General features: G+C 39.8%; 21 protein-coding genes, 2 long non-coding RNA genes and 1 pseudogene across 38 annotated transcripts; 12 read left to right on the forward strand and 12 right to left on the reverse strand.

Annotated features, from left to right (window-relative positions):
• The first annotated feature begins 248 nt into the window (after positions 1–248).
• On the forward strand, positions 249–9,732 carry crlf1b (cytokine receptor-like factor 1b). Its single transcript, XM_088004922.1, has 7 exons — positions 249–822; positions 2,412–2,690; positions 3,806–3,935; positions 4,057–4,229; positions 6,394–6,551; positions 6,955–7,140; positions 8,826–9,732. The coding sequence occupies exons 1-7, from the start codon at positions 405–407 to the stop codon at positions 9,096–9,098; spliced, it is 1,617 nt and encodes a 538-aa protein (XP_087861048.1). The 5' UTR covers positions 249–404; the 3' UTR covers positions 9,099–9,732.
• A 1,163-nt stretch (positions 9,733–10,895) lies between these two features.
• On the reverse strand, positions 10,896–14,502 carry rex1bd (required for excision 1-B domain containing). Its single transcript, XM_014991520.2, has 5 exons — positions 14,341–14,502; positions 14,008–14,090; positions 12,314–12,518; positions 11,452–11,540; positions 10,896–11,323 (listed from the first exon to the last, which is right to left on the reverse strand). The coding sequence occupies exons 1-5, from the start codon at positions 14,341–14,343 to the stop codon at positions 11,251–11,253; spliced, it is 453 nt and encodes a 150-aa protein (XP_014847006.1). The 5' UTR covers positions 14,344–14,502; the 3' UTR covers positions 10,896–11,250.
• Positions 14,503–15,198: 696 nt separating this feature from the next.
• fam78bb (family with sequence similarity 78 member Bb) lies at positions 15,199–19,112 on the forward strand. Its single transcript, XM_014991519.2, has 2 exons — positions 15,199–16,355; positions 18,590–19,112. Exons 1-2 carry the CDS (start codon positions 16,000–16,002, stop codon positions 19,110–19,112), a joined length of 879 nt encoding a protein of 292 aa, XP_014847005.1. The 5' UTR covers positions 15,199–15,999.
• A 7,112-nt stretch (positions 19,113–26,224) lies between these two features.
• On the reverse strand, positions 26,225–35,238 carry slc35a3a (solute carrier family 35 member A3a). The gene is made up of 8 exons (XM_014991518.2): positions 34,890–35,238; positions 34,608–34,806; positions 32,863–33,017; positions 32,643–32,765; positions 30,434–30,608; positions 28,835–28,953; positions 28,563–28,696; positions 26,225–28,475 (listed from the first exon to the last, which is right to left on the reverse strand). The coding sequence occupies exons 2-8, from the start codon at positions 34,795–34,797 to the stop codon at positions 28,385–28,387; spliced, it is 987 nt and encodes a 328-aa protein (XP_014847004.2). The 5' UTR covers positions 34,798–34,806; positions 34,890–35,238; the 3' UTR covers positions 26,225–28,384.
• A 2,214-nt stretch (positions 35,239–37,452) lies between these two features.
• notch2 (notch receptor 2) lies at positions 37,453–90,524 on the reverse strand. Its single transcript, XM_088004921.1, has 35 exons — positions 90,174–90,524; positions 74,260–74,341; positions 60,881–61,155; positions 59,465–59,672; positions 59,204–59,337; positions 58,732–58,854; positions 56,909–57,142; positions 55,496–55,651; positions 55,211–55,396; positions 54,476–54,589; positions 54,251–54,364; positions 53,931–54,164; positions 52,533–52,643; positions 52,232–52,424; positions 50,736–50,881; positions 50,432–50,545; positions 50,187–50,306; positions 49,951–50,103; positions 48,867–49,095; positions 48,518–48,719; positions 48,056–48,209; positions 47,694–47,878; positions 47,455–47,587; positions 46,454–46,705; positions 46,178–46,290; positions 44,362–44,897; positions 43,938–44,267; positions 43,392–43,537; positions 43,026–43,227; positions 42,839–42,926; positions 42,595–42,748; positions 42,191–42,510; positions 41,232–41,379; positions 40,855–40,952; positions 37,453–40,662 (listed from the first exon to the last, which is right to left on the reverse strand). Exons 1-35 carry the CDS (start codon positions 90,244–90,246, stop codon positions 39,232–39,234), a joined length of 7,491 nt encoding a protein of 2,496 aa, XP_087861047.1. The 5' UTR covers positions 90,247–90,524; the 3' UTR covers positions 37,453–39,231.
• An 18,596-nt stretch (positions 90,525–109,120) lies between these two features.
• On the reverse strand, positions 109,121–115,132 carry sec22bb (SEC22 homolog B, vesicle trafficking protein b). The gene is made up of 5 exons (XM_015009106.2): positions 114,913–115,132; positions 112,346–112,455; positions 111,494–111,654; positions 110,935–111,081; positions 109,121–110,827 (listed from the first exon to the last, which is right to left on the reverse strand). The coding sequence occupies exons 1-5, from the start codon at positions 114,985–114,987 to the stop codon at positions 110,673–110,675; spliced, it is 648 nt and encodes a 215-aa protein (XP_014864592.1). The 5' UTR covers positions 114,988–115,132; the 3' UTR covers positions 109,121–110,672.
• Positions 115,133–115,696: 564 nt separating this feature from the next.
• Positions 115,697–123,874, reverse strand: npl (N-acetylneuraminate pyruvate lyase (dihydrodipicolinate synthase)). Of its 8 annotated transcripts, none has more exons than XM_088004925.1 (14): positions 123,714–123,873; positions 123,541–123,646; positions 123,288–123,395; positions 119,848–119,938; positions 119,516–119,589; positions 118,427–118,514; positions 118,275–118,332; positions 117,880–117,955; positions 117,652–117,744; positions 117,368–117,513; positions 116,880–116,926; positions 116,708–116,792; positions 116,589–116,628; positions 115,697–116,489 (listed from the first exon to the last, which is right to left on the reverse strand). In XM_088004925.1, the coding sequence occupies exons 4-14, from the start codon at positions 119,916–119,918 to the stop codon at positions 116,350–116,352; spliced, it is 918 nt and encodes a 305-aa protein (XP_087861051.1). In that variant the 5' UTR covers positions 119,919–119,938; positions 123,288–123,395; positions 123,541–123,646; positions 123,714–123,873; the 3' UTR covers positions 115,697–116,349. The 8 variants fall into 8 exon arrangements, with proteins under 8 accessions (XP_087861051.1, XP_087861050.1, XP_087861053.1 ...); XM_088004924.1 differs by having other exon boundaries at positions 123,288–123,432; XM_088004927.1 differs by lacking the exon at positions 123,541–123,646.
• Positions 123,875–124,699: 825 nt separating this feature from the next.
• On the forward strand, positions 124,700–139,136 carry edem3 (ER degradation enhancer, mannosidase alpha-like 3). Its single transcript, XM_015009104.2, has 20 exons — positions 124,700–125,622; positions 125,714–125,759; positions 125,854–125,954; positions 127,057–127,096; positions 127,567–127,679; positions 127,836–127,989; positions 128,294–128,428; positions 130,085–130,190; positions 130,390–130,487; positions 131,062–131,187; positions 131,282–131,365; positions 132,141–132,224; positions 132,431–132,555; positions 132,753–132,924; positions 133,015–133,160; positions 133,854–133,998; positions 134,184–134,375; positions 135,132–135,297; positions 135,592–135,777; positions 136,912–139,136. The coding sequence occupies exons 1-20, from the start codon at positions 125,534–125,536 to the stop codon at positions 137,265–137,267; spliced, it is 2,664 nt and encodes an 887-aa protein (XP_014864590.1). The 5' UTR covers positions 124,700–125,533; the 3' UTR covers positions 137,268–139,136.
• LOC148159929 (uncharacterized) lies at positions 129,881–130,450 on the reverse strand. Its single transcript, XR_015762669.1, has 2 exons — positions 130,341–130,450; positions 129,881–130,260 (listed from the first exon to the last, which is right to left on the reverse strand). It is a non-coding gene; the product is annotated as an uncharacterized LOC148159929 (long non-coding RNA).
• A 1,095-nt stretch (positions 139,137–140,231) lies between the features above and the next one.
• Positions 140,232–172,446, forward strand: LOC106931148 (uncharacterized protein C1orf21 homolog). Of its 4 annotated transcripts, XM_088004931.1 has the most exons (7): positions 140,232–140,560; positions 153,525–153,705; positions 155,202–155,331; positions 164,006–164,091; positions 165,791–165,858; positions 167,116–167,176; positions 171,086–172,446. In XM_088004931.1, exons 3-7 carry the CDS (start codon positions 155,241–155,243, stop codon positions 171,128–171,130), a joined length of 351 nt encoding a protein of 116 aa, XP_087861057.1. In that variant the 5' UTR covers positions 140,232–140,560; positions 153,525–153,705; positions 155,202–155,240; the 3' UTR covers positions 171,131–172,446. The 4 variants fall into 4 exon arrangements, with proteins under 4 accessions (XP_087861057.1, XP_014864585.1, XP_014864584.1 ...); XM_015009099.2 differs by lacking the exon at positions 153,525–153,705 and having other exon boundaries at positions 140,232–140,572; XM_015009098.2 differs by lacking the exon at positions 153,525–153,705 and having other exon boundaries at positions 140,239–140,560.
• An 8,853-nt stretch (positions 172,447–181,299) lies between these two features.
• On the forward strand, positions 181,300–210,061 carry colgalt2b (collagen beta(1-O)galactosyltransferase 2b). Its single transcript, XM_015009108.2, has 12 exons — positions 181,300–181,791; positions 195,326–195,436; positions 196,355–196,472; positions 197,454–197,588; positions 197,671–197,875; positions 200,406–200,525; positions 200,754–200,827; positions 200,997–201,103; positions 201,482–201,614; positions 202,346–202,473; positions 202,568–202,774; positions 205,471–210,061. The coding sequence occupies exons 1-12, from the start codon at positions 181,556–181,558 to the stop codon at positions 205,742–205,744; spliced, it is 1,848 nt and encodes a 615-aa protein (XP_014864594.1). The 5' UTR covers positions 181,300–181,555; the 3' UTR covers positions 205,745–210,061.
• Positions 210,062–215,084: 5,023 nt separating this feature from the next.
• rgl1 (ral guanine nucleotide dissociation stimulator-like 1) lies at positions 215,085–250,132 on the forward strand. 2 transcript variants are annotated; one of them, XM_015009101.2, is made up of 18 exons: positions 215,085–216,347; positions 238,381–238,491; positions 242,234–242,442; positions 242,897–242,956; positions 243,052–243,242; positions 243,350–243,474; positions 244,327–244,542; positions 244,629–244,732; positions 244,905–244,989; positions 245,081–245,170; positions 245,735–245,821; positions 246,034–246,066; positions 246,188–246,309; positions 246,570–246,659; positions 246,783–246,969; positions 247,799–248,050; positions 248,176–248,290; positions 248,492–250,132. In XM_015009101.2, the coding sequence occupies exons 1-18, from the start codon at positions 216,186–216,188 to the stop codon at positions 248,677–248,679; spliced, it is 2,427 nt and encodes an 808-aa protein (XP_014864587.2). In that variant the 5' UTR covers positions 215,085–216,185; the 3' UTR covers positions 248,680–250,132. The 2 variants fall into 2 exon arrangements, with proteins under 2 accessions (XP_014864587.2, XP_014864588.2); XM_015009102.2 differs by lacking the exon at positions 215,085–216,347 and adding an exon at positions 233,976–234,762.
• Positions 250,133–252,189: 2,057 nt separating this feature from the next.
• On the reverse strand, positions 252,190–262,409 carry abhd17ab (abhydrolase domain containing 17A, depalmitoylase b). Of its 3 annotated transcripts, none has more exons than XM_088004935.1 (6): positions 261,785–262,409; positions 261,509–261,549; positions 259,846–260,210; positions 258,333–258,527; positions 256,842–257,021; positions 252,190–254,649 (listed from the first exon to the last, which is right to left on the reverse strand). In XM_088004935.1, the coding sequence occupies exons 3-6, from the start codon at positions 260,202–260,204 to the stop codon at positions 254,424–254,426; spliced, it is 960 nt and encodes a 319-aa protein (XP_087861061.1). In that variant the 5' UTR covers positions 260,205–260,210; positions 261,509–261,549; positions 261,785–262,409; the 3' UTR covers positions 252,190–254,423. The 3 variants fall into 3 exon arrangements, with proteins under 3 accessions (XP_087861061.1, XP_087861060.1, XP_087861059.1); XM_088004934.1 differs by having other exon boundaries at positions 261,509–261,626; positions 261,785–262,315; XM_088004933.1 differs by having other exon boundaries at positions 261,509–262,315.
• A 2,995-nt stretch (positions 262,410–265,404) lies between these two features.
• On the reverse strand, positions 265,405–275,677 carry LOC106910904 (AN1-type zinc finger protein 5). The gene is made up of 6 exons (XM_014977610.2): positions 275,540–275,677; positions 274,229–274,427; positions 273,837–273,948; positions 271,507–271,649; positions 270,724–270,831; positions 265,405–269,055 (listed from the first exon to the last, which is right to left on the reverse strand). Exons 2-6 carry the CDS (start codon positions 274,386–274,388, stop codon positions 268,907–268,909), a joined length of 672 nt encoding a protein of 223 aa, XP_014833096.2. The 5' UTR covers positions 274,389–274,427; positions 275,540–275,677; the 3' UTR covers positions 265,405–268,906.
• Positions 275,678–277,337: 1,660 nt separating this feature from the next.
• On the reverse strand, positions 277,338–287,365 carry plin3 (perilipin 3). Its single transcript, XM_088004936.1, has 8 exons — positions 287,206–287,365; positions 282,157–282,243; positions 281,747–281,942; positions 281,281–281,363; positions 280,476–280,707; positions 279,134–279,474; positions 278,591–278,809; positions 277,338–277,912 (listed from the first exon to the last, which is right to left on the reverse strand). The coding sequence occupies exons 2-8, from the start codon at positions 282,220–282,222 to the stop codon at positions 277,790–277,792; spliced, it is 1,260 nt and encodes a 419-aa protein (XP_087861062.1). The 5' UTR covers positions 282,223–282,243; positions 287,206–287,365; the 3' UTR covers positions 277,338–277,789.
• Positions 287,366–300,970: 13,605 nt separating this feature from the next.
• sema6bb (sema domain, transmembrane domain (TM), and cytoplasmic domain, (semaphorin) 6Bb) lies at positions 300,971–474,091 on the forward strand. Its single transcript, XM_014994751.2, has 17 exons — positions 300,971–303,615; positions 382,741–382,868; positions 386,119–386,233; positions 393,631–393,691; positions 393,815–393,877; positions 406,330–406,428; positions 408,621–408,711; positions 411,338–411,457; positions 411,990–412,078; positions 412,856–413,073; positions 420,976–421,107; positions 422,381–422,530; positions 424,038–424,217; positions 428,738–428,878; positions 433,411–433,488; positions 440,092–440,150; positions 465,113–474,091. Exons 2-17 carry the CDS (start codon positions 382,760–382,762, stop codon positions 466,018–466,020), a joined length of 2,613 nt encoding a protein of 870 aa, XP_014850237.2. The 5' UTR covers positions 300,971–303,615; positions 382,741–382,759; the 3' UTR covers positions 466,021–474,091.
• A 31,450-nt stretch (positions 474,092–505,541) lies between these two features.
• rorca (RAR-related orphan receptor C a) lies at positions 505,542–523,545 on the forward strand. Its single transcript, XM_014994753.2, has 10 exons — positions 505,542–506,037; positions 512,913–512,998; positions 513,120–513,261; positions 513,426–513,866; positions 514,134–514,255; positions 514,710–514,842; positions 517,772–517,879; positions 518,041–518,151; positions 520,065–520,177; positions 520,286–523,545. Exons 1-10 carry the CDS (start codon positions 506,031–506,033, stop codon positions 520,445–520,447), a joined length of 1,425 nt encoding a protein of 474 aa, XP_014850239.2. The 5' UTR covers positions 505,542–506,030; the 3' UTR covers positions 520,448–523,545.
• A 1,412-nt stretch (positions 523,546–524,957) lies between these two features.
• sh3gl1b (SH3-domain GRB2-like 1b) lies at positions 524,958–541,093 on the forward strand. The gene is made up of 9 exons (XM_014994756.2): positions 524,958–525,339; positions 530,983–531,051; positions 531,613–531,685; positions 531,775–531,918; positions 532,195–532,328; positions 532,423–532,581; positions 534,640–534,743; positions 534,898–535,031; positions 538,578–541,093. The coding sequence occupies exons 1-9, from the start codon at positions 525,295–525,297 to the stop codon at positions 538,769–538,771; spliced, it is 1,056 nt and encodes a 351-aa protein (XP_014850242.1). The 5' UTR covers positions 524,958–525,294; the 3' UTR covers positions 538,772–541,093.
• Positions 541,094–542,211: 1,118 nt separating this feature from the next.
• mpnd (MPN domain containing) lies at positions 542,212–547,858 on the reverse strand. 2 transcript variants are annotated; one of them, XM_014994754.2, is made up of 13 exons: positions 547,206–547,440; positions 546,529–546,731; positions 546,232–546,453; positions 545,550–545,640; positions 545,400–545,478; positions 545,173–545,269; positions 545,024–545,096; positions 544,857–544,933; positions 544,363–544,531; positions 543,646–543,716; positions 543,426–543,515; positions 543,223–543,315; positions 542,212–543,143 (listed from the first exon to the last, which is right to left on the reverse strand). In XM_014994754.2, exons 1-13 carry the CDS (start codon positions 547,207–547,209, stop codon positions 543,057–543,059), a joined length of 1,356 nt encoding a protein of 451 aa, XP_014850240.2. In that variant the 5' UTR covers positions 547,210–547,440; the 3' UTR covers positions 542,212–543,056. The 2 variants fall into 2 exon arrangements, 1 of the variants encoding a protein (XP_014850240.2); XR_015762670.1 differs by lacking the exon at positions 542,212–543,143 and having other exon boundaries at positions 543,275–543,315; positions 543,597–543,716; positions 547,206–547,858.
• Positions 547,859–548,292: 434 nt separating this feature from the next.
• LOC148159930 (galectin-3-binding protein B-like) lies at positions 548,293–550,414 on the reverse strand (annotated as a pseudogene).
• A 1,273-nt stretch (positions 550,415–551,687) lies between these two features.
• On the forward strand, positions 551,688–557,602 carry mutyh (mutY DNA glycosylase). Of its 2 annotated transcripts, XM_014994758.2 has the most exons (15): positions 551,688–551,907; positions 552,371–552,501; positions 553,050–553,089; positions 553,208–553,281; positions 553,352–553,393; positions 553,481–553,552; positions 553,694–553,807; positions 554,500–554,597; positions 554,676–554,820; positions 554,899–554,971; positions 555,059–555,241; positions 555,406–555,548; positions 555,646–555,801; positions 556,161–556,211; positions 557,140–557,602. In XM_014994758.2, the coding sequence occupies exons 1-15, from the start codon at positions 551,802–551,804 to the stop codon at positions 557,281–557,283; spliced, it is 1,572 nt and encodes a 523-aa protein (XP_014850244.2). In that variant the 5' UTR covers positions 551,688–551,801; the 3' UTR covers positions 557,284–557,602. The 2 variants fall into 2 exon arrangements, with proteins under 2 accessions (XP_014850244.2, XP_014850245.2); XM_014994759.2 differs by lacking the exon at positions 553,352–553,393.
• A 118-nt stretch (positions 557,603–557,720) lies between these two features.
• On the forward strand, positions 557,721–563,851 carry elovl8b (ELOVL fatty acid elongase 8b). Its single transcript, XM_014994762.2, has 8 exons — positions 557,721–558,386; positions 558,459–558,516; positions 559,419–559,606; positions 561,774–561,854; positions 561,942–561,998; positions 562,095–562,209; positions 562,403–562,530; positions 562,630–563,851. Exons 2-8 carry the CDS (start codon positions 558,459–558,461, stop codon positions 562,792–562,794), a joined length of 792 nt encoding a protein of 263 aa, XP_014850248.1. The 5' UTR covers positions 557,721–558,386; the 3' UTR covers positions 562,795–563,851.
• A 6,598-nt stretch (positions 563,852–570,449) lies between these two features.
• LOC148159931 (uncharacterized) lies at positions 570,450–571,119 on the forward strand. The gene is made up of 2 exons (XR_015762758.1): positions 570,450–570,504; positions 570,593–571,119. It is a non-coding gene; the product is annotated as an uncharacterized LOC148159931 (long non-coding RNA).
• A 166-nt stretch (positions 571,120–571,285) lies between these two features.
• On the reverse strand, positions 571,286–575,963 carry LOC148159932 (uncharacterized). The gene is made up of 4 exons (XM_088005248.1): positions 574,226–575,963; positions 573,149–573,252; positions 572,203–572,330; positions 571,286–571,449 (listed from the first exon to the last, which is right to left on the reverse strand). The coding sequence occupies exons 1-4, from the start codon at positions 575,747–575,749 to the stop codon at positions 571,286–571,288; spliced, it is 1,920 nt and encodes a 639-aa protein (XP_087861374.1). The 5' UTR covers positions 575,750–575,963.
• Positions 575,964–576,716: the final 753 nt, after the last annotated feature.

Consider the following 576,716-nt stretch of genomic DNA (forward strand, 5'->3'; position numbering starts at 1 on the left):
GGAGTTTCCCACAAATTAACCCAAGAAATTGGTGTGTCAGAGGTTCCGGTTTAAGTAAAGGTTCCTCTCAAATTGGTTCATGTTTGAGTTAGTGTGTGAACTCTTGGATATTTGAACTAAAAAACAACTTTTCTCTAAATTACATTGAACTGTGTGTTACCATACCAATGTAGAACATTTTGATTTAAGACGCATAAAACACATATTTCTGTGTTTAAGCAAATTTCTTATGAGAAAAGGAACCCACATGAATCACAATTAATACTTTACTACATTTTCCTTATTCAAAATTTAAATTAGCAGATTTTTTTATTTTATTTTTTGTAATTTCAAAATGATGACCTGTGAATTGAATCCCAACAGAAAATGAGCAGCGAGTTCTGAAGAAACATTTATGTCAACAAATGCATCAAAATGTTTTGTTTCATTTTCCTGAATTGGTCGTCATTCTCTATGCCAAGGACTTGTTTTACCATCTGAGGATGTGTGTGTATGTGAAGGCGTGTGTGAGTGAGTGTTTGGGAGGGAACAGGCTTGGAAACACTAAAGATCTGAGTCGGAGGAGGAGGAAACCCAACCTAAGTGGTGCAGCAGCTGGAGACGTAACGAGGTACAACTTGTGCTTCTCGGATTGTACGCAGTTATTTTTCTTTGTCACAAGAATTCAAACTGGGAAGCTGGACAGGTCCTCCCTCCGCTTCGTCCGTCCGGCGAGGGACGAAGAGACAGACGCAGGAAAACAGAAGAGAAGCAGCTCGCAAACTATGATTTTCTTCATGATTCTGCTGCTCCTCGCTCCAGACGTGCTGCTCTCCTCAACACGTAAGGGATCGGTCGTTTGTATCTCTTCTTGCTCCGAACTTTGATCCACGCTGACGGACAGAACTACGCTTCAAAAGATAAACATTTCTGATGTTGTTTCTACCACTTCATTGTTTTTATTTCTTTCCTTATCACATGCTGCATCACATATAGTAGCTATCACATGCACTACTTTACATAGAATGTGTCGAATGTGCAACTTTATTTTGCGTGGCCAGTGGAGCAAGCTGTCTTATTTCTATTTAGTTTCTTGAAACTAATAGATTACAAAGGATAACATTGTAACCACAATTCATCTATATCGAAATGAAATTCAAAAAAAGTTGTACAGCGCAAAAATATAAAACAGTGTAATTTATCCTAATAAAATCTTCTACTTACAGTAATGAAGAAATATTTTAAGAAAGATTTAATTATTGACTGAGCAATGACCTATTTGCATTTTTCATACAAAATCTAAATCTTTTCCATCATTTGTACTCAACCTGGCACACAACCGTCTTATTCTTAGCTTGAATTAGTTATTATTATCAGTATTTTTATTGTTATGACCAGATTTTAAAGGTGTAGAGGCACATGAAAAAGTTAACAACCGTCACAAATCTGAAGACCGGTAAATAAAACCCAGATACATTATTTAAAAGTCAACAAAGAGTTTTCCATGGACATCAATCAGGGAAGCAATCTTTATGTTTTACAGGTGGTTCTGGCTGGTGTTGGGGGGGAAAAAAATGCAAAACACTTTTTACTGAAAAATCTGAGGAATCTTTTTGAGTAACTGCTGTGGGTCCATATATCTTCTTCGTTATGAGCTGAATTCGCGTAAATAAGATCTGAGCTCCTGCTTTGTTGTGGGGCGGTGTGACTGCAATCTCTAGAGATTAAAGGAAAAAAAAAACAGTCAAAACATTTTGCTAATATGAATGATCTCTTAAAACGTGGCCGTGTCTCCTTAGGACGCCTCTCATTAAAAACACTGAAACTAATGAAACACTACAGACAAAAAGCCCGTAACCCTTTAAACTAATTGCTAATAATGAAAGGTTTACTGAGAACTAATCAACACCAAAGAATAGCTTAAAATAATGTAGTATTTAGGTTTGGTGTGTAGTTTACTCTAAATGTTTGTTTTTTTTTCTAAAATGCTGCTGAATTTCCATTTGCCTGAATGTGGCCAAGTGAGAAGCTACTTTATGATTTCTCTAATTTATAAAGCTTTATGTGAACTTGATGTCATTTATTTCCTATTTTGAGAAGCAGAAATACGAAGGCGCTGATAACAAAACTGAAAGTTCCTTGAAGCATTTGTTGACATATAAGTAATCATAAAATGTTTATCTTTTTCATAATAAATCTAAAATGTTTTAAATCTGCTCATAAGTCTATCAACTTATTCTACAAGGTCTTATGCAACATTAGGCACTACTTTTTACAAAGAAAATTCTCTAAATATCCAGACCTACTGTAAATATACAGATGAAACTATTTTGTATTGTCTAATTTACTCAGGATCAAGTCTTGCTCACGTAGAAAACGTTTTAAAAAGTAGCTCAGCCTAAAAGCTTGCGCGCTGTGCTTCCTTCATCCAGATGTTGCCGTCATCTCCCCTCAGGATCCCGTCCTGAGAATCGGCTCTGGTTTGACGGCCTCCTGCAGGCTCAGCCCGGAGCTGGGTCTCCACGCCAGCTCCTTGTACTGGACTCTGAACGGAGTCCGCCTGCCCGGCAGCGCCTACGGCGTCGTGTCCTCCGACATCCTGAGCGTCGAGCTCCGCAGCCTGAACGGCTCCCAGCAGAAGTCCGGAGACAACCTGATGTGTCACGGAGCAGACGGACGGATCCTCGCTGGTTCTTGTCTCCATGTGGGAAGTGTGTATAGAGACTTGGTCTTCCTTGAACTCTTGCACATTTTGTAACGTTTCATTGAAAAGCAAACTTGGATGCTTTCCTCAGAATTTTACGCAACAGACCCACACAAAACATTGTATAATCAGAAAGTGGAAGGAAACTAAGACACGGTTCAAAATTTAAATCTCTCTGTGACCAAATACAATCTAGTTTTACATATTTGTTGTCTATTTCACATTAAGAGGCCAGAAGAAAAGTATGAGAGAAAACAAAGCAAAAGAAGTCCATGAAAACTATACACCATTCTCACTGTGAATGACGGTGGTGGCTGCATCATGCTGTGGTGATACTTATTTTCGGCATGGACTGGGAAGGTGACTTGAAAATTAGTGATCACATTTTCTGTCTGTCCAATACGACTGAGCTTGAGAATTGTTTTGAAAACATCCGTCCGTCCAACTTGACAACTTGTTGCAACGACAGTCGCAGCTGTTTTCAGATATTTGGGCCTACTTGCTTTGAGTTTCTGCATTTAAATAGAAGTAAAATATTTATTTGAAGCGAGACAACTTCCTCAAATCCAAACTGACAAATCTTGCTTGCATTTGGTTTAAATTTGAGTCAAAGAAATTGCCTCTCGGAAGATGTTTGTTTTGACTATAGAGCACGACCGATGCTGCATTTCAAGGCCACTTTTGATGGAACGAGAAATCCGGAAAACATTGGCACAAATCATCTTAAATACGAGTTTGAAGTTACAAGGACTGGACTCCGTTGATAAAAAAGTCCATCATTGTGTTTGACTTTAAATGAAATTAGTTTGCAGCTTAGCACACGGACAGCTTTATGCGCCACTCTAACTGTAGGCGTAAGATTGTATTAACATGGAAAATATGAAAACCTTAACTGTTCGAAATAAGTGTAACACTTCACCTGAAATGTTTGACCTTTCACTTTGAGTTTACCTCTTGGCCCCTTTAACAACAGTAACAATTTTCAACGTCCTTCTTTTTTTGCTTTTTTTAAAAGTCAAAAGGAGGTCATTATAGACATGTTTGAACACACTGAATTATTTTATTTTATTTTTATTTTTTGGATTGCTTAAACCTAATTCTGCTACTTTAATTATATCCCAGTGCCTCCAGAGAAGCCGGTAAATTTAACATGCTGGTCCCACAACGCAAAGGACTTGAGCTGCAGGTGGAGCGTCGGTGGGCAAGGAGAGACCCACATCCCAACCAAATACACCCTGAAGTACAAACTGAGGTGAGGCAGCACCTCTCTTAGATAAAATGTCTGATTTGCATCGTTTATCAGTCTTTATGAGTCACAAGCTGGTAGACGGTGATTCTCCAGAGCAAATGACTTGGCGTTGTTTTGTGTTCAGGTGGCATGGGAGAGAAAACGAGTGTGAAAATTACAGCTCAGAGAAGAAGGGTCACGCTTGTCGCATCTCGTCAAAAATCGCTCTCTTCACGCCGTATGAGATCTGGGTGGAGGCAACCAATCAGCTGGGCTCAGCTGCCTCCGACATCAGCTCGCTCGACGTCCTGGATGTAGGTCAGTAAGGAAACTCTTTGGCCTTCATGTCATGGGGGCGGGGGTGATTGGTACATGGAGACACAGCAGCTGAATACGATAAGAACGTCATAAAGTGACTAAAGATGGTGAAGTTTCAAAAATGTTGTTGAAGGAAGCGGCCCAAGTTTTCTTCTTTCTTTGAAGAACGAAAACTTCAGAGAGTTTTCTTTCTTCAGTCCGCAGAATATTTGTCTCAAAAGTTGTTTCAAACATCAAGAGGTTGTTTGTAAAAGGTCTCTTTTGGGTTTCACCTTGGCTCCAGCTAGTCTCTTTTATTTTGTTCAATCTGCAGTCCTTCAGATGCTGTTCTTAGGTCTTTTCTGACCTCCTGGATTAGTTTTTTTATGCACTCCTATGGTAATTTTTGTAGGATGGCCACTTCTGAGAACAATTATTATTCTGTTTTCTCTATTTCAACATAAAGGCTCTCACTGTGGTTCACTGGAAGATGGTTTTCTAATCCTTTCCTTCGGCCTGCTTCATGTTATCAGTCAGGTTGTATCGTGACTTCATTTCGATAGGCCTGTCTGAGTGTGACTATTAAAATTAAACTAAGCATTTGTGGTTCATCATAGTCAATTCAGGCTTTAATGAGGACATTTTTTTTCTCCCCTTCATAAATGATCTGGTATTAAAATTAGTTTGGTAATCTCATCTTTAAAGGGGGCAAACACTTTGCGTGGTAGTGTATCTTACCCTTACAGTGGGTACGGAAAATATTCAGACTTCCTTAAATTGTTCATTCTTTGTTTCACTGCAGCCATTTGCCAAAATAAAATAAAAAAACAGTTAAATATGAATGCCACTGCAAAGGGTTTGAATACTTATGACCATGTGATATTCCAGATTTTTCTTTAACAAATTTACAAAAATTTCTACGTTTTTTTTTTTTTTTTCTGTCAAGATGGGACGCTCAGTGTACATTCATGAGAAATAATATGAACTTTTTTTTGGCTTTAGCAAACGGCTGCAATGAAACCAAGAGAAAGAAATTCAAAGGTGTCTGAACACTTGCCCCTATGCACTTTATTTATTGCTTAGTTATTTTCTCCTCAGCTGTTCAGATCTCCTGCCAATAAATAACAACACTCCAGTCAGGCAGGAAGAATAATTCCCAACTCTCAGAAGTTTTGTTGTAAAAGTATTGACTCAGCAGATGCCTCCCAGTTAACGACTTCTGAGGTTTTAGGTTTAGAACAGTAACACTAAAGCACTAATACACTGTAGTCCCCTAACCTTCTGCAAACACCACATTCTCCTAAGCTGTGTTTGATACCTGGAGCATTCGCTCCGCATTAAATCCTCTCTGCAGACTGCAGAGTATCCTGGAGGTCGTTGTAAGCTTCTTGGGGTCAAAATGGAGGATTCGTCTGCTGCGTTATGATACAGCGAAGACTAGAAAAGCAAAAAGTGTGGATTTCATTTGTCCTTCTGATTAGGATAAACATACCATATGTGTCGAGCAGAAGTTTACAAACGGATATTTAATAGGTTCATAAATCAGCTTTGTCTCCTGTCCTGTTATCTTGTTCGTATTTCCTCTGGTTTCCTCTCCTTCGAAGCGGCTGAATTATTTCATCGCATGATGTCTTAATGAGGAACATCATGCTCACACAGGAAACGCCGGCTGAGCAGAGCCAAAGTCCACAACATCATGCCACCTGACTGCCACATCTTGTCTTTCTGAAAACCCTAGATTTTCAGGTAGGGTTTAAGATAACCTTAGACCTGGGATAACACAGTAAAGATCTGCTTCCTTTTACTACTTAACTTGATTAAACATAAAACAGTCCCTTAATTAGATCTTCTTTTTTTGTCTTCATTTGTGCAGAAAGCATGAGAGGAGCTGTAGGAAGTGGGGTTCTGTCTTTAAGGTTTCTTGGTTTATTGAAGCTCAACATCAGCTAAACTCAGACAGCCTATATTTATTTCTGTAAAGAATGTAAAAAAAAAAAAAAAGAAAACAAAAAAAAAAGACACACATTATGGATATTGCACGATGTTCCTCCTGTGTTTCCTAATGCGTCCATTAGAGTTTGGGATTTTTTTTACCTTCGTCTGTCCAGTTTTCACCCTCATGTCCTGTCAGTGTGCACAGTGAGGGGAGCTGTGTAGAAACTCTTGCAACGCTCTTGCCCTGCAGTGACAACAGACCCTCCTGCAAACGTCCGGCTGAGTCGCGTCGGCAGCCTCGACGACCAGCTGATGGTCCGCTGGGCCAGTCCGCCCGAGCTCAAGGACTTCCTGTTTCGGGCCAAATATCAGATCCGCTACAGAACGGAGGACGGCGCTGACTGGAAGGTGATCCTCCTCACACCACGCTTGATGGAGTTTCCCGCTCGTGTCTTCGTTTTCGATTTAAACCCCGCCGTTTTTGAACCCGCGGGGCTTTGATCGCAGTCAGCAGAAGTGAAGTTTTTTTTTTTTTTTTTTTTTTTGAAGATGTAATTCCTTCAGAAGGCTTTCTTTGATGTTTTCAAGACGGGGATGCTCGACGTTTCTAAAATAGAGCGGTCTGTTAGTGAAAAGTCAGGGTTTTGTCTGCATAGAAATGTGAGGACTTTAGATTCACCCTCATTGTCCTTGTGATATTAAGCATCCGACCATCTTCTGTAGTGAACGTATGTCTTTAAAGAATGTTTCAGTGAGAAGCATTTCTGTTGACCTGTCGTTTCTTCAATCGTGACGCCGTTTCCTCCGTCAGGCGGTGGATAACATCGGGAACCTGACGTCATGCCGGCTGGCGGGCCTCAGGCCTGGGACCGTCTACTTTGTCCAGGTGAGATGCAACCCGGTGGGGATCTTTGGCTCCAGGAAACCTGGAATCTGGAGTGACTGGAGCCACCCGGCTGCAGCCTCCACACCCAGCGGAGGTAAGCAGGAGGACTTCGTCACACTACATTCACTGAAATTCATGGGAACTCCGTGGTGATGTCTTCTGATGCTCAAATGGCAAAGAGTCCAAATGTTTGAAATCCTTCCCGATTTTGGACCATTTGTTCTTTTCTAATAATCAGCCTTTCGCCGGCAATTAAAGCCAGAGAAACAGTGTCCCTTAAACATCCTGCACAGGAAGATCCGAACCGCATGTGACCCGCAGGAAACCAAACATCAGTCGGCTTGCTGGCTAGATAGAGATCTCTCCTCTCTCCGAGGATTAGAGGGAACTGCAGAGAGCCGGAGGGGTGGGGGGTAGGGGTGGGGGGGACATTTGGTGAAGTTCTCTCGTCCGCTTCAAAGATTGATCCAGTTACGGAGCTGGCTGTCAGTCTGTGGCACACACAGAGCCTATAAAGCTTGAGTGGAAGCAGGTTTGGGAGCAGATAATGAGCTACATAAGTTATGGTGGTATTTACTTCCCAGTGGGGCAGGAGGGAGGGAGGGAGGGTGGCAGGGGGAGGAAGTCGTTATCGGGCTCTGTCGTTTGCCATACAGGATTGATTTTGGCAGATGACAAAATTCTCTTTCTGAAACCCAAATATGGAATGTCACCTCTTCGGCTAAGGTCGAGGGAAATGTTTCTGTTTTAAGCCACTCTAATTTTAATTCTGCTATTAGGAACTTATTATTCATTCATAAACTGTTAATTAGATACATTGAGTTAAGCAGATTCTTTGTGCTTCATGCTGACACACTCTTCATATTAAAAAAATATATATATATAAAATGCTGACGTTAATCGTTGGAGTTGTCTCAGATCATAACATATGTTGTGTGTTTGTTAGCTCTGCAGGCAGACACAGGGTTTTTGTCTTGTTTTTATTTTTGCATTAACAAAATTTAACTCCACGTTGGATGTAGATTATCAGCAAATTTCTACAATGGATTTGATCAGAACTTTGGTTTTGATTTGGTTATTTTATTTATTTTCTGTATGTCGATGGCCATACAGAGCTGCATTAGGATCAGGCTAATGCAGTTCTCTCATTACGTCTCTCCCATGATGCTGCCACCACCATGTTTCATTTGAGAGTTTTTGGTTAAACAGATAAAATCATAACTGTTTCTTACGCTGCAATAGTTTAGAATACTTTCCAGCCCTCTCTTTCTCTTTTACATGCTGCAGCATGGTGGTGACAGCATCATGGTGAGGGGTTGCTTTCCTTCAACAGGAGCAGAGAAGCCAATCAGGGTTTACGGGAAGATGGAGAATGATAAACTGAGCAAACCAGGCTGGGGTGGATTAACCTTCCTGGTCAAATTGGCCCAGTCCAAGTCCAGACCTTATTCTAATTGACCAGCTGTGGCGAGATCTAAAAATGTAGATGCTTATTGAGTTTGAGGTATTTCACGAAGAGCAATCAACAAATACAGAAGGTGCACAGCTGGTAGAGACATGTCGCTCAAAGGATTTCCAGCTAAAATTGCAGAAAAAGATGACTGTAGAAAAGAATAATCGACTCAAATGTGCGTTCGAGCCAGACGTTTGTTTTGTTTAAAACTCTGTAAGCTCACTTTAAAAGCGCGGATTACTTTTCTGCTTTCAAGGCGATAAAATGAGAATACTCGAGACACTCTAACCATGATGCTCCTGACATTTCCTCCTCATCCTCTCCCTCTTTCCTGCCATCAGAGCTGCTAGAAAGAGGCTCCTGTGATCCTAAAGCCGGTGAGCAGAACTCCGCCCTGCGGCGGGAACTCAAGCAGTTCTTCGGCTGGGTCCGCAAGCACGCCTCGGGCTGCAGCAGCATGTCGATCAAACTGTACGATCAGTGGAGGGTGTGGCTGCAGAAAACCCACAAAACACGCAACCAGGTCGGTAAGCAGCACACACTCTTTTTTTTTTGTCTTCTGTGGGAAATGCCCTTTGCAAACACCCCATTACTCTATCAATACACGCCGAGCTGAATTTCTGACCCGGCCTTTTTTTCCATTTGCCATCTGCTCGGCATTTTTACAAGCAAAAAGAGGAAAGATTTCCTTTGAACTGGCTCTGTGGAGTTTCAGTCTGTGCTTTATGATCAGGTAAAAATGTGCGGTTTGAACTTTACGGGCTCAGAAGTGGGAGCAGAGAGAGGGACATGCTCTTCGTCAAGACGCCTGATTGTCTCATATTTTAATGAGCGGACTTGTGATCTTCAGCTGATGACCACAACAAAGACTAAAGGAAAAAAAAAAACATTTACATATAATTAACAGTCCATTCTCGTGTGCGTCTTTTGTTTTTGCCTTAGCGTGCAGATTCCTTTTTGGAAAAAATAGCTCAGAATGTTGCTGTGTGAGGAGTTCAGATCCTTCAGCCACGTCCTCAGTCCATGAACTCAGAGAAACCTCCAGTCCACCTGACTTGGTTCGCTCAGCAGGGCTCAGTATTTTTTTTTTTTTGCTTTCTAAAGCACAAAGCGTCTCCTGAGTTACGTCTCTGTTCGCCAAGAGTGACAGATTCCCATTGATTACCTCAAAGGAAAGTTAGCAGGAAAGAAAAGCTGAGAAAGAGATAAGAGGCTTGCAGACAAAGTAATTGTCTGTAAGCCAATTAGTGGAGGTTATATATATATATATATATATATATATATATATTTTTAACATGTTTTTTTCTAATATTCTTTCCAGGATGAACCACCTACTTTTTTTCTTTGCAGGTTCCACAAAACAATAATTCGTAGCCCGGGTACTCAGTGCTGCTCTGGAGTCGAACTGGTCGTTGTGGTTCAAGTCGGGTGAGAAGTCCAGGATTTGAAGATTTGACCCTGACTTTTAAAAAGATTTGTGAAACAGCAGAGCCGGTGGGGGGCATCCACAAGAACACATATTATCAAAGATGTTTATTTTTTAAGGTAATGTTTGAAATGTAAATCAGGAAGTCGAACTGTAAGTTGTTTTTTTGTTTTTGTTTGTTTGTTTTCTAGGCCAAATGTTTAGTTGTTGAATGAATTCATGTGTTTTACTAAGTAGCTGTTTGTTTGCTCTGTCTGGTTACATGCCACACAGAAGAAGAAAATATACACTATCATTACCAATGATTATATCTGATACGGTGCTGTGAAAAATTATTTGCCTCCTTATGGATTTCTTCTATTTTTTTTTTTGTCACATCATGAAACAGATTTTAACATCTGACAAAGATAGCATAATGCAGTTTTCAAATATGGAGGAAACTATCAAAACAACCTAGCTAATTAAATGAGTCACAAATTATTTGCCCATAGAGACAAATGACTTTCTCCAACAGCGTCAGGTTGTTGTTTTCTTTTTCCCCTAATAAGTCTTCACTGTGTGAAAATAAAAATAAGCCATAATTTATTTATTTTTTTTTACTTGGATTATCGTTGATCTTAACTTTTGGAGAGGTGTGCCCCATCAAACCTTTTTTGGTTCCCTTGCAGCCGTTTGTGTTTCCTCAGTTCAGATCTGTAAATCCTCCTGAGGCAGATAAACTTCAGGTAAATTTGTTCATTTTATTTTGTTTGGCATTAAGGGGAACTGACTGATATCTACAGGGGCAATAATGATCTCTGTTCACTCCAATATTTCAGAACACGTATTCAGATATTCAAGTAAAGCATCGGTAATTAAAAACATGACAAGTCTTATTGTCGGAACCAGAATAATTGTTTCAAACCTTTATAAGAGATTATATTTTTGTATTTAGGTTTTGTATTGAGTTTTATGACTTATGTAGTTCATCCAGTAAAAAGTTCCAACTTAACTCCAAGCGTCTTTATTAATTAAAAAAAACATAAAATAAAAGTAATGACATAAGCAAGAAGTAGTTGGACGAGCTCCAATAATGATTTCATCTTGGCGTTTTGGACAAACATTTCATCACATCATGAATATTCCATGTGTTGAGCAATGCAGCAAATACAAACACACGATTCCACACAAAAAACACACGGAGGCGGACTGGGAGAGCCACCCTGGGTGGGATCGGACTGCAGCAGTGAGCAGGGCGGAGCCTGAGGCCAATCAATAAGAGCTGAGAGGGAAGTTGCATCAGGGCGAAGTCGGCCTGTCGGCCCCACGGTTTCGTCATGAGAGAGGGCTGCTGGTGCACACGTCAATCGCACTCTTCTGAGTCGTATTTAAAGTCCTGCATGATTTCACTCAGAGCCTCTTTGTTCTTTATGATCCTGTCCAACGGCAGACAAAAAGACATTCTTTATAACTACCACATCAGTTACACCAAGTGCGTTTATTTCGCACATCAGTAGACAAGTGAATAAAGACGTCAGCAACGCATTAATAAAGCGTCTCGTACTCGTGCTTGAGCTCCTGAATTCTTCCCTGACATCCCTCGTCCTCCGGCTGATCCTGGGCCTGCTGCTTGGCCAGCTGCAGCTTGGCCGTCTGTTCGTAGGCAACAGCAGGTAAAAAGTCAGGGATAACACGAATTTCACAAGAATCAAACGTACATGCGAGGAAAAAGAAAACTCTAATCATCCCTTCAGCTCGAGAAAATGAGAATGTTTGGGAAGTCAAATCCGAGACGGAACGCAAGGCGGGTTTGAAAGAGGAAAGAATCGTTTGAGAAACGGTGTGGAAACAAATACCAAAAATTGTTTTCCTGCTTATTCTCAAAGCTTCTGAAATAACTTTCTGACATCGGTGCTGAGAACGTAATACCTTAGAAAAATGTCTGATAGAAAGCGAAGCAGTGAGATATGTTTCATACAGAAAAACATAATTTGATGTTTGAGAAGTCTGCCTCCCAGTGGTTAAACAATGACGTTCTATCAAAGAGAACTTTTTCCCCCTTAGACTGAACAAACCAGCTGTGTTACAAGCCAATTCACTTACAGCAGTAACTTTGGGGGGAATAGGACAAATCTGCAGCTAAATATTGTTAGAAATTTGTGAGCAGAGATCCCAAAACATTGACCAAAGTTTTGCAGCTTATGAGACAATTCTACCAAATCGTAAAGGAAGTACGGAGGATATGCATGTTAACTTCTGACGTACAAGGAGGAAATAAATAAAAACTAATATAAAAAAGTGAATACTTTATGTCCAGTGATGAAACTAGTGACTTGTTCAGAGCGTTTGACCCGGCACAGACATGAGTATAGACAATGGACGGCTGAATGTTTTGCTCTTGGTGTTCAACAGTGATGTTTACCCACCAGTTCGAGTTTCTGCTTCTCTTTGCTCTGCAGCTTTTCGATGTGCTCCGAGAGGTCAGCTCGGTCAAAATCTCGATGAAGCTTCGCCTTGATCTCCAGAACTTCCTTAGAAATGCCACTGAAGGCCTGCGTTATCTCGTTGACCAACTGCTTATAGTGCTCAAAGTCGTAATGCGGCCCAGTCCTCAAGTAGGCTTCGTGTCCTCTGAGCAGTTATGGCAGCCACAAAAAAAATAAATAAAATATTATTCACAATTTTCACAAACTTCATTGGTTATAGAATGTAATAGTCTCAGAAAAATGCTTGATTTATTTTTATTTTTTTTTTTGCTGTGATTACAGTAAACAGAAATGCAGATTTGATTTAAAATAAAATAAAATGTCAGGAAAAAAGAATAATTGACTTAATTTTCCCCAAATCTCCAGTCAATCTCTGGACTTCCACGTGGGATTTTACTATTGTATGACTTGAGAATTAGGACAACAAGGATTAATAAACAAAGTAACAGTTTAGTACCACATTAAAAATTATTTTAAAAATCTCCTTCTAAGACCAGATAATTTCAGCCCCAAGCTGACTGCCCATAATCTGATTTCTAAACCCAAATTAGCCTCCTCACAGTCCTGGACTGTGTTCAGATACCTGCAGAAGGAGAAATCACACATCAGAGTGTGCGTAAAATGCTGAAACTCTTTAATTTATTACATCACATTTATAGCAGTACTTCAGTTGTCCCTCCATATCCTAAACGGGGGATTTGGTTTGCAATCTAGCAGCAAACGATTGTGTCTCGCAAAATTCAACACAGCATCATATTGGAGAGTCACAATCTAATGCCACAGAGATTACATAGACATGTAATCTGACTGAAATGAAACCACATTTACAAATATTCCAATTAGTAAACCATTACATCATCTATTAAAAACAACAAAGTGTTTTTGTTTTAGAGTCATTTTTGCCTCCTTTCTGTTTATACAAGCTGCTCAAAGTGTGTGGGCAGGAGATCAGTCTGTTGGCGTGGCCCAATTAATAGAATTGGTACTTAATTTTTTTATATATTAATGATTTAATTCAAGTGTCCCTGCACACTATTTTTAATAGTTTTAACATAACCTTTTTTTAATCAAGCAATTTTAATAATGTATTTTTTTCTTTAGTGTTTACATTAAATGTTATGTCTGTTTCTGACACTTTAGCTGCTACATTAACTTCAATTTCCAAGAGGAAGGTGCGTTTAATGAGATTCCAAATGAAGCATCAGAGCTAAACGGAGCGTTAACTAAACACACTGCTGCTGATCCTCCACATGTTTGGGAGCACTGCCAGTCAGCTGGCTGAAACCAGATTACCTCACTTCACCCTTCCTTAAAAGAAGGCCAAATATGGCTTTTTTGTCCTTGTTGGTCGTTAAAAGAACATAATCTATCACTCACGTCAAGGAAACTGTGCCAATACCTTAATGAATGACCTAACTAATAGCAGCAACTAATTATACTTCTGTTTCTCAATAACAAGGCCCTAATGGAACAAGGGATAGAATATTTTGCACAAAAAGCATGTTTACTTGAAAACTACAAGAAAAGTTTGCGTCTTTAATTTAACTAAAGTTTATGTATCACCTTCCGAAAAAAATATTGTATGTGTACGATAGTGTGAAGCCTTGAGACATTAAAAGGAGGTACAAACTCACTCTTCAAATAGTTGATACGTCTCTATCCGCTCAGACTGAAGCTGATAAAACCTCTTTATCAGGGCCTTACAGTCTGATGGAACCTGGTGAATAAAGAAAGGTTTCATAAGATACAAAATGCCATGAATTGTAGTGAGGATAAACAACTTTCAATCACCCAATATGGACACCAACTATATATATATAAAGTAACAAAAACTAAATCAAACCGGATATCTGACGTTGTTTTAAATATTTGCTTTTCAAACCACATTACTTTATTATTAGCCTGGTTAGCTTAGCATTAGCTTTGAGATGTTTAACTATATGGTCAAATGAAACGGACTTTCTCACCATGTTGTCGTAATCAACACGAAATGTCGCCAACCAGCTCTAGCTGTTTTATGACAGCAGCATGTTTACATGTGACAAACGCAGGTCGTTTCTGATTTTCTTTAGTGTTGCGATTCAGCAGCGTGTATGCTGAGCAAACCGGATATGACGATTCAGTTGGGTGTAAACAATCGACCTTCAAAGTAAAAGCACGGAGATTTTTATATTTTGTTTGATTTATTTATTTATTTATTTATTTATTGCCTTCGTTCTTTCTCAATAAAATTAGGAAAGCCGCAAAATGTAGATCAGGGGTAAAATCCTGCAACTTTTAGACGTGTCTCTGCTTCACCTGAATCAAATAATGAGGTCAATAGCAGGACTCTGAAGAACTTGGTTGCATACTGAGGAGGTGATTGAGCAATTTAATGCAGGTATGATGGACCAGAGACTATCTAAAAGTTGTAGGACATACACCGTCTGGATTTGAACCCCTGAAGTCAAATAAAGTCTAATGTAGTGTACAATCTAGCTTGGAAAGTTTCTTTTAAGAAAATGTTAAAACAACCTAATTTATATGGTGGGTATGATAACAGTGGTTGTTAATTGAGCTCATATGTAAACTAGCTACTGTTGAACATTGAACATGGTTTTAAGATTTAATTTTCTAATTTATTTTTATAACTGCCTTTTTATTTGAAACTCTAGTGGTACCTTGCAGTTGTCTAGCAGTGGTCTACCAGTTTGGGTTGTATAAAATTCTGTTTTGCAGCAATACAGTAGACTGGCACTATATGAACCAGAGGTGTCTTTGAAAGCTGGAGCCCACAGGGCACCGCCTATAGACTGGTGTAGTCTTCATCCCATCCACTGGGGGCTTGTATTTTTTATTATTGCGGGATTAGAAAGCGTTATTCCAATATGGAGGAACCAGGTCATAGATCTACTACAGTGCAGACTCCTACGCCCCGAGTCTCCCCTTGCAGTTCATTGGTCCATGAGCGGGTTCAGCACCACGCAGGGTGAACAGCGACACTCCGCAGTTTCGTCGGATGAGGATGCCGCGGAAGCTGCTCAACACGGTTACTATGACACCGGGTTTCTTCTTCTTTTTTTACTCTGCATGACACTGTTCCATCCATCCATAGGAAGTACTCCCAGCCAGGACATTTCTCAGTTTGATCGGCGGATTCGTCTTGTCTTCAGAGGAGATTTTGCGTCGCGGATGTTCGGATGCTTCTCAGATTTCCTTTATTTCGCCGGGTCTGCTTCGCTTCGAGTCCAAAGGCATGACGGACTCTACTAACACCATCCCGCGGGTTCAGTCCAGCTGCTTCATCTTCTCATGCACAACGCCGCATCCGCTATCACAGCTGCCGCCGCCCGAACACCGGGTCTCCCAGCCGGCGCCCTGGTGTCCGCCGGTCCCCCAAAGCCTCTTATGACATGACAACTCCGGGCAGGAGGAGCAGGATCAAAGGTTGTGGGTAGGGGTTGCAGAAGGATGGGTCAGATCCTCAAGGAAAGGGTGCGAAGAAACTGAAAGTTTCCCTTTGAGAGTCAGAGAAGCGCTCGACTGGTGTGGAGTCTCCAGAGGGGTCAGAAAGTCCCCGTGATCCTTCTTCTGATCTGTATACCTTCAGCGTGGTGACACCCACCTCTGCCTCCCAGTCTCATCTGATGTACGGCCTCATAGTGTTGATACTGGTCGAGTCCCAGCCAGCTGCGAGGTTCCCCGGGCCTGTGAGGTTCTCCTTCTCCTGCGCAGTCATGGGCTGCATTCAGAGCATAGCCTGCAACAAGTCGCGAATCAAGCGGGAGAACATCGTGGTGCACGACCTTTCTGCCACCATAGACCACTGCCCGACTGTCATCGAGGAAAACTCCCCCATTGTGCTCCGATACAAGACGCCCTACTTCAAAGCCGCCGCGCGGATTGTCATGCCCCCCATTCCGCGCAACGAGACCTGGGTAGTGGGTTGGATCCAGGCGTGCACTCAGATGGAGTTTTACAACACCTACGGAGACATCGGCATGTAAGTTAACGTCTAAGTAAGTCACCGGAGTCTCCATCGTGCCCCGGCTGAGTGATTTATCGCGCAAACAGTGAGCAGTTTTCCGGGCAATGCTGCGCCAGCATGCTGATGCTGGTGCATGGCTCTGGGAGTTGGAGCATTTGTGCACACAGCAGGTTCACTGTGCTTGTCAGCCCTTCTTCATTCAGACGCCCACCGACAGATTTTGTTCCTGTGACTCTGGCACGTAAATAGAAAAGCTGCTATTAGATGAAACAACATTTGCTGCTCGCTCTCTGGCACTCAAACTGTGCCCACGGGGACATGCCGTCCCCCACAACACGCACGAACACGCGTTATCAGCGAAGGCATATGTGAGGGGGTGTTTAATCCTGCGGGGTCCAGGTCCAAGGTGGGTGTAGTGCATAAACTGGGGAGAGGGAAGGGGCTTCGGAATCATAAAAGCTCGACAAATAGTGGAGGAAGAGAGGGCAGCGAACTGTGCAAGAACAAAGAGATGATCGTGCACTGACAGCAGTTTGGTTTGCATTGTCAAGGTTTTGCAGTGCTTTCCGTTTTCATTGGCACCGCGCTGGCAAAAAAAATGTATCAGGTTAGAATGCAGCTGTAAAAGATGGGTTGATTTTAAGGCTGTTCTGTTACCTGGGGATCCAGGTAAAACTAACTAACTAACTAAAAAAAAAAGCTTCCAACAGCAGAGATAACGGTGTTAGTCAAATCAAAAGAGACAAACAAAATGTACAGAATTATTGAAAGTGAAAATACATTTCACAGTCTGGAAAGGCTAGAGGATGAATGGGGTCATAAGTGGCCCCCCTTTTGCACCAATGCTATTGATGTCAAAGAAGACTGATAATATTAACGATAAATATAAAGTTATAGAAAATATACAGGATGAAAACAGGCGCAAAACAATCATAATAAAAGAATTTCACCTTCAAGAGAAGTCTACAGTTTTTTTTATTGAGTTTAGGATTAGATGATATACAAAAAGAATTAAAGAGGAAACATTTAAGCAACATCTGGGCTATTGTTTTATGATTTGCATGTTTTAGTGACAAAAAAGTACGTTTGAGTTACAGAGCAAGTTCAAAGCCATTACATCAAATCAATTAAATATTGTTTCCGATAAACGGTAGTAAACAGCAAAGTTGCACAAAATGATAAGCAAAACTCTTTGTCTTTTAGTCATCCTCTATATCTTTTATCTGTTTACAGAAAAAGTGACTTTGACACTAGTGTCAAATTTTTCCCTTAAAAAAATCATGTTTACAATAATAACACAAAAGTCTTCAAGATTCTTCATCTGAATTTCCAAATGATTTCATCATAAAGCATTAAGAGCGGGAAACAGGTTGAGGTGTTGAAGTGTTGGAAGTGCTCTGCAGTCAGACGTCTGAGAAAATAATCTTTAACCAGTTGGATAAAAAGCCCTCAAAAGGTTTTAATATTCCTGCAGGAAAACACTCAAACATCAAATTAGCAACACAGTCACAGATGTGCTTAAAGACCGACAAATAAAACCGTCTGCAAAATAAAAAAGTGAGAGGCAGAAGTCAGTGAGTTCAGCTGACAAACAGTATTATCAAACACGGACTTTTGTCTTTGCAAAAAAAACAACAACAAAAAACTCTCCACCAGTAGGTGCAAAACACTCCATCTTTAACTCCCCACCTTCAAACATCTTGTCTTGTTTTTTTTCTAGCTTCAAACATAAAGCTTGAAGAAATGGTATGGCTTGAAGAAATGGATGGTATGGCTGATGATATATGAAGTTAACTTTTTCAGTTTGTTGACTGGTAAACCATTCATTTATCAGTTTCACAATAAAAGCAGATCAAGCAGAGTCCTCCAAATATCCATGTAATTGGTTTTTTATTTTTTTTATTTTGAGGTTTTCTCCAGCTCTAGTGGCCTTTTTTTAAAACAGCTTTCAGACAAAAAGTGGGTTATCAGAGAGAAGGAAGACATGGGGGGAAAGGTCAACAGGTCGGGACTCTAACCCATGACGGCCACGTTGAGAGCTAAGACCTCCGTATGAGTCGCCACCTCCATGTCAAAAAAAATTTTAACATTGAATGGGACTTTCTACTTTAGACTCCATCTTTTACAAAAGTTCAACAGAAGTTTGAACTTAGATTAAACTTTTTTTTTTTTTGACTTGTTTTTGTACTCTTGGGCTTGTGAAACCAAAGGTTACCCAGAAGGGGGATTTCCTTTCTGTCTCCCTGCAGGTCAAGCTGGGAGCTGCCTCAGCTGCGGGAAGGTCTGGTGAGGGCCATCAGCGACTCCGACGGCATCAGCTACCCCTGGTACGGAAACACAACGGAGACCGTCACCATAGTGGGGCCCACTTCCAAGCCGTCCCGCTTCACAGTCAGCATGAATGATAACTTTTACCCCAGTGTCACCTGGGCCGTGCCGGTCAGCGAGTCCAACACGCCGTTGCTGACCAACATCAAGAGGGATCAGAGCTTCACCACCTGGCTGGTGGCGCTGAACACCACGTCCAAGGAGAAGATCCTGCTGCACACCATCAAGTGGCGGATGAGGGTGGACATAGTTGTGGATCCGGCCCAGCCTCTGGGCTCCAGAGCCAGGCTGGTGGGCCGGCTGTACCAGGAACAACCGCGGGTGTTGAGCCGCATGGAGCCCGTCCCTCCAAACGCCATGGGGAAGCCGAACGCCAACGACGCCCAGGTTCTGATGTGGAGGCCCAGGAGAGGTCCTCCGCTTGTTGTCATACCGCCTAAATAGAGCCAAGAGAGGCTCTTCAAAACCGTTTCTTTTTCTACAACGTCACAGAGAGCCACACACGACTGAAACTGATGATGAAAGACCTAAGCAGAGTTAAGTATTTAATTGTTGAATCGGTGTTAAAACTCTGCCTTAATTCCCCGCCGCTGCCTTTGAACCATCCAGAAGGTTTCAGCCTCTGGTGCTGCTGAACTGCGGAGCGTACGGAGGTGCACTCTACTCTGACCCAGCACACCCGAGCAGAGTGCCGCTTAACTCTGGAGAGACAGCAGGCGCAAATCGTGACACCGCACCTCGTACTGGCACTTCCGGTGGCAGGTCTGACACCTGCCACAAGTGCCACTGCGTTCGGCTGACTTCGGCTGACCTCGGCACCTCTTACTGGCACTTCCGCTGACACCTGCCACAAGTGCCACTGCCTTCGGGACTAGCTGCCAGAGTTGCCACTGCGTTCGGCTGACTTCGGCTGACCTCGGCACCTCGTACTGGCACTTCCGGTGGCAGGTCTGACACCTGCCACAAGTGCCACTGCGTTCGGGATTAGCTGCCAGTGCTGCCGCTGCGTTCGGCTGACTTCGGCTGACCTCGGCACCTCTTACTGGCACTTCCGCTGACACCTGCCACAAGTGCCACTGCTTTCGGGACTAGCTGCCAGAGTTGCCACTGTGTTCGGGTGACTTCGGCTGACTTCGGCTGACCTCGGCACCTCTTACTGGCACTTCCTCTGACACCTGCCATTAGTGTCACTGTTTTCGGGTCTAGCTGTCAGTGTTGCCACTGCGTTCGGCTGACTTCGGCTGACTTCGGCACCTTCCAAGGGTTGCCACGACCTCATACTGGCACCTCCCACGCCTCACGGACCCCTCTCGCCTATTTTTGCTCACGAGATTTAGGGCGGCCATCTTATAGCGTTCGACCGCTCCACTCAGCGTTATATGTTTAACAGGCACAATGACGTATTTGAACATTTAATCTTTCATAACACGCTGTTTTGTTACTGGAAACCTTATACATGCAGCCATATTTATAAACAGTTGTATTTTTAAAGTATTTTTAATTGTATTATACATACTTCAGCATATTTAAATATGCTTAGTGGGGAAAACAATAGAATAGAAATATAATATTCTTTGGTGACAGCTTCTGTGTCAGAATTAATATGAATGAATTTATAATTAATGAAAATAATGGTGGATCTGGCACAAAGTATTGCATTTCTTGTTAAGTATTCTGTTCCCTTAAAAAAAGCAAATATGCCCTGGTCTATTTTTTATACAGTCTCAAATTTCAGTTTCCAATAAACAGCCTCAGTGAAAACATGTTGACAGTTGCCATAAGCTGTCACTTGTGCCACGGGCTTCTGGGTAAGGTGCCACTTGTGCCACCTTACCACTGGGTAAGGTGACACAAGTAAGGTGGCCATGGGTGCCACAGGCTGCTAACCTCATTCTCTATCTGTTTCAGACAGAATGTAGCATATGAATAACTTTAGATCAAACAAATAGAAATAAAATATATCTTAATTACAACATAATTCTCATACATATTTAAATATACAGCCGGTGTTCAGACTTAAACAGAGAAAGACAACTCCTGCGCTTTCAGATGGGACCTCTTCTGCAACAGGTGATAATAGCTACCAGTAGGTACCTACCACTACAACTGACACTCGGTTGCCATGGTATGTCAGTGCTGACAAGCTCCTGTCAGTTCCGGATTATAATTATTTTCATACAATGACCTTAATATAATGCTATTGATTATTAAACCGGGTAAGTTCACTAATATTGACTTATTAGTTAACATTTCTGACAGTGGCAACATGAGATATTGACAATTCCAGAGTGACATTATGTTCAGCCTGGTTCCATGACAGTGCACAGGATGTCATAAGTTATAGTGGCTGCCTGGTCTATTATCTAATAGACCAGGCAGCCACTATAACTTTCAGTGTTTTTTGTTAAGATAATGCATTTTTTAAAAAAAGAAACATGTTATCATAATTTTCCAAAAATGCCAGTTAATCATTTTTAAATAGTTATTACTTGTTTTTATTTATTACATTTAATCCCCGCTATTTTTCATTATTTGTCAAGTTTATTACAGATTTGTGTGGCATAAATGAAGGTTGCTTCTCTGTGTTTTTTTCTGGTTCGGTTCATTGTCTTCAAAGTTTTCTTATTCAAAGATGAGAGAATGACTAAAATCTGAGCTAAAAAATGCATTTCAACAGCATTTTCAAGGCAGCAGGAGGATTTTCACTTTCAAGTTAAAACAACTTCAATTTTTTTACACCAATATTGAATATTGATAAGTCAAAACACAAATTATTTACACCTCAAAAAATTTGACAATGTGTGAATCTTAAGCAGCATTAAGAACAAGAATGTTACATATTTTTGGAAATAAAAATTACTTTAGTTTATACTTAAGATGCAAATGATTTTTTCAAAGAAAATTGTGCTGTTTACATATTATTTTATTTGGCAGATATGTTTCAACATTTTTTCAAGTTTATGTCACAAAGTATATGCATAGTAATTGATTTGTCAATATTTATTAGCCATTGTATGTAAATACTTTAAACAGCAATTTGAAGTCTACTGTAAAATTCATGTTTAGTCAACGTGTGAATTTACTACATCAGGATCAAATAACTTATTATTCCTCCATGAGAAATTATGATCATTAAGCTTAAATTTATTTTTCAAACTTTATTAATTTCTACAATATACGTTATACAGAGTCTGATTATTATTACTATTATCCAGTTGCAACATTTGGCTTCCTGTTGCACTATGTCAGCCACTGTTCTGCGATATAAACATGGGCAAGGGTTGAATGTCATTTTGATTAAGTAAAAAGTCCTATTAACTATCAGTGATGTGTGATTAACCAGATGTGTCTTTGAACATAGTGACAGGTTCCACTGTAATAGTGACACTTTATAGTATATTCAATTGGCCATCTTGATTGAATTAAACTCAGTCAAAAATATTCAAAGTGTTAAATGGATAAATATACAATTACCATTGAATTTTTTTTTATAAACACGCATTATAAGTAACACGTTTTCAAAAAACTGTCATTGCCATCCCCCAAAACATCGGAAACAGTTGTGACAGCTCTGAAACATCCTGGACATCTAACAGCAGCTCTAGTGGAGGCGAGACTCAGCTGTTACAAAGGTGCCGAAACCAATGGCATCCCTGATACCTTCTGTGTATTTGATTAATTCAAAGACGGAAGGAGTCGGCTGGATTATTCAGATGAACTTTAGTGAATAAATAGGATGAACGAATCATACATGATATAATAAACGTGTAGGAATTCAGCTAACATAAGTATTTATGCGAAAAAAAAAATTATTAAATTCTGTCTTCTTCGTCTGTGTTTAAGTTCTTCTTCTACTAGTAATAAAGCATCATGGGATATGTAGTCCATTTGCCTAAGTCAGTAGCAACACTGAGAGCTAGACCCGAAAACAGTGGCACTAATGGCAGGTGTCACCGGAAGTGCCAGTAAGAGGTGCCGAGGTCAGCCGAAGTCAGCCGAACGCAGTGGCAACTCTGGCAGCTAGTCCCGAAAGCAGTGGCACTTGTGGCAGGTGTCACCGGAAGTGCCAGTAAGAGGTGCCGAGGTCAGCCGAAGTCAGCCGAACGCAGTGGCAACTCTGGCAGCTAGTCCCGAAAGCAGTGGCACTTGTGGCAGGTGTCAGCGGAAGTGCCAGTAAGAGGTGCCGAGGTCAGCCGAAGTCAGCCGAACGCAGTGGCACTTGTGGCAGGTGTCAGACCTGCCACCGGAAGTGCCAGTACGAGGTGCGGTGTCACGATTTGCGCTCGGCCCTGCTGTAACTCTGAGAAAACACCGTCAGTGCTGGGATGTATCATTAATCTTCGATGTAGCTCCTCAGGCTCAGGAGGAGCCTTGACACAGGCGGTTATACACGAAAAGGTTTACAGCCTTAAAGATCCTCCTGAGGGAAAGCTTTGGAGGTGAAGGCGAAATTTAAGACAACTCCATCGTGGGGGGGATTAATTGATCGTTTTCATGTCAGATGGATGATGTGAATGTAGGTATTCAGGTGTTTTTGTCTGTGCAGATGTGTTTTTTTTATTTTTTATGACGGCTGCGTTCGGGGTTGCTGCTGTCACACCAGACTGCCTCAAACACGCCAGAGGCCTCATTCAGGTTAGTTTTTACATTCAACTTTCAGATCACAGGAAACAGACAGACTCGACACGTTCACATCCTCACGGACACACTTGACACGTGAATGAAGCCTACAGAGAGATTCTCCTTTTCTAACAGTGACTTCATCCAAGCTTCCCAGTTGCTCCAAGTTCTGCCTTCGCAAAGCCAGAGATGCCTGCCGATGTCGACAGTGAAGCCGGATTTTTTTATTTTTTTATTTTATTTATTTTTGGTGGGATTTTCAGGCCCCTCGTATTAGATTTGGAGAGAATGAAGATGTAAAGGAGGCAAACGTACCCCGAAATGGTTTGACTGTTTGTTACTAAGGGAAACCAGTATACCACCATGTCGAATCAAAACTACATGCCTCATCATCAAACACTCTGCCTCCCTTTTCACCTCCATAAATTTATGGTTCTCCGTCAGTATTACTTACAGGGGCTTTATGCTGCTTTTGGCTCCCAGGGGGCGCTGTGTTCGGACTCGTATCGTGACACGGATGGGGTGTAGTAGAGTTTGGGGGTTGGGAGTGGCGTATAGGAACTCTAAACTCTTCAGTTTTCCTCTCTACCTTGCCTGTCGCTCTTAAGCTTTGCATCCCGTCTTAAAATGCGGTTTAAAAATCTGTCTCTACAATCGACTACTTGCTTTAAAAACTCGTTATCGTAGTTTTTATGTCTCCGAAGGCAAACCAGAGAGCGCATTCCAACTATTGAGGAATTGCATTTCTCCTGCCTCTCTGGGGGAAATTTGCTCTTCCCGCTTTTGCATAGCAAGATCCCACTGATCCAACTGGGGTCAGGATTATCAGTAAGGGTTGCACCAGTACATGCATAAATGCATCAGTCAGTATTATTGGTGCCTTTTCTGGTTGGTAAGCTGCACATCTCGTGTGTTTCACCTGCTGACATCTGTGGTGGATTTATTCTGTGGTCAGGGATGGCCGCGTTTCCCTTCAGCCTGAAGGACACAGAGTAACCAACTTGAGTTTTTGTTTTAACATTTGAGTAGAATTTAAAGTTTTTCATAATCATGTCCATAAACAATTTACCTCCAACCTTATTTATGTTTTGTTTTCAGGGGATTTTTTTTGTTTGTTTTTGTAATTTTCCCCTTGTATTTCAAAGTTTTGAGAAGCTGTAGTTTCTTTACTGACTTTTGTCAGTTTGGAAGTGTCTTTGTGGCGACCATAAGATTTCTTTTACAGACCAGTGTTTTTCATACGTACAGTGTTGTCAGCTGGAAGAGTTTTAATTTTGTTTTGTAACCCCTCCTCAAAATTGCTGGCAGGCTAATTGTGATTAAATATGCTTTAAAACAGTTAGAAAAACTTTTTTTTCCACGTAGGATTTAAAATAGCTCACAGCGCCAGGTTTTTGAAATATTATACACATTTATTTGCTCCTCACCCAATAAAATACAGAGCACTAGATTTCCTTCATAAGTGCTTTTAAATGCTGTGGGACTTTGCACTTATGGCTGCTGTCAAAATGCAAAAGTACTCAAGTGTGATACGAATATATTAATATTTACCAGGCTCCCCATCTCAGTGTAACCACTGAATATTTCAAAGAAACCAAAAATGAGAAAATTACTAGGAAATTTGCTCTCGACTCAAGTCAACCCATTTCACGATGCCTTGCAAAATATTTCTATCTGTTGATGTTTTCCTTAAAACATTTTGTCATGTGACAATGATGAAAAAAATGAGATAAGAAATCCATGTTGATGAATCATGTGCAATCAAAATAATCAATTAAACAAAAGACAGCCTTACTCCACATCTGTCCCTAATCAATAATCAATGTTCACATGAAAGGTAAATGCCCCACCCAAACACAAGCCACCAAACCTTGACATGTTTTATTGGGATTGTATTTATATGAAACCTCACCTAATTTATTAATCCTATGACCTCTGAAGGTCGCACTGGATTTTATTTAAAGGAATCAGAATAAAGGAGGCTGAATACAAGTGCATTTCACATGTTTTTGTAGATTTATAGACCCAAAGATACACTCAAATTTCATTGGTGTATCATAAAAAAACAAGTAACAAAACGTGAAAAATATGACAGTGTAGGAATGCTTTTGAAAGGCATTGTAAGGCTGACTGTACGCTCATGACAATCCATTTAAAAGTGGTACAGAATTGCTGCTCAAAACCCAAACAGATAAATTCAAAAAGACGTCCTAGTGAATTAAAAACAGTCACAGTGCCTCCTCTTCTGGCGTCATGTCTTTTTCTAAACTGCTATTTCAAAAAAAAAAAAGAAAAAAAGAAAAAAAAGAATGTCACTTGTTTGCCAATTGTTTAATCAGTCCATTCCGCCTCATCGACACAAAAAAACCCCGGACGGATCACGGAGGAGCGCCGAGCCCAGCCAGAGGAGGAATGGACGACGTTCCCGCAAAGATCGCTCCCATGCTGCTTCTTCATCGTGGCGCCAACTGAACGAGGCTTCACAGACCGACACACACCTCACCGTCAGAGAGGCGGGCAGCCGGGTGTTTTGGAAAACGGATACGCCTACCTTTAACCTCGACCCGGGAGCGGTCGGGTGAAAAATCTGAGGATTCAAACTTCTGAAGTCACGCCGACAATCAGGAAACCCCCCCCAACATTGCAGCACTTGTGACCGAGGAGTTCATTATTGTTCAACGAATCGTGGCTTTTCTAGTGTAAAAATAGTGACGACTGTAATGTTTTAATGAGGAAAAATAAATTGAAATATATTTATATCCGATCATATCTGCTGCCTGTGTGTACGAGGGTTTCAAAAGTATAATTTTCTCTATAAAGGAGTCTCCATAAGGAGAATTATAGGTTAATTATTTAGTGACGTCAACTCAGAATATCAGGCTTATGTTCTTGAATTTCTTTCCATTTTACCAAACCGCACAAAAAAACTCTCCATATTGTCACCTTTATATTGTGTTTTAATACATTCCAATCTGAATATAACTGTTAATGTGTTGCACAGCAGAAAGGTTCAAACAGGAGCCACACAATAACCCATACTCATAAGTTACACACTGTCCTTACAGAAAAGCTTCACATGTAGATAATTAAGATAAACTTAATATTTATACCCGCTTTATACCAACGTAGCTCAGAAAACAAAAACATAATGAATCATAAATTCCCTAAAAGGATTCTGTGTTTGATTATTTGGCCACAGAGTCAATACAATATACTGCAAAAATAAAAATAATAAAATAAAATAAAACAAAGAGCTTCACCATCATCATTGGCCTAAAAGAACAATGTAAACCTAAGCCAAATTACTGCAGCTAAACTAAAGACTGATTTAAAGATGATTTCAAGTTCCAAAATGAACCAAATCACCAGTTTTTTTTTTTTTCTTTGAGTGGTGTCACAGCAGCTGCTCGGTTCAATTCCTCAGTCAAACATTTTACTCCAAATTACAGTAAAAAGTTTGATTCCAGCTGGCTGAGACGACGGCGGAGCGATCCGGTCACAGAGTGTCTCTGAGTTTGATGACGAGAAGACATTTTACGGACTGAAGAAAGACAGCAGTCATTTAGAAAACACAAGTTGTAGTCAATGAAAGCATCAGTGTCTTAAGAAAATGTGTTTGTAGAACCTTTCACACTGACTGGCACCCCTGGCAGAGACGAGAGAAATCTAACCTTTCGTTTAGGCGAACTCAAACACTAGGAAATATTTAGAATATTGAGAAATTTTTTTTTTTTCTTACTAAACTCACTGTTGCCATATGTGCTGCTCATATCCCCCCCTTTTGGTACCTGTACAATCTCTCTCCAGGTTATCCACAGTTTTGGGTCAGCTCTTAAGTTTTCTTCTTCTCAGCTCACCAAACAGGTTTAAGGCCTGTGGAGCGAGTTGGATCTGCCTGGTGATCCGTATCCGTTTCGATTTGAACGTATGATTTCCACCATTACCATGTGGGAGGCAATCTAACGAGGTTCCCACAAACTACAGTTGTTGTTTTTTTCATGCTGGGAATGGGAAACCAACTACTCCAAAAATATGAAATGATGTCCCTCAGATCAACTTTAACTCACACAGTCCCAGGAGGATGGAAATAATTGAAACCAAATCCATATTTTTAAACAAAATGAGTATTTCGACCCCCAACAGCAACAGTGTTATGTATAGGTTTCCACAAATATTGACCTATTTCCCAAATTACCAGAAAATGCAATTTTTCTGTAGCATTTCAGTAGCAAATGAAGAAGAATCCACATCTGTCTTCAGTAAACAGCATGTTCCTCAGTGTTTTCCAATTTGAAGAGTCATATTTAAATGTCAGCGAAACAGGAAAAAAAAACAACTGCTTCTGTTGCAATGTGGGATAAATTAGCTTAAATTAAAGGTTAGATTTTCTAAAAAAAAAAAGAATTTATACTTCAGCAATAACAGCCTAATTTAAGTTGAGCCTCCCCCCCTCCCCATCTTCATTAGGGGTGCCATAAAGTGTGCAGGCCACTACAGTTCAAGTGTGTGTGAAGGGCGTGTAACACCTGAGCTACACTGGACCCTTTCATGCCAGAGTTATTGACCTGTTTGAGTTCAGCGATCTGTTAGCATCTCACATCAGGTTGTAATGTTTGCTTAAAATGGACAAAAAGAGCAATAAATACTATGGCTGTAGAGGCGCTCTCTTCCTCTGCAATCATTTACTGCATGGGCGTGACCAGCGTGGCAGTAAACGGTTACTGGTTGTCAAACTGGTCCTTCATGAACTCTATCAGTCCGTCCTTTTCCTGTAGACGTGGCAGCCAGGACATCTCTGCCACAGTATAGAGAGGAAAGGAAAAAAAAACACACACACTCTTGTGTTTTCTCCTCCCCCCCGTGCCCCCCAAGAATAAAATCGCTTCTCCTTCAGAAGTGAGGCACTTTCGGTGTGAGACCAACCACAGTGTTGTGCTTGCATTTCTGTCCTCTTCTCACAATATGTGATGAAGACCTCCTCCCTCTCCCCCTTCATCCCTCCTTTTTTCTGTCCCCTCAGCACTCTCGTCTGTCCTTCCTCCTCTCCGCCATCTTGAGGCTCCAACTGGACCTCCTGAAGCTGCCGTAGAGTCAGCTTAAGCCCTGCTGGGGTTGGCGGACGGCTTACCTTCGTAGCCGTACAGGAAAGTGGCGGTGATGACCAAAACTGCCCCGAGGAAGAACACGCTGTGGAAACGAAACAATGAGCTCCGGAAACCATAAGAAAAAGCATCCATATGTACGAAGAAAAAAAAAAAATACGGGTTCTTCTACCTTGAGGGGTCAAAGTCCTGCAGCAGGAAGTAGGATATAAGAGTGGACAGGATGATGGAGAGTGACGTGGCAAAACCTTTTAGGATGTTGTCTGCATACTTGATGACCGCTGCTATGACCAGACCACCCAGCGCCTGGAGAAACAACAAACACACAGACGCAGATGGACGAAGGCGCGACCTGAAGGGGCCCGATGAGCCGCTTTCAGCAAAACTGGATGGCTGCTGGTGGGGAAATGACATCGGATCCCGTGGTAGTGGAGGAGGAGTTACCTGCAAGGCTACGACCGTCCAGGTGATCGTGTTGTATCCCTGAAACATCCCCGACTCTCTCACCCGCTCCCCGTCGTATGCTAGCATGCCAAAGAGGCCAAACACAAAGCCGAACATTCCTGGAAGGAGAAACACACACATACACACACATAAATAAATAAAACGGGATAACCCAAACAGAACAACACAAAACACACCAGCTGCTAAAACAGCATAAATGCATCAATCCACATTTCACAGGAAGTGTCAATGTGGTAGATCTGCTCTCATAGGTTGCTTATGGGCCATTTACTGTATCTGCTAGCGTCCCTAGTGTTCAACTTGTAGTGGGATTTTTTTTTTTCTAAACGTAAAATTTTAAAATAATTGTACTCTCACAATAATCTAATGTAAATGATCTAAATGATTTAAAAGAAAATACAGAAACTCTTTAATAAGACCTAAAATATTCTCAGTTGAACAGGTTTGTCTGGTGCAAGATTCAGTCTGCAATGGTTATCAATGGTTGTAATAATCCTCAGCACACCAGCTTCAACAAATATTATAGAAGTGTATGAAAACAGAAGTACAGATTGGGAGAACATTTTTTAAGGGAAACTGTTAAGAAGGTGTGTGCAGCATGTAATTAAGATTGTATAAAGAAAATTGCAAATTCCTAAAAAGCAGAGTTTGACACAGACTGCATCAGGTTGAGAGAAAAAAAAATCCATGCTGAAAATCAGGAAAAACAAGTCTTTCTATGGGGAATTTTCAAAGTAAAGCTCTGTACGTTGTAGCACCCCCTAGTGCTGCATGCTTCCCAAATTGGTAGGTTACTAACTCAGGATAAAGAATCCAGTTTGAGAATATTTGTCAGAATAATTCAGCTAGCTGGCAACAGTGTGTTTGCGCAGACTTAATTTCCAAATAACACACAGAAAATAATTTCTCTAAAAAGAAAAAACAGTTAAAGTCATATTTTATTCAGGCTTCATTTTTGGCCTTCACAGTTTTAGCAGTGCTGCAATTTACAGGAGTTTTAAACTCAAGAATTGGGTTAGCCTAATGACTAAAGAAGCTAATTTAAATTACCTTGAGGTTCGAGGAATGTCTCAAGACTCTTTTAGCTGTTTAGGCTTTGGTGTGAGTTTTAAAGAAAAGAATGATGTAAAAAAAATTTTTTAAAAAAGACCTGCAATGATTTTTATATCACTGCATATCCCAGAGGCTGTGCACCTGAACTGTTGATGGCTGCTTAAAGCGCTTAAGTGTAAAGATCGTAAACAAGATTTGCCCGCAGAATTATGAATTAGCATAGCTTAGCTAAGCAGGTTAATAAGCAGGTTAGCTTCAACAGCCTTAAAACAGAAAAAGTCGGCTCTCAAATGTTTAACGCAGGTGGAAAAAAAGCTTTGAGCTCGCAGGAAGAGTCACAGGAGGCTGAGTACATGCCTCACATGTTCCAAGGTAAAAATAAACCCAAACAGGAACATTTGTCTTAACAGAAATTCACAGGGGGGAGAGAAAACCCAGCTGCCTCTGTTCTCGCTCTGGAAACACCGGCACACGCAACGCCACGCAGTAACGCCCCCAAGTCCGACGTCTCCGTCGACCACTGACCGAGCTGGATGTTGCGGATCCACACGCTCTGTTTGCTCTCCTTCAGGATCTTCTCAAAGTAGACGCCGGCAAAGCCGCTGGAGCAGCACGCCACCAGGACCGCCGTGACCCCGACGAACTGGGAGCCTGCGGAGCGGGCCTCCTTCTCTGGGGCCGCCGCAGACTCAGAGGGCCACTGTGGGGAGCAAAAACAGAAAACACTTTGATTTTGAGCATCGGTTTAGTAAGTTAATAATAGGAACACCGAGAACTCGTGTCAAAGTGGGTCAAACGTGTGGCCTTGCATCCGAGATGATGTTCACTTCAGCTTTAGCTTAAGAAACGTTCGATCCGTTCAAATGGATGGATGAAGAGCAGGAGTTTTATTCTTTGTTATGATGCCAAACTGGGCTGCTATTAATTTATTGCATGGTTTGTAAATACTGAAAACTACACCATGGAAAGTTGTAGAAAAAAAAAGGTCATCATAAGGAACTCCAACACACACAAAAAATATCCACATGTAATCTAAAACCTTTATTAAAATTTCCTACTTTGCATCCCAGAAGCAGAAGGATTCACTCGCTGCTCAGTAACAGAGTCAGCCCGAGTACGCCTTATGTTCATCTCAGGCAAACTTCTGTTTTCATTTGAATTTTTGCAAGCTGACAAGTTGAGCTGACAGGTTTGCAGATGGCAGAGAACAACCTTGTTTTCTGATGGTAAGCGAAAAAAAAAAAAACCCCAAAAAACCAATGCAAATAATCACGTGTTAAATTTAACTGGTTGACTTTTAGTAACACCTTGCCAACACGAAGAGAGAAGACTTAAACAACCCTGAATGAGTCATAACTCTGTGCTTTTGGATCAACTATGATACCACACATATAACATAATATTTAAAAAAAAAAGGGCCCCAAACTCTAGTCATTTATATTCGCAGTCAGGTCTGTAGATTTATAACACTAGGTGTCTGAAATCCATACGCTGGCATCTTCACGGTTTTGCTGAGTTGTGAGAAAATTGTTCTTGGGCTCTTTGTGCTGTCGTAAGCTGGAAAAAAGGTGGCAACACACAAAAAGGGAAAGGACGAGCCGTGGTGGTGCAGAGAGACAAAATAAAAAGGAATTTGTTTAATAGGCCGAAAGCTTTGTTTTAGATACAAATATCATTTGCTTGAACTGCAGGATTAGACGTAATATCCAGGCAGTCGCATTAAAAAACCACAACGCGAACGGAAGAGAAACTGAAAACAAGACGGTTGCTCCGTTTAATGTTTTTTTTTTTTTTTTTTTCCTTCTCTGAATCTGGAACCTGCTGCCAGGCGTAAGCAGAGTAAAACCTTGAAGTGAAGAGCTGAGACAGATTACAGCCAAAATTGTTGTCTAGAGATTTATAAAGAATGTTAAGAACTGAAATATTATCAGTAGACAATGACAGAAATATCCATCCTGTATTTTTAATCAAATATCAGTCGATTTAAGCACCACAGTCTTGAAACGTGTTCGGCTGATTGTGACTTTGTTGCTACAGTGGGTCCAGGCAGTTCTTACACTGCTTAAAAGTCTTTTTGTTTCTTTAAACGGAACCACAAACAAATATATTTGTTGGCTGATATGCATGATTCTGCTAGTGATTCTTGATTGTTTTTTTTTTGTTTAATCATTGGATTGGGTTGAAATTTGAAGCAACAAGACATTTGTGGCAATTCAAAATTTCTCATTTAACAAGCAGGGGAGACACATTATTCTGGTCGCACACTGCTGTGGGACACCGCCTTGTTCTGCACCCGAGCATTTGTCACAAATCAGACATCTTGGTTGTGTTGACAGCTTTAGGGTGTTTGGTTCCAATAACAAAACCCATTATGTTGTTATACGAGTATCACTTACTCATATCTGCTGCTCATACCACAAATGCATTTCCTTATGAATACTTTTAAAAGGAAATAGATAGCTATTAGATGTATTGCCAGTTAGCATCATTACGACAAAGCAAAGCAAAACACTCTTTGCAATTGATTTAGTTCATTTTTTTTTCAACTGGTGGCACAATAATACTTCCAGCTCTGAAACTTCAGAGCCATCGCTCCAAAACGAGTAAAGACAGCAACAATGAAGCCACTGCCTAGCTTTAGTTAAAGGACTTTAGTTAAATCTCTGACATCTGAAATTGAAGCAATATTGTTCCAGTTCATTCGAGCAAACTAAAACCAAACAATGTACCTCACCTGCACAAGAACCACTCCGGCCATCAGGATCAGCAAGGAGAGCCACTGGTAGACCCCCAGCCTGCGGCCAAGCATGGAGACAGAGAACAGGGCCGTGGTCAGGATCTTCAGCTGGTACGTCACCTGAGGTTAAAAAAAAAAAAAAAAAAAAGAAAGAGGGAAATGTTGTTAATCTAAAAGCACAGATTCGTCAGTCACTCCCATGGTCCTCTGGGCGTACCTGATATGTGGCGGCGTCCAGGTTGGACAGCGCGACGTACAGCAGGTTGTTCTGCAGCGTGTAGATCCCCGAAGGGATGGCCAGCTTCAGCGTCTCCACAGGTTTATGGAGGATTTCCTGACGCAGGATACTGTTCAGAGCTCGCATGCTGTAACCTGCAGCAGAGCAGGGAGAGCCATTAAAATGTCTTTATGCGGGGATAGAGCAAAAGAGGCAAGTGGAGTTTGTTTGCCCTCGCATGAGTGCAGCAACAACGAAAGCACAGCTTGGTGAAGCCTGAGTCTTTCCTTTTCAAATTGTTTTTAATTGTTCGTGGACGCCCAGGTTAAACTTGGTGTATGTTTGGTCTAAAAGTTAAAAGGTTTCGAAGCTTATTAAAAGTCTTAACCTGATTCAGACGAGAAAGCTGGGAACGAGCTAAGCTCAGACTAGGGAGCTCTCGATCGCCGACAGCGTCTTCATCAGATGAGCTCCCCAAATCACACATGTTGCTATACGTAAACATCGACCATGCAGACCTGCATTATTTTATTCTGTTTTCTGTGTTGTGATGGAAACTGAGTTCACTTCAAATCGGGGACTGAAGCAGCTCTGGTCGGAGGTTATGATTCATGCTTAATGGTTGACATTTTCTTTTTTATGCAAAACAAAAACTTAATTTTTAGTGACATCTAGAAACCGTCTGGTTGTCGGCGCGAAGACCGCACGTCTCGCATGTTAAAGTTGCATCATAATTACCGTTACTCTCTCATATTTTGCATTTTCAAGTCTTCAACAAACAAAAATATACATATTTTCCAAACATTGTCATTACCAAAATGTCACCAGTTCAAAAAGGATTCAGTGCAAAAAACACAAAAAATATTAGACCAAAAGTATTTTTGGTCTAATTTCTAGAGCAAATATACACTTGAAACAAGACAAAAACAACTTACAAGAAATATGGGTAACACTTTACCTGAAGGGGGGTGAATAAGACTGACATGACACTTTCATAAACATGACATGACATGTCATGAACATGAATAAGCCTTCATGAATATTTATGACTGTTGTCATAAAGCGTCATTCGGTAAATTATGACACTTTTAATACAAAGTTGACATTATTCAAAATGTCTTTGTTATGACAACTTGACATTAACCAGGAAATCATTACTGTTTAAACTTTACCTTTAATAACATAAAGTTATCTAAGTTTTAAAGTGCAATCAGTAATTATTTTATAACAAATTTATATCAGTAATGATTTCTTGTCAAGTTGTCATAACAAAGACATTTTGAATAATGTCAACTTTGTATTAAAAGTGTCATAATTTACCGAATGACGCTTTATGACAACAGTCATAAATATTCATGAAGCCTTATTCATGTTCATGACAGATGTTATGTCATGTTTATGACGGTGTCATGACAGTCTTATTCAACCCCCTTCAAATAAAGTGTTACCGAAATATGAGCTTGATTTAAGTGAGTAATTCCTTAATACTGATGAAAAAGTTTTGTGTTTTTACAAACAGGCAGTTTAGAAATTATGATGAGTTAGTATGAGGGGCCCTGGATTAAAATCTGCCTAGGGCCCCAAAAAGGCTGCGTGACGATGACTGATGTCAGAACAGGTTCCAGTAACACCAGGTCGATATGGTCCCCAAATCAAGGACTATGTAGGACCCTAAACATCCTGAGATCGGCCCTGGAAGGACCAGTACTTCTATGCTGGTGGAGCCCTCCGAACACCCCACTCACTGTGCTCCTTGAAAACCAGCACCACACAGGCGAGGATCTTCATGACCTCGGCCACCACCACGGCCGAGGACGCCAGGTACCGCGGGCCCTCGGCCTGGAGGGTGCGGGAGTACCGCATCGTGAGCACCAGCGACGTGGTCTGGAATACCAGCACGCCCAGGGAGAGGTACTTCAGCCGGGCTGAAGCCATGGTGGGAACCTGAGGAAAAACCGGACAGTCAGTCTGACGTGGAGGACGACGTGGAACCAGAGACAGGTGAGCCAGCAGACAGGTGAGTTCACCTTTTCCTTTACCGGCAGCCCGTCAGGTTCCCCTCAGCATGAAGTGGATTCCACTCCTTGAAGTTGTTGCCTCAGCTCAGTTCGGATTGTCTCTCTGAGGCAGACAGAGGGACAGTGGAGGATAATCCCAGCTGTCAAAACAGCAGCTCCTCTCCCGTCCGTCCCTTTAAGTCCGGTGAATCTCCTCCCGGCTCTCCGCACCGACCGTCGGGAAGCTCCGAGCCATTACGGTTCAACCACGCTTCAGAAGAGACGCGCACAAACCGCAGGAAAGCACTTTACTGGAGGAATCTCATGCCTCTGAAGGTCCTGGATCACTTCCTTGTTCACATCTCTTCCTTGTTTTTTTTTATTTCCCCCTTAACAGCTGAATATTGCGCCACCTGCTGGTTCGAGTCTAAATGTGTGGACGAATAATCCGTAAGGTGGGTTTATTTAGGAAATACTAACACACACTATTTGTAAAATTAAATCTAAATGATTAAAATTAAATTTCACACAGTGAAATTACAGACGGAGCTAATTCTTCACAAAGACAAAAAGAAACAAAAATTGTCTAAGTTTAAGGAGCAAATTTGTAAGTTAAGGAGGAAATCACAGTTTAAAATGTGCAAATTCAGACCTACTAGAAAAAAGTATTGTGTATCAGTAAGTGGAGTCATACCGTGGAATAATTTCAATATTGAAACTAGACAATGTCCAAAAATAATTGTCATATAAACATATGATTATTGGCGGATATAATATAACATTGCTATTCAGTTATTGTTGGTGTTTTTGTTGTTAATACTAGTTTTTTTGTGCAATTTAAATAAATACTGTTTGTCCATCTAGTTTTGTAAATGAAATTAAACAAATACTATGTTGGTAGGTGTATGGATTGTGCATGTAAGATTATATAGGTGGATAAGGAGTGGGAATATTGTTAAATTTATTCCACCCGCTCCCTTGAAAACGTAAAAATAATTTTAATCGTGCTGAATTTTTGTACATATTGAAAAAAATAAACAAATAAATAAGATTAGGGAATTGAGATTTAATGACATAAAGTAATATGCAATATTTATTTCCCTTTTGATTCTATATGACTCTACTTATTTATTTTTGATCTACAGGAAAAGCTTATTTTTATTTAGTCATAGTATCAAGAACACACTATATATCTAATATACTATTTAATACACAAACGGACTCTATTCAACTTCTGAAGGGAACTGGATGTTTTAGGAGCTTCAGAGAAAAGTAAATGCAGTTGAAACCAGAAGTTTACATGCACATTTACATACCTAAGTCTCTGACTAAGTCTTTCTCATTTTTTTTCTGTTCTTTTCAGACCCAGGAGAAATATTATATGAGACAAAGACAAGCTAAGGTAAATCTGAAAACTGCTTCGCATTGAAAACGTGTTCAAGCACAAACAGACTCTATATGGACATCATGAAACCTTGTTTCAGGGTTTTTTTTGTAGTTATTTCAATGTGAACTTACTGGTGAACTTTGGATTATTGTCCTGCTGCATTACCCAAGTTTGTTTGAGCTTAAGGTCATGAACGGACGGCCAGATGTCTCCTCCTGGATTTTCTGCCAGAGAACAGAACTCACGGTTTCCCCAGGTTCTGAACCAGTTGTGTTCTGGTGCAGAGCAGCAGCACCAGAACATCACAATACCACCATCATGTTGTTTTTCTCCTGAAACATCAGGAACATCTAGTTTTACTCCAGATGTAACAAGACGCGTACTTTCCTAAAAGTTTCACTTTTGTGTCACTAGTGCACAGAATATTTTCTCAAACAGGGCTTTATATTCTTCTTGCCCAGCAGATTTTCACCCTGGAACTCTCCCATTTTTTTGCCCTGTCTCTTTCTTACTGTTGAAACATGAACTCTGACCTCAGCTGACGGACGGCCTTTCGTGCTTTACATGTTTTTTTTTTTTAAATGAACTTTCTGCATGAGTCATTAAGGCGCTCCTGCAGTAATTTTTTTTCTCCATTTGTACGTGATTGCTTTCACTTAGTCTCAATTCAACATTACAACCTTTTTTTTTTTTGACTCTAATAAAGAAATGTTTTTAACAAGTTCAAATTCAATTCAAAAACACGTTATGTTAGCATGTTGTGTTGCTTTTTGAGGTCTTTTAGCCTACTTCATGTTTTCAGACAAGTTCCACATTATTCAAGTCTTTCAGGTTCTACAGGTGTGACAGTAATCAGGTCTGATCTCAGCCAATGATATTAAACAAAAGCGTTCTCAAAATGGTGCTTAATCACAGTTCTTGATTAAACAAGGCGTAAGGTGAGTGATGCTTTTTTTCCCCTCAATAAATGAGTTGGTCATCTGGAACCTGTCTTAGTATTTTATTATGTTTGTTTGATGATGTGAGCCATTTAAGTGACGTCACACGTTTAGGGAACAAAAGCAAAATATATACTTTATAGTTATGCACTACTTTGTGTTGGTGTGTCACATAAAATCCCAATAAAAGTGGAAACGTGAGTACTTTTGCGGTAGGCTATAGAATATTCCAGCTTAGATGAGAAAAATGGGCAAACATGCAGAGAGGTCTATGAAGATCAGGGCTTTATTTAAGTAAACACATTTGGTTTATTATTGTTTTTTTGTTTTTTTTCTGAACAGATTACCTCCTGAATCGACGTTGGTTCTACCTTTAACAAACATGGTGACAACTACTTCATACTGCATGGATAACATAGGCTATTTGGTTAACATAAAAAAGAATGGTAAACATACAAAAAAAAAAGATTTTATATACAGAACACAGACAGTCTTGAATAGGTACCAGATGATTATGACTGAAAAATACAGACTGACATCACATCGTACAGTACATGGCTTTGTGAAACTAAAGAGACTGTGTGTACAGGAACGAAGGCAAAGGTCAGGAATATTGATGAGCTCGACCTCACTCACGGCGATTCAACGTTTCAGCTGGTGCGGGATGCAAGCGCTCCGTCTCTTACCGTTGAGCAGATGCAAAACTTTTACAAGCAACAAATATATGTACACAGTGAGCATTTTTTGGCTTAACAAAACACAATTTGGTCTCCCACTCCTTTTTGAAAATAATCAACGATTTTATGATTGTCTGTGATTACAGAGCAGAAACTCACCATCCGCTTTGAGACAAAAAACAACAACAAAAAACCCATCTTTTACTGCTTGTGGGCAGACTTGGTTATGAATCATGACAAACGTTGATTGTAGATAAACAAATCTTATACAATTTTGGAAGACAACTGCTTAGAGGCAGTTTAACGGTAAAAACATACACCTTTGTAACTTTCAAAATCATTTAGGAAGTGCAGATATTTATATAAAAAACAGGCACTTTAAGAAGGCAACAACACCACATTTAGCTCAACTAAAACAAGCAGAAATTGCTTTAAGTGTATGTACATTTCTTCTTACAGAATAATAACAACGGAGACGGCAACGACGGACAAAACCAACACAAACGGCTTTAAAACAACAGAATGAATCCCTCCGATACGTCTTAAGAGTGAAAACGGACAAAACATAAATATCTCAACACCTGTTTTTGACTGTAAATCCCCATTTAAAGAACGTCCTGACATAATCGATGTACTGAACAGACAGAAAATGTAAAACCGTGATACAACAAAAGCTAAAAACCTAGCCATTGGCACAATAAACAGGAATAAAAAAAAAAAAACACCAACAACAAAACAGAGGAACCAACAAGCAGGTTTTTTTTTTTTCTTTAGTTAATGAAAGCATCAGCTGATTGAGACTCGTTAAATTAAAACATTTAGAGTGAACGGTGTCAACCAGAAGTTAGTATCAGCAAGTTTATAACACTGAAGAACACGTAAAGGTAGCATCTAGTGAACAGATTTAACAGACTTTTTGAGAATAGAGATAGAGTGTCAGTGTGGAGGATTTCTGATGAACAGTCTCCTTTTTCTGTTATTTAAGCAAGAAGAGCTGAACTTCTTCTGGTCGATAGTTTTTCTTCGCGATCCCTCGGGAATCGCAGAACCAGTTCGTGATGCACCTGGATGCCGTAGCAGTGGTTATTATTGTGCAAATTTGGTTCCAAATGAAGAGGAAGAAGTCTTGGCTGATGAATGTAAATATATGGAAAAGTTTTTAGAGCCAAGCTTCTGCTCCAGAGGATGTGATTTTAGCGGAAAGTACCAAATTACGCTATACAAACTATATACTGTTGCCTTAGTTGGAAACAGAAGGGGAGGTGGGTGACTAGGATTTTAGAGGACAGAGAGTGTACGAGAAAGGGACTGGGTGTGTGTTTATGTGTTGAACCAAAGAGTCAGTCTGTTTCTGCTCTCCTCTGGCGCCTTCATGCGAACACCTGCATGTTTCCGAGCTGAGGTTGCTGCGCGGGCGGCTGCATCTGCTGCGACGGCGGCTGCATCTGCGCCTGCTCTGGAATGTGTGTGTGGCGTGACGATGGCAGTGCGTGGTGGGAGTTCCCCAGCGGGGTGGGGCTGGTGGTGACGTCGGACCAGTCCGAGTTAGAGTGCGGAGAGGAGGAGGACCAGGGATCCGGGGACTCGGGGGAGGGGGTGAGGTATGGATGCTCGTTCTGCGGGTGGGTGGAGCGGCCCGGGGTGGTGCCCTCTGACCCAGAGAGGAGGTTGCTGTGCTGAGAGGGAGGGGTAGGGTATTTATCCACCGGGCTTTGCATGGGCGTATAGGGCGGCAGCGGTCGAGACTGGCCCTCCATCCCGTTGGAGTGGCTGATGTTGTGGGGATGCTGCAGGGTGTGGGAGGGGCCCTGCACCACGTTCATCTGGTCCGGGTAGATCATCCCCTGGCTGCAGTGGACGTGTCCCGGGACCGGCTGGGTGTGACACAGACTCTGGTTCTGGCCCTGGCTCTGGCTGACTTGTACCTGCCCCGATTGGGGCTGCTTCAGCATGGCCTGGCCCGTTCCCGTGGGAACCATCTGGAAGGTGACGATGGAGGGCAGCTGCTCCCTGATCATGGCGACGTTCATGGGGGTCATCATGGGGCCCTGGCCGTGGCTCATGCCAGCATGCGCTCCTCTCATGGCGTGCGGGAGGAGACCGAACATGTGACCGTTGTAGCCGTGCTTGGCCACTCCCCCCCAGCCCTGCTGCTGCCCCAGCATGTGGCTGACCGGGGGCAGCATTGCTCTGGAGGTGGGACTGCTCAGGAGGGGAGGGGAGTTGGCGGTGTTGGAGCCTGCGGCGGAAACGTCGCCTGCGTAGGAGTGAGGCGACTCCAGGGAGTCGACAGGCGACATGGTGACCGAGCTCTCTGTAGGAAGTCCTCCTGCTGCCTTTACACCATTAGTGCTGCCTCCACCTGCACCTCCTCCACCTCCTCCACCCGCCGCAGCCAGACCCGGACCCTCTCCTCCAGCAGGTTTCTTCCTTCTCTTTACTTTCAAGTCTTTAAGCTCCTTGGGCCCCCCGCCGACGCCCCCAGCCTTCGCTCCAGCTCCTCTGCTTCTGCTCTTCTTGCCTTGGGGTCCGGGCCGCATGCCGATGAAGCCTCCACCGTTCGCCCCACACATCACAGAGTTTCCACCTCCACCCATGTGGTTGGCGCCGTTGTGTGGGCTGTGAACCAGGTTGTACTGGTCCAGCAGGCGGACTATGTCATGGTGCATGCGCTCTTGAGCCGTGTCGCGGGGCAGCCGGTCCAGGTGATCGGTGATGTCGCGGTTGGAGTAGTGATCGAGAAGAACTTGAGCCGCCTCAAAGCTGCCTTCTCGTGCTGCGAGGAACAAGGGGGTCTCCTCCTGAAACAAACAACGATGCAGCCTGTTAATTTATGTCAGGCTGCAATGATCCAACAGAAACACCCCTCAATATTTATACAGTAACAAATGTGTAGTAACAAGTGCATCACATGATGATAGATATATTCATCTGTCAGAAAAAACTGCAGGACAAACCAACACACACAAAATATAACTATAATAACAACAAACCTTATTGTCCTGCATGTCGCGATTGGCTCCATTCTTCAGAAGCACAAGAGTAGCCTCCACATTGTTAACTGCAGCCGCCCAGTGCAAAGCAGATTTACCTAAACGTTGATAAAAAAATATATATAGTTTGTTAAATAGATGTTATTTTTTCAGATGATATTTAAAATCAGATCTCCATTTCTACTCTTTGCTTTTTAAAAAATCTGCCAAAATATCAACAATATGACTCAAAAAGGGGTGTAAATGACCACAATGTTTATAAAATGGCGTAATCCCTCTGCAGTCACATTTTGGTTGATGAACCTAACGTTGTAGCCCGCCCTGCTCACTTAGAGCAAGCATACCAACAACAACAACATTATCATTTGCTGTCTTACCGTGGTCGTCTACAGCGTTGATGTCAGCGTGGCAGTGGATCAGCTCTTCTACCATGCCCTCCACAGCGAGCCGTGCTGCCAGGATCAGCGGCGTCGTACCGTCGTTCATCCTGGCGTCCAGTTCTGTAGCGCGGTTCCGGATCAGAATCTGGAAAAACAAACATAACGATACGTGAAGAAAACAAACCTGGGGAAATTTGTCTTGGACTAAACAAAGCTGATACCATAATTAAAAACAACTACAATTAATAGCATGATACATTAAAATGAGCTTGATAATTTCCATTCTGATGATTAATATTTTTTGAAGGGAAATTTTATTTTAAGAGACTTCATGATCCATTTTTTTCTGGTTTCAGTTGGTAGTTTTTATTTCCATTTTATTTTTTTATTTTTGGCTGTGTTTTACTTTGGATATATTCCATTTCCAGTGTTATGTGTTCCTTATAAAATTAGAGTTTGTTGGTCTTTGAGAGGGCGAACTTGCATTATTACACAATTATTATATATATTACTTGAAAATGGTCTCAAAACAACATTATCATTTATTGAAATAATTTCGGCGATAACTAATACATTTGCTATCGTGACAGGCCTAATGACTGTCTTGTACTGTCATTCTTCATTTTTGTTTTGACTTGCAAATACTTTTCCATATTACAGCCAAACACTGCAGTGTGTTTTATTGGGATATTTTGTGACAAGATCAGTGCATGCGTTTGTGTTGAGTCCCCTACTATATCTAGAGAATATAATTAAAATTCAGTGAAACAAATTTCCTTCAGATCTCACCTAATAAAGTATAAAGAGTCCATCTCTTTCATCAATTCTGAAGCTCTAAATCCAGCTATTAGAGCAACTAACATAAACAGAATTTTGTGGTTGTAACGTCACAAAATCTAAAAAGGTGTTTGGGTTTTTCAGGACTTCTCGTCCCTCTGGTCAGGAAGCTGATTTACCTGAAAGACTCCTTGTGCGTCGGCTGCCACGGCGGCGTGAAGCGGGGTTCTGCCCATGTTGTCATGAGCGTTGGGATCCGCTCCGGCGTCCAGCAGTCTCTTGGCGGCGTCGGCCCGGGCGTAGCGGGCGGCCAGGTGGAGAGCGGTTTCCCCTGTGCGGTCGGTCTGAGCCATCAGATTTGCGCCCTGAGCGATCAGATCGGAAATGACACTTGGTCCCGGTTCGTCTCCTCCGCTCTCGTCTTCCTCGTCTGCATGCAGGCTGCAGTCCGGACCTCCACCGTTACGCAGGGACGCCACCATCAGAGGGGTGAAGCCATCTGAGTGAGGAAAGGGAAAATTAAGAACTAAATACACTTCCTCATACTTCATCTTGTAAAATGATAGAAAAAGCGGCGTCTCACCAGGTCCTTTGACATTAACATCCAGACAGTCAGCATCTAAGTCAGCCTGGGGAGGAGTGAGAGTGATGTCTGCAGCTTTGTGATGCTGCAGGGTCCATTCTCTACGGTCGATACCTCCATCCATTGGGATGGAAAGCAGAGGCTTGTCTTCAGTCTGGGAAAAAAAAAATAAAAAGCTTGAAAAAAAAAAAAACCACACCTTAGCCATTGACGAACTGTTACGTAAGAGTTATCATCCACATACTCTTGGCTTTTTGGATGGAGTTTCATCATCGAGCCATCTCTGACTCTGACCTCCATCAACCATGCTTCCATTATGGGTCTTGAAATTCCTAACACAAGATGAAAACATATTTTACAATGTAATGAAATGAATCACAAGTTTCTTATATGTTGGGTTTCACTTGTAGCTGATGTGAATATTGACTCACTTCATGTCAAAGTCGTCCTGTCCAACAGGCTCTCTCCTCTTGTCATTCTTGGTGGCCAGGAAGCCATCGGGGAGCCACAGAACTCCATGTTTATGTTTCTTCTTGGCTGCCAGCATCCCCAGCACCAGAATCAGCAGAACGATAAAAGCGGCAACTCCAATCAGGTACGGATATATAGAGGGGGACTCCTCTGTTGGAGCACCTGTTTTTAAGAGGAAGGTGGATATGGTTGTAATTTTTAATCATGGATTTCAGGAGAATTAGATATGATGTAGTGACGTAAAAACAGATTTCAGCCAAAGTGTTGTTTGTCAAAAGAGAAACTGTTCAATCATGTTGCAGATGTGTGATGGTAGATCTACTTACTCTTAACAGACACCAGTGGGTAAGGCAGGTCGGCCTTGATGTGAGCCGCTGCGATAAAGGAGGCGGCTGTAGACGTGTTGGAGAAGCAGTTGGAGGTGGAGCTCTTGGAGCATTCACGGTTATCGATGTCCAGGTGCACCAAAGAGCTGCGTCGACAAAGGTCAAAACACCAAACTAGTTAGCAATAAAATATCAGCTGATTATTTTAACCCATTGATTAGGGAACTACAAAGTTCTTACACACACTGTCATGTAAAAGTTCACCAGTTTTCCAGACTGAACTTTTCACAGTGAGGAAGTAAGGACACAGGAAAACATAGTGGAAAGAGGACATAAGTAAGGATACAAAGAAGGGAGGAAAAATACAAGGACAGATGATAACATTTACACAATGGGAGAAGAAATTATGGGAAAAAAACATATTTCTCCAAAGTAGTTTTTTTTCTTTTCTTATTTAACCAGACGTTTGTACTGAAAATAAACTCTGTATTTTTCCATTATTGCCAGACTGAGCAGAAATCATTTCCCATTACAAGCCACTCTTACCCAATAACCTCTCTGGCCAGCTCCCGCTTGCTTCTGCTTTTGTCAGTCTGTCTCTGTTCTCCATAGTAAGGGTACACCATCGGCTCCTTGTTCTCGTCCAGCCTCACCCGCACATTGGTGTGGAGCAGGGCTCCCAGGGAGCGCAGGAAACCCCTCAGGTCTCCCAGCAGCTCCTCTGGCTGCAGTAGGACCACAATAACCAGCGTGCCGGCTGCCAAATCAGCCGGCACGTCGTTAGAGCAGTCCAGTCCGTCCCACCCACAGGCCTCTGTGTAGCAGCTCTGGTCACAGATACCATTTCCAAAGTGGTCTTTGCAGTACATGTCATACCTTAAAAACACAGGGAATGTTTTTTTTTAATTGCTTTAAGTAATTTTGGTGCTTTTTATAGATCATCAAGAGAACAAGGAGGAGAGTGACGTACTTGCATGGGCTTGTGTGGACCTCCATGCATTCAAAGCTGTCAAAGAGACAGCCAGGGTTGTCACACTCCTTGTCACACTGTCCGTTCTTAAAGAGATCCCAGCAGGCGACTGTGGCTGTGCAGTTGGCCCACGGCTGCGGCCAGTTGAGCGAGCAGTCGCCTCCATCCCACTGGCATTCATGGTTGTTGCACTGCTCGTCACACACGTTATCTCCTAGTCGTAACTCACACTGTGCATAAGGGCATCTCGGAGGCCTAAGCTCACGTATTTTGTTCTCACAGAATCGTCCGACGAAGCCGTCGCGACACTGGCAGCTGTGCTGAAACGGGTTGGACGGGTCTTTGACACAGGTTCCTCCGTTCTGGCAGGCAACTGAGCACATCTGCTCCTTCTCACAGTGTGACCCGCTGAAGCCCGGCTGGCACTGGCAATACAGTTGTCCTACTGGTGACTTCATGCAGCGGCCGCCGTTTTGGCAGCTCAGTCTTGCACAGTTGAAATCCTCTATTTCACCACAGCTGAATCCAGAAAAGCCCTGTGAAACACAGTGTTACCGCTGAGTTATTACACTGATATTTCATAGGCTCATAAAGCACCAGATAAGCTTGTAGATTATTTTCCATTATTCCTAGTTGGTCCTACAAATGAGATTCTACTTTACCTGAGCCATGGTTTAGCCCTCTGAAGCAAGCATGAAAATATAGAGGCAGCAAGAAGTTAGGGTAGACAAACAAAAGCGGTTAGTAAAGAGAGAGAGAATAGCAGCAAAAGAAAAGAAAACGGCTGGCAGCATCGTCACCTTTAGCCTGAACTCATGATACACAAACAGAAAGTAGTAGTGTTGATAAGGCTGAAACGATTATTCAGATTAATGGTGATGAATCGATTACTGAAATATTCATCAATTAAATTAATAAAAGATTAATCATTAACTGAAGCATATAGACTCTAAAAAGGCCATCTGCTAAAAGAACACACTTAAAGCAAAAATTAAGTCAAAACTGTCCAAGAATGTATACATTTTGCAACTATCATAAATATACATTTGCCTGTAAATATGTTCTACCCAAAACTCCTCAAGTGACGTGGATTTAGCTTCACCTGGTTCGAATTTTGTTCAACAAATCTATTACATACTTTTTGTAATCCAACTATGATCACCAGTAATCAACAGATCAGCTCTACGCTGTATCAAAAAGACTTGAGCTTTTCACATGCTGATATTTTAGGCAGTCAAAATTGTTTAATAGCATGTTTAATATATTTCTAATGTTGTACATAAAAGGCTTAAGTGGTTAAATGAAAAATCTGCAGAATATGCACATTTTTTATCCAATGACTCGTAGAATAATCGATTACTAAAATAATCAGTTGCAGCCCTAAATGTTACATGGAGGCAGGGATCCTTTGATGAGGAGTAAACAGTGGTTAGCAATAATTATTTAAAGTTAAAAGAGCATTTTTCTCTTGCCACCATAAATATTTTATAGACAAAGCAAGCTAAAATGCACCAGCGCAAACCTGTAAGTACACAGTAAAGATACTTATTTTAAATTAGTTATATACTAGATTTTAATACATAATTTTTAGAATTCATACAGAAATACTAAGAAAATAATAAAAAACCTTTTTGGTTTCTTAAAATACATGACTTTGAATTACATTCAGTTCATATTTTGAATGTTGGATATCTTAAAAATTAAACATATATGCATGCCATTAAATACATTTAATAAGTTAGTTTACGAGAATAAAATTTTTTTAATATTTTATCGGACAATGATGGAAATAAAAGCAAAATTAAGAATGACTTACAGGGGGACAAGTGCACATGTAGCCATGTACTGAGCTCATGTTCATGGTGCAGACGCCGCCGTTACGGCACGGCTTCGACACACACAGATCCACCATGGATTCACAATGGCGACCTAAAGGAACCAGGAGGGGAGAAACAGACCCGCGAGAAGGTTAAGAAATAATCCGCAACAAAAGGCAGAAAGATCAATAGGGTCTTGCGTGACGCTCTCACACCAACAACAGAAAATTGCTCTACTTGCGTGCCACCAGTTTGAGCAGGTAAGATGCACGTACCTGTGTATCCGAGGCGACAGAGACACTGATAGTCATTGACCAGCTCGATGCAGTCGAGGCTGCCAGCAGCACTGCAGGGTCCAGACTGGCATTCGTTGACGTCGCCCTCGCAGTGTTCCCCAACGAACCCTGGAGGACAGGAGCAGGTGTAGCGGCCCACGCCGTCGACACACTGTCCTCCGTTTCTGCAGCGCGGCTCAGAGGAGCCTGGGCTGGGGGCGCAGTCATCCTCGTTCACCTCGCACTGGACTCCTGCAGAACAGCGAAAAGATCTTACTTCACGCATGCACCAAGTGAAGCAAATCTTTCAGGGAGGATTTTACACGAACTTCACGCCATCTGTACAGCCGAAATGTAAAAGTCAAAGCTCCAGACACCAGCAGAGGGTGGTGTGTTTGAACTTTTCTTCCATCACATTCAAACAGAGGAAATGCAATGAATACATTTAAGATATAAAAAAAACCATCCTAACCATATTAGTTGTAAGATAACTTATAAAGACATGAGGCTTTCAAAAAAACAGAAAGCTGAACCAGATCTTTACGTACACTGTATTAATAGAAACAAAGTTTCTTTTTTCCACTGTCTGACATTAAATCGGGCTAAATTTCTCATGTTTTAGGTCAATTAAGATTACCAAAATTATTTCTATTTATTAAACGGAATAGTAATGAGTGCAATATTTTATTTGTTTTTATTTTATTTTATTTTATTTACTTTAATTTTTCAAATTCACAATTTTAGAAAACAAACTTTTAAATTTCGATTAAAGTTTGTAAAAACAGTCAGAGAACAATACTTTCCTGTTCTAATGAGACTAAAACTAAAGTGTTTGGAAGAGATCTTTTTTAGCCTGAGAAATGAATGAAACCTTCTGAGTTAAAAAAAAAACAAAAAAAAAAAAAAACACAATTCTCCTGCTCTTTATTCTGGGATTTAGCAAAAATAAATAATTTAGCTAATCCGAACAGAGCTAAAACAATTTAGGGGTTTAGACCTACCGTGCGTTCCAGGTGGGCAGATGCATGTAAAGCGGTTGATGAGGTTGATACATCTTCCTCCGTTGAGGCAGGGCTTAGAGTGACATTCGTCAACGTCATACTCACAGTTCACTCCTTGGAAGCCTGGTTTACACTGGATACAATGAAATGAGATTTATTTTTTTGTTCTTTTTCACCCAACAACCACTTTCAGAGACGTGCAGAGAAAAAAAACAACAAAAAAAGAGGAATGTACTCACTACACATTCGTATGTGCCCTGATAATCCTTGCATGTAGCGCCATTTCTACAGGGATTCGACTGGCACTCGTCCACCATCTCCTCACAGTAGCTGCCAGTGTATCCTGACTGGCACTTGCACTGATGGGAGTTCCCCACGTTAACACAGTGACCCGCATTCTTACATACATGTTCCACTTCCAAACCTGCAGTGATGTAGACAAGGACCAAAATGTTTAGAATGACACTTAGGACAACGATATTGAGCAGAAACATCAGATTTATATTTTGATAGAAAACGGGTAGTTTGCAGATAAAACAGTTGTTTATGCGTGACACTGGCATAAATTGCCAATTGCTTTGAAACTGAAATAATCCCTCACCACTCCTGGCAGCATAGTCCTGACAGGACATGTTGGGGACATCGCAGTAAAGTCCTGTCCACCCCATCTGACAGCGGCAGGTCCAGGATGTAGCTGTCTGAGAGCAGGTGCCACCGTTCTTACATTTCACCTGGTTGCACAAGTTTACATAGTTCTGCAGAAGAAGAAGAAGAAGAAGAAAAAAAACATAATAAAAAGTCTTTTAAATGTAAAGATGACAGCACAAGGTAAAACAAAAAATACCCACAGACATCGAATATTTTGGAACAAACTAATCATCCCTTTATAACTGAAAAAATATCAGCTGATTCATCATCCAAACAAAAACTGAATATTTCTTATAGTACACCCTAACCATCATTGTAATATTTTAAATTCAACAAAACATTAAATTTCTTTTGTTATTCTCAGTACTGAAGCTAAAGTTTTCGCGGCACCTCATTTTCAAACAAAGCACTTTACCTGACAGTTCTGTCCGCTGTATCCCACAGGACAGGTGCAGCGGTAAGTCCCCAGGCCGTCTGTGCAAGTGCCTCCGTTTTTACAGGGCTGAGAATCACATTCGTTGTGCTCAAACTCACAGAACGTTCCGTAAAAACCATGCCGGCAACGGCAGGAAAAGGTGTTAATGTCATCAATGCAAGTTCCGTTATTGAGGCAGGAGCTGGAGAGAAAAATAACAGGAAAGTAAAGTTTTCTTAAATATGAATTTGATGTACATTTGATGTCTGTTGAAGGATTAACAGCAGAATATTTCTTCTCTATCATAACATCCCTTTTGTATGGATAAAAAGTTGATCAACTGGCTCACCTCTCTGTGCATTCAAGAATGTTGTGTTGACACTGGATGCCATTGAAGCCAGGTGGGCACCTGCACACAAAGCTGTTCACGTAGTCGTGGCAGACGCCTCCGTTCCTGCAGGGCTCGCTGGCACACTCATTCACATCAGTCTCACAGCGATCCCCTTCAAAACCCGCGCGGCAATCACAGGAGAAACTCGCCACTTTGTCCACACACTGGCCTCCATTCAGGCACGGGTCTAGTCAGGGCAGAATTAAATTAATGGTGAAATTTACCAGTAACATATGTGTGTATTTGATATGTATATTTTAGGCTGAAGTACTTTAAAAGACTAATTTGTTTAAAGCAGAACATTTTTTTAATGTCTAATATATATGTTACTGCAGACCATCGGGACTCAGGTGAGTGTTTTTAAAATCTGTCGCTGCTGGATAACAGGCATCATAATCAATGTGGCTGCCAATCATTGATCCATGATCATTATTTTGTTTCTGTTGTTTTCTTTTAAGTGAACAGATAAATTATAAATATGATTACATTAGACTAAATAGACTTAAACGACCATTTTATTTTACACAATATTCTTAATTTTACATAAGTTTTGTCCCAATCTGACACTGTAGAAAAAAAAAGGATCAATCAGAATTAATGCTGCTCCTAATCACTCACCCATCTCCAGATCTAATAATTAAAAATAAGCAAATACTTAAGGAAAACGGATTTATAGATTTTTATAGTATTGTTTTTCCTAAAAAGCAACTTTGTAGTACAGTAAACAAAGCATCCTTAAAAGGATTAAAACATTCACAAATATGATAGTTAATAAAAATGTGTTGTTTAGATTCACATAGTTTCGAAGGTCTGTTTAAAGTGACACAAATAGCAATAAATAATGTTTGCAACACTTTTTTGGAATCCTAAATCTTTTGTCCTCTTTCTTAGAATTTAAATGTCATTTTTCATCCCACGTTTATGAGGCTCTTGCTTCACTTTTATGCACGCAACATAAAAAAAAAAAGAGAAATTACCAGTACAAGTTTTATGTAGGTAAATGTGCAAATGAGGGGAACACATTAGCTTGAGTGAAACTCACTTGGCGAGCAGTCGTCTACGTTTATCTGACAGTTGTGTCCGCTGTATCCACGTTGACATTGACACACATAGCTTCCTGGGGTGTTAATGCAGCGGCCACCGTTCAGGCAGGGGTTCTTCATGCATTCGTTCACATCTTCATTGCAGCGTTTTCCTATTTATATGAATAAACTCCCTTAGCAAAGCCAGCAGCATTTATGTTGTGCACCACGTCACATATCTGTCTCAGACAGGTACCTTGCCAGCCAGGTCGACATCGGCAGGTGTAAGAGGTGTAATCTTGAGACGGGAGGCAAACCCCTCCCCTTTCACATGGATGGGAGGCACAGGGAACCTGCTCCACCTCACAGTGTTTTCCTGTTGTGGCACAAAATATGTACAATCAAACACTTTTCACACAATAATAAAGAAGCTCAAGCTGCGGCCATTTGCTTCTGACAGAGCCTGGATCTACATGGTGATGTAAATGTAACATTTCTAACCTGTGAATGGAGCATTACACTGACAAGTGTAACTGTTGATTCCATCTTTACAAATGCCGTGGTTCAGACATGGCCCTGATGCACACTCATCTACGTTCTTCTCACAGTTGACCCCTAACGAGGCGAGAAATAATTCTGCTCAGTTTTCGCATCTCCTTGAAGTCACTGTTTCAGAAGGATGCTTTCATCTAACGACTGCTTTATAAAGCCTTCACTGACTATCCTGAAATTCACACTGGTTAATGGGAACATCATTCCCAGGATCCAGGGAAGTAATATTTGCCTAATGTATTCATAGCTCTACCTCTGAATCCTGGTTTACAATGACAGTTGTAGCCATTGAGCAGATCCTGGCAGATGGCCCCATTTAAGCATGGATTTGGTAGACACTCGTTCTTCTGCTGCTCACAGTGTTGCCCGACCCAACCGGGCTTACACTCACATCGGTACCTTGATGAGAGAAAAACCAATAATTCAGACTGTGAAGTCAGTTAAAGGCATCAGATGTCTGTTTCCTTAGTTATTAGCCTGATTACCATGTGTGAATATAAAGTCAGTTTAATGTAAAAATGCAAACGTGTGGAAAATATTGAAAGTTTAAGAAACAAATTGCTATTTACATTTGAATCAATAACACAAAAAGGTACAATCAAAACATCTGATGGTAGCTAACAGACTATTCCTTTAGGTGGGACAGTCTCATTGTTCAAGTCTCTTTACCCTCGTCATGTCCACAGTCAAGACATCCATGTCCTACATGTTTAATTTTAAGTCTTTCATTTAATGACAAATGATGATGAGATTCATTTGAAATTTATAAATATGCTTTTACAAGGTGTTTTTGTTTGCAAGAACAGCCAACAAGATGAGCAGAACTTTAGAAAATGTCAGAGAATCAGTGTCTACATTGGTTTTTACAATAAATATTAACTAGAATAAAAAAATCAGACAGTAAATTAAGAATAAAATAAGCAACTTAATCCCTAGCAATAAAAAATGTCCAGATTACAGGTAAAGGTCATTTTATTTATATAGCACATTTTCAGCAACAAGGCAATACAAAGTGCTTTACAGGAATTAAAAGGAAATACAAACAAAATAACAAACAAAAGGAAAGAGCAAAAGAAGAAATTAATTTAATGCTGATCTAAAGTAAATAAACTAGATAAACTAGATACTCCTATTCAGGCTCGATAGATAAGTTTAAGTATTCTCTGGACTTTCTAAGTATGCTCTAAATTTGTAAAAGTAATGAGTACGCCACACTCACTAAGCAATAATAAAAACTAAATGTTCCTGTTCTGGAAATTTTTTCTGGATTCTAAGTTCGTTCTAAATCCTTTTCTGGGTTGCAATAATAGGAGTCTCTGCATCTAAATAGTGAGTACTCTACAGTTTCTAAAATATAAGCTAAAGAGTGGCTAATAAACTAACTAGAGTCTCTGGTCTAATTTCTACAGGAGGACTATTCACCACTTAAATGACTTCAGAGGGCAACTGGATGCACTTGGATAAAATAACCTGAATCTGCCTCTTCATCTCAATGTGAGGAGAAGAGTCAATACATGTTCAGGCAGTTGTCATTAATATTTTAAAAAAGTTTATTTTAATTTATTCTTATTTCTGCTGGTAATCAATCATTACTTTCAGACATAATTTCCAAAGGGCAGATTTATCATGTGTAAAGGCAGAATATAAAGCAACTATAACATTTACAACAAGCAGAAAGTAAATATTAATTTAGCGTACAACCAATGTTCCCACTGACATTGAAGCCCAGGAATCAGTGGTTTTGCCTACCCGTGTTGCTGCTCAATGCAATCTCCTTGAACACAAGGCTGGGAAGCACAGTGATCAGTTCCTGAAAGGCACAGCGGGCCGTAGGTCCCGGGTGGGCACAGGCACTGGAACCCATTCACTATGTCCACACAGGTTCCCCCACTCATGCACGGGTTTGAGTTACACTCGTTGATGTTGACGTCACACTGATCTCCTGTTGAAGAGTTTTTCAGGTGTACACCACATTGAAATGTTCATTAGCACACTCGGGACTAAAGCTAAATTGATCATTATTAGTGATTTTACTCACTAAAGCACATACCTGTGTATCCAGGGAAACACACACATTTGTACTCATTGATGCCATCTTGGCACTCTCCGTGCTTACAAGGGTTGCTGGCACAGTCATTCTCATTGATCTCACAGTTCACACCTGAAGAGAAAAGCAATGTAAAGATGAGGACAGTTTAACTAATACATTACTGCTGTTACTGCAAAAGCTTCATGTTGATTGGCTGATGACCAACGCAAATAAAGGTTGGAGTTAGAGAAAACACTTAAAATCTGTGGAAACAGACTTTATCTAAGGTTACACCAGTAGGGGGCGTTGGACTCAAAGTAAAGCACATTTAGCAAGACCTTACGAAAGGAGAACTGAGACAGACTAAGTAGCACACAGGAATGTTGCAAGCACAACATAAATGCTTAACATTATTAAAATGCTTACTAAAGGTGAAGTGAGAAATGGGATAGAGAAAGAAGGGGAAGGCACAGCAGAGGAGAGGAAGTGGAGCATAAAATCTAATAGGGTGACCTGACACTAGGCTTAGTGAAAACAGTACCACTTTTAAGGGTGGTACTGAACCCAATAATGCATACAGCTTTTACATTGGTGGCACTTGTTTCAAGCAACAGACATTTAGATTTCTAAACATCCTAAATGCACCACAAAGTTCTGAGTTCTCCAACAACAAATTGGAAACACATTTTCACAAAGTTAGCGTTTAACAAAGTTCTCCATTAAACTGTTCAAGATAGAATGCATGAAGTGAATTTGTGCATGGGAGCTTTAAATGGAAAGAAAGATATTATATACTTAGTGGCAATAGGACTTTCATCAGTGTTTTCTATGCTTAAGGATTAATAATCCACTAAATTCTAACAAAGATGACTCAAAGCATCTAATTACAACTCTTACTACTATAAATATAATCAAGGATTTGGTGTGGATTTGGGTAAATAATGTTTAAAATACCTTCATTTTAACAAGAAAATGTGATACTATATTAACTACAAACTTTACTTAAATGCCAACTATAAAAAATTTAGAGCCATAAAAACTAACCAATACTTAAAGTATTAAACTTTAATCAATCAATGGAATATGCATTTCCATTGGTTTTCAAATTATATAAGTAATTGAAAAAAACCCACACATTTCTCTGATAAACAATTAATAGTGAAAGTGCTCAGACAGATACCATGCATATTCACACTAATCCAACCATGTCTTCCCCTTTTTTGAAAACACTGTATGTACACAAAATCACTTTTCATATATTCATATCTAAAATGTCTTCACTGAGGAAAAAGTGGAAGTCAAAATTAAATTCCTCATTTGTAGGCACCAACTTGGGGTGCTGATTCTGAATAAATAAAGATCGTTTTTTCTAACAAAAACAAGATATTCTGTAACTGTTCAAATGGGCCAATCACTTACCCGAGGTTCCTGATGGACAGTTACACTGGTATGCATCAACCAAGTCAATGCAGCGCCCTCGATTTTGGCACGGGTTGCTGAGGCACTCCTGGACCTGGATGTTGCAGATGGAGCCTGTGTAGCCAGGGTAGCACTCACAAGAGTAGGTGGCAATGCCATCCTTACACACACCGTGATGACAAGGTGGTGGATCGCAGTCATTGATGTTCTCCTCACAAAGCAGACCAGTGAAGCCTATGAAGAAAAGTTCTTGTTAAAGTGAAGACACAAGGAGTTAAAATAGTGTTTCAGCTGAAGCCAAACTTGGTATTCGCCTTCACCTTCTGCACATTCACAATCATATCCGTTGGGTCGATCGATACACTTGGCTCCATTCAAACAAGGCGTACTGGAGCACTCATCGATGTCTATTTGGCACATATCTCCGCTGAAACCTGAGGACATTTTATAGAAAAACAAGCTGAAGTAAGGAATGTACTAAGCAAATTCTAGAAGACTTGGATCTGTCAGAGAAATAGGTGAAAACGGGTTTGTGCCAAACTGACCTGCTGGGCACTGGCAAACGAAACGGCTGACCTGGTCCACACATTTACCCTGGTTCAGACAGGGAGAGCTCAAACACTCATTCACGTCAATCTCACAATGAGTCCCCTCAAATCCTGTAGGTATTAGGGGAAGCAAAAAAACAATAATTATGTGAGTGGATTTACATCAATCTGGCTCAAAAATAGGCACAAAAACAAACAAAACTCCTTTTTTTTATTACTTTTTCCTCAGTTCTGTTTTAAATGAACCATTCCACCTGCATCACTTTACTTTTCCAAACAAAATGAAAGTGGTTTCATTGCATTTAATAATATAAGCAAGTTAAAAGTACTATCTTGGCAGACGTATGTTGTCTTGTTTTAAAGCATTTTCATATTTTTGCTTAGAAATCATCCAGATATTTCAAGACATATTTTGAAGTCTGTTGAAGTCAGACAGACCATGTTGCCGATTTTGTTGATTCCGATAAAATCAGCTTAGGACACTTTTATTCGGACAAAGCTTTTAGTTAAATGTTCTACTTCTTGTTTTTATCAGTTGTTCTTACTGTCATAAGCCCACATCGCAATCTCCATAAACCACCTTGTGATTTTATCTATGAAAGGTGTAGCATAAATAAAGTTGCCTCGCTTTATTACTTACAAACAAAAACAAAGACTGACTACTTGAAAAAGCTTCATTTAAGGTTTCTTTTTGAATTTGTGTGGTCATTTTTCAGCTTCTTAATAAGTTACCAGGCATGCAGATGCAGGTGTATTCCCCGATGCGATCCAGACATGTGCCATCATTCAGGCAGGGGTTGGAGGCACATTCATTGACATCTTGTTCACACCGAGGCCCAGAGTAACCTTTGACACAGTTGCAAGTGAAGGAGCCGTCAGTGTTCACACACTGACCGCCATGCTCGCATGGGTTGGGACCTGTTAGTGAAAGAAAAAAAAACAAAAAAAAAAAAAACAATTAAAAACACACACAAAAACCTAAGCTAAGCAGGAAAATATTTCCAGACGCTGTCTCACCAATGCTGCATTCATCTCTGTCTTTGTTGCAGGTGTTGCCTACATATCCCGGTGGACAATTACAGTTAAACATCCCAGTGATGGGGTTGGTGTCGCAATGTGAGCCCTCTCTGCAGGGGTTGCTGATGCAGGCGTCGTCTCTATGGCAGAGCAAACCTGACGAAAACAACATGATAGAAACATTTAGTGAAAATTGTCGATTCCCATGTGAAGGGAAAAAAAACAACAAAACTTTTGAAACGACTGCTGAAGCTCCTGCCTGTGCTTTCATGGGGCTTTTGCACAGAAACATCTGACATTATTTTTAAGGTCAAGCTCCAAAAAAATGAGCCATCAGTTAAGATCACAAAGATGTACGCATACACTGCGCTTTGTAATTTCTCTATTTGGCAAGGGCTGGCCGCCAGTATCAAGCTTATCACACAAGGTTTTGTAGTGATGCATCTGCATCTCATCTGACTGAAACAAGGCTTATGACTTGATTGCAGAAGGACAAATTTGGAAAGAAAGACAGAGGCAGTCATGGTGTGAGAACTATAACAGTGCAATCTATCACTCTAAAAGTCTGCTGAGCAACCGGCTCAGCAGTTATTAATACTAACTAGACTTGCTAGTTAGTATAAATGACTAGTAGTTATTAATACTAGTTATTAATAACTAGTATTATTAATAACTAGTATTAATAATACTAGTTATTAATTATTAATAATTAATAACTAATAGATAGTAATTCATTATCTACTAGTTAATTAATTAGTAGATAACCCAGTCATTCAGACTGGGTTTTAGATAGAGTTTGGCTCCATAATTGTTCTGTTAAATGTATAGTATGTTGATTTATCTCAACTTTTAGGCTTTAGCTTCTGCGTTTTTGTTTTTATGCTTGTTACTATTGTAAAGCACGCTGTTGCTTTGGACCTGCGAAAGTTTCTATGTAAATAAAGTTTACGTACTTAGTTACTTAACTAATATTGCCTTCTCAAACTTCTGTTCCTCAATAAAGAGGGAACAGTAAAACAGAGCACAATATTTAGTCATTTTGGTTAAGCCTAAATCAATAATAAAATATTAAATACATTTTAACTGTAGTAACATTTTAACTGTAATAACAAATATTTCACACTATTTTAGATGCAAGAGGAGAAATTATTTTCTGTTTTAAATGAAAGAATGAAGCTCATGTTATACATCATATAGAGATACTTTTGATATTTTTACAGGTCCATGCTTAATTTCAAAGCAGTGTCATCAGTTTCCTAAATTAATAACAATAACTTGATTTATTGGTTCCACTAAATAGACAGGAACACTATTTCAATAATATCTCCTAGAAAAAAAAAAAAAAAAAAATCAGTATCAAGTTGAAGTGACAGAAAAAGTATTTTTTTCACAGTCTTCTTAATGGAAGCGCACCTGTCTTTCCTTGGGGACAGACACAGATAAAAGACGCAACACGGTCGATACAAGTGGAGCCCAGGCTGCATGCGGCTGTCGCGCAGTCATCGATGTTCTCCGAGCAGTCGGGGCCGCTCCAGCCGTTGACGCACACGCAGACGTAGCCGCCGATCAAGTTGCTACATGTACCGCCATTCTGGCAAGTATTTGGCTGCAGCCGACACTCGTCCACATCCTCTGTGCAATGCTGACCTGTGGATGGGAAATGAACACAGAAGAAGACGTGTTAAAATAACACTCTGGGCACCAGCTTTCGTCATAACTGAGGTCGGTCGATTTCTGGTGAAACAGCATAACCCACTTCCAGAAGGAAGTCACTTTGGACAGAGATTGAAAACATATAATAAGTGTCCAGTGTTCTTTTTAGGGCTGAAACGATTCCTCGAATGATTCGAGTACCTCGATTACTAAAATTCCTCGAGGAAAATTTACCTGCCTCGAAGCTTCGTTAATTTATGTTTTATTAGTTAGCGCACCGTGTTCCGGCCGGGACTTCATTTGCGTTGCGCGGAGCTCTCACTTCCGCCTCTGAGTTGTTGACAAAAGCTAAGTCTCAGCGGCATAAAGTCCAATCTTCAAGATTGGCCCGTGGGGATTTTATTGATTGATGATAATGCCCGACTTTTTATCGTTTTTGGGGAACCAATAAGCATCCTTAAAATGACTGGGGGAATGCCTGGAGTACGGCAGCATTTCTCCTCCGGGGCTGCTGGTTGAAAGCGAACGGCGGGAAGAGCGCTGAGGTGAGCGGATAGCCTGAACAGGGCGGGCGGCTGAGTAGCTGATGCTTACCGTGTAAATGTAGCTTTACCGACGAACCGCACAATAAATTTCATATCCCGGTCTGAAGAAACGGGTGGCGGAGCGCATCGTACATGGCTGGTAGATGAGTTTCTGAGTGTGACCAGTGAAGGTGTCGTAAATATCCCGTATTGCTTCCCCCCGTGTTCGTCCCCCGGTCTAACGGTTCGTCAGTCCGCTGGTCTATTTCCTCCCCTCCACCCCATCTTACGTTCGTTCATTCGCCCTCTCCTCCCACTCCAGGCGACATTTCCCGTATTTTCAAACCCAAAGCGTGACAGGTTAGGTGGCAAGGTGAGTTTAATTAATCTATTAAACTCACTGAAGATGAATACATAAACTAAAAGCTGGATTGTAGACATTTTTATAAGCATATTTGTGAGCCTGCCTCTTTATTATTAAATTCAATATAATTTCAGATTTTTCTAGAACTTTTCTTCTGGTTACCTTAGAAAGTGAGCTATTATTGTTACAGGTTAGTTTTCTAAACTACAAAAAAGCAACTGTTAGGGATGCTCAAATATGAAACATTGGACTGATATTGATATCTGATAGTAACACCGGTATTATGCCAGATTTACCAATATTTCATTTTATAATTTTTTTTTATCCGATTACTCGATTAATCGTAAGAATAATCGATAGATTACTCGATTACTAAAATATTCGTTTACAACAGCCCTAGTTCTTTTAGATATTTATTCCTTCGATTGTGTTTCTGCAGGCTGGTTTTAAACTCATGACAGGCACTTGAAAACAGATTCAGATATATAAGTATATATATTTATTTTTTTACCAACAGATGACATATTTCATTCAGAATATCTTTATACAGATATTTTAAATTTCTAAAAATGTATAGTTTTAAATAAATATTTAAAGCCATGAGTCCAAAAGGACATGTCTAGTCACAGACACACCGATTTCTAGGAATGGGATTAATTTAATCCCAACTACAGACAAACATACGATTCTCTTACCAGTCCACTCTGGAGGACACTGACAGTTGTAGGTATTGACTCCATCTATGCATGTTCCTCCATTGGCACACTGATGGCCAGGACAGTCGTCAATGTTGTTCTCACAGTTAGTTCCGTTGAAACCTGGAATCAAACAAATACAGAGACATCTGTCAAAATATGGCGCACATCGATTCAATGGTGTGTCCATGAAGACAAACAAATAACTGTTTTGAATATTGATATTAGAATAAAGTATGTCCTGGTGCAGTATAAACAGTACAGGAGTGTGTTTGCTGTTTCCATAAGCTGAATGTAACAAGCTGCTATGTGGCTAATACAACAAAGATCAAGATCAAACTGTTTGCACTGCAAACAGCACAGAGTAACAATTAAAAAATTCAAATGTGACTGTTAGTTTTTACTTCCAATGTTTGCATCTCAATAAGAATGTGTTGGCAGGTGTGTTAGGATGCAAGCTTAATGGTCCTACCTGGAAGGCAGTGGCATGAGTAGGTGGTTTCAGAGGTCTGGTGGCAGGTGCCTCCGTTCAGACATGGCGAAGGCGAGCAAGGGATGTATGAACTCTCACAGTGGAGGCCCGTAAAGCCTGGCTTACAGACACACCTGTAGCAAAAGCAGAGCTCACTTCACTCAATCAACTCCTTCAAACTCAGCATAATCTGTATGCTGTTCCTTCAAGAAAAAACATGTGGAAGTAGCTACGTTTTTCACGTGATCACTGGAAACTCACTTGTAAGAGCCAGGGGTGTTGACACACTTGCCGTCATTCTGGCAGGGTGAGGGTGTGTCTGCACATTCATTTGTGTCATTAAGGCAGCGCGGGCCTTGATAGCCAGGAATACAGGAACAGGTGTAGCTGCCACCAGGCAGAGAGCTGCACCTTCCTCCGTTGGCACACGGACTGGAGAGACAGCTGTCCTCATGCTCACAGCGTGGACCTGGGAATCAGGGGAACAAAGCGCTTAACGTCGGTGCTTTAGCTGTCCTTGGTCTCGTTAGAAAAAGTGACGCTTTGCAGATGTTGAGGGGTTAGACATCAAACCTGCATGCAGTTCCTCAGGCTTATGTATTTTCCAAGCACATAATGCTATTTTACGGCACAGTCACGTAATTATGTTACCTTCAGTTGTTTTAAAATGTGTCAAAGCAACACTTTAGTTATGTCTTTGATGAGGGGATAACATTATAAGATTATGTAAAGCTCAAAAAGTCGATTTTGCATAACACCTCTGCTCCCATTAAACTTATTTTCAAAGAGATAGATGGGAAAGCGCTGGCTACCTGAGTAAATAGCCCATTATTAGACTTGTGCTGCTCTATAACAAGTAGAACACCAAAAAGTTGCTATTTTCTGTACAACAAACATGTTTATTTGAAAATTGCAACAAAAATTGGCTCGTATTTATTCCATATTGCCATATTGAGTTCTCCAATTTTGCTGGACAACTCCAAACAATCAATAAATGTTTATTGGCTATACTATTGTTAATTATTACAGCTGTAAATATATGTCATATTGTTACAGCAGTAGTGGGAGTAATTATTTTTTTGTTTGATGTGAAAGCTTTAAATGTATTGTGGTACTTTTACGAAAGGCTGTCATAGAATCACCCGTGGCCCATGACTAATTTGTACCCATTAGTATGTTCTGGATTTCTCAGTAACTTTGTATTGAGGTAATAGGTGGGTGAAAGCGATGAAGATGGGCAAATTGTGAGCGTGTGTGCTTTGATGGGGCCTAACGCAAAAGAAAGTCAGATTTTTTTCAGCCAGATATTAAGCGTAGCGATGACTCAACGGTGTGACACTAAAGGGGAAAAATGCAACAGATTAGGCAATCAGAGCAGTTTCAAAATGTTTGATGGAATTTCCTGAACTGAATCTTTGCTAATAAAGCCCTTTTTCACTTCATAAACTCCCGTCTTCTTGTGACACTGCCAAAAAAAAAAAAAAAACACAGCTGAAACAATTTAGGGAAGTTATCCTTATGAAGAGAGCAATGCCGCTGTCAGCAAGTTAAAAACCATTAGCCCAGAATTAACTGCTTTAAAGCTCCAGAAGCAACAAAAACAAAAACAGACACCAGGGTTATCTTTCCTTGTATCAAATAATTCTGGATGAAAGAGCTGATTAAACATCATCTCACCTGTCCATCCTCTGGTGCACTCGCACTTGTACTTGACAAGGGACAGCAGGGTACAGACCCCCTTGTTGGCGCATGGGTTGTTTGGATAACACGTGGAGTTTTGGGGAGTTTGGCAGTGCTGTCCAGCGTAGCCGAGAGGACAGGTGCAGATGGCGCTACCGGGAACAGGAACCCCAGCTGACATGGACACAGAACAGTTCCCCCCATTCAGGCAGTATCCTGGTTGACAAGGGTCCTTGTGCTGACAGTACTCTCCCAAAAAACCGGGAGCACACCTGTATACACAGAGAAAAAAAACATAGAAATTATCGATCAAACGGACAAAATCACAAAGGAATTAAAGCTAACCAGCACTCAGTGCAGACAATGCAACAAGAAAGCATGAATTGAAGAAGCAGACAATCGTGTGTGTGTGTGTGTGTGTGTGTGTGTGTGTGTGTGTGTGTGTGTGTGTGTGTGTGTGTGTGTGTGTGTGTGTGTGTGTGTGTGTGTGTGTGTGCTTTAAAAAGACTCAAACAGACAAAACAAGAGTGAGTTTCAGTGAGGTGGATGTAGTACACCACATCAGACAGCTGCTGCCGAATGCTGCAAGTATCATCTGCAAAACAAATCCTGTTCTAAAACACACATCAAAGAGCACCAGTGAATACTTGTGTCTAATTACTCTCTGCTGCTATAAAGTGGCCTAAAGAGCAGTGTGTGGGGAACCACATCCCTCTAGGAGAGTTAGAAAGAAAGTGGTGTTCAGTTAGTTCAAATATTTAAGGGGTAATTGATTTTGCTTATTAAAAGTCTTATTATGTTCGTTTTAGTGGTTCGTGTTTTGCTATAGAACATTAATTCAGAGAAGCTGACAGGCATAGATACCCTAACCCAAAAATTGCAACAGGTAGTCTTTTGAGCCCAGAGCTTGCCCCAAAAGCCCCTCTTAGAGAAACTAGGGAGGCCCGGTTCTGTGAAAGGGTTAAATCTAGGTCATTGATGACAAGGAGAAGTTGAAAAGCAGAAGGATGTGGAGTAAGGTTATATGGAAGTTGTTGTATGTGCCTGGCAGAAACTATAAACAAAAGCGAGAAGACATTTCCGAAGAGTGATCGGGCTGCAGCGTGAATCCCAACATAAACACTACATAGCAAATGTCTCATCACAACGTATTTTGCTCAACCTAAAAAAAATACTCCCTTTTAATCATTACAGCTTACAAAATCACACTCATCGTCCTTTTTGGTTCGATTTTGCTCTTTTTCAGTAAAGTGATTCATCCACATGCAGGGCAGCTTGGAGACATTTATAATATTGCACAACGTGTCCACCAGGGATCTTATCCGAGACAATGTTCCCTTTGTGACTTTCTATTCCTCTGTTTTTTCACAGCTACTCCCACTCCCCACTCTCACTCATCACTTCTCTATGCGAGGCTGTTTTTGGGCATAGATAATACACTGTAAGTGACAAAAATGTCTGTAGTCAGGTAGTTTCCTGTGCGTGCTGCATAGATTCGTCATCTTTGTGTCGGCAGTGGCACATGGCAGACACGCTGTCTGGGGACCGTGGGCGACAGCATGACCTGCTGCCTCTTTCTGAGGCCTCTAAACTTTCCTCCCTTGAGGAGCTGAGGTAATACAATAGAGGGCAGACATACACATCGCAGGAACTAACACGCACATGTACACAAGGACACACTAACATCCCATTTTAAATCGCTTTACAAATAAGCAGGTTAATAAAATGAAAAAATAAAAATAAAAAAATAATAATAATAATAATAATAATAACAAAGAAGAGAAGCCGAAAACAGCAGTGTAACGTTTAAATGAGGTAGTGAAGAAGAGAATTGTGTGAAATTCAATCTCACACTTAACTTATAGTTAGAAACTGCTGCTCCACCCCAAAGCAGCTTGAAGCTATTAGGTTGTAAGCGCATGAGAAAGGAGGGGAGCTATGAATCACGTCAAACCAAAGGCCCACAGATCGATCATATCCCAGAAGCTTCTGCCTGGTAACATGTGTGAGTCACCAGAAAAATCTTCACAACAAACATCTGACACTAAAGTCCCAGTCTAAAGGAGCCTGTTTATAGATTAAAGGCACAAACAGACACATAAACAGACCTAAAAAAAAGTACAACGCTATATGCTTATTTTGATGGTTTTCTGTCTCTTTAAGCATGGATTCACAGATAAGTCAGAAAGACAGTAATCAGATCATTTTTAATTAATTAGCTCTCAAAAGTTACCAGCAGTTAAACTAGACAGCACTTATTCGAGTGCGTTCACTCATAAGCCGACTCATAAGCCGTAAGTACATTCCTGACAGATTAAGAATGACGTTCTCAGGCACAGCTGAAAAACAAACCTACAATTGTTAATAAAAATGACATTTCTCTGAAGAAAACACTAAGTATTTGGATAAAAGTTAAAATGTTAGGAAAAACGCAACCATGTGATAAAAAATATCACACCTCATTAAATATTATTTTCATCCATTAAACAAGGCGTCAACAAACCCTCAATGCCCTGATAGCTAGTGTTTTCCCCTTTGGCTGAAATCAATTCCACGTACGAGTCTCTGACGTTGGTCAAGGCCCCGGTGCCACATCTGGCTTTGGCTTTCAGTTTCTTACTTTTCAGCCGGTCCTTGATGGGGTCACTGGTATAAATTAGGTCATGTTGCAGGGTTCAGTTCTGCTCCAGCTTTTTGTTTTCTTTAGCTTTTTGATAGATGGTCGCACAATTTCTTCAGAAACCCTCCGATACAATGTAGATTTTAAAGGTAGATTTTATGCTGAACAAGTTCTCTGCCAGACATGTCTGTATGAAAAAGTTAAATGTGAGTTTTTCAGATTCCACAGACATGTACTTTCATGTCAACAATAGTAAGAGTCTGTCTGCTGTATTGTTTGAGCTTTACTGGTTGTTGAGGTCCAACTATGTTGACATAAGCTGCTACAATCTTCCTTACGAACGCCTCAGACAGCTCTTCCAATCTCACCATGAAGGTCACTCTTACTTCATCGGCCAGGAGCGGATCAAACTGTGTGTCTGAGGTTTACTGGCAAATCTCCTTCAAAATTCACAGTAACGATGTTCTAGTCATGAGGCCTGTGTGTGATTTTAGACACTTTACATGGGAATAAAAGTTTTGGTGTCCAAACCTATCTATCATCAGAAATTTCACTACTTTGTTAGATTTTACAGAATGTTCTAGCCTTGTTTTTTACTTGTATTATTTAAATTTCCCAGTAATGCTAAAATTAATGTGAAATATCCATATGTCTAAAACTCTACAAGCTGACACACAATGTCCTAAGAAATAACAAAATGAAATGCTAGAAAGTTATATTTGTTTTGTGTCAAATATTTGGGGCCTATAAATAATAATTCAAAGAACAACATAAGCATATTTGTGGCACAACATATTTGTGGAAATATGATTTGAAAGTCTAAAAAGTTCCCTTGGAACGTAAATAGCGTTGTGAAGTCAGCACACAGGCAGACAAGATGATAAATTAGAGATGTGAAATCTTCAAAAACAGGACAAACTTCAAATTAGACATGGTCACACTCAATTTTTCACATCCGTATCAGCTGGTCTGCAGCGCAACTCCTCCGCAACACGAGTATTCAAGACGACGCATAAACATACTTTCCTCCCCAGTCTGACTCCCCACTGTAAACACAAACACAGCTTCATCACAGTGTCACAACAAGACGGCAGTCCTGGGAAATAAGCTCGCTCGTTTTTGTTCGGACCACCTCTGCGCCCTCTGTCCTAGGGTAATGACATGGCCTTCTGCCCTTCAACATATATCACATTAGCAGACTGTCACACAAAGAGCCCCGTGTCCTGGTTAATACAAGGTTTACCTTTCATCACTTAAAACTGTTTTTGTTGTTGTTTTGTTTTGTTTTTTTTAAAGGTGGGAAACAGCCAAAATCGTCAAAGTGAGACAATGCCACCTCATCAGACCTAATAAAATAAAATATACTTTAAATCATTGGATTTGCTGGTGATTTATTGTGTTTTTAATGTTTTTTTTTTTTTTTAGGGGAGCAGAGCTCAATTGCTAAAACATCTGTTCTGGGGGTCTCTTTGAACTCAGCCCCACCTGTCAAGAATTAGTTGCTTGTCGTGGATTTTTGTGAAAATTTAAAAGTGCTGACAGGAAAGATGCATGGGAGGCTCTATTAAAATTCAATCGCTGCTATCTAACCAGTGTTGACAGAGCTAAACGCAGTGGCGTCAGGAAGCGATACCCTGTCCTTCAGGTTTCGCTGCCAGATAGAGAGCTCATTATTAGCCGCTGGCTGTATCACCAGAGCCCGAGGCAAACAGACAAGGCTGTGCATGATTCACATTATTGTCAGGGAGTGGTGTCTCACCGAGGAAGCTCTAACCAAATACTCTGTCACATACTCTGTGGTTAAAAACAACACAGGTCCCAATGTGACTCTTTTGACAAATTTCTAAACACACAACAAAGTCAAATATTTTCTCACAAATCATTAGTCAGAAACCTTTACAATACCTTTACTTTAATAAAACAGCCTGCCAGAGAAAGACTTTGCTGCCTCACTCATCTATGGCTTTCTTTGTTGTACTTCATGAGGACTTTTTCCCCCCCTCTTCTTTTCTCCGTCCCTCATCTCATGCCGTTTCCTGCAGCCCCTTTTTCCCTCTCTTTCTCAGTCCTCCACCTCTCCTTTCAAACCCACTCTTGGGGTGTCAGGTTTCTACAGCTGGTTCACATTAACGCCCCCATCTCATGCACACCCTTCTTCTCTCTTTTTCTGTGCTCCTTCATTTTCTTCATTCCCCTCCTCTACCTCATGCTGACCTCTGCCTATCCTGGCAAGCGGTGGGGGGGTTTTCAGTGAGCAGTGAACTAACCCATGTAATATCAAAATTTCTTTGTTCCCCACTCCTTTGGCCTAAGATTTTCTTCAGCCTAATTATGTTTTTATTGCTGCCAAATCTTCCACCTACGTCTGCATTCTCAGCTACAGTTATATCACCACAACCTCCTCTTGCTACTTTTCCTTTCTCAGCTACGGTTAATAACTTGTTCAACCCCTGCGGCCATCGTGAAGACTTGGTGTTAGAGAAACAAGACAGGGTAAAAACCAGCTCAAATTTCAATCCCCGGATCATCCCCTTACTTGGCTGGAGCAGAGGTGGCCTATTCACTGAATGTTTGTGCAAGGATGCATGGAGATCGAGCTTTGTACGATATTTCATTTCATGTAGAGAAAAACTAATAAAGGAAGTATTAGAGACGAGGCAATCAATCAATGATCAGAGCCAGTCAGTGTTTCCTCAGCCAGCTCTGATTGGTGATCAGCAGATCAAATACTTGTATCTTTTTCAGAGAATACTAAATGCAGCAAAAGCAAACAGCAACAGTCTCACCCTTTAGATTAATAAATTAATTAAAAACAGCTGTATTTAATGCTGTTTCTGAGAAATAAGCTAATCATTTTAGTGGTTTTAAGCCTCTCCAATGGCTTTGATTGTTTATCAGCAAGTCAAACACTGAGAAATCAGATTTTCTATCCAATTCATGAAATGCAACACAACTAAAAACTTTCATTGTTTGGGCCTATAAAAGCATCAACCAACAGTACGTATTTTCAAGCACTTTTTGAAAAGTAAGATAAAGTTTTGGAAGCAGTTGCTTTGATCTGTAAATGAAGATATTACTGTGATTTATTCATTTCATGTTGGATTAAAAATTATCGATTAATAAAAAGTTTGCATCACATGAGATTCTTCACTTAAAGACAAATTTCATTCTGGTAAAAATTGGAAATGGCACAAAAAGACCCCAAACAAAACCCACAAGAGTGCAGGACACAAAATGCCTGATTGGTGAATCAACATTTGTAGCTACGCTCACAATGTGATGCTGTTGTTAAAAAATTACTGGCGATGTGAAACATTTTGAAGGACTTGCGCTAAAACATGTTGAGTTCACAGAAATATGTACAGTTATCTTCTTCAATCAAGTATTAAATGTAAAGACAAGTAAATAAGTAAATGCATACAAATCAGTGCTATAGTTTTTTTTTCTCAGGTCTATCACTAGAACTTTTACTGGCCTGGCCTTTGCTTAAAAACTGTTCAGATACAATAAAAATATCCAACAAAATAATTAGAAAACTTCTTAAAAGTTGCATCTAAGAGGCCTCGAGTGGTTAAATTCAGACAGCAGGGCCTGCTGAATAAATGAGGAAACAAAATGTAATTTTACTTATACATTGAGTCTTTTTTTCATGATTTGGAAGTGAATTACCGCCACATTATGATTTACCAATATTTTCTTCTCATTCTTACACAAAAGAGTGGAGGAGGGATGGCAACTGTCAAGGTTATTCAAAGTTACACAAATCAAATGACGGCAAAAGATAAAGCGAAGAGTGAAAAATGAGGTGGAACTAAAGAGCCAAGTAAAGTAAAGAGAGCGCGAGACATACCAGAAAGAGAAGGAAGTCGGGCAGGCAAACTAAAACCATCAGTGTTGACCGAAAAAAGGAGTGTCGCGCTGGGTGGAGTCCACACAAGCATCAAGTGGTAAAATCACAGGCCATGTTTAGAAATGCATCTATAAAGACTCATCCAAGCTGCCGTGGTACACAGCGCAAGTCCCGTTCAGCCTGCGAATGTTCCTAGTGCCTGTTTCTGTATGTTGCTCTGTCATTATGCTGTTCCTGTGGTTGCTTAAAGTCAGGTTTCCAACAATGGGCCGGTCGACATATAAAAACTCCACATCTAGCGCTACACTATGCATAGGACACCACTGGCTAATTTGGAAGTACGCAACAAAAACTGTTGTAACTTACACAGAATAATGACAGCCTATGACAGGGTTAGAAACTGAAAAAAAGCAGGACGTTTCGAGATACTGTCTGGCTGAATGTTTGCCTGTGATTCCTTGAACAGAAAAATAAAAACATGAAGTTCAATGTATTTCATAGATACCTCAGTTTTTAAATTTAGTTTACTAAACTGGAAGATGTGTTTTTGGTACTGCTTTTTCAGGACATACAATGAAGAAAACTATTTATGAATTTAAAAATTTAAAAATGTCAGATCCTGGGTTGTTTTGAGCTGTTTTGGTGTTTTGATTATTTGGTTCTAGTTTTATTATTATTATGTGTTCTTTAGTCTTTCTTTGATTAGATCAGCCTTGTTTCAGTTTTGCCTTTTCTCAGTTCTTCTTAGTGATTCTAGTTTTTTATGTGTCTAGTCATTCTTTGTTACTCTTAGACACATTTGTGTACTCTCCCTCGCCCCCTGTGCTACTTTCTTTCTCTCTCTCTCTCTGTACTCAGCCTCTGCCTACTCTCTTCCCTCTCACCTGTAACCTTTTGGCTAATCAGACCAGGCCTTTAGCTCCAGCATTCATCCTAAGTATTTAAACCCTTCTCCTGCTCAGACTTCTTGCTGGCTCTTCCCATTTGATCCTATTATTTCCCTGTTGCTTCCCCATTTTACCGTGCTGAATTTTGCTTTTGTTCTGCTCTGGCTCCCTACATTCCCTTTGATTTCAGTCAATTTTCAGTTTTACCATTAAAGAAAATTCAACATGATCCATGCTCCCAGCTCCTGTGTGCATTGTGGCCCATCAACAAACACACATTTCATGACAAAAAATGAATGTTCTATTAAAAGTTTTGTTTAAAAACCTTGAGATATTTGTTCTGAGGCTGTAGGGGTAGCAATTTGCTTTCTTGTGAAAACTACCTTTGAATTAAAAGACTGAGAAATGTTGATGTTTTAGGTTAATGCAAATTATTTTAAATATCATGGAACTCTAAATTTGACTAGAATAAATATGTAGATTCAAACTATCACAATTACCCTAAGAAGTTTATTCAAATAACAAAACAAACTTTACGGTATTTTTTTTTTAATTCCCAATCTTAGAGCAGCCCTTTATTTGGAATTTTTTCATTAAAAAAATCAGATTACTACAGTAGTGTCAAAGAAGGACTCATCATCACAACACATGTGCGGACGTGTGTGACCTTACGACACAACAGACGTACATTTAACCTCATAGTGTGACATTCATGTGTGACAGGGGACACTTGCCACTCCACCGTATGTGGGTTATGGTCTGGTTGCTACATTCCCCACTGCTCTGAAAGCCTTCCCCTTTCTAAGGAATCCAAATTTATTTACAGCTTCCAGTCCACTGAACTGTGCAAGAAAAAGGAGTTAAGGGCAAACGATACAGCAACACAAGGTTGATGCAATGCTGTTTTGTACTAATGAAGTGTCACACACCCCATGAGTCAGGCAAAGTTAAAACTCAGTCATCCAAATATTGATTTTATGCACTAACTGAGAGCTAGCTATTTAAAGTGGCAGCATGTGAGCCAGCACTCAGCTCTGGTTGCCCTAGACTTCCAGATAAAACAGCAAAGAAGAGTTCAAACACACATTCACAATGAAACTCTTATCACTGTGGTTCCAGTCTGAACCACAACTACACTGCTGTTGGCTGAGCTGTGGGAAGAAGATAAATCTTTGGAGTGTAAGATTGGGAAATCACTGCTTTGGCTTACAGTCCCCACATCTGGGTATGGGGAGCTTTATTTGAATTCTGTGCTGAAACCATTCCCAAAACTTAGAGTGGATGTCTAGAAACTGTATGTGTGTGCGTGTGTGTGTGTGTGTGAGAGAGAGAGAGCCTTTTTAAATCAAAAAGGTTTCCTGTGATTCTATAAGGTGACTAATAGAAAAAAATGAGTGAGGAAGGGAAAGTTCAGAACAAAGCTCACAAAGCCCTGAGATTCTAAATAGAGATCACGTCGTGACTATTAAAACAAAGACTAATGATTTATGACCTCCAAACCTCATCTAGAATTAGGAAATAGTCATGAAAAGATTAACAGACCAGGTGGCTTGTCTAGAGGCATCTAAATCCCTTCAGCAGTGGGCTGGACGGGGAAATGGATGGATGAGTGACAGTTTGATGAAGGAGGCAAAGCAAGAAGGGAAATTACACTCCTCTCTCCACTTCTTCCGAGCCTCCCATCCCCCCCACTCGACAGTCTCTCATCATTAGTAAGGAGTTGTGCTCTGAGGTATTTCTTCTCAAATTACCTAAAAAGAGACATCCTCTTTTGTTTTGGCCCTTTCTCTTCCTCTGCTTGCCCTGCAGGTTAATTCTACCTGTCAGATCAAACAGGCAGCAGACCCACACAACACCGTAAATCTCTTCAAAAATGCTGCAGAAAAACTTTGGAAAGAAAAACTTCTTCACCAAGTGAGAGAGGAAGGAAGAAGTAATCAGTCTGCTCCGAAGCCAAAGCAAGACAAAGAGGTCTTGTTCAGAGGATCTGGACAACATAGTGTTCAACTCATGCTTAAGTTAAACATGAATCCTCACAGGCCTGAAAACAACACCATGACATTAGTTCTGTTACCAGGTAACCTGTTTACTGTGATGCAAGTAAACAGGCTAACCATTCAGGCTAACACAGACAGATCCTCACAGGGACTGACTTGTAGCTTGCACCTCACACACCTAAAGCCGATGGTTTGCAGTTTCACCGGTTAGACAGCTTTTCTGAACCCTGCCCTGCAAAAGCAGCCAATTGACATCTCCCACGAATGTGAACTTCGTCTAACAAAATATTTCAGTCCATGAAGACCTGATCGTAAAATAAAATTCCACAATATTGTCAGGCCTTTGAGGAAATCATAGTTTATGCTGCTGCTTCCATAACTTGTTATGGAAGCGGAAATGTTTTGTTCATTTAAATAAGAGTTTAAAGGAAAAAGAAATAAAATTCCCATGACTAAAATGAAATTTGCAGAATTTAGAGAATGTACTGGATTTCTGCAGGTCAGTGAAGTCATGAACTGTGAGCAGCAGCTTCTTCTGCCTACCCTTTAGCAGGCAGATAGGCAAGGTTATGAGATAATCATACTCCACACAACATTCAGGTATATTCATTGCTATATTTTTATGCAAAAGAGCAACACAGACTCAGCAACACAAAATGGTACATAATTGTGAAATAGAAGACACATTGACACAAGCATGATGTCAATTTGCACTTTTTTTTACACACATTTTCTGTTTTCCATACAAGGTTTGTGGCAAACTTTAAATTACTTTCTTTTGGCTTTCTTTCAAGAATGGTTTTCTTTCATAGAGGCCATATTTGGGGATTGGAAGACTAAGATTTTTCCTGTCAACAGATTCTCTCAACTAAGTGGACCTATGCAGCTCAAGCACAGTTAGTAATGGATGATTCAGCTGGTTCACTGAATAAACCACTCCTTACCTAGCCTGTCAGACAACCTCTTCTTGGCAAGTATAAGGTTTTCCCATGTTTTCCCTTCAGAAGAGGATGAATTGAGCAGTGCTTCGTGTGATTTTCAAAGCTTGAGAAATAGTAAAACCTTACTCTGCTTTAAACTTCCTCTAAATTGTCTAATGTCTTCCTTAGTGCTTATTATACTGTTTGTGTACTAATGTTCCCAAACAAACCCAACACCCATCAAACACAAATAGGGAGTTTATACGTTAACTAGTTGACATCTGAAGACATTTGGCTAAACTGGATTTTAATTATGGTGAACAAAATAAAGGATATACATGTGCTTTCCAGTCTTCAAATTTGTCTTCATAAAAAAAAAAATATTGAAAAAATATGTCATTTTCTATCCACTTCATAGTTATGCCCCACTTTGTAAAATTCCTATGTGGAATTTGGGATATGTGGGCAGTCGAAGTTGCATGATTATATTTGAATAGACTGTGAATAACTAGACTGGACAACAATTTCCCTCCATTGTTTTGTTACTTTCTGTCCAATTTAACCTCTCATTAGTAGAGATTAAGATAATAAAATAAGATCAACAAAACCACACGTGCAACCAACAGACATCAGCAACCCAAACGGCTTAACATGCCACAACAGGTGAACATGTCTGATCAAAACACCAACACCGAGCACATATGAAATATATGATTCAACAGTGCAGCTTTAACAGCAGAAATTTCTAAAGGTTTGTTGACATAAAAACGACAGAGGGAATACATCAAAAATAGGAAACAATTCAAAGCTAATATTGAGATTAACCAGAGAAATTCATTTTTTCTGTGCTTTCTGTTAATAAAAGGTACAACAAAATATCAATTTCTAACATGCTGTTATTTTTATTAATATCAAACAGATAGCATAATTGTTTGCATTTTATAGCTCTAGCTTTTCCTAATAAGGATTTATTTAATTATTCAGCTACTCAGTTTGACTTCCACAAGGATCCATGTGATATTGTAGCTGGTTGATGTCAAAAGGCCACAGTGACTGTTTATTTGAGTTTAACTTGCAGCAGAGTTTAATAATCGCGTAATCAGATTTTTGGACAATGTGTCTTTTGAACGACAACATAGTAGAAATAGAAGCCAAGAGGTTCAACAGAGGCAACTGTGCACACAAGCGTACATACACTATGCCTGTATGATAATGCACATTTTGTTCTGCTTGTAGACAGTAGGAAAAAAATCGGCAACTTAATCAGTCTAACACTATGCCTGCTCTCTGTCAGCTGACTCTTCCATGCTGAAAAACTCATGTATGACCTCAGGGCTGCTAGCCCTTCTACCAATATCTTGGCAATTCAAATCAGTTTTTTTCTAGTCTTTCTGTGGTGAGCAATCATTCATTATTTAAATAGGTGAAGTGCATAATTAAATAATTCCTATATTTTAAAGAAATCCCCATTTGCACCAAATACTTTCCCACACACACAATATGATGTCACCACTTGCCACTTTGTTATAAGCCAACATTTTAATCTGGGTTTACCATCTTCTATTAACAAAACAATACCAGACTAGCATCAGTAAAATCATAAAAAGTGGAGTAAGGTGACTACAGACGGTACAATGTAGCACAGCATCTTGACAGGACATGAACATAATCTACCGATATACAGCCGGTTACTCTTCGGCCTAATTCATATTGTCTTTAACTGTCTTTCTCATCATTAGCATATATATATATATATATATATATATATATATATATATATATATATATATATATATATATATATATATATATATATATATATATATATATATATATATATATATAATAACCATACTGTAAAACATCGGTTCCCTAAAACTCTGCTCATGTTTGTGTTAACTGCACACACAGTTCCACATTTAAACTCAGGTCTTTTTTGGTTGCTGAAAAGTTTCTACCAATATTACAGTTCTCACACTATGTACATCCTTTACGTGGTCACCATGACCATCTCTTATCTCTCAAGATATAACAACCTGAATGAAGACCACAGAATATCATATCAAAACCAACCTTCCTTCAAACATTGCATTTATCATTTTGACTTAAATTCAAAATCCAATTCATTTTTTGCCTTAAACAATGCAAAGCCTTGATTAGAGAAATGTCAAAGCCTAACTGACTCCAACAAAGCTTTATTCTCACAAGCATGCAAACTGACAACAGGTAACTTTGCACCTGCAGGAAAAATGTTTACTTGACCTTCAGTTAAACAGAGAAAGTGTTTAATAGTGATTAAGAGCTGTTGGTTTTATCTTCACTTTCTACAACGGCAGCCAAGTACTTACATTCCAAAAGCTCTGGGAACAGACACGTTTCAGCATTCTCATCACATCTGATGAAACACGATCAGGTTCATGAACCAGCTATGGTGCGTTTTTTGTTGGGAATTGGGCTTGGGAGTGGCAACAGAATTAAAAAGAAAGCTCAGGCCTAATTACAAACTAGGATAAGTCATCAAAAAGTAGTAGTTGCACTCTTTACGTTGCAGTCCTTTTCCTACATGGTTTGATTACTCCAGTAGAAGGAAAAATGTTATTTTTAGCTTTTAGCTGACATGGACTTGGCACTCTTTGATAACTTCAATTTCCTTGGGATTTGGACAGTTTCCTTTCATTCTGTTCACACTGAATATGTGTGTGTGTGTGCGTGTGTGTGTTGTTCTGGACTCATTAAAAGTAATAACATGGAGAGAGGAAATATGTCTGTTACTTCTTAAAGTAAAATGTTATTGCAACAAGATAGTTTCCAACAAACCTGAAACATGATGCTAACATAAAGGCATTAAATAAAAAGTTTTAATTGTTTTTTTTTTTTATTATTTACTAATGGAAAAGTATTTAATCAAACAAAGCAATCTGTCAATCAAACAAAACCTCATGATCCCCTGAAGAGACTGTGGTTGACCTAGAAGCCATATTTTTTGGCCTGGGCTTTCATATCCAACTATTACATAAATGCATGTCTACTACTGTAGACATGCACAGTGTGACCTGATGAAATGAAACTGCACAGCTTGTGAATCTCGCCAGTGGATCTTACCTGCAGTATTCTGTCCCATTGTTAAAGGTCAGGCATGTTGCGTTGTTAATACAAGGCGCCTTTTCATCCACACACTGCAGACCTGCAAGAGACGTGAGTCATGTTAGACAATTAGAGTAACAGTAATTAATTTGCTGCTAAAGTTTCGGTCAAAATATTGAAAACAGATCAGAAATCAGAACAAGATAGCTTGTATATAATTAAACAGGCCCCTTCTAACTTCAGAAATGTTTGCTTTAGCATGTATTGCAGGTAAGATTTGACAATTCTCACATTATCACAGTGCAACAAAACAGTAACAGTGGCAGAAATATTGATTTTCTTATAGAAATATTGATTTCCTTATTGAAATGCATCTGTGTTGGCAGGATGACTTAATTGTTGTCTACTCTGAATGAATTAAATGAAATTCCGACATGTGGAATATATTGTAGCAACCTGTATGTGCTACAGGTTGTGTTTAGAAAACCAACCATTGAGATTATGACGATTTGTTTTAACATTATTTTATGTATACCAATGTAAATGTGAGATATTGTCACTTTCAGTATGTAACTTGTGTAAAAAAATAGTATTTTTTTTTACATCTGTTGAAACTGTCACTATGCCATGACAGTATGAGACACATAATGTGTGGGTAAAAATCAAACTCCTCTTCCTTCTCCAAGTACTCCAAGTGCTAACTAGATACAACCAATCGGAACCAATCAATCACCATCTCGTGTGGCGGTGCTCATCCCTCTCACTTCCTCCCCGTCTGCTCTCTGCTACGCTGCGGCTTCTCCCCAGTCGTGAATGTTCAGGGCAATTAGCAAGGCCACAGATGATGGCGAATACTAGGGGTGTAGTGATACAATAATTTCACGATACGATACGATACGATATTCTGGTCACGATACAATATGTATCACAATATTTGTTGAGCGATACAATTCGCTACGATTCAGTGCATTTTTACGATTTTCTGAAAGATTTTAGAAGGACAGAGTGATTTTAGTGACATTTTGTATTCCTTAGACTTGAATTTAGTTAACTGAAAACTGATTAAAAGCACCAACTACACAATACCTGACTCTGATTGGACAGTCTAACAGTCTGCAGCTGGACAAAATGAATCAAAGACGCAGTGAGAGAATTAGTTTCTGTCATTTAATTCATGTGGATTTGACATAAAACTCAAAAGTTTAAACAGTAATCCAGGAGCAGAGTGGGGAGATTATCAGCTTCTGTAGACTCTCAATATGCAAATGATTGCACTTATGTTTTTTTCTTTTGGACACTGTGGCTGCATTTTGGAGTAAAAATGCAGCCACAAATGCAGTCTTTTGGACTATGGGGAAAAAGGCTTTTCTACCTTGTCTCCCGGAGTTAGCCGTGGCTGTAAGCTGCTTTCATCTAACTGCTAAAGTAGTGGCTCCACCTCACCCCGCAGTGATCGACTCCCTGCAGCTACGCAGTGCCGCTATTCCCCTGCTTGGATCTCTGAGAAGCTGCCTCTCAGACTGCCAGCATCTCATAGTACTCTCACGCTCTGATACTTTTTGTCTGTTGCTAATAAGAATGATCGATCAGCCATTGTTATCATGGAAATCCTCACTGCGCTGCGGATTCCGGCTGGGGGTTTTTCCTCTTCGTCTTCCTGCTCAAAACACAGCGCCGCTGCGCGCCCGCTTCGGATGTTATCAACCCATGTTCATTCTTCAGGTAATCCTTTATATACAGAACAGAAACCGCTAAGCTAAAAACTAATTACGAAGTGAATGCTACCAGTCAAAATTTGCATTAATTTCGCAATTTCACTGCTTTTGCAGCTGCTCCGTTCGTGCCGCTACTCCTTTCCGCTTCTCCGTTACACTTCTCTTTCACGGTTACTTGCGCAACTTTACTTCGTTCCTCAGCAACAAAATACAGCCCATTGTTATTTATTGAAGATTTTACATTTCCAAAAACACAAGAATCTAATGTTTCGTTTCGTTTTGTACGTTTGGAAGCTCATTCCCTCTCACATAATCGGAAAAGCCGGGGAATGGCGGCGCTTTTGACATTTCTCTGACATTCGGAAAAATATGGTTTACTAATTTTAGCATAACTCCGGTTATACTTGGCCTATTAACAGAATTTAAAAACTAGTGTATAGTTTATAATGTGCACTTTAAGCTCGAGTTGAAAGTTAGACTGAGGGAGGCGGAGTCTTGCTGCTACGCCGTAACAAAATAGAGGTTAAATAGAGCTGTCAGGCTATGGACCCCTATGGTTTAACGGATCGATACTCGCGGATGAAATATCGATACTTTCCGAGGGCGGAAAATATCGATATATATCACCAAATCGATTTATTTATTCAGCCCTAGCGAATACACAGTTTTCCTGTAATGTTGAGGTGTTTCTCGGCCACCAGCACACTAAGTAGTTAGTACACGTGGTTGATTGACAGTGCCAAGACCCTCCTCCTGGCTCTAATTGGTTATTCTAGGTTGGGAGTGGAGCATTTCTTCAGACAGCAATAATAAGCTCAGGAAGGAAGTGGAGGAAATTGATCTTTTCACAGATTGTGTCTCCTATTATACTGTCACAAAATAAAAAATATATAACAAACGTAAAAGTTACATATTATAGCTTTAAGTGAAAAAAATGTTTCTACAAGGAGGAAAATGCAAGCTAAAATTGAGTTAAAATTAAACTTAGCATTGCCCGTTAATCCTGGAAATCTTTCAAAGGAAATGGTAAGATCCCAAAAGCCTGCTCTAAATCTCCCCTCTTTGCTTATTTTAGCTGTAACATTAGGCAGCAGACTCTGTACTCTCTTTCCCAACTTGGCAAAGCCATCCTGGAACAAGTCATCAGCCACGAGCAAGCCGGATGGCTAGGCAGGGGGGGGGGAATTATCTTGCAGAAGACAACAAAGGCCAACTATTCCCCTACCAATGAAACACTTATTGCCAGACACATCAGCCATTGTGCCTTCAAGCCACCAGACACATGGCTCAAGAGGTCCTCACGCGCACCAGGCCAAGACAACATGCCAAGCAGAAATAGAGTTTTCACATTTTATTTATTAATGTGATACAGCTGGAAAGCAACGCTTAATGGATGTTTTTTATTAATTGACATAAATTTGTTATAAAAGTATTACTGATTGCACTTTAAAAATTAGGTAACTTTATGTTATTAAAGATAAAGTTTAAACAGTAATGATTTCTTGGTTAATGTCAAGTTGTCATAACAAAGACATTTTGAATAATGTCAACTTTGTATTAAAAGTGTCATAATTTATCGAATGACGCTTTATGACAACAGTCATAAATATTCATGAAGACTTATTCATGTTCATGACAGGTGTTATGTCATGTTTATGAAAGTGTCATGACAGTCTTATTCAACCCCCCCTTCAAATAAAGTGTTACCAAGTATTTTCTTCCTAAACAGTCTCTAATGTATTAAGATGCTTTTTTCAAAACACGGGGGCAGGTCAGCTGATTTTGAAGAAACTGTGTCTTTGCAAAACAGTCATTGCATTACAGGAAGTGCACTCAGCAGTTGTGTTACTTCCTGCACCTAGATTAATCTCAATGTCACTCAACTTAGGAAGTCCCTGTGATGACACAAACACCAATATTTGGACTACTTCATGTACTTATGAAGTGTCAGAAGTTTATTGCAAATGGTTGTGTGTGAAGTATCTCTGAGCTGCCGAGGCAGCAGAGCAACTGCAAACTGATGCCTTAGAGTGTGGCAAACAGGCATACCCATTTAGACATGGAGATACAATACGCAAACCCCGTGAAATTTATAATCCTACAGGCATCCACACACACAGACACTCAGCCTTTGCTACTACTAGATATCTTTTGAGTAAAAAAAAAAAAGTATAGGCTGCTGCATAATGAAAACCACAGAAAATGCTTAGCTATTTTGGGACTGCAGAAGTAGATCATGCAAATACTGCAACAATAATTTCTTCATCCTGGCAAAAGTAAGTAGAATTTTATTTCACTTTAATGTTTTCTACATCAGGACAAGAGAAGTACATGAATCTATTAAACACAAATTCTGATAAATAGCAACCATTAGCACTACACTAACATAAATAAACCACATTGTGAAAGTACTGAGTGAAATTATGGTTTCGACGAGTAAGTAGAAATGAAGTCTTGTTCCACTCACTGATCACCATCATGTATGTTAAAAGGAACAAAAGTCCTGATATGTTGCTGCTCTAAGATATTGAGGAATGTGGTAATTCAATAGCAAGATGGAAAATGCAAGATGAACCGGTTAAGTTTTTCCTGGATGATAGTGAGTTTTAGGTCCAGTCTGCTCATATTGGTCAGGGCAATAACCAATAAAACATAAGATACATGAAATCTCGGTTCTTTAACAAAGTTATTAGTTAAGAATCTAAGAGCAAACTAGACACCATTTAAGAACATTTCACTAACTTTTATCCATCTCTCAACAAACTCAGAACTGCATCAAAATACACAATGTTTGATGTTATTACAGGTCAAACATGGTGGGAGTTCTGAGTTTTGATATATTTAAATGCAACTATTCCGGTTTTCTCCATTTGACCTGCTCATTAATCAGTGCTGATCAAGAGAAACTGCCCAGTACGAATCAACATGAATAATAGCCGAATAAACATAGCTTCTTTGGATGTGTTAAGTTGAGAGAGCATTCCCTGAGATTTTCAGATGTCAGACGCTGATGTAGTCATGCAGAATATTCTTTTATCAAAGTTATTGCTGTTAAAATTACCAACTTGAGGTATATATGGATCCACAGCAACACAAAATCTCATCTACACAGAAATTCTTCTGGTAAAACCTTTATAGATTTTGAATTAACATTAGTCCTCTTTAAGTTGTGTAGCATTTAAAACTAGCTTTTCAAACAGATGTTGTTGCTGACTACATCACCACACATATGCTAGCCAGAAAGCTAAAAACACCCTAAGCAAGCCACACAGCAAAAGATCCAAAATAGACATGGATCTCTAGCAAAGAAAAAATCAAAATGAAGAAAAAGGCTTTATTTCAGACAACATGTATACTTTTTATGTCTGTGGTTCTGCCTGCAACATGAAATTCACTCTGGCCTTACAACTTTTATTACTCATTACTTAGTTCATCCATTTTAATTAAACATAGATAAACAAAGAACAGAAGCTCAGACCAAAGGCCTTTGTTACCCCAAAAGGTTTGACAAGCTTCCGATTCTATCTGTTGTAACCACAGTCGCGATAGCCTTACCAAATTTGGGACATCCTGCATAATACCACATCAGCAGACACATAAAGGTCAACAACCTTATCCTGCAGGGGTTACCAATGCTCTGACTGAACAATTGGAAAATGTTTCCAAAGCAGACTTATTGAAAAATAAAACAAGCAGGAAGTTCACAAACATACAGACTGTGGTTCTGAATGTGAACACCAGTATTAGAGCTTTTTTGCATGGCTATTCTCTCACCTCACTATCAATGGAGCACAGACAGAAATATTTCCCAGGAGTGAGAACCTACACTGGCCCGATCGACCAAGTCAACAGTAAAACAAAAAACAGACTGTGTGGACATTACCTGCCTGACTGACTTCAACCATGAAATGGATCCTTGTCATTTCAATAAAAGTCTTTATTTCACCTTTTAGCTTTGTGTGCTTTTGGTCTGCATAAGTATGCTCAACATGAAAGATTTACATGTAAAACAAACTCAGTGAAAACTGAATGTTAGTGTTTACAATTTGATAAGACAGAGGAGCCTTGAAGGAAGCCGACTGATAGTAGCTGGGTCTTGACAGATATTATCAGACTGCAAATAACAGATTACGGTTTCCAGTTTTCAATAACCTCCAGACGATAACATCAATGAACACACAGAATGTCAGGGTGGTCTGCTAAACTCCATGAGATGTTTTGACGACTGTGGGAAGGACATGAACACAAACAGTAGCATTAAAAAGTTTTTGACCTGTTTCACTACATGTGTGCTTTGTTTAGAGCATAACATCTAATCATATTGTGTGGATAACGATTCCTTTTTACTCAAGTGTGCACACATTCCTGTTAAAATTTAAACTTTAAAATATGACATGATACAGGGTGTTTTATAAGACTGCCAGGCCACCAGGCTTTACTTGTGCCCCCACCAGGCTAAGCATTGGTTATTTATTTAAGTATTTTTAAAATGTTTGCATTTTTTAAGACTTTATAGTTGGCGTTCAAGTATTAATCTTCCAATATTTCAATAACACATAATTATCAAGTGCTATTTTCAAATTTCCTGACAACTTTAAACATTTTCTAACTCAAAAACACAACAGGCTGCTGGATGAATGACTGCCCTGGCACCCAACTACAGTGCTTAGCAAGTTTTCTGGGGGAAATCTTGATTATGATTAGAACTTGATTAACTTATGGTTCTGCTTTTTCTCTGCAGTACCATAAGTCCTCCACAATTTCTTGAAAAGGAAACAAATCTTTCAGGTTGAAATATAAAAACAAAAGAAAAGGCGCAATAAGCTGGTGTCATAACTTTGTACACCCTTTAACTGTTACTTCCTAGAGCACATTTAGATTGAAATTCAGCATCTGGCTTTTGTTGAAGTCTATCAGCATGGAACATCTGAACTTGATAATATTTGTCTACTTGAGACTGCAAAAGTTCAGCATTTCTATCAGACTGTGGGGTGAACTCTTGTCCAAAGCTCTCTTGAGATGACCTCCAAGATTTCCTATCAGATTTAGTTCTGGACACTCTAACAAGGCAACTTCAAAGCTTCCCATTTCTTCAGCGAATTCATTTTTGTGTCGATTTGGATATTTGATTGGACTCAACGTGATGCTGAAAAGCTAGATACATCTTCTTCTTGAGTCTTCTAGCACATAAGTTAAACTGCTACAGATAGAAAACATGACAGCAATATTGTCACTTTGGTGTCATTAACGAAAATGTCTTGCTTTGTGTGTGTGTGTGTGTGTGTGTGTGTGTGTGTGTGTGTGTGTGTGTGTGTGTGTGTGTGTGTGTGTGTGTGTGTGTGTGTGTGTGTGTGTGTGCGTGCGTGCGTGCGATACGTCTAGTCAGTTTAAAATCACATCGTAGCCTTCTGCAGTGCAATCCAATTGAATCATGACTAAAGACTCCCACCTTTTATCTAGTATCTTTGTACAACCAGGCTATTTTGATGCTCTGCAACCTCTCTGTAAACTACCGCTAAAGGAAACACTGGATACTAGGACATGTGAACTTTATTTCAGGTTTATCAAATTCACTAGAATTAAAGGCAAGTGCAAAATAAAGAAGACTAAATGCTGAGATTAAATCAACTAATGACACCAAAGTTATTTCAGTAAAAAAGTTTTACAGTTTATTTATTTCCTTAGTTTGTTGAGTTTCAAAACCAGGAATTTTAAAAGGGGTGTGTACACGCGAGAGTCACTGTATATCATCTGATTACTTCAACAACTGCATTCTGAAAGCAGTTAATATCAGGGATCAGGAATGAAAACTACACACATATCACCCCAAAATCATAACACTGGAGACAGGTTTGCTTACAGTTAGAATAAAACAGAAATGGCAGATAAACAAAATTGTTCACCCTTGTTTCTATCGTCAGTTTATTTCAGTGTGACATTGAAATTATTGTCGTGCTTCATTTACCACCAACTATTCCCATAATGCGGATAATAGCAGAGGGAGGTTTAGCAAACCGCGTCGCCCCTGTTTTCTGATGGAGGACTTTTCTGCGAGGCCTGAGTTGCAATTGCATCAGAAAGCAGTTGTTCACTTAGGTAAAAAGGTAACCAAGCAAAAATGACTACATGTAGAAAGTCCTGTACATGTTCTAAAAACCTTCAAAAGCTAAAAATCAACAGTGCCGTATTTTCATAAGTTTTGGGTGAAAAAAATACAGGAAAAGAAGTTAGTACGACAAAGCCCTGTGTCAACAATGCAGTTAATCCATGTTTACCTAATATAATCAAACCAGGCCCTCGCCCTTAATATTGCAACACCTTTTCCAGCAGCTAAAAGACAAAGACGCGACACAATTTTTTGTAAGATTTTGTTTTTGCTTCTATCATTTCAAATAAGAATCACAGTAATTAACTAGGCTGTGTGTTAAAATGGCACTTATACGTCTTTAAATACCTCAGTAGCTCTTGGAGAAGAAATCAATGTTGTTACACTGTGCAAGTATTAAAAACGTGCCACAACCTGTGCGATATATCTGTAATGTGGCATGCTGGTGTATCACAGATACTCTGAAACACATGTGACGAATGTTTGTGGTATGAATTCTTCTACAGAGTGGAGATGCTTGAGATAATTCAGCAAAGCAGCTTGGATTACATTGAAAAAAGATACCCCACACTGTGTGCAACACTTTCAACACAGACAAATCACAGCCAAGCAATTACTGTAGTCTTCACAGTAAGCAGTTAGCTGGTTTTACCACAGACTACTCAGGACTACATTAAAAATGCTTTAGTGTAACAGCAGTGCAACACAACTTCTTCTAGTTCTTTAACATTTTTGGTGTTTTACAGCAATGTGACACCAAAATGTCTTCAGCAGAACAGTAGGATGGACATCTTTTTGCTGTTAAAAACAAAAAAAGCAAACAAATTCTGGTTTGCTCAATCCACAAAGAAATTAAAGTCATGAAGGTAAGCAGAATGAAGAAAAGAGGTTTTGAGCTAAAAGCTGTGGATTGATAAGAGGAAGTAATTATGAAACTGGAGTCAAAAGGCAGCGCACAAGCGGCTGTCGCTGACAACTGGCACATATCCATACAGGAGAGGGCAGGAAGTTGTTGGCGCTGAGTGAGGAAGTAACCCCATTTCCTGGAATTGCTCCACAAGCCTCTTTATCTAGCAAGGTAAAAAAAAAAAAATGTTGCCATGGTAATTTGGAAATAAAATACTTTTAGCTCAGCGTGAAGTAGAGAGAGAGAGTATGAGAGCGAAACCTCTAACTAAACAGTATTACCCCGAAGGGAGCTTTGCTGGCCCACACAAACAGCACTGGGGCCAAGCGGACGATCTCAGCCTAAACCTCACACAGGCTTCAAGGTCTGCTGCTTCAGATTCAGGGTGGTGTCTTAGCTGTACAGATAGATGAACGCCAGCAAAAACAGGTAAATCATGTGATTAACTGAGATGTCTTAAGCTAATTCTCTAGATTTTTTTTCCGGAACTCTAAACCCTAATGTATTGCAGACTCAGAGTACAAAGGGTTTCAAGAATATCACAGCCTTTTGTCACAGAGTCTGTGATAATTCACCAGTAACAATCAAAATGCATAAAAGCAGGTCAGTGGTTCTTAAAAACTAAAAGTGTGGTTGAAACAAAGAACAAAAGAAAGCCATTAAGTTCGAAGTAAAAAAGAACTAAAGTGTCAGTCGTGGGCCTGCTGCTAAACGCTTGGAAAACTAGGGAGAGTCTCAGCAGAATATAACGTTGGGCTGAGCTGTTTTTGAAACACCAGGACACCAGAGCATACTGTTGTGCACATGTTACAGTCAGCGTGCGTCAGAATGTGATTGGAAAAGCAGACAAAAACAAGGTGAACAGTCCAGAGAAGGCAAATCTCGGGACTTTCCCCACCCTTTCTCATATTCAGAATTCTCCTCCACTCAAAGCAATACGTCTAATCATTTCTACTCTGTTTCAATCACGATGCCTAAAGATGATACATAGAAGTCTACTATCTTATTATCTGGATGTTTTGATCAATTTTCACACACTTGGGCTACTAGGTCACTACATTCCTCACCCACGTAGCTAAATGTATTAATATTTCAGTAAATATTTCTGAATAGCCAGGATTACAGGCTGTGAGAAAATATCCAGGGCATAATTGTTACTATCTATTTAGTTATCAGTATTGAACACTTTACATTGAAATAGGTCATAAAAATGAATGTCTAATTGTACTTTTATGATGAGAATTATTAGCTAAATCAGAAAACATTCCCACTTGTTGTCTGTGGGAAAGCTTTTTGGTTAAAGATTTCCCATTCTCTTCCATACTACAATCTGATGTGTAAATCTGGTCTAAATTCACTACCTTTAAAAAAAAATGAACTAATTTGCAATCAAAGAAACTTTCTAAATATGTGAAGGAAGATCCAACATGCATGTTGTTTCTGGGTTTTTGTACAGCTACTGATAAATAAAAATACTAATTTAGAAGAACAAAATAACAGCATTTTTTTTTTATTCTGCCTTCTGGTATGAAATTATCGATGCAAAAGCAACATTACAGGTCTCTTTTACATGAACAAACTGAAGAATTAAGCCCAACCTGATGTCTCCTGGTGTAGAGTTCAGAGAGGACGGAGATGATATTTTATATTACAACAAACAGCCACAATGTTACGCTCCAATCTGGAGGTCAGTAAATAATGCTGTCTTGTGGGCTGTTCAATGAAAATCTTTGTCTTCCTGAGCATAGGCCAAAGCTTGATGGAGATAAATCACATTTCACACCACGCTCTGGCTTGGGTCAAATGGAAGTAAACCATGCACGGCACAATTGCTGGCCTTTGTCGGTCTGCACAAGCAGCGCGTAACGCACGCACAAACAGATACACACATGCATGGTGGCTTGTCTACTGTTCACACTGGGCTAAAATATGTAACCATCCACATGCCCACACCCAAAGAGTGGCACTATGTCGTGTGGCACAACAATGACACCAACGCTTGTTCAAGAAGGAGAACGATGTGCACCTACTCGTGAGTCAAACCGCTTGTCCCCTGCCTCGCTAAGCTCTGAGGCACTCAGCTTTAATCGCTTTGTTTTGTGTAATTATGAAAGCAATGATGGCATTAATCTTAGACTTTTCCAAATAGTCTCAGCCATCAAACTTAAATGCTTTGAGATTATTGATTCCTTTTTATCTATGCCAGGCATATGTTCTCACACAAAGATGCACTAGAAAGCTTGTATATGCAACAATGCAATGAATCAACAGTATGATTGTAAAAACTCCACACCATGGATTCGTTTCACATAGAAAGATTTAAGCAGTGTTGTTTGCAACACCCAGAAGATGACCTAATATTTACACGATTGCATATGATCTTAATTTAGTTTGCCAATGGGGGGTTTGCTGTTTTCACTAATGAGAATAAGAGATGTTCACAATTTAGTCAGGACAATTCAAACTGTTGCTGTTCCTGCATAAAGTTCAAAAATATCAGATGAATTCATAGGGATTGCATGGGAAGCTTTGGTTGGAATGCACAGGAGGATGAAATGAATCTGTGTTACTTTCAACAAATACAACAATGGCCTTTAAGGACTGTTTCAGGATTTCTGTAACTGAAGTCATTCACATGATCCCCCAATGAGGGAAAAGAAGCGTACATGCTGGCAGCCACAATACAAAAGGAGCAACTCTTTAATAGCCTGCACACCAAGTCACTCTCTGTATGTTCCAGAAAACTATGTGCTACATTCATATGTTAAATTATCTTGCAAGCGTACTGCGGACGTTTTGCTTTACTGGTGCCACACCCCACATATAAAGCAAATCTTTTACAAGCTGACCTTGTTGGGTCTCTACAAACCACATATGACCATTCTAATAATAGAAAGACAATATATGTATATTGTGCTTCCTGACCAAAAAAGCTGGCACATTTCTAAATAACAGTGAACATTCCAGAAATTTAAAACCCACAGAGGCATGCTGGCCCAAATATTTCACCCATCAGGTGAAATATTTGAAAAGAAGAATGATAAATTATAACGTATTTCTACAATATGATATTGTGAAGTTTCTCTTTCTAAAGATTAACATGTTGTGTGTTTCTTACCACATAAAGGTTAAACTACACTGCTACTTCTCTTCTTTGTCTATGTCTTTGCTCATAAATGTTAGTAGCATATACAAATTAGGATGAGGTATGTATCAAGCTATAACTTCATTTTACCAAGTGCTTTTAATGGGATGTCAGAGAAATTACTGAAGTGATTGAAGTTCATCTCCAGATTTATTAAACATTGATTAACACAGCATCCCACCTGTTGCTATGCACAGCCAGTCAGCTTGCTGAATCTCAGGTACTTTAGTGTTTAAAAATATTTCCAGTCTGACAAAACACAGACAGTCCTGGTGTGGACATTAAAGGAATGCAACACATCATTCCTATTAAGTAACTGTTTAAAATCACACAACACACAACAGTTTTGAATCTACAAGTATATGTTAAGCAGCGGACTGCAGGCTGGCTACCGAAGCACACAACCCGACTAACTAACCAGATAATAAAGCTTGTTCCGGTATTGTTACTCTATTAAAAACATAGCAGCAGGTATAATACTCTTCACATTGGTAGTATATAAATTAAACAAGTCTGTATTTGAGCCTAAGTCAATAAATCAAATTCACCAACATAATGTTGTAGACAACTGTCATAATGTAACCCAGTTTGAATACATTGGGTGTTTTTTTGTTTGTTTGTTTCAAATAAACGCAATTAAACCTAGTTTGACATTTTAGTTTTAAGGTTTTGTTTTCATACAGGCCCATGTCTTGCAGAGATATGCAAACCATTTCTAACTCTACAATATAGCAAAGCACAGTGGCTGAATGAATAGACAAACCTGAATCACCAATTTAACCAATGCTGATTTATGCTTATTGAAAAATATTTACACTGAATGGATTCATCAGTTGTTTGCTAAAAAGTAGTTGACGAGAGTGTTTCGATCACAATTAACTAGCCACTTCACGTGTTTTTTTGCCGTTTCCACTCAAAAAATTTAAACACTGTTCCATTAGGGGTTAAAATCTAAAGGCTGCAATAGTTTTAAATGGGACGGAACAGCGCAGTGCCTCAAACAATCATTAGCAGGTAAAAACACAGAAAATAGAAAGAAAAGAAAACCTCGGTGCAACGAGTGTAAGTGTGTGAGTGTGTGTGTGCGCATGTGTGTGTGCTTAAGGGAAAGAAGGGGAGGGAAACAACAGAGAAGGGAGGAATGTCAAACACCAACAGCATTCCAGTGTTTCTCCTTGCACAGCCTGCAGCATTCGACATTGTGTTTTCGTCCTTTGTGTGATATCACCATTCATAAGTAACTTATGGCGCATGAAAAAAAAAAAAAAAAACACGGCATGACCGAGAAAAAAAAAAAAGGAAACACCAACAAACATCAATCAAATGTGAGCTAAATAGTTTCAAAGACCTTTGATGTAAAATATATTTAACCACTTTGGTACATTTGCATGAAAACTGCATAGAAACGTTTTAACTCATATCCACAGCAGAGTGTCACACTACACCCTGTGAAAATACAAAGCTGGCATAATCAGAAATATAAGAAAAATAGCAAGTTAGCACACGATAAGTCAATTTCACACATTAAGAAGGTCCAATACTTGCATTATTATTATATTATCCATAGATCAGTTCATAAAGGATCCTGGTCAGTTTGTACCCCCACTGTGTACTAATGTGCTACCATTCTGGACCCATACAAACCCTTTTGTCACCATGTACTAAACCACGTTTATTTTTTTATTGTAATTAGGTACTTTACAAAAAGTAAAAACATAAATCGCTTCAATCTAAACTGTAATGAAATTTTGTTGTATAACTGAATTGTAACCGACTTTAAATTGAACTCTCCTTCCTCTGATTGTGGTTCTGACTCATGGATAGACCCGATAATGCTTCAGGAGCCCTGGTCAAACTAAAAAATAACTCTCTGTAACCTATATCTGATCGACAACACTTAATCAGAGTGGCATAATCACATTTCCTTACAGTAGACTATGATCAGATTTTAGAAAATTACTTTAAATCAGTGATTGCTAAAGAGGTACAAAACCTTCCCCCATTGGATAAGAACAAGTCAAAAGACTTGGGTATAAAACAGCCAATTACAAAAGTACGAAATTGTTAAATTTCATAGATACTGAAGATATTCTGTATGTTTCTGTTCGTGGAACCAGCTAATTCCAGTTGTAAATATGTCCTTTCCCAGCATGTGCCTGAGGCCCGCATCTTAGGAAAATATGCAATTTTGATCATGTTATTTAATATTGCAAAGATAATATCAGTTGCAATTAGTCCACATTTCCCTCAATTTTCTCTTTGTTTTCCCATCATCATCATCATCATCATCATCATCATCATGATTTCTCCACCACTTTCGATGAGTTGAAGTTTTTTTCCCATCCAATGTATGGGAAAGCTGACCCATACGCAGTGAGAGTTGTTCCAACTGGCCAAATGTGTTATTTGCATACAGATAATTAATGCATGTCACCTGAAATATAATAGCCTGAACAACATTGCATCCTTTACAACAGCAATAGTGCACACACTGTTGTTGCTATGATGATATATTGTGCAGATTTGCTGTAATTGCATTAATATCATAAAAATTTTCTTTTTTTTTTTTTTAAAGAAGTTAAAAGACTTTTTTCTCTACATACTGCTTGTTTGATATGGGAATACATACTACATGCAGGTCACAATTTGAAGTTGGGGAGTGAAAGGTTTCTAACCCTATATCAGAATCCAATATGGCTGCTCTGTTTATAAAACCTAGTAATAGCCAATAAGTAATAATGTACGGGCACTTTGTTTTGATTTGTGTCAAAAACACAGTAGTGTATAGCCCCTCCTTTGGAGGCCATTTTAGGATTCTTTATTTAATTACTCATTAAATACATCAAAACTATGCATTCCCTATTTACAGTCAACAGCTCATAAACAAACAACATTTTGTTTATTTCTTTTAACTTCTGAAAATCTGATAAAAGGTCAGTGACATGGATACACGCTTTGACGGGTGAATGGGGATAATCGTGTAATTCCTAAACTTAAAATGGCTACCTGTATAAAAGGGCCTGCAGGACCTTTTATTGCTTTATGTGTGTTAAAGTACTTAAAATAAAAGGAACCCAAATTGGTAAAAAATCAGAAATCAACAACTCAGACCTCATAGAAAACCAGAAATCAGTATTCAAAAGTAAAAGTCTCATCCCCACTTCCAACTGCGTGAAGGGATCATTACATTCACAAATTACCTGTTCTCTATAAAGCTGTGTATAATTGATTGTCTGCATAAATATTTTTAAAATGAAGCACTCTGAATCAGTCAAAATCTGAAGTCAGCCGGTCAGATCTGACCAGGTCAGGAGTGCATCTCTATGTTTCACCCTTCCTGCCCTTTTATCCCACACACTGTGAAGATGTGCACTTGACATTTAACCCAGCAGGTTGACAACCTTTCAGTGGTAGCTCACTGTCTTCGATAAGACAGAAAAGGCAGGGATTTTGCAGCATATGAAACATAAAACTCAAACAGTACGTAATCCATCGTTACTGACAGCTCTACTAATTCAGCACAGCAGCCTAATGAATGTTAAGTGTCCATTTTGAGTTTTTTAGCACTGCTTGAAAACATCTGGACAGTGGTGCAAACACAGCTCAAGTTATGACCATATTATCAGAATTAAACTGCTCACAGCTATGTTAGATGTAAAATACATTCCTGTAACATTTTAGGAAGAAGGCAACCATTTTACGCACAAATTTACAGTGCACGAGTAGGAGGTAAAAAAAAAAAAAAAAAAAAAAAAAAAAAGTTTGGTAAAAGGTGTGAATAAAAAAACCACGCTTGCACCTATTTTTAGGCAAAAAAATAACCATATTCACCGTAATGTGAACTTCCCTTAAAGTTAGAGGGTTATCTTAACTTTAGCTCAACTTCTTCTTCGCGTAACCATAAAGTCAGACAGCAGCACATCGGCGGTGAGCGAAGCGAAGCAAAGTGATGCTATGCCTGCCCCGTGTCTCACAGATGCCGAGGCAACAAAACGTGTTTCACAAAAACTATGAACTCGTGCCAAAACAATTGTACAATTCAACAAGTAGAAAACTTACCAAGAGTTAGCCGAGTGAAGTAGAAGACCAAGACTAGAGCCTTGCCAAGGCAAAAACCGGGTATGTGTTCCATATTTTCTGTAAAATCCACATAGGGCAGCCAGCCCAAAAGTTGAGCTGTCCCCCTTCAACGGTTACTTCTCAAAAAAAAAGGTCTCAATGGAGGATTAACGCGAAATTTAAATGGTTCAAAATCAGCTTCAGCGGCTACTTACAACATCCCATTACTCGTCTACATGTGTTCTACGGGTTGTTACTCTAAAACTGTGGAAAAAAATACCCCCGTGAAAAGAGTTAACTTCATCTGCGTATCCACGGCGCTGAAAAAGTCTCGCACCTCTCTACGCTGCCAGAGCGCTGAAGTGTCACTACCACTGAAAAAAAACATATCCTTCCGCTGAAACCCAGGGGATCTATTCGTTAGATTAAATAAGATGGCTTGTCTTTAAAATAAAAGGGTCTTTGTATTTAAGGCAGCATTCATCGGCATTTAAAAAAATACACGGGACAAGAGACATTTTGTCGTAGATAGGGGGTGTAAAAGGTGTAAAAATATACAAGTAGTCGCTCTTAGTGTCGTTGTGGCGGAGGAATTTTTTTTTCTCATTTTTCTACTTCTGGCGGAGTCTGGTATGACTCAAAGTTAACCCGTTCAATGAGCTTTCTTTCTTCTCTGCTCACCGTGAAATGCACGTTTTCCCTCGGTATTTCTTTTAACACCTACGCCTTAAATGTCTGCTTTTAAAGTAACCTTAAGTTACCTTCATCATCACCATAATGCGCAGCCAGGGTTCATGTCCACAGTGAGGTGTCAATCACTGCTTCCAGGTAATCTGAGCTGCAAAAAAACTGGAGTTTACATACAAAGTAGTGGTGGATTAGCAGACGAGAGCATATATAATATGCAAACAATGGTTGATAACTGCACCAATAGCGTCAATAAAGCTGTCAGCACACGAATAAAATAAACTGTTAGTATTTTTTAAAAACTTGTGTCGCATTTTTCATCGTGTTAAAATTAAAATTTCTGAGTAGAACTTGGGTAAGTTTACCAGACAAAATAAATTTACAGTGCGTTTCAAAAGCATAAACGTCCACTATCTCAGGGTTAAATTACAAAGATGCATTATTTTAAAACGTTGTCTGTCCCTCTTTCCAAACATATTGCCAAATAACTAGAAAACAAGCAAACCTGCTCCAGTGGGAAATTGAATAAATAATATAGCTGCATTAACAGTGCAAATCTTTAAACTGACGCTTTGTTTGGGGGACTTTGTTATTCAGCTTCAGCATCCATTCAAATTTGACTTGAAAAAAAAAACAATCCCCAGTCTTTGCTAATGTTTTCCTATAAGTTTGAGGATACATCTCTTGTACACAGACCTTTTTGGGTTGCTGCACAACGTTTCTGTCTAATTAAGTTTGCGAAACTGGACGTATGTTGGTCTCACTTTTATAAAGAAACATTCTTTTAAGCTTTCTCACAAATACCTGAAGACTGTGGGTAAACTGATATGGATCTGTTTATAATTTTAACAACACTCAGTTCCCTCTGAAGAAAGGTGATCCTAGATAATAAATCTGCCACCACTATGTTTCGCCATGGGTAGGTTGTTGTTTTTAAACTAAAAAACAATGTCTTTTAGTTTGAAGCACAGTATCTTTATGTTTTATTGGAAGAAATAAAAAAGTGCAGCTACTCTCAGAACTTTTGTCACATGAAGCGTTGGTATGTTGGCAGCCTTTTTCATCAATTTTCCTTATATCTTTTCATCAGTTTTAGAATTTTGTAAAAGTATCCAGTTTAATAACTTCAGAAATATATAACACTTTCTCCAAATGTTGAAGACTGGCTCCAGTGTTGTATACTGGAAAAGTAATTTTTATTTTTACTTAAACCTTTTAAAAAGACACATAACTTTTTTTCTCACTGTATGAAATTAAATGAGAATATATTGTGTTCTTCTGTAATAATTCAGGATTACAGAAATCATAGGTATTTGTTAATCCTAGAATGACGGGTAAGATCACTTTTGGTTAATAGTTTTTACCTTTTTTTAAACTCAGAGATATAAGTAGATTTCCTTGGTACTTGGTTGAATTGCCTTATAAACTATTGCTTGAATTTTGTCCCATTCCTTCAAATAAAGCTGGTGTAACTATGTCAGGTTTGTAAACTGCCCTGTATTTCAGCTCTTCTCACACGGCTTTGTGGTGGCCATTCCAAAGCATTGACTTAGCTGTCCTTAAACCAATCTGCACTGTAGCTAAAATGGAGGTAGGATTAAGGTCATTGTCCATTTGGAAGAGCCATCTGTGCCCATGCAGGCTTTAAGTTGCTGTGATGCTGTTTTGATATTTCTACATAATGACCCATTATATTACACCCCCACAACAGGATGCTGAAATCACAGGACTTTCACATTTGGGATCTCAATATTCCAAGCTTTCCTCCTTTTCCTTCAAATGTAATGGTAACAACTCTAATTATGGGCCAAACACTTCCAAAAATGAAGACCCTTTGTCCATCTGTCTATTTGCAAGCAGACCTCCGGCCTTGTATGCTTTTGGAGTCATAGGTTCTTCCTTTCTGAGTGACTGGACGTAAGTTGTTTCGCTATGCATGGGGACTTTTACCAGTTTCAGCCAGAATCTTCTCAAGGTCTTTTTGCCTATATTTGGGGTTGATTCACACTTTTAACAGAGATGATTGTTCATCGCTGGAACAGGAAAACCCCCTCTCCCTCCTGAACACTGTGACATTCCTATGGTTTTTTTTTTATGATTCTATGATAGTACTTGCTTGGGTAGATGGCATTTTCAGAAATCTGAAAAGTGCACCCAAGGATGAATCGAACCTCTGGAGGAAAATCCACAATTTTCTTCCTAATATCTTGCCGAATTTCTGGATCACATATATACCGTCCTAATGTAAAAGTCTAAGTCATTTTTTGCCAAAAAGTTTTTTTGTTCCCCTCCCCCCCTAAATCATCTTTTGGAAATAAAAAGGGGATATTTTTGCCAAAATCTTTTTTTTTTTTCAACAACAACAAAAATGACATAGGCCATTATTTTAGGAAGGTGATGATATTATATTTTTCTTTATGTAAAAAAAAAAAAAAAAGTCTCAGTAAGTTAAACTTTTTGATTTGTTATCCCTCCGATCCTGTATTTGAGTATAATTATGTACTCACTGTCACCCTTACACTTTATAAGCCACGGTGGATCTCGTTAATCTCAGACTCGTTATCCCTTATCAGGCTGAATAATCCAGGTGTAAATCACAGGTTCCTCCCAAATTCACTGGGATGTTCTCATGTCTCTTCCTGGTCATTTGTTTATCTTTACACCCCATTAGAAAAACACTGCTGAACCTCCTGCTGCTGCGAGCTGCCCTTTGTCCTCTATTCAACCCCACTGAAAAGCCTGGAACCAGAGGAGAGCAAATTGATCTCCTCAGGGTGTTCGTACCAAGAGTGCTTTTGTTGCTCTGGCCAGTGTCAGACTTTTGCTCTTCATGTGTGGCTTGTTATCAGGTGCTGGCACAGCGGCTCTGCTCAGATGTTTGGTTAGATGCACTTCATATTCAAAAGGTCTGCCTTTTGGCCTTGTGTTTGCTTTCCACCCCCCCACCCCCACCCCTACTATCTGCTCACTGATTTGTTGTAAGACGATCCTCTCTAAATTTGTTTGTAGGGTCATAAATGAACCTTTGGTGGATCCAGTCTCAGTCTGAGAGTGTACAGTAATGTGAGATGCATCTGGCCGGAGGATCGCTCTGTCTGCAGGGCTGTTTTCTTAGTGATGTCACTCCAGATGTGGGCTTCTGTAGTTTGGGAGAGACGGGTTGAGAGCAGGGCGCGGCTCTGCCGCATAGGCAGAAAATACTGATTAGTTCTTCCTTGCCATTGCACTGATGAAAGACCGTAGGGTCTGTGAGAAAACACTTGAAAACAAGGTGCTAAGAAAGTGCTGTATTTCTTTAAGCGGTCATACTAAATTCACCAAAATCCCATTTTCTGGATTTACGTGGGGGAAAAAAGAAAATCTATACGCTTTCACAGAAGACTTTCAATCCATTTAACTTTTTATATTTTGTCATGTCACAAGCGCAAACCTCAGTGTGGTTTATGGTTTTTTTTATGTGACCAGCCAGCACTTAAAATAATAAAATAAAGTCATGCAAATAATGTTCAAGCAATCAATATTGGAAGCAGTAATAAAAATAATATGAGGCAGCTGTAAAACATCCCATAACATGATCATCTACCTAAGCAGACGGCCACGGGAAAGAGAGCATAAATTAGAGAAGTGGCCAACGTAACTGGAGGCGATGAAGAGGTCCTCAGATCAGGCGGAGTAATCTGTAAAAAGAACAAGTTACACACTCCCCAAATCTGACGTTTATGAAAAAGTTGCAAGTCAAATGTTAGATGAAAGTCAAAGCTGCTTTTCAGTTTGGCAAAAAAGGGTTCTGCAGTCAGATGAGGCCAAAACTGAACTTTCTTTTTGGCCTACATGCAAAAATGTTTTGGATGTAAACTCATTAGTGGCCACAAAAATCTTGAGACTGGGGTGAAGGTTCACCTTCCAGCAGGACAAAGACCCTCTACATTCAGCCAGAGCCTCAATGTTCTTGTGCTAGAATTTTGTGCAAACCTAGTAGAGACATACCCAAAAAGAGTAGCAGTTGAAAATTGCCCGGAAATAAGAAATATTGACTTTTTGTATTTGATCCATTTCCCCCTCTGTGCGCCACCCAGGTCTGTTTACCAGGTTTGGGACCTGAGCAAACCTCCTCAGTGTGTTTACCTTGAGAAATAATGAGATTTGGTTAGGCATAAAACAGGCTTTAATGCCGAAAAATGATCAAATGTTACAAGCCATGCAAGTCATATAAATAGAACAGATACAGAGTGACATTCACCCCCAGCGACGGGTCTCACTCAGCTCACCTGAGGGGTGGTGCCAAGTGAAGCAAAGATTGCAGCACGAGTTCTGCCTTTAGTCTGCTCTTTGTTCTGAACGGTAGTGTAATCAGCTTAATTTTGTTTATGTGTGACTGTTGCCAGTCTTATGTGATACGGTTATGTGAGCAGCAGCAGTGTGTGTGCAATTAGATAAGAGAGCTATGGGGAAAGACACAGAATCCATACCAGACTCACACGCATGCCAAACTTTTCAAATTTTTATTAGGAAAATATTTCTTTGAAATATATTCATTTACTAAGACATCACAGTTTTGCACTATTTTTGTGTTGACGATTTACATGGATTTCTTCAAGAGAAGGACCTGCACTTCTGGCTGTGAAGCAGCAAAATGTGACAAAGTTCAAGGGGGGGCTGGGGGGTAGGAATATTTTTTTTGCAAGACACTGCAAATATACATCGGCATGAAGTCCTCTTTGAAAAGAAAGAAAACCAAAGCTGTGACCTCACCGTTTCAGCTTTAACGCGGTTCATTTTAAATCACCTCCCGTGAGTATTAAGCCTTTGTATATCAGGTGTACTGCGGAGCAGTAATAAAACTTGGCCTGGATCACAGCCATCAGCAGCTGCCATGCTGGTGAGAGAGCTGCCTTCATCAGTGTCGGGGGGCTCTTCACACTGATATGGAGCTTCATCAGTCAGGGTGACTCCAGCTGTCAGACTGTAGATTTATTCTCTCTCACGGCTCTCGCAGGGCAGATAGCATTGACTGATTACGCTGGGGAGGATGTGTGTGCTCTGGTGTGCTCCCTCTAACCATAAACATGCCATCTTCCCACAGTCCCATAGCCATGGGAAACCACATCCATACCTGCTGCTCAGGAAGAATCTCTGCCTTTACCTTTTGGACATCGGAGCCGGTGTGAAGTGTGCATCTGATGCCTTTCTATAATTAGCAGTAGCAGGGAACGATACACTTTTCATTACTTGGCTCTGATTTGCACGCATCAGCAGCTGAACAGAACAGAGGTTCTGGTTTCCTTTAGCTTCAAAGACCCTTTATGCTTCTCTGTGCACGAATTGAGTCGACGCAATTTTTGTCGCTGTTCTCAGAACTAATTTTTGGTTCATTCGATTACTGACAACTCGGAACTTTGCAGCTTTGTAGAGATCTGCGAACCTCGGACGGCCCAGAGTAAATCTTTCATGACTCATGTGCGTTTCATCAAGACTTCTGTTCCAAACAAACTCTGATTAATATGAAGCTGTCTTTCTGATGCTTTGCCTCATTGACAGGAAACTAGAGAATGTATATTTAGGTTTGATAATCACCTCTTCCCTTTTCAGTGATATGCTAAGGCCTCTGCAAAAGAGAAAGAAAAAAGAGCAGTCAGTATATCTTTTTTGCACTTGCATCCTGTTTGCAAAAGTATCATTTACGTATCAATTGCAGCAGTTTGAAAGTAAATAACTTGCGCAAAATTTGAAGCTGATGCCCTGATAGGTTTAGAGTCGAATCTCTCCGCACCGGCAGTATAAGCATCTAGTCGACAAGAAGCCGCATCGCCTCTAGTTTAGAGGGCGATGTAAATCAGACTCATTGGTTTCCAGGTATTTAATCGACTTAAATAATTTTCCTGTGTGAACTTCAAGTTTTATGACTCAAGTGTCAACACTGGGGACAGTAAAAAAAACAAAAAAACTCACCAATCCACTCAGTGCCGGTGTAATCATTCACTCGGCGAGGCATGGGATAATCTCCAGTGAAGGCAAACATACCTGTGGAAGTTTTTTAAGAGCTTCAGCTTCAATGTTTATTAAACAGATTGCAGGCAAGTCATAAATCTGAAAAAAAAAAAAAGTACAAATTCTCAGATTCTTCTCTCGCAATTAAGCCTGAAGGTGATTTACTCTGTACAATCTGGTAACACGCATCTCAGGGCATCTGCGAAAGGTCATACTCCTGCACAGTGAAGAGCATGGTCCAGAGCTTGATACACTGACTTAGTGTCTGACAGTTTCCTGCTGGGAAGAGGGAACTGTATCAGTATGTTTGTGTCAGAAGCCCAAGACAGCGTCCATGATGAGTGAAACGTTTGCGTCACAGCGTTCCACCACGGTCAAAAGGTGGAGACTCAGTGACCGCCACGGCATGACGTGACGCTGGCAGAGACGTCCCAAGATGGCGGTCGTCCTGAGGAGCCGAGGGCTGACTGAACTAGGGCTGTTGTAAACGAATATTTTAGTAATCGAGTAATCCATCGATTATTCTTACGATTAATCGAGTAATCGGATAAAAAAATTTATAAAATGAAATATTGGTAAATCTGGCATAATACCGGTGTTACTATCAGATATCAATATCAGTCCAATTTTTCATATTTGAGCATCCCTAACAGTTGCTTTTTTGTAGTTTAGAAAACTAACCTGTAACAATAATAGCTCACTTTCTAAGTTAACCAGAAGAAAAGTTATAGAAAAATCTGAAATTATATTGAATTTAATAACAAAGAGGCAGGCTCACAAATATGCTTATAAAAAATGTCTACAATCCAGCTTTTAGTTTATGTATTCATCGTCAGTGAGTTTAATAGATTAATTAAACTCACCTTGCCACCTAACCTGTCACGCTTTGGGTTTGAAAATACGGGAAATGCCGCCTGGAGTGGGAGGAGAGGGCGAATGAACGAACATGGGGTGGAAGGGAGGAAATAGACCAGCGGACTGACGAACCGTTAGACCGGGGGACGAACACGGGGGAAGCAATACGGGATATTTACGACACCTTCACTGGTCACACTCAGAAACTCATCTACCAGCCATGTACGATGCGCTCCGCCACCCGTTTCTTCAGACCGGGATATGAAGTTTATTGTGCGGTTCGTCGGTAAAGCTACATTTACACGGTAAGCATCAGCTACTCAGCCGGCCGCCCTGTTCAGGCTATCCGCTCACCTCAGCGCTCTTCCCGCCGTTCGCTTTCAACCAGCAGCCCCGGAGGAGAAATGCTGCCGTACTCCAGGCATTCCCCCAGTCATTTTAAGGATGCTTATTGGTTCCCCAAAAACGATAAAAAGTCGGGCATTATCATCAATCAATAAAATCCCTACGGGCCAATCTTGAAGATTGGACTTTATGCCGCTGAGACTTAGCTTTTGTCAACAACTCAGAGGCGGAAGTGAGAGCTCCGCGCAACGCAAATGAAGTCCCGGCCGGAACACTGTGCGCTAACTAATAAAACATAAATTAACGAAGCTTCGAGGCAGGTAAATTTTCCTCGAGGAATTTTAGTAATCGAGGTACTCGAATCATTCGAGGAATCGTTTCAGCCCTAGACTGAACAGGTGAGAAGGAGGAGCCGAATGGAGAAAGGGTGCATGGATACGAGCACATCCTGTAAGCTGACCTGTGGCAGGGCCAGGTGGACAGGAATGTGCTGCTGTTGTGTGTGTGTGTGGATGGGATCCTCCCTTGAGCGCCCCAGCATGCCCGCCATCACCCCACACCAGCGGGCTATTTATACCACGCTGTGGGAAAATAACATCCCCAGCAGTGCAATCCGGGTCCTGCAAAGTTTATGCTCTCCACCCACACGCACGCATGCAAAAACACCACCCTCGTTCCCAACTCCCTCGGTCGCAAACAGCTCCCGGCTCAACTGCAGCACGTAACCACATCGAGGGATGAAGCACCGGCGTGGCTACGAAACCCCTACGTCGCTCAAACACTCCGCTCAGCCACACGGTCACTTCTTCAGAGGATGGGTTCGCTTCTGATCAATGGAGGCACCTCAGATTAGAATATCCTGAGGAGATTATAAAAAAAAAGCAAAGATTAACCTGCAGCATGAATATAAATTATAATGCTGATTATCTTTATTTTTCCTGGTAGGGAACTAGCTCATGACCACGCCAAAGTATTCCAAACTCTTATTTCATGTTTGCTCTTTTTACAAACACAAACATCAGAACACGTCCACTGGATTTTTATGTAGGCCAACAGAAAGTAGTGCGCAGTTGCAAAGTTGGAAATTATTACAGAGGGAAATTATTGCATTAAATTCAACCTACTTTTATTTGCAAGAATAGCTCAAGCTCAGTTAGACCGGATAGTAAACGCCTGTAAGCATCAGTGCTTTCCAACAAATCTCGATTGGATTTAGGCCTAGACTTTTATGAGGACATTCTGACATCTCGTTGTAGCTGCGGCTGTGTGTTTGGTGCTGTTGTCCCGCTGGACTGTGAGCCTTTCCTCCAGTCTCGAATCCTCTGCAAACCACTAATAAGATTTATTTCTGGACCGTCCTGTGTTTAGCCAGTGTTCCCGGGAAATAAAATGATCGTTACAGCAAGATGCAGCCACCACCTTCTTTGGTCAGGTTATGTGCAGACCTCGCCAGTTTTTTTTTTTTTTTCTTTCTCCCCAGTATAAACAACCTCATCTTAAACTAATCAAATACTTTCATCCTGACCTGTCTGCTGTGTTTTCCCCACTAATTTTCCGTAGCAAACCTCCGAGGCCAGCTGCATTTACACTGAGATTATTTAACAACTTCTTACTTGACTTTTGAAGGCAATTAATTTGTAGTAGGTTTTATTTTGGAGATAGCAAAATAAATAAAAAAAAAAAGGCTGAATGAATGCCACACCTTTTTCAGATTTTTATTTGTAAAAGAAAATTGAAAGTTGATTTTTCATTCAGATTGCTGTGTTCTGCTTTGTGATGGTTTATCACTTCAAACCCCAACAGAAAACATCAAAATCTGCGGTCGCAACGTGATGAAATTTGAAAAAGGTTCAACGTGTTTGAATACTTTGGCGAAGCAGCGTAACTGTTTGAGTTGGTGTTACTTTTGTGGGCTCCTCTAACTGAAATTTCGGTGAGGAAGTCACAAACCCTTGAATGATTAATGTAACACAGGGTGGTGATATTAACTGCTCTGTGGCTTCGGGTCAGCTTAGTCCAAAATCACCATATCGTCTTACATAACCTGGACCACAAACTGTAAAAAAAAAAAAAAATGTTGCAGTAAATATTTACAGAGACACAGGCCAAGCTAAAGACCACTTTAAATGATTTCACAAGCAGCGGCAGCGGCACCATGAACCCCCCCGTTTTACCCACTCTACCCCCTCGTTGTGTGAAAAAAATGCTGGTGTACACCACAAGTGTGTGGTGATGCTTGAGTCGGTGTCTGATTCATTTCGAGATCACTGCAGGTGATCGCTTCCAGTTCACAGCCGTTTTTTTAAGGAGACTGCTCAGACCTCGACGGAATAACTCCACCCTGAACAAAGACTCGGTAAAGCACAGGCTGAGATTAGTTATGAAAGAAAGCGCAGTAATGTTAGATATAATATTACTGATGGAGGTTCTGTGGAGATTTGAAGCTCAGAATCAAAGATAAATTCTCAAAATACCAGTGGAAACATTAAAATAGCTGGTTAAATGAAGGTTTATTTTCTGTGAATCAAGTCAAGATTTTTTCCATTGACAAAAATATGTCATCTTCGCCATCCCTTTTTAATAAATTGTAAATTATATTTGAAAAAATGTGTATATTTCAAAAGCGAATACTCCTTCTGTGTATTAGATGTAAAACTCTTCTGCTTCTCTCTTGTCGACCCATTTGATCAGCGGACACCTAAAGATTGCAGATGACACTGCTGCTATTATATATAATTTTTTATTTATACAGAAAAATCTCTTGAGGGTTGTTGTCTCATTGACATTGGTCTGATCAACCGGAGAGCCCACCCAAAGACTACAATAAAACCACAGCTTATCTTAACCTTATCTTCTGTTTTCTAAAAACGCTAAAAACTATTATTTCCACCAAATGTATATATTTAAAGATGTCTGTACACAGAGGAGAAAGATCACTTTATATTTATGTAGCGCACACAAATGGATGGAAGCATGTTTGTGAACATGTGTGCATAGACAGAAACACTTTAAATATCACATCAATGCCCAGCTCTAAGAATACATTGGAGTCTATGCAGAACTTTGCAAAAATGTTAATGGATATAAATAAAGATTTTTCTATTGGGTCCAGGGCCGGAGACCGGCCAGTGTAACACACTGGGCCCTCCAGCCCATGCTCGTCTGGATTTTTTTTGCACTCTTAACTCGCACGCCACAAGTCATGGAGTGTAAAATGAGGGCGCAGCGCTCGTCTTCCAGGGCTAATTGTATCATAAATCCACAAGCTGCTAAAAGACGGGCATGGCTGGAATTCACACATGAGCCATTACTTTCTCCCAGCCAAACAGCTTCACATTGCATGCGTGTGTCTGTACGTGTGAGTGTGTGCCCCCGCTATGAATGGGCACTGTCATTATTTAAACAAATGTCGAAATAAGTTGTTTTAGGAAATGATGGATGAGGTGAGTGTTCGTACGGTAGTGTTTGCAAGTGTGATGGAGTCAAGATGTGGGACGCTGATGGACATCCAGTCCATCAGCGTCCCACTGGATGAACTGGATGAACAGGTGTTTCAAAAAGTACCGTTGTTGTACTTGTTACTTGTTGTGCACAGTTTTGCAACACAGATATTGAACCTTTTTAATTTTTTGTATTTTTCTTTTCTTGTTTTTGTTTGAATTGTCCTGGGCAAACTTCACATTAAAGGTATAAAACGATACGGCCGTCTTTTTGCTTGAGTTCTCATTATCTTCCACTGCCTTCCTTCCCTGTGGGGCTCTCAAAGGTTCAATTTGATTTGATTTTAAAGTGACATCATTTTTTTATTTTTTTATTATTTTTTTTTTATGTTTGCGATTCTCTCTGTCACCCTCAAAAAGTGCACCGAACCTCCACTGAACACGTTGCTTGACTGTCTGAAAATTTTTAAGTTGTGCTCGTCACTCGGCTTTCTTAATTTAATTGAAATAAAACTGTTGTAAAACTGATGGTGTTATCTTTTACAACACACTTGCCTTCACCAAGCAGATAAATGCAACTGACAAAAAAAAACAATTTTTTTTTTCATTTTGAAAATCTAATTTCCTCTTCCATGTACTATTTCAACATCCTTTATTTTGGTATATCCTTGTCTCTGCTTTTTTGTTTGTTTGTTTTCAACTCATCCAAAATGAAGCAGCTTCTGGAACACATAAGCACCTGTCCTGGCCCTTTTACAATGACTTTATCATAAAAGTTCATTTTAGCATTTAGTTTAAGAGCTTACTGTTGATTTTTAAACCATTAAAAGCATCCGCACCCACATACCTGTCAAACTCTCAAACTTTGTACACTCCCATAAGGTCACAAAGATCAGTCAAGCAGACGCTCCTTTATGCTCTGAGGAGCAGATTAATGAACAGAGGCGATCTGGCTTTCACCATTTGCTGCACCTAAAGTGGAATAACCTGCCTCTTCTCATTAGGATGTATTCCTTGTTATTCTTTTTCACATAGTTTCAATTTTCTTCTCAAATTTCTTGTGTGTCCAGCACTTTGGTCAGGTTCTGTTCTTTTGTAAACAGAAACTGGCTTGCACTTGTTTTGTGCAAGCCAGCACAAGTGTGCAAACCTTTGAGAGCCACGTTAAACAGGATCCTGACCTACACCGGAACCTGTTGACTTGTAATGCATAGGTGTGTTTTTTGACTGGGCTGTGACTCATTGCGCTGTTAACCTTGCTGTGGATGTGACAAATGTGATGGAGATTTACAAGCCTCTTGTTGTTGTTTTTTTTTAACCTCCTAACTTTGGGTCTGATTTCTCTGTATATTTGTGAACACGCATAAATATTTCTCACACCTTCCTGACACCCACAGGATCTCAGCTCGGCTATTTTTGAAGTCATCTAAGGTGATGCTGTAGACTTGAGACAATATGCAATGCAGGTTCAAGCCAAAGAAGACAAGGAAAAGAAAAAACTTCCACACTAATCCACCTCCACCCCCCACCTCCCACCGCACCTTCACCTCCCGTGAGAAGTTCCTAGTTCCCAGGAACCGGTGTGTGTCTGTGTGTGTTTGTGTGGCAATAACGCACCAGACCCCCTTCAACTTCCTCTTTCGACCTTCTGTCTTTTATGGCACCTCATCTCTGCCATACAGCTGCTGTCTCTGCAGCTTCCCTCTGCTCTGATTGGATGACGCAGGAGTTTGACAGGAGAAGGCGATCGGGAAGAGAAAGGGAAGCAGCTGGGATGAGGTGGGAAGCTGGATGAGATGATGGACACATCCGCGGGTCCTTGTTACATTTCGCTTTCCCACCACACTGCATCTGTGCAAAATGATATCTTAGATCCTCACTTACAGTACCTTGCAAATGTATTCATACCCTTTGGGCGGATGAAGCTTTTACAAAAATGTTGAAAAATGTTTCATTTCAGACTGCTCTGCTCTTGTAACCCTAACAAGAGTATCCTCAGCCCACCAGACTGACTGAGGGTAACACTTCTTTACAGGAGAAGACCACTAAACTACAACCAAGTTAAAGCAAGTAAATTGGAGGAACGCCAAAACACCAGCATCAACCAAAATTGTAATTTTCTTTTTTTAATTTTGTCTTAACTTAAACTGTCCACATTGTCTGCAGCTATCGGAGCCTGTTGAACGTGGACGCAAGGACTCACTGGTCTCCAGGTGAGTGTGCGTCATGTACAGCAGGTTTTGATTAGCTCTGCACATCTTGGGAGTCAAACAGTTCCTTGTTCTTGTTTGCAGAAGAATTTGTGCTCAGTCAGATTCGATGGCGAGCAATCCAGACAGAAAAAAATGCTCTGACCTAAATTGTTCCATTGTAATTTCTGGCTGCATGTTTGGAGTTGCTGCTCTGCTGGAAAGTACACATTTGTCCCATTTGCAAGTATTTCGCAGGCTTCAGCAGATTTATCAGATTATTGAAACCATCCATTCCAACATCTATCTTTATATATATATATATATCCCCTCGATCATGCGCAGGGTCACAGGGGAGCTGGTGCCTATCTCCAGCAGTCACAGGTTGTGCACCCAGGTCACGTCAGAAGTCAGAACAAAGGGGCGCACAGCTCACAGCGTGAACGTTGTTTGGACTGTGGGAGAAAACTGGAGTATCTCGAGAAAACCCAGGCATGCACTGGGAACTTCACACAGAACTGGATTGGGAACTGAGAACTTCTCCCTAACAAGGCAACGGCGTTGACCATCCAGGCAGCTTGCTTTATAAAAAGAATGAGAATAATGGATGTAAAACAAAGTTCCAAACTAAATCTTGAAATCTAAATCTTGTAAAGCTCAAAAAGGTTGATTTTACATAATATTGCCCTCTTTAATGAAATTACAAAAATCTCTAAATCTTCTTTTCCACTTTGTCATAATGGAGTAAATTGGTGTGCATAATTTCAAGGGAAGAGTTTAACTTAGTACAATTCTGTAACAAATCAAAATGCGGAAAAAGCAAAGCACTGTGAGTATTTTACAGACGCATCATATATGGTTTTCTGTAGGGGTTACAAAAATGCAGAACTAACAGTGGTGCAAAACTTACACTGCCCATCACATTGAGCACATTAGAAAACTGTGAAGTACACTAAGGCCTCTTGTATGTTGTGGAGAGAGTTTCCTGTTGAGCTGAAAGAAGTTCTGTGAGTTTCTGGTCCTCTTCTGTGGAGGACCAGAAACTGAACATCACCTTTTAGCAGGACAACCAAACCAACCAAAGCTAGGAGAGACTTCAGGTTCTAGACGTGCAAAGATGGCTGAGTCATAACCCAAAGGACAACTTCGATTGCAGCAAAGTTTTATCTATGGGTACCAGAGTAACATGGGCCGAATACAAAAGTATGTCAGACATTTAATTGCAACAGGTTGCAATACTAGCATTAGCATGTAGCATAATAGTAAAGCTCTGATCAAATAACCTTCTTAGGGGCATAAATAAATGTTACACAACACTGTTCCCCTCTATTTTCTCATGGGTCACAGTGAAGTCAGCCCATTAACTCATTAGGAGCAGACACTACGGCATGTTTCCACATCAGCCAGCGAGATAAAATTAGGACCCCTTGCACTTAAATAATCAAGGGATTTATAATTAAGTTTTATGTTTGCCTCGGTGGAAACCGAAAGCCAGCAGACCAAATTAAAACCTGCAGTCGCCATGTCTGAAATGCAGTACAGGCTGGAGGTGAAGGTTGAGGTGAATTAATAATTTAAGGTGCTGTTCCTTTAAGACAACAAAGTCAAGTGTGGGTGTGTGGCGCTGTGGTTCCATCTGTTTTTTTTTTGTTTTTTTATTGATTGACAGGAAATCTAATCAAGATATGTCAATACGAGTGGGCAATAGCTTACTCCAGTTTGCATTAGAACACAGATAAAATGTGCAGAAGTGGATGTTTCAGTCCGTTGCTGTCAAAAGCCACACGTGTGTGCGCGTGTGCGTGCGTGTGTGTGTGTGTGTGTGCGTGTGTGTGCGCGCGTTTGAATCCGGCTATGTGTGTTTAGTACATGTGCCGTATTCCTGACCTCTGATCACATAAAGTATTTTAATCCAATCAGCTTCGTTTTCACATGACTGTCACACACTCGCTGCTGCCATGGTAACGTGCAGAGGAAGGAAAGAAAGCACTGGAGAGAAACACCAGGCATGTTGTCGCCTCTTTAATCACTGTGAAATTAACACACACACATTACACAAGGTTGTATTTACTTTCTTTTACAATGGAAGGGCTTCTTCTTTTTTTTTTTTAGACCTTTATCACCACAATTTATGCTTGGTTATGATAAGGAATTGATTGAACGCAGACAACAAAATTGAAGGTTCTGTTTGCCCCTGTGTCCTTTCTTATTTTTCTGCAGAACTGGCAAGATTCGTGTGGTTACGTTCAGACATGGGGCATATCCAGGCTTAGAAGCAGAGAGAATGGTTGGGCAATGGGCGGCAGACACTGAAAGTAAGAGGAAGACAGACAGGATGGACGAAACTGCAAAATGCGAGCACTGTCGCTCACTGTGACGCATTTAGGAGCAAACGGTCGATTAGGAAAAAAAACAACAACTTTCAGTGTCATTAAAACAGGCTTTTACAAAAACAGCCTCCGAACTGTTTTAATGGAACATGATGACAAAGAGAGATAAATGTGATCACAACAGTGACGAACTCAACTTCCCTTGAAAGGTGAAAAGGTTAGCCTGTGCCCTGTGGTTTGCTTTTTGGCACGCTACCCTCTGCTGCTTCTCATTTTTTCTCTGACATTTCCTGTTCTATCTCAAGTCGAAGACTCAGAGCGCTATATAGTCTGAGAGCCAGAAGCTCTTGTTTGCAACATCAGGTTTTTATCCTACACTGCCACTCCACTTTATGACACTTTTTAAAAAATGATTATAGTTAAATCGAGTTTCACATACGATTTGAAGCAAAGCTAAAGGCATCGGCTGCGGAGGGAGGACGATTTTGAGCCCTGTGTTGTTGCAGCTCCCTCTGTGCAACAGTGAGCAAAGCACTCTACCTGCTGGAGAAAAGCAGCAGGAGCAGGGTGTTAAAACAGAGCGCCTTAACGCCATTAGTTTGCTTTTGGACAAGCAAGTAGTAGAAGGAAGGAGAAGTTGCTCCGTAAAACAACTGAGAGACAACGTATGTCCTTTTGCCCAACAAAACCTGGTATTGGAAAATATAACGCACACTGAACGTTAAGATGCTGCACCTGGGAGGATACTCTGACTCACAAAGTTTCGTTTTCATGATCCAGTCTTGACTCTTGTTGTTTTACTTATATTTCCCCCATACATCCATATCAAAGGTTTTTCCTGGAAGCATTCTGCATATTTTTAGAACAACGGTTCATAAACAATGACGGCACCCAGTGTGGGAACAATATTTAAGTAAGTTTCTCTTATTCTGGAGATCTGACAGTAATCAACCCTGGGTAATTGCACGAACATTGAACTAAAGAAAAAAAAAAGGAGATAATTACAGGTAACCAATGATTTAAGTAAAAATCATTGGAGGTGATTTCTTTCTTTCAGAGCCAGAAGAGTTTTAAAAACTTTTCCCCTTAATGAACAAAATCGTCATTTGAAATCTAAACTGCACATTGAGTTTACTGAGGTTGATTATGAGTTGGATAATCTAAAACATTCAAGTGCGTTGGCACAGATACCGTAAGTAATCGGTTCCTTTGACCAATTTCATTGATTTATTTTTTTACTTTCACAGCTTTACTTTAACAGTGAATTAAATATTAAGGTTCTGCCGTTAGGATTACAGTTTCCATTTGGTTGATCAGGGATCTGCGGCCTGCAGCTCAGAAGTTGTTTGGCCCATTTAATTTTGGTGTGGTAATATAATAAAATGCAATATAATAATCTGTTTATGTTTGTCCCCATGAAAGAATGCTGGCCACTGGTAAATTTGATGTAGAACTGAAACTCAGCGCCACCCAAAGGTTACTAGAGGCCCTCAATCTCGATGCCTCATTGAAAAACTGGATTTAATGATGAGCTCTTAAAATCTATAATAATTAACATAACGGACAATAAAAATATTTAGCATATTTACTGGAAGAAACATGCTAAATATTTCCTCCAGCAAATATTAGTTTGCTACAACAAATACTTGCTTTACTTGCAAATATGCTGTTTTTGCACTACAAATACAGCAAATATGCAGTACAAAACAGTGTACAGCACATTTCTTCAACAGAAACACTGTTTCCATTGAAGAGATGCTCTTCAGTGGATGCAAATACTATGACTTTGTTTTAAGTGGTGTATTCGAAACATTTCTATTCATAAACCAACTGAAGTTGGGGTTGGCTTGTGGCTCAAAAGATAACCATTTTTGAGAACCTCTGCTTTAAATAATTCAAAGAAAGAAAGAATCGGTTCACAGATGACATGGGTTGTGCTTCAGGGAAACGTGTGTTTCGACCAGTGGCAGTTTTTAATGCCGATTGTTTCAGTCCAGACTTCAAACTCTTGTTTATCGTGATAAGGATCAGCTCAAGCTGAAGCCCTGTGACATGCAGGAAGCACATTTAGGTGCAAATGATTTTATTCATAGAACTGAAAACGAGAAGATGTCCCTTCCTGCTGTGAGCAAAGAGATAGAAATAGCTCAGCATGAATCCACTTTGAGTCTCTTTTGTGGGTTCAATTAATCTCCTCTCCACTTAAAATGACTCAAACATTATCATAATTACTTCATTTAGAATAACAACTTACAGTGGCTTGCACAGATATTAAAAACACCTGATTAGTTTTATTTATGTTTTGTCAGTTTGCCAAGTGCAAACTACGAATCCACAGACCAAAACTGAACCCAAACACGACAAGCATGGCAGAAAAGTAACACCGCCTTGAACACGTCTCAGTGCTGCATGGCAATGGCAGCATTATGCTGTGGACATGCCCTTCCTTGGCACTGGTTCAAATTCAATAAAAAAAAAAAAACTTTATTGATGCCAAAAGGAAATTAAAAGTTATTGTAACTCATTTAATTAAAGAGTTATTGTAGCAGCCTGGATCGCAAGGCATCTGAAGAAGCCTCTGACTGAAGACGTTCCGTTTTTCTATGACAGTCTCACAAAGAGAGGATGCTGAGGATTATTCATCATTTGCTCGATTTTATGTAAAATCCGTCTTTGCACTCACAGAGAAACTGGCCGGTGTCACGATTAAAGTTGAGGCTTAATGCAGAGTTTCAAAGCCTTCCTTCAGACTAAAGCGTATAGAGTGCAGCATGCAGCGTCTAGTGACGCTCTCTACCAGATCTCAGATCATCGGTCACAGACTCCAGATGTGCAAGGTTAGCTGAGAAACACGCCAGAAGACTCGTGTCTGTAATTAAAGTGAAACTCAGCTGAGTGATTGCTATCTGAAGGCACGAATTAATGTGGTTGAACAACTCAACGTTTTGATTGGCTGGCCCTCGTTACCTTGACAGACAGTCTGCTTCATATTTACCAAAACTTCCAAGAGTTCAACACAGGTCATGCAAGTACCACGAGTCGTACTTGCAAGCCGACTCCGAATGTCAGCTGATCAAACATGACAACTTCAGACATTTAATTAAACTCCTCAGTCGCTACAAAGTTGGGTAATTTATTATCTCGGCATTTATTCTGCTTACAGTTCAGGGCTGCCGTTAAGTCAAATGGCACTTTCCATTTCTGCTTAGTTCCAACTTATTCATGCCAGCTATAAAAAGGAAATGCATGAATGTTATTAAGAAATGGATTACATAGATTGCAGCTTTTAAGTAATTTAATAACTTACAACACAGAGGCTGGATGGAAGTGATTTCACTTACGGTAAACCAAAAATTTTGAATACTCCCGCCGCAGTCCTCTCAAAAGGTGACTGTAAAAGCTTAATGTGATGAGAAATGACAGAATGAAAACTTGAGATTGAACTGATGTAAAAAAGAATATGAGTCCAGTGAATATGTTGGCTAATGGCTAATTTGACATATTAAAAAAAAAAAAAGAAAAAAAGTTACCGTGTTAGAGATGCACCGATCAGGCTTTTGCAGTTTACTCAGGGTCAAACCAACCAATTTTGGCTTTTTTTTTTTCTCCAAATAATATAAATGTCAAACCGTCATGTATGCTTGATTTATGAGGTGTAAATAAGTACACCCTGTCAGAGTTCACAAGCCAAGAACAGCACGAGCTCTTAGTTTTGACAGATCTTTTAAAAGCCCCGATCTGCCGTTTGCACATCGCGGAAAACCGATCCGATTCCTTCCTGCGGCGGATGGATCGGTGCATCTCCAGTGCTGCCTTCTGCGCTCGATAAGAAGCACCTTCATGAGCGAATATCCACATGCAATGTGTTTTTACTTTGTAAGAAAATGCTGAAATTATTGTTGGAATTTGAGCCAAATTAAGCTGCAGCTGCAGACTATCTTAATTACTTTTAGCGTCACTAGTGTCTCCTAAAAAAGTGAAAAAACACAAAAATCAGAAAGGTTTATTGACTCCCCTTAACAGTAGGAAGTTCTGCATTTCCTTTGTTGTGTCCATTATGTACCTCTACTTAGGTTTTTCTAATTATTTGTTAATTCGGAGTATAATCCGTAAAGCTATCCCTACTATAATCATGTAGTAAATGAACACAACTGCCAAAGTGATGTGATCAGGCTTCTAAGGGGGGAAAAAAAGGTGATTACTTTCCTTCATCTGTATAGTTAGACATACAGAAGCTTCAGCCACACACTCCTTTGTAATACAGAAGAGCTTTAGAAACTTATAACACAGGAAATTTTCATTTTTTTTTCTCTCATCACTTACCCACAAATCACCTTCAAAAACAAGGCAACCCACATACACACAGACTTGCACGTTTACTCATTTCCTCTAAAATGCGGGGCGACTTCAAGGGTATTACTGTATGATAATAATAAAACAAAGCATTCGGACATCATTTAGCTTCAGATCAGACGCCCACGCGTGGACAAGGCGAGGACAGACAGAGCAGTGGGACAGTATGTCTGTAAAGTCTCCTTAAGAAGCAGGGATCCTGTTGTTCATCGAAAGCGAAAGCTTCTTTTTCACGTCCGCAGACTGCACACGGCTTACTTTCCACTTCTCTACCTCCTTCCTCTTCTCCTCCTCCTCCTCCCCTTTCGTCACTCAGAGCCACCAGAAGCGAATGTAAACGATGAGCATGATGAAAAAGACGCCCCCTGCTGCCAGCTTGGCGTAAGTGGAGCGGGTGTTCAGGTATTTGGCGTCGCTCCTGTATTTCTTCGACAGGCTGGACAAGTTGCTGGCCTTGGAGTCTAGTGCTGCGCGAGGAAGACGAGGGAGGAGACGATGAGTGCAAAGCAAAAGCAGACTTTCTTCTTTTTTTTTTTTTTTTTTAAATGACACGAGAGCAAACAGCTCAACTCACCCGAGAGCGCCTCCCCTCTCTGCAGGACCTCCTCGATGTTAGCCACCATGATCCTCTGCACGTCCTGCAGCTCCGTGTTGATGCTGCCCAGGTTCCTTCTGGCTCGGCTGTCGATGTACGACTTCTTGGTTTTTTGAATGTAGGTGTCTGAGGAAAACGGCATTAGTGAGCAGATTTCCTACCTTGTGGTTAATCGTGATGCTCAGACTCATAACTCAGAGATGGGGCTGCAACTAGCGATTATAAAAATATTTGAAATATTTAAAAAATATATACATTTCAAAATTTGATCATGTAAATTTGAAGTCTTTTATATTTACTTTTTGTGAATTAGCGAAAAATCACAATAAACTTGAATTTTCAAGGATGGAAAAAGAAAAATATTGGGGGGGAAAAAAATTCATCAATTACAGCTAAAAATTTGTAATGACATTCATGAGCATGAGTCAATGTCTGAACAAAGCTGAATATAAAAAAAAAAAAGAAAAAAAAAAGACCAGTATGTTTAAATATTTCTTACATGCCGTCAGTCATACCGTCAGAGTCTTTTGTTTCTTACCAAACTCGATGAAGGAGTAAGGACGGGACACTGTGGGGACCTTCTTTCCGTGCTGCTCGTGAAACTCTGCCTGCAGGTCTTCGAGGTACGCGAAGGCTAGCTTCTTGGAAAAGCTGGCTTCAGACAGCACAAGGTAGCAAACTCCTTGTTCTATGAAATAGCTGCGGGGAGAACCAAAACGTGGCTCATGTTTAAAAAAAAAAAACCCTCAAAAGCGGCAAAGGAGACGGAGAGAGAATTATCGAGTGTGGAGAAAGTGAAGCTCGTTCTGTGTTTGTGCAAATGTTTCAGGTTACATAAATGTCTTATTGTGATTACTGAGGATGGGGCTACTCCTCACTGAGCTACCAATACATAATCCAGGTCGGAGTGAAAAAATATAAACAGTGAAAATAAGTTGCAAAAATCAAGATTTTCAGCTTTTATTTAGGCTTGAGTTGATTCTGTTTATTTTTATTGGGCTTTTTTTTTCTTCCCTTTTTTAGAAAAGGAATAAAAGAAGTTAAACAAAAGATTTGAATCTAAAAGAAAGTTAAAATAAACATTTAATTTGGTTTCCTCTTACTGTTTATTTTAAAAATAATTTAAAATAGACTCACTTATTTTAATGATACAATATTTTGAACTGCTATAAATTAGTTTGGTCTCTGTACAGATTTAGCTTCACCGCCCAGATAGAGTTCTGAAAACATTGATTGGGTTTTACTTAATTTGGCATTTTTGAAAGAGAGAAAGCTAATGGGAGCAAACTATAGTGTTCTGTTTTGTTTAAAAGAAAAGAAAGAAAAAAAAAAAAAGCTCAATTCATAAAAAACAAAAACATTTTTTGGCAGTCAGCATCTTTACACTCACTGAAACGCCATCGATCCGGCCTCTAAAGTGCAGCGGGTGGGACTCTGCTCGTTGAGTTTCCTGAATAGCTGCTTGGCCTGAGTCTGATACTGCTGAAGGTCTCGACCCACCTGAAGAAAAAAAAAAACAAAAAACAGCTCTTATCAAATAACTTGGTGATTATGTTAACCATAAAACACTTGGATGCTGGTTTTATGAGCACCTTGACAAGAGTGACTGCACAAGCAAATGTCTCTATGAGGGCGATAATGGCACCTTAACTACTTGGAAGAAAAACAAAAACTTGTACTACATTTGCTCATTTTTTTGCCTCGAGAATGGATTTTAAATGAAAGACGATGCTATTTCTAACAGGGAGCACAGGGCCTTTTGGGCTGGGTTGGATAGCAATAAATGACAGCGTTTCCACTGCAGCATCACAGAAAGACAGATGATGAAGCACAAAGCAGAGACACAACAAACCTTCTCGCTTCCCTTTTTGAAAGCACACAAGAAAGTAAAGAAAAACATGTTAGACTCCCGTGAAGCTGTGCACAAAGTAAAACAGTTCATTTTGTTACAGAGGCCCTCAGTCAGTTTTCAGATTTGAAGTATCTTTTTAAAGCTCTTAATTGTCATCTGATCCTTTAGTCTAAAATGACACAGCAAAACTTTTTATAAAAGAAGCCAAGATAACGTCAACATACCAATACTGACCTCTGGAGGCTCATACATGTAAAAGCTGTGTCAATGCAGGATGCACAGTCATGGTTGATACTTTTGCCAGGAACACAAATGTGGCCGTGTTGTGTCTGTAGTTTTAGCAACTTTAGTTTTTACACGTTTCTATGGTGTGGAGAAACGTTTTACATTTCTTAACAGTTGCATTAAATTTACGTGAAGGGAAGGGAGAGAAGAATGGTTTCTCACCATTAAATTACATCTAATGGCGGGAAACCACACTGGGTGTCGTCCCAGTGCTTCAAGTTGAAGCTTGGTGGGGTTTTATTTTTATTTTTTCCTTCTTCTCCACTTGCTTTCTGAGGACTGAGCACAGCTTCTCAGTGGAGATCAGATTGTGGGAGTTCCTTGGCAACAGGTCTACAATGTCATTGAGGTTAACAATTAGTCCGTTTGTTTTACATGTAGCATTATTTCTACTAATGGGAGAATGCACCGACTTCTAAAAGGAAGTTGTACTTGGAGGACGTTTTGATATTTTATTCGTGGTAGTTCTGTCAGGCAATGTGAGTAAGCGTCCTCTGTTAAGCAACTGATATCAATGGTTGATGTCTTACTGACAACAACACAAGACCCGTGATACCTTTTCTAAAAATCCCGATAAAAGTTTCAGTCTGTCCTTTGTTTGTTGACCGAATCTGCTTCTGTGTCGCCAAGGTTTCTACTCGCACTGTACATTTAGAGGCCGAAATGTTTGTCTTTTCGTTATAAAATAGCTCAAATTTAGTCAAGCTGGATTGGAAAAAGGCCATTTTCAAGTCTAACTACGACTCTCAATCTGAGCCAGGTGTGCGGCAGCAGAGAAAACAGCTAAAACATTCAGGACAGTGGGTCCTGAGGTTCAAGATGGGGAAGCCCTGATTTAACGCATTTCACCGTACACCTGATGTTTAGGGCCGTTGTTTTGCAAACTCCACCCATGTCCCTCAGTCCTGTATTTAGCTTTAACCATCTGACAGTAACAAAAGTTACAATTTCAGCACATGCCACACTTCAGATTATTATTAAAAACAATGTGTTTTTTCATCCACTTTGAATTGGTCCATTTCATATAATCCCAGTAAAATCCATTGAAGGATGTGGCAAAACGAATGATTTTGCAAGGCACTCGATTTATCTCACCGACAGATATATGTATTGATTTCAGTGACTCCTGAAATGAAGTTAATAGATTTGTGTCAGCGTTGGAAATGAAACTCTGAAAGCTGGTTTGAATAACCTAGTTTTAGGGTAATATACCTTTGTCTGATCAATCCACGCAATAATCTAAAATAATCTTAATTGTTACCACAAAAATCTAAACTTAAGAACTTGTAAAACACAAGATTTGTACAACTGTCTACAATAAAATCCACATTTCTTGAACATTTCTTGGAACGTGATTAAAAGTATGTGCCATGATTTACAATATAAATATAAAGGTAGATTTCTTTTCTTTTTAGTTGCATTACTTATTTATCTACAGTGCTGTGCTACCATTTCCTAGTCAGCTTATTCATCAGAACTAAGATATTTTAATGGAATCCTCTTTCGGTGAAAAAGTCAACAAAAACTAAAACCTCCGATCACAAGCACAGAAGATTTCACACGAAGAGAGACTGATTACTGTTGTGGGTAAAATGCTGCCTGGTAGGCAGGCCTACTTCAAATAGTCACCCAGCTGATCAAACAAAGTTTAGCCCATTAGCTACTTATAATGAAGTCTGAATGCCCCATGATCCTCAGATCTTGAGTAAACCTGCCTCCTACTACTAAGATGGTCACACCTGATCTTTGTCAGCTAACGTGTCACTGCATTACATCCCCAGAGACATCAGCTACACGGGTAGAAATGTTGAGAAATGAACCTGCTCGTCCTCCTGCATTGAAGCGGCCAGCGGCAGACCGTCAGCCAGCCGAGCGATCATCGTCAGCAGCAACATCTCTGCGAAGTGTCCCGCTGTGTGTCCACGGCCCAGAGAAAAGTCCCAGCTGGTTGGCAGCAGCGTTAGCCTGACGGGCGGGCTGTAAAAGTGACAACACCACAGGAGAGACGCGCTGAGCTGGCCGGAAACACTGCAGCTTTTAGCGTCACAGTCAAATACCGCCGACGCGGAACTGAATGCGCTCACAAATAAAGTTCCGGATCACGTAAATTCTATCCTGAGGTCGTGAATGTTAAAAGTTGGGTCAGTGCTGTACTTGTACAGAATAAAAATAAGTCGCCAGACAAAATAATTAATAAAATAAACAAACTATATTTGGATTGTCTTTAATTAAGCTGATCAGACCAATGAGTGAAAGCAACAAGAAATATCTTGCTGCTTTCACTCAATATCTGGTTGTAAAATACAAGAAAACATAAAAATAAAAGTAAAAAGTTACCGGCTTAAGGATTCTAGTCAACAACCAACTACAAAAAATGGAATATCGTCCTAGCTTGTAGCTTTTACAAAGAGTTTCATCACTGAAATTCATGGTATGTTAATTTATTGATTTGTCTCAGACAGAATTAGTCTATTATCTATATCATTAAAAGAAAAAGAAATAACATTAAAAAGGAAGACACAACCTCCTATAGGCTGCATCAAGGATTCAAAACATCAACAATCTGAGCTTTTGAATTCAAAGCAATAAAGAAAAAGGCACAAATAAGAATCACAAAAAATATTTATTAGTAATTTTTCAAAAGCTTTAAAACACAGACTCTCAGTTCATTTCCCTTTTATTTCTCAATAAGCACAAACTCATTAATCAACAACAAAAAGCAACATGTTATGATCTCCTTGATGTTTGGTAAGAATGTTCTTTTACATAACTGTATGATTCAATTTCACACATTGCCTTCACTATCACAGTTCAAGTCAGTTGGCTGTTTTAATGTAAATATATTACATTTATTTATTTTAATGTAAATATGTAACATTAAAGCAGAAAAATAAAAATGTTGACCTGTTTCTAACGGATCAAAAATATGGCTGAAATTAAACCTGTTTAAAAAAAAAAAGAGACTTCCCAGAAAGTCAGTTTGATCACTCATTTAAGTAGTTAAAAGAGTCACTGCTTTCTAGAAATGGTCCAATATTAGAGAATAGAATAGAAACTAGTCTACCTGCAAAATTTGCAACATTTTACGGTTTTCCAAAAATAAATGTGCGCGTCTGATAACAAATAGCTGGTTAGTTGATATGTGTGAAAGATGGTAACTGGCCTCATCGTTGCAGTACAGTGAGCATAATTAGCAGGAACGAGGTAAAAGATGAACTCTCATTGTTTAATCTGTACCAGCTGAGACACGCCAGCCGTTAGTCAAAAATGCTGTGGTATTTCTGTAAGAGAAGCTGAGCGAGATCAGGAGAGCACGGCATCAGAGGGAGTCGAGGCGGTCCGAGATGCAAGCCCGACACGTCGGACATCAGCTGCTTGTTTACTCCAGTATCAAAACCTGTTGACACACGCACCAAAATGATTTTTCATGCAGTTTGCTGGCGAATTCCTCACTCTGACTTCACTTTAAAAGTGAATATTGCGGGTTACCACTTACCAAGTTTTATGGCGTAACACAGGAGTTCTTGGATTTTGAACTGGATGTAGAAATCAGACCAGATTTTAAACAAATATGTCAGAAACATGACAGGAGAGTTTGTATTAGGACAGCGCTACCTGAATGGTTCGGGCTTTGACTAGATCTTTCGTCTCAAAGGCCGAAATCATCTCGTTGACGTAGCATCCCATGTAGTTATATGTGCTGCAGAAGATAAATGTGTAGCCTTAAATCGAAACAATAAGATAACTGAACTAAAGCAAAGAACTATGAAAGTGAAAGTTTACTAACCTGCCAACAGCTCCATTTGCTCCCATTGCCAGACCAGCTAGCAATTGCTGCAGTAAAATAATATAAGATACTTAGTTTTAGAGTGATGATCTGTGAGGTTTATGTTGAATTGAACAAGTAGTGCACATTGCTTTCAAAAAAGGATTCATCCACACTACATGTTTATATTTTATTGAACAAAATCATTAATTGAAAGAGAGATATGTCATTTGTTAACCCCAGTAAATATGTATTCAAATCCTTTAAATCAATTTATATTGTTTTGCAGTTTCACAACCTCACACTGAAAATTTGAGGAAAATCAGCAGAAAAGTTTGTTAAGCACTCCAAGTGTCCAGATGTTTGAAACAGCTGCAAAAGCGCAGAGAGAAGACATTCTAGTCAATGTGATCAAACGATTTAAACACCTTAAAAGTCCATATTAATTCATACTGGCACTGAAAGCAACAGCAAAGCGAGACCAGATGAGTATGTGGGGGAAGGCTGACCTCGTCCATGCCGTATAGGACTGACCAGTGAGGCTTGCTGTAACCGACACACTGGCCAAAGTCCAACAGGTCGCCCCCACTGAACTTTACTCCTCTGAAGGAGGGAATGAGCTTCTCAATGTCTTCTATCACATCTTTCACTGGAACTGAAGAAAACAAGGCGGCGGGGGGGAAAAATGTCAAATTTACAGCAGTAGACAGACGCCTGCTAGGTCTGTACATGTGCTTAAAGACTAATTCAGCTCTATATAACTTTACTGCAAAGCACAAATCAAACCGCTGACCATTCACCCCCGTAAATGATGGGATTTGGTAATAGTAGAAGGGCAGAGTTGGAGCAGCTGAAGCAACTTCCTTGAGAAATCTCCTCAAAGCCTCTGAAACAGGGAGACCAAGAAACAACAACACAGAAATGGTTGGATCTTATAGAGAATCGCACAGCAGCATTAAATCTGGAGGCAGATGCTAAAGTCGTATAGCATGAGAGATTAAAACAATGGCGTATGTCACACCTGCAGTTTTGGGCTTAAAGAAGGAGGGAGAAATGGCCGCTATCCCATCAGCTCCAATCTTTGCTGCGTGACGAGCCTGGAGTGGAAAATAAGAGTTAAGTTTATTCAAATCAGAGTAAAGTTATACTGGGATTCTAACACCTTGTTGCTGCACACTGTTGATCAACGGGCATAAAGAAGGCTTCAACACACACGTTACAACAAAGACATATTCAGCCGTTAGAAAGTCCGAAATAAAAACGTCACTCTCATTAGCGCAACACTGGTGTGTATGAATATTAACATTACTATGCAGCAGGTGGTGGAGTTACTGATGTAAGCTTAGCTCAACACTTGTTGGCATGTGGTAATTTGATTTCATCTCGCATTAGTCAGTAAACCAGCCAACAACTCACCAGGTCCTGGGAGTCTTTGAGGCTCATGCATCCGACATGTACAATCACGTAATCCATTCTGTTCAGAGAAAATGTCAGATTTTAATATTTGCACCTGCTAAATGTAAATTAATGAGGGAAAAATTAGCCAACCAAAGTGTAAGATCACTCACCTTCCCTTTGCTCTCAGACACCACTCCTCTGCCAGGACCTTCCTCTCTGCAACAGAGAGGGACATGCTCTCTCCGGTCGTGCCATTGACTGGAAGAAACATGAGGCATGTCTTAATCACATAAAATGGTTCAAGTCAAAGTATTTCTTTTTCACTGTGGAACATTAATCTAAACTTTAGTCTACATTTTTTTTTTTTGGGTCAGTGAGGATTGCTAACTTATTTATTTTTGCTAATCTCCCCCTCCAAAAAGAGGGAAGTTTCTTTAAAGAACTTTTACCATTTTTATAAACTCAGCAATTTCCGCAGACTAAGATAACTGCACTTTTAAACTGCTTGGGAAAGCAAGGATGATGTTATGGCTTTGTAATGTTCTGATTAATTAACCATCAATGACTCCAGTGATATCTACGCAGCCTGGAAAATCTGACTTGTATGTATATATGTTGTATGTATGTATATTATGAATTGTTGGCTGTATAATATGTATGGTAAAACCTCAAATACATTGCTTCCTTGTGTGATATCATGGGAAAATAAAACATAAATCACTCCACGTGTCTGGAAAATAACTGTTTACCTTCACAAGTCTGGTTCATTCAAACAATTTCCAGACACCGAAGTTCATCCGTTCAAAAAAATTATGTGCAACACCTCAGAAATGTCTGGTGAACAGCTCAGGAAGCCAAGATGTTTTGTGACAACCCCAGGACAAAATCAAAAGACCTCAAAGCTGGCTGAAACTGGTGAGAGATTGCAATTCTCCACAGTGAAGTGATTCCAGTGCCGACAGACAGAGGAAAAAGCCATTGCTCCAAAAGCAACAGCACATGCATGTTGCAAACTAAAATTCAAATGCTTTGCTTTAATGACCATCATAAGCTTTGGAGGAAAGGGCAGGGGGGTGAGGGGGGTAACTTCACTCTTAACGCTGCATGTGCATCTGGAAACTGGACTCTTTTGGCAAAGGAATGACAGCGTCGACATATCAATCAGATAAATCAAGTAGCTATGCTTTGTTAATATTGACTCAAGTGGGAACATAAAACAGGACAAATGTCAATAGAAGGAATCCCACTTTTAAACTTACCAAATATGCCCTTTATACCTTGCTTTTCTGTCAAGTAGTCAACATAAGGTCCAATCACTGATAAGTTGACCTCACTGTTTCGAGAAGAGGAGAAAAACAGTCCTACAGACACGGTGCAATACATGATCAAACAGAAACACCAAACTCCACATCATGATGGTGGTCACATCATGTCAGATCTTTCCACACACACGCGCGCGCGCACACACACACGTGCTATTTCCCCTTCCTCCACACAAGTAAGTAGGAGAGACACACACACAGACACTCACAAGTATCGGTCAGAACTGCGATGGTCTGCAATAATAGAAGAGCTTCTGAAGGTTCCTTACCCTTGAGCATCCAAAGGAGTGAATGTGGCAGCAACCAGACCCGTCACCTTTCTGTCGTCACCAGGAGCCATGGCTAAGATAACAAGCTAACCTGTCAAACATAAACCAGTGATTCTTGAGAATAGGGACAAAACAGGTCCTATGGATAAAGCACAAAATTTGAATAAAATATAAACAAAATATATTTTTTTCAAATATCTGACTCAACTAACCTGGGTCATGTGAGCACAACAATGTATATTTTTCTTGTGTTTGCTGAATATTTTTTTATTTTAAACATTGTAGTCGGTGGATGATGCCTGTAAAATCCCTTGTCCAGGAGCAGAACTCAATACATTATAATAGTTTAAAACAATTAAAGAAATACTAAAATTATATATTATGACAATTAAGTATAAGTAGTCATATAAATAATTATAAAAGTATCGATAAATTTAATTAAAAATAATTTTTAGATATTTCCAACTCCATTGAAATTTGTCCCTAGTTTTTGTCAACGCCGTCAGAAATGAAAAGAATGTTAAAAAAAAATCAGGCATTATTGGGGGACACCAGAACTTCTGAGGACCCCATGACGTTGTCTTTTCTCTTCCTTTGCTAAGAGGGCTACTTAGCTCTGGTTATTATTTATTTTTGTTCTGTTTTATTCCTAAGTTGCTTGTCACAACCATGATGTGTCAACTCCATAACTGACAATTTACAAAACTTTGATGAAATTTTGTGAAATAAAAGTTTAATTTTGGTAGGTTGTAAAGATTTCATGGACCTGACGAGCTACAATATGGCCTCCTTCAGAATAACATCATATAAATTGAGGTAGTTTGGCATTTCGTCAACTCCGTCAGATGTCAACTCCATCAAAGTTTTTATGACTCTTTCAGTAAAATTGTTGTCAAATCTCACTTAAATGTGCAATTAATTCATTTTAATGTATTTTACATAAATTGCATTACTTGACATGTATCAAGTTTTTCATTTTACTCACTAGTTTGTCCCCACCTTCAGTTCTGTCAACTCCGTCAGATGGACTTTTTGTTGTTTTTTGTTTTCAATAATATTTCTTTTGTTTCTTGAGAAGCAAGAAACAGCCGATTGCTGAGTAAAAATGAGTAAAAATATCACTATTGGGGTATTTTAAAAATAATTTTATATTTATTTTTGTCAGATGGTGATGACAAAGTTCTGGGTCAGGTCGATTAAAAATGTAATTTAAAAAAAAATGTTGCAACTGGGAGCCTGTACCTTAGCATCTTTACATTTCCTAAACATTATTTGTCATATTTGCATACATAAGGTTGAGAAATAATAAAAAAAATAAATATGGGAAAATTAAAACCCATTTTGTCCCTATTCTCAAGAATCACTGAAACATAAAAGTAAAAGGAAGTACAACTAAACTGTGGATTTAAAAAGAAAGGCATAGTACTGAGCTTCTTAATCAGTTTTAGTACTGTCAGTACTAAGAAGAATACTAAGGCATCTACTCAGTTCAAACACCAGAAAATCCCAACGTTGTTACACTTATTTTTTCCCTCTTTCTGTTTGCTTCTGGTATCTTCCAAAACAACTTGAGAGTACATACCGCCATCTACTGTGAACAACAGTACAATGGGTTGCCACTTGTATTCTCCCTAGTCTACCAATCTGCTCCTTTGGATTACTGCTTTTCTTTCACCTTTTCAAGCCGATTGCTAGCTATTTTAAAGTCAATTTCATCAGCAGATTTAATCCCTGGTTTGCCGGTGACACCAAACAGAATTATTTATCTGTATTAGCCCTTTTAGTCCAAAAAAAAATGCTAAGGAATTGTTCAACGAGATGATCTTCTCTGACAGTTTATGTACACTGTAGCATTTCTAAGATGGCAACTGAGTCTGATCACATCACCTCGTCTGACCTGAGCTCTTTGTCCGCCTGCAAGCCAAAGAAAACTGTGAAGATATCTGTTGCAAATATTCCCAACTGATAAGTCACTCTTTGATATATTTTATGTTTAAATTAAAATTAATTGATACGCTTTCCTGATGGTTTTTAGAACCACCTGTGGTGATTCTGAGGTTAATATTTCCCAGATAGGTTTCATTTTACCATGATTTTTCTTCAAATAACCAAAACTTAACTCCTTTTTAAGTTTTAATTCCCCAAGTTATTTTTCTCTCTGTTCTTTGCTCCAATTGTGTCTCTCCTTTTGTTAGTCCTGCATTATAGCATGTAATTTAATACCTTCAATATCTATAATATAGTGGGACCGCTGCAAAGCATTGAGCAGCAGCTCAAGTTAAATGTAGGACTATTTTGAGTTATAGATGTTTAATTTGTTATACAACAATAGGCCTCAAGTATTCAAGTACAGAATGCTTCTCATTAGTGGGCTCTATAACATTACATTAACACAATCAGTTATTGTGTTTGATTTCCAGAAGTGTTTACAGAGACCGTAAACTACTCAACTATATTCCTCCACTTTCTCCACCGTCAGCACATTCAGTGCTTCATGCTCTTTTATACTTTTTGAATGTTCTTTTGTTATTTCTCCATGGCCTCTCTGTTGCGCTCCTTCTTCATGATGTTGTTTGTTAATGTCCTCTAACAAACCCCTGAGGCAACAAAATCTTTCAGCGACTTGGTTTAGCTTCAGTCTTCCAGAATACATATAAAATATTCAACCTGTGGAACATTTGTCTCCTGTGGTGTCTGCCTGTTCGGTAACTTTGGACTATTCTCCACTTCTCTTGATTTCCAATTTAATTTTAATTATGTGCACATTTATTCACGCATTTTTCCAATTTAATCTTCAACGTATAGATATTTTTTTTTCCTTTAGTCGTCTTCAAGAAGTCACTAAGCTTTCCTAATTTTTTTTTTCACTATCTCCTCCACTCTGTAATGAGTGTTGAAATTTCTACACCACGTTCCTTGCCTAAATACTTCCTGTAGAGTCATATCCTTTCAAAATGTCCTGACTCTGGACTTTGCTATAAAAACATGAGACTATAAAGCACGCATCAACGCTCCCCAAAAAACGTTAACTAAGCATTTTTGAAGATATTTCTGTTTTATTAGAATACCACATAACTGTCTTAGTAAGTGAAATTTAACATGCATAGGATAGTGAAAAACGTCTAATCTATCAATCAGGATGTCAGTAGCCAGTCACTGACATCCAGTAATAAAATAAAGTAAATAAAATAAAACACAAATGTGTTAGTGGTTTTGAGTATTTTAGTGAGTATATAATCAGTTTAATCTTAGTGCATTACAGAATAACAAGAATGGACAACATTAACAGAAACACGTTTGTTATTCATATAACCAACATTCTATTTATTCTATAAAGAATAAACGGAAAGAAAACATGAATAAACAAAAAACACATTAAAATATTCAATGGAGTTTCTGTAGTTTGTTGAAACATTTGACATATCTAACTCTCATCATACCTTTGCGTGTGTTCCTCAATTAGTCCTCTGGATAAATGCTATTTTCTGGAATGGAAGTTACTGCTTTGTTCAGCCAGATTTTTCATTCGCCAGGGATTTGTTGGTTTGCTAGTCATGTGAAAATGTCGGAAGTGTCAACTCACACCTCAATGGATCATGGGATGTGTAGTTCAAAAGTAACACCGAAGAAAAAAAACACACCAAAATAAACAGGACATTTATCTAAATACAGATCAAATTATACATATCTTACCTTTCGATACATGCATTACAGTCTCCAAATATATGTGGCGACGTTTTCCATTCATGAAACACACATGATGCCTTAACCCTTTTACGCAGGAGTTTCAAGCGTCTGCCTAAATAAACCTTCCTTATTTTAATTGTAAGTAGTTCTTTAAATGTCCTGTGAGATGATATACTTACCCATGTATCGATAACAACTGGAACTTTCAATATCCAGCAAGTTATTTTCGCAATATGCCGTCTATTAAGGTGCCGAGGTCAGCCGAAGTCAGTGGCAGCACTGGCAGCTAGTCCCGAAAACAGTGGCACTTGTGGCAGGTATCGCACCTGCCACCGGAAGTGCCATTAGTAGGTGCGGTGTCACGATTTGCGCTTGGCCCTGCTGCCCCGGAAGTTGCCGTATTAACCCGATACTTGCTGGAAAGAGCAACGTCTCCCCTTTCAGAAACCGTTGGAATTTTTCAGATAGCGCTACGTGTGGTGGAATTACGGTACTGCGGATTGACGTAACACCGGCGACACATTCCCGCATAAAAGGGTTAAACTGTCGTCAGAATATTTAACCAACAATGACTACACTTCTATTAAAACCACAATTGTTTTACAAATCAAAGTATTGCTCAGAGCTTGAATTTTTACGTTCTGAGCCTAAAAAGTACGAACTGGTACTCCAACATTTTTAACAAAAATGTCAGCAACAGCTCAGATATGCCTGTATAACTCATTTTACACTTGTATTAACGAATAATTTTTTTTCTTGCTTTATAGTGAAGTAAGAAAATAGATACTATTTGTGTGTGTGTGTGTGTGTGTGTGTGTGAGAGAGAGAAATTTAAAAGTGTATACTGGTGGAGACTTAAGGGACTGGAAGGAGCTGGTATGGTGGGAAACTTTTGTTTCCGAGTCGATCTGAAAGGGAACACGCGGAAGGTGACGAAAAATCCAAAATGTAAACCCTGAGCAGAGACTTTCAGGCGTAGCGTCCGCTTAAGCGGTTTGCCTACATGTAAACCCAAATATATAAACTAAGCAACACAAAACTTTGCAGTTTAAAAACTTATGAATTGATTTTGAAATTATGATGAGGATTGTGAATGTGGCTAAAGTAAAATTGCACCTGAAAAACTAAGCTTTGGGGTAAAAATAACAAAACGGATGTTGTTGACGTTTCTTTCGGAGTAGTATCCGGTTAGGAAGACGGCTAGTTTCTGAGCGGAATCCTTGTACTCGGTGCATTTACTCACTTTATATTCCAAACGACACGGGCCAGCTTCACAGTTTAACAATGTGGACGCTTATTTTCAATATGTTTAGTATTCCAGATAAAGCTCTTGCCATTACTAGGGTTCTTTATTAGCATAGCTAGCTAATTAAGCTCTGACAAGTGCTCGGCTGCTGACGAAAGACGAAATACTGTCAAGCGGAGGAAATAATTAACTTGTTTCTTTAAATGCTAACTCGCTGACAATGGGAACTTGTACTAATAGGACTCCTTGGTGTCATTTGGTATGGTTTTTGAATTATTTGATTAATCTTATTTGGTATAAGTGAAGCTTAAAACAAGGCGGTACGCATTTATGTTTTTATCGTTGGCCTAAATTACTAAGAGATTAGATTATTTTTTTGTATACTGAACCGTGGTTGTCAGTGTCATATTTGGCTTCATTTAACTGAGTGGGTTTGCTTGAATGCGTTGTATGAAAGTCGGTCTCTTACTTGTCGCATGGGTTCAGGTGGCAGCTTGGAAAGTTAAACAGGACCTGAAACTGTTTGCACTGCTCCGCCTCTCTTCTTTAATACTTTGTAGAAACAACATTCCTCCCAACCTTCTGATTGCACTTAGTTGTCGGTAGCTCAAATTCACGAAGACATGATTGGACCTAAATGTGCTTGAAGGGTGCCATGGTGTCCATTTGGATTAGAGCAGCGGTAATGACTAAATATTTAACATAAACTGCAGCTGAGTGCACATTGCTGCGATCATCTCAACACATCACAACATGCCGCCTGTTTTGTGCCTGTTGATGCTCTTCGGGGCATTATGGTCTTATGGAGAGGCTATGTCGCGGGAAGAAAAACAAAAGTTTAGGTAAGTTACACAGGAACACTTATTGATGTATGATTAAAATAAAACTGTTTAATCCTGCAGAATTTCGCTAATTGTTGTGGTTTTACCAAAGGAACCAAGTGGTAGAGATGTTTGACCATGCATATCAGAATTACATGGTAAGTTTTGGTCCTACTTTATTACCACCTTTCAAAAACAGCGAAGTATGAAGTTCGTGGGATGGAGTTCAAGGAATGTTTGTGTTTATTCTAGGACCATGCATACCCAGCAGACGAGCTGATGCCTCTGACTTGCAGAGGGAGAGTACGTGGCCTTGAACCCAGTCGAGGAGATGTGGATGATGCACTTGGGAAGTAGGTAGCATTCTGCCTTGCCACCCCTCGGCCTTCCTTGTTTTAATGGAAACAGTGATGCCGATATGGTCCCACAGGGTCCAGCTTGTTTGCTTGCAGATGTGAGAGAGCAAACTGCAAATTTGGATTGAATCTTTATACACTTGGCTTTTTTATGTATATATAACACATTAATGGCATAGTTTAACTGATTAAGAAAAGCACCGCATCTTATTTGGAAAAGTACAGTCAGAAAAATTATTTAATATAAAAAGAGCAGTAATGTGGGAGTGAAATGCAGAACTGATGTGATATAATAAGGTTTTAGGTTTCCTAAAGAAGAGTTTAATTTGCATTTGAGCGTTTGGATAAACATGAGATGATGAGGAAGTCTGTGTGAAGCACAGAAAAATGAAGAAAGATTCTGCCACATCACCTAAGATTCAGATCTGAAACTAAGATTATAATGTCTGTTTCTATGTGTTTTAGCTTCTACATGTGTTATTTTTGTGTTTTGGCTAGATTGCAATGATAAGTGTGACACAGAGATGAGCTATTACTTTGTTGTTTTATTTTATCATGGAAAAAAATAGCGCTAAATGAATTAGTCATGCTTTGATAATAATAATGATAAACACTTCAGTGTTGACGCTTGCAAAACCCTGAAACTAACAGCATGATGGGAATTCTTATTTTTTTTTAAGCAATTTTCACTCTGCTTCCTTGAGATCATCGTTAAAGGTTGGGTTTACGTTTCAAAATACGATTTAATTTCAAACTGTCTTGTGAAGCTTGGCAGCTTGTTATTTTGTTCATGGGTTTGTATGCACAAACTTGTTTTCTTCGTTAAAAAAAAAAACTACATAAAAATAAATAAATACATTGAAATAGTTGGCAGTTCAGTTGCTCTACTAGATGTCACTATTGTAGTGAAGCGTCATTTTTAATAAAGAGTTGATTTTATTTTTAGATATATGGCAACAAGGTCATGAAATTCAAATAACTTTTTTAATTGTCATTGCAACACATACTGTAAAACTCAGTAATAAAATAAAATCTAAACTCTTTATTTGCTATTTGAACAAAAGCACTCATTAACTTTATTTGTTGGTTTATCTGCCAGATTTTCTTTGACGCTTATAGACACCTTGGATACTTTGGTGGTGAGTATTGTTTATGTTGTTAATATTTGGTAAGCTTACATGATAAAAATTTAGCAAATTAATTGGAAAATTATTTGAGTATTGCAGGGTTTTTTTTTTTTCCAGAAGAATAGCTACTGTGAAATTTCAACAAAAACTTATTAGAATGGAGTAACTGAGCAATAATTCTATAAAAAAAAAAAAAAAAAACATCCCAAAATACTGATTATAAAATTAAGTAAATATAAGAAGTGGGCAAAACCCAGTATTCATTTTTTTTATACAATCCTAAAAGTCTAGTTAAAAGGAAATAATTTTCAAAATAAACCACTTCTTAATAATCGTGGAATTTTACATGTAACAAAATTGATCAAAGCAATCATAAACTACAAATTCAGCAGAATCCTCCTAGTTTCTCTGAATTTTTTAAACTAAACTTCATACTATCTTAAGGTCTGTAACTAAGGATGATTTTTGGGTTATTTCTGCAGCTTCTGAACAAGACGACGGAGTTTGAAGCCGCCGTGAGGAGAGTCCTGTCTGATGTGCGGCTGGACAATGACATTGTGGTGTCGGTCTTTGAAACCAACATTCGAGTCCTTGGGTGAGATTCGATTGGTCTGCCTATGCATATTAAAAAAAAAAGAAGTTATCTTGCATTATTTAATGTGTGCTGAGTGTTTAAAACAGTGGATGTCAAATACAAAACAGAAGAGGCAGCGGCTTCTATTGCACTGATTTTTTAACTGTGGTCCCACAGGGGTCTTCTCGGTGGTCATTCTATGGCCGTGATGCTGAAGGACGGAGGGCAGAACATGCAGTGGTACCAAGACGAACTCCTGCATATGGCCAAAGACTTGGGACTGCGACTACTGCCAGCCTTTAACACCAGCAGCGGCCTGCCTTATCCCAGGGTGAGATTCACTGTCATTCAATTTCATGTGGGGAGAATTTTGCAGTGTTCATTACAGCGTGATAATAGCTCCATAAAGCAGAAACGATAATCTGTGTTGGAAGTCGTTGGTAATTCATTAATTTATCTACATTTGCATGGAGATCTGTCTCAGTTCCAAACTTATTTGCATTTTCCACTTTGCTTCACCGGCTACAGCTGTCTTATCTCTAAACACATTTTCACGCTCGACTTGCTTCTGTGTGGAGTCTTGTAAACCTTTTTTTAATCATTATTATTTTTGTTTTTTGTTTTTTTATTACAAGATAAACTTGAAACATGGCGTCAGGGGTCCAGAGACGAGAACCGGTACGGAAACAGACACCTGCACGGCGTGCGCGGGCACCATGATCCTGGAGTTTGCTGCCTTAAGCCGCTTCACTGGGGACCCTGTGTTTGAGGTACAAATTAATATTCATGAAAATGTCACGCATGATATCCAACCCATAAAATCCCCACAAACCCGCTTATAAGTAAACACTAATTTGAGTAAAAAACTGGTCTAATTAATAAAACACACTAAATTACCTTATGTAATGTTGTTTTTTTGATGGTAATGGATACACAAGTTTATGACCTGCGGAATAGATATTTGCACAGGCAGCACTGAACAGCTGCACCCTTTATGCAACGCAGCTTCTATAATGTCACGTTCGCAGGAGATTATGAAATAAGACGGAAATAAGCTATCTGTTGAAACTTAATACAGTTTTAGCCAGATTTTACTTATTTTCACTCTAATTACACCCAATAATTAGGAAATGTGCCTTCGTAAATCTGAAATCTGAAAATTGGCAGCTGCTGAACAAAATGACCTGTATTATGTAGCAGTACATATTAACGTAAGTTCTAGATTTGGTTGTATAAGATAGATGTTCTGAAGTTTTAGGTTTTACTTGCAAAACTGTTAAAGAATGAACAAAATATTGGAGCTTACATAATTCAGAGTAAAGCAAAAAAACAAAAACAAAAAACCCTAGTAACTTTTATGAAACAAATTAATAAAAGCACACAAGCGCCTGGTCAGAAATAATAATAAAAAAAAACTCTAGGAGCTCCTGACTGCCTTGGTGCAGTTGTTTGCTTAAGTGCAGATGTATTTTTCACAGCAAATATTTGACTTGAGGTAGTGCAGTTGGAAAAACAAATACTGCAGGTGTTACTAATAACACTCAAGCAGCACCTTGTCTTCTGTCTTTTTTGAACTGCCACCAAAATGCCTGTTGGCTTGGACCAACGTGACTTGTTGCAAGCAGAGCACATGATTATAGCTGCTGTGGATTTAATTTAGGAGTATCAGAAGAAGGGGGTTGAAAACAAATGTTTGAGAAGTTCCACCGTTCTGACTATAGTCATAAAAAATGAAAACCTTGCTTCAGTTATTCCTTTACTTAACAGTTATGTACTACCTTGTGATGGTTGGTTATATCAGATCTAAATGAAATACTTTGAAGTTTGTGATTGTAACTAGAGCTGAAACTATTAATCAGATAAATCGTGTTGAATTAATTATTGAAATGTTCGTCAACTAATTTAGTGATCTATTATACTGGAATACACAGAGTAAAAAAGGGAATTTACTGAAGGAACAACATAGTCAGAGTAGTAAATAAAACAATACTGTACAATATTCTTTCATCTGCAGATGATTTTCTTCTGCTCCAAATCATCAAGCATATACTGAAGCAATACTACGGTATTGCATTTTTTTTTTCAATAAAATGTTCCTTTTATTAAAAAAAGGAATTGAATTATTCATGTATTTGCATCTTTTATTGTATTTCTACTACTGTATGATGGTTAAAAATAAATATCTGCTGAATGTGCCAATTTTTTAAATCTGATTAATCGTCGGAATAATCAACATAATAATAAATTACTAAAATAATCATTACTTGCAAGGTAGACTGTTTTGTCGCTTCAGCCGTAGACTGATTAATTTCCTTGGTGCGGCAGTAAACTGCTGAACAAGCACAGAGTCAGTCAGTAATTCATTCACAGCAGAGAGCTACTGTAGATTTTGGATTTATAGTAACTTATTCTTCACGCGCTGACAGGACCATGCTCGGAGGGCGCTGGACTTTCTGTGGGAGAAGAGGCAGAGAAACAGCAACCTGGTGGGAACCACCATCAACATCCACTCAGGAGAGTGGGTCAGAAGAGGTGAGATGATGCAGAGTGTGTGGATGGGAGTCCGAGTTGCAGACTGGTCATAGAGGAAAGGTGTAGCTTTCTGGTCAATTAAAAAGCAGAGTAAAAATTTGAGTTGCTTTGAGAAAGTTAAAGGTCGGATGAGCTCAAACGTTTTTGTACCTTGCATTGAAAATCCCGTTGAAAGCTGCCTTTCTCTTGCCGCTTGCAGACAGCGGAGTCGGAGCCGGAATAGACTCGTACTATGAATACCTGCTAAAGGCCTACATCCTCCTGGGAGACGACCTGTTTCTGCAGCGTTTTAATATCGTGAGGGCACACACACACACACACAGCGTTGAGTAAATCGATTCCTCCTCTGTCTTCAGAACATTTGTCATAAGAGCATCCCACACATGCTAACGCAATGCTATGCTTTTAAGCTTCTCTCTCAGGTCCTAAATAATTTTCCTCGCCATGCTTTTAAGGTCCCAGACATAATCTATCGATCTGTTTTGTATAATGAGTGATGCGAAGGTTCATGAACACATCCATTTATCCGCTGTTAGAAGAGCTTCAGTGGTCTGATGTGAGAGTTTTCCCTCTTCTGTATTATTTTTCAGGAACCTGATTGGAAAATTTGATTCAAAGTAAACCTGTAGACAGACTTTTGTCACGCCCTATCAAACCATATTGGTTTTCCAGCATTAAGCTCTTAGTGAATAATACATTTTTTATTGATTGGTTCTTACTTAGCATGAAATATTTAATGAAGCTAGGAAGGCTTAACGTCACAATTTTAAGGGCGTTAAGCTCTTTATTCTGTGAATGTTCATCTTCATACTCCATGCATCTAAAAGTGTCCTCTTCTATATTCCATTTCTCCTTCACACCTCCCATGTAGCACTATGCATCCATTATGAAGTATATCAGCCAGCCTCCTCTGCTGCTGGACGTCCACATCCACAAACCCCTGCTTCCTGCTCGCACCTGGATGGACTCTCTGCTGGCCTTCTTCCCGGGACTTCAGGTCCGACTAGAACCCGTTCTGCCGAATGGATCAGGTCGCCTGTCGAGTCATTTTGGCGTTTCGTTGACATGAATATACGTTGCGTGTGTTTCAGGTGTTGAAGGGAGATATCCGCCCTGCGATCGAGACTCACGAGATGTTGTACCAAGTCACCAAAAAACACAACTTCCTCCCAGAGGTAATCTGCTTCACTCTGTCAGACCCTGCGTGCTGGTTTCGAATTCTGCCACAAAAGAAAGAATCAAATTATCACTTGTGGCCTGCACAGGCTGTGCTGTTGAGGAAAGCAGCTCTTATTGCACGAGCCCATTTAGAAAGCCAGAAACCCAACTCTAAAATAAACCTCCGCTGATCATCCGCTGGATAGGCGAGCAGGCGAGGAACAGTGTCTTGCACACACTGACCTTCAGGCACATTTCATCATATAAAGCCCATAAACCTCTGTGTATTTCTTTTAGGATTTAAGTACAAAATTGTGAAGGGAAAAGAAACAATTCGTTGTCCTCACAGTATGATGCTGCGACTGCCATGTTTCTCTGAGCATATTCTTCTGTATGCTAAATTGGTGTAAATAAACCCCTCTTAATGAGATGTTAGGATATAAATTCACATGTTTATCAAAAAGTTGTATATATGATTCAATAAATAGACACTAAACAGAATTACAAACAGGAAACTCGTACAGTTTAACGCTGTTATTCCCATTACTGCAGGTCAGAGATAACCATGTGGGGAAGTTTAAAACAAGGTTAGGTTATGAAGCAATATCCCAAGCTTTCAATATCTAACAGAGATCTGTTTAATTCATCTTCTTAAAATGCAAAGAATATGACTGAACTGCAGGTCTATCGAGACATGACCATCCAACTATATGAGTGTATGTTGCAGCTTCATCTGCTGGCCTCATTCTCTTTAACATGCTGACCGCTGCGCCCTCCTCTGTCCGTCCTCAGGCCTTCACTACTGACTTCAGGGTGCACTGGGCTCAGCATCCCCTGAGGCCTGAATTCGCAGAGAGCACCTACTTCCTTTATAAGGTAATTTACCAAACGATTGCCTTAACGCTGTGTTTTCGCTGCCCTGGCACAAGAGGGAAATATCCATTACCATGCATCACTTTTGTGATTTACTCCACCTCAAGCAGCAAAGAAATCATTTTTTCCTAAGACTGCGCTCGACTGGAGCTGCTTCCACAGCTGATGTACTGACTTTTTCCCGACCTGCTTCCTCCCATTTCCACCAGGCCACAGGAGACCCTTACTACCTGGAGGCAGGACGCACCATCCTGGACAACCTCAACCGCTTTGCTCGGGTTCCTTGCGGTTTTGCTGCTATGAAGGATGTGCGCACCGGGAGCCACGAAGACCGGTAAGTCCAAACAGATTCACTTTTTTTTTTTTTTTTTTTGCAATGAAAATAAACTGAATAGAAGTGGTTGCAATATTTAGATATCTATTATATGTATGACAATACTTATCCAATTGTGGCTATTATGCTGCAAGCAAATTGTAGCTAAAGGAACTAAATCCTGCTTTATGCTTCACACCCCGTTCGTTTCTTTTCAGAATGGACTCGTTTTTCCTTGCCGAGATGTTTAAATACCTCTTCCTGCTGTTTGCTGAGGCAGAAGACATTCCCTTTGATGTGGAGGACTACGTCTTCACAACCGAGGCTCACTTACTGCCTCTGTCTCTCTCTACAGCCCCTAACGCCTCGTCCATTCCCTCAAACAAAACGGTAACCTAAAGAATATGTAAAAAGAAAAAAAATTTGACGGAAGCACCGTTTCGCTTCCAATAACGGCAAAAACCTTTGTGGACGTTTCAGTCCGATGAGGAGCTGGACGACTCCAACTTTGACTGGACGTGTCCCAACACCCGGCTCCTGTTTCCCGACCCTGCCTTTCCTCGCAGCCTGAGAGAACCGATTCGAAGTGCCGTCGACAAGAGCTGTCCCCGTCCTGCCCCGTACAGGTATGCAGACGTACAGGTTGAACCGGCTCCTGGCCCTGCGCGCATTGGGTAACTGTGTCAGCTGCATCGCTTGTTTTCTGCTCCGGTTATAATTGTATTAATGTTTCCCATAAGAAGCCTGTCACAATAAGGACTAAATAAATTAATTGCATGATAAATTAAAAATGAAAATTGGACAGCAGTCGTCTAAGAGATGTCCCACTTTAGTGTTGTTGAAAAGCCGGCACTTTCAGACACACTGCTAATACTGGGCATCCAGTACGATGTGGTTAGTTTGCACTATCTGCCATTTTTTCCTGTTTTCCCCACCTAAGCTTAATGATTATTTTTTGAAGTACAACTTTGGTTACAGAGACTTTATAATCCACTTTAATTATTGTCACTTTGGTTGTTTTCTTTGTTTGTTTTTGGACATTTAAAAGATCTTCTAGTTCCAGTGTAAAATTTCTTTAGAAATTAAAGTTTTGTTCTTATCTTTAAGTGGATATGCTTGCATTAATAAGCCATTATTATTATTATTATTATTATTATTATTATTATTATTATTATTAGTTGAAAATGGTCTCAAAGTGACAATACAATCGTTTATTGCAACAATTTCTGGGACAATTTATTATCCGGCAGTACTTGTTATTGTTTCAGGCCTCGTAATGTACAAGTAAGTATGCATTTTATCATTTACTGCCCTTTTAGGGAACCTGGAATGGGCCGTCCTCCCCTGAGGGCTCAGGACTTTATGGCGAACAACCCTGAACATCTGGAGCTGCTTCGACGGATGGGAGTCAGTCTCATCCACCTGAAAGATGGCAGGGTGCAGCTGGTCCAGCATGCTACACAGGTTAACGCCGCAGCAGGACGACGCAGCAGATACACAGCTGATTCCCATTAAAACTAGCATACAGTTTATCCGTTTATTCCTGGCAGATAGAATTGTATCACACCTCTGTTATTTTCGGTGTCTTTCCGGCTGAATCCTTTAACGACGGCTGTCTCCTCTCCCACTCTGTGCGCACCTACACCTAGGCTGTGAGCGCGGTGGCAGCAGAGGACGGGGTGCGTTTCATGCAGGAGATGATGGAGCTGTCGAGCCAGCAGCAGAAGGAGCAGCTGCCTCCCAGAGCCATCCAGATCGTCTCCCATCCGTTCTTTGGTAGAGTGGTGCTGACTGCGGGACCGGCGCAGTTTGGCACCGACCTCTCCAAAAGTTCCACAGGGGTAAGTTTTTCTGTCTGCCAAAGGTGTAAATAAACATTTCCCTGTTTAGTTTACTTTTGTGTTATTTTCCATTAGTTGGGGGGGAAAAAAAACCCCCAACATATTCTGAGCAGTAATTAAGCCAAAACTGATGAAAAGGAGTAGTTTGATGAAACATAAATCTTACATAGTCTACACCTTCACACAGAAGTCAATGTACTTTACCATAAGCAACTAAGCATCAACCAATTCATATATTTTAGGTAACAAAATGTTTATTTTTTTCATTTAAAAACTGAGATGAAGTATTTGTTTAACTGTATCTAATATATTTCTATCATTGAATAAAAAGGCTTAATTATTTTTGCAGAATGTGGCAATTCTTTAAATGCAATAAATCAGTTAGCTGTCAGAATAGTCTATAAAATAATCAATTACTTTTATATGTATTTATATAGAGAGAGAAAGAGAAGGAGGGATGAATAAATAACTAGATAGATAGATAGATATGTTGTTTCTTTTACTTAAAATAAGGACCAACACAAATTAGTGCATTAACTTTAAAGTGAAAGGAAAATGATACAAGTACAAGGAAATGCAATGCTGCGACAATATAATGCACACCACACTTCAATTATTACTCCGTATCATAAAATTCTCATACATGACATGAAGTTTGTGGTTTTGCTTGTGCAGAATATGTAACACTTAGAGATGGAGTTGTACTTTTATTTGACATGGCGTGCTGCATCTTAGCTCTTTTCGTGTTTCATGCAGGTTCGGGGCTTCGTCACGGTGGCCGAGCCGTACAGCGGCTGCAGCGAGATCACCAACGCCGAGTACGTCCAGGGCCACATCGCCTTGCTGCAGCGCGGTCAGTGCATGTTTGCGGAGAAGGCCCGGAACATCCAGAAGGCCGGCGCCATCGGAGGCATAGTCATCGGTCAGTGCGGACAGCAAGCTGCCCGAGACAGATGCTGACTACTCTGTGACTAGATTAGTGAGCAATAACTGGATTAGCTTTGAAGACATCCAGTCTGGTAGGCCGCTGCACCCGACATGATGGCTTATTGTTTAAACAGAGCTTCGTGGGAGCAACAGGGCTTTATTAAACTTCCTTGTATATTTATGACATTTTCAATATTTCCTTTTTAATAAAAGAGTGCTATAATAAGTGCAGTAAAATAATTTTAAAAAGCATATAGTTCGGCTCATTGACTTGAGTTTTTGCTTTCAGATGACAACGAGGGTAGCAGCAGCGACACGGCTCCTCTGTTCCAGATGGCCGGAGACGGCCGCAGCACGGACGACATCACGCTGCCCCTCCTCTTCCTGTTTCATAAGGAGGGGAACATCCTGCTGGAGGCGCTGAAGGAGTACAGAGAGGTGGAGGTGTTGCTGAGCGACAAAGCCAGAGACAGAGGTGCGACATTGTTCCTTTCCTCGAGCGCCAAACTTCACATATTCCTCATTACAAGTCTGATCACGTCACTGTGCTCCACTCTCCCCATCAGCCGAGCCTCATTATGTGCTTAGCTGTGTAAAACAAAACACGGGGTGTAAATGATTTAGGGAATTATTCAAAGGCACCCAACCCCCTGCGGTTATTATGAGACATGATGGAGCAGATCCATCACCTCGTATCCAAGTCTTTTTCTGATTATTTTTTCCTCTATGTCTTGTAACCTTACCTTTTTTCCCCCCCTTCTACTTGTTTTCTGTTCCTTACTTGCTGCCTTCACTCCTGTTGGTGAGCAGCAGCCATATTCAAAGGTAAACCTCTTCCTGGGAGCCTGATTGAGGGCAGTAAGTGATCTCTTCTTCTCCCACTTTCTTTGTCTGTTCCTCTTCTCTTCAAGTTAAACTGGAACGTCTGCATCCATATATCCATATAAACTCACATCTCAGTTTCAGGTGTTTAGAATTAATATGAAACTGGCTGAACAAACCCAGATCAGTTATGATCATAACCTGAAAGCAGGAGCTTCCATCCATATATCTATCTGTCTGTCCATCCATCCATTTCTTTTACCTAAGCGTCCATCCATCTGTTCCTTCTTCCTCCCTTCCTCAACAAATGGGCTGCCTGGATATTTGAGTGTAATAAAAATGTGAAATGAAATCGGTGTGGGATTTGGAAACCAGCGTTGGTGATTCCTGCGTGTATCCGTCTGCGCTGTCGTTATTTCTTTAAAAGTGAAAACTGCTCAGTTACAATCAGCTGTATTTTTAGAATCAGGACAAACACTGCTGCCAGCTTTAGTTAAAAAAATCATAGTGCTGTTTTGTTTTTTTTTTGTTTTGTTTTTTTCCATTTATCATTTGGCTCTCAGTTTGGCTACACAGCTATGTGAGGAAGGCTATATCCTGCAGGAAACATGACTCACGATCAGCACCATGCTGTTCGAGTTTGACAGCCTCTTTATAAAAACTGTTCTATTTTTGACCTGGAATGGGAGCGTGTGTGGATTACTGGCAGAAAAAAAGAAAAAGTATGTGCGACTTGTACTCATTTTTATGCAAAACGCCTCATCTCACACCCTTGCTTCCTGCCTAGGTGCGGATGTGCAAGAAGAGGAGGAGGACTGTCAAACCGAGGCAACGACTCCCACTTCATTTGAACCCGATAGCCAGTCACAAATGAGCACGGAGGAGTTGGATGAACCGGCTCCTGAGGAAGTTACTCCTGCTCAGGAGGAGGTGAGTCCTGCGGCGGAAGTCATAAAAGAAGAGGAGGAAAAAGCCGTAGATCCACAGGCGGAAACGGCTCGGCCCAAAGAGGAGAGAGACTCCGAGACGACGGAAGAGCCTCGAGGCGACACGGACTCCAGCAGCCAGTCAGTGGACGAGCTGCTGGCTGATTGGCGGGAAGACTTGGAGGCTTTCAAGCAGATGGAGAAGGATGAGCTCTGACAGGCGTTAGACACATATTTGCTCTTCAACTGCAGGTTTAACGCAGCGTAGGGAGAGGAGAGGGGACATTCACACAGAGGGAGCTGCCTTAAAAGGTTTATTTTACCCCTCTGCGAAAGGTTTTACCTGCAAAGGCAGCGCCCCTTTGCTGTAACTGTGGGAGTCATTTGGTAGATAATGAGTTAAGAGACTATGGGTCTTACCTCACTTTCTGGAACAGTTTCTGTCTGTGCGTTCTTTTGTTTTTTAATGACTCGGACCAGATCGCTTGAAACTGTACGTAACTGTACTGTATTTTCCAATCTGTTTCTTCCTACTCTTGTTTTTCCTGTCTATGCATTTCTGACCATTTTTACTCAGTTGAACTTCCGTCGTCTCAGTCGTAAATCCATTGACCAACTGATTCTATTTGAGAGCGCAGATTACATGTGATTTAACATTTAATGTTTTGATTTTGGGGCTCATCACAGACTTTAATTAGAATATATATATATAAAAAAACCTAATTATTACGGGGGAAGATTGGTAAGATAAATATATTTTTATGGTTCTATGTCTGACAAAAGATCACAAAACCTATCATTTCTATATCATATTATATATATATATATATATATATATATATATATATATATATATATGACAAGATATGTAAAATATTTATTTGCCCAGGTAGACTGACTGAAAGACTAAAGTGCTTTTTGCCCAGTCACTGACCTCCAAACAGAAACAACATTCTCTGGACCACATTGGAGCAAAACCCGCTCTCTCTGTGTTAAAGCGCAACCACAGGCCGCCACTGGAGGGCGCTGGAAGAACTGATTCTCTCTCTGGACTCTGGAACAAGCAGAGATCAGTGAGTTGAAAGGATGAGATTCAATAAAGATCGAAAACTAAGTTGTCTTAATCTTTTTGAGCTCATTGTGTTTTTCAGTGAAACCTTTTACTCAGTTTGCTGCTTGAGATTGTTTGGAAAATTCCTTTTAAATGTGAATAATTACACTTTAGGGAGAGGGCATGGTTGAAACCAAGTAGGTGGAAAAAGCTGTCATAAATCTGAGAAATAACAGCGAGCACATCTTGACATCAGAATAATGGGAATGTTTGAGTCAAGGCTGAAGGCTTGCAAATCGCTTCTTTCCGACATACGTTTCTATAAACAGTGGGCGGACGCCCACATCAAATCACTTGACTCAACATGATACACATGTAATTGGAAAATTCTCAGTATGCACAGTGGCATTATGGTCTTATGAAAGAGTGCTGAGACAGAAAAATTAATGCTAAATAAAAAAATATATTACTATAGTCTTGCCTTTCTGTGAATTTCTATAGATTTACGTCAAAATGCTGCTGAAATAAACAGAAATAGGAAGTAATAGGAAGTGAGTTCATATCTTACAGATTATTAACAAGAGTATGAATTGAACTGTCATGCTGATGGGCGCTAACCAGACTTTTCTGTCAAAAACTGTCAAAAGTTGTTTGCAAATACCAGCTGATCAGCTTGACTGTTGTGGTTTCGGTGACGTCAACTCAAATGCAGAAGAAGAATAAATAGAGGTTGGTTTTTTTTTTCCCATCACACTTTTTTAAAGACTGTCTTGTGAAATCCATCTGTCTTTTTACTGTCAATGTATATATACATATTTTTACAGACAAATGAATCAGGGTTTTTTTTTCAACAGAAACGTTGATTCAAATAAACTCAATCAGCTAATTTTGTATGGAGCACAATTCTATTATAAATACTGAGTGAAATCATTAATGTTTTAATTAGTCAAAACTGGGAATGAAAACAGCTAATTAGCTGAATGTCAGGAATTAAAAATGTAATCAGTAAAATCTATAACAAAAAAAAAAACTAAATCTAATCTAACTTCTAATTATTTCACACAACCCTGTTGCACATAGAGGACCAAAAGCGCAATGAATAAATGATGATGTAATTGCTGCGTTAATGTGTTACTTTACTCAGTTGAACTTCTTGAAAAATTATGTAATTAAAATGTTTATTTTATTAGAAAAAATTAAATAAAATTATAGTGTCATTAGTTATTTTATGACCCAAGTCAAGTTGTTACCTAAATGAATTGTTAATTTGTTAAAATTGGGAATAAAAATATATAGTTAATAAAATATGTATCTTACTACCAAAAAGTCAGAATTTACTTAATTATTTTTGTGTGTTTTGGAGGGCCATGAGAAGGTTTTTGTGATGTTTTTTTTTTTAAATTAAATACTTTATTAATTAAATTATCAATCATATTTGTCCATGCACTGCTCACACTCTCCCCCTGCTCTCTGCTAAGCGCTAGCTCCTCCTCCACAGCAGAGCCTGTCATGAAGCTCAGGCTAGTAAGCATGGCCACCGATGATGGTGGATAAACAGTTTTGTTTTGTTATATTAGGTTGTTTCTTCTTCATTGGCACAGTAGCAGCAATGCATCAGTCTTGAACGTGAATGTGCTGTGAGGGAGGTCGTGAGGAGGTCTTGACAGTGCCAAGGAAACTCATCCTGACCCTGATTAGTTGTTTTTGACCAGAGTATTTCTGCAGGTGGCAGTCGGACCACAAGGAGGAGGCAGAGGAACTTGTTTTATTTTTCAGGGTTTTTATTTTATTTTATTATTATCTTTCTCATATTATTATACAGTCAGGGCATAGTGACAATTTTAACAAATGTATAATTTTCTTTTTAAATAAAAGTTACATATCGCAGCTTTAACAGTTTATGAATCACCGAGTTGTGGCACTTTTGGTCCTCCATACTTAATTGAGACAATTATATATTCTTTTTTTTTTCATCAGGTTGCAAGTTTTGTTCTACTTGTCTACTAATGAACCTTCATGAAAAATGTGTTAGCCTTAAACCCCTACCCTCAAAACTGCACGCATTACAGTTTCCTTAATATTCGGTTAATTCCTGCCACTATTTGAATTATTTATTTCCAGTCACGTTGGTCAAATTAAGAGTATTGGATCCCTCGCATTAGAAAGAGGTGTGATCCAACCCTCAGCCCCAGTCACTGCCGACTCCAGAGGCTCTGAGCAGCTCGGCTCCAGCAGTGATTGGTGAGTCGGTGGGGTAAGATGGCTGCATTGCTGCGCGCCGCGCATTAGTGGCATCCTGATGAAATGACGCAGGCCACAGTTTACGTTCAGTCCTCTCAGCTCTCAGCTTCCCAGTCTCCATAGCTCCGCTCTCACCCCCGGCACACAGCCCCGGAAGACCGTACGACCCGGCTGTCTGGCTGTTCCTCCAGTGGACCGAGCCACACCGGTTCCTCTGAGTAAGTACAAACGTGAGTTACTTTCCAGTGGTCTCACAAAGGTGCAGTTTGTGCCCCAGTCAGAGCCACGTTGTGGGTAATTTCTCGCCGTTTCCTGAGTGAGCCGTGATTATCCGGCGCTCTCCTTCGTCCGCGCACACGGAGCTTCGCATTTTGTTGTCTGCGGGGCTCCTTGAGACAACGCGACTGCTGCTTTTGATGTTATTTTTCACGCTTTAATTACGACAGGAGAAGAAGCGAAAGTGAGACGTCCTGTGTGACGGGCGGCAGGGGGGGGGGGGGGGGGCTGCCTCGGACAGCTTTGCCTCGGCGCAGTTCAAATTTTCCACTCATCCTGGTTGGCTGTGCCACCCTGTCCCGCTGCTCTCTGAGGCCGACTGTTTCAGGACGGACAGAGGGGAGACCTGTGCACAGCGAGGCTGCAGGCCGTTCACACACCGAGGAAGTCCAACCGCACACAGACTCGGGTTGAACCCCGCTCCCCCGCCGATCTGCCTTGCCCTGGGGGGGAAAACAAAGCGCCCAGTGTCTCCCTGTGATGCAGCCCGGACACAGCTGCTCGAGCCTCGGGGCTGCACGGGGCTGCATGCCGCTGCTCCTGCACAGAGACCCTCGTGACTTAACGACTCCCCCCTCGGCTCTTCGGCGTGTTATATCGAGCAGTTGTTTATTAATGCAGAGCTGCTCCAAGGTTGTATGAAAAACCCTAAGCAGATTTCACGTTGGGTCCCCCAAACCCCGGAATTTAAGCTCACCAGCTACTCCAGCACAACTCAACAACAAATTAAAGATATTATCCAGTTATGTACCCCCCCCCCCCTACCCACCAAATCGAACTGAAAACATTTATGCTTTGGGTGTATTTAGGTCAATGACACGAGGAAGCACAATTTGTAAACATCATGAAGGACAGGGGACTTTTGACAATTTTTGACATTCATTTTGAGTTGGTTCAACTTTTGTGTTGGTGCTGGAGTTTGACCCCATTGACAGAGCTAGAATGTGTTTGAATGAACTTTCGGTCTGACTGCTGACCAGTGGGGTTCTCTTCTTCCTTCTGGTGTTGACTGGAATGACTATTATGGTGTCGGGTGTGCCTAACGCTGACTTTTGGCTGATGTTGTGGGGGATGCCGATGTTCTGCATGAAGCCTTGTTTGGATTTGAAAGTCATGATGATGCATATTGGCCAGACTGCGTGCTTTCTCATGTTCAAAATGAAAGTAGAAGAGCTTTGATTATGAAATCTGGATATTCCAGTCTGCCTTCAGTTGTTGCCTACGTTTCTTGAAATCCGAACGGTGTCCTCCCAGATGTTTTGCAGTGGCTGTACAAAATACAAGTGAACATCTTTTTAAACATATTCATTTATACTTTTGCCTTTTCTTGCTATGTCCCTTTAGCATATACACAAGTATTAATTATGCCAGTTCCCATAAAAGCTAAGAGAACAACAGAAAAATGTGGGGTTTCAGAATCCCATAATATCTCAATCGTCACAGTACCTTTGACATTGCACAATCTTAATTAGACGGTGAAATATTCTTTTGCTACTCAGATCACACTAAATAAACTGGATGTGTTTTTTTTTAAACTTACACATCACTACAAGACAAGAAAACCTATCAGTTCACATTATAACGTGACGTTTCTCAAGCTTTTGTCTTACTTACATCTTGTCAGCATCTGAGTTAGTTCAGCTGTTCTCCTTGTGATTACAAGAAACCACAGAAGAAGTGCAACCGTGCACTGACAAGCCGCTATGATGCAACATGTTTCTCTGCTCAGACACAAGCGGCAGAAATTCCTTTTATTTCAAAAATACTTTATCCCCCAGGTGAAATAAAACGCATCATAGATCATATCACCCAAGAACGAGTCATTGTGGACGGTGATGCAGCGGGGCACGAAGGACCTCCAGTAGCAGTCAGTGTTGATGCAAATCTGAAGAAGCCTCTGATTGAAGACACTGTTGCCGGGGACAATAATAACATGTCCTGGATGACTCGTTCAGTTGACAAGCACTGCTATTCCAGCTCGTTTGCTTTTGCTGCTTTTCTTTAAATCTATATCTGGCTGTATGGTTAGAGAGACGTGGGATACGATCCTTGTCTTTAATGATCGTCGTTTCAAATCCTCTGGGATTTGAGGACAAATTTCTGAGTCACTCTTAATGTATTCACTGATCATTTTAAAGCCATCAATAATTTTCTTTAATATCTGTCAATTTCAGATTGCTTGTAAAGTTTGCTTACACCCGGTGCCGGTTCTGTGCTTGTGACTGCTCATAAAGGAGGACGGTCAGGAACTGCTGGAAATGAGTAACAACGTGACAGCAAGAGCAGACTTGATAAAACAGGCTCGTTTATGGCTCATTAGAATCGTGTCTATTTTAAAACGGACTCTTCTCCAGAAGTTTTCCAACCATCTGCCTTGAAATCTTGCTTACAGTCACTTGTTACTGAAGACTTTAGCATAAAATGAGTTACAGTACAGATGTCCTTTTATTATTTGTTATGCAGCTCCTGGTTGGGGACAGTGCAGGACTTGTTACAAGCTTCCTACACGGTCTGGAAAAGTTTGGAATTTGATCCGGGTCACTTTCAGGTCTGGATGATGATGATGATGATGGGAATATAAAGTAGAGTGAGGAAAATCTTTTTAATTCTAGTCGGGGGGTGGTGGGGGGGGGTTCATTGTCTCAGTGTCTAAATGTTGCATATCTACTCATCCAGCTACTTATCCGTCCATTCATTCATCCATCTGTTCTTTGGTTTATCCATCCATCCATCCATCCGTTTTACTTGAGTCCATCTGTCTGCCCAGTGTCCATTTGTCCAGCCGACCTTCGCTACATTTCCCGACAGTCGTTGGTTTTTGCTGGCTCCACATTCAAACATTTGACCACTGCTGAAATATCTGCCACAAATCCACAGTAACCTTCCTATAATTGTCTAAAAAATAAAGGACTATGAAAATGTGAGTGTTGAAACCTCTGAAATTTTGACACTTAAAATGTGTTGAACGTCAGTCAGCAGTAATCCGTAGATCTGTTAAGCCTGCTTTGTGGTTTATTTCTCATCTGCCTTCCTTCACGTCTTTGCTGCGCAGCATGTTGTTTATGTGCGTGCTTATTGCTCACATATGGCTTTTTGATCTGGTGACTGTACAGAAAGCACCAAAAGTCTCACTCCTCCTCACTTTATTTAGTTTTTTTTTTTTTTTTGCTCGCTTTCTCTGAGGCATGAGGAGGAGCTATTCCTAGCCCTCCTCCTCTCTCCTTCCTCACCCTTTCAATCACCGCCATCATCTGCCCCATGCCCCCTTCACCCCCAGCTGATGAAAAGCAGCTCAGATGAGCGTTTGACCCCCCGTCGGGGTCCTCACGTAACAACTTGGTGGAGGGTTTCCTTGACGACCAGGATGTCTTCTCGTCCCTGCGCGGGCGTTGGGAGGGAGTTTCCGCGTCTGTCTCTCACATGCGGCTCGTGTTTGCTTTGCAGTCACTGTGCTGTCAGGTGAGATGATGTAGTCTACATTGCGGTGCAGAAAGCACAAGGCCAGCACAACCTGATCCCTCTGCGTTCGCTTCGGCTGAGGGCAGCGCTGGACTGCTGGGTCGTCTGCCCGACTCGGTAACGGTCAAACCTGCAAATGTCGCTGCATCAAACGCCATGGGTGCAGACCCGTGCAGTCCGTGCGCTGTGATGTGGTGCTTTGGGTTTTCCACGCGTCTGCACGCGCTGCAGGGGACGTGCGGCTGTTGCGTGGTTGTGGGCTGTGTTTGCGCCGGTTCTGTCTTCTGACTCCTCGCCTTTTATGTCAGCGGGGGAAACGGCCTTTCGCGGGGTGCGCTCGTGTCTGTTCGCAGCATCTGTCTGTGTGTCCGTGACTGTGTTTACACTTCAGTTTCTGCTCAGAGCCCAGCTGGAACAAGAGATGGAGACGGAGTGCTGCATTGGTTTAACCTTTTTTTTTTTGTTGTTAATTTTTTATTTTGGTTCTTTTGGATCATCCTTCTCAGTTTCTCCCTCTAAAGTAAGAGGATCTTTTGTTCTCTTTGTTGTGCATAAAAAGGACCCAGAGGGATGTCTGCGAGCCAATATTATGATAATCTAACGAGTGTTAAACCTTCACCCAGAGTCTACGGGTTTAATGATATTGGAACAATTGTGTGTTGAAGAGGTGAATAAATGATGATTAAACTACAAACTTTGGCTGTTGTTCAGGTATTTAAAAAAAAAAAAAAACGACCAGCATCATAAAGACCAAGGAACACAGCAGACAGGTGGTGGAGAAAGTTGTGGAGAAGTTTAAAGCAGGGTTGGATTATAAAACAATATTCCACGCTCCACCTACACTCACAGGCCAGGAAAAGAGAGCATTAATCAGAGAGTCTTTGAAAGAGCAGCGAAGACCCACAGCTTAGGTGGGAGAATCTGTTGAAAGGACAAGTCGAGCGGCAAGAAGAGAATCATCGGTAAAGAAAGGCCGTATTAAAAGTGTACCACAAGTAGTACAGGGGATGACGTGTTGGTAGGTACTCTGGTCAGATAACACCAAAATGTAACTCTCTGGGCTAAATGCCACAAACCACGAACGCCTCAACTCCACTAGTTGTCTTTGGCAGAGTTCAGAGTTGATATGAGATAGAATAGAGAAATAATAAAAGTTGTAAATGGAGCCAGATGTTTACCCTCCAACAGGACAACAGCCCCAAACATTCATTGAGGGCTACAACAAAATGCTTTAGATCAAAGTGGGTTCTTGTGTTAGAATGGCCCAGTTAAAGTCCAAACCTAAATCCAACCGAGAATCTCTGTCGAGAGTTGGAAAAATTGATGTTTTATGGATTCTATCAGTCAAATAAGGTTGAGCTAATTTATAAAGAAGAATGGAGAAAGAAGTTTATCTAACGTTGCAAAGCTGATAAAGGACAACAGACTTGGAGCTGTAATTCCAGCAAAAGATGGTTCTACTGAATGCAAATGCGTAAAACACTTTTTGGAAGTTTATAGGTGGGAATAAAAATGGATAACCGTATATGATTTTCCTCCCATTTCACCCTACTTTGCGTTGCTCTATCAAACACAGTTTGAACGAAATACATTCGAGTTTCTGGTTGCAACGGAACAGGATGGAGTCAGTCCAAGGGTCGTGAATCGGATTTACATGGACTGTTTGCTTCGATTCAGGAATCCTTGTGTCTGAAAAGACAGACATCTGATTAATCAAACCCATCAAATCCAGCGGTCAGATTGCCAGTCCATCATTTGAACAACATAGACACAGGACAAACAACCATGCACACACTCATATATCTGAGGCCAATTTGGAGAGACGAATGAACCTAAGTTCAGGTTTTGGACGTTGAAGGAAGCTGGAGTACGCAGAGAGAATCCACACATTAAACGGGCAAAACATGCCAATTCCATGCAGAAAGACTCCAGACTGGGATTCCAACTCTAGACCTTCTTGCTACAAGGCAACAGTGCCGCAGTATTTTTTCTGGCCATGCATGCAAAGAAGGTTCAAAATCAAGAATAATTGGACCAAGCTAGTGCATGTGCCTAAAATCAATATGTATGTAAAAATTAACCCACAAAAACAAATGTGCTGCTGCATTACTGCTGGATGAAGGTACAGCATAGACATTTGGGTCATTGTGATGATTTTGGCACACACACACACGACTGACCATCACGTGTCAAATGTCTTCCCAATTTAGGAAAGTTTGCACCAGTATGATTGCTCACATTGCCATTACGAACCAACCCAATTGTTCACTGTTGGTAGGCTCTTAAAGGGATGCCTTGTTGATGTAAGAGGAACAGAGCTGGTTCTCATCTGGACGGAGTAGCGTCATGGACATGACGCTATCCTTTTTTTTTTTTAAAGGTTTTTTGGCTCTAGTGGCCTTTATTTGAAAGTAGTTCAACAGGAAATAGGGTAATGAGAGAGGGGGGAAGACATGCAGCAAATGTCACCAGGCCAGGAATCGAACCTGCAACCACCGTCACGAGGACCAAGGCCTCAATACGTGGGTTGTGCTTTGCCCCTGCGCCACCACAGCACCCCGACACCAGCCATTTTGAGATGTGAGGCACAGAGACTCCTCTGCAGCTCCTCGGCGCAGGCCTGAAACAGGGAAACATTTCAGCGCGCTCTTTTTTTTTTTTTTTTTATCAGCCAACATAACGGATTTGAAACAATTTATCCTGCAGCACGCTGCTCACCGGTTATGCTGGTGAAGGATATTTATTTCCTTCAGTCTTGGTAATTACTAATGAATATTAATGCGGGGATCCTCTTTTTTTTTGCAGCTCGTGGGCCGGTTTGTTAGCAATTCAGATGGATCTGGGTAAGAAAACGTAAACAAGGTTGACCTTGCGTGGTTGGCTGCTGCGCCGGAGCGGGCCCACTCTGTCGGCCTTGCAGCTGTCGCTTGGAAAAAAAAAACCACACGATGAACAGACGCACTCATATTAGTAAATAAATATATTAAAGCAGTCAGTGTAAAGATCAGACATGAATCCGAGCACATTAGGAAAACGTCTCTTCATTTATTATTGCAACTTTATCTTTGGCTAGGATTTCTTCAGTGAGGTCATGTTTTAATTTTATTTCTCTCAATGACTTTTGTAAAAAAAAAAAAAACTTCCTTTTTACATTGATTTATATTTTCAGATTTCACATTCCAACCTGGCTTTTTTTAAGGTTTTTTTTGTTGTTTTTGGCATAAGTGGCCTTTATTCATTAGTAGCTGGACAGGAAGTGGGGAGGGGGAAGACTTTCAGGCAACCACCGAGCCACATGACGCCCCAACAATTCGGCTTTCATCCAGCTCTGATCATTTTGGTTTTGGAGTTGCTGACAGTAGCACTCGCCACATAATGTCTCCCGAGGTGCTTTAAGAGGAAAGCTTTGTAATTTCTCAAAAACCCAAATAAGTTTGGGTTTTTGAGAAATTATCATTATTGATTTGCAAATTGTGATCAGAAGCATCTCCGCTTCATCCCAGTCCAGATATTTCTGACTATTATAAATTTTAACTTATCCAAGTTTGTCCGGATGTCAAAATAAAACCAAAATGGCCCCCTCACCTCATGGCTGAGTTGGAAGCCAGCTTCGGGATTGTGCGGTTTAATTTATTTTGAAAGATGTTAAAACCCAAATTGGCTAAGCGTTTTTTTTGTTTGAAAATGTCTCCAGTGTCGTAACAAATTGAAGGGAAGATCTTTAAAATTGAGAGGCTAAGAAACTCTGCAGCCATTCGTTAAGTTAACAGCATTCCATTTAAGAGCGGCGTGTTTGCGTTGGTGTGGCTTGTCAGACTGATGTAGAGCCCAAACTGCAAGGAGATTAGAGGTGAGGCGTTTGCTGCCTGCTTAAAGTAAATATTATGATGTATTGGACTTGAAGTTGCGCTGAAGTACTGTTCTGTCAGAGGAGTAGGGAACGGGGGGGGGGGAGGCGAAGCCGCAGAGACGCAGGCGACATTGTGCAGCGCAACAGACACGGCTCTTCATCAGGGGGTCTCGCCGCTGCAAAACGATGACACAGTGACAGAACATGTTGCCACAAAGTTTACACTGTGTTAGTGATCACTTCATCAGGGAGCGCTGCAGATGGTTTTTATGCTTCCATATTAAAACCAGTGTGGGTTTTTTTTTTTTTTTTTGCCCTTAAAAACAGTTATTGCTGCCAATTTTTTTTTTTTAATGCATAGATTTGAAACCAGATATTTACCACACTGCATAAAAACCTGGTTTTCTCTCTCAAGTTCCCCCTAGAAATTAATGCCTTCTATAAACAGCAATGTTGGGCGTAGAGGCAGAACGAGCTCACTGCTTGGAGGCCATCAGTCCGTGACGCAGCCGTCTGGAGTTTGATTCCCTAACCTTTGGGCCGTTTGCAGCATGTCTTTCCCTTCCTTTTCTCTCTGCCCATTTTCCATGTAATTACTAATCCAAGGGCCGATATTCTGTACTTTTTTTTTTACTTCTTTCATTGGTTCAGCACACCTGAATAAAAGATGATTCATTACCAGGCCTCTGCAGAACATTGACATGCTGAGGAGAAATTTGGACCATTTGAATCGGCCGTGTTGGAGCAGAGACACTGAACCTGGAATACTGGAGCTGAACAACTAGAGGTTTTAATGAATTGGCTGCCTGAATTCTTATTAATTTACATATACAAAAAAAAAAAAGCAACAAAAACAACTTATTCTCATGATGTTATCCTTGGTATGTTGCCAGAACTACTAATGGGTGTGTGTTGTTATTTTTGAGTTGGCCATTGCAAAAACCTCAAGGCTTTTGTTTAACCAGTGTTTGGAATACATTTAAAATGGTCTACCTCAGCCCACAGCATGATGCCACCACCACCGCGCTTGACGGGTGATACAACATTCTTGGGTTTTAAAGACTCACTGTGACTCCTTCAGTCATTCTCTAGTTATTATGGCCAAAATGAAGATGCAGTTTCAAGGAGCTCCACCAGTTCAGCTTTACTAGAGTGGACGATCGCAGCTCTGTGAAGTCATAAATCATTCTGGTCTACTCCACTTCTCCCATGTCACTCATCTTGGGCTGCATACCTAAGTTTATCAAGAGCTGTGTAAATTACTCCGCAGAAACAGGACTGAATTTGACTTTACAGGGATATCAGCAGGCCTGTTTATTTGCTCCTAAATCGCACTGGACAGATTTTTACTACCGTTGAGCTGTCCACTTGTGACACACGTTAGCGCCAGGTCATGACAGGACCCGAGATACACGCCGCCATGAGTTGTTCCCTCCATGTGATCTGGGGCATGTTTGCCTCCAGTATCATGACGATGGCCTAGCAACCGCAGACGCTTGTGATTTTATTTAGTCGCGTTTCATTTTTATCTCGGGTGCATTCAAACAGAACAGACTTATCTAAATGGCTCGGGGGCAAAGGTGAGGAGGACGATCGTATAGTGGAGGCGATTCAGGAGTGATGACCTCACTGACCTGCTAAATGAAGAAACATAAGAACCCCACATAGCTTTAATGTGGACTTTTTTTCAGAAAATGTTGGAAATGTATTTTCTTTTTTTGAAGGACCAAGATTTAGAAATGTGTCCCTCTTAAGAACTAAATAAAAGGTTAATCAAGCTGAAAATAAACAATTCAGCAGCTGATCTGCCAGCTGACCTTTCATATTTTTTTAACTAATACAATAGATTCAATACTATTTAATTTGTAAAAAAAAAAAACAAAAAGAGAGAGAGAGAAAAAAACATCTATTCAGTGGTGTCACTTTTTTGACATGTCATGTGAATTGGCTAAAACCTCTGTTGGTGTGGAAACTTCTGGTTTTCAGTAGGGCTCACCTCCGCCCAGTTGACTTCAGTTTAATATAGAGAAGTGCAGAGACACAGAGTGGCTTGATAAAGCTGTGTTTCACATGAAGGGCCTGCCCAGGAGAGGTGAGTCTCCGTCCACAGGTAAATCTTCGTCTCTTCCTCATCACACTGAGGCCTTGATGTTAGGGAAGATAAAAAAAAAAAAAAAAAGGCAAAAACAAGTCCAGCAAAACCTCCATGTGTGACTCCTCTCTCTCTCATTCACTCTTTCACTTCTGTCGAGCCAGTTTTTCAGGCTCCGAGGCTGATTGCTCTGCCTCTGGCTCAACCTAGTGTTTGAGAAACCTTCACACCTCTCTGCCTGTGAGCACAGTGCATGTTTATGCAAGCATGTGTATCTCCCTCATCAGGTCCCCCACCCCACCCCACTCATCTACAAGTTCCTCCTTTGACAAACTCCCTTGTAAAGTTGGCTTTTTTTTTTTTTTTTTTTCTTTTCAGAACTCGGAGCATGTCACGTCCCAAGTTTCAAAGTTTGCAGGCGTGGGCAAGTTTTTCTGTTTGCCAATTCATCTCCATTTTATGTGTCTGAGTTGCTGCTTGGTGTTGAGGATGCCACGCAACTTATCGTGCTTTTAGAATGAGTCAGAGCCGTGCGTTTCCAAAGCTCAACATTTTCTGACGAGGTATTTTATATGTGCAAATGGAGCTTCATCATAGAAGGAATGCAAGAACTGCAGCCTGACACGAGTGGCGTTTGCAGATGACGAAGAAAGATGCAGCTTTGTTTTGGAAAGCACGAGTGCGAGGCATCTGGAGCTACATGCAGTCGGGATCTTTGTTTTTATCCCTGTCACATGTAGCCCGTTTATCAGATCATGTCGGCTCAGCGTGTGTTTATGTGTGTGTGGGAAAGGGAGACGGCTGGCGCGCTCGCTGGACTAAGCCTGCCCCATTGACACACTTTAGATTTTAACGGGTGCGGGCGAGCTCTGAGTGGCACGGTGCAGCTGTCCTGTGGGTTAAATCAACACCGAGCGGCGCCACGCCGCGGGCTGGCTCGTGGTGGAGAGTGGACCTGTGCGTGGAGCGCTGAAGGACCGGCTCACACCAATTCCTGCTGCACTTTAGATGCTTAAGCGCATGTGGAAAAAAAATAAATAAAAAAGGCGTAGGAGGATGCAAACAAGTTGGAAACTGGAATATTCTGATACTGATGAGGCTTTGACAGGAAACTGTCTGTGCTTTGTTTTTAAAAATTTTTTATTTTCTTCGGCCTATATGCTTTCCACAGTGGCTGAGGAGAAGCCTTTCTGGCTCTTTGGGTATTAAAAATTGTGTTATAAGACACTTTGCGACCTTTTGCCTTTTTATAAGCCTCTCTATGTATTTATAGGTGTATTCTGCTGTGTAATAGTCCATCTACTTGCCTTAACTCCAAGTAATAGCAGCTTGCGGCTCCACAAAGCCTAACATTATCCCCGCACAACAACAGTTCTTCGTCTGCCGGGTCTATTTTTACCCAGTTCCTATTCACAATTTGGTGCTTCAATACACACAAATCAAAGCCCTTCAAACAGACGCTGCCCACACACCAAGGACCCTTTGAAACTTCAAATCTGTCAAGGCTGCACAGATTTCTCAATACACCTCCTCCAGAGGTTTTCCTGAAGGGAGTTCCTGCTTTTCTGCTCAACTGAGATTTACTTCAGTTCCTCCGCGCTGACACGGCGCCTTGAAAAGGCACTCATTCATTTGTGTATGTGCTTTGTTGGGTTTTTAATGCGATGTGGTAGCAGTGGTAGTATTATTAGTAGTAGCCTGTGCTGCAGATTCAGCTTCAGGTCAATTAGATTGCACATCTAGAGGTGGAGATTTTTGTCCATTCTTGTTCGCAGAATAGCTCTACTTGAACGGATTGAACGGAGATTCTTAATTGAGCTGGACTTTGACTAGGCCGTTTTAACACATGAATATGCTTTTGATCTAAGCCACTAAATTGTAGCTCTGGCTGTATGTATGTATAGTCCTTCACAAGTTGACGCCTCTAATGTTCCTGTGTTGGTATGTTCCTCACCACATGATACTACCACCTCCTTGTTCAACAGCAGGCATGCTGTGTTCAGAGTGATGTTAGTTTTCTGGCGCATAGCATTTGGCATGTTGGCTGAAAGGTTAGTTGTTAGTCTCAGACCAGAACAGCTTCTTTGTCGCGTTTGCCGTGTCCCCAACATGGCTTATGGCAGTGTTTCTCAACCCTGGTCCTCACCGCCCCCCTGCTCTGCATGTTTTAGATGTGCCTCTATTCCAGAACAGCTGATTCAAATGATTGCATGACCATCAAGTACTGCAGAAGCCTGTTAATCACCCAGAGATACAATTCAGGTGTGTGGCAGAAGGGAAATACCTAAAACATGCAGGACAGGGGGGCGGTGGGACCAGGGTTAAGAAACACTGGCTTATGGCAAACTGTATTTCCTGTGTCTTTCTTTCAACAATGGCTTTCTTCTTGCCGCTCTCCCATACAGTATAGCTTTTTGAATTTCACAACCAATAGTTATCCTGTCAACAGATTGCCTTTTCTGAACAGCGGATCCATGAACGTCCTCCTGATAAACTATGAGCCTGTTGGGTGTTTTGCTTGAAATGTCATAGCCACATTTTCCACAATCTGACATCTAACCTGTCTAGCGAGTTACTTGGAAAATCTGCCAACTACCATGATGTAATTCTGTTTGGTGCGGTAAATTGCTGCGTCGGTTACCATTGCAACATCTAACGTAATTTCACCCAGGGTTGCATCTCCCCATATTTACCGGTAGCTACGTTCATCTTCCTATCAGGTCTGACCAGCTTACTGGTCCCAGTTGCAGAAAAGCCAAATCATGATGCAGCCACCACCCTGCTTCACAGTGAGAATGACGTTTCAGGTGATGAGAAGGGTTTGTTTTGCAAATAGGTCAAAAAAGTTCAATCTAAGTCTCATCTAATGCGTCTTACTTGACTGTGTTTCAAACTGTATCTGCTGTCGTTTATCCCTATAACTGACATAAACTACTATTCAGTACTTTTCCACCATATTCGTGTGACGCGCTCTGGACTCGATAAAGTGCTAAACAAGTACCAGCCATTTACTATTTACCATAGGGTGGAAACTGTGGGTTTGTCACTGTCAATATTTGCAATATTTCTCTACATTATCTTGGTCGTTTCTTTCAAATACTCTACTGTCTTCTTCCAGTTGGTTTCCCTGGATTTTATTATCCAAGCAAAGAGGGACTGGACACAAAGTGCACTCCACACTTTTCAAATCTTTTGTTAAAAAGAGGTTCCAAAACCACATATCGTTTTTCGTCCACTTCATAATTCATTGCTCCTTTGTGTTGGACTCTGAACCTGTTTTGTTGGAAGTTTTGCTAACATTTCTGGTTTTAATCTTACAAAATTTGAAAGCAGGGGTGTGAATACTTTCTGTAGCGCTCTCTCTGCTGCTTCCACCTGTGACAGCTCGTTACTCTGCACACACACCTCGTCTTGATCGGTGCAAGATCCTCGTTTGTGTTGCTCATTCAGCGCGGGCAGATTACGCCGGATGAGATTATTTATGACAACGTGCCTCTGACTGCAGAAAGATCATCCTGATGGCTACAGTGGGATTGGTGTGAGGCCGAGTCGGAGCTGCAGCGAGAGGCGTCCCAGGAGCACCAGAGGTGACGGCACAACAACCAGCTCTGCAAGCGGCGTCTGCCTGATTGCTTCTCCCTTGCTACGGCTCCGTCTCGCCGGTTGAGGCCCGTCGGGAAACAAACGTGAGCTCCCGTTCGGGCTCTAGAGATTAACGTTGATTCACCAGGAAGGCAAATCCTCCTACCGTTCGACTGAGTCGTCTAAAGCAAATTGAAGCTCAGTTAGTCTCAGAGCGCTGGTTCAGCGTCTCTCCGCGCCGCATACACCTGGTACTTTGTAGCTGGATAAGACGGGTCCGGTTGGCTCCGCCTGAACACAGGAATAAACACTGAGCCTGTCCAACTTCAAACGCTCTGAGGGTGGAAGGAGGGTCAGACGGTGCGTTTGAAGGTCTCCACTCGTTTTTTTTCCCCCCTCCTCTCTCACTCTATTGTCCATCCTTTTCTTGACCCTTGTCAAGCCGTTCTCCTCTTCGCCCTCCTCTTCGTCTCAGTTTCGTTTGAGCAAAACAGATTCTCACTGGCAGCAATCAGAAGGGATCTGACAACGATGGCGTTATGTCTTAGTGAGTGACATGGAGTCCGCCGACGATCCGTTTGACTGACAACGATCCTCACTGCTTTGTGTGAGGCCCCCCTGCTGGGTGGGGAGATGCTACCACATGTTCAAGATGATTGAAATAAAGTTTAATATTGTTGTTGAACTGATTCATCAGCTTCCTCCGGATACGCTCAGTAATTTGACATTAAAACAAACTAAACGTTTTCTCTTTTGAGTCAGTTACGATGTCAAAAATAATTATTTTCTAAATCAATCAAGCTTATTTGTATGGCACAATTCGGCAACAAGGCATTGCACATCAAATGTTCCACTTGTTACGGTTCAGAAGCGGCTCTGAACAGGTGGGGTATTGGTCTCGATTTAAAGAAACGCAGTGTTTTAGCTCCTTTGCAATTTTCCGTAAGTTTGAGATGCATCAAAGCTGAATGCTGCTTCTAGGAAAACCGTTTCTTTACTGTGGATATTGGACGCTTCTTGCCGTCTTATCGGCAGCATCTTCACAAAGCCGTTTAATTTTCTTCTGGGATTGATCTCGTTTCTCAACTGTATGACTGACATTCTTATCTGTTTACTCTGGTCTATAGTCTAATGTGGCATCTTCAGGCATCTGGAAAATTTAATGACCCGTATGGAGGTCAGCAAATTATTATTTTTAATGTTATGGCTGGTTTGCGTTGATTATTCCAGTGACGTCACACAAGGAAGCGGTGTGTAAAATACGTCCACATGCCGTCACTTAACTGAAATTGTGTGAATTATCAGAATCTTACAAAGTTATGATGCCACCATTTGGGTTTTGTTTTTTCCCCAAGTTTATAATGTAATCTTCTGATTTCGACAAAATTAATAGAAATTCTCTCTTATTTTGACACGTTGCAAATACAAATACTTTTTTTTTTAGTTGGGTTTGTTGACAGACACAGAGCTAATAAAGTTTAAGTGTATACAGTTTTCTAAAACATAGAAAACTTCTGCTTTCTGCACCCAGTTCCACATTGACGTGCATTTTATTGTGTGTGTGTTGTGACTGTAAATCTCTGCTCTCTGCCCCGTCCAGGTGCGAGTGCGATGAGGAGAAGTTTCAGACAGTGAGGTCATGGGCTGCACCTCGGCCAAGCAGGTGTCGGCCGTGCCCAACGATGAGGAGGGACGCGGGAAGGCCTACAGCAACGGAGACCTCTACTCTGGTCAGTTTTACTCCCGGCTGTTGAGGTGACGCCCGCAGCTCCGTCTCGCTCCGCGGCCGAGTTCAGCGCAGACCCGTGGCCTCGCTCTGAACCCGCGAGAGCCCTCTGGCAGAGCTGTGTCCTCTGGTTTGGAAAACAACTGCAGTTTTATTAGAGTCTTCTGTGTTTACTGCTCATGTGGGAGAGAGGAAGTACCCAGAGGGTGATACTGTTTTGTGATAAGAGCGACGCTGGAGATGAATATTTCAGCGCTAAACAGGATGGAGAGATAACTTTGAGTCCGCTCCAATGTGGGAGCTGGGTAAAAAGTTAGGCAGCTACGTATGCTGTAACGATTTTAACATAATCAAACTAAGATGCGTTTCATAAAAATTAAACATTTTAGACGCATCACATTTCTGATCAGGCCAGAAGCTTCCAGTTCCACCCTGGTTTGCATCAGTTCTTCTTTTAATATAATGTAGTAAGTGAAGACGGAGCCTCGTCATGTTGAAAGTGTTTTTAATCTTTTCTCGCCAACAGAGGTTTTTTTTTAGGTAACACCAGCTTTTTCGTCATACATGCATCTAAGGGTGACAAGTTCAGAGTAAAGCCCCGTTTTCCTTAAAATATTCCAGAAACGGAGAGTTTTTTTTTTTTTTTACTTTTGAAATCTTCCTGTGGAATTTGTTGCTCAATTCTTCTTACTCCTCTTCAGTTTGGAAGATTTCATGTCCTTCACATATTAAACTTAGATTTTAATACTGAAGGAAACTAGACTGACGCTCAATGGAAATTGGGTGTATCATAAAATCTAATGTAGAAAATTAACCCTTTCATGCATAGTGGCCACTAAAGTGGGCAGCTGTCTAAAAACCATTTTCTTGTGCTTCTTGTGGATTTTTATGTTATAAATGCACACAGACCACTGAAGTGGACACTAATGCATCATAAAATACACTATCAACTTACTGGCCATCAGCTGCAAATGCAAGAAATTAATTTTGTTAAATCCAATATGGCCGACAGACAAAAAAGCACGCCGACCGACCCGGTCCCTCCTTCTACTGTAGACGACTCTTACGGGTAAAAAGAAAAATAATGTGACATCAGATAACCCCTAAAGAGCAATACTACTGATGTATTTGGAGAACATTACAATTGATCACCTAAAAAAAATAAAATAAATGTTTGTTTTTTGTTTTCTTTCTTACAAAATTTCTTTTCCTACCTTTTTTATGCCTTAAGAAAATAAAAAAAATTGGAAAAAAAAAAATCTTGACACAAAGGATCATAATTCATGCATGAAAGCGTTAAATGTGCACCTGAGGTCTGAATATTTGTACACTCTCAGATGACCTAACTATGATGTGTGCTGTTATGTAGTGGTTCAAAAAGCTGGCCACAAGATGGTTTGTTTTAAAGGGAAATCAGAAGGGCTTGAATTTAGGTAGAAACTGGCAAAGGGTGTTTGTTTCTCTAAAAATGGGTCAGTAGAGGTTGACCTTCTTTAGAGTTTCTCGGTCATTTAACGTTTTTGTTTTTCCACACAGTTACAAGTGTTGTCGGTGGAGATTTGAGTTTGAACCATGAATGATCCGAGGAAAGACCTCCTTGCTGTAATTATGCGATGGGTGGAAAGGAAAACCGACCCGAAGTTCATTAGTGACGGACACAAACGGCTGCAGCTCCATCTTTAATTGCATGCAGCCGTCTGTGATGTAATAAGGGACTGAAATGAAAAAGAGATGACGGATTAACAGAGATTAAGAATTAGGAGCGACACAGTTGGATGAATTGTGGCAGATGATCCATAGGAGACCCCTCCTCTCCCCGCCCCCATACCACCACCATCTCCATCGTCTCCCATGGTTTCGACCCCTTTCCGCTCTCCCCTTCCACCTCCCGTTGACTTTCTGCTCCTTTCCCATCCTTCTGCTCTCTCTCAGACACATTCTCCTCTTCTCACCCCGGAGAGTTCTGCACTCTTCTCTCTTTTGATTTTCTATTAGAGCAACAAAACGAGCTGGAGAACGAGCGGGAGGCGGTCCGAGGAGAGTAATTTCCTTGAGAGAGGAAAGGAGACTGACATGTGTTGATGCTCGCTTTCTCTCTCCTCTAAACTTCCCAGCCACTTTCAGATCGCCTCCTTTCCCTCTCCCTGCTCCAGGCCTCGTTTGTCTCTTCCTCTTTCTCTCTGTCACTCTGTCTATTTTGGGTCTCCGTGACCTCCCCCACCCCCACCAACCCCCCCATCTCCCTCCTCCCACTTTTCCTGCGTTCATCTCCCCGCTTTTCTTCTGCGCGACTCTTTTCCTCTCGTCTCTTGCGCAACATTAGGTCAAAACCTTGTGTCCTTTCACATCCCTTCCTCCCGTTTCCTCCCGGCCTGTCCCGTCCCCGTTCTGCTGTCTTTTGATTAAAGTGGAATGTGGAGTAGCTGTGGATGGGGCAGACTACTGTTTGGACTTGCCCTAGTGGATGTGTGACTTGATGAGTAGCGTGATTCCAAGCTAAGGAGTCAGTTTCTTAGGGAGCTTTTTTTTTTTAAGCTCCCTTATTTCTTCTTATCTACCTCATCTCGTCTTTTACCTTTCAACCTCTCCACCCTTCTCCAGCTTCCTCTCTGCGTTCATTTCACTTCTCATAACTGAGGTGGAAAAGACTGGTAGCCCCTGGTCAGACAGTCCGTCTCTCTTACGCTCATAAACTTACCCCCCAGTGGCCTGCGTGTCGGTGAGTGTGTGTGCGCCGTACGTCGGCGTGTTTAGTTACCCTCTTCTTCTTTCTCGCACTCAAATGCCCACCAGCAGATTTCGGTGCAAGTGCGTCCCAGATATTTGGACTTGTCCATCCAGACTCCAGCCTAGCCTTAAACCACCCGCCTCCCCTCCTCCAGCCCCCCCAGCCCTCTTAGCTGCTCCCACACAATAACCGGAAAAAGGCAGAGCTCCATTATACAAACAGCGAGGGACGACGAGGGAAAATAGCAGCACTCTCCCTCCTCAGCATCAAGCTGTTGATCTGGGGAATAATCACAGGGAGAGGAGATCTGAGAGCAGATAACGCTATAATGTGCTGCATGTGTTTGCTAGATTGCACGATGCAGCGCCCAAACATACAGATTTCACTGTTGTTTAAACCGTGCACCAGATCCAGAGAAAACCGTCAACAGACCTCTATGATTTCACCCCCTGCCCTTCATGTTTAGTCTCCAGCTCTTTGCACCTATGGAGTAAAGAAAAACGTCTCAATGTGGGGAGAAAAGGACAATAACTTCCCAGCTCTTCAAATTGTGTTTTAATATGTTTTTGAAATATAAATAAGGTTCCCTTTCAGATGGTTGTTAAACTATGTATAAAAACCCAAACAATTCGCTAAATCTAAACTTGAAGTGCAATATTTTGTACTATGGAGTAAAGAAAACTGCCTTTTTCTAGCATATTAAATAAAACGAAGGTATTTTTTTTGTTTTGACTTCTAAACAAAATCCCAGCCATTACAAATATTAAGCCCAGTTCTGAGTCACCATACGAGCACTAAGTACTTCACTATCTTATTTTTAGGAATTCCTATGTGTCAGTTCTGAATTATAAAACCTAAATAATGTCTTCAACTCTCACAACAAGCTTCTACATTTCTGGCCTATTAAAAACAAGTTCTGCACAGAGCAGTGCACAGAAATGGGGGGGGGGAAAAAAACAACTTGCAGAAGACCTAAAAAGGTCAAAAGTTGCTGCCCTGGCAAGCAAATCCATCACAAGGAGGTGAAAGTGGCACATCGCTCATTTTCCACAAGGTCTGACTGGGCACGAAATAAACTGCTCAGATAAAGAAACTACACACATTTAATACATTTACCTTCTGGACTACAGATACGACTAATAAGATATTGAATAAATGTCGACTGTATACACACTGTTGAATGTCATGCATTACTTGCATTGCACCTTACCAGTATTTTTGTAAGTTAAAGCAGAAGTCTGTCGTAGCAATAACATATGACATTACGACTTTTTGTCAAACGTCCAACGGCATTTAATTGCTCTCCTGAACATTTATGTTATGACAATAGCCCGCCATTTATTCACAGTCTGTGTAATCCTTGTAAATGTGCCAAACATTTATCTAAAATCAATACGGCACCATTGTTAGAATATTCTTCATTCTTAAGCGAAAAACAATTTATGATGGATATAAAATGTGTCCAGCAGAAGGTGAAGGTTCAACATATATCATTAGTCTTTAATAAAAGACAGATACCAGTAGCTATGTAACTACATAACTCCTAAATAGTGTTTTTTTTCTTCGCCAGGCTTGCACTGGTTTGCATCTGTGAGTCAAACTGGGATCTGTTGCTAATCCCAACAGCCCCACTTCTACATTTTACAGCAGGACTAGCTCAAATTTTGTTCTTCGTTCCGTCTTCAGCCAAACTCTTTGCCGCCATTATGATTTTCAAAATTATCTGGAAAATGTTCTCACTGGACAAGCATTTAAAAGAGCAAGACCCATTACGATGTGTGCCGTGTCCGGTTGCATGATATCAGGAAAACATGCGAGTGTAACATTGCGTCTCCACAGGCCACTAAAATCTATATTAGGTGTTTGCATCAAGGGCAGTGAGAGTTCATCCCTCCGACTGGATGGTTATAATATTCAAGCTCCAAGCCTGAATGCACGGAATTGAAACATAATAGGTTACCGAATGTCGCATCCAAGCGGTCTTTAGTGATTTTGATATTCCGCGTGTTAATATTGTGATAATGATTGCAATTTGATCTCTTGTGCAGTCACATTTGATTGCCTGGCTTTTGAAAGCATCGGGTCAAATTACAGGCCGGCCTCAAGTCGATGCCGATGCCCTCCGTTCGTCTGCAGCACTTCTCGTGAAGGACGACTCCTTAGAAAGAGTTCCTGTCTCTCTGATTCAGGATATTCAGTTCCCCACTTGTCATCTAAGCAGCCCAATTCATACTTCACATTCCACCTTATTGTAAAGTAAATAAAATCTAAGCAATTTTTTGTAGAGGTTTCTTAGCTTCAATTTCCCAGTTCTGCGATTTTACTTGCATAACTCACTGAAATTTTTATAACATTCAAAGTAAAACTTTCGTGTCAGTTTTGTACATTATACCAGAATCACATTAAAAGCGTGCGTTGATATGTGAATGATCAGTTTAAATTATATGAACCAATACGTCATATATATTTGTATGCTCATTGATATGTGTTCATTTATGTAACTACATTTATTTTGAGTTGTTCTTTTTTGTTTTTGTTTACAGTGCCTAAAGAAGCCCCTCAGTGAGTCCATTACTGTTCTTTTTTTTTTTTTTTTTTTTATGTGGTTTTGCATAAGACCATAACTTAGCAGTTCCAACACAGTGGGATAAGATTTACATTTTTAAACATGTCACAGCTGGCTTAATAGTGTGTACACTTCCACTTTTGTCGTTTCACGTCCGCCACAATAAACCCACTCCGACTTTCTTTCATCGCCGGCTGCCGTTTGATGTGCGCGATTTTCGACTTCAGCTCAGGTGTAAATGTTGATGCCAGGCTGCCGATGGCTTGCAGCCAGTCGGGTCGGGAGGGAGGACGCTCGGCAGGAAGGACAGAGTGACATAGCCACAGGAGAGGCCGGGCTGTGAGAGCAGACATGGCCAAATAAGGCCATTTAAATGACTCACGAGCCGCGCAGACACTCGGATGCAGCGACATTCAGATTCGGAGGCATTCTGACTCGGAAACAGTCCCACAGACGCATCCGTGCGCTCGCAGCGGGTCCTTAAGGTCAGCGCAGATCCCTGCTCTCTAATCAGAGACGAGAAAGATGTCCACATCACAAAACCGCAGCTTCTCGAAATAGTCCTTTCATCTCCCTCTCCCTCTCTCTCTCCTGTCTGACGGCTTTTCCTTTCCCTCCCACCCAAAAGCGAGCCCCGGCAACGACGTGACGAAACACCCGTGTCATTTCTTTTGACAGGGACGGCCACACACACACACACACACACACACACGCACACACACACACACACACACACACACACACACACACACACACACACACACACAAGATTCACCCTTTTCTTTTCTTTTTTTTTTTTTTTTTTGCTCCTATCTAAACTGAAGTCTGTGATGGTGTAAGCTGGGCCACTTTGATCTTTCTATATTCATCACGTTAGGCTTAGCCAGGATACTTGAACAGGGAGAGAATATTCAGGCAAATCCAGCATCATAAAACAACATTTCTCTTAACCGCTATGTGCAAACGTACATTTAGATCCATCTCTGTGGCCTACAGCTGCTCATTTCCCTGCCTGCTGTATCCACCCTAATTGACAGCTTACACAGCTTGACATCGGTGTATACGGTTGTAGTGCCATACTGGAGAGCAGAGGAAGCGGCTCTTAATTCTGCTTCCTGCTTGCAGCCCAGTGATGTGCCATGTGTTTACCGAGCACATCCAGCCTCGGCGGGCCTGCGTTGCGTTAAGGAGCCGTTTGTGAGCGGCGACATGCTCAGACAGGAGCGGCTTTGCTGAAACTCGTTTACATTCCTGGCATAAACAGCAGAGGAGTAAGCGGCGCTTCCCAACACCACGTTCTTGAACAGATGATTTGTCGGTAAACCGCGGGGCCGCCGTTGAACTCTGCAGTGACGTACGTGTTGACTCGCAGGAAGGCGTGCGACTTTGCTGGAATGCGAGACGCGCGCACACAGGTGATCAAGGTACGGGAGGAGCGTGAGCAGAGGGGAGGGAGAGCTTCAGCTGGGTACAAAGGGGCCACGCAGATATAAATACAGAAGGGAACAGAGTCGCTGCTGATAGTGAGGGCAGACGCACAAGATGTGGGACAGATAAAAATCAGGTGTTCCTGCTTTTTATGTGTTTTATCACCGCCTGCGGTTACCTTAAAAGACAAGCAGGTGCTCGGCTGATAATTCTCAGTGCTGGTGGTGGTTCTTGAGTTGGTTGGCTCCATTATGAATGAAATGCACTTTATTTTAATTATGAATTACAATTAAATATTTACCAACTTCTTCATATGTGCTGCAATGTGTACCATTTCTTATGCCGAATTGATTAAAAATGTAAAGTCCAGGCAATTATTATTATTATTATTATTATTATTATTATTATTATTTTCTTTTTTCAAAATATTCTCTTAAGGTGGATATTTTCATCGGGTGAAACCAGATATTTACTTAAACCGAATACATATTCCTGCAAAATGCTGCTAAACTGTCCCAGTTTATGTTCAGTTATGGTTACAAAACTATTTCTTATTATTAAATAACAGACATTTTTGAGATATGTTTTTTTTTTTTTTTTTTCCCAGTCGTACAGTTTAAACTGTACGACTTGGATAGGTTTTGGGTATCCTTCTATGAGCCTCCCACAATACTTTGCTGCATATTTGGCCCATTCCTCCTGACTGAACCGATGTAATTCACTCAGGTTTTCAGACCGTTTTCCTTGCCAATTTAGTTCTTCCCAGAAATTTTCCAGGGAGGCTGATGTCCGGACTTTGTGATGGCTACTAGAACATTGACTGTTGTTTTTAAGCCACTTTGCAGCTCTTAAGCTCTTGTAGCTCTTAGGATGCTGCTTCAATCTTTCCACATAATGGTCATACCTAATGATGCCATATTTTCTTGATGCTATTTTTGCCAGATGTTAGTTTTTATCAGACAACAGGACATGTCTTCAGAAATGAAGGTCTTTGTTTCCGTGTGTTTTCAAACTTTTTGTTGCTTCGTCTTTTCTGAGTGGCAATTCAGGCAACATGGGTCAGGCTCTACGACAAAAAAAAAAACAAAAATCTGAGATGGGCCTTTAAGTCAGGACTAAAAACATCATTGTTTACTGAAGCTTTGCAGTAAAGGCAATATCTTTTTCACTTATATCATGTTTTAGCCATGTTTGTTGTTTTTTGTCCTGAAGTAATACTCCATTTTCACCACTTAGTCTTTTAATTATATTTTTACTTTCCTTCTGGGAAAGCACTTGGAGTTGCAGTGTTTACAAATGACATTAGTTTACGCATTCCTTGACAATTTAACACAAATATAATTTCAAAATGGTCAGTAAGAAAATGTAAAATATCCGTGTTATCCTAAATAGTCGCTGTTGGTGGGGGGGGGAGGGGGGGGGACGGCGGTGGGTGAGCCGTGTCATCTTCAATGAAGTCTTAAAGCTTTCGTCTCCACTGAGCTCCTCCTAACTGTCTTAGCCGTCTAAGCTGTGCATGTAGCCAAGAAGCTGTTCATCTGGTCTCTAATCCTCCCCATCTTCCTCCTCCTTATCATCACCCTCTCTCCTTTTCTCTTCTGCCTTCTCTGGTATTTCCTCCTGCTGTTTCTATGTTGCCGCTTCTTTATTTCTAAAGCTCCGATGGTAAAGCAATGTCCCATCTAACTGTACTTGCACCTCGACTGTCGTGCGTTCTGGATCTGTTCTCACATTACCATTGACCACAAAAGTCAATAGAATAATGACCAGTCTTGGTGATATCATGCAGTGACGACACAGAAAAGGACGTTCTCCCCCCTCCGTCTTTTCTCTCAAAATTTGTCAAAACGCGAATGAAAGGAATGTGCTTGACGTTTCATCTCTGGGTAACTCCTCATAAATATATGTAATGGTTAATTCCTCCTCCTTTAATCATGCCAACTCTTCTGTTCTCAGACGAATACAAGATGAAGGGAGTGGAAGAGGTGAAGTACATGAGAGGGGATGAAAACCGGGTGAATGCACGCAACCAGGAGAACCTGGTGAGAGACAGGCGCACACACACACACACACACACACACACACACACACACACACACACACACACACAAAACACAGCAGCCAGTCCACTGACAGCCTGTCATCCGCACACACTCAAACCTTCCTCTGACAGCTCATCAGCTTCAGCCAACAGGCCTGCGTTTGTGTCCAAAGGCAGCTCTCTCTCTGTCTGTGTGCAACACACACACACACGCACACACCCACACACGCACTGTTTTTGCACAAGCGCACACACAAAAATACACAGAGGCAAACAGAAAGGTTCCTCACAAGCAGGTGGAGACAACAGTCTGGCGTGTGTGGAATGTGTAGGCTGAGCGCATGGTTGGTTTCCAGTCCGCCGCTGCAGAAATCTTTAGGTTTTAAACACATCAGGGGGAGTTTTACGAAGTCACTTTGCTCTAAAATCTCATAAATGATTTTACTGCCACTATGTCTTACCTGACGGTGTAAATAATTAATAAGCTGAGGCACATTATCTCTCTGAATAAAACCACTTCCTCCTCAGGTCACAGAAGGCCTGAGCGTTACGACGGTGAGAGAATACAAGAACAGGTTTTCTTTTTTTCCCCTGCAAGTGGACATTGTGGCGTCCTGGCAGTTGTTAAAACGGCGAGCGGCATAATAAATCCCGACTGTAAAACAGCAGCGGGATATCGCTACAGAAACACAGTTTCATAAAAACACAAGGTTAAAAGCGGAAGACGAGCTTCAACACTGTTATTATGCTGCCTCAACGGTACGCTTGGTTCATTCATTTAATTGATTTGATTTACAAAAGTCAAACTTTTCCAAGACTTGCTGAAAGCATGTTCTTGCAACCTTCAAAAGTCCCTTTTCTTTTTTGTTTTTAACTGGAGTGTAATTTGTTGTTCCAAAAGCATATTTTATTGTTATAGGAGTGAACAAACGGCACCATGAAGACTAAGGAGTGAAGTTGTTTGACATATCTCATGGAGCACTGTTCTAACATCTCAAAATGAAAAGGGAGTGGCCACAACTGCAGACCTATCATGTTTTTGTGTGCAGTTACCAGGAGCTGTAGATTTGCTAACTTTGGAGGAGCTGCAGAGATCCTTAGGTTGGGAAACTTTGGTCCCTTCAATTGCAGTAGTGCAAAGGAATCAACTCATATTTATGTGTTCAAATAGCCTAGCTAAAGTACAGACCTACATCCCAGTAGGGATTTGTGGCAAGTTTTGAAAATTTCTTCCGCAGCAAAATGAAAGGGGATAAATACACACAGCACACGTTTCAGATTTTTGCTTGCACGTTTTCTTCTTTTAATTGATACATGACTTTCGTTCCACAGACAGCCGCTGTGTTGGTCTATCACCTTAAAAGTGGCAACATTTGAAAGTTACAATAGAGACAATGTCGCAATAAAGAAAAGCCAAACGTTGTATCTTCTAAACCTTTCTGTGTTGTCAACACTGCAGAAACATTGACTAGATCTGACCTTGACCAGCGCTGATAAACGGGTTTATTAGATGTTCATATGCATTATGTCCGTGACCCATGTCCTGCAGCAACTGGGCGAGGGCGCAATTCAGTCATTCAGGTTTTTGATTTGTCAGCAGCGCGGCCGCTCTGCAGATGCCCGTCGTCGTGGTGGTGTTTGGAACCTGTTCGGTCTGCTGGTAATGAAAACTAATGGCATCTGCGCGTGTTTGTTCTCAGGAGAAGAGCAACGTGGAGTACAGGGGCAAACAGCAGAAAGAGGCGGCTGCAACGAACATCAAATCTAAGTAAGTGGAGCGGCAGCAGCCCTTAGAGCTGCTTCAGAGATGCTTTGTTAAATAAACTGGATACGTTTACATATTCGATCACAGTGAGTGATGGATTAAAGGAAAAAACAGCATAAATTATCACAGGAAGAAGCTGTCCTGCTGTGTGATGCCAACATGATGGCTGAAGCATCCAGGTTTTTATTTGTTATTCTTCTGAGGGGCCTGTGGAGTGTAAGCAGCATTCAGACAACTCTGTTAAAGGGGTAGTTCACTCATATGGAATATCATGATATTACAAAGTAATTGGGTGTTTATAAGTGAAAGTTTTTTGTTTTTTTTTTTTGCAAAAAAATTGTTGTGGAAAAGATAATACAGTATGTCTGCATACATTTTTAGACTTCACGTCATATTCCATTGTTTTGAAGTTGAATCTGTCCACTCACCCTCTAATCTTTGTCCATTATCTGTCTGCCCATCCATGCATACATTAATGCGAACGTCTATGTATGCTAACCTACATACATGCATGCATTGGTACACATATCCTTATCCTTAGTTCTTCCATCTGAACCGCTGCTGATTGTAGAAATGCATACTACAAAGTTAAAAATAAAGGTTAACTTTTGTACCTTGGAGTTTGGGAAATTATGGGATAACATGAATCTTGTTAAATGCAACAATGATCCCATGTTTTAATTAAATTAGGTCAAATAATTTTAGGTATTTTAATGTTGTCAATATTTTTAGCTTAATGAAATTTCTCTCCCTCTATGAGAACATTTCAGGGTGAGATGTTTGGAATAGTTTACATCTATTGCCAGTCTTAAGACGTAAGAGTAGCTGAAGTTGTTGACAGAAGTTGAGCGCATTCATTGGTTCATTACCGGGCCGCGCTGACCCTTTTATTAAACTGTCGCCTCCTTCACAGCGTGACTCCTGTAAGTAAACAATCCGAAGCGCCTGGCTTTTGTACAGCGGCTTGGCCGTCCACCTCAGGCTCCGTTTGAATAATGGCAGCTACGTGTTGCACTCTTTCTCCTTTCAAGGACCGTTTTGATATTTTTTTTTGTATTGAATTATTATTTAAAATCACTTGTGGACTCCTAAACAGACAATTTCTCACACTGCAGAGAGTGTTCATCTGTGTTTGTTCTCTGTGGGGGGCGGGTTAGGGAGATGTGTAATGGAAAATTCTCATGATGTATTTGTTGCCTCCTCCTCCTCCTCATCTCCATCTTCCGACTTCCTCTCCCTCCCTTTCTCCGTCTCCCTCAGCATTCACACGTCAGAGAGCCAGCAGGAATTTTTCAGGATGCTGGATGAGAAAATTGAAAAGGTGAGGCCTGTGCGTGTGTGTGTGTGTGTGTGTGTGTGTGTCTTTATTAGTGGAAGTAGAAAATACATTTAACATCGTTTAAAAAGTCACAGCTGGGACAAAATTCTAAAGAAAGGAAGACGTTTATTAGTCCACGTTGTCGTTCTTGGTACAAGCTGAAGCAGAAGGAAAGGTAATCACTGCAGTTTATCAACACTTGTTCCTTTTTGCCCGCTACTTGAATGACACAGTCACACACGGTGAAACAAGTAATGACTCATTTTTATTTTTATTTTTATTCCCTGCTTTGAATCACTTTTATGCTTGCAGCCAAATATAAAGAGATTCACATCATTTCTTGTGAGATGAGAATCAAATCGTCAAACGGTAAAGGTTGTGCACACGTCTCAAAGGTCCCACATTCTCTACGGTTGAAACCAGATGTTTACATACACCATTAAACATTAAACCTTTTTTTTTTCCTCACTGTCTGAATAAACGTTTTGGGTCAGAATTACCAGCATTGTTTTCATTTATTTGCTAAATGCCCATTTCGCTCCAAAACTGACTCCTTTCATCAGCTGTACGATGGCTGGACGTTCACATGCCGTTCATACTAACTGTTTGAGCAAACGAACATGGACTCTTTATCTGGAAATTGTCCCCACAGACGAACAAAACTCAGATAATTCAAGATATCCATCTCTTCCAGATATCTTGAATTTTTTTCCCATGAAGCTGTGAATTTGGATGGTAGTAAAAGAGCGACTCTAAAGTAATAAAAGGTAGTCCTGGATGACCCAAAATAGGAGACATTAAGTTTGACAGTGAAGGAAAAGGTTATGGTTTTTAATACAGTGTATATAAAAATCTGGTTTCAACATTTAAACAAAGTTATTTTGTGCAAATGCAGCTCTTCCCCTACAAAGACTAGCTGGTCGACTCAGCAGTTCTCCTCCGCTTCACAAAGAGCTTGAAGCATACCTTATTATGCAATAAGGCTTTTTTCCCCCTTTTTGCTTCACTTTCTTGTATTATGAAAAAGTTCTGCAAAGTTTAAAGTCCCCTCTTCGGTAGTTATTTTCTCAGCGGAGACGGGGCTTTAACGCAATATGAGTGTGAGATTCGTCTGCACAAAATGAGATGCTTCTCTCCAATCTGTGTTTCTGTATAGGTTTATAAAAACCTAGAAACTTTGCCAAAAATCCAACCACTGATGTGACCAAAACACTGTTATGCTGTTTTCTACGCCATTCTTTTAAAGCAAATATATTATTTAAATGCAACGTCTGAATGAATGGTGTTTGAAACTTTATGGTCTATACACTGTAATTTAGTTTTATCACACATAAATATTTGCGATGACAAATGTGATTCGATACATCGTGCAGCTTTAATAGAGAATACGGAGCCAGCCACATTTATCAGTACCCCTAGAAAAAAAAAATGTAAAAACCATTGGAAGAGTTACAGTAGATTTGTATATTTTACAGGAACATTTGTAAAAGATTAAAACAGCAGATTTTTACAAATTAGTTAAAATGGCTATTGATGCTCCTTGTGCTGCCATTACCTCCCTTTTAGTCAACTTCGTAATCATCCATGTGAACTCATCCAATTGGCAATACAAGTCTAACACTCAAATATGTTATTTGAGTTAGTCGAGGGGTCAGAAGCTGAAATAGAGTCCAGATCTTTTTATTATGCTCTTTTATTTTCAGATCTCCAGACCTAAAAGGTTGTTTTTTTCCATAGGATTTCAGTCTTGGATCTCCAGAGTGAGATGGCCATGGGAGAAGGTTGATTATGTACCTGGTGAAGCATTGTTCCCCCCATGTGTTTTGGATCGTTGTCCTCCTAAAACAATCCAATGATTTAAAAAAAAAAAAAAAAAAAAAAAAAAAAATCCCCCCTTGACTTTTTTTAACATAGGACTATGTTGCTGGATTGAAAGAAATACAAAACTCAAGGGCTTTTTTACACATCTTGACCAGGGGTGAAAGTAAATGTGGCTCACTATATTACCTCCAAACTGTACGATCATAAAAAACATTTACTGCACAAGGAAATAAACATCTCCGCACACCCGAGGACCATAAAAACCCTTCAAGGTTTATCTTTGATCACAAGGATGATATTTTGTCATTTATTGTGGCAAGCGCAAGCGCGCATCAGTCGACGGCGTCCCAACAATCTTCTCGTTGTCATACGACGATTGGCTGAGTGTCAGGTGTGTCTGGAAGGAATCCAAAACAACCCATCTTATCGCCGACAAATCAAGATCAAATAAAACAATGTAGCAACTCTTGACTAACAGCACAGACGAATGTAGCCTTGGGTAATCTTAATACTTTCGACTCTGCTTTACGTCACCACAGTAAGATCATTGTCCGAGCTGGTGTGTTGTTGCCAGCCAGGCAACAACAGACCACATTTTAGCTGGTTCCTGTTATTTGAGACTGTAGCAACATTAGGTGAGAAGCACCAGGGCAAGCCTGCAGGCAGCCTGCTCAGCTGCTTTTTATCTTTGACTTTCAGCTCACAGATCACATCTGAGTTGTCACGTCGAGCCTGAAAACCCATAAGCCTTTGTGGCTTTTCCAAATCGGCAAATGTGCTGCGCGTGCATTTTAAACAGAAAGGTGTAATATTGGACAATGATAATTTGTGTTCATTATTTGGAAGATCATGTCTAATTCTAAGTTATAATGTTGCTCCACTGAGTGGCTGATGGACCTGTTCGCCCTCTGAGCTTCTAACATGTCAAAATATAACCATTCATCCAGCATATTTTGATTCTTTATCCTTTTTTTTATTAGCCAAACACAGAGTGCATATTTATGATGAAGCAGGAAATACTATGTGGCTTTTAAAACATTTTGCAAATGAAAATGTACATTTCTAACCATTATTCTTTACTTCAATGCCTCTAAATAAATCAACACGTCACTTATGTGCAATTTAATCTGCTGACAGGACAGCGACTGGTCATACGTTTCACAGCTCTGGCTTTTAGAGAAGTGTGAAAAAGAAAGCAAAAACAAACACGTTAAAGATGGTGTTCTGGTTAGATTAAACCAAAATGTAGTTTGTTTGTTTTTGTTTCACCTATATGGAGTGTTCCAAGCCTGGAACACCGTGTTCCAGGCTTGGCGTTTTCATTTTTTTTTTGTTATTGTTAAGTGTTCCTCAGAAGATGATTTGGTGTTCTTCACATGGTACTCGCATCCAAATCCAGTTAACTACACCTGAGGATAACTATTAAAAGCTACTAATGCAATTCGGAGTTGTTTTTTTTTTTTTTTTTTACACATTTGACTTTATGTTAACCTAAGCAGGTTGTCCTTATGCAAAAGAATTGGATTCAAATTGATCAAACATGCAAATAAACAGTTCTAACTGCAGCAATCACTACATTTTATGTAAAGTGGACATTAGAGTCAGATAGTGGAGAAATCCCAGACGTTCCCAAGTGTCGGGGGGGAGTTGAAATAAAATCATCTGTTCACAATTAGGTGACCCGAACGCCACACCAGTTTGCCAGGAACGACAAAGGGGACAAGTTTTATCTTTTACGTTGGACAGAAAGCCGTGGACGGCAATTGCGCCGTCAAAGTCTTGCAGGCAGCGGCTTTGTTTATGACGCAGCAGCCTCCTCCGAGCTGAAACCCGGCGCCGTTCGGGAAGAGAGAGACGAGGCTGTCGGGGACGCTTTGAAGAGAGCAGCGCAGCCGTCAGCTCCCCACCTTCATGAAAGGAACCAAACGGCAGAACAAGCCACCTGTCAGCACTTCGCTATCTCATTCAGCATCTCATGCTCCGGCGATGGATGTTTATTTGAATGCGACTGAAGTAACAGGTGCAGACCGTTCAGAGTCATTAAACTCGAGGTATTCACCCTCTATTCCATCTGCTTGGCTGTGTTTTCAGGGGCGAGACTACTGTTCGGAGGAGGAGGAGGAAGACGGGACATAGCACACCGGCCCCCACGGACTCGACCCCCCTCCCATTGTCCCCCCCCACGGACAACCTCGTCAAGTGTGTGTGTGTGTGTGAAACCGGTAGCGTGTGTTTATGTGTGCCTGAAAGTGAAAGAGTTATCAGTGTTTTACAGTGTGACGGGACACTATTGGTGTGGGGGGGGGGAGTTTTCTGAGCGTATGGCAGTGATACTTTAAGTGCAAAACAAAAGAGAATGGGACAAAGACAAGCTTCGTCACGGACTACGGCACTCGGCACCTCATATCCCTTCAGGCTGAGGGAGAGACGACGGAGAGATCGTCGTCGGACCCGTCGGGTCAAGCAGATATTTCCTTCACCTGTCCGTCCTCATCTGTCCGTGTCCTCCTCTGTGGCCTGACCCTAAAATATATAAACCCTGGCAGCCGGGACTCCTGGGTGTTGATATCCGTCGAAGATTAGAGTCGTCGTCGGTGTGTTGAGGGACTGGAAAAAAACACGGAGTAGAGAAAATGAAGCCCAAGGGAGAAGAGGACGGTGGTGGATCTTTGCTGAACTTTATAGCCTGACTACCTTCAGTCGGGCTCGCCTTGTCCTGGACGGACTGAAAGGGTGAGGGTGGGAGATGCTAGAGGGAGAAATATGGGATATTTTAATATGAGAGAGTATAGAGGGAGCTGGTAGTTTAGAATCTCCTAAACTCCTCCTTCCTTTTTAAGTCAAGGACCTGTTTTATTTTTGTTTTGTTTTCATTCTATGCCACAGCCACTTATTCAGTTAAATTTATCCTTTTTTTTTTCTTTTAAATGTTTGTTTCCAGCCATTTTTGTTCCTGACGTCCACCATAGTATGTCATTATCGTCAGCAAAATGAAGCTCCAAAATTTAGTCTGTGTCTTGGCGCGATCACTCCTCCTTTATACGAATCCTCTCTTACACACACAAAAACACACAAAAGAATTTTATTTAACAAAGAGAAATGCATTTGCCTTATTTCAGTGTGGAAGACGGCCGTTCTTACACACACTCCACATACACACACTACAATATCGTATTTGTTTCACCAGCAGATTATCATGTGCATAAATCAGAGGTACCCATAGAGCTTATTTCTGATCCAGTCAGTATTCACACACTTTCACACCCCTTCATGAACATTGCAGCGGCAATAATTTTGAGAAACTAAAAGGGAGAATTTGTGGTTGTTGTTGAAACACAGATCTGTTTTTTTTAATTATTATTATTTTTAACCATCTTTACTGGACACGTCCTGTTGTATTATTTTTGAATACGTTTTTTTCTATTAAAGATAAAAAATGTAGGCACTCTGAATGGTGTCTTTATTTATGTTTTTTTCATACCTACAGCGAACTGAAAAGTGTGAAGTCACTTTTCCAGACGTGTGACGTGAAAAGGAGTGCGTTAAAGCTGCAAGGCTGTGTAATACCCCCTGCTGGTGAAATATCGACACTGCATCCCAGTACGGGTATGATGGTCAGAGGCGGACGTGGCCAGCAAAAACCTGAACTGCAGCTGAAATCAAGGCTGGATAAGGCAGTGTTTGTTTGTTTTTTTGGGTGGGGGGGCGGGGGGGTCGTCCTTATATCTAGGGAGACAAAATGTTGCACCTTAATTAAAATCCAAATGATCTTTTAAGTATTGAAAGCAAATGTTTTGATTTTAGCTACGCTTTCTTTCTTTTTCCATCGACTACGTGACTGTTCTCTGAAGAATGTTGTTTTGTTTGCTTAGGTCACTTCACTCTGGAAAATCAACAACATAATAATGCTTATCATTTACAATAATGCCACCTTTTCTAACAACTGGTTGGTTTCTGTTAAATTACCTATTTAAAGGCATATTTTCCAGTTCAAAACAATGTCATGAAGATGAAATCGCAACAGGGATTCCCCGCCTGACCCTTCAAATATTTTAGGCATTTGCCTGAGCATTGCCTCTTTTGGCTTCATAATGTAGTGCACCAAAAACATGAATCCAATATTCTATTTCTTTTGAGTTTGGTCAAAGTCTGAATCAATCAATCAATCAATCAAATTTTATTTGTATAGCACACTTCAGCAGCAAGGCATTTCAAAGTGCTTTACATAATTAAAATAAAAACAGCATGTGACATTGAATAAACAGTGAGAAAGAGAGACATTTTGAAAAAAAAAAGGATAAAAACATTAAAACCCGCACCCCTTTTAGGACTTCAGTTAAACGTTTAACTGAGACTCTAACCCTCTGCCAATTTAGTCAAAAACACCGTTTGACAAGGACTCCAACCTCTAGGTTTTTCGGACTTTAGTCAAAATGCCATTTGACAAGGACTCTAACCTTTAGAACTTTAGCAATTTTAAAATTCACTTACATTTCTATCGTTATCGTGTTAGTTAAAATGCCGTCAACTGGGACTCTAAACCCCGTAGGACTTTAGTTAAACATCGTTTAACTGGGACATTTTCCGGGGGGCTTTACATCATTAAAACGTAGACAGTGAGAAAGTGAAATAAAAAGAAATTAATAAATAGGTAAAAACTAAAGATAAAAAAATTAAAAACATCGATGACATCAAAACCCGCACTCTAACCCTAATTTAGCCATAAGCAACAAGGTGGGGTTTAAGTTGAGATTTAAAAACACCCGTGTTTCAGCTGTTTTACAGTTTTCTGGAAGTTTGTTCCAAATTTGTGGTGCGTAGGAACTGAATCCTGCTTCTCCTCGTTTGGTTCTGGTTCTGGGGATGCAGAGCAGACCAGAACCAGAAGACCTGAGGGGTCTAGGTTGGTACAGCAATAACAGATCTTTAATGTATTATGTACATAAATCGTTCAGTGATTTATAAACTAACAGTATTTTAAAGTCTATTCTTTGAGCTACAGGGAGCCAGTGTAGGGACTTTAAAACTGGTGTTATGTGCTCTCTTCCTGGATTTAGTACTGTGGTACAGAAACCCAATTTCTGTACCACATTTTCTCCAACAAATGTTTGAACAGTTTAGGGATTTTTTTTTCTCATACCATGTTGTAACCTTACATTTAAAGTTGGTTAATTTGAATTTGCTACCTACTGGGCAGTTGTACAAATTACTTCCCAGTTATCTGGTTGGATTTCTGTTTTAATGTTCAGCCTCCTATTGTGCTATTCAGTTTTAATGACAAAAAATTGATTGCAAGGACGCCCAGCATTAACTTTCATCCTGCAAATATGTATATATATATATATATATATATATATATATATATATATATATATATATATATATATATATATATATATATATATATAAAATGTCTTTGGTTTTTGAAGTAATAATCCCCCCTTTTTATTGTTCAAAAATGCAGCTTCATTGATTGAACGCTTTCATAATGGAGAAGTGATTTCTGTTTATAATTCTGTCGTCAACTGAGCCTTTTTTTTATACATATATACTATATATATAAATAACCACATGATGTAGTGCTGTAAAAACATGTTGAAGTTCTGAATCGATATCTGCTCTGATGTTTAGCCCGACGTGCTCCCGGTGGGACCGGATCCCACAACGCTTTCAGCGGGTTGGAAAAGCCTGAAGTGTGTTTCTGTAATAGCTGCTGCCTCTGTGCGACACACGACGCACACAAACTCTTTCTTTACCTCGCATGACTCACTGGCAGGGGGCATTTCGGGTTACGATCAGCAACCAGTGAGCTAATAAGAAAAAAGAGAAAGGGGCTCCTTTCGTGGGCCGGCGCTGGCAGTCGTGATTTCCCACACGGAGAAATATAAAAGTGCTGAAGGGGATGGGGGGGGGGGGGAGGCTGGGGCGAGAAATTAAGAGGAGGTGTTCGGAGGAGAGGGAGAGAGGCAGGGAAGGAGGAGAGAGGAAGAGACGGATGTTGACCGTTAACCTCAGACAGGAATATGGGCAAGAAAATGTTCTTTCCACCCTGACGCAAGTACCAATAAAAAAAAAAAAAAAAAAAGCTCTCTCCTCCCTGCTTTGTGAGTGCAATGTATGTGTGTGAGCGGAGAGCATTGGAAGAGGAACAACATGTTCTTGGCTGATGTGTGTTTTAGGGGGCTACGGTTTCAGGAATATTTGTGTGAAAATGGCTAAGAGTCAGTGTGACTGGCGTGTTCCGAACAGCACACGTTTGACGAGCTAAGTTTTATCAGCCTGTTATTTGATTTCATACAGTTTCATATTGAGTTTCTTGTGGGATGACGGCGTTACACGCCTTTCCAAGCCAATCTAATCACGATTGTGTTCAACCCTTGTCAAACTTCGCAGCTAAATCCTGGCCAGATTGCCGGAGCTTCGTGTTCAGGTTTATGAACTGACGGTCTTCATATAGTGGAGCTGTAGTCAGCGGACGGCATCCGCACCGGTTTTCTGTTCCAGCTGGAAGAGCACGACAGGCAGTCGACCATTGTAATCCTCGTCCACTGAATTTTCCCAACGCGTTCCTATAGTTGGTGTGCATTTCTGTACCTGTGAGCGGAATACACGAGAACGTCGAAATCGCAGCTAATTTCAGGTGATTATGTTTAAACGCACAATTACACGGTGTTCTGGAAACCCATTGATGGGCCAGATAAAAACATTACAAAAACGCTTCAGACCAGCACCCCAAACGGGGATCTCACATCTTTCCTGTTGAAACAAAGTGAGCGCCAGACAAAACAAGGCGGTGGGAAGACACTGTGTGATGTCATCGGATCAGAACAGCAGCTATGGCCTCCAGCAGGTCTGTGTGTGAATTCTCATTAAAGAGGAAACAGGTTAGAAGTAGTGAGCTTTCTTTGGCAAAGAAAACCAATCACTGCATGGTAACTTGGCTGGCTGTTTTTATTTTTTATTTTTTTACAGAATTTAGCTTTTGCTCTCATTTGATTTTTTTTTCTATTTACAAAAGTGACAGAAAACATTCAGAATAAGTAGTTTTGTCCATACCATGGACTTTTGTCCATGGTATCATCACCATGCTTTTTATGGTGATGATACCATCACCATAAAAAGTACAGTTCGTTCAAGCAGTTTTGACTCAATCTTTACACGTAAAACCTGTCAAAATCTTCTTTTATTGTGCTTGAAAATAAATAGAAACCATAGATATTGCCTTTTTTCCAAATTAGGAGCATGGCAAATTTGAGTCCAAATGTGTATATGTGTGTGTGTGTGTGTGTGTGTGTGTGTGTGTGTGCAGGCAGACTTTGCCCACGTAGACATTATGAGTCAACTGTGAGAGGCACTGGCTGGCTTCCTGCCTGGATGCCCTGCAGGCCTTTTGCTCAGTGTCTCAGCTCTCCACAGCAGTTCCTGGCTCCCTAAAACCCGCTTTGGAATACCTACACTGGCTCTAAACCCACCTGGCTGCACAACCAGCTCCATTTTCCCCCTTGCTTGTCCTGTGAAATATTACCTCCCATCCTTTTACATTATTCCCTTACGTCAGCAGACTCTGCTCTTTCTTCCTCCTCCCATTTATGCAGCAGATCCATATTCTGGATTATATTCGCAGAGCAGCTCTTAAGAGGAGAAAGGGGGGGATTACATACATTTAGATTCATGTTGCTCATCACCCACAGCAAGTGACCTACATAACATGCAGGAAGCTAATTGTTGAACGTATCCGTGCAACATTAGGCACGGTGACCTAATGTCGCCATGTCGGCGTGAGGGCTGAGCTGCACTGGGATCCCCTGCATCGCTCCACTGAGGGACCGACAGGACTGAAAACACTGGCAGTAAAAAGCCTGACCGCCTGAGTGACGGATGCTCGTGCACTTTTGTTTCTCACCAGCCTGCCAAGTTTACGCGAGCTGAGTAAGCAGCCGCAGTCTGGAGTTGTAGTTCGGAGGGGACTCTGTGTCAGGAGCAGGAGGTTTCTTACACAACACATGGGAAATCTGCTTCTTCTGAAGAATTGTTGTCTGTGTTTGCGTGTGTGCAGGTGTGTGTGTGTGTGTGTGTACATCAGAGGAGGCAACAAGGACAACACAAGAGCACCACCTGCTGGTCCAACAGCGCCCTCAGAGGTCTGCCTGCATTGTCTATTACTAGCCTAAGGGGGCATCAACCTGAGATGGATAACTGTGATGTGAAAGAGAAATTATTTATGGTTTGCATTTTTTGTTCATAAATAAATGAATGCAAAGTGTACCATTAGCCTGGCAAAAACCAGCCCCTTGTTCTGCACTTCACTCCGTACAGAAAGTCTGTTGCCTCGGTTATTGAGAAACGATTGCATGCTGGAGGAGTGGAGTCTGTTAAAGGGGAACCACGTTATTTCACTATCCTATGGGGATAGGATATTTAGTGTGGCTTGCAGTTGCAAAATTTTTTTTGTTGTGCTTCTTTTTTGTTGCATATATGTCAAAAAGTTGCATTTTAGCATCATCTGACCGAAGAACATTCTTCCACATCTTTACTGTCCTTCCCTACATGGCTGGTGGCAAACGCCAGAGCTCCTGAAAGGCTTTCTTCCCAGCAGTGGCTTGACACACTTCCATATTAGCTACATTTGTGAACTGTACAACTAACTTTTTGTTCTTTAGGTACTTCCACATGAGCAGAGGATCTCTGCAGACCCTCCAGAGTTACCAATGGTCCTTTTGGCAGCTTTCCTGGTTAGCGCTCTCTTGCTCTTGCAGTGTTGTCACCCTCCAATGTTTGGGCCTTTTCTCTGTGTTCATTATTGTTAGTAAGATGTTGCCATATAAGTAATTTCCTTTGCGTGTAGTTTCTCACTGGTGTGGTGTTTTTAGTGCATTTAGATTCAGTACTCTGAAAGTTTTTTCCCAGTGGTTTCTAGTCTGCCGACTCTTCATACCACATATTTTCTGATTACTTCATCTGGTTCCTTTGTCTTTTCTTATCGCTTCCTCAGTATTTGCACGTCAGTTTTTTTTTTTTTTTTTACTGTTTATTGTTAAATTTTTTCTGCTAACTGATGCTTTCTGAAGGTTATTAGTTGCAGTGAATTTTTATTTTAGGGAATCAGAATAACGGGGGCTAGGGTTAAAACTAAAAACATTTTGTAATTGCCTTTCCTCATAATAATGTTTTACTTTTCAATAGTGTATCATCTAAAATCCTAATCCAATACTCTGAAAATGTGGTTGGTTGTTTCTGCCTCACGGATGTAACAAAAAGCTTAAGTTAATCTTTCAAGGAATTACTTTTGTCGAAAATATCCACAACTTTAAGCTTCTTATACACAAACTGGAATACATATTTCTCCATTTAGTTTTTTTCCAGTGACACATTTTTGCATTTTCTGACCTTATTCGTAAAGGATTTACCCTACTATTAGAAGCCACAAGGGAGAAAGAGCTTGGTGATTTAAGCCCAGCCGTCTCTGAAACCACAGTTTACCGAACACAAAAACTTGGCACCTCTTGAAACATACATTTATCCCAAACATGACTAAAGCAAACGAGAGAGCTCTGCTGTGTCTGTCTGCCGCAGATCAGCTCTTAGGAAGACAAATGGCTACGTGTCAAGAACACAACCAAAATTACAAAGCAGATGTTCCGCTATGACAGAACAGGGAGTTTGAACCATCTGAAAAATGAAAAACTCAGCCTCGCTGCAGAGGGCTGACGCTGGGCCAGGAGGGTGAGGCTGTTTCTACACAGAGCTCAAAATGAAATGACTAACATCAGTTGGGACAAAAAAAAAAGGGGGGGGGGTGGGGGGGTGGAAATCTTGTTTTGGGGTTTCATTCAGATGCGCTTACTTGTTGATGAAACACTGAACACACTCTCAGTTCTGTTTGACCAGAGCTTCAGCCAAAGAGGTTCGCTCTGTTAACATCCACCGGAGCGAGTCCCAGCATGGACAGCTTCCACCAGTCACAACTGCTCAGCCAGATGTCCTGCGTTTACCACAGCTATGTGAAGGAATAATAATAATAAAAAAAAAAAACTGTGTGTTTCAAACACTTAAAGCTCAGAGTTGTTAGAACGCTCTTGGTGCAGGTGCTGCAGGATTGGGACGGCATGTTTTTGGTCATTCCCTCGATGTTTCTGTGCTTCAGACTGCTAATATCTTCGGGGAGGCACTAGGGGGAGCCGAGAGATTACCCTCGCTAAGGGCATTCAAAGACATGTCAGAATGCTGTCATTACCCTAGGGAAGGGAAAACATTACAGAGTGGCAGAGAGCCCAACTTAAATAAACACAATGAAGTCAAGACAGCAGCTAAAGTAAGCTAGCTTTGCCCGTCTGTCTGAGCCCGTTGTTGGGCTCCTATAATTAAAAGAGGTTGCTGGAAGGCAGCAGTAATCCTAAAAGAGGGAACACTATAATATTATAGTAATATGTTGAGCGTAGATGCCAAGTTTTGGAGCAGGAGATCCAAGTTTGGAGATAGAAAACTCCACCCACAGGTGGAAAAGTGAATTTCAGATTTTGTTTTTGTTTTTTTGGTGAAATGTCTGGGATGTTTCTGTTTTGTTGTGATATTAGTTAGACTTGTTTTTTATTTAATTATTTTTATCTATTATTGAAAAAAACGCCTATGACATTATGACATAGCTTTGAAAGCTCACATGGAAATATAGATCCCTGGAAGCAAATATGAAGAAGTAAGCTGTGGTTGGAAATTTTTCTGCCCATCTTGTGTTGCTGTGGTCCAAAAACCGTCGAATAGTGGCCCAGCACTATTCGACTGGGAGAATAGTGCTGGGCCACTAGTGCTAGTCGAATAGTGCCTGTCATTGTGATGATTTCATACTCTCCACTCATGCAACATTCAAAGTGCTCAACAAAGTCAGGGTGTGGAGATGGAAAGAAATACTCCAGATGAGTAAAAGGACAATTAGTGAAAACAGGACAAAGGATACGCTTTACAGAAACAAAAAACAACAGGAAAAGAAACCAATAAAAGCCCTAAATGACAAAGCAACATGTTGTGACATTGTCCAAGAAAAACATCCTGTACATGCCTCCAATTGAAAGAGGAGTTTCCAAGTCCTATTTGTTGTTTTTTGTTGTTGTTGTTGTTTCACTAGTTTTGTGGCTTTAGTTTTTATAGTGGCAATTTGGATCTAGCATCCTACAAAGAACAGTCCGATGAAATTCAAATAATTGCAAGTTAATTCAAATTGCTTTAATCATAAAATCCTCATTTGCACTATTTCTACATCCTGGCACAAAGCTTGATTTATATGATCTAACGATTAGAAACTTTGAAGAAGAAGAAGATCAGATGATTTCAGAATCTGGATCTGGATAACTGCTAAGACTGTTGCCTAAATATCGTTAATTTGTGACACCGAGCAGCCACCAGTGCAGAGCTCAGGAATGGTGGCAGGTGTGATTGTTTCTGGAGGTGAGGGAGAGACTTTCAAAGGCTGGCTTGGTGTCAACAAGCAGCAGCACAACGCAGCCACATCTTCAAGAAAAACACGAAGACAGATTGAGATTCTGGAAGTAGCACCAGGACTGGACAGGACAACCCCAGGTTGTTCCCACTGTTTGGAGGATTTGTGGGGGGTCGGGGGGGATGATTGTTTGGAGAAAGGAAAAGAAAAGGAATGCTACATTAACTGCTTCATCATGACGAAAGTGAAGCATCCACGGGTCATTCGTGTGAGGGCTCGCCTCAAGCAATTCATAAATCTCAAGGGAGATTTAAGTACAGCCATGAACAAAGAAGGGATTCAAAACTTCCTCTAAGAGCAACTTTGGCAATAAATAAAAGTTTTTCCAGCAGAAATAATAAAAACCTTTTATATTTGAGCCCCCCAATTATTTTTACCACTGGCACATTTACACTGAAAGTGATATTTAACTTAAGAAACATATTTCCTTTCTTCCGAACTGAACATTAAAGGGTGACAGCAAGGAGGCCTACCAACCAAGGGACAAAAGTCACAAAGCAAGCAACAACAAAAAAAAGTTTTTGAAATGGAAAGATTTTGACGAAGCTTACTGATTTTCAACATGACATTAAAAATAAAATAAAATAAAATAAAAAACATTCCATGCATTGTTTTCTTTCTGCATCCGTTTTACTACAAACTCCTTGACTGATTGAAAAACTTTTTTAAATGTAATTTTGCAATGACATGAATTATTATTATTATTATTATTATTATTATTATTATTATTATTATTATTATTATTATTATTATTTATTTATTTATTTATTTTATTTTTTTTGGCCTTTAACTATAGATTTAACATTGAGTAATGTCTAAATGTTTCACCCTCAACACTAAAATCAGTTCTATCGCGCACACACAGTGGGCTTTACTGTACATGGGGGGCTTTTTCCCCGGGTGGGATTCAAACAAGAACCGCCACTGACCGTAGGAGGGGTAACAGAGGTAGAGACCTCCACGCCCACCCTGCCTCTCTGTCCCACCTTTCCACGGGTCTCTCACTCCTCTCCCCTCCCTCACAGTCTGAAGGACTCCGGCTTGACTCGCGGCTGAATCCTGGAGTAAAGATGCGGGCGGTCGGAGCCGCGGGTGTCGCTGAGCTGTGGGCCGTGCTGGCCGCCCTGGTGGCCGGCGCCGCGTCCGAACTGGTGACGCTGGTGCAGGAGCAGGTGAAGCCCGAGTCGCCGGTGCTGCCGCCGAAGGTTATGATCGCGATCCTGGCTCGGAACGCGGCGCACAGCCTGCCGCACTACCTGGGCTGCATCGAGCGGCTGGAGTACCCGAAGGAGCGCATAGCGATCTGGTGAGAGCGCGGGGGCCGCCCGGGGGTGCTGATGTGATGTTTACCTGCATTAGTCATTTAAGAAAAGAAAGAAAGATTATATTCTATTCTATTCAGTTGTGACCTGCACGGTGGTCCAAAAACAAGCGGTTCGTAAACTTTACCGACAAGACCTGTCGCTGCGTTTTCCCCAAATTGCACACTGTGGGAGAAGATGAAAGAGCTTTGTGGCGTGTTTGGGTTAGACTTAACCCTTAATCACGGCCCCATCCGCCTGATTAAGCATAAACCTGCGGAAACAAGTGGCTCTTTAAAACAGCAGGACTCGTAGGTATGAAAGAGGGGCTTCACCACAGGTAGGGTCCCGTAAACTGGCTGGCTCCCGCCGTGTTTAGGGAGAAGATGAAGGAGACAAAGAGGGCGCCTGCAGGTGTAGGGATGAAAGAAGACATTGAGCTGGTCTGACAGCAGCAGGAGGGGAGTGTGTGTGTGTGTGTGTGTGTGTGTGTGTGTGTGTGTGTGTGTGTGTGTGTGTGTGTGTGTGTGTGTGTGTGTGTGTGTGTGTGTGTGAGAGAGAGTTCTTGGAAGTCATGTGTGAAATATGTGTGAGCCTCTGCACAGACTGGATGGTGGCTGTGCAGGATTATGAATCAGATAATTGAAAATGTTTGTGGAATCGGAGAATTTGAGCCTATGCAGACTTCAAAAGATGTGATAATTATCCTATGATGGACAACTTTTAGTAGGTGTGGTTCTGAATCTACACAATGATTTTCACCACTCTTTTATGCGATGCATTGCAAAAGTGCTGTTGATCCTTTTCTGTGCTGTATTTTGTGCGCTAATAAGACTTTACATGAATGAATGACGCAACTCGGTGCATGTAGTTGCACGAGTTACATGTTTCATCTATTGTTGCATCCCAAATGTCCTCTAATGGCATGAAGAAAGGTGCTGTCGGTGTGCACTGTGAGACCAAAATCAAACATTTTTGTCCTGCAAAAATCACAGTAAGGAGAGGAATCCATCTGCATTGTGAGGCAATGTGCTGATGCTGCATCATCCTGTGGGATATTTTAGCTCCCCAAATGGAGTTGATTAATCAGGCCGATTGTGATTTCTGCAAAGTACTGACTCACTGGGGCTGAATTTATACACACATCACATTTTTGTTGTTGTTGTTGTTTTTCACTTCACATAATTTATCCCAACAAATCTGATTAAAAATAATTTGAAGCTTGTGGCTCCACATATCAAACTGTTATCTAATCTAAGTGATATGAATATCTTTGCTGCATTTCAGCTGGTGGAGCGTTGTTTTTTGTTGTTTTGTGTCCCTCCCTTGTGTGGACGACACTGTTTTGCACGAGGTCCGCTTCCGGTCCAACGGGCCTCATCAGATTCACCCAGTTTTCACGTGAGAACTCAGATGCTGGGGGAAAACTTCCCACGAAGAGAGAGAAAGAGAGAGAGAGAGAGAGAGAGAGAGAGAGAGAGAGAGAGAGCCGGCACTTTGCAGCAAAGTGTGAAAGGCACTGAAGCTTACACGGATTTGTGATCATATTAACCAACAGAGAAAGGGGCCCCATCAGTCATGAGGGGCGTCTCTGTGCTCTGCTGTTAGTGCAAACAGGACAAATGCTCTCTGATGGATTTTTGGATATACAGAATAGGCTGAAGCTCATTGATCAGTTTTTAGCTCCTGATGCGCAAACTTAATGTAATCTAACAAAATTTTTTTTTTAAAATGTCGACATTTCCAGCTCTGATGAACACAACACGACAACATAAGTTTCAGTTCAGTGATCTCCAGTCCTTTCTTATATCCTTTTTGTCTTTTAGCTGTGAAACACATGATTCAGCTGCTGTTTACGGGAAGAAATTCAAATAATAAGGTTATTATTTCTATTGGCTGTCTGGGGCCAGGTGTTTCTTGTACCTATTCACACGAAATGCCAAACTACAATAATTTATTTCCACGTCTATATTAGATGATAAACAGATAACAGCTTTGTCTTTTCACTCAGTCGCAACTCGACAAAATACCGACTGCATGTGAGCCGTTGCTTAAGTAGGCAATAACTATGGCAGCTGTTAGCTACAGTACTAAAGGGATATTTTTAGCAACAGTAATATTAAGAACTAGAAAAATGTTTGCGGAATTAGTTTTTCTGAATAATTAGTGGGAGGATTAAAAACAGTGTTGTCTTTTCAAGTAAAAGCTGAGGTGATTGTTTAAAGTGCTGCTTTTGAAACTTTCTGCTGTGCTGCAGTGCTAACATCAGCATGTATGCAAGCAAGTGAACACTGAAATCCAGCTTTACTGACTTTCAGACGGATTCTTGTGAATTTGCAATTTCCTCCGCCACCACAAGGAGCGCTGTAGCCGCTATACTACCCCACTTATTGCGCTAACGATGTAATGAAGAAGTGCCGTAATTTGTTTGCCTTTGTGGTTACGAGGTTTGTTTGAAGAAAGCGCTAAATACTGAAGCTCAAACATTGTAATACAACTGGGTTCTGTTGATGTGAAACAGAAAGACTGGCGTTTAGAAACGTCAAGTATACTTTAATGCAGTGGAATTATAGTTGTTTGTTTTTGAACAAAGTTTATTGACTTTTTGTGGCTAGGAAAATGAGACGTCTTAGTCACTTTCTGTCTTGCTGTGTGTTCATCATCATTGCAGCTCATGGCCAGAGCCAACCACCCAATAAATGCCCAAGACGCTGTGCTCAAAAAGCATAATGTAGGAAATAAAGCATTCACACAAGTAGGGAAACAAGCTCTTTGAGCAACCAGATCCCAGCTGACATGACTGAGGTGAAACTTTGCGACTTTTCAGTCTTTATTTAAGGGCTTATATGATAATATACAGATGTCAGGTGGAGCTAGGGAAGCACACTTCACTTCTGTCTTGTCTTTATGTGCTGACAGGTGAATACATCTTAACACTGGGTTTCTAAAATGAATGAGGAAACATTGTTAAAGCAGGAATGAGGGAACCTTTCCACTTTCTTCAAGCCGGTAGTTTGAAGCATTGTTTTCTCATGTTTTGTGTGTTAGGATGTTCTCTTTATACAATTTTCGCATTGAAATATCGACAAGATCCAGTGAGTGAGAGAAAAAACTTTAAACGTGAAGAAAAATTGTGGCAACTTGTGCTTTTATTTAAAGATTTTCTGTAAATTTCTGAGATTAAAATGTTGTCGCTTCATGCTGCTTGAGATGTTGTAGCCTTCAGTCATTAATGATAAACAACATATACTTGGGGCATTAATGTGTTTGTGCTATCATTTCACTTTTGTTTATTCATTTACATACTATATTTAAAACAAACTTAGTTGGAACAAACACTACGCAAGAAAAATTTAAATAAATCAATCACAGTATGATAAAAGACAATTGTATTGCAAGGTATTTTTTGTAGCAATATTTGAAATTAATTCTGAAATAGGAAGAAGATGGGTGGCATTGATGAAGTTTATAAATTAATCCCTATTAAAAGTGAGATATCTTTAAATTATAAAGCAAATATAATAGCTTGAATATGTAGTTAGATCTGTAAATCATCAGTGAAAAAAGTAGATGGAGATAATTGTATTTTCTGAACTCTGATCAAAGTTGAAACCTTAAAAACCAGCATGGGGCTTATTACAGAGCCCTGAGGCACTCCACAACCGAGAGGGAACATTGCCAGAAAGATTTGACTTTAAAATCTTTACTTAAAAAAAAAAAAAAAAAAAAAAACTGTTACATTTGTACGTGTTTATTTAATAAAGTAATACGTTTTCACTCAGTCATGATATGGATTTAGCGGTGAGTGACAAAGTGTCCAAAAAGGTTTTAAAAAAAGTTACCTTTGGACTTCCTACTAAAAAATAATGTTTAGGAGAGGAGACATAAATACTTTCTTCATTGTTACAGTAGCTGCTTATATGATGAAGCTCATCTGAACATTTTATGCATTGAATGAATGAAACTAACATATATGTTTACAAAAAGCACAGAAAGCCTGTAGTTTAGAGCTAATCCATAATGCTGCTGCTCTTTTCTGTGCAGATTGTTGGTTTGTCATTGAATACCAGCCCTCCTTTTGGAGTTTCCCCCCTTGAAGTGGGAACTGATCTTATCGAATAGTCGCTGAGGAAGGAGAAAACCTCTCATGCCCTTGTTAGCAAATTAAAGAATGCTAGGTATTAGCAGAAGGAGGGGGGAGCTGCTGGAGAGAGAGCGGTCAGCAGTGTTCGAAATTACCCAGAAGGCATAGCAATTGGGATAATCTGCATTGACAAACTAACTCAACTAAATCTGCCCTCCACTTGAACCATGAAGGGTTTCTTGCTTCTCACTGAAATGTATCCATGATAGAGATACAACCCAGCAAGATAACGTCACCAACGCTGCATTAACAGATTTGCCCCCTGTTGATTATTTCTTTTGTTAGAAGCAGATAACCAGAATGGTGTTCCTTATAATCAGCTGTGAGGGAAATCACAAGAGACTCCCTGAACTGTAAACTTTCTGTATTAGCCTTGATGCTGACGAAGCGTCCTGATGTTCCTAACCACGCGGCGATAACATTCGTTTCTGGCTGCCTGCTGTCAAAATGCCTGCTGGCTCTGTTCATGTCGGGGTGGAGCGCTTTTCCAGGTGCTTAGCTTGGGGTTAAGATGATTTGTGGACTTGTCAGAGTTGGACCCAGAGTGGAAATAAGACTTACATAATTGCCTTTTCCCCTCAGGACCTGCATTCTCACTTTTATGGCATAATGTTATCTGTTCTTAGAAAACCGCCAACCATCACAGAGCTCGGAAACAATGAGGTTTGTGTTAGATGGTTTAATTTATAACAGTCTTTAAGTCAATGAACATTCTTGTAATTTATTGGCTAAAATGATACATAGCTATAAAATAAATGACTAACTCTGATCTGCAGGAAGTGGATGTTTAGTTTTCAGCTAAGAAATGTGATTTATTTAAAGGTCTGGAATATGACATACCACCACAGGGTAAGAATTTTCCACATTTGCATAAATACTTTAGCTCTGGCAGATCTGCCCTGTGTACTGCAGATAAAGGCCATTTCTCACATAACGTAGCCTGAGGACATTTAACTCTCGTGACATGACGTCATCCAGCTATTTTGACAAGTGCGCTGAGAAATGTGGGTAAAGTGGACTGTAACAAATCGAACTTGAATGTTGAGTTAAAGTCTGTCTGGCTGGATGAGTTATGCTGTGTGCACAACTGAGCTTTACTGATGTTTGGTTTGACAGGAAGAAAGTTTTCATGCTGAAGAAAATTTGTCATATCAGCAGTTTGCATAGCATCCCCATAATGCACATCAGTCTGGTGGACTGAAAGGCTTTTCCACACCTTTGGTGAAAGTGCTGACATGCGGTTTGTCTTTTTTACACTCTCAAAGACCAAACTGAAAGGAATAACTTGTGTTAAATCGATGGACACCTGCCAGTTGTGTTTAAAGGCAACACATGGAAAATCTTAACAAAATCAGCCAAGATATTAGGAAGAACATAAATTGTGTACCTCCACAGGTCTGGTTCTTCCTTGGGTACAATCTCTAGATTCCTGAGGGTTGAACATGCATCAGTTCAAATATGTAAGCATAAACACCAGGGGCATGTCCAACCATCATACCGTGTCCCAGAGATGAAAGTGTTTTTTTTTTTTTTTGCATCTTTGAACAAAACACTCAAAATCTTGTGAGAGGCTTGTGGACATCAACATTTAACCAAAGTCACACAGTTTACCAAATACAGAGGAAATATGTTTAAACTTTTAACTGAAAAGTAACAAAGCAGAACGAAAACAATAAAGATTCACAGTTTTCAAAACTTTTGTGGGGAAAAAAAAAAAATCTAAAATGTGCGGCATGCATTTATATTCAGTCACTCCCACCCAGGTCCTCCTATAAACCTCAACAGATTGCTTTTAAACATCTAAATAGTTTATCTGTATTCGTTTCAGCTCAGCAGTAGCATACTCTATCCATTTGCAGATAGCATATTGAAATGTTCAAAGGGAGGCATTTTAGGTGACAACAAGGTGAGTGTGTTTGCTTTCAGCTTGTAGATGTTCGATTTGTTGTGACTCCCTGAAATGTCTTCGTTTTAAACAAAAGACGTGGTCGCTGGTTACCCCTCCCTCTGCACCCGAAGATCCCCAAACTCATCCACACGAACACAGACAACATATAGACGCTACAAAGTGCAGGGAAGGAGTTAAATCGGGTCCAACCTTGAGGTTTATAGGACTTGGGAGATCCAGTTGTGTGCAACGGATTATCTGAATGGTTGTGCAGGATCTTGCATTTGTGAACAATTAGCTTTTGGTTTGTGCCAGCACGCATCCAATCAGAGCCCCTGGCACTGCGTAAACAATTTATTTAATTACACACAAGGTTCTGTCCCGGTGCCTGCGACTGTGCAATTGCGTGTGTTTCACATGCATGTCTGTGCTAGGCAGCTAAGGTGTGGATTCAATTACATGTGTTTTGCTGTTATTTGGATTCACTCCCTGACTTTCCATTTAGTCCCTCATAAGGCAGAACTTTGTGAAGTAACTGGATCCAATTAGCCTTGACCTTTAAATCAGTATCTTCTGTGGAGTTGCGTTTTATCGTGATATCCAGTTTTTAGAGAGCTTTTAAAGTTCCGACATCTGCTCCAATTTTAGCTGGAAGCTCAAAAAATAACAAATAAAAAATGTCAGTGTGACATTACAAAGACTCGAAGCCGGTGGTGGGACAAATCCAGAGTAAGACGCTCCTGTCTTTAGCCTCTTTGTTTCTCTACGCGAAGGGATCCACAGCACTAAGTACTGACTCAAATGAAGAATGTTTTTTTTTTTGCAAATGCCAAAAATGGTAAAACAGACAATTGAGTCTCAAATTTAACAAAATAATCCCGTATTACTTTGCGAGTGGATGAAATAATTAATTTACATTTATTCGATACACTGAAATAAAGATTGCAAAAACTGATGTGGTGTCAAAAGATTTTGTTTACTGCTGAGTTGACATCTACCCTAACCTTTGACCCCGTTTGGCCCTTGAGGAAAGTCCTTAACCAGCAGTTAACCTTAGGGTCACAACCCTGCTGCCAGGCAACCAGCTCATATTCATAATTTTTGTCTTCCTGGCATTGCAACAAAAATGCAAAACAGTTCAACTTGCTTCTAAAAGGCCTGCTTTAATCTAAACTTGGTAATAGGTGTTTAAATTTAAATATCTGACCAACACGTGTAAAAAACAGCTTTTTGTTTACAAATGTCAAACCACTACCTAAATTAAAATCAGACCAGTCAGTATTTCTTTTGAAGTGGCTAGCATATTGATGGCACTTCAATTACCGACTTTACCGCAAACTCGAATATGACTTCTTCTTTTCAGCTTGTTTTTGTGGATGTGGATTATCAGCGTCTTCAGAGAATCTTGCACTTTTCTTCTGGGAGTGACGGCTGAACGCCAAACCTTTGGGAAGTGAGGAGAGGGGGTGAAACCCTAACCAAGCCATACAGTCACACTGCACACTGGTTTCTTCATATACCGTACAAACTGAGGATTAAAATTTCCCTGTTTAGGTTTGTTAGGATTACCAATGTTATCTGTGTTTGTTACATGCCAGAATAATTAGTTTTTTTATAGACCCATAGATCTCTGATGATGACGATGTTACGATTCTGTGAGCGTCTGACAAGTTGATTCACAGAACCAGTTAGTTAACTGAAGCACTCTGCCTCTTCGCCTCTTCTCTGAGGAGTAAATAGGTTTTTATGTAAGTTTTGTTCAGTCGTGGCATGCTCTCCAGCGTTTTTGTCAGATCTTGGCAGTGTCACCAAACTGCAGAGCGCCATGATTCATGGAAAGAAGGGAGGCCTTGATATGGAACCAGATAAAGAAAACGGAAAGAACAAAGAGCTAGAAACAGAAGTGCTCAGAAGAACATACTTAAGTATCTATTAAGTAAATGTCTTTTTCAAATTCTTATGATGAAATTTGATTTGTGTGTAATTTTTCTACCTATTGCTGCATCCTGCGCTCTTATTTTCTAGTTTTAGATAAAATACTTTTAAAAAAATGACATGACAAAAACGAAGCACTGTTTTGCTACAGTCATGAAGCTTTTGTAAATTTAATTAAAATGTGGTTTTGATCAGAATCCTCCTTGCAGAGGCCACCACTTCTGCCTGCACAGTTCACAAAGGTACACAATTATTACACCACACTGAGATCCTGTGAATGTCAGCGCCTGCAAAATTGCCTGCCGTCTTGCGGACGAGAAATTCCTCACTACATCTCCCACAATGCACAGAGGAACACCGATCTCCACAGACTATCGCATTGTTTCCAGTTTAATCGCATACGACCAATCAAAAATATTTGCTGAACAATAACACAAGCGAAGAGGGCGAGAGAGAGAGAGGGTGACACAAAGCGATCTCTACTTGAAGTTAAGTATCAGGTCTCCTGGTATGAAATGTGTTTGCTCCGCTGAATATCTGAGAGGCATCATCTTTCTTTTTCCTCTGCTTTTGAACGTCAATGCTGAGCATCGCACTTCAGTGCCACTCAGCAGAGCGTCGAAGCTTCTGTTGATCCTCAGAGCTGTGAGGAATTTCAGCTGAGCGCTTCTGTCTAGCCAAACGCCTCGGCTCTCCTTCTTCTCCCCTCATTCCAGTCCCTCTCAGTCGACACCCCCAACCTGTCCTCTTTGCCCTCTCAGGCCATCAGAAACCTGACAGCCACGTCAGCTCAGCGGCTGAGCCACAAAGGCAGAGGTACTTAGACTCCTGAGGGGTGATTATGTGGTAAAATCCTCAGCAGTCCTGTGTGAAAGGAGCATTCTTACTCCTTAATTGCATGCAAGGGGGGACGACGGCGGGGTTCATTATTGGCAATGATATTAGATAGTTTATTGAGCAAACAGCGAGCTGAAAGCAGCCAACCGGTTCCTTTCAGACTTGTGTTTACTTGAAAGGGCCAGTTTCAGGGGCCAGCCTCTGTGTTTTAAACCCAACTTATCTGACAGGCGTTTCTATAGTAGTTAACTGAAGCAAAGTGCTGAAGGAGGGTTCGCAATCAGCTAAGTGTTGCATCAGGATAAATGGAGCCGCTACGTTAGCATCATCCATGACTGTACAAAATAACAGGAAGTCAGATTCTCGCAAATCATCTGAACAAGGATACAAATGCGTTGGTCCGGCGTCCAAACGCTTCAGATTCCAGTCCAACTGAGGATCTGAGAAGCTGCAGGAACCAGCGCCATCCTGCAGCCTGAACTTCTCACTGCTTTGCCAGAACTATTGTGGCTACAAAATAAGTTAGAAAATGAAGGCTAATCCATGCATGCAGTGCTTTTAAAATGAATAATTTGGCTTCTAACAAGATGCATCTTTTCTAATCTGTGAAGGTGATGACTACCTGATAAGTCTGCTGCAATAATCAGCTAATTGCATGATAAATTTAAACGAGCTTGAGGTTTTCCATTCTGATGATTAATTATTTCTGAAAAGAAATTTTGTTCAGAGACTTCATCATCTATTGTATTTAAGATTTTCCTTCAGTATTTTATTATTTCCTTTTCATTTATTGTTTTAGGTTGTTATTATGTTTTTTTATGTGGGATATTTAAAATGTCTTTCTGTGTTGAGTGTTCTGTACCAAATTAAAGTTTATGAATCTTTGACAGGCAAAGATTCATAAATCTTTCGCATCATTATGCCATTATCAATGCATTACTCCAAAATGGTCTCAAAACGACAATTATCATCAATTATCATTTTTGGAACAATCCAGTAAACTTGTTATTGTAGTTGTGCATGTGTTATTTTTCCATTATTATCTTTATATTAGTCGATAATGGTCTCAAAACGGCAACATTATTGTTTATCGCGATCAGTTCTGGGTCAGTTTATCGTCCAGCAAAATTTGTTACCGTGACAAGCCGATAACTCAGCCTTCATCTCTAAATGAAGGCTGAATTGTCTGAGACTCGATCAGGGACGTATAAATGGACATCTCTGAGGAGACGTGAGCGGGATCGGTGGAGTGAGTAGGTGAGGGCCCTGCACTCATGTGTTGTCCAGATGGCGCTCATAAATTCAGAGCAGAGAGGAAGCCTAACCCCGAAAGCTGCAGGCGACAGAATAATGAGGCTGTTGCTTACTGTAAACTTCAAAAACAGCAACGTGTGGACACAGCATGAGGCAGACATAGGTACGACCGAAGGAAATAAGGGATTTTAAGTAAGAAAGCCAGATTGTTGCAGAGCTCGCATGTGTAGCAGTGGATCTTTCTCTGCTTTGCATGGAGGGTTGCATACACATTTTGGGTTTCCTGTCCATGCACAGATGGACAAAATCCCCGAGTGGATCTGAAATCAGCTGCAGAGACTTTGGTGGATTTTGGTTGCCTGAGGGACGAAGAAGCGGAAGAGGGGAGGCACTTGTCGGCTACTGCTTTAAGAAGAAGGACCTGGAGAGAAAACAGGAGTGCTTGGGAAAACGTTCACATTTTGTCACATTGCAAATACAAACTTCAGCAAATGTCACTGGGGGTTTTATGTGACAGACTAACATAAAGTGGTGCACAACTGTGAATCAGGTTGTGAGTAGAACATCAGAAATACAATCTATGAAATAGTATGTTTAACAGACTTTTGATTTGTTTATCAAAAGTTGAGAACAGAAATTTAAATTGTAAACAAAAGGACTCTGTACTGAGTACCGCCAATGTTTTGGTTGTTTACTTGAATATTTGTTTAGAAATGCTCGATGCAATTTTTTCCAGTAGGCTGGTTGGAGCCTAATGTGGTGAGGATGAGGAGTGTCTCTCCTGCCAATGTTTCTCAAAATGTTTTCAATGGGTTTTAGACAATGTCAACATGCTAAACAGTCTAGAAGAAGAGTGTTATTCTCCTAACTACAAAAGCATTCAAGGCTTTTATTCTGAAAAAGTTGAAAACTTTGGATCATTTCCTTCTTCCACTTAACAATTATGCACTACTTTGTTTTTGGTGTGGAAGACAAAATCCAATAAAAATACTTTGATATTTATGGTTTTCAAGTGACAAAATGTGGAAATTTCAAGGGGTATGAATTGCAAGCATCATTTAGACTCGCACATCCATGAATAAGAGAGCAACCGGAGGTGTGAAGGCAGTAATGGAAAATCACGCAGTGTACTGACGCCGCGTTTCCCAGAGCAGCTCATAGGAGAAATACAGGAAAGAAGCCTGAACTGTCACAGCAACAGAGAAGTGGAGAAATTACTAAATTAGATATGAGTCACAGATATGAATTAAAAACAAAAACAAAACAAACATTGCATCAATAAAATTGTCTTGCTAATTGATATAAACCATTTCAGCAGACATGTGGCTGCCTTGGACTTAATGTCATCTGGATGTAGGGGGAACAAGTCCTGCCAAACGGAGCCTGTGAAAGTGATGATGTAATGATGATTCCAAAGTCTGAGTCACAACTGAGATGCAGAGGGTGTTTTAATAGACCCTGCCGCACAGATATGCGTTGTACTGCAGCATGCATTGTGTTTTCTTTGCCTTTAAAAACGTTACAATGTTTGGTGATCCACACCAGGGGTTTCCAGAAGCACAGTTATTCCAAGATGCCTATTGGCGAAACGTGCAAAAAGAAGTGCCTGCACATCTTCTCATTATTAGAAAGTCAGGTGTTTCAGAATGGACCTGCTCTGTGATTGAAAAAAAAAAAAACCCAAAAACAAAACAGATATACATATATCAGCAGCCAGTAATCAAAGGTGTTTTTTTCCAGCCGCTGTGCTATTATCCTCCCAGTTTGACTCTGGATTTACATGCTTATTGAGAACTTTGAACCAGCAGTCCTGCAGCACATAAATAACAGGTCACACTGCTGTAAAAGAGCATTCCCAGGATGCAAAAATTATCATCTTCCTTCTTTGCCACATATTTGCGAGCACTTACCCAAACACATAGAATTAGACCGCTTGACCCTGTGGTTTATGGCCTGCAGATGTTTATTTTGGCCTGTGACGTTTTTATATGTTTCACTGAATAAGATTGAAATACCACATGCAAAAAAAAAAAAAAAAAAAGCTGAGTTTTGAGGCAACGATTTGGAAAAATAGATGTTCTGCGTGATGATATTCTTGTGTGTAAAAGGGTATTTGATCTATTATGAACAATAAATCTCCCCTTAGATTTGCATGCGAAGGGCCAGCACAAAAAGTGTCGGCGAGGTAATATTTATTGAATACAAAGACATATCTTTGGGATCACACCTCTCAGAACATCTGACTGCAAAACGGCCAAAATGATCGGAGGATTTTTGTTAAGAGACTACCCCACAAAAATCATCACACAATAACCTTTCTCCTAGAATCTGTTCAGCTCTCGCCTCTCTCGCTGCAGGTGCAAGGTCTGTTTTCCTGAGCTGATCAATTACTGAGAGAAGTAACCGAGAAGTAATAACTGAGCTGAGAAAATAACCCACTACTTGGAGGAACCAACTTCCCGCCTGGATTCACCGACATCCCTGTCCTCACACTGTTCTTGAGCAAATAGCTGTTTATGATAAAAACACTTGGACTATTACTTGCTTAAAGGGTTAAATGTCAAAGTTAAAACCCGAATCTGCCTGCATATATTCATTTATAACAGATCCTATAATTCTCATACAGAAAACAGGTGGCAAATCTGAGCAGAGGGTTCTGGCGTTTTGTTGTGTCAGTGTGTTTGTCTGTCTGTCTGTCCAGCCTAAAAATGGCTGCACAGCTAGGAATATTACAGCTGGAAGTGGAAAAGTCCAAAAACGCCCAAGTGTGTGTTTGTGTTCGCACAGCTGAGCTCTGGATTTTTCCTAATATCCTGTTGACAGTTTTCCTTAAATTACCTTTTAATTTTAACTCGCGGCAGAGCTCTTTCTTTTTTTATAGCGACTCCTAAAAACCTTAGGCTGATAAAATGCAGTGGATGGGCTTGTTTGTGAATTTAATTTCTGTCTTGCATAAATGCATCACCTTCCTGCTCGCACGCATCCTTGCATACAGTGGGCCTAGTGTCTTCTTTGAGTCAACAGCGTTAACCAAAGTGGAAATCTTTGAAAAGAAACGGAGTCACAAACCACAGTGCTGTCAAACCAGCAGAAGCTCCCGTGTTGACTTCATTTCCCCTCCAACACAAGTGCATCTATGTAAGTCGGTGCTTTGGTTTGAGCAGCTTTTGTGCAAAGTGGCAATGCGTTAGTTCTGCCGCGTCATATTTAGTGTTTTTTTAAGACTGTGTTGGAGTTTTGCAATGACTGTCTTTATCAACGGTTGCAGGATAAGCAATCACTCTCTAAGGGGGGCATTAGAACCTGCAGTGTTTGCCTTGTTTGCCCCGCGGCTCCTCAGACCTAGTCCATTCTCCTGCAGTTACTCAGGGCAGTAAATGAGGTTTGCAGCACTGAGGCTGCTTGCTGGGCCCTCACTCTGTTATAAGACTCTGTTATAACGTGCACTGTGTTTTAATGAGCGCATGTTTTCTGTTTACAGGGCAGCGACGGACCATAACGTAGACAACACCACTGCCATGTTGAGAGAATGGCTGAAGAGAGCGCAGCGCATTTATCACTATGTGGAGTGGAGACCGATGGAGGAGCCCAGGTATGTTCACAAGCTGAGATGCACCAAATATGCTTTTAATAAAAAAAAAAAAAAAAAAAAAAGAAAAGGTCTACTTCAATTTTAAGCTGAAAAGTATTGATCGCAAAAAGATGTATATTTCTCCTAATTTCTTATGTTGAAGTATGAGCCTAGAGAGCCTTTTCTGAGTAAATAGAAACCTGCAGAATATGTCCTGCTTTATGCACAATAATCTGCGTTAAAATACACTACATACTGTATTACGTGAAGTAATACAGTATGTACAGTATTTAAATGGAAAAACTTACCGTCATGAGAAAACTCCTACGTTCCCACAATGTTTAATTTAGAAGTAAATCCATTAATCTGACTTAATGTTTGAGAAGATTTTTCAGACAATTCTTGATTCTGTTCTGTCCTTCTGCATGGCATATTTCCACTTGACATTAAACTGCACCATTAAATTTGCATTCACATATTGCCACTGATTAAGATGAGAATCCTGTCAAGTCCGAAAACAGCTCCTCACCTTTACCTGCTTTTATCTACAGTCAGAGAAAAACTGAACAAGTAAATACAAAAAAATAATAATAATAATAATCTGTCCCAAAACCAAATAGGATCCATCACACACAGTGAGCACAGGCTGCAGCTGCTCTTTGAAAAGCCTCTGACACATGACTTACACATGACTTTTTGTGTCTTTTTTATTGAGAATTAGTAAGACCCTTGATCTGGAAATCATTTGAATCTCTGTGTCAGATTGTTAAAAGTTAAAAACTGGATGGCATCCAGTCACCAGGTAAACTGGTGCGCCCACTAAAATCTGTGTGAACTGTTAATCTCTTTAAATGTTACACATTTTATTGCGATAATTTCCTTCCTAGTATAACAAAAAAATCCAGTTGCTCTGATTGACACTTTGCATTTTTGCGTCAGCTCCTACACAGATGAGTGGGGTCCGAAGTACTGGCCCCCTTCCAGATTCAACCATCTGATGAAGCTGAGGCAGGCGGCCCTGAAGGCTGCGCGGGAGCGATGGGCCGACTACATACTGGTAACGCCTACAACACAAATACGCAGCCATGCATCAGGCACTTGACCATTACTAAATAATCCTAGGCTATCAGTATTTCTTTTTTGATTTTATTAGTGAGAAAATGTTTTTTCCCATGCTTTTAAGTGATCATAATCCCCATGATCCAAAAGCACGAGTGAAATATTGAATCTCACAGTCTTGCAACAGCTTTCATGCCCCTTCAGAATAATTTATCTACATTTTATGTGATAGACCAATACAAAGTAGTACAAACATGAATTTGGAAGTGTGCCGTTCTTTTGTTGTGAGCCCTGTTTACTCTGACTGACTGATTTATTTGGCGGCAGTAATTTCCTTCAAAACAAAAAGCGATCATAACTCTCAACATGGTGGTGACATTATATTTGGGAAATACGCTTTTCATGAGCTGATGGGAAGAAGTACGGAGCTAAGTACAGGAAAATCCCGTGAGAAAACTGTTTGGAGACAGAGAAAGGGTTAGATCAAAGCAAATCTATGTTAAGTTGGAATGGTCTAGTCAAAGTCTACTCCTAAATCCAGTAACAAACAGAATCAGAGATGATCTCCATCCAATTTGGTGTACCTTGGGTTTATTTGGTGAGAAAAATGCTTAAATGTTCAATCTCTGCATGCTCAAAGCAAGAAAAGGCTTCGCTAAAGCAGCAACAAGTAGCAAAATGTTTAAAACCTTGGATCCCTTTCCTTCCATTTCACATATTGTCCTACTTTGTGTTGAGCCATCACATTAAGTTGCAATAAAACCCTCTGAGGTTTGCGGTTGTAACTTGTCAAAATGTGAACAGGTTAACGGGGCATGGATACTTTAGCTTTGCTCAGTAGACTTAAACAGAATGTGTTATTCTGTTTTGGTCTTCAGTCATTCTGCTGTTTGCACAGTTGATTTGATCTCTAAACTAGAAGCACAAACATTGCTCGCATGAAATCACTCATTCGATCAAAACCCCCTCCGCCCTTCAGTTTGCTGACAGCGACAACCTGCTGACCAACCCTCGAGTGCTGAGCCTGCTGATGGCCGAGAACCTGACGCTGGTCGCTCCCATGATGGAGTCTCGCTCTCTCTACTCCAACTTCTGGTGCGGCGTCACCCCGCAGGTGCGGCTCGGACAGAAGCCAGCACGTTCATCCGTTCTCTCAGAGTTACCAGCTGAACACGGTTTTATGGCTCCTCTCTCAGGGCTACTACAAGCGAACCCCGGACTACCAGCCAATCAGGGAGTGGAAGAGGCTCGGCTGTTTCCCTGTTCCCATGGTCCACAGCACCTTCCTTTTGGACCTGCGGCGCGAAGCCAGCCGAGACCTAGCGTTCTACCCACCTCATCCGGACTACAGCTGGGCCTTTGATGACATCATGGTGTTTGCCTTCTCGGCACGTCAAGCAGGTCAGTTTGAAACTCTCACCAAACCACGAGACTTTATGCGAGGAGGCAAACTCCTCTTGAAATGCAGACCATCAATGACTGTCTTAGCTTCTTAGCAGTTAAATGAAACCTACAAGGTTGTTTTTTTTTTCTTTTGCTCTGCCAGGTTGCACAAAAAAAAAAAAATCTGAAGGAACTTTATTAGTTTTCTGCACGTGTGTGTGTGAATGATGTTTGATTGCTGAGATGAGTCGGCAATGTGCTGCTTTACTGAGCACGTGCAGCTTTGCTGGCTGCACAACTTGTGAGTTTGGGCTCAGAGAGAATCACCAGTGGGTAACAAACAGGACCATTAAGCTTTCCCGTATGTGCTGAAAAAACCAAATAAACACATGAAAGCATTCACGTAAACATTAGCAGATGGAAACATGAACTTCTTCCAACTCATAAACGAACATCGGCAGCACCGACGAGGATAAAAGCGGGTCCAATTAGTTTGCGTTTCAGTCACTCGTTTTTACACCTTCGAAGCTCGTTATTGTCCTGCTGCAAAGATTTACCGTCCAGGTGGACCACCTGTTGTCTTGACCCCTCTGACCTTACTTACCCTGTGGCCACCTCGCACTTTTTCTGGCGGTTTTGAAGTGAAAGTAAACCCCTCATGCTTTTGCTTTTATGGTCAAGAGACGGTCTATTCACTTCATTTAAATTGATTTCGTGTTATTTCTTGAGATGCAGCAGGAGGGGGTGCAAAAACATAAAAAAAATTTTAAAAAAATAAAAGCAAATCCTGTATGTTTTGTTATGTATTTTGCACATATTTCTAGTTAAATAAATATGAGCTGATTCTGTTGATTATAGTCATTATTCAGAGTGATGAAAAATAACTACAATTCTCTCAGCTTAATAAAACTAAACTGTTTTTGGTCATTTTTAAAAAATCGCATGAAGGTGTTATGTACTACTTAGCGAATATTACACCTTGTTAATGCAGTTTTGTAATGTCTCTTAAAGTTTTTTAAAGATTAGCACAAAAAAACAGTTTGTGCACTGCGGGACTCCGTTCATAAGTCATTATGGCACCATTTGGTGTTGCTGTGACTTCAGTAGAAAATAATTGCTTAAATTACACCCTTGTTCATGTCGCTGTTAAGTCTGCCTCGAAATAAACAACTTCATAACAGACTAACCTGTGTTGTTTTTACTGGGCAGTCTAAAACTGCCCAAACATCTCAAAACATTACAACAATATTTCTGTTGTACAATTTTGCAAATACGTTTCAAACCTTGTAGAAATTTATTCTAACTCACAATGTGAATGACGGCATAAACCAGTAGACTCCAAAGTTATTTGCCATTGGAGCAAAATTGTTCAATTGAAAGTTCTCTTGGGCTGCAAAAAGTCTTCTTTTTAACTTTATTTGATTACATGCACAGAAATCTACTAAGCAAGTCATGTATTAATGAAACAAAAGAAGTTGCTAGGTTTTTTTTGTAGAAATGCAAACATTATAGATCAGACTAAAATAACCATCTTGCATGTTTGCCTATTTAAAATGTGTATTATTTTGCTTTTGCCATGGTCTATAAATGTTTTTTTTTTTTATGAGTCACTGTTTCTCTGAAAATGTTTGCTGGTATTTAACCAAGTGTAATGAATGGGTGCACCCAAGTCTACTCTTAAGTAAAAGTCGCTGGATGTTTGTGATTCTATTTCACACAAACTTCAGGGCTCAGCCTAACATTTTATATTTTAAGGATATTTCAATGTCGATACTTTTTGTTGTTATGGTCGGTCTTGTTGCAGCTTCCAGGAATATTTTAAAACACTATAAATCAACTCTGACCTTGAGACAACGGCCAGATGCCACGATGGAGGATATGGAGAGCTCATACTTCTGTGCAAGAGCTCTTCTATTGTACTTTATATGGATTAAGGGACATTTTGCTGTTGTGAACAAGTTTTCCACTCTTCCTTATCCTAACTGTTATGCTCCCGTGTCTTACTATTTTTATCGGTAACACATCAATAACTCTGTACCAACAGACCAAGCTTTAGTTGTGGATGTTTTTTTTTTCCAACAGTGTTTCTAATTTCAAAAAAATGCACATCATAAAGAAAGGGTATTTTCATTTGTGAGTGAAAATTTGCTCTAAAAGAAAGAAAAAAAAAAACATTGCTCAATTCTCATCTATCACCAACTTGTGGTCAGGGTCCGCACAAAATCATGACAGACCCTGCAAATGATGGAAGACCTGAACTTTAAACGCCATTGGTATAGAGCGCTTAAGAGCAAATAACTTCTGGTATGGATTCATTTTTTAAGGGTTTCTGTTTCTTTTTGGGTGTTTCACACACAGAAATGGAAGCATCCTATATTAATTGCAGTTTTCTGGCCGATCACGATTACCAATCTTTAAAAAAGCCCGACCTACAGATTCTGAACAAAAGAGGACAGCGGTTGATTTTCAGACCTGTGCTGAGGTAGATAAGACCTGCTGATAAAATCAGCTTCACTTATTTGTATGCATGTGCTCGTGTGTGTTTCAGGCGTGCAGATGTACGTGTGCAACAGGGAACACTACGGCTTCCTGCCCGTCCCGCTCAAAGCTCAACAAAATGTGCAGGACGAAACTGAGAGTTTCATACACACCATCTCAGAAGCTCTGAGTGAGTTTCCACACTTAGAAACTCTTCACATGTTTACATTTTATTACTTCTTGACCCCTTCACCTCTCGGGGTCGTTTCTCCTCCCTCTTGACCTCAACGACCTTTGGCGATTGCACCGTGTCGGTTCATGTCGACCCCTCTCCACCCCTTTTGTTGCATGCTCATCCCCACCCGGTTCAGAAATTCTGTGATTTTCTAACATAGACCTTCTTGGTTTTTCCTCCCAGTTGAACACGACATGGAGCCGTCTCAGTACATCTACGCTCCGCCGTTACCGCCAGACCCAATGGGCTTCGATGATGTAAGTAATTAAATTAGATATTTAATCGCCAGTCGTTGCTTTTTCTTTGTCAAATCTTTATTTTTCACTGTGGAATGAGTTGTTTGTTTGTTTTTCTTTGGGTGGATGTAAAACCGTTTTCCTGTCTCATTCCTTCCTTCTTTCTTTTTTTTTTTTTCCCAATGTTTAGATTTTCCTGATTAACTTGAAACGCCGTCTGGACAGAAGAACCAGGATGTTGAAAACATTGGGCGCCATGGGCCTTCGCCCCACTCTGATTGATGCGGTGGACGGGAAGTAGGTCACAAACGCAACACGAATCTGAATCGGAAAATCAAAGGACCATCTGATACTGACTGAAATATCTGTAAAAACTGAAGTCTCACCTGCTGCTTTCGTCTTTCATCTTGAGCTCGCTATATTTCCTGCCATTAAATCCATCCTTCCTCTCTAACTTTGCATTTGTTGCTTCCTGCTCGAGTTTTTCCCCCCTCTTCTCTGCAGACTTTAATCCATTCTTAGAAATCTCCTAATCCTCCTTCCTCCCTTGGTTTTTCTCTGACAATCTGGGTTGCAAACTGTTTGCAGTGTTTTAATGATGATCAATTAAGTTATTTTTAGTAATGTTGGATTTTTTTTTATTCTTCCATGCTATTTTTCTTGCCTTTCTCTCAGAGCTCTAAATACATCCCAGCTGCAGGCATTGGGAATTGAGATGTTGCCAGGCTACAAGGATCCATATTCTGGTCGCGTCCTCACCAGAGGGGAGATTGGCTGCTTCCTGAGTCACCACTCTATATGGAAACAGGTGAGGGCAGGAGGATAAGGCTCTTATCTACAGGAAAGGTGGATTTCTTTAAACACTCTGCTTGAACCAACATTTGAGCCCTTTAGACGATATATATGATGTGCAACTGTGCTGAAATTCGCATAAATTATTATTGAATTATTAGCAGTGTTTCATACAATTCAAACTCTTCACATAAGCTGTAAAGATCGGTGGTGAATGAAATGGTGACGGTTTGTGGTAAAAAAAGGTCATTTCTTTCAATCTGTAAGGCAAGAAGAAGTCTGATGCAGGTTAGTGTCTGCAGACAAAGTTTCTTTGCACCAGTGGATAAGCATGCTACTGAAGTTATAAGGGAAGAAGACGTGAAAAAAATGAAATTATTACATAACATTTTTGTGCTGATGAATGTTAAAATCAGTCCTAAAAGTGTCCAGCATGACGGTGGACTGGTGATGATTCACCAAAAAAAAAAAACCAAAAAAAAAAACCAAGCAATTTCTTCTAACATATTCTATCTATTTAAAATTTTACCCAAAAAAGGATTATGCAAAATTAAGTGCTAACAGAATTTTAAGAAGGTTTTCTTTTTACATTCATGTTCTGTTTAAAACGTAGCACAAAATGTCAGACAGTGCTGCGGGGTGGTAACTTGGGAAAACTGACATTGCCCCTTTATAAGCACCGAGCAAAAGAAGAAAACTGAGCAAAAAGTATTTTTCATGACCTTGATTTTGTTCTCTGGTCATCAGGTGGTTGATCGTGGCCTGCAGAAGGTTCTGGTTCTGGAGGACGATGTGAGGTTTGAACCCAGGTTCAAACGAAGGCTTCAGGCCATCATGGAGGACGTAGACAGAGCCCAGCTGGACTGGGACCTCATGTAAGAACTTCTCTGGATCCACAAATTAGCGCCTCTGTGTGGATTAACCTTTCTAAAAGCTAAACATACTCTGGCTTCCTCATTCTACCTTCAGCTACGTGGGAAGGAAGCGAATGCAGGTGCAGCAGCCGGAGCATTCAGTGGAGGGTGTGAACAACCTGGTGGAAGCCGACTATTCCTACTGGACCCTGGCCTACGCTCTCTCACAGCAGGGGGCCCGCAAGTTGTTGGCGGTGCAGCCTTTCACCAAGATGCTCCCTGTCGACGAATTTCTTCCCATCATGTTCAACAAACACCCCAAGTCAGTGTTCACGTTGGTCTTCTCTGGTCTAAGATTAAAGCATAGACAGCACCTTGCAAAAGCGTGCAAACAATTCGACCTTTTTGTCCGACGGTGACCACAAACCTCAGCGTATTTATGTTTATTTGAGATTTTTAAATGAGAGAGTGACACAAGGTGACGCGGAAGGAAAACGATCCATAGTTTTTAAAAGTTTTCAAAATAAACATCTGAAAGATTTAAGTCAGTACTTGGTCAAGTTAAGCATACAACCAGAATTATAATGGTTAGATCATTATAAGTCTAGTTAGAATGGCTTAGTCAAAGTCTGGAAAACTTTAAAATCAACATTCACAGACACTCTGACACAAACTAGTTTGGAAAAAGAATGTAAACTTGTCAAGGTGCAAAGCTGGTGTCCCAAAACCTCTTGAAGGCTTAATTGCAGTGAAAATTGGTTCTGCAAATGATTTTATTTGCAAACATTTAAAAACCATTCATCATCTTCCTTCCGCTTCAGTTGTGCACCACTTTGTAGCGGCATATTGTGTGAATTTCCAATAAAAAATAGATAGAAATGTCGCAGCATGTAAAAATGCTCACGGCGTGAGAAGGTTTTGCCCTCACGTGACGGTGACTGAATGCAGAGTGATTTAAAAAGCGATTTAAAAACAAATGAACATTTTCATTTAGAGTTGGAGCATAGAAAAAAAAACCACAATGCTGAAGTTGGCAGTTCCTGAATGCTCTGTACATTTCAGACACCGAACAGACCGACAATCTGTTAGCGCCTGCAATCCATCAGGTGGTTGTTGTGTAAAATAATAATAAAAAAACCCAAAACATTTAAACTCCAGGAACATGCATCAATCACGCTGCCTCTAAAAGAAGCAAACACAGAAACAGAGCCTTTATTGCTACAAAAAAGCTATAAAGTATTGCAGAACTACTAATTGAACATCATTACAGTAATTATCTATACATAGAAAAAAAACGCACACACACAATCGAGTTGCTGGCCTCTGCGCGACTGTGTTACGCTGCGGACGGCGTGTAGCGTTTTAGTTTGTGGTAAACCACAGCCTCCTTCATGTTCGCCTCCTGCTAGTGGCTCTTTATACGTCTGTGCTTCTCCAGTTTTCCCTTTCTGTCCAGCACAGCTTTCCTGCTCTCCTCTCCTCTTCTCTCCTCACACACACAGGGCACAGATTGTTCTGGGGGCTCGCCGTGCCTTACGGTGCCTCGAGCAGGACAAACAATGCCAACATTTTCTTCTCCCTTCGGATTCGGGTTTTCCACTGGTGCCCTGCGTTCCTCTTCCACTGCCCACCTTCCTCCACGGCCATCTCCACCTCTCTCTTGTGTCTTTCTCCACACTTCCTCTGTGTTGCTCTAGATCTTTAAAGTGGGGCTCCACTCCACTCCGCTCTGGTCGAAAGCGCACCTTCGCCGTCGCCGTGTCACCCACTTTTCCTGCCCCCCTCCCTTTGAGGAATGTCGAGCAGCGTGGCTCTTCCTGCCGGCTGGTGCAGAGGGACAAGATTCCCATTGATAGAGCTCTGAGCCTGGGGGCTGGTTTGAGATGAACACTGTGCATGTGTGCGTGTTTCAGTGTGTGTCTCTGTGTGGCTCTTTCTCGACACACCGATGTGTGTGCTTATAAATTACTAAATAAAGAGTGTTTATTTATTTTCCAACGGTATAGAAAATAGGAAACTATAAGATCGAAAGACTATGAGGAGAATGTGTCACAAGTACGTTTCGGTTTATTCGTTTATTCATTTTTATTATTTTCATGTAGCTCACTTTTCATTCATAAATGTAAAGACTCGGAGGTGACACGAGTCAAAAGCCGTTTTGGTGTAAAAGGCTTGATTGTGTGGAGGGTGTGTGTGACTGTGAGTGTGTTATTAGAGCTGAGCTACTCGGATCTTACAAAAGGTGAGGGTTGCCGTGGTGACGTGTCACTTGTCAGTGCTCTCCTTTCGCTTCGGCTGCAACAAGAAGCAAACGTATAAAACATTTGTTGTAGGCCTTCTAATCTAAAAATGATTAGATTTAGATTTTTTTTATTGAACATCTAGTAGTCACAAAGTTTTATGAACAGTTTTGTCAGTATTGTTCAATCTTTGGTCTATTTTAAATGTTTTCTACTGAGATAAGATTTGTTTTTTTTATATATATATACTATATTGATTTGCTAAAAAAAAAAAACATATGTAAAATCTTAAAATATGTCTTTGTTGTTTGTGCATAATCTGCAAAACAATAAGTACAGTGACTCCTGGCCCCATTCTTCTGCAAAAAGAAAGGAACATGAAGCAGGAACCCCGTCCTGTTAGTCTGTGATGGCGGAAGTGAAATTCTGGGTGAACTGAATGTTTAGGTCCTGATGAGTCGAGAGTTTTTCAAAACTGAGGAAGTGACCTTTTTGGACTTGTGGCTGATTGTCTTTTAACAACAACATTACAGATTTGTTGCAATCTGCCATACTAAAAGAACACACTGAAGTTTGTGTTTTGTAATGTAAGAAATTGACACTATGAGAGGGAAACAATACTATTGCAAATGGAGAACCCCAATAAAAATCTGAAAAAAAACTGAAGTAAGGAAAGAGTTTTGGGGACAAGAAATATTAAACACCGAGACACTTTGAATCACATTAATAATAGATTAACACCATCCTCCATTGTTTCTGTCTCTCTAATCCTCCTCAGCGTTCAGTACATGTCCCATTTCGAGCCACGGGACCTGAAGGCCTTCTCCGTGGAGCCGCTGCTGCTCTATCCCACCCACTACACCGGCGAGCCGGGCTACATCAGCGACACCGAGACCTCCACCATCTGGGACGACGAGGCCGTCGCCACAGACTGGGACCGGCAGCACGCCCGCAAGACGGCCCAGCAGGGCCGCATCCGGCCCGTGGCGCAGAACAGCGTCACCGGAGACTCGCCGCCTCCCGCTGCCCGAGCCTCGCGCGACGAGCTCTGATGGATTCGGACGAGAGAGTCGGTGAACGTCCCACGTGCGCGCGCTCGAAGAGGAAACCGGTGCTGGGATACTGTACAAAGGCGTTGAATGCCAATTGAAAACAGGTGGATTGCGGCAGAAATCAGACGAGCCTCGTATCTGCCGCTCCGGGGGAAGGGACAAGGCCCGCAGATTCTGGGACGAAGGCCAGCACGACTTTCACAAAGAGCCTTATTTATTCTCCATGTGTCTCCTCGGTGAGTGTGGATTAAGTCCTGGCCTGAATGACTTTACACATGGAAGTCGGCTGACAGCATTTACATGATGTGAAAAGAAAGGAAATCAATCTTTTGTGAATTCATTTTTACGCTTCAAAAGGATTGTTATTTTTATTTAAGCGGAACAGATGTGCATCTAAGAGACTGCTGCGGAAAAAAAGAAACCTAAAGCTGACCGAAAACTTTTTTTTTTTGTCACAAAGCTGTGCATCAACAAATCTACTGTACTTATACTTAGGTTTTGCTCGCTGGTTCGTATTTGTAATTCTTACAGAACTGAGTGTGGGTGGGAGGACGGAGGCTGACGTTTTGTACCCCAGAGTCATTTTTCAGATGATGTCATGCAAACAGAAAAAAAAAATAATAAAGTATAAAAATATGCAGCGGTTTCTTGCCAAGCAGCAGGGCAGCAACAGATGCTTTTCATGGTCTAAATTTTTTTTTCTTGCAGGAGGAAGAGGATCTTTCATAGCAGGCTGGTCCTGCTTGGTTAATATTTCACGGCATTGTTTTGTTGCCACGGAAACAAACAAAGTTTTAATCAGTTCTGTTGATCTCACAAAAACATACGAGTTTGTTTTTCTCTCTAAAAAAAAGACTTTGGATTCTTCTCTTGAACACGGGCTCTTCTTTGCTGAGTTGCGCTGCAGAGTTGGAGCAATAAAAATGGCTTCTTCACTTCTCCTTTATCTGCCTCCGCAGACTAAGCGGGCAGATGTAATCTGTCTTTTTACACTCCTTCAGGTTGTTGTTGTTGTTGTACAGACATGGCGGTAGTGTTTGGACATAGTAAAAAAAGAAAAAAACCCTCCCTCAGCCAGATTAAAACTCTTGAGACAAATCACTTGTTCTTCTCTGCTGGGCTAAAATAGTCATTAACTTTGTGTATATTATTGTTTAAAGGGTTTAGAACAAGCATAACTTTCCTCTGAATGTTCCCATGACCTCCTGGGAATCTCCTATAATGAAGATAATGGGATTACACAGATGGTGGTGAAACACAATAAAAGCTTAGGCCTCCCTGTTAATTTAAGGTTTTGAGCGTGGATCGTGTAGGGAACAATCCGTCTTTGTGGCGTGCTGCCTCCTGGTGTTAGACCAGTTCTGTGAAATATGTCTCACAGTTTTATGCTTCCTGTCCGCTGTAGATGGTGCAAGATGGAAGGAGAGCGTAGAGCCACGACTGAGGGGGATTATGAGCGACATTTGCAGTTTCCTGCAGAGGTTCTCGCACACGTTTGGCGTTTTGCTGGGATTATATGTCTTAGACCAAGAAACGAGATTCACGACTTTCATTTTTAACTGTTCACAAATAAAAAAAAAACTCCCAAAAATGGATACCGGTTAAACCGCTTGCTTTCAGAGGACACTTAATTTAGAAAATGTGCAGAATTGGAAACATCTCAATGAGAACACAGCTGTTCTGCAGAAGCGTTTAAGGATTTATAGAGAATGTTGTTGAACACACAGCTTCATGGAGATCAAGGAGCACATCAGAGAGTTTTGGAAAAAAAAAAAAAGTTCTGCAGAAGTTTCAATGAGCCAGTTTGTGACAGTCGGATCTAATTACACTTAAAACACGATCTGTGTCAAAAACTAACACCGCTCACCATCCTGAACATATTGGCCCCACTGTGGAGCATAGTAGTGGCAGCGTCATGCTGTGGGGATGTCTTTCTTCTAAAAGTCCAGAAAGAAATTCAGAATTTGACAAAAGTCCACCTTCCAGCCAGATAGTGAACCTATTTACATAATAAACATATTCAAATTGTTTTTATCAAAGTGATTCAGGGAGGCTGAAGTTAAAATGTTCTGATTAATATTTAGGTTAAAATGTCAATATTAAGTTTCTTTCTGTGTGTAAAGCTTTGAAAACAAAAACACTTTGACGTTTGCAGCTGAATTATTTCAAAATGCAAAAAAGAAAAAGAAAAAAGTTTAGGGGTGTGAATACTTTTGTAACAATCTGTATACTTGGTGCAGAATAAGGGAGAAAAGTGAATGGCTAATTTGATTTATTGATTGCTTTCAGCTGGGTTGGAATACGAAGTAAAAGAAAATAAAAAACATTTGATTATGTTTAGACAAATAAACTGTGTTGAAAATACTGAGTCAAAATATATTAACTATCCTTCTATTTGTACTGCTGTGTTGCCATAAAGTACATTTTTGTTGCTGTTAAGAATTATTTGTAGGTTTCTTCCTTTCAACGCTGGATTTGAATAAACTTTTTTGTCCTATGCTGCCATCTGTTGGGCAAAGACTGAACTTATAGATTTTTAAAGTGGGTTTCAGTCGGTGTGTTATGCATGTTACTAGATGTTATTTAGCGTCGACTAACAAGATTTACAAGGTAAACATCAGTTCTACTTTACATGTAGCTTTGTTTAATTTACTTCCATCCATAACTATATGTGATTCTTCCAATTCAATGCTTCTGTGACCTGATTACAGATGAGCAGCAATAACTCTGAGGTTGTATGGTGATAAGTAGGAAAAATGACCAGAGTTTGCAGAATATATGGGAGTAATAAGTCTGTAAATATTCAGCACACCTAAGTTTTACATTCATATCTAATGTCTTGTTGATGATCAACTCATGATTTGTACTTCACTTGTAGAAACTCTCCCTCCTCAGCTCAAGTGTTTCGTTTCACAAAAAAAAAAAAAAAAAAAAAAAAAGTCGTTTGAGCAATAGTTTGAGATTTAATGTTATAGCTGATAATACAAACACTAGCCCTTACTTTTATTCATAATCATACATCTCTACCAGCTGGTTAATGACATCTGGTGTTTTCCAGGGGAAGAAGAAGAAACTGGCGTTAAGTTTTTAATTAGTTAAAGTTTTTTATGTTCCAAGCAGGCAGCAATAAAGTTTATGTTACTCTGAAAGATCATAAAAATAATTCTGCTGGAGGTTTGCAAAGGTTCACCGTAGTTAAAGATTAAATGATCCTCTTGTGCACCTTAAGCCATCAGTGATGGTTTGGCAGCAGACGAGTGTCACAAACCTGAACTCCTGTGATGCATTCAGGAACCAGCTCTGGACTACATGTCTCCATTATCAGTGATAAACACATTGGGAGCAAAATTGTGTTAGCAGACATTTTATTTTCTGTCTTCAGAATGAAATTGTGGAATAATGAAATTATGGACGTAAGAGTGTGCCTTTAATTCTGTTTCTTAAATAAGAAAACAATATTTACTAGTGTAAATAACTTCATATTGTTATTATACCTTTTTTTGTTTTTAATATTTTTTCCCCTTTTGTGTTACTTATATGTATAAGAAAGTAAAAGAAAGTAATATGTATTAGGGGATGTTATATATTGTAATGATTTACAAACGGTAGTTTAGTTTAGTTTAGTTTAGTTTAGTTTAGTTTAATTTGATGTGATAATCTTGTCACAGAATCAGCTGTCTAATCACATTAATGTTACAAACTGAGTGTCTTGATGGTTGTTTTTCTAAATTCATGTTTTTAACACAGAGACTGAAGTAACAAAATGATCCGTAGCTTGTTAGTCCAAGGTTCACTGAGCTGATGTTTAAAGATCAATATGTTTTATTAGAATAAGAAGTTGTAGTGGAGCAATACTTTACTGCTTTAAATGTATTGACTGGTTCCACTGATATCTAAACAAAACTGTGTTTGTTTCACTGTGCTTTATTGATTTCATTTATTTTTTTTAATTTTGTGAATTTGTTTGGATTTTTAGTTTTTGTTTTTTTTTTTGGCTATCTTACCATAAGTATGTATGTAAACCGTACGTTAGAGTGTATGTTAAGTTGATATTTGTCAAAGGCTAGTCCCATTTAGTTCCAGGTAGATGTCTTGACCTTTGGACAGGCAGGAAGCTTAAAGATTGACAGTTAGTCAGTAATAATGTGATTGGAAAAAAAAAAAAAAAAACAACCAACTTCACCATTGCTCTTGAAGCTGCTGAGCTTAATAACGACTTCAAGTTGCACAGTGTTAAGTAAATGTGTCAAAGTAGGTGAAGTTGCTATTTTTGTTCCTGGACAGACGCTTCATAAATGTTACATTCTTTGGCTGTTAGGATTTTGGTTTTCATTCGTGTTTGTGCTTTGACTATTCCCTTGTCCATTTATTTACACTGCCAGTGTCCCTCATTGATTAGCTCATCTGGTTCCTTCCTCCTGTAATTTTCCATCCTTTGACGTGCCTTTCTCCAGCACTAATCGGAGAGACTGAGAGTACACCCTGGACAAGCCACCAGTCCATCACAGGGCAACACAGAGACGCACAGAACAGGCGTGCACACCCGCTAACTCCTAAGGAAAATTTAGAGAGACCAATTTTCCAAACAGTCGTGTTTTTGGACTGTAGGTGTACCTAGAGAGAGCCAAGAGATGCACAGAGAAAACATGCAAATACCATACAGAAATCCAGAATTCACACACAGAGCCTTCTTGCTGCAGGGCAACAACACCACAAACGTCACTGTCGACAAAAAAGTAAGCTGCGAATTAATAACTTACAAATCCCAAAGACTCTGATCAGCTCAAAAAGCAAAGTGAGAAAATTCTCCTATTATATTTATGCTACAAGAATTGTCAGGCATGCCAACAAAAGTTAAAAAAAGAAAATGTTTTTACCCACCGAATAAAGTAAGACTCGGGTTTTTCTACGTTTCTCAATGTTACTGCAAAAAGAGATTAAAATTTCTTTCAAGGCTTTTTAGACATCTTTTGAAGAATGCCCTTAAACATGGCCTGGAGTGACCTAACCATGCAAATATGCATAAGTTTGGAACAAAAAAACATTAGGGAACAAAAGGAGAAGGAAATTATGGAAGAAACATGTTTCCCCAGCTTCCACCTTTCCCCTTGTTTTCACTTCTCTCTCAATCAGCAGTCAAGAGAAAGTGTTTGTTCTCTATCTGTGTCCTCTTCCTTCTGCTGATGAGTAACTCGTCAGTGTCAACAGGATCTTCTCAGACATCTATTGAGTGTGTGTGTGTGTGTGTGTGTGTGTGTGTGTGTGTGTGTGTGTGTGTGTGTGTGTGTGTGTGTGTGTGTGTGTGTGTGTGGTGTGTGTGTGTGTGTGGGGGGGGGTGGGGGTGTGTGTGTGTGTGTGTGTGTGTGTCCTGCAACAATAATTAGATCTCAACAGTTTTAAGTGAATATCGAAAATGTTATAAATGTTGGTCGCTCAGAGAAATAAACATGTTACTCTGATGTTGGCCACCAGAGAGCAGTAACGAGTTGATGGTGCTGCTTGGGAAGTACGTTTCATTACGTAAAGTGTTTTCTTTTTATAACCTTAGACATAACCCAGTTATGTATTGCCACCTTGTCTCAGTCTCACCTGCTGTCATGTGCTTTCAGTGGTGTAAAGTGATTAAATACATACTTCTAAGCTTGCGGTTTGATTTCCAAAATGCTGCTTTCTAGAACTGCCTGATGAAATGTGAAGAAAAATCTTAGATTTTAATTCTCTAGACACCTTTAATAGTTTCATCAGGTTTTTGTGTATTTACAATCAGTTTCTGTAATATTGCCATAAAATCAAGGACAACACAACAATTAGTTGACAATAGTTAAGTGGATGAAAGGTTTCAAACATTTTCAGACAAAAAAAAAAATAAATAAACAAAAAAGTGTTGTGCACATGTATTTAGTTTCCCTTCAGTCTTCAGATCCGTTCAACTGGATTCAAGCCTGGACAAAGAGATCAATATCGACCTAAATACCTTCTTCCACCTGTCATGTAGTGAACTGAAAATCCATCAGAGAAATTAAATTTCATTTACAGTTTTCTTTTTACCCTTCCGTGAAAGCAAAATGTGTGAATTATAAAACTAGCAGATCTCATGTCGACAACTTCCTTCACTTAAACAGTGGATCCCTGCACCTTCTCTAGAGCAACCACCGGCTTCCCCGATTAATTATCTAAAACTCCTTTAAGAAGTTTTAGTGGGCAGCACTAAAACTTCTTAAAAACTTCCTTTAAGTTTTAGTGGACAGCAACATCTCCACTAAAACTTTTTTCCATTTTCAGTGTTGTTAAAAATTCTGATCCACCTTTAAACTTTTCCACAACTTCTTCCCTGAGCTGTTTGGTGTGTCCGTCTTTATGATGGTGTTTAGTCTCTAATATTCTCCAATTTACCTCTCAGACCTTTAAAAAACCCCCAACAAAAACAACAATAGAGATTAAATTACACACACTGAAGCCCGCTTTTTACTCTGAATTTGATTCAGTACCAAAAAGTCTGAAAACAACAACAAAACAATTAGGTGCAACTTTGTGTTTGTCTCTTACATAAAATACCAATAAAATATATTTGAATGTGTTACACATTGTAAAATAATCTCTATTGTCTTTATAACCTCAATTATTTATTTTTTTTTAAGTTTGAGAGAGAAAATAGGAGAAAGAGTCAAAATTTCTGCTTGTGATCCAGGCTGTGAAGAACTTCGGTGCATAATGTGTGTAAGAGAGCTTCGGCTTCCCAGCTGTGCAAACTGATGCTGGCCACACTGAAACCGTCAGCATCTCACACGTCAATAGAGAAAAGGAAGACGAACCCAGATGCATGGAGAGGTGTAAGGATGGAGGTCTGAAATCTAAGACTTAACAAGAAAGTCAAGAATTTTCTAATCTTGCTTCCTCTCGTTTTGTAACTATGCTTTAGTAAATCCTGTCTGCCATTTGAGTTCAGATCACCAAACGGGACAATACAAAGTCAAGACTTTGGAAAACGAAGCTCTCTGCAGAAGAAAAGTCAGTGGGAGCTTCGCTGGAAGTCAGACAGCAAGTTGACAGGACAGCATGTTTACTCATCCTTCCCGCTCGTCATGTTCTCTTTCACTTCCAGCTCTCACACAGATTCACGACAGAAAGACTCACTCACTTCCTCCGCTTGCTTGAGCTGAGCCTGATTTATCCGGTTTGATTAGAGAGGCATTTTAATGCTGTATGTTTAGTTTTTCTTTCTTTCTTTCTCAATCTCAAACCATGAATCACGGCTAAATAAAAACATAGCTTAGCTTGAGTCTCATTAAATTTATGAGTAACATGTATACAGAGGAATTTTGCCAGGCTGAGTCACACAGATGTTGAGTCACAACTAGACCCAGTTCAAGTCCCAGTGAGGCTACCTGGTGCCACGGCAGCGGATCTGTCAGCAGGTAATCTGAACGGCAATAAAAAGAACAAGTACAGAAAAAAAAAATGCCCTGATGATTAAAGTACCGCTGTTGTGATCCAAAAACATGCAGAGAAATCTTTTCTTTCCAACCTCACTTACGTCACCAACATTTTTGTGAAATATTTAAGTTCGTCTTGCCACCTCACGCTCTCCACAAACGGATAGAAGGTAAAGAAAAAACTTCTAGCATGTTGCCAGAGGCCTGTGGCAAATTAAATTGGCAAAACCCCATTTAATTTAGGTGTCCCATCTACTATTGAGAGCCATTTATGTAATTTTCTTTTATTGTCTAATAAAAAATCATTTGGACATTTTTGCATGCAAGTATTTGATTTATTACTTTTGCAGTTATTTCTTATACATACTACTTGAAAAATAAAGGAAACACAGTGATTCAGCAGATCAGAAAATGATTGAAAAGTTAATCTATTACAATAACGTCATTGACTAAGTGAACAAATTACACTGAATAATTACAAACAGATGGTTTTAAAGACTTTATTTTTGTTAATGATGATGATTTTCTGCATACAGCACAGTTAGACTAAATATTTAGAAGTTTTTTATGTTTATATTATTTTATGTCTCCTGTCTTGTCATTTTATGTTTTTTTTATGTTATTTTATTACTTTGGGTGTTCAGCACTTTGGTCAGCTGCTATCGTTTTTGTTAACATGTCATAGAAATAAATTGAACATTAACTTTTTGAAGACATATTTTTTTAAATCTGACAAACTAGACTCCTTATGATGCATATAGTTGAATATGATTGTGCATTGATAAACTATGCAACAAAGTTTCTAAATGTCTTAATTATTCTCATGACTCTATGAGTTTGGAGTTTAGTCATTTGGTTTTTCAGTTTTATGTTATTGTCGTCTTTCTGTACATTCTGATCATTTCAGCATTTTAGTCTAGTAGTTAGTTTGCCAGACCTCGGTGTTTCCTTGAATATTTCATCTCTGGTCAGTGAATTTATTTCCCTGCAGCTCCTCTAAACAAATAGTGAAATTACTCACCTCTTCCTCAATTCAGTAATCACGAGCCCTTTCTTCTAGATTTCTGCTTTCATACACTCTTCTCTGGACTCTCTTCATGTTCAACGTGATTCATGGATCCTCCCAGGTTCTCTGATCTATTCTACATTCATAAATCATCTTCATGCCTTCTGACACATGCTATAAAACTCTTATGCAAGAGTAACATAGTGTTTTAAACATTTCATTATTGAAGATAAATAGGAGCACACATTTAACTAATAGGGAATTTCACATCTTTACTAGTTTGCTCAGTTTCTTTTAACAGGTGAAGACTGCCAGCGAAGGTGGGAAATATAAATATATATTTCTGGCTTAACTATTGATGAAATCACAAAGTTGAGAAGAAGTGTCTTTAGTCAAAGTCGTGTGACAACCTCTTAACAGAGAGAGTGTGACCATACAGGACGTCTTGAACGGAGCAAATTTAGGTTGTTTTGGAGGTGGTGGCGTCTCTTTTGTGTGAGGGGAATCGACTTCGGCGCCGTAATAAGAACCAGCCAAGCGTGAAACACAGAAAAGAGGATTATCTGGGACCAGGCACAGCTCCGAGTGTCTCCCACACACAAAACGCTTAAACACACAGACGCCTCACCGGTTAATGTTGTACAAGGCATGATGATGAAAAGCGACTACACTTTATTCAGGTGGATGCGAAACCCCCTCCCCAGGAAGGAACGTCAAGGTGAAGGAGCGTGGAAAACATACGCTCACCCCCCCCCCCCGCCCCCCCCACATCCCCGAGGCGACGATACGTGAAGGGTGAAACTCGCTACATTTACCTCAGCCCCCTCCAGACGGGGTTTTGGGGCCCGCCCTGGTGCTGCGCCCCTATGCGCCGCATGCGCTGCATGCCCACTTTTTGCGCCACTGATGAAAGTTGCTTCCTACCGTTGAAAGCGTTAGTATAACATCAAACCTCGCATCCTGTTTTCGCAGTAAATAAACAGCCACTGGAAAAGCAGTAAAGCCAAACCGGCATCCGTCAAAGTTATTTATTGCAAAAACGCAGGTTTTCAGCTCAGACCAATGAATGAAAGAGAATTAAAAGAAGAAAAAAAAAAACAAAGACAACGTCGGGTTTTGGTCCCCGTAAGGTCTACATATGGAGCATTTAATTACACACATGCACTTTTCTCTCTCTGTTCATGATCGTTACACATTTCTGGTAGCTTGACCTTTGTGCTGCCACAAAGCTGTGCTGCTAATCAGACTCTAAATAATTAATAACTTGGCGAGGAAGCATCGGCGTTTAATGCACACTCCCCCTTCTTTTAGTCACCTGTCAGATAAAATCAGCTGGATTTTAATCAGATTTGATTGCAAGAGCACATGTAAACATATCCCAAACACTTTTCATTAACCGAAACTCTGCTTAAAGTTTGATCAGCGGCAGCTGAGCCAGCTCTCTTTTTAAACAGTTACCATTGTTGTTCATTCTTAGAAACTCTCCACTAACATCCTTCCCTCTATCCCAGCTTTCCTGTCATTCTTTGCTTTTTTTTCTTCACATTCAAACTCTCCTTGGTCCCTGGTCTGTTTTCTTTTTTTTTTTTCTAAGGCGGGGAGGAGGGGTGGAGGGGCAGGGCCACCGAGCCATGACTCCTCCCTCCTCTTGTGATGAATGCAGGAGGTGAAAACAGAAAGAGAGACAATAGACTTTAATCACTCGTGGTGTAGAGCTGCCGGCACACTGAACTTCATGTGTGCTGAGGAGTAAGAAGGAAAAAAAAAAAAACAATAACAAAGCAAGCAGAAGAGAGTAAGACAAAGATTCAGAGAAACCCTGGCCACTGAGAGGAGGACTGACTTATCTGGCAAGAAACTTGTTTGTCCCCCAAGGAGTTGCATCTTCTCCATCCTGAGTTCCAGCAAGTGGAGAAGACCAAAAGCTCGTTCCACTCTGCCGTCAAGACTGCAGCATGCCTTGCCATCCCTGTCATCCCTGCCGCTGAAGCAGGTGGCCGCCATGATCTCCCACTGCCCTCTGGCCACCCTACTGTCTCTGCCCATCAGCGTCCAGCTCAACCACTGCCCCGACCTGGATAGCACCTTGCTGCTGGAGGGGGAGGGAGGTGTCACTCTGCAGAGGTACCAGCCTCGCTCCCCAGAGAGCAGCCCTCACCACTGGGTCAGTACCGCACCTGTTGTCCACATAAACCGAGAGTGATTGTGTCTATTGAAATCTTGTTTCCATTTCTTGGAAAGCACAGATCCTTCCTGTCTCCTTAAACAATCCGGCAGACGTTACCAGCTGTTACCAGATGCCTTGTGTTGTTGTCGCTCGGTATGTGTGAGGTGTTGCGGTTTGTGCTTTCTACTGCTTTTTGTTTTTTGTTTGTTTGTTTTTTTTTTTGGGGGTGTGGGGAGGTTTAATGTAGATAGGAAATTTGCTAGAACATGGGGAGTAAAACATGAATATCTGAAAACGAAGCTTGGAATTGAAAGCATTTAAAGATATGCAGCGAGGGTCAGCGATATCAGCTGTGTTTGTAACTTCTTCAAGGTCTGTTTGGTTAGAAGAGCTCCCTGACTTTGAGAAAGTGAAGGACAGTGATGGGAAAAATATCCTGGAAAGAAAAACAAACAAAAAAAAAAAACAGCTCTTGCTTAGTTACACTAAAATTCAACTTAATTCACTAGAAAAATCCCAATTAACGGCATGTAAACCCCTAAGCAGCTGACTTGTGATGGGGAGCATCAGCCCATCTCTTGGCTCCTTCTTGGTGACATTTTATGCATTGAATTGACAAGTCGCAGTGCAATAATTCACACTCTACAGCAATCTTTGGTGGCGCAGACTGAAGGACAGCTGGATTCGTATAAATCGGTGATTCATTTTTACCATAACCGCCGACTATTACATGGTTTCTGTGTTTTGGGTGTTGCGTCTTGCTGACTGACTTCACTTTTTCTCCAATTCTATTCTTAGCATGGTAAATGTTGACCAGTTGCCGAGACTAACATAAATGCGGCTGATGCTACTTTCAGAGCTATCATGCACGTCTTTTTTTTATTACTCTAACAGAAATCAACCTGCAGAAGCACCAGATTATTATTGATAACTGTGTGCAAGGACACACTGTTTTCCATGACCACATAGACTTTTTCTAAGTAGAGAGGGTGAAATCTGAAAACTGCCTGAAGGTCTTTAATTATTCTCTCATGAGTTTCCTTTTGATTGGAGAAAAAAATAATTAATTAACTTTTGTAACGTCCATGTAATTATCAGAGAAAGAGCCTTTTCATGTCTGAAAGAAGAACCCTGCCTGCTTCACACATCAACAGGCAGCCTTTGGTTAAATGTGTGATTTGGAAACTAAAAAATGTTTTTAGACTTTTAAAAAGTAAGAACAAGGTGGATTTGTTGGTGAATTTAAATGTACTGCAGTAAATTTAATTGTTCTTGTAACCATCAACCATCACCAACTGAGACGCTGCGACTGGGCATCACAAAGTGTCTTCTATTGAGTTTACACATTAAAGCTGAAGCATAAGTATATTTTAATTTAAAAACTAAACCCAGTCTTGACCTTTAAAGGAAGAATTCATTTTTCTTGTGACTTTTCTTATTCGGAGAACTAATGAGAGATTTTCTGATTTTCTGGTTTATCAATACGTGTTAAGAAAGAAAGAAATAAACCAAATTTTACCCCCATTTGGCATCCAAATTTTTGCCGTTCCATCCTTCCTACTACCTCTGTTTTGTCCCTTTTCATACCTATGTGCATTATTTTACGGTGTGTGGGTTTGTGTTTTTCGTATTCTTGAGTATTCCTGTGAATTATGAAGATAAATGGTCATAAAAATGCTCAAAACGCATTAAAATGTGTAGCATTATCAGGAAACATTGTTTTGCAAAGTATGCCAATTTATTTTGCTTCCACAACCATTTGGACCAGTCAGTTTTCATAAAATGTGACAGATCATAATCTCTGACCAATTCAAAATAACTCTGATGAAGTTCTCACTGGCAGCTCATGTTTATTACAGCAGCTGATCAGAGTACAGAAAACTACAAACGGGCAGGAAATATCCCCCTTTCAGGGACAAACTCAGACATTGTCCGTATTTACAGCTCCAAATTTTGTATTTTCCATTTTGTAGATGGAAAAAAAAAATTGATGGGAGGGGAAGCTCTTCAAAGCAGTTTGACGGGTTTGCACTACTGAAGAGCTGAATCTGTAGTCCTTTTCACCCCTTCCTCAATCTGAATAGGATCGCAGTTTCGCTGCGATGCGCATGTTAAGTGTTTTTAAGTTCGGCAGGTCATCCTCCTCGCTGCCTATCTGACATCCTGGCCGAAACTCGGCCCCATCACAGAGCCCCGTTTCCTCCAATTGTTCCAGGGGGCGATGAGAGTGGAGGTTAGCTGGCAGACACCCTCTGAGGACTCAGATTACTTGCATGAACTCTGCCGTACGGGGCTCATCCCCGTGACTGTTTTCACTGAGTCGACTTATCATCGCCTCCTCAGCCGGAATGACATTTTGACAGCATGATTATTGAGAGAGCAAAGCTCTTTCCATAAAGTTATGCAAGGATCCAACAGAGCTGTTGGCGGTGCTAACACGTTAGCGCCATTTGAAAAAAAAAAAAAATCCAACGCTGCTCTTCTCCACCAAATGGATCACATTTTGTGATTAAAAAGACACGTTTACGAGTTTAGCCTCTGCCCGGTGCTGACGCAGGCTACTTTGACTTTACGGGTGTCAGGTGTTTGACGCCCTCCTCCCTTTACCTTTGCCTCCTTGCAAGGAGGTTATGAAACAGTGCGAGCGACAGAGCCACTGACTTGCTCTAGTTTCTCCACGCCGTGCTGCTGGGGAAAACTGTCAAGTCCACAGTTCAGGCCAGAGATGAAGAAAGAGTGCTGAGGCGTCAGTCATTATCAGGACCGATGTCAGTTCACACAAACCGCTGGATACATTGATTCAGTAACTTGAAAGCATGAGAGCAACGAGTTTTCCGATACCAGATGCGTTGCAATTAACCAAGTGACATTAAGACACATAAGTGTGTCTTGCCTCTGAGGCTTTATTTTAAAGCCTCAGAAGTTTTTTTTTTTTTTTTTTACTACCCACTTAGAGGGCAATGTAATTAAGCCACAAGTCCATCAATAAAAGCTCCAGCAGAGGGAATATCCTCTGCCCCCTCAGCAGGGCAAGTTCAACAACCTCAGCTGGTTGGTTAGCGGAAACACAGAAGTTACTTTATGCAAAGAAAATGAGGAGAAAAAGAGAAGAAGGGGAATGACAGAGAATTTTGATGATTCTGTGTTTTCCATTGAAAGAAAGCAAGAAAGCTGAGTTGGCGCTCCTTCTTCCCCTTTTCTGCCTCGCTGCACCGGGAAGAGCACGTTTCATGCCGAGGCTCTGTGACGTCTCAGTGTTTCCAGTTCTGATGTTTTGGCTCTTTTTCTGCCTGTCATGTGTTTTGATGACTTGTCAACGATTTCAACACTCCAAACGGGGTTCATTCATCCGGATGCGACTGGTTTTCGTAACCTTTGACCTGGTTGTTTCTCGGTTTTGACACCAATACAATGAAGGATAATTGGGACGGTGTCAAAGCTGGGCAGAAACTTCCTTCTGGTGAACTCATCAATAGGCAAAACTATTTATAAACATGTTAAACTTTTCCACATACTGCTGAGCAAACTTCACTGAACTATAAATTTGATTTTTTTTTTTTTTTTAGCAGTGTAGAAACATCTTTTGTCTTTTCCGCTTTATTTTTAAGCTTCTGCCCACTTCCAGCCAGAGAACAATGTGATTCAGCTTCGGACAATAAATCATGAACTACTTTGTTTTGTCCTCTTAGTAAAAAACCTTAAGCTCATTCAGATGGAGAACATCTGTAAACATCACTTTTTAAGTCTTGCCACAGATTCTCAGTTATATTTACAGATGTTTACTAGCTGCATTTGCTTTGATATAAACCACTGGTTGTATTTTTAGTGCTTAATCCATCAATCCATATTCCACTGTTCAACTTTGACCAGTTTGCCTGCACCTCAGGAACTAAAGCTTCCCCCACAGCATAGTGCTGCCACCATCCTGCTTCCTTGTGTAATACGTGTCATTTTTATAGAGCCACCATTTTATAGATATATTCTAATCAGGGTATTTTCTTTCTTTTTTCCTTTTCTTTTTGCTGAAAGAAATATGTAAAAGAAAGGGAAAAAAACTAACAAAAACAATATCTCAAAAACATCAATGATATATTAGATTACTTTAATATCATGACAATACAACACTTTCAATAAAATAATCATTCAATAAATTAATTCCATAAATTTAAATAAACTATCATCAGGTGGACTCTGTTTGTTATTTTTGTGACTTCTGGTTGCGGTGGACTTTCATTAAGGCTTGACAAAGTTCGCAAACATCCATTTCAAGTCGTGGAACAGTCGAGGTCTTTTTTTCGTTTTTGGAAATCTCTGCTGTTTCTCATGTTTCAAACCGCGCCATTGCCAAAGCATGACCTTCTTAATCAGTTGAGCACTTTAGATGCTGTTTAGTCTCTCCAAGCGACCTCCTGCCTGTAAAGCCGTCTCTGCGCCTGCGGCTCGGCAGAGGTCGCGATCCTGGACCTAATTAGTTCATATAACAGGACTGGTGTGAAAAGTCAATGCTGCTGACACTGTCGCTGTCGCCCCCATGTTGTCTCAGAGCAGCAACACAACACCAGCAGCTCCCTTAACTGGGGCAGAAATTCATTGCACCATATGGCAGTGCTAGTGCTCTTGATGGCGGCACGTGCAACTAAGTGTATGTGTGTGTTTCATGGCTTGATGGCTACATAAAAGGATCTGGGTACGTGTGTGTGTATGTGTGTGTTGCGGGGAGGAGGGGGTTATGGTTAGGTGTCCCCTCCCAAACACATGCACACACTTAATTCTCTCTCTTTTCCCGCTCAGGCAGCACATGCAGCTTTAGCCAGGACGCATGACTGGGATCAAGCTGCCACTGCTAAGATTTTTTTTTTGTGTGTGTGTGTGTGTGCTCAGGACTTGTGTTGCGCTCTTTTTAATGCGACTGCTCAGCATTCAGTCAGTGCCCGTGTCAGCAGATGCCCATGAATAAAAAAATAAAAAAAAACCTTCCTGCGTCATAAAAAGGATGTAAACAGAAAAATGCAGCGCAGGAAATCCAGCCATGCATTAGTTTTGTTTCGCTTTATGTGCTGTTAAAATTTTAGAGCATGTCACATTTTGGTCAACGCTATGGTAACGGCTGTGTTGTCGACGCATGTTTCTGTGCCACAGTTGAATTACTGCCCTCTTTCTGCTGCGTTATGGCCTCCGTCTGCGCTTGGCTGCAGTTTCATTTCCTACAGTGATCATGAGCTGAGTAAACAAACGGTTTAAGAAAAACCCCAGAACTCCATGATACTTAATGTTTAAGAAAAAAAAAAAAAAAGTTTTAGCACGTTTCCTCTTGCTACATTTGTGTGTTGCTGTGGTTTTCCAGTGTTTTGAGTTTTACAGTGGCAGCGGTCGTCGCTGGCTTGCTGCTCGTTTGATTGACGCCGTGTGTTATTATTTTTTTGTTGTTGTTGCGAATGTGACAACTTCGGGTCTGGATCTACTTGCTGGGCAACAGATGGTCCAGCTCTCATTAGCTGACGGGGTCAGACAGACAGACAGACAGACAGACAGACATCCAAGCCAGTTCAGGCCGATTCATTCCAGGCTTAGCAGGGCTTAGATTCAAGGGGGGTCAAGGCTCGAGGGCTCATGCGGGGGAAGGGTTTTCTGGAACCGTTTAGTGTTTTTTTTTTTTTTTTTTTTTTTTTGGCAATTCCTCTAAATACAAAAAAAAAAAAACTCTAAACTTATCACCATCTGAATCACCCTTGAATCCTCCTAGGTTTTCAGCCCACGCAGAGTCTGAAAAACATGTTTTATTTCAGTTTTATTTAAGCTCAGCCTCATTTTGGCAGCTGTAAGAATAATGCAACACCTGGACTTAACATTTTTCCTTTAAGAGCGCTTCCATGTTGAGCTCGGAGGAGGAGCAGGAGAAGAAGAAGAAGAAAAAGAGGGGAGTAGGAGGGGGGGCTGTCTGCAGTTTTGGACTTTACTGGAAACCAATGATGTCACCCAACCAGAGACAGCTCAACAACAGCTCGGACAAAAGATCTAAGGGGAGTAAATAGAGACGTGACATAAGAGTGCAGAGGAGAGAGAGAGGCAGAGTGAGCTTTAATGCAACTCCTTCAACAAAAAGTTCATTCGACCGAGACTGGGGCAGAAGGAAATAAAAGGAGGACGCAAATCCAGATGGTCTCAACTTTTAATCTTGCAGCGTTTTGTTTATTCATGCACTCTCCCTACCCCGCTGATTATCTTTCACTTAAATGCCCCATTTCAGCTTTAACTGTCTCGTTTGTAAAGTCTGTGAAGCTAAAACATATCACCCTGAGTTATAACTCCAGTGCTCTTTTTCTCTCCCCTCCCGGCCTGCTCTCTCTAAAATCTCTGCTGACTCTGGGTAAACACTTTGGTTTATAAACTCTGCCCTCTACTGGGAGGCATGCTTTTAGCAACCCAAAGTCATCAACCACATGCAAACATTCCGACCAGAAGCAAAGGCATCATGCATATTCCTTTGCATACACACACACACACACATACACAGACACAGACACACGGGATTTAAACGATTTGAAAGCAGAGATTATTTCAGGAGTGCGCATCGTTTCGAGGTGTAACAGATTTTCCCTGACAGATACTTCCCGTTCTCTCGCCTTCCTGTTTGAAATTGAGGAATGATTTGTTCTCTCTCCGAGGCAGGGAGAGATTGTCCAGTTGCGTCACTCTTGTCTTCCGGTCAGCGCGGCTCTTCTCGGTTTCTGTTTGAGCTGTGAACAACTCGGTCTCTCACTCCCCAAACTTGAGATAATGTTCTTTTCGAGCTAATCTCGACAGTAGTGTGCTGCACTTTGTCGGATACATGACCTCCTTATCTCGTACATAAACAGAGATGCTACAAGGGCAGCTCGGGATTCTCACAGTTGCTGTCTTTGTCTTTCTTTCACTCAAGCATCCCTTGCTTTTGCTGCTGCTGCTACCTGCTCCTCTGTGCCTCTTTCGGGTCTCCTTTGCTTCCCCCTCATTGGTCAGTTTTTTGTGACCTCGCTTTCAGGCCAGCAGAAAGGCTCCCGAGCCGGTCAGGTATGAGGACAGCAGCCTCGCTGGAGTCAGGAGGCTGAGGGCAGGAAACGGGAGATTTCCTGGAATGTGCGTTACCCCCCTGCCCCCCACTGTGGTGCAATAACAGCGCTCGCTGTGCTCCTCCTGTTTATGTCCCCTTTCTGTGGGTGTTGTAGCTCACGGTGCCGTCCGTGGAGCAGAGGAGAGAGCACTTGAGAGGCCGGATAATGGCAGGACTCCTTTGATGAGTAATTCTAAGAAAGGATCCGCTCTGGTCAAGGACTTTCCTGAGTGGAATTACGTCACTAGGCATCCACAGAGAGGGAAAACCTTGGACAGGGAAATGGTCTGAATTACAATGCTGGATCACTGCTGGGCTTTAAAACATCCAACCTCACTGAACCCTTTGGCTTTTAGCAGTTAGAGACAGACTGAGACACAATTTATAGAGTGATGTTGTATAATATTGAATTATCCGTCCACCCATTTTTTTACCTTAAAAAAGTGCTGAAGGAAGAGAATGAAGACGAGAAGAAAACGATACAGCTATAAATCCAATGTTATACGTTCTCCTTTGGAATAATGTAGGGATTCTCTTATAGCAGTGTTTCTCAACCTTTTTTGGGCCAGCACCCCCCTAGCCTTTATCCAGGTCCCTCACCGCCCCCCACCAAAGAATTTGTAGGCTACTTTGCACTGACTATTATTTTATTATTAATATTACTATCACTATTGTAGATGTTTTGATTTTTATGCTTGTTTCTGTATTTATCATCAAAAATAATTTCCCAGAGATCAAAAAAGCCATGAGAATAGAAATTATTTTCACAGCTGTCTACGAAAAATGCAATGAACATTCAAGTTAAAATCAGTAGGTCTAACAGCAGCCAATCAGACTGGAAAAAATATTCTTATTTTGTGCCATTTTCTAGTTGTTAAATATTCCACAAAATGAACAGATAAGATGTGCAACATGCCAGTTTAAACTTTGGACTATTTGTAAACCGACTGAGCTCTGCAACATTAAAACATGGATAGAACTGTAACTACATTAATCATAGCTCTTCTTCTCTTCAGTGTTTGTCTGTTTCTGGTGGTGCAGCTCTGTGCTGCCTTCAGGAGAATGGGACATTAGAGTATCATTCATAAAACTTCGCCCACATCGCATTTATTGTGCAAACCAGTGCTGTCATTGGAAAAACAAAAGTTCCAGGTCCTTTTAATGCCATACAAATATGAGACAGAAACATGGATTATATCTTCATATAGACCTGTCTATTGATTTATAGATTAATAGTTTTACTGGACAGAAATTACAAAGAACAAATCTGGTTCTTAATCTAATCCTAATGAGTCAAATTGAAAGTATCATGGAGTCATCAGCCTCATGACATCAACACTGACATGAAAATTAATATTGAAGAAATAAATATATCAAATCTAATTAAAACATAAATAAGTGATAAGTTCTTTACTGTTATGGTCTGTAAGATATATTTATTCTCAGTATTAGATATGGTCTCAACAAACCCATGGCACTTCAACAATATTATTTTACCTTTTATCTGGAAATAGTGTCTGTTTATTCTTGCCATACATCCTCTGTATTAAGTATTGCTCCAAAGGTCTTGCCATACCAGTTTATTCCTCTGTTTATTCTTGCATTTTGTTCTTCATTCATTCCCATTTAGTTTCCTTTGATTAGTATCATCCTCTCTTGGTTTATTGCTATGTCCACTTTAGTTTCTTTCCTGTTGCTAGATTTATTTTATCGTTTATTGACCATCATTAATCTTCATCCATCACCTGCTGCGCCGCCTAATCGTCATGTGTTTCACATCATGTGTTGATTTTTCACTGTTCAGGGTCGGATTCTCTGTTTTTATGCCATAATTCACATCTAGTTCGTCGCTCCGTTTTATGTCCCGCTTCTCCTGTTTCAGAGTTTTGCGCAATGTGCACCTCGGGTTTTTTTTTTTTTTTATCCTGAGGTGCAGGGGGGTCGGGAAGCGTATCGATGGGGAAAAGGCAGACTGACATAAACCTTTTAAAACAACGGAAACAATTTCGGTATTCTGATTATTGAAATTTAAAAGTGCGGGGGAGATCACGTGGGTACGGACCAAGATGGACGCTTGAGGCTCTTCTCCGCTCCAGGCTAAAAATAATTTTACATCTACCTCCAGTTAAACTCGTTCTTATCTACTTTGAAACATTCCGGGGATGCCTCGAACACAACGTGAAAAAGATTTCCCTATTTTTTCCCCGTCGGGCTCCTCCACCAGGAAGAAAACCGTTCCGAAAGATTCAAGTCAGGGTGAGGTCAGTGCTAATGTCTCGGAGCTAGCCGACCAAACTACAATGGAGCTGATATTATTTGAGGTAAAGTCGTTGGCCTCCCGGATGAAAGATATGGATGCATCCATAGGCACCCGACTCGATACTATTGATGTCGCATTGGGCGATTTAAAGACTTCTGTCGGTTCGGTCGAGAGCTCCCTGTCGCTGCTTTCTAGCAGAGCGGCGGACTTGGAAAAGCGCATGGAGGAGGCCGAGGGGAGAATCTCCGGGACAGAGGACAACCTCGGCGCCTATGGGACAAGCATAGCCACCATGGAGAAGATAGTGGAACAGCTACAGCTAAAAATAGATGACCTGGAGAACCGTGGTCGGCGTAAAAATTTAAAAATCATTAATTTACCAGAGAAAGTAGAGGGCAACACTCCGCTTGTGGACTTTCTCCAAGAAATGCTACCGACCTTGGTCGGTTTACCAGCTGAGCACCCAGCATTGGAGATCGAACGGGCCCACAGGGCTTTGGCTCCTGCTCCGGCCCCGAATAAACCACCTCGAAGTATCCTGGTCCGTTTCTTGAGATATTCGCACAGAGAGGCTGTGCTTAATGCAGCAAAGAAGAAGCGTGACATATTCCATGGCGGCTCCCAACTGAGATTCTACCCCGACCTGTCGGCGGAGGTCCTGAGGAGAAGGCGAGAATTTGGTGCTGTGGTGAAGGAGCTGATCCGCCGCGACAAATACCGTGGATTCGCTTATCCCGCTCGTCTCAGATGTCTTCATGAGGGGCGAATCCGTTTTTTCGATACATCTGAGGCTGCCGCTGCATTTCTGGACTCGCTTAAATGAGGTATCCTGTTTATTATTGTTTCTTTTTTCCTGCTTTATTCAGGAAATTTGGAGGAAGATGGACTTTATACCCGCGCTGAGACCTAAAAACATTCTCGTTTTTTCTTCTTTTTGAACTTATTATGTTGGGAGGCCTCTCAGCGTGGCTAGATTTTTTCATTTTATTTATTTTCTTTTTATTATTCTTTTTTGCCTGGACCACGGATGGTGTTTTGAGCATCTGGTTGTCGCTGTGTTCGAACCTAGAACCGGGAGTTGTATGCTGTTTGGAAACGTTAGTGACATCTTTTTGGGTTGTTCTTTTCTGTCGTTTGGGGACAGGATAGGGGAGGGTGAACGCTGCTGTTTGCAGATTCAGTATTTCATTTATTTTATTTGTTTTTATGTTAAATGTCAGGAACTTAGATGTGTTTTTTTTCTTTTCTTTTTTTTATATACAAATGTCTATGCACAGCCCAACCTATTCAAATATGACACCCAGTGTTTAAGAACTGTTCTCTGTCCTTATAGTTTGTATGTCTGGCTCTCTTAGGATTGTTACCTGGAATGTACAGGGACTGGGTCATGTGATCAAAAAGAAAAAGGTTTTGACTTTTTTGAAAAAAAATACACTCGACATAGCATTATTACAAGAAACTAGGTTATCTGCTACAGAACATTTGAAACTTAAAAGGGACTGGGTAGGTAATGTATATTTTTCCGCCCATTCACAAAACAAGAAGGGTACGGCCATTCTCATACATAAGAATCTTCCTTTTATTCTGGAGCATGAGGAGAAGGATTCAGAGGGGAGATTTATTCTAATTACAGGGTCGATCCATGGACAACATATAACTATTCTCAATGTATATGCTCCTAATGATGACTCGCCCCAGTTTATATCACGAATGATCTTATTGTTTAACCATCATTGCAAAGGAATTGGCTTTCTGGCTGGTGACTTTAATTGCGTAATGAACGCATCTCTGGATAGGTCCTCCGCTGCGAAATTGCCGAACCCGAAAGCTTCAGCTGTCCTGAAAAACTTATGCACAGATACTGGTTTGATAGATATTTGGCGACACCTACATCCTAAAACAAGGGACTATACATTTTATTCACATCCCCATAACTCCTATTCTAGACTGGATTATTTTTTTATCCCCAAGTCGCTTTTACATTTAGTTCAAAGTTGTAACTTAGACCCCATAGTCTTGTCAGATCATGCACCAGTATTTTTAAGTGTTGATCCAGTATTACGTATGTCTAGAACTTTTACTTGGAAATTCAATACCTCCTTTTTAGATAATGAACCCTTTCGCAACTTTGTCCGGAATAACTTATTGCAGTTCTGGCTTGACAACAAAGAATCTCCTGTATCTTCTGCTATGATCTGGGATGCAGCAAAAGCTACTTTGCGCGGCTATCTTATCTCTTACTGCTCTCACCAAAAAGCGGCTCGAGCGGAGAGAAGAAATAACCTTGAAAAAGAGGTGATTCGACTAGAACAAATACACAAACAATCACCAATATTATCAAATTTAAAGGCACTAATGGCTGTTAAATCTGAGCTTAATATAGACTACACCCGCCAAGTTCAGAAACTACTACTTTATACTAAACAGAAATACTATGAATTTGGTAATAAGCCCAGTCGCATGCTTTCTCACTTATTGAAAAACCAAAACAATAGTCGCTTAATCAATATGATAAGAACGCAAAACGAAGACGTTTCATATGACCCTAAAATCATTAACAGCACTTTCCGGGATTTTTACACATCTCTATACAATACAGACATGGCTGACCCGGAAGATATCACCTCCTATTTGAGCAATATATCTCTACCCTCTGTCACGGGAGAGGATCGGGCCTTTTTAGATGCTGCAATCACCCCGGAGGAAGTTTGGGCTGCAATTAAATCTATGCCAAACGGAAAGTGTCCTGGACCTGACGGGTTTCCATTGGAATTTTTTAAATCATTTTGGCCAGAGATTCAACCAATATTAATGCCCGCTGTTAATGACATTTTGAGGAACGGCATCCCCCCCTCGTGGAGACACGCTTCCATCAGTCTTCTTTTAAAAGAAGGTAAAAGTCCCCTGGATTGTTCCTCCTTCAGACCTATTAGTTTGCTTAACGTTGATTATAAAATTGTAGCAAAAGTATTGGCCCGGAGATTGGAAAATATCCTCCCTAAAATAATAAACCCAGATCAGGCAGGTTTTATAAAAATGAGATATGGCACAGACAATATACGACGCGTTCTTAATGTTGTTCAGTATCTTAACACTCACAAAAAGCCTGCAGTAATTGTTTCCCTTGATGCCGAGAAGGCCTTTGACCGAGTTGAATGGCAGTTTCTTTTTCAGGTGTTACATAAATTCGGCCTGGGCCCAAATTTCATCAACCTGGTTAAAAGCTTTTATTCAGACCCAACAGCCTCAGTTAACACAAATGGCTTGATGTCTGAGCCCTTTAAGATTCATAGGGGTTGTAGGCAGGGGTGCCCCCTCTCACCCTTACTGTTTACATTGTTTATAGAACCTCTGGCCGAGATTATCAGGACTAATCCAGATGTATCTGGAATCAATATAGGCGGTAGGAATCATGTAATTTCACTATTCGCAGATGATGTACTTCTATATATGTGCAATCCCGAGAAATCAATTCCAGCCATCTTGGAATCTATGGCCACGTTCAGCGCTTTGTCAGGATACAAAATCAACTTGGGAAAGTCTGTCGCCACTCCTTTCGGCATCCCTTCAGAAAACCTCACGCAATCTCCCTTTCAATTGTCTATGAGAGGCTTCAAGTATCTGGGTATTTCTGTTCCACCTGATCTGAATAATCTTTTTGGAGCTAATTGTTCACCTCTAATTCAGAAGATAAAACACGACTTAATAAAATGGGCTCCTTTGCCGTCCTCTTTTTTAGGGAGAATCAATATTATAAAAATGAATATTCTCCCACGACTTAACTATTTATATCAAAATCTTCCCTGCTATTTATCTCCTGCACACTTCAAGTCACTGAATTCTCATCTATCTCGCTTTGTTTGGAACTACAAACACCCAAGAGTTAAGTTTTCTACACTAACTAAGCCAAAACATCTTGGAGGATTGTCATTACCATCCCTGCAACTTTATTATTGGGCAGCACAACTTAAAATAATTTCAAATTGGTTTATGAATAGAAGTAACTCTTTATGGTTAGATCTGGAATCCCAATCTTGTCTCCCCAGCAAACTTAATTCTCTCTTCTTTATAAGTGGCATTGACCAAATACCCCATCTCAGAAGCAACTTTATTGTTTATAATACCTTGCTGGCTTGGCGAGATGTGAAGAAATATCTTAATATCTCTCCCACCCTCTCTTCTTGGTCATCGCTAACCTTGAACCCAGATTTACCAGCGGAGATTAGAAATATTGGCCTGTCTGAATGGTCATCTAGGGGTCTGTCAATTATTATGGACATACTGGATTCTGACTCTGTTAAATCCTTTGAACAAATTAAGGCCGATTTCAATATTTCTAATAGAGATTTTTATAAATACCTACAGATCCGTCATTTTGTGAACTCTCTCAGGAGAACAGGAGCCTTACGCACAAGATTGTCAGAGTTAGAGAATATAATTGTCATGACCAAATCTCCCAAGGGACTTATCTCCAAGATATATAGTTTATTATCTGGCTCTGACTCCTCAGCTTACGATGCTATGAAGCTGGTGTGGGAACATGATCTAGGGCTGAAATTTGATCTAGCAGATTGGGAGGAAATTTGTATTGGGATTTTTCCCAGCTGCACCTCAATTTCTATACATGAGCAGAACTTTAAATTTTTCTACCGAACTTATTATACACCTGTTCGCCTTCGGAGGATGTTTCCAGATACTTCGGATCTTTGTTGTAAATGTAAAACACATAGGGGCACATTTATTCATCTGTTTTGGTCTTGTAACCGTATTCAGGTTTTCTGGAAAGCAGTTCATCTGATGATACAGGAGATCTTTGGTAAACGGTTCCCACTAACTCCCTCTTTCTGTCTTTTTAATCATACTTCGGAAATTTTATATAACGCAGATACTAAACATTTGCTTGTAACCCTCTTATTTCTGGCCAAAAAATGCATTTTACTGAGATGGTTAGCACCGCAGGCCCCTACTGTTGATTTGTGGATTTCACAAATCTCTGATATTGTTTTAGTTGAAAAGCTGACTCATGATCTCCATCAAAGGTCAGACAGATTCTGGAGGATTTGGGACCCAATACAATCTTTCTTACAGAGACTGTAATCTTTATTTATTTTATTAATTTACTTGTTTTTTCTTTTTTCTCTTTTTATTTCTTTACATTCTATATATCGTTCACTTGGTTGTCTGGAAGCTTTGACTATTTAAGATGTTACCTGGGATTGTCTGTCTGTACTTTGTGTATATGGGCTGTTTGTATAGGGTTTTTTTTTTTTTTTTTCTCTTTAATTTTATTCTGTGTTGACACTGTTGTGCTTCTTGTTTGTTTGGGGTGGGTTGTTTTTGTTTGCTTTTGTTGATGTGTGTATATAGTGAAAAAACCAATAAACAAATAAATAAAAAAAAAAAAGAAATTTAAAAGTGCTGTGTTATTCTATCACCCCCGTTTCATACCGGATCACTTACAGCTCCGGTGTTAACGCTATAAAATGAACGCTCTCTGTCGTGGTTTCACCAATGGAGGGATTTCTTTATTTAAATGGGTTCATTTTTCAGAGGGATACAAAGTGAGGGTATCGTGATTTTAGCTACCAGTAGCAGGAGAATGGAGCTGCGCCAAGAAGCTAACAGAAGCTAACAAACACTGAATAGAAGAAGAGCTGCCATCGATACAGTTGCAGCCAAGCATTGTTTCATGTTACACAATACAGTTTTACCAAGTTGCTCAAACTCTAAACTGGCATTGTTGTGCATATAAGGTGTAAAGTTTACCTTCGACCAAACGACCCCCAAAGGAATCCCAGCGGCCCCGTTTTGTAAAAATGTCCGCCAGCGCCCCCTGTCGTCCTCTGAACGCCCCCTGGGGGGCGGTACCGCCCACGTTGAGATGAGAACCGCTACTGTTAGAGTTAATTTAGAAATCAACCCTGGCCTGGATTGCTTTCTGTTTAACTCTTTGGAATTCTTTAGTGAGTGTTAGGGAAACTAACACTCACTAACACTCATGTTGTTGAATTACAGTGATTCTTGAGAATAGGGACAAAATGGGTTTTAATTTTCCCATAATTTTTTTTGTTATTTCTCAACCCTATGTATGCAAATATGACAAATAATGTTTAGGAAATGTAAAGATGCTAAGGTACAGGCTCCCAGTTGCAACATTTTTTTTTAAATATTACATTTTTAATCGACCTGACCTAGAACGTTGTCATCACCATCTGACAAAAATAAATAAAAAATAATTTGTAATGACCTTAAGCTAACCAGAGCTAACTAGCTCTCTTAGCAAAGGAAGAGAAAGGAAGAGATCATGGGGTCCTCAGAAGTTCTGGTGCCCCCCAATAAAGCCTGATTTTTTTACATTCTTTTAATTTCTGTTGACAAAAACTAGGGACAAATTTCAATGGAGTTGGAAAATATATAAAAATGATTTTTAATTCAATTTATTGATACCTCTATAATTATTTATATGACTACTTATACTTAATAGTCACAATATATAATTTTAGTATTTCTTTAATTATTTTAAACTATTATAATGTGTTGAGTTCTGCTCGTGGACAAGGGATTTTACAGGCATCATCCACTAACTACAATGTTTAAAATAAAAAAAATATTCAGCAAATACCTGGAACATATACATTGCTGTGCTCACATGACCCAGGTTAGTTGAGTCAGATATTTGAAAAAATTATATTTTGTGTATATTTTATTCAAATTTTGTGCTTTATCCATCGGACCTGTTTTGCCCCTATTCTCAAGAATCACTGATTAACACTGTATTTTTAACATACAACACTTGCACTGAAATCTGACACTTCCAAATTTGCTGTGTGCTCCTGGTTTGAGCAGCAGCTACCAAGCAGATTTCTGTAAGTTGCGTGTAAAATATTAATTCGATCCTTTACCCAACAATAGCAATTCATAATAATGACAAAAGCAATAATAATGTCCTAAAATCTGACCACAGCAGTCCTATACAGAACGTCATGAACGTGAGGAGAAAAGGTTGTGTGTTGTTCCCAAGTTGAAGGATGCGGTCATCCATTAGACACAGTTGCAGCCGTCACATTTGTCCAGTGTCTCGTTTTTCTGTGGACATGTGACATTTAGTCCTGCTGTGAGACCGACACTCCTAACCCCTGGGACTGGGCCGAAGGTTTTCTGGGGTCGCAACCTTCCCACTGCCCCTCTGGGCTTCCCAGAGTTCCCCAGACCCGCGCGGACACCGGGGGCAACTTGGCCTGGGAATTGGACACGGGCCAGATTCGCTCGCAGCGCAACGAGGACCAGCGAGAAGAGAAACTGATGCTGGTTGATACCGCACATGGAGAACGACTGACGGAGATGTACAGCAGGCTTCCCTGGCCTCTCGGTGGCCTTTGAGTCAAGCTGCTTGGGAGTACAGCTGGGCAACCTCGCGGGTACGTAGATGGCTGATGGTCGCTGACGCTGAGTGTGACGTTTTGGTTGTGTAGTGATGCGACGAAGGTCAAGATAGGAGGGTATTCCAGTCTTATAAACTTAGCATTAAAATTATAGACAATACATCATAATGTAATTCAAGCATTCACAACCTCAGATCAATCTGTCAAAACTTGATTGGGTGTGAGTCAGCTTTTTTGCCACACAGGAAACTTGATATAGACACACGGTGAATTAAAAGTGCCTCGGTAGTTCAATACTTTAAAATATGAAGTCTAATTTTGGAAACTTAAGCAACAGGAACAAAAACTGTTTCTTCCCTCCCCCCACCTCCCCAGGAATTTTCCTTTGTCATTTATCAGCTCATAATAAATTTATGGGTCTACTTGCTCACATTCGCTTCATGTTTGCGATACAAAAAGACCCCTCACAAGCTCAGAGCTTGATTCACGTCTTCCAGTTTATTCACACAAGTGGGCCGTTTGAGTACGTGTGGAGACACATTCACAGTGGAACAGAACTGCCCGTTCTGACACACTAAGCCCATTCTCCTCTGCCGCCATCGACAATGCACAGTACCAGTGACGGCATCCGCCGCTTTCCTTGTATTGTCCCACGCAGGGGCCAAGGGCCTGCAGATGTTTCACACACAAGGCGGCTGTTGGGGCGGAAGATAATAAGCTATATGTAGATTATTTTACACCATTTGTGTTAGAAACGTCAACCTAAACTGAGGAGTTGGTCGATTGAACCATTACTTCAACAGGCAAAACGTTATGAATAATGTCTTATTAACCAGGATCTGCAGCTACTTTTAACTGTAGATAGACTAATATTAAATTAGCAGCTAGCATGAAATGTTTTCCAGACTTATTTTGTGGTATGGGTGTCTTAATGACAACAAATAAAGGCATTGTAAGAGATAATTACAGTAAATGTTCATTACAACTTGAGCATCATCTGACATAGACTATATTATGTGAAAAAGTTTATTTTTAATTATGTCTTGTTTATCTTGCAGCTACTTTTGTTCCATGATCCATGTTCAGCATCCAACAGCAATGAAATAAGGTTTTACTGATTGAAATAGTTATTTTTTTAAATTTTTTTTTTATTTTTTGCCCCTTATTCTCTAAGCATCTCTTCTTTTCGAAAAATAAATAGAGAAAATCCAAATGATTGGAGATGAGCATTTCCTTCTAACTCGCAAAACAAAACAAACAAAAAAAACAAAACGGTTTTTACGTTTTCAGTGAAATTGCGCAAACAGAAACCACAGCTACGACCGAGTGCGCACATTGTTGTCAGTCTGATGAAAGTCAGACAAAAAAAAAAGAAAGAAAGGAGGAGGAGGAGTTTAAACGGGACTGTTGTGAGTAGAGCAGGAGGAGGAGGTCGGTCATTCAGTGGAAGAAGGGAGTGCTTGCTGACAGACCAGAGAAGCAGGAGTCTGACTTTAGAGAGAAACGTGTGGAGGAATAAAAACACTTTTAAAGGATCTTGATTTGGGGGAAAAAAGGAGCACTTTTTCTTTTCTTTTTTTTTTTTTTTACCCACCTGATTGGATTATTCTGGAGCGCTGATGCTGTCCCCGGACCATGAAAGAAACGCTAACCATGAAGTTTGCCTGGAAAACTAAAATGGTAAAAACAAAACAAAACAAACAAGCAAAAAAAAAGGAAAAAAAAGAGAGAGAACCCCCCCGCCCCCGGCTGCATTAGGTTTTCTGTCTGTGCTGTGTTATGTGCGGTTTAGAAAGCAGGGGGAGAGAGTTGGGTTAGGTTATAGAGTTGGTGGTTTAGGGGAGGAGGAAGAGGGGTGCATATGCTCGGGAAAGCTGTGGATAACGGGAGAAAGAAGAAAGAGGAGGAGGAAGAGAGTGAATATGTGTGTGTGTGACGGGGATGGGGGGTGGACAGCTGAACACTTTTGCTTTTATTGTACTTTAAACCCAGTTTAACCCACATAGAACTGCTGCGTACAGATGAGGCGCAGACTTTGGAAAAAAACGACCTCTGATATAGCCTAAAATCCTCCACCCGTCTGCTGACGCCTGCGTAATGATGGATATGAAAACTTTTGTTTGGGGATCCACAGTGTGACAGAGACGGGGAACAATTGGCGCAGCCCCCAGGGGCCAAAGCAGGCTCCCTCCACAGGTCCCAGCTGCGTCCTGGAAAGAATAACATGCAGCAGATCAGCGCAGCAGATTTAACACAACTGTTGTTTTGCCGTGGGTATTGTTTCAAACCATCTGATAATGGCTGGATCTCTGGTTTTGAGAAAGAGCCGCGAATGCGTGCCTCTCTGTAGCGTTTGTGTTTCTTCTGTGGAGAGATCCGATGATATATGTCCGGATTTTTCAAGTGAGGTTCTCTGATTCAGTTTTCAATAGAAAATATCGCATCTGCAACACAACTCAGTCGGTGTGCTCGTTTAGTATAAATAGAGTTTTGCTGCACCTTTGTTTTTGTCTCTGTGACAGCTAACAGCTAGAATGACTAAGATCAAATCTGACTTTTACTGCCTCAAATCAACCGTGAAAACATTTTTTTTGTTTTTATAAACGATTGCATTTGCGTTGAATTTACTTAGAAGCCGATAAATCATTGCATTAGAAATGTTAGTTGGAGGTTGTGCACCATCACTGATGCTCCTGTGTGAAACAACGACTGAAAATGATTAATTTAACATATTTTTGGTCAGAATAACTTTCTGATAAGAAATAAAGTGGTGTAAGGGGGTTAGGGTTACACCCCCTTATATATACATCTATACTTTAAGATGTATACATCTTATAAATATATATATATATATATATATATATATATATATATATATATATATATATATATATATATATATATATATATATATATATATATATATATTGTAGAGGTTAAAGTACATGGTATTGTATTGAATTTTACACCTCATCCCTGGTGCATGTTGCACACAGGACAATTATTTGTGGCGCACCACTGCTATGGTGTTTAAATAATAATTGCTTTCGTTGTAAATAACCACCAACCTTGAGAACGACTTCAAAGTTTGCATCAAAGTGCTGGCACAGAGGGCATTTTCGAGTTGTTTTAAGAAGTCAATCTTTGCCACAAGTCAGAAGTTGTTAGCTTCAACTTATGATTTCAGCTTGTCTAGATGAATGATGTGATATCTTTTTACTTCCAAAATGAATTTTATGAGAACAGCAAGAGCATCCCCTGAAGGCAGAATTATGATTTCAGGGTAGCAGCCGCTTGTTCAGCATCCAATATGGCTGCTGTGCACATAAAATGTAGCAATGGCTGCAGGTAGCAGCTATTTATTAGCACTTCCAGTGGTTTGTATCTCATTAAGCCATGGACACACATAGTGCTGCATGGTACCTATTTATCAGCATGATCTTTCAATGTTTGAGTATGTAAAATAGAGAGAAATATCCATTTTTTATTTCCATTTTTACTGGTAGTCAATGCCGAAGCAGATAGCAAACTAGAAAATGCTCAAGTCGAGCTCAGATTCTCCAAAGACAAATCAAACCCACTATGACGCTGAATGAAGTCACCAGGAGAGTTAAGTCATAACTGTTTGACACTGTCCTCCTTTCTCTGACAAGGAGCTCACATCTCTGCTGTGTTTGATCACTTGCAGCCTCTGTAAACTCTATCTACACCGCCGCTGTTGTCGAATAACTTCACGTGTAAATGGAAATGTTTTGGTTTCCGTTTGCGTTCAAAACTCCAGCAATGCTGCTTCCAAATGAGCCTTCAAACATGTCTCACCAAAACACACCTCCATTTGCAGCACATGAAAAAACAGACGGTTTGTGTGTGTGTGTGTGTGTGCGTGTGTTTGTGTGTGTGTGCGTGTGTGTGTGTGTGTGTGCAGGACTGTGAGCTCAGACCTCCCGCTATTGTTTTGGGAGTGTGTGGACTGCATGAGTCATCCACTGATGTATTTATCTGTCTCTGCGCCAGTCGGCCGGACAGCCAGAAGCGGGTCAGGGCGGTCGCTGGGAGGCGGGGTACATATTTCTGACCGTCAGACGAGATGCAGATTGTGTGCTTGCAAATCATTCGTACTCTTTCTCTTATCTTTTTTTTTTGTGTGTGTGTGTGTGTGTGTCTGCTTTCTCACTTTCACATCCCCATGTTTCTGTTAAAACCCAAACACAGCCCAGTCATGGGCCTCCGAGGCCGACCATTGTGCCTGTTAATGGCAACATTGACCCTTGATCCCTTTTACCCGCGGGCCCTCTGTTTGGGCAGTAGGAGTGGACTTTGCCACGGAGTTGTGTAATTGTGTAATTGAGAGCGGGAAGGATCTTGGCTGGTGTTGTCTTTGTGTTCTCAAGGATTTCTCCAGAAAGTGCAGCGAGCTGATTGTTTATATCTGGCCAGTGCTTCTCCTTCGAAGCCAGCCCTGCCTTTGTTTTTGTCTCCGTATGCTGATGCCTCAGCAGATCTCTCTCCAAGCAGGAGTTTTGCATTATGACTCCGCTCCGCTCGCTTTGTTTGCTCATGCACTCTTGTGTTTTGGAAGTAATTTACATGCAGATGCAAACATATCGTCCTTTGGCGACAAGATCAGAGCAAATCTATTTAGTCTCAGCGCTCTTTTCTTACGAGCATGCTCCTTTGAGCTTCGCCAAACAGGCGTCTGCGTCGGCGAGGAGGAGAAGTGAGAATCTAGGTGTTTGTTCGGGAGAGTTTACTCGCTTAGCCTGTTATCGTCTGTCTGTCTGAGCTCTGAGAGAGCAATCCAAGCCAGATTTCAACTCCAGAGACAGGCGGTGAAAGAGATGGATGTGGAATAAAAGAGGGAGTAAAGAAAAAGGGAGGGAGGCCTGGCAGGCTGCTGCGCCGGTGGGGGCTGGAGGGGGAGAGTGTGGTCCTTCTTTATGTTTTACTGCACTCCTCTCCCTACTTCGTTTCACTTTATGCTGTGGTTGTGTTTTTCTTTATGTGTGTGTGTGTGTGTGTGTGTGTGTGTGTGTGTGTGTGTGTGTGTGTGTGCGTGTGTGTGTGTGTGTGTGTTCAACCTTCTGCTTCTTTTTCCTGCACCAGTCTCTAAAAACTCAATTCCTGTTTTTTTTTTGTTTTGTTTTTTTAAAGTCATCACAATGACATTTGTGCAAGTGAGGCTGCTGCTGCTGCTGCTGCTGCTGCTGCTTACTGGAAGCTGTTTTATCTCTTACTCATCAACGTGAGCTCGCTCCTCTCCTGCAAGAGGTTCAGTAATATTTTTTCTCTTCTTTTCAGAGCTCGGTGCAGGACTGGGGGGAGGAAGTAGAGGAAGGAGCCGTCTACAATGTGACACTGAAGAGGGTTCAGATTCAACAGGCGGCCAACAAGGGAGCAAGATGGCTGGGGGTGAGTCTGACATGAGGGGCTGCATCTGGTCAAGCTTTTCCAGTGTTCGGGTCAGGTCGTGCCTTTCCCGGTTTATGCGGCCATTTTGTTCCCTCCTGCATTCATTTCGCCCCCAAATCAGGTTGATAAATCCAAAAAAAAAAAAAAAAAAAAAAAAAAAAAAAAAAAAATATATATATATATATATATATATATATATATATATATATATATATATATATATATATATGTTCCGATGCCAATTTGCGCCAGTTAACTCTTACAAAATGTGAGAACTTATGACCCCTGACCAAAAGGAAACTTCATGTTTTATTGGAGTCTCAAAATCACATTTCCTACTATGCCATAACCTTGTACGTAACCAATGGATATCAGCTGCTCTTTCTCCATACGTGAGCATTTTCCATGAATTGTGGAGAAAAAAGGGACATGAAATTCCCTCACTTATGTATAATTAAATTTAGCTGTGTAATATATCTTCCTGCTAAACCTTTTTCCCATTTGTTTTGGCTCCGGTCCCTGTTTGAGCCAGTCGACTCTTATGAAACACGACAGGTTACGACCTCTGATCAAGTCAGTGACCTTCTGCTAACACCTACAATGCAGCCATATAACCGCATGTCTTTACAGTGGGCTATGACTAGATCATAAAAATATGACCTTATATAATCGGTTGTGAGCGCAGGCTCAAAACAAACCTTAAGCAAGACACATGAACTCCTGATGCTTTTCTTCCTTCCCGGCTTTCTGCTGCAAAAATGTAAAAAACCCCCCGAGTTTTTTTTTTTTTTTTTGAACTGCCATAAATTTGATTATATACAGATGGTTTGTTGAAGCTGTCTGTTGTTGAGTTTAAAACCAGAACGCCTCGACTGACCCTTTCTGTTTAAATCAGCCGTTTGTGGGCCGACAGACGCCACTGTTATTGTTTTAACGTTTTAAGCCTGCTTAACTTAGGCAACACCTTTCAGCTGCTGCTGGATAAAAAAACTGTTTCACTCGACTTGGACTGTTTTGCTAGAGCATGTGATTTCCTGACTTTTCCAGCTGCTGGTAAAGCTGCTTGTTTCTCCACGCGGGGGAGGGGGTGTGTGTGTGGGGGGGGGGGGAAGCGCGTCCTACCAAATGCTGGTACGGAGGAAAAAACAGAGTATTAAACGCTTTTCCAGAGAATATGAGGCATTACTGTTTTCCTCTGCTATTATGCCCTGCATAATAAGATGCTGTGGACTGTGTTATTATGCAGCACAGAGGGGGACAAATTATAGGGCATTAGCTTGCTTTAGAAGTTTTCACAGAGTTTCTGTTTGACATAAATAAGAGTATTGTATTTTGTCCCGTTGGTGTTTTGTTTTTTTGTTTTGTTTTTTGTATGGGGCATGTTGGAGAACTTGGTGGGTATAAGCTGCACAATAACACAAAAGCCCTGCGGCTATAAGGGCCTATTGATGTATTGACAGTGGCGTGTGCTCCAGCTAATTAAAATAAAGTGGGGTGTTTTGATCAGTGCCAGCTACTGACCAGGGAAAGCAGGAGAAAGTTCCAGCTGACACATCAGTACAACTCCCTGGATGTTATTGATTGTCAGCGAAGGAGAGAGCAGCTCTTAACGAGTTCAGTTGTGTTTACAGGATTTCAAGAGGGCAAATCGTGTTTATTTTTCACGCACTCGCTCTTTGTGACGTTTAAGACTCTGTGTGACCCAGCGGTGACTCAACTCGCACAGATAGGAATCTTACTTGTTGCGTGTTTAGGCTCTTATCAGAGGGGAGTGGTGGGAGAAGTTTGCTCCGCCGCTGTCCTCCTCTGTGTCTGGAGGACCGGTGGAGGAGGGGCTTCGCTGTGATTAAAAGCAGATTGGGAGCGTTTCCTGTTGCAGCGCGCTAACTTCACCAAGGTCTCTCTCTCTCCTCTCTGTGCGCCCATGTGCCACCCTCCCACGGTCTCTCCCTGCCCTGTTTTTCGCTCGATTCCCCCTTCGGACACAATAGTCGGACACATCTGGAGAAACTGGGATTAAAAATAGGTCACGGCTATCAATGCTGTTTCCTCCTTATTCTTTGGTTATCAGAAATGGATTGGATTGACTTTTTTTATAACCTTGTGTCTTATTAACATGTCATGTTCTTGTTTTTTTCTGAACACGACAGAAAAATATGTCCTGAGTAAAACCAGGAAATACATGTTCCTATAGTACTAAATTTAGACAGTGTCATTAATGTCTGAGGCATTACAGTACAGAGCATGCTAATAAATAAATAAGAAAAAACATAAAAGTGTTGTGTAGCAGTAGTATTATAATAACTTATGAGATCATGCAAGCCCTTTAAAGTGTTTAATTTTATCTTTGCATTTATTGGTGCAAAGATAAAGGGCTGGTTGTTCGTCCCTTTGCTGGTTTTTATGACAATTTCAAAGTGTTTTGCTGCCATTTTGCTCACATTTTAACCATGAGTTACAAATTTGTTTTCCTTTGTACTTCATATATAGCATAAAAATGATCATGAAAATGTCAAAATCAGAATAATAGATACATGCTAGAACTTTTTATTGAACCCCGATTAAACTTTTCTTGGTTTTGATCCCTCTTGTCTATTTCCGAAATGTGAGACATGACCTCTAATTGAAGTCAAAATAACTCTATGAAGTTACCTCCAGCTGGTGGATGTTTTTATTGGAGTCCTTTTACCTCATTTGCTTCCAGTCGACTATGAGAAAACTATTAAAAATCGCTTTACATCTGTGTGAGACGTTCTGGTGGGGTAAGAAGTGATGAATGGTTGGTACAAAACGTCCTGTGGCTCAACTTTGAACCCAGAAAAGTTGGTTACAAAGTAACCAAGGCAACAATGCTAAATAATAACAAAGGAGGGGTGGGGGGACCTGCACTTGAATTTACTTGAGCATAATTTTTTTTCTTCAATTTCTTTTGCATAATTTATTTCATTTTGCAGTTTTGGTCATTTTAATCATCTATCTTAAGATAAATAATTGCATGTTTTATTAAGATGTGTATTCATTTCTGTCACTTCCTTCTTTGCTTTTTTTCTTTCATTATGTCTTTTTATTTATTTATTTATTTACTTCCTTTTCATATCCTGGGTTTAGAGTTTTCACATCGATACCCATATTTGACTTTGAAGTCGGGTTTGGTGAAAAATCTCCAACTTTCCAACTCAAAACTTCAGGAGATATTCTCCTCAAATTTTTCAGTCTTTAAGCTCCGTTACAAAAAACAAGCAGGTTTGGAGATAAGCGGATAAAATTAGAAATCTAAAATGTTCACAAAAACTGTTGGCGTAAAAGTTACAAATTCAGATTTTTCAAAGTTTTCACCAGGTTCATTCCAATGTGTGACACACTGTAAAACAAACAAAAAAAAAAAGCCTTCCTCGAGTATGTAGCAAAAAGCGTCGACTACAAAACTCCAAGATGCAGATGGAGGAATGTTAAAAGGAAATGCAAGAAATAAATAAACGGGAGGAGAAAACATAAGAAGGAAATGACACGCAAATAAAGGGTTCAAATACTGAAAGAAAAACTATCATGGTAACACTTTTATGGTGAAGTTATACACTATTTGTTGGAGTTTACCTGCAGAAAATAGTAAATTACTCAACCCAAAGTAAAATCTTCTGATTATACTACTTGTTCCATCTGAGAGCGACCAAAAGAGGAAGCGCGTCGGAGGTGTTTGAGTGTGTTCTGCTGCAGCAGTCTGACGGTGTTTGCTTGTGGTTAGGCGGAGGGCGATCGCCTGCCTCCCGGCCACACGGTCAGCCAGCTGGAAACCTGCAAAATCCGCAGCATCCGCGCCGGAACTCTGGAGCGCCTGGTGGAGACGCTGCTGACGGCTTTCGGAGACAACGACCTCACCTACACCTCCATCTTCCTCTCCACCTACAGAGCCTTTGCCAGCACCCAGACTGTACTGCAGCTGCTGCTGGACAGGTATAGGCCGGATAATTTTTTTTGTTTGTTTTGTTTTCTTCATTTTTTAAATCTACATAAAAAAGAAGAATATGATATACATATGGAAGAGGATTAGGGCCTCTGGCTGACTTTAATCTCAGAATTCTGACTTTAATCTCAGATTTTAATCTCAGAATTTTGACTTTAATCTCGGAATTCTGGGATTAAAGTCAAAATTCTGACTTTAAACTTAGAATTCTGATTTTAATCTCAGAATTCTGAGATTAAAGTCAAAATTCTGAGATTAAAATCTGAGATTAAAGTCAAAATTCTGACTTTAAACTCAGAATTCTGACTTTAAACTCAGAAATCTGAGATTAAAGTCAGAACTGTTTTTTTTTTCCCAGTGGCCCCAATCCTCTTCCGTATATATATGATTGTGAACGGCTGCAAGTTTATTAAATTGATTTTTTTTTTTTTTTATCTCTGGCAGGTATGGGAGTGTGGAAGAAAATGATCAGGAAGGCACTGAAAGCAGTGAAGCCATTAGAAAGTGAGACTCGGTTTCAATACGTCACAGTCACTTCCAGCCGAGCTCCTGTTGGCATCAGTGATTAATTACACGCGTCCGTCTCTGTGCACCGACAGCGCCCTGGCTTCCATCCTGCGTGCCTGGCTGGACCAGTGTCCCGAGGACTTCCAGGAGCCTCCGGACTACCCCTGCCTCCACAGGCTGATGGAGTACCTGCGCAAAGCTCTGCCAGGTTCGGAGGCGCTCCGACGTGCCGAGGGTCTGCTGGAGCAGCTGCTGGGTCAGGCCAACATGGACGAAACAGACGGTAATCGGTGTTTTTTTTTGTTTTTTTGTGTTTAATTTCCTCTCTGTTTTTCGTCAATTTATTTGGAGACTAATAATTTATTTATTTATTTATTGGTCTGTTTTTAGTTGGTTTCCAGGGAAACAGCTCCTTCTGCCTCGGGGAGGACGAGGAGGTGGAAATTGAGGTCCAGGAGGACTTCCTGTCGTTTGAGGCCGACCTGGTGGCCGAGCAGCTGACCTACATGGACGCGGTAAGAGGAGGGAGAGGAAATGGAAACATTGCACATCTCTACGATTCTTTTCCTCTGAAAATATCCCTCCGGTTACAGCCTTCGTCAGAGGAGGCCGCTGGATGTTTTCTGAACACCAAATGCAGAAAAATTCAGAAATATTTTAATGTGATGATCCCACAAGAAAACTTTGGAATTTCATACGTTTGCTTAAAATCAAATACTTTGTAAAAAATAAAATAAAATTGATTAATGTATCCTAGTAAAGTCAGTGAAGCTCATCTTAAGTACATCTGAAAAATCTTCATTACTATTTATGAAACCAGATGATGAAAATTTCTCGTGTGTTGCCATCACGTGTGACAAAAAAGTGAATTAAAAAGCCTCACAGAAACCTATCTGTTTTGGATATTTTAAGAAATTTTTTTCTTAAAAAATAAGAAAATACTTTTTTATTTTTTTTAGAAAATAAGAAATGTGTAGATGTTTTTTTTCTCTATATATATATATAAAGTGAAAGTTTTGCTCGGCTTTCAGTTTTGGCCCCTTTTCAAGTACTTTGCTTTCCCGCCGATTCTTTGATACCTTACTTCGACAAGTAAAAGTAATTGAATAAAAACTTTGAGACTTGACAAAAAGTTAGAAACTTTTTCAAATACTTATATGATCTCAATCTGCACAAGTTGTAGAAGCAAAAGTTGAGCTGTTAGAGCACCAAACATCCATGAGCACCACATACGCCGGCTGATTTGAGAAATTACTCAAGCTACTTGAACTTACGCTGCTCTTGTGTGGAAATCCAGCTGTTTCTGCGCTGGACTCACAGCTCCTCTGGCCATGCTCAGCAGCAGTTTCTGTGTCTTTTCTTTCCAGCTGTTGTTCAAGAAGGTCGTCCCCCACCACTGCCTGGGCTCCATCTGGTCCCAGAGGGACAAGAAGGACAACAAGCACAGCGCTCCCACCATCCGCGCGACCATCACCCAGTTCAACGCCATCGCCGCCTGCGTGGTGAACACGGTGCTGAAGCACAGACAGCTCAGGCCGCACGTCAGGGCGAGGGTCATCCAGCGCTGGATAGACATCGCCCAGGTCAGGAAAAGTCCCAGAAGCATCCCAGATTGCGGACGGAAAGTTGCGAGCCACGTTGTGACCGTTTGCTTGGTTTCTCTGCGCAGGAGTGCAGGATACGCAAGAACTTCTCATCCCTGAGAGCGATTGTGTCGGCACTGCAGTCCAACCCTTTGTACAGACTGAAAAGAGTGTGGGCCTGTGTTCACAAGTAAGCATTCAGCCTCTCCAGTGTGCATAGTAATCTGTTTTAAACAAGTCGGACTTTTGGCAGAATTTCCTGGAAGCAAGTTGCTGCGTTTTTGTTGTTGGTTTTTTTGCACTCATAGTTCAGCACCTGTTTCTGATCCTGTTTGCTGAAATAAGCCTGTGTTTTGATCCAGAGACAGCATGCAGACATTTGAGGAGCTCTCAGACATTTTCTCTGACCAGAACAACTATCTGACCAGCAGAGAGCTGCTCATGAGGGTAAGTCGGATCTAGATCGCCTCCCACCGACCCAGCTAAATCCCAAAATTCATTATTTATTTATTTATTTTTGTTTTTCATTTATTCACAGGAAGGTACTTCAAAGTTTGCCAGTCTGGAGAGCTGCGCCAAAGATCACCAAAAGCGCACCCACAAGAGACTGCAGCTGCAGAAGGAAATGGTGAGAGAATCCCTGGTGAAGTTCAGAAACAACAACCAGGCAGATGGATTTCTTTCCTCTTTTTTTTTCTTTTCTTTTTCAAAAGCGGCTGACACGAAAAGAAAAATGCAAACAACACATTCCTCCTGAGCAATGTAGTGAAAGGAGAATTCTTGCCTCTCCAGGATGCTGAAGCCACATGCTTAGCTTTGTTTATCCAACGCGCTGCGTGCTGGACGCACATTAAGTCGGGGCTGTAATTTACAGGCCTGCCTCGCCATCTGTCAACAGCTCAGTGTAAATTAAAGCTGCAAGCAGCAAAATCTAAAACTTCCATAAGCATCAGCGGGAGAGAGCTAAGAAAGAAGGGCTTGTTGACTAACGCGCCTTTACAGAAGCCACAACATTGCTCTCTGCCTGTTCACTTTCTACAAATGAACTGACAATTTGTCAAATCCGAGAGGCTTCTTTTTCTCTCAAATATTAGAAATACATGTAACATATATTGTAAGATCAAATGCAATATCTTATTTACTGTTAAAGTGACCAAAAAACAAACAAAAAAAAATCAACGTTTCTTCACAGGGCGCGATGCAAGGCACAATACCGTACTTGGGGACGTTTCTGACTGATCTGACCATGCTGGACACGGCCCGGCCAGACATTGTGGAGGTAAATAATATATATTAAAAAAAAGGCACCAGCAGGTTTAGTCCCTCGCCGGTTTGCTGTGAGAACGGAACCTTGCAGATGTGATGTTGATGCCCGTGTTTCCGCCGTCCCAGTCGGCGCGCTCCACCTAATGCTGTTTGCCTGAGCGGTCGCCGGTATGTGACGCCCCCAGGGTCTGACCGTACGCTCTCTTTGTGTCTTTGTGTCCACAGGGGGGCCTGATCAACTTTGAGAAGAGACGCAGGGTGAGGAATCCTCCTGTTTATTGGCTGACATGAAGGATCCAAATGGCTTTTCTGGTGTGAGGCTTTTTTTTTGTTTTTGTTTGCCTTTGGTGACCGTCCTTCTGTCCTTCTCCCTCTGCAGGAGTTTGAGGTGATCGCCCAGATCAAGCTGCTCCAGTCGGCCTGCAACAGCTACTGCCTGACTGCAGACCCGGCCTTCCTCCGCTGGTTTAAGAACCAACCTCAACTCAGCGAGGAGGAGAGGTACTGCTGCTTTTCCCTCACTGTGTCTCGTCTCCTAAACGTGTCAACAATCACATCAGTGCGTGAGCCACAGTCTGTTGGATCAATTGTTCGTGCTCATAAACACATGATGAGCTTCTTTCTCCCTGTTTTCCTACCATTCCTTCACTCCCCACCGATCTGCCGTGTTGATTCTGTCTTTTGTTTCTCCTTGCCGCCTCGCAGCGGACTTGGCTTATTAAAGTTTTATGATACTCAGGGTTTATTGCTCTGCCTTACAGCTACGCCTTGTCTTGTGAGGTCGAAGGGCTCGGCGACAGCAGCCCGACTTTACCCAAACCTCGAAAGAGCATGGTGAAGAGAATCAGCCTGTGAGTTCACTCTCAAAACAGATGAACGATAGAAGATCTGAGGGGGGAGGGAAGGGGGTGTTAGTCATATCTAAGCATATCTTTCTTTTACTAACATATAACCCCCATTCCTCCACTGGGCAGACTGTTTCTTGGGCCAGACAGCAGCACAGCCAGTTCACCAGTCAGAGAGACGCCGCGCTCGCCTCCTGCTGGCAGCTCGGGAGAGAGCATGGACTCGGTCAGCGTGTCGTCCAACGACTCCAGCGGTCCGTCTGACAACGAGGGGCTCGCCAGTCCGACTCACAACGCCGACTCCAGTCAGAACAAGGTGAGTTACGACCGAAATGATTGTCAGGGATAGAACAAAACAGAAATATCCGTTACTGACCCACCGCGGGGAAATGAAAGGTGCAAGTGGAAGAGTGAATATTCACACAACATAAAAGATAAGAATGAGATGCAGAGTAAATTTAAAACATGAGAATCAGACTGTACAATTAAAAAAAAAACTTTCTCAGATTAAGATAAATATGCAAAGGAGTGGTGTAATTCAAAGAGAGAACAAGATGTGAATGTTTATTTTGTGCATAAAAAGCATTTACAAGAAGTGAGGTAAAAACCCCGCAAACAATAATATACTACAAATAACAGCACAAATGTTATTTAAAATGAGGTAGAATTGTAAATAACAGCAGGGAAGCCAACATTTATTGAGGTCGGTGTGCAAAGTGAACAAAAACTTAGAATAATTAGACATGTTTCATGTTGAGTATAAGTTGAAATCAGCTAGTGACTATTGAAGTTTGCAAGTTTGCAGTCAAATAACTTTTTATAAAAAAGAAACCAAAAAAAACACATCACCCCTCAGAAAAGAAAAGCATAGAGTTATTTCTTCCCGTTTCCACGAATGTATGACTTTGTTATCTGACGCTGTTTTACATTTAAAGTAAAAAGCTGGTGCAACACATTGCTGAGCTGGATGTCACGATTCTACGGTTACTGGAAGGAGGGAAAGGAAACACAGTTTCACTTTCTAACGAGTTAAACTGTTTTTACTTTTTAAAACTTGCCAAAAGTATCACTTTGTTTCAACTGCATTCAGCTGCTGCCTCAAATAACTAACATTCGTACACGACCACGTCTGACTCTCCTCTCAGCTCTCAGAGTCGTCGTCCTGCACCTCGCTCCACTCCATGGACACCAACTCGTCGACCGCCAGCGGCTCCATGACTCCCGCCTCGCCCTCGCTGCCCGGGCGCCCCGGCACCCACAGGCGGTCCATCTCCCTCACGCCCATGTGTCCCTGCTCCGCGAGCCAGACCCCGGCGTACAACACCCAAGCCCAGGACGCGTGCATCGTCAGAGTCAGCCTGGAGCACGGCAACGGCAATCTGTACAAGAGCATACTGGTGAGCAAAAAAAAAAAAAAAAAAGGCAGGATTTGTGCTTTTCGAAAGAAAAACAGCTTTGGGATTTTGAGGCAGTCTGCGACGAAGCAGGCGAAATCCTGATGTGTCTGTTGTTGTGTTAATAGCTGACCAGTCAGGACAAGACCCCGGCTGTGATAGCCAGAGCCATGGCGAAGCACAACCTGGAGGTGGAGCCAGAGGAAGGATTTGAGCTGGTGCAGGTCATCTCTGAGGAGAAAGGTAAAAACATGGCTGCCAAAAAGTGTCATTTAAAGGCAAACAGATTCACACACACACATACACACACACACACAAATAAACAAAGATTTCAACTTTAGTGACATTTTATATTCCCCGCTGATTATTTGACCTTGATCTCATTTAGAAATGGATCACTGACAGCTTCTTAACACTGTTTGTTTTCTCCTTAACGTCTCTCAGAGCTGGTGATTCCTGACAACGCCAACGTCTTCTACGCCATGAACACTTCAGCCAACTTCGACTTCCTGCTGCGCGCTCGAGGCTCAGCCGGTCGACCCGTGCAGCTGAGGAGCCGCTGCAGCTCCACTCTTCCTCGCGCTCAGCATCGCTCCAGCCTCTCGGTCAGACTCAGCAAAGTCACGCTGTGACCCCCCACCCCACCACTCCCACCTCACACCCCGGTCCTCCATTGGGCTCTGCGCTACTCTAATCCAGGCCACTTTGGATGGTCGCAGTGGGAGGATTCGTTAATAAACTAAGAGCTCTGAGTTATTTAACATGGACCATATGCATTTCAGTGAGCGCTCCTGTTTTCAGACTCTTCCCATTTGGGTCTCATCACAAACTCTGCCATCATCACCTTGTCAGCCTTAATGTGCATCTGTGCAACAGCGACCCCAAGTGGCCTCAGACAGATTTTTTTGCACAGGCGGGGGGAGGGGGAAGCAGCAGCCGACTCCCCGACCTCCAACAGTATTGTGAAAACGACTCATCTGTGTAGATGAAGCTTTAATGTCCTTTGAACGGAAATGAAACAGCAAGTTTCTGGTGTTCAGTCCTGTTTGACTTTGTTAATACTGACCGAATGGACCTTCAACAGTATTTCTGAACCGTATTAGCTGACTGAAAGGAACTTAACGTCAGTATTTTTCCCCAGTCGGGCGTCTTGAACAGCCCTCGTCTGGCTTGTGCACAGTGTGCACAGTGTATGTGTGTACATAATATATGTGTGTGTATGTTCGTGTGTATGCGTTCATCCTCCCCCGCCCCAACTCTTCCCTCATATTGTGAGCTGTGTGACGAATGCCGCGTCGGTGCATTCTGATTGGTTCCTGTACTTGGTTTTAACAAGTCATTGGCAAATACTGAAAAGGCCTTACATGCCCTGTCTTCAGGGTGAAGAGGTGCAATTAGTGCTGCTTTCTGATGCAGATTTATCTTTTCGCATAAAAAACAAAAAAGGAATAAAATGCGCGAGGACCGAAAATGAATTTGGCCTCCTACTGAAAGAGAAAGCAGATAAATGTCTCAGACTGATGCCAGTTGACAGATGTCAGTGTTATGTGAATCTGAAGGATGAATGAACCACTCTGTAAGTGGTTTTTCTCCCTCTTTACTAAATGAGTTCACGTTTTTGTTCTGTTTTTTTTTTTTTTCATTCAGAATTGTATTCACCAATGTGAGGGTAACAAGAGATCTTCAACACAAGTGTTAATGAACTCAAATTTGTTATAAAAGACCATCTGTGCCAGATTTTACTTTGACTAATTCAGAAGGACACTTTATTTTATTATCCATCTGTGTCATATATATATATATAAAAAAAAAACTCTTCCCATCTGCAGAGCCAGGCCAGTTTTCCCTTCGGACTAAATCAGATCAGCATCGGCAGGCGCCTACAGGGTCGCGGTCATGATGCGACGCTGACCAGTCTGACCAGTTATACTCCAGCAGCGCACAGTTGGGACTTGTGTCGCCGTGCCAGGCTTTTTCATGCAACACTTCACTTGGAGATGTTTTCCCAAAACCCATCCTCATTTCCTGTTCTCCACTGCCAAAGATTCTTATTCTACATGTTTAAATAAATTATTATCAAACTTGTCTGTTTGACTTTTGATTTCGAGGTATATATATATATATATCACCTCTCTGAGCACATCGCAGCATGTCCATCGTCTTGTGATGCCCGGCGCTCTCGCTCCTGTTTGGAATAATAATAAAGCGCCGTTCTGCAGGATGAGCCACGGATATTTATTGGAGTGGAGGACATTTCTGCTGACTTGACTGCAGCAGTCAGGGCCTCTTTCCTGAATCTGTGTTTGCTCAGGTCAACTTTGTAAAGCCTGTTGTATAAATCTAACAGTGCAGCAAATGTTACAGTATTGACAGAAAACCGTAGACCAGTTAATTACTGGCTCAGTTTTGTGATTGTGGTCAGTCTTTGAATGGTGGTTTCCTGTTTTCTCCTACGTTTTTTTCTGGTTTTGGTTTCCCTTCCAAAGCGTTAGGTTTAATTTAGCTGAGCAGACTATCATTTTCTTGACTTCTGAATCTCTCCAATCAACTATTAAGTCAAAGTATGTTGTTGTTCTGAACAAAGTCTGAACTGACCCGTCCGCAGGTACAAAACTTTCTCCCTTCCTCCTGTTTGGCACCAGTTTGTTTCAAACCTGTTTAGTTTTGGAACAAAATGATTCACAGTTTGGAATCCGCTCTTCTAATTTAGCCAAAATCAATTTAAATTATTGATTCAGTTACAGAGAGCAGCATGCATTGTCGACTGTTGAGTTTTTATTTCTCCTATTAGCAATTTGTTTTCCATATTTCTACCAAACACAGTGACTGATCTGATTTGTGATGTTGCTGCTATTCACTTGAACCCAACTGTTTGCATATAGTTAATCTGGACATAGATCACAACATCTGGATTTAAAAAAAAACCCTTCTTGGACTCCAGTGTGGCACATTAGGTGGTGCTGGTGGAGAGGAAGAGGGATGCCTGAGATGAGGCCGTGGGCTAGCATCAGTCAAGCAGCCGTCGGCATCGCTGACACACCGTAAATATGATTTGTCGGTCAGGGCGGATATTTATTACTGGCATTTGGCAGAAGCTGCTCTGTCCTTGAATGTTCGCCGAGTGAATCCGAGCAGAAACGTCAACCCGCAGCAGAAAACAGCCAACAGGAATAAACTCAAGATCAGAGGAATACGGCATAAATCTGTGAACAGGCACCACTGCAGGAAGGGTATTGGAAAAACCTCGCTTGCATACTAAAACGGAGAGGTTTCTCCCGTCTCCGCATCATTTACTAGTTAGATTTGAATACGGCAAGGCTTCATCGAACCCTCTGCACCTTAAATGCCAATTCGCCGCACATCAGTTTCTCCCTGAATGCAAAACCAGCATTTAGACAGATAACTGCTGCGATCTGTGAATGGCAGCGAGCTGATTATCTCTGTCCCAGGTCAACGGAACATGGATGATAATCTGTCTTTTCTTGTGCCTTCTGTCAGCCACGTTACAATATGCAGAACCTTCCACCGGCAGCTGTCGGACTGCTTCGTACCGACTCCTCCGTCGTGGTGGCTTGGCACCGTTCAGCAAGAAGGCGCGTCCGTGTCAAAGGGTTGCAGATTTGTCTTCGTCTGCAGCGGGTCAGCCTGCACTCGCTGTGTCTTGTGCGCGGGGGACATGGCCACTGCAGCTGCGCTTAGTCTGAGCAGAAGAAGGAGAGTGGCTGGAGCTGACCCTCCATCTGTCTCCGTTTCCCACAGCTCCCACCGCGGTAGCAGACAGAGGGGAGGCCGGGACGCATCGCAGTCCTTGTTGCTGGTTTAAATAACAAAACCTCATTTGAGCCTTCTCCTTTGTTCAGCACAGCAGCTAAAACGCCAACAAGTGACCAAACGGCGCAGCCAAAAAGTGTAAATAAAGACCCATTTACTTATCAGCCAATTATTCATTCAAGCCATTATGGGATATTCCTCATTAAACAATTGGAGGTATTTATTCCAAGAATGCCAGAAAAGCCTAAAGACTAAACCAAATAAGAAAACATTCTTTTAAACAAAAATAGAAGAAAAAAGAGAGACAGAAATGTATCTTCTGTCACGCTCCAGTGCACAGTCTTGATGAAAAAAGGAGAACAAAACAGCTATTAACTTCTGGGTATGTTTTATTGACTCATTCTTTTCAACTCTTGGAGAAAAACAAAATCTTTTAAACCTAAAAAAAAAAAAAAATTGTCAGTATAATAAAGAATTGGAGCATTTACATAAGATCTGCAGTTTGTAAGAAAAGAAGCCGTTTACATAAAGCTCCTGTGTCATGGTGTTTGATCAGCTCACATGGTTTGGTAAGGATTCAAACTCAAACATGGATGCAAACTTAGAACACATTAGATCACACAAATAAGAGACAGAAAAAGAAAAAAAAAACTATTCAACTTTGAACCTTCCCCCCTGAAGCATATGAAGACAGAAAACAGCAACAGAAACGCTGGATGACATTTTGGTTCAGAAACTGATGAAGAACCCTGGAAATTGCTGCATTGCATCTCAGAGCTAAAAAAAAAAAGCCCATAAGGGTAAACAGTGGTGTATTCTTAGCTTTAAACAGAGAAAGTTTCATTGTGATTTAAAACTTTGGTAGTTTGCAGCCTGAGGCTAAAGTAAAGAAAAATAAAGCAAAGTGGGGGGAAATTATTACCTTTTCTTCCCAAACCAAGCTCAAAATATCAGTCACATAAAAAAAAACGGTTTTGTAATATAAAAAATGGAAAGGATCTGCAAAGAAAAAGAATATAGACTGTAAGAAAACCAAGACTTGTAAAGATGTAGAGCCTCTAAAATTGCGCACAAATATTAGAGTTTACAGATCATTAAAAAGAGGAAAACCCCTGAAAACATCTTTTAGCTTGATATTGTGCAAAAAGGTAGTGCTTCACAATAATTTAAAAAAAATACTGTACTTAGATCCTGCATCCCTCTGTATTTACAGTGGGGATTATTGTTTTTTTAATCAACATGTTTCTTTATAAAGAATGTTTTATTCACTGTATGATGGTAGAAATGCATCTCAGCAGTATCAATATTAAAAAGATGTTTGCAGGCCCGTTTAGTGTTAGCGCTGACCTTCCTGTCGCAGAACAACGTGCAAACGTGAGCTGGTGTGAGAGAAAAGACGAACAGAAAGGAATAACTTTAATGTTTCACTTAAAGAGATTCTGAATGTCTTTCTTCTAACCAATCCCACGCCCCTACTGGGATCTACACGAGTTGCTAAGAAGAAAAGATGGAGGTCAACGTTTCACCAATCTTTGCTGCGAAGAGTACCTTCGTTTTGGGAGCAAAGTTTGGTTTATTACTTGGTTTACAATAAAAAAAAAAATAAAAAAAAAAGATGACATGAAATCACCTGTAGAAATATTCAGCTTATTAAAATGAGAAAGAATGAGTCTGGAACGCTCCCGTCCAAATGTCAAAAACAAGTTTACCTGAGGAAAACATCGAGTGCAGTGAAGACTAAATCAAAGACTCAAGAGTAAAAACTTAAATCCGTACAGATGTCCCTTTAAAACCCGAAAAAATTCAGACCACAGTTCACGCATAAGACAGGAAACGTCCTCCAACGCAGTGCAGTCCAATGCCACGACAAACGACGACTATAGAGTAAACCAAAAGTAATCCGAGTCTATATTTATTAAGGTTTGCACTTGATTCTAGTGGTGTGTTAGAGATTAAACAAAAATCCCATGATTACTTGATCTAAAATCCGATATGGAGTCTCATTTAAAATTTCTGTTAAAAGCGGAAACAAAAAAAATCCTCATTTTTAGCATGAAGACTTTAAGAACAAAAGTGTTTCCCATGCTTCAATATTATTCTGCCAACTTTAGTTAACAGATTAAAGTTTTACACACAGAGACATAAACACGCACACACACACACACACACACACGCGCGTGCGCACGCACACACACACACACACACACACAAGGTATAAGTAGACTAGAAAATCTCCATGATTTCTTAGCGGGTATCTTTGAACATCATCAAATGCCATCGTTCTGTGGACTGTGTCCATGTTATTGCACAGAATAGAGATACATTATCTGCCCTGTTAAAACATGATCAGTACTATTTAGGTTTCTGCTAAGTGAAACCGTCTAAACGTCGTCTTCCACACTTAAACAAATCTGATTATAAAGATCTCTTTGTGCCTCGTTGGTCCGTGGTCTATGTCGAGGCCTACAGTAGAAGTGCGGGACACTGTGGTCCAGCGGGCCATGATGGACAGTCAAGAAGACATTATTTCCATCTTCCACACGGGGAGGCAGCGCTTTAAGTGCCAGAGGAAGAAGAAAATGACATGATGATGTTCTCGTGAAGGTCAGGGGTGCTGAGCTGCCAATTCTTGTCCAATGAAACGCCGGAGGCGATCCAGATACTGAACGTACAGCTCAATGTCATTGTGTCCGGCGCCCTCCACCCAGAGGGGCTCCACGGCCTTCGGGCAGCGCTCGTACAGGGCCAGGCCGTGAGAAAAGTCGATCACCTCGTCCTCCGTCCCGTGGATGATGAGAACCGGAGAGGTGATTTTAGACACTTTTTCGATGCTGAAAAGGGAAGACGGAGAGTTTAGTTAGGCATCGCTGAAGTTAATTTTCACCGGATGTTCTTGTGGTCAGCGCTAGCAGGTCACAGTGCAGAAAACACTCTTCAGTGCGGAGGTTAAACATGTTGAGATATTGGAATGTCACTCGGGGGTTAAAGCGACAGCTGAAAACAGGAAAGCTGAGCAGAAAAGATCTTGTTTTATCCTTGTTAGCTTCCTGCCCCATCAAGGAACCTGACAGATTTGGGAGCTTTTAGAAATGTCAGATTTGAGGAAAGGATCAACATTTTAACAGGACATGCAAATGAAGACTGTTTTTGTACTGTTAGCTATGCTAAATATGCTAATAAAAGCATAGTAAAAAGAAAGCTGGTAAAAGATGCTTAAAATATGAACTAATTTTGTTTTATTTTCAAGCAATGTCAAGTAATATTGTTTTAAAAAATCCCTTGTTTTAAAGTGACAGTTCACTCACAGACAATGTGTCACAAATAATTACTATAAGAAATATAGTAATTGGCAATATGGTTTTCAAAGATTTATGGGACAACTGAAAATCCCACTTTCATAACCAGCAATGTGTTGACGTACAAAACCCATGATGCAGCAGCACAAATATGTATCAGATCAAGCAGGAAAAAAAATGCAAATCAAAGTTGGGATGACTGGTTTTACTGGTTCAGTCTTTCATGGCGATAATGTGTGGCCTGACAGTATTTGGGAAGTCACCTCAGCATGCTTCTTTCCTGCTGACTTCTGATAACTTGGGAGTTTTCCGAGAAAAAAAACAACAAAAAAACTTTTAGTGAAGCAACAGTTAGTTGTATGAAATTCAATCAAACATGGAAAACTGCAGGGGTAAAAGCGTGCGGCTCATATACGTCGAGGACTAAGATGGAGGTCTGCCGCATGCATTTCCTCTCTCACATCCCGCTTTCCTGTCCGACAACTATCAAAGGTCACTAGAGCCGACAAAAACCCAAAGTAATAAAAAAAAAAAAGAAAACTCTGTCTGTACTAGACTATTTTGCTGCTTTGAATGTATGCAAATGCTCAATGCTGATTACGTACACCACACATTAAACTTCATTCAACGTGGGCCTATCCCTCACTGCTCTGCAGAGTCCCTACAAGGAATTCTCAGTAGCTCTGAAAATAAATGTTTAGTTTTATGGTTCAGGGGAAGATTATAAAAGCCTCTCAGAAGTCTAAAGTGTTTCTTCAAACTGGAACCAATGGAATCAGGAAATGCAGCGTCACAGGCAGAGCAGCTGGTAAATCCAGGTCTGCTGGGCCAAAAAAACCATATGCAGAGTATCATGAGAATGGCTGCGGATCATCTGTGAAGACCTGCAAGAACATCTTGCTGCAGAAGGTGTTTCAGTACCTCATTCTACAATATAGCACCTAAACATCTGCTAGGCAAGGCGATGAAGCCCTATCTGCCCTCATGCTCCAAACGCAGTCAGTCACCTGTTGTACGCAGGAGCCAGATTCTCCTTGGAACAAATTGCTTCTCACCCACCTATAGAATCTAACACTGAAGCGTGAATTATCACTGGGATTCTCCCGCTCCATATTCAGCCCCTAAAGTAACAAAGATAACAGGAAAACAGCTGAAAGCTGTTATTTGACAGCGCTTCTCTTCCACTGAATGATCTTAGCTCTCAGCTCTCCTTTCCCTTCCACCGCATCATATTGACTTATTGTTTATTTTCTGTATAATGACAATAAATGTCACTTTAACTATAGAGCAGGTCTCTACATTCCGGTTCCAGATGCAAACACTCATTATTCATTCTTTTAATTCAAAAATATTTCTGGGGGGGAGCGCCACTGGCCACGCTTTGGACACCCTCAATAAAGCGCTAAGAGATAGATATGCACAATATATCGGCTAATAAGGTCGGTATTGGTCCTATATCATCAACCCATGTTTACTTCCATCTTGCTGCCTTTAGCATTTCAGTAGGGGAAAGGAGGCTGTTCATGTGTATTTGTCTGGTCACGTGACAGCGATGCCACTGGTGTTTATTTTAATCCCGTCAAAAAGGTAGGTGTAGAATACACATTTATAAATATTAGCCACAGTAGCAGTATTAATATTGCGCATCAACACTGGCCCAGATTTGTATTTCGGTGCATCCCTAGAAGGAGACGTGCAGCACTGAGCAGAGGGTGAGGAAGACTTACTTGGGGAAAACATCAAAGCAGTAGGTTTTCTTTGTGTCAGGAAAGGCGACTCTCATCCCAGACGTTAAAGGCGAGTGAAGAATGACGGCGGCACACTCGTACCGCGAAGCCAAGTCCACAGTGGGAACCGTGCCGATGCTCTGTCCGTACAGGATAATGTTCTCTGGGATTATGCAGTATCTACATAAAATGAGTAGAGAAAGACTCGTTAGTAAAAGGACAAAAAAAATAAAAAAAATACAGCCACTTAATAATAATAATCACTTGGTTTATTTTAGTCTATTTCAGTAAAAAATTTGTCAAAACACTGAATATACCTTTTTTTTTTTTTCTAAATCCATTAGTCTTAACAACAGAAGGGTACAAAATCATATCTGCGCTTTGCAGACGAACAGGCATTTTGAATTCATGCCACATTTTGAGGCACCTGCACCAAAGTTTTCCAGGTAGATCTGGTAGCAGTACAGAAAGTTTGTTTGGTTGAACATTTATGTCCTGCATTTAATTGACCTTCACAAAGCTGAATGATGCTGACGTTACCAAAGGTTCAGTTGCAACTTTTAAAGACAAACCCGTAACTTTGTTCTGCAGCATGTAAACTCTCCAGATAAACGGTGTATCAAAACACAAATGTTTCCACCAATCTTTGTTTTCCCCTCCAAGCACAACTTTTGCCATTTTAAGCCCCATCTTCTCACGTTGATGTGAAAAAACTGTACCTGCAGTCATGTGCAAAACTGAGGACAATATTAAAAGGTTCAAGTCTTTCACATTAGATGTTCAAAGAACAATATCTAATCTTTTTTTTCAATCAGTGTCAGGGGGGAAAAAAAGGGATTCAACTACATTTTAACAACAGAAAACAGAAAAATTACAATTTACTTTATAAACCGTCTTAACTATATCGTCATTTTTATTGCATGTTTTATGCACGCTTGTGCACTGTAATTTAGTTCGGCATGGAGGTGGCGCTGAGTGACAGTAAAGTGAATCTTGAATTTAGTTGAATTTTTGTGCACAAATTTACATCATGGATTTTAAACAATCCAGTGGATTTAGTTTTATATCCACTGTTTTTATTATTAATGGGCAGTAATTAGTTTATGAAACTGTAGATTGTTGAGTTTTTATTTTGAAAAGATACAACAAACAATAAAACGGCTAATTTTACTCAATTAATTAAAAAACTGGAAAATCGATTAATATTAAATTTTCATTCCACTAAAATTAAAGATGACCTAATTTGTGGTCTGTAGATGGGGGCCAGAAAAACTTTTTCAAATAATATCAGGGCTTAGAAAACAGAAAGAAATAAGTGAGAAATGCTCAAATGGATTTCTTTAAATGTTTCCTACTTTCTTTTTTTTTTTTTTCTTCTTCTTTTTTTTTTTTTAAATAATTTGAATTTATACAAATTTCTAGTGCTTTAATGGACCCTAAGGAAAATAAAATGCAGTCCTGTGAGTCCGGGGCGATTCTAGAACAACATACCGCGTACGCAGGGCATGCCAGGCAGCGTCTATGTCCGCGTACAGGTTCTTCTCGGTGGGCTTGCCGGTGCTGACTCCATAACCTGAGTAGTCGTAGGAGAAGATGTTGCAGCCGATACGGCTGCCGAGGCCGATGTAGAAGCTGCTCATCTGGCCGAGGTCGACTGCGTTGCCGTGGGAGAAAAGGACGGTAAATCTGAGGAGAGGCAGATTCAAAGGAAATGTTGGTAGATGTACTTAAGATTCCTGACATGTCGTTATTATATGGTGAGAAATGCCAGTGTAGATTCTGACCGATAAGATTTCAGCTAATAGCCGAGAATTGTTTCGCTAATAAGAATTTTGTTGTAAATAAATATAGTAAAAAACCGCTCTAATGCAAACGGGTTCTCTAGTTTTTGCCACGATGAAATAAAAACATGTCGCTCTCCTTACGGATATGCGTCAAATATATTTTTTTCTGTATTTCTGCTCGCACAAACCCAGATGAACTCTGAAGATTTATTCTTTAACTGATTTTAGAAGTTAATCAGCAACTGCATATATTAGCAGGGTTGGTCCCTCAATGAATCTAAATTATGTTCCTATCTCATAACAAACTGTTTAATGTTTAAACCGGCGCCATAAAGCCGTGTACGATTCTTGAACATGGCGTCAACGACGCAGACCTGTGACGACTTTGTCTCCGACTTACTGGAAACTAATATCACTGAGGGCAACGCTGCTTATTTATGATTGCAACCATAAAAAAATAAAATAAACAAACAAGAGAAACCAAAACTTTACATTTCTTTAAAGAGTCAGAAGGAAGGAAGAAAGTTTAGACGTTTAGGGAAAATGAGTGTTAGTTGACAGAGATCAATTAGAAAAACCTAAACTGAGGAAATTTCTGAGTCAGTTAACAGGAACAAGGGGAGGACGATGAGCTGAATCAAATATTTTTTCAGATTTCAGTTTCTGTTTTTGATAAATAAAAAGTCATATCTTATACTTAACCTTTACAAAAACCAAGATCAGGAATCATTCTCTCTGATTGGTGCATCTCTACATTAAGATCAACAGCATGAACGTCGGGGCTCAAGAACCGGCCACCAGCAACATTTATGCTTCGCTTCCGCTGAGCGGCACGGCTCCGCACGGTTCGGTTAATTATTTTAAGGTCCAGGATGTTCGGGAGAAGTTTCTACCTCCGGTTGGACTGACGGGGTTCAACCTAAGCACCTGTGCTGTCAGACTAAGACATATGTGACACAATAGCATGTCTCAGACTTGCCGCTTGTTTCTGTCCCACCATGAATGGACAGTGCTGTGCGGCGCCAGTAGATCCACCCTAAGCATGCCGTATTATTGTGCTATGGACAGTAATACGGCAATCAGGTTCTACAGATACCTGCTACCTACACGTCACACTCCATGATTTAGATGCATTTGAGGACAGGAGACCAACTTTAAAATTAAAGAGAGAAGAAATCTCAAATCTGGAACATCAGTCGAGACCGTTCCGAGCTTCTCACCTGGCATTCCCTGCGACGCGAATGTACATGCAGCCGACTCGGTTTCCTCTGCTGGAGCGAGTGAAGAACACTTCCACCTCGTCGAGATCTCGCTGATTGTACTGAAACTCTGCTCGGTCCGTCAGGTGAAGCTTCCACTTCCCCTCCACGCCGCCGGCTCCTCCGGAGACCGAAGCGCCGCTCCTCGACCGCAGGCTCGACGTCCCGGACGCGCCCAGTGCGGGGGGGTCCGCTTCAGGGTCTGGAAGAAAGGCGTAGGTGGGCTCCGGAGGCAGGAAGGCCAGCTTGGATGCGATGCGGCTCGGACATGGTGGGCAGCAGAACAGGCAGCAGAGCTCTTTGAAAGAGAGGCCGTTCATCCTTCACTGCGGTGCAAGAAGACAAGAGGGTCACTGTACCAGCGAATATACATCAGCTCCATGCTAACACAACAAGAGCTTTATGACAATGTCATGCGCGAGCCACTTTACTTTGCCTGGAGGCGACAGTAATGAACATTTTTGCATCTCTGGCAAGTTTCTCAACATATGATCAAGTCCACAATCCTATATTAGAAGATCATGGTGCAAAATGCAAATTGTAGTTTTGAACTTCTATTAAGATGAATATGTGACCAATTTAAGCATTTGCCAGCTATGCAGATGAGTCGATGTCAGCAACTAAAAACAAAAAAGATAAAAGGAGCTCTAGATATTAAGGGTTTTGCTTTATAATGACTAAATATATGTTTGTTTGTTTTTTTCAGATTAACTTGGAAGATTATTTTGTTTTGTACAAACATTACTATAACATAGGATTCACAGCACTGTGCAATGGGGTTTTTTTTGAGTCGTTGACTAGAACTGGTCAATATTCAGTTTGACCTGCCCTGACCGATGACCAGTCTGTGAGAATTTCCATCTATCTATATAATCTAATCTTTTTCTGGTCAGTGAACGCACCACACAGAAGCTCTACTCTTTATTGCAACACTCTTTGTTGGGGACAGAGTTACTGAGGAAAGATTGCTCAAAGTTAACAATTTGCAATATCGAAAAAGAAGCACAAAAAGGCGTAAGAAGCTTTTGAAAATAAAATTTAGCCTGTGACGACATGTTTTTTGTTTTGTTTTGTTTTTTTAAGGACAACACATTATTATCTTTGTTTTCAAGCATTTGTTAAACATGGTGACAAAAACTGCTCCCGATTGAATTCTTAATTAAAAACAACTCCTCTGGATAAAAATCTACAACGAAACATTGTAAAACTTGTGTTTATTTCCCTCTTTTACATTACATGTCTTAATGTAGCAAAACTGGCTAAAATTGGTGTTGGCGTGTCAAAAAGTTTGGAAGCAAAATCTTGAAACATCTCTTGCTTTAACTTATTCCTTATTTCATTACAGCCTACTTTTACAAATCTGGTCCTTTTCAAGTGGTTTAACTCTAGAGCAATAATTCCTTTGTCTTTTTTTAAATCTTATTTAATTCGTCTCTTTTGTCACAAATTTAAAATCTAGCCAGACACCTGTAAGCATGACTGAGCTCTTTTGTGGTCTTCTGCATATCCAATTTTGAAATTGTAAGCACCTACTGCACAGTCTGCCGTCATTGTCAGTGAAATAACAATTGATATGGAAAAACTGCTCTAATTCACATTATGCTGAGCAGGAAAGCTGACGTACCTGTTGAGTTGAAGAGCTCAGCGTATGAAATATAAACTTTCCTTAGACAAACGAGAATAAATAAATAAATAAAAGATCTTCCTCTTCGGTTTCCAGCACAGGGTGTAGTTTAGGTCCTCTACCAGCAGAAAAAGAAAAAAAAAAAAAGTCGTGGAGCCAAGAAGCTGACAGGGAAGTACTATTTACAAACTATAGGCAGGTTTTTCCTGGAAGAGACTGAAGTCCGGGGTCCAGCCATTTTGTAAAGTTCTATAATTGACTTTAAACTCTATTTACCTTTTCAAATAGCAAACCCGTGGGGCTTCATGGGCCAAAATCCTCGTTTTTTGTTCGCTTGATTACAAACCCATCGGCTGTGTTTTAACCTAGTACAACTCCCCCCCTCCCCAATGTAAACGCTTCTAGAAAACAACCAAACACGCAGACAGCTGCACCCCACTGAAGAAGGAAAAGAGGGAGTGCTATATCAGGTTAAACGCCAGCGAGTCCGATTATCATCTCACAGAGAAGCTGCTTGTCTGAGCGCCCGCTAACCGAGGCTTAAGCTAGCAACTCGGAGATATAAACACTCCGTAAAAAAAACCAGACAGCTCACATGAAGACTACCGTAACAAACCGTCTGAAATGACTCAAACTCCCTACATGGATCCCATGTGAGCTTTGCTGGTATCGCAGCTAACTGCACCGACAGCGTCTCGTCCTTTAAATTAATCCTAGTAAGAGCGGTGTTTTCCTTCGTCTTTGCTATTTCACCGCATCCGGAAGCGTAGTTGACCGGATATGACGCGAAACTTTTTGTGTGTGTGTGACGGAAGCTCCCGGAGTTAATTTGACAAACCCCACGTCAGTTTATTTGCTTATTTTCTATAAATAGAGATAAGTCGCACAAGAACCAAGTGTTAACGAAACAAAGGTTCAAGCTAGTATGTAGTGTTACAAGCTGAACTGGGTAGTAACTTACACTTATCCTTTTAGGAATAGTTTTGTTACACCGTATTATGTACTTTTACTTGAGTAATAAAAGTAAAAGTAAAGTAAAAGTAAATGTGCATTTTATTTGAGTGCAGTAGTGAGCATTAACACTATTCTTGAGTAAAATTTCTGTCTCAAGTAACTTCAACTAATTAAAAATAATTAACTGATTAATTCTTTTTTCTTTTTTTTTTTTATTAATTGCGCCAAGTGATTTCCACCAAACATTTGGTGGAAAATGTTTTGTATATTTTCCGCCAAAAATGCAACGAACACAGACACACGGTTTATGTTTGTGAGACTTTTTGTTTGTAAACAGGCTTGGTTGAATGTTATATTCTGATAACCTGTATTGCCTAAATATAGATTGAATTGCATCTTATGTATCATTTTCTACAATATACATTACTGTGTAATGTTTAGAGAAACATGTGAGCATTGATTTTACATGTTTGATGTTGAAAATATTTGGTTTAGAGGTATTATTGTTGCTTAATATTATTTGTAATCTTTGATCAAACCTTTCATTTAACCATCACAAAGGAACTAGATAAACATTTTTTCATCTGTTATGTTATTAAGATTAGAGCATGTTCAAATCCTTATTCATGCCTTTGTGTGCTTCAAGATTAGATTACTGAAATGCTTTTATCAGTTTTACAAGAGTTTGCATGACCGTTAGATGGTTCAGATTGCTACAGCTTGCGTTTTACTTTTGACAGCTAATAAATATTCTCATATTACTCAAGTGGTGATTTTTATGGACTGGTTTTGCTGTAAAAGCTAGATCGGATTTTAGGGTATTGCTGTTCACATGCGTGTTCTACAATCCCCATTTAGCATCCCGAACATTGACAGAAAAACTAAACTGTTACAGGAAAAATGTTTTTTATTCCAAGCATCATTGCTAACCTCCAGAATCACTTGATGTTAAAACCTAGTTAGTCCAAATGCTTTCAAAGTTTTTGAACTATGCAGAAGTTGCTTTTAGGAGCAACTTATCTAATTAATTAAATACAATAAAAATAACTTTTCGTCTAAAAGTACATGGCAAACGTGAAATTAGTTTTTCAAAAGGGGCAATTACAAAGTCAAAAATTAAAACTCTAAGCAATTTCTACAAAAAGAATCAAGCACATTGCAACGAAATGCTTAAATTCAGCTTTAGTTGATGAATAATTGTTTTCCTCATATTAGAGATGTGCCCAAACAAAATATAATTTAGTACAGATTTTAAGATGCTAGATGCAAATTTAACTCATTTGAATCACATTTAATTATTAAAACGGAAGCCATCTTGTCTCAGGTCAGAAACAACTATGGGACGCAGTTTTATACTAGAGAAGGTTGAAAAACACGTCGCTTCTTGTAACTACTTTGCATGTGCTAAAGCACTAGAACTATAATTAGAACAGCAGCGACAAACAGTTTGGAAGTAGAAGACTCAGACATGGTTATTATCACACAGTCGTCCTTTATACCAGCAGAATGTTGCGTATGCTGAGTTAAACATCTAATTTCTTTACGCCTGCAGGGCTTCTGTGAGGACTCATTCCAGGTTGAATCTTGAGTAAAACTGAATGACAACCATAGCTGAAAATAGGGAACTAAATTGATGTCACACAGTGTGCACAGTCTACCAATAACATTTAGATTTCTGCAGCACATATTCAAGTACCTCTGTTTATATTCTGTTTTTTTGGAGGAGTGCGGGGAGAGGGGCGGGGGGGTTTCTGGATGTTTTAGTAAGAGACAGCACCTGCAAGAGTGCTCCACTTATTTATACAGGCCACTTTACACAGACCCATTTTTATATGATTTAGGATCCCTCAACCAACAGCTGTTTTTGGTGCGAGTCTTTGCAGTACCATCAGAGAATGCACAGTTTCAGCAGAGCGCAATTGCTCATGTAATTATACTTTTACGATATATTACAAAAGCAACAGTGGTCACAAACAGACAAGACAGCCTCATTTCCTTTGGGCAGGCTCTTGGTGTCGCTGAACACTAAAACACATTATGTGCTGCTGAATGGTTGCTTTTGTGCCAACGGCATTTTGTTGAATCTCAAAACAATAAGTACAAAAGCAGACAAGAGCGCTGGTTTACATCGGCAACGCAACATTTAGCGCATGACTGCCTCACAGAAGCATTTACGTCCATTAGTCTTTTTCCACATTATGTTACAGCAAACAAGTTTCATTGCCTTGATTAACTTTATACAAAAGACGAGCAGTTTGTGCACGAGGAAAAGGATAGTTTACAAAATTTGGTTAAAAATAGAAATCAGAGGAAATGTGGGGTGCGTTTGAATCTGCTTCTCCCCAAAGCACTATTTTGTTCAACTGAACGTCTCGGGATGCGTCAGCCATGTTCATTTTTATCTTTGGAAGTCAGCTAAGACCGAGTAGAGAAGGTGTTTGAACAGCAATTTCCAAGGCATGCCACATATTCTCAGTTAAACTTAGTTGTGGAAACTGAACAGGCCAATCAAATGTATACAAGAATGCTTTGACTTAAACCCTTTTGCAGACACCAATGAAATTTCTTCAAAGACTGCAATCCATTTAATTCCATCCAGTTTCCCTGTTCCTCCCGAAGAAAAGCATCCCTACAGCTTCATGTTTCTAGTTAGATCAAATCGAATTAGATCATCTTCCACATGGATGCTCTTCACCCTGTCTGACTTGAGGCAAATCACAAAAGTGACCTCTTTTAAAATGAACGCCTTTCTCCTTGTGAAATCTGCCAATTAGTAGCCAGGAATTCCCTTAGGTGTGCTGGAGTAGAGAGGAGGCAGATCATTTTTATTTTAGCAAAACATAATTATGTGCTGCTCTACCACTTTTGTAGTTGTAATGCAAGAAAAATATGTATAAAAAGTAATACATTTGTGCATAAAAAATGAAAACAAAAGACAAGTATACTTTAAAATAAACTTTGTGATTTTATTGTTTTATACTTAATCTTACACATCATACAATCCTAACTCTTAAAAGAAAAGAAAAAAAAAAAAGTTATCCGGTGGTGTCTCTGGGGGATTGGAGTGCGAAGGGACAAGAACTATATCTCTGAACAAAACTTTAATCTGAAATCTCCACAATTCATCTTTAAAGACAGTGATCAAAAAATAACCTTAATCTGCATTTACACCTGTGGTGAAGCGGAACTTAAACCAGTCATAAGATATAGATTTATCAATCAAACCTCCTGTATGATGAAGACATTTATTATGAACAGTGATGTTAACATTGAATTGAAGACAGCAGAACATAATCAAAACACAGGAAAAAAAAAGAAAAAGAAAAGAAGCTAATGTACTGATGGAATCTAGATTATGTAGGAATGCTAACCCTAGTTGCTGGTGCCAAATCACAGTCTAAAACGATGTTAGTGGTTCAACTGACACTTGCGTAAAAATGACAACTGGATATCCATTCTCTCCCTGAAACAGTCAAAATAAAATCCAAATAGTCTGTTAAATTGACATCATAACATGTGTGAAATATTGTGGTTTACATTCAAACTGCTCGTAATTATTAGAAAAAGCCTGTTTACAGGGTCGGGTTACTGATATGAGCAGTCATTAATAAGCACAAACCATGGAACCTCCCTCCCCCATGATTTACGCAGCCGAACAATCTTTTTACAAGTCATCTGTAAAGCAAAACTAAATGTTCTGCATCAAACAATATTTGAAAGTCTGGGAATTATGTTTAAATGTATATGGATGCACCAGCTATAAGTCTTCGTAAAGCGAGACTGTTATTTGTCTCGTCATCACCCAAGATTCACCCCATCGGGATTTCAATTTTCCACTAGATGCAAAACGGCAGGAGAAATTAATCACAGTCAGGGTTTATAGACGCTCAGCCTATCTCAGGTAAATGGGCTCGGTATTGGCATGCCAAGTCCTCACCCCAGCAGCCATTCAGACATGTCCATCACCAACACAGAGACTTCAACTGGAATTCAAATCGAGGAGTTAAAGCGGAAACTCATCTCAGAAGAAAAGCTTCACATCGATCACAATCTGCATTGGGTTCTTTTCGGGGAAAAAAACAAAACAATATAATCATTTAAAAAAAAAAAAAAGAAGGGAAAAAAAACACCTTGCAGTTTCCTTTCAGCTTTTCTATAAATACTTAATGAGCAAGATCAAGCGACGTTTACGGGGAAAGCTTAAATAATGAAAACCTGAAACCTCAACTGCTACCTGAACGACACGGGGGCCTTTTAAAACTTTTAATATCAGTAACGGGATAAAAGCGTGGGTCGGAATACAGAGTAAGGGATGTTAAATGCGTAAGGAGGCGTTTTTTTTTTTGTTTGTTTGTTTTTATTTTAAACATTATGATTGTAAAAAATAGAAGATGCATGGCTTGGTGAAGATACAAGTAGCGGGTGGCTTACAGAAAACACAAAATTTTACATGTTATAATTGTACATTAAATGGGGTAATAAATTGGTAAAATTGTCAGTGCCAGTAAGGGCACTTTTTTTTGGGATAATTATGAAAAGCACTTTAATACACATAGTACTATTCTTCACCTCAATCCATCACCTTAGTTACCTGGCAATAATCTACATAAAGATTATACTATATGAATTGGAGCCATATGTTATTTACATTTGGAAAAAAAAGAAAAAAAAAAAAAACAAACAAACTGTTGAGTCCTGATAACTTCAGCCCCAAAGGTTTCAGCCATGCATTGTGCTACTGCTGAGTGCGGCCTTTTTTCAGACTACAGCTCCGACATTTCCAACTATGCAGTCAACTTGCAGCGCTGCGCTTTATGTCCCAACTGCACACATGCATCAGATCAGATCTTTCTGAAAACAAGCTAGCCAGAAGCGATCTTTGCATAAGGACTCGTCAGAATCAAAAAAAGAAAGAAAAAAAAAAAAAAAAAAAAAAGAAAGCACAGCACGGCGACAATCTTTGCTGTAGCTGAGCAGAACATGTTTTTGTGTAGCTTAACCGTGACCCAGGTCAGTTTTCATTCAGCATGTGTCAGTGGTCTGCTGGTGGTTAGAGAAACATGGAGCCTAACTGACTCCAAAAACAAAAAAGCACAAAAAAAAAAAAAAAAAAAAAGGTTTTCAAGGAAAACCTCATATAATACACCTCATCACTAAAACAAGGCTTTTTATTTCTCTGAGCCTGCTCTATAGCTCAGATATGAACTTCAAATGACCAAAATGCTGAACAAAACCAAGTAGGGTTGGCACATAGTTTGTGCTCTGCAGTTGATATCCATTGTTGTGCTTTATTTCAATGGGAAAAAAAAAGTGAGAAAAAGGCAATCTTAATGCGCAGATTGCAGCAAAACTGCACTCCAATCCATATGAGAGGTTGTATATTATTTTACTTTCATGGTTATAGAGTAAGGATGGAATTAATTAAATAAAACTGCAAAGTGCAAATCCTAACAATCTGCTGACACATGCCGCCAATCCTCCAGCACATACCAAACAATATAAAATAAATAGAATGCAATCACACAATTCAAGCTAACTAGAATATATTAATATAGATCTTCTGAAGTCATACACTCATTAAAACAGGAAAAAAAATAAAATAAAAAATCAGGATTCAATCACTCGGTTAAGTCAAGGTTTTCCGTCAGCTCTGACCTTTCCCTCCCCAATCAATAGCTGTTCATGTACCCAGTATCCATGCATGTCAACGTAAAGAAATAAATGTCTAAAAAAAAAAAAAAAAAAAAAAAAAATGCTGAGCCTTTGGACTTCAACATGTGGTGATCCAAAGGGTGAGAGCTAAAGAGGGGGGGGGGGGGAAAGCAATTTCAAAATTAAGGTTACAGAAATTTTAAAGTCTAAGACAAAAAATATTCCAAAGCCCTTAAAAAGGTCCGACACATGATTTCTTTTTGTTTCTCCTTTTGAACTAACACCTTCTGAATAAGATGGTTTCATTATCCAGGCTGTGGCACATTCCCAAACTCCTTATACCCATTTTATTTCAATGACCCACAGGGATTGTACAAATAAAAATGACTAACACGATCCCTCTAAGCTGAGAAACAAAAAAGGCCTAAAATGTAGATCCCCTCCCTCCCCATGGCAAAACAAATGTCCGTCAAGCCCCTACTTTACTCTCTCCCCAACTCTTAAGCAGATGTATGCAAACACACACACACGCGCGCACACACACTTTCATACAAGCCCAAAACACAGACACTCAGATTTAGCTGCAGTCACTAGCAGAGAGAGAGCGAGAGAAAGAGAGGGAGGGAAACACTAGTAAGGGACGTGTCTTGACTTTTTGCTGCGACCACGTCGCCCCACCCCGCCCGCCTTCAACTACCTCGAACAAATGAAGCCACGATGTCGGGTGTTTTTCATCCAAGTTGCCATTGTTCAAATTCACAAAGTCTTAGAGACTTTTATTGCACTTAGTCCTCATAACTTCTGAATTTTTTCAGCCACCACGATGGGGTTCTCCTTGCGTATGCGTGCAGCCGCTGCACTCCGGTAATCATACGGACAGTCGTGTTTGTCAGAGTAGCGATGGATGGCACAGAACAGGTTGCCACAGCGACAGTCAAAGCCTGATTTAAAAAGAGAGAGAGGAAAATTGTTTAAACCGTTAGCATAAAGAAATATAAATACACACAAACTGATGCTTTGGGGTTTTCTGGACTTAATAAAATGCTATGCAAGTACAGGCCACTTCCAAACAGCTCTGCTTTACGTGGATTGTTGCACTGAACTCTGAACCGCAGTGAAAAGTTCAACTACAGTTAACTACAGTTTGTTTTTAAAGTACTTTCATATAGATCTTTCAGACAGCAAATGTTTTTCCATTAATAGGAAATTTAGCTTGATTGGCAGCTCAAGAATCCCTTTTTCAGTGCACAAGTTGTTGCATGTCGAAGACAACTCAAAGTGATTAATAAGTGCTAAGATTTGACGTAAGAGGAAGTACTAAAATGGAAGAAGGCCTTTTAGAAAAACAATTTCCTGCTACCAATCTACTGTTCATTCAGACCGAGGACAGACTTCAGATAAGAGGAAGGAATGCAGAAAATTTGTTCAGATGTTTTCAACATCAACACTGGAAGATGTTGGCAGCGTTTTAGAAATGCTGAGCGCTGCAGTGTGAATTTACAATTCCTAAGGGTTACACGCTGAGAACACCAATCGTCCTAATTGTGTCAATAAAGAATAGTAAAGACAATATTGCATAATAGGATTCTACAGTCAAAGTTTTGTCATTTCAAGCAGAGAAAAAAGACCCTTTCAAAGATCTTGCTAAAATCAGTAATCTGCACAGTAGCAAAACAAAGCACCAAAATATGCACCAGTTAAAACTGGTTTGAACACTACAAATCCCTCTGACAAATGAACATCTCAACATCAAATGCAACTTTCTGCACATCAACAGCTTTTGTGCTTTTAATATAACAAACAAGTTTCATCAGAAAATATGTTGAAATTTATTGATCTTGACTGTAAATGTTAATGTGAGATGAAGATGGCACTAAAATAAATACAATATCCAGGATGCAGAGGAGTTGAACGTTACCTGGGACATTTATAGCAGGGGACTCTGATCTCAAAAGTTTGATGCGTTGCTAAGCAACGTATCAAACACTTCACATTTTTACAATATTGGTTGCATGCTGTGTGGTCGACTGCGAGGACATTGGAGGCATTTCCTCCTTTAACTGTGATTAAAGTTTTAAACACTTTTCAACTGTCCCTAGTTTCATCTTTTTTGTGTGAAATATAAATATATTTTGAGTGTTTCTGGCGTGAAACCATCTTACATATTTTCTAAAGCAAAATATGGAGCGCGTACAATACAAACATCCAATCAGAGCCAGAAGGAGGGTCTTAGTGCTGTGAATCATCACCCTTGTGTATGTGCTGCTCACAAACCCCACGTGTCCTGCTGTGCTGTTCACCACAACAGAGCTGGTAGAAGTTGGATCACAGATTTTATCTCCAATCTTCTACATGGTTAGAGAGATAACGCAAGAATCTCTAGCAACAAAATATAAATATATGATAACACTGAAGAAAAGCAATTTCCATAAAGAAAATGACAAAGTATATGTTGCATTAATACCAATTTCGAGGAGTCTACCAAGTGTGGGGTTTAAAGTAAAGATTTGCAGCAATCCTTGGCCACAAGTTGCAAACTTATTGAGCCCAGCATCAAGGCAGAGCTTAATAATTACCCCGAAAGTGTGGAAACTGCTTTCCCTACTTACCAGTAAGGCCCACTTTCTTCCGGCAAGAAAAGCAGCGGTTCTTTTTCTTGTTCTTATCAGGGGTTTGGTCACCTTCAGAAGATGCTTGCGCATCATCAGTCACAGGTTCTGATGTTAGAAGGAAAACAGCACATGCTTAGATGAGGGAGAACCCCTCAGTCGTTTTTCAAAAGAGGCAAGCCAAAAAAGAAATCCATGAAATTCAAGACAGACAGTTGTGTGTCACAGTTACAAGTCAGGAAATGGTTAAGAGGAAAATCGCCACATATTCAAGCCTGCTCTTATCTAAGGTTTCAATTAACTGGAGCTATTACAAGCAAGGCAGGATGAGGATCCAAGTTTATCCTGTTAGCATACAGTACGGGTCTGCAACCTGCGGCTCGTTGAATTCTGTGCAGTGGCTCTTGTAAAACCAAATAAGATGTTTTGTAATCATAAAGACAACTAGAAAGGGTGGCTATTTTCAGTTTTTTTATGTTTTTGGCATTGAATATTTACAAGAGAAGACCATAGATTGTACGAGGCTTTAAACAGTGATGTAATGTTTCCTAGCATCCAACTATGTGCTTTAAATTTTGGGTGGGTTACCCATCTTTCACAATGTTATGGAAAGGGTTCACTTAGCTGACTTTATTACACAAAATTTAGTTGTTTTTTTTGCACATTTATTTTACCAAAGACTGAATACTAGAATAATAAAGCAGTGCATAAATTAAGAGACATGTTTTTCCCATTTACACCACTATAAGGACTTTTCTTGGAAACCCTTTATGTGATGCTCACCTGCGCTATTGGATGTGCCCTCCTCCTCGTCTTCCTCCTCCTCCGCTTCCTCGACCACTGCTCGATCGGAGTCTACGGCCCCCGAGTCTGGGGAGATGCTCATAGCCGTCATCTGTTGAGTTACTGGGCTCGGAGAGCTGGGACTATCACCACAAAACAGGGGCACAGTTTGAAATTAGACAGATCAAATAGTCAAAAAAGATTTATGGAGAAAGAGTATCTATGAAAGGGAGCAGAAAGATGAGACAGATAAGACAGAAAAATGAGGATAAAATGAAAACCAGAGTAAAGCTGCAATTAAAGTTCCTTGCACGAAATCTGATAAGGGCACAATCGTAAAGTTATACATCACGTGTCAAACTCAAGGCCTGTGGGGCAAATGCTAGTACATCTCAAAAAATTTTAATATTAGCAAAAGTGGAATGTTTCTTTCCAGTCGTCTCAGACAGTGAAACAGTTATTTCAGGCATTTCAAGCTTTTATTTTTTTTGGCATTTTAATGATCATGACTGATGGTAAACCATCACAGACCGAAAATATTACACTGGACCTCTAAGCAACATGGAGTCTGTGCCTCTCCACTCATCCTCCAGACCCTGGGACCTCGATTTCAAAATAAAATGCAGAATTTATTTCAACTTGGAAACAGGACTGTGGACCGTTGCGCAACAGTCCAGTTTGCTTTCTCTTCAGTCCAGGTGAGAGACGCCTCTGACGACGTCAATGGTTCAAGAGTGGCTTGACATGCAAATGTGCAAGAAATTGTGCCACATTCTAACTTAGTGAGACATATTAGTATTTCTGTAGCCCTTTAGAAATTGGAGACCCACAGAAATAGAACTTCAAGATAATGGTTGTTTGATGAAATATTATTTTGTATAGGGACATATCATAGCACTGTGAATAGAAAACAAATATTAGAAGTGTAACTCAAATGCAGAAAAAGCTATAATTATTGTAACAGTTTGTAATTTGGTGGTTTTATCTATGCATTCTGTCACATCTGTCCCATAGAGGACATTCATGGTCTTGATGTGGTCTGACATGAAAATGAGTGACACCCTCAATACACCAACCAAACAAAGACAACATATATTTTCCCTACGCTGTAACTATTTAGATACGTGCAAGCTACAAGTTGACAACAGAAGGACAAAATTAATCCAAATGTATCACTCAACCAATCTAAATACTGCTTAAATTTGATTTTCATAAGTAAGCCCGCTACTAAAAACTTTTGGAAAGGCTGAAGAACTAATGTGACCACATGTTTTGAAAAAAAAAAAAAAAAAAAAAAAAAAAGAAAAATGTGTAAAGAAGCAAGTATGTGAGGGGGAAAAAAAAGACAATTTTCCAAGATTAGAGACATAAATTTACAGCAATAAAATTAAGATCCTCTGACATTATGAAGCCAGAAATTGGCCAAAAAGATTTGTTAGGTTTACTGAGGTCAAACATTTGTGACATCATCTAAGACTGAAGTGGCAAATTAAAGAAGTGCACATCTGGATATTTTCCAAAGTGTAAATAGTACATCCAGGATCCAGCATCCTGTATCAAACGACACGTCCCAGGTGCAGAATCACCATGAGCGCCTCGAACGGGATACGGATAGTCAGGAAAGCTGCAGCATGGCTGTGTCGACTCTGCACCCGAGAGATATTCCGATACCGGAAAAGAGCTTAGATGTCCCACTTACGCTCTGGAAAATATCCAGATGCACAACTCCAATTTTTCCCCACTGCAATCCCAGGACTTCTGTCATGTTTTGTTGCAAATGTCTGACTTTATAATCTCATTAAACTTTTGAGTTTTCCTCTGATCAATTCAAGATATTTTTCTTTCTCGCAAATTTCTTAGTTTAAACATTGTACATTTTTGCCTTTAATCAAGGGGAAATTATTGCTATTTCTTGTAAATGTAGAACTTTTGATAGAGAATATCCAAACCTTTTCTTGTAAATCCGAGAAATTGATCAAGAAATTTCTGAGTTTTTGGCAGAAATTTAGTCATTCGTGGTCGCATTATTTTTTATTTGATCTACAAAGGCCCTAATACTCTGTCGCACATTACTTTATAAAGAGTAGAATTAAAAAAAAAAAAAGGTAGAATATTCTAATCAATAACCAACTCAAATATGCTGTTTTTTTTAAAACACACTTCTTCTCAACCTTCAGGCCAACATTGTTTTACTAATTTTTATGCCTACAAAAAGGCTTGCCATCCCATGTTGTATTGGTAATCAAAGGAACAGATATTGGGGCCATGATAAATGAGACAGATTTTATACATGTAAAAGAGAGAAATGGTCCAGGAGCTTGTCAGCATACCTGGTTGTTTGTTCCTCAGCTTGGGTTCCTGCTGCTTCTGTACTAAGCTCTGAGTTTGTGTCTTCCACGGTTACACTCGCCGATGTTGGTGATCCTGACGGTGATGTAGCAGCTGTGTGGAAAGAAAAGTGTGACAACAGAGAACTTACAGAGAGATTTTTTTTCTTATTTCAAGTGTCTTGATAAAGAAAACACACTGTCTTGGTCAAAGAAGATCAATTGTAAGTTGAGTTCAGGTTAAACAGCACATGACAATGTCACTCTGTTGCTTTCTTATGCCACGGTGTAGGCAGCTGTTCTCCAACCCCTTTTAGCAAATTCAGGAGCTCTGAAGCTCCTGAAAGCAAACCATATCAGACTGAAGCCAGTTGTTGGCAGGTTTTCTGTCCTACCTTTCTCTCCGGGAGGGCTGGTTCGTCCCCCTCCCTGTTGTCTCTGCAGGTGTTCCTTGTAGCAGACAGAGCACATGCCATTGGTGCGGGGGTTACCATAGAAACCACATCCCATAGTGCAAAGCATTGGCACTTGCGTCTGATTGGTCTCCTGAGCCATGCTCTGACAGAGGGGGAAGGGGGGTGGGAGAGGATATTCCTGAAAATGTGGGAAAATCAGTTAGTCAAAATTGTCCAGCGGTTCCCATCTAACCAGATGAGATTTTTTTCCATTTTTCAGCTAAAAGAGCTTGGAGATTGGCATTGTGGCATGAGAACAGAGCTGAAGCAAATTCAGGGTTTTAGATGACTGCGGTCCAATATCATTTTGGAATGTTAAATTTCATAAAAGTTAGCAGAACAGATTTATAAGTTCAGCAAACACCAATAACTGAGTGACAAAGTCCAGTTCACTCTTTACGGTATCAAAGAACAATAAAGCAAAATCTGAATCCAAACCAAGTTTTAAAAAGAAAGCAAGCAACAACAGTAACATTTTCAGATCAGGTGACAAATATAATAAAAGTAAAACAGAGCTACGTTTTCACGTATTAAGGCAAAGCCTGAAAATGTGCTTATCCTATTAAGCTGAGGATTTATCAGGAAAGAACCAGAAAGGATCAACAAACAAAAGCTACAAAAGAGTCGTTCACCGCTGCCGTTTAAAGGGGGAGCGACGGTATGCGAAAACAGCAGCTAGCTGATGGATTACACTTTCTTCCGCCGCAAAGCAAGATGTAGATCAGGAAAAAAGTTGCCATAAAAGGAACAACACCGAAAGACATGGCAACTACGAAACCAACTCAAAAACATACCCCAAACTCTTACATAACAAAATATTCGGCAAATATGAAGGGAAGATTGCTTAAAATTAAGCTAAGCAACTTCCCACTGACAGGCTGTGGTAGAAAACAACAGCCGTCCAGTGCTGGCATAGCTCAAAGCAAACAGTAACATTAGCAAACAGCCGCGACGGCCGTTTTATCTGTCTGACACTACATACCAACGCGAAAAGAAGAACAAAACTTACACGTTTACCTTTCGTTACAAAGGAACTCACACAGATAAAAACTAATGTATCCCTGGTAACAAACAACAATCAAATCCGGGTTGTTTTTAATCGAATAAACTCTAGCTTTAGCTGGCTAACGTTAGCCGCGCTACTAGCATAGTCAACCTAAACGAGTGCGCTTCCCGACACTCTTCTGGCGAGTTTAAAATTGGTAATACGCAGCGAGACAGTCCTATGCCTTTCTAGGATAAAGACAGTACCTGAAATCCAAGGTACCGGAGGCTGTCAACGACCTTGAGCTTTAGATTTGAACAAGTTGTGTCCCCAGCAGAACGCGCGGCCTCCTACCCAGGGCGCGTTCCCGACATTCGAAACAGGGACCATGACGTCATCCTCATCGATTCAGATCATAAGAACCAACAGAAACCACAAGATTGTGGACGGAGGCTATTAAAACTGACTAAGGGATGGATTTAGAAAAAGTAGAACTACAGCAACATATTTTCTTCAAGTAAAAAATTATTTTAAAAAACAGTAAAAAGATTTAAAAAGTAATTCGTAAACAACTAATTAAGTAGGCCACTGAATAACTGATAACATCTGATTAAATATTTTAAAATGACGTCAGACAAATATAAGGTCATGTGCAAATTGCGTATTTTACGGACTAAAAGAAAAAAACCCCACAAATGGTACCAAAAATATAAACAGAAATACTTTTGCAAAAATGTTTCAATAGAAAGCTTATGAAAGCAATATATAGGCTTAATATGTTTGCTAAATTGAACAGAATAGAATATACTTTATTAATCTCCAAGGGGAAATCGCTTATTTGTTTACAAGCTACTCCATCTGAGGTAATAAATACAAAGTTTATAAAATATATACACCTAAATGCCACAAGAGTGTGAGAATGTCAGAAATTTATTTATTAATGTCTTCAAAAGCAAAGTTTACATACAGAATGATTACTATCTCATTAAATGATGAAGGGAAAACCCAGATGATGTCAAGGCTTTGAAAATGTCTGATAGGTTAATTGATATGTTCAGGTTAATTGAATGCACACCTGTGGATGTATTTGAAGGTCACACCTGGAACACATTTCTTTATTGTTTGACACACAAAAAAAAGTCAAGACAAGTCAGCTCAGAAAGACAATTGACAAGTCTGGTTCATCCTTAGAAACAGTTTCCATATGCTTGAAAGTACTTCATTTATCTGTCCAAAGTATGCAAGTATAGATATGATGTCCAACCATCACACTGCTCATGAAAGAGTTATAGGGTTGTATGTCCTGGAGAAATACACATATTGGTCCAAAAATGTGCAAATTGTATATCGCCACTCAGCACAAAAGGAGCCATTATTCCAAAAGAAACAAACAAAAAAAAAAAAACAGATTGCAGTTTGCACAGAGGGACAAAAGAATTGTCTTGTGTTGAGATAAAACTAAAGTTGAACTGTTTGGCCATAATGACCATCATTACATTTGGATGAATAAAGGGACCCATTTGATCTGGGAGTGGCACCATCATGATGTGGAGCTGTATTGCTGCAGGTGTACCAGGAGGAAAGTACTATTTGTGGACATATTGAAGCAACATCCAAAGATATCAGTAAGAAAAGTTAAACTTCAACAGGTCCTCCAAATGGGCAAAGATTTCCAACAGTCGTACAGTTCAAGGACAATTGTGCGTAATACTGAGGAAATTTATGTAAACTTCTGATTTTGGATACTTAATAAATGGATCACCAAGACATTCTTTCATTATTGTGGAATTTAGCAAATAGAAATAATTTTGATCATTCTGACTGACAGCAAGAGATGTTTGGTCTGATTTAACTTCAGACAGCGAGAATTAAAGGTGTGCGTCTATTTGGTGTATGCAAGGATATGAATACAATTGTAAATGTTTGGTGAAATAAAGTTAAAATACAACAGCATTCTATGAAGGGTCTTCAACAAAGATTTGAAACAGCAATGCACAACACTTATCCAATAATTACACCATTAGCTAATAGATCAGAATAAATACTAAAGAGAAACAGAGAGTCTTCTGTTCAAGATTTATTGAATACTTTTTAGTGACAGCTCATTCACATGGAACAACCGTGAATGTTATAAACTCGTGAAACTGTGCTCTCAACTCCTCTTCCATCTTGTTCCTGGTTCTACTGTTGGAATGACTGGAATGTCAACAAATGTCCCGTCTTAAAAGGGATGGGTTATTACTCGACAAAGAAAAAAAAAACGTGCAAATGTAAAAGATAAAAGGAAAACCGTCTTTTTATGTCAACCGTGTTAAATGCTGCGTGATCAGTGCAATGTCAGTTAAGTTTCATTGAAAAGCATCGACATAAAGATGTGATTAAATGAACATTATGCAATGTTTTAGAGAGGATATTCCTTGAAAAAACATCAAAATACTGGAAGCTTTTGTTGAAAAGAAACAAAAGTGAGGACAAAAAAAAAAAAAAAATCTTGAGTGCAAGTTGTTCGTGCTAGCCTACTCCGTTTGCACTTCCCCTTGTTCGCTCTCAGTCTTCTGAGCAACAAAAGGTCCCACGATCCAGTTGAGTGGCGTGTTGTGTAGCAAATAGTCCATGACTCCATCCAGTGAGTGTTGAACCTACGAAAGGTACACACCAACAGCAGTTAAATTACAGCTACAGGCTAATCTTTCTCACAAGAAAGACAAAACTGTGACATGCTAAGTCTTATACACCTTTAGGGTGTAAGGTGCCTCTCAAGAAATTAGAACAGCAGCAAAAAATTTAGCTTGAGCAATTCAGATCAATTGTGAAAGTTATATCAATATATATTAATTACACTTAAAGTATCTGAATATTAGAAAGACCTTTTTTGTTTTTTTATGGCTTCAAAAATGTAATGTTCTGTTTTGGCATTTGTCAGTTGTCTAGAAGGCAGTCACTGACACTCTCCACAAGGTGGGTTCATTACATAAAACTATTTAAATATATATGGTATGACTGGAACGTTAATAAATATCTTGTTGTATTGGAATATTAAAATTTCCTGAGAAGCCGTCATTGACAAGTTATAACCACCAATTAATAGAAGAGACCATCTTAACTGTGTAATAAATTTAGATTGTTTTTTAAACTGAAATTCCTAAAGTCCTTTTTGATGATATTCTAACAGATACCTGTAAAAGCCTATGTGTGGAGATGGTAGAAGACCTGTACTCATGCAAAGTAAGGAAAAAAGTTGAATAATAAGTCAGACATATCTTCCCATGCTGATGCATACAAAAACGGTGCTTGAAACGGCATGGAAAATTTCGTACTTGTTTTAGGTGATGGCGGCTTCGCTCTAGCAGGACGGGAGTGAGAGCGCTGGCGTTTCTGAGCGATGACTGCAGTTCTTCGGCGGCTACCCGCGCACTGGTCAGTTGTTCCTGGACTGTTCCTGGCAGACCCTGAGCACTGGAAACCACGCTTGAGCATGATGCCCTCAGTTGGTCACTCAGGCCTTGTACCATAGAAAGGGCGCGTGATTCCAGCTGCTGTCAGAGTGAAAATAACGCATTTCAGTACGCAGCTCTATTGCAGAGTTTACTGCGGTAGAGTGAGCAAAGGGTGAGACAAATTTAAAACATTAAAAGTATGAAAAAAAGCTATTGAAATATAAATATAAGATCCAAGTCACAGTAAAGTTGGGAGAAAAAAAAAACTGATCAAATAAACATTTCAGTCAATTAAAATCAGGCTATAAACTCTGAAATACAAATTCAGGATTAGGACATAAAGTCGGTGTCGGTATTTCAGGAAGTACATTGAGATTACAAAACCAAACAATGAATTAAACTCAAAAATGGTTAAATCCTGACCTCAGCTTCATCCTTGGACCCATCTGGTTCCGACTCGGTCAGTCCCTCCCCCTCCCGTTTCTTCTTCCACTCGGTCCAGTGCTGCAGCAGCTGTTCTGGAGCTCCTGCTATTTGGCTGCCTGCTGTCCCCAGACTGGCACGGGCGCTCTCCACTAAGTCCAGGGTACTGGTAATCTGAGCCACCGCAGCGTAGGTGGCATCCCTGGCCTTTCGTGCGCGGCCCAGGGATTGCTCCAGAGCTCGCTCCTGCACCTTGGCAGAGAGTTTACCCAGACGGACAAAGTAGCTGGGGTTGGCTGACGTGGTCGACACCTCAGCGTTGGCAGGTTCGGCCACAGCAGCTGGAAGAGAAACGTAATAATCTCTTAGTCACATGCTTTATTTAATGGTTGCAAATGTAAGGTAGTGCTGTTCATTTGATTTTTAATGGCGTTAAAAATGTAACAGTTCAGATTTAATGTCCCCACAGTCAGAATTTAATGCAGGCAATATTAAAAGACCTTTTTGGTCTCATTTTTCTTGCACACAATATTCAGAATCTCTTCATATTTGGGGCAGCAGCTGGATATCATTATGTCTGCTATATACACACAAGTTTTTTTGTATTCTTAATTTTGAAAACACACATATACCTTTACTACTCTGCACCATAGTTTGAGGGTGCAATTATTTAATGGAACAAATACAATTCATTGTCCATCACGTCACTACATGTTAGGTTTGATTTGAAGAAGCGCTTTAAAGCACATCTAATTTCAACCTTTGTGGATTAGAGAAAAATCTCAATTAAAACTTATAACATTTTTTTAGATTGTTTGTTGAATAATTACATTTTACCACCTTCCCAATAAGAAATGTTCAAATTATTGACATTCCTGTCCATGTCGACTGAAGGTAAACTTCAGAGTGCTTTTCTTCTGCCGTCATGCTTCCGGGTGTATTTTCACAGCGCACAATCACTCGATGTCCCCATGAGCATCATTTCTAACCTGGAGCACTGCGAGTTGTCACAAATGTATGACATCACAGTAGCAGGTGTCAAAACCGTGTGCTGGAAATTACAGGAACTGTGTGAGCCAAAGGAACAGAAGGCAAGTTCAAAGCAATGCCCTGACTTCCTCTCTATGAATAGCACCTAACCATTGATGACATCAGCTCGTAGCATAATTGAATGCAATAAAATCCCGTCGTCCGTCCTGTGTACAGTCCTATTAATCACATCAGGATGTCATTATCATCAAACCGTCGGACCACCCTTCTCTGCAGGGGCGGACGTGTGCCATCAGTGGTTCTGTTTTTGAACAGAGACACGATCATTTCCTCATTTAGCATTGGTACTGACCCAGCTCCCTCTCAGTAAGTGGCAGGTTCTGATCAACCCAGTCCTCAGATCGGCTGAGGGCCAGACCCATCCCGCTGCTGACCATCTGGCCCATCCTGGTGCCCATGACTGTGTTGATGCTACCACTGACCGCCGCCCGGGTCAGCTCGACGCCACTCATCACAGCGCCCAGCACTGCGTCTTTGGCCCCCGTCACTGACTGGTACACCATACCTACGGTGTCTGACACCACCTGTGGGGAATAATGAAGAGACAAGGTGTCAGAGATTATGGAAATTTAATGCATGTAGCTCCAGTAGAAAAATCTAAACAAAACAGAAAAAAACTAAGAAACAAATTCACTGCTTTTTAAGTTAGGGCTCAGATTATATTCAAGATATTTTAACAAAATTACAGGCCATTAGTGAATACTAATGAAACACTGGATAAACAAGATTATTTAAAAAAAAATGCAGCTCTTTTTTTTTAAACTGTTGTAGCTTTGTCATATTTTACAGCCACAGGATCTATAATATAACGTAAGGCTATCTTGTCAACAAGATTAAGCTTGACAGAGACTACATCCTCATCAGAACAATGACCCCAAGAACACTAGCAAAACAGGATGGCTGAAAAGAAACAGTCATGGTGTTTCAAGGGTCCAGTCAAAGTCCAGACCAAAACCTGACGGAACTGCAGTTCAAGATCCAGTATGCAGTTTTCACTCCAGCCTCTCAGGGGACAATATACTGGTTTATAAATTATCTACTTAGAAGAGGAGAAGAAAATAGATGTATGGAAGTTATTTATACAGGTTCGTCTTGACCTTGTCAGCTGGTTGGTGAAGAATCGGCAGCTTCTCTTCCATCTTATCGAGTCCTTTCAAGGCATACTCATTCACTGTGGCGACTGAAACAACATGCAGGATAGAAGCTTACTTCAAATATAAAAATAATAAGAGCTACTATTGTAGTCAGCATAAAAATAATGACTCTCAACTAATGTGGTGGACAGATACATATTTTTGTTTACAATACAACAGAAGCAAAGAGCTTCAACGAAATGTACAGTGAAATACAGTATGTGCAAAGTTTGTTTTTAGCAGATTCCAGAAATTCATTTTAAAAATGACCCCGAAACTCTCAGGCAACAGGCCAAACTCAAGCTCATTTCACACTTTTTTTTCCCCATAACCATAGTCCCCATTTAACTTAATGGCAGATTTCAGAGAACATTTAGGAACTTTTATTGCATACACATTACATCACACTTTGTGGAGAGGAGAACCTTACGTTGTGGTTCGATCATGCCCAAAACGGGTTTGGACCCCGTGCTGGCAGCTGCTCCGAGAGTCCGGACCCCACTCTCTGCAACATTCATCACCCCCTTCAGCAAGGGCACGTTGTCTTTGGTGCTGCTGTAGGCATTGGAAACAGCCTCACAGGCTGAGCTGACCAGGGGCAAGTGGCTCACTCTTGCAACAACATTCTGGAACCAGAAAGTAACAATTAGGGTCGCTTCGAGAAAAAAAAAAAAAGAAAAGGGAAAATACACTTTTTTCTGAAACAAATCGGATTTCTTAAGCTTTCATTTACATTTAGTTGCATTATTACGCCAACTTTTTTTGAACCTGGAGATGTTACAAGCGTAAAATAAGTTATAATTTGTAGTAGGTGTGGCGGAGGGTTTCTGTGCTCCTCACCTGCTGCTCTTCATTAGCTGGTTCAGTTGCTGCAGCTCCAGCCTCAGTTTTCCCGCTGTCTGCCATTGTGACTGCTGGGTTCAATCTCTGACACAGAATACAGAGAGAGTTAGAAATTGAGATTCACCTCACTTTGCTCTGAGTGCATGATGAAACACAGCTCCGTCTCTGGAAGTCTTTGTTAAAGTGGCTGATGTACTTTATCTAGCAGGAATAGCTGTTCTGTCAGATGGTTTAAATGCACGAAGAAAGAAAGCTCAGCCATGTTAAATCCATTAGTCAACGCTATGATGCAACAAGGATGAAACTGGTTTAAAACAATAAAACTGGGCCTAGTACCACTACAAACACTTCAAGCCTCCATATTCCTCTGATATTTAAAATATTTAACTTTATTTTCCCATCGACTTTGCTCCATTTTTTTCAAATAATATCAATATTATTGGTATGTTCCTGGATGTGATTTGCATGCTTAAAGTCAAAAACGTCATTTAAACAGGAAGAAGAAATGCTTTGAGAAAAAAGTAAAAGCAAAAAAGCCCAACATTTTTTTTTAAATCTTCAAATCTGCTCCCAGGACCAGAAAGATAGTTCAGTCTTGTTGTGACCCATCCATTATATCTGCTGATTTAAGGTAGTTCAACTTCTTTTTGAAAAAAGAAAAAAACATTTTGCTTTTTGTTTAAATAAAACTGGAGATTTCATAAATACAATTCAGCTTCAGTATTTTAGATTGATCAAGATTTGCTCAAATGCAGTCCAGAGACTAAAACAAAACAGTAAAACACGACTTCCCTTCAGCACAAAACCGGAAGATGTGAATTGGATTCCTTCAGCATCACTGCCAGGTTTAAGCAATATTTTCTTATAGCATTTCTACACAAGGAGTCCCTAGTCCTATTGACTCTACAAGCAGGCAACAAAAGAAGTCATTTTAGATGCAACACGCCATTTTTAAAAAAATTCTCATGCTGCTCACCGACAGCACGAGAATCGCCAGTATCAAACACCACCACCAGTTTCCACCATTGTAAAGCCTGAGGCTGCATCTACTCACATTTTGCCCAGACAAACAACAAGTCAACAAGCCTTCAGGAATGATAGGAGTAGCAGCAATTTCCAAGCAAAATCGCTGACTCAGACGCCGAGTGGCTGACAACAGTTTCAGGTTAAAAGTCTAAACGAAGGCGGCTGGCGCAGATATAAGGTGATGGAAATCCACTTTCCTCTGACTCAACTTAATTACTTAAATTTTCATATTTGATTTTAAAAGCACAAAGAACATTGTCTTTGTATACTAAATAATTTAATTTAAACTAAGTTTAAACTGCAACTATTCTCAAATAGATCTCTCTCACATTAGATACTTTAAACCAATATTAAAGATCTACATGTTGCATTTATTTATGCGGGAGAAAAACCCACATTGAGAAACATCTGTTCTTGACAAAAATCAGCAGGGTCACAATTGTTGGTTCTCCAACTGTCAATACCTTGTGCAAAACCTTTTTGGCTAATGAGAAAGCACTTGCTCCTTCTTTCATAATATTTCAAATAAAGGTAGAAACATACAAAGAGAGGAATCAGTCACCATTCCTCCTCCTTACACCATTTTTCTTGCACAGATATTGGATAGTTACTGCATGAATGATTGTCTTCCGGCTGGCAACAAGTTATTTAACACCAACCGATGCAATGAGGTGCTTCTCATTTCTTAAATAAGCATGTCGAAAGACACAGCCTATGGTTGTGGAAAAGATGTTAGTAAGAAGGGTCAAATCACTGGCATGCATCAAGCCAAAGCATTATTAAAGAACGGAAGGAAAGAGGGGAACAATCAATTTCAAGGGAGAAATGCGGCTGAAAACTAATGAATGATCACAATTGGTGATCATTTCAAAATTTGGTGACATCAAACTAGAGGATAAACAGTAGAACTCAAGAGTTACGTTGAACATACACAAGGGAAACTCAGGGTATCAGGATTGAAGTCTTGGGTAGCCATAAGAAAACCATTTATCAGTGATGCTAACCAGAGAAAAAGATCATATCAGGTTACTCTACTGAAATAAAAAATGACAGTAGCATGTGAGGCATCTATCCATCTTAACCAGTGGTGCCAAATGCATTTGTCTGCATCTGAGCGTGTGAGGTGACACGTCAGAGAGCAGGCAGTTTCTGGTTGAATTTTGATACGACTCACCGCCAGGCAGTCAGGTGTTGAATCACTTCAGTGTTTCTGTCAAACTACGACCGGAAAGAGAATTTGCCTAATCGCATGACCAACCTCAGCAGGCAATTCCTTCTATTGATTAATTTCCTCTTTTCTCATCTCTGCCTAGCATTAGGGCACAGCAAAAAAAAAAAAAAAAAGGGAAAGAAAGAGGAGAGAGTCTACTGCAACAACCTTATGTCTCCCTGGTGCCCTGAACATATGGATGACATCTGATTTTTGCTCTACCAGATGGCACATAGAGACATAAATGGACTCCACCTGTCTTCACCTGTCTTGGGACACAGCTAACAGCTGCTCGACAGGCTTGGCCTGATGTTTTTGACAAATAAGTCACAGAAGGACATGAGTTTGAGCAGAAAGAGTGGGCTGACCAGCTGCAACATGTAATCAGCCAGAAGAAAATGCTCTCGTAGACCCGTTACATCCACCTGACAAGAGGAACTGCTCGAGGAGAAGGCAAATTGTGCTGCAAGAAGCTCTAGCCGATTTTAATAAAGAGCTGCTGTTTAATCATTTCACATATTTGAGATGTCAAAGGGAATGAAATATTCCCTCTGATGTTTTCACAAAACTGTAGCGTTCCAACAGCCTCTGTGAGCTCAGAGCAAAGGAAGATTACATTTTATTGCAACAGCTTGGTTGAGCAACAGGCCTTCTTCCAAGTGTCAGCCGGTGACATCTTCACTGCCTTTATTCTAAACCAAAGTCTGACTTTATCAGCGCTGAAGTCAAGCACAAGATAAACCTGAGATAAATATTCTTGAGATACGAGAGACGTCCAGGAGAAAAAGGTTGTCAGTTGTTCATAAATAATCAGCCCGCCGACAACAGATTCCCATGAAACACTCGCAGGAATCCTGCCAAACACTCTACCTAGTGAATGTTAAAAATCCTCACAGAGCTCACAAATAATCTGTCGGGAAAAGAATGCTAGACTCTGTTTGAACCCACAACTCAACACGACCTTTGATATTAGGGCCAGCACTGATTATGAGCTCTATTAGGGTATTTGATTCACTAGGTCTTATCATGGATATAAAACATAAGACACAGATTGAGTTTGCTAGTTAGAGCTGTGATTCTCCAACTCTGTTAACAGGTTTTTCTGTATCCTGTCAAAAAAAAAAAAAAAAGATTTATAGAAAGATATACATTCTTAGTAATAGGCACTGTTTGAGCTGTTAGAAATTAAGTCTAAATTTTCACTTAATTAGAAAAAAAAGATCCTCCAAAAGTTGGGATTCAAGAAGGGAGAATAAGTTTTTTTCCCCCAAACTGAAAAATCCAACAAGTCTGTCTAGTGTAGAGAACTGAGTGATGGGCAATGCAAAGAAAAACAACAAAAAAAGAAACTTTAATAATAAAATATTTTTTGTATTATTCAATAACCTTCAGTGAACATACTTCTACAGTTTTGGTGCCAAATATAGAGAAATGCATTATTATCTTATGTTAACCATATTTAGCTTGATCAGCAAGAACATTAATTAGTAAATCATTAAACTTTTAGTCAGGTTGAACGTCATTCCAAATAGCATTTGGAGGCAACTCTGACAGGTGATAAGGACTCGAAAAATTACAATATTTTGTGGCATTTATTGAGAGTACAATAAAAGTAGTGACCAAGAATATTTGTGCTATAAATCTATGTACAGAGTCAGACCCTCCCTAAAAGAAATACAATTTCATCTTCATCATAAGTCCTATTTGCTACACTTATATCACCAAGTAGCAAAGCTGTGCTGTTAAAACTGCATAATTGTGCTTAATCATATTTTGAAAGTCTTTCAAAAGCAAATACCAAAAAGGTGTTATTGTTATCACAGCATCACAAACTCAAAGGATGTTTTTTATTCTCACATGATGATGATGATGAATCATATGATAAATGTCTACTCCTAACTTTTTGTTTGGCTTTGTGACATATCAGGAAAGAGATTTGACACCACTAATTTTAAAAATTGTGAAAAGTTTATAAACCAATCATTTGGGATCATTGGAGTCATTTGCGTTTCTTTAAAACTTCCACCCGCATCGAAGAACATGTAGCACTTTCTTGGTTACATTTAGTTGTAGAATTAAAACGTTTGTGTAACTTTCAGGAAGTCAATTGGAAATGACAGATCAAACCTCAAGCAGAATTGGACATCATTGTTATCAATCAAATTTTATTTGTATAGCACATTTCAACAGCAAAGCATTTCAAAGTGCTTTTAGCCTGTAAAAGCCTGAATGGTGCTTCTTTATCAAAAACAAACAAACAAAAAAACTACACTGTAGAAATCCATATTCTACCAAAGTCATGGCATTCACTTGATTGCCATAAAAAAAGTAAGTATGTATTTGAAGCCAAGATGTTTCTGGATAAAATAAAACCAATTTGTTAAAAACTGAGATTTCTTTGCTTAAAAAAAAAATAACACTGCCACATTCCTGTCTACAACAATATTAACATAATCTTTTTAAATGTCAATAATAATACAGACAATAAGCACCTAAGATTATCTTATTATTGGCGTTTCACTGTCACGCCTTTCACTTTGTGGCTAACGAACTTTAACCCAGATGAGTACATAGAATTGGTAATGTGGCCAACATGTTGAAATCAGCGTTTTAGACATAAACCCACAGCTGAACATATGTTAGGGAATATTAATTGAAAAAAACACATTATATCTGCGGGCTGAAAATGACAGCAACGCCCTGTTTGTCACACAAGCTGGCGTCATTATAGCTAGCTTAGCAGCAGCTGGGCATTTGAGGTTTCTGGAGGAGCTTTTAAAACAACGAAACAGTGAAATAAAAACACTGACCTCACTGACGGACCGGTTCCTCTCTGGCCTGTAGTGACCTGCGACGTCAATGCTGTTCAATGAATGGACCCAACTTTTATCAGTCTTTCTACTGAAGTGTTGAGCAACTAGTTAATGCTGGACGGGGGCGGGGCCTTCAAATGTTTTAGCAACTTTCAGCCAATTAAATCACAGCACGGATATGACACGCACTACACACATGGTACTTCCTGTAACTTCTGATTGCGTGTGTAATACTACACTAAAACATCACGTTAGATGCTTTTTAAAACTGTTTTGTAAGGTACCTAGAGACAATAGTTGTTGTAAACTTGATAGTCTATCAAGTTGTAGCATCTCAAGTAGATGTAATTCTGGAATTTAACTTGCATAAATTACTTGATTTCTTATTTCAATGATTCAATAATGCATGCATTATTGTAAAGCCAGGTGTGTACCATTGGAGTTTAATGCAAGCACAATTTCTGTTTTTTTTAAAGAGCCAGTTTTTTTGTTTTGTTTTTGCTGCTCACTATTTCTCAATTTACTGACCGTTCAGTTTGTTTCAGTTTATATTTATTGTGAAAAGCAACATCAGCACTAATTTTCTGACATTTTGAAAGTCATGACCTGATGCTGGTTGATGTGGCAAACAACATCAACCAGCAAAAAAGTAAAAAAGAAATTACATGTCAAAAGCACTTTCTTTTCGCTGCTTTTAAAAGGAAATAACAAAATGTCTTTTGTAAAAGCAATTTATAGACTCCAAACAATATTACATACCAGGTCAAATAACTTATTGAAATTTGAAGTTTAGAGTTTGGGTTTGACTTAATACTTGTGTGCCATTGTCTTAGGACTTGACTTGAGATTTGAGGGAAAAGACAAGAGACCTACTTTTGGCTTACAAAACAAATACTTGGTCCTGGCTCTGGCAGAGATATAGGCCTAGCAGTAACTTTGTACTTTTGATTGCGTGTACACACATTGCATACACACAATACCCGCGCTAAAACACGGTGGAGCTCTCCTTGCACTGTGGTGTGCAGCAGTGACTTGAATACTTAAGCTCTTTGTTAACTGAAAGCATCACAGCTCAATACTTGCTCTTCGACACTGTTGAGATTGTTTCCATTATGGTCTGAAGTAAAGAAAATGAGAGCACTTGCGGATACCCCAAGCCAACCTTTTTTGGCTCAATGAAGAAAAAAAAACAAGACTGACAACAAAATCCCTGTTTAACACAATGCCTAAGTGTCTGGATAAACTCCCCAAACACATCACACTGAGCAACTCTCTCAGACAAAAGAAAAAAACAAAAAACGAATTCCCCCTTAGGATATAACACACCAACACAATTTACAGCTCTGTGGATTGAGAAATGTAAAGACCTTTATATGAAGGAGTCTTTCAGGTCAGGACTAGCAGTCAGACTGCATCCAACTGATAATGGAGTTTACTTTGTGAACGGTTAATGTTTGTGAGTGAAAAAGGTCATCTGAGTTAAGCTGGGAGATCATTGCTGTAACACTAAAATCCACACACAATACAAAACAGTCATCTCTATCGCCACTGGCGCCTTGATTTATGACATGCTCCGTCTCACATGATGTCTGAGTTGTAAAATGGCCAACATGTGGCCTTAATGACTTCAACAACCTGCAGCATTGCAGTTTAGGTCAAGAACACAGAAGAGCTCTTTGACTATCAAGGTTGAAGGCAGCAAAAAGAGGACAAATGAACAGAAGCACTCTGAAAAGTCAGACATGAGAATATGTCCAGTCCAAGCTGAATTCAGTTCATGTGTAAGACCTATAGAGGGCAGTCTTTACACATTGAGTGATCTTATTTCCACAGCCTCACCCACCTGGAGATTAAATCTCATTTTCATTCGTAGGATCTCTTTTTCTGCAGATGCACCACAACTTCATAGCAGGGAGCTCATTTTATGTCAACAAATAAAATATTTAAATATATGCTTGAAAACTGGGGTTATGGAAAACGAATGAGGACACGCTGTAGCAAGTACTGCATTAATTACAACCGTTTCCAACATGCACTGGGATGGTGTTAACTCACAGAAAAGCTGCAGTGATTGCCCTGACTGAGGACAGAAGAAGACTATCAGCTTATGCCTTTCATTCAGAGGGATTTTTTTTTTTTATCTTTCAACTCATTACAGTATTCATTATTTGTTCAGTTTAATTTTCCAAATGCTCCTACCAGACTTCTGGAAAAAGAAAACTGATAACATTCACTGAAACGGTGCAGTTGTGACTGTGTTTTACAGGTTCATTTCCCAGGTTATAAAACCAGACCAGGAGGCTAGACTTGGCAGAATGAGGGGAACAGCATGAGGAGGGCTGTCTAAATCTAATTTGTGTGTCTCCTTCAGGTTTCTAACACACAGGACTCTTCACAATTTGTCTGCATTTCTGGTGTAAACCCCCCCCAAACACTGAGCCTTGGCGTCCTCAAATAGCAACACTTTTGCTGTAGTTCCCTTTCAATGACCTTTAAAGAAAATGTTCCCTCTTACACCATGATCCTCACAGTGAATGATGGCGAGATAAACCTGGGTTCTTGTCTAGCCTCGTTGGGCACAGTTGCACTTTTGAATGGTTTAAAGTTATTGCTTTCACTGTATACATGGCTAAGTTTAGGTGACAACTATTTTTTGTAGCCATTTCCAGACTTATGAAGCTTTACACATGCATTGGAAAAGACGTTTTCATCTTTAGAGATGGGATGATTTAAATGTCTTACTGGTTGGATGTGAATCTTTCTGGATTTCTATGTTAAACACCTTACCTTGAAAGGTTTAAAGCCTAAATGTGACATTTGATATTCTTCATACGTTTTCTATTTTATCTCATTTTTAAATCATATATTCTGATGCATGTGATTTGTGTGCTCACGTTTTGTGAGACATCTCTATAGTTGCGCTGTGTGTATATATTTTTATATATTTTGGTCTGGTGTCTATACCAGTAACACATTACGCCAATATGACCAGTTTAATCTAACTCATTATTTTCAAACCAGTAATCAGCCTAAAGTTACTTATCCAAGTCACTGTGCCTAACTATTTTAAGATGAAGCCTTTCCTATTTTAGGTCAGCTAGGACACCCAAAATGATTAATTATTAGACCTTGGGAAGATACTGGATTAAATGGTAAGAGAGTACCATTATTAATATTGAAACGACTACTGAACCAACAAGAACTAAAAGGCCACTCAGAGAGGAAGAAGCCATTTTTGAGGCAGTTAGCAAAGAAAAAGATTTTTACTGACTAAAGTTTTGTTTGATTAAGACTAAACTTTATTCTTCTCTTTGACTTCAATTAAAAATGTTCTTTTCTAAATATAATGTCACAGTAGTAAAAGAGACATTTATTTTTACATTTTTGTTTGTGACGACACTAAATGTCTGAGGTCTCTGTATGTGATGGACTAAGCAGTTCAGCTTCATATGATCGGTGCCAATGCTCCCACACTCCTTTCCTCTGCCAACTTTTTGCCTAAAGGGGTTCATCTGTTACTGCTTTACTGATAAGTCTGCTTCAGTGGACCAGCTGATTGTGAGCAGAATTGTTCTGGTGAACTGGTGACTGAAGATTAGTGAATAAGAGGAAAAGCCCCAATCCCGTAGAGTATAATGAACGTTCCCTTCTGCCTCCACTCTCTATTTTCTTCCTTCAAAGACTTACCACTCAGCAACAAAGCATTAGATTGTAAATTCAATAACATTTGTCAAGGAATTGAGACAAGAACATAAAAAAATTGAGTTGTATAGATTTCGTCACAAGGTGGTTTGTGCGTTCTTTGCCAGAATAAACAGAAATTGTATTTTGTAGCTATTGAACAGCATTTAGACTAGTTCATATTGATCAGCCCAACCAAAATGATCCACGGTCTATTTTAGCTGAAATTAGATTCTCAAAAGCCTCAGTAAATTGAAGTGAAGATTTCTAAAGGAACAACGTATACTTTCAAGATGCTCAAATTCCAGATGTGATTTTAGGTCTTTGAAGAACTTTGAAGTGGTGATTAACCCTTAACCCTTTCAACAAGAAATCCATCACCATTAAGAAGCACTTCTGAAATGCAGTTGGGCAAAATCAAAGAAGCAGAACAATTATCCTCTAATGAAATCCACTTGTTCCTGTTCATGTTTGCTTTATTAATCTACGGAGTAGAAGGTGTTTTGGGAATAGATCAAACGGTTCTGATTGACTCCACATTTGTTGTGCTCACTGCTCCACTTACTGATCTCCATCGTCACTAGCCCCGAAACCATGATACCTTATCCAATAACAGCTGACCAACATTGGTTTCATTGACATTACACAGTTGATCAGAATCTCATTTCCAACATCCTGCAACAAATTTCCTGGAGGCTTGCAACACAAAGGTATCGGTAACATACAACTCAGTGGCAGGTTATCAGGGGGTTGAAAGACGATATGGACTTCTGCATTTACAACTCTCCGTACAAAACCATGTTAGCAAGGCATCACAAGGTCAAGATGTGAGAGTATGTCCATATAAAAATAAGAAAAGATTGATTTTTCTTTCTTTGCAGAAGTTAAATTTTACTACTGCATAATTATTGGACCAATTGCATTATGTTTGTCAATGAATAGGTCAGCCAGTTACACAAATAGACACCTAACTAACCAACCAACTACTTACTTCTAAGAATTACTTGGTAACAATTTAGTTGGCGTATAAAAAAACCCCCTCACTATGTCTACTGTCTGAGTTGAAACAGGAGTCTCCCTGTCTTTTAGAACTTGCGTCTCTCATCAAGCTGGCAGCCAAAAGAGGCCTGTGCCTCGTCTCTCTCTCTGTCAAAGGAGGATGCTTTGCTCTTAGGAGGAGGAGGTGGCAACTTAGTTTTGTAAGGCAGACTTGGATGTTAAAGAATCTTTAGTAGGTGATAATGAAACACAAGAGTTTACGTAGAAAATGTGTTGTCTTAGGTACTTACACATAGAGAGTTGTTAAAAAAAAAGTTCAAAACAAGGCAGTTTTGAAAACAGATTCACTTGACCCAGATGATCAGGCAATGCTTTGCAGAAAGCCATTATCCCACTCATAGATGTTCTGGTCGTATTGTCAGTGTTACCATCAGGTGGAGAAATGAACAAAAGACAATGTGTGGGAACCTCCAATTTGCATGGCTACTCTCTAACATTAGTACGGAGGAGATCTTTTCTCCCACAAGCCCTCAGGAAACAGAAAAGATGAGTCCTTTACTACAAAAGCCATTAAGTTCTTGAACAGATCTCTGAAAGAGCATAGGGTTTATTTTATTTCTTCTGACAGCAGGCCTGAAGCAATAAAATCTTTCATGTTTATTTGAAAGGATGTTTAAAGTTATCATGTATTTAATACACTAATGACCTGACACTGGACGAGTTCTGTACATTACGATAATGACAGCTTTAAATTTATCATGTCAAGAGTTAAAAATAAATATTTAAACATTTTGTCATCTATGCATTCACTGAGAAAATATTTTCATAAATTCTAATTCCATTACAGTTGCAAAATCTATCCATTTAGCATCCAGAATGTTTCTTGGTTTTGATTTTCAAACAACTCTTCAAAAATGTTGACCCTCACCAAAACACAAACCAGTCCAGCAGAGCCATGTACATGACAACTTGACCCTGAGGTAAAATCCTGGAGAATAGTGCAGTTCCCTACAGAGTGTCAGCACAAACGGGCCATCCTAGCAGACACACAACCTTTTAGTTTCAAATACCTTGTTCACATGCTGTTAGACCGTCTTTTCCAGGTAACACTGAAGGTTTCCTATCTCTTTTCCATAGCTCCTCACACATGGTTGTTGCTGTACTATTTTTGAAAAGATGACAGGGAAAAAAAGCACGTTGCCTGCTTTGTCCTTTGGTGAGAAGACTCTCAAAAGCAGGCTGCATCTTTGACCTCCCCAGGATGATGAGAGAAGATACTGAAGATGCTGTTCTGATTATTAAGGTTTATCATTACCGCAGACGTACTACAGACATACATAAGGTCGGGTTTCTTTTATTATTGATATTTTCCTATTAATTCTATTAATTATATATATATATATATATATATGAGAATGTAGTTTAATATTTTCTTCCCCTAAATTGAATACGTTTTCAACCTCAAGCACAGAATGCATGCAATTAACTATATGCTCTGTCTCTGCAACCTGAACATCATAAGGAGGTCCAGTATGTTCATTAAAAAGTGGAAGAGTGAAATGAAAGCTCATAAAAGACATTAAATCACCTTCCGTCTTTAATCTTTAAAATTATTTAGAGAGGACAACCTAACTGGCTACAGAGCTTTTACGACTTTTGTGCCTTCAGCTTAAAGGATATTAAAAAAAAAAAGGTGATTTGCAGCTAACCTCTTGCAGACCTTGAAGCACATAATCTAAAAGATTTGTAGGCACCGTCAGGGGACCTAGAAAACAGCAGAACCCATATATGTAACATACAAACTAAAAAGCGAACCATCTCCCACCATGAGCAACGGGCTCCATTTTCCTAGTGCTGTGTTTAATCACTGTGGCTTCTTTAATACCCACAGCTGTCAATGTGTTTCTTTGGGTCTCCACTGTTTGTTTTAGAGAGCCTGGTTCACCCCTGACATCTAATCAGTTGACTCAAAGGAGGTGGAGAGAAAATGTGTCTCGCCAAATGAGAAATGCATGGTTCCTTAGTGTTGAGTTAGTATGAGTTTTGGCAGAAAAACACAGACTTGTCGTCACACTAAAGGCATGATGTTTCGCTACCTGTTTTAACTTGGAAGGGTAAGTTAAAGTGCATAAGTCAACCATTTATCCATTCTGCTACATATCCTTATTTGCCTCTCTTGTAGTGGATCTTTCCGATGTCAATTAATTTCTTGAAATTTTAAAATTTTTATACTCTGAATCTCTTTTAAGTAGCTATGTTCTTCTTTTCTGCCATTAACTTTGATTTGTTTCATTCATTGCTTGTTTTAGATTGACAGCAGCCAATTCCTGCGCATTTTGTGACTGAGATTTTGAGACAATTTCAAATGCAACTTTATTAATGTTTTTAGAAAGATTTTCAAAACTGGATCTTGTACAAGAAATCTATTCACTTTTCAGTTTTGATTTAATAAAATTTGGTCTTCTAACAGAGGATGGAGAGTTAAATTATGATATTAACTATTCAATCCTCTATGTGTTTATTCACAAATGCCACTTTCTAAAAATCACCTCCATTTTTAAAGTGAAATAATTTTATTTAAGAAAGTGCTTAAATGTTGCAACATCACAAAAGTCTAATCTTTATACCAATATGTTAATTTTAAATTCCTCTTGCATTTGTAACATTTTCAGATTTACCTTCTTTGCAGTTTATTCTTTTTTCTGCACAGTTTATCATATCAAACTTGTTGTTACTGATGTGTGCTTTGTCATAATATTTTCAATAAAAACAACAAAAAGAAAACAAACATTGCCATAATTCCGCCTTTTAACTCAAAACGTCACATGTTGCGAAGAATTGTGGGTAATACACTTCACCGAAGTCCACCTGAATGGAGAAGGACCTTGACGTGAACTTAGCAGAAGGGCGGAAACGGGCGGGGCGAAGGCCGGATGTGGAGAATTGGGATGCTCAGACTTTGAGTTATTTGTACAGGCAAAACTGATAAAGGCGCTACGACGTAGTCGTTACCTTGCCAAACTAAAACCAAATGCCGTGCCCACAGTTTGTATCCACTAAGCGCCTAAACACTGCCCCCGGTGGTTTGGGAGAAACATTGGGGGTAGGCAGCGCTCGGAACTGTCGGAAATGATAACGGGACTATTCCTACTGCCGCCGAACCCTAAACAGCTGCTACCGAACCAGATACAGAGCTACAGAACTACTTACTGGATCACACAGTCCGACCAGAGGCAAGTATCATTCATTGTTTCATTTATGAAGTCGAAGGTGGTAGCAGCAGCACAAACACAAGCTTCTTTAGCCTATCCTTTCCTCTTCCTCTGTTTGGTCCTCCTCATCCTCATTATTCCTTTTTTAATTCTTACATTCCCATTAATTTCAACGCTCCTCGATTCAAATTCAAAAGGCTTAACGATGTTTTGGCTGAACAGTTAGCGCAGTCGGACCAACCTTACCTGATATACCCAGAATGCATTGCAGTGTAAACAACATGGCGACTTCCATGTGACAGTATTTATTTTATAAAAACTGAACAGCCTACTATTGTTTTAATATTTAAAATGAATATTTCTCAAATAAAGTCTATTGTTACAACTAATTGTGGTTCCTTTTAAGGAAGAAAACTCAAAGTTGCATGCCCCTTTATGAAAATTTAACTACAACGCACTTTCCCTGATGAATTAACTGTGATTAAAACATGTTGGTTCAATTTTAGCAGAGACACACAAAGGCCTGATTACTACCAGACCGACAACATATTAAAAAATTATTAATAGGAACTGTCTAACAGCATAAAATAGGCCAGAAATAATCTAATTTGCTGATCTAATGAAATTTAAGAACAGATGAGAAACAAAATCAGTCTGGAAAGAATTACAATGCAATTTCTAAGTTTGGGACTTCAACCAATAACAGTGAGAGCATTTATCCATAAATTAAGAAAACATGAAACCACTGGTATCTTTCCAGGTGTGGCCAGTACCAAAATTACATTGAAATTACAACAAATCAATATTTATAGAGCACTACTGTTCTCACTTTCCTCAGTGTTCATGATTATAGAGTGAGAAAGCTTAGTAAAAACAACATCCATGGAACAGCTCCAAGTCAAAAATCACCAGTGTATAAAAGCAGCACAAAGAGCTATTTCATATTTTCCCAGAAAAATCCAAAACATCTTGATAATGCCCTGGACTTTTAGGAAAATGTCCTGTGGACTGCTAAAACAAAAGTGGATTTGTTTGGGTGTGGATCCTACCAAAATAGCATTTCAGAAATAGAACATCACACCAACTATTAAACATGGAGATTGTGGTGCAGTGGTCTGGGAATGCTTTGCTGCTTCGCAACATGAAAATGTCAATGTAGTTTAAGGAACCATAAAATCACAAAGAAGTACGTCCAGTCACGTCAGTGTGGCAACAAGGTAGAAATCAAAATCAGTATCACAACAATTCTTCACAACATAGTTTACAACTAAGCAATAAAGTATTTTTTTTAACATTAAGTATATGTGTAGATCATAAAATGTTAGTCTATTAACTTCTTGTTAATGAACTAACAAGAAGTATATGTTTAAGTCAAAGCAAATAGGATGAGATATTAGCCTGTGCAATGTGACATTACTGCCAGTTCCACAAAAGTCTCTGACATAGAGCAAACATCCATCATTAATGAAAAGGGACTCTCTTGCTCTCACTAAAGGATTACTTCTAAACCCTGTTTACATCCCATGCTGAGAATAAGAGCCATTTACCAATGAGCTCCCTGCCTTGGCGATCTGTATTAATATGCAACTGCTCACACACAGAGAGCTGAAGCTAATTTTACTGATGTGGCTACCAGCTTGCATGAGGTCAGTCTGGAAAATTGGCTAAATTAATCTAGTGCATTTGTTTACTTGCGAGGAACCACTCTGCATATATGAACCACGAGAACAACAGAGGGGTTAAAGCTTAGGCTATTGACTGTAATAATAAGCTAAAAAGAGGTAAGTAGACTCAAAACTGTAATTTTTTTTCCATAAATGGAGGCTGTTAAACAGGAGAAACATAACAAGTGCACTGTTTACCCTTTGGATTAGGTTCATGTTATATTTGTGCATCTTTGTGCACACACAGATTTAAGCAAGCTGACAGGAAATGAGTAACTAAATTTAACTACAGAAGAAAAGACAAAACAACATGTGAAGGAAAACAAAGATAATGCATCAATAACATTCACATCATCAGTTTTCCTGCCTTCCTTTTTTGGGGTTTTTGGGGTTATCTTTGAGCACAGAAAATGTAAACCCAGCACTGAATTTATTTCATTACTTTTTAATTTTAAATTTAAAATGCCTTGCAAAAGGATTTACATCGCTTAAAACTTTTAAATTTGTTGTCATGTTATTAGCATACATTTTAAGGTATTTAATGGAGACTGGATGGACAGCTCAACATAAAACGGTACAAAATTGAAAAACAGAAGGAAAATGTCAGACATAGATCTGAAAAGGTTGGCTAAATCGGTATTCAACCCTTTTAGCTCTGATATCCCTAAAAAAAGTCCAGTGAAACCAGTTTATGTCAGAATCACATTAGTAAACATTGTCATCTGTGTGTAATTTAACCACGTTACATAAACAGTATATTGGTAACAAGTTGTGCAAGATTGTTTTCCAAATTGCCATGAATTCAGTGCCCATCTCCAGAGCCAGTTTATGTCTAAAGCTACAACTCACATGGGTCAAACTGAGGCGTTTAGAAACTGTTTCACTTAACCCTTCTTGGGGAAAACGAAGGAATTTGACTTGGTCTTAAATACTAAAATGTGGTTCCACTAAATGAAATTATTTCACAAGTCAAAATGGGAGCTGAGCCGGCATCTGATCACATGAGCTCAATACCCTGTCTCTATCACTGCCTCTCTGTTTGTGTCTTGTTTGCAGCTTGGTGAACCATGTGATTACTGTAGACACAAAAGTGCTCCCACTAGAGAGTTAGTGTCTTTATTTTACATACACATTTCTTCTGATACAGAAGATTAAAGACTTTATCTCAACCCGCATCAACATTTCCTCTCGTACCCCTAGTCACATATACACAATGAGGCTCCTCAGCTTTGCTTCCCCCATGTTATTGAATGATTACAAAGTTCATAAACCATCAAAGGTTGTGGCTTCTGTTCTGTTTTGTTTACTTTCTTGTGTCAGCCCTTTCTCCTTGTTTTTTTCCCTAATTATAATCAGGTCCGCTGCCTGGTTGCTACAACACACAAGTAGGATGAAAGAAAAAGCACGAACAAAATGAGAACTTCTTTATTTATTTACTGTCGGCACACAGACTTTGACAGGAGATGAAACGGCAAAGTTCTTTTGTTGAACGTAGCTCAAAATTTTTATGCAAAGCAGCAGAAACAGAATGGTAATGCTAATCTGGGGATTTTGAGAAAAGAACAGAACTCTGGATAGCTCTGGTAGAAGAGTACATTTTCAGAATTATTTTTATGAATATTAAGAGTGACTGTTGAAGTTCCTCTGCACCTCTTGCATTTATTAGTAGCACAGCAGGGATATTCCATCTAAGTGCCGTTTATTTTTTTTTAGAATTTTGATTTGATGCAAATTCATTCTATCCACTTCACATTTAATCTCTGAGCTTGTTCCAAGTGTAAATCCTACTATCACTTCTTCTTAGACAATATTTTTAATCTCCAGAAACTTCTGAGGAATGTGGTTTCAAAGGAAATGTGATGTGATGAAAGAAACTTTAATAAAGCCCCTCCACAAATCTGAAGCCACTTTATTACTTGTGTTTTAGAAACATGCTTTTGGTTAAGGAGAAATTACCAAATCTGTGCACAAAAAGTGAGACTGGTCAAACTTTAACACAGCAATTCTTGCTTATATAAATGCAACATCTACAGGAGTGTAGATGGGAACACATCCTGTATTTTAAAAACTGTTGCGTTAAAAACAAACCAATTTGGCCAGAGACCAAAAAGGGTCTGAGATTGATTTAACACAACAGGTTGATTCAGTTTGACCCAATTGACTGATTTCGTTTTTGTTTTTTTTCTGTTCTTTATCATGGCATAGGTAGGTTACCAGTGTTAATAGCCCAGTTTTTAAAAGCATGATTTCAAAAACAATCAGATTTGGATTAGGTTTTGCTAACTTTTCCCCTTCCTTAAAAAAAAACAAAAAACAATTTAAGAATTATATCTGTTCACACTTGTTATCTTTTGTTACTCAATAAAAAGGACAACTTCAAAAAGGTTAAGGGATGGATTTGAACCTAACTGGACCAAGTTATTGGTTTGACAAACTATTAATCTTGGGGGAAAAAAATGCACTCAACATTTAAAATAGAATAAAAAGTCCCTAACTGTATTGGCTCTATGATCAGTTCTTTGGGGAGTCTTTTCATTGTGAATATGCTCTATAAATCCCTCCAGAAAAATGGAAATGTCTCTTCTTTTTCTACGTTGCACCAGTTTAGTCATGCTCATTATGACCCGAGAAGCTCCATTGACAGCATCTTTTGGAAAAAAAAAACAAAAAAAAAACTTATTGGTTTAAGTTCTTGCAGACACACGAAACATTCAGGTGAAAGCAGAATTCAAGGAAGAAGGAAGAGCTCATCAATATTCCACAGTTTTATGGGGCCTGAATAACGATGCCACTGCCAAAAAGAGGTGTCCTCTGTTCTCGGCACGTTTTTTTTCTGCCATAATGCAGTTTTTGTTTTAAGTTGTAATTGCAGAAGCGGCAAAGTTAGAGGTGGTATTTGGCGATAAGCTGGATGAATAATGTTAATGAGTATTACACTGCTTGGGAACACAGAATTTTGCCTGTGTAAATAAAGATAAGTGGGGGGCGCGGGGGACGACCAAATACTCAACAACAAAACAATGTCCTCCAAAAATATGAAAGTCAGACAAGAATGGGACATTTAATCAACTTCACATTCAAGACTTTTGAAGGTTTTCTTGCTGCATGACGAAAAAACTCATGCATGCATATAACGAGCAGGTCATTATGTTAGGTTAGGTGATATACGGTGTGGTTTTCTTGTTTGTGTGTGTCCTCCCACACACACACACACACACACACACACACACACACACACTTGCACGCACACACACACACACAGAGGCTGTGCTGTCTGATTTACCACAGCTGATCTGCAGCTTGTCTGAAGGCTGACAGGCTGCAGTGGAGCAGATTTGTTGGGATTGTGAAGGGAGCACTAGGCACAGGAGCCTTCAGCCAGTCGTAGTCATTATTTCAGATATTAATTATTCATACATCAAATCTTAAAAGTGGCTTCTGCAATTTGATGGAAAGGTCCAGTGGGCTTTTGACTGCTTTTGCACATGAAGCACCAGACGTATCCACTTAAATTACCCCTGTGGTATACATACACACACATATATATATATATATATATATATATAATCTTTAATCTTTTAAAACATTATGTGAATATCAATTATATTTCAGATCTGAAAAAAATCTTTCTTTTTTTTTCCCAAGTTCAAAGGGTTTATATGGACTTTTGTAAGACAGACTTCCAGGATCTCTGACTAAAACATTTTGCTTGTAAGCGTGTTCTACAAATATGAAGCTACGTCACTGTGAAAATGAAGATAAACGGACTGAAATCTTGTGAAATTAAATTGCAGACTGTCTCTGTGCTTTGACTGTGCAGCCTATTATGGAGCCACTTTGTGACTTACGGAGCCGCTCCGAGGTAAATTTCCCTGTTGTTTGACCACCTGATCTTTCAGATACAAAAGATAATTTTTGGGGGAAAATGCTTCGGAGCAGCCCCGTGATTTTTTTTTTCCTCCAACATCAGCACAAGATATGTCACGAATAAAACCTCCTACTTAATTCTAATGCCACTGTTTTATAACCACAAGACTTTATGAATTTTGATACAGTCCATCAGGAAAATGAATTCCTTTTTTTAATTGTCATCAACCATATATAAATATTTTTCACAGTTCAGTATTTGCTAAATTCCAACATCAATTAAAATCTCTACCTAAAGATCCTGTAAAATTTAAGTGAACACGTTGGCTCAGTCAAACATTGACTAAAATACAACCAGGTGATTTTTATTAATCAGTTGTCATGACAAAAGCTGCTATAGTATTTCCTGCAAGATTGGCCCCAGACGTGAGCCCCTCCTTCTGTCACTCCGTTTAATCAAGCTGCAGAAAATGGTTAAAATTTCTTGTGAGGGGTAAAATACAAACAACTCTGAATTGGCTACACAAGCATAAACTGAAACTGATGGGTAGATATCTTTTTTTTTTTTTTTCTCTGTCTGGTACTTCTGGCTAATGCTGACCTGGGCAGCTGCCCAGGTGTCATATGTCAAATATGTCAAAAAAAGGTGTTGGTTGTGGCAGTTTATTTCTTTTCTGGCTGATATATTATCTGCCGGTTTCATGCTCAACGAGTTTTCTATTTGTACCCCGGTCTCTTTGGGAATGGGTCAGAATTAGATGTCGAGGTTAGAGTTGGTTTAGGCGTCAGGGCATGAAAGCAAAGGATTTATGAACCAGAAAAAGACAAGAGAGAGCTGGGACTTGAGAATGAGGGAGTCCTGAAAATGGTGGCTGCATTCTTCTCAGCTACAAGGCTGGTTTTGTTTTTTCAGAAGCCTGCTGGATTTGACTACATCCACTTCAAAATTTGACGTGGCTCTTTTCACGCTCCAAATGCCAAGAAAACACAGAGAATGCTCCTTTTGAATGTTTTTTTTTTTTTTTTAATTGTGTTTTAATCAATTGCACTTATTTTATTGGATTTTAAGATGGCACTTGCATGGTTTGGGCTGGCCATGCACCTGAATTAATAGGCCAGACCAGGAAAACATTGGCAGAGAAGATCTGTAGGGTAACTCTGGAGGCGCTGCAAAGATATGCAGCTCAGGCAAGGGAATCTGTTGACGCCACAGCTATTAGTTGTGTGTAAATGTAATCTTTAATTAAGACTGGCTATAGAAACTTCAGCTTTAAGTCGCCACAAGCAATATGGAAGACATTAAACATGTAAAAGAATGTGGTATGGTCAGATAAGATTAAAGACGCTCTTTGTGACAAACATGCTAAATGCTATGAATGCTAAACCAATTCCACACATCAACTGGGACATAGCATCCTGACAGTGAAACATGGTGAAGCTTTTCTACAGCGGGGATAGGAAAGGTGGTTGGAGTTGATGTGGGGATGTATAATGCCAAGTTCAGGACAATGCCAGCAGAAAAGCACTGGGATGCTGCAAAAGATAATGACAACCATCTTAAATATTCAACCAGGACTCCATAAATGGTTAAATCAAAGCGACTTCGTCTGTTAGAATGACCAAGTCAAAGTTCTAACATAAATTCATCAAAAATTCTGGGGTAAGACATCAAATTTTGTGTCCAAAGATGCTCTAAAAAAATAAGTATGGCTTGTAAAAAACAAACAAAAAATACCCAAAACAATTACTGCTGCAATAACTACAAAGGTTGAATGAAAAGGTAACACACTCATTCATATTTTTAATAAAAAAATAAAATTGAAAACCATTGATTTTTGCTTCAATATTTAGATCGGAAATGTGAAATTCATTGTAATCAACCTAAAATGGATGGTAAACCAAGTTTCCCTGTTAAGTTTTGTCTTAGTTTTTAACAGAAATGAACCTAAAGAATTTCAGGTCTCCAAAAGAGTCCTCGCGTGTTTAACCTAACTTTGACATGGGTGATATTTTTGGCAACGCCGACACTCCCAATTAACCCTAATTAGTCCCTAATCAGTTCCAGTCCAGCCGGTGCGTAATTCTGCTTCAGGTTTTGGCACGAACAGTCTCCAGGCGTCTCGGGGATGACAGCAGCGCTGTGGATACTGGTGCTCGGAGTCTAACCCATCGGTCCTCCCACCTCATCGAAGCTCCGGAGCGCAGCTTAAGGGAGCAGGAACTGTTTTTTTTTTTTTTTTTTTTTCTTTTCAATCAGCCGATGAATGGGATTTCTGCCTGTACGTGGAAGTGGAGAGAGCGCAGCGTCCCAACACCCCCCCCCCCCCCAACCCCAAAACACTGAGAGCTGAGGTGGAGAGCACGCAGCAGAGACAGAGACGGAGCAGCGGCGGTGCGCAGCGGGAGAAATAAATATACCAACTATTGTTGGGTACAGCAGAGACATGATCTCACAACTGGAGCGGCTGAAGAGGCAGATGTGATTTCCAAACGGATGTGTTGTCTTTTTATTTTTAATTGTTCCGTCTTGCTGTTCTGTTCTTTTCTTTTGTTTTTAACCAACCACTGCCTACAGACTACTTTGAGATCTCGGTTCGAGGGAGTATATTGCAGCAGAGACTGACCATGTGTTGTTGCGCCACATAGGCGCTCTTTGTGGGCTGCTCTGCACCGGGAAGAGACAGGTGGTGCATGTGTGCGTGCATATGTGAATGCTGAGACCCGTAAAAGAGGGTACGGACACACGCCAACCGCTGAGACAGTTGTCTTCTTATGGATGTCGGGAACAGTTTTTTCTTTTTCTTTTTTCTTTTTTTCTTCTTCGCCAGAGACAGGTGCGACAGGAAGGGACACTTTCTAAAGCCCAACACGGGATCTGATAACGCTCTAGATCGCGCTCGGATATTTGGTACCAAGTGGGACAGAGACAATTGAGTCATACTGTTGTTGCCTCGGCGGCGCTTTTTCCCTCCTGGTAATCAGAGGTAAGTGATCCGAGGGGTCCGGTGAAGGGCTGCGCTGGGGCGGTGCTGGTGGTGCGCTGCTTTGGTTCCGTGTCTCGCCTTAATGTTTCAGATGCATTGATTAGCGGAGGGGGATCCAGTTATCTAAATTGAACCAACTCATCTCGTAGTCAGTAGTGGGTGCAATCTGTGGCATCTGCGCGTCCAATTTCATACTGCGTAGCTTGCAGCCGCACTGAAAACTAGATTTGAGCCATCTCCATCCACATATCAAATGTATCATGATGGGGATTTTTGTTGTTGTTCTCCGTCAATTGAAACCAATAAACTCAGTTTCTTAAAGAAACCGTGTAATTTGACAAGCTCGCACTTCATTGGAGCTTGAATTTCATTTTTAAATTATGTGTTGCAGAATTGCACTGGAGGTTTTTCCTCTTATCTGTCGTCTAACAGTCCAACCTTCCGGATCTCTAATGTCCATTACAATTACGCCTGGAGGCTGTACCATGTCCCTCTCCTTTCTCTGCAGGATCTAGTCTTAACACTGTACGCTGAGTTTACGATTAACGCCCTGCTCCTACCCTAGCTGGCTCCAAGTCGCCTCAAGTTTTCCCATTTGGGACTTACACATTTTTTCCTGTGTCCCCCCTCTGTTTCAAATTCAAATTGCCTTTCAAGCTGCCTTTTGTCCGGTGCTGAGGTTTGTGGACTGGAAAAGAGAGATGGAGAACTAACTAAAGCCCCCAGGGGGAAAGGGGTGCTCTTAAAAATGAGCCCCAGTTTGTGTGAGAGGAGAGAAGTGGAGAGTTACGGGGGGCGAGAGAGAGAGAGAGGCATCTAAAGAAAGTGAGGCAGTCCAGTGTGGGGATAGAAGACCAGCAGCTCCTTTAACCTTGCTGTCACTCTTAACAGTATCAATCAACCTTGGTGTAAAAGAGGCTCTTTAATTCCTTTTCCTCTGGGGTGTCGCCTGCTCTGGCAGCCGGAGCTCAGGGAGGAGGCTGGAGGTTGCACATAGGATCATTTTCCCCCTGCTGCTTGCATCAGGCAATGACGTGCTGGATCAGGCTTGGTCTTTTTTTTTTTTTTTTATAAATTAATAGACGGTGCAGTGTCTTGACAGCATTCACACGGGTGACGTTGTTCACATTTTGTCATCCTAGTTTTAGTTCAAGTTTTTTTATGACCAACATAAAGTAGCTTCTAATTGTGAAGTGAAAAGGACAAGATGCATGGTTGTTAAAAGCATTGGGGAATTAGAAAACTGTGGCACGAGTTTGTATTCCGTCTCTTATGCTCTGTTAGCCCTAAATAAACACACAGCACGGGTCAGGGATGAGGTTAAGAAATTTAAAAACGGGGTTAGTTCAAACCACCTTTGATTTCAAAGAGCGCACTGTCTGACCCAACATCAGAAAATGGAAAGAGTATGATACGCCTTCATACTTTTGGCCACTCACCTAGACTGACAACATTCATCACAGGAGAACATTCATACGAGAAGCGGCCAAAAGGCTCGTGGAAACTGGAGGAGCTCCATAGATCCAAATCTAAGTTGGAATGATCTGTTAACAGGACAACGAGAATATATATATATATATATATATATATATATATTTACTCCACAAACGTAGCCTTGACAATCGTGAAAAAATTAAATAGCCACCGTTCAAAGCACAATAGACGTGTGGAAGAAGATCATTTTGTCAAGTGTGATAAAAATTTTCAAGTGCAACCTACAAGCGAAGCAAAACAGTAGGCATTACCCAGAACACATCGAGGTGACCCATGGTGGAGCAGGACGTTTTGCTTGATCTTGTGAAATCTTTAAGTGTGATGGAAACGGGAAAATAAAATAATTTGTCAGGTGGCAAGTAGGTTTTGGTAGGTGTATCTTTCACGAAATCAACATCACAAACTAATTGGAGCTCACCATCTACACAGTGACGGTGTTGGTGGCAAGGCCAAGCTTTTGGACCTGCTTTTCTTTAGCAGGTACAGAGAAGCTGGTGAAAGATCACAGGATTAGCTAAAGATTGAATGGTTTACATCAAATTTAGTCAAAGTCCAGACCTGCATCTTGTTGAGAATCTCGGACAAGAATAGGAAAAAGGGAAAACTGACATTCCCAGAATCTCTTCATTTGGTCTGACTGAGCTCGAGTTAATTTATAAAAGAGAATGAGCAAGAATGTTCATAGTTTTGCAAAGCTGGTAAAGACATAGCCTGAAATGTTTTTCAGCTGAAATTCCAGCGAGTTTCTAAAAGGACTGACTTTTAATATATTATACATTTTGAGAACCATGTGTTATTTTCCTTACCCTCTGCAGTTAAGCACGTTTTTTGTTGTTGTTGGTTTATCACATAACAATCCTACTGAACACTTTGAAGTCTTGGGTTGTAAATGACAAAATGTTACATTTATAGGGGCAATGAATGCATTTGCAAACCGCGTTAGATCTAAGGAATAAGTATTAAATGAAACCTCAAATGACCATACAAAGTATAGATGTAATCATCTATACTTTGCAGCTTTCTCGAGATAACTGTGAAAGAGAATCAAAGTCGCATTCCACTGATGTGCTCGTCCCTCGTCGCCTAGCAATTATACGAGAAGTTGTGTCACAAGCGGCAAATTAAAAGACAAAAGAGGAATAATCTACATGACTTGATCTATGATCTGTGTGTGGTAATCTAATTTGTTTAGTGGCCAAGTTTAGATTGAAGTATGTTCGCTGTCTATCCTTATAAAAGATGAAGAGGAAGGGTATGCGAACTAAAAAGCTGCTGAAGGCTCCCTTTAGTTTCACTTTGAAAACATAAGCTGCTTTTCTTGATATGCTTCTCTTGCAGTTTCGTAAGATATCCAGTAACACTGAATCAGTGATAACCCTTAAATCGGTGAGGAAATTTGCTAGAAGTGATTATTCTTATCTGCTGTTCTTCTGTATGTGCAGGAGAGGGGATAAATGTTGTGCAGGTCCATGTATAAATAACCTCACTGTAGGAAGCATTACTCCTTCCAAGAGAAATGACTCAGTTGGATGCAAGACGGTGCAGAAAAGAGATTTAGGGCAAACGTAAGGAGAGAGCACTTTGAAAAACTGGCTACCTGAGGGTAGAGCTCGTGTTCTGGACAATAAGTGTTTAGTCTAAAATCCCCTACAGAAGCAAACGCCATAATTCCATGTAAAGGCCTAATAGCGCTGGGATTTTGTGTCAGCGGAGAACTCTGATAACAAGGCTAAATGTGTGCCCAAGAAACCAGGCGGCATGGGAGGGTTTACTGTTCCAAGGTCCTGGAGCTGATGTCAGTTTTGGCGGGCCTCTCTCCATCCCCAGTGCTGCTTCTCTCTGCAGCTTAACAAACTGCTCGCTGGAGCTTGCCTAATCCTTGGCTAGCAGTGCCCAGTGATTTATTATAAAGTTAGCTCATTTAAGGAGATCTGCAACATCGCTTCCCATACACGGGGCCCCTGACAGATTCCCGCTGTCTCGACTCTGGAGTCTGAATTGGCAATTAGTTTGAAGAAGTCGTGTGTGTGTGTGTGTGTGTGTGTGGGGATCAAAGACACGGGAGAGAACGGCAGGGTGAGAGTTTGTCCGTGTCCATCAGAGAGAAACATAAGGGTCGGTGTCTATCTTGTTGTGTCTGTTTGCCTTCCTGTATTGTACGGACTCTGTATGTGTGCACATGTGTGAGTCAGTCTGTCTGAGTGTGATTCAGCACTGCCAGCCTTGGTTGAATGGGTGCCCTGTTTGAGCCTCGCTTCTGACGCTAACAGCCGCTCCGGGCCTCTTGCTTCGGAGCAAATGCTGTGTCCTGTGTGCAGAAATAACAGGTGCCTTTACACAGTCACTTAATCCCTCGTCTTTGCCGAATCGTGTTGGCGGGGGGGTTAACTTCACCTGTGGGCCCGGGGCAGTTCCCACATGGTAGGACAAGTCATACTGTAGTTTAGCGCCGCTAAAGTGACGATGTGCTTTGAAGTCCTATCCCTTCAATTTTTCAATGTATTTTCACATGAGAACAATTAACAAGTCGGGTATTAATTTTTAAAGCACATTGAAGCAGTATTCTCCTTTAGATCACACAGCACCACCTCTCAGAAACCTGGGAGCCCAAACAGCAGGCGTACTCGCCTATAAGAAATCGGCGTGATTGCTTGGTCAGCAGTGTCTCCTCACCAGCCTTGGCACATTGTAGCTAGCTGCTGCACTAGCTGATATCAGTAATTTCAACCGCTACTATTAATGCTCTGACTTTTTAACTCAGAGTTGCTCCACAGATGTAGGACAGGCGCGTTATGCAGCATAACCACCGCTCAGCTGTCTGTCTTTAAGGATCGATGTGAAAATATTTGTTGAAAGCAAACCAAAGAAATCAAAACTTTTGGTGGTAACGTTTTGAAGCCTTTGTTTGAAACAAACCTCTGTTTTGCTTTGTGCCGACATCCCAGTCTTTTTACCTCCATGTAAACCAGGGCTCAGTAACCTGTACAGTACAATTTTGTTTTAGCCGAGTGTGGTTTGTTCAGCTTAAACATATGAACAACCTAAAAACATAGGACTAATCAAAGCAAAATGAAACGATATCATCAGGCGTCCTGTTGTAAAAATATGAATCGCAATGCATAAACATAGACGTTTTAATATATTTCTGTTTAAAACTTTTAAATGGTTTACGTGTCATTTTTGCCACATTCATTAAAATTGGGATATTAAAAACATTCAGTTAACAGTGATCTGAAGTTTGTCTATCAGCTTGTATCAAGGGTGTGTGTAGTTCAGTGTTCAACTTCGCTTGTTGAATTTGCTGTCACTTTCATTTCATTTATTTATTTTAAGATTATAACAGTTTAATTGTTCTGTAGCTTTACTACTTTAGATAAAAAAAACACTCCCAAATTTCCATCAGTAATTCAAATTTGTTATTGCCAAACTTAACACTTCCCACTAAAAACAGCAGGGTGACTCGCGCTTGTCACGCTTTAGAAGCATTTCTGAAGGTTTTCCGTTTCTAAACTTGGCTTTTGTCCACCATCGCTAGTCAATCACCCTGATTAAACGGGCGCATTTCTGTTTAAGACATAGTCTCCCTTAAATTATCACATTATTTTCAAGATAAATGAGCAGCACGTTGATTTGAATTAATGAAATGGCTAATGTCACTGCATCGATCGGAGACACTGTCCATTGACTGTGCAGTATTTAAAGGCAAGGTGATGCTTTTTGATTGAAAGCCTGTCTGGGCGATCAGAGCCAAGAAAGCTGGCAGAGGCACTCTTAAAGAAAGTCCCTCGCTAGCCATACGTTTTAAACCCGGGGTTTGTTGTTTTTCTTCGCAGCGACCTCGACTGCTGTTGACATCTTTCTGATTGGGGGCAACTTCTGTAGCCGTTGACCTGGACACAGTCTCAAACTAAGAAATGGCGTTTATATTCAGGCCGCTGTGCTGACAGAGTTCCTGCGAAGCTTAGGTCTATGCAAATGAACATGAATGCAGAACCATAAATCATGCATTTAGGTTTTCTTCTGTGTAAGCAAAGCTGTCATCACCTACTGCATCAAGCCTGGGATTGATGGACAGCTTTGAAACAACCCTGAGCATAATCTTTGGGTTTGCGTTAAACCAGGGGACCCCTGCCTCCTTTTCTTTCCCTCTGCATTCTTTTGCTGCAGCATTCCCCCAAAACTTGTTTTCCTTCACACATTCTGTCTCCATTCCAGCACTTCCCTCATCACCTCGCCTCTCTAATTTCTCCCTCCCTTTTCTTTCCTCTGCCTTGCACTTTTTCTCCCCCCTTCCTCCTCCTCGTCCTCCTCATTCCAAGCTTGCTCCGGACCTTGATGTCAAGGCCTCCCAGGCAGTGTGGTCTCTGTCTGTGGGCTGTCACGGCAGGGACACTGCCCACCGGGACCCTGAATGGGACAAATTGACCGTAACAATGTTCCCACTTAGCATGTGGAGCTGGAAGAAAGAGAAGGTGAAAAGGAGGAACTGATGATTGAAGGTCGATTTTTTTTTTTTTTTTTTTTTTTTTTTTCTTTTTGAAGGGGGTGGGGGGGGCAAGAGGGGCAGCAGGGTGAAGGGAACTTGGTTGTTGGGGAAAGAGTAGGAAAGCACTTTGAAATGCATGGATTAAAGACGTAGATTAAATTGCGCTGCTTGCATTTTGAAATCTTCTTTGACACACACACACAGATGCTTTGGTTGTTGTTATTTGCCCAAGGCTGCTGCTTGAGATGCTGTGGAAGGAGAATGAAGCCATTTGCTTGTGACCCTTCAAGGCCTCGCACAGCTCGCGTTACTTCTAATGCCCACATGCCCTGCAGGTTGGAGGTGTATCAAGGAGAGCCGTGTGCACTAAACGCTACCCCTGCCTCAAAACGGGTCAAGGATCAACCCTGTCGTCTATTAAAATGCAATAATGGCTGTGGTCCAATGGGATCACCTCTGCCATTTAATCACACAATGCTGCTCCCTCATCATCTGCTCTTTCCCTTTTATCTTTTAATCACATGTTGTTTTTTTTTCCCCAGCACCATCTTCCTTTCACTCTCTTCTTCATTTTTTCTTACACATCCACTGCAAAAGCCCAAGCAGTAGATGAGAGTTCAAAGACAGAAGCTCGATGCAGTCAGTAATAAGCACGCCTTCATTTTTCTTTGAAAACTCTTTTCATTTTCTTCTTTTTTTATATACAGTTGCTCTCATCAGGAGCCACAGGCTAGTCTCTCCTCAGAGTTTTCCTAAGGAACGCTATGATTTCAGTATTTTTTGCCAATGCACTTTAACTGTGACATATTGTCTTGGAGAAGTTGGAGCCGCATCATGTTGTGTAAGCCCGAGGTGGTGCAGTATGACAGGAACAGAGAATGCAGCTGCTATCACCAAAGGCCAAGTGGCTGTTGAATAAAGATGACTCTGGTTGGGGGGAAAACTGGCTTTCCATGTAGGCTTAGTGTACTTCCACAGGCACGGCTTCTTCCTCTCTGCTCATGTGTATGTAAAAGTGTCTCTTTCCTATATCTGAACAAAAGTCCCAGAGGGGGGGTGTGGCAGAGGGGGTGTTCTCTGCATTGGGAAAGAGACATTTCCATGTGTATGAACGCTTGGCAGCGTACCACGGGCATTACAGGTCAGAATGAAAAGACGGGTAGACACGACGGAGACGGGCACCGATGTTTACTTCCTTGGACACAAATTAACAATTTGTGAGTGTGGGTTGAGTGTCTTTCATGGTCAGTCAGCTTGAATTCACATAGGCTCACCCCCACCCCCCCTCTCTCTTTCGGTCGGTTTCTCTTTTTCACAGTTTCTAACACTCTCTTTATAATCTGAGGCAAATGACTCATTTTCTGACCAAAATTGGACTCCAACAAGGCCCAACATAACCAACAAGCTTATACAAACTGCACATTTAAATGCAGTTTGCATAATATGCTGTCATGCACAATTGAACACCAACAATCCACTCCAAGCCTAAACCGTTGAGCTTTATATTTGATGCCAGCAATTGCACTGAAATTATCTTACTTTCCTCTGTTTTTTTTATTTTTTTTTTTTAGTTTTTATATTTCATTTTGGCAAACAAAATGTCTTTCTTCCTCAGCCTGGTGCAGCCTCTAACATATCATCATTTCTTTAAGCTCCATCCGTCTTCCAGTCAGCTATGACCAAATTTCCTGCTTTTCCTAATGAAAATCATCCCAGCAGCATGATGGTACCATTACCGTGATTCACAGTTGGCATGTTGTGTTTAAGGTAATGTGCTGTGTTGGTTTCCTGGTTTCCGTAGCATTTTGCATGTTAGGTAAAACTGCTAGTTGTACATTCTTCCACATGTCCTACATCTTGTAGGTTTCTTTCTAGCAATAAACTTTCTTCATCCACACTTCCAAAAAAAACAAAAAACAACCCAGATTTGCTCAGTGCACAACTAATAATTGTCTTGTCAAAATATTCCTTCTGAACTTCTTGTGGCTTATGAAATTACATTATTTTGCTCTGGTGTTATAAAAATAGCAGCACTTGATCCTGACCCAGCGCGTCCCGAGATGTTTTTTCTCGCTTTTAGGCCCCTGTCTACTTTTGACAAGCTCATAACTAATAAGTGTGCAGGTTTAATTACCTTATGGGGTGGCGGGGAGGGGAGACATAACAGAGAAGAGATGCTGGCCACACACATCCTGAATCACTTCCCGCATCAGCACAGCATGAATCTGGAGAGATCGTGCCCTGCGGGGCAGACTACAGTTATCCCGCTGCGGTTTTTATAGCTGATTCATTTCTTAGGGGAACTTTCAGCCAACGCGGCTCTATCCTGTGGTTTTATGGTCGCAGAGATGCTGCGAAAACAAAATGGGAATGCTCTCGTTGTCATATTTCTGCTCTTGACGGAATTGTTTACCACCCGTAGCTTATAGCTTCTGTTGATGATCTCTACTCATAGTTTGTGTAATCCACACACTTTATGTCTGCTGCGATTCCACTTATTTTGTTATTTGAGTTAATTATCAGCTCAGTACATTTAATAACTTGTGGGGATCAATCAGGCTGAAAAAAAAAAGAAAAAAGAAAACTGGCTTTTTGGCAGGGAGCGCTTGCCAGTTGGCGAAGGTGGGAGAACGGTGCAGAAGCTGTGACCTACTGTCCCTTTGCTCGGCGACGGTGGTCGAGAAAGAAAGGGAAGCAAAAGGGGCAAACATGTTTGTGGATTAAGCTGAATTGTATGGCCGGAGAGGCACTTAGCAGACAGAAGGCCACGAGAAGAGGTAAAAAAAAAGTGGATGAGTCTTGAGGGGGACGCTTGTTTAGCCTCTGTTGCTGTTGGAAAGTGGAGGAAAAGAGGGTCCTTGAACGTACTCTCCCAAATTAACGGCTCAGAAGCTGCAATTAATGTACGGCCCTGCCGTGGGTCTCTACGGCGCCGCATCAAAGAGGCCTTGCTGCGCGGTGCGTCTGCTCATTTCCCTGGCACCGAGCATGTGAGCTCATGCACTCGCACGCCCCCGCGCACGGCGCACTCAGGGGGGATTTTAGCCAAGAAACTGAGCCAATGAGTATATCAGATGAAAGCCTCACACAGAGTTAAAAAGCCGTGCGCCAAGGTTAAAGAACAAAAGAATGACGGCTCGGACTTTGTTAAGAAGTGCTGAAAAGATGGAGAAGGTCAGGTTTGATGTCTCTCTTTTTTTGCTGGTCAGGAAAAAAAAAATGGAGATGAAATAAGGACTAGAGAAAGAGGAGGAGGACACAACAACAGCGCCGCCGCGTGCTCTCTGAGAGTGCGAATCACACGGACAGACCCGGGACCCATCTGGAGGCAACAGGTCTGATGACAGCAGGGTGGTTTTTGATCCAAGTATCTTGCGAGCAGGAGGAATCTGCTCTTGCCCAGAACCCCTGGAGACCCAGCCAGTCCATCAGCAATCTGTCCTCCGCATTGGTGAGATGGCGGACCCATGTTTATGAGCTCTGGATTCCTAATAGTTCAGACTGAAAGAGTGTTTGATTATGGGGTGCTAGGCACAGCTGTCAGAGACAAGTGGGTCCTGTGAGGATGGTAGACGGTCTGTAAACTCTGTGGGTTTGTAGAAACCATAGAAAGGACTTTAAGCCTCTTCCCCACACATCTGTTAATGTAGCTGGTATTATCTCAGTCTGAATCCTGTCAAAGTAATGCCACTGGACAAGGGGGGCACCAACAGAAGTTACAAACCAATCAGCCCGAAAAAAATAAAAAAAAATAAATCCACACACATACCACTTTCTTCTATAGTTCGTGTTTTTTTTACAATGGAGCCGTTGATTGGCAAGCGGATTTTGTGTCATTGCCGTGCTTTGACAACACGGCAGCCAGTGCGCTCGCGGTAGCCGGTGGGTCATTCGTATTTGCATGTAAATGTTTTTCACCCCCTGGCTTGACTGGTGGGGTAATGAGAATGGGGCTCTGTCTGCATCACTTAGAGGGAGGCTGCAATGAGTGACTGTGACATTCAGAGCTCGGGCCTGGCGTCACCGCTTACTTCCAACAGGGCTTGTTCATTTACAAATTTATTTCTGTGGGAAAGAGGAGGCGAAAAGACAGGAAGGGAATGCATCTATGTGCGCGCTCGGGTGTGATGTGCAGTCGAGACCAGATATTTACGCACGATGTATAAAAAGCTCGCAGCCTTTCTCACCCCCCCCCACCCCCCACACTTTCTGACATTGAATCAGTTTGAACATTTTCTGTTTTAGATCAGTTAGGATTTCCAAAATCATCTCTATTCATTAGATACCAGAATAAAGGAAGGATTTTAGAGACTTTCTTCAAATTCAGGAGTTCACATATGTTTTAAGGCATCCTGGTGGACTTTGAAGAAATTTGTAAAAAAAAAAAAAAATATATATATATATTTCCATATTATCATTATTTAGAAATTTTGCCAATTAAAATAATCTCGACAATCCTAATTGACCTAAAACAGGAAGCTCAGTCTGTTTTCATGTGAGATGGTGAGGGGGGGAAACAAGGATTATGTGAGTTTTTATGAAATGTATGTAAATGTCTGGTTCTACTGCTCCATGTACACACATTGATTTATGATTATTTTTGATTTTCCCTGAGTCAGGCGAACTTAATTTCCATTTCTACTTTCCTCATTCTCGGAGCCTTGGGTCTGGACTTGGCCCCCTTCGTTCCTCCATCAGCTGAGACGGACAGTTTGCATGGTTTCTCTCACCCAGGCCAGCTTTTAAAAACACATCCACATACACACACCTCCTACATGGCGATGACGGATACATGTGCAAAAGCACATCTACACACGTCGGAGGAGTGTTTGTTCTTGACTCATGTAGCACGTTGACGGGTTTGGCAGTCTGTCAGGCATCTATCAGCCCATGTCATCAAGTGATGCATCGCTTCTCTGAGTCTCTCGGCTTGACTGGCTTCTCTGGTAGCTGAGCAAGGCAGGCGCGAGGGGACACTGTGGGGCATGATATCTCTGGAGGGCAACGGCGTTGGAGTAAATGAAGGGCTTGAAATGGGAATGTAAAGGAAACATTCACTTCCACACTCGCAGATGGAATCTTTATTTACAGTAAGCTGCTGAATTCTCAGCCACCCCTCGTTTCAGTTTGCTTTTGCTTCAAAGGAGCCAGACTTTCTTGTAATCTTCTAAAGTGGTCGTGAGCAAAAGTTCCCAAGGCTTTATATCTTGCAAGATCTTTTAGAGCTTTTGTCTCAACCATTTTGTGATGCACATTTACTCCTGTACAAATGGTTCCGTGCGTGATTCGTTTTATGTTTAGTTTTCAAAGTGTTATACCTTTAAATACTTTCAATTAAATGACTTTTCTTAGGATTTACTGAACATAAAAATACATTATTCTAGGAGAAAATGATTAGCAAATAAAAATCCAAAGTGTGTTTTGCATTTATAATTAGCCCCCTTCAGCCTGATACCCCCTAATAAAAACCAGCAATCTTGAGAAGTTTGTTAGAGAATATTAGCGAACAAACATCTTCATTAAAGATCGAGGAATGGATTGGATTTAATTTGATTGGATTTAAAATGTTTCTTGGTTTGAGACGCTTATAGAAATATGCTCATAAAGAGTTTTCCACAGTATCCATGGAGATGACTAGGTATTTTTGCATGTCGTGTTTTTCGGTCTTTTGGTTCATAAGTTTTAAAACAAGTTTTCTCCGATTAAATAATTACACACGGCTTTTTCTTGGTCTTTAAAGGAAAAAAAAAAACCCTCAATAAAATATATTCTACTTTGTGGGTTTTAATGTGAAAACATTCAGAAATGATGTTTAAAAGATTGCAATATTTCCCAGGTGCTAAAATGAGCGTGTCTGTCAGGTCTGCTTTGCCACTCAGTATTTCTGTTGTACATTTGTAAAAAACAAAACAAAAAAAAACAAAGTTCGATCTTTCTGCTCTGGTGGATTTTTTTTTTTCAGGCTGTGCGAGTCTGTCTCCGCTTGTGTGGGAAATTGTGTGGGTATACATAAATAAACTGGAGGAACTATTTTGAAAACCTCTCAGTTTACATGTCTGTGGATGACCTCAGTCTGGCGTGACGTTACCTTAAATGGTTTGTGTTCAAAAATATGACAAAAAAAGTGCTGTTGCTTCTTTGTTGTGTTTGATTCTGTATAGTCTGTGGATCTGTGCTCTGTTATAGTTTGTGAAGTCTTTGTTGACGCCTAAACACGGCTGGCGTCTGCTTCTTTTGTAGCTTACTGACATCGGATTCAAACGGCGCTCCCTCTGACCGTGACTTTTCCTGTCGGCAGCATCGCCTCCTCATCCTGTTGTGCGCATCAACACGCGGCTCACTTGTTACCTGCTCTGGCTGCGCTAACCTTTTCAACAATTATCCCGCTTGCTTCTTATAAATAGATTTGCTTGTTCTGTCTCTTGTCCTTTCAAAAGCAGCCACGCTCTGCCCTGGCTTTGTGATTCCGTGGCAGCAGCGAGCACCACTGAGAAGATTGCTCACCGGAGTCTAAGCCGGAGGACTAAACAAGACAGAAAATGTCTGAACCTGGCACTTGAGTGGTCTCATGTGCCATGAACCATTAGGAGTGAGGCAACAGCAGAGATGAATTGACTTGGTGAGCTTTTCCTCTTGCATGTCGGAGAAAAACATGAAAGCCTTGTTGTTTGCTGTAACAGCAAGAGACCAGGAGTCGGAATAATTCAAAGCATTGTGAAACATGCATTCAGAGAGTAACCTTTCATGTCTGCCCCCCTCCCTTCCCTGCATGCTTCCAACAAGAATTGAAAGTTTTTTTTTTTTTTTGCTTCCTAATTTATTTATTTTATCAATAACTCTGTGTTTTTCATTGTGCATACCCATGAGAAGGGCAAGCTCTGTGTTTGGTGACAGAATGACTTAAAGCGCTCAAGCCTAATGTTAAAAATGACTTTTTTTTTGAGTTTCTCCACTTGTTTACCACACAACACCTCCTTTTTGCCGCTTTGACTTGTGTCATTCTACCTGGCGCAGAAATCCTCTCTGCTGTCATCAGCGCCATTAACAGACACTATGAAGTGGCTTTGAAGCTGCGCCGGGCTTGGGTTGTAATAGGACAGCTTCGGGCTCAGTATATAATGGAAGTAAAGCTTTGGGGGCTCTGCTGTTTGCTCCTTAGCTCAGATTTTTATCCCCCTTTCATAAGATAAGGTTTTCAACACATCTGGACCAATTATGTCAGTTTCCTTGGCAGCTTCTCCTATCTGCTCACATATCTGCTTGTTCAATCATTAAATTCGACTTTGACAGGTGCAGCAAGATAGATTAAGTATGCCAAAGCAGAGAATGCATGACATAAATCATTTTCTTTAAGGCTTTTTATGAATCTCTCTATTTATGTACTTATTGCTGCCTCTAAATTGGATGTTGTTAATTTGTTTTCTTTTTTTAATCTTAATCCAATTTCTAATTTACTGTTATCTTTTCCCAGCTGGCTCCAAACATAGACACTTTTCATCTTCCTTCCGCTCCTTTTCTTTGTTTTCTGGGCCTGTCTCTATGGTTTCCTTGGCTTGTGCAGTAGGGGGTTTGTGTGTCAGCCCGTGTGTATGTGGCCCTGCCTGTATGCGAGGATGCAGCAGGGAAAATAAGTACGGAAAATGTCAACATTTTTATCAGCAAACATATTTCCAGCGGGGCTGTTGACGTGAAATTCACACCACATATTAATTATAACCTAAGCCTAAGCGATTCACACATCCTAAGAGTCAAACTCAAATGAGTCGATAAATGGAGTTAAAATTAACTGGATAAAAAAAAAACAAGCACAATGTCACAAAGCTTAAAACGTCAGTGTTGGTACGGGGTTTTGTGAGTGGTAATGATTTACATCCAAAGAGTTCAAAGTCAGTTCAGCTGTCTTCCCAGCACTTCACCGATTTGTCCAAATGGTTTGCATCAAACTTGAAATGAAATTTTATATACTTTTTATTCTGCTTTTGGAATTGTGTGCGTAGATTCTGTGCTAGCATTGAGAAGTCTAGAAATCTGAAAGTTTGAAAACACTGCCATCAGTATGTTGAATATGACATTGAGAAAACCTTTAAGGTCTATTGGAGCTAAATGTGACGTTAACCTGCAGTGATGGGATATACTTGATTGATTTCTGACAGATTTGACCTGTTTTGTTCAGTTTCCGTGCTTTGTTGCACTTCCGTTTTTTTTTTCTTCCATGCATTCAACTCCATTCTCCCTCTCACTCCACTTTATTTGTAAGAATGTCACCATAAAAGAAAGAGCCACCCTGAGTGGGATACTTTTATGTGTTGGCTCTTCTTTGTTGATGAGGCTTTATTGGTTTACTGATAAAAATATCCCAGTGTTTGTTGAGGTACAAACACACAAGGATTCCATCTGACCGCATCACTTCCTGTTCACTTATTTGACACGGCACACAAAATTCAGACCACATAATGAGGTAAATGTGATTATATTGTCTGCTGTCACTTCCCCCTCTGCTTTCCGAGCCACCAGCTCAGCATTTTTTTGTCTTTTTTTTTTTGCTATTGTGAACTTTTTTCTCTCGCACTGATAAGGAGAAACTGCAAGCGCCGCGGCTGACGCGATTCCTCCTTGAGAGCTGCCGTACATACAAGCTAACGCAAATCCTGAGACGCGTTTTGTTCCAGCAGAAAAGTCTGTGCGAGTATCTTTGTCTGGAGGTGGAGAGATTTGGTTTGCATCTGATAATCCCCTTTCACTCCCGAAAATTAGTTTCTTTCTCTTGAGGCTAGCACACAGGAGCAAAATTACAACTGAACAAGGCTTACAGAACAGATAGGAAAATTAGTGGAGAGTCTGTGTGTGTGGGGGGAGGGTGGAGGGAGAGGGTTGTGGAGTATGTTCATCTAGGAAGTCTTTATTCAAGTAAAGTGGATCTGATATGAAGTGGTTCCAGGGTTCCTACTAAGTGCTGAAAAGCTTTAAAAGGTTTTGCTGGAGCTGAAAAAGTATTGTGACATGCCACTTTTTTTCTGTTGCCATATTAATATGATAAAACATCCTTAAAAGCAAGTTGCCTAAAAAGCTTATGTTCTTGATACAGTTGTGTTCTCAAGTTTTTACATTTGATGCTGATGTCATATTAATTTTGGGCTTTCAGTTATTTATTTAAATTATTATTATTTTTTCCCCAGGTAGAATTATAATTTAAAGTGAGTGTTCGTAAAAACAAGTCTGGGGTGGTGCAAAAGTTTGAACTCATTGAGAACTTTATCTAACCCTCTCCTGATCAAAATATCCAACCAACCAAGCGATTGTAGGCTTCACTCAGGTGAAGCTGACAAGTTGCCAAAAAGATTTAAGATTCACTTCAGGCGTCTTTCCTACTGGGGATGGTCAGAAGGCCCGGTGGCACCGACTGCATGACAGCTTTGCTTCTGTCTGTCTTCCTCAGGGCAGCTGTGGCTACAATGTTAGTTAGTTACCACCATCAGTGTGTGACTGTGTATATGAATGTAGAGTAAAGCTCCTTGGAGTTCTGAAAACTTGATATAACACAATAGAAATGTAGACTATTGCACCACTGACCATTCATAGCATGTTCTGTATGCAAACATATTGGTCCCAAGTTAGAGTCCATCACTCCCCTCACCCCTGAAAATAAAAAAACACAAAAAAGCCCCCTAGCAAATGTTTCACAATTTCAGCTTGGAAAATAATGAACCGATGATGGTCATCTCACTCCTCTCCAAGAAGTACAGATGTATAAACCCTACAGCCAACGCCCCACCATGCCCCGGTGTGAAATATTACTGCCCTTGCAGAATCTAATGAAGAGCTGGAAAGAAATAATGAGAACAACAGAGACAATGTTGAACATGCCCAGACATTATTGTGCTCCATCACTTGTACACACACACACACAGTCTTGAAAATTAGCTCAGCAAACAACTTGTGTTAAATGAGGAGCTGATGTTTAGTTTGACTAAAGGTTTAGAAATGTCTGTTTTGGCGGATGAAGAGATTAATCTCGGAGCAGGACATTCCCTGTGAACTGATGCTTTGTTTTGGCGAACTTGGTCCTCTTTCATCTGTGCGCGAGGGGATGCGGACTCTCATGGGAAGCTAGTTATAGAATTTGTGTCCATGAACACAACTCCAGCTCCTACTTTACAGGAACAGGAATCAGAGTTGGTTTGGCGAACATGCTCTCTTTTGGCCAAGTGCCTGTCTGTGGGTAGGTGAGTCCCAGGGCTCTGTTCATTCAGCTTGCATCAGTATTATTAACAAGAGTACACTATTGATTTTGCCAGAGCATTTTCAGCAGTGAATTATTGCTATTTAGAGTGTGCATGCATTGGGATATTTTATTAATAACGCCACAATTACGACAGCTTGGTGCTGTTTTTCAAAGCTCGGCGAGTTCATGGCCAAGGCAACTTGTTTGTCTTCCAAAACCCCTCCTGAGACTCAACCCCCAGGACCCGTACTAATTCTTGTGCATCGCATTACAACTCTCATTAATGTGACTGATTATACACTTGGAGAGAGGGAGGCCACAGTCGTGAGCCAGTCAGCCAAAGTGTTTGCTGGCTCACAAGTGTGAAAAATCAAAATGTCTACTCATGTTGAGTCATTTGTGTCTTAGATCATTCGGACGGCTGCAAGGAGGCCTCCGACATCTCATCCTCTGTCTGGAATGGATTTTCATCTTAAGACAGTATTTTAGTGTGTGTGTGTTTGTGTGTGTAAGTGCTAGCCTGGCTGGCTGCTACTTTTCTGTAATGTTGTTTTTGAGCTTATGAAAGTAAAATTTGCTGATGTAAACTTAATGGATTTTAGGCCTTTGATCATGCTCTTAATTAGCATTTTTTATCTAAAGCAGTTGGAAAAAAGTGAGAAACTTAATTTATTGCAAGGGGATATTTTTAAACATGCATAGCTGAAATGTTTACCCTGGAAAAAAAAAAAAAAAGATCCACTTTCTTCTTTGGATTTCACTGAAAAAGACCAAACAAACTAGTGGGCATGGGTTGTAGTCAAAGTAGAAATTATTAAACCAGATATTTATGTACAGTGCACACACACACGCACACACACACACACACATACACACACCTCTAAAAGCCTGAACATTGTTTGCAAATGCACACAGGAACAAAGAACTTAGTCCAAAGACTGCATGACAAGACATGCTATGGAGTCTTTGTGCTCCATGATATGGTTTGTTGTGCCATATTGGTGTGTGGCTTCTGTGGACAAAGCATAATAATGCAAACTAATTAGAAACTAACTTGCATCACCAACTTAAAGGATACACCAGAGCTGTACTTAAATGCAGTTTATAACAGACTGGTTATGTAAACCTAAAATCAGTCATGGTTTATCACACAGGCATCCAGCTACGAAGGCAACCACACACCGTTTATCCTCGACTGCACAGAGAACAGAAACGGCAACACAATAACAACAAACCTATCTGCTAGGAACTAGTTAGCAGTCACATCCGTCATCATGCTACTTAACTGCCACTTATGCATAACCTCATTTAAACAGAAGCAAGAAAACCCACCGGCAAGTCATTAAAATATACTCGTGGCTAAACACAAACCTAACTGAGTGTATCACGACATTGTGAACGGACACTTGTCTGGCTTTTGTTTGTCTCGGAGCTGAGGCTGCTGATATGCACCTTTGTGGTTAGTTTCCCATATGGAGCCCAACCCTTTTATGTAGAGGAAGCCTGCATCATGCCAATTGTGGAGAACAGGGGCAACAGCATTATGCTGTAAGGAGTGTTTTGCTGCAGAAGGGACTCTCACAAAATTGATGGCATCATCAGGAAAGAACATTATGCTGTAATATTGAAACATCTCAAGACAAAAGGCAGGAAGTTAAAGTTTTGGCAAACATGGTAACAAAAAGGAGTGTGTGTGTGTGTGTGTGTGTGTGTGTGTGGGGGGGTGTGTGTGTGTGTGTGTGTGAGCTTTGTGGCTTACAAACCCTGACTCAGTCGTACCAGAAAATCGAGGAAGGATGCCCAAAACAAGTTTGACTATACGTCTTCACGTAGTCAAACTTTTGTATAGTTTGGAATGATATCAGAGAAGAATAAAAAAGCTTATCCATGTTTTATCCAGTTTCTGGGTTTAACTGTATACTAAGGTTTCAAAAAGTCATAGTTTAAAAACACAGACATACTTTTCAGTGTTTCAGTGCCACACATAATTGGTATTTAATGAATGCAGTTCATGCAAATTTTTGCACAAGTGGCAAAATTAAAATACCGTTTGGTGGTGTCACACTAAGAATATCTTGTGCCAATAGGTGCTTGTTCCTTAAACATGCTTTCTTTTGTATTTACTAATCGGAGGAGTCTGATAGTGGAGGCAAAAATGAGAAAAGCATGTGTACTTTGCTCTGTGGGGCACTGTGATCTCCATGAATGTATGAAAACAAGGTTGGATTGAGTCTATAAACCTCATAATTGTAAGCTATTCTGCTAATGCTTCAACTGCAGAGAGACTTCAGAGGAAAAGACAAACATTGCTCCCCAGAGTGATCCCACTGTCCCAACTACAGCCATTATGTGTCTCATTACAGCTGCAACAAAACAGAAAAAAGCCTGTTATTTTAAGAAAAGTGTCCGTTTGCGGACTAACCTCTAAGGAGCGATGCAGAAATCATTCTGGACCTGAGCATCCTCTCAACTTAAATGGCACATTAAGTCAAAGCCTGGCATTAAACATACATAAACGCATAATAAGAGTGTAACTACTTTAATCACTCCCTAAAGGAGTTCCAAGACTGGCCAGAGCATCAGGCTTGAAAGATCTATTATTCCAGGAGAACTGAGCAAATGGGCCGGGGTCTCCCCCCACCAACTAATGTAATGGTGTGTGTCAGCGTGTGAAATTCAGTCTGGCACTTTAACTGGCCAATAATTGGGTTTCTACTTTAAATGGCGGCTGCCTTTTGTGATGGAAACCCAGATAATATCAGATCAGGCTTGACCACTGCATGGTCCCAAGTCTCTCATCTGCATACAATTTCAGCTGACTTGAATTATTTATTTGATAAATTTTTTTCCTGTTCTTTCATCCATCCTTTTTCTTATCCCGCTTATTTGCTAGCCTGCGGAAGGGATGCCCAGTCTCTAGTAGTCATAGGGTGAGAGTCGGGGAACACCAGTCCGTCACAGGGCATGATATTTATTCTGTAATATATCACAGGAATCAGGACGTTTAAAAGATATTAAAAATATACGTTGCAATATTTTTGTACACAATGTTCATATTAAAATATGAATGAGAAGTGGGTATTGCATGTTATATTCCAAGAGCAATAAATCCACTCTTTCCTGCCAATAAGACCGTCCCTGCCACACATGATGGCAGCCTTGTTAAAAACATGAGAAAAGCATTTAAATGAAGTCATTTTTATTGGATATAAAAAAGCACCTCATTCCCACTGTTAAGTATGGTACTGTGGGCCATTTTTTTTTTATCTCCGTTAGGCCCTACTAACATTGCTACAGCATAAATAAATGGCAACGATTTTCACCAAGTTTTAAATACAGAGAATCCGCATTTGATTGAGGTTGAGGTTTGTGAGAAATGTCAGACTTTCCCCATCAAGAATTCTCACACCTGGAGACATTTTTACTTTTTCTTCCAGCAGTAAACTTGGAAATGTCCACAGCTTGTTTTTTTTTTTTTTTAAAAAGGAACAATTTCTCTACAAATATCACAGTGCTGAGGTATATCCTTTTTTTTTGTTTTTACGACACGACAGACAAGAGAAGTCTAACTCTTTTTCTACCGTCTGAAAATATCTGTCAATGCAGAGATTCTTGGATAACTTTATCTTTATTGAGAACAATCTGGAGAAACTGTGCAAAGAGCAATTGCCCAATATTCCTGTCTGTGTTCTCTGACTCTGTGAAACGGTATAGGAGAAGCCTAAATGCGATCAGCAGAAAGGGGTTGTTTGAAGCGCAAGTTATTGGCAAAAAAGATGGCACCCAATATGCTTTGGTTATAGAGTGTTGGAAACATAACGATGTATGAGGGGAAAAAAACATATGGAAACTGTAGATTTACGACAATAATGTAACCTCAAAAATTGTGTGGGTTGTGGAGGCCCAGTGGACTCGTCCGTAATTACACAACCTGCTGTTTACAAAGGAAATGCCACTCAAGACACCAGCCCTGACTTCACACCTCCGATCCTGTAAAACCTGTACCCGTTGAGGAAGAGGAAGGAAATTGCTTCACCTCTGTTTTATCAGTGTGAATCTGAAACAATTTCCCTATAGCTCTTCTTTGTATGATAACACAACGATCTAAAATAGAAAGAAAAAACACTAGTAAAGCTTGAAATGTCACTAGGTTTAACATATGATGGATTACCACAGGATGTGTAATGGAAGTCGGTGTTTTTAAGGGTCATAATTCATCTAAGTTGATCCTTGTTGGGAAAACACTGCAGAGCAAGGCAGGACAGACCATGACTTGCTTTTCACTGTAGCATATGACCATATGGTTTGTGTGAAAGAGGTAAGAGTTAGCTCATGTCCTTTGCAGCAGCAAGAACCTCCGTAAGGTAAAGTACTTATTTTCCTCCTCCTTCAAGGTGTTGTGTTTCCCAGATGCCTGAGAAATAAGAGGAAAAGTCACCAGTCTCAGAAATGTTGCAAGTTCTCTGAGGTTATGTGACTTCAGAAGGAATTAAATGTTGCATGTTTTTGTGGTTTCTGAGAACGTCATAATTGCAACACATTTTCCAGGATGTTGAGTTGCCGAGTCTACTTACCGTGAATTAATATAGCTTGTGTGAGGAAAGAGGCAATTGAAGGTGGTTCTAATGAAGGAGAAGCAAAAGGTCTTCACTTCTGAGAACATTGTGTAATTTCAGCTGGAAGACGACCGTTTCGGCTAAAGGAGCTACATACCTCTTCAAATGGAGCTTGGCAACAAGCTCTGGAGGGTTACGCTTTCGGCAAAATCAAAGTTTGACTCTGTTTATGCTGTGTATAGATTTGAGTGTACATGTGTTTTTGTGCTCTCCTACCCTCGGCCAGCATTTGTCCTTTTACTTGTCTGCGGGTATCTGCTGGGGCACGAAAAGGAGAAGAGCCTGAGTCACTTCCAGAACAACTTCCACTGCTCCATGAGAGCCTTTGGAAGAATGCGACTTTCTTGGCTACCAGCCAAGAAAGCAAAGAAATAAATGACCATGGAGAGAGGGGGAGCGCTTGAGGAGTTTAGTCTGAGGGAAGTCTGGCTGTCTCTTGCCAAAGCCCCAGCACAGGGAATGGAAGGGTTTGAAGGAGTGGAGAGGAGAATAAAACAGAGTAAATGAGAAAGATTGCTGGAGTCTGGAAGAGGGTTCTCTGCAATCTCGAGTGAGAGAGCCAAGGATATAGTAAATCTTTAAGTAGAAAGCCATAACATTACCACAGGGAAGAGGGGAGAGAAGATGATGGGAGGGCACAACATTTTATGTACAGTCTTGCAAAAGTATTCCCATCCTTTTTAATTTTTTGACATCATTTTTTTTTTTTTTTTTTTAGGTAAAACTACACTCATTGTTTATTCATTAATGTGTATTTAGGGGAAAACGGTGATGCTGATGAGTAAAAACCTGTCCATTCAGTGGCTTTCAGAAACGGCTGAATGTGGCTCAGAACATTGGTGAACAAACATCAAAATTCCCACAAAGAACACGCTGGAGAGGTCGAGGGGAAACATGCAGAGAAGTTTCAAGAAACCCACAAGATGTCCTGGAAGAAGCTTGACTTGTCAATTGAGGGGAAAGAAAGGCCTAACAATGCTGCGTATGACATTGTAGTAACTTTTGATGTCAGGATGAATGGAGCAAAGTACAATGCTGAAATAAGACCTGTTGGAGACCCCAGTGACTGGAGACAGCAGGTTCTCCATCCAGTATATTTAGGGCGACATCCCTAAATATACTGGTGCTGCAATGTGGTGGTTAAGGTCAAAGCAATTTCATGTGTTGCAATGAACTAATCAAAGTCGCGGCGTCAATCTAATTATCTGTCAGAAGACTTGAAAATTGTTCTCCACAGATTCATTATTCAACTGGGCTAAGCTTCAGCTATTCTGTAAAGAAGAATGGGCAACAATTTCTGCCTCTAGATGTGCAAAGCTGATGGAGACAAATCACAAAAGCCCTGCAGCTGTAATTGGAGCAAAGCGTTGCTCTACCAAGCATGGATGTGGGGTGACGTACCACATTTTCAGATTTTTATTTGTAAAAAAATAATAAATAAATAAATAAAAACTGTTTGAAAACCATGTATCGTTTTTCATCCATTTCCCAATTTTCTACCAGTTAATGTTGTTTTGTCACATAAAACCGAAACAAAAAGACATTTTGGAAAAATTCAAGAATTTTAATACACTGTGCCAAATGGGAATATTAAGCTGAATCGTGACAAAGCGGTGGAAGTGGTAGGTGTGAGGAATGATGAAATCAGGAGCTAATGGGAAAGTAATAATTGTTTCAGTGTGTGCATGCTCACTCCTCCCCACACCCCTGTTGCTTTTGCAATTATCATCCTGAGTCCAGGAGCGATCCGCCCGAGGTTAGAGTGTCTGAGACAGTTGGGTGGCTTGATGGAGTTTGGCAACGAACGGCACATAAATATGGCCTGGAGACACCACTTAGTTAATTAACCAAAAAGACTAAAACTGATTCTCTAGGCTGATAAACAGATTGAGGTGAACTCCCTCTCTTCCTTCTCTCCCTCCTCATGGGAGGAACATTTAGGAGGAAAAAGAAAAAAAAAAACGTGCAGCAGGTAGTTTCAGGCTGTTTACTCGTCTTCCCAGAGATAACAGCTGGGAATCTCATCATGAGAGAGAAATGATGGCAGCAGTTCGATGAAAAATCCATCTTACTCCGAGTCAGTTTTCTGTTTTAAAAGCACTCCCGATGACGTTGCATTTCTCCCCACTGAAGTAATTCCCAGACAGAAGCTCAGTCACTCTGCAGCTGTGCTGGTAAACACATTTTATCGGTGTGCTGGTAGACAGAACATGCTGGGTTCTTGGTGGGAATGATTAACATTCACACCGTCCACAAACAAAGCCTAACTGCTTCTCTACCTCCTTGTTTGTTCCCACTGTCGGGGAGCTTGTCTTATTTTCACCCTGGAAAGAAGATATCACTCCGCTGTCCTAAAAGAACAGATGCCGTTTTGAGCGTTTGAACATATTTCTTTCTTAATTACTATCTTCTTTTTTTTTTTTTAGTAACTTTCTCAAACTCATGTCTTCTCCTTTCTTGTGCCAGCAAATATTTTGCCAAAAGATGTCCACCTGCTGTTATTTATCTGTTGCACGGTCTGTTTCCTCCTCCTTTCCCCAGCAGATATTTGCTGAGTATTTTCTAAACTGCGTCCCGTGGTTTTGAAAGACAGATAATGGCCTGACTGCTGTGTGCTCCATCACTGCTGACTCTAGCTCACAACATGGAGACTACACAGATCCCATGACCCTTTCTTCCCATACTCGGTTTACCTGTACCATTCTAGTCCTCTGTCTCACTCCCTATGACCTGACAAATTGGCTCTGCTCTCATCTTGGTCCCTTCAAAATGGCTCGTTCCAGGGATGCAGGACTTATATTTTTGTTGAAGGTGTTCTCACATTATTTTAATTGCTGATTAAGTCTAACGTACCCTTTGTGTCTTCTGTATCGATGTGTTTTCCTTCTGATATGTTATTAAAACCAGTTAGACATTTAGGAAACTTTTAAATCATTCAAATGATGAAGAGCGTTTCCAGTTCTGTGTCTGGCATTGGAGCCACCTTAGGTTGAGGCGACGATGAAAACTGCAGTAGATCTGCTGGGTCTAGTTTGCATGGAGTTATTTTAAACCGATTACATATTGTATAGATTCCCTAAAGTATTACAGCCTCATTTTGCCAACTTATTTAAAACCCAAAACAGTGTTTCATCTGTTCTGTTAAAAAAAACAAACAAAACAAAAACCAATAATTGGTTTGGTGTTTTGCAAAGATCAACGTTCAGATAAGTAGAGCATGTTTCATTATACTGTTGACTTATTATACTCCCAGTCCCAATACTGGTGTTGATTTGTATGCGTAATTCTTTGCCACCCAGGAGTGTCCAGGCAACAGCATTGGGAACCATGATTCATTCAATCTATTCTGGGCCACAAACAGAAAAAACATGTTTTCAGAGACCAAATGTGGTTTACTTAAGAGGGTTATGTAATTTTGTTTGGTTTCTCAGTGATTTGTTTTTGTTTTAGCAATTGCTTCTTATTGTTAATTAAGATAACCATTTTCAAGTTATATTCTCTTAACTACAAAGTGAAGAAGTATCCTACTAATCAACGTGGAAGAAAAAGTCCACTTAAGATGTTTTAACTGACTTTCTTGTTCCTGGGTAATTTTCTCATTTGAAAAGGAATCTAGGCATTGTCCAAAAACACAATGCTCCTCTCTTCCACAATCCCGCCTCTCTCGTTTTGCTCTCGCTCCACGCTGAGACGTTGGGCTCCTGCTGAGGGGACTGTAGTATGTGCTTGCCGATGTAGAAATGTTCCTTCATTAGGCCGGGCTTTGTTTCAGTTCCTTTGCAAATTGGCCCTATAGAAATGAAGGCTGTGTTGTTCATTGAGCTGCCATTTCAGTAATAGATGCCTGGCAGCCGCCTTTGTTCCCCTTAGAGATAATTGCAAGCGAGAGGATTAAGTAATGATACGACAAGGGTGAGGGCATAGGCGTGCCAGCTGTCATCCATCTCTGAGTTTATCGCTAACGTTAAAGCATCTCTTGTCAGGTGCAAAGTAGCATTGCTTGGGTTACATGTTGGTGGGGGGGGGTTTGGTTTTAGTCACATTGTCAAAGTGAGAACACAAATAGAAATGCAGTTAGGATCAGGTGCGTTAGAGTTCTGCTAAAAGTTTGTTTTCTGAGCGATTTGTCACTTTTCCTTGGATCTGCTTCGTATCAATTCTTCTCCTGTATGTTAAATGTCGTCCAGAAATTATTTAATTGAGGGTTCCAGCAGACAGAAAAACGCATTCAAAAGATATTCATTCACCCCAACTGTTTATTTACATTTTTCCACATTTGAATCACAAAACTTACTATATTTTGAGATTTCATGCGATAGACCAACACAAAGAATATAATCAGTAGGAAGAAAACAATACAAGATTTTCATTTTATTTATCCACCTCTAATTTGATGCCGCTTAATAAAGTCAATTCCGCCGTAGCTTTAACTGTGTGCTTAAGGTCATTCACTGTAGACCCAAGTCTTTTTCAACCTCTAAAAGGTTTACATAAAATATTTAGCTGTCATTTATCTCCTTGCTAAGTCCTACTAAAAAGATAAAAAAATAAAATAAAAACATAACTGCAGCATCATGAGGCCACCACCAAGTTTCACCAGTGTCCTCCAGGTGATGTAAATTGTTTTCTGACAGACTTAATGTTTAGCATGTAGGCCAGAAAGTTTCCTTTTTGCTCATGTGTGACGAGAACATCTTTTTCCACATGTTGGGTTTGTCTTTGTATTGTTGCTAAAACACCACTTTCAGTTGGTTCACAGACAAAAAACAGCACTTTCAGAAGCGTTGTATTTTTCAGCATATATATGTATTTTTCAGTAAAAAAAAAATATATATATATATATATATATATATATTTTTTATTTATTTATTTATTTTTTTTACATCGTCCCAGCATTGCTGCAGCCTAAAAGCTTGTTTTTATTCTGGAACAGGCACAGTTTCTTGGCCTGCCAAGTGGTGCGTAGCCAGATCAAGGCCCTGTCCCACCTCTTTGAAGACACCCACTGTACTCTGTGTCTCCTGATAATGAGATACTCTTGACATCCACAGATCCAAGCCTTCACGCTTCTTCTCAGGCTCTGTGGGTCTGACTTGCTTCAGAGAGTGGCTCTGAAATGCACATTTAAAAGGTGCCATCCCCAATCCTCTTTTTGATGGCACTTATCTGCTTACCACCGGGCACCTTCAGTGTATTATCACTCTGCGCTGGAGCTAAAATGTAAGAGTCAGGAGCAGAGGAATGGTGTTTGACTCTGGTGCGATCTTATTTAACTCCATGACCCCCACGTACTGGCAAAGCGTAACGTTTGCTGCTTGCTTCTTGTCCTCTCGGGGGTAGATGAGGATGATTGGTTGGAGGGTGCTTCGCTGCAGGGCTACTTTCTGTTTTGCTTGCACACTCGCCGCTGAGGTCCCAGTGCAATTTGCAGTGCAAATGAAAACACTCTTGACGATGATGATTTTGACAGGGCGTTAGTGCTTTCTAAATATGAAAATTGTGGTGTGACGAAGACATAAAGCTGTGTTGATTTTTACAGTGCAATCATTGTCACTAAATAAAAAAAAAAATCTTAGTGTGTGTTTACAGTCTGGCTCTTTAATTGATCTCTGTTCAGACTCCTCGTGATTGAGTTATACTAATTAGATTTCTATGAAACCAATACATTTTGCAGCGTATTTAGCTGGCAGCAAATGAGGAAGTCTCAACACAGACAACAGATGGACTGAATGTAGCTAGACTGTAACCGGGCGTCCTGAAATTAAAAATCAGCACACCTCCTGAAATGATGCAGAACCGGAGCCTTCCTAATTGGCCTAACAAGCAGCAACGAGTGTGCTCACTTGCTTCCTGCTCTGCCTCATTGCAGTCAGCTGTTTAAACACCGATGCTGGACTCGGGACAAAGAACAACCGTCTAAGTCCATCTGATTTTCTTTTTTTTTTCTTTTTTACATTGATGGTACAACAGGTTTACTTATACATCTGACTCATGCAGTGACATTATTAAATTATGAGTTAATATGGACAGATTTTAGCAATATTTCTGTTAAAAACTGAGATTCACAAACCTGCCCTCAGTGGAATCTGAGCCTACTTGACAAGGGCAGGATTGATGGACAATTTTCGTAATGCTCGTCCTGATTCATGGACTTTGTCACTGAAATTTACAGTATCAAGTGTCAAGATGTAAAACATTCAATATATTCAATTCAATTGGCTAAATGCATTATTTTCCAGTGTTTTCAAGAGTTTTAATACATGGCACCCGACTTGATCTGAGTGAAGTCATCCCACACTCACACATGCCTTCCTCAAATGAAATAAAATTGGTGTCAAACCTTATTACTGTTTCCACAGGTCATCAAAGGTCAACTGGGCCCCTTATATTTTACAATATCAAATAAAATATATGCATTCCAAGTTTCTGATTGTGGCTCTATTGAGTTAAGGTTTCACAAAACATAAGCAGTGTTTTAATGAATCTTTAATCAATGTAAAATGCTTTCCAGTTCAAAGCTTAGTCTTAATGCTAAGAGTTGAAAATCCTGCACTTTTTCAAAAGAGGTTTAAGGAAAACCTAAGTAAATATTACCCTGCAGCTGAGTTTTACAGTCACAAAAGCCTAAAAACATCAGTATACTGTTGATTAATGACAGCAGCTCTTACTTGTCTTTTTTTTTTTGCGTCATTATACCCTGAGTTTGTCTCATTGCATTATAAAATATACTTGCAATACAATCCAGAAAAATTTATTTAGGGAGCGTTTTGCTCCACTGCTATTTGTTCAGGTTAGCTCTGACGACTTGTGGTAACGCCGTCAGCCAGCACCAATAAAGTGGGATCACAAACCCGGTGCTGCGGAGATCAGGTTCTGCTCTCTGGGCTTCTTTTTAAAAGGGGAGATTGTGTTGTTTGGCTTCTGCACAAGAATCGGAGGTGTGGGGACTTGTGCCAAAGAAATACCAGTGGACCTTCAGAGAACTGCCAAAGGACGGGGCTCTGCTGTTTAACAAAGCTTTATAACACATGTTTTATTTGGCTTCTCTGTCCAGCAATAAATGTAACTCTCATTTGCCCCTCTTCTCTCACTCTCCTTCTCTCCTGCTTCGTCCGCACAGGATTCGTAGGATGCTCTGTGGACGGAGTGGTTTCTGATTAAGAAAACTAAATCAGTCTCAGACTGCCTAGGGCACAACAGGGAGCAGGCAATATAGCGGAGCCACAGGATGGCCCAGCTTTTTCCCTCGCCTTCCTCTATTACAGGAGGTTTTTTTTTTATTTTGAGTGAGGTTAGGACTAAATTTTTATTTTCTCCCTCCTCCTTCTCTTCCTGTCCCTGCTTATGAGATTCTCGTCATCCCCCAAGGAACCGGCTCAGGAAGATTGCTGTACGTCTCGGAGCCATCGGCAGCATTGTATTTAGGTGTTTGTCATGCTGTAAGGCACCGGAGCCCGCAGCCTTCCTCCCTCTCCGTCTCCAGTAGCTGCGGCTCCAACTTGAGGTGGCGTGACAGAAACGTCGGTTAGCATTAGCTGCACGTCGCGGAAGGAGGGGCTTCTCAGCCGTCTTCCTGGAGGAATATTGAATATATGGAGGTCAGAGGTCACGTTTGCGCAGCAAATCCTCCGTTTCCTTCATGTTATGTCAAATGGGAGACGGATGGCTGGCAGGAGAGGAGAGGAGAGGAAAGCTTAAGATGACGCAGCATCGCATTGACTTTCGCTTTATTTCAGAAGCTGTCAGTGAGGCCTCTCGCCAGCTCTTAATCCTCTGCGTTTGTGTCTGGATCTCACTGAGGTCTCATAAAGTTGAGCTCTTAATGTGTCAGAAACTTCCAGATACACCACAGCTAGAGTGCTTTGTTAAAAAAAAAAAAAAAGAAAATCATACTTTTTGGGCTGTTTTTATATTTTGTCACATTCAAACTGCAAACTCAGTGTATTTCACTGAGATTTGCCAGACCCAAAAAGTATTCCACCCACATGAGTGAATACTTTTAGTCCCATCTTCCACTTCAATTACATGTAAAATTCTTTTGGGATTTGTTTCCACCTACTTTGTATATCTACATTATTTCTTTGCCAATTCATCTTTGCACTATAGCTTAAACATAGTCAGGCCTTAAGGCACGTTTGCTATGCCTTTCTTTCAACAAAGGTTTCCTTCACGCCTCACTTCCTTACAGGCCAGACTTGTGGAGTTTACGACTTTGGATCTCTACAGCTCCTCCAGAGAAACACCTCTTGGTTGCTTCTCTAATCAATCCTCCCCTGTTTTTAGTGCTTGTTCTTCAGAAGCAGACATTGACTTCTTAGCTCTTACGGAGTCTTGTAGGCAGATGCTCACCACCTGGTTTAAAAAGAGTTAACTTTGGTGGATAAACTTTTTTTTTTTTAAGATAAACTTTCAGCAAAGAACCTGCTGCAGTCAGCTGAGCTCAGCACTAAAGATTATGCAGCATATCTATGTTTTTTTTTTCCCCCTTCGCTGTTTAATCCCTCTTTCAGGTTAAGAAGGGGAAGAGCTTTATCTGAGTGTGGGTTTGTGTGCGCGAGCAGGAGAGAATAAAGCGAAGAAAGTGAAAGAGTTGCACAGATCAAGGTCACATTATGGACTTCCCCTGGGTTGCTGGGCTAAGAGTGACCTTTGCTTCATTAACTCCATGATTTGCTTGGAGCGCCCCTGCCCTACGTGAATGTGTAGCAAATTTGTGCTTTGTTTGCTTGCATGTCGAGAGGGGTGTGATGGAAGGTTGTTTTTAATGAGCGAGACGGCATCGGGGTGGATGTAAGAAGAGCAAAGTGAGCAAGGAAAATAAGCCTTTTTTTAAACATTTCTTTTTTTCCATGTCGGCTCCTCCATGCAGACCTTCCCCAGCATCCCCCTCTCGGTCCTGTTCCCTCTTTCCCAAACGAAAAGAAGAGGAGTGCTGCAGGCAGAACAAGCAGACAGGGCTTTGATCTCCAAAGTGATGGCTGCCAATCCCTCTCTGCCCTCATGTTTTTCTTCTTTTCCATACTGGAACAAAGTCTTCCACGGTTTTGCATAACCGAGCCAAGCAGTAATGTACCCTACATCTTTTAATTTTTCATCAGTTGCGTATGGATGCACGGGATTAAATAGTAAAGTTTTGACGCAATGTATTGGCTGCTGGTAGAAATTCAGTGGAAAGGATGATGCAACCACTCTGCTTGCTATAAAGCAGAATTTGACTGTAAATGCTTGCTTGCTTGCAGGCAGGTGGATTTGAGTCCAACATAAGATGAAAGAATTAACACAATGCTCATTTTAATATATTAGTCAGTTCTGGTGGCTGATATGTTTCTTGAGGTGGGTGGGGGGAGGGGGGGAATGGTGGGACTTCTTAGTTTTGATACATTTAATAAATTGGGAAAAACATTCTGTTTTTTTTATCAATTATCAAAGCCAATTTGATTCAGTTTATTTTTATAGTGTCATTTCACAGCAAATGTTTAAAGGCACTTTTACAAAAAAGAAAAGACTTTTCAGTTCAATCACACATGCATTCCAGTTGATCCTGGTTATCAAACGGTACATTAAGCTCAGTTAATTACTCAAATTGGTTTAGAAAGTTTCTAAACCCAGCAGATTGCATCGAGTCATTGACTTGCAGCATTCGCTCCTCCTCTACGAGAACATGGTGACGGCAGAAAATCGCTTGTGTTGTGTTGATTTTACACCAATTCCTCGTGCACGGAGCGACGGTGGAGAGGAAAAACTTCCCTATGACAGGAAGAAATCTCTGGCAGAACCAGAACCTGTCTCGGTTAAAGCTACCCTATGGAAAAATGTTTGCTTCCAATCTCTGGTGAATTGATTACTCAATCTCTGGTTGCAATCCCAAATAATTTACTTTATTAAAAAATAAATAAATAAATAAATAAAAATAAAGGTGCATGCAAACTGCTGCACAATGCAACTTTTTATAGAATATTAAAAAGATTGTTCTTAAAAGTCACTCATTGTTTTTTCCCTCTAATTTAAAAATCACGTGTTGGATTAATTTCTAAATGTACGTTTGTGCAACAGCTCTAGCCTTTGACCCGAGTAGTTGCAGTACACAGCTGCTTGTTAACCTCCGTTTTAACTATTGATTCATGTCTAATTCATCCCTTATTCCTGGCCGGTTGTTGGAGCCCAATTATTACATTTGCTGGTGCAACCAGCTGTAAGTAAGCAGCCTTTTTGGAGGGCTCGACTCATAATGAGCTCAATTTTTGCGTTTGTGCATGTGTCGGTAAGAAGCACCGAACAACTAGAAAGAAACTTGTCCCTTTTCTAAAAAGCAGAACCTTAGGCCAGTATAGAAATAATAAGTTCAGAACAGTAGCAGGTAGCGCATTTAAATTTTTTTAAGAGTCATTAAAATATTCCCCGTCTCCTAGCCAACGAAGCGGCTTTCATATAAGAACAACAAACATTTTGGCCTTTTGTTCAGTGCAGCTTTTATCCTTCCAGACGTTGTGATCGGGTCCTTGCGTTTTATCCAAAGTTGCAGTAACAAAGCACTTAATACTGACTTTAAAATTAATTATTGATTCTTACACTGATTACCAGGCAGGACCATTTAGAAACATTAGTGAAAGAGGACTGAGAACAGTCACTCAGGGGGAAAGTGGCAGCAGCGGCGCTGTTAAGTGCTCTAACATGCGTAGGTACAGTTCTACTCGTATTGCTTTCATTCACAGCCATAAAACACGTTACTGCTGTCAGGACTGAAGTGGGATATAGGAGATGGTGTCCTTTACCCTTAGGTCTTCCTTTCTTTCTCACATTTTGCTCTAGTTTTTCTTTTTCTTCTACCTCTGCCTAGCCCATTTGTTTGTTTTAGACATGACAAAGACATGATTGCACCATAAAACAGCTGACATGTCTTCCGTTTTTCTTTTTTCTTTTTTTTTTTTTTTCCTGGTTGGAGATGGACGTTCAGAGAAAACACTGAAGTGAAGATAAAATGGCTTGTTTGAGATGACTGGGTCAGTTTAGACAGAGAAGTGAACACCTTCCGATGGCAGCAGGAATGATTTGAAACAAGTTATGCACTTTATATCACGTTTGAGCTCACACTTCTGTTGACATAAAACACCCTCTTGTGTTTTTAACAGATTATTTGATGGTATGGAATTCTGCAAAAATATTATTTATTGTCGAGACGCATAACAAGACATTCTGCTTTCAACTCTGACCAGTTTTTTCCTGACATGTCTGAGGAAAAGCATCCAATAGTTTTCCCGTCTACAGATTTTCTCACCTTAGCTATAAATTTCTGCAGCTCCTCCAGGGTCACCAGAGACTTTTTGGCTGATTCTTTGATCAATGCTCACCTTGCTTAGTGTCATCTTGTTAGGTTTGAATTCATGCCAGGCTGTTGGATAGTGTTTTTTTTTTTTTTTTTTTTTTTTTTTTTTTTTACCTCAAATGTCTCCTATCTGTCTAGTATGTTCCCTAAACAACAGGATACAGTTTGCTCTCTAGCAATCTTTTGCAACCACTGAGGGCTTCTGAGAAGAACTGCCTTTATTTATTTTGAATTTGGCAAAGAGAGAAATTAGTAACTAATTTGGTGCCTTCTGAAGGCAACTGGTTGCATTCTCTGGTGTTAGGATCTGATCCATCTTAACATTTGAAAGGCATGTAACATTCACTCCACTTTGCAATTACAGGCAAGTTTGTGTGAGTCCATCACAAAAATCCCAATGTAAAACACTGAACTTATTATTGCAAAGCCTTTGAAGGCCATGTTTGTGCAGTGCCTTCTGCTTTTAGTCGTATTAAGTTGGATGAATTGGAAAACTTGTATTGTTCACAAATGACAGTTTTCACTTTTCATCAATCATTATGGTTTTGCGTGAGGTGACGGCGTGAATGCAGATCGACTTCAGCTCGTTTTCCTGCCTTTTGCACTTACACCGTTACATCGGCCTTCGCTACAAGTGGAGAAGAAATGAAATGTTTTCTCCGGTTCACTGTGCACATTAGTTTAAAACCTTTACAAAAGTAAATCTTGCTGCCAAATTTATTTTAGCCTACATAAAATAAAGCCAACAAACGTGTATTAGTAATATGACATTAGGTAGACCTCCAAGGTTATTTCTCAATAAGGCGAGTGTGTGACACAAATGCTTCTAATGTCTTTTATGTTTTACTAATGGCTTCCAGCAAATGGAGGGATGTTTCAGAGCCAGCTTAAAAAGTCTATTATCGCTTACATTTTTCATTGTCTGTTTAAAGAAGGAACCTTGAGGTAAAGCTCTTTCAAACTGCAACTTTCTTAACACACAACACTGATGTGAAGAGATGCCACTATTTCACAGTCGGCAGTGAGGGCACCGCGGCCAGCGAGCGTAATATCTGAAAATATTCAACATTCTTTTCTTGATCAGCCTTTAGTGATTTGAAGTATCTGCATAAGAGTCAGATTAATACAACATTGGCCTGATGGAGATGAAGATGGTAGAAAATGAGGTGGTAAATTAGACTGAGTCTCTAATGCACTCAGGCATGCATGCATCGTACATCAATATGCAGATTGGTAGGCAACCTGTGGTTAGGTGCATTTTTTTTTTCTTCCCAGGGGTACATTGAAATACGACAGCAGGAAACTGGAATTGTACCCACAATTTTCACGAGATGAATACTTTCCCCAGTGGCCCCAGTGGCAACACCAAGAGGTCTGAAAGCAGCAGCCAGAACAGATGACCTGGTTTGGGGGTAGAAGACGGGCAGCAACAGGTGAGGCGATGGGTTGGATATTTAATATGGGAAACCAGCGGCGAAGTTTTGCTCGAGTTGAGGTGGGACGAGCTGCTAGTCAGAAGTGAAGTTATTTTGAGGTTAGACCAACTATGATAGAGTTGTGAAAAAAATATCATACAAACTGACAGCGAGAGAGCAAAGAAGCAGGTATCTATGAGGGGCCGTTTAGGACAAAATTTACGTTTTGTCTCTCACACACTACCAAAAAGTCTCGCATACTCCAAAAAAGTTGCCTCGCATACTCAAAAAAATTACGTTTTGTCTCTCACACACTACCAGAAACTCTCGCACACTCCAAAAAAGTTGCCTCGCATACTCCAAAAAATTACGTTTCGTCTCTCACACACTACCAGAAACTCTCGCACACTCCAAAAAAATAGCCACGCACACTAAAAAAAATACTAAAATGTCACACACACACAAACGTTAACTTTCTCGCACACATACACTACTAACAGCTCGCACATTCACAAACGTTCACTGTCTCGCACACATACACTGCTACCAGCTCGCTCACATACACTACCAGCTCGCGCACATACACACAAACGTTAACTTTCTCGCTCACATACACCAGTACCAGCTCGCTCACATACACTACTAACAGCTCGCACATTCACAAACGTTAACTTTCTCGCACACATACACTGCTACCAGCTCGCTCACATACACTACCAGCTCGCGCACATACACACAAACGTTAACTTTCTCGCTCACATACACTACTAACAGCTCGCACATTCACAAACGTTCACTGTCTCGCACACATACATTACTAACAGCTCGCACACACACACAGACGTTTATCTCTCACATACACAAGACTAAAGTTGAACACACACACACAGTACTAAGACTCGTTTTTTGAATGTGTGAGAGCGAGACTTTTTTTGAATGTGTGAGAGTTGTCACGGAAGAGGCGGGGCATAATTTTTGGATCAAACTGCGCATGCGTAGATCCTAAACTATAATTTTCCATTTTTGACTCACTGTATGTTGTATTACTTAGTATATTTGTGTTTTTAAATATATATAAATATATTGAAACTATCTTTCAATAGCTACCTTATATTAAACTATGTTAAGGACAAATGTCAAACATAGTGCAAATATTTTGAAAACAAAGTAAAAGATCTTGCAGGTATATTAATCTCCTTCCTCCTTCATCAGAAATGAAAAATTATAAATGCACACTATGTGTTGGGAACCTGTGTTTGTTGACTGACTTTTATTTGTCAGGCTTACGAGACAAAAGCTGAAAAAAGATCGATTTTCTTCGCTTTCAAAATAACACAAAACAGCGAAAAAAGACCTCCACACCGGACCTCGTTTATTTATGTATGTATTTTTATTTTGATAGCTGCCGATTAAACTGAAAGTTACACATTGATATGATCATATGAGTAGTTTTTACCGAGAAATCGATCAGAAGCGCCGTGAAAATGGTCAGATTCACCGGATCCACGTCTCTGGCTGCAATGCGCGCTCCCGTCACAGGGGGAACAGATTTTCACGGGGGAACAGAATTTCTCACAAGACCTCTTAATAATTCCTGTAATGCTGGCACCCAGTGGACAGATTGTACTACAGCAATTTTGCTATTTTTAATCAATCAATCAAATTCATTTATTTCTATAGCACATTTAATCTACAAGAAAATTAAACGTTCTATATATATTTAAAATATATATAGCACAAATATACTAAGTAATAGAACATACAGTGAGTCAACAATCGAAACTTAAGGTTTAGGATCTACGCATGCGCAGTTTGATCCAAAAATTATGCCCCGCCTCTTCCGTGACAACTCTCACACATTCAAAAAAAGTCTCGCTCTCACACATTCAAAAAGAGTTTCGCTCTCACACATTCAAAAAAAGTCTCGCTCTCACACATTCAAAAAACGAGTCTTAGTACTGTGTGTTCAACTTTAGTCTTGTGTATGTGAGAGATAAACGTCTGTGTGTGTGTGCGAGCTGTTAGTAGTGTATGTGTGCGAGACAGTGAACGTTTGTGAATGTGCGAGCTGTTAGTAGTGTATGTTAGCGAGAAAGTTAACGTTTGTGTGTATGTGCGCGAGCTGGTAGTGTATGTGAGCGAGAAAGTTAATGTTTGTGAATGTGCGAGCTGTTAGTACAGTGTATGTGAGCGAGCTGATAGTGTGTGTGCGAGAAAGTTAACGTTTGTGTGTGCGTGGCTATTTTTTTGGAGTATGCGAGAGTTTTTGGTAGTGTGTGAGAGACAAAACGTAATTTTTTTGAGTATGCGAGGCTATTTTTTTGGAGTATGCGAGAGTTTTTGGTAGTGTGTGAGAGACAAAACGTAATTTTTTTGAGTGTGCGAGAGTTTTTGGTAGTGTGTGAGAGACAAAACGTAATTTTTTTGAGTGTGCGAGAGTTTTTGGTAGTGTGTGAGAGACGAAACGTAATTTTTTTGAGTGTGCGTGGCTACTTTTTTGGAGTATGCGAGAGTTTTTGGTAGTGTGTGAGAGACAAAACGTAAATTTTGTCCTAAACGGCCCCTCATAGGTATTCATTATTAAGAGTGCAGCAGTAAAATTGTCTCCTCAAACTTTCTCCACCTTTTAGTCACAGCTCACACTTTCAGTAACGAGGAGCGATGGAAAAACCAAGAGGTAACAAGTCTGGATTCACTTCCTGGCAGATTATACTTTATTTTCCCTCCCCGTGTCCTTTTGCTTGAACGACTCGTTCTTAATGTTGCCTTTTCCTTTCTATGCTTTTCTCTGTCATCTAGTTTGCATTGTTTTGTGTGGGTAGTGGGGAGATTCTTGGGGAATTTTTGATCTCATTCAACTTTAATTGAATCTTTTCCATTTTACTACAAGAGAAAACCAGGATTCATCACAGAGTGTGGATGAGATGAGGAAATGAACAAAAAGCATTGTCACTTCAAACTGCCTTGCAGCTGTCTTAAATTACCACCAAGCAATAAGTTAAAACTAAGACAGAAGTGTGTTGCTCTGCTTTTGAATCATTTTCAAAGCAATCGCAATTTATGCATTTCTTAAACTGGGAGATTATCCACAGAGGCTCCTAAATCCACGGTGATCCGTCTCCATGAATGGGTTGTTGTTGAAAAGGGGACATGCAGATATTAGCGTCTTTCCAGCAGTGATTGTACAATAAATTAATTCCTTTAATTCCGTAAAAGGGTGAACCTTCCCAGGTGGGAAACGAATGCGGTATGCAATAAATCTGTCCTGTTTTCCCACGTGTCCCTCTCTCCTCTCATAGCTGCACCTTGGAAATTACAAACCTTAAACTTCAGTTGTTTGATGCGGTGCTCTGCTTACATCCAGCAGCATCAGTCCTCTGTTTTCCTTTGCTTCACGGCTTCTTGGTCTTGAAGACAGAAATGCAGCTTCTGCAGGAATAAAATTCTTTCCGCTTTGCAATTGGATGTCCGAGAGGGATACTTTCTGTTAAGCACATAAATAACAATCTTAAACGACAAACTCGACCCACATGACAATGGTGTTATGAAATATTAGGAAACAAATTGGTTTATGTGAAGATAAACAGTATATAAGGTGGGTAAAATCTACCCACTTTTACAGGCAGTTAATAATTACACTTCAATGCAATGGATCAAGTTTATCTTGTCACCATCATTAAAAAAATGTGGGATTAAGGTTTATTTTGCTAAGGAAAATTAATTAAATATCAGTAAGCATATTTGAATGTACAATCCTGACATTGCATGAATTGGAGAATATTCCCAAGAAATGGAAACCAGTGCACTCAATTCCTGTTTTTAAGCTGCATTGAAATTTGCTTTCGGCTGATTCTACTTAAAAAATGATGAAAAACGTCAAATTATTTAGATATTTAAGTAGATATACATTTCACTGGAAGTTTCTCTGTAAGTTTTATTGTAGGGTGTTTTTTGCTTGGGAGTTTTTTGTAGCTGAATTACATTAACCTTGGTGGGAAATTGCGGCAGGTGAGTAGGAAGATCCATTACGATATGCTGGTGTTGATCTGAATTTCCTTGAACCTGTGAAACACAAACTCATCTACTGCAGAGTGAAGTGCAATGGTTTATATCACAAAATCAGCAGCTTTCATGTCGCACAGATTATTTTTACTAAAGAAACTCTTAATAGGGAGAAAAAAAAAGAGTTTACAATGAATGTCATGTAAACAGGAAAACAAAGTGACACACTTACAGAAGGACCGTAAATCAGCTCTACATAATGTGAAAAGACGTTGTTTGAGTTTTTACACATAGTAGCTGTCAGTTTTCTGAGCCCAGCTTTGATGTAATTTCAAAGCCGTCTTTCTTTCAGCCCTATTTATGACCCGACTCTTAAAAGACACGTTGGAATCACATTTCCCCAAGAAAAACAATGTCTTTAACGGCCGGATTCGCCAACAAGTTTTAAGGGCCAGACACTTTAAAGCCTTAGGACTGACCCGCTTGTATTTCCATTGTTCAACTTGGAGTTGATTACACAAAAGCACTGAAATGGATGTAGGCAGCGTAATGTGACCCGTGTCGGGTATTACAGCCATAGGCTGCGGCTGCTTTATGGGCTAGGGTAGTTTACCCCAGAACAAAGTAAGCCGGGCCTAAGCCAGCCCGTAATGTGATATCCCTACGCAATGATTCCCAGGCATGGACGGGGTCACACACACCAACAAGTTTCTCTGGTCCCATGTCACATCAGAGAGGGACCTTTCCCTCACTGTTGGCTAAAGGAGCGAAAGCTGATACCACTTCCACGTAGAGCGGGAGTGTGAAAGGGACAAGACTTGGTTAAGTGTAAGGCCACTAAAAGAGGTCGTGTGCTCAGCATTGATTAGTATATGATCCCTACCATTCGTTCGTCTCTTGTGTCTCCCTACCGGCCCCATCCACTCTGACCTTCCCTGGCTCGTCTGCACACACCCCCACACACCCACCAACGCAGCAACTGGGCTCCGCCTCTCGCCACGAGCGTGGTAATTTATCCTTGATGGAGATAGTGTGAGACAGTGTGGGGGTGTAAAAAAAAAAAAAGAAAAAAAAAAGAGTGGATTTGGCTTTGGGCATGTGGTAGAAGACAAATGGAGTGACTCAATAGATCCATTATGAGTCGAGGGTAACTGTGGTGGTTGAGAGACAGACGGGGCTTTTGACGGGATGTGAATAGATGCGTGAAAGATGCGGCCAGATCACGCAGTTTGCTTAACTAGCTTATTGCCTCTGGCCCCGTTCCGTATTCTCCGTCTCCTCACACTTTCCATTTGTAATCAGACGTGCTCTGATAGCGGTTATTATTGCGAACTGTGCCAAGTGTACATTAGGATTCTCCCCTGTTTTGTTCTTAAGTAAATGTTGAAACTTCCTTACATTTCTGTGAGACTTGTGGGACGTCAGAGGATTGGACGCCATCTCCAGCACGTTGTCTTTATGTTTCCTCACACCTCTTTTGATCACTCTCACCATCTCTAATGCCCTTTCTTCTTTTAATCTTTGTTCAACTCTTGCTCTTGTTTGTTTCTTTTTTTTGTGCTCCTTTTCCTTGCGGTTTTCATCTTTGCTTCCCCTCGTTCTTTCTTAACCGTTAAGTCACGTTTTATGGTTCTATCTGCTGGCTGGTCGTATCGTCGCTGTAATAGAATTGCTCCTTCCTACATGGACAACAGTTTCCAGGGTAACAGAGACGGGGGAGAGGAGGCCACAGAGTGCGCTGTGGTGTAGTCAATTTTATCAGCAGAATGTTTTGGCCCATTTCTGATTACACGCTGCCTGCATCACTGGTAACCTGAGAATTGGAAATGAAGATGTAGGACAGTAATGTTTCTATCTGACAAAAACATTATTGGAGTTTTTCATTTAGTTTTTTTTTCTTCAGTTTTTTCAATAGAAGGAGATAAGTGTTTCTGCCAAGATTCGGCTAGTGGACGCATTCACTACAGTCAAAAGTTACTATGAATGGCATTTGTAAGGAAAAGGAGTGAACCAAAATCCCTCACAGCAACTCGCTGGCATTTCTCTAATCACTCCATCTCATCTTTTATTACCACAGAAAGTCGTTCTCCTCCAGGGTGCGGGCACTGCAGATGTTTTTACTGCCTGCAGTATTGGGCATTTTGTCAGCCGCAGAATGGAAAGGAAAAGGAAAACATAATATGACTGACAGTAATATTCCCACTTTGCTCCAGGGAATTAATATTCTTTAAAGGATAAGTTCCTTCTTTAATGGAGTTGAAACAAACTCTGAGATTTGGAGGGGCCAGGGGAGATACATTCAGAAAAATTTCTCTTGTTGAATCTTTATGCAGCTGCTGGTGCTGTGGTCAGATTCCCATGGAGCAGATGAGCTGTTTTCCTGTTAGCCAAAATGGAAATCATCACCTTGAGTCTTTATTAGACTTTCAGAAGGAGTGCAAACACCAGACATGGCATGAAACTGGGAGATTGATTGCTTATCACAAACTTATAGGGAGCTAATAAAAGCATTTAGGTGATGCAGCACAATGAAATCTAGACTGAGTTTCTCTAAATGTTTCAAACGGTATGCCATCCACCCGTAATTATCTTGCGTCGTTGACGCCTATGGTTTTTATTTGATGGTCAAACTACAGATTTGCTCTGTGTGTGGCAGAAAACTAACTTTGTGCATTTTCATAAACACACTTTCCAATGGTGAAACATGGTCATGGCAGTATAATGCTGTGGGGATGTTCTTCAGCAGGGATAGGGAAGCTGGTCAGAGTTGACAAGATGATGTATGGAAGAAGGAAAACATCCTGCAGTTGACAGGAGAGGACTTTCATCAGGTCAACGTGTTTCGTTTCTCCTTTGTTATACAAAGTTTTGTAGCATGAGGGCTAAATTCAAATGCATGACGCATTTGTAGAAAAGAAAAATAACAAACACGCTGTCTTCCTTTCACCTTGTGTTGGTCTGTCACATTAAGTTACAATGAAATGCATCAACATTAATATAATATTGCTAAATATATATAAAAAATGTTTAAAGGGTATAATATACTAATGAGGCAATCTAAGTGGATCTGTTTTCGAGTGTCTTTGCGCTGCAGGGATCAACACTCGTGCTTCATTGTAAAACGGTTCCAGATATAAAGCTGTCGCTCAGTCTGGTATGTGGTTTATTTGGCATGCGTACATTTGTTTTCGACACCTTTTCGCCGCTTAATGCATCACGTTTGGGTCAATCAGGTGACTGTAAAGTAGCTGGAAGCTTGGCGCTTGCACACGTCTTCCTCTCTGGGTAGTGTTGGAACAATAAAAGCGATTCTTTGTTCTGCCAACAACACCTTAAGGTCAGTGTTGCATGCATTTATTGGATCGTTTGGCCCTGACGTATTAATCAAAAGCTGGCCTGCAGTATGAAGCCATTTACACACGTTGGACTGCAGCAGTAACTACTTGGGTACTAGCATGTGGTATATGCACACTTAATCAAATGTATTTAGTTAATGGCTCATCGCTACAAGCATAAAGGTAATCAAAGTGCCCAATAGAGAAAGCCAAAAGCTATTTGTTTCCATCTGAATGAGGGTTTTGTAATTGAAGCACCAGTTCTGGTTATGTTAAGGTGATTTAGGTGCTGACGGTTTATGGTAGAAGGATGCACTTTATATTGCAGTAAATCATGTCCTAGAGATAGACAAGCAGCTGAAATAAATGCAGTGCTGATGTAAGAGAGTAGTTGCATAAACACAAATAATATGAGCTTTGGCAATGTGTATCTGAAATGTATTGAACTAAACTGAGATTTTTATCAATACCATGTGGAGCAAACGGGTTTTATTAGGCTGCGAGACCTGGCCAGTCAGCATTTCCTGTCATCTTGTGGAGGACTATGCAAGTGTGTTTGTGTTTGCTAAATGCTTGTAAAGATGGACAAGACCCTTGCATGTCCCACCAAAGTGCATTGTCTGTTCTTAGCAGGGAAATGTTTTGCATTAGTTTGGATATCTCTTGCAGACCTCTTGAAGATTGTAGTCGCAACAGGATAACAATAATTGAGCCATTTATGAAATTGGCTATTTGGCCGCTTTTCATGAATCTATACACAAAATAAGTTATCAAGGTTTTTTTGTACCTTGAAAAAAAAAAACATTTTGTTTTTAGTGAGCGAACTGTTCTCATAAAGTTCTGCTCAAAGGAAGAAGAAATGGCCATGAGTGAAACATCAGATTATTTCGTATTTATCTGTTTTGTTGCTTGTTTTCATAATTGATTTCCTTCAGTCACTATGATTTGAAGAACCACTTCATAAAGTTTTGTAAAGACGAGATCATTTACTAAAACAATCCGAGAATTTCTCCAAAAGCCGACGAGACAGAAAGTGTCTTAAAAACATTTTTATATCAATTTTTTTGGCTTCAAATGGCAAAATTTGAAAAGCAAATGTTGCCATGTCTAATGGGGTGATGCAAATTTCATCAGAACAGATTGAACACAACCAACATTTTAAATGATTATAAAGTAAAGAGTTTAAATACTTCATGATATTTTGTTTTGCTTGGATACTAACCGAGCCTTACTTTGTTGTGCTCTAAATATAGTTTTATGAGAGACAGTCTTCAGTCCTAAAATCAAATTGGGTAATGTCTGATGGCCACCTCCCTGATGCCAATTGGTCCCCGTTTGTCATTCCTGCCCAACTGTAATGTCATCATGTTTCTATAAAAGGGGATGAGACGAGAGCCGATGCGACTCTGTTGGCAGCGGTGCCTCCTGCACCTACTTTGCTCCAACCGGGAGCTTTAGCAGAAAGGAGCTGAAGGGTGGGGTGGGGGAGGGAGGAACGGGAGCTGCTGTGCAGAGTGGTGCAGCTTTGGGGCAACAGAGAAGAGAGGCAAAGAGGGGGAGCACTCCTATATTTAGTCTGACCTGAGTACTCATGTGCAGAAAGACAGGTGCAGCGGCTGGTCATTATGGAAGAACACAAGAGCCCCACAGTCCGAGGCTCATAATGGGACCTCATCTGACAACTACCGACGGTCCTACCTCATCGCCTATATTTAGTCTCGATTTGAGACCAGTGCTTGGAAATCAGAGCTGTGCGTGTTTTTGTATGAGTGAGCAAATGTCTCTTGGTCAGAAAAACGTCGGGGCGTCTGTACAGAGACCGTCATCTGTACGAACACAACATAATGCGCGAGCAATGTTTGCTTTTGGCGATGCAGACAGTTGTGTTTCCAACCTTTCAGGGCGGCGTGTTTTGGTGTTTCTTAAACACAAGGCAACCTTGCAGATTGCCACGTCTGCGTGTCGTCTGCTAATGTGTTCAAAGTGTGATCTGCACACGTTCAAAGAGAATCTGGCTGTTGCAGAAACAACTGAGCAGACATTTTTCATTTTGGCGTTGCAAATAAAACAATCAGACACTGAAGCTGTCAGCAAGAGACAGGGGACGCAAAGGAACTTTGTGTGTGTATTTTTCTCCTGTCGTTCTCTATTTTCTGACTCACAGAGCTTGTCTCTCATAGCAAAAGCAAATATTTGCTGCCATGTATCAAGTGGAGTCCATCTGTATCTGCTGGCTGTCTGTGTGGGAAGACCCAGTGCCCTGAGGGAGAGAGACTGACAAACAGGAGCCAGCTTTAGGACAGCTCAACCTTGGGCTGTTATGTGGAGCAGAAATGCTGCGTCACCGTATAAAATCACATAAAAACGACATTGCTTTAACTTTACAATGCAGAACCAGTGTATATGGAAACTTTTGTCACTGCATGTGTCAGTGCAGCGTCGGGAAGTTGTTCAAATGTTTTGTAGCTCTAAAACAACAGCAAAAAGTAATGGCTAGCTCCAAACTAGCAACTTAGAGAATGTAATCTTCTTTATAGTTAACTGCTTGTTGAGTTAAAAACAGTAGCAATATGTACCAGGCAGAGGCCATCTTTATATAAAAATGATTCAAATGATGCAATGTCATGAAATTTAAGTGTATCTTATTTGGCAACCCTTTTGTTACATCCCTTAACATTTTTTCAGTGCTAGAACAACAAACTTCATTCTACAAAGTATTTTACTGGGAATAGAAGTAACCAACCAACATCTGATTTTATTTTGGGGCATCACACCCAAGGGAGTTTGAATACAAATGCTTGCTGCACTTTTCAAATTGATTTTTTTTGTTTTTTTTAGCTGAAAAAAATTGTTTTCCAAGTTTTCTTCCAGCTCACAATGAAATCTGTTGTTGTAATGTTGCAAAATGTGAATAAGTTCTTTTTTAATGCACTGTAGCGTTCTTCATAACACCAACAGGTCGCTGCAACGTTGATTGGGATGAAACACCCGCTTCATGCATACAATGGTTTTGCTACAGTTTTGGACTGAGACGCTCCATGCATCTCCTACTGACAAATCCACATCGGCACATGTCTTGTACTCGCATGTCTGACTTGTAGTATTCTTTTCAATGAAACGGTAAAATTAGTGTGAAATATACCAAAGTATCAAAACTCCTCTTGTGCTTTTAGGAGCAGCATGAACAGGACCTTAATGCTGTCAGTACAAGGTGCAGAAGTATGAACCCTGCTCCAAGGCAGGAGAACAGACAGCTTCTGAACAAACTGTAACGCATTAGCTCTGACACAGAGAAATAATATTTGCTCGCTCAAATTACAAATTTTCCATGTAGCAGATAGAGAAGGTACACTTGGGCTCTTTTTAATTTCACACACAGAGAGAGAACGTTTTTCCACAGCACAGTTAAAAGAAAAGGTTCCTACACATTCACTGCTTCATTTTTTCCTCTCTCTGCACAACAGTGACAGAATCAGTGGGAGTACAGCTTGTCATAGGAGATACCATTTTATCTAGCCCTGTCTGGAGGCTGCAGATTGCAGTGATGAATATTTTTTCTTCTTTGTGATTTGTGTTCCTTTGAAAAAAAAAAAAAAAGAAATAAGAAAAAAAAAATTCATGTGTGACATATGAATTCATTTGAAAAGATGCTGCACAACTATGTATCTGTGAGTGCATTTTTGTTTACTGCGGCTCAGAGAAGCTTCATAATTGCAGAGCAAGGCTTACCAGTGACCTTTAGTTGACTCATAAATTGTCAGCTGGCCCCTTCACCTTGGCCCCAGTCCGCCCTAGATCTCAAGGGGAATGTACCATTTAAACCATTAGTGTCATTTGAGAGGAAGGAGCAAGGCTACATGAGTGGGTCGCGGAGACTGATGGAAGAGAGTGAGGGGTCTTCTGTTCCTTTCTCTTCCTTTCTCTTAGTCCTGTATTTCAGTGAAGACACTCCAGGTTATCATTTAAAGTTGCAAAACTAGTCGTATCATGTGAGCCTTTTCACAAGTTCTTACGTGACCCCGAACCTTAATGCATTTTATTTGATTTTATGTGACTGATCAATGCAAGGTGGTGCAGATTGTTTTTCTTTTTCACATTTAGAGGCTAAACTTTTTGTCGAGCCTTCTTTTCAAATTAGCTTAAATTTAATGAAATTGGATGGAAAGTATCCAATCTGATTCAGTTATTTTGATTATTATTATTATTACATAGGGTATTTGTTGACTCTCATGCCTTTCCACACTCATTTCAAAAAGTGCATTTGGTGTCTCCTCTGACCAAAGCGTCTGTTCCACATGTTTGCTGTGAAAACCGCAAATCAAACTTTTAATGGCCATCTTTCAATAGCGGCTTTTTCCTCGCCACTCGGACAATTGGTTGCACTGGATTTTATTAAGGAGTACAAGAATAAAGGTGTCCAACTTTGAATGAATAACATACTTCAGACTTTTAGTATTAAAAACAATTATAAAACCATGTCCCGTATTTACTCCATTTTGCAGTGGAGTAATAAAAAGCTAAGTGGAGCAAATAAAATACATTAAAATTACTGGTTGTAATGGGTTAACAGGCCAAGCATTTAATAACATATGAATGCTTTTGCAATGCACTGTAAAAAAAACCAAAAAAAAAACAGATTAGCTAAGTATGTTTTGTTTTGAAGATTGACAGGATTGCTGGGGCAGCTAAAATATCTGCAGCATGAAAAAGAGCAACATGGATGGTCTGGGGGAGTTTCGGGATACAGAGAGGCCTAAAACATGCTGGAGGCAGAGATGGACCAGAGCCAAGACGGTAGAGGAAGCGGGAGGTGTGTCTGCGAGACTTTGTAATTTAATCTCTGGATAAGAATTTAAAGTGGGAGTGCTGGGCAGTCGAGGCTGACTGATCATGAAAAAACATTCATGTCCATCAGGTCAATTTAAGCAGTGTTCAAAGATTGTTAAAAAAAAGAAAAACTTAGGCTGGGTCAGCTGCTTAAAAGATAAAATCCCGTTCTGGCTCTGGCCAATGTAAAAGGTTAGATTTTAACAAAAAAAAAAAAAAACTTGTGCGAACAGCAGGAGGAGTACTAGCTGGCACCGAAAGCAATGTGCTAATCCTCAAAACATCTCATTGTAAAAGTTAATAATAATATTTCCAGCTTGTTAAAATAAACCTGGAGTTATATTTTGAATCATAAAATGGGGGTTTTATAGGCAAAAGGAAACCAGTAAATCTGTTAATTTGTTCGTGGCTAGCCAAAGTACACCATCAGAATTGCCTTAAATTAGATAAATAGTTGCATCTGCTAGTTTAACAGAAATGAGAGGCCAATTAATACGGCGAAGCAGCTGCAGTTTATTCATTCTGTGAATGTCACTACATGGATTTCTTACTGTTTATGGTATTGATTTAAAGAGCTTAAGCTTGTTATAGATTTCTGTCTGCGAATCTGTTCAAACGCACATTCCCGTCTTTGTGGGGACTCTCGCTCAATGTGGAGCAATCTTAACCTTTGGTACCCAAGTTCAAATCCACCCTCGAGCTTAATCGCTGCACTCACACAGCTTGTACCGTTTTTTTTTTTTTTTTTTTTTTTTTTTTTAGAGCTTCTTGTAGAGGGCTGAGATTAGATTTAAAAAGAAAAGAAAAGCAACGGTACTTAGTTTGAAGCATAAAAAGACACGGAGATGATAAATCATTAACAGGCATTTGGTTCTGAACAACAAACATGCATTAAAGTCTTAAATCTATAATTTACTACAGTAACAATAGTTGTACCCGTTAAAATGAATGCATTTATTCAGTGGGGAAAAACAAAATTAACAGTTGTTGGTACCTTTAACAATCTATTTCAATTTAAACTTTGTTTAATTTATGCTAAATTCTCATGATGTAATAACTTTGATTAGAAATACCATGGGTTCACTGTATTGAAACACATTTTTAAAACAAAAGTTGTATCTAGTTTTTATTTTATTTTTTTTTATTTTCATGCACAAGCCAGAATTATTCCAACTGTTGCTAAAGTAATACATTTAGAATGTTATAATTGTGCTCTTATCTATAATTGTTGTAGTAGTTTGCAAAGTGCCTGTTCTACAGAATTATAGCCTTTTCTGTTCTACAAAGATAACAAGCTTATTAGTGTTTTTAATTAGTCAGGCTGTCTTCTCTGGCTGCTAGCCTGCAGTCAACTGCTTAACAAATATTTGGCTCTTAACTCGGTAATGTTGCGGTTTTAAAATGGCTTTTCCTATACAAGAGTAACTTTTCCAAACCATTTATTTAGCTTTTTTTTTTTTTTTTTAAATAGGCGACCAAAACTTCTAGAAGTTCTCATTTTTGCCAGTGACCAGAGTGTGAGGGACAGTGTTGGGTTCTTCTGTTTATTGGTGGAGAAAACTGACAGCTCATTAAAAAAAAAAAAAAAAAGCTTTAAACCAAAGCAATGGTTTGACAGACTTGTTGTTGTGAAACCGTAACAGTTTGACTATGGCTAACATATTGCCAAATGTTTGCAGTGAAATCACATGAGGGTAAAAAGTCTATACTGGTGATTTAAATCTCAAACATGTTGCAGGAAGATGGGTTCAGAGTTCAGTAAGTGCAAGGGTCTCCTACTGTAATAGAGTCCTGATTAGTCTCCTTAAATATACTAAAAAAAAGTAATAAGTCAAACTCATGCCTCTCTTTGCATCTCTTTAGTCACACTTCTAGCTGCAATGAGAAGCCGTGGCTGTTCTGAACTCTTGATGCGTCGTCCCGCTTTGCTCCCCTGCAGGCTCTCCTCACTCCCTCGTCCAGCACCAGTCCACCCATTTATCAATCTGCATTAGGCGACTGTAGGGAGACGGGCAGGTCAATCCACATCCAGATGAAGCATTATTACAGACTGCCGCTCCATCCATCCAGTCTCCATCCCCGTGTGTGAAGCTCACTTGAACTGGAGACTCCAAGACATTTTTTTTTTTTTCCAGCATTTCAAAAATAAACTCTAAAGAGACGCTTGGTGCAAAGATGCATGCGAGGATGAATTAATAAACATATGCGCCTCTTATACATTATTCCTTCTCAAATCAGTAAAAAAAAAATTCTTCTTCCTGTCTTTGCAGATGACTCTTTTTCTCTTTCTGTTCTCTCAAAGCCCATAAAAGTTCTAGGTCTTATTTTTTTTTGATAGGAAGATAAAAACGGGTGGAGGAAGTTTGTGATGTGGCGGGAGATGAGAGAAATGATGAAATTGAGATGGATTATGGAAGGCAGCCACAGGTGACGGCTCTCATCTTCTCATCCTTCTCCACCACAAACTTTGCAAATCCCACTCTGCCTCTTGTTCCTGACATTTTTCCTCCCGACTCCATTTCCCCTTCCCTCCTCAGTCTCCTTCTTCTCTTTTCTTCTCTCTGTATATAGGACGTGCCTTGTGCGGAGCAGTGCTCGGATAATTAGCAGCGGTTTATTAATTATAAATTTAAGCGGGTTCTGTGGGAACTGCTGAGAGAGACTCTCATTGAGTCTCATCAATTAAACAACAGAATTTCCCAGCCTTTTGATTAAAGTTGAAGAGAAAATACGATGATCAATGGAGACCTGTTAGAGCAGAGCAGACAAGCAAAATTCATGCATGGATGGACAGAAAGAGAGTGATGGATAGATGAGTAAAAGGAAGCCAGCCAATCTCTGCAATGCACAACAAACTCCCACCACTTAAGGGGTTTGATAGGTGTTATTGAAAAGTGGCAGGCTGGACTGGAAATTAGAGATGTCTCTGCGTGTGAACTTTGCATGTGGCATTTAGGGCGCAGTGGAAAATCCTTGCCTCAGTTGGTGCCCCGCCCACACACACTAGCGCTTGGACTGGCGCCAAAGGGAAGCTGGCCTCATAGACTAGTTTCCTCTTTTCTCCTCCCATCCCATCCCCGTGTTTTATTCTCATCTTCGATTTGATGGTGAAAAGATATAGACCTGCATAATAGTTTATAAAATAAACTAAATATATAATATCTAACACTTACAAAAGTTAATAAAATTATAGGGTCGCGTTCCTTTTACTGATTATACCTTTTCTCAGATGTGGCCATAAATGTGAGCGGTGCTCGCTTTTTGAAAACCGTCAACTGAGCAACGCTGATTTTTCTGCCTGAAGAGCACAGCTCCTCCTGATGTTGTTTGACAGCGTTCTGCAACGGGAGTGAGCGATAGATACTCTGCATTTTTCTCTTTTGATTTTTGGTGCAAAAAAACAAACAAAAAAAGAGACACATTTTCCCGGTCAGGTGGGAGCTTGGTGAGTGCTGTGTCTAAGGAAGCAGTTCAGCTTCTACACACGCACACACACACACGCACACACACACACACACACACACACAGGCAGTCTTTGCAATACAATTTTCATTACGCGTAACTCTCCCCTCATTTCAGACCTCAGAAAATAAGCGTACCCCTTACTTTTATCTCACACCATCATACTGGTAACTGAAATCACAACTCATATATATATATATATTTTTTGCTTCAATTTATGTGGGTGAGAAGTATGTCAGCTGATATATTTCAAAAGAATCAGGACTTTGTAAAAGGTTTCAAAAACATTGTGACAATGCAAACTTAGTATTATTGAACTGCCTCGGTCAAAATTTCAAAAATCATTTTGCTTTTCTGACGATATACAAATGCAGGAAATGCAAATTGGAATGAAGGGTGTGAAATCTACAATGTGCTACTGTGCCAGCACATTTAGGAGAGTTCAGTGATGCATACATAATCCACGAATGCCCCAGGTAGTCATATAATTATTAGCTGAAGTAATCATAGAATGATCCCAGCTTCCCTGCCGTTTCAGCCACTCAGAGTATTGGAAGACAGAGTGGAGAGAACCTTTCTGAATGCAGCCACCATGTCTGCAAAATATAGCATGCTGTTAAGTCATCTCATTATTGGAGAGTCTTTACAATATTTTCTGTTGCAGTGGCAATGCAAGTGGCATAAATCAGCAGTCTCCAGCCTTTTTATGGTCTTTTGCACTTCGGTGCTAAACCTCTCCTACCCACAAACCTGTACTGGCTTGACAGATTCATAAATATCCTAATCCAAAGGTTAAATCTACAAAATTAAATAAGTGTTCTGTCATCTAAATTTCCTTATGTATGGAAAAGGTGGAGATCAAACTACACTACTTTGATTATGAAATATTTGTTGGCTGTTTGTTGAGCCCATTTCATTGCATTTCATTTAACCGTCTTTGAATAAAATATTGAATAATTTAATGCTCTCCAAAAGCCTTTGTCAAAGCGCTCATTTTCTTCCGATCCCACCGCTTTCTGGTCTGTAACACATCTCACCCGTCAGTAAAGTTTCTGTAACCTTGAAGAGATTTAAGGCTCCAACCCTTCCTCAAGGCGGTTTTCTTCATTAGCGCCGGAGCAAAGAAGCGTAAGGGGTCAGATTTGACAGCACGGCGGGCCTGGCTTCTGAGCTTCAATCCCTGTTGTTTCAGATCATGTCGCTCGTTCACCAGCAGGCACAGCCGTCAAGTCGACCCCACACAATCAGGAGATTACACCGACACAAAAAACTAAAAAAAAAAAAAAAAATCACACTCTCCCCCCACCACCCGCTGTCGTGTCGGTGAGCATATGGCCTACTCGCACGGTCCTACACATGTTCCCCTCTTTCAGCAGCCTTGAAGTTCGGGCCAAGTGTGCAGTGAAAGATGGACTGCATGTGCTGGCGCTGTTAACTGACGCCATGTCTGATTATGCTCTTACAACATGGGCATGAGGCGTTGTAGCCAGACTCCCCCCACCCCTCCAATTGCTGGCTTTAAAAAGCTGCTGGGCAGCACTTGTCATGAGTGCACACATACATCTGCAAAGATTTTACACCAACATCCTGCCTTATAATGTAGGAGCGAAATTAGCTTTCTTTAATGTTTCCGCTTCAGTTACTTTGACTTCCTGTTGTAACGGAGATTTAAAGGCGTTGGCTTGTAAAGATGTGTCAAAATCAACTGCTCAGTGAGGCTGAGGTCTGACCAGCCTGCACATAACAACATATAAGTTATGTAAAAAAAAAAATTGCAATAAACAAATTAGTCAGTTTCTTTTCCTCTTATAGAAGCATTCATTAATGCACTTATCAACTCAAAGGAAGCTCGTTTTCATCAGGCTTTCGCAATAATGTACTGAACCCCCGTCTCCCCCCACTTCATTGAATATGTAGCAATTTCAAAATCAGCAGGGAAGCTGCCTTTAGTGCCATGAAACCTAATTATATTTTATTTGGTTATTTACGTTTATCCACTTCCTTTTCCCCCACATCAGTGTCGCTTGGATCAAATTTAAATCTTTGATCTGATTAACACCAAGAGACATGTAGAGTTTATTTATAAAAATCTGCACCCTCCTCACTCCGTCTCATTATCCTGATTCATTTTCCCGCCCGTCTTCCATCACTATAAGCTGCATCTGGTGCTTCCATAATAACAGGATTCCTGTCTACCTACATTAAGAGCAGCTCATAGAAAATGCATTCCAACATCTGGTCCCTTTTTTACTCTCAGAATAGCAGCTTCATCCTTGTGCTGCAGGAAGCTAAAACTAACAATTGTATCTTAACTCGGTAACACGTGTTGTTGTGGTGTTTATAGACTCCAAATGTGTCATCCTACTTGGCTGACTCCCACCTTCACTCCCAGGAAGCTCCTGGCAACATCTTGCGAGATTACAGAGCGTTTTACTTGTTGTTCAAGACACTGTCAGTGCAGCTCGCCTGACAAGGTAGTTGAGGTGTGAAGTTCAGCTTAACAAGCCAACTAGTCTTTGTTAGAGGCTAACACTGTGGTTTACTTTAGATCTTGTTAAGAAAATAAATTTGAAATAAGCTAGTTTTAAAACTTAACATGTTTTGATTCAAATAGCCTAATTGTGGTTTTAAAATCAGTAACGTATTCTGGCTTTTTCACCTTTATTTTAGTTCCAGCAGATGGTTTGCTAGGATCGTTTGAACTGCCTTTTCTCTGTGTGGGAAACAATACAGTAGAAGTTGTAGCTTTTCACACTCATCAGTGAAAAGCCGTAAACACGGCAGGGGTTCCTGGCTTCAGATAAAGGGTCAGAGATAGCTCCTGGTTGGATGAGCAAAGATACGCCTTATTTGAATAAATTAAAGTGTGGATACAACTTTCCACACAGAGTAACAAATTAGATTTTGCTCTTGCAACTCTCCAAAGACGTCTTTGGACGTCTTTTCTTTTCTTTGCTTTTCTTTTTTCCTTATTCTTTCCATTTATGTCAGGTAAATGAATGTATGTCTTCATTGTTCTGCAGTTTCTGTGTAAGTTCATGCGTTGTCTTATATTGGATTAAACTCTATAATTCTGTGACGTCAACACGCATTGTTGTTTTCCTTGTGGCTACACGCGGCCCGCCGGGAGGACCTGGGATCCAAAAGGAAGAGAGAAAGCCAATCTTTTTCCAAAATTAACTAATTTAGATATTCTTCCTTAACAATCTGTAATGGATTGCAGCCTATTTCTTTTGTTTCTTTCTCTGAAAATTATCTGGAGAATTCCCTTGTTTGTGGAAAATAAATATTTGCGTATTCTCTATCTTTTCTTTTTTTATTTAAATCTAAACGCCTTCCTTCGCCGCCTCCTCCGAGATAAATTATATTTGATGATTCTTCACTTCTTTCTGAGGAAAGTTTTTGTAAAATCAGAAGCTGTAATTCTTCATGACTAGATGTATTCACAGAGAAGCACAGCCGGAGGCTGACATAAGCTCTGGCCAGATGATGCTGAAGCTGAATACACAAGAGCTTAACTAATTCAGTTTTTGTTTTCGTCTTCTTTATTCTGTAATAAGGATTTCAGAGTGTGCCTGTGTTTTCATTCCCCATTGAAGCCACTTAAAGTGATGCTCATTGCACACAAAGAAATCCATTCACGCTCATCCTGGGAGCAGCTTCTCTTCTTACTGATCCATCTTATCTGAGCTGACCATTGTAAAAAAAACAAAAAAAATCCAAAATGAATTAAAAATACTGCAATGTTGATGACTAGTTATACCCATATGTAATAAAAAAGTATCAGGTTGTCAAGTAATGAAGATTTAAATGGTTAAGTAACTTAATTTGCTCTTCCAGTATGAACCTGTTCATGGATCAATTTGTTGTGACATAATCTCTAAAGGGAAAAAAAGCTTTTTTTTTCCCCTTTAGAGATTATGGTTATTTGACAGGAAGCGTCTTCTTCACGTCATCATTGTGTGTTTGCAGTCCGGCCGGGGTCATCTTTGCTCCTTTCTTGGCTTCTTTTATATTTCTTTGTATTTGAACGTGTTGACAGAAAATGTAACGCAATTTGTGTTTCTTGTGTTATATGAAGTCACAAAAAGACATGAAGGTCTGACTCCAAAGAGGTCCTCTGAGAATTTGTATCCAGTCTGTTACTTTGAAGGATAAAAATAAAAATCTCCTAATGGAATGAAATGGCAACATCTGTGATGTTGTTGTTTATTCCTGTTGTTACACAAAGGAACATAAAGACTCGAATGGTTGGATGAAGTACAAAGACGAAGTAAAAGCCTTACTTTGCAGACTGTTTTTGAAAGCATATTTCACTAACTGCTTTTAGTTTCTCTTAAGTCTTTGTTTACCACAGATCTTCACTCCCACATTGTTTGATGTGAACACTTCAAACCATGTCCAGATTCCTAAATTAAAATAAGTTGAACATCGTTGTGCAGCAAGATTACGCTTGCAGCTCGACCAATGACCAAGTAACTGATGAGGCGACGCTCAGTGAAGACATCACGAATCAAGAATGTAGGTGATCTTATGTGATGGTGCTAAGACGGGTGTGAAGAGGGTGTGATGCAGCAATGAGAATAAATCCTGTACATTTAAAAATCTAAGGAAGATGTGTAATTATGACATGATGCTGAAATATCCAAATTACTCTTTGTGAGCTGCAGCATCTAGTTCACTAAAAATATACATCAAGCAATGGAAGTCTGAGCCAAATATTGGCATTCAGGATTGGCATCTATAGTATTTAAAATATAAAATTATGTGAGAATAGTATTTTGCTAAATGTAATTTGCTGTAGGCAGATTTTCTTTAAATCCAGTGCCTTCTGATACTGCAAACGCCACTTGTTGTAATTTTCTAACTTTTTATATTGTCAAGATGTCTTCTGCCGTTGTTTCCAAACCTTTGTGTTTCCCAGGGCTCTGTTTTTCCACTGGATTCAGATCTCAGAGATCAATGCAGATTATTTAGATTGAATTGATGACCATTATCTTCTGATTCGGACTCCATTCGTATCAGATTTTAATTCTTTTTGGGTAACCCCATAGGGTTGCGATTGTGACGTTTGGGTCACTATTATTCCCGTAAAACAAAGCAGGTTGAAAGGTTTAAATATGAAAGCAAAACTGCAGCAAAAAAAAAAAAAAAGTTTTTCTAGCTGCGTCGTCATTTTCTCCTCTTTCATAGCTCGAAATGAACAGTATGTAGAATCATGCATGCAGTCAAACTGGCACACATGTTGATTCCCATGTTCACAGAAACTCTGCAGGACTATCTTGTTGCCATAGTGCCCGTTTGGCATTGACGGTTCCAGCAAGGCTGAGTCAAAGAAAGAGGGAGCCAGTATGTAGGACATACAGAGGAGGAAATGCTCAGGGGAGATATGAGTTGGAGATCAGCATGTGGTGGATGCTGAGCTTAATGACCAACCGTATAGATGAAAGTTTGGTGATTTAACCTGCTGCTGTTGCTTCTTTGGAGTATTTTTTGCCTTCCTGCTACAGATTTTCCCCAGCATGACTCATTCTGATTGGCTCCGAGCTGCCATCTCAGAGGACGGAGGCTGCAACATTCAGTCTGAAACAGAAGCTCCTCTCCTCTTCGCCCAGAGCTCCGCTAACGAAAGGGAATAGAAACAGTCGAGATGTTCCAATAGTCCGATTCTTGTGTGCCCAGGTTGATGATCCATGCCTGTCCCTAATAGTCTTTTAATTTCATTCACAGCATCTGAAACATTTAATCAGATGTGTGTGTCTCTCTCTGTGTGTGTCTCTGTGTGGAATTTTTAAACATCTGCTCTAAAACATGTTTCAGGAATGTTATTGAGCCACCAGTTGGGAGGAGTGGAAATGCAGGCTCAGGTTGTAATGGCTCGGCTTATCTTATCACGAGCTAAACTGTTTCGCCAGGAGAACACGGCATTACAACACCGCTGGCGAGGCTGCTTTTCAGATATCTTTCCATTTGTCTCCAGCCAGTCCCAATCCTACCCCCTATTTCCTTCCATATCTGCCTTTGTCATCTCACTCTGACTCTAAAATTAATTTAGGCCCTCTTACTCTGAGATTACCCCTCTCCTTGATGCCTTCGCTTCCTGTTACATACGTTCGTTCCCTATGCTCAGTATCAAGCGGATATCGGTTCTATTTCTAGTTTTTCTTTCTTCTTTTTCTAAAGACTTTCAGCTTTCCTGGCATGCCTGGGATGTTTCCATGACCATATTGGACGCACGCGGACCATGTGTGTCTACAAAGCTCCTGAGTTAACATAGCTACTGCACACTAGAATGACAGCTTCGGTGTAAACAATCTTGAGTTTCTTTGGAAAGCTGAGTCTGTAAAATGATGTCTCAGACACAGTGCCTTACAAAAGGACCTGTTGAACCTCTTTAAAAGTTTTTTTTTTTTGGGTAAAGCCACAAACCTCTGGGAATTTCATTGGGAATTTATGCATCAACAAGCTCAAAGTAATGGAAAATTGTGACGAGGACAGAGAAAGGATACAATTATTCCTGTTTTAAACGTAATAATTCAACTAATGTGATATTCATATGAATTCTGCCCCACTAACTCTGATACTGTTAATAAAATGTAGTGCAACCAAGTGAATTCAGAAGTTCAACTAGTAAAGCTATTTAACTTGGCAGGCTTTGGTTCCCACCATTATCACCTATAAACAAACTACAACTCACATCATGGACATTTTTCAAAATCTCAGCTATTAAATGTAAAAATGGTAGAATTAGAAAACAATATTGGTCCAAAAAAAAGTGATATACAAAGACAAAAACAAGTGCAGGAATAAATAGACAACCAGTGCATCTTGGGAAAACAGGGGCGAGTATTATTTTACTTTCAATTAGTCACATATCAATTAAAACTAAAATGCTTTTGAAACCTCAGTCTTTTTTTTTTTTATAAAGGTACTACTACTGAAGAGTCGTTCAAATATAAAATATCTTGCTTTAGCTAAGTGGTCACTCACTAGAGACTCCAAATTGGGGTTGAAACTTTCCTTCCAGCAGAAAAACATGCAGCTACCATGGACTGCTTAAAACACATTTATTTTTTAGTTGGCTTAATTCCAATGAAGAATCCTTAGAAGGACTTGAAAATGGATGCCTATAGATGCTCTCCATCCAGTCTGACCAGGTTTGGGGTGTTTTTGCAAAGAAAAATCTTGCATGAAAATCTGGTATTGTGTGCCATGTGTAATTACACTTCTATATTCAACTCCTTCATCTGGATATTTTCATCTGAAACCTCAATAAACTACATCAGTTTGTGGTTGTCATCTGACAAAATATCAAGTGCTCGTACCATGTGTTCATGTTATGGATTTACTTGGGGAACAGAATAATCAAAAATGTCCTGAAAACATTTTTGATAAACTGCTGGATTGTTCAGGTCTCATGTTTTCACTTCAAATAACTGAAACAAACTCTCAGTAGCTGCAGGAACATTTTCATGCTCAGGAGGCACCTTTGGTTTAGTTTACAGTTATAAACTAAACATAAAAAACATAGTGTATAAATAAAATGCACATGCTTCAATTTAGTGAAAATGTGAACTAGAAGCAGAGTCGACGTATTTCACACACCTGCCTATGAAATTAAACCTCCCGCTGTGATATTTTATGGAGTGAAGGGTAAAAAAGGCCATTTGAAAGGAAAAATGAGGTATAATAACATATTTGAATTATTGATACATCTGTAATAAATAGTAATGTTCTTGCATTAAAAAAAAAGTTCACACTGGAAAGTCCACCTTTAAACGGACTCACAAAAGGTTATTTCAGATTCATCTGTTAAGGAAAAAAAAAACTTTTTTTCTTCATTAAAGTGCAGCAAAGAAATCATATGAAAGCCTAAGGAGAAATGGAAATTGAATCCAGTCTGAAATGAAGGTTTCATTAAGCATAGTATGAATCACAAAAATGAGGAGATTTTGCACAGTTGCTTGAAACTTTTCACAAGAAAATATTCTGCAGGATAAATGAGGTAGTGTACCCATGTGCAACAGTTGAAAATATTAATTGCTATTTTATGTTAAAAAAAAAACAACAAAAAAAGAAAACAGCATAACATGTAATACATAAATATAATGTAAATACCAGTAATGGCACAATTTTCCCTCGCATGAATAATTTTAACAGATTTTTAATCCATGGAGACTCAGCAGCTTTGCAGCCAACTCGATGTGGTTTCACGTTGAATCTGAATCTCTTAATCTGCTTGATTGTCTGCAATCTGTAAAATTCTATCTGATCTCTTGAAACTCTGCGGTCGCCTCTTGGTGTGAACAGGAGTCGACAGAAAGTCTCTCCGAAACGAAGGAGTTTGTGGCTGATTTGTATGGCTTTGATTTGCCCTCTCCTCTGATTGTCTTCAAGAAAATATAACTGTTGAAAACATTTCAACATGTAATCCCACACAGAGAGCACAGATTAAATCGGTAGGTATGGGCAATTACCTCGATGAAAAAAGTTTATTTTGATGAAACCAGTGAAGTATCATGATGACAATACATTAAATTATGATATTTGCAAGCCCTAAAAATGTATTGCATACACTGAAATACTTTCATGTTTTCTTTTGTTCTGAATAGACGGCTGACAAATCAGCAGATTATCCATCACTTTGTTGTCACTGATTGAGAAATGTTTCATACAAGAGATATTTTCTGAGCTCATTATTGGACAAATTAAACCCTCAGAAGAAAATATAATCAATGTTAGTCCAATTATTAATCCATTGTTGAGATATCTTACCAGAGAATCATGAGGTAAGATGGACTACAAATTAATTCTGGTTTGAAAATGTCAGTTTTTTTTTTTTTTTCACTGTTCAAAATCTTGGTCCTAGATTTAATGGCAGTCAGTGCAATTATTTAAAATCTTTTATTCTGCGGCAGTGCCAGCCGCTGATCTAAGGATGTTTAGATGTGCCTTGATGGCTAAGTGAACCATTATCAACAGTAATTATGATCAAGGCAATGAAACATCCTAAGTAATACTGAACATTTTAATTTCATTCTTTGTTCATTTAAAAGCTCCCCAAGTTTTTTTTTTTTTTTTTCAAAGATGTTAGTTCAAACCAAATGAAGTAATTATCTACCAATTAAACACGTTTTTGCCTTCAACGCCTCATTTGGAGTCTTTTTTATTTACCTGTGTAGATATTTGCTTAGTCGCCGACTCGCATCTACTTTGTCACATGTCAAAGCAATAATTAGGATGACCAATTTTTCTGTCCGGTTTGACCAACCAAAGCAGATTAAATGGGCATTTTCAGACAAAAAACAAACAAACAAAAAAGATGTAAGCCTATTCTATGAAACCATCTAAAAAGAGCTGGAGCCTGTAAACAGAGGCTTGTCAAATGTTGATCCGGATCTGGCACATTTTCAATATTTAATAATGTTTGTGACAGAAATGTTATTTGCACATCATATGAATGCAAAATGCACACTGAATTAAACTCAGGCAATGGGAGACAAGCCCATGCTTCCAGAAGCAGAAAAAAAAAGTCTCTATCAAAGTATTATGCCAGGAGAAGAATTGAATAATAACAGTCTTCAGGCTCTGTGAGTGGATTTCTTTTGTTGATAGGAACACCAAGCCTGACACCACTGAGGCACTGTTGAATAGTGCTGCTTCTCACACAAAGAGTGAGCCAGTGGGAGCGAAAGATGGAGCGGTGAGGTGGAGGGGGTGGGAGAGGGAGCCCGGCAAAGTGGCCTCTGGGCATGTGTGCATCAGTGAAACTCCAGAGATCTGTCAATAACAGGCAGGTTGTTGTTGTTGCTATTGGATCAATCCAGGCCCCGACCATAGCTTCACTTATAATTGCCATGTGCGCTGACAACGGAGCACATGTTTGCTACTTTTTATGTGGGCCAGTCTTCGTGGAGCTCTGGCTCAATATCCTTTAGAAATCTACATGGCCTAGTATGACTTTTAGAAGCATTTCTTGAAGCATGTTTGAAAATCGAACATTAATTTTTTTTTTTTTTTTAAATCTCCATCTAATTTTAGATTTTGTTTTATTTCTGTTCAAGTGCACAAAGAAAAACCATGTCAGGAACATGACTAAATATTAGGGAATCTGCAATACGATAAGATTTGCTTGTGGGGCGGATTTTAAATACTGTCTGTAATATCTCAGAGGTCGGAACAACTCAGCTACGAGTTAAATGACAAATTTATTTTTGCATTTGGGCACTCGGGGCGATGGCTCTCCTCTAATTGTTCATTTTGATCTTTCACTTTCACAGAATGATGACCTTGATTTAATCCAAAGTGTGTAACAATTACCTTTACTTAAATCAGAAAAGCAATGGCTATTTCTACTGCTGCTACAAAAATAGAAAATATTAATTTTGACATTTACAATAATGTTATCTGAAGCAGTTATTGTGACATTGAAACACATTCATGAGAAAGTTAATGAGGATACTTGTTCTGAAAAAAAAATAATAATAATTTTGATTCTTGCACTGATTCTTTTCCCAGAAGATGTCATTATGATGTCGTTATGCTGGATCTACCGCTTACGTTTTGGAAAATATTTTTTTTTTGTACTCGCAAAGTTTTGACCTCGACAATGTTGAGGTATGATATTGTAAAATTATACCTCTAATCAATCCTGATTTCCAAGTTATTTTAGTAAATGTATGTATGAAAAAATCTTTCCAGAAAAGTTTTTTTTTTTGGCAGAAATTTATTCCGCTTTGGTTATATTAGACTGGTTCCTATCCAGTCCATCACAGGACAAAAACAAAAATGGAAAATGAAAACAAAACATAACATAATTGCATGATTGTTAAAAATGTAATTAAATTATGTATTTACAACACTGGAAAAGTGAAAACGTCACATCTCCACCCATGGGTTTCATTTTTTTTCTTCCCCACAATATCTTGTCTTTTTTTTATTTTTGGATTTTAGAAACTTTCAGATGTAGCTCAAAGTGAATAGTAGAGATTGAGGTTGTAGTATATCTTACATCCAGGCTAACTCAGTCATTCAGATAGTCTTTTTCTCTTTCGGTATTTCTCATTGTAAGGTGGGGATAGCTGGCTGGAGGAAAACCTTGGTTTGCTTCAGTGCCTTGGCGGTTCTGCTTATCTCTCCGTTTCTTTTTAATGGCAGCCTCTGTCAGCGGATGCAGCAGGGGGTTCTTCTCCTGTCTGCTTGGCTTTGCATTGTTTTTACCCCATTGCTCAAGAACCAGAAGAAAGACCAATCAATGAATGAGTCACTTAGCCCTGTTACACAGACAAAACACTCATGTCTGCATGGCCCGACCTGCCAAAGAACGGAGGCTCTGCGTACCGGATCCTCGCTTTAGTTAATGGGGAGAACAGACAGAGCTGATGGAGCCGTGTGTTGGATTCTTTGTTTTCTGTTGTGTGGGATTTGGAAAGCCCAGATGAGCTGCCTCATTCCTCTCCACTGGCTTCCTGACAGGTAACACAGTGAGAATAGCTCCGCTGCGTTTAGCCTATCCCGGAGCCCGCTGTGTGTTCCAGCCCTTCACGATCAATACCGCAAATGTCCCGGATACTTGCTTAAATGCTTTTACTTGTGATGGCCCCGTGTCAGATAAGTGAGAGCTCACGAGTGTTTTTTCCTCTGCTCTCAGTTTTTTTCATCTCTGATTTTATTGGCTCAACCTGACAGCTGAAGCGGGGACCATTGACTTTAAAAGGAAATGGCTTTTATTGACTTAATCTGCTGTGGAAGATGCCAGGTAGCGAATGAAATTGCAAAACGTCCCCTCCGACGGTGGGCCGACGAGGAGCTTGGGGGTGTTTTATGCTAATCAGAGTGGATGTTAGTGGGTGACTGAGCAAGGGGAAATCCCATTGAGATGTTATCTATGAAGTGTGCCATGTGAATGCATTTATTTTTAAGTGCAACGCCATGAATAGAGGCCAAGTTACATGAGGGGGGGTGAAACGAAGAAAAGAGGCTTTCAACCATGACACGTCTGTATTGACGACCCGTCTGAGTCATTCAGGTCAAGGAAGAAACATCTCTTTTGATTTGGGCTACCACACCTTTGTCTAATAAAGCTGAAGGGCTTCTTTTGTCAGAGCACTTTTAAACATGTGACACGGCTGAATGGACACGCTCTTCTCCTCAACCCTAATGCGTGTTCTTCTTCTGTTCTAATTTACCCTCTTCTGTCTCCTCTGCTGCCTCATCATCTGTCTCTCCATTGTTATCGGTGTCTGCGCCGCGATGACCAACACCACTCATTTCCTGCCCCGCATGAATTATAACTGAGTGCTCGGGCTGAAATCTCCTTAGGAACGGCTTCATATCTCTCTCTCTGTCTCTCTCTTTCTGCACAGCAGCCTCTCCTCTGGCCGTTTTTCCTTCCTCTTCCTCTTTGCCTCGCAGCTCTCAAAGCTCGCCCCCTTTGAAAGTCGGCCTCTGAAAGTTGTCCAGCATCCCACAGCCGCCCAGCGCCTTCCAGACACCGTGACCGAAGAGGTTTTAAAGGCACCACAAGCAGAACTCAAAGTCTTAAGAGCAACGGGGGTAACAGGGGGGACGCTGACCGAAGGACGGAGGGGGAAAAAAGGATCACATTAAACAGTGTTTCTTTTACTTCAAGTGTTTTCCCAACCAAAGCTGTAGGACGTCCACAGACGGTGTGCCTCCTGCTTCACCGTGAAATAATTTTGAAGAAAATATTAACTTTGGAAAGTTTGCAATAAAGACCATATCTAAAGGAAAAGATTACTAGGAACACCCTGCATCAACTATTTAAAGTTTGCTGTTTGTTCCCGTCTGCAAGGGTTTGCTGGGTGTAAAGCAGATTTTTGCAACCAGAAAGAAAAACTGTTGACTAGTTTGAAAAAAAAAAAAAAAAAAATCAATTGGAAAGGTGGAGACACTTTTTCTGATTAGATACTGTGTGAGAACATTGGTTCTATCTACAACTGAACAAATTCATTCCTAGCAAATCAAAAACTTCAAACAAAGCTTCAGTAGGATTTCAAGCCAAACATATCCTCTTTACATATTTACGCACAGCTTACAGATGCTCTTATACAAACTTATAGACAAAATGCTTTCCATTTCCCTCAAAATTAAATAAACGGTGGAACAGAAGTGTGTACAACCTTGGCCAGTAATGTTGATTCTGATTTTTAATTTTTTTTTTAATTCTATGACTTATAATAATCACTTATACTTAATTTATCAGAGGAAGTCTGAAACTAGATAAAGTCGCAAAAATATTGTTTGTACGTGTTGGCTAGGTCCCAAAACCTAAAACCACACAGGTAAAGAGAATCATATCAAGGCTGTCAATCAAATAGTTTTGTTGCAAAGCAAATATGGATCTAAAACACACAAAAAAAGAGAAGTAAACGATTCATTTTGAACTCGGAGAATAAAATTAGTCTGGATTCCTCTGACTGTCTCTCCAGTTGCAGTCCTCTGTTTACTGCAGCTTCACTCCGTCCCTGAAATGCTGGACTGCCTTCTGGTGAGGAAGATGCAAACTCATACATATCGAAGGAATTGGTAAAATATTAGTGTGCTTGGGAAATAGCTCTTTTACCTTAGCCATCTCTCAGAGAACTAAAACTCTCAGCGAATAGAAGAAGGAGTAAGAATGTGAGATATAACCAGGAAGTCAGATTTTTTAAACTGGCAACAGAAGATTGAGACCGAAGCTGAATTATGGACTCATAAACTGCAGCGCTTCCAGCTTCCTTTGCTGATTAACATGCCTCTCAGACACAGTGAGGAGAATCGAACTTGCACACAGTCGGGTCAGAGGGTTTCTTGCTGCGATGCCCTGAGAGACCGTGTGTGTAGGTTTGTGTATTCAAAGCTGTTGGTTTGTTTGTACTTTAGGATCTATTGCGTCGCACACATGCGCCAACACACCTTTGTTCACAGCCGTCTGGTCTGCACAGTGTCAACTGTAGACGCTTGCTAATTTGTGCTGTGGTGTGTGTGTGTGCGTGCGTGTGTCTGCGAGCCACATGAGATGTGACAATCAAAGCGGCGCAGAGGGATGAGGCAGAAAACGAAAACCGAAGTTAATGCAGTGCACAGGCTTGTTTAGAAATTGAAAGTGATGCAGGTGGAATGGATCTAAATGAATCGGATGAGCAGGTGGCAGATTTGCGGCGATGGAAGACGGAAGAAGGGGAAATGAAGGTGAACGTGAAATGCTGAAAGCAGAAAAGAGAGGCCGAGAGGCGTCCAAGCCGATGACGTGTCGAGTTTGAGCCTGCGCGCGCACAGATGAAGGCAGATAGGATGTGTCTGTGTGAAATCAAAGGGCTGGTGACTTGCAGGTACATTTTTCTATTTTTTTTTATTTTTTATTTTTTTTTACCTGCGCCAATCAGCTCCGTCAGCCTTCTGCTATGGGAAGATACAGCACCATGCCTCACTGTCTCTGTCAAGACAGAGAAAACTGCTGTTAGATGCTGTTTATGATTAGGACATTCACAGCGGAGCTCGTGAAGACATGAGTCTGGTTCCAAAAATTCTGGACCGCGAATCTGGACACAGTTAGAGGGTTATTGTTTTCAGTTTTAAAAGCGGGCGTCTTCTGCAGCAACAGGGCTCTGTGAATTACTTCTTCATTATGTTTATGCAGAATGTTTTGAAAGCAAACAGAAGGGTCTGGATCTGTGCAGGAGTGAGCAGCTGGAAAGAAGCAGAAGATAAATAATATCTGAGAGATATTATTTATGCAGTATCTGTGTTTAACTGGGGCTGGTGCTACATTTGCAGCTCTTACTTGCCACAACGTTGCATGCTTTGTACTTTGCATTTTTATCCTCAAATTTTGTGGATGGTTTTAGGAAAAGAAGACGGTTGACAAAATGTAAAAAAAAAAAAAAAAAAAAAAGACATCTCTATATATGTGTTTATTTGATTTTACTCAGAAATAAATAAATAAATATATATATATATATATATATATATATATATATATATATATATATATATATATATATATATATGTGTATAATAAACTATACATATGGGTTTTGGGTTTTAAAATATGTCCCATCATTGCTGTAAACTGAACTTTCCACTTATTCATCAGAAATGGTAATATTTTAGGATCAGTTGTGAAAAATAAGCAGCTTTTTGTCCTCAGGTACATTTCGTCTGATCTTTTAAATTTATGTTATTTCTAAGTAAAAGTTTGACATGACTATTATTTTTTTTCCTTCCTTCCTTAAATGGTGTAATGGTGGTTGACAGACTAGGACAGGTGCCTGTGTAGCCCACAGAATGGGAAACAAAGGCAAACTTTAAACCATCAAAATAAACAGTGTAAGGTTCTCCAGCGTTCCCACTCGGCTGCTCTCAAACCAGCAGCAGCGTCTGATACTAACTGTGTATAAAACTGAGTCGGAAAAGGCTTTAATGGATTCAGCTGAAAATATTGGCTGTGACTGGAGCTCTGTGTGGCCCTATTGATTGGTTTAAATTCAGAGATGGGTCACAAACAAACAGCAGGAAGATGCATGACTGATCCTATGTTGTTCCACTGCTAATCCAACTTTTTTTTATTATTGTTATTCCAAGAGACTAAAAGTTTTTATGCTTCTTTTTGTCCTGAAATAGACAGGTCAAAAGAGAAGCCAACTTGAGAGGTTTAAACTTTGTTGTCATATCCCAGAACCAGAGCTGGCAGAAAGGCACTATTATGGAAAAAAAAAATATATATATTTTGGTCATGATTAAAATCCTGAATATTTAAAATGGTTACATGTAAGTTTTGAAAAATATTGGAACAACTATAAATTCATTTGAAAATTACGATTGTTTTTCGCAACACCTTAGTTGTTAAACCCTCCCATTATCAAATCATTCATTCAAATAAAAAAAAAACAACAATTTATTGTTCTTCAACATTTTCTGGAAAACAAACGACTAAATTGTAAAAAAAAGTCACATAGGCTAAATAATTCAATGAATTATAAATAATGCAGTTTGAAGTAGGAAAAATAAAACTAAAATGCTCACATTTGGAAGCAACTGAAAGTTTCTATGCATGCATTTAAATTTTTACTTGAGGGAATCTTTCCTCAAGTAAGGAGACTAGATTATTCTAAACAGAATATGTCAAAAATAATAGTTTTTGTGGGGTTTATTTGGTTTTTCTGGTGGTTTGGACTCAAAATTGTTCCTGCGTTGAAAACACAGACAACTGGTTGCATCACTAATGGTGCCCGAACCAGTTTAGTTGAACAACAAAACACATCTCTGTCTGCCGAGCCTGAATTTCTTCTAAGTTTAAACAGAATTGCTTTGGCGGTTACTTTTTTTATTCTCCTTTCACGTAAAGTGCATTATCTAAAGCTACAGAGCCTGCACAGTTATTAGGCAATATGGCACCGGGGATTAATTCTCAGTTGTACAATGTTATCAAAAGCCCAGACCTGTTTAACACACACACACAAAAATTGTTGTGCTCTGTCTTCTTCAAAGAACGATAGTTGTTTCTGTAATTATCACACTGCTACAGGATGCTGACTTGTACAACAAAGGAGCACCCACATACAACTTCTCAACAGGGATTTAAATTAGCTGAGAAATCTGTGAAGTCAGGGTTGAAGCTTTGGAGGTGGAGCGCTTGGATCCATGTGACTGAAGTTGCTTACAGATCAAGGGCTTCTTAAATGAGAACATTGGATTGGTAACTCAAAGCATCTTCCAGGTCCTCTGTGCTTTTACCATTAATGTTTAACCTCGTAATCGGACTATTGGAAAGAGTTTTGCAGTCTGTAGTTTGCATCTCACCGGTTCATTGCAAAGAGAGAACCAGGCAGCTGTTCTATTAAGAAAACACAACTTTAAGGAATCCCAAGAACCCAGTCAGAAAGCGTTGCACTCATCATTTGTCAGATGTGAATCCTTTGTTCATATTCTGCACGTAGCAAATTGTTTTTTTTCCCCTTCATAAAGCTATTACCAAAAACTCCAACACATTGTACTAATGGGCACAACTCATCCCGGCACTGTCTGCAGATTGTTTTCATTTTACATCGTCCTCCTTCCTCCACAAAATGTTCTGTTTCTGTCTGCCACCCGACTCCTACGCCTCCTCTGGTAGCCACTTGTTGCTGTTATAATAAATCCACCTCTCCTCTTGATTCGCAACCAAAAAAGGTCAAACAGTCTCTGGACGAGAACATATTGACCTATTAAGTTACCTCTGAGTATTTGTTCAGGATAATGCATGATGTCCCCGGGGAACATCAAGCCGAATAATCACATCAAGAGGGGTCCTGCTATGCTCCAGAACCTCTTATTGCCATTAGCAGGGTTTCTATATTATTTATAACCATGCTAAGGATTATCGCCCCGTGTGTTTTCCCCTCACGGACTTTATGGAGCCTCTGGCCGGTGATGAATGGAGTCGCTTTTAGCCTCCCGTCAGTCTCTGAGTTTTTCTTTTCAATTTTTAGTGCAGCGTAACTTGGTTCCTCCTACAAAGATGGTTTGAGTATGATTTATGGCCTCTGCCCCGATCTCCGTCCCACTAATGACTGCTGTGAACTGGAGGGAAGTCAAAGGTCACAACTATCTCTGCTGTTGAGATGTAACATGATGTTTCTGCTCGTTTCGAGCAATGTTTTGACGATCAAAGCCATTCTCTCATTAAGTCCCAAGTTCCCCTGTTGAGATATTTAGCACACAGCAAAGGAAGACAGACGTGTTCTCAAGTCTCAAAATACTCCAGTTACTTTAGGGAAGTAAATGTATCGTGACGAATCACATAGCTGGCTGGCAAGATGCAACGATGCTTTAAAAAAATAATCTTCACAATGCTGAGAATGGACGGGCAAGCCGTGCTGTAATGGTAGGCGATTTGAATGCATCGCATCATGAAAGGTCATAATTCCTTGTCTGCTGCAGGACTTTTTTCCTCTTTGAGCTCATTGTTTCTCCTGCGTAGCCCCAGATAAGTACATTTAAATACATTCTGGACGCAAAACTGCTTGATCACATTAATATGTAGGAAAACATAAATCTCATGTAGTTGACACAAATATATCTTCATTGCAGTCAAAATGAATGAATACTTCAAAATTTGACGTGTTCTCTTAACAGAGCTCGACCACCACATCTCGTAATACTGTTTTATCAGAAGAGTGAGCGAAGGGAGATGGTTAGCACACACTAACATCTGCAGAGCTTATTGTATGAACCACAACTCTCCTAAGAACGATTTCATTCAGCATCGGCGATGATGGAGAATCATCGGGATAACGTGCTGAAGGTGGGATGTCGGAAACCATAGGATTTTTAAAGAAACGGAGACAAAGTTTAAGGTGTCAGATACCTCTAAATCAAATTTTGTTTAGTTTTTGATGCATGCAGGATTTTCAAAATGGCTTACGGGCACATAGTTACTTAACAGTGTTATGCCACTATGTGCCTGGAAAATAAATAATGCCCGCCTTTAAAGTCCGACTGACCTGGATACCTGCAGTTTTACATTCCTCCTACTAAAGTTCATGTAAATTTAGGACTGGAAGGAAACGGTTCGACGCAGTCATAATTCCTCATAAGGGAAGGTATGTTGAATATTAAAACATTAAAGTGGAACAAGACGTAACTCTGACGATAAAAAGGTGTCTGCTTTTCAAAGAGTCTTCCTGAAACTCAGACCCATAATTAACATGCATGTATTGTCAGACGGCCCTATTGAATCTTTGTTCTGGCTCTTTCGGATTGTGACTAGAGTCTCCTTCCTCTTTTTGTCCTCGCTGCTGCAATTTGGAGGAGTGTGAAGGTTAATAACAGGGACACAATTTCATGTAGAGCTTTGGCAATACTCAAATATATCCAATCAACAATAAGCTATCACAAGTGTTACATTAGCACTCTTTAATCTAGCGCTCTGGTTTCATCTGATCTGCATCTGTGAGAGAAAGAGGTTATCTTATACCAGCACCATCCTTTAGTCCCTACGCTTACAGTTCATTTCAAAAGTACCCCTTGATTCATAAGACAACTACTAGTTGTGCACTAAAGAAACTCAGGTTTCTGTAAAAAATTGCGGTGCAGTGCAACCACAATAATTGTAAGTGCTTAAAATTGTAGAAGTTTGGGACATAAAACCTTGATATAAAGTCTCCCACCCCACTGTTACCTTTACACAAATTGAAAAAGGAAAAAAAAAAAAAAACACACACAAAAAAGACAACATAAAAATGAAGGAACAAACTGAGGCACACTGAATATAAAGACAAGCTACTCCAAACCGAGACATGCCATGATTGAAACCTAACTGCACCCAAACATAATGAGACAAAGAACAAAGCCCAGAAATCAAAGTCCAGTGAACAATATACACAAAGACCCTATCAGCAGTAGTCAGAAAGTAATGATGCGGTAGGGAGTTCTCAGGATTCAATAACGGCAAAAATGGGGAAAAGAGATGCATTTTTGTTCTGCTGCCGAGGCCGAGCATCTTTCTCACAAAATGCGTCTCTGCTATTTCTCCGTGCATGGGAAAATAAGCATTCTGTGCAAAAAGGTCACTCTCCATCCTTCATTTACCATCCGCTCCTCCCCTTCTCCCTCTCTCCTTCCTGCTCTCTCCCCTCACACGCTGTCTCTCACTTTAAATATGTGTGATGTTACTAAGGCTCCAGGATTTCATGCTGATGTAAATTTCTAGTAAACAGACCTCAGGTCACTCAAGTGCCAGGCAACAGGGATGAAATTGTGTGTTCATAACTTGGCGGTGGAGGGAATTCCTCAATGCTTTTTTTTTTTTTTACACTTGGCCCTGAGAGAGATGGAGGGAGACGATTATGGTTCAACTTAAGCGGAGACACAATGCCCAGAAGAAATGTTTGCTTGCGCTGGTTTACAGTGCAAGACAAATATGCCTTTTATGTAATAATATTCTGTTGATACAAGAAATAAAATTTACTCAGGTTGAATACAGAAAAGCCCAAACATTCACATGGAATAACTATTGCTTTAAATCATCTCCTAAACAGTTGCTATTTTGGTCTCAGATTTTTTGTATTCATTCCTACTCGGTGTGTGGGTACGTATCACCCATTCAAAACATGGCACAGGTTCAATTCATATCTAGTTTATGCAGAGTCAAATTTGGCTCAAATTCAACCCAGATCTTTCCAATGAAACCAATAAAACCCAGTCGCACTGTGAGATTCATGTCCAATTAGATAAAAGCCAACCTTGTCCTCTTTGTAATATATTACCCTCAAATTGAGTTGATCATCTTATGCCAATTCGTAAAGAGTTATTTATCCACGGAAGCTGAGCCAATTGCATAAAGCCGTTGCCGTGGAAGCAGTCCTTCATCCGAACCAAGCATCTGGTGACGGTGGAGAAGAATGATTCCCTTCTGACTGACTTCCTGAAACCATTTTTTTCTTTTTTTTGCTGCATTAAACAACAGACATCACCAAATATATTACAGGCAGAGAGACGCTCAATGCACGGTACTTAAATAATTATATTGATATTTATTGCAGCCTAAGTAGCTCTATGCTGATGTTGCATACAGGGATAGAGCAGTCACTATGAATACGATATCTGTATGTATACACATATATAGTTTACATATATTCTGTGATGAAATGCTTAAAGATAAAAGCTTTGCTGGTTTTTTTTCCCCTGGAGGTCTCACTCTTCTGCAGCATGCAGTCTTTTTTTTACCCTCAGGGTAAAAAAAAAACAAAAGAACAAGTCAAATATAGTAGATTTCAAACCACTCATTCCTTTAACAGTCATAGCAGTGTAATTTAAGTTAAGTCCCCTGTCAACGTGATTGCCAGTTTTTCCTTCTCCGTGCTGTTATTTCTCATGCAAGATTTTCACGGAGGCCTTTCTAAGTGCAAGCATTACCAACAAGATCCAGTAACAGTTTACTTAACGTCTGAAAATAGAGTAAAACAAAGGTCTCCTCGCGTTCTTCCTTTATGCTCCTCGGCGAGCGGAGAGCTGATGTCAGTCGGTGTTAGATTTCTACCAGTTTTGTCCATTAAAAAAAAGCAGAGATGTGCTGTCTTTTTTAAGTAAAACTGAAAACACTTGGATTTGAAAAACTGACCTTGAAAAACTTGGGGGTGATGCAACCATTAAAGCTAATATTTATTAAAACTTTGTATTCAAGTTTTAATGTATGCAAAACATGAGCAGATTTATAATGCTGATCCATTGGCAACATCATTCTGGAGGACAATAACATCAACAATACCGTTGAGATTTATTCCCACGGATAAAGACTGTGATTCCTTTCCTGCGGCAGGAAGTTTTTGATTTACCCCAGCAATTATTTAAATATACAATCGGTGACTACACGAGGAGTACTCTTTGGATAAGTTGCATACCAGGCGAGCGATGAGCTCGAAGGTTCTTGCTGCTAGTCTGCTCTTGGCTCCCGGTGCAGATAAATCTGGCAGCACACGAGTCCTTTTGGCTCCAAACTCTTCCTCTTCTGAGTCTTTGCCTTTCCGTCTCTCTCATTCCACGCATATTTTGGCGTTCCCCTCTGTATTTCCGCTGTGACTCCTTCTCTCTGTTTGGATAGCTGGCTTCTCGTATTTCACTTTGATTGCACTTTATTTCTCCTTGTGTTGTGTCCTCCTCCACCGATCTTTTGTGGCGGTGTTTGTTTTAATCTACGTCCTAAATCCCCGTTCCCAGGCTTATTTTTCACACCTTTTTATCCCCGTTCGTCGTCGTTTCCTGTGTCATTGCCGATTGAAGGAGATCCGAGGAGCATTGGGCTTTCACCTGTCATTGATTTTACTCAGTCCATAAAGCAGCCTCTCCCGTCTCTCTAATAAGATGATTAGCCCAGTCTGCTGGAAATCTATGAGCTGTCTTTTAGTCCACATGGAGAAAGTGGAACAATCATAAAACTGCTCACATAACATCCTTCCTCGTGTTCCTGCAGAGTTTCATGTTCGGAAGCCTGAAGGTCATCACAGTGTCTCCCACTCCTCTGCCTGCTGTAGTTTATTGGGTTTGTTTTGTTGTTGTTGTTGTAATAAAAGTCGCTAAACAGTAATAGGCCTCGTCTGTCTTGACCTCGGTTCAATATATTTTTAATTATCCACAGAGCATGACTTTTTAAGGTGAGCTAGACTTGAAGTTATGATAGAGGTCCTATCAGGCATTGTACCTGCTGGTTTAACTCTCTTCTTTTATGAACCATAATCACATTTCATTATGCTAACATTCGAACCAAACTTTTAGACAAACAACTGAACACAGAACCAAAACAGATGCAGCAAATACATCAGCTCAACTCAATTTCAAGGACGTGTATTTATATGGAGCCAATTCGCAGCAAACATCATCTCCAGGCCCTTTACAGCAAAATGTTTTCAACTAAATTATACATACCTTCTGATTAAACAGTACAAAAAGCTCAGTTAATTATTCAAAGTAGTTTAAAAAGTTTCTATCTAAGGAAACCTGGGAGATTGCATTGAGCCATAGACATCAGATAAAGGTCAAAATCTTGACATTCTCCTCTGATTTTCCTGCGCTTCTCGTTTGTCGGCTCTAAGAGTCGTTTTGTTCGTGAATGAATCAAAACTGCTGCGCTGATTGTTGTGCATTTACTTTGATTATGCCTGTTACAGAAATGAATGCGGTTCCAAGGTGATAGATCTCACTAGGAGAAAAGCTCAGAACTGTGATTATATGGAGCAGCACATGACCACAGTTCTGGAAAAAAAAAAAAAAAACTAATTATTTGTCAAGCAATTCTCAGAATAAACCCAGATGATCAGAACTGTTCAAGATAGATATTTTTTAAAAACGTATTGGCATTGGTATAAAATATAATATAGTACGTAGATGAGAAGATCAGTTAAAACAATACAATGTAGTTTTTATATTCTGGAAGAACTGTGTGCAATCTAATTGCATAACATTTCAGTGTTAAATTATGAACTTGAGAAACAGTAGTGATGAGCATCACGCTTCATTATAGTCAGTCTGTTAAATCTTCAAGTTAAGTGAATATACATTTTAACAGCTTCTTGTTTTAGACTGACAAGGTTTTATCTGGTTTTGTTTATTTTCATATAGAGTATGAAGTTTGAGCCCAATCTTTACATAAAAGTGAAAATGATTTTTTCCATCAAAATCATCGGAAATTTATTTCTGCCCTGTACGGTTAACGTTTCATAAATTTTGTACATTAAAATTAATGTCTAAATAGTTTTTCATCTTGCTAATAACAAACTTTGTGGCGCTTTCCTCTTGGCACAACGGGCACATATCTATGAAATTCTGGAAAGAATCTGAAAAAGGACGCGTCATAACGAGGTTTTTACAATGTAGCAAAAACCTTTTCAAAATGGAGACCTGCATGAATTTGCCTTTCTGACACAGGAACATGCATGGATTGTGGACAATTTTGTGCAAGTTATTAGCCAAGATGTGTGGATCTTAACTAAAGTGCTAAATATTGGTGCACAGTGGAGGATGTTTGTATCTGATTAGGTTTGTAGGCGAGGCATTCAGCTTCCAGGAGAATTACCAGATTATTTCTGCCTTAGGGAGCAGCATGAGTTTCATTTGGGGAAAATAATAAAAAAATAAATAAAATAAGCTGCTACGCTCTGTTGGAGTCATGCAAAAGCTGCTGCTTTTCAACCAAGTTCTCTTCCCTCGTTGGGTTCTTACTGCTAATGAAAAGATTTTTATACAGCATCAACCAGTTTTACTAGCGCAATTACAAACTGCCTTAAAGCATGAAATAAAATGGGAGACTTGGAGCGTAGATCTCTTTGAGAATGTTTCCACTCAGATCTGTGCAAAATTCACAGAAACCAAAAGAATGTCTGAAGTTGTAAAAAAAAAAAAAAAAAAACTTCAAACATGCACTAATTATGCAAATTATCTGCTTGGAAGTGCATGAAGTTGTAAGCCCAGGAAAGCTTCACTTAATTATCGTCTTATCAAAGCGGGATTGCTAATATGTGGTGACACACTGTCATTTCATCATCCAGCAGCAATGGCACAATTTATTTTGAGCTCTCTTAATTCTGTTCTGAATGGATATCACCTTTGGTTTGCTCTCTGTTTATGTTTTTGTTAAAATATCCATCTTTTCACCCACTAAATACGACGCGCATTGTTCTGACTTGCTTGCACTTTCTGCCAAACATAAAACGTACAACCTTTTCCTCTGAGCTTTTCCACTGAAACTGTAGACTGCTGCAGCTGGTAAGGCGTTCACAATTATCTGCCAGACAAACCCAGAATTAATGTTGAGCCTTAAAGACTGGAAGCTCAAGAAAGTTAATTTATGAGGTTAAGTGCAGAATCGGAGTTCGATTCGTGGATTGTCCCCTTTAACAGGGCACCATTTGGTTTTTTGTTCTTGTTACAGAGCATATGTCAACCTTGATGAAGCCTCTTCCAATAGATATGAAATCCACAGAAGAAATAGCAAACTTTTATTCCCTGTGAACAGAGGGGGAAAAAAACAAACTCTTTGCAGTGTAGAATAGTGATAAAAGGATTTGATTGGAAACGGAGGATGTTTACATTCACATTTCTTCTGCACGGGCTTTCTGAAGCAAGGCGCCAAGTGTGAAAAAGGATTATATTATGCACTATTGCATTCTGATACCTTTGCATAATAGTTGAAACCATCCTGTTAAATATTTTAATCAAAAATTCCCCAACCTACACCACCCTACGTTTCCCCCCCATTAATTTGGCTGCATTTCATTACCAGGCTCCTATATCTAGGACATGCATAATCTTGGCTTTCTTTAAACCCCCTTTTTAGTCCAATTTTTCCTTTTTCTCCTGCAAGTCCCTCACAGCGGTGTTACAAAAATACATCATCAAGTCTGAGGGTTAAGGCACAGTCAGAGCCAAACCGCTGCATAACGAGATGGTGCTGAAAAAAAAAAAAAGACTGAAAGAGAAGAGAAAGCAGGAGACACCATGGCAACTGTAATAAGTACCAAAAACATTTCGGAGCTTATCAGTGTCTTCATTTGATGATGATGTGTTCTTTTTTCATGCAAAGCACCCAGACCTGTGAAAATACGGGGTCACCGTCTGTAAGCAGCATCTAATTTAACACCGGAGACATTCTTCAATCCAATTATTCCCATTCTTCCAATATAGCTTTGAGCTTTAACCTGACTTGACTGTGTCTTCATTGAGGTTTGGCTTAGTAGACGTTATAGATTTTTTTTTCAGCTAATTTGTAATGTAAATCAGCAGGAATGAGGAAGAATTTCACTCAGTGGTACTTAATGATCTCTAACAACTAGGGGTCACAGATGGCTTAAACACCAAGATATTTTCAATTTTATACTGAACTAAATTGAAAAATATAACCGGTCTTGGTTTGTCCTTTGAGCAGGGATGTCCTGTTTCAAATCTAAGTATTAGTTTTGGGGTCCTGATAATAAACCTCTGATCTTGGTTGTCTGTGCTATTCCTAAAATAGTTAAATAGCTGAATTATGTTCTGTCCTGCACAGCATTACGACTGATTTGATTCAGGTGTGTTAAATCAAAGGACAATCTAAAACATGCAAGACGTTGGTTCCCAGGAACAGGAGTTGCCCTGCTAACCCCAACCCCCCATAGTCTATAGATTTACATCAAAACCTGTAATGGTATCAGATGTTTACATTGTATCACTATGGAACATTTCAGATATTGTTGCTTGCATTTTCTAATTGAAACAGTTCAATAAGTTGGTATTTATCACGGTGGTAGCGAAAGAGCTCCATAAACAATGAGTTCCTCTGATTAACTAAGCCTAAAACGAGGCACTTTGAGGAAAACTCTAAGCAGAAAAGGCTTCAAGGGGCAGCAGTAAGGTAAAAAGGATCACAGCATCGGTGACTTACGGTGCGCTGTTTGTGAATATCTGTAATAAATATTGCAGATGTGGAATTAAGAGTTGGTTTTGGCAAATGCTAAATATTAAATACCCCCTGGTAAAGGGAGGATCACATCCCTATTGTGGCATCTTGTAATCCTGCTGGTTCGAGATTCCCCGTTTTTCCGTTGCAGCTCAAGTTATGCCCGACCAAACGGTTGTTTGCGATTTATTTTAATAACACCAAGCAGTAACTTGGCAACCCGGCAAGTCTTATGAATGAAGGCCTTCCCTGACTGTGCATGTTAAAGCCCTGAAAACAAAATCCCTCCTCAGCTGCTCCGACTGTCCATTTACCTCCGACAGAGTCGCTTTTCTGCTAATGTTTTCCATGTCCTTGAAGCTCATATTGTGTGCCAACTTCCATATGAACAGGGGAAAAAAAAAAACCCCAAAAAACCTTGCTGACATTTATAGTTTGAACACAGAGGTTTGTGACACCCAGGTGTTCAATTAGGAGTTTTACTTCAAATGTTAAATTGGAGCCGCAGCGTGCCTTATCCAGCATTAATAGTACGCTGAAGTACAGCTTTTACCCCACATAGATGCTTCTGGATGGACTTGGCTGGTGCCGTTTGTCATAATTACAGTTTTACACATACACACGCACGCTAAAATATCTCCCTCCTGCATTTGGTTTATGACTTGTGTATCTACTTATTCTGCTGGCCGGCGAAATACTATAGCCCAGGGTGTCTAATTATACTAATCGAATGCATACTGCCTGACATTTAGTCATACATTTTTAATAGGTGAAACAAAAGATTCTCTGATTGGATATACTATCTCTCTGACTCCTCATCTTCTCTTTGTGTGCGTCTTATTCAGCCTCGCTTATCTCTCTCTAAATCTATCACTTTCAAGCCAATGACTTTCTTCCTTCTCAGTGTGACTCTTTAACCTTCACCTCCTGTAATTTTGCTTGTGGGTGTTGAGTAATTAGCATGCCTCCCACTTTTCTTCTGGTGTCAGTCCAGGGAATTTGAGAAATGTCCCATAAAGATTATGTGTCTTGATAAGGTTATGTCTGTGACTCCATTAAAGCGATGTGCTGCACAATGACTGTTTGTATCCTTCGGGGGAAGACTGAGAGCATGTGAGAAAGAAACTTAAGGAAAAAAAAAAACAAAAAACAATGACCTCGGATGGAAAGCACATTTCAGCAGTGGAGAAAGCAGTGGAGTCTTTACTTAGATAAACGAAGGAACATTGCTAGGATTGAGTCTTGCAGTTAAAGTAAGTAAAAAAAAAGTATAGATTGTCCTGTCGGATGTTTTTAAAAGAAGCACGTTTTAAAAAAAAAAACAAAAAAAAACAAAGTAGATGTATTCATCATAACCCATACATTTCCTCTTCTTAAGCTTTTTATTTAGTAGTTTTATTCATTATATCGCTGGTGAATCATTAAAACTGCACGTCTTTATATTATTAGTCTATAAAAACAGATGTTATGCATTTACAAAGTACTCTTGAACTGATTTAGTAGAAATAAAAACTTAATTTACTGAATTTGTGATAAACTAAGATATTTTTTATCAGCAATTAATTTTCTTTCCATTGACTAAGACAACTTTGTATGTTTAGCTAATAAACTGGAAATGGTTGATTGTGTTAAAGGTTTACTCAGAACAACATTTTTCAAATATGGATGCTATTAATAGCCTATCTGACAAACCAGATGTGTGGAGATACTTAAAGCCATCTAAGCAATTATCTATGCAAGCTGTTTGTCACATCACGGTAACTTCAAAAGCATCATTTGCTTGACATTTGGTTGGTCAGGTTGCTAAATAAACACATTTTTTCAATATAAACCTTTCACTTGATTGTGCTCTGACCTACACTTCACTACAGCCGTTAAATTATTTAGCCAGAAAATTGCATTTAACAAAACAATGAACTGTAGCTAATGGTAAACGACAAGCAAAAAGTAACGGAAAACAAGGAGCAGCTGGCGTCAAATATGAAACTCTTGCCGTTTAAAGTATTTGACTTTTCCAGCCAGCATCTGCTTCCTTATTCCATCTTTCTTTGACCGTCCATATACAGTAACTAATGGGGGACCATTGCTGGGAATGAAGACAAACCAAAGAAAAAGCAACAAACAAAGCTGCATCGTTTTACAGTCGGCACAGATTGCTTTAGGAGCCACAAAATGTCTGTTTCCACCTAAAACCTACTTGAAGCAGCCAGCATAGGACGATGTTTAGTCTAAATCCCTTTGCCTCTGTTACAAATGGAAATCTTAAATCCAGGCAAGATTTAATTATTATTTTTTTCTTTTATGGCTGTGATTTTTGTGACTCTAGCTGGAATTCTGCAGCAGGGCAGAAAAAAATAAAGCAGCCGCTGCTCGTATATTTGTTATGTGAAAGAATGTGCCAGCACTGTTCAGTGACCTTGCAGATGCTTTCATTGTTGCAGGCTTTCTATCTTACAGCTGCTGGGCTCCATTGATCGTGACCTACACATTTGATAACCACTAATGCATTTTTTTTTCTCGATTCAGTAATTTTTTTGTTCTACTTGTGTTCCCAGAACTGAATAGACCACATGAAAGATGTTTAATACATCTCTGAAAAAGACTCCACATTTTCTGACTCTGTGCCATTAATTCAAGTGAAAGCCTACTTTCGCCGTCCAGTGCTGCATGCAAACATGGGGCCTGGCGGCATTAATTTAACTTAAAATCTAATGTAACAAACAAAAATATTAACATGAACATGATTAAGGATTAGGATAGAAGTAATATAACTTTGTTGTTAGTGGCAAAATTTCATCTGTAATTGTTGAAATATTCTGAAAATCATCATGATTTTACCTTTTTAATGTAAACCTTTCCATAAGCCGATTGCACCCCTCGGGTTCGGCGGCTCTCCAAGTTATCCACTGTTCGGTTATTTGCATAGTTTCGCACAATGCACATCAGTGACCACACTGGAATGCCTCTGCATTTTGCATAAAGAAATTCAGCTTTGGCTATTCAAATTGTGAGATGTTGCAGTTGCGCACGACTGCAAGAAATGTTTTGCGTTTCCAGGGGTTGGAATGGAGACTTTTAAATCTTATTACTCGATGAGAGGAGGAGTGCTCAATTTCAGGATTCTTCAAATTACTGTGTGTGCAGTTTGAGTGAAAACACAATTTGATGCCAGCGGTGGATGATGGACCCGACACATTCTTAAAGATGAGTCAGTAACAGCTTGACAAAGTGCCTTTTGGAAACACTTTGAGTCACACATGTGCTTTTGAAGCAAAATTGCAGTATCAGGACGCGGAGGCTGTGGTCAGCCACTTTATATCCTTTGAGGTTTGTGGCTCAAGTTGGTAGCAATCCCAGAAGAGCTTTTCTCCAAAGAGAGGCAGAGCTGGGGAGTTATTTTCTAGATTGATGGTGGATGGTAGCTTCATTTAGGCATCATTTGTATTTCCACATGAATTACATCGCAGAACCTATATGCACCTCAGTGCTGCTTGATAAAAAAAACAAAAAAAAAAACACCAGCCACTCTGGCAGAGGGGTGATTTGTGTCACTGGAAGGCATTTAATTTAAGTAAACCACCTCTTCTCTCCCCTTCTCAGTCGCTTTCATATCCTAGATGATGCCTGACGTCTGGAGCGCTTCACTCACTCGGCTCCTTTGGAGATTTGGTTTCATCCATGTAAATGGCATATCTCTCTCTCCCCCCATCCCGTCTCACCCGAGATCTTTAGCCGCTCCTCTGCTCTCATGTGTCTTACTCAAAGGTTTCAGATGTGTCATATTGGTGTGATGTTTGATGCCACAGTGATCAGGCTGCATTCGGAGCCGACTAGACTAGTTCCACCACAGAGGATGTCTTAATCCCCGAGTTGGAGTGGCCACTTATCTCCCTGCACATCTCGGCATGGAGATAGAGGAGCTTTGGGAGTACAAAAGAAAGAGAAGCGTCAGTACAGAGAACCAACCCAACTGTGCAGCAGCTCAGTGTTGTGTTTTACTCATTTCTTTAATTTATTTTCGTATTTGTTCCCAGAATCCGCAGTGGTGCTGCGATGGCGGCAGGGATCTCTCACTCCTTGTTCCTGATGTGCTGGATCCTCCGAACAGCCAGCCTGGCGTTCCCAGAGGAACCCGGACCCCTGAACTTCATCCCCACTGAAGGTAACGACCTCCTGGCTTTTCTGTCTTGTAGACTCTTATTCCCTTGTGCGTACTCTCTCACCAGACACAAAGTGGGAAGCTCTGGACTGCAGCCAAAACACGCATGGGGATGAATAGAGTTGGGGGAAGGGGTACGGAGAACGGTCGTGGCGTAGGTCATGCAGGTCACAGAGGCTCTCACACGAAGGGTGTTGACTGCTGTCCAGGTCAGGTGATTTGGGGCCACGTTCAGGATTGAGACCATGCGTGTAAGAAGGGGTTCTCAGATTCATAGCTTCCCCTCGCCAACATGCGAGGATCCTCAGGGGACGGCAGCTCCTTCAGCGCTCAGACTCTGCGTCTCCACGGCAGCGTGGCAGTCTCCAGCTCTGACCAGACTTTGATTGATTATCGTTCGATAATGGTGACTGATGGCTTCCCAACCGAGTCCAGGCCCTTCCCGAGCATCGATACAGAGCAGACATTGTCAGGCTACTGAGCTCCACACCGGATCAGCTGAATTATAGTGGGCGGCTTTCATCAGCAGCTCACATGAGTCTGAATAAAACGGTCAAAGAGGAACATACATCGTCTACAAAAGAGAGAAAAAGAAAATACGCCATTAACTTACAGATTTGGAACCAAACTGCACACCATGACCATGTTGCAATTTATCTGAAACAGAAAAGCAAAAGTGCTGCTAAAATGACATACATTTGTTATGAGAGTTACAATTAAACACGTGTTTGTTATTTTGTGATGGTCTCTTTTGCCTAAGTCAACCTATCTTTGTATAGTAACACCAGGAAAACACATTTCGATGTTAGGTGATTAAAAGGCCAAGCTTTCTGCTCAGACAGCGTTGCACTTATAAGGATGACTAGCTGCCAAAACGATAAAGGTCTGTGTTTATTTTTTTTCTTTCATAAATGTTTCCAAACAGCGAAATCTACTTTTTGTTTATTTTTTACAGTTCTTGGACTTATTTTTAACCTTGGTACATGTCGTCCCATATCTTGCATAAAACAGTACAAAATGAAAGATAATGATAGAAAAATATATGCTATAGCAGTTTCTAACAAAGAAACTGCTATAGCAGTTAAATGTTGCCTAGTTAAATGTAGTAGAAACTATTTTCCTTCTGATTGTAATCAGAAGCACATGTGCAGCTGAGAGATAATGTACTTTTTAAGGTTTTGCACAGAAACATATTATGTAATACAAGTAACGTGAGATTATACATCATTTGTAACCTTCAGCAAAAAAAAAAAGTCCTCGATTTTACATGGAAACCTTTTGATCAAGAGCTACAGCTACATGTGCCGGTTACAGGTTGCAGCATGTTGCGCAATGAGAGATTGCAATCTTACACATCTATATTTCCCAAAGTTATGCCTCCTAATCTTGATCTAATGAAGCAATGTAAGCATTAGAATTACATAAGGGGTCTGTCTTCTGCAAGTGGAAATACACCATTATCAGGGTTAGGAATGATGCATGCATTCATGGTTATCCTGCCTCATCAGCTACATCCTGGTTGTATCAGGTTGGACACTCTTTTGGTTCCAAATCTGCCACTGCAGATTAGTTATCTGCACCTCCGTGGCACCTACATTGCTAAGGTGCTGTGTTGCAATGAGATCCGATGACTGTGGAGGTTATTTGAGCACTGCGAACTTATTGTCCTGCTCAATAAATCAGTTTGAGATTAATTGAGCATTTGGACTTGGTGCGTTTTCCTGCTGGAAGCAGCCATCAGCTGACGGATACATGGCCTGCAAATATTCTGAGGATAGGCTGTTGTGTTTTGAAGGTACTTGGTAGTGAGGAGTCAAAAGTGTGCCAAAATATCCTCCACTCTATTACACCACCCAAACTATTGCTGCTGAACAATAGACAGATTCATGGCTTAATGCTGTGTATGACAAATTCAAATTCCGGCCATTCCAGCTGAGTGTTGGAGCTGAAACTGAGATCAGGCAACATTTTTACAATCTGTTATTGTCCAGTTTTGGTGATCTTGTGCAAAATGTAGCCAGAGTTTCCTGCCAGTTGAAATGAGCGGCACTCGTTACTGTCTCCTGACGTCGTAACGCGTCTGCTTCAAGGTCTAAGGTGTTTAATGGTGTTATCCATCCGTAGTTGTAACAAACGGTTATTTGATGTTGCCTTTCTATCATCTCAAACCAGTCCTCCAGTTCTCTTTTCACATCTGGCTATTTTCTCCCGTTCTCTGCTAAACAGAGAGATGTTTGTGTGTGAAAATCCCAGCAGATCAGCAATTTGTGAAATATTCAGACCACGGCATCTGGCACCAACAACCAGTCAAGTCAAAGTGACTTAAATTCTCTTCATTTTCAATTCAGATTCATTTTCAGGTTTGAAATTCAGTAAACTGTTTACTGAGTTTACAGTCTTGAAAGCATCATAAGGGTTTGTTTTGCTCAACAGTGGCTTTCACTGCATATTACGTTATATGTAGGCATACAGTTTTTACACGTACATGTAGAAATGGAAACATTTTGAATCGGCAAGTGATGCCCATCTTTGTTTGTGATAAGAAATTTTGGTAAACACCTTAAGAAAAAAGGATGAAGTACAAAGGTTAAAAAGATCAAGAGAGATGAGCCGAGTTATAGAGGAGGATATAAAAAAGTAATGATGGCAGAGAAGAGAGATGATGAAAGGATGTCAGATGCAAACTTTCTCTCTGCATCTGAGGTGAAGGTCAAAGCACATAGCTGCACAGGATTCTTAGCCGTAATCCAACCTATTTAAAAATAGCTGCCTTATTCTCTGACATTTTGTATCTTTTCTCCCTTCATCTCACTACAAACTAACTTTTCCCCTCAACACAAAGAATACAGTGTTCTCTAAAATACAGAAGATGTTGGTTTTTGCACATTCCTTTTTGAATCACCATTCGACAAAACATGGGGGGAAAAAAAAACCCTGAATCTGGAGTAAATGAACCATTCCTCTAAAAATGAATCCTCTGCCCAAGCCAGTAAACGGAAAGACAGAATGTTCCACTTTGTGATGAATATTTATTATAAATGCTGAACTTTCAAACCAAGCCTTTTTATTGTCCAGTTGAACAATGTTACTGAATGTTACTTTAAAAACAATTATCAATCAATCAAATTTTATAGCACATTCAGTAGCAAGGCATTTCAAAGTGCTTTTCTTAATTAAGAAAGAAAAAAAAAGCAGCATGTGACATTGAATTATGTGCTCTAAATATGTGCTTCTCCCTGTTGTTGACCAATAGTGGTAAGAAGATACCCCGTGTTCCTGGGTCGACCGCACCAAACGTGGCTCAGACAAGAGCCTCTGCACATCCAGAGGATCATCCAGGTCAACCGGACGCTCTACATCGGCGCCAGGTACAACAAAGCCAACACGCACACACACACTCACACAGGACTGTGTATCCAATAACAAACTGTGTTTTACGGTTATACTTGTGAAATTTGTGGGACTTGGAAAACCTTCTACTAATGTTAAGCTTTGTTGCATTATTCCCACAGTATGATTCTGCCACCACCAACTTTCACCATGGGCATTTGTGTGCAGGGCTATGTTCAGTTTAAAGTGTTTTCTTCCACACTTATGCATATGGAAGGAGTCTTCTCTTCATGGCACACAGTGCCTTTGGAAAGCTCTCTTTTTTTTGACGTTCTTCTGTAAAGGCAGTTTTGTGGAGTGTATGACTAACTTTTTGCTGACAAAATATGAAAGCCTCCTTTGTCCAGATGAACACAATGGCTTTTTATGTGGCAGAATATGTGCATTACATTCTGCGCTGCTGAGTTGTTTATTTTCACAAGGCTTTACTCTTTGAGTTTTGCTTTTTTTTCTCTCTCTCTTCTTACTTTTTCTGTTTTCACTATACAGTCTTGAGTGTGTGTGACTGCAAATGTTCTGAAATGTTTCATCAGTTCAAGTCTAAAATATCTCCGACATCTGACTGCAAATACGTTTCTCCAAATCAAAACTTCAAAGAACAGCTGTATTTACTCCAAGATTAAGTTATGCACAGGTAGAGTTTTATTTATCTTATCTTCTGAAAGCAGTTTATTGAACCAGATTTTATTTATGGGGATCGGTAAAGTGGGTTTCAAACGCAAAGCGCTCTGCACTTTTAAGTTTGTTTATTAAAACCGTTAATCATTCTCCATCAACTTCCCAGTTATGTGCTGCTCTGTGTTGCTCCTGCTACCTTAAAATCCAGTAACGTACATCAAAGTCTGTTGCTTTAGCGTCGAAAAAATGTGAAAAGGTTCAAAGGCGTGTAGATGTTAAAGAAGATGTAGCTCAAATGTACAGTTTCGTGCAGTGACTGAATTTTTCAGCAGGTATGTCAAGTATCAATACCTCATTTATTGGTGTTTTATTCCTCACGGTCATTAAATGTTATTGGATTACCCAAACACTTTAGCAAACTGCAGTGTTAGCATTTATGTGAAAGCTTTATGAACTGTTAAATCTTAGCCTTAGTTCCACCTCTGCACAGTCTCTTGGTCAATCTGATATGAGGAGGCAAAACCATTATTTTTCTACAGTCGCACAGCTTGTGGAAGCCCACATGCATGAGGTTTCAATCCCGCCGAGCCAGGAGACCTACGATCCTCCCACCTTGTCAGGCAGTGACGAGGTGTGACAAACATGCAGGATTCTGAAGGGCTGTATTTTACCTCAAATTGTCATCAATTGTCAATTGTCATCCCCGAGGATGTTATTCTCAGTGACCAGTGTTCCTGCAGAAACACAGCAAGTTGGACTAAAAGGAAAGCTCAGGTGATGTTGAGTAAAAGACACAGTGGTGTTAAGGGGATGCTACGTAACATTAAAAAATTGCAGCGTGCAACTCGAACGACTTCAAGTAGGAATAGACAGACAGGCTTAGGGTCTGCATTTGAGCAGTATGTAAAACTGCACTGACTTAATCCCCAGTAAAGAGAGGTAACGGGCGCTAACCATTCCTTAGTGACACGGTCCTTAAAGTCACAGCTGTCGTCGGGCTCCTCTCACGTCCTCACAGTAATAGAAACCTTGCCAGCCTTCAAATGTTAAAATAGGTGTTAGGAGCCAACTAACCTTTCACATGTCTCATAATCTGTCGCAGCCTATCCAGAATAATTGGTGCGATCCTTTTCGAAAGGACATGTCTCAAATCGCAAATGCCACTCCTCGTTTACAAAAATAAAAAAATAAAAATCTGTGCCTGTCCGGGTGCACCTTTTCTTTGACCAACAAATGGCAGGTCAAGCATGTTCTTGTTTTGTCTCAAGTGGAATGATGTTCTCCACATGTGTGTAAGTCTGCGGAATGTGCTGATCCCGAGCAGACCCGCCGCCGCGGTGGTCAAGACTGAAGGCGAAGGACAAACAGCTCATTGTAGTTCAAACTGCAGCAGTACATCTTCAGCGTCTGAGAAAACAAGCATCAGCTGGACTAAATTTGAATGGATGAATGGTAGTATAATTCAAACCACGATCTATTTTTTTCCTGATCAAGAAAAAGAAGTTTGTGTTTTCCAAAAATAAAGAGACGGCGTGGTTGAGGAAATGACCCGGTCCCCCCGGCCCCCAGCGGGTCCCCCCTCACTCATGGGACGTGGTAGTAAATTTATCAAACGATGTAACATGGTTGCAGCCATTCTGTCTGCACTGAGACGGTCCATAAGCTAACACACGCATGTTTTTAAACAGACTGCTAATAAAACTGTCTGAGGCAGCCAAAGCTACTGCTGCCTGAAGCTCTGTGCTAAAATATAACCAGAACCGTGAACCGTGTTGCAAAATGTTCACTGTGATTTACAGCAGTAAAATTTCTTTTTACTAAGTAGGTAATGGGATATCAATGTTTCTACCAAGTTCATGATAGTAAAATACTCTCCTGACTCAGCAGCAATAAATATGAGGCAAGAGGGCAAAGGTATAGTAGTTAAAGAAAAACAACGAAAAAAAAAAACGGTTACAGATTTGTTCTTTATTTTGTCACTTAATTCAATCACATTCATCGATGTTTAGTCATGAAGAGGCTGTTAAAAATCACACCAAGGCATCGCAATCTAATTTAAGTACCAACTTTTAATAGGTTAATCTGACTTTTCTTTTTCGTAGCCATTCGTTGCAGGATTTGCTACAAATCCTTGTTCTGCTGTATTTATGGGCAAGTCCTGCGGGTTCAAGATGTTCTTCTTCAAGAATTCATGATTCCACCGATAATGGCAAGTTATCCAAGTCCTAAGCAGCAAAGCATCATCGCTTTTGTTTTAGTCCACAGACTACTTTTGAGACATTTTGGTGATTATTAAAGTGTCATCTTTTGTTTGTTTGTAGATTTTATTTGTCCTTTTTGGTCAGAAGTGGTTTTGGTTTTGGGGCTCCCACATGGAAGCTTTTTTTGCCCATTCTCTTTCTCACTGTTCAGTTATGACCTCTGACCTTAACTGAGCGAAGTGAGGACGGCGGTGCATCAGATGTTGTTCAGGATGAGCTTTTTGTTGGCTCTTGGTGGTCATCAACCCTGAGAAATGTAATTTCTCTTATTGCGGTTCACTGGAGTCCTGAAACCTCAGAGGTTCCTCTATAAAACCCCCTTCAAACTGACAGATGTTAACTTTACTCGTCATCTCTTCTAGCCTATCTTTGTATTAGTAGATGATGTAATACTTTTTGAGATGTTTTTGCCTACTTGATGTTTTTATGCTTGATGCTTGCTTTGAGTCATTTCATTATTCTGCAGGTATGGAAATACCAAGAAAGAGACCCATTCATTTTTTTCATTTTAGCTTGAAAGAAACAGATGCATGCGTGAATGCGTGTGCATACCAAGTCGGCAACAGAGTGTTAAAATGTATAATATATATAAGTATCTGTAGTGGCAGGGTATAGCTGCCAGAAGCTCCCACGGAGTGTGCAGCCTGATAAGACGCCCCAATCATCCCCGAGTCCTGTCACTGTTAGCATAGCTGCTCCTGAGACTGCAAGCGGAGTTAAATCCCTGCTGCAAGCACCTGCTGAGAGAAGCTACCCCTCCCTGCTCTGTTTCCAACCTTCCTAAATGAAATTAAACTATGTATTTGCCAGCTGCTAGGTGGGAGTAAGCACCTTGCTGCGTTAAGCCCTGCCTCATTGCTGTAAAGACGAGCAGCGGTGGATTCTGTGGGCTCCAGCTCTCACTCGGATCCGAAAGGCTAATCCGTGCAAATATTAGCCACTTTAAAAAGTGTTTATATTTGGCAGTATAAAAGGACAAAGCCATCTACTGTTCCAGTTGCGCAATTGACTTTAACTGTGTGCGAGTCTGCTTGAACTGCCGTCTCACTTCCAGGTTGGAGGTCGGTTATTAGCCCACGGACGTTGACCTCGGATGTCAACAGGGGTCCTGCTCTGGTCACCGTCAGGTCAAATGCTTCGCGGCAGACGGCTACAATGAAACTTGGTTGGTATAAACACTGGAAAGTCAGGAGGGTCCCAGCTGCCAGTCTGACGGAGCTGACAGACTTTTAACGCAGACAGAAGTGTGTTTGAAAGACAGACTCGCACAGGTGATGAGAGGACGCCCACGTTTTATAGTGTTGAATTTTAGCAACATGGATGTTTTGCATATAAATGTGTTCTTTCAGGTTTGGCGTCACAGTCGGCACTGAAATCCGGGATTATTTAAATAAAATGATTTAATTGGTTTTCAATAGTATAGTCTTTAAAGACTGCAAATACAGCGGCTCTGACATCAGCAATTATTATTATTTTTTTAGTTCCTTCATCACTGCAGTTTTTGTTTGATTGCCCAACCCTCTCATGGATTGTTGTGAATGTATTGTGTTTTTGTGCTTTTTTAAATTGTTTTTATTAGTTTTTATTGTCGTTGATGGCCTCACAGAATAGAAGATTCTGTTTAACAAACAATTCAAGACCTAAAATTGAATCTTTATCTTCAATTTTAAACACAACACTGTAAGTCGGTCTAACACAACATTCAATCCATCCTTGTTCTGTTCATTAGAGTGACTTCTTCTCCGGTGCACTAGAAAGTATTTCTGCAGCTCACACACCGAGCAGCAGCCACTAAAGACAGGCGAGCCAAAAAAGAAAAATGTGAGGCTTTAGAGGTCTTGACCTCAGCTCTGCTGCTGTGTGGCGGAGCTATAAGAAGAAGGTTCATGAGGTGGTCAAGTAAAAATGTAGGAAATGCTGACAGTTTATCTGGAGCAAATGTTGACTTTCTAATACCGAGGTCGGAGGGGTTGAGGCCATTAATAACGCGAGACAGGTAATGGGGGACACGCATATTATGAATACCAAAACAAGGTCTGGCAGAGTGAAATATGAAACTTGGTGTAAAATCTTAGACCAAACTGAGCTAATGAGGATGAGAGGAGCCACGGGCTGTTCCAAGAGGGAACGCACTCCCTACCTGGGCTTAACGAAACATCTGGTTAATCGCCTCCAAATACATAAATACTCAATGGTTCAACAAGAGGGCCTTAACAAATGATCCTGCAGTCTCTGTGTTGTAGTTAATCTAAGTAGGACTGGTTTAATTTCCTTAAAGTCTGAGATAAGGAGTTTAAGGGCATGTTCTATAAAGTTGGCCAGGAAACACTGAATTACCTTCTTGAAAAGGGATATTACTCTCGGCTACAATTTATTTCTTAGACGTCTTTTAAACAAATGCTCACACAGTCTTTCTAATTGAGATTCAATTACCAAACAACTTCGGTGAGCCGTTTGAATCCCTGCTCACGTAATGTAGTGAATTTTATTTTGCTCTTTTAGAGACATACTTTTATGATCCCTGTAATGAGAGCACCCACTCCTACTTAAATGTTTTCTTTTTTCTTTTTCTGATCAAATGTAGTTATAGGGGCAAAAACTCACAGTTAATTGGTCGGATTATTGTTTCTGTGATTTTTCTTTCTTTTTCGTTCCCTTACAAATTTGTCCCCGCTCATTTTCACAATAATTACATGGCATTTTAAAATAAGTTTAAAGGAAAAATAATTTAATAAAGATAAGAGGAGTTTCTTTTTCTTTTTTTTTTCTTTTATCCCATTCAATTCTATTATTTAGCCAGACCCAGAGCCAGTGAGTCATTTGTATTGTTCAGACACAATGGAAAAGACTAGAAGAGCTGTCTGAGGGTGCTACTGCTATGAAAACAAATATGCTTTGCAGTTTAGAAGAATATTAATATTTTTTTTATAGATTGACACATGTGATTCCTCACACTTCCATTGACTGCTTCAGGGATCACAAACTGTCTCTTGGTTCAGTCTTTAACTTAATATTTCTAACATTTTCAAATCACAACGGCTGCATGATTTTACCGAGCTCTTCCAAAGCTCCAGTCACCGTATTTATTCTGATGCATTGCTGAGGCAAAGTCTTGGAGAGATTAGCCCCGACTCTCGGCTCCACACCATTTTGAGACTTTGACCTGTTAAGCAGCGGGCTCACTGAGCCGACACTTCTTCACCCCTGAGCTCTGCGAGGCTGACTAAGGGTGGTAATCTTCAAACGGAACAACAGGAAATAAAGATAAATTACTCCGGAGATTGACGGCACCTGCAGTCTCGACAGACACTCACTCCTAAAGTTTTCTCATTTAATAAACTCCGCTGTAAATCCACATGTAAGTCTCGATGTTCGCTCTGAGTTTTTAACAGGATTCGCATAGGTAGTACACAGAGATGACTCCTCCGTCCGTCAGAGGAAAGGTGAAAGCAAGAGCAAACTCGCGGGTCGGACGAGGGACGGCGCTGGATGAGAAACGGGATCGATACCGCCGCACTAACTCGGCTATCGGAGATTTACAGATAAGGCCATTCGGAGCACGGCCCCGTGCTCAGCTGAAGCCCGCACTTCAGATCCATCCCAACAGATACGGAGGCCTTAATCAATATGCAAACGACGGCCGTTATCTGCCCAGCGTAACTCTTGTTCGGTCGGCATTTTTCACAGGAACATCCAAGGTTGCCACACAATTAGCCGGGGATTAAAAGTGCAAACTCCAAACGCGGCGTTTGGAGTTTTGTGAATTTATTCATGGTGTTAGGATTTTAGGCTATGTGTGGGCAGCATGTGAGGGTGTGAAAGCCTCAGTGCAACCACTTGATTAAATCATTCATTAATTCAATTACAGGCTTTTCAGTATGACTGATAAGCCTGAATTGGGAGGCTGAGCAGAAAATTCAAGGCAGCCAGTCAAGTTTAATGATCAGAGGGAAAAGTTGAGAGACAGAATATGAGGCTTTGCAACTTAGTCTGGTATCGTTTCTCATATGATTGGAGACAAGTGGAAGACCTCACAAAGCTCTGATCTGAAGGTCTGTCTGATCAATTTGATTTAATAAATAAATGTTGCTGATTTCTGTGCTTCGCAGTTGTGCAAAACTCTGCACAACTTAGAAATCTTCTCCTTCTAAGTTTTTATGCACATTAAGTTTCAGAAATACCACCCTAACCTTTTCGCAATTTGTCACATTACAATCACAAACTTCACAACGCAGACTTGCACAGTGGCTGGAAAAGGATGCACAGCGGTAGCGTACGTAGGGGCTGGGGGACATCATGCTGTGAGTTTGTCTGAGACGTGTGGTTTCCAAAAACACGAAGATACTGAGCTTGCAATAATATCCGTTTTCTACTCTTGCATAGACAGTAATGCTTGATGGTCTGCTTAATGTAGCCCTGTGCCTCTGAAACCGTGGATAATGCTGCACCGACGAACCCAGCTCAATCACCTTCTCTCTCTTTGTCTCTCTGTGCAGGGATGATCTTTTCCGGGTGGAGTTGGACAACAGTGCTGGGGATGAGATGTTTTACAGCAAAGTACGTCTCCTGGACAGACACATGTAGCATTTACAACCTCTGTAGAGATGTTGCTTTGTGTCTGCAGAGACATGCGTGTGCAGCTCACGAACTGAGATAATTTGGGTCTCTTTTCCTTTACAGAAGAGAACATGGGAGTCGAACAAAAATGACATCAGGATCTGCAGGATGAAGGGCAAACATGAGGTAAGACGCAGTTTCTTCATACGTCTCTCTTGTATTTATACATTTTAAGGTCTCACAGGGATTTTGCAGTCAGCTGTTCACAAATCCAACCGCTAGTGAGTCTCATCAGAGACTCTAGTCAAAGTTAAGCTCAGTTTTGCTTGGATTCGTGATGAGCTATCTGAGGTGGTACTGTGTGCACTGGTCCAGTTTGTTCTTTTCCTCATATTTGCAAATAAGTCAATATGTGATCATCATTTTATAGCAGCCATGAGTAAAGATGTCGTGGCTCCACTGTTTTAAAACAGACATTTTTAAACAAAAATGATTTTACTGCTTCAATTTAAAACAAAACGGTTGCAAATAATCCTACATCTGTTCAAATAATAATCAAAAAATATTTTATTATCAACCCTGGGGTTTTATTCTTGTTTCGAGTCAAATACATAGACCTGCTAAATATAGTGATGTGTATAAAATTCGGTTATTGTGAAGAATATTAGACCTTTATGTAATTATGCCCTTTAATAAGCTGTACAGCTAATCAGGGTGATGGACGTCACTTTTTTTAGTTTAGTTTCCTCATAAGTAAGAGAGTGACGTAGTCTTATTGTAGTCGGTCCACTTTCTGCCGCATTACCACAGTCTGATCACCTTCTCTGGCGTCTCATTGAGAAGTCTTTATCTTGTAGGAACAGCATGATGGACATTTCTTAACCTATTTAAAATTCAAACTTTTTAATACCTTGGAATGGGAAACTGGTCTATGCCTAATTGAGGATTTGATTTTTGTAATTAAATTCAATCTCCCCAGAAGATGCTACGTTCCTAAATGATGAGAGAGGGAGAGAGGAAAAAAAAAAATCTGTTCTACTTGATTTAATGACATGCCTCATGCTAAAGGCAATCCTGCAAATGTAGAAAAGATTAGTAACTAGTGCTTATTATAAGTTCTATTAAACTAAGGTGTCTGTCTAAATTAAAACTAACAGGGATGAAAAATTTATGTTAAAATATCAGCAATTTTGGAGAAGACTGGCAGGCATTTAATTTTTTCATTATGTTCAACTCGGCATGCTGTTTTACCTCTCAACAAGCTGTTTCTTTAGTGGAACAAGTTTCTAATTTATTGATTGTTATCTTGCACTTACAAAATGAAAAACTTTTTTAGGAAAAAAAAAAATCGGCTTTAATTATTTTTGTTTGAATAATTTGGATAAGGCATTTGAAGGGTGCATGTTGAAACCGCAGCATGCATCATCCATCCTAGAAAACAGTTTCGAGTGTAAATCGATCTATGGAAGTCGTATTTTTCATGAGCCACTCGCTCACACAGGAAGGAAATAATATAATAATTTCTTCCTGCTTAAAACTTGTCCCTCCATCGTGGGTTAACACCGCGGCCTGCGTCCTCACTGAATGTACGTGGGTGTCAAAAAACCAGTGTGGGGAGGAAGAGACGGGGTGATATGTCCCAATAGCGGCCAAGCAGCCCACGCCTGAATACCTCTTATATTTCCAACACTCATATTCCGCGCTGCCGTCTGCCACGCATAAACAGCGCATGTTAAGCTCATGTGTGCGAGTGGTTTTGTGCAGGGGTTGATGGATGTGGCTGAAGGGGGCCACATGGGCCGTCTCCCCCTCAGGCACAGAAAAAAAATAAGACTTATTTAACACAGCGAGAGAGAACACCTGACATTAAATCTGTGTGAGACAGTGCCAGACGGAGGCACAATGGAGGACCGAGGGACTGAGACAAAAAAGCCAAAGCTCAGAGGAGGGAAGAGGCGGGGAGCGTGCGAGTCCCTGCTGGCCGACCCTGAGGAGGGCTGTGGGGCTGACGGAGATATGAAAGGTCTCCTTGCCCCTAATGACTGTGCTGCCTGCTAATGCTGTGAGTCACACAGCAACGCGAGGAAGATAAGAACACTGCCAGGTCCTTTCAGTCAGCTCTCCGAGGGCTCAGGCGCTTTTCAATGGATGCTCATAGAAATGCATAGATGTATGTAAACCTTTAGTCACTTTAAGGTCAACGATTCTTGCTATTTTCCACATGAACTCTTCCTCTTAAACACTTCTCGCGTTTGACAAAATGGTGCAGAAATATTTACATTTAAAAACACAAGAAGAAAAAAAATAGTCTGGATTCATTTAAAAACAAACAAAAAAGAAGAAAACACATGTTGATGTTAAACAGTGAAATTCATTGTTCCTTCCAAAAAAGATGATGTGATGAAGTTGCTGAAAATTTTAGACTAACAATATTTAGTTCCAACTTCGGAGTGCAGATTAAAAATGTATTTATGTTCTAAATTCACCACTGCCACCAACATTTAAATTGACCTCTTGCATATTTTTGACAACATTGTGAATTGAATTGTTTATTCAGTTCACTTCAACTTAAAAAAAACAACAAAACAAAACAAAATCTTATAAACCCCAAAGGAAGATGATTAATTTAATGTGTGAATATGTAATATGTCAAGGTTTAAGGCACGATATCAATTGAGAAAAAATTATTTACATATTTATTCTGTTTAAAGATCATGTCGGCTCTGTAAACGTAACTACAATAAGAGATAAAACTTCCCAGTTAACATGACGTCACACAAATCGACATGAATCCTACAAAATGGTACAAACGCAGCAAAGGATTTAAGCTAGAAACTGTTCTTAGAAAAATTAAGTTGGTGACTATTTTCTGTATGAGGTAGCTGAAGTTTATTTTAAAAAGTTTTCAGCTTGCAGCAGCTGTTCACCCCCAGATAAGAAACAATTTAATGTTGCCAGAATAAGCTCTGCTCAGTTCTTCAATGTTCAAACCAGTCTAATAACTTCTCAAAACATGGTAATGGCAATCGTTAACGTTTTTTTTTTATATTCTGAATGGGTTCATGCAAAACATGTTTACAGTTATCAAAACAATTTTAAGCCAGATATTTTCTCTCTGATTGAAAATGGGGCAGGAAAGATGATGAAAAGATAATTATGTAAAAGGACTATATGGGGAAAAATAAACGTTTTTTATTGACATTCTTAAATATAGCCTGTTGAAAATGTGGATAGTTCTTAAAAATCAATCAAAAATCTTTACGACAGTCAAACCTTATAAATTGCGGGCCATGTTTTGTGCATCTCCACTGATATTCTGATCGTTTACCTTTGGCAATGAGCTCTTAGTGTTTGAGGCTGGAAGGGATCAGTGTCATCGCCCTAATCTTTGGCTCCCTCTATGCATTTTCTGTCACATTCAAGTCAGGAATTTTGCTACATTCTGGTTAGATGAAGCATAGCAAGTCAAAGATTACTGCCATGGGTATAAATAATCTATTTAAAATATCTCAACTTCCATTTTGTTTGTTTTGTGGGTGGTTTGGGGAGCGGATCTACTTCATGTTTGAGCTTCTTATTCATGGTGTTGCGTGGAATCGGTGTCGGTTCCCAACTGCGTCATTGTCTTGGTGGTGTTCTCCCCCCACAGTGTGTGGTTGGTTCGCCCTCATCTGATTGTCATTCTGGAGCTGGAAGTCCCACAGGATCCTTTGCCCTGTAATTTCCAATCATCCTCGGTGGAGTCTTCCACTTGGACAGGAGGAGTTTTGGTCTATTCTAAGGACAGATGTTCATCCTGTATTCCAACCTTTCTGCAATGCCATCCCATATTCACTTTGCCTGCCAGCATCTTGTACTGGACTGTCTCAGGGGAATCTTTGCACAGTCAGCAGCACCTATTGCTTCTGTTTCTGAGTTCCTGCTTCAAGTGCCTCTATAGGCTCCTTAACTTAAAACGCTTACTGTGATGAGCTTTAGCAGTGCAATATACGCATCACCAGGGCTTAAACATACAATAGAGTCACTGTGGAGCAGACAAATGATGACGGTGCAGTTTTACAACAGAATGTATAAAAGTTACATTTGTCTGCAGCAAAGCATGTATGCTCAATGCACCTGAATCCAGAGGTTCCAGGTGTTAACTTAAAACGCATAACAGCCAGAGTCTTACTTAGACTCACACAATAATATGCATAATCTGTATTATTGCAGTTATCATAAACTACAACACCAAAAAGTTCAAGTATGTATATATTTGAGCATTTATACTTCAAAGGTAGTTTTTTCTAATATTCTTTCTCATTCTGTCCATCCTAAACAATTTTTTTTTCCTCCTAATCCCCCAGAATCAAGGCTGTCGTTTTATTTATACCTTCCTCGTCTTCACTCCTCCTCTTCTTCGCCCTCTGAAAATATCCTGTTCTGCTTGGAGGAAGGTTGTGTCAGATGTGAAACACTTGCCACCTCAGAATTGGTTTTGTAATTAAATATTTCTGCTTGGTTGACCAGGAAGGACACAGTATTCTGCCTTAATTAGGCTTAAGATTCAATATCCTACGTCTCCTGCTGTTTCCCTCTCATTGTGTTGACCAAAGGATTGTTACCACAACCGGCCTCACTCGCCATCCCTACAGATCAGTTTGTTGCCTGTCTCCTTCTTTTGCATCATTGGTATTTGATTGTCTCTGTCTGTCATATCTTCTCCTTGTTTCATGTTTGTCCCCCCTTTCACTCCTATAGAAGCAAGAAATAAAGTAGAATGGCTCCATGCCAGCATCAAGCAATGACTGCAGCCATTTGCATGCAAACACAGTCATGCACTTCTAAAGAGTGGTTGGGCATTGCTATAACCAGCACTTAGCAAGATTGTTTAATCAATATTGCCTTGATCTTGCTCTTGGGTTTTAAATTGTCCAACCAAAGCACATTTTCTTGGTTTGAGCGTGGAAAAACAAATCAGTTTCTTTGCTGTTTGATGGCTGCTAAATAATAAATGGTGCCTTGCTGCAAGAAGGTTCAAGGTTCAAGTTTGCGTGTTCTCCTTGTTGTTCTCTCCAAGTCTTCCGGCTTTCTCCCACAGTCCATAGACATGAGATTTAGGCCAACTGGTTTCTCATTCGTCTTACGTTGTTCCTACATATCGGTGTGTCCGTGCTTGGTTGTTAGTAGGTCTCCAAGTTGCTCTGCGAGCGACCAGTGACCTCCAGGGTGAACCCCGCCTCTGTGATGTTATAGCACAGTATGGTAACTACGTTACCTTCAGTTGTTATGGAAATAAACATGACATAAAGAACATTTTACTTCATAATTTGACGCCTTGAAATGGCCCTTTATCTCCTTAAGAAGCACCTTCTCTTTCCGACGCTCCACCGCCAACATATCGTATCAATTCTCTTCCCTGACGCCATTTGCAACTCAGGAGCGTTGGACTGTGAAATAGTTTGCATGATGAGCTCAGCAGACTCAAAGTTTCACCAGGTGTTTGCTAATTGCTGCTGCTGCTAGTCTGGAGGAGCTGAGTGAGGGAGTCATGAGGGATGTGGGCTGTGTGAGGCGGAAGCTCGGCGGGGGACGGCAGCTCAGAGGAGGAGCTTTGGGTGAATAGGCAGCACATCGTACGACCAAGTGGGTAAGACCCCTCCAAAAGGTTGTCATGGGAGATTCAATGGTTTATCAAACGTGCATGACAGAATCAAAGCAACAGTCCAGGTACATTTTTGATGAGACTATAACTTTATAGAATGAAGTTCAAAAAGTTCAATTTACACAACATCTTCCCCAACTTAATCAAGTAACTGTAGCCCTTTACATTTTACATACATTAGATCAGACAAAAGGTTTCCTGTTTTTGCCCAGTGATGATTAAAACACAAGATGATGATGCTATGGCATTGTAAGCTAATGAGTTATTATCCACAGTGAAATAGGTTCTGTACTGACTGTAGTTTAACTTATGAATAAATAGAGATGCTATAAACTCAAGTCATCTCATGTTTTTTTTTTTTTTTTTTCTTGAGCAGCTGTATTTTACCCCCAGTACATCCATTCCAACGTTACAGGCTCAATCCAAACCAAATTTAGACAATATTATTTTGTGGTGCAGAAAAGTGTTACAGTGTTACGAATCTTTAAAGTGTCTCAGGTGTTTTTGCCTCATTAGCTCTGAAAATAAACCCTGAGGAATATCAAAGTTTGTGGATGCCATTATTCTTGTTCAAAATTCTCAAACCTTCTCTATTAAATACAGGTGAGAATGGCATTCCAATATAATACACGCCCTCTTATTTCTACTGCCGCCTTTGTGTAATGAGTGCAGAAAACTGTTTTGCTCTGTCTGTTTAAAAAAATTGCTTTGAAATCCCTGGAAAGCATGTCATCTCGAAGGCAGCTTATCTCGATCTGAAATCTCGGCGCGCTTTCTTGCAATAACACCACAATTACAGAAGTTTAAACGAGCTTTGCCAAGGGCAAAGAGACTCCCGGCATACTGATTTATTCTCCGTGATGGCCCATTATAGACACTCCAAAGTCCAGGGAAATCTGAGCTTCCTCCAGAGAAGGTTAATAGGAGGCTTTTTCATTGCACAGAAGAGTTTTAAGTAATATTTGTGGGCATGACTCCATTTCATAGCTTTCAAGCTATGAAATACATAGCCTGTATTTCCTTCAAATTATAAAAAAAAATCAGGTTTTCTTTAATAATGCTTACTCATAAAACTTCTAAAAAAAAATCTAATTAATGATGTGACGCTGCTTGCAAAATTAGAGTTCGCTGGTGTCCATGTTCTGTTGATCCTTTTTGTTTTTATCTCACTCTCTGTCCTTGTGTATCTGAAGCATAAATATAATATATAGTCTGTGTCGGGTGTTAGCATCTGCTGCAGCCAGACTCCTATTGTCATGCAACATGTGAATCCAGGAATATTTGAGTGAAAATGTCTTTAAAGAGCGCTTTGTGATACTAATAATGGACTATGACACTTATTTTGAGATGACAATGTAGTCGCAATATATTGAGGACTCTTAGTAGAGCTTTACACTTTTTTGCGTATAAATGTGCTGCAGGTTTAGAAGCAAGCTGCATTCTTTCGGTGCACTTGGGTGCCAAGTCGAACGGAAAATACCAGCGATTTTCAGCAATGTGGTGTTACACCCACATGCCAGAACACTGAGAGTCATTTTTGAGGTTTTTGAAGGCTCTAAAGCATTAACATTTGGCCTTTCTTTATTTATATAAGTACTATGCAAAATTCTTCTCTTGCTATTATGGGCTGGATGTTTGTTTTCAACAGGTGGTTTTGGCCATTAAGGGTCTGGCTGACCTACCTGGAAAACTCTTCTGATCCCTTCTCTTTTCCCTCCTTTTCTTCACTTATCGTCACATCTCCACTCCTCCGCCGTTCCTCCCTTCTCACGCTTCCCTCTTGCGACTGATTGTTTGTTCATGGCCAGTGTGGTCAGTTTAGTCAGAATTACTGTCAAACACTAAAAAGGGGTTTCAGAGGGATGTAGATTGGCTTTAACATGCTGAGTAAGACCACAGCTCTTGGAACAGCATGTTGCTGCTAAATTAGTACCGCTGTTAATCTATCCGCCACCCACGCCCGTACAAACATAGACTCTCGCTGTGCTCCTGCCACAGAGCGTCGCTCTGTTTTCAGTCAGAATTGTGCATCAGGGATTGTTTAGTTGTTGTTTTTTTTTTTCCTGAAAATGACAGACCTGTCCTTAATGAGCAGAGAAGTGGTTTTCAGAAAGGGCTTTGTGTGCATGTCTATTGTGTATACAGCATGAGTTCATGTGTGTGGGAGGGTTCTGGCTCATAGCTGCTCTTGGGAGAACAGCACGCACCTTGAACATCAGGGGACCAGCCAGGCATGTAATGGAAACTTTGGAGATTTAGAGAAGCTGCTTGCTTAAAAAAAAAAAAAAAAAAAAAAAAGACCCGTCAATGTTCTCCCTCAAATGACTCCTACTGTGTGGGGTCATCATGATAACGCTGGGATATTTTATTATGTTTCATCACACAACAAATATGTTGTTGTTACTCCCAAAAGAGCGAAAACAATGTAAGCCAAATGTCTTGCTGTCATAAACAGTGTTGTAACTTTGTTACTTTCAAAACAGGGAGCGCTGATTGCCGCCGGAGGTAAAACCCATAAAGATTTTTTATTTTATTTCTTTTTCTTCTCGTCATTAGGACAAGCTCCGAGTCCAGGCTTTGGTCAAATGAAAAGCTGTTTATCATCTAATAGCAAAAGGTTGAGTTCCAGACAATAGATGAGAAGCAGATGCTAGAGTTGGAGCCCCCTGAGTTTTTTAATGGTGTCTCTCTGCTGCAGGTTGTTTGGAGACGACGTGTTGTAGCAACAGAGAGCTCGTTGTCAGTCCTGGGGTTCTGTGTGCGTCAGCCGCATTTATATCCCCATAAATGCTTTTTGGATGAGTCTATTTTGTGTGTGAGTGAAAGAAAGATGGTGGATGTGTGGCTTTGCTGGGAACTTCACTTGCTCACTCAACGTCTGCAGAGCAAAAAAAAAAAAAGAAAAAAAAGTGGCCTGGTTATTATCTTTCTCCAGAGCGAGGAACTGATTTGAAACGTGCTACCTGCACAGAGTCTGGCTTATATTACTGCAGATTTGCATATCCAAACATATCCTCGCTTATGCATCTTTTCCACTCATCTTCTCTAACATTAACAGCTACATCAGTATTCATGCTGAGGAATGTGCTTCTGTATGAAGGTACAAAAGTACCACAAGCCACTACAGATAGGCAATTTGGACTTATCACAGTGTTTTGTTGTATTTATCGGGATGAATATATGATGTATCGGTCATGAATCTGTACCTGCACACAGTCAGAGGCTCAGAAAAACAAAAAAGTAAATCTTACCCTTAATCAGAATGGCTACTCTACAACAACTACCACCTCATACAGTTCAACTGCACTGCTAAACATTAAGCAATAGTTGTGGTTATTATTTTAAAATGGAAACGGTGTAGTTATTGAAAATCTCATCAGGATGACAGTGAAAATAGTTCCTAAAGAATCATACAATTAGTTCAAGGGATTTACAAACAGATTTAGGGTCAGAAAAGGGCAACTAATATTTCTGCAGACACCACACATTCTGGACACAGTCTGTTTAAAACTCAACCTTCAGATCCGCTCTATAGAGCAGTATTTGCAAAAAAACACACAGGCAGTTTCTTCCCCCAGGCTGCCTCTCTGATGAACACAATGGATACCTAACAACTAGAGTGGTTAATTACCTTTTGATAAAAAAAAAAAACAATAAAAAAAACACATTGCACTGTCTCAACCTTCTGTCTTTCCTTTTTATTAAAAAAGTGGCTTGCATACTGCTCGTTTAATCATATTTATTTTATTATATTTACAGTTTATGTATTTATACTTTATATTTGCACACTGACATTTGATAGCTGAAGTCAAATTCATCATTATTACAGGTTTACTAATTTGTATCAGTATAAAGTGTTTCTACACTAAGGATAAACCATACGATAATTTCCCATCCCAACACTGAATGAAATACAGTGAAGAAGTATATTTGAATTATCAAAAATGATAAGTGAATGTATTCTATATTAAATATAAGTCTGAAATATTTCTCCATAAAATTGTTTGAAATATCACTGTGACTAGCCAGACTGACCCCACCTGATTTAGTTATTAATTTAAATTATTAGAAACAACATAGAGTTCAGTCTTCTGTTTTCTGCTCTCGTTTACTCCTTTTTGCTGCAGGTTAGCGTTTAGGACACAGGCAACACGGCTACACAGAGAATGGGAGAAGGTTCGCAGTCGTTTGAGTCTTGGGAAACTTTGTCAGCTTGTAGACGTGGCATTTTGTCAGGATTTTGCAAAAGCGAGTATGCAAAAAAAAAAAAAAGAGGAATGCAGTGGGAGAAAAGGCAGACAACAGGACACACACCCTCTGGATTTATATGTAATTATTTAAATCAGTGACTCACTGTTTGATCCTTTATAATTGGTTTGTGATTTTGTGTGGAGAGAGCATAATAAAGCTTTAATTCGGTGTGCAGAATTAGGCTTTGAATAAAGACTCCTTCTTGGAAGTGCAGAATCACTTCCTGGGATATTTGAATTTGGATAAATCGATGCTGCACGTATGCAGCGCTGCATACATCCTGATGATGGTACCAAAGTGGGAATGGCAATCAGAGCTCAATTGTTGATGCTACAAAGGCTCTAAGTGTTGTTTTTACCCCGCAATCTTCAAATCGCTCATTTTATTTGTACAATCAGTACCAAATGAAGACATTTTGTGCGGTGGTCTGGGACTTCTTAGTATTCACGCCCCTCTCTGAGATGTTGGCAGTTGTACTGGGCTGTTATTAGGAGTGCTTCATCTGACTTTGTCACTGCCGATCAAACCAAGCTGACAACCCAACAACAAACAGCATGCAAATGGTTCCCCAATGTGAGCTTACATCTGTGCTCTGATAAACATCGCCAGATGAGTTACAGGCACTGTACGGCGCGCATGCCACATGTATGCGAGTGGCATGCCCTCGGATAAGCTGGCACGGCCTCGACACAGTTTGTCACCTATTGCTGCGGCGTTAGAAATAACAGCTCGAACTCGACACACCCCAAACACCCCAAGCGCCAGAGCCCTGCATCCTCGAAGATGAAAACACTTCCTTCTTTCCTGTGTCTGTTTTTCCGGTGAAAAACGAGAACCCTGCAGGGAGCGAAGTGGGAACGCAGAGGGGGGAAGGGGGAGGGGCAGGGTGGAGCATCTGGAATAACATTCACTCGTCTCCCATATCACTGCTTTCTCTCTGATCCCCGTCTCACGCACACACTCACACTTTGCTTTGACATATCAGCTATCACCTCCTCTGCAGCCTCTGCTTCAGCCCCGCTGCTCTTTCAGATGACATCAGTGCAGGTGTTGGTCTTGAAGTAGACCCCATTTGGTGTTTGTGTATCCGGGTGTGTGTGTGTGTGTGTCACTTCTGGTGCCATGCTGGCTGGGACACTTGCCATTTGAGGAAGGGGATTTGCTGGTTGTTGACTACCATTGATGTGCTATGCATCACCACCCACTTACAGGTGACTTGCTCGTCTTTGCAAATCCAAGCTGCTGTCACAGATTTTTGACATTTATATCTTAAAAAGTTTCAGCTGAAATTTCTTCCCAAATGCTTTAAAAAGATTTCTTCAGATAATCTTTTTTTTTTTTTTGCAAAAGTATTTGTGCTCGTTAACGTTTTTTCACATTTTGCCGTGCTACCTCCGGAAACTCAATGTGTTTTATTTGAAAAAGTGGAGAATATTCATGAAGTAGAAGGAACATTGAAAATCACATTTCTTTTGCAAATGAAAATCTTTTTATTTAATCCCATTTTACTTTGTTAAAAGCCTTACTTAACCAATCACCTCCCTAAGAAGATTCAGAGAACTTGACTGGGCTAAAAGATGGTTGGACATTTATTCACACATTAATACCACTAAATAAAATCTAGTCCAAAAACTGACCTCAGATGGCACTTAATTAGTGAAACAATAAAACTAAATTCCAAATAAATATAATCACCCTGAACCATCTATCCCCATGGTAAAACAGGCAACACACGGTGGTGGCTGCATTGTGCCGTGTGGGTCATTTTTTGCAACAGGTTCAGGGAAGCTCCATATTTAATGGTAGGACTGATGAAACTAAACAGAATGATTATGAAAACCTGCTGTAAGAATTAAGTGTGGAAAAACCTAAATTCTTTCTGTAGATTTTTTTAAAATTGAAAACCAGGTGACATTTTTTCCTTTCACTTCACAGTAATACTTCTTTTTAGTTTATCATTAGAATTCCTAAAAAAAATAAAATAAAAAAAAATAAAAAAACTCTGATATTTGCAATTGCAAAGTCACAAAATGTGAACAAGTTCCAGGGGTATGAATACTTGTGGAAGGAACTACACAAATACAAAATACAACACAACATTCACGTTGTTGAATTTGATACCAGCGTGCCTGACAGTACAAGTTTATCTGTGCTAACATTTATTGAGAGAGCAGACTGAAAAGGGATTAACTTTCATTGTGCCTATATTCATTGGCTGCTTGTTGCAGTGGGGGGAAGCAGCTTCTTATCTGGCGCCTTACAAACAGCACGTCGACTCGTTCTGAAGAACAAACACGGAACGAGGATACTGCGACGACACAACTTGATTGAGTCGCCCAGCTGGCTTTGAGTAGAGTTTGATTCCTCTTGTTGAAATTAGCCTTAAGTCTGTTGCTCGTTAAAAAAAAAAAAAAAAATCCTGAGGCTGGTTTAGATTATAGTCTGTCAATCAAAAACAGCTGTCTACGTGCACATGTGTGTAGCAGGTAGGCACTTAAAGTCTCTGCAGGCTTCCTTTGGAGTGTATCAATATGATTGACAGCGTTAATGGTGTAATAATTCCTCACATCAGGCAGCTAAAAAGCTTCAGTTCACACAGGGATTTTTTTTTTTTTTTTTAATTTTTGGATAATCAGTTCCTGTATTTGTTTTTCTTTTTCTCCCTGCACCACAATTTTGTTCTGTTTAACTCCTGCTACACATTAAACTCTCCCTTCTTTCTCTGTCTTTTTCCTTCCTACAGGATGAATGTCGCAACTTTATCAAGGTGCTGCTCAGCAGACAGGGGGGCCTCTTTTTGTGTGGCACCAATGCCTTCAACCCGCTCTGTGCCAACTACACTGTAAGCAACCGCGTCACATCCACCAGCTCTGCTCTAACTTTGTCAGACATTTTTGTGGGCTAGCCAATAACTCAGTTATTCATAGAATTGCTTTAATATAATTGATAAATAGCGTATCTATGTTTTTCCGATCAGAGAGCTTGCTTCAGCAGTGCAATTAGTACGTCTGCTCAGGTGAAAGCTTACGACTTGATTTGGGTTGTTTGTTTGGCACTTGAGGAGGTGTTGACTTCCTCCCAAGTAGCTATTTATCCTTTCTGTCTGGCAGTTTTAGTTCCTTGTTTTTCAGGGGAAAAACACTTGTTATTTCTTGGTGGTTAAACTTTCAGGCCTGCCCGTTAAAGAGTCAAAGGCAGAACATCAGGGGGAACAAGAAGAGGGTGAAGAAAGTGGCCTGAAGGCTGGAGACAGGACTTGTTTACTTGGTTGGATTTTTATTTTTTGTTTTGCTTGTGGTGAAAGAAAAACAAATTCCAAATGAAGTGACTTGCAAAAGTATTCAGCCTATTGAATCTGTTTACAATTTGTCAATTTACACCACAAACTCTGATGTATTTCATTTGAATTTTCTCTCTCCAGCTTACCATCAATTTTAATGCAGACTCCTACATTTAAAAAAAACATACTTTATTATTTATATGTCTTTTGCAGGCAACTGGTTGTGCTATGTTTTATTTAGGGTTTGAGAGTAAAGTAATTTCAAATCCACATCACACTTTTTAGATTTCGGTTTAAACAAATTTAAATTATTTTTTCCCCCCACTTCATAGCTATGCACTAATTTTGTTTGCCTACTACGTAGAGCACTAATAAAACACGTCAAGGTTTGTGGTTGTAACATAGCAAAATGAAAAAAACAAACAAAAAAAAACATTCAAGCTGTATGAAAACATTTGCAAGTAACTCTAAAGAAGTAAACATATAAAGACTCAAGTAACTCTAAAGAAGTAAACATATAAAGACTCAAGTAACTCTAAAGAAGTAAACATATAAAGACTCAAGTAACTCTAAAGAAGTAAACATATAAAGACTCAAGTAACTCTAAAGAAGTAAACATATAAAGACTCAAGTAACTCTAAAGAAGTAAACATATAAAGACTCAAAGTTTAAAGCAACAAGTCAAATGCAGTGATTCAGCTAATTGTCTCACATTTTCCGAGTATTACGCAAACAGTTTGTCCCTAAAAAACAATTGTCAGAATCTGAAGGTTCCACCCAGCAAGTTATTTTTCAGCTCACCTGAATCCTCCTCCACACGTCTCGTTCCACTTTCCCAAGCGATCCCTGTCTCACTCAATTATGGCGACAACCCGAGACTCGCTGAAGGGGGGGGGGGAAATACACATAAATATTAATAACGGGCTCAGCTGATTTCGCATCATTCTGCAGAGATTTTGAGGGAATATACACAGCCTAGTAGTCAGAGCTAGAAATACAGTGTCGGAAAATGGAGGGGGGGGGGGGGGGGACTTCCATCAAAGATTTTTTTTGTATCAGTGTTATTTTCATTCTCTCACATTTCAGATTTGGTGCAACATTGGAACATAGAAACAAACCTGGCCCATTATCTGTCAGCCACTAATGACGCCCTACAACACCTGTCTCCGCCTGATAGGCTGTCTGCTTCTCAGGGGACTAGTTAGCAATGCAAGCTGCTCTTTTATTTATAGCTCTGTTTTAATGAAATGACATTTATAAATGATTTTGCTCTCGACGGTGGATGGAAGGCACTCAAAGTTGTGCTTTTTGTTTTTTGTTTTTTTCTCTCTCCAGAAACGGTTGAAATAGGTGCTTGTTGGCTACCTTTTTAAATATACATGTGCTGTAATTGGCACAGACGCAGAGATTTCACCATATAGATGCAGAACGGTATAATAATGGGATGAAAACTTGTGTGAATTATTAACTAGACTTCATGTGGGTGCTTGTGTGTGTGTGTGTGTGTGTGTGGGTGTGTGTGTGTGTGTGTGTGTGTGTGTGTGTGTGTGTTGGTCTCTTATTTATGTATGAGAATGTGACTCTCTTGTTGCCTAATTGCCACCACTGAGTCATTAGTTTGCGCTCTCCATAACACTGTCTAATTGCCATTCTCTTGTGGCTTGTTTTCATGATGCTGCCATGGATGCATTTATATTGTTTGGAGTGCCGTGATTGAAACCTGTTTGTGTTTCTGTTTGCATGATTTTTTTAAGGGCGACACTCTGGAGATGATAGGTGACGCAGTCAATGGGATGGCGAGATGCCCTTATGACCCCAAACACGCCAACGTTGCTCTGTTTGCTGGTAAGATGCTCCCTCCAGGCTCCATGCACCTCTCCTGCGTTTCGTACGGCGCTGTCGGACAGGGATGAAAAACTGAGGAATAACCCGGTTCCTCCATGAAACTTAATGCATGACACTTCAATATGCCGTACTGGTTCAGCTTCAATTAGTTTTCCTCTGCAGTTTTCCTGTTTACCTCACTTCACTGATAATGTGATCGTCAGCTCTGTGAAAACAAACTGCAGAGAGCCATTATGGAACAGTCATCATATATTCTTTTTTTATTGCAGTAATATTTTAGTCTTGTCAGCTGTCATGTCTACGATAACAAACATTTTTGCTTTATTGTGTCTGATTATAATGGCCTGAATTAGTTTAGGCTGCCATCGTTTGTCTCTGCAGATAGTTAAGTGGATGATGCTCTCAGATTCAAACGGTGTTAAAAACGAAGCCGTCAGCTTTCAGCATTTTTCAGCTTGATTACAGATTTCTACTTATGCGTCACTTCTTGTTATGGACTTGTGGCGATAAAGTACCGCTATGAAACTTTTTCTGCAGAATGAATGTATATTATGTATAAAAACCTTAGCAACTACCTCAAAGTGTGTAGACAAAAATATCAGTATTTCTGAAATACTGATTATGTAATAAGTAAAACAAGATATGTTTGCTGTTTAGACTATTATACATATTTAAAATGAACGGGTGAATTTCCTATTCAGTGTTCATTTAAACACCATGAATCCTGCAGGTGTTTAACAGATGAACCCAACAGATGAAGAAGTAAAAAATTATATATTCAATTAAAACTTGCTAATTTTAGAAGTATGCAGTTGTTCAACATTGTCCTGAGTTGTGGTGTCCAAATATTTAACTTTTAGAGTGATCTGTCAAAATAACATTGTTTCAGATCTCCTAGTCTTTGTTCTGTTTTTGCTCTGCTAATCTTCAGTCTGACCTTCATGCTTTTCTTTGAGAGCAACAGTTTTCTCTTCTATGAAAGTTAAATCTGAAGAGTCTTTTCTTTTTTTTGACTGTTGTTTGCAAGGCTTGTATCTTGCAGTCTGCTTTCATAGTGAACTTGCTTCTCCACTTGTAAACTCTAATACATACAGTGAAATGTTTGATTTTCAATTATTTTAAAATCTGTACGACGTGTATCAGACTCGCATGCCACTAATGTCTTCTCTCTGACACCTAAAACAGCTCTTTCGATCTCCCTGGTGTTCGTTCTCACTTTATCAGTCCAGCAGATTAGCTTATCATGTGCACCTGAGGTGATTTAAACCATTTGAGGAGATAAGAAATGTGTGGGTGTCCTATTGTAAAAGATCTTCTCTCCAGTGTTAGTTGTTTAAAAATGTTTTTCCTGTAGAATGGTCTACCAAAAAGGTTTGGTTTTTGAATCCCAGGTTTTAAAACAAGTCACATATGTGATATTTATGGTTTATTTAGTGTCTTAAAATTCAAATCTGTCCCATTCGTAACCCCAAATGCTAATAAGGTCTTAAAAGTCAGTGTTTTGTTTGTTTTGTTTTGTTTTTTTTTGTTTTCTCCATATGAAAGTTTTTTTTTTTTTAAGGGGAACCATTTTGAAGGCTGACATGTGAGGAATTCATATCTGAAGAAAAGATTTTGAGAAGAAAAAAACCTCTGAGGTTCATTTTGATGAAATCGGTGTCAAGATAGATGAAGTTGGGTCTGACTAAAACACCCGAGTTCTCTAAATTTTACCGCTTATTTATTTTATACTGTTCCGGTTCTGGTAATCTTGTTCCTGACTCTTTTTTTCCATTTACTAAACAAGAGCAGTCAGCCACCTGATGTTTCAGTTTGTACATATATTTCCTTATGTAAGGAAATTTGGTTTTGTGAGCCAAAGTGTGTTATTTTGGTGTGCTTATTTGTCCTAATCTCACATTACAAAACACAGACATGTGACCAAAACAAATTTAAAAAAATTGGTAGATGGGTACAAAATGGTTTGCAGTAATGAATTAAAAATAGAAAGCAATGAAATGGCTCCAATTTGCTGTGTTGATCAAATTGACCAAAAGATGATTTTAACACAAGCCACAGCATTTTTGCAAAAAAAAAAAAAACAAAAAACAAAAAAAAACTGAGCAGTCCCTAATATTTCCAGCATAGAAATGAAATTGGAAAATGTGCACAGCGTCCTTAGAGTCGAGCCTCTCCAACTCATCAGTTCAAGGACAGATCAGTCTTGAAGGTGTTGCAGGAAGTGGCAGAGAGAATATTTCACCAGCGTAGAATGGTTCCACTGAATAGTGCAACATTTATATAACTTAGAAAAAGAGTGCATGAAAATATCACATCAAAATAAAATGAAAACTGTCTCAAGAAGTACATAATGGGAATTCTACCATAGGCCCGATAGCCTTGCATCACAAGATTGTCCAAAAATAAGTTAAATATTCCAATGAGAATAATAATAAAACAACCAAAGATCTCAAAGGATCAAGATCTGGCAGGAGGAAAAAAAACAAAAAAAAACAAAACAAAGCTGACAGAAGTATTTTCAGGGCGACCAGGGGTCTGTCAATTTTTTTTGCATTTCTCTGTTTACAGTTGCTTTTTTTTTATTCTGTTCAGCTCACCAGTATCTGTGTGTGTTTGTGTGTTTCAGAGGGGAATCTGTTTACAGCTACGGTGACAGACTTCCTGGCCATTGACGCGGTGATTTATCGCAGCCTTGGGGACAGCCCCGCTCTCCGCACCATCAAGCACGACTCCAAGTGGTTCAGAGGTACCAACAGGCGCTGGCGTGAATGCGCGCGCTCGTCGAGATGCGCTCGTACGTTTGTGCTCTTAAGCGAGTCGCTCCCCCCGCCGCGGTGTGTTCCTGTGTTCAGAATCCACGCCCTCTGCTCCCGCTGTCCGTCAGAGCTGGATAGGCTTGAGTCGAACGTCCACGTTACTCAGGAAGCCTGATGGATGCGTCGGCAGCTGAGGTTCGACTCGGCAGACTGATTGCGCATCAAATTCGATGTTACCGTTGGCACGTGTCGCAGAAAGTCCTGGCTGAGTTATTGGCCGAATCGGCATGAGAGTCGCGTCTCAGAAAAAAATGCCAGCGAGACATAATTCTCTTATTATTTGCTGTGAAATCCCCTTTCAGCATGTAATGAAATTAGGCCTGGCTGGTCCCTCTGTGCCCCTGCCCTCATGTTAACTCCGGCGTTGTGGGAACTAATGCTGCATTCACAAACGGAGACGTTTTTGGGTGCGTAATTTCTCACGAGCCATCTATGCGTTCTTTCTTCCACACAACAACACAGAGCCCTATTTTGTGAGCGCCGTGGAGTGGGGACCTCACATCTACTTCTTCTTCAGAGAGATAGCCATGGAGTTCAACTACTTGGAAAAGGTATGAAAGGAAATCAGATGAAAATGTATTTCCTCTTTTGTGTCTGAATTTTTCATGCAGAGGAGGGAGCCGTCTTTTCATCGCACGCTTTAAAAGGACGTCTGCAGGAATATATGAATGCATTGTTTAGAATACAAACATGAAAGGTGAAGCTGAGCCAGCAGTATTGTTTACATTGGAGCGACGACACTTTTACTCACTGCCACAATGACCTTTTATTATTTTCACTTGTTTGCGTGCGCATCTGATCTAACAAAACACAGAGCGTGATTCTGCTAACCCTGACAAAGATGTTGATTGTTATAGTCTTAATGCCATTTCCTGTGCTGATAACACATCTTTATTAAAAAAGTAATTTCTTTCTTTAAAGCGCATTTGAAAAGCTTGTGAAGTGCCAAATCTAATAAATGAGCAATTCACATTCTGGGGGAAGTGTTTGCAGAAGGTTTCTGGCTTTGACGTGTTTACAGAGAGCAGAGTAAATGGATGCTCAAACGCCGACGGAATTGGGTGTTCAAAGAACCAATTTTGGGGATTCGCTGACATCTTCATGAATAATTGGTGCCGATTTTAGCGTTATTAAACAATGATCTGCCAATCAGGGTTATCGCATTGCAAATGGCACGCAAACGACTTATCACGTCGGAGCCGAAGAGCTTTCGAACGTCTCCTGTTGGAGATAAAAATGCAAACATCCCCAGCTTATCGTCGGTTTTGAGGGTTTTGTCTATGTTATGAGGTCCCGTCACAAAGCCAGCCGTGGCCTGACGTTCACAGGTGGTGGTGTCGCGCGTCGCTCGCGTGTGCAAACGCGACCAGGGCGGCTCGCAGCGCGTCCTGGAGAAGCAGTGGACGTCGTTCCTCAAGGCCCGGCTCAACTGCTCCATTCCCGGAGATTCCCACTTCTATTTCAACCTGCTGCACTCCACCAGCCCGGTCATCAGGATGCACGGCAGGGACATCATCCTGGGCGTGTTCTCCACGCCAGCAAACAGGTAACGACACACGCACATATATCCCCCCCTCTCACAGATTCCAAAAAGATAACATAATTTAACCATTTAAGAAGAACTTTAACTTTATTGAGTGTAAAAGTGAGGCTTTTACCCATTTCACAGTTACCTTGACAGCGTGCCGCATCTCATCTTGTTCATATTTTTTTTTTTCAACTCCTCAGCATTCTTCCGAACTTTATGGAACATATCCTTGCCGATTCAGTAAAAAATACTGTTTTGTTTATTTTAGATTTGCTTTTTATATTTTTGCCTTATGACGCAGGTTGATATAACTTAAACCATTTCCATTAATATATGACTCTCCATGATGTGAATTTAGCATTAAAGTGAATATATTCCTGTCCGTACCAACTTCAGCATCACTTGCTATGTACAGTAATGTTTTGTTGCACTTTCCATTCCACGTTTCCATTTTATTGGATATGGAAACGAGCAATAGAAGAAAACCTGTTCAGGGCTCCAGACAAATAATTTTCATCATGTTATCCCTTGACAGGAGACCCTTCTGTGGCGAGCCATGTCCGACACATTTTATTTCCATTTTTTAGTCATTCTTTTTCTTTCTGGTGAGAAAAAAGGCGTTACTTCTACCGCTTGAACCGTCACGTTTTTGGTAGTGCAAAGTCATGTCTGACAGACATGATTTTAAAAACTGATAATTGCTTGTGGACGTTGTTTGCACCAGCATTTTATTTAAACATCCAACTAAGGGGATTGGAACTGCTCCCTGTTTTAGGAAGCTTTGTGTTTTATCAGCGTCTTGAAGAAAGTTGCACGTCAGGCTAATGAATGGGGGAAAAAAATCTGAAGAGTGAATATACCGTGTTATCTAACCCAGACTTTGTCAGAGCTTTGCTTACTTGGAGATGGATATAATTAGTGACTGAAATCACAGAAAATGGGTAAGGAAAACAGCTTCGATATTCAAGAACAGCTGGATCCACATGAATAAAAACCCATTTTAGCCTCCTTCAAACAGAGACCTAGGCAGACCCCCCACCCCCACCCCCACCCCCTGTGTGTAGTCGCATTCACATGGCACACCTTGAAATTTGATTGAACCGCTGCTGTTTGTTCATTCATCTCTGAAGCTAAAAACAGCGAGTCTTCCCACGGACCCCAACGGAGTTCCAGAAAAATCTCAGTGGTGATGTCAAGGTGCAGAGGTCAAGATGGGAAGCGAGTGTGGTGGAGGGTCAGGGTCGCAAGGAGCAACATGGAGACTGAGGGGAATTTAAAGGCTCAAATACAATACAAGCAGTAAACTAGAGGAACTGTTGAGCTAGGAAACAAGGGAATGCGAGACAATATTATTTATGTACACCCCATGATGAGCTATTTATGATCTAAATATAGAGCTATGCTTTAATTACAACAATACTAATGCACACAGAGGAATTAATTTCTGCTTATTCTTTGATGTTTCCAATACTTATTTTCCCATTTCCTCTTTCACACAGAGTAATCTCCTTGCTACGCATTTTTTAGTACATCTACACAAATCACTGTACATGGCGTCGTTCTAAACCTCGTGTGGTCCCTGTTAAAAAAAAAAAAAAAAAATGTAGAAACTTTTTGTTTCCCTGCGGTAAAAAATGTGGTTTGCCACTAGATACTGAGCTATAGTACAAGGATTGTAATGGAGGTAAAAAAAACCCAAAAAAAACTGAGTTTTCCAAAAGCTTCCAGAGCTCAGTGTAAGCGATCTGCAGCACAGAGCAAAGTGGTATGTTTGGATCACCATAACAACCATGGGACTCTTAACATGCCAGCTGGTGTTTGGGAATGATGTGAGAAAAAGCCTTTTTCTGTACTTGGATCACAAAAGTAAGCATGTGGAGTTCAAGCACTTCATGAACTCCAAATGGAGGCATCAGTCAGCTGAAACCAAAAGCGCTCTTTACCGCCTTGTCAGGTACGACTCTGAAACTAAAACTTGGGTCTAACTGTGTGGAAATTAAGGGGATTTTTGTGGATAAAGTGTTGAGTCTTTGAAGTTCATGCAAAGTTTTATTTTTTATTTTTTGTCAGTGCCTCTGTTCACCTTAGTGTCTACAGTAGAGTGGAGACAATAAGACACAATTTGCAGTGTTGTGATGTAGCTTAACCAGGTATGTTACGTTTTTGGGGATGTCGACATCTTGTTTATGTTTTTAAATATAAAAATATCAACTAACATTCTAGCAACAATTTTGTGATGCAATAAAGCCGAATCGCTCGCACCATAAGGAACTCCCTAAATTTCACAAATTCAAATAAAATAAAATGCCTTTTAGAGTTATGGTTGCTGGAAAACCTACCAAGCTTTCTTTTTTTTTTTTTTTTTAATCCCAGCATATTAATATATGCATTTTTTTTTTTTTTTTTTTTGGAATATAAACAAATACATCATTTAATAGTAAATCTTTTGCATCTTTGCTACTGACAGAGGAAGAAAGAAAAAATTGGTGTGAACAAAATGGAAGATGAGAAGTATGATAAGTCCAAGGACAGGGAAGTCTGTAATGGACAACACGTGTGCCTCCCACTCCCTGAGACCTAAAAGTGTTTCATCAGCTGCATCTTATCTGCGTGTTTGGAAGAATACGCCGCGGGAGAGTGGGCCGCTGCCTGCAGAGTCAGATGGATGCCTCACATATGCAGACTCGTACACAAATAAGCACATTTTCCGAAAACAATTAAAACAGTTCCCTGATAAAAGCTTTTACTTCTCTGCACAAAGGATGGGAGGACCACCTGAACACACAAACACACACAAACGGTCAACCCGTGCTCTGGTAAGCTGCCCTTGGGTCTTGTTTTAAATAACCGCCAGGCAAGGCAGAAATGGAGGTTCTCGGAGAAAAGATACGGATGCGTAAAGGTGGAGGAAAATGAGCAGGAATTATCGCAGAGAACGTGTGAGGTGAGCTGCAAAAACTCCCCATAGGCCCCTCGTGGCCCGCTGCGGCACGCCGGCAAAGTGCTTGCCAGACAAATTGCCTTGGCTGGCAGAGTGTAGTGGAAACAGCATGAAGCAGGACCTTGGAGGAAGGTAATAGCTGTTCACTCCTACCACTTGGCCCGCTGCAACATCCACCAGGCCGCACCGTGGTACGGGAGTGACGAAATGAAGTCGACGATTTATTGTTCTACATTCTGCGGGAGCTCAGCTCCTCCTGTGCCCACGCTCTCCAGGGGTTATTTTACCACCACGTACCAGCTGCATTCACCGAATGTTTTTTGGCCTCTTTTTTTTTTTTTTTTTCCAAAATATACCATGGAGATTCTGAGTACGAGGGCAACAACAAAGAAAAAAAAAAAAAAAGTTTTTGGCTGGTTCAGTATTAGCTGGTTTTTGTTCTGCCAGTTGCCATTTGCATTGACTGACGTGGGCTCTTTGGGTTTAATAGAGCTGTGTATAATTTCCCTCGCATTGTAAATGAAATCGCGTGCGCCCTGAAAGCGGGACGCCGTCTCTGGCTTTCCGTGCGGAGAATCCTGCGTGACAGTCGGATGTCCCTCTGGGAAAAAACACAGCAGCAACGAGGAGAAGGAGGAGAACAGGTTTATGATGCCACGAAGAATGCGACACTGGGGAGATTGCACAGATGTGCAGGATAAACCTCCTGCACGCCCTGCGGGCCCACAAACAGACTAGGCAAAGGAATACATAATAAGGTCACAAGCTGAAGTTACAGAAACTGGTACTGGAGAATGACGCTCCACGAGTCCGACTGGAAACCAGTGTCACGAGAGAAATGTGTGGAGAATATTTGGACCTCGACCTAAAAGCAGCTCAAGGCACCAGTGGTAAACATTCAAGGAAAACATCTTTAATTAAAATATTAAATTGTGACTTGTGAATAGGCTATAGGTTTTTGTGCAGTTTGTGTTTTAGGTGAGATCACGTTTCTTGCACTCTTTGACTGTTTACAACTCATTTTCCAAATTATGGAAGTTTTTTTTTTATTTTTATTTTTACTGCAAAGCATGAAACTTTGCATCCCTCACTCTGACCATTCAGAATCTGTATGAATAAAGATGATCTTTGCAGGAAGTGGACCCATGAATGATATTCTGCTTAGGTCCCGACACAATCATGGGCTGGCCCCGCCTCTAAGTTTATCTGAATAACAGATGATAGTTGGTAGTTTTGAACTCATGAGTTGCAATTTTTTATTTTTTTTTTAATGGACATTATTAAATATAGTATGACCTTCTGTGCTTGATCAATTTGAGCTGCTTTGGAGATGTATCCTTTCTGGAGATAATTGATTTAGCAGATCTTTATTTCAATTTCATTGAGGAATGTGGAGAATAACTAGCTGCATCCTATAATTAAAGGATTAGATTAAAGATCTCCTGACTGTTGTTTTTTTCCCTTATTTTTCTCACTTATCTCTGGAACCCATCATGTGACTGATAAGATGTGCAATTTCATGCCGTCTGAGAGTTTTTAAACAATAGGGCTGCTCATTCAAACAGACGGCATATGCATCCAGCCTGCAGAAGTTTATCTGAAAATAAAAACGAAGCACAACGAAGAGCCACAGAGGAGGAGAAAAAAAAATCAACAAAAGAAAGTGAGAGAAACTACTTTGGAAATGAGAATAATAAAAGACAGTTGTGAGAGGAAAACAGCCCGAGGCCTTTTGGCTTTCTTCCGTTAGATTTGGAGTCATGCACAGGGCAAAGCCAGTGACCTGCAAGCAGAGTGATGGGAGGGTGGAGAGGTTGGTGAGGGTAGAGAAAGCTGGCAGAGCTGGCAGACGTATCACATCTAACATCTGGTGCCTTCAGTCCTTAGAGGGAAGCTGCATCGGACACATTTAAAGGACTGTGAGAAAGTATTTGCCCCCTCAGACTTCTTCTGTTTTACGCTTTTATCACACTGTTACGTCCACCAAGGGCACAACATATTTGAGGACACGAGACAAGAATGAGTGTTCAGCAAAATATTTTATTCTTAAACTCTCTTGAACTTTGGTTTGTTTGGTTCAACTGCTTCTGATTTTCTGTGAAGAAAAAGAGAGTTAAATGCCCTCAGTTTCCCGCGTCCCAAAAAAAAAAAAAAAAGAAAAACAAAACCCCAAAAGTATTAACAGAAAGTTGGACCTGGTGAGCCGATCAAACAGAACAAAATGGTACAGCAGGGGGCCAACCCTACACAGGGCCGTCGAAGCCCCTACTAGTACCGGACTAAAGCAAAAAAGAACCTAATGCAAAAGAAAGATCGAAACCAGGACAACCGGTCCCACCAGGCCAAAATCACAATGAAAAGCAAACAAACAAAGGCTAACAGAAATACCGCATGGCAGGCTGGAAACGTCAGCTGTGGCCCACAGCGACTGGACGTGTGCGCACCGCGTCGAGACGCGTCCCCGGTGGTGGTGGAGCGAGTGGAAGGGCGGAGATCCCAACATGCCGAAACCCAGCCTATTTATAGGCGGACCAGCAGCGCCACAAATTAACGTAATCAAACGATCAAAAATAAGAAATTATCCAAACTCCAAATTATATTAACAAAAGGTCATTCAACTAAAGTCTATAAGAAAACAGAGAGAAAATAGACAAAAATCATAATGTGCCCGAAGCACATAACACACACTTAAATGTTTCTGGTCATTAAGTATTTTTTTATAGCAGTAAAAAAAAAAAAAAGAGTAAATACGACAATTTAGTATTCAGATAATTGTTTCATTTATCACAGGAAAAAAAAAATCCAAGTCATCCTGACTCAATGTGAAAAAGTAATTTGCTCTTGTGCTTTTATAACTAGGTGACGACAGCTGCAGTCAGGTTTTTTCCAAAAAGTACATTTTTACATCTCTATGGTAATTTCAGCCTGCTCTTTTTTTTTCTTTTTCCATGAATTGTAATTCAGCCATATTGGAGTGTTTTTTTTTTTTGTTTTTTTTTTTTAGAATAATCATCCCGTTTAAGGTCATGCCACAGCACTTCAGTCAGCCTTGTTTTATTGGCATTCAGAGATGGATTTACTGGAGAGCTTTGAATCACTGTCCTGCTGCATAAGCCAAGTGTGCTTCAGTTTAAGTTCACAAATAGACGTCATCTTTCAGGATTTTGTGTGAAAGAGTAGAATTCATTTCTCCACCATAAGTCGCCCACATCTTAAAGGAGCAAAGCACTCCGTACCAGCAGACGGCCACCACCATGTTGGACTGTCTGTGTGATGATCATTTGCTTTAAAAAATAAAAATAAAAAAATCTAATCTAAGCTACCTTTTTATGATATTAAAGAGGATCAGTGTGACAAACGAGCAAATCAGAGAAAATCTATATAGAACTATGACTGGGCTGATGTATCACAATCTTTCATATCAGTGCTTTAAATATTCAAAATACTATCAAATCGGTCACATGACATTTCCTTTTTTAACCACAATTTCCTCGTTTTCTTCTTTCACTCCACGTCGTTCCTTTTTATTTTTAAGCAGTTCTGAGGGATGGTCGCTGAAACCTGGAAGTGCTGCTGCGCAGTAGTTATTCCGCAAGTGTTGCTAGGTAACCAAAGAGTGAGTGAGTTAGTTGATACTCTAACCTTACCTGCCTACAACCCCCAGAATGCTGTGCAGTTCTGGATTCCGTCAGACGTGTTTTCTATTGATATTGGTCACATGTGTATCAGGATAGATATTTCTATTGCCTCATCCTATTAAGGGGGTAAATGCTTTTTCCCATCACTGTATGACTACTGCTTCGCTTCTCTAGCCAGGCTTGAGTCATTTCCCTGCTTGTAAATGTCTGTAAATGATAAATACAGATCAGCTTGACCCGATCAAGTAGCACGTCGTGAGAGCACGGTTCCCAGCTGCAGCCAGAAAATCCATCCCAACAAACGCCGCTCCCTTCACACACTCCTGGAAGTGACCCTGAGCTCAGAACATAACCCAAGAGGGACTAAAAACCAACAGCTGGACATTTATTTTAAAGTAAAAGACAGAAAAAGGAACAAACAGCTGAAATTCATGCAGCGGCGGATAACAAGTGGTTCGGTCTCTGTGGATATTCCTAAAGTAGTTCGAAGATTTCTCTCCGTGTACGTAGTTACTCATTGACGAGGACACTTTCACAACAGAGTGGAGCAGCAAGCATGGTGTTTTCTTTGTTTCTTTAAACTCATCTCTTATCTCGTCCTGACAGATCTCCCCTCTTTTCTCAGAGTGCCTTAAAAGACACAAATGTAGCATCAGGCTCAGCAGAGACAGCCTGACTGTTTGGACGCCTCTTGGTTTGCTGTAAATGTCTCTTTGTGTTTATTTGCACGGGGGTGCACCGGACACTTCTCCGAGCGGCCGGGTTCATGAGCGGTTAAACAGCCTCTGAGGTGCGCCGGGCTTTTTACTGGAATGTTTTTGTGGGTTCATTTCCTTTACGAGAACCCTTCCCTCCTCCTCCTTGTGGGGAACTGAATTTTGAGTGACTCATTTCCTATTGTTGCTTTATATTCCAGGAATTTCCGCCAGGATCTTTTCTCGGGCCTAATATAGCTTTCCTATCTGCTGCATATCTATGTACGATGAGCCCAGAGCTGATACTGTCTCTCCTTTCTTTATTCTCAGTGTGTATCAGTCATAATTTCCTTTATGCTCCGCTGTAGGCTCCCAAAAAATAAAAAGCAGAGAGTTTGTCATCTCAGCTGGGCTCCGAATTCTTTTACAGTGTGTACATCTGAGTTTATTTTTATCGTTAGGTTTTTGGGGGTTTTTTTTTAGTGTGGGTTCAATCCTCTTTCTTTCCTTTTTATGTTATTTTTTTTTTCTCTCTGCTGCCTTGTTGGAGAGTAGAGCTGGCTTGACACGGGGCTGACAGTCATTTTGTGTCAGCTCAAAGTGCTTCATCTGCCTCCGTCTCACCATCCCGTCTCCTTCTCTGCAGCATACCGGGTTCGGCTGTGTGCGCTTTTGACATGGAGCAGCTGGCTGCTGTGTTTGATGGAAGGTTTAAGGAGCAGAAATCTCCGGAGTCTATTTGGACGCCTGTTCCAGATGAACTCATCCCAAAGCCAAGGTGAAGCCAGATGGCGGTGCTCACAATGCATGCACCTGTGGTTTCAGATTGTTATCAACAAGCTGGGAGAATGACAATGCCGTTCTGAAACATGATGCCACCGCAAAAAGTGTATTTTTTTTTTTTTTTTTACAGAGCTTTGCAAAAGTGTTCATACCTAGTGTATGTTGTGAGATCTGTTCCTGGTCCGACACACCTGAATCGAATGGCTAAATCACATCCTCAGCAAGTAGTCACCTTTTTCTAAGTCCTGCCAGTGATCAGTCAGGTGTGCTGGAACCGAAAAACATCTAAGATTTGTCAGACACTGGTCTTTGAGGACTGGACTTTGACACTTGTGCATTAAAGAAACAAACTTCAGCGTGTAGATAACTGGGTTTTTTACGATTTATTGAGTAGACCAACACAAAGTACTCCACCACAGTGAAGCAAAAAGGAAATATATTTACAAATAAAATGTATAATCGTGCTGTGTGAAAAGGTATTTAACCCACTTAATCTGACTGCCCTTTGTGAAATTCAGTCTTGGCACAAGTTGCAGCTGTTCTGTGAAGGATTTTTGAGAACATCAACGATCAAACAGCCTGATGAAGACCAAGAAGAGCAGCAGACTAGTTGGGAAGAAATCTGTGGTGAAGATGAAAGCAGGGTTGGGTTAGAGAACAATATTCTGAGCTTTGAACATTTTACAGAGCACTGTTGAGCCATCAGGAAAACAGGAATTAATGGCTGCCTTTCCACGTAAGCCACCCAAAGCGTACACGGGATCAATTACGGCTTGTTTTTTTTTTTTTCTTTTTCTTTCCGCTTCACAATTTGTTACTACTTTGTGTTGGTCACCAAATTAAATATGTTGAAGTTTGTGGGTGTCCCAAAACAAAATGTGAAGGAGTACATGGGGTGTGGATACTTTTGCATGTCACTGTACCACTTGTGGCATTTTCACAGTCAGGCATTCATTACATGACTAAAGTGTCGTCTGCTGTAGGCTCCCTATTAAAACCTAAAACATTTGTTTTAGGTTTTAATAAAAAAAAATAAAAATAACATTTTGGAAAAACATATTGAAGAATGTTGGAAAATAAAGAGTAAATGAGGAAAACTCTGTTTTCATTGGAGTCTTGCTACCAAAGAATTTCTATGTGAATGTGAGTCATTCAGACAGTCTAGACTGTCCTCTTAATAATGTATCATTATGGAGACATGAGTGGCTTGATGTTGTCAGATCGATTCGCTCCCCTCTTTTTGACGCGCGCCGTCTTGTTGTCCCCAGACCCGGTGGCTGCGCCGTCCAAGGATCCAAGTTTAATTCCTCCAACTCGTTCCCCGACGAGATGCTGAACTTCGTCAAGACCCATCCCCTGATGGACGAAGCGGTTCCATCACTCGGACAAAGACCTTGGATTGTGAGGACCATGGTCAGGTGAGAACCCGGTGAAAAACTGGCTCGGCTGTTTTGCATCCTACTTCACAGGTAATTAAATATAAATTATACAAGACTTTGTGAAGTGTAGCTCTGTGGTAGGTTGGTATGTTTTCAGGACGTTAGATATGCAATAAAATGAAGAACATGACCATTATTACCCTGCCTGGTTTTTAATATATAATAATTATCAACAAGCTGTTGCATCCTGAAATCTGGAAGGCTGATTCGTTTCCTGCTTTATCATTTTTAGCTGAACAATTATAACATGATTTTTCAGGGGTTTTTTTTCCTGCACTTTTATTTTTTCTTTACCTCAAACAAACCTTCTCTGCCAAATCGGATTTGCCTCAATGTCTACCTTTATCTTTGAATCAGAATCCAATCAGTTTTTGACTAATATAACCACTTAGCTCAGATGTTTGATTCTGAGCTAACACAATCCATGGGTCTCCTCTGCCTTTTTCTTTATCAAAGCATATCACTGGATTATGTTTACATGCATCCCAATGTTATCAATCCTTTAAAGATCCCGTCATATTTTTCCACCTGGCAAAAGAAAGATCTGCTATGTTTGGGTTGATGAACAAACGGATGGATGGATGACTTTTGCTGAGCACCCATTTATAGAGAATAATCAGTAGAACTTATTCATATTTGAATTACTTTCAAACTTCATATATATCAACATTCTGTATCATATTTCACTGATTAGTTGTCCAGGAAACACAGATGAATGTACAATGAGATGTGAATGAGCTAAATCGTTGCTGGTAGAGCTTATGATAATAGTCCCCATTCTTTTAAATGTTTTCCTGCTCTATCACGACTGATTCAAATCCCTGAATTACCTCCTCAGCATGTCATCAATCTCTGCAGGGGCCTGGTAATCAAGTATCCATTTGATTCAGGTGTGTTGAATCAGGGAAAGATCTAAAACCTGCAGGAGTCCAGCTCTTAACGGCTGACTTTGGACAACACTGAGCTATAGTGTTATCCATAAACATTAATGGATGCTTGTTGTGTAATTCTCCACTCATTACCTTATATATGGAGTCCACCATCCACCAGGGTACTATGGAGACAGAGAATATTATAAGATATCGCACAACGTGGCTTCTATTCCCATCTATTCGCTCACTCAGTCAGGACTGTGTGTAGCGTCACTGTGCTCTGCTATTGTTGCTTTTTAAATCCGTTCACTCGACTGATATTAATAATGACTGAAATGTCTGGTTTAATTAGTTTATTATTCAAATTTAATAAGTTTCTACTGTGGATTTCACTTCATTCTCCAGTTGCTCAAGATAAACGACATATTTTGATTTCGCTTCATGCGGCTCTGTACGTTTCACTTTAGCCAATTTGTTTTAATGGACTTGAATCATACGGTGGCCTCCAGGAGATTCTTGACAACACTTTTAGCTTTCAAAAGTGGAAGGCCTTGAATGAGCTGCTTCACTCTGTGGCATTCATACCAGCACTCTGACTCTCTCCTGTGGTTCAGGTACCAGCTGAATAAGATTGTGGTGGATACAGAAGCCGGGCCGTACAGGAACCGCACCGTCCTCTTCCTTGGGTCCAGCAGAGGAACCATCCTCAAGTTTCTCATTATGCCAAACCAAGACAACACGGTGACCAGCAGCAACATCTTTCTGGAGGAACTGGAAGGATTTAACCCTGACAAGTAAGACTACAGAGTAGCACTGGGGGATCAAATTGGTTGTGAATCACAATTTTGAGCTTATTTATAGTCTGTTTTTTGAAAACTTTGACCTTCCAATACCATTTTTAAACAACAAATAATAACACCTTATGTTAGTGATCAGTCTTCATAGAAAATGGTATTTGTTTTAAATAGCATCTGCCCCCAACTTTTCTTTTTGCTGCTTTTGAGTCATTTTCCCACATCAGTTTTATATTGTTAGAGTAACCTGTTTGCTAAAATATCTGATTTTTGAATATCCAACCAGTCGGCCACCTTGGGTCAAGCTGAAAATAAGTGGATTATATTTACCACATTTCTCAATGAATCACAAGCTAAAATTAAAGAATAGAAATTAAAAAAAATGCTTGAGAAAGTAAAATGGATTCAAAAAAGTGGAAAACTATTCACATACTCTGATTTAGATAGCTTATCCATTTCATTTGCGTATTATAAATCAAAAAGTATAAATATATCAGAGGAAGGTAATTTATATATATATATGCGGAAGCTCATTAGTTTGGGCATTTTCTGATCAATTGCCATAAATCAGGGAGGTGGCTTTTGAACAAACAAAACCAGTAGAGTGATGTATTTTAATGTAAAACTGTCTAAATGCAGAGATTAAGATCTCACGTTAAAACAGTTTAATCGTGAAAAAACCCACAATGTTTTTGAAAAAAAAAAAACCGCTGTTTTTATTTATTTTTTTGTTTTGTTTTTCATTTTCAAATTTCATTTCAAACTGGTAGAGAGCTAAAGTTATGGTTCCAGTGCTTATCTAGTGCTGGTGCCAGTTTTCAACTGGCTCTGCAAGAAAACAATTGTGCTCTTCCTCCACCTGGGGGGACGAGTTGTAGTCGCATCATTAGGTCATTGTAAGCATTTAAATCAGTTATTGTTTGATCCTCCCTGTTCTGTGTTTCTGTGAAGGAGCACGGTACAAAGACACAGCTACACAAAGCAAATCCTTTGATTTTTCCCAATATTACTGCAAAAGAGAACCATTTTCCACAATCACCAGCTAAATTTAAAATTTCAGTTTTAAGCAACAGGCGGCGACTGTGAATGCTTCACAGTCCTAATCAGCTGGTCCTTTAATAACATTTGCAGCACTGGAATACAGAGTTAGTTCATGGATTCAGTGGAATATAATCAGCTGCGAGCTCGGCTGTAAACAGGACATTGACCTACTTAAACTTCAGCATGGACGATTTGAAGAACTGTGGGAAGATGAGAGACAGTTGGTTTGTGTTATTTTGGTGCTAATGCAATTTTGATGCAATTTTCAAAGGTGTTTTTTTGTTTGAAATTTGACAGATCAAAACCAAACTGAACTCTGAAGTCTTAAACATTGCACTCAAAATGTTTTGATTGTCTGTCGTATCCTTTAGCCTTCCTCCATCTTCTGATGAAAGCGATTTTTCTTTGTTTAGTCCAGAAGCAAAGTCATGCTGGGGGAGCAACCAGTTTTTGGATCCAGAGCTTTTAAAATTAGAAAGATAAAGAACTGGTTTGGTAGAAAAGGCCTCAAAATAGTAATTTTCAACATTTTAATGTTGGTGTCCTGTTTCAAATGTGCTTTTGATTTAATTGATGCTCAACAATATCTAATAAACACTGTCAGGAAGATGAAGTATACATTGAGAAAAACAAAAAATGCCAGCAAAACTCAGCAATCTAGATGCAATTCAACATCAGTTCACAGTTGTGACTGATGGATAACTATTTTAAGATTTTATAGGTAGTTTACCGTATTCAGTAAGGGGCTGGGCAATAAGTTGCATATGATTTTTTCTTATCAACTTGATGGCACTGCACCATCATCAGACAAGGAATTAGGTATATTTTAGTCAGTCGCTCCTAATGATTGCTAAATTGTGCTCAGTTTGATTTTCTCAGATATAAAAAAAAAAAGTTTTAAATTCATATAGAATATGAGCCCTGCTAATAAATGTGTTCATTTGAATGTGTCGACCAAGATATAAATCACTTTGCAGTGTCTGAGACAATCCAATAACATACAAGAAGGAGAACTATGGTAATTAGATGAGACTTGAATTAGAGCCTAATAATCATTATCACAGAATCTGACTGTCCTCTAATGAGGTTGAGACAAACTGTTATGGGCAAACATTAGAAAATAATGAAAGAGACGTGAAAATCCAATCATCCTTGATCTTGACCAAAGTTATTGCCAGGAAGGCAGACCCTCAGTCTTCAGTCTGAATTGAATCCTATTCCTTATCTGCATCTTAGCAAGAGATTGGATTGAACAGGGCCTCTTGTGCTTCTGTAATTAGCATTTTGCACGAGGCGCACAGCTTTGAGACTTCACTTGATCTAGATCATTACGTAGTGAACACTGGATGCATTTCCTTTTCACTCCTTTTTGTGTTTTGTTCTTTGCTGAAATGCAGCGTTCCACATGACAGCAGTGGGGAGAGGGGATAATTGTCACACAGATGCAGGCAGCTTTGGATGGTGATTATCTTTCACTAAGGATAATTAGAGGCATTTAAAAAGAAAGATGTTTCTAAACAATTTCTGTTGTGGTAATTGGGAATATTTCTTGAACTGACTGGCTAAAAACAGACTTTTTTTTTTCTTTAGCTCCTTTCTCATCTCTTTTAACCCATGCTTATGATTTCTGTCACAAATTTGGCAAAATGAGGGACAGTGATTGCTAGAGAAATGTGAGGGAGACAGTTTGACAAATAAGCTGGTGAGGCCTGGAGCCAGTGTGTTAGGAATAATTTGGTGTGCATGGTGAGCTCACCGGGAGGTTACTGACAGTCCAGCTATCACAGCAGGCGTCGGTCTAATCAGGCTACAGCTGCATCTTCCTCCAGGCCTTCGTCACCCTAACCTGTACATCAAAAACAAAAGACCCCTAGAGATTCACGAGAGATTTGAGATTTGAGCTCTCTGGTTTTCAAGCTTTGACCTGCTAATATTAACTTTAGCTGTTTAGATTTGGTCAAAATGTTGATGTTTTTTTTCCTAGACTTCTAGAGAGATGCTGCTTTAAGACAGGATGATCATCGTCTTTTGCTTTTTTTTAAAAAAAAAAGGAAAAAAAAAAAGACAGGATTTGGAGTGATGTCATCTAAAACATATTTCCGCACCTTCTGTTAATGATTAAGAAGTTTAGCATCACAAACTGTAAACAGCAAAAGTCTTCATGTGTTTTTCTTAAAGAATGAAGATCGGCAGCTTCATTTAAAAGATTCCCAAAAGATTTCCAGATCTTCAGAAATTCAGCATTTAGGAGGTTTGAAAGCTTAAAGAGCTAAGAAAGAGAACTTTGCTGGTACACATCTAGAAATCTAGTATTCTGCTGCAGTCAGCTCCAGGTCGGTCTTTCCTTTGCCAGTTTCACAAACCGTTAAATTGTCAAACCACTGATCAGAGCACTGATAGGAAAAAAGATGGGATTTCTGAGTTTCCAACCCACTGGTCATTGTTAAAGGCTGAGCAAGCTGAAAATTTTCCCATTCCAATCATAAGTCAATTTCTCTGTGCATCTCTTAAGAAAAAAAAAAAAAAAAAGTGCGACAAGCACAAAATGTTACTAGCAGTTATTAGTTGCAATTTTAAAACAAAAAGGAGCAAAAACTTTTGAGATGCTGTTTTCCCAAACAGATCCATTACCCATTTAAAGACACACAATGACAGATAAAAAAAACAAAAAAACAAAATGACACATTGACTTGATATAACAGAGCCATTTTAGGTGCTAGTTTCATTTTTTTGACCCAAACACACTGGCTTTCTGTGCAAAGATAAAATGTTTTAGGTATACTGCAGCCTTTCCTACAGTCTGCTGTGAGGCAAATCTATATTCTCAAATGCACCATGCATCTCCTGCTATTTACTTCCCTCACCTGATCTTACTTCTTTAATGTTCTTTGCTCAAGGCTTCTTTACGTTTTCCTCTGCTCTCCAGAACTCTCCCTCCTCATTTCCCTGCATTTCATGATTCTGGCTGTGAAGAATGACTCGCAGCTCGGCCTTAGCAGAATGATATATTCTTCTTAATGACTGTGGGCCATCCACAGTCTTATTACCATAAACCGTCTAGATATAACTAATGCATGGATGCACATGTGAATAATATGGTGTAAATCTGCTGCATGGAGGCAGGTTGTTGCCAGCTCTTGTGGCTCTAAGTGCCAATTAGAGGTGATTTGGATCCTGGCCGCTGTTTTTGAAGGCCAGTCGACCCCTTGAAGTTCCGCAATCAGCCTATTTGGGTTGGCATTTTAACATCGGGCACTTGTCGCTCTCGCTTTTATTACAGTTTTTTTTATTATTATTATTTATAGAGCACTTTTGGCTTGTTTGTGTTTCACAATGAGTCAAGAGAGACGTTTTTTTTGCCCTGTTGCCATGCTCAGATCAAGGTCAGGGGTATAATGTGCGGTCACGAGCTAGTAATTGAAATTGCCTAATGCAAATTCTCTTTGTTTCGTGTGTTCCTGCCCGTTTCTGTGATGCAGGTGTGCTGAGGACTCTATGCAAGCCAGGCAGCTGCTGTCTCTCACTCTGGACCGGGCGAGCCACACACTGCTCCTCGCTTTTCCCTCCTGTGTGGTCAGAGTGCCGGTGGCCCGATGCCAGCTCTATTCCCGATGCATGAAGTAAGCTTGCGAAGCATAAAGCACAAACCAAACCTTAAATGGGCAGTGGGGTAGGAAAAGAAAGTCGGTGACCTTGGAGGGACCATACAACATTTGTCTTTAAGGAGGGTGAAAACTAGAGCTTTGTTAGCTGCAGCAGACCTGAGCTCTGCTGCAGCAAGCTGAGAGAAGCTCAGCTTGAAATAATCTCTGGTCTTAATAAAAGGAATAATACCTAATTATTTCTGAAAACTGAATTGAGTCCCGTTTAAATGATTGAGGTGGTGGGATTGTAAAATATTCAATAAAGGCTTTTAGTTTTGAAACTTTTAAGACCCACTGGGCCTGTTTTATCCCAGTAATATTGAGACTTTGGTGCAAAAACGATTGAAGGGCAAGCTGCAGATGTGACTTTAGGTGTTCTTTACTGGCAAATAGTAGAGTGGATTGATTGAGTGATAAATTTGGTGACGATGGCCGAACCACAATCATATTTCTTAATGGTTTCAGTGACTCCCCTCACAGAGTTCAGCAGAAGTAATGAACAGAAGAGGATTTAAAAACTGAAGGGTTTATTTTTAAAGTAACCACAGCTGTAGTCTGAAAATGTATTCTCATAACAAACATGGCTCTCCCAAATCATAACTCTTCAGTTTTATCGTTTGTAACTGGGGGTGTGTGTGGTGTTGGCCGTTTTAATCCGAGAAACAGAAACTTCAGGCGTGACGTCATCACTCATTATCTCTTTTCACATAAAATACCATAGCGAAACGAGGCAAAATTTTATTCAGCCATGTTCAGACGAATTTTGGGGAAATGTGATGAATTGCTTGTATTTCTGTATGTAGCTGCAGTCTAACTTGATGTCCCCTTTTCAGCTTAATTATTTCCACGCTGGACAATTCTTTATTTACGTAGAATTTATTAAACTGTCATAAAATGAGCAAAAGTCAGACATTGTGCAATGTCGTGTTTGTCCAAGCACCTCTGACGCAGAGACAAAATGACTCCATGTGGTGCTTTTACTTCTATAGAAATATTGCCGGTTCTATATTTTTCCATGACTTGGAAGATGAAACCGATTCCATTGCCTCTGATCACTTGATGATAAAGAATATTATAATTCCCTGGTTCCTGTGTACAATTACACTGGAGCAATTTATAGTTTACATAGTTAGAACATCTGTTTATGATCTTGTGTGTGTGTGTGTGTGTGTGTTTTTTGTTGTTGTTGTTTGTGAAAATGTTAATAACTCAGTCAAGATTCAGGCAGTAAAAGATTTTAAATACAGGGTTTTTTTCTTGAGAAATCCTGAGCTTTGCCACAGCTGCGTTAGAACAGAACTTGCTAATAATTATCAGACACGGACGAACTTCCTCTGCTGTGCTTCAAATCAGCATTGGCTTTAGGATGTATACACAATCAGAGAGCTGTCATGGAAAATGAGTAAATCTTTCACGAGTTACTACATCACAGCCTTCCGTGAAATTGACCAAATGCGTGTTTTTTTGGCTGTGCGCATATTTGTAAGATGATGGCAGCTAAAACTGAAGCCGCCTTATTTTTCCGCGCCTTAAACGACTGCTACTCAATGCTAACCTGTGCTAGTTTGAGTGTAGCTTCCAATGCTTTATTTCTATTTTAATAAACATCAAAACAACAACAAAAAAGTAAAACGACTGGCACTCTTGCCCGACTTTCTTCTGCCAGTTATCATTAAAGTTCAATGATGTGTTGAAGCATTAGTTATTCAAAGGAAATCACAAACAACTCGAAGGAAAAAAAAAACATGCTGCTTTTGGAAAATCTTGAGAAGTTCCTCATGTTGTTTTCATTTGCTCCTTTTATTTATTAGTGGCATGACTTTGATGAGGTTTTTTTTAAATAATAAAGTTTTCCTTTTCTTTTTTTAAATTTTAACCACTATGCTCAAACCATGACGCGTAATCAAGAGGTAAAACCCAAAAAGATTGACCCAGGCCATTTGGACAGCTTTCCTTCGTTATGGTCAATTTCACTCATAACACACAAGATACGCATAAATGCGATGTAATGACGTTCCACCTGCTTACACCCCGTGCAATCAGAGCAACACAGGAAGCACTCCTCTCTTCACGAGACCTGTGGCTGCGGCCCGCTGGGGTCCACCGCCACACTAACACAAACCAGTGCAGCACGTGTGTTCACTGGAGCAGGTGAGTCATGCAGGCGTGTAATCCAGACCACATTTGGAAACCACTCGTATGCTCCCTGAGGTGTGTTTAGCGTGTGTGCTTATTATATTTGCGTATCAGGGTTCTTTTTTTGTGCATGAGTAGGTTCAGGATTTTTTAGTCACGTTTCAGCGGTTCATGCTCTGTTTTTTTTTTTTTTTTTAACCCGTGAGCCGTGATTTTGAGTATTTCTTTAGCATATAGACGATGGTGATGTGTAGCTCCCTCTCAATTTAGTTGTAATTGTTCAATTAAACCTTTTTTTAATTATTTAGAAGAAGTTGAATTTGCAGCCCGCACAGAGCAGGCAATTTAGACTTTTACAGTCAGACCTGTTTGAGGTCCATAGAATGTTATTAGAGATTAATGTCAGAGGATTTAAATGTTTTATAATTGGAGACTGGTCTGTAATCCACTCTGCAATACTTTACAAGAGAGAATATTAGTTTTTAAAACAATTTTATTGGGCAGTGGTTTCTGTTACAAGGGACATTTTGTTACTGTGTTACTACTAAATGCTGCTTGTGGCATTCGATGTTCAGGAAACTAGGAAAACACAGCCATATAAGGTTTTATGTGTAATTTATTAACATGTTGCACTGAAATTGTTACACCAAGCAATATGGACACCGACAACGTTTCCTAAACTGGGGTTACGATGATTTATTTTCAGTTTCTTTATACTAAAGTAAAATCTAGCCATGCTTGTCATTTGAAGCCACTTTACGAGAGAAACTGGTTCGATGCATATCCAGTCATAGAGAACCTGATTTGGTCCAACTTCAGCTCAACAAGGTCCAGTTCATTTAAATCCAGTTGGTATGTAGTTGGTTCATTTAAATCCAGTTGGTATGTAGTTGGTTCATTTAAATCCAGTTGGTCTTTTTGTGTTTGTATGTCAAACTTTGAAAAATATTCTTTGTATTTAAAAGCCCAAATATGGTCAAGCATAATGGATCAGGTCTGACTTGAGCCTTGACGTCTTCAGTGTTTGTGGATGCTCACTTACATAAATAAACAAACAAACAAAAAAGCAATGAAATTGCAAAATAATATAGTTAGATTTAATTGATTTTAATTCCACTTGGTGGAATGTTTAAAGGAAGTTAGTCAATTGAATCAAGTAGTTTTAAGTCATTCAGTTCCCTTTTAACAAGGGACAAAACTCCCAGATTCAGTGCTGGAGGCTGAAAGGACAGGAAAGGGACAATGAAGAACTCGGATGTTCTGGTTGTGGGGACCTTTTTGGGGGGGAAACCAAACTCATGAGTACCCGTAGGTATTTAGATCAACATCTCCATCATTAGGAAAGAGACAAACGTAAACACAGGATTACTCAGCCAGCTGGATTTACTATAAAAATAAAAATAAAAACACTAAAAACACTGACCTGTGGCAAACGTCCAGATTTCCTTTGGAGGTGGAAACAGTTTTGCGAAGACAACCGTGCACTCTCTGTTTTATTATTTTAAACTTATAACACTGCCATTAAAAACTTTTCCTGCAATGAAATACTGCACTTTTTTATTTATGTCATTAAAGTATCGCATATTACTTATGGTTTATTGTCATAATAAACTTTGAAACCTTAGCAGTAAACTTTAAAATGTCCTCTACAGGCTGTAGATGGAGAATTTAGTGGCAGTCAGCATCTCTATTGCATTTGTGCAATATAGAGAGCTGTGAGTCTTTTTCTGCTTTGTGAAGAAATCTATTCAAATATTGCTGAAAGGCATCCAGGTATTGCTGACTCGGGTTACATTCATCTTCACTGGATGACGGCCTGATTGACAGCTGGGAAACGTTTCAGTTTTATACCAAAACCGATCAAAGCCAAATATAAATCCATGTTTAACTTAATGGAGCCTCTGTCAGTAGTGAAAGCACAGTTATTTATTGTTCTTTATTAGTCTTTCAAACACATAAGTGTCCTTTACAGCCTTGGTTACCCTGAAACTAACGTTTTCACCAAAATGTTAAAATTTAAATGATTGTATTTGATGTTTGTTTTTTTTTTATGTAGGCAAATACATAAAAAGGTTTGTATTTTTAACTGACCTTAAACAGAAAACACTTATATTTTATGTTGCAGAGAAGAAAAACATATGTGTGTTTTCAATAAAGTGTATATAAATACGATGTTACCCCTATATGTAAAAATGTTGCACTAACTACACTAATTTCTGAACTGTGAGCCTTCGTGTTTGAGATGACTATCCCTTTAAGTTGCTCTCATCATCATCAAGTGGATCAGAGACAAACTTTGAGGCCTCCTTAAGGGAAAACCCAGTTTAATCTTTGAGGTTGAGGTAATTAATTTTCCTCCACATTTCCTTCAGGAACTGCATCGCCTCCAGGGACCCGTACTGCGGCTGGACGAGAGGAAGCACCTGCTCCTTTCTCAGACCTGGAACCAGGTGGGACACTTTTCCTTTGCGCCTGCACACCCCATGCAAACACTCCGAATGCTTCTGTTTCCTGTCTGCTCTGTGACACTGTTTCTTCATCCTCTTTTTTTGAAGTTGTACATGGTTTATTACCACTCTCTCTTTTCTTTCCCTTTGATTCTAAAGATTTGTTTTTGTGTTGATTATTAGTCATCCCGTGGTTATTTCTGCCTTCTGAGAGCAGAACTGGCACCCTTAGAGATATTCCATGCATTATTTATCCACACTGGGACTTTTAAGTTTGATTCTAGTCTTTAAAGTTATTTTTTTTCTCCTTGTGTCTCATCTATGGCATAGTCTTATTTTTTGTGTACTTATGGCTCATCCTAAATGTTTTTTTTTTTTGTGTGTGTTTACCTACTGAGCTGTCACAACACACTGCGTAGGTGTCAGAGATGTCGGGTTTGTATACCAGAGTGAGACCCGTCGCTGCTCCTGCTGCAGTTGTCTGTCTTCACGGCTCACCTCCAGTCTTGATCGTTTCCCTCCACTGAAATCAAATCTCTCATAAATCAAGCCGCTTATTGAGTTAGGCTTTCAAACACAAGTGTAGTGCCAGCTGAACAGACAACATAGGCCTTAAATACCGCCTCGGGTAGGCTGCTTATACTATTAAAGGCTTCTGTGTTTTGCCTTGATTAGATTTACCAAGGGCGGTCAACTTTGCAATCGAATACGTATCGAGTTTCTGAGAATTTCCTTTTTGTGGAATAATGCAACCTTTCTCAGGTAGCCATCGTCAGACAGTATCATGCGACTAGAGATTGTGATTTGGAAAAGTCACCAGCTTTGCATGTTAAAACCATTCGCCTTATGGTTTTATTTGTATTTCTGTGATTGTGCTTTCCTGATTTTAGCATAAAATCAAATAAACTAGGTAGTAGGTGATATTTTGTACACAGCTTTTGTCAGAAGTTTACCATTAACATGCCATTGACATGAATGTCATATTAGGCTGTGTGCTTCTAATGATTTATTGAACTATCAATCTGAAGTGTTTTAGCACAATTCTGGCCAGATTTAACATCATTCTTTGAAGAATTGGTATATATTATTTAAACTGGTCAATTTTTTTTCAGATTTTAAACAGGTTGTTTATTTTCAATAGGGTTGCACCAGAGAATTTGGATAAACTTTACATTATCCAGCTTTATCCATTCCAAAAGTGGTTTGATGTGTGGTTGGGAGCACTGCCTTTGTGGAACTATTAATTCTGTACAAGTTTCAAAGAGCTGAATGTTTTATGTGAGGTGAAGTACAAGAAGTTGGACTTGCAGCCTGGCTAGTTAGCGGGTCGTGCAGTGGGACTTACGAAAGAGGATTTATCCAAACACTGTAGTAGTGAAAGATATATGTATGTCATTAAGCCTATGCATCTTATTTTGTCTGTGTGAATGAGTTGAAATTATAACATAAAACTCATTGCATCCAATATAAAAAAAAATTAGGAGGTGTGCTTGAAATGAACCATTTGAAAATATCAGTCAAAGGAAAAAATATTATTCAAAGCATGGAGTGACTTGTGGAATAATGGCAATGTGTGCATCCCATACGCAGCCTGATAACCAGTAAAGTCATCTGCGGTTCTCCGTCTTGGGATCTTTGCTCCCCTTTTCTCTCTTTCTGATTGCCATGATCAAAGGCCCCTAATGTCACAAAGTCTTAATAAAAGGGCAAAATAAATAGACATTCATGTCCTTGCTGACCTCATGTAAATGTCTGACTGCAACAGTAATTTCCTATTTGCTTTTTCATGTTTGCATGTGTGCCACTTTGGTTGAAGGAAAGTTTTACCTTTCATGACATTCATGACCCTTTTCAGCTTGAATTTTTAACATCTCTGTTCTCCTGCCAGCACATTTGTCCTTTTAAATCTGGTTTCAAAGTAAAAGTACACAGATGTTCTGTCCGGAAATTATAATAATTACTTGATGTATTATTTTTCTTTAGTAGGAATGCAATAAAGGTTATCAGCACCTCAGTTTTAGACACCATGTTGCAACACTTTGAACAGCATGAACCATGGAAATCATCTGGTCTTTATTATATCTTATTTTGAAGGCTTTGAATAATGAGTTGGTGTACCTAGACAAATGTACAAGATGTGCAAAAGCAACACTGTCAGTCTGTATGTAGTCTAGCAGAGAGTATGAGGCAGCCAGCTGAACTCAAGACATTATTCTTTGTTATATATGCCATGCGTCCACTGCATATTTAAACTCATTTATCAATGCGTTTCAGAGGCATTAAAAGGCCAAATGGTTGCAGTGCAGCAAGGTTTTCTAATTGCAAAATCAAACTTTCAAAGGCAGTCTAGTCGTCTCATCTGCTCTCGTTCTTTAGATGTTGTATGCGGGTCATATATTTGCTTTCCGTGGAACCAGAAACAAAACAACAAATTTGAAAGAAATGTCATAATCCAGATTGTATAGGAAAGTGCGACGTGGCTTCGGCTTATTTCCCCATGTGCTCATTAGGATTTTCACCAATTATGCATTGAAGGAAAAAGAAATTCCAACCAAAATATGAAAAGTTATTAAGACATATGTTTAAGATTTGGGGGAATGATGCACTCTTGCCATGAATTATATCAACTCGTGCCAAGACATTGTTCCCTGCTGCTAAACTCCACAGTGAACCGCCACTCAGGCTTTGGACAGTGTCGGGTCCACTCCTCCTTACTGTTTTTGGTCTTTATGAAAGCCAACTTGATGGTCTGCTGCCCAGGGCTCCGATTTAATGCAATTACAGAATGTTATCGGCAAGCCCATCTACCACTAAGGAAGAATCTGAACATACCCCCCTATATCCTAAATTATTGTTAATGTTTGAGGGAAAGGTACTGTAATCGCCACTCGGACTGCAGACAAATCAGATTATGATTAGATCTCAGCACAGACTTTGTGTAATGTTGTTTGCAACTCACCTCAATATTTTCGTTTGAGACACTCTGTTGATATTCTTCCTCTCAGCTTCACCTGACAAATTGAAGCCCCTTTTCCACTGATTCTTCTTTGTTGGTCCTACAATGCCCGAATTCTGCTCAGCACTTCTGTCACTTTTGATTTTTAAATGTCACTGTGTGTTGCACACTTTGTTTGGCAGCCAAAGCGCAGGAACCAGACGTATCTGTAGAAAACTAATCAGAATGGCATTTCGAACCAATTTCAAAGGTTATTCTGATACTCCTGCCGAGCTGCTTCTTTTCTACTCTAAAATCTAAAGTGAAATCTGTTTAGACATTTGTGTTTTCAGTGGTATTTGTGTGTGATGATGATGCTGCATTTTCATGGTTGTTTACATCGATTACTAATCACCAAACAGTTCAGGTACAGTGTCTTCATACACTAAACTAACTAAACTAAACCTTTTGTCACTCTGCGGTCTCAGAATCAATATATTCTATTTAGTTTTATGCAACAGACCAAAACAAAGCAGTTCATATATATAAATTGGAAGATAACGGTTTAGAAATAAAAAATTGGAAAACTGTGACCAATCCCTTTGGGCTTGATAACCCTAATTAGAACTGTGTTGGAGTAATTGTTTTTAAAGGTCAGACATAAAGTTGTAGAGATGTTCAAAGCAGGTGAAGGTTATAGAACAACAATACGAGATTTTAACATCAACAAAGGTACAGCCGTTCACCTAAACTTTCTTTTTTTACATATTTTGTTCAGTAAAATGTCCGAAAACCTTGTCTCATTTTCCTTCCAATTCTGCACCATTTGGTTTTGGGTTGCAACATAAAATCCCCATTAAATAATCTGTTGACTCTTATTTGAACAAATGGGGAAAAGCTTATATAGTTTTATAGGACGCAGTACGTTTTATTTTGCTCTTGAAAAATTGCCAAAGCAGAACCTTCACATATGTTCCACTTAAATCGCTAAACAATAACTTTTTTTTTTCTTTCACATGAATTTCATTAAACGAGCTCTGCTCTAAATGAAGCCTGCAGGCAAGTACATTGTGCTCAGACTAAACTACACGGTCTCGTTTGTCTCTGCGCGGTGCAACGTGGGGCTGTTCCCTCGACACGAGCCGTAACCAAAAGCAGTTGTGTTTTTCTTTGAGAGCACCTGGCCTGCGCCGAGCTGCTCTCATTTCCTCTGGACTTCCTCGCTTCGTTGTAACTTATATAGTGTTGAGTTTTCTGCTCTCGCCTGTTGGCCAGATAGGAAATGAGTTTCAGAAATATAATAAGTTAAATTTTTTCATGAGATTATTATTATTTTTTTTAAATCTCACAATTAAAAGTGTTTACATTTTTTTTGGAGTAGCATTTTAATAATTTGACAATATTCTTCTAGATTTTTATGAATCTTAAATAGTCATGGATGTTGACCTCCTGCTTGAACAGCAAGAGCAAGTAGTTTGGTTTCGAGAGAGAGAAAGAGAGGGAGAGGGAGAGGGAGAGAGGGAGAGAGAGAGACCAACAGATTGGTCCTAATCAGCCAAATAAAGACACTCAAGACCTCAAGTTGCTGTGAGTATATAACACACCTGTCCTCAAAGTCATGAGATTCTCACGGTCCAAGCCTCAGAAATAACAGAGCTTTCAAAGGACGTCGGGAACAAAAAGTAAATCCGAAGAAGGCTGGAATGTTGTCCAGAAACCATCAGCGACAGCTGGTGTTTCATTCATTCGGGGACTGTAGAAATACAAAATGCAGACAGTGACCATCAGTCTGTCTTTGAGCTCCATCCGAGATCTTGGCTCATTGCTGAAGATGATCATGAGAAAGTGGAGGAATCAGCCCAAAGTTAAACAGGGGAAATGTGTTAATAGTGTGGTGGTAGTTTGAACCAGAGTCAGAACATGATTGGAAACGTACTGAGCTGCATGGATTAAAATCTGTCTGTGACAGAGGAACATGTTGATTCCTAGCTTAGGTTTGCATGAAATGATTTTACCAAAACCCAACTCTCCGTGTTTGGATGAAACGCCGATTATGACATGAACACCATAGAACCTACAGGAGGAAAAAAAAAAAAAAAAAAAAACACAATTGGAAAGGTTATGCTTCAAGCTTGCTTTCTAGAACATTTTTATTTTTGCAAGTACATAGACCTGTATTTGATCATTTAAGATCTTTTTTTTCCCTCAGAATATTTGCCATGTAGCAAATTCTGCTTGCAACTAAGCCCGTCATGTAATGTTTTCACAGATTCACTTTTTGAAACCGTCTTGCTCACTCGAGTTAGTCACATGACTGTCACATGTTATTAAAAAATGATATTTTTAAAGATATTCTGATTAAGAACCAAATGTTTGAAACTTCAAAACATTTTTGCTGTTGCAAAGGACACAGTCGTAATGTGTGCAAGACTTTTTGTTCATTTAAGATATCTTTTATTCACACTGTGAACGAGCAACAGCCACATTTTATTAGTGTGCGCATGTGTGTATGTGTGTGTGTTTCCTGCCATAGTTCTTCTATTACAAAAATGCTGAATATGACCCAGTAATTTTCCCCACAGTCAGCTTGGAGCAGTTTCTTCTAAAGGCACAGAATAACTTCAAACCCATTAGGGGAGGCATGTACAGTAAAGTCTTGGAAAGGAATCTTCTGATCTGAGCCAGAATCTTGCAGCTTGGCTTTAGAGCGACAAAGAAGTGGCTTAAAAAGAATCACATAAAAGTAATAAAGTTGTCATGAAACCTCAAGTATTTAGAGACTTTATGCAAAGAGGAGTGGGCCAGGATTCCTCCTGAGATGTGTTCAAACCTTGTGGCCAACTAAAAAAAAAAAAAAAAAAAACACCTGCTGTGTTGGCAAGTAAGGTTTTCCTAAGAATTGGGTCACATTTTGCAAATACCTACTTTACCTAATGGCATGCAGATCATTTATTAATTCATGCATTGTATTTTTTAAGTATTTTCAGTGATGCCGTCATTCTTAAAAAAAATGAAAATATCAACTGACAAACTATTCATTTCAGTGTAACCCTATTCCAGCCATTGAATATTATTGGAAGATGAGTCAATGTGCCTGGAAGAATGTACATGGAATAAAAATGCGACATTATCAGCCTACATGCAGACAGAGAGAAGCAGACTGAACAGTATTTGTTGTTTAGATGACAGACTAACATGTTTTGCTGTGTGCATTTAAAGTAAATTGATATTTGCAAGCAACACAAACTCCTTAATCCTTGAAGACGGGGAGTTTATATTTACAGCCCAAAAAACTTAATGTGAAGACTTGCATTCTGACCTAGAAATATTTGTCATCCAGTTTGAATAAGCTTAATTATGGACGCAGCTGCGGGCGGGAATGGTTATCTTTAAAATTGGAATGGTAATTATTATGGAACATTATATACCTCAAGGGCCTCTTTAGTTGTTTTTATGACTTAATGAATTTTTATCCACTTTCTCAAAATAAAAACGAGTTTCTTGAATTGAACCAGAAAAAAAGAAAAAAGCTTGTAAAGATTCACACAGTCCTTACCTGTAACGTTGAGATAGTGCAGCCCTATCAGGGCCGATCTGCTCTGTGTTTCAGTCGCTGGCTTGCTGTGCTTGTGTGCTCTCTGATTAATGAGTGTGCCTTTTATCCTCCACAGACTGCCATTCGAGCAAGATGTTGAACACGGAAACGTGGCCCACTTGGGTGACTGCGACGGTAAGAGGGCCGATTCTTTGCCGTTTTACCTGGACATGTGAAAGTAAATGGCATTTCTTGTATTTCCCACATGTTTGCATGACTTTCTCAGTTCCAACAAAAAGGCAACAGGAGGAAATTTGAACTTGGCTAGTCCTTTGGTATGAAAATGCACAAATAACTTTTAAAAATAAGTTCCAGTTCTCTTCAGTGCCTTGCAGTGTCTCGTCTCTCTGCAGAGCAAACATCGAAATCTAACATAACACCCTTCTGGTCTCAGTTTGTCCCATGCCAGCATAAAGAGCAGTTGTTTCATTTTGTTGTTTGCATCTGCTTTGTGCCAGGCTCTACTTCATCTACAAGTAACTAATTATGTAAAACACCAGCCTTTTTTCCCTTTCTATGCATCGTTATGAAAATAGAAGCTGATTTAAAGCAAAGTGTAATCTCTGCTGTAGATACGCAGAGGTTTTTAGGATGCTCCCCTGACATCCTCTCTCTTTGATCTTAGTGCTAATTCCAAAGCGTGCAAATTAATCCATCTCTTGTGAAAGTTTCCCGAGTTCATGTGCCGTGCTCCAGGAGAAAAGAGAGATGAATATTTCAGAGGGTGCTCGCGTACAAGTCTAATCCAGCTTTAGAGGGGTGCTCCGTTTGATGCTGTGCTCTTACTTCAGATCTGCTGACCAGTGAACCACGGGGCGGGGGGACCCTGTAATGGAGGGCCGGCGCTCAGTCTGCATGTGGTGAAAATTGACTTGTTATTTATCTTCACTAGGCCCACGTGTATCCATTTTATGAAACAAGCGAGGAACATTAATAAAAATGTTGGCCTTACTTCTAAAGAGCTGCCAAACGGTCTTCACCCTGTGTCTAACACAGATCGTCTTATGAAAGGTCTCAGTGCTTTTAGCAACACATTTTATAATATGGTGACACTGCAACTTGTGATTTAATTTTAAAGATGGGTGAATTTGTTAGATATGAACTCAGAACTGCTACAATTTGTACCGTAGTATCACTGTTAGGATCAGTCAGTATTCTTGATTTGCAACCTAACATGTAGCATGTCGCTGTGCAGGTTCACAGCGGGTAGCTCTACTTTTGACCAACACAGATTTAAGTACATTTACTGCTCAAACATGAGCCAGCTTGTCTTCATTTATATTTTTTTTTCATGAGATGGAGACTTTTTATTCTATTATTTTTTTAGAAAGTCATATTTCAATAAAATGTTAACATTTATAAAAACAAAAAGTGCATCATCAACACTTGCGGTATTATAGTCTCCATACTATAATGGACAAATGTTACAAATGTTACAATAGTTCAGAAAAGAAGTGGCGGATTTAACTTTGCTGACGTAAGTGTAACCAAACCGCGAGAGGTTGCACACAGGCAGACGACCAAGAAACCCGAGAAAAGACAACTTTTTTTCACTTCCTGATAAATTCCCATAATTGGGGGGGGGGGGAAATGACCCCGTAAAGGAAAAACGTCCAAACATTTTGAAGCAAACGTGACCTTCTTCCAAACATTTTCATATAACCCTCAAAAAAAGAATGTCCACACAGTGGATCGGCAGGTGAGACAATGTGCAAATGATGTAATTTTCCAGATCATTGACTCAGAGCAAGCAAGTGGGCAAGCTGCTAAGAACTGGCACTCGTATCTCTTTCTGTTTAGTTTCAGATTTAAACACTTAAACTCTTCCTGACGCCCACGAGCAGGTGAAGAGCTCTGCTCTCTGCTGGTCTTTTAGCATTAACACCTAAAGATGTTCTGCTCCCCCGGACCTCTCTTTGAGGAATATTCGGGCTCATTTTGCCGCCATTAAAAACGCCTGAGCTGAACAAAAGTCTACAGCAATGTAAACTATTGTTCACAACAACTTTTGCTTAGTTGTTGTGAGATATTATAATCACCTTAATCTCATGGGCTGTGACCCATTTTCACGTCAAATATCAATTTAAATGTGACACTTTGACTTGGATGCTCGTGTTGTTCTTGTTAATGCTCTCTGTTTGGCTGAGATCTTTACAGCCTTCTGCACACGCAATCTTCAGTCAGAGGAAGACAGAGAGGCACAGCTTCAAGAAGGTTGTTATGACAGACTGTCACCGACACCAAGACTTTGAAAACTGTCTGCTCTCTCTCTCTCCCTCCCCGGGTCCGTCTCTGAGCTCCTGTTTATTACGGGGTTGTTCTTCAGGCATTCAGGACACACATACTCTGCATCTTTGTACCTGTAAACACCTTCACACAGGATTTGTCCACATTAGCACAAGCTCTTTGAAATATTTCCTGCTGAATATTTCATGTCTCCTGTATTTGGCTCATTTCACCTGTCTGTATCTTGACCCAGCAGATGAAAGCAGAGTTGTGGTCTGGCTGGTTTATCTCTCTTTTGGAAAATTTCAGCAAACTCATTTTCACTGCCTTTGCAAGATTTCTCCCCCCCTGCCCCCTCTGTGACTCACTCTCTGTGTCTGCCTCTCAAACGAAAGGTTCTCTCCCTCTGGCTTCCGGTCACAATTCAAAAGCTCAGTATGTTTAACATAAAATAAATCACTTAGCAAATCTAGTTAAAAACAAAAGCAATAAAAACATTTTTCTGCTTGATATATTTATCCAACCTGCAGACATTTGTTTTAAAATCTTTGCTTGGTGGCTCTGTAGGTTGTTCAATAAAAATCTGATTAATATTATATTTCTATTTTAGCTTTGCTTCCTTTATCTTCAGATTAAAATTTTATGTGGTGGGATGTTTCTTTTATAAACGTGGTAACCTCTGGTTGAATCCACTATGAAAAACCCCCTAAAGATTAGGTATTAGGTGCCAAGTCGCAGTCGTGCATTTTATTAAAATAAATGTTGTGGATATGATTAAAAACCGAATAACTTCACGAAGGCAAAACATTTAATCAGTTTTATATAATCCAGATTAGTATCGTGATTCTGTCCCTCTTAACTCGGTTGCTTCGGCTGTTGCAGATTTTGCCCGAATCAGGGTTTCTAAACGTTTGCCTCAATACGCTTATAGCTAATTAGGTTAACATGTTCACATGGTTTCCAACTGCATGTCATCTAAAAATACATTTTCCTTAAAGATAAATTTCACCTGACGCATACAGTGGCAGCTCAAGACAAGCTGACATCATCCTGCTGACCATGTTTTTATGCTAATCTAAAGCGTCCATGTTCACACCCCATTGTGGCTCATTGATAACTGGCGTCTTCGTTTATTTCCGTGGTTCCAGGTAATGTTAAAGGTGTGGGGAAAACTTTCTGAAAAAGCTGCACTTGATAAACTTAGTGTTTCGCTTTGAGTGCCATGAAATTTAATGCCTGGAGTTTCCTCTTCCAACGCAGTTAGCATAGTTGCATCACACAGACAGAAAGGCAATCACAATAGTCGAGTCTCCCTGCCATCGTAAAGGATGCAAATCCCTTAGATACGTTTGGAGAACTTCATGATCTGTTGACTAATTTTGAAAGCTGTGCACAAAAAAAGAAAAAATTATTGTTGTGACCTTAAAAGCATGCTGCGCACAGTCACATGGCTTTCAGATCAAGTGATAGTGTTATGCTGAGGATATTTGTAAGGTTTTAAGCTAAATTTTAAAATAAACTAATTGCCAGATGCTTGTTCACTATCACAGAGGTTCTTTAGGTAGGAAGTTCTTGTTTTTCTTAATAAAGTCCTTGAGGTTAGGCTAGTTATATTTAAGCTTTGGAACTCATACTTACGCTTTTTATTGCAAGTCTATTACTGCACAATGTAGTTTTGGCTCGTTTGCTTTCCCTGTGGCTCTCCTTTTACTCATTTCTCTGCTGCCTCAGTCGGGGCTGCACTGATTTCAGAGCAGCCTTGTCGTCAGACCACAAAGGGAGATGGATGGACGGCCTTACTTAGAGCCCAGCTAACTGTCTCCCCTCTCCCTTTAACCAGGGAGAAGCAGTTGCTGGAAGGAGAATCGATTTTCATCTCCTTTCTGGCTGATGGCAGGCGAATGGATTTCAAGGGTGATGCTGCAAGGGGAAAAGGAGTGGGGCTGAGAAGAGCAAGAGTGGAGAGGGAAGGATGGGTAAATCAAATCGAAGAGTAAAGGGCAGAGCAAAAAGGAATGAGGAAGAGATTGAGAGATCATAGGACGAAGGAAAACTTTGAGGTTTGAAAGCGTAAACTGGCTCAGGTGATAAGATGTATGAATATTGAAACGAGGCGGTGAGCGGACAGGAAGAGCGAGGTTACAGAAAAAAATAAGAGGAAAGACTTTCACTTATCACATTTGTGCGTTTGTACTTTTCGCTCATTTTTCATATGTATGCATAGATTACCGATGGTACCATGAAAACTGAATCTTTTTTCTGAAATATTTCTCCTTTCGTTTAAGTTTGCCAAAAAAAAATAATAATTTTTTTAAGGAGGATCTGAGCTATTTGAATCAACCTGAAGAACAAAAGCAGCACAACATACCTCAATCTGAAGAAACCCAAGAGTAAGAAACAGAAGCCATTGATATCCATAAGCTCCACTAAGGGCTACAAATCTATTTTGAGCTCCATTTTACTCAGTGTTCATTTTACTCAAACATATATATGAAAAGTAAAATCAGAGAATATTTTTCCAGATATATAAAGTTTTTACACAAAGCAAGGTTGGTTTAATTTACTTATTTTTTCCTACTCAGGTTATCTTTGATATTAAAATCTTTATGACCACTTAAAGGCTGATAAAAGAACAAAAACCATACGGATTCTCTGGGAATACTTTTTCACAGCACTTTAATTAGTTAAATGCCACATTCTTCCTCGGCATGCTGTCTGTGTTGTTGGCCAGACTGCTTTTTTTTTTTTTTTGTACTCTTGGATCAGCTTAGAAAAGCTCACGGTTTGCTTTTGGAACCTGCCTCCCGACTTCTAAGAGTAAAGAAAGCTGCAGGGAGCCGAGAGCAGCATCTGTTTTCAGAACCGTTCAGTCAGGGCACAATGACAAATGGGCTACGAGTGCCACCGCCATCTCCTGTGTCACAACACCGCCACTGGCCTCCTCGGATGGCCCGCTGCCAGGCTGTGACTTTGTCAAGTCGGTGTAAGCCACCTGCTTCGTCTCCTCTTAATCTGCCACGTTTGCTGCGCCTCTCTTTATTTCTCTCAAATTGTGACGTTTGCATCATTCAGGTTTGTTTAATATCTGTCAAAGAAAAAATGGAAAAAAAATCAATAAAATGAGAACGCTGTTCTTGACTGCATCACTGAAGGAATGTCTTTCTGCTGCATCAGAAGACCACAAAGAAGGATCAGTTTCATAATGGGGAAACTGAGGGAGTCGAGTATTGACTTGTGGTTACAGGCGACACTAATGCATTTACTGGATGCTAAAGCAACTCGCCTTACCCAACGCAGCCAGATATTAGGATGTAGAAGACATGCCCTTCCTCTAAGCCTAATCTGATCAAAGCATACTTTAGAAGCATAAAATCCAATTGAGACAAAAGGCTGTGGGAGTTGCAGTCCTGATGAAAGGGAGAAGTTTGGTGAAATGTCTGGATTCAATTATGCGCGTGTTTGTGCATAATGTATTGTACGTCTGTTCCTCTCCGGCCGTGTTTGGTTGATATTCTTTTGGTCCAAACCAACATGCAGGTATGGCCATGAATGAGGTAAATGGCAAACCATGTTTTAGTTTCAGCAGTAAAGACTCAAGTAGAAGTTCAAAAATATGAGAAAGGACTATTTTTTTTTTCTAATGGGTTTTTTTTGTTACACCCGGAAGAAAAGATGGTGCTTCATACTCCTGTTGACATTGTTTTTCTCCCTTTAATAAAATATTAATCTTTTAATCTGTTAATCCCTTTCCGTAATCAGGTCTGGTCTCTGCATGGACTGTTCATGTGTTGAACACTTTTGAATGTAGCACAAATTAGTTGGTCAGCTTGTTTGGATTCTAGGTTTTCAGTATTATGTGTGGGAGAGTTTATTTTCATATGTGTAGATGAAAGGTAATTCAGATTAATGTCCCTGGTGGCACCTGATAAAATCCTGCATTTGTTTGCTGAGTAAATTGCGTCTTTTGTCAAATGTGGAGTCAGAAAATCTAATATTGGCATTTCTAACTTAAACAAAAATCAAGTCACACTTCTCATTATTTTCAAAGAAGAATATTAATTTCAAATTACTCTTTTCCTAAACATAAGAGTCTTTGAATTGATTACTTTGAAAAGCAAAATGTGACTACCATATTTAGAATTACAATGTGTTGCATGGAAAAGTAGAGCACAGTTGCCTTTGATATACACAATTAAAACAACAATAGAGTGGTTTTCTCAAACAAACAAAAAATCTGACTTTGTACATAACATTGCACACTATAAATTAGAGATAACAGATGTGAGTTATTTCATAATGGCTTCCTATAAAAATTAGAAAACAGAGCCCATTAAATCTTACAGCGGTGCAAATAAAATATCAGCATTAGTGATCTTTTAAACATTCAGAATGTGTGAAACAAATGACCAAAGAAAAAGGACGCTGTAATGAACTGACCTGCATAAATTATAACTGAGTCAGTGTTAGATTTTGGTCGTCTTCCTCCACCAGCTTAATTTCTTCCACCTTGTCTGCACAGATCTCTAATCTAATGGATCATCAGCCTCTCAGTCAAATTGTCCCGTCTTCCTCTCCCTCATACTGCTAATCTTCATCATAGCAGCTCAAATCTGAGCTATCAACTTTGCTGTCATTACTTTCTTTTTGCGAGGCGATTGCGTTGTGCTGCATAGACACCCGTCCTCGGCATCCCAACCTTGACCTCATTGCTTTTTCTGTAACGAGAGAAAAGGAAACGGTGCAAAAAATCCTGAAAATTGTCATTTCAATTTTGCATGCACCAGTAAAACATGTCGGTATCACCAGTTTTCTAAACTGCACCTTTTATTCATGCTGGATTTAGTGTCACACAATGGTTCAAGAGTCCCGACTTTGCTGACGGAAACCTCCGAGCTGTGTTTTTGCGTGTTCACACCAGAGATGAGCAGGTGTGAACGCGCATGTGACGGGTGGCGTAAACTGTTTACATCGCAGTGAGTCGGCTTTGGTTCAACCATCAACAGACCGTATAGGATGTCAGATCCACTTGCTGCACGTTATCGCGACATGTCGATTGGCTTCCTTCAGCTTTTGCGTGTCACGACCTTTGCTGACAGGCCAATCAGTTACAGCCTAAACATGGACTGATTCCTCTGCCACACTGCCAGGTTCACTTTTTTGATTTGCTCTGAGGTGATAATAATTATAAAGGATAGATTTGTGCGTGCAAATCTTTTATTTCGATCCTGCAACGCTACACTGGCAAAGAGCTTCATGTTCATGTAGTTTAGCTATTTGTAGTTGAAGGAAATTGTCAAATTTGGGTGGTGCTTAAAAATGTACAAGTGCCAATTTATTCATTTATTTTTTTTACCTTTTTGCCACACTTAAATGTTTCACATCATTGATGAACTTTCAGTATCAAACGTAGATAATCTGAGTGAACAAACTGGTGTCATCAACTCCAAGGTATTTACAACAATGAGTCACTGGCAGCAACGTGGAGTAACTGCAGCCCACTTTTCTTTGCACAGAAAATCAACCATTGGAAAATGTTTGACAATTAATGGCCCGTTTAAGGTCAAACCACAGCATGTTAATTAGATTCAAGTTCAGACTCTGACATTCAAAAGACCTATTTATTTGTTGTCTACAGGCAGGCTTGCTATTGTCTTTTGGATCATCATTCTGCGGCATTACCAAAGTTTCCTTGAGCTTCATGTCTCAAATTCAGGATTTTTCTTGTTGAGAGTAGAATTATGATGCCATCGATAACAGAGTTGTGTAGGTCCTGAAAAACCAAGACAGCTAAAAAAACATACCACCACCACCACCACCACTGCTGTTTGAGTGTAGATATGTTCTTCCTCTAAAAACCTGCTGGTTAATGTTCCTCACTTTGGTTTGTGTGAATCCCACAGGCTTTAAATTGACTTTGTTTCACTGACTTCTTAAAATTTTGGGGATTGTGGACTGATGTGTTGCTTTTTGAGACCTCTTCAGGCAATATTTAAAGAATTGATGAAAGTGAACTAAGTTATCCAAAATATGTGGTTATTTACCGTTAATCATTCATTGTCAAAGATGGACAGTCTCTTAATCGATTATTAGAACGCAGTTGTTAGTATTTATTCAGGCCTTCTTTGTCTGATCATTTGTTTTTTGATGTGAAACTTCTACGTGAGACCAAATAAAAAGAAATCTGTAAGGAGGAGGGGGGGGGTGCATTTTACAGGACTGCAATTTGCTAACCCACTTGTATTAAATCAGTATTTAATTGGCAGTGGGAGCCGATGTGTGTTTAGGAAGTGTGACCCTATAGCAGCGGGAGCATCGCAAACACTTTCCTCAGATCTCTGTTGCCTCTCGGCTAATAAAAACTGAGTATAAATCGAAGCCTGCCACTAAAACCCTTTCAGTCACACATTTGCCACCCGTTTGGTTTGAACTATCCGGGCTGTAATGACACGGCTAGTGTTGCTGCAGTGTAGCTACAGATGGGAGCAATTATGGTGCTGTGAAAATATTTCCCGAAGAAAGGCAGTGTTTTGACTGGTTGAGCAGCGGGCACGCAGTTACTCAGTAAATGAGGTCCACTGAAACATCAGTGAGGTGTGAGCAGGCCGGAGATTCCTCGTGGCGTCACGTCAGAGCGGGTGACGATCACCGCAGAGCCAGGTCGCGTTTTAGCTTTCTGCTGCGTGGTTTTGAATGCGTGTGGGAGGCTTCCTATAGGAAAGAAAATTAGTTGGCAAATTTACGACGGCGGGCTCTTCTAACTCCTCTCTAATTGCTGCGGTCTGGGGAGTGAGGGGCTGGTGCTGAGGTTTAGGAGAGGGAGCCGACAAAACCTACACAGTTCCCTGGATTTACATGGCAGCTTGTTAAAAACACTCAGCTTTAGGTTTGCTGGTGATAAATGTGTTGTCCTTTAGCCTGAAAACAACAGAGATGGAGAGGAAATGAAAAAGAAACAGTGGAGAGGAGTTCTCCTCTTTACAAAAGCTCCTTCTTCAAACACAGAGAGGTAGCTCTTTCGATCTTGACTCCCTAAAATGTCACTCCACTAAGACACAGCGAAGCAAATAGACGGACCTGAAGCAGAATGGCTTGTGTCAGAAGATCACTTACAGTACCTTGAAAATGCATTCACACTTCTGGGAATCTCCACTTTTTTTTATGTTGCACACACTTCATTAAAGTTTATTGGGGTTTTTGTGATGGACCAACACAAGACACTGCATAAATGTGAAGTGAAAGGTAAAGGATGCATAGTGTGAAACTTTCTTCACTGCCTTATGAAACAGTGGCCTGATGAATGTCAGAATGTTTTACAATTTTCTACAAGCCATGTTTAAGGTGTAGCAAACGCCTGGACGAAGACCAGCTGGTCACATGAGCTCAGAATCAAATTGTTTGGATGCAGGAAACAATGTTGATGGTAGAACAGTAATATTTCACATCACCCTGAACACACCGTCCGTCTCCATGGTGATACGAGGCGGCCTTCGCACAAGAGAAGTCGTCGAATTGCATGTAAGACGTTCTGGATGATGGAAAAATCTACACTAATGTTTAATGTTGGAATGACTCAGTCGAAGTCCTGACCTAAATCCTATTCAGAATCTTTCACTTGAAAATTTAAAATGATGTTCAGAGATACTCTCCTTCCTGCCTGTCCAAACTGGACCCTTTTTTTTTTGTAAGAAAATAGATTGGGCAAAAGCTTCTAGATGAGCAAAGCTGGTAGAGACATTCCCCAAAAGACTTGGAAATGTAATTGCAGTGAATGATGGTTTTAGGTAAAGGGTAAAGGTATTTCCACAGAGGGGCTAAATACCAAATGCACATCACACTTCAGATTTGTATTTTTAGCAAAAAAAAAAAAAAAAACTTTTTTTTTTCCTCCTTCACAACTGTGCATTAGTTTTTGTTGATCTGCCACACAAAATCCCAACAACGAACATTGAAAAATGTTGGTAACAATGTGACAAAATGTAAAAATATTCAAAGTATGGAAACATTTGCAAGGGTCTGACCTTCATTCCCATCCCAATGAGCTTCAGAGAGTCTCATGAGACAAACCTGATCTTCCCCTCGCTGAAACTCAAAGACATTATAGCAGTCGGCCTAATTTTGCGCTTTGATATATTTCTGAACCTTGTGGTGTGTGCAGTTTCTTGCATAGAGGCTTCTGTTTTTTGGGGGTTTTTTTTAAGAAAGCTGAAAAGAAGAGCAGTGGCTTGAGCTCTTGGTGAGGTGCAAGAATTCCTGAAGGCTTCGACTCTTTCATCTGGTCTGTTCGTCTGAGTCCTTCCTTTCTCTTCACATCTTTCTCTGCACAGCATGCAACCGAGAGAACCTTGAAAAGCACGAGAGGCCTGGCTCACCCTTCAGCAAGCGGCAGCCCCTCGCTGATAGATGGGTGTTTTCAAGGACTTGTTGAAATGAGTTTGTGTGTTTTGGGCTCCGCTCAGAGTGGCCTACAGTTACAACTCATGACCCTTAGCTCGGCTATGTAAATCCTAAATGCCATTTTGTGATTGTGAAATAAGTCCTGAAGTTATTGGAATGTCCCCACAGTGCTTTGTAGCTTTTCAGAAGAAAGCGTTTGAGTTTTATATCACTTTCATAATATTTCATCTGTAAAAGCAGCCGCTAAATGCCTTAAAGAGTACCTTAAGGAGAGTTATCAGGAAAGAAAAACATTTGCTCTGATTGCAATCCTGTAGATAAAGCACTTTTTTTTTTATCTGAACCAAAAACACAGTAATTATGTTTCCTATTTGTACTGAATTAAAAAGAAAAAACTCAATTCCCTAGGGGAATGTTATATTGTTGGTGCACACATAATTAACGGAATATAAATCTTTAATTAAAATAAAATAAACTAATGCTTTGAATATTTTTTTTAAAAGTAAAAGTAGCTGTGGGCAGGGATGACCATCTGGGCTGTTTTTTTTTTTTTTTTTTTTTTTTTTTGCGGCAGAGCTAGACAGATCTGCAGCTGAAGAAGCTTTCATGGTTTTATCATCATGTTGTGTGGAGGTTGTGCAATGTTTTCCACAATGCTTGCCAACTCCTGCCATATTCTGCTTTGAGAGAGCTCAAGGGTCTCTGTGCAGCTGTCCACACCACAGACTCGGCCTCGTTTACCTTCCGAGATTTTATTGAGTCATCTGTTCTGATGTTGCTCCACTGCACCGATTACGATGAGAGGAAAACACTCAAGACCTGTTGAATATATGCAGCATCTTGCGCTAAGTTTCGATTTGCTTTGAGTGGTCTGCCAAGATGGAACTGGTCTCTACTTGTTGCACCATTATGCTGGTGTTTAAGGCACTCTCTACACGACTGCATTTTTTATGTTTTTCCCCATCCAAGTTGGTTCAAAATGTCCAATTAAATGAGGATTGTGTGTTCCAGAACCCAAAAGAAAACGATGCCACATCAGGAGTCGAGTTCGATATCATTGACAATCCCTGCTTCTCATTGTTGGGCCTTCTCTTCCTAATTCCCCAAAACCCAATAGTCACCCTGCAACAGTCCTACGTTAACTACTTAGTTTGTAGCAATAGATTCTATACTCATAGCGCTCAAATTACTGCATCAAAATAAATTAGGTTTCCCATTATTTATATTTAGTTGAACTAAATCCATTTAAATAGTTCAAATCTGCCTATATTCTGCCCGTGTGATCTCAAGTGTCATTTCGATTGTTTGCTTAAAACCACCTGTTATTTTATTTGATGTGGCTTTAATTAAACAGTTTATGCTATCAAAGCTTTTCCAGTTCCACTCTGCTGGATCGGTGCATAAATTTCTTCCAACACCTTAACGCTCCTGAGTTGAGCGTTAAGCTGTAAGCCGAGTTCATCCTTCCCAGTGGCCAACCAGAAATGGCTACAAATCACAAACTAAAAAAAATCAGCTAATTCAGTCATAATAATAATTTTTAAAAAAATGAATATGCATTCCAGTGAGTCCCACTTGTGAGATTAAAAGTACATTTCGACATTAACAACCTTTGGTAAATATATATTTTTTACTAAGCCCACAATTTTGAATTAAGAATGTTTTTTGTTGGTCTGATGTAATATTCAAAACGTAAAATTTGTGTTTTCAAGCAGAAGATTATCACAAGTAACAGAAATAAAAATCTGAAAGTATCAGTCCATTATTAATCTGTTTTCTCGTAGTGAGTTTTGAGTTATCAAAATAAGTTGACTTTTCAGTAATATTCTGATTTATTGAAGATGACTGTAGTATGCAAACCTTTTCAACAGGACTTTTCTTTCTATGGATTGGTCTTCAATTTGAAGGGACAGCTGCATCTCTGATAATAATTGACTGTAAATCAACATATTATTGGCTGATCAAACCATCAAGCTGAATTTGCTCTGCACTTCAGGGGAACAACAATACCCCACAGTGGCCAAACTTTGCCTTGTAACTACAGACAAGAAATATAGATCTAGATAACGAATGTCCTTAAATATTTTTATTTCTTTCACATCAAAGCGTTTTGGTTTTTTTCTCAGCATACTGACAAATTACATCAATGTGAAAATATGTTCAATATCATCAAACACAGAGACAGCTATTTATTTATATTTTAAAAGTTTTTTTAATGAGTTTTATCAATGATTTCTGCCACAAACGGCCCTTTAAGGACATCTGTGATCATCCTTACAAAGCAATCACATCATCACTTGGGATTCTCCAAATTATTTAAAGGCATTACAGTCTTACTGTAGGTAAACTTTAAAAGTTCTATAAAGTTATAAAAACTTATCTTAAAACATCTCTAGAAATCCTGTCAATGAGCAAATGATTTTCAACAGTAGGGTTAACACCTCCCCAAAAACCCATTTTATGCTAACCTAAGCACTCAGAAGCTGTGATGTATCCTATTTTCATTTCACAGATTTCTTTTTACCTATCTATGATTATAAGTCCTCCTGGGTGACAGATGTTGCACAGTTGGTAGAGGGTAGGTCTTGATGGCACTGGGAAATAGCTTAAGAGCGTCCTTTAATGTGATATGCAGGGTTCTAGGACTCTTTTTCACTCCTGTCGCTGCCGTGATGTTTTTCTATCACTAAAGCAAAAAAGCCCTCCAGATGAGTTTGAATAACTCTGCATTAAGTAACTCTTCCCTCTATTCTGCAGCGTATCAACAACACCGCCATCCTTCTTTCCACACTTCCACTTACACTCAGGCTTTCACTCATTCTGACGAGTCTCACTCTCTTTCCTCCACACTCTCATTGGCTTTCACCCCGTGCATGCTTCTCCTCTCTGCGGCACATCCTCTTGCAGTCCGTCTCTGTCACTTTTTTCCTCTGCTCGTCTTTAGATCCTGTCACCTTAAAACCCCGGAGTTTACCAGTGTACCTCGGTATTGATCAGCTGAGGCTCTGTGTAGTCTCGAGTCCAGACAGTCACGCTGATCCTGAGCGATTATTGAGCTCAAGTCGCGCACCCCGATGGCATGTCCACTCGAAGGTATCTTGGCCTCGGAGGAGAGATCTCATTAAAAGTGATTTGTAAATTGCCAAAGGTGGCGGGCGAGCGGTGGAAAGGAGGAGGTGAGAGCAGTTCAGTCAGCCACCCAGATGGCATGCCTCCTGTTGGCATGTGTGTGTTTTTTTTGTTGTTGTGCATATAGTACTGTAATCTATATGGTTCTGACTTTATATATAGTTCCAACAGGTGAGAGAGATTAAGTTGAAATTTAGTTCCTAAGTCGAGAATGAGGACAAATGTACCCCAGGGGGCAGATCATTAGACTAATTCGATGCAGACCTACATTTTAATTCATTCCCTTAGACATACTTTTTAAATATTTATTGTAGCCCTACACCATATGCATTCACGTTTGCACAGCCAACAATGTAATTCTTACATCATTTTATATTTGACAGCTTTTAAAAAGAAAACTGTGTTGAATCCCTTCAAACCTTTTACCACAAATAATCGTTGATCATGAAAAAAAAAAACTTAAAAAAAAAAACCCACAATAACCTGATTACATAAATACTCACTGCACCGTAAAGTAGATTAGATTTGTCTGTCAGTTTACAAGTGTGATAACTTCAACTTATGTTCAAAACTGAAGAACAACTTTGAGAAACAAGAGAACTGTAGACCCGCTGCCTTCTGGATAGCTTGAATATTGTTCCCTTTATCTGTAAAATTTTAAAGTATTTTATCCAGCCTGGATGTTTTTTTGTTTTTTTTTTTTTAAAGAAAAGCCCTTTATCTCAAAATACAGAGAAAATTCAAGATTTTCTCTCCTATAAAACAAGTCAGTAATTGGCAGAAATTCCTATGAAGCACCTTCATCATTGCTATCGATCTCTTGTTTTTACCCATTTGGGAGAATAGTCCAGTTTCACCAATGTCATCGTTTTGCAGCATTTTTTTGATTTTTTTAGAAAAAAAAAAGTACATCTTCACTATCTCTTGTGATGCGCTATAATTTTTTTATGCCCTTGTTCTTGCTGATACCTTTGCATGATGAGATGCTCTGGATATTTATTTATTTATTTATTTATTTTATTTATTTATTTTTTTTGCAAATTATGGCTTTAAAAATATGTAAGTTGGTAAATACAATGGTTTATCTTAATTTTGGGATAATTAGATTTGTTGGGGGTGTACCCAAGAAGAACAAATGTTGAAATATTCAGTAGTTGGTTCTGTAAAGTGTGACTGAGTCTCCATACATTTGCAAGCAGGTTGTTATATCTTTATTTTTCCACACACATTCCCCTAACAAACAAGTTTAATTTCAGTTTGATTTAACAGGACACATGGCTCAAAAATAAAAAGGTAGGAAGACATTTGAAATCATTTGTATTTGTCTCTAGACCAAAACCTGGTGTTCTAAGAAGAGCTTGTACACTTTTAAGAGTCACTGTAAAAAGAAAAACAACACTGCCTCCCACTGAAAAAAAAAAACTAAATCTGAGTCTTTGCAAATATGCACATAAAACAATTTCTTTCACCACATTGCCCACCACAATCTGGTGGCTTTACTTGGATAAGGTTCAGCTGAAACTACTTGTTAAGACTCCCTTTATAAAAGACTGACCAGATTTGGGAAAACAAACTAAAAAAGTCTGCTGATATAATTGAATCCACATATTCCTGATTGCAGGCCAGGCACTGAAAAACCATCATGAAAAGCCTTCTAAACAGGGGGAAAAAAAAAAAAAAACTTTACTTTTTGATTACTTGGCTGCCTTTCCCCCTTCCCCCCGATGATTTTAACACACAGCCTGGCCTGAAGCAAATATGTAGTTACCTCATTTACCCCGTTCAGAGACCTGTCTACTCTCTAAAGACGAAGAAGAAACATAAATGAGGCTGAATTAAAAATGAAGCTCTTCTGGGAAGCAGGAAAAAGTCAAATATGCCGAAGAGGAACGGTGAGGGCAACAGGAGAGTCATGCAGGTATGTGATTATGTAGTCATCATAGCAAACCTTGACTCTCAGCCTGATCTACCCCTGCTAATAAACCCTCAGGAAGACCTGAATGCATCTAGACTGTGTTTTTCTGCTGCAGATTATACAGAATTTTAATTATAAACACATGAATGGCTGGTGTGCATAAATGTTTCACCATATTGATCAGCCAAGGCACATCTGACAGGCCCTCAGGATAAAAGGCTGAATTAATTTTTTCTTTACCTTATTTTTTTATTTTTTTATTTTTTTGCTAAATAGGCTACTGCAGAACTCACCAGAAACTTTTTAAAGCCCAGTTCTGAAAAGGCTGTCCTCGAAGGGCCATAAAGGGTTTTATCGTCATCCCGAGAATCAACACAGTTTATGTGCAACCAGGGATTTGTCCAAGTAAGGAACTGAGCTTTTTTTTTTAAAGCATCTTTATTTTTTATTAGTTTGTTTCTGTACTTAAATAATACACATCAGTCTTAGTTTGACAGATAACACGAGAGGAACTGTCTGGTGTTGTGTGTCGGAGAAATGAAAGCAATAGATGAAAATATATTTACAAGGCATGTTGAGACAAAGAAAGTAAGGACAAAAATGTGGCAAAAAAAACAAAAAAACAAGATGCAGCCTTTAAGCAAAGAATAAGGAGAGGAGGATAATGAGCAAAGTCACTCAGCCGTGGAATCAGTGCACACATTTACTTATTAACACACTTATATTCCTGCATCAATGCAAACATATTCACAGTGGAGTGCACGCGCTCTGGCATGTGCGTCCCTCTTCCACGCCGTACATAAACACATCAGCATTATGCATGGAAATGGTAGATTGTGGAGATGAAAGCCCCTTCAGATCACTTGCTGCTCCATGACACAGTCGTAGCCTGTCGAGCTCAGAAGTGTGTGCTTATGCCATCCACGGGGTCCGCTGGGACGCGGTGAAGTCTCTTTGTTCGAGTTTGATGTGCCCTGATTGTAATACATGGATTCTAGCCGTGAAAGTGAATAAAAGTTTCCAGGTCTAGCTTTTGATTAAGAAACCTATCGAACCGTAGGCGGCTTCAGAATAGCTCTCAGATTAATTAGTTAGCACCTGCCCTCCCAAGCTGCAATCAAAGCCAGAGCAGTGGCCAAGCAGGTGATTTCACATGGCCTCAGCCTTGTACAACAAATGGATTTTAGGGAGCTTATTGATTATGTATGTATGTGTACAAGATGTATAAGTGGTTATGAAACAAAAATAAGGATTTTTTTAAAAATTATTATTTATATTGGAAGCTCAGATGATGACACGCCACATATGTGATAGTCATTTAAAGCAAAAACAAAATGATTTCCTTACCTTAAATGTGACATTTTAAATCCGTCAGTTTACTTAGAGGATGAGAGCTCAAAGTAATAAAACACAGCAACTTTGATACACAACTTTTAGTGTGTTATCTGCTTTAAGTGTTGCTCTCTCGCAATCTTCCACAGTCTAAATGTAATTCATTCATTTAGATCTTAAGAAATGCATTTTCCTTTTAAATAGCTTTTAATACCTCTGTGGTTCCTTTAATTGACACATTCCCAATTCTCTCTCTCTCTCTCTCTCTCTCTCTCTCTCTCATATATATATATATATATATATATATATATATATATATATATATATATATATTGCAAACTTTGAGTCTTCCCACTCAGTAAGCATTCCCAGTAAAGGGTGATGTTGTCAGTTTTCGCATGAACACCCTTGTGCAGGGCTGCTTAAGTCTGGTTTAATGAGGGAAAAACCTCACAAGAGCTTTTAAAAAAGGTCACACCCGCAACTTCAACTTGAGTTATACCCACTGCAGCCGTGTCGGATATTGTACTAAGGGCTGCTCAGAAAACATTGGCTTTCTATATTGGAAATAAAACTTTTGAGCAGGTATAGTCCTCTTCATAAGGTTTTCCTCTACATCACCAGCTCCTGGGTAAGCAGGTGACACATTTAAGGGATAACGGGGTATTAAAGATTTACTAGGTTATATGTTGTAATCCTGAAGCTATTACTTGCTGTGGTTAGAGTACACAATAAAACCAGTCAGTGATTTAACAATCGTCTCACATAATACATTAAATCAGTTTTGTGGGGAATTTTTATGTTTTGAGATGTGAAATATGGAGACATATAAAAAGTATAAATGAAGTTATTTTTTTCTGTTTTTAAGTTATTTGTACAAATGCTTATGTTAGTTTAACAGCTTGAAGCATGCACTGACTGAATGTGAAATTGCTCCCTTCATGCCAATATATTTGATATCAATGGGCAGGTGGCCACAAGAGAGATATCAGGAGAGAAATAGCGGCTAACAAGACGATGGTGGAAACAACATACATGGTATTTCAAGAAAAGGAAAAACTAAGCTAGGTATTAAACTACAAAGTCTTTGTGTTTGAAATGTTAACTGGTGTAAAACTATACTTACGCAAATTGACGTTAGGTATTGTTTGTAGCTGTAGGGCTTTTAGAGCTCTTGTGCTTTTAGTCCATTTTTGCTCGTGTGTCGCCTTTCTCGCTCCATTCACTGCTTTAATCATCTCCTATCTGCTCTTTTTTTTTTTTTTTTTTTTTTTTTGCCCGAGCTGTTTTCTTTGGCTGAATCCTCCTCTTGTACTCTCAACTCTTTTGTGTCATCTCTTTTGTCTCATTTCCTCACTTGTCCTCCCAATTCCTTTCAGCACACATACTGTAAAAATCTCTCTCCTCTCCTTGGCTTGCCTCCCCGTTCCTCTCCTCTCCTCGTTATGTTGTAATTGGAGCTCGAAACCTCGAGACAAACAGCTCAGTGTTCGTCGGGCTGACAGACAGCCTGTTGGCTTCCATTAAGCTTTAACAAGCGATCGGGATTGGGAGAGAAGTTGTGGAAGGACAGAGTGCCCAGCCAGCTGTTTTTATTGTCACCCCTGGTAGCAACCACAGAAATGTGTCACAACAACACACACATGCTGCCAAATATCTGTGCATGTTGCACATGACGTTTAGCCATTGGCTATAAATGTTTGCTTAGCTTTTGTTCACCCAAGAAAAATCCTAAGTTTGCGATAATGGGGCGTCCACGCGCAGGAGGAAATGCTGAACCGGTCTGTCTCCTTTTTAGTCGGGACCATTCCACCCTGTGTGAATGTGACAGCACTGTTATTGCAGTATGCAGAACTTAATCAGAAGTGTCACGCAGCAACCCTGAACCACGGTGGAGATAAATGTCATCTGTAACCTCTGCAGAGCATTTCCAGATGTAGCGTGTGTGTGAAAGATTGCAGATTTGTGGTCATTAATTTTCTCTCCCTCTGAAACGGTCTGTGCTTTTTGGCCTTTTCATTTTTGGTTTAGAAAGTAGCCAAAGCTCTGGTCAATCAGTTAAACCCGACACTCTTGACCTCTTTTTATTTGTATCTGTTTTAACCAGCAGATGTTTTGTGTGTGTGTGTGTTACATTGGCAGATTTGGGGAGAGAAACTTTAACTTCACTTAAAAAAAAAGCAACTTTTGAGCCAAACTTGTAGATTTTAACATAATGGCTGCTGAGCTATTAGAAAAAACACAGCATTTAGCCAATCAGGCCCAGCAACCAGGAGCTGACTTTGTGATCATATTGGGGGGGAAAGAAGACTGTGAGGGAATTTTAAATTAGAGTTCAACAATATTTGGAAAGCATGAGATTTTTCTACAGAAACATGTGAAGTTTTAATACGCCATAAACCTTTTTCACAATTTGTCACGTTGCAAAAACGTTGATGTGTTTTATTAGGATTTGATGTGGCAGACCAATAAATAGCAGTACATACATGTGAAGAAGAATGATAAAGTGATGTTTTCCAGCTGCACAAATAAAAATGCTGAAGTGTTTGATACATTGGCGATCACAGAAGTGTTTTCTGTACCACCCTATAAATAAAATCAAGTATAACTAATTGCCTAGATAAATCACCTATAAAATACATAAAATCTTCCTGCGTGTAATTTACTATCAGTATAAATACATCTGTGATGGCTAGAGGTTAGTTGAAGAGCATTAATGATTATCATGAAGACCCACTAATGTAAGTCAGGAAATCAGTCAGGAAGAAAGTTCTTAAAAAGGTTAGAAGAGATTGCAAAACAGTATCGCAAGCTCTGAACACACAAAGCGCTGTTGAGCGCGTTGTCTAGCAGGAAGGTTTGTTGCACAACCGTTTCCAGTTTTTTGCAAACAGGAACATGTTTTTGCGAAAGCTGTGTAAAGGACACAGAGGAATACGTGTTCTTGTCAGATTTGTAATTATAGCACTAGGTTAGATTTGTGAGACACCAAACTCTGCACATCACCGTTACAAAACAATTCCTATTGTGAAACACGGTGGTGGTAGTATCATGCTGTGGTGATGAAGCCTGTATAACATAATGGTTTAGAGTAAATTATATTCATGCATTAGAGTGGTCCAGGCAAAAAACAGATTTGAATTTAATTGAAAATTAGAAGCATCACTCTGCGTCCGATCTGAGTCTGAGCAGAAATTCATGTGAAAAGCTGGTGGACTCAAGATGTGTTGCTTTAGTGGCAAATTAAAGGGGTATGAATACGTTTGCAAGCCCCTTCACAGAAAGTCTTTGCTCATGCCAAGACTCTAATGAAATTTTTAAAGGGAAAAGTAATACTCGGTTAAAAAAAACATTTATCATTTAAGCTTAAATCTATCAAATACTTAAAAAAAAACATATTTTATCTGAAAACAATACTGGGAAGGAGAAGTTGTCGTAGTTTTGAGTTATTATGAATCGTGCAGCTCAGAAAAGGAACCCTCAGAACCTTTTGCTAAATACCTTAAAGCACGTTTTTAAATCTATTATCCTGGGCCAACTTCAAGAGGAGTTCTTTTTTTTTTTTTTCTTCCAAAAATTAATATTCAGAAGTGGTGCCGAACTAAGGGAGAGCTGATGTGAAAAGAAATTAGGGAAGAGAGGGTCATGGCATCACACAAAAGAGTGAATTAAAAGCAAATTTTGCATAAATTCACATTAATCCCCTGATAAAATATGACTGGGAATGTAGGGCAGGATTCCTCTGATGAGGTGAAGAACTAAAACGTTCCTGTCACGTCATTAACGAGCAGTAACTACAACCCGCTTTCATGCGGATCCACTCTTATCAGTCTGGTAATAAAGGAGTAATTAGTGCTGGACGGATATTGATTCACCAACATGGCCTGTTGATTTACGGCAGGTCTCGATCAATGGGAAAGGCAAACTTGTTGAGGATGTTGATTTGCATCGACAGCGATGAGGATCCTTTGTCTGAACTCTGAGGTCCAATCGTTGGCAACACAAAATGGATAAAAGGCTTAAGAAATGTCTGTGTCGTTGTCATCTTGGCTTTTTAGTGGGCAGCTATGCTTTTAGGTTGTGAATAAAAAGCTCAACAGTGAAATTATTGACTAAAGAAAAACAGAAAATGTTAATCCATTTAAATTTCCTTTGAGACGACACTAATCAAAAGTTTTGCCCTTTTTAAAAATAAATACTTGTCAGGAAGTGTCATTAAATGTCATTAAATGTGATGTTTTCCTGCCCCCTTGAGAGGAATGCTAACAATGGTGCAAACCTTTTTTAAAAAAGATTCCCAATGTTTTGTTTGAGGACATATTTAATAACACCATCTCACTGAAATGTTCTTTTTTTTTTTTTCTTTGTTACTATTTAGCAGATGTAATCATGCTGACAGGCTGGAAGCTGTGCTTCTACCACACAAGCTCAGAGCATTTTGTAGCAGAAGGAAAAGTGATGAATAGTGCCCACATTCATTTCTTACCAGAAATGACACATGTAAGATTGTCCGAACCACTTGACGCCGTTTTAAGGAGTAATAGTTTGAATGCTTTGTATTGTCCAAATAAATGTGAATGAGTCTGTAATGGAAAACAGAAGCAAGACAAATGTGTTCCTTCAGATTCTTGTTTTTTTTTTTTCTATCTTAAAACAAGCTAAATAATATAAAGATTCAGTTTGAATTTTACATGCATACATCACAGACATGAATACCTTAATAAATTTGCACCCATGTTTATTTAGACTGACTGACAGCAGAGCATCCAATGTTTTTTTGTTTTTTTTTTTAAAACAAGAACGAGATTCACATTTTGAAGTCGATCTGGATTTTCTCTATTCTACTAGGTAATACAACGTATGCACACAGGCTTGAAATCACCCGCAGTAAAATTTTGGTAAATGTTTCAAACAAGCTACAGAGAAACAAAATGCTCGAAGCCCCGGACAAGCTTGTACAAGTTTAGCCAGGAGAAGAAAAACCGGAAGAGTCGCAGTGAAGCAACTGATGAAAATTCAATTGAAGCTTTTTAATTAGATGTGAAAAGTATCTTCATTGATCAACTAAGGTAGTTGCCAGTTACAGATGAAGTATTTTTTTGCTTTTCCTTCACACTCTTTGAGTTTTAGTATAGGCTTTGTTATTTTTGATACTTGCACGTTACACAAGAACCCCGAAGCGAATGAATGTTTTTAGCTGAAATCAGAATTGCCTCGTACTCTTGTGGACAATGATGCATGATCTTTATTTTCCATAAGTGACTAACTGTGATTTTTAGCTAAACTAAGTTAGATTTAAAACCTTCAGCTTAATTCAAAGTCCAAATAGTTTTCATTTATTTACTTGGTGTTTCTGTTATTATTAGAGGCACTCATGACTCTCTAATCCCACAGGATGCAGCTGTGGTTTGAATCCCAAGCAGGGTTACTGTATGTCGTTGTGCTGCCGCGGTAATTACGCTAATTTACTTGGGGGAGAAACATTTACATTTCTTGAATCTGCGTCTGTAGATTGTGGCTTCCTCCTTTGCCCTGTTGTTATACCTGCTGTGCATTTTTCCCATCACAGTAATTGCTCCTTATAGAATCTCAGGTCTGGGCCCAGACAGGAACATATATATACTGTTGCCGTTAATTCTTAGTTTCCGTCCTGTGCATATTAACAGCTTAACATGTACAACATCACCTCTGGTGCGGCGCGGCGGTTTAAGGGTTTTTCACAGGGTTTAATCTACCATTCCTCAGCTTAATGCCGATGTGTCTAGAGTAACACTTTACATTACAAAGCCACAGGCCACATTAATTACCCACCGGGCCAAGTCTCACTGCAGGATCTTCTACACAAACAACTTCCCGAGTGCCCATTAAAAAATAATTCATCAAACCATAAAAAAAAAAAAAAATGTTTATTTAAAAAAAACAGTGACTATTTTCTGGAATACTTCCATTCCTTCTCTCTTTTTCTGCATAGAGTTAGTGAGTAAGTGGCTTCCAATTCCTATTAATGATATCCATTAATTTTCTGTGAAAAAGGATTTATTTTCCTGTCCTTGTGGAGACACTTTGCCTCTGCCACTATTGCTGCTGTAATTTAACAACTATTACTACTGTTTGTCTAAGCCCCCAAATGCTCAAGTTTGCTTTAGGCAACTCTCTGTCTTTCTCCCTCTCTTTCTCTCTCTTTCTCTCTTTGTAACTCATTCCTCTTTTCCTCATCTGCTTTTCTCCAATCTGCTTCCCTTGGCACAATTTCATTGTATTCACCGCTGTTGGTCCCAGGAGCTTGTGGAGCCAAAAAAAAAACAACTTTTCTTCTGGCATTTTTCTAATTGATCCATGGCGGCCTGCGCTGTGGTCTCGCTGTAGTCTTGTCTTCAATAATTCATAAGCGTTTTCACAGAGAGGGACTTCATTAAATGTGCTTGTATAAAGATGATATGGAATATTTTCATTTGCACATGTGATATCCTTTATCCATAAACACTGATAAATGTTCAAGACATGAAAAGCAGACATTTATTATTCCAGTGCAATGATTTAAAAGAAAAAGCCTTGCATATTTACTATAGATAACATAAGCCTATAATAAAAAAAAACAAATGATAAAGATAAAACAGGCTAAAACATCAGTGACTATATAACAAATGTTCTAATAATGGGCATTTCTCAGATGTTGCCTGTGCGTAACAAATAATTCAAACTGCCAGCTCACAGTGATTTGCAGTGATTTGTAAATGATCGTAATGCAACAGTATTGCTGTAAGCAGACATTTGTTGTTTCTATACTGTTTATATTCTTGTGACAGAATCAGTTTTCCTCAGCATCTTCATTTCCAATAATCTAACCAGGTAATACTTTTGCATATCCATGATGGTTTGTGTTGTCGTCTGCAAATGCTTTGATACTTTTTTAAGACATGAACCTTCATCCCTTGTTACTATTATTATTATTATTATTATTATTATTTGAAGTTCTTTCATTCTGACTCAGTTCGCCTACAAAAATATACTTCTGTTAATGTTCATTAAAATGAAATTAGCTCCTTTACCCTTGTGTCGTTTTCTTAGAAATGGTTTTGCAATGTCATTTGCACATTTGTCTTATACTTTGAATTCTTCTTTGTGGAAAAAAAAAACATGATGCATCAACAAAGGTTTTTGATGTGTGCTTCATCGGTGGGACTATGAAGTCATTACCTCTAATTTGGCCTGGTTCACCCCCATTAATCAGCTTCTTTCTTAAGATTTAGTTAAATAAAATATTTTTTTTATTCATTTGTCATTAGAAATCAACACCCTTTGCTCTGCCAGTGCTGCTATTTTGAGGAAATCCCCTCAGCTGCTCAAATAAGCTGACTATTCTGTGCCTCATGATAATACTTATAGCTGTTTGTGAGGCCGCAGTGAAGAAAAGATGTCGTCCGATGATTCATTACTTGCACAGCTCTTCATTTAACAGGTCATTTTATATTAATATTTTTGCAATTAGTGTGCAGATAACACATAAGTCATTCGGACTTATGTGTAAGATCCAATAAGTGTATGTTTACTTTTGTTCCAAAGTTGTTGTTTTTTTTTTCAAATATTTTATTGGGTGCCAAAAGTAATTTGTCAGGTTTTTCAATTTAAATGTAATTCAGTTACAGAGCGATGATGCAGTTTTCCGTAACCGAATTTTTGTAGATGAAGTTGCACGAGGTTGCCCTCACCTCTGTTGTTTACTGTAAACACTGCAGATTTTATGAAATGAAAACATTTGATTATTACTCACCATTACTGCCAGACTTGGCTTTCTCCCTGTAAAGCTAATGTTGCAAAACATGTTACGGTTGAGAGCCATTCTCAATCAGGAAGACAGTTATTATAGCCATTAAAATCACTATCCACTTTATGTAATGAAGGCAATTAACCAGAGCTACCTTGGCTGGAAAACATATGCTCATTCCCACCCACAGAGGGAAGGGAGAAAGTAAGTCGTTTTATTTGGCCGTTCATTAACTCCCACAAGTTTAATACAGGAAATATTTACGCCATTAAGACGGTTCCACTAGTTGACTGACGACCCTCCTGTCTTTGTGTGTTGTTGCGTCTTCCTCTGCAGGATTACTGTTTCAGGAGAGTTTCATCGAGGAGCCGGACGGCCTGGTGTCCGTAAACCTGCTGGTGGTGTCTGCCGTTTCAGCCTTCTCCACAGGAGCCATCCTCTCTGGTCTCACTGTCTGCTGGATCATGAGCCACCGCCACAGGAGCTCCCGCGGCTCTGGAGCCAACGGCGCCCGTCGCAAAAACGACAAAGAGCAGACCATGCTGGGGCAGGGTCGCAGCGGCTCGGTGATGAGCGTGACCAGAACGAGCGGAGGCGAGAGGCGGCGCTCGCAGCCAGATAACCTGTTTGTGATGCCCAACGGTTGGCCTAAAGGAGAGATTGACCCAGGTTTACTGCCCACTCCCGAGCAGACCCCGCTGCAGCAGAAACGAGTCATGCGCCTCCCAGACGCCGACTGGGACCAGAGCCAGACCTTCCTCACCTCCGTGGGAAACCCGTGTCCCAGCAACGCTGTCATCTACCTGAGCTCCAAGTTTCTGCACGGAGGCGGCGGAGGCGGGGGTTTGGTACGGATAGAGGACCCCGGCGAGGTGGTCCTGCCCACACACTCTGATCGCCAGCGTTACCTCATCCTTGCCACCCAAAGAGGCGAGCACGGAGGCAGCCGTCCTACCGGCAGCCTGAGGAACTCAGCAGGAGAGTACATCTACCCTGCCACTCCCCAGGATTCGCCAGATCGACGTAGGGTGGTCTCTGCTCCCACCCCACATGTGGACTACGGAGAGCCTCGTTGGAGTCACGAGGCGCTCAACTACAACAGCAACAACGGCATGCCCTATTACGCCCAGCGCCAGGGTCTCATCAGGCCAGACGTGCACGGACCTCGAGGTCTGGGAGAGCTGGCTGAATTCAGCCACCTTCTGGGGAAGAACATGGGAGAGCACGCCCCCAGTGGCCAATGAGGTGAAGTGAAGCGAGCGTTGATGCCGAGCTCTCTGGGTTAAAAATAAAAAAAAACAACAAACAAAAAAAAAACATTCCTGCCAACAGAAAACTGGAAAATATCCACCCCTCAGACTCGCCGTCCTGATCCGACCTTATCCTTTCTGTCCTCTCTCACTGTCATTCAATGTCCTGGCGCCATTCAGAGAGAGGCAGAGAGAAAAGAGTTGAAAGTTGAGATAATTCTCAAACCATTCAGTTTCTCTGTTCATAACCTGTGGAGTGCCACCCGCAGCTCATAGCTCTGACGCAACAAGTCTCACAGGAAGGTAAAGAGTGGGGCCAAGAAGAAATAGGAACCTTCTTGAAAAGACAGCTGAAGGATTTATACCTATAACAACAACGAAAAAAAAAACAATATTCCTTGTGAGGGCAAATGTGACAGGGCCCCCTTGACCACTTCGTTCATTGCTAAGTCATGATCGGACCTTCTTTTTGGTGAATTATTTTTTTTGTCTCTGTTGTCTTGTGCCAGTGGCATCCAGCAGACAACGATGTGCTTCACTTTGGATTTCAGATGAGACAAAACTGTCGTAGCTCTGCCAGAGGACCTTGAAGAAGACAGAAATCATACATCATGTAAGGGTGTGTGTTTGGCCACAGCAACCCCAACCAGCGTCCTGTCTTAACTGTGAAGTATGGCTATATAATGAATTTGGTGATAATATTGTTTATACAGAAATGATTTTGTGTGTAATTTTAAGTGTGATTACCAATCAGAAGCTTAAGCGGCTGATCAGTGGCTAGTTAGGGCTGTACAGAGCCATGGTGAAGTAAGAGAAAGCAATAATTAGCTAAATGAATGACAATGACGAGAAAAGGACTATCTAATTTAAGTATTTTTTTATAAAATGAGTCTTTACAACGAAGACGAGGACAGTTTCTGGCTCCCTCCACATGCCTGGGTCTGTCTGACCCGACCCACACCGAGGCCTCCCTGGGACCCGCGGTGCATTTGAAGAAGGGGGAATGTGAGCTGTCTGGCGATCTGACCGAGGCGGAGAGGCTCCGCCGCTTGGGAGCTCCATTCAGTCTCTTCTGCCGACACTGAGCCTCTTTGTGCCCCGGGCGCAGGAAGAAACTGCGGCCACAAATAACAATTAAGAGTCAGGGATCTGACTCATCACAGCGTAGCAGAATAGCAATGAGGAGAGCTTCAGCTCCGTCCAGTCAGGTTCGGGCATCTCCTGCGGATCACCGGTCGCGGCAGATCACTCAGTCGGCAGTGCGGGGAGGACCTGGGGCCTGAAGCCACAGCGTGGGTCAGTGTCGGGACACGGCTAACCATCACAATGGTCATCCCTGGTGGCTTCGTCCCTTTTTTTTTTTTTTTTGTCCCTTTCAGTGTGACTCCCAACAAAAGCTGGATAAAGAAAACAGATGGTCGTGCGCGCACTTGGGTGTGGAGTTTCTCTTTCACTCCGTTGTCTGATCTTTTCATGTTTTATGTTTTTTTTTTTGTCCGCTTTCATCCTTTCTTGATTCAAATGTGTAGATATGCTTAGCTTTAATCCATGTGGGTCAGGGTTCGTTAAAAGGTGGCATTTAGCTCTGTTTGCGTCTGTCAGCTTGTGTATGAGAGAGTCTCTTAGGGCTTGTTTACATCACTGTGTTGCTCATATTGAGTGCAAGAAACGGCTTTGATCAGTTTCGCTCTCGCCCAACCCTTCTTATCTTTTCAACCCCATCCGCCTTACATTTACAAATAGGTACTAACAGTGTCACTGCTTTGTGTGGGAGTCGTGTGTGCTGCTGCAAAAAGTATCAGATTGGGCCTAAAATCCTGCTGAAGTAGAAGAACAAGTTGGCTCTTTTCCTTTACATGATTGATATTGTTAATATAACAAGGCCACATGTGTTTTATGATTTATAGCTTAGCTTAAAAAGGTCTGGCAAAAAAAAAAAAACTCAATAATGCACACTGCCTTGCAAAATTATTTACGCCCTCTGAACTTTTCCACAATTAGTTTCATTACAGTAGCAAAGCTTAATGTACTTAATTGGGATTTTATTTTACAGACCAATATGGAGTAGTGTGTTACTGTAAAGTGGAAGAAAAATGTTACATCATTTTCAAAAATGTTTTGCAAATAAAAATCCACAAAAGCAGGAAATGCATTTGGATTCAGTTCCCTGACTCTCGATACAAGTTTTAGAAGTGCCTGTTGTTGCAGTTATTCTTTGAGCTGTGTCTCTGCAAACTTTAACATATTGATCCTGTTCTTCTTTAGAAATCTTCTCAAATTCAGTCAGTTTGGATAGAGATCCTCTCACTCACTTGGATTTAGGAGCGGACTTTGACTGGACCAATCGAACCTAAAATATTTCATTGCATCTCTTGCTGTGTGGAACCTCTGAGCTTGTCTCCTATCAGGCTGATGTTCAGTATTAGTAATAGCATGCCATGTCCCTTTCCTTGGCTTATGGCAGACTGCAAACTAAAATAAACATACAGGTGGACTATGCTTACACTGAATTTTATTTAGTGATATCAGAATGAAGGGGGTTGAATATAAACACTCTTATTTATACAAACGCATCAGAAAGCCATATATCCTCTTCCTTCCACTAAACAGTTTTGAAGAAATGCACAAGTTTGTCTTAACATGATGTGAAGAATCTCAAATGTTGCGAACATTTTCTGGAAACACGGTACAGGACTAGTTGTCCCCTCTGATTTACCTCACATTTGACCCAAATGTTGAAACTCTTCTGTAAATTAGGAAATGTATCATGTTTTCAGCCACTGCCGTTTGGCAATATGATGGTTCACCGAACTGAGCAAAAGAGCACCGGACCCCCAGGCTGAGTTACAGTGGAATTAAAATGTAGAAAAATAACAGCATGGTGCAACATGCAGAGGGACAAAAACAGCTAGACCAAACCATTTTATTAGTGAGAAACCTGGTGGCAGAGACAGCCTTGTGTCACTCTGCCTCCTCACCAATTGGTACTTTTAATATATATTTTTTTTTTAATTTTGTCTCAACCTCTTTCGATTACATTCGTGTAAGCAAACCAGTTTTTCCCCATGCAATTAACCATTGGCATATCAGTTTATTTTTGTTAGCAGTAAAGTATTTTTTACGAATAATTCATAGTTATGACAGAATGCCCACGTTTTCACATAATTATAATTTAATTTCCCAGTTTTATTTTCAGAACATCTCAAATCACACTGTCCACTGGTTGCGGTTTTAATTCCTCTTCAGGCCATTTGATGCAATGAAATGAGACATTATGATGTCAGATGAAAGAACAACAACTACACGCGTATTTATGCTAGTAGCCGTTATTTGTGTGAAACATCCAGTGGGAGGTTTAAGCTGATGCATGGCTGCTATGGAGAATCCGCTGGGTAATAACCTTTAGTTGTACCTAAAAAAGTTTGATTTCAAATTACGAAAAGTACAAAAAATGAACACTCTTGCCAGGGTAAAATGACGAGTCCACAAAGAGCAAAGAAAAGCTAGGCCTCTATGAAAATAAAATCACACCTTTTTATTTTCTATCAACAGTTTACTCTAATTGTTTATGTTTTAGAAACTCATTTAGTTGCCATGTGTGATCTTATGTATACAAACTTAATATTTATTCTAAATATACACACATTTCGCTACCATTATTATCTCATCTGGAAGTAAAAAAAAACTTTTCATAAATGTTTCACGATTCGCCTTGCTCTCTTACCTTGCATTTTTCACGAACAGGCTGAATAAACCCATGGATCACAAGTTATTCATTTATAATTTCAAGTTTGCTAAGAAACAGAATAAAACAACAACTGCATTTCTTTTGTCTTCAGGATATTGATAAAACATCGTCTTCCTTTAGGAACCGATAAGCGTCCGACTGGGGAGCAGCACCCGTCAGATATCTTGATGCCCAAGCAGTCTGTTCAAAGCCTTTCTTCAGTCTCCATAGTAACCATCTGCTGTACTGGCCAAAAGGTGGTGGTTGTCTTCGCCACTTCCCTTGTCACTTCATATTTCAACTAAAACGTAAACCACAGCATCAGGACGATCAAAAGCAAAAAAAATAAAAATAAAAAAATACACAACAGTCTCTTTCTCGCTGATATACACATTTCATATACTCTTGCTGCTCTAAATAACCTACAGCTGATTTGTGCTGGCCTGCTCTAAATTTTTTTTTTCTCTATTTAAATAAATCTGTTGTCCTAAATACACAGGAGTTTATCCTCATCGCCGTCAATAAATTAAACATAAACTCTGCAAACATTCAAGCAGCCATTTTCAGACTCTCTGTATAACAAATCACATGACAAACATGCATGGCTGATTCTCATAGTGTCTGAAATGATCAGCTCTCAAGAATGGAATGGTTTTGCTGGCATTGTGATGGTGCCTAATGTTAAACTCTCTGTCTATCCACATTACACTTACCAGCTTTATGTGAGGAGAGTCATGAGCAGCGTAAACACAACTTTGGCAAAAGGCAGGAATAATGTAACCGATTTCAAACTATACCAAAACAAAAAAAAAAAACCCTCTGACCAAGAAATTTTGCACACTGTCAAACTGGCTAAATAAGTTTTGTAAGAGAGGGTAGGCTTACCGGCTTCTTACAGTGAGAGCTTTGAAAAATTTACAGACAATATGTTGCTGCAGAAGAGGTTTGGACCTTGTGAGGCAACAACATCCATTGCACTGCTGTGAGGCATACAGCTTGGAAATGGCTTACAGAAACGGTGCTGCCAGTGTGAAACCATGATAAGGAATGCTGAAAGAAATATACATTCATTTATCCAGAACACAGACAGCAACAACAGTTTGCTTGGGAAGAAGTCCAGCTTCTGCTGTAGGATGTGAAGTGTGCTTCTTCAACCTGTCCAAATGCAAACCTTTTCTCGAAACGTACTCTGGCACGAGCTGAGAGAAAGATTTTCATTTGGTGCACAATGAAAATGTGTGGAGGGAAAAAAATAAATAAAAATACATGAGGCAGTCCAGTTAAAACGATTTATAAAAGCAAGACCAAGCGTAGGAGGTCAGACAGGCAAATGTGATCTTAATACATTACTCCCTCGCTACATTAGCGCAGTGTATGCTTTACACATTCGACCCTGAAACGGGTCATTAGTGTGGAGGACCGCTCCTCTCTGCAAACCCCAGCCTCTCGTCCTGATCCCGTGTTCCCATTTCTGGGTCTTTTTATATGCGTGTTTTTGAATGCGGCCTCTTTATCTGGGCCTGGCGTGCCCACCCAGCCGTGTCCTCACTCCGCATCTCTTCTGGTGTTTCACTAAACATGCTTGATGAGGCAAAGTACACGCCAGGCCCCTCTAATGGCCTGATGTGCCCCCTGAGAAAGATTGCTGCAGACAGGTTGTCTCTGAGGGGGAGCTACTCGTTCAGCCAGCGCTTTCTGACCCTTTACAGACCACCAGCCACACACACACACACACACACACACACACACACACACACGCGCCAGTACCCCATTTGACAAATTGGGGAATGTAATTGAATTAAATCAGAAATGAAACCGGAGCCTGACGCAGGCCGGTTCAAATAAAAGTAGAGCACTTCATGATGTTATCTTACCGACTGCACAATTTGATTACTTTAGTTCAACATTACAAGGCAGCTAAAGTATTCAGGTATAACCTCATAGAGGCAAGTCTGTTTATTAAAGCCCTCATCCTCCCTCATCTCTCCATACTTCACGTAATTCCCCATTCCTCTTCCTTCTCTTCTAGCAGCTGCTCTTTGTGTTTTTAAGCCCCTTTTGACTGGGAACCCATCGTATTATCTCCTCGAAGTAAAAGCCGGGGTTTTCATTGTGTCTTTTTTTCCACTCTTAAAAGTCTGCAGGTTAATTTAATGAGTCAAAAACAGATTTTTTTTTTTTTTTAGCAACGCCCCGACCCTCCTTTAATTCATGTCAGATCCTAAATGCTAAGCTTGTTCTTTTACATGTTTATCCAGCTTCTCGTATGAGAAATTGCTTTTCTTTGCCATCACAGATTAAGTTGGGAGTTTTTTTGTTTTATTTTTTTCTCTTCGCGCATCTGCAGTGGGTTTGCATAAGTATTCATACCCTTGGAGCAATTTGTCATAATGCACCAACTTCAATGCATTTTATTTAACAGACCGTCAAAGTAGTGCGTAATTGCGGCTGGATTGTGAAGGATATGTCCTTTTTGAAAATCTTTACAATTTACATTTTCAACTATAACTACAGCTGCAGGTTTTTTGACTTGCAACTCTTCTAGTTCTGCGAATCCACAGAAATGTGTTGTTTGCATTTCTTTCTTTCCTCCTTTCTTCCAAAATAGGAAGGGAAGGATCTCCACAGCATGACGCTGCCATCACCAGTGAAACATGGTGGTGTTTTTATTGATGTTTGGCGATTATATGTTTGGGTTTACATGTGCTAGTTTTTCTCCAGACAGAGCTGCGGGATAAAATTTTTAATTCTGGACTTTTTTTGCCCCTGTGGCAGTGAAAGATTTTCCACTTTAGCTTTTGGGCCAGATTTGGTCTAAATTATGCTGTTTGTTTACTATTCTGAACACTTCAGCACATCTCTATTTTTCACTTAGATTAAAACTTGTGAAAGCTATTTGAATTAATGTGGGAGCATCGCGTTAAAGGGGACAAAGGGAACTGGTTGCAAATGCACATAGAAACTTTCAGATATGTTTTTTTTTTTTAAAAAAACCATGTGTCATGTTCTCTTTAGTTCACAGTTATGCACCAATGGATTTGTCTAATACTTAAAATTTCTAGCTTGTGGTTGAAAAATAGCAAAACGTGAAAAATCTCCAACTGGTGTGAATACTTTTGCAAGGCAAAAGAAAAAGCTTCTCTGTTTCACATATGCACAAAATTCTCCTTTACACGCTGTTATCATCTTGTGTTTTTGCTCTCGTTGAACACACTGTGTCGCTGTGTGTGTTGGGTTGGGGGGGTGGAGGGGGTTTCACCATGTGGCCCTGCAGTGCGAGTCCCCAGCCGATAAATGCCATCTTGTCCCCCGTCTGCATGTTTCCTCTCTACGTCCTAAAAGTTGTTCAGAGACGGGGGACTAAATTGAAGAAATGGCGCGTCGTCAAGCTGCTCCCATCCAAGCCAACGTGCGACAGGAATAAGCACAAAAGCAAGATTCCAGTTGACATTTGCGTTTTTGTGAACTTGTGGATGTGTTTAGACGGCACTGATGATTTGTTTTCTTTTTCTTCTTCTTTTTTTTTTCTTTACTTGTTTTTCTGTGGTAGATATTTGATTTAAATCTTCTGTGGGATGTTTCAATTCTCTGCTGTGCCGATTTTTTTTTTCTTCATCGATGACAATGAAGCTGAACCTGATGACTGTCATTATTATTTTTATTATTATTATTATTATTATTATTATTATTATTATTATGAAGCAGTACTGTGAGCACCGAAGTGTTGTGTCCTGTTTAAATGATGAATTACAAGAAGAGAGGAAGTAAATTAACTTATAAAGAGTAATGTGGAGTCTCCTGCTGCTGTGAAGGATCCCCGTCATCCTGTCGCCCCGACCAGAGGCTGAACTCCCACACTCCCAGTCGGGCCAAGGGCGGGGGTTTTGGGGGAGTGGGGAGCTTTGAGATGGCTGTCATCAGATGGCAACACATGTCCCTGCTATGTGTACATAACCTAAATGCTTACATGTAATTTCAGTGCAGTAGCTGCATGACAACACAGCCTCCGTGTGTGTGCGTGTGTGTGCGCGTGTGTGTGTGTACTGAAGTAGCGATGTGTGAATTTGTACTGTACACGCAGGTGTGTGCGCTCGTGTCCGCAAAACAAACGTGTGTCTCTTGTCGCACAGAACGCTAAACACATTGCATGCACCCTCTGACAGCTGCACAGCACACACACCCAGGCACATGAAAACCGGACTCACTCCAGCAGTTGTTCACCGTCCACCACAGTGTCCCGAGCTCTGCCTGTCACTCCGCATGGAGACTTTGCTCTGTGTTGATTTTCTTATTCTAATAAACCGCTCAGACATTCTTGTCTAAGTTGTGATCATTTCACCGCAGTGTCTTTGGCTTTTTATTTGCCTCCTGTATTTAGCTAAAGCAAAAAATGTAAAAACGGAAGCACGTTGATTTCCTCTACAGCGGTGTGTGGATAAGGGATTTTACAACACGCCTTTTTTTTTTTTTTTTTAAAGGCGCATTGCAGAACAAAACTGCTAATTCTGCAAAATATATCTGATTTAATGGCATTATGAAAGGTATATTAATCAGGTGAACCAGAACAGATGAGACTTTTGCTAATTTTGAAGTGAATCCTGAGTCATTCAATATGGAAGACGTTCTGGCCTACATTTTGGGAAAAAAAAAATATTTTGTAGGGGTGCTATTAATTTTGACCTCAGTTGTAAAGACAAATGATGGATGAGCTTAAGATTGTGAATAAACAGGAAACAAAAAGAGCAAAATGCTGACAGATGATGAAAAACTCTCTGGTCTGTTTCTGAATGCTTTCTGTGACGTCAGTAGGAAGCTTGTTTTGTGGATGTCAGCCCCCCCCCCCCCCCCCCATGGGTTAAATTACAATTTGCAGCTAAAAAAAAAAACACAATTACAAAAACCGGATGGTACATGTTTTTCTCGGGGTGATCAGTCTGATTATACAGAAGAATCTGAAAAGTCGTTCAATAGGTTATCAACAATTAATGGGTGAAAGTGGCAACTTACTTTCCTGCTGCAAATGAAACATAGGCTTTATGTGTTTTCTCAAGATATTCATGAATTTAGTTCACCTAAATCAAGTGGGGTTTTTAAAAGAATGAGTCCAAATTTCTACATTTTTCTGAACCAAAACATTTTAAAGCTTATTAACTTTAATACTGGTTCTTGTTTTACATACATTTTGCAAAGTAGAACAGCCTTTCTCAGATGGAAATACCTTTCTAAAAGTAGACATCATTACCTGCTTAAACCAACAAAGTAATAAATGGCAGCTGTTAGAGCATGGCCACCACTCAAAGCTTTGTCAAACACAAAATAGACAGAATTTGGGAAACAGTGAAGCTAATATGAAAATCTATTTAACTGTAATTATTGAAGCAAATTACATAATTGCACAGCAGCTTTGTTATAATATACTGGAGCAAAAATGATGGCCTGAAATTTTGTTCAGGGGCTTTGGTTTGGATTTTTCCTCCTTTCAATACAATCCATAACTGATCCATTAAAAGACATTTTCGAAATTGGAATCATGTGTCTCAGCTCGCATAACGTTTATCTTAAAAGAGCCATTTAATGGGAAAAGGTCATTTACAGAGTAAAAAGCAAGCTGAATCATTGAGCTGAAGAGACCACGTGTTGCCGATTTAAAATTTAAATTTAACAAATATCTTCATTGTAATGACCAGACTTTAGTATGAGCCAACAAACAGAGTGTACTGACTTTTAACTTCAACAACAGCAACATCCCAAGACTTTATCAGGGAGGATTTTATATGTTTTCACTGAGCTTCTGTGGATGATTTCACTATTGGTGTTATGAAAATGCGTAAGAACAATAACAATCCATTTCATTTTGATACATTTTAATATAGTCTTGCACATTTGTCTTTCTAGTAGCAGCAATTTTATTCAATAAATGGACAAAGAAATCTTACTAATGTCATGTTTTTAATGGAACCACCCACTCTTCCTTGTGTTGTTGAGGATATCAGTGTTGTTTTCTCCCCTGGAACTTCACCTCAGTTAATAGCTGAGATTTTACAAAATAGGATTTTTTTTTTTTTTTTTTAATATACAGAATTTGGATTTGTGAATAATTCTCCCATCTGCAGTTCACTTATATACACAATATTTTCAGTTTTGTGAGTATAGATTACGTTATGTGTGATAAAGCTGAAGTGACATCATCTGTAATGTTTTTGGTTTTTGTAAATGGAGCTTTGTAATGTGAAATAAAGTGTTTGGGAAATTAAGATTCATGGAACCGTCATACTTAAATGTTTTCATTTCATCGCCAGAATGAAATGAAGTTGTCAAATGATGATTACATTTGTTAAGGGGAAAAAGCTGCTGACTGCAACAGGAAATGAGACTTTAACATCACAGAGGAGGAATTTCAACTCATTCCTCTTTTCGTAATTGATATCAGTCACATCGGAAGTATGATTGAACCACAGGTCATGATCTGATGGTCAGATATTTTTATCTGAGCATCGCTGTGTAGTACACTGTATTATCTAACGCAGGGTACTGTATTTTAGCCTTCTTAAATAAGAAATACTGACCTTAACTGAGGTCAATGCAGCCTGTAGAGCTTTCGATGTTGTTCCGAGTTCCTTTGTGCCAGAGCAGTCCTCCTGGATGAGTCATGACTGGACTCTAGAGTAATTTTGGAAGGCCAGACACTTCTGGCAAGGGTCACTACCTTTTGATTTTTTTTCTGTATTTGTGGATAATGGCTCTCACTGCGGTTTACTGGAGCCAGAAAGCCTCAAAAATGGCCTTGTTACCCTTTTCACACTAATGCTGCTTTTCATTGCACACAAATTTATTCAGATTGAAGCATTTTTGTAATATACTATTACTTTTTCACTTATGATCAGGTTTGGACTGAGGTTTTTTTTCCCATTAATAATTATTTCAAAACAACATTTCATAGTAAAATTAAAAAAAAGCAAAAGCAGAAGAAATCTGTAAGAGGGTAAACACTATTCTCAGAAATGTACATATATTTATATAGTGAAATATCTACTTCTGCAAAGTGGCTACGTGTTCCTGTCACACTTACAATCAGCAAACACATCAGGGTTAACGATCTCCAACAAGTGCATCGCTGGAGAATCAGGGGTAGCGGCTTCCTGATTTTTGCACTGCTACTCTTAACATCTGAGCCGCAGCTGCCGTCAGCGTTGCATTATTTATTGTAATATAATCACTGTTGACCTTTTACAGGCATCCACCTTTCAGACCTGGTTTTCAGACGTACCTTTTGTTTCATTTCTCCGTGCCATGAACGGAGAAGTTCAATAAAATATGCATACCTTTACATTAAACCTGCAGTTCATCATGTTCCGAACGTTAAGAGGAAAAGAAGGACATTTACACCACAGCTACTTTTACATTAAAAATTACTCTGCTGCAATCCGAGGCAGGGGGAATTGATGAAATATTCAGTACCAAGACTCCTTAATTGGAACAGTTTTATAACTCTTTCACTAAAATTCACACTATCTGCTTTAATGAGCAGGCAATCATGATGGAGCCACATGGGACATTTATTCATGAGGGAACAAATGGCTCAGACATTTTATCCAGCCCCTAATCAGCAACCTAATGCCATCAGTTGAAATCTCACCAAAGTTGTTGGAGTGAAAAGCTAACTTCTGCCATAGACTTATCCTCATTCCAGTATCATTTCTACCATCTTTATTACCTTTCAATAATCTTAAGTTGTTAAAACTGGCGTGAGACAAAAAGGTACAAGTAAGGTTGTTAATGAAGGCTAATAAATATGTATGTTATAAGGTGTAAAGAAAAAAAAAAACTCAAGTGAATGAACTGGATATATGTAGAGTCCTTCATATTTATTTCCACTCTTGTAAAATAAGTATAAAAATCATCAATACATATTTTTTTTCAAATTAAAAAATGTGGGATTTTTTTTTATGTTATTGCTACAACAATGGATTATCCTTAAAGCTTTTTACATGGTTTTATTCCAGGGTGTAGTAAAAGTTGAGGTTGCTTTATATTATGTGAAATATAACTATTTGCTGGTTGAGGAAGCATCTGATATTTTAATAAACGCACTTAATTTTCAGATTGAAATGTCAAAAAGATTACATGAACATGCAACACAGCATAGTGTAGTGCCACCTACGGGTAGCAGGACACGGCAGGAAAACTGCAAAACAGCTGAAACACCGCGTTCTTTAAATCAACACTAAAAACCTACATTTTTAGAGTTGCTTTTGAGCAGTAATAAATTGAACATTGACCAACTTATGTTATGCGTATTGGTGGTTTCGATGATGGCACTCAACAGAATGTAATGTTTGTTACAGATTTCTCAGTTGGTGACTGTCTGTTGCTTTCATCACTTTTTTTATTTTTGTGTTTTTATGATGTAGAGCACTTTGAACTATCTTACTGCTGAAACGTGCCGTACAAATAAACTTGATTGATTTATTGGTTCAGTTCCCATTCTCAAATGGATCAAATGTGCTCAGCAACATTGTTTCAGTCCAAACTGAACTGCTTTTAATCGAGAATTTAAAAAGTAAAGCCAGTAAGAGCCTTTATTGTTGGATCTCCCTTTCAGCCCACGTTGCCCAGTGAAATCTGTTTCTTGACCTCTTTTTCTCTCCTCTACTTTTCCCAATCCAGCTCATCGTCTCTCCAGGGAGCCTATCAGCCCGTTTCACATCTGTTGAGTGGTGCAGGGCTGAGAGGATGTGTCAGTGCTTCTCATTCGCTTGTGTTTTATGGGAGCGAAGCCCTCCAGTGCTGCTGCAGTGTTCGAATGACAGGATTGAAGTGACTGACTGGATGTGCCACCTCTGGGATAATTTACAACTTGTTTACACCCAGTTCATGCTTTTATATATATATATATATATATATATATATATATATATATATATATATATATAAATATAAATATAAATATATATATATATATATATATATATATATAAAACATGTCTGTTTATCCCTAAGATGTCTGTCTTGCTGAACGTTGATTTGTCTCTCTGTTCATCTGTCCATCCAAACATCCAAAAATTCTCTTTTTGACTGCACATCCTGCAGCAACTCGCTCATTATGATGAATCTGATTAATGAAATAGACTGAAACACTGCCAGTGGGCACTCTCTTTGATTTGACTCTGTCTCCATGCTTGAGCTCAAACCAAGGCCATCCCTCTAACTCTCCAAACCAGCATCTGAATTCTTGGAAATACTAATATGTTCACCTGAAAGGGTGGGAAGGTCCTTGCATAATTATTTTTAAACCCTTTAAAGTTTTTGCACAATTCACAAACCTGACCTTTTTTTTAATTGTGATTTATTGTGCTAGACCAGACAAGTCAAGCCTCAAGGCCCTGGAGCAGATCAGCCATACCACTGTATCCCATGATTTCAGAGTTGTGACTAATGGCCCAGCCAGTGCAAGGTTCACAATACTGTACATATCCCACAATGCAATGCAACCGCTACATATCTCTCAAGGCGGAGATCCGACAAGTTACACTTATGGGAGAGTGAGAAAAAATGAGTAATGGGCAATTAAGTGAGCCTCACTGTCTCACAAAGTGCACATTTTGCTCAGTGACATCAAAAGGCTCTTTGCTCCATTTTAGTCTAGCTTTTAGTCGTCCTGCTGAAAACCGAACATCCACAGCAGCATCAAGTGTTTTGCAGCTTCTAGCTTTTCTTCCAATATTGTGTTTTGACCAAATTCCCCATCTCTGTTGAAGGAAAGCTTCCACACAGCATAATTCTGCCATCACCATGTTCCAGCTAGGGGATGGTTTTGGTCTCATCTGAATAGATCAGCATGTTCCACATGACATTGTGTCTCCTAGCCATCTGCTACTGGACTCACTCATTGATGCGTAACTCCCTTAAAAGTAGGCTGAATTTTGTGATTATGATGTGAACAGGTGAAAGGATATTAATACTTTTGAAACGTGCTGTTATTATCCATTTCAAGGGAAAACAACGGAGGACAGGGAAGATATTTCACTGTACGACTTCACTTGTGGCCATCAACATGCAAGTGTCAGGTGAAATATAATATGACTTTCTGTTTATTCTGACTTGGTGCTGTGCTCATGAATTAAACAATATTTCAGACGCACACGCAATAAAAAACTTGCAACGCTGATAAGGGCCTGGAGCAACAATTGGTGCATCAGAGCAGCTCTGTTTTCACATATTTGCTCTGGGGTAACTACAGAATCTTTCCTGAAACCAAACGGAGACTTCGTGACGCTAATGAGTCGACATCTGCTACATATGTAGAGCACGGAGGAGAGTCTCGCATGCCCTGAGCACTGCCAATTTTTCAAAACACAAAGAAACTAAGTGAATGCAGTATTAGTGTGGACTACTAAAGAGGTTTACTGTGCAACCTTTTATCTTCTCCAAGTTTAATAATCAGCTGAACTTGCACCGTTTTTGGTAGTTTGTTTTGAAATATCTTCTTCAGTTTTACTCCTCTTGTCTGACATAGATGAAAAGACGTATCAAGAAGAAAAGGGACAGAATGAAATTAAACCAAGAGATCTGGAATGTAAAATAACAAGATGTATGAAGGGAGAGTGCAGACGAGTAGAGGGTGCTGGGAGGCAGGTGCAATTTGTTTACTTTAAGTGGAAGACGGGCGCCCCCATGTGGACATATAGGGAAGAGCACGTGCTGAAAAGGGCGTTCAGAAAAATCTGTTTCCGGTGTTGGCTCAGTGACTGACAGAAATGCTCGGCTTTGATGATAAGATGCTGTGAACAAATAAACTCTTTGATTCCGAGGATGAAGTTCACTGTATTACCAACACGCCGTTTGTAGCTGTGAGGATTATTTAAGTCCCGGTGTAAACAAAGCTGCTTCAAAAGTAAAGCTGAGCTGACGCAGAACTGACTGTGAAGTTTTACTTCTTAGAGTGAGTCAGACACACAGTAAGCAGAAGGCTGTCAGGAGATAGAGAAGACTTTCTGCGCTGCATTTTCTCTCAATGGAAGGTAATTAAGAAGTTGAGTCTGACATCACCAGCGGAGCTCAAGCTGCACAAAAATGAAGAAATTGTTTGGAGAAAACTGTCAATGGCTGAAACGCAGATAAAATTATATTCAAATCCAAGTATGTATGTGCCTGGAGGAGCCATATTTAAAAATGTCTCTGAATAGTTTGAAATCAGCCTTTCCGCTGTGTAGAAAATAGTTTCCAATGTAAATGTACCCCTGGCAGAAAGCCACGAGGTGCTTAATTTTCAAAAAACTTTTATGTGTCATTGACCTACAGCAGGCTCTGATAATGCTTGAGAAAAAAGAATGAGTCTTGAAACTTTTTTTCTGGAGGTGTACAAAGTGGAAGCCTTGGTTATTTAGGAAAAATGTCAAAAAAAGAAAAAATAAATAAATCCAGAGCAGATCCTATGGAAGTATGTAGACAAATGAGTCTAAAGTTGAAGAATTCAACTATAATAGAGATGATTCGCTCAAACTAAATACAGCATTCCAGAAAAAAAAGTAATTCCAGTTATGAAGCTTGGAGGTGGAAGGGTAAGGATTTGGGAAATCTTTACTGCAGCAGTGCTGGTATATCACAAGGTGGTTGAGGAAAATATGAGATCCAACAGGTGTGAGACTAACTGTGTAGAAAAACGTGTTTTAACTTTTTCCCCAGTAGAAAAACACATGTTTGTTTCACATTTTGGCCGAGTGAATAAAACGAGGACATTCTTTGATTTGATCCAGATTAAATATCTATGTGTGAACATTTCTTGTTATAGAACAAAATATTCATTAGTCCTTGTGTTAGACTGGCAACACAACACAGTAACCCTATGCAATGGATACAGACAATGGATGGATGAATATTTAATTGGACATCCTAATGATTTCAAATGACTGCAGCTGTGTCATCCTGAACACAACTCCAAATATACAAAGAAAACAATCTCAAGTCGTCCAAGCTGAAGGTTTTACCGATAAGCCCCGCTGCCTTGCAGCATGAAAGCTGAAGGACATTCATTCACTTTACCTCACATCCTTTCGACCGTCCGACTGGACTTTCCACAGAAACGCAGCAAGCTGCACAGTGCGAGCATTAACCTGTGCGGTGGCACTTCATATCTACATCTGTGAGCCTCAGAGGGTGTAGAGGCCTAATTATAGTCACTCGTGTGTCACTGCGTAGGTGTAATTAGAAAATCATCGGGGTAAGTGACTAAACATGTAGGTCTAATTGGCAAGAGAGCAGGTTCTGCAGCTGTGCCTCTGCAAACCGTGTAGGAGGGGAAATAAACATCAACAAAACAGACGACGAGGAGACCTTGATGTTTGTTTGCTTATTGGTTTGTGCAGCTTCTGAAATAGCCACCAGGAAGCCAGCAGGAATTAGAATCAGGAAGGTTACAGCAATCAGTCTGACGTTACAACTTTAAGAGTTTATGAAGGGATATCAAGCTAAAGTTAAATGAATAAACTGCACAGATTAAACGCTTATTTAATAAAGTAGAAGACGCTTTTTACAACGAGGGCATTTATTTAGCAGGGACTAAATCTTTTGTTCATCTCAGACCACAGGTTCGCTATGAAATTTACATCAGAGGACTTCCGTGTCTGTGGACGAACCTCGACTTTAGTATCTGATGAACCATTCATGTGTTGATTTTTCCTTCACGTTTTGGATCATTTATCCTGCTGAAAGATCAGCGGAAGCAACAAGGTTTTCCAACAATCCTGTTACTCTAAAGAATTCATGATGCCACGCACCATTTCCGGGGCCACAGATCATCCACCAAGCAGTCGGCATCGGGCTCTTTCCTGCATATTGATATTTTGTTTCATGTCGAACCCACAGGGAGTTTTTATACCGTTTAATTTGTTCGATCAAAGCACACAGTTGCAGCTAAAGCTCAAGCAATGTTTGGTAAAATGCATATATTTGTATCTGTGATGGTCAGACAGAAAGGTCATTAGTTGGCTTGCATCTAGTTTCTAATGCTTTAAGTGGCATCTTGGTGTCACTGTAAGATGTCACATCTTTGGTGCAGTTTGCAACAACAGGAAGCTTTGGAAATTATTATTTTTTTATTCTTTCTCGTTTACTGTAGTTGGTGGTTAAGACAAATATGCGTCCATATTCACCTTAGGGCTCAGTGGCTGAGCCAAACAGGCCGCTGTCTCACATTACATTTTTATCTGATGAAAACATTATGTCATCAATCAACAATTAAAATAAAATTGACTCACAAAGTAAAAGTATAAAGTATATTTAAAAAAAATAATTTGCATTGAAAGAATCGTTTGGGATACTATGGCAGCATAAAGCAAAAGGTGGATTTTTCAGACTTTTTCTTTTTCTGTATGTTACTGTGACATAATGACACATTTATTTTAAGCATTTTTTATTTTATGTCAGATTCTTTGTGATGCTTTCACAGTAATCAGACTGGAAATATGCAGAGAGAGGGACGGGATGAAGACGCCCAGCAAAACTCCTAAAATCAGGAATCAAATCCCATATGGCTGCACCGAAGACTAATGTCCTCTTTATATGGGCTCCTCCGCTCTACGCTACACTTCATCCCATTTTAAGACTTTTTGCACATATTTAACAAGTAAGGCCTATAAATTTGCCTGCAGTTATTTTCAAAGCCTGCAATTTACCACAGGAGATATGACGTGTCATATAGGCAACATTAGAATAAATCAATATTTACAGCTGACTGTAAATTAATGTTAGCCATCTAGAAAAGATCTTCTCAGGCAAACGTATCAGTTTGTCATCACAGGATAAGCATTAATGTCTTGAGGCCAGCTACACAGAATATTTTTCACAAATCTTGCTGTAAACCATCAACCATCTTTGGGTGTTTCTGAAGGTAGAAGAGCCACAGTTTTTTTTTTTTTTTTTTCAGGCTGGGTGATTTCAATCATCCTTTAACACACACCACTGACTTTCTGACAGACTCATCGCTGGACTTTGACAAGGACAGTGTCAGGAATTTTAATGTTTCATTTAAACCATCCAAGAACTGTACTGTGGGCTTCTGTCAAGGGTAAATCTTTTTCTTGCTCCTTTTTTTTTTTTTTTTTTTTTAGAAATAACAGGCATGCAGTTAACAAACTTCCCAGGCCCAGTGAACTAATCACATGACCGGCATGACTGAATATGAGAATGGTTATGATTTTCAGTGGTGATTCTTGCATAAATGGTGCTCTATGTGAGACTGTCCTTAATTTGCCCCAATCAGACATGCAGGCGGCTCACCAACAAAGGCAATGCTGCAAAACAACTGGTCTTAGAAGTTCAAAACAAGCCTATTAAAAAGTTCTTTTCTTATATTAATTGGTTTTGACAGATTGACAGATTTCACACCAGAAATCAATTTCTTACAATAAAGAATAAAGTTGCAACAAAATGTGGAAAAAGTGAAGCCCTGTGAATACTTGTAATGCATGATGACAGAGAAAAAAAATATTTTCTAATTGGTCAAATCTGACCAAAGTTTCTGTCTTTGACGTCTTCTGGTGCACTCCGATTGTGTATTTTTTTTCTTTCTATTAGAAAACTTTTGTAGAACCCACAGCTTTTCAGGGTTTCCAGTACAAAAATATTTTCACTGAAGAGTTTTTGCAGCTCCTCCAGGGTCATCTTATCCTTCTTTTTCACCCCTCTTATTTTCCTTTTGGAAAGTTTCCATGGTTTGCCCTTTCTTGACGTTGTTTTTTTTGTTGTTTGTTTTTTTGTTTTTTTTTGCTGTGCCACACACTTTCCTCAAATTGGATTTTAGTGTGAACCGCACATCTGTACTTCTTTAAAACTTTGTCCGTGACCTATTTTTTAAGTTTCTTAGGCTTTAGTGTGCTGTTTGCTTGTTGGGAGGTGTGCAATTTGCGTGCTGTATAAATCTAGATAAATTGTAACTTTTAGATTGCAAACCTAAGGACTGGGATGCAGGTTTAAACCAAGTATTCTCAAAAACCAGGTAAAAGTGTAATTTGTGTTAGACCAGTCAGATTTTTCCTTTCTTTGAGGTTATTAACAGTGAGCAAGAATTAATTTTTCAATTACAATTTTCAAAATATTGAATTCTTTTAAACATTTTAGAAAATATCTCATGAATTTCTAAGCTTCCTTTTGAAAAGACTTGCTTACATGGAAGCACACCAAAGAATGAGGGCAACACCTCAAACACGCTGCTTCCCTGGGTGACATCATGTGAAAATCCAAAGAAATCAGGCAAACATTTGGAGGAGAGCTGTGGACCTCTGCCAGTTTGATTCATCCTGGAGACGAACCTCCATTGGGTAAAATATGACAACAGAAATGTAGTTGAAGATGGCAAGATGGAGTCACAGTGGAATGAATCCTGCACCAACGTGGGTTGAAAGGCTACCCTGCAAGGAAGAAGCCATTTCTCCAAAGTCAACATAAAAAAACAGACTTTGTTTTGTAATTGCGCTCAGGGACAAAGACAGTTTTTGTTTTTGTTTTTTTTTGGAATTGTAAAGTATTTTAACTGCTAATTGAAGTATTTCATTCATAAATCCTTATATTTTGTAAATAAGTTGTTTGTGTCCAGAGCTTCCTGTTTGAGAAGGTCAGTGCGTGAGCTCACTCCATTTGTTTTTCCTGTAATGCCATATCTCACCGGGCAGGTATTCATAAAATAATCATTTTATGAGCGAGACTGAGAGCCATTTTAACTCCTGATGCTCACATGGTGTTTTGACTGTGAAATTTTAATCAAAATTTTGTCAATAGTTGCCAACTAACTAATTGTTTGGCATATAGACAAACAAAACCTACTGTTGCACAACACTATTGTGAGAAGCTTATGAAAAGATACCTAAAATATTTTATACAAATCACAGTTTGAAAAGCAGTTCAGTCAAATACTGAGGAAATGTATGTATAACTTGTCAATTTAAAGAAAAAAGTAGGTAAAAGTAAATTTAAAAAAATAATAATACCAGTAATTCTAACTAACCTAAACCAGAAAAACTAATTCATGATCAGACAATGAGAAATGGAATCTCTTTTGTATGTAAATATTTTCAACTGTTTGTGATTCAGAGTGGGATTTTCAGATGTTTTTTTAATTATGCAGTGTTAATTTCTAACTGCACTCATTGCTGCGTATCACATTTAGTGGTAAAATTATCTCTTTTTTTTCACAAACCAGTCAGCTGAAGTAAACTTTAGCAGCTTCTGTCATAACAGAAGACTTTGTAGCATCAGATAAGTTCTCTAATTTCACACTAAGAACATTGTGCACCATTTTACCAGTTCCCTGCAGTCATCTTGATATTATTTCAGATGTGTCAGCAGAAACAAAAGAGGGGAAAAAAAGAACATAACTATTACAAACCTACAAAACCTATAATAGTCTTTGAAAGGCATCTGTGGTGAAAAAGCTGTATTTGATCAAAACAAATCTGCTTGCATTGTCTATAATTGGGTTTTTAATACTCTTGTTGTTGCTTCTGCTAAAAGGAAAAACGACAGCAATCGCAATTTTCATGTCCAACAGGAGTCCCATTAGTTTATATAATCTCTCCATTCATTTGCAGCCGTTATCCAACAGTGTATGTAGGGCAACATATGTGAAGAAAGATTAAATATCAGAGTTTTCTTTGTTGTGGGGCTGTAAACTGCCTGTGTGACGGGGATAAAGAAAGACTGGCCAATTTGTAGATGTCGCAGTTTATTGGAACAGAGGGACAAAATGCTGCTCGTTCTGTGATGACTGTGTTTTTGCTTTTTGTGTCCTCTTCAATGCAGCTTCAATCTTCACCTATTTTCTGGCAAGCTCTCTCCTTTATTTGTTCACTCCCAAGCACAAAGGTGTTTATGGGCTTTGAGAGCAAATCGGAGAGGCGACCAGCGTCTGGGAACCGGGTCCAGAGGTCAGTCTATTGCAGGTGTGCTTTGGGCCGCATGTTGAGACCGTCATCAGACCGAATGAATCCAGGGTGTTTCTGTTTTGTTGTTCCCACTTTGTGTTGAAAGTTATGTATTGATGTTTCGTGTAGGTAATGCATTTTCCAAAAAACAATCTACCTTTCTTAAGAAAACCTAAACACAAAATGCTTCTTTTATTTTAATTTTACCACAAAATCGCATTAGTGTTCATTAGTTTTAAAGTAACCTATCAGAAAAAAAAACAAAACTGTTTTGTATTTGTTAATCTTAGTATCAATACAGCTGTCCTTTAAGGATCATCGTTTTAAAACAATAGCACAAAGAAAACAAAGGCGCACAGCAGACAGGTCAGGGATAAAATCGTAGAGAATTATACAGTCAGGTTAGGTTTTTGAACTATTACTCCAAGCTTTGAACATGTCACAAAGCACTATTCAAACCATAATCCAAAAATTAAAAGAATGAAAGCTTTCCAAGACTTGCCCGATGAGCTAGATGGGAATTCCACAAAAGAGTCATTGTTAAAATATAAAAATATATGAGAAATCCCAATTAAAGTTTATCATTAGCCGTGCAGAGAGCACAGGAAACATGTGCTCTGGTCGGATAACACCAAAACCAAACACTGTATGCATACTGCACATCACAATCAACACATCATCCCTGGGGTGAAACATGGTGTTGGCAGCATTATGGTAAGGTGTTGCTCTTCTTTGGCAGGTAAACTAAAGCTCGTCAGAGTTGACGGTCTACATCTAAATCCATTCGAAAATCTGGGGCAAGACTATAAACCTGCTACTGACAGATGTTCCCAAATCAACGTGCAATGAGTGCCAGTTAGCAAAGTCAGTTTTTGCAAAGGGTCACTCAGGAGGCTGAATGTAAATGACTTTTATTTGTAAAAATGTTGAACGCTACATATTATTTTTCAACGCCCACATTTACGCACTTGCTTGTGTTGGTTATTGACTCGAAATCTCAATAAAATAAACTAAAGTTTGTGGTTGCAATGTAAGGGGTCATGACTACCTTCACAATGCCTTCTCTGTGTCCATCGTTTGGTTTGTGTCCAAACTGGATGCTCATCAGTAGCTTTACAGATGTGCTGCAGAGCAAAAGTTTACTGGAACCTGAACTCCCTCTGAGCTTCCTGAGAAAACCTTTCCTTGGCCTTCTCTTGTAACTCCAATCTAGTAGAAAAAGCAAGAGATCAACAGTGTTGGTACGAAGCAGAGCAAATGCTCTGACATAATGACCATTTGCTAAGCAGCAGATCTGACCCCACTCAGTGTCAGTTCATGAATTATTTTTCAACTACATTAAGAGATGATACACTGAAGGGTAAATCAAAATGATAAGCTGAACAAGCCAGTGAGGTTTGGCAATTACCACTTAATTTTTAAGGAAATACAGTATCTGTTCCCTCAGATACCTGGCCTTTCACAATTACTAGCACCTCCAGCAAAGATGTGCAAAAAAGTCTCCAAATGAATATGTGTAATTCAAAAAGCACAATCTCAACTCCAACCACATTCATTCGGAATGTGCACAAAATTAGTAGTTTGTTGAACCCCTTTAGATATTTTATTTCAATAACTCTATCCACAAAATTTGACACATGATATAAATTATACACAGACTGCTTTAAAGCCTCCATTTCTTTCAAATCTTCTATTAACAGCTAATGAAAACATATAAGAATGCTATCAAAACAACATTTTTAATACAGATTTCTGTGAATGATAAAAAAAAAACAGTGTTGTGAAAAAGTGTATTCCTCTTTCCCAATTTCCTTTTCTCTAAATATTTATCAAATGCAACGCAAGTAAACACAAAATGCAGTTTTTAAACGAAGGTGTTTATTATTAATGAAGAAAAAAAAATCCAAGCCTGCTGCCCTGTAGGGACAGCCATGTGACCAGGCTGACAGGTGAGGCCGCTATGATAACAATCAGAAAGCAAAGAGACGTGCAGGGCTTAACAGGAAATGATCTTGTTGACAAGAGCAGAATCCCTCCAGGAATCAGTCAGGACAGGCTTAGTTGAAATCCCTTCTAGAGGCACTTGGCTACAGAAACTATTGGAGAACAGCTGGATGACAGGAGCGATAGGAAAAGTTAGAAAATGTCGGGAGATCCTGGGCCAATGAGATCTAAGTGCAAACCTTCAGCAATTGTGCAGCTCAGTCTTCAGCAAACAGCTGGAACACAAGTATGTAGATTTGGTGCAAGAACAGGTGCAAACCTTATGGTTTAGGTTTCAAGGAGGGGAGCTGGGCATCTACCAGTTGTTTTTGTGATTATCGCTATGGACGATTACTTCCTTGTCAAATTGTAATCCCACCAGAGTTAATTTGCTCTTAAGAAATAACTAGTGAAAGGACAACAGCTCTTTATGCGTCAAATTTCTAAGTGAAAATGCACACAGCTGTTTGTGAGAACATCTCTGTAATTCAAGTACTTCAATTTTGCTTTATCTCTCTTTCTCTGTGTTCCTGCAGATCAACTTATATAAACACAGCACTCTGTTTCTGAAGCTTCTTTTTCGAGGTGTCTACCCTTGAACCTGATCCACATTGCGCATGTGAAAGACAGGTTTCCATACCAACATATGAGCAGCAGAGGAGTTGTGAGCAGTTGTGTTTTTATGCATTGCACTTTGCTTTCAGTGTTTGAGTCTTTTGACTGTTAGCAATCAATGTGAATCTTAGCCTTTTATTATCTTGAAAAGCTGCAAGAAACTCATGTATTCTCCAATATATGATTTTAATATATCTACAGACTAAATGCTGGACAAAATTTTTGAAGTGCATATAAAGTGACTGAGAATATCTTTTTATTTTTTGTAAGTTTTTTCACGGATTGTCAATTGTATTTTGGTAAAGATTTTTGACATGGCAATTCTAAGACATGATATTCCTTGATAGATTTTATCATACCCATGTATGTATTTTTAGGTTTGTTGCGAGAGGGAAAACCTTCACACCAGTGCATGTCCTTTCCATCCTTAAACGTGCTTTCTTCCAGTATTGTACTGTAATTAATCTTATCCATCGTTCCATAAATGCCGGCCCGTACACTGAAAAAAATAACTCTTTGGATTAACATAAAAAAATCATGGAAAGATTTTCCACCTGATTACTTTGCTTTATTTCAGCACTATGTAATTTTGTTACTCCGATTTAAAGGAAATGTGTTGGTTCAACTTAATTTATTAAGGTTATTCCAATTTAAAGGAAATGTGTTGGTTCAACTTAATTTATTAAGGTTATTCCAATTTAAAGGAAATGTGTTGGTTCAACTTAATTTATTAAGGTTATTCCAATTTAAAGCAAATGTGTTGGTTCAACTTAATTTATTAAGGTTATTCCAATTTAAAGCAAATGTGTTGGTTCAACTTAATTTTTGTGGTTGATTCAACTTATTTACTTTAGTTGGACCCAATGTAATTTAATAGAGCCAGCCTAACTAATTTTACACTGATAACTTCACACTACTTAATTAAGTTGATCCAACTCATGAAAATTAAGTTAGCTGAACAAACATGCTTCATGCTGAAAGAAAGCTATATAATCGTGTGGAAAATCTTTCCATGATTGAATTATGTTAAATCAAAGACATTTTCTTAAGTGCTATTAAATTAAGTGTTTTAAGACCACACTGAAAGAAGAAAGAACACTCAACAATGAGAAAAAGTACAACATGAACTGTATTTTCAAAATTGTTATCCATTTTCTTTTTACACAGCACAAAAAACAGCTGAGTTGAAAGTTGAAATAAACAACAAAAGGTCAGTTTTGTTTTTCCAGAAAAAAACTGGGCTGTGTTTAGCATAGATCAAATTCTTAACAACATAAAAAGTGTCAGTAAATTCGCTCAACTTTGCGAACTGTAACAGTTAAAATTTAGTTTTCGACTGCAGTCTTTGGAAAAACATGTAAAGATAGATTGCTCAAGTTGTTCATCACTTCCACCCCGTCCAGGAGAATCCCAACATCCTCAATGGCATCGCCAGGCTCTGCACTCTCCCTCCGGTCGAATAACGAAGATTCCACAGACGGTCTCGGCCATTTGTGCACCTTGATGATGGGAACATGGGTGGGGTATTGGGGTGGGAGAGATTTCACATCTCATTAAATAAAAAAATAACTTTACACTTATTTGGCTGACTCAACAACAGCTAAGGTCCATCAAAGATCTGTCTGTGTTAATTGTGAGTCCAGTGGTAAGATTTCCCATTTAGAAAAGGTACCATATTTTCTACATTTTCACAAAAATCGTCTTATAATCCGGTGCACCTTGTGGTGCGAAAAATACGGTATATTGTCTCATATGGAAAAACATGAAGAGAAGGGATGAATCCCAAATAGGCCCCATATTCCATGGCCTGTTCTCCTCAATTGAAATGACAGTCTGAGGATCCACCACACAGACTGTCATTCTAAACCAGTCCAATTTATGTGCAAGTACAAAGCCCTGACACTGTACACAAACCAAACATCTTATACATGAAGAACCTGTCTTATTTCCTGGATGGAGGAAATGTCATGACTATGTGTGGTAGTTATTTCCAAATAGATCAGTACTAACATCTTAGGTAAAGTTACTTAATATTTTTGTCTGCATATGAAACAATGCTGTTAGAAAAAAAGGTTCCTCTGACTCAAATTTAATACTTTTTATTATTAATAAATTAAGAATCTGTGTTACGATAGAAAGCCACAAAAGTGTGTGTGCATCCAATGTCCACTCTGCATTTACCTACATAATAACAGTACTGAAATTAAATAATAATAATAATAAAAAAACATTTAAATAGACTTATGTTTGGCCCCAGTGTTTAAAATCCACTAAACCTCAGACTTCAGAGTTTGTATGGCACCAGATGCTGAATTTACATCAGTCCAACTTTTTTCCAGGGAGTTTTAACAACCTGAGGAGGAGCAAAACTGTGACATTTATGGGGTCCGTTTTTTGTCTTGACAGCAGCTTTGTGACCCTTACACTGCTTCATGTGATGTTAGCATGATTTGAGTACATCAATTACATAGAAACGTGACCGAACATAGAAAAAAATGTTTTTTTTAAAAAGTCTGATGATTTTAATTTGCATCTTTTTATTTCGATTTTTATTTTGATTTAGACGGATGAAAATAGACTGAATCTTACCTTTTTCAAATTAAGCAGATCCAAATCAGGAATCTTCCCGCTTCTCTTGAAAGAACAGTTTGAAGTTTTCCCAGACACAAGATCTCGCGTGATCTCGCTAGCATCTCGCGTGATCTTCCGTAATTTCGCTAGCATCTCGCGTGATCTTCCATAATTTCGCTAGCATCTCGCGTGATCTTCCGTAATCTCGCCAGTGTCTCGCGTGATCTCCGGGTCTCGCTAGACCCTCTTCGGCGGGAGATTAGTCTGACTACATTGAATCACGTTGTCTCAACTTGAATACATTTTATTAACGCTAGGTTGTTGAATTTTATGTTTATTTGACGTGATTTTGTCATATTTGCCTTTGAAATATAAAATAATTCTGTTAAACATGTTATTTTTTATAAATGCAATAACCACTTCAATTCAGTTGTGCTTTGACACAAGCATGGAGCAAGCAGGCAATAAATGTTAGAAAAAACGCTGATTAATTACCAGCTAACCATCACTTCATGTGATGTTAACACATGTTAGCCATTGACATGAGTACATAAATTACATAGTGTGAAGGTATCACTGTTAAATAAGTTGGTTTCAACTAAATTTGCATTCATCTTAATCAAGTAAAGTCAATTATTTGGTCCAAAACATTGCAAATTAGTTGGTCTGGTTCTATTAAATTACATTGGGTCCAACTAAAGTAAATAAGTTGAATCAACCACAAAAGTTAAGTTGAGCCAACACATTTGCTTTAAATTGAAGTAACAGAATTACATAGTGCTGAAATAAAGCAAAGTAATCAGGTGGAAAATCTTTCCATGATTTTTTTTATGTTAATCCAAAGAGTTATTTCTTTCAGTGTACATAGCAACACTGATATGTGCACAATCCTGCCAGGAAAATTTAGTATTCTGTAAACTGCAGCTGGCGTTTTCCTGGCACGAAAAACAATCATCTCGCAGGGCCTCGTGTGATTTCCCATGATCTCGCGGGATCTGCCGTGATCTCGCTCGTCGCCTCCAGCACAAGATCAGTCTGGCTATAATGAATCGTGTTATCTCAACATGATTCAATTTCATAAACGTTAAGTTGATGAATTTCTTGTTTGTTCAACATGATTTTATCACGTTTTTGTTTAAAACATGAAATTATTGTGTTAAAAGTACATGATATTCTTTTATTAATCTAATAACCCCCTAAGTTCATTTTTTTGAGTGTACACCTTCCCTGTCCCTGCTAAAGAAAAGCACTCCCACAGCATGATACCGACTCCCCCGTTTGTCACCTTCAGGATGATGTGTCCAGTTTTTGTATTCTACCTTTGTGTTTTAGTTTCCTCCTTGCACATCTCGCACGAAAGTTAAATGTTTGCAGTCTATTTCTGGTTGTAAATTATGCACTTTCATACAAACAATAGAAAGTCCCCTCTGTAGGCCCCTTTAAGATGTTTTAGTGTTTATTTGGAGACTGTTTCCAGAATCTTGCAGTCTGCTTTCAGGCTGGACTTGCTTGAATAGTCAGCGTTTAGCTGTTGTTTTGAATTCCTATTTGCAGATGATTTACTGAGAAGCCAATTTTAAATTATTTTGAAACCTTTTAAATTATCTGACCTAAAAACTCCTACAATCTTATTTCCGAAGACCTTAGAGAGCTCTGTGGATCTCTGATGGTCATACTTCATCCATCCATCCATTTTCTGTACACCCTTGTCTCTAGCAGGGTCGGGAGGGGTGTATTTCAAACACCAGTGTCTTTCTTCCTTTCTTTCTCACCAACTATAAAGTACAACTTGATCACAAGCTGCAGTCACAAGATGCAGACCCAACACAGAGTCAAACAAACAGAACAGAAAACAAGCAGGATCTTTGTTTTCTGTCTGCGTCCTCATTTCGGAGGTTAACCTCCTTTGCCACATTTTCACAAATTGAATGTGATCTTCAGTCCAAGTTGATTAAATGTCACAAGTACTTCAAAGAATCTTTATTCGGGTCTTGGATACAAATCCTGTAAGAGGGAAATCAATTGGTTTAACCAAAAAAACTTTAAACAATTAAAACCAAACTGAAAGAAAAATCCTGATCTGGGTCAGATCCACTTTCCTGGGAATGCAGTCCGATCAATTATTAACAACCTCTAGCATGGTCTGCATCAGGTCACGCTAATTGGGGATTGTTTACGGATACTTTGTTATGTAATGAGAAATCCTACACACCAAGTGAGAGACCCAGCTAATAGTCATTGGTGAAATTAACAATTTACAAGTGGTGCTCAGATAGCCAGTCCAATAACAGCAGACATGTTTAAAGTAAATAAAACCACAATGGAGCAAAAAGTGCAACTCTCAATGTCATATCATTCTTCAAATGTAACATTTCATTAAATATTAATAAGAAAGCAACATGTAAATTATATCCTTATTGAAAAAAAACATGTATTTGAAAACATGAGGATCTCCAGAAATCAAATTAAAAATCCTTTGGACATTATGGAATATAATCAATGCATTAATGAGCAGACAGGAATAAAATCAACAGTCCATGGAGCTGAAAATATGACACATTCAACTGTACAATATGCAGCAGATAAATATATAGTTTGTTCTCCAACATCAAAGAGATAAAGTGTTTTCATTGCTCTCTCTAAAGACGAAAGCTGCCATTATTTATTCAGCAGTAGAAAAAAGTAGCAGTTGTGCGGCAACAATCCCTAAACTCTGTGAAGCCTCCCTGTAATCACACAAATCAGGAAGAGCTTGTACGTTAAAGGAACGTACAAAAAAAAAACATTCACACCGTTGGTAAATTGGGCACATTTAAAATTGTATTTTTAGAGAATGTTGTGGCCTTAAGGATGAATATGAGTGCAAATGCTTTAGTAAAGGGAAACATGTGGGTGTGTAACACTTTTTTGGCTTTATATATATATATATATATATATATATATATATATATATATATATATATATATATATATATATATATATATATATATATATATATATATATATATATATATATATATATATATATATATATATATATTTACCTTCTAACATGATACTTACCATGATAATATGATTGTTTGTGTAGCATGAAATAATAATAAAAAATAAGAGAGCTATAAAAAAAATACTTAATTAGCTGAAGATGACTTGTTTCAGTGATCAAATGCTGCTTTCTTTATGACCCAGGTTCAGAATTAATTTATTTCTGTAATATTTTTCTGCAGTTATTTGGGTGTGAGCATTGAAATATTTGGTAAAATTGTTTAACAATTGACCTATTACATGTAAATATTTTTTTTTCTGCAACTTGGAATGAGACAAACTACATTTAATTTAAAAAAAAAACTCTCAAAGAGAATGTTGTCCAGTGGCATTCATTTTCAATAAATTTACTTTTTTTAAAATTATGTTTCATGCTATGGGTCACCTGCAAAAAAGTGTAGTTTTGATTGAACCCAGGTTGAAGAAATGTCTCATTCATGTTCTTATATAAACTGTGGATAACTAAGTTTTACATACAAACGGATCTACAGCCTTCATGCCGTAAAACTGGCTAAAAAGGAAAGTTTTGATTTTTTTTTTTTTAAAGTGAGATCCTGTGAAATCATAATCAGTAGCGATGGAAAGAGGACATTAAGGTTTTGAGGGGACTTGAAACACTTTGTTGGAGCTTGTAAGAAAACACAGCTCTCACATGAGCTGTGTTTTCTTACAATGATGGTTGAGGATGGATGTCATCAGTCGCTTCATTCTTGTGCTTCATTTGTTTTTATAGCTTGGAGTATTTCACAAGCTGGAATGTGGAGTTGATGTCAACAAATGTTTTGTTTCTTTTATATAATATTTCTGATGCATGGATCTAATATTTTCTGTCTATTTTTAAAAAAACATTTTGATGTGTAATGATGTACTCATGAATTCATATAAATTAACAGAACATCAGCAGATTACCTTTTTCATTTTTACTTCATCCGTGCCCTTAAAAGGTTGCTGTGGCTTTAGTTGACCACCAGATGTCACTGTTCCTAATAGACCCTTTTCACATTTCCTGGGGCGGGGGGCTGTACCACCCCCGTTAATCATTTTACCACAAGAAGGAGGCTTCACTCGTCTACCACTATATATATATATATATATATATATATATATATATATGTGTGTGTGTGTGTGTGTGTGTGTGTGTGTGTGCGTGCGTGCGTGCGTGCGTGCGTGTGATAGATAGATAGATAGATAGATAGATAGATAGATAGATAGATAGATAGATAGATAGATAGATGTATACACACACGTCATTTTAATTTCTGACCCCCCCAAAAAAATTTAAAAGTCTAACTCTGCCACTGGCCACAACCATTAGCACAATCTATAACATGCTTTATTTTTATTTTTTTTTTTGTTCAAGATAACTTTATAATAACTTTATTTCTAACAAATAACATGAAAACATGCTTTATCTAATATTATATAAGCTGCTTTGGGCTAGATGAGCTAAAAAAAATATTTCTTTCTTACTGTTTATATTCTTCAACAAATGATAATCAGAAAAAATTGCTTTGAAAGAAGATTGCAGACTGTTTCACTTTTTCAGTGTTTCTGCTTATTACATTTCTGGATATTTTCGCACTGCATGGTGTATTGCAGACCAACAGGCTAGTGCTAGCCTAAGTGCTATTATTATTTTTAGCTTCTTTCAGCTCTTTTTGCTCACGCTACATGGAGTATGTCTCTGTAGGTTAAGATGCCAGTCCTAACCTAGAGGCTATCATTAGTATTTCGGCTAGCTTTAGCTTTTTAGCTAATTTTAACTTATAAACTGTGACCTTACAGTTTAGCATTGTAAACAGTGTACTGCATGAATTTCTAATTCACACAGGAAGTGTGTAAGTGCATACATTTGAACTTGCCATAGATTTATGATGGAATATTTAAGACCTATAAACTGGGAAGAAGCTTCACTTTCCAGAAAAACAATAATACCTCAGAGTGAAACATATTCCCGTTTAAAACTAATTCAGTCTGTGTACATAAATTCAATGGAGAATCTGTGGGAAGACGTGGAAATTACTGTTCACCAACATTCTCCTCCCGGTCTGACTGAGCTTGAGCTATTTTCCAAAGAAGAATGAACAACATTTTCTCTAAATGTCCACAGCTGGTAAAGGTATACTCCAAAAGTATACCTTTTGTAGTTGTAATTGCATCTACAATGTATTGCTTCAGGTCGAGCTAAATATAAATCCAGTGTTTACTTCCCTGAACTCTCAAAAATACAACCATTTACCTTCATTATCTGAACACACTTATCATTACAGTGTAGCAAAGGGGGACGTTGCCTAAATTCAGCGGTCAACAGGTATTAAACAGGTCAAGGGGTTCAGAAATTTCTGCAAGGCACTAGGTAGCTGCATTTGACTCAGAACCTCTGGGTACATCAGGAGCTTTGTTTACACAAAGTAAAAACCTAACCACTCAATTTAGAATCTGTGGTGAGGTAAAAAAAAAAAAAAAAAAACACACAAAAAAAAAAAAACCTCATAATCATCTACTTTACTTTGTAAATTATTGTACTGGTTTAAGCATGCTTTCCCACAAGTTACAGGAAGACGAGAAAAACACTTACAGGTCTCAACACCCGCAGCAGATGGGATGTGGGGAGATCCTGTCTGGTTTTTGTTGTTGCTCAGCTTGCACATGAAGGTCTTGTTTGTCAGTCTGTGTTCATGCACAGGTCATGCTTTTGTAAGTAGGTTAGAAAATGCACTGCATATCACGCTGATTCATCAGGGATAAGAAAATCCTCAGCAGGATGGTCGTAGAGCAGAAGCCATCATCTTCATTCATTTTGTAAGTATACAAAGTGCAGGAAATGTAGGACACAGAGAGACAACTTTTGGCCTTGAAACAAGATTCAAGACCTGGTAGTTAAACAATTCTTCATCAAGCTACTTTAGGTTGGCTTCTTTTGAACATATTCATTTAGTTTTAACTTCAGTATTTTAACTGTTACTCAAAAATCTGTAATAAAGCCATGTATACATTTAGAGAGAATGTTAACTCTGAAAAGTGCAAAGATTGTATCTGCTACTTAGTTTCTTTTTTTTTTTTAGCTAATTCATTCCTTTCTTTATTAATTTTATATGACTGGTTGCAGCAAAAAGCAATTTGTTAAAAAAAAATGCACATTCCACCTCTACCACGTTATAACCTGCTTACTTCTTGGAGGAGGACTGGAGGAAAAGTGGTCTTGGTGCTGAGTAGAGGATGCAGAGGATAGCACTAAATGGAAACAGATTATTCATACTAAGCGTAAGAAGATTACTTACATCTTCAAGTTTACTCACTAGAAGTCAATACTGAAAGTGGAGGATGCTTCTCTGGCATCCTGGATGTGAAAGATAATTGTCCAGCAAAATAAACAAGGTACTATAAAATAAAAAGTCGTTTTGTGGATTACACTGGAGGGGGGGGGAAGCACAACCTCTCTGTGCATTTCAGTGAACACCACTGTATTTGACATACTGCACTTATTTTCTCCAAATAGGAAAGAGCGGACATTTTTAAGCATCTGGTTTAATATGCGACTAAAACAGTTTTTTTTATTTTTTTTACCTGCTTATATTTGTCCAACAACATCAAAATTTTAGAGTTGTGTCCATTTTAAGACTCAAAGCGTCTGAAGAAAACCATTGCACTTTCGAAACAGAAGCAAATCCTGACATTCTTCGGCTGTTGAACCTCAGAAAGCAGTATGATGAATTAGTATCCTGTATCACAGTGCATTACGGCTTGTCTTACCACATGGCACCCTAACTTTGTTTGCTTTGCTTCACTAGAAAACCTTCAAAGAATAAAAAAGGTCAAAATTTAACAGAAAAATAAACACCAACAGTCATGCAAGTTTGATCATTTAACTTATAAGCTAAAAGTCTACAGAGTAGGAAAATCCTACTTTCCCCTTGAATGTAAAAATTAGATTACTTTTTAAGTAAAGCATTACTTTGCAAGAATATTAGTGTTGTTGGAATGATCCAATATTTGATCATACTAACACTGAAATGAATTGCAACTTTTTGTAGTTATGCAGCTTTGTAAAAAGAAACAAATCTGCATTTGGAGAGCAATTGAATACTCTCCTACTGTTTGAAGGTCATCAAAATCTAATTTAAAAGCACACCTTCCAGCTTGATTACAGGTTTCTGAAATGCTTTATTCAACATAATGATTGGTGAAATTTCTTAACTTATTTATACATTTAAGAATATCTGTTCCATGCTTTTTGATATTATTTCATCTCTTTCATTTGCTTGCGTGACTTTGCTTTACTGTAAAACACTGAAAAGTTAAGGAGGATGTTAGTAAAATACTATGTATACATCTAGCCATACATTATCTAGTACTCTTATCTTTGTAGGGTTGTGAGGCTTACTTTTAAATCAAATACTACTGTTATAGAGATCAATGAAATAATGGTTTGAGAACGATAAAGGTAAATCAGTAAAAAAAATCACACTCTAAATATCTTTTTAAACCCAAAAGCTTTGAAATTACAGAAGTAATCTAAGAAATGATGTCACTTAATGCATAAATCTGCACATTCAAGTTAACCTGTGGCTACAAATTTGAGTAGATTGCGTTAAAATATTGATAATGTCTTTATCCCAAAGTAAACATACTCAATCAGAAAGTGACTTTATTTTGGCATTGGATACCTAATCGATAACATGGTTCAACCAGTCTGTCTGTCTGGTTTCTCCTTTCTCCTGACCAGCTGTCGAGCGAGGGAAAGTGAATCACATGCAGTGTTCACAGAAACACACACGGATGCTTGTCTGGTATCCAATGATATAGCATAACACATAAAACACAGACTGTGCACGTTTGACTGAGGTGTTGCGTTTGGCGTTACTCAAAGCCTGCAATCAGAGTTGGCTATTAATGAGCAGAAGTGTGTTAGTTTTTAAATGATGTAAAATCCATCCAATTTTCTTTTCTTTTTTTTAAGATTAATTAAACATGGGAAAACAATCCTCTGACCTAAAAAGTAATCTGTTTTTCGTTTCTCTTCTTTTCCTGGGCATCTCGTCAACAGGAAAAGCCATAAGGCACAGTTGTGTATAGCGTGTGGTGTCGTGCCAACAATGGATGTTACATATATGTGTGAGTCTTTGCATATATAAGCGTGTTAGTGTGAGTGTTACCACACCTCCGGGGCAGATGATTCATTACTGACAGGCCAAGGGGGTAGGGGGCCTGCAAGGCTGTTGTCATGGAAGCAAGTGGTGGAAACAGCAGATCTCCTTTCAGTATCATCTTCAGATCACTTGGCTTTCTTTGTATGTGTGTAACAGGTGTGCCTTTAACTCTGTTTCCCTTTTGTTTCAGTCTGTCTCCTGAAACAAAGGAGAAAGAGTTTATTAAAATAGTTTATTATGAGTGAATGGCTACATACTGTAGTCATTTCCATGGGGGGGATGATCATTCAATATTGAACAACAATATTTTTGTCAAACGAAGGATTGAATCTAAAAGTAGAGGTTTTTTTTTCCAATCCACACAGTGAAAATTGAAGATAAAATTTCAAATACATAGGGGGCACCTGGTTGAGTACATCCTGGACAGGTTGCCAGTCCAACACAGAGACAAAAACAACCAAACGTGCACACACTCACACCTAAAGAAAATTTAGAGAGGAGGGAAGAAGACAGAGAAGACAGAGTCCACGATCTGGACCTTTATTTCACCGACATTAGGATACTTAATATCAATTTGAACAAAGTTAAAAAAGTAAAATGTAAATAAATAATATCCACAGAAGAAAAGACCTTGAATAATGAATTTCTAGGATGAATAGGCCTGTCACGAGTACAAATTTTGCTGGACGATACATTTTCCCAGAAGGTATTGCGATACACGATAATATTGTTGTCTTGAGACCATTTTCAAGTAATGGAATAATAATGCAAGAACACATTCTCAAAAATCAATAAACTTTCAATTCTGTGGAACATTTAACACCGGAACTGGAAGACATTTTAAATATCCAAAATAAATAAACAAAACAGAAACAGAAAATAAAATGACAAACAAAAATGTCCTTCTAAAAAAGAGCTAGTTGAAACTAAATCACCAAACTGAAGACTTTATCATCCAGTTGTTGGCAGAAAGAGAAAAAAACAATAAATCATGCCAATAGTTGATTGAGCTTGTTTTAATTTATCATGCCATGAACTGATTTATTGATTATTGTGACAGGCCTAAAGCTGAATGTATTTAACCTTCAGGCTATAACTTCGTTTTCCTAGATCTTACAGACTGACATTGTAAAATGTCAATTGTAAGCTGTATTCACTTCACTTGTTCTTATTTTCTCTTTTTCTCTGGTACGCCAGTGAAATCTGTTGTGACTAAAGTGTGAAAAAAATACATTAAGCAACGTCGATTAAGATGAAAACAAAAAATAATGAAGAAAATTACAGAGTTCTGTATCATAGATACTGCGCACAATTAATTAGACGAAGCCACATCTTTCTTGGCTGTTCATTTTGCGCCTTAACAAGCCAGGGTGTCTTTACACATATGCTGGAGTTGCATAAGTGTGAAGAAGATCAGCACTTGGTACCAATGAAGTGGAAGGTGTGAAAAACCACATAGAGAATAAATGGAAAATTGAAGAGAGAGACACGCTTTGAGTTAAATTATGGTTAAAGAATTGCAAGCTCGTCATTCCACGCCATTCTTTAAGCTCACCGCTCTGATTGTTTGTGCTCTTATCGGAGTTTGACACCACAAACCCTGAATGAGGAATATTATGCAGAAAAGACAGATTTGAGTGTTGCTGGGCAGCTAATATTTTTTATTATTATTCCACATGTGAACCAAATCTCAGTCAGAGTCTTTTCTGCCTTTCTCTATTATAAATTAGGTTTTTGGAACAATTCTGTGTTTTTCTCCACTCTTCGGGCAAACCTCTGTCACAACTCGGAAAAAAGAAAAAAATACCTGCAGTTTGTGCTTCCTGTCCTGAATGTCAGTTTACCTGGAAGTGGAGAAATATCGATGGGCAGCAAACAGTGTGTGCGGAAGGACAACGGCCAGAAACACCATGTTAAAGGTCAGCTTTAATTGGATGCCTATTGTACAAATACTCCATGTCAAGACTAAACAAACAGCCTGACTCCTGATGACAGGATGTGAAACTAATGTGCGACCAGCGGTGATATTTTCAGCCATCTCTGGTATCAACAGCTGCACAGGGAGGAAAAATACAGAGTCAATAATAAGCTGAAGGGCATGGCAGTGTGTCTCTTTGTTTAGATCATCCTGCCCATCTAGTTCAACTAGCCACAAGTAAAACAACACTCATGCTTATTGGATGATGAGCATAAAATAAAATGAATCACTTAATAGCTTTAGCTTATATCATTCAAACAAGCAGAATCCTTTAATTGGCATCAGTGCTCTTTTTCTGGTTTTCTTTTGAGTTTGAGTTTTGATCATTTCCTTGTGGTGTATTTGTGTTCAATAGGTCTCGTCACATTCAGTTGAATTTTATTAGAATTTTGTTACCTTATCAATTTATCCCTGTTTAGTTTATGAGATTATTTTGTTTTCTGTTCCTTTAACATTTGATTTAATTTTCTAAGATTTTTCTAAGGTGTCCCCTTTCAGTTTCTCCAGTCTTGCATGTGACAATAATGTACAGGACTGTCAAATGTTTACAACGAAAACAAATTTAAGACATTTCTCAGAAGGAACTTGAGATATTTCATTCTGCCCTTGTAGTCCTTAATCACTGAGGCAACAACAACAACTAATCTCTTACACATTATCACCTCTTAGTGAATGTCTTGATTCACTTCTCTTGCTCATGGCCATATTCTTTCGTCTTTCTAATGAATCTTTATTGCATAAAAAAAAGAAGTCCAAACTACATACTTTTGCTTCCAGAGACACTTTGGTATTTATTAATTTATCGTTCATGGTCTGAAGTTCTTACCACTTGTCTTGGCCTTCGAGCCCCCAATCAGTAGCGAGCAGAATCTTCCGTCACCTTGTTCTGGAAACTTTAAAGATTAAAATGACTCGGAACGGGAGGAAATCATAGAGGTACCTCCTCACTGACCTATTGATTTAAACTTTGTTCATCAGGTAAAAGATGGGTACGAACCAGATTACAGCCACACAGAGTCCAAGTGAGAGAGATTAGAGGGCATTTGAAAGAGGAGAAGGGAGCGGGTTTAGCAGGATGAGGGAGAGGAGAGGATTATCAAAGCAGAGCCTGGATCCTAAAATAATCCTCTCAGTGTGCTCGGCTCTATGCTCTACGGGGAAGGGGCCAGTTTGGGCTACAAAGTTGTTATTGCATTCATGGGCCAAATTCTGAAGTTGCAGAAATCACACCAGAGTGTGAGAAGCTCATGACCAAAACCCAATGTTTTAGTAAGAAAGATGCTTGTGTTTTTTTCTTTAATTGCAAGTAAGCTTAGAACACACACATAAACTCACGCGCTCATTCTCACGCGCGCGCTCATCTGCCTTAATCTGGAAAGCTGGTTCAGAGTTACATGCCTCTATGTGAGGTTCTAAGCACCCGCTTCTTTCCATGCTCCATGTTCTAATTTGGGCATTGCCATGGTTACATAAGATTGAGGGTCAGGAGGTCAGTGACGCTGCAGACAAACACCGGATGGATGTGCAGCCACTTTGCGGTGACAGTGGGGATGCACTGCCAGACATAATATAACCACAGAGATTCAGCAGAATGAAAACAATCAGGTTTGGGTAAGCATCCAAATATGAGGAAGAGGAGGTTTACATGCAGCAGCAGGAAAACACATCTCAGTTCACTGATACCGCATATATTTTACTTTAAGAAAACCAAATATACTAAAGCGTCACTCTTTAATCTTTGTGTGTTTTGATTTAATCTTATTGTTTCGAGGGACTGTGCAAGTAAGAGAGGCTGAGCCTACTGAAAATTACAGAAAAAAGCTCATGCATGCATACCAACGTTAAAGCGGTCCAAAACAATATGTGCCAGTTTAAACATAAAGCGCACATAAGATATACCAAAACACTGAATTAACTGGTATTCACGAGGACACAACAGTGTCCAGAGTGGAAAAAGACCTGAGGAGAAAACTACGCATGCCGAAAGAGAAATACAAGAGAGGGAGGGGTGTGAAGCTCTGTGTTGCTCCACTAACCTACTTACCATAATCTCTCTCTTCTCCCCATTTCATAACTGTGCCCAAGTTACATGATACACTTATCAGCTGGCCCACGCTTGCGAATCAATTATTTTCATCAGAACTCTTATCGATAGGCTTTGCTTTTGAAAGGCAGCTCTATCCCAGCAGGGTTCCACTATTGTCTTTCATGTGTGTCAACACACCCACACATCAAAGGGAATGCGTGGAATCACAGCCTACCTGTTGAGCCGTACTTGAAATTGAAGGCTGGATAAGCTGTGAACACATGCAGTTACACTGTTTTTGTCCTTTCAAAACTGATTCTGGATCTGGTTTCAGTATAAGCATAAATCTAACTGTAAATGAACCTCTAAATCAACTTATCTGCTAAAATTAGCTTGGTAATCCTGTGAAATAATTACAGCTTCTTTCAATCCCTCTGCAAGTGAAAGGAAACCCGAGGACAAAGTTTGAATCCTCGTGTAACCTTTATGATTATTGAGGTTATTCATTAACTATGGTAAAATTAAGTTCTGTCATTTTATGCAACAAACATTCAGCTGGTTCAAAATGGCTGTTGGGGGATTTCTTGCTACTAAAATGGGAGTTTTTTCCACTTTAAACTCACTCGTAGCGCTGTGAAATTCTGGGATGAGGATATAATCGAAGTGAACATTTACCACAGTCCGCTGGTGTGTTTATGTAGGAAACTTTTTCATCTCAGCAAGTGGCCTTTAAAATGACTGCTTTGTGGAATCTGACCTTTTTGATTTGCTTAGAGTTTTATTAAACAGAATTGCATTTCTTTAAAGTAGAACTGTAGGGCTGATTAAATTTTAATTTGACTATACTGTGTTTAATCATAGATTGGACTTATCTTAAAAAATAGATTTAAATATTTTTAAAGATATTTAGATAGTTTTTACTTTTTCAGTATATTATATTTTTGAATCGCTCTTGTTGCGTTGCTCTCCTTTATTGGACGACATTTGAGATAGTGTTGAGTAAGACTAATCCAAACAAATTTAATATAACTAATAAATTAGCTGACTTTATTTACATTGCAGATAAAGTCTAAGTTAGCTGAATTATTTAATTTCTCTTTGAGATCAATAAAGTATTTTTGATTTAATTTGAATTTAATTAAACTGTGAATTAGTTGGAATATAGTTGGTCTGAGAAGAGCTCAAAAAATGAAGTGAAATAAAAAATACATCTCCCCCTTCCTCATGTCCAATGTCCGTTTTTCTACGCTATATTGTTTAAATTGTGTGCATTAAATGAAATTCTAGGTAAATAATTGTCTCAGAACACACACAGTTAATAAAATAAAAAAGTAATTGAAATAACAACAAATAGCTGACTTTTTTTGTTGTTGTTTATTGTCAACGTATGCAACACCCATGGAGGCCGCCATGGAGAAGTTGTTTTTCTTAAGTAAAGGAGTATTAAAACCTGCTGTGTGCAACATGTAAATATCCACCGGGAAAGAAATAGGCGCTTATTATTGAGGTTAAATTCCCACGCTGGGTGACTGCCGCTCTGAACTGACACACTGCCACACTTTCCCACGCACGCGAGAGCCTCCTTAAAGCACGTACGGGGGGTTGCGCGCGCGTCAACTCACGGGGCACGAGGCGGGCGGACCGCGGGATGAGGATCATGTGTAGTCCACGCGCTGAAACTGGGTTAGTGCGAGCAGCGGAGCAGGAGAGAGCTAGAAGAAGAAGAGCCGCCACCGCTCGTTTAACTCATCTAGTTTTATCTCAGCTGCAAGGGGAAAGTAGCATATAACAAACAGGCATCGTTGATTTATACGCTAATAAGGCCAGAGTGAGTTAAGAAAGGGTAAAATAAAAAAAAAGGATTTGGTATTGTGGCAGTTTTCAGCTTATCCTGCTTGAAGTGAATAAATGCCCGTCGCTCTCTGTGCTTTCTTGCTTCTTTTCCACTTGGAGTTACATGCCCTGGAGAGTTGATTAAACTTCACCGAAGAAATGAGAGGTGAGTGGGTGAGATTTTTGCTGTGAATTCGCTTCAGTTTAGGCAGAGAACCTGCCACGCCAGGTTTGTTTACAAAGCAACTTTTCAGCGCTACTTTTGAGCCTGAAGTGCGTGGACCCCGAGCTTATAGTATATTATCACTGTCATTTTACAGAGTTTGCTAAACAACTTCTCCTCTTTGAGAAATATAAATTCTCAAAAGTACACAGTGTTTTTTTTATGCGTTTATCGATTTATAAATTATAGTTTTAACATGTTGGTAGTTATTCTGTCACAAATTGTTGTGTTCCATAATATTTAATTTGAGTTGGTGGCATTAAATATATGTTACAGCGTTGGTCCTGCTACTTTTTTTTTTTTTTTTTTTTACCAGTAAGCCATTGACTCCAGTTATGTAAGACTGAGGAAAGGGAGGCGGTGAGCAGAGTGATTCATGGGCTGTCAAGGCACATTAATATCTGCTGGCAGGGATTGTTCAAGTTAAATAGACTAAGGAGTCCGTTTCCAGAGACGTTTTTGTTTGCCTAATTTTAACTTTAAACTAAGCGTTTTCAAAGCCAGATTAGTTATTTGTGATTCAGACATGAGTTTTTCAGTTTGTTCAGCAAGTTTACTTTGGTTCGTTTAAAGCAAATTTTGTTTTATGTTCATAAAAGTTCACAGATGCTGCTCTTATTTATGGGGTGTAACTAAAATAATTTGCTCATCAGACAGAGTGTTTTTGTTGTCAGAATCAGCAGTTTCACTGGAGAGGTAGAGGAGGTGCTCCTTTGACCTAGTTCTGTCATTGAAGATTACAGCAAGTCTTTGTGTTTATGTGTGCGTGTTTTTGGGTGTGTGTTTGCGTGTGTGTTAGCGTGTGATGGCGAGTGTTTGTCACCAATAGGTAAAAGCATAAATTTTAATCTTATAAGCATGTGATGAAGAACTAATACAAATTTTCCAAAATATTTTAATTCACAAAATGTAAGATCAGATTATGTAAGATCAGGTATATTTGTAGTGAACACAGAAATGTCAATTAAACTAGAGATGCATTAATTAAATGCATCAAAATTAAGTACTCATACTGAAATATGATGAAGTAGACTATTAAAAACCAAGTTTAATTAACATATGCTTTATGACGTGAATAATGATACTCTTGTAATTCCTTCCCATTCTGTAAATTAAAAACTACTACCTCTCTCAAATAATCTACTTCACATTTTTCCTTTGTACGAAGGACAGTACTATCCCATAAAAGCCTGATCAGTGCATGTTTAGATAAAAATCATTTTTGTTTTGCTCAAAATCTACAAGTTCAGTTTTGCCGTGATGTTACAGACCATCATCCACCGCTGGGACAAGCAGGATATGGGCACAGCAAGCCCACATATGAAGCACAGCAGGGCTCAGTTGAGCTTCCTCTGCCAGCTAAGGTTACAACCATAACACTGCTTCTCAATAGGATTTTGTAAAATAAAATATCACTTTTCTTTTCAAAAGTAAAAAAAAAAAAAAAAAGATTGTTTGGGGGAAATAGTTACCTAAAATAAGTGGAAAGGATACTAGTTTATTAAGGCATTATTTATGTACACTCTTGCATAAAGAAGTTAAGTAACTGTGAGCCAGTAGAGTCAAGTAGACTAAGCCAAACAACATTCTTACAGTTCATCCTTAAAGAAGCACAGTAAGCCACAGCTAGTGTGTTAGGTTTCAAGAAGAGAGTTTTCTCTCTGCTCTCCAAGGACATCACTGTGCTGAGCTGAGCCTCGCGGCCACTATCTGTTGAGAAAACAGTCTTGGGGAAGATCACAGCAAGTTACAGTATATGTCAAGGTGCCCTTTCTCTCTGACAACTGCATGCTTAGATTCTGCTGCCCCTATGTGAAGCTGAGACTCTTCACACAAGAATGCGGGCAAATCTTAGGAGGTATCAATGCATTATCTGGTATTATAACTGCAGGCTGTGATTACCTAACACATTCTGTCTTTAAAATGTGCCTAGGCTCTTTATGTCTTATTGTGGTGTCATATCTGATATTATGTATCTTTTTTTCAAAGTATGCATAAAGACAATCATACCCAAACAGACAGATATTTTAATTCAAGGTGACAGTAATCGGTGCAGTTGTACACACTGGTATGCGTTTCTGTGGTTTATTGCAGAATGCAAAATAAATAAATAAATAAAATAAAATGCATGCTGTGATCTGGATTCCCCAGTCTGGTTTTGTTTTGGTGTTGCAGAAGCTCATTTGGTTTGAACTATACACGGCATAGTCGAACGAAAGTGGTCTATTTTCTGTGTACAGTGGTGCAGGATAAAATTGTGTGTGGCTTGAGTTCTTGGCAGCATGTACAGTATATTGTTAAAGATACAAATCAAGAAAGTAGGCTTTTATTGTGTGTGAGAAAAGTTCATTGAAATCAGCAAGTGAGAAGATACATAAAAGATGACTAAAAATGTCCTTCCAGCTTGTTTTCGTTGCGTTTGATGCACATAATGCAAAGCTGTTGATTTTATCATTTAATTTTAACCACAAACACATTTCCTGCTAAATGAAGCATTCCACAGAGAAATATTCAAATTGTGCATGAAAGCAGAAGCAGAATCGTGCAGGAGTCCACGCAAGAGCCTCTCGTTCCACTTGTGTTGTGTCTGCCAATGAAACTCCTACACCTGTTGTACATTTTTAAAGGCCCTGTGGTTAGTATGAGGACATATTGTGCTACCTGTCTTCTCTGGCTAGGAGAACAAGAGAACACTCACTGTACACTGAAATGTGCAGAACACCAGTCACAAAGGAGAACCTGTGCTTGTAGAAAAAAAAGAAGTGTGGACACACTCATATCTCAGGTGTGAATAACTTTTTTTTTTCTTTTTTTTTTTCAAAATCGTGCTGTGCTAACGGTTTCAGTGTTAGTATTTGATATATAATAGCACTTCCATAAAGGTTCCAAAAGTTCTCACAAACTTACGTTAAATACAGATTATCTCAGGTAGCTGTAAAATGCTAGGTAAATAGGACATTGAACCCAGTTTGATTACCTGGAATGAGAGGACAAAGTCTCACAAGCCGAAGTTTCACAGAACAGAGGATGATAAATGCTGACACACTGAATGACTTACTGGCAGAAACATGAATTTAGTTCAGCAATTTCCCTTATTATGTTGTACTGTATATAGCCTACAGCTATTCGCTTAATTCATACAACAGTTGTGCTGCAAAAGGCATGTTTATTGATGCACGTGTCTCTGAGTCCTCAATTTCTTTAACTGTGTTGGAGGAGGATTTCTGACAACCAACTCAATCAGAAACCTTGTGTTTGTCCTTTAAAACCTGGTGGAAGATGCACATCCAAGTTGGCGTCTAAGAAAAACAGATTATAGTGAAGAATGCATTGAGTTTTTCTACTGATATAGTGAAAAGAAATAGCACATATTTTTGAAAATATGAGTTTTTAAAAGAGTCTTCTACAACAAAAAATGATTTGTATTTGTATTACGTATTAAGTTCTTTATAGCAGATGCACCATATTGTGGAGGTTATGAGTTCTCCCTATGCATCCATAGAGGTCTGATTCCTTTGTGGCATGTTTTCCTCCTTCTTTTTAAATACTACCAAAAACACCTAAAGTATCAATTGTGATAGAAAAAAGGAAGACATTCATTATATATATATATATGTATATATATATATCAACGTTGTTTGTTCCATTTAAAAGGTCCATCAAATGCTTTTAGAAGTTCCCCATTTCTGTTATTTCTTGTGTCAGGCTTTAAAGGAGTAAACAAAAATAAATTGTGTTTTCCTTTTTTTTTCTTGTAACAAAAGATTAACAAGGTTTTCCAGATAAGCTTTCTCATGGATAAAGGAGCTCTTGTTCAGGTCCTAGCTGAATTGCAACACCCATATCACATTAAATGTCACACGCGTCACTGGTTTAGATATTAGTAAATGCAGCAAATGCATTACAAACCTAATATATTTACACCAAACAGTGAGTAATTAAGGACAGAGCTATAGTGTGCAAGATTTATTAGCCAGTAGAGCAGAACTGTTCAAGAAATTCTGGTTTCATATTTCAGTGGAGTAGAAATAGATTGGCGGCAGAGCTCAAACACAGCTGAGGTTTCACGCAAATACTTGACGTGCTGCAACAAGCTGAACAGCTATATCCATCCTCCTGTCAGTAGCTTACTGTAGTAATGGCCATGCAACTATCTCCAGATGTTGCTGCGCTTGTAAAAAAATAAAAAATATCTCCTCCTCCTCACTACTGCTACATTTCTTTGAGTAAACCGTGCAAACAATAAAAGCGTCTATTCTCTCCTTCTTTAAAGGGTGAGTCAGATTTGGTTCCACCTTAAAAGCTGCAAGAAGCCAGATTGTGTTTCTTCTCACAAGCCCGCCCCCTTCTTTGCTCAGTGGAAAGTGTGTCAGTGGAGCAATTCCTGCTCTCTGGTCCTGACTGTGCCACTCAGCTGACTGGCAGGTGAGGCGGCGAGTCTCAGGAACAAAGCTCTCGCTCGCCGGCCAATTGGAGCGCTGCAAGACGAGGGAGGGTTGTGGCACTGTTGCCAGGACAACCACCTTTGAATGAGTGTGTTCACGGAATGCACCAGATGGGAGTTATATAACAGACTGAAGAGGGTGGGCGGGGGAGAGCCTCTGAGGGAGGAGGAGGGACAAAAGGGAGCAATGGAGAAAGGGATTTTTTTTTCCATGGGCCTTTATTTATTTATATCGCTCAGTTGCATTTCGGTTGCAAGGACTTCTAGCAAATGAAGATTCTTCAAGCTGGAAACGGGTCTTCAAAAGAAAGACAAGTTATGTTAGAAATGAAATGTGAACAAATATAAGTCCCCTAAGTCTGAGTTTTCAGAACAATGTCAGTCACTGACATCTTCTGCTCTCCCTCTGTCCATGACGCACATCTTTCCCCACACGGAGTGACTCATGTGATTGGGTAGTTGTATTTTATAAAAGGGCATTCATAGAAAAAGCAATTTTCTGAAGAGCTGTGAAGACCAGTTAAATCCTATTTTGTGATTTAGCGGGTTACCTAATACGCTGTGTGACCCAGCAAAGGGTTTTAGTGTTGGTTTGGCACACACTGCACTTCTGGATGTATGAGATCTTGCAAAACATGGTAGCAATCAAAGGTCCAGGCATCCACCCTGCAGCCAGTTGCTTTTTGAAGTAAAAATTCTAAAACAACCCCAAAAAACTATCAATAAAAATCATAACCAATGAAAAATCAGTTCACATTACTAGGAAATTACACTCCCTTTTGGTTCTCTGTATTTGATTCAGATAACATGTGTGTGTATGCATGTGTATAAAGTTCGAATCTAAAAGGTACAGTTACAAACATAACAATAACACAATAATTGCTCTGCGTGGGATTTTGGAACCATTGTAGATTTTATTGGAGCGACACTATTAATAGTTTGGAGTTTTGTGTCCCACATGTTGGCAGTTATTTCCGGGTTACATAAATGAAGGGCTAAATGGGGGCTTTGTTTTTGAACAATTACGTTCAGAGCTAAACTAAGTCTATGACTGAAATCGCCACTAAAACTGAATCTCATTCTTGGTGGGTGGCTTTATGTGAAACTAATGTTCACGTCAAAATAATAATTATTATATATATATATATATATATATATATATATTTAATTAGAGACTTGACCAAGTTGTCTGATGAAAAGAGTAAGAAATCTAATTAAAATTTGTTTAGATGTAGATATGGTTTACTTGTGTAGTCATGTCTCCAAGGAGAAGATAACAGGAAGAGGAGAGAAGATAGTGTGAAATGAAAACCACCATTTGGTTGTCTATCTTTAATTAATTTACTAAACTAAGAGTTAAAGTATTTATAATTTCCCTATTTCCTGGCCTAAAATTAGTGCAACCTTTGTATTTCTTAAGATCTCAAGATCCTGCCAGCAACTCATCTAAGAGTCATAAACTCAAAAGGACTCCACTTGGCATCACTCTTTGTTAACCTGCAAACATGTTAGCCCGCCCTGAAGGAGGAGAGGCGGCGTGCAAAGGAGGGAGAGAGAGCGCGCGATGTGAAACTTTATAACCCCCGGCTTCGGCTAATGCAATTGACCTGCTATTCTGGGGTTGAGGAGGCCCAGCTACTGAGATAAACAACATAATGAAAAGAACAGGCTGTTCTTGAGTAAGAAGGATCAGGCTCCCATAATGAACACAACATGTATAATGTATACTTATTTGCCATGTGTGTTCATAACACTCCTCTGGTTTCTTTATGATCCTTCCACACAGTGTCAGTTCTGTCTCATTATTAGGAAGTACATGTCAAACACTATTGCAAATGATAGATGACATTTGACCTGAAATGGATCTTTTTTTTTTTTGTTTCTTGGAAGATTCAGGTTGTGCAGCTAATGCAAGGTGGTGGAGGGCTTGTTTGAATTAAAAATCAACACGGCTGTCCAAAGCAAATATTGATTCGGTGTAATCTGCCAACTTCATTTGATATGGCTGAATGGACCTATTGACAAATACTGAAGGCAGCCCTTAAAAGAAAATGTCATATTCATCTATAACTCAGTGTTTCAGTGTAAACTTTGTCTGTTTATGTAGTGACACGTTCTGCAAAATATATTGATTTTTATCTGTGCTTCAAACACTTTCAAGAGATTTTAGTTGGAGCATGAAAACAAATAATTATTCATTCATTTGATTTTTAAGTAGATTTAATATTCTACTTTTTTTTTTATTAATGTAAGTATTTGTGTTCAGGAATTTTAAAAAGTAGAAAAAGTCCAACAAATATGAGCATCGGAAAGTTTCCTTAATAAAATCTCAGTTTATTACATAATGACCTGTGTTTTTATTATTTCTCTTCAGCTCAAATAGAAGTCATTCCCTGTAAAATCTGTGGGGATAAATCATCAGGCATCCACTATGGTGTTATCACCTGTGAAGGCTGCAAGGTGAGTTTATAAGCAATTTCATTAGGAATATTTCTGTAAAGAACAGAAGAAGAAAAAAAACTCAGTCATTTCAACATTTATTTGGTACCTTATTTTGTTTTTGCAATTGTTATTTTTGCAGGGTTTCTTTCGACGCAGCCAGCAAAACAACGCTATGTACTCCTGCTCAAGACAAAGGAACTGCCTGATTGACCGGACCAACCGTAACCGTTGTCAGCACTGCAGGCTGCAGAAGTGTCTCGCTCTCGGAATGAGCCGTGACGGTGAGCTTACTCCCTCAATTTATATTTAATTAACTCAAAGTTTCCACTGGCCCCACTTTGGGGTCTTTTTGTTTTGTTTTTTTTAATCACCGTGACTGCATGCTGTCCTTTTATGGACTACTGTTTGAGTTAAGAAGTTTTATCTCTGTGCGTTCCGGCTGCAGCAGTGAAATTTGGCCGCATGTCCAAAAAGCAGCGTGACAGCCTGTACGCAGAGGTCCAGAAGCACCAGCAGTCACAGGAGTGCGCTGGAGTCGTCTCCCGCGAGGAGAATGGAGACCTGGCAGAGCACGGCCGCACCTACAGAAGAGGCTCCAGCGCCACGCTCAGCGACCTGGATGACATCACGACCCTGCCAGAGGGCCTCCTTTTTGACCTGCCCCTCACCCCGGAGGACGCAGGCGGCGATTACTGCAGCCTGGAAATGCTGGGAGGAAGCGCAGGGAGCAGCTCGTCCTCTCAGAGCTCGCCAGAGCAGACTAGCTTGGACTTTGTTGACGGCAACCACAGCATCAAACACGAGTACCAGCTGTTGCATGATTCTGGACTCTTCTCTCATGCCATCCTCAACCCTCTGCCAGACGGCTGCTCCCTGCTGGAAATAGGTCAGTAGAAGTAACCCCATTTGTGCTGCTTACAATGTGAATACATCCTTAAAAGTAAGACTGCATATTAGAACGTCTTGCAGTGGCGATAATATTAGTAAATATTGCAATGACAATGTTAGGTGCGATATATGCCCACTTTCTTCTTTCCTAACTATATCAACTCTTAAGCAATAACAGAGCAACTGTTGTCTTGTACTGAAAAGGTTACAAATCGTAAAGAAATCTCTGCGGATGAATGAATAAATGCCGTTTTCTTCCATTCAGAGCGTATAATCCAGAGTGTAGTGAAGTCCCATGTTGAGACAAGCCAGTACAGCACAGAGGAGCTGAAGAGGATGGCATGGAACATCTATAATCCAGAAGAGACTCGTTCGTACCAGACCAGAGTAAGTGTGAGACTCACTATTGTTGATCATTGTCTACAAACAGATTAAAATAGAGCACGTATTGCACTGCATGGAATAAAAGAGTGAAATTTAGAGAAACAAAACATAAAATAAATAGATGTCTGCATTTGGGAAGATATGATTGTCAGATCTAAGTCATTGGTTGTCCTTAACTTCAGGTTATTTTTGTTTTTAACAATATACATAAATCAAGTGTTCACCGACTGAGTAACAATCATAATTCAAATCATATCACATGTCTCCTGAAATCATTCTAGTTTTGTAAGTGAATGCCACACGGTGAAATACCATGTTTAACTGGTTATGCTTTTGTTCAGGCTATTTAATTGAACATGAGCTAGACTCAAAAGGACACAATGAAACACAACCTGTTCTTCACGAGCTGCTGTCCTCAAATAAACCCTCTGCATGCCTCTTTTTTCCCCTCTTTCAGTCAGCCGAAGTGATGTGGCAACAGTGCACGGTTCACATCACCAACGCAATTCAGTATGTGGTGGAGTTTGCCAAGCGCATCTCTGGCTTCATGGACCTCTGTCAGAATGATCAGATTATTCTACTTAAAGCAGGTCAGTGCATAATGCGAGTTAACTTCCCTACAGGCTAAAATCACACCCCGTCTTTTAGTTGCGACAACAATAGTTGTTGTCACACTAGTCTAAGAAGGGTGGACCTCCACACAGATTAACAGCTGCACATGCTTAAGAAGCTGCATAGTTTCTAATTCTCCAAAGAACATCCAGCTTTGTTTTCATCACAGTTTCTTCAGTAATTATGCGTAACTAAGGCAATGGGCTGGGATGAGATTCACAGGGTTTGAAAATACATGTGATAGAATATTCAATATTGAATATATATAATATTCACTCTCACATTCTGGGAGATGTAGGAAGAGGAAAGGTTTTAGCTCCTCAACTTCTCACGGCGACCTGAGCAAAGCAGGTGGCATCAACTAACTCACTCACTCTTTGGTTACCTAGCAACAACTTGTTGAGTCACAGCTGCAGTTTCATATTTTGTCACCGGGTCTCATATATAACAACACAGGAATACCAAGCTGAAGCAATAGATAAGTTGTTGGGCCATTTGGCTGCTCTCCACACATGCCTCTCTTTTCACACCGGTTGCAGTAATAAATAGCACCACCTTTGTAAAACCCTGCTTCTGAAAGTAACTTTGTCCATGGGAACCTTTTATAGGTAGCACATTTTCACTTACCCACCCTGTTGGATGGAGTTTTCTAGCTGGAAGCAAAAATGATTTTTAAATTATGTCACTTTAAAATGCTTTGCGACTTCAAAGGTAATGTGTTTTAAATCACCGAAGTATGGTTACAGTTGCCAGTAGAGAAAGAGGGGGTAAATCCTTCGCACATATAGATATTTTAATACTATTTATGTTCTTGGGCATAAAAAAAAAACACAACTCTTTTGGAGACACTGCTGCTTATAATTATGGATTGTGTTCCTTTGTGACACATCACTTGGACTATTTTTAATGATGGTGATGTTACAAACTTCCTGTTACTTTCAAGTAATGCTAGTTTCAAAATATTAATCATATGACAAGTTCATAAGTTTCTTACTTGAGAGCTGGGTTTCAGTGTTGTCTCCCTTCACCTCTTGCGTAAAGTGATACAACACAAAAGTTTCTTACATTTACACCAAATAGTTTAGCAGACTCTACCTAATTTATAGTATGTAGTTGCTGTGGCAAATTCATTGGTTCAAATTTTTTCTTTGGAAATTTAAACTGTTTTCATTTTTACCGAGCAAGTCCTCGAACAACGCTGCTGCAGTGGGAGCCATTAACCGCTCAGCGTCTGGCCCTGTTTGGCCTTCACAGTGGAAACAGTCACTAAAATACAGTCAGGATAAATAAGAGTTCCAAGAAAAAATGTTTCAGGTTTCATAATAGAAATGTGCCTTAAGAGAGATGGATGTCAGTCCTTTGACTTTCACACCATAGCAGCTTGTGTTTGTTGTGACCAAACACACTTTCAATGGCTGAATTTGTCTTTCTTTTTCCATGAGGAAAGTAGCATAGTTGTATTTCAACCAGCTGACTGGCAGGAAGCAGCAGTAAATAGGAAAGCTGCAGCACTTTGTTACTTTACGCTCCTCACAGCCAGAGAAAAATGTAGGTCACACCAGCACTTCCTGTAGTATTTCTTTAGAAGGACTAGAAGCCAGCAAAACAACACAGGGAAATGTTTTAGCGATTTTAAATCTGCAGTTTTTATACTTGGATTTCAGTAACCTGCCCACACTTAATTACACTGTTAACAATTTGAGCACATAAATCACACGGTGAAGTCTGTCTTTTTGTTTTGAACTTTACTCTTTGAAGCATGAGATGTACTTTATTGTATACTTTGACACCTTCCTTTATTGCTTTATATGGCACACATCAATTAAGTGTGCCACGCCTCAAGAAGAAACTGGAATGTGGACTGACGAGAGGTTTTTAAATAAGTTGTATTTTAGCCTCCGCCACCCAAGAACTTGTCTTTAAGCCAGCTTTGCTTTGAAACTCAGACCCAAAAACCAATTTAATTTTCGCTTTAAGTGCATTTCACAATTGGGTGTTACCGTTAAACTTGCCCAAAGCAGCAGGAAATGTTTTTATAACTGAAAAAAGGGAACTAAGGTGTGAATAAACAAATAGAAAATTGTACTACTACAAAATAGCACTCCCAGAAAATACTGAGAACTACTCAGCCATATAAGTATGTAAATTTAAATCAAAATGAAATTAAGAAGAGCACAGTATCTAGAACAGTAAACAAAAGACATGATTTGGTGTGTTTGGTTTGGCTACATGGTAAAGTTCAGATGCAGATATTTTAGTATCACATTTAGAGTGCAGATTGCATAATGGTGCTCTGAGTTTGAACATGGAGTCAATTAGGAAACCAGTAGTTTTCAAATGAGAGTGATATATTAACTGCTTAAAACCTTTTAAAAGAAACTCACTTTAAAAATGACGAGCCATTACTTTAATGACAGTGTTATGTAATTAATTGCTATCATTAAACACGGAACAAAACTAATGTGAAAGCTCTACGTAGCATCCAGAGCCTGGTAAAGTCTTGTACTAAACATTTGCGTCCTGTTAAAGTTTTTATTGCATTATCGTTTGTCTTATTATCTTTAACTGTGCTGTAGTTCTTATCCTTCAAGTGGCCTTGTCGATTTAAAACAGAACGTGTTGGACGAGCTTCTGAATGTTTTGAGGATCAATCCCCCGCTGAATTTTAATGAGACACGAAGCCCTGACTCCAAGCGTTGAGGGAGCCTTTTCTAAGCCCTAGAAATGCCCTGGGACACACTTCCTCATTCAGCTTTTGCTCAATATAGCATCTGCTAGATCTGCCGTATGTGTTTATTAGGATCTTATCACGAAAAGGGCTTTTAGTTTCTACGATCATGCCTAGGAAACAAAAGATCAATGCAGTTTTTAAAAAACAATATGTGTTCTTTATCTTTCTTTCAACAGGGTGCATGGATGTCCTTCTGATCCGTATGTGCCGAGCCTACAACCCCATCAATAATACACTGCTTTTTGATGGGAAGTTTGCGAGTGCTCAGCTTTTTAAAGCTCTTGGTGAGTCAGCGCAATGGGCCTCTTCCTCTTTCTCTGTCTTTCTATCACATAAACATTATGAAAGGATGGGCAGGTGATTTGAGGTCATCTTTCCCCCCCCATCTTTTTAACTGTCACAACAATTATAGTCAAACATTGTTTTGCTTCTCTTCCCTCTTTAGGCTGTGATGACCTTGTGAATGCTGTGTTTGACTTAGCAAAAACTCTGAGTCGTATACAGATGTCAGAGGACGAGATGGCTCTGTTCAGTGCTGCAGTCCTTCTGTCACCAGGTTAGATTACCGCACCTTACTTTACAACTTTCCTGTAAATGCTAAACCAGTGTAACTAGTAACTGGCTAGTCAATTCATGCAGTCAGAATTACTGGTTGAAGGTGTGTAGTGTATTTTATGCAACATTAGGTTTACCAGCATTCTTCTACACTGTCTCAACCAATTCATAAACAGGCCTACTAAACCCCGGATTATTATGGTGCGGTTCAACTCATCATTCCTTGTTGTTTTCTACTGAGGTCCGTATCTGATTGATGTAGACGGTGTCAGTTCTTTATCACGCAAGCATTTTTAAAGCTGCAGTGACGTGAGAACATTTGTTTAGCTATTTACCTTTTCTTCTGAAATCGGGAAAGTTTTCACAGAGAAGATATTTAAACTCATATTATCGGGCAATACATGCATTCATGTATTTTTTTTTTTTTTTGCACAAGAGTGTACTTTAGCCTGTGCATGCAACGGAGTTAGGCGTCATTTATCATGTAAATCAAGCCTCAGACTTTCAAATGACTTCATTAAACAGGGAAGTTTGTTGGTGTTGTTGCAACAGAGGTGTTTTTATTTACACCCAGTCTTACCAATTGGCTTGGCTAAAAAATGAAAATGATAGCAGCTAAGCATAAAAACTATCATTGTAGAGCCAAATATAAGTGTGAAAACATAGCCCACATTCCATGTGGCATATCTTTATCCGAGTTTCGGTTTTACATTTTCATTTTAAAACGTGTTAAATATCAGCTATAATAAAATAAATTAATGTTCCTTACACTGTTGTTCACTCTTAACAATAACTAATTATAAACTCTGTTCACAAAGTTTTAAACTGAATTGGTTCATGTTCATATTTCCCCAACTATGTATTTAGAGCTAATTTTTCAGTCCCATAAGGAACTAGTTGCCGTTCATTACTTTATTACTTTATACAATAACCTTAATTTAAAAAAAATGTAGGTCACAACGTCATGTTCAAATTAACCTATTATATCACTGTGTGGCATTTGTAACTTGCCCTTTGCCAGCTTATTTACATCAGTGTAATTGTGTCTTGTTATCTTTGCTCATATAAACCATATTTAAATATGGGCAAGTTTCCAGTAAAGCTGTTCTTATTTACGCAGCTTCCTAGTTTAATTGTCATAAAAAAACTGACGTCTGAAATTTGTCTCTGAACACTGGCCCTTTAAATCTATGTTTTAAATTCTGACCAGCATACGCTGATTCTGTTTCTTTCTCAGCTGTCAAAATTGTCACTGAAATAATTAAAACTGTCTGATAATGCTGATATAGTCAAGAGGCAAGTAGATGCAGCTTCATTTGTCTGCCCGCCTATGTTGTAAATGCTAAACCATACTGGACTAAAGCAGGCTTAGCAAAGTACCAACAGAACCCGGGTGCAGAAATAGTTTGGCCTAATCCAGTTGTTTTGATTGGTAGGGTAAGAGCCTCCAGTTTATATTGTTATATCGTTGCGTTTAAAGACAGAAATACATTATCATTTTCCTCCCACAAAGACTGGCAGCCCTATGTGTCCATACCGACTGAAGCTTCAAGCAGACACACATTTAAACAGAGTGAGCAGTCACCAAACTCTTATCTTTGAGTGTAAATTTTGCACTTGTTTCTTGCATAAAATAGCCAATGTTTGGCCCTCCAAAAATATCAGCTTATTCCATTTTGTACCTGCCAAGTCGAGGTTTGTGTAATGCCACCAGCTGCACTCAATTCCAGATCACCTTGTAAAGAGAAAACACAGAATAGCATATTTATTTTCAAGTTCTACCCAAGTATTGGTCATCTCATTGACAGTGCTTATTTGAACATAGATTCTGGATATATGTTTTTCACAAAATAAAGCATATCTAGATCGTTTTTGCAAACAAGACAATAGCAAATCTGTGTTCTTCTTTTTCAGACCGACCTTGGCTGACAGATGTCCAGAAGATCCATAAACTGCAGGAGAAAGTTTATGTGGGTCTGCAACGCTGCCTGCAAAAAGAGGGCACATCAGAGGAGAAGCTAACAAAGGTACAGAAACTTTCTTGCTATATTGCTCCATGTCTGTATGTGTATGATTTTTTTATTATTATTATTTTTCCTACTAACTTGTATTTTGTTCCTGTACTTCCTTCCTAGATGGTGTCTAAGCTTCCCATGATGAGGTCCATTTGCAACCTCCACATAGATAAGCTGGAGTTTTTCCGTCTGGTTCACCCTGAGACGGCATACGCCTTCCCTCCTTTGTACAGGGAAGTTTTCGGGAGCGAAATCACCTTCCCGGACTCTACCGAGGGCTAGCTTAGCCTCTCAGCTAAGATGGTGTGATTAAACATAGTGACACTGAGGTGTGTTTAGAGGAAGATGAAAATGTGGTGACCGTCATACGGCAGAACCAACCAGCCCAATGACAATCCTGCACGTTACACTTTAGTGCACTCTCCTCTCACCTCTGAAGTCCAAACCCTGTGGAGTAGCTTTCACCGCCTTGCAGGCCAAACCTATTAACTCAACAAAACGGGAGAAGTTGCTGGGTCGCCGGTGCACGTTACCTCCTTTGTAAAGAAGTGAAGAAACCATTGAACAGTAGCCTACATTGTTCTTTTTTTTTTTTTTTTTTTTTTTTCACAAAAATATTTTTCTATAAGTCACCTTTAACTGCTGGTTGAGTTTAATTCCTTTCTGGTGTAGTCATTGTTACCTCCACAGCCCCTGAAAGCGATTGTTGAATGTACTCCCCCTCCCCTTTACCTCAACCATTCACGATATACTAGAATGTACGAACCTATAGTAAAATCCTCACCCTCCATGGGAAATTAGCAGTAATGACGCCTGCTTTGGTTTAGTGCAGAAACAGTTGTTGCTTCTTTGTGTATACTTAGTAGCACCCACACATTGCTGTTTTTGTAACATGAACAAGCTTAAAGGGACCATGATCAAACTCTGAAGCGGGAAGGGTTTTTTTTTTTTGTAAATCATTTTCAAACCCACAAACACATTTAACCTAGAGCACAAAAAGATAGCACTTATGCTAAAATCTGATTAGTTGTTTGTACGAGCACAACTTTAGATACGATGTCAGTGAACTGTGAGTTGTTGCTTTTTTTATGTAATTAATGACCTCAGTCCAAATCCCTTTTCCCCTTTTCCAAATGCAACTTAGGAAGTGAGGTAACTACAGAGGTATTGTGTAAGTATTTTCAGATGTACCTTTTTTTTATATATAAAGTATATTTATATATAGAAACGTCTAAAAAGTGTAAATTAAGAGCAGAGTTTATACCAGATGGCAGTCATTTTGTTCTGCTCCCGTCGTCTGGTCCGCTGTTTTCTCGAAGAACGATTGTAGCAGAAATGAAAACAAAAAAAGAATGTGGTTAATTAGTACTTACAAGTTCTTGCTGGGATCCAAATAAACCAACCTGGCACAAGATTTTACGTGTTAGTAGTGTAACTGCCAGCTGTAAAACCTATGTTAAACCAGACAGAAAGTCTATAACCGCCCTCCTACTTTGGCTGAGGAGAGCCCTGACCACTGTGGAGAGTTGTCTGGAAGTGCCACATCTCAGCCCTTTCTTCACAAATATCCTTTTCTTTTTTTTTTTTTACTGGCTAAAACTCCAACTGAGACTCAACCAAAACGTTCAAAAGCTGTGAAGAAATGTACGAGCTGAAAAGATAATAAACCATAAATGAAGGGACAAAGAGTTTGAGATGGCGATGTTGGATAGGAGTGTCCTTTAAGCTCCCTACGGCCTCTTTGCTGTAGGGTTTGGGCCAATTAAATGTTTTGATCAGATATTTGCAACTTGTATTCCTTTACTCCCAGCTCCCTTACTACCTCACCTTCTCCAAACACTAGATGGCAAAGCACAGGGTTGACAGAGCCAGCAGCTACCCCCCTGAGTTAAAACGTACAGTATGCATTCAAAGAGAGCCTCCAAAGTAGTAAAATAATGCTGGTGAAACTGTAAAGAAACTGAATAAAACTCTGTCTTTTTTTTTTGTGCTAAAGACATCTCTTTGACTGCTGTTCTGTTTATTTCAGAGCACTGTATGCCTTTAGTTCCAGGAAGCCTTGGACGTACACAGATCTATCTTGAGTTAGATCTCTTGAGATGCCTGCAGGCATCATGAAAACTTTTCATTTGAAGTCGACGGCTGTATTAGATTTCTGTAAAACAATAAATCTTGTTGTACCAGCAGCCCAAGAGGCCATGAGAAATTAAATTAAATCTCTATATTTGGAGTCGTAAGACAATCACATGACAGATGTTGGATGTTGTCTATCTCAGAGTAATCTTTAAGCCGAGTCGGCTTTAGCACTGCTGGGACAGTGCTGTTGAGCGTTCGTTATGTCATGCAGCGTGAAGGGAGACGTCTCCCTCGTTTCGGTACTTAAGATTGTGGCATTGTGGGATTGTGCAATAACGTCCTTCCCATTGTTCTCAATATGTCGGGCCTCAGTTGCCGCGTATTACAGTCAATGTTTTTCTCTCGCACTCCAGCATAGTAACCTCACTGCTCCACGAATATTCTTATTCATAGCATAATGTACCAAATACTGAACTGATTACCTTTGCAGATCAGACGATCCGGTTACATGGCATTTAACAAGATTGTAACAAAGTGCACTGCTTTGTGTTTCAGGCCTGAGAATGTTAAACGTGTAGTTTATAAAGAATTCTATATGTACATATAAAATTTTGCAGGATTAAAACAGCCCAGAGGGCGGGACCTATGATCAGCACTTTCATGTCCCTTTAGACTCACTCAGGGAGATAGCTGGGCTCTCTGTCCTACAGCGTCTGCAGTTAGTCGAGCTAGCCGGACACCTTGCACCAACAAAAAAACGACCTTTAAACCTTGATCACTGTGTACAGTACATGTTCTTGTGAATGTTTGATTACAGAAGTATCAAAGATTTTACCCCATGTCTGACATCATTATTGCAAGACATTTTTTTTGTTTGTTGAAAACATAGATTAAATAGGAGATCAAAAAACAATAACAGATTAATTGTAATCTCTGAATTCTATGTTGGTTTTGTTGTGATCTTTTGTTTCTTGATTTTTATCCTCCATTGTTGTACTGTTGTTATTTTTGCATCAGTTAGTGTCCTTGTTTTTTTCTCTCAGAGATGTACTTCTATTTTTTTTAAAGAGTTTTTAAAGATGTCTCTCTAAAGGTTTCTCATTCGTCATGATCCTCCTGTTTATAATCTTCTGACTTTATTTTAAGATTATTACTGTTGTTAAATCAAGATAGATTTTAATATGAAATAATTTATGTCATTGGTTGTGAAGCCTAAAAGGTTTTAACACAGTGAAGTGTTGTTGCACAATGGTGATACTGTATGTGGATTTAAGAATGTAATAAAAGTCTTTTTACAAGTGAAATTAAGCGTTTGCTGACGTTTCTTCTTACTTTTCTTGTTATGACTTCTATGGCTGTGCTAAATATGCAATTATTTTTTATAATTTTCTTTTACCTTGGGCATTACATATTTCTGCAAAGAACATTTTATTTTCTTCACATCGACAGCCTGGAAATACAGATTTACAAGACAGATCAAGAAAAGAAAGGTTAGTGTTGTGTTTGTCCATAACAGTGTTAAACTCTGACAATAACATTTTACCAGGTCTTGGAAATAGATAATAACAGATAGAAAGACCTTTTGCAGCTAAAACTGGAAGAGTCAAACTAGTTCTTTAAGTGTGGGAAGCTTGTGGCATTCTTAAATAAAATTGTTTCAGCAAGTTTGAAAAACAATAAAGAGCATTTCCTTTGAAAAACCACAACTATCTAAAATAGGCGAACATGTGAAAATAATGAATAAATTAACTTAAATAGGATTCATTTCTATGCCATACACTTAAAAGATGATTTCCGAACACAAACTTAACCCAGAAACAACACGTCTTCTCATGGGACCTGTGACTGGGCAACGCTTGTGCAGTGGGTCCTCATAATATGTTTGGAAAATAGTCCTTACAATGTGTCAAGTACAATGACACACACGCGCGCGCGCCAGCACGCACGCTCACTCATATGCACATACTTGCCTAACAGCGATTTAGAGAGACCTTTTGACCTACCAGACATGTCCTTAGGTTGGGAAAGAAAGCAAGAGTACCCAGAGAGAATCCACACAGAGAAGAATATTAATTATTTAAAATTAAAAGCAAGATTAATGGAGAAAGATCTTAGGCCCAAGACCAAGATATCAGTGCAACCAACTGTTCCACTGTGCAGACAATAATAATGATAAGATGAAGGATAAGAACAATTTATGAGCATATTTGAAAAAAAAAACAAACAAAGAAAGAAACAATCTGAATTACTCAGATCCTGTGGTTCCTAGGTTATATGTTTTTTCCTCAACATATTTATATTTTAAAATTTGATTAAATACAACAAAATGTATTATTTACATCTTAAGCTGGCTGTTTAAAACATGTAATATAAACTATTAACTAATTAATAAATAAATTGATAATGAGAACAAAAATCATGATATGACTATCTTTACAGTCACCAAGAGCATTGTTATTATTATTAATAGTGTTAGTATTAGTAGTAGTATTAGTATTAGTAGTTGTTATATTTAGTTAAAGCTTTATTATTATTATTATTATTATTATTATTATTATTATTATTATTATTATTATTATTATTATTATTATTATTATTATAGTGTTTTTAGTACTGTTCCGGAGCCTCAGTACTGGTGCTTACTCGTGTATCCAGCAGAGGGCAATGTGGTTTCATTTATTGAAAACATTGCGTCGCCGACATTTACAGTTAAATTAATATTTTTAGTGCTTGACAGAGATTTAGAGAAGATGTGAAAGCAGACTGCGAGTTTAAGCTAATAAATTAGAATTTTGTTCCTTTCTATTTTTTTTTCTTTTTAATCATTTCTGCCCCGCTCTCTGTGGCAGCACCCACTCTCACTGTGGACGTGGTCAGTTGGCGTGTCCCGACTTGGAGTGACGGATCAGCAAACCTATGATTTCCCCCCGAAACGTTTGCTCTTTTTTTGCACTGGCCCATTTTCTGACAAAGTGTAACGTTAACTTTTTTCCTACATTGTGACCTGTTTACACCTCCGACAGTAGAAGTGCAGACGACAGGCGGGTTTCAACATGTCTGTGGCGGGTTTGAAGAAGCAGTTTTATAAAGCCAGTCAGGTTTGCAAAACTTTTCTAACCGTTACCGTTAGCAGCTAGCTAGATGCATGTAGCATTCTGAGCTAACAAACAAAGTGAAGCTAACGCCGCTTCGTTTATATAACGGTGGATGTTTTTGACAACTTGTTGTTTTAGTGGGTGAAAACGTTTAAATTACTTTTCATTTTCTCTCTTTATTTTACCGTACATTTAGTAAAAGTCACTTAGACGTCAACTGGACATATGCAACTTGTTAATAACGCGTTAAAAATGTGGAGTCTGCCCTGTAAATATATATTTTTTACAAAATGCAACAATTCAGATTATGTAGGTAAGCAAACTGGGGAATCTTGGATGTGTTTGCTGAAGGAAGAGTCATGTTGTAAAAAGAGAAAACAACATCGTAATAACAGCAATGTAACTCTCCGAGGGTTGATCCATGAAAATGTGTTTTTATGACTGCTTTTTAAGTAGTAAAACATTTTCTCGAATGTATCAACATATTCAAAACACAAATATCCCATTTTGAATTCTGTTTAGTATGTCTGACTGAAAAAAAACTTGTTTTTCCTGCCATTACACATGGAAATCTATGTTAGTTTTCTTGTCTCAGCTTTAATGTGAATGTTTTTAATTTGGGGCATCTCTCCCAGTCATGGGAGGAGACTGTTTAAAAAGATTTTTTTTTTTTTGTCTTTTCTCCCTACCCCTGCTGATCTAAGCAGGAAAGACATTTGGTTTCTGCCCCAGCTTCCTGTCAGGAACAAAACCAGATCCCTGTAGTAAAGGGGAAATATTGTGATTTAGCGGCTGTCGTGTAGGGCAGGACAGGCTGTAGTGAAAATGATTAGCAGAAAAAGAGATAAAGTAGGTCCATGCATGAGAATTGATCCAAAGGATGGATGCAGCAAAGGGAAGGTGGACAGTGTGTTCTTTCTCTTTATTTCACTGCATTGCAGCGGCTTTTCTTGCCAAAACTCCGTGCAAGGCAGTAGCACTCCACATAGCTCAGATTTTATTCACAGGAGGAAAGTTGGCTGTGGAAATTATATATATGCTTATAGGTTGCCTTATTATTTTTTTTCCGTCTTTCACTGTCTTTAAATTTTTTTTAAACAGTAAATGTCAAACCTGAAATGTCTCTCAAGGGTGAAACAATATACTGGTAGAAAATTCTAATAGATAAATCAGTGACAGGGAAATATGCTGGTAAAACAGTATAATTTGTCACAGAATATGAAATTGTTGATATATATAAAGCTTAGATAGAGTACTTTTTTATGGCAGGCTTTAAGATTTAGCAGTAAATCATTTTGGTTTCTCAGGTTTAATGATTCTAACGTTAACCTGAGCAAAACTGTAATTTCTGTTGCATTACATTGAATTTTCTTGTATAAATGTATGGATTAACGACACGATGAGTCGCCAAAGAGTGGCACACACGTTGCAATTTCTGTGTTCTTTGTATTGTGTGATGTCGATCATACTAAGAGCTAAACCACTGTTCAATCTGAAAGGATTAGTCTAGATTAGTGGGTGGTGTGTGGATCTGATTTGGGATTAAGTCGGTTTGCAGGAATGATATTTATAATGTAATCCTAAGATTGCTTTTTATTGTCTTTAATCATTCCCGACAGGTGCAGGTTATAGTGTGATGGCATGCTACAGATGCTGGGACAGCCGTGATGATAGGGGTTTGCAGATTATGCAAATGTTGAGAATATCGAAGAGGTCTTTCCGTTACGTTTTGTGTTCTTGTATTTTTTTTTAAATTCCTACAAATCAATTGAAACACCTTTGAGGTTTTTTTTTTTTTTTTTACATTGTTAAGTTTGCTTCTTAAATCTGTTGTTACCTGACATGAGTAATTTCCCAGTGTTCCAACCTTTAGCTTCGACACTGATATGTTTAACTTGACGACATTGTGGAAAGTTTGCTAGTGACAAATCCATCCTCTGTGTGCTAAAACCTGAGAGGGTCTGAAAAGGTCCTAAAAAAAACAGTTTGTGGGCATTTTTGTGCAACTGCATCAGTCCAGCCTAAAGAAATTGGTTATCTGGAACTTTTTTTGATTTTGCAATTTTAATTAAAATAAAAACCTTATAAGTGTAGTGTGCTTTAAGATTATATTTCTAAATATAATCCAGTGTAACTAATTGTGTTTAGAAACCGTGTAATTCTTAAATAATCCAATTGTATAATTTAATCTCATTGTAACTCAGCTGAAGAAATCGACAGTGCAGGTGGGGAAATTTCCTCAAACAGACACCTGTTATTAAATGCACTCTACAAATCTGGCCTTTGTGTACAAGTTAGAAGAAGACGTCCAGTTTAGAGCTCACCACAATCCACATAAAGGACACAGACAGAAATTGCTTTGACCATCTGAGACTTAGATTTAACCTTTTGGTCATCAGTCAAAATGCCTCATACCACAAAGCAAGTTGCGCTGCACGCCACCCCCTCTGTGAAACGTCATCATGCTGAGTGAGTGCTTCTGCAGAAACAGTAAGATAGATGAAGCTGATTAGAGGAAGGAAATCTGTGAGAGGCAGTAAATGACACGAGGGCTGGGTGGATGTTCACCTAAACAAAAAGCCAGACCTGCAATTGAATGACATTCCAAAAAATTACATTATTTTTTTGTTTGTAACACAACTAGGGGTGGGCCCTTTATTGTATTGTTTTGATGTACTGTGATAAATTCCTTATCATGATAAGAGTTTTGATTTATCTTGGCCACAATAAATTATAATCCATGATGTTTAGAAACCCCCAAATCTGTCCTTATTGTCAGGATTGACAGTTTTCTATTTTTGCCACAGCTTGTTCAATGTGTGCATTACAAAGCACATCACAAGAGGAAATGTTTTTCAAGAGTATTATTTGTGTTTTTGGGGCTACGATTGCTGACAAACAGTCATAGTCACACAATTACCTAAAAAATATATAATAAATAGTTTTTATCGTCACTTGTTTGACAATATTATTGTCAAACACTGTCATAAAACTTCCAAGTCCATATCGCCCACTTCTAAATGTGACCACATATATAGAAAACATTTATAGGCGTCAGTAAGAAACCTCGTGACGACTGGCTGGGAATCAAACATTTTTCATCTTTTATGCAGACGGAGAGCCTTATAGATTTTCTGAGTCTGAAAAAGGAAAGAATGTTTGAGCTTGAAATTGCTCAGCTTTTATCTGAGCATTTACACTTCACATCAGCGAAATTGATGGGATGTAGTGTATCTATTCTTTTTTTTTTGTCAGAATGTATAAAAAAAAAGCATAATGTTGGAAAGTATGCACCTTTTTCAATGTTATTTATAATCCACATTGACTAGCTGTTTGGAGTCGTTCCTTCGTCTCTGCAGACTGAAGAGATCATTAATGATTTACCCTGCTGCCTAGAAGGGTGTTAAAATTTGAAATTTAAATGTGTTGCTGCCAAAGCAATGGATGTGGAGATGGAAAGGTCACCTTGGTTTATTTGTGTATTTACTGATGAGCAAATTCCCCCCTGGGGTGAGACATTTTTACCTCCTGGGTCCACCGACTGTAAATGTCCTCCACAGAGATAACGTTGAGACAGACACAGCCTCGGTCTCCTATCAACACATTTGTCAAAACAATGGCGCCGTCCATGGTCACAGCTCTGACTGAAACCGGAGACTTTTCTGAGAGCTGAAAATGACCTGGTTTCACAGCACACGGAGAATACCACAATAACGACATCTTATTTTCCACCAGCCGAATGGCCCTGACTTAAACATTTAAGAAGGCTGATGTTTTCACCAGAGTGCAGGAAGCCTACCGAAGGATTGGACGTCAGCTTTTTATCAACCTGAAAATGCCGCCGTGTGTCTGGACACACCAGAGCTTTTGAACATGTGGTCAGCTGAGTAATTTCCTCCTGACATCTAGTTTTCTCAGGTGCTATGTTGGCAGAGCTCTGTCCTTTTTAGCATCGACTTTAAAAGTCTGATTTTATTTCACCGCTCCCGCGCTCCTGTTTTGTTTTCGTACTCTGCACTTCAAACTCCTCGTTTTGCATATCATAACTTCAACGTGGATAGCATAATGCATGCTGTAGTTATTTCCTTAGTTTATTGTTTGTGAGCTTTAAACCACTGAAGGGGTTTTGGTTTTCCTGACGTGTCACATCTCTTTGTGTAGAAATCAGCTTTGCAGGTTTTGTCAACTGAAAAAAAGGAAACAAAATTTGATCTAAGCTTTGCGATAAGGGAGAAGTATTTGAATAATACACAGTTATGAAGATGGAGAAAAAAAAAAGATTCCTGTTAGACACTAATCTCTCTTTGCAGCTCTTTGGTTTGTTTATACAAAAACGGCAACAATAGAACTTTTGTGCTGCGTTTTATGGCTCTTGTTTGCATATGAGTAATAATTTGACTCAATTTCCCTTGCAGCTTCGCAATCTGACTGAATCCCTCAGGTCTCCAGTCATGTGCTGCCTGCACACAGCAAAGATACACGCAGCGGAGCTGATTGAAGATATCAGCATAGGGCACTCTTGTTTTGAAAAACAATATTTTTTACAATTTAAGGTGGAAGACATTTTAAATCACTGTGTTAAACCATGTGACCAAAGCTGAAAGTTTTAAATATTTGTTCAGTTAGCACACAGAGGTTTCTCTCTCTGTAAAAGATGGTTAAATTAAACCTAAGAAGATGAACATTACGTCTTAAACTATGAACTGGATGTTTACATTAAACCATTCAACACTAGAGTTTGTTCACATCTCAAAATAGTGCATGGTAGATCCTACTGAAAACATTTCCTCCAAGGAGAACATTATTGAAATCCAAATGGAGCTTAAGCTGTTTTTCTTTGTGTATATTTTTTACCAACAGGTAGAGGTGTTTTTAAAATTTTATTTCTGCCTGTTTTACATTTACTCTGGCGCTGTGGAAAATGTAAACCACATTGTGCAGAGTACAGGTGTTGTTCAGCGTTATATTTCCTGTTCACAGCCTCAGCTTGACTTCAGTATTTGTACAGCTTGAATTGTTTCCTGCAGGAGAGGAAATTTTAATGTTAACACTGGCGTAAAAAAAAAAAAAAAAAGAGTAAAGAAAATATGTTGCAAGCTGCTGTTTGTGTGTTTTTCACTGTTTTAAAATGTATTGTGATGTAGATCTATTGCAGAAAGTTAAGCAAACTACGGAGGATTTCGGGGCATATTTTTGCTGAACAGATCTGAAATTTAAAACAAGAGTGATGCGTCAGGGGAAATTCGGACACAGCTGTCTGTATCTGAGGCTTTTATTTCTGTTTTAGACTACATGGTTGTTTTATAATGTATTTAAAGAGAATCATACGAGAGTGTCTTTGAGATGCTACATGTTAGAGATAAAAGTATCTAACTCCTTTTTTCTGTTTTGTTTTTACACAAGTCATTTTGTTTCACGGGTTTTGCTACTCCGATAAAAGGTTTCACACACTGAACTGTGCATCACTGATGCAAATATTGCAAAGCCACCATTTGGATATTCATAATGCACTTCCGCCTTTTTTCCTCTCAGATCAAAGCCGCGTGTGTGCTATCACACATGCGGCTTTTGCACTTTGTTTTGTCACGTCTCATCCTTTCTTTCCTGTGACTCTTTATTTCTGTCCTCCAATCTCTCCCCCTGTAGATGGTAAGTGAGAAAGTTGGTGGCGCAGAAGGAACCAAACTAGATGATGACTTCAGAGACCTGGAACGGGTATGAGATATATCACAGAGTATACGTCAAAGTTGTGATTTTACACAGCACACAAGCAGATTTTATACTTTTTTTTAAGGGAAAAATTGGACATTCAATGCAAATGTTGCTGGTTGATGCAGTTTTTGTTTTTTTTTCTTTAATTGTTGAAGTTTATAATAAGTCTATAAAGTGTAATTGTCAGCTGGATTGAAAATGTAATAAAAAAAATGGCCAACAGAACTTTTTGCATTAAACACAATTTCTACATTGTTAATGTAATCTTTGCTCCTTTGCTGATAACTGTTAGGTTTTCCATACACAACAAGCAGGTTAGGGACATAATAGTGGAAAAAATTCTGAAATATTTGGTTATCTTCTTCCCACATATCCAGTGTGTTCTACAAAAAAAAAAAAACGTCTTAGAAGAAATAACTTTGGAGGTCATGTATCACTGCAAACATTACTCTTGTTAGTAGTACGACTAGCATTTGGATACGTCTAAGTAAAGATTAGTTCCTTATCTCCTTGTTGAATTTGGAAAATAACAGATGCAGCATGATGTTTTACCTGCTTTTGCAGAAAGTTGATGTGACCAGTAAAGCAGTAGCGGAGGTGATCTCCAAAACATCGGAGTACCTTCAACCCAACCCAGGTTCGAAAACAAAACTGCTGCCATTGATCTGTCTGTGCAATTCTTAACGCTTCTGTTGAAGTAATTTCCTCTTCATTTTACCTCTAAAGCGTCACGGGCCAAACTGTCCATGTTGAACACCATGTCAAAGATTCGTGGTCAGGTGAAGAACCCAGGTTATCCTCAGGCTGAAGGCCTGCTTGGAGAGTGCATGGCCAAGTATGGAAGGGAACTCGGAGAAGACACTAACTTTGGTGAGATGTGTAGATGTCCTTGTTTTTTGTTGTGAATCCTCAGCAGTTTTTAATCATAACTTCCATAGTGTACCAAGTAGATGCGTCTGGTTATTAAATGTTCATTTACGAGTTGCATGGAAGCTATTCGCACAATGTATATCAGGTTCTTTTTGTCTATTCTTTTTCACATCCATGCATTGGAGATTGATTTATTTACACCTTAAAGGTTGAACCGAGTGTTTGTCATATAATATTACAAATTATGTCTGACTCTTAAATGTCTTTGTGTTCCAGGCGCTGCTCTAGTGGATGTAGGAGAGGCCATGAAGCGGTTAGCAGAAGTGAAGGACTCTCTAGACATCGACGTAAAACAGAACTTTATTGATCCATTACAAAGTCTGTCTGACAAGGACCTCAGAGAGATTCAGGTAAAAATATGCTTCTGATATGAAATATTGCATTAAAAAAAGTTATTTTGACAAAATGCACAGGCCTCTAAGCTGTAACTGTGACCCCAATCAGCACCATCTGAAGAAGCTTGAAGGCCGTCGGCTGGATTACGACTACAAGAAGAAGCGCCAGGGCAAGATTCCAGATGAGGAAGTTCGACAGGCCCTGGAGAAGTTTCATGAGTCAAAGGAAGTGGCTGAGACCAGCATGTACAACCTGCTGGAGACTGATGTAAGCACTTCCCACAGTTAAACCGTCTGGTTTTATTTTTAATACAACTGAACTTGTAACCACATCCAGAAGTTTAGTTGTTTTTTTTTTGTTTTGTTTTGTTTTGTTTTCTGAGCTTTTTTTATTTACCCATTTTAGTCATCCTTCTACTCGAGTTTCTCAAATTACTGTGGAAGGAAGTAAAATACTTGTTGAAGTAGCAGAGGTTTGGCTTCTCACAGAAATGTTTATATCATTATGTTGTTTACTTATTGTACTTTGGTATTTACTGTGGATAATTTACCAGATTCACGGAAACCTGAACTTTATTTGTGTCATCAAATCATTTGCTACTCTGTGAAAGTTTATGTTTTTCCTTTATGGTGTTTCGTCAAACACACCCACAGGGCAAACATAAACTCTGCTCATTAGAGCTATAAAACTCAACCAAGCACGCCCACTCTGCACAGGGACTAACTGTAGTATTTAGTGGTTTACCTGTGATCGTTTTACCTATCAGGCAGTGTCACAACACTTACTTAAGACTTGTAAATGGCTAAATTTAAGGAGTCCTTACATGTGATAGTATATGTCATGTCTTTTGTTTAGTCTCCAAATTCACAGAGTCTCAATTTCATGCAACATTAATTTTCACCAAATCAATACTATCTGTATGCTTGAAAATTTGGTGCCTTTAAAGTGCAGCCAAATGACACACTACAATTTATGCCCTACTTTCGCGTTCTGATTTTTGTCCTACATAACTAACTCTGCAGTGGGTTTGGGGCAGATCTCCGTCTTTTTTTAATTATTAAGCCTCCTAAAAATATACAGAAGTGTGCAGTAACACCGTCTGCCTACCGTCTACCTTGTTATTTATGGTACATTCTCTTAGATTTTAAGTTAACACTTTCATAGATTTTTCACTGAAATTAAGTAAATCTAAGCAATAAATACATGGATATGTCCCGAAAAAAGATTAGCACACAAACAAAAAGTTGTGTTGTTATTAGAGAACCATCCCAATTTTTCTGTGCTTATTGCTCTGAACAGAACATCCTGCGAGCTGGTCACCTTCCATCTAAGGGTCCAGTCCAAGCATACACCTGCAGCTCTAGGGAGATTTAGTTATATTTCAGTCACCAAGTCTTCAAAACAAGCTGTGTCTGCACTTCTCCTTCTTCCTACGTTTTACCCACCACAGCTTCTCTTGGTTGTTTCATGCTGTAGAAATCTGACTTCCTCAAATGTTGTTTCTGCCAGCGTTTAGCTCATCGTCTTTTTTTCCCCCCTAATTCAGTCTGCAAACTTTCTAGCTAATGACAACGTTGGCAATACAAAATGCACCTGTGAGTGTGTTTTCCATAAAATCACAAACGTTAAACCAATAACAGAAATTAGGATACCAGCTTAGTCAGAGAGACTCACAGTGATTCTCTGAAAATGCTGTGATTGGGACTCTTAATTTCAGCTTTCTTTCTGTCAGGCTGTGGGAATGTCTTACAACGTCTGTATTAGTAATTCTGTTTGCTGAAAGTTAAGTTTTGATCTTCAGACTTCCTATGATGTTATCGTAAGCTCTTAAAAGCTGGAGCATATTTTGTCGCAATTAATACCGTAATAGTTTGAATGACATTCAAAAAAATGCATCATTTTTGGTTTTATCCCCTTGTGCTACATAATTGATGTTCTAACATTCGCTGGAAGTTGCTCTCCAAACCCACAGCTCCTCCTATGAACGGAAATAATTACAGGCCTTCCATTGCAAGTTAGTTTTGGCTATTAATATGCTGGTTTGCAGCATTTGTTACATACTATTAATATGCTGGTTTGCAGCATTTGTTACATAAACACTTCTCCCTATGCAAAAAATACCCAAATAAAAATAGCTGTGCAAGATAACATTAGCTTACATTTGTCTGGATCGAATTTGGTTCCGAATGTGGGAAGATACTGTTGCTTTTGAACGTGTTGTTTTCAGGTTTGGTCTGTTTATCTCTTAAAATGACTTATGCTATTGCATAAACTCGGCAACAGGAGTCTGCGTGTCTTTTACGGCATGTTTGTTTGTGTGTGCAGATAGAGCAGGTGAGCCAGCTTTCATCTCTCGTTGAGTCTCAACTTCAGTACCACAAACAAGCCGTCCAAGTGCTGGAGGAGCTCTCCGATAAACTGCGAGAGAGGTTGGTGCAGAAATCAAATCAAAAGATGCACAAAGGCAAAACGACTCTTTTTCTTCAAGTGACTGTCGTCTCTCCTCTGAGATGCTCCAGATCTGCACAGTAGAATTTAAGCTAATTCATGTATAAGGATCGTTTCCAATGTCTTTTTAAACAGGATGACTGAAGCTCAGTCTCGGCCAAGACGAGAGTACACGCCTAAACCCAAACCTATCTTTGACTTTGGCGAGAACAACCACTCCAACGGAGGTTATACGTCTTCAGTGGCGCCCCCTCCCTCCCGCAACTCAGGTAGGATGCAGATTACACAATCAGTAAACTCACTACCCGCTTCAGATTTCAAAACCTCTGTGACGTGTGACTGGTTATATCTGTAAAAAGATCTGCTTTCACGAAGTTCCAGCAATTACAAGGCATCCAGCTGTTTCTATAAACTACAAAAGATGATTGCGTCAGAGCACTGTGCCTTTAATAAAGATCCCTGAAATCTTACAGAAACACTCTGAATGTTGCCAACATGATTGCTCAACAACTGCAACTAATAAGTACCATGAGGCCAAAAGAAAATAGAGAAATTCCTCTCGCCTTTTCTTTTTTTCACTTCTCTAGTCTGATGAAGGCTTTTATGAATGTTTGACTTTTTGGATGTTGAAGTGACATCACTTAGCTGTTGACCAATGTTGGTGTGAGAAGTTAGTGACTCTGTCCCACCCCGTTATCTGGCTCGCCTTTCTCCCACTGACCTTGTTCCTCTTTCCTGTGACATCAGCAGAACGGTCCTTTCTCTGTGCAACATTGTCCTTTCGGAAGCTAGGATTGTGTGAGTCACCGACTATGTGTCCAAGTTGCAGCCTTGGAATGGTGCATGAGTACGTGTACGTGTGTGTGTGTGTGTGTGTGTGTGTGTGTGTGTGTGTGTGTGTGTGTGTGTGTGTGTGTGTGTGTGTGTGTGTGTGTGTGTGTGTGTGTGTGTGTGTGTGTGTGTGTGTGTGTGTGTGTGTGTGTGCGTGCGCGTGCGTGCGTGCGTGTGTATGAGTGACATTCTGATTAGATTTTCAGGAAATAGATGCTTCTTATCAGTGCTGTGTTTTCTTTATGTGTCTTGTTTAGCAAGCGTTTGGTTTTACTTTAACTTCTCATCCTGTCCTTTGGACGCCAAACTAGACTTCAACAAAGTGGGATTTTTATTACATTTTATAAATCTAGTTACCTACTTTTGTTCTATTAATGTTAGCACTCAATTTTCAAAAATATTGCTGTCTGATTTTAGGGTATTTCGGGGGGGGGGGGAAACGGTTAAAATTGACCAAAGATCTAATATATTAATGTTGCACTACCATTTCTATCTGAATATTTGTCCTCTGTTTTTATAACGTCAGAGCTGTGACACAGACGGCTCTCCCACCCACTGCATGAAGCCGAGCACATAAAAATAAGGCGTTTAATACAAATAGTAATTTATGACAGAGAGGCTGCCTGAGGCTACTCTGTAGTTAAAATTAATGATTGAAAGGATTAACCAGCCAACACATAACACTACATCAGAGCTTTTCTCTTCCCAAATATAAAATTGGATACATCTGTTATTTAGTTTGAGTGTGGCTTGTTGAAGTGGATGCTTTCCAAAATGCTGCACTTTTGAGCAAAGAATAGTAAAACTGAGTCAGCGATGATCACTCAGTTTTTAGTATCCTGTAATTTTTGGTAGTTTGGTTTATTTGTTGCACTAAGTGCTATGGTAGAGTAAAAAGAGACATATTTGTATCTTTGAGCTGTTTCTGAGAAACTCATTGTTTTAAGTGGGGGGAAAAATCTGTTTTTGTTTGTAGTTTTTAAAGAAATTTTGGAATTGACCATAATGGGTAAGTGGGGACTTCACAAAATTGGTGAAAGGAATTATTGATTGCATGAGTTTAGGAAAACATAACTGCGTAATGTTATTGTTCATCTGCATTGCCATTTTGATTGCAGTGAAGATGTTTCTCCCTCCTCTAATCATCATTTCTTTTCCACTCTTTAAACTTTTGCATGCTGGTCACCAAGCTCTGATCAGCTATGGACAGTAAAAGATTTTCCAAGTGGAAAATACATTATTATCAAGAAGAGTTTGAATGCACGGTGCCTGAAATGCTATAGCTCAAGTACTGTACCCAGATTGTGATATTGCACATATTGAAAATGTGATAATAATAATGATAATAAACGAGAATTGCAGTGATCCGTCTGTGTTTTCATTTCCGTGTCAGCTACAGATTTGCTCTGTTTCCCCTGTTCCTCTGAGCAAACCCATCTGCTGCCACATCAGGATTAAATTTCTCCCTCAAAATTTGGACCGAATTTTATTTCTGCGGTGGCGTTTTGTAACCTGCTGTTGACATGGAGGGGTGTCAGAAAGCTACTCCAACGAAGGCCATGCTGAGCAAGCCGACTCCTCGCTCCACAGCGGACAGACTGTTTGTTCGTTGACACCGGACAGCTGAAAAACTCGACCTCTTGGTTAAAACTTTTAAATTTAATCTTTCCAATATACACATCTATTTCTACATATGATCATTTTGTTATTTATATATGTAGGTTTTAGCATCTTAGTGTGTAGCAACTGTCAATTAACCTTACTTTCACATTAAAATGAGTCAAAATATAATCAGCAGCCACACAGGATCGTGATGTTCTCAGCCTGGTATGCTGTTCAATAGAGCAGCACAGCTTACTGTTTTACAGTTGTCATATAAACATCAGGCTTCATAATATTACAATCACAAGGCAATATTTGGCAGGATATTATGAGCCTGAGGCATTCGCATGCCCTCTTACTGGTAGTACATTTGACCTGTGGCTTAGGATTTAAACCTCTCGTAATTCCTATACGTTGTTGACCTTACATAACCGATATGCTGAAGCTCTTGGAGAACAGTGGGAACATTGTCTATTTGTAACCATAAGTTGTACATTGTGCTTAATAATTTCCAGATTTTTTTTTAAGTCCAACTGTGCAAGAATGATGCCATTCATGTTTAATCAGAAAATTAGTTTTGATCTGATTAGTAATTTCGATGTTAATGCAAATGTTTTAACCTGGGGACTCTCCAAGTTCCCTGTTTGACATATTTTTAAGACCCCACCTGTGTTTGCCTTTGGTTTTGTGTTTTATCTAAAGCAAAGCATGACTTAATGGGATCGTTACTTAGAAACTTGCATGCTGAAAAATGATCTGTCATATCTAACAATGTATTAACTTTTCCCATTTAGGATCAAATATTTACAAATGTTTTCAAAGTTGATCCCATTTTTCCTTCTTTTTGTAATTGATGAGCTAAAACACCTATAATACTGTCCCCCATGTTTGTTATTGTAAATGTGCGTTAACACCTCCCTAAAATTGTCTATCTTCTCTTGCATTAAGTGTTATTTTTCTGCCCCTGTGAGCTGATACTGTATTAAGTGATCGAGTGAGTGACCAAACTCTCCCCGTCTCTAGCCTGCCCGGCACTGTGTTGCGTGAACGTGATACAATGAGAAAATTGTTCAGCTGCAAAAAAAAAAAAAAAGGCCTAGTTTGTCTGTGTGTAAATCGCCGCTGATCTGCGTGAGGTCACAGCGACAGAGCGAGAAAGTGAAGAGAACAGGGGCAGAAATCTGGTTTTCAGGAATGTTTATGCTCAGAGATTCTTCCTGGCAGATCTCCTTAACTTGTTTGAAAGCCATGTTAATGTTACACTAACATCAAAAGTTTAAATATCCTGCTAAAGATGTGGTGTGTGACTCAACTGGATCTGCTTCGGGATCGCGTGTTTTTCTCTGTAATTCTCATCTTTCCTTCTTTCCCGTCCCTACCAGCCCCAGAGCAGCCGAGCTGTAAGGCCCTTTACGACTTCGAGCCAGAGAACGAGGGAGAGCTGGGCTTCCACGAAGGCGACATCATCATCCTGACCAATCAAATCGATGAAAACTGGTATGAGGGCATGCTAAATGGCCAGTCGGGATTCTTCCCTCTCAACTACGTGGAGGTCCTCGTTCCGTTGCCACACTAAAACAACGAAAGCGCTAAGAGAAGTCGAGACGTGTAAACAGTGTGGTGAAGGAGACCAGTGAAGACTTGAGACAGTCTACAAGGGTTTCATTTTCACTTTGAGCTTCATCGCCATCACCAGGAGTGAGCACTTTTTTGTAAACACAAGATCTGGATGTGATATCAAAGCAGAACACCAACCTTTTCCACAGAAAAGTAAAAAGCAGCCAGACTAGGACTGAGACAAACCATTTTTATCGTGCATCTGACAGTGAGCAAGAATTTCCTGGGGACTAACTGTTGACAAATAGATGAGCAATACATTTTTCATCACAATTAGGTGACAGAAATGATTTTAAGTTCCCTTATTACCATAAGTGGATTCACAGATCCTTGTCATTGTTTTTGTGTAACTGCAGTCTCTGTGACACAGGAAGGTGATCAACCTAACAATAGTGTAGCTTTGTAGCTCAAACTTCACAATGACTCTCATGAGAACTTGACTGAATAGTATCATTGCAAAACAGAAACTATTTGCGATTCCATCAGAGTACTGCAGTGCAAACCTTGACGCCACCTTCTGGCCTGGCAGAGAATTACTTTCACCTCCACTAAATTGATATTACCCATGAACAGATATTGTTGCAGTAGCTGTGTTACAAAAAAAAGCTTATTGGCAAATAATCACATTTGGACTGTTTTAAAATTTTGGCCTAATTAATTTTTTTTTTTTGTTGTTTTGTTTTTTTTGGTTCGTTTCAATTGGCTGTTCAGCAGCCGACATATTTAACAGTAGTTACCTTTACTTTCAGTGTTTCCGTTGCGATGCCTTCACCATTTTCAGGAATCTGACTGGTTAACGTCGCGTGCGAGGAAATGTATCTGCACCTTGGGCTTCAGATGAGATTAACATATTACAGACATTCTCTATCATTATACACAGACCCAAAGGTAAATGCAGAGGTTGCACCTTTTTGTCAGTTTGTTTAAATAAGGAGGCAGAGCCAAAAAAGTCTGTAAAAATGCAATAGAAACATTAATTTTAATACAGGCATGTATTTGTGCAGTTTTTGACCTTCTGATCGAAGCATGTTTTTTTTCTCCCCTTTTTAAGGCCTTTTGGAGCCCTGTACTTGGCACCACATAACATAATGCAATGCCTGAATAGATGACGCTGCTGGCAGCGAGCTAGTCTTTTATATTCACCACTAACTGTCCTGCTTTTGATGTCTGTCCTCATGTCTCAGAGAATGTGAATCCGATCATAGTCTGAACCTGTTATTCTGTACGTTGGACATGATAGATGTGTTATTGTCTCCGGCTGACTGTTCAAACAGGGCTGGCTTCTTGTTCTGAACCGTCCAGATCCGCCGGTGGAGTCTTACCCAACATTCACAGCTCGGTGTGTGAGAATGAGGAATATTTAAAAGGGAAAACATCAAGGGAATTGGCACGATTTTTAAACCGCTGTCCGTTTGGATGAATTTAAGCCACAAATGGTTGCCAAACGATTTATCTTTGAATTGTAAAGGTTGTCTGTGGAGTTCTAATTGTGAATGTCAGTTCTGTGCTTTTTAATCGTTTACAGTGTTTTGTGTCTTATTTCGTCCCTTTCGTCTCCATTCAGCTGCCTGACTCTTCCGTGTCTGTGTGCGGTCCTCATCCAATACGTTTACATGTCTGACCATGCTGCGTGTCAATGTTTGTATGTAGTTCAAGGCTAACGGACATGAAAGGTGCTGTAATGACAACATTATTAATCAAGAGTCCAACATGCATGTGATCGTGCCTTTGGAGAGCAAAAAGGGGAACTAAGAGCAACCAAATCTTACCCGTTTACTCAGACATTGTAATGAGTTGTATTGCTTTTATTTCTACCCATTGGCACTTTTATGTGTGCACGTTTCTGCACACTGATGACACTACAGGCAATTTCCTGGGCATGTTCAGACTGATCAAATATTTCATCAGTAGATCCATGGAAACTGTTTTCTATCTTTTTTAATATATTCAAATCTTTGTTGTTTTTTTTTAAGTCACACTTAAATTTCTTAAAGGGCTATGTAATTGTTTAACCAGTCTTACATTCTCCTTAAGCTGCAATAAATGAATCTCTTTAGTGTTATTTTTTTATATAAGAGACCTTAAAACATTTCAAATAATCATTGCATGTAGACTTATATTATTACACCTTGTATGTACCCTAGATTTAATTTACTTTTTGTTTACGCATACAGATTTTGCCTGCAATATTTTTTTTTTATCACCACAATATTTGTATGTGCTTCCTTCTTATTTCCTGTTTACCAACTTCTTACAGAAAATAAAAGACAAAAAAAGTCAATGTTGAATTTTTATATGTTTGAATCAAGTCAAGAGGAAAATATCAAGTATTTCATTTTGGACTCAGACATTAATAGTGGTTTGCATAAGTATTCAAATCCCTTCAACAGAATTATCTCGTCAGGCGCCAGCTACAAATATTAATCTTTTTTCAGATTCTGTTTTAGTGAGCAACAAAACATGCGTTGGGATTTATTTTATTTTTCTTAGTTAAATTTCCAAGTAATTAAAAACAAAAAAAGCATGGTAATTACAGATGCAAGTTATTTGGGGTTTATTTCCTGCCTGATTTACACATGTTGAGACATTTTTGTCCATCCTTTACAAAATAACCCAATCTGCAAACATTATTTTTTACATGTTGCTACAGTCTGCACCTACTGAATTTAGGTATAGACTTTCGTTCATGAGCATACTTTGATCTAAAACATTTCTTTGTAGCCCTGTCTGTTTAAAGTTACCCTGTTTGAAGTTAGTCGGTCTCAAGTGCTTTATTGCCTCTTAACAGCAATGAGCAACTTTTTAAACACATTTAATCTTCCCAGCAACTCTGCTTGGCTTTCATGTTTATGTTGCCACCATGTTTCAGAGAAGAGCGCCGCCTTCCACATTTACGACTGGTGTCACTTAACGTCCTACATGGTTTGTGGTAAACTGCAAATGGGATTTGATTATGCCGTCAAAAGCTTTAGATCCCTGCAGCTCTTCCACAGTTGCCATGGTTATTTGAGCACCGTCCTGCGAGTTTAGATGTGATGTCCATGTCTCTGAATGTTTCCAGTTGTTCTGTACTCTTTCCACTTTATAACACTATTTTGGTTTGTACTGCTCTGCTCCTTTTTTTTTTTTTATTGTGCTGGGCACATCATGGTATAACGTCTTTATTACAAATGCAAGACATTTCTGGATGTAGTTCAGAAAAATCTGTGAAAATTCTGTATTTTTTTTTCCACTTTGTAATTATGCTCTACTTCAAGTCAGTCAGTCCCATAAAAACCCTCTTCAAACGCATTGAAGGTTTAGGCTGCGACTCAAAAGTAATAAACTTCGAGTATGGGGGCATTGACAGAGCATTGTAACGATACAGATACAAAATGAACAAACAAGCAGTAAGTCATGTTTAAATGGTTCCAGTGTGTATATTTTAATCCTTAGTGGGTCACCAATCAGCAGGCTTAAGGCATAGCTCTGTCCGCATACATGTAAACCACATAGTCAACAGTTAGTAATAAATACAGTACAGTTCAAGAGGAAGCCAATATCTGTCTTAGCAGAGAGTGCTCATGTTCCACACAACCCGATGAGAAGACGTTCACGATATACAATGCACCTAACACAGAAACACGTCTGTTTTATTGAACTAGAGGATGCGAACCCTTAAATATGAGTTTAGGAGTACAAAAGGGATCTACTGCAGTAGTAGTGTTTAGGTCAGACACCGATACCATTGCATACATTGTTGGTGTATGCTTAACACTACTATTCACTGCGTACCCACAACTACTATCCCCATTGAGTCTATAAAGGCAATTACAAGACATTTAACAGTGCTAATCATCCATATCTTCATATCTGAGCGTAAGTTCAGATAAAGTCACAGGCCAGTACACACTTAGGTCCATTTTTGACGAAGGTCTTCTACTGTCCATATAGTGTCCAGTTAAATATTTTTTTTTCTTTTTATCATTGGATCGTGTTTGCTTAGATTTTTAATTCTATCCTTATAAAATGCAGCTCAACCACAAACAGCAGCTACGTTCACATATCTAGCACCCGTTCTAGTCCTGGAAGTGTGTTTAATGCTATATAAAAACTGTCACTCAAGCATGAGATCATCCAAGGTGTCCATCTTTGTATTTTTTTCCCAAGCAGAATTTAACTTCGAATCTGTCAAGTCAGCGACGGCGTTTGAAACGCGGCGACTCCAGACGGAGGGCCGTCACGCCACGCGTGCAGATCAGAGCTCAGTGCGTGGTGCTCAGCTGGCTATAGACATGCTCCAAGATCTGCGAGTAGGCCTGGTCTTTGGGGGCGTGGCAACTCAGAGAGCCCTGCAGAAACAGTCTCATTATCAAACATTTGCTTTGATAAAGAGTTACTGGTTAATTGTTTGATTTCTATATGCATTACCTTAATCTTGTCCAGCATGGTTGTCTCAGGACACCAGTACTGGTTGAAATGGACCAGATCGGGCGCCGTCCTGTAGTAATCAACCAGAAGCATCTGTGGGGGAAAAAAATAAAAATCACGAATCCCCTTAACTGTGACTTGCTGCACCTAAAATTTAATCATACAGTTTTGGCTTTATATGTATGGGTCGGCATCAACAGTACCATCTCATTGAGAACGTCGCTGGTGAGAAAGTTGTCCTGTACGTAAGTGACTTCCACAGCGACAGGGATGCCATAGTCATTAGGCCTTTGCTACAAACAGGAGGGAAAACGATTTTGAAAAACATGAGCAAAAATGTCTTTATCGTTCTGAAGGAACATACCAAGACTCACATGGCAAACCACAAAACAAGAAGGTGAGAAGTGAAAGTTAGTTTCCGACCTCAGGTGGCGGTACGACCCAGAACGGCGTTATTGTGGATGCCACGCCTTGGTTTCCGTGGTAATATGGCCCTGAAAAGGGTTAAATACAGCTTAAGATTTTTAAGTTTAACTCAAGTAAAAGCAAAAAAATGTTTACACAGGAATAAACTCGCTTTCATTCACTCTCTTTTGCTGCAAAGTTAAACAAGTCCATAGAGGAAACGAGTTTCGCAGCAGCGTTAAAAATAGGTATTTGCATACACTGTATAAAAAGAAACATCTTTTTTTTTCACTGCCCATCTGACATTAGAGCCGCCTAAACATTTCCTGTTTTTTGACCAGTTAGAATCATCAAAATAATTGCATAACATGAGATCGTTTTATACTACGCTCAAATTCAGACATTTACATGCATTCGCTCAGTATTTTTGCAGAAATGCCTTTTAAACTCTGTGACTTGTGCACACATGTTTTCAGCTGTGCCCACAAATGACTGAGATCGGTGGTTTATGATATAACTCCAAATCATCCACATTTGTCCTTTCTGCCACTTTGTAGCCAATTTGGAGGAGTGCTTGGACTCATTTTCAAGTTTTAATTTCCACGCTGACGCCATAATATTTTTTTGTCCTAGATCAGGGAACATACTTGATGGGCTCCGCATATCACTGTTAACTCAGATCAACAACCGGCCACGTTCCCGTTGAACTACAGCACATCTAAAGTGGTTACTGACCACAGATGATGCCCAGACAGGGCTGGAAGCCGTTGTTGGAGCCCTGCAGCCTCAGCTGGTGATCCATCTGGGAGTCGATGTCCTGCAGGGACGGCAGGGCGGGACCTCGCGGGTGACTGTGGTACCAGCCCACCAACGACAACCCACGCATGAACAGGTTCTGACAGATCTGAAAACAAAAGGCAAGCATCCTTTTTATTAACTTGGCAACACATGCTAAAACAGCTGTTCTTTTTTAACTTAACTATTAAAAAAAAGAACAAATCTTTTTTGTTCTTTGAGGAGACACGTATACCGTGTCTCCTCAAAGACACGGTATACGTTCCTGCTCCCAAAATTTTACTACGTCTTTGGCATTTTTTCTGTTCTGTTAATTAGCCCAGTTTTTGGCCCAATATCCCGCTTGGAGACCAGTCGCTGTGTTAGCATTCAGCAATGTGTGCCGTGGTTTGATAAGAGTGCATGTTGAAAAGTAATGTTTGCTGACGTCTCACCTCCTCTTCAACAGCTGACGCGGTGTCTCTGTCTGCCAGCCTGGTTCGACAGGGGAAAGCCCTTAGGACTGTCAGCACTAAAAACAAAAAACAGAGACATCTTTAATGGTGATGAACGCAACGCTTGACCTTCTTCCATGCACTTTTTCGAATATCATCATGCTCACATTGCGTGTTTGTGTCCCATCGCCCTCCGAGGTACCCTACCACCTCACTGGTGGTCAGGTGACAGTGGAAGTCCTGCAAAAATGCAAACAAATATCTGACTCTGCCACTCACTAATCCATATGCTGCTCGGAAGTATCTGAAAACTGACCATTAGCAGCAGAACATTACTGGAGACGGCTACGTTGAATGGCTGGAATCTGTTGATGGCCGAGAACGCCGACAGCTCCACAAGCGTGTGTGGATCTCTGTGGATGTTGCAAAGTGTGCATCACATCGCAATCCAACAAATGTCTCGCACACACACGCAAAAAAAAAAAAATACATACATATATGTGTGTGTGTGTGTGAAAAATACTACTGTATTGCAGGCAGTACCTGGCTGCATCCCTGGTGCCTAAGCTGCAATATCTGACGGGGATCCTCTCCCTGTCAGCTCGACGTGAAACCATCACGTCTGTAACAAAATGAAGATGTTAACAGCTTTTAATGGCGATCAGACAGGAGAAGAGAAGAGACCACGCAAACCAGGTTTGTTGTTCTTGTTCTTCTCGTCGGCCTGCACGGCTGCCTTCCCTTCCTCCTCATCCTCGTCGTCATCTTCCTCACTCACCATGCTCTGCAACCATTAGAAATGCATAGCAAAACAGGTGGATGAACGAATCACATCGTGTCGTTTATTATTACTAATTATGTACTGTTCCTGTATAACTTTTTCCACAGCCCCCCCATCCCCCGCCTCCTAAAACCTGCGTTGCCATCTAAAAACAGAAATCCTGGATTAAAGATGATTAAAAAGCTTTTGAATATGAATAAATTAAACTAATATGTGGGTAGAATGATCTTACACGTAAAATATTATTCAGTGAGTGAAAAAATAATCATGCTAAGAAAAAAATGCTTAACAAAACGTCTCTGACATAACTTGGAGATTTAATATTCTATTGAAGCTGCAACAGGTTAGCAACACAGACATGATTCTTGCTTTTACAAATTTCTTCCCAACTGAATAAATGGAATGAAATTTTTGCTTAGGTTTTTTTTTTGTTACTTATTATTTTAAAAACTGTGTCCACAGTTGTCATGTCACTTCTACAGCATATTGTTGCATTAGCTGAAACTACCAACTCCAAAACTATTCAGAAACACTTAGACCCAAATGTGGATTCAGATGTTTGATTTCAATTCGGACCCTTGTGTCTCTCCTCACCATGTCTGCGCTGGGTTGATACTTGTGCAGCCAGGTGGTTTTGTACTGGGCCAGTTTCTGTCCCCGGTAGCGCACGGACGCCCAGCCGCAGCCGGACTTCTTGGCCGGGTTCACCAGACGCTTACAGTGTGTCGCCCAGGCGCTGGGCGAGTTGAAGATCTGACCCGTCTCCACCCATCGGATCTTGCCATCGTTCAGCAGATCCCCAACGAAGTTCTTGCCCTGAGGAAGAGGGAGAGGATGAGATTACATCCATGGCTGTATTGTTCACTCTAAAGCGATGATGTGTGTTATTACCAAGTAGTGGATGGCCAACACGCCGTCTCCAGGCTCCACCAGCCCGTCCTTCAGCAGCACTCTCAGGGTGATGCCCCTCCGCGTCAGCAGGGAGCCCCTTCCGGAGCTGGACCGAAACTCTGCCTCCTCGCCTCCACTCAGCTCCTCCTCATCCTCCTCACCTCCATCCTCCACCACCTGCGGGGAACCTGGTGGTTCTGATCCTGAGGACACAAGACAGAAACAGTTCAAGCCAGAAAATGTGCTCAGGTCACATGTAAAAACAAAAACAAGCACCATGCCTTGTTATGAAGCATGAATACTTTTAAAAATTATTCATAAGCTGATAGTAGGAAATTCTTACATATCACAGTTAAATCATGAGGAATGATCCATTGTTGTAATGAGTATGACTTCAGTGTAATGGCAGCCTCTATCACTCTGCACTACCGCATGCTGCTACATAAATAGCACATTTGAGGCAACCCCAAGAGTCGCTGTTTATCTGCAGATGATCTAAATGGGCATTTTATTAATTACAGCTAAACTGTGCTGGCTTTTATTGTTTCCACTTCCCATTACAGGGCAAGGCTCTGTCCGCAGGAAGAGGCCTGTATGTACGCCGCTTCTGCTCCCCCACCCTCCCCTGTTAATTTCTCTCAGAATCACAATTAAAAGCCCTCTTTCATTATTCTCACCCATGCCTGTGAAAGCGACGGAGAGCGCCTTTAAATCCAGCTCGGTCCAAAAGCCGCTTTCTCCCCGGACACTTGAAGCTGGAGCTCTCCGGGGGCTGCCTTTCACTGAGACACTTCGCCTCACTAGCTCCGGCTATTATTCAAAAACATAAAATGAAGGCGTCTGTGGCTCTGCAGTGTAGTTTCCTTGTTGTGTTGCTTTAATGTCAGTTCCCCTCCCCTTTCTTTCTCCCTCTCCCCGTCCTTGTCACTCTCCCTGGTTCTTCTGAACTGAACGGGCTGGTCTGACGTGCTGCCGAGCCATTATTTACCTCTCCGTTATCATTGCTACAACTTATATGGTGGGGCTGAATAACTATTTTAAAGTGCGACGAGAACAAAACCGACAGATTTCGCAGTAAATCTGCGTTTCCTGCGGAAAAATCAAGTGATTCGCGCACGTGAAGCGGCCGCTGTTTGTATTTTTTTTTTTTCCCGACAAGAAAAGTGCATCTAAGCCGCTCTTAAGGCGTCTCGGTGCTCACGAATACAAGACAGTGTGTCTACATTATGATTACTGCCTGGTTAAATTACAAGCCTCACCCGTGTTACAACGTTACACGGTGCTTTCCTTCGTCAACACTGAAATGTGTCTTTCTTTATCTCCGAAATAGAAGCACATTTACCGGGAAGCAGCCTGCGGAGGGCAGCAAACCTCCAGCGCAGTCTTCCCTGCTCCACTTCCTATTATACCCCCATCTGCTGGTAGCACAGACTGAAGTCGGCCATGCCTTGAAATTATGTTCACCCCCTTGAAGCCTTTGAACTTTTGTCACATTTTGACAACTTGTTTAACTGCAAACTTCTTTTGGTCAAGTGCTTGTTTCTCCTCCATTGCTTTGCTGCCCTACATTCAACACCAACATCTGCTCTGGTTGTATGTTTATTGTTTAGGGTTGCGGTCCTGCTGGAAGGAGAAACTTTACCTCAGTCTGTTCCCTAACAGGTTTTCTTCCAGGATTGCTCTGTCCGTTGTTTCCAGTGGTTTTATGGAAGAAAAATATCCTCACAGTGTAATGCTACCACCAACATGTGTTCACAGTGCAGATGATGTTTTCAGTGTGATGTGCAAAGAGTTTTACAAGGCACTGAAAAACTGGTGGAAAAACTTTGCTTTGAGGTGTTTTTACTTTAATCCTTTCTTTTTCTTATTTTTTTTCCCAAATTGTTCAAATTGATACTGATGTGTGTTTGAAGAGCTACATAAGATTTTTTTTATTTTATGAAGAAAAACCGTTATCAATTATTTTAGCAGGAACAAATCATTGGGGAACAACCTTGTCCTTACACATTGGTTATTTCATACGTTTAGGACGCATGTTGCCTCTCTCTAAAGATTACTTAATGTTTTAAAATGTTTTTAAGGAATACAAACGTTTCTCATGAAAACCTGAGGGAACAAGAACTTTTAACGTGTTGCTTACTTTTGCCGTTGATTGCAAGATCCAACTATCATTGGGCCTGTTGGGGCAAATCAGTAAACGGGACGGGAAAAACCCGCTAGGTGGATTTTTGAACTGAGCTGGTTGTTGCTATTGTCATTTGTGTCCTTGTTAACTGATTTAAAGGAGTGCTAGAAGCTTGAGTTCTTCAAACCTGACCTAGTTTGAAGAACTGCCACACCAATGGACAAAAAGCTTGTTTATCTTAATAAGACTGAGTAAATATCTAGATTTTAACGTAAAAAAAAAAAAAAACACTTTGCAGCAGCATGGTTGTCACGTGTTTTTTTTTATTAGAAGAGTGAGTTATAAACTCAGGCAGCAAACAAATGAGAGAAAGATGACTAAATATCCATTCAACCATTTTCTGTACGCCCTTGTACTTAAAAAACCAGGGTGGGGTGCTGGTGCCTATCTAAGGCAAGACATTTCATGATTGCTTAATCTTCATGAGAACACCCAACCCAATTAAGTTGAGTAGTAAGGGTACACCACCACTTGGTATGAGAACCTTCCTGAGTGGCACGGGTAAGTCTGTTCTGCAATGCTTGGAATAAGTAGAAGGTTGTCACTATTGACAGAATTAAACTAATTCTAATGTGGAAAACATGCCTCCCTTTACACTTGAGAACAATCCTATTTCTGTAACCATTGTGCTCGGCCATTTTACTGGGTAAGTTTCCCTGTTTTTATTTCATCTTTAAGCTAACTGCTGGCAAAGAGGAGCAACTCACACTTTCTCTCGTGCAATCTTTTTCACTGACAAGTACCTTTACTTGCCAGATCACAGTTTGAAACGAAAAGTAAGAACTGCTATGAACAGGTGTTTGGAAGTCCGATGTGAGGCTTCCGATCTGCTGTCCCTTAAAAACATAGTGGCCAGAATGGTTGTAAGCTCTGACCTCCTGGGTGCTGAATGTGAAGCTCCATGTTGGGCCGCTGTAAATCCTGGGTGTATAGATGTCCCGCTGCTCTGTCAGGTCACTGAGAATGATGCTGATGGGCAGAGCATTGAACTGAAAACCCTGCAGCTTGCTGGTGTGACACTGTGAACCATCCAATCTGTATAAGTCTTCAGCTGATATCATTGGGGAACGAATGAGCTTCAAAAGGATCTTGAGAATGGTGGTGTCTTCCTGCGCTGCTGCCCACTTCTCCAGTCCGTGCAAAACAACAGTTTCGTTATGAACCAAAATATCTGAGCTTGAAAGAAGAGCTTTGACTAGAAAGAAAGGAAGTTTGGTCCAAACTCGAGAATCGATCAGGGCCTCACAGTTCCACGCCAGGTAACGAACACAGACGTCTTTCAGCGCCTCGTCATTGATGGCAACTGCATACAGACAGAAAGAGATCTGGCTCTGGAAAATGGAATCTTCTGGTAGAAGCGCCCTAAAAAACATAAATGAAAGCCACACTTTTCAGATGTATGCTTGTAAAATAATAATAAAAACAACTAAATGAAATGTATCCACTGCACAATTCTACACTCCTTCCTGTTGGTCTAACAAAACGGTCCAAATAACATTGAAATTTGTGACTTCAAAATAGAAAATCATGGGAAAATGTTCAAGGGGTAAAATATTCTTGCAAGGAACAATATGTAGATTAGATTATTTATAAAATTCAAACATGTCAGAAAATGTCTTTTTCATGTGCTAAGAGTCACAGCATAATGCTTTCTGAAATAATTGAACAACATCTGCATATTGGGTTCTCTGCGATGCATCAAAGGCTGCTGGCTGAAGAAGATAAAAAACGTTCTGAAGAGTTTCACCATCTCGGAGTGACCCAAGAGCTTCTGCATGTGATGGGCAGCAGAAAACAACACTGATCCTCAAATGAAATCCAGCCTTGCCCAAAATCCAGCCTTGCCCTCAAAGCTGGATTTTACTTAGCTTCAAAACACAGCCTCATGTGGTTTCTAATGATTCCAATACTGTTTTGCTGCACATGAATAGCCACTTTTTATAGAAGACAGAGCAATCATTCAAACATATAATAAAATATTGTAAACAGGATAGGACAAAGGATTAATTCCGTTTTGCAGTAATATCTGTTCCAGTAAGGACCATTGTTTTGCTCTGATGTAAAAAATAAAGACAAAGCCACATAAATGCCCACAAACAAGTACTAAAGTTTTTCAAGATGGATTAACATACTTTTGGTTTCTTTCAGTTTCTGATTAATTTACTGTCTCTAAATGGGTGCTTTCCTCTCTGTTTAGTACCTTGCGGACTTATTCATTTAAGAACATGTGGAGGCAATCTGAGGCTGCACCCGTCCTTTATGGAGCTTTTCCTAAAATATCTGTAGTTTAGATGAGGCTACTGCAAGTTAGTGTAATAAGTTAGAGTAATAACCTCATTCAAAGGTCATAAACTTATTTCTTTATTCAGTTTTCTCGTATTTATTGCTCATAGTATAATATTTAATTTTCTTCCTTCTTCGATTTTGGATTATAACAAGGCTGCCTGCTAATTGGATGGAAAATTCATTCAATAAACTATTTTACAATACTGGCATTCTTACATCTTTAGCACTAAGGAGTTGATTTAAAATGAGTTATTACCTGAAGCCATGACTTCAACTGTTTACCTTAATTTTCTTCAGGTGTTTACCTTAATTTTCTGTTGTTCCCTGTGATTCAAAACAATACGAAACCAAACCAAACATTCACTGGCATTAAAGGGCAGCTTTCTATTGGTACATTTTGAGATTAACAATCACGGATCTATACAATTCTGAATATTTTTACCAATTTATTAATTAAATCAGTGTTTTGTTTTTTTAAAAAGTTAAGTAAAGTTATGCTTTTCCTCTAATCCAACATTAATTGACATTTCACAAAGTTTTATTATTGTAAAAAAGACATTGAAGAACAGCACATCAAAAGCAATAAGATATAATGGATAGAGTCCTTTTTTCGCAAATTCTCCACTTACTTAGACCAACCCACCGGATATGACGTCACAATTGGAGAGTCGTCTCCTTATAGCTGATTGGTCAAATGTAGTGATAGTCTGTGGAGGTGGCGGGAGCTACAGTGCATTCATGAAGTGAAAACATTGCTCCTTTCCTTTGGATAGTGTTTAGCTCCTAAATACGGTGCTTCATAATGAGCAGGTTACGTTCAGCAGTAGTGAAAGGCAAAAAAGGCCGATTGGAGACGGTGGAAACAACTATCCGAACCCGGAAGAAGTCAAAAGCACCAGTGAAAGAAGGTACCGCGATGATTTGATAATAATAGTAACAACACAAACCAGGTATTCAGCATGAACATCCACACAAACTGTTATTCAGCCTTCAGAGTTTGGTGTCACTTGCAACAGTCTTGTAAATAATGGATAAAAGAGAAAACAAAAAAACATGGGCTTGAACTTTGATTTTTTTTATTTTTTTTTTTTAGAAAAAACACCCGGGTTACTCTGATTGTCTTCCTTTGTTAATTTACAGTGTTAAAGATTAGCTGCAGACTCTTATGAGTTTTTAAGGTGACAGTGAATATTGCAGCCTTAATTTAATAACTTCAAATCAGCAAGATCTGACTGGACTGCTGACCCTGGAATCATATCATAGTGTCATAATTAAGCTACACATTTTGATGGTAAATTGGAATTGCTGGTAATATGTTTTGTTTGATTATTATGTTTTTTTTTTCTTTGTTTGATTTCTCCATCCCACCAGAACCAACTACATCTTCATTCCCACCATCTTTGTACCACACATTCTCTGATGCTGCTGAGGTTGTGTTTCTGCGCTCTCATCTCCTGCGCTGGTATGACAAAGACAAGAGAGAGCTGCCATGGAGGACTCTGGTAAATAATTCTTACTGGAAAATGTAATAATCTAGATATAATATTTAACATATTGAAGTATTGTTCAGTATATGTTTATGGCAGCTAAAAAGAAGCCAGTTGTTTTGATTGTTGTTATTCAATCACAAATATTCGTAAGATAAAATGTATTATTTATTATAAGTACGCTATCAGTGCATCCTTTTGCTTATAAAAAAAAGAGCTGCTCCACAATAAGTGTTTTTTGTTTTTGTTTTTGTTTTTTTGCTAATCTTGGTTCTTGATTATTTGCTTTCATTAAGTATCATTTTTCCATGTTATATTACTGTTAGACTGCTTGAGGGGGGCTGGGTTATAAAACTATATGTAAGTATCGATCATTTAGTACATATTTGCGTTAGCATGTTGCTTTTAATTAAACTAACTCTAAGTAATGATGCCATTAATTTTAAAATTATTTGTCCAGATTCCGTTTTGCATGGATTGTGTTTTTATGCTTAAAGATTTATAAATGCAGCTAAGCAGCTTTAATCTCAAAGTTGCCCTATCTATCTGTCTTCATGTCGTAGGCTTTGACAGAATCAGACATCAACATTAGGACATACGCAGGTATGAAAATGGATGCATTCAAGAAAAAAATGAAAACGTAAAAAACAGTGTACTACACTTTCTTTAATTACTATAATTGTGGAACTCTATTTTTTCTGCTTTGGGTTTATTTTTACAGTATGGGTTTCAGAAATAATGCTGCAGCAGACTCAAGTTGCCACAGTGAAAGACTATTATAACAGATGGATGAAGGTGGGTATTTTAAACTAATCTGTAATACTTTTGGAAGTTCAACATAAATGCTGTATATTTTGCGCTCCAGAGGTGGCCCACAGTGCAGGATCTCGCAGCTGCTACAATAGAGGTAGTCATTTTAATCAGTAGTGCAGAGCTGGTGCATGCAGAGCTGGTGATTTTTTACGTTTAACGCATTCATTTTCTTGTGGTACAGGAGGTTAACCAGATGTGGGCAGGCCTCGGCTACTATTCACGTGGAAGAAGGCTGCATGAAGGAGCGCAGAAGGTGTGTCCACAATCAGATATTTGAATGCTTCTCCTAATGTATTTACTTTCCCACTATTTACTTTGGAAAAGTACCCAGAACCCTTTTCCAGTAACTCGATCGCATTGTGATTATTTTGGTTTATTTGTTGTTTTTCCTCAGGTGGTTTTGGAGTTGAAGGGACAGATGCCTCAGACTGTGGACGACTTGCTGAAACAGTTGCCTGGTGTGGGACGCTACACGGCGTCCGCGATTGGATCTATTGCTCTGGGCCAGGTTGGTCAGGACAAAGGGAGTATCTGCACATCAAGCTTCATGAGTTCCTGTGGGTCAATGCTCTTAAAGCCACACTGACACGTGACCTTTTATTTCAACAGTTTACCAAAGAAGATCACACATAAGACATGGAATATAAGCCTAAATGCTTATATAAAAGCCTTTTTGCTTTTATTGTTCATGTGTCTCCTTTCTGGGCAGCAAATACACTTCAAAATGAACCAGTGTTTAAAAAAACTCTGTTTATAAGGAGGTTGTTGTATGAAGAACTAAATATTTTATTTTAGTGACGCTGGCCTCCTTTTATTCTTTTTTAGAGTAAACCAATCCAAACACATATATGTTGATGTTAATGTCGCTGTAATAATGGTTCATCAGTCAAAATTGCAATAAATAAAAAGAACCGTTCAAACCTTTTCCTTTCATTTTGATTTGATCTAAACAGTGTTGTAGCAGTCAGTGCTGTTCATTTGCACCCACCAGTTCCATCCATTCCATCTTTAATCTTAGACTTAAAGATATTAATTTGACCTAATTACACCTGATATTCAGCAATATTTGTTTGACATAGAAAACTATCACCTTCAAGTGTAAACCACCACAGAACTTATAGAACCGTCACTAGAATAAGTTCTATTTGATAGTAGCTTTATCATTAACCACCAATACCTGGTATGATCTGTGTCGCTCAGGTAACCGGCGCCGTGGATGGGAACGTGATTCGGGTTCTGTGTCGCCTCAGGGCCATTGGGGCCGATAGCTCGAGTCCTGCAGTAACGGAGGCTCTTTGGTGAGATTTAAATTCACAGCTCAAATAATCAGAGACTGCTTACGTGGAGAACCCGGTGTCATCTCCTGGCTTCCTCAGGCGTCTTGCCAATTTGTTGGTGGATCCAGAGAGACCTGGAGACTTCAACCAGGCCATGATGGAGCTTGGAGCACGAGTCTGCACCCCCAAAGGCCCGCTGTGCAGCCAGTGTCCCGTCCAGTCTCACTGCCGCTCATATCACAGGGTTGGCTCACAGTTTCCGATGGGCTCAGGCTGAAATTCTGTAAAGTACTAACAGTTTATATGATGTGTGTTTGTGTAGGTTCATGTCAAACAGGAGCAAAGTGCTAAGGAGCTTTTAGGAAAGCTGGACATGCCTGATATTGAGGACTGCAGTGAGTCTCCTCTGCCATCCATCTGACCTCCTGGACACGAGTTTAATCACCATAATGAACCAAATTTCCCTTTACTCTTCTCCTCAGTGAACAGTGGCACTTGTTCCTTGTGTCCTTCTGAGCCGTGGGACGATCAGCTGGGTGTTCAGAACTTCCCCAGGAAGCCGCCCAAGAAAGCTCCTCGGGCGGAGCGGACACTGACCTGCGTGGTGACGAGGCCAGGAGAAGCAGGTGGTGAGGAGTACCTGCTTGTGCAAAGACCGAACAAAGGTTGGTGCTGCACGATTTTGACTCTGATTAACAAACAGTTGAATGCAGAGAGTGACACTTAGATCTGGCGCCCAGATTTTACCTCCCTGTGTCGTCTGCAGGCCCTAAAATCACCCTGATTAGTGGATGAATGCAACATTAACCAGTGGCGTTTGTGTTTGCAGGTTTACTAGCAGGTCTATGGGAGTTTCCAAGTCTTCTGCTGCAGGAGGACAATGAAGTGAAACAGAAGAGGGCGCTGTGTGAAGAAGTCAACAGAGTACTGAGGAGCTGTTTCAACGAACATCTTCTCCAGTATGTAGGAGAGGTAAGCTTGATCTTAACCACCAAGGTTTCATGCAGCTCTCTGTTCAACGGGAGCTTTTTGTGCAGCTCACTGTCCTCTCCTCACTGTCCGCCTGCAGGTGGTGCACATCTTCTCCCACATTCACCAGACCTACGTGGTTTATAGCATGCGCTTAAAGGACAGGGCTGTTACACAACAGACGCCGACTGAAAAGCGACAATGGCTCACCAGACCCGGCCTGCAGGAAGCCGCTGTGTCCACCGGGCTGAAGAAGGTCAGCGATTTGACTGAATTCATGGTCACTGAAGGACTGTTGTGGATTTAGTTTTGATTTATTTATAGTTTGGTTGTTTAGATTTTCAATCACAATGTGGCAAGGTGCTTCTTCCAAAATCACGATAACGATGATGGCCGCGCTAAAATATTCAGCGTAACATTGGAAAATGTGCTTCAACTGCTCGTAACTGAAGCAGAAGGAAAACAGGCATTTTTACTTTTGCAGGCTTGATTAGAATATTAGAAGCTTGTGCTTATTTGATCTATTTATAAAAAGAATAGTTTGGTGATTGTGATTTTGGTCTATAGTCTGTGTGAACCACATGAGGGTGGTAATACACCTTTTTTTTTTTGCAGATTGTGAAGCTCTTTGATACTGCAGACAGTTTAAAGGACAAAAACTCAAAGGTAAGTTACTCAAATGTATTTTCACATTGATTTCTTCCTAAATCTTTGACTATTAAATTTGTGGAAATTTTGTTTGTTTTTCAAAGCATTTCTTACAACCTCACTGACTATTTGCAACAAAACATTTAAGGGGTTTGTGATCGCGCTTCAGAAAGTTGGCGATTTACTTTTCAGCCTCAGTTTGACTTTGTTTAGCCAGAGGAACAGAAACTGCCTAGTTTTTCACCCTCACTCATTACACAAGCACCCACCACCTAATTTGCTTAAATCCAATAAATATTCAAGTTTATACAGTCTGGTGTGTTGGAAAATACGCATTAGAAGGACAGCAGCACTTACCAAGTAAATGTGCACTTTCAGAAGTCACCCATTTAGCAAACAAGTGATCGTGTGTGTACTTTAAAGGCCTCTTAGGTTTGTTACAGGAACATTAGTGGACAAATGGTATCATGAAGACAGCAGACAGTTCAGAGGTAAAGTCACAGAGAAGTTTAATGTAGGGTTGGGTCTTTAAACTGTCCCAAGCTTTAAAAATTTGAGTACTGTTTAATTAATCTTTTGAAAATAGAAAAAGCCGTAACATACAGCCAGAGCTACAGTAGAAAGGTTTTAATTAAATTAATTTTTTAGAGTAGTCTAAAGTCTGGACCTTAAACCAATTGAAGATGCATACTTTTTCTCCCATTTAATAGTTTGCTTGTTATTTTATCACACAAAGTCCCAAAGTAATAATACATTCAAGTTTCTGGTTGTAATGTAACAAAAATAGAAGAGCATTTTAAAGGACGATATTGTCTGTCCAGACTATCAAACATTTATGGATTTACTGAGACATGGTTTGTTTGAACATGAAATACTATTAAGGATTTGTGGATTAAAGGCAAATATTTGTGAATCATCGAACACTATCTCTGCTTGACTCCCTTAGGATGGAAAAAGACAGAAGCCTGAAGGACTAAAACATGACAGGTCACAGAAAACGAAAAAAAGTAGACCGACTGCAGCTGATGGTGGAGGCAGACAGCTCTCACTTAGTTCCTTCTTCAAGACAGTGAAAGAGGAAAGTAGTTAGTCCCTAAAGTTATCCGCGTCGACTTTAAATGTGCATGTTTTTTCATGCTGAATCTCCTTTCCTGTATCTTTGCTGTATTAAATCAGAGACCAGACAGAGGTCAAGATTTTAAGCTTTTATTATATCATCTGTTAAATGCATATTTTTAAAGAAACTGATGTATGTCAATTTAGCTGTTTTTATTACACATTTCTACTCTTTTTTTTTTTTTTTTACACACTAACACAGACCATGTTAGGTCATTTTGTGTTTTTTTAACTATGTAAAAGATAAAAGAATTTCTCTAATTATAATAAAAGTTTTGAAGATTAAAATGCAAGTTGTCTGGTAAACATTAATTGTCATTTTTTTCTTTTTTTTTCTAGAGAATTTTTTTTTTTACTACAAATCCTTTAGTGACATTGCTGGTAAATATAACAATAATAAATAAGAATATTGTAATTAGACTGTTTGCACTCAGAATGATTTTAAGCCCTTTCTTATATTTTCTTATATTTGCTAATTTTGATGACCATTGTTTTACAGCTAATGAAAACTCAAAATTCATATAGTTTTATGCTGAGGTGGGTCACACTCTAGACTGGTCTCTCTAACTGGTTTTCAGTAGCTGTTAACAGAAACAAACACTTAAAAAAAGATGTGTAATAGATGTTATACTTAAATATGAGTAGTATTTTTTTATGGAGTTAATAAATATCTATCAAATTGATCTTTATGTGATGTTCTGACATTGAAATAGTGTCGTATTAGTTTGAAGGAAACGGCGCCCTCCAGTGCGCAGAAAATACAATTAACTACTGACAGGAAAAAACGCACAGGAAGTGGTGTCATCGCCTATATCTCTCAAAGTAAAAGTTGAAGAAACTGTTTTGGAGAATACCTCCAAAGTTTTCCGTTCACAAAACTTTAAAATAGGGTTTCGGGGCATATGTCCCACTTGAAATATTTTCTGCTATTTTCTTAAACGCCCTGTATTTATGCTTTTTTTTTCTTTTTTTTTTTTTTTTTTTTTCCTTTCCGTGATTACACAAAAATCTGGAGCAGCGTCCAAAGGTTCTCGGGCGCTGTCATCAAGGGGCGATAACTGAACCCGGTTTTGCAAAGTGAGTGTACGTTTAAATTTAAAACATTTTGTGAATTCCTCACCCTTAGTAACATGTGTTCCTATGTTGTAGATGGATTCAGCAGGGAACCATGTCCTTTCTGTGCACCAGTGGATTTTGGAGAATGGAGGTATGATTGCTGTCCGTCCAACCTACTTTCCCATCCAGTTATTTTTGCGTACGCATGTGTTGCAGCAGTGGACATGAGTAAAATTGACACATCTGAGTGGGACTTGGGCGCTGCAGCTGTGCTCTCCGCATTGACCAGTTGCACAAGGACTCTTTGTGGCTTGCCACATGATTTGTCTCCATGACTTGTATTGTGTTATCAGTTTTCCCTCATGGCAGTGAGGAAGCCATTAACTTGCCCGACGAAAGTCGTCGTTGTTGTTTTTCAGTGCATTTTTTGAACGTGTTGCCAATATTATTGGTTGGAAGTATGGTGGCTTGAAAACGTCCCTACTCCCCCATTAAAGTAGTAGATTGGTCATGAGGCCACTGTCATTTTGAAATATGTGGCACATAATGTTACACTTGTATAATTCAGTTGAAAAACAATAGCTTTGTTAGATGAAAAATAAATAAATAAAAAGGTCCATAAGCCCAGTTTTAGCAGTGCCCACACATCCTCAGATTAAGACATTCACGAAGCATCATCTGAATCAGCTGCTTTATTCATGCATTTTGACTTGAAAATATTTGCTTACATTGACTTGTAAAGTCCACAAATTTTCAGAATAATTTAGTTGTAAGTTTAAGTAACCTTTCAGAGGTTTGGATGTTTGTTTTGGTGGCTGTGTACAGCGGGCAAGAGGCGGGTTACACCCTCTACAGTCCATCACAAAGCAGATATTACTATATTTGTGCTGATTTTTGTTTTTTTGCAACAATTGCTTTTCAGTTTTAAATGTATAGTCTTATAAAGAAGCAGTTCTCCATCTTCTGTAAAGCTGCTCCCTTCGCTGTGTTGAAGTGGATTGTGATACATCTGTGTGCATTCGTGTTCTGACATGCCCCTTTTACGTCCTCCAGACAACAGGACGGACCCCTGGCCGCTGGTGTACTCCCCCCTGCCGGTGACTTTCATCTTCCTGGGTTACCTCTGTATGATCTGGGTCGGTTCTCATCTGATGAAAACCCGGAAGCCTTTTGAGCTCAAAACAGTTCTCATCGTTTATAACTTCTCCATGGTTGGCTTGTCCGCATACATGTTCTACGAGGTGTGTGTTGTTTTGTCTCCCGTTAGAGGACAAATCTAGTTATTAAAGACGAACGCAGTAATGAAAATATCTCTCCGTTCAAACGTTTCCAGTTATCTCATTTCAGTTTTGCCTCTATTTGGTAGTCTGTGTTTCATGTGATTTAGGAAAATTAGAACACACATTAAATAATCAGTTTTTTGCTAAATGAGACAAGGTTCATTTCCAATCTAGCTTTAATTTCTTCACAGATGTTCTTATATTTTTCTCAGTCAGCCTCTGAATCAGGGTAGAAATAATGCTGGTTTTTGTGATGGTGAGGTGGCCCGGTCCTGCTGCATCAACTCAGCTGCTAGGTAACAAAAGAGTGGTTGAGTTAGTCGACCCCACTCACCTTCCTTAGCTGGCTTTGAGAGGCTGAGCCACCAAAGCTTTTTCTCTGCCTACATCCCCCAGAATGCTGTGCGGCTCTGGCTCAGAGTTGAGTGACATTATTGAATATTCTTTCACTTGATGCTTTTCTCAGAGAACAAAGACTTCCCTTGATACTTCTACAGTCTCTTTCTTATTCTACATTCCTGGATTTAAATATCAGTGGTAGCAAGAATCTGCTGTAAATCCCATTATGATATTTTAGGGCTTATAGGAGATTTCTTTAATCATCTTTTGGTGAACTCGCACCAAATCCCCTGATTTGGGCATGTTGATGTTTTTTTGAGTGTCATCTGCTTATAGACTATTACTCTGTGTAGGTTGATTTTAAATCCTCTCTGAGCTCAAACTTTTGTTTTAAATTTACCTAGAATTTCATATTCCATTTAGATTTCAGTTAAAATAATTAAAAAAAAATGTATTCAACATAATGCAGAAGTTAAAACCAGATCCCAAAAGCCATTAGTCAGTGCATAAAAGAAATCATTCTAAAAGTGTAGGGACTTAAAGTAACATTTAACGTCTCAAATGGAAACAACAAAAGGTAGAATGGTTTAGAGCTCACTGATCACTTTTGACTGAAAACAAAGATGGTGTTAAAATATTAATCTCCATGAAGTTTGCACAGTAAATCTGAAAACTGATCTGTGATCTCCAGCCTTTTCTGCCTTTGTAATTTCTTTTGCTATTTTGCAGCTTTGCAGCACCTATTTTAGGCTCTGTCTGTTGCAACAGAGCAGCTCAGTTTTATTGAAAAAAAGTTTCTTTTTTCTATTAGCTGATAATTAGGTGTTGATAGTATAAACTTCCTTGCGTTGAAGCTGCTTATGTGGGGAAAAAAGAGGCTTCATCATTGAGGTTAACAGATTATTTATGTGCCCAGTCGGTGAGGTTTCAGTTTCCAGAACAGGACTTATAAGTGATTCTGCTATTTGGAGTAATTTGAATAAAAACTGGGACTTTGCGGGCCAGTGGGTCAGTGGAGGAAGATATGAATAAACCACATACTAAGAGCAAAACTGGCGGTGGCTCAGTGGTTTTCTGGGGATGCTTTGCTTCCCGAGACACTGGAATCCTGCAGCACATTGCGGACAAGATGGATTTAATAAAGCATCATGGAATTCTGGGACAAGAAGGTTTAATGAAGCTTTGGCATCAATAAACCTCCATACAGGGGACAGTGGTCCCAAACATATCTGTCCGCCAACGCTTGGGTTCAGAAGAAGTCCTTAGAGGAGCCATCATCGGAGACTGGCTTGAACTTTTCGTTGGGATTTAAAAAATGAGGTTTCACAAATCCAAGATTATTACTGAACTGGAGGTCTTCACCCAGGAGTAGTGGGCTAATATTGTTGAGACTGCAGAGCATTAAAAGTGGCATTTTGTGTTTAACATGAAGAAAACACTGGTGATGATTGTGTTGACCTATTTTAAATGGTTCTCGTCTGATTTGTTGATTGCAAACAGCTGCTACTTTTTTTTTTTGCCAATAAGTCTTTACTTGTAGAGGGTGATGAAAAATGTTCTTTGTAACTGTTCTGGCTCCAGTACCTTGAAACTAATTGCAGAATCTGTGTTAAATAAAATAAAAAAATAAATTAAAAAAACACTTGAGTGAATTTCAGTGGTCAGGGATGCACAGACACTTATTTTTAGACAAACTAAAACAGGACAGAAAATTTATCAGTAAACAGCTTTTTATAAAAAAAAAAACAAATCACTTCATCTCCCATCTCAATCTCTTCACTGTTTTCAGTTCCTGGTCACATCGTGGCTCTCAAACTACAGCCTGCTCTGTCAGCCTGTGGACTACAGTGAGACACCGCTGCCCTTAAGGGTAAGAGTTCATATTTTCGTTCAGCAGAGCATTAGAAAGACAGAGTAGCTGTCGCTGAATCAATATTTTTTATTTATTTTTCTGCAGATGGCCAGTGTTTGTTGGTGGTTTTTCTTTTCTAAGATCATAGAGCTCCTTGACACGGTACTTTGTTTCTTCCCACTTTGCCTTATCCCATTTGTTTTAATGAGTTTGAATGCAGCTGTGACTGATATTACATCCTGTGTTCCTGTGGAGCAGTTCTTCTTCGTCTTGAGGAAGAAGAATAGTCAGCTGACCTTCCTTCATGTTTACCATCATGGCACCATGATCTTCAACTGGTGGGCAGGAGTAAAGTATGTGGCTGGAGGACAATGTGAGTGAGGTTTGAATTCATCTTGAACAAATACATTTTAATAGGATTCGCGTGACTGACCAACACAAAGTTGGAAATAACTGTGAAGCCGACCCTCAACAGACTGGGGGTTTGTCAATCTCCCCTACACATTTTGCTTAATTTTCTTCACTTGTTGGGGTTTTTGTTTGTGTTTCTGCCACACACTCCACAGCTTTCTTCATCGGCCTTGTCAACACCTTCGTCCACATCATCATGTACACTTATTACGGCCTGTCTGCGTTCGGTCCTCACATGCAGAAGCACCTTTGGTGGAAGAAATACCTCACTATACTGCAGCTGGTTGGTTGCTCCAGAACTTTCTGGCTGTTGCTTCTGTCAAGAGGTACAATCTCAAAACGTGTCATTTAATCTGATCTGATTCCCCATTTGCCATTGCAGCTGCAGTTCCTGCTCTTCTTCCTTCACACCGGCTACAACCTGATCACCGAGTGCGACTTCCCAGACTCTATGAACGTAGCGGTGTTTGGTTATGTTCTTACCCTCATAGTGCTCTTTTCTAACTTCTACTATCGGCAATACCTCCATAAGAAGAAACACAAGTGAGGCAACATCAAACTCCGTTTTTTTTTTTTTTTCCCCGGGAGCTGACGTCATTACCCAGAGTAGCCAGAAGGTATTATCCTGTCCACTAGAGGGCACAACCAGCCCACAAGTCTTAAGGGTTGTTTTTTTTTTTTTTTTTTTCTGAACATACTCATAAACGATATGAACTGTTTCAATCTCCTTTGTGTGATTTTATTTTTTTAAATGACACTCAAATGATTGTTGTAAACAAACTGTACATTTTATACACATAATAATATTATTATTAATAATGATAATCATTATAATTGGAGGCCTGGCTGTCTCTGCAGTAATACAGGACTAATGAGCCAGAAACCTCCCTCCACAAAAAAAAACAAATAAAAGTAAAATTCAAACACAGGAAGAAAACATTTAACACTTACAGAAATGCAACTTTTTTTTTGTCACTGATAAAAACGTCACAGCAAATTGATATATTTTACACTTCAGTCCACAAACAGAAGCTGTAGATTAAAGAGAAAGAAAATGTGGTTCAAATGGTGAACAACACATCTCATGTTATTTGAAATTCATACTCTGAACTGAAGACAGTCTGGTTCTGTTGCAATTAGTTTCAGTAACGGATGAGAACTTTGCTCAAATACATTTCCAGAACAAAACTGTCCATGTAAACATTGTGCATTTCAAATTTCTGCCTCGAGTTGTGAGATCTATTCACCATATCTGTTCACTTTGATTTTGCTGATGCAGCTGAATTTGAGATGGGGTGGGGGGTGAGGAGAAATATGTGGATTTTATTTTGCTAGACATTGTCAAGTTTTCTGCCTGGTAACAATAAATTGGCTGAAATCAAACCTCAGATCTAAAGCAGCCTCAAATTGGAAAAAAAAAATCTACCAATATTTCACTTAAACTAGCTTTTCACATTACAATTTGTTAGTTGTGATGTTTGTTCATCATTTTCTACTCCCAATATAACCACTTGTGTTTGTTATCATGTAAATCATTCAAAGAATGATTCCTTGTTGCTGAAATGTGCTACACAAATAAACTTGACTTGAGCTGCCCTTTAAAACAGTTTCTACAGCAAGATTTATTTCACAAATTAACCTAATTTTCTTTAATCATTTATGTGGAGATGAATAACCGTACCAGTGCCTGCAAAAGTATCAATACCCCATGAACTTTTCCGCTTCGCTGTCATGAGGACACCGGCGTCCTCAGGGACCCAGTGGATTACATGACTTGGACCTGACGGTTAAAGGGTTAAGTAAGTTACGAAAGAAAACCAACCTCTATGTGACAGACCAGCAGAGAGTAGTGCATAATTGGGAAGAGGAGGAAAAATATATATTTTTGTACAACTACAAACTGCATTTCTAACCTGCCCATCTGAATCAATAATTTGTAGAATCACCTTTTGATACGGTGACCACTGCAAGTCTTTTGTTGGTATGTTTGTCACCGTTTTCACATATCGATAAGAAAACCTTTGTCCAGTATTTCTTGTGCAATAATCCAAGTTCAGTCCGATTCGAGTGTCTGAACAGTAGCAATTGTTGCAGCAGGTTCTCAGTTGGATATAGATCTGGATTTTGACTAGGCCATTGTAAGACACAAATATGGTTTGATCTAAACCTAAACCATTCCCTGGCAGCTCTGACTGTCTGTTCAGGGTCGCTGTGCTGCTGGATGATGAGCCTTTGCTCCAGTTTCAAGTCTTTTGCAAACTTTAACAGTTTTTCTTGTGCTCTATTTAGGTCCCACCATCTTCCCAACAACTCTGACAAATATTCCTGGTTAAGATGAGGAAGGTTATGAGCACACCATGAAGCTGCCACAACCATGTTTCACGGTAAGGATGATGTATTTGGAGACGTGCACGCTACGGTGTTAGTTTTCTGCTACAACAGAGCAATGTCTGTAGCAGAAAAGTTAAATTTGGTATCAAAGTCTTCTACATGTTTAGATCTGGACCTTCTGGGATATGGGAGAAATACCTTTGTTAGGTGTGTGAGAATAAAGGGAGTTGAAGACAAACTTCCTTTTCACAGTCATGCACTACTTTGTGTCGGTCTTTGATAAAATGCGGAAAAGTTGAAGGGGCATGTAAAGCTTTTGTAGGCGTCTATGCCTAATTGCGATTTGTGTTTTTATACCTTTAAATCAGGCAGTGCATCAGGTACCATTTTTACAGGCTACGGTGTTTGTTTAGTTCAGTTGGTTACTGTCTGGTGGATACGTCAGAATGACCTTAGAAGAGGTTTTGATTTCACTTTTGGGAAAAGAAACAGGGGCTGAAGATGAAGATGCGCATTGGTGGGTTGTTGTGCAGCGTGGCGCAACAACAAACAAACAAACAAACATAGCTCGGATCTATGTTTCCGTGTAGACTGACGACACGTGGCTCAAGTTGCGGTCGAAGCTGCCCACCTGAAAGAAAATGCTGTCGTCGGTGCTGGAGGAATACTGGCATCCCGAGCCCCCCTGCAGCTCCTGGGTCCCGCCGAATCCTGGTGCAGATGTTTATATTATAACGCTTTAAGAGCACATTTTCACTTCTGGTACGAAGATTAGTCGAAAAAAAAAATATATATATATTTTTTTACCTGTAGGTCCAGTGTTGCTGGTGGGCATGTGAAAGCCATTGTGCTGATGGGAGGAGTAGTTGTGAGCATCTCCTGGGACGTGGACGCCGCCGACCGTCTGCTCCATCCTGTAGGAGTCTCCAAAATGGAAGCAGCTCTGAAAGCTGGCTTGGTATTCTAAGAAATGAAGGCGGGATGTGGAGGAGAGGAGAGAAAATTATAGAAGCCACACTGGATCAGCTGCCACCAGCATCCACTGTGCCTCTGATTGGTTCTAATGTCTGCCCCATCCGGCTCAAACCTCATGTGGATCTCCCATTATGACAATGCTATATTTGTGCTTTGCTAACTCTGCCAGCCTTATACTGTGCTGCGTTTGTCCCCGCAGCCTCGGCTCGTACTCGGAATCAACCGCAGGAGTCTTGATAATGGGAGAGAAGCCGTTCCTGGAGCACTTTTACGCAACTCCCCGACCGCAGTGTGGTTACAGAGGCAGCCGTGTGGAGATCTTTACAGGAAAAACAGTGTTTAGGACATTTTGGGGGAAAAGGCTCCAGAGTGACAGCTGAGACGGCTGAATGCATGAGCCAGCAGTTTGTTGGCCAATCCAGCGATGGTAATAGGCTTCCGGCATGTGGTTCTCCCAGCTCTAATCTTTTTTTTTTTTTTTTTTTACCTTAACAGCGCTCTGACAGAGACAACTTCCTCTCAATAAGGGTCTTTGATGTGGATCTACTGATATGATTTGCATTTGAAAATCATTGCCGTGTTCACAATTTTAGTTACCTTGCCGGCCAACCCTGCTATAGCACGGATAGCATTAAAAGACAACAAAATTTCTGTAACAAATTCATAACCTTTGGGTTAGCTTTACCGTCAGTGGCATGTTGTTGATGGTGGTAATGTGGGTAGGGCTTGTGGTGAGAGTGAGCATGTTGTTTCTCCTGTGAAAGAGGAGGAGGAGTTCCTGTTGCCTTCATGCCAGGAGACAGGAGGGGGCCTGACAGCCTGCTGGGACAAAAAAAAAACACAGGACATCAAATGAAAACCTCTGATCTGCAACTGCATCATTCCTAAGAGTCTCAGAAATCTCCAATAAAATGCTTTGTGCCTTTATGACATCTCAGCCAAAGCAGGAGCTACATGCTGGACTGAGTACGCCACATGATTTGACAAACCCAGCAGAACAGTTCCTGATCCAAACACACTCACAGGGAAGCAAACTCGTCCAGGCATGTGGAAATTTAGGTTCCCCACACATAATCCAATTTCTATCAAGTATTATGGTCTTTAGGTCAACAAACATCATTTAAGAGAACGAACACACACACACACACACACACACACACACACACACACACACACACACACACGCACACGCACACACACATTTACGACTGCACTAGTCACGATTTCTAGATTCATGGCTCCAAGAGCGTAGCAAACAAAATCAACAATATCCCCTGGCAAACAAATCTACCAGAGAAAATCCAAGTGAAGGGGAGAAAGCCCAGACTGTGCTGGAAGCGGGAATTTTTTTTCGAGAGGAATTGCAAAAAAAAAAAAAAAGTAATTACTTCAGTTATGTTGTTCAAAAAAAGTGAAAATAATGCAAATATGAATGAGACACACAGAGACATATTTCCACTGCTTTTTTCCGTTCACTTCATAGGTCCTCCATGGTGTTTCGGTTTGGTGAGTTTTTTGGGCCGTTCAGCACAGTGATAAAATGTTCATGAAACCAGGTCTGGGTACTTTTGGCTCTGCGCAGAGGTGCCAAGTCCTGCTGGAAAATGAAATCAGCATCTCCATAAAATCTGTCAGCAGAGTATAGTACAGAGTGCATTAAAGTGTCCTGCTGGATGCCAGTGCTGGCTTTGGACTTGATAAAAACACAAGTGGACCAACACCAGCAGATGACACGGCTCCAAGGCTTCTGGCATCATGTCGGGGTCAACAGTGGCTCAGCACAAGAAGTGCGACAGTTTCAGGTCGTGTGCTGGAAACGTCTCTGTGTGGTGACCAATTGAAGCATTTACTACTGCTGGGGAATGTCACAAATTTGTGAATGTACTTTGCTTCAAAATCAGTCTTTTTCAGCCACATTTTCTTCCACATAACTTTTCATTTGTATCCGTGGTTACAGCACTTTGTGACATCCAGCTTCTTTATCAGACGTTTTTTGTCTTTGATAAAGTCTTCCCTATGATGGTACAGGTTGTAATCTAACACTTATATGTTAAAAATTATCAATGAATCTGCACCAGGAGTTTCACATCTTAAATTTAATTACTTAAGAAAAAATAATCTTTCCATTATATTTTATACTAAGCTTTTAAAATCCATTCTAAACATTGCATAAGTTTGAAGATAACTGTGTAAGCATCAACTGTAAAATACTTTATCAAGTTGTAAAATATTTTTCATTTTACAAATTAAGTAAAGTGAAAAATATTTCTAAAACTAAAGAGTACACCTTCATTGACAGATTTTCAGAGGTACTAATTTGTATCTTACAAGCCTCACAAAAAAAAAAAAAAAAATCTTGCATACTCTGAGGATGCTGCAGCATCAGTCGAGCGAAAACAAAGTTCGCCTACAGCTCAGAACAAGCAATTAAATAAGTTGACGTTAAACAGTTGACATCCAGTTAATGAAATAAACTCAAGTCCAGACTCGGAGGTAACAGACGTGCCTTTAAAATGAGTAAATTCAGCAGCTACTTACGACTGCATATCAGGAATGCCAACACATAAACTGCTGCTGTGTTACTACGTGCCGCAGTGCTGCGGAGGCATATGGTTTGCAGTAAGCTCTGTGCGAACGTGATGACAGAGCGTTGCTCCAGGCGGCTGAGCCCTCAGATGACTGTTCATTCGCTGGCCTGGCTGGAGCCCCACTGCATGACCTACTGCTCTGTGCACGAAGGCCGTCCCGCCCAGCACTCAGGCGCTGGCAGGGGCTTGAGCAGGACGTTTGGACGGTGAAGGGAGAAGGTAGCGTTTGAACTGCAGGAGAAGCAACTTTGCAGCTTCGCTGCCAATACTGGATTTATTTTTAACAGCCGGAAAATTTAGCTTGAGGCTCACCGTATTTACTTTCTATCAATAGAGATCCTTGTGAATCTGTAAATGTTTTTAGGAAAGGTTGTGGCTGTTTTCTGAGGTCACGCTTTTGCTCCTTTATGTTGTCAGATTTTTTTTTATTTTATTTATTTATTTTATTTTATTTTTTAAGATCTGTAGATTTAACGAAAGATCGGTAAAACAGGTTACCACATGTTAGCAATGGATTAAACAGTTTTAAATGCTGCCAAAAGTGACAGAGGACACAGATATGGGAAGTGTGGAAGCTCCTGCTGTATCAAATTGACAGAGGAACAACAGAGTTGGCCATTCTAAGGTAAAAATCCAGCGCATACACCGTTCATGTGTTTTGTTTTTTTTTCATCCAGACGGCTTCCCGCGCCCCCCCTGCAATGGCACGGCGCCCCCCTAGGGGGCGCACCCCACAGTTTGGGAACCTCTGAATTAAAATAATTCATTACAATGATTTTATTATAAAAATGTTGTTTTACTGCAGCATCTCAGAAATGCTGACTGAAGATGGTTACGAGAATGACATCATCCACAGTGAAACAAATCCTTTAATTACATGGGCTATCAGGCCGCTCAGCAAAGAAGAAGCCATTTGTCCAACAGCGTCACAAAAAGCTAGATTATAGTTTGCTCATACACACAGGGACAAAGGTGTTACTTTTGGAGACCTGTCCTGTTGTATGATTAAACTAAAATTGAGCTGTTTGACCGTAATGACCTTTACATTCAGAGGGAGGGGGCGGGGGTGGGGGATGGGGGGGAGGGGGGGAAGCGTATAATCCTAAGAAAACAATCTCCACTGTGGAGAATAGAGATGGCAGCTTCACGTTGCATGAGTGTTTTACTGCAAGAGGGAGTTGAGCATCTCGTAAGATATCATCATAAGGAAAGAATCTGTATTCTTTCCTTATGAAAGAAGGAAAGAATATGGATTTATTTATGACATATTTAAGCAACATCTTGAGACAATAGCCAGAAAGTTAAAGCTTGGGCACAAATGGGTTTTCCAACTTGACAATTACCAAATATTAGCTACAAAGTGATTTAAAGGCAACAAAATCAATGCTTTGCCGTGTACCTCCCAAAGCCCCGAATATTCAGGCATAACTGAAAAGGTTTATATGAGCAAATCAACCAACAAACCTGACTCAGCTCTTATCAGGAGGAGTAGGGCAAAACTCAAGCTATTTATTGTGAGAAGCTTGTAGAAGGATAGCCAAAACATTTGATCAAAGTTTTACAATTTAAAAGAAAAAAAAAAAGAAAATGTACACAAACTTCGGAATTTTACAAAATTTAGAAAATGAGCCTATTCATCTTATTTCAGTAAGTAATAGGAATAAGAAAATATATTTAGATCTGATGTCTGACATTTTTCGATACATTTGTTAAAATATGGTGGGAACTATGTATATTAACATATTTTGTATATAAATGATCAAAGAACATCTAACCTTACAGAACTCCTACTCGTATAAGTTTGACACAAACTAAAACTGGTTGCAGCACTGGCAACTCAAAATGTTTTTCATACAAAGCACAGTTGCGGAGAATTTAAACAATTTGCTTTCCTTTGACTATCCAAAAGTCAAAATGACATCAGGAAGCGTTACATTTGACTTCTTGTTCATCAAAAGCCGAGGATGCTTGTGTGGCAACTTGTCCGACTGCAGCCCAGAAGAAGCTAGCTGTTAGCAATCTTTACTAATTCATGTGTTGGCACAGTCCCAGAGTACAGCCATGTGTTCCTGTAGAGAGCAGAGTTCCCCTGGGAGCTGCTGTCAGCGCAAACTCAGGAAACAGTTATACTGTTCATATTTTTACAAGCTGCCTCTATGTGCAGCTAAAGTGAATCACAAGCTAATCACTGCCAGGTGCTCCGTGCCCTGATTTTGCTTGTTTGGCTGGCCTAAAAGCATCTCAGGCTCCAGGTATGAGGAAGATCTTTCATGTGCCACATTCATCTATCGCCGCAAGTTCATTCTCACTGTAACAGGGCGGCCGTTTGCGGTTGGATTTTACGGTGAAGAAGACTTCAAGAGGTAGAGTCAGGTGGAAACAGCAGTTGGTTTATTCTCTTCCCAGCATCAACACACACTCAATCACAATCCTTTTTCTCTCCCCACACAGGTGAAACCACAGGCTTAAATAGTCTCAGCTGTGCTGGACCCAACCACCTCCAATTCACAGGGGGATCTCCCTTAACAAATCTCCACCTATTTAAATAAACTACAATTTATTAAATATAAACATTTAAATTTACTTTTTATAAATATTTTATATTTTATCTTACACCAAATGAAACACCACAAAAAAACCCATAAACAATTATCTCCCCACACTTTTCAATGGCCTCTCCCGAACCTATAAATGGTGTCTGGACCCCCGGGGTTGTATTTGTCCAAACACCCTGGAGCGGACACAGAAAAGACAGGTGAGTCACTCATTATCAGCACTCCACACCTAACAGATATTGCACAAACATTTGCTCAGTTTTACCCACCAGTAGCTCCTTGCTCTGAGTAACAATTATCCTCCCTCCACAGGCAACCACCTCACTTTCCAATGAGGAGCAGCTGTGCAGAGCCCAGAACAAAAGGCTACATGCTAATTACTAAAATATTCAATAAATACAATTAAAACTTCTCGTGTGCAAATTGTTGTTTATGTGCAAATCTCTGCTTAAAGTGCAATGCTAAATAAAGTGCTTGTTAATAAAGTGCAAAAAGTGTTTTTAAAGTGCTAAACAGTGACTTAAATACAAATAGACCCAGTAATGAAGCTCTCTTCATTACATTTCCTCCCTCCTCTCTTAAGAGTACCTCAGTCCTCTGACATTCTGGATAAACCGTCAGCAACCACATTAGACTTCCCTGGCTTGTACTGGACCGTGAAGTCAAATGGCTGCAGCGCCAGGTACCATCCAGCGATTCGGGCGTTGGCATCCCTCATTCGTCTTAGCCATTGGAGGGCACGATGGTCAGTCTCTAAAATAAAGTGACGTCCTAAAAGATAATACCTGAGGGCCTCAATAGCCCACTTCATGGCCAAACACTCCTTTTCCACGGTTGAATATCTTGTCTCTCTATCCAGCAGTTTCCGACTCAGAAACACCACAGGTCTTCTTTCACCGTCCACCTCTTGTTGAAGAACAGCTCCAAGTCCCACCCCTGAAGCGTCTGTTTGCAAGATGAATGGCTTAGTGAAGTCTGGTGTGTGTAGAACTGGATGAGTACATACTGCTTGCTTGAGGTCCTTGAATGCTCGATCACAGTCTTCTGTCCAGCACACTTTGTTGGGGGCTGCACCCTTTGTTAGATGGTTCAATACAGCTGATCGTTCTGCAAAAGAAGGTATAAATTTCCGGTACCAGCCCACCAAACCCAGAAATCCTCTCACCTTCCTTTTTGTAGTTGGAACTGGGAAGGACTGGATTGCATCCATTTTCCCCACTTGAGGCTTTATTTTTCCAAACCCAATGACAAAACCCAAATACTCCACCTCTCTCTGGGCTACAGCACACTTCTTTGGGTTAATTGTCAGTCCAGCCAATCTGATGCGGTGTAGCACCTCCTGTAGGTGAATCAGATGCTCCTCCCAGGACTGGCTATACACCACAACATCATCCAAATATGCTGCAGAAAATTCTGAAACATCTCTCAGCACATGATCCATTAAACGTTGGAATGTTGCTGGCGCACCCTGGAGCCCAAAAGGCATGACTCTAAACTGGTACATACCAAAAGGAGTTTTGAAGGCGGTCAGCTCTCTTGCTTCTGGTGCCAAAGCCACTTGCCAGTATCCTTTGCACAAATCCAGCGTTGTGATGTAGCTTGCTGAACCAACTTTCTCCAGTAGGTCGTCAACCCTGGGCATTGGGTACGGGTCAAAATTGGACACAGCATTTAAATTTCTAAAGTCTATGCAAAATCTAAGGGAGCCATCTTTCTTTGGTACTAGCACAATCGGGCTGCACCATTCACTACTAGATTCTTCAATTATCCCTAAATCCAACATCAGTTTTATTTCTTTTTCCAGTACTGGAATCAACCGCTCTGGTATGCGATAGCTCTTTTGACGACTCGGCACATCTTCTTTAACCCGAATCTTATGTTGAACCAGTGATGTAAATCCTGGAACTTCTTGAAAGAGCTGAGGATCCAAGAGAGGTTTGACTTTTTCCTGCTCAGTAGGGGACAGATGAGAAATGTCAACCAAAGCACAGTCTGACATGTTAGTTGGAAAAAATTTCTCAGTCACCTCCTCATCCTTAACTGCTCTCACAAATAACTCCTGGTGCACTGGCTCTTGTTGGCTGTGGAACTCTTTCAACAAGTTGACATGAAAGGTCTGATGCTTCTTAGCCCTTTCTGGCATGTACAGTTCATAAACCACTTTACTCACTTGTTTGGTGATCTCATATGGTCCATGCCATTTTGTCAGCAACTTGTTGTCGCTGGTAGGAAGCAATAAAAGAACCTTCTGACCTGGAAGGAAGACTCTGTCTCTAGCCTTCTGATCGTACCATCTCTTTTGATGTTGTTGAGCTGCTTTCATGTTGTCCTGAGCAAAAGATGCCATTTCCTGCAATCGCTCCCTCATATTGATGACATATGCTGCAATGTTTTCACCCTCTGGTGTAGCGTCTTCCCAACAGTCCTTCAGTAGATCCAATGGACCTCTCACTTGACGCCCATACAATAGTTCAAAGGGTGAAAAACCTGTAGACACTTGTGGGACCTCTCGGTAAGCAAATAACAGGTACGGTAGCCATTGGTCCCAGTCGGCACCTGTGTCAGAGACAAACTTGCGCAGCATATTTTTGAGAGTCTGATTATATCTTTCCACTAGCCCGTCCGTTTGGGGGTGGTAAGGGGTGGTCTTAAGTCCCTTAATCCCTAATAATTTATAAACCTGCTGCAACAGTTTAGACAAAAAGTTTGTCCCACAATCTGTGAGAATTTCTCTAGGTATTCCTACTCTAGAGAAAAGCTGCAGGAGACAATTAGCAACCTGTCGGGCTTTAATGGATCTGAGAGGAAAAGCTTCAGGGTACCGTGTAGCATAGTCACATATCACCAATATGTAACGGTGACCTGTAGAGCTCCTTTCTAATGGGCCCACAATATCCATGCCCAGCCTTTCAAAAGGTGTCTCAATAATTGGCAGTGGTTGTAGTTGGGCTCGAGCTACTCCTTTGCCTGAAGTCAACTGACATTTTTCACAAGAACTACAAAATTTAGAAATCTGGGTATACATTCCCGGCCAGACAAAACGGCTGCTGATTCTACTCAGTGTCTTATAAAAAGCCATATGACCTGCCCATGGAATTGAGTGACCCAGCTCCATAACTTTGTGTCTGAACTGTTGTGGAAGGGCTAATGCTCCACACTGTCCCTTCTTCTGATACAAAATGCCTCCTTTAATAACGTAAACTGCATCTTCTAGGAAGTCTAACTGACCCTGATGAGTTCCCCCCACCCCAGTTACCTTTTCAAACCAAGGTTTTAGTGTAGAATCAGCTCTCTGGAGTGCACCCAAATCTGAGGGAATGTCAAACTCAAAGAAGTTATCTGGCTTAGATAATTGTGCCGTCTCTTCATCACCTGAGCCTTTGAACTTCTCCCTTCTTTTCTGAGCTTTTGACTTTTTTGTTCTTCCCGGTTCTGCTTCTAAAGACTCCCCAAAAAAGGGCAACTCTTCTAACACAGTCTTTGAACTTTGCGCTCTTGTTACTACATTACAAGGTTTCAATGGTTCTACTGGAATATCCGTTTTAGGACACGAGTTCTGGGCATCTCTGTTGGTAAGAACTTGGGGTTCATAGTCTGACTGGTGGATAAGGTCAAAGAGAGTGGGTATATCATTACCAAGTATCACTGTGAATGGCAAAGAGGGAACTACAGCTACCTGTACCAAGTATGTTTGACCTCCCACTGTCAAATACACCTCAGCAGTAGGGTAGACATGTTCATCTCCATGTACACAACTTATTTTAACCCCCACCCCACTTAGCTTTTCTGCTGAAATTAAGCTAGCATGCACTAGAGATTGAAAGCACCCAGAATCAAGCAAAGCTTCTTCTTTCTGCCCATTAACTAGAACAGAAACAGTGCAAACTTTCTTTTCCACAACATCCATAGCTGGTCTTGGAACAGAACACATAAGTGATGGCTTTGATTTAAGGGCAGGGCAGAAATGTTGTGTATGACCAAAGCCATTACAGTTATAACATCTAATATCTTGGACTGAAGACTTGACAAATGGCTTTTTAACATTGGGGGGTCTTTGGGAAGGGAACTGCTTTAAACTAGAAACATTTCTAGCCTGACTTTGACCAGAGCCCTGTTCACCCCCAGTGGACTTACTTGATTGGGCATAGTGAGTCTCTCGGCCAAAATAAACGCTCTTGCTCCCCTTCCTGGCTGATGTGAAGACCTCTGCAAGAGTAGCTGCTTCTTTTGCCGTCTTTGGGTCACGCTCTCGTATCCAGACCTCCAACTCTGGATTAACCATCCTTAAAAACTGCTCCAGAATTATCTGCTCAGATATTTCTTCCACAGTAGATTTATCAGGTTTAATCCATCTTGAAAACAAGTCTTTCAATCGCACATAAAGTTCACGTGGCGTCTCACCTGATTCAATCTTCAGGGATCTGAAGCGGCGTCGATAAGTGTCAGCAGTGATTTCATATTTTGCCAGAATTGCCTCTTTCACTTTGTCATAGTTTTCAGAGTCAGCCATATCCATTAGAACGTAGGCTGTGCGGGCCTTGCCGGTCAACAGAGGGACAAGACGAACCGCCCACTCATCTCTAGGCCACCGACACACCTGGGCCATCCTCTCGAACGTCGTCAGAAAATGCTCAATGTCGTCATCAGTGGATAACGGAAGAAATCTTGGTTCAATTATGGACCTGGAACCATGAGCCACCTGGACATCACCACCATCAGATTCTTCTGATTCACCTGCATGTGCTTCAGATGTCCTGGGTCGAGCTTGTGTTCCTGATACCTCAGGTTTGTCCAATACAGCATGCACTTGAAGCTGCATTTGTTGAAATTGATGCTGTATGCTCTTCCACCTTTGTTCCTGGCGGGAAAAATCTTTATCAATCTTCAGGTCTCTAGCCACTTGAGACCGCATAATAGATTTCACCATCACCGCCAGTTCCTCCAACTTATCTTCAGGGTTGGTCGCTGCCATGGCCTCCATTTCACAGGAAGCTCCAGCTCCTTCATCAGGCTCTCCTTCTTGGCCTGGCTTTTTACCACTTCTGGTCATCATCTTCTCACCGTGGCATGACTGACACACTTCTGACACCACTTGTAACAGGGCGGCCGTTTGCGGTTGGATTTTACGGTGAAGAAGACTTCAAGAGGTAGAGTCAGGTGGAAACAGCAGTTGGTTTATTCTCTTCCCAGCATCAACACACACTCAATCACAATCCTTTTTCTCTCCCCACACAGGTGAAACCACAGGCTTAAATAGTCTCAGCTGTGCTGGACCCAACCACCTCCAATTCACAGGGGGATCTCCCTTAACAAATCTCCACCTATTTAAATAAACTACAATTTATTAAATATAAACATTTAAATTTACTTTTTATAAATATTTTATATTTTATCTTACACCAAATGAAACACCACAAAAAAACCCATAAACAATTATCTCCCCACACTTTTCAATGGCCTCTCCCGAACCTATAAATGGTGTCTGGACCCCCGGGGTTGTATTTGTCCAAACACCCTGGAGCGGACACAGAAAAGACAGGTGAGTCACTCATTATCAGCACTCCACACCTAACAGATATTGCACAAACATTTGCTCAGTTTTACCCACCAGTAGCTCCTTGCTCTGAGTAACAATTATCCTCCCTCCACAGGCAACCACCTCACTTTCCAATGAGGAGCAGCTGTGCAGAGCCCAGAACAAAAGGCTACATGCTAATTACTAAAATATTCAATAAATACAATTAAAACTTCTCATGTGCAAATTGTTGTTTATGTGCAAATCTCTGCTTAAAGTGCAATGCTAAATAAAGTGCTTGTTAATAAAGTGCAAAAAGTGTTTTTAAAGTGCTAAACAGTGACTTAAATACAAATAGACCCAGTAATGAAGCTCTCTTCATTACACTCACTGATCGTCCTGTGCAACTTTGTTTTATTTCTCCAGTCCGCTCCAGTCCTCTTGGGATGACAAAGCAATCTGATTACTGGCCTTAGGATTTGTTCAATCTGGAGTTGGCAGATGA

Source organism: Poecilia mexicana, unplaced genomic scaffold (genome assembly GCF_051168715.1).
Source record: "Poecilia mexicana isolate PSO_F unplaced genomic scaffold, ASM5116871v1 scaffold_4, whole genome shotgun sequence".
Taxonomy (NCBI): Eukaryota; Metazoa; Chordata; class Actinopteri; order Cyprinodontiformes; family Poeciliidae; genus Poecilia; species Poecilia mexicana.

Excerpts from the sequence above, each read along its gene's own strand:
- crlf1b (XM_088004922.1), top strand. The coding sequence starts at position 405 with ATGCATCAAAATGTTTTGTTTCATTTTCCTGAATTGGTCGTCATTCTC. Across the intron at positions 3,936-4,056 it reads ACCCTGAAGTACAAACTGAG|GTGGCATGGGAGAGAAAACG; the intron begins GTGAGGCAGCAC and ends TTTTGTGTTCAG. Across the intron at positions 7,141-8,825 it reads GAGGTAAGCAGGAGGACTTC|CTGCTAGAAAGAGGCTCCTG; the intron begins GTCACACTACAT and ends CTGCCATCAGAG.
- rex1bd (XM_014991520.2), bottom strand. Across the intron at positions 12,519-14,007 it reads ACGTATCAACTATTTGAAGA|AGGACACGAAGCCTACTTGA; the intron begins GTGAGTTTGTAC and ends ATAACTGCTCAG. Across the intron at positions 11,324-11,451 it reads ATTCAGGAGCTCAAGCACGA|GATCATAAAGAACAAAGAGG; the intron begins GTACGAGACGCT and ends GCCGTTGGACAG.
- fam78bb (XM_014991519.2), top strand. The coding sequence starts at position 16,000 with ATGTACGGCCTCATAGTGTTGATACTGGTCGAGTCCCAGCCAGCTGCG. Across the intron at positions 16,356-18,589 it reads ACCTACGGAGACATCGGCAT|GTCAAGCTGGGAGCTGCCTC; the intron begins GTAAGTTAACGT and ends GTCTCCCTGCAG.
- slc35a3a (XM_014991518.2), bottom strand. The coding sequence starts at position 34,797 with ATGGCTTCAGCCCGGCTGAAGTACCTCTCCCTGGGCGTGCTGGTATTC. Across the intron at positions 33,018-34,607 it reads GCTGGTTTTCAAGGAGCACA|GTTACAGCATGCGAGCTCTG; the intron begins GTGAGTGGGGTG and ends GCTCTGCTGCAG. Across the intron at positions 30,609-32,642 it reads CCGGAGTGGTTCTTGTGCAG|TGGCCCTCTGAGTCTGCGGC; the intron begins GTGAGGTACATT and ends TGCTCCCCACAG.
- notch2 (XM_088004921.1), bottom strand. The coding sequence starts at position 90,246 with ATGGAACACATACCCGGTTTTTGCCTTGGCAAGGCTCTAGTCTTGGTC. Across the intron at positions 41,380-42,190 it reads ACGCACAAGGAGTCTTTCAG|ATTCTGATCCGGAACCGCGC; the intron begins GTAAATCAGCTT and ends TTGTTTTTCCAG. Across the intron at positions 40,953-41,231 it reads CAACGCTGTAGACGACCACG|GTAAATCTGCTTTGCACTGG; the intron begins GTAAGACAGCAA and ends ATCAACGTTTAG.
- sec22bb (XM_015009106.2), bottom strand. The coding sequence starts at position 114,987 with ATGTTGCTGCTGACGATGATCGCTCGGCTGGCTGACGGTCTGCCGCTG. Across the intron at positions 111,655-112,345 it reads GCCGGATCGATGGCGTTTCA|CTATTTCATAGAACAAGGAG; the intron begins GTGAGTGTAAAG and ends TTCTCCCCGCAG. Across the intron at positions 111,082-111,493 it reads TTACTCCTTCATCGAGTTTG|ACACCTACATTCAAAAAACC; the intron begins GTAAGAAACAAA and ends CGTTTTCCTCAG.
- npl (XM_088004923.1), bottom strand. The coding sequence starts at position 119,918 with ATGGCTCCTGGTGACGACAGAAAGGTGACGGGTCTGGTTGCTGCCACA. Across the intron at positions 117,514-117,651 it reads ATCATTTACGGGGGTGAATG|TTCCAGTGAAAGATGTGATA; the intron begins GTCAGCGGTTTG and ends TGTTTTCTTCAG. Across the intron at positions 116,793-116,879 it reads GCAAATGGAGCTGTTGGCAG|CACATATAACTACATGGGAT; the intron begins GTTAGTAAACTT and ends TATCTTCTGCAG.
- edem3 (XM_015009104.2), top strand. The coding sequence starts at position 125,534 with ATGCCGCCTGTTTTGTGCCTGTTGATGCTCTTCGGGGCATTATGGTCT. Across the intron at positions 125,760-125,853 it reads ATGCATATCAGAATTACATG|GACCATGCATACCCAGCAGA; the intron begins GTAAGTTTTGGT and ends TGTTTATTCTAG. Across the intron at positions 135,778-136,911 it reads CGACAAAGCCAGAGACAGAG|GTGCGGATGTGCAAGAAGAG; the intron begins GTGCGACATTGT and ends CTTCCTGCCTAG.
- LOC106931148 (XM_015009099.2), top strand. The coding sequence starts at position 155,241 with ATGGGCTGCACCTCGGCCAAGCAGGTGTCGGCCGTGCCCAACGATGAG. Across the intron at positions 155,332-164,005 it reads CAACGGAGACCTCTACTCTG|ACGAATACAAGATGAAGGGA; the intron begins GTCAGTTTTACT and ends TTCTGTTCTCAG. Across the intron at positions 164,092-165,790 it reads CACGCAACCAGGAGAACCTG|GAGAAGAGCAACGTGGAGTA; the intron begins GTGAGAGACAGG and ends GTTTGTTCTCAG.
- colgalt2b (XM_015009108.2), top strand. The coding sequence starts at position 181,556 with ATGCGGGCGGTCGGAGCCGCGGGTGTCGCTGAGCTGTGGGCCGTGCTG. Across the intron at positions 201,615-202,345 it reads ACCACTCTATATGGAAACAG|GTGGTTGATCGTGGCCTGCA; the intron begins GTGAGGGCAGGA and ends TCTGGTCATCAG. Across the intron at positions 202,474-202,567 it reads CAGCTGGACTGGGACCTCAT|CTACGTGGGAAGGAAGCGAA; the intron begins GTAAGAACTTCT and ends TTCTACCTTCAG.
- rgl1 (XM_015009101.2), top strand. The coding sequence starts at position 216,186 with ATGATCTCCCACTGCCCTCTGGCCACCCTACTGTCTCTGCCCATCAGC. Across the intron at positions 244,990-245,080 it reads GCAGAGAGCTGCTCATGAGG|GAAGGTACTTCAAAGTTTGC; the intron begins GTAAGTCGGATC and ends ATTTATTCACAG. Across the intron at positions 246,310-246,569 it reads CAACTCAGCGAGGAGGAGAG|CTACGCCTTGTCTTGTGAGG; the intron begins GTACTGCTGCTT and ends TCTGCCTTACAG.
- abhd17ab (XM_088004935.1), bottom strand. The coding sequence starts at position 260,204 with ATGAACGGCCTCTCTTTCAAAGAGCTCTGCTGCCTGTTCTGCTGCCCA. Across the intron at positions 257,022-258,332 it reads TGGCATGCCCTGCGTACGCG|ATACTGCATAATCCCAGAGA; the intron begins GTATGTTGTTCT and ends CATTTTATGTAG. Across the intron at positions 254,650-256,841 it reads TGCTTTGATGTTTTCCCCAA|CATCGAAAAAGTGTCTAAAA; the intron begins GTAAGTCTTCCT and ends TTCCCTTTTCAG.
- LOC106910904 (XM_014977610.2), bottom strand. The coding sequence starts at position 274,388 with ATGGCTCAGGAGACCAATCAGACGCAAGTGCCAATGCTTTGCACTATG. Across the intron at positions 271,650-273,836 it reads GCTGAGGAACAAACAACCAG|TCCCAGCTCTCCGAGCCCAG; the intron begins GTATGCTGACAA and ends TTGTGGTGATAG. Across the intron at positions 269,056-270,723 it reads GAAGAAAGTGGGCCTTACTG|GCTTTGACTGTCGCTGTGGC; the intron begins GTAAGTAGGGAA and ends TTTTTAAATCAG.
- plin3 (XM_088004936.1), bottom strand. The coding sequence starts at position 282,222 with ATGGCAGACAGCGGGAAAACTGAGGCTGGAGCTGCAGCAACTGAACCA. Across the intron at positions 281,943-282,156 it reads CAGCTAATGAAGAGCAGCAG|AATGTTGTTGCAAGAGTGAG; the intron begins GTGAGGAGCACA and ends TTCTGGTTCCAG. Across the intron at positions 279,475-280,475 it reads ACTTACTGAGAGGGAGCTGG|CTGCTGTGGCCGAACCTGCC; the intron begins GTCAGTACCAAT and ends TTTCTCTTCCAG.
- sema6bb (XM_014994751.2), top strand. The coding sequence starts at position 382,760 with ATGGCGGCAGGGATCTCTCACTCCTTGTTCCTGATGTGCTGGATCCTC. Across the intron at positions 406,429-408,620 it reads CGCTCTGTGCCAACTACACT|GGCGACACTCTGGAGATGAT; the intron begins GTAAGCAACCGC and ends GATTTTTTTAAG. Across the intron at positions 412,079-412,855 it reads AGTTCAACTACTTGGAAAAG|GTGGTGGTGTCGCGCGTCGC; the intron begins GTATGAAAGGAA and ends TGACGTTCACAG.
- rorca (XM_014994753.2), top strand. Across the intron at positions 514,256-514,709 it reads CTCGTTCGTACCAGACCAGA|TCAGCCGAAGTGATGTGGCA; the intron begins GTAAGTGTGAGA and ends CCCCTCTTTCAG. Across the intron at positions 517,880-518,040 it reads TCAGCTTTTTAAAGCTCTTG|GCTGTGATGACCTTGTGAAT; the intron begins GTGAGTCAGCGC and ends TTCCCTCTTTAG.
- sh3gl1b (XM_014994756.2), top strand. The coding sequence starts at position 525,295 with ATGTCTGTGGCGGGTTTGAAGAAGCAGTTTTATAAAGCCAGTCAG. Across the intron at positions 531,686-531,774 it reads GTACCTTCAACCCAACCCAG|CGTCACGGGCCAAACTGTCC; the intron begins GTTCGAAAACAA and ends TTACCTCTAAAG. Across the intron at positions 532,329-532,422 it reads AGGACCTCAGAGAGATTCAG|CACCATCTGAAGAAGCTTGA; the intron begins GTAAAAATATGC and ends GACCCCAATCAG.
- mpnd (XM_014994754.2), bottom strand. Across the intron at positions 546,454-546,528 it reads TGTTGGCCATCCACTACTTG|GGCAAGAACTTCGTTGGGGA; the intron begins GTAATAACACAC and ends CCTCTTCCTCAG. Across the intron at positions 543,316-543,425 it reads GCGACGTTCTCAATGAGATG|ATGCTTCTGGTTGATTACTA; the intron begins GTACTGTTGATG and ends TTTCCCCCACAG.
- mutyh (XM_014994758.2), top strand. The coding sequence starts at position 551,802 with ATGAGCAGGTTACGTTCAGCAGTAGTGAAAGGCAAAAAAGGCCGATTG. Across the intron at positions 552,502-553,049 it reads AGCTGCCATGGAGGACTCTG|GCTTTGACAGAATCAGACAT; the intron begins GTAAATAATTCT and ends TTCATGTCGTAG. Across the intron at positions 555,242-555,405 it reads TGTGCAAAGACCGAACAAAG|GTTTACTAGCAGGTCTATGG; the intron begins GTTGGTGCTGCA and ends TTGTGTTTGCAG.
- elovl8b (XM_014994762.2), top strand. The coding sequence starts at position 558,459 with ATGGATTCAGCAGGGAACCATGTCCTTTCTGTGCACCAGTGGATTTTG. Across the intron at positions 558,517-559,418 it reads GTGGATTTTGGAGAATGGAG|ACAACAGGACGGACCCCTGG; the intron begins GTATGATTGCTG and ends TACGTCCTCCAG. Across the intron at positions 561,999-562,094 it reads TCATAGAGCTCCTTGACACG|TTCTTCTTCGTCTTGAGGAA; the intron begins GTACTTTGTTTC and ends CCTGTGGAGCAG.
- LOC148159932 (XM_088005248.1), bottom strand. The coding sequence starts at position 575,749 with ATGATGACCAGAAGTGGTAAAAAGCCAGGCCAAGAAGGAGAGCCTGAT. Across the intron at positions 572,331-573,148 it reads AACTATTGTATGGGCGTCAA|GGTTGACGACCTACTGGAGA; the intron begins GTGAGAGGTCCA and ends CCCAATGCCCAG. Across the intron at positions 571,450-572,202 it reads CGCCTTCAAAACTCCTTTTG|AGACTGACCATCGTGCCCTC; the intron begins GTATGTACCAGT and ends ACTTTATTTTAG.